Genomic DNA, 576,716 nt, shown 5'->3' with positions numbered 1-576,716 from the left:
TTGGGGCAGTGGCTCAGAGGAGGTATTAGCTTTTCCAAGGTCACTGGCCAGCAAGTCAAGACATAGCTATGACCAGGGCCCCGATTCCTCTGCTCAGTGTGGAAATGCATAATACACTGAAAACTATAAGGGATAGTTTTTAAAAGTTGAATTTAACTGTTAAGCAATAACCACAGTTTTGAAAACATTCTTGCTCATTGTAAAAAACACTGTATAAAAATCAAACAAATGCATAATGTGGAAAGTGTTAAGTTCCTAATGAAAATGATTGGAGTAGTCATAGGTCCCAGTTTGCTTGGGACAGTCTGGTTTATGTCTGCCATCCTGGTGCAATTATTACTAGTACCTCTTTCACTTACTCAAGTGAACTGATCTTACCTCTTGGGATGATTATTTACAGGGACACCCTACAGCAAAGATCATTGTTTAGTTTTGTACACACACACACACACACACACTTTTCTTTATATACTAGCAATATTTCATGTAAACAATGGGACTATCCGCGCTTGTTCTTTTATGAACAAGAAGAATAAGCAACATGCTTTTTCCCTCTGACTGGACTCAGCCACCCTGGCCATCTGGCCCTCTGGCTTTGGGGAGCCTGAGTGACTGCCCGAAGCCTGCCCCTCCTGCTGTTCCCCACTCCCTGGGGGTGGGCCAAGGAACACAGGAGCACGCACGTACCATATAGAGAGGCCGGCTGCACTGATGGATGCAGTCCGTGTAGAGCACCATAGCAGCCCGCCGGAAAATCCCCAGATCTGCTGATGACACAATTGCATGGTAAGAAAGCTTAGTCAGAGATCATACAAAATGCTCCCTAATGGCCCAAGCTTTTGGGGTCAGGATGATGTCGTCTTCACTTCATAAAAAAGGGTGCTTTGCACTTAATAGGTGTGCAATAAATGCTTGCTTTAAAAAATAGCACTGACACCACCTGTGCTTTCGTGGAGGGTGTGCCATGTCCACGGGCCATACTGCAAGAGGCACACGGGTGACCAGCAGTCACCAAGTGGGTGGCCGGCCAGCCCTCCTATGGTCTCCTTCAGCTAAGTTTCCCTTGTTTACAATTTACTCCAGTGGTGTTTCCTTTAGAGCAGAGATGTTATGGGGCCCCTCAAGCTCACCTTAAAACATCTGATCTGCTCTCTCTAGAGGAAGGGAACGCTTAGCTTGTAAAAGTCCTAATGCGTCCTTTTCTGAGTGTTTATAAGTCAGTAAGAATTAAACCAAGGGATACTGAGCGTGTTCAGAAAGCCTAAACCTGTACTGAAACAATAATCATCACTGATCCCGTTTGAAATCACAAATTTAGTTAAAACAATAATCACATTTAGTTAAAATGGGGATACATAGGAAAGATTTAAAAAAACGCAATCCTTCAAAAAGATGGTGTGAAACACAGTGAGTGTGTGTGTTATAACTGTTGTATGAAGAGTCAGAATCACAGGTGGGGCTGTTTTTCTCTGAGCCGTCCACCCTGGAGATGTCACGCGCAAGGCTGGGTAAGCACTCAGCAAGGGTGGATCCCAGCTCTGTGGGGAACGCTACCCTGGGGTCCATTTAACCAGCCTCCGCTAGACTCTGAGATACACAGGGGAGGAAGGAGGCCCGCCGCGGCCGTGCAACAGCCCAGAAGGGGTGCGCAGTGGGCAGGCGGGTCGGAGTGATCCTCGCCTCTGCGCCTCTCTTCCGCTCCCCCCCCACCCACCAAGACTGCCCGACCTGGAAGGAGGTGTTCAGGGAGCAGGCTGGCAGGACAACCAGGAGTGTCGCTTTGCTAAAACAGTCTAGAACCCTGTGAAGGGCTGCTGAACATTACCTGTGTCAGACACATCTGAATCAGTGGACAGCAGAGAAGAAATGAGAAGAAAAAGAAGAAAAAAAAAGATTTGTAAGAAGGTAGCCAAACAGGTAAACTAACGGCCATTTTATTTTTCTTTCTTAAATGGATGACTTGAATGTTATTTCCTGATTATAAAAGTAATGTTTGCTCATCATCAAGAGCAGATTTTTTTTCTGCCTGTCTCCAACATTCAGAGAAGTTTACTATCCGTCAAGGAGGGAACCAGACTTCTCTGTCCCCTTTTGTGCACTGCTTAGGTATAACCCGTCCTCTCTCCGAGCACTCCCTGCGGCCCTTGGGGGGTGGGGGGGCTCTGGCAGCACATTAGTGATCCGGGCAAGTAGTTCTACGGGTTTCTGTCCCACGTATGAAAAGCTCTGCCTCACTGCTGCTGCCTTTTCCGTGTCCATGTTTATTCTCACGTGCAGCCTGAGAGCCACAGAGAAAGGAGCATGCGATCTGAGGACGCAAGGGGATCCGTGGTGGGATTCAGCGGTTAGCACTGGCTCCGGAGGACTGATACCTAACGTTTTACTGAGTTTGGAGAACCGGTTGTTAAAATGGCATTGTAATCAGGGTGCTCTCTAAAGTGGGCGCCTGGGCAGCCGCCCAGTGTGGAAATCACAAATTTACATTCCTTACTCTTTTTTAATGTTCATCTGTGCAACCATGTATTCTAAGTGCCCATAATAATGTTCATTCCGTCCATAGGTGAAAAAAATTGCAAGTGAGGACACCAATCAAGAAGCAATATGGAAATATCTTAAATAACAGTTTTATTGTTTTTTGTCAGTATTATTTAATATATTTTTTTAATTTTAATTTTTTTTATTTTTATTCATTTTAGAGAGGAGAGGGAGAGTGAGGAGAGACAGAGAAAGAGAAGGGGGGGGAGGAGCTGGAAGCATCAACTCCCATATGTGCCTTGATCAGGCAAGCCCAGGGTTTCGAACCGGTGACCTCAGCATTTCCAGGTCGACGCTTTATCCACTGTGTCACCACAGGTCAGGCTATTTAATATTTTTTATTAATATTTTAAAACTCTTATAATCTAGTTTTGTGTACTTTTATTCTCATTTAAGTATTAAATGCATGAAATATTAAACTACCTTTCAGTATATTGTTTTTTATACTTAAAGCGGTCATTAGGGCAGAGAACCGGTTGTTAACTTATACTGCTCACAAAAATTAGGGGATATTTTATGGCTTCATATTGATTTTAAAATATCCCCTAAGTTTTGTGAGCGGTACGTTTGAATCCCACCACTGAACGGGAGCTTTTGAAATGGGCAGAGAGGTGCCTGAACCACTCTGTCCACTAACTCAACTTCCTGCTTTTGAACTAAGTCTAGATGCAATTGTTGTCACAATGAAATAGAGAGTTTTCTTTTTGACTCTGGTAAATCTATAAGTACTTGGGGAAGATTCCTGGGTAAGAAGATTGACAATACTCAGCTAAGCCAGATGCTGATTATCTTCCATCTGCCCCCCAAGAACTGTGCGCCACGAACGTCTCTCTGTCCTGCACCAGGCCTGCGAGACCGCCTGGATGGTCACTGGTGGATTCCCCACTCTCCGTGCAGTTGGACAGTGGGAAACCCCAGCAGGAGACGGGAGGGACAGAGGCAGGAGAGTGAGCTCAGAGTGTTTACCTTCCTGGGCCCTCCCGGTGTCTGTCAACCAAAGGTCCTTGCCCCTTTCAGAGAATGGCTTCCTCCCCACGATGCTCTCTTTCCACATTTCGGTAACTGCTTCCTGCCTGCCCTTTTGGGCTTATGGGTGAGAAAGCTTCTCAGCTATGAACCCAGAGTTACCATGCTATCCCTTTCATTCTTCTCTTGAGACCCTGACAGTTATATTCCATGGCCATAATACATTACGTTTCTTCTTTTTAAACAGGTAAACTAAGTCAGCATTGCAAACTGTAAGGGGTAAAGTTGGTATAAATATATAAAAATGGTCACCATTACATATACGGTCATCCTACCCTTACTCTTGGTTTTGTTTTCCACAGGTTCAGTTACCTGCGGTCAACTGGGGTCGGAAATACTAAATGAAATATTCCAGAAATGAACAGCTCATAGGTCCTAAATTGCGTGCTAGTCTGGGTAATGTGGTGAAATCTTGTGTGTCGTCACTCATCCCTTTGCCCAGCATCTCCGTGCTGTAAACCCAGCCTGCCCGTTAGTCACGTAGTAGCCGTCTTGGTTACTGGATGGACTGTCGTGGTATCTTGACGCTTGTGTTCCAGTCACCCTTACTTTCCTGAATAATGGCCGCAGAGCACAAGCATATTGGATGCTGGCAATTTGGATATGTCAAAGAGAACTCGTAAGTGCTTTCTTGAAGTGAAACGGTGAGTACAGTACAAGATATTTTGAGAGAGTGACCACATTCACAAAACTTGTACTACAGTAATTGTTTTAATTGTTCTATTTTATTATTAGTTACTGTTAATCTCTTATTGTACCTAATTTATAGATTAGACTTTATCATAAACATGTCTGTATGGGGTAAAACGTAGTGTCTGTTGGGTTTGGTACTATCCATGGTGCAGTCAGGCATCCAGGGGGGGACATGGGACATATTTCCCACAGGTGCGAGGCCAGGGGGTGGACTACGGAATCTGCATTCAATTTTACTTTTCCAACGCAGGGAGAACCCAGAGCAATAATGCTTCAACTTAATTTTCCTTTTTGAAAGTTGACTTTGTATGACTTAGTTCCCCTTTGAGTCTGGAGGATGGGAAATGCCAGGGCACCAGACTCACTGTCCTACACAGCCGGCTGATGCTCCTTGGGGGATGTGGCGAGACGCTGGCTACGCTAATGCCAGGCTAGATCTACTGACCATGCCAGCAGGGAACCGAAACTGCCAAAATAAGAACAGATTTCACTCAGTCTTCTACTCTTAAATGAGCCACTTGTGTAGGTAGATAGCATCACTCTGAGACCCGGAGAAGAGGGTCTTATATTTTAGAGGCCTTCAGTCCCCACTGAGTGAGGAGCCTGCAGCGCAAGGGGACTACTCCTCGTCCTTCTAGACCACACTCTGAATTCCTGGACCCCAGAGTTCCCTGCCCAGCTGGCCTTGAGCCTGCCCTTGGGGTCTGCATAGCCCCGTCCCTGGTCTGTCTTCCTGAGGGCAGACGGCACCATGACAGTAGGTACTTCTAGGGCCAAGGAGTGGCTATTTGGGTGTTGAACAAAGGTGTCCATATGCATACCTGTGAGGCTGCTAGGATGAGGACAGAGACAAAGGGGAGAAGAAAAAAGAGGAAAGGACTGAAGACCAACTTTCCTGTAGAGCCATGTTCTAAGAGCCTAAAATTTCTGCGTTCAAACCTGGACTGTCTGGGTCATAGCGAAGGCATATTATGTTTACCTGTCTGTTTGGTCTTCCTTCCTGTTTTTCCAAGTAGTTTTATTTTTAATCTGCTTTGTCACTTTAAAACTTTTATACCTATGATATGTGAGCTTTTATTTGAAATCTTACCTTGGGATCTGCAAATATTAGGAGTGGGCCTATGTTTATATATAATGTTTTTTCTTGACATAGAAAATATGGAATTTAAGTCTGACTTTATGGACCTTAAAATGACTGGTAAAAGTTAAATACTCCAAGATGACTGGACTGCTCCCATGTATGATGACTGACCAACAGCAGGTCAGAAGCTGCTCTTCTAATAATGTGTAATAATGTTCTAATAATAATAATAATAATGTGTAATAATGTTCACATTGTCAGAGGGAGTCCGAGGGGTGTCCTGCCTCTAAGACTGGCGAGCTGGTCTCAAAGAGTTCCAATCCCAGAATTTGAAAATAATATAGAATTCATTCTTGATAACTATTTATCACAGTTAAAGAAGTGATCCTTTTAAATGCTACAAAGTAAAACTAGGCGGAACTAGTGGTATGGTAATCATATTATTCTGCAAATGCACTTTCAAAGTTTGGTGATGGTAAGGCATTTGGGACTTGGAGCTGGAGTATGCCCCTGCTCTCAAGTATCGTGAGCTTAGTCTCTCAGGCGACCAGAACTAGTGTTAACGGTTTATTGCAATCCAATAAACGAGAGGAAGCTTTTGGAGAGAATATATACTATTAAACACAACACAGTCCAGAGCATGCATTCACAATGACAGTAACACTTCTGTTTAGGATCAGGGAAAACCAAGTGTTCTCAGTGCGGTTAGTAGAGAGTTATAGGCCACTTACCTATCTTGAAACGACCCATATAGTAGATCTGGGTGCTGAGAGCCAGCGAGGCTAGTATATGAATCAAGGTGAAGATGACCCAGAACCACACGTCATTTTTTCCAAACACCTAGGAGTAAAGATGGAAGTTACTGTCGTCTGGGGTTCTCCCCAGAGAATTTTCTACAGTCAGCTCTCATGTCTGCATAAGAAGCCAAAACCTGAGCTGTGTATGCTCTTCTGTTTCTTCTCCCTTCTCTGACCCCATAGGGTCCAACCATACCCGGGGCGGGAAAATGAATGGCCACCTGGCCAGATAAAAATAGAAAAGGGAAGAAACAGGTGAGGCAGCTGAACACCGTGGTGAAGGGTAATAGGTTTAAAGTTGGGGGCTACTGCTCTTCAGACAACTGTGGACAATTAACACTTGTCCACGCACATTTAGAAAATGGTTTCTAATCTTTTAAGTAGGTCTTTCCAATCTTATACATGTCTGTTTGATTCTCACATGAGTGAGGTCCCAGATTTATATTAAAACCCTTCAGGGGTAGTTTTACAGATACTAATTACATTATAAAAATAACTACCTAGCTCCTAGACCCTGGCTGGTTTGCTAAGTAGATAGAGTATTGGCCTGGCATGTGGAAGTCCTGGGTTTACTCCCCAGTCATGGCACACATGAGAAGCAACCATCTGCTTCTCTTTCCTCCCTCTCCCCTTTTCTCTCACAGCCAGTGGCTCTGGCCCTGGGCACTGAGGATAGCTTGGTTGATTTGAGCATCGGCCCCAGATGGGGGTTGCTGCGTGGATCCTGGTGGGGTGGATGCAGGAGTTTGTCTCATACCTGCTCCTCTCACTAAAAAATAAAAGGTCTTGGCCAATTGGCTCAGTGGATAGAGTGCTGGCCGGGTGTATGGAAGTCCCAGTTTGATTCCTGGTCAGGGCACACATGAGAAGTGTCCAGCTGCTTCTCTCTCCCTCCCTCTCCCTTTTCTCTCTCTCTTCTTTTCCTTCTTCCCCTCCCACAGCCAATGGCTCAACTGGTTTAAGTGTCAGTCTGGGGTGCTGAGGATGGCTCGCTTAGTCCAAGCACATCAGCCTCAAGTGCCAAAAGTAGCTTGGTTGATTTGAGCATTAGCCGCAGACAGGGGTTGCTGGGTGGATCCCAGTAAGGGTGCATGCAGGAGTCTGTCTCCCTCTCTCCCTTCCTCTCACTTAAAATAACAAAACAAAAACAACAACAACAACAAAAAAACTACCTAAATAACTAAATAAAATGCCACAAATGGATCAATGATGACAGTGTCATGAACCAAGGATTATGCTTAATTTAATTCTGTTCACCCGAGCTCCCCAAAACAAGCAAACAACAGGAAACCTCTCAAGAGGGTACTTTTTGGAAGGGAGGCTGCAGGCCGTGGGGAGGGACGCACCACTCCGAGGACGGTGAGTGTGATGACCAACGCGAAGGAGGCGTAGGCAGCGTAGGCGCTGGCGTTGATGTCTGGGTGGCGGGTCTGGTAGAGCTTCAGCATGCAGAGGCCGGCGATCATGTACATGAAGGAGGTGTCTGAGGGCGCAGAGGAAGAGCCAACACCATCAGGATCCAGTGGGCAACAGACAGACTTCTCCTCAGCCTGGGGAAACTCCTTCCCTCAGGCCTGGGGGTATGTGTTGCCCTCAGACTGCGTGGTGACCTCCACCATGCCTGTCTCCCAGGCATTTTCTCTAGGAAACCCCTCATACTCCACTTCTGAATCCCTCCGAAACTCGTCCTAGTTCACAAAAGAAAATGATCTGATGATATATGATACTTGGCTCTCCCAGCTTGCCAGAGTATTTGTGTTTTAAGAGCTGGTGTTCAACACCAATAATAAAAGAAGCCCTATTGGTGACAGTTAAGGCAGTGTGACAATAAAATGAGTCCTAGGTGGGTGTGGGAGGTGCTTCTCAGCATCTGGAAATATAATTACATTGATTATTGCTCCTGAGTAGTTTATAGCCTACAGATGGAAAACAGCTAGAAATTAAATGTGGCTTAGCTGCATAAGAGTTATGGAAATGCAAATTGACAGAACAATGCAGTAGTCCATGTTACTCAAAAATCTAATAAAAATTTAAATGTCTGACAATAACACATGGCCGTGGTGAAGTGGGGAGATCGGAACTCTCACCCAGCTAGCAAGAGTGGGAATGAATATTCTAGAAAGAAACCTGTACTTTCTGATAAAAGGGAAGATGCATCTTTTCCATTGCAAGTGACCTCAAAATTCTGCATCTAGGTATCCCAGAGCAGCTCTCTCACATGTACACAGCGCTGTACACAAGGATGTTCATGGCGGCACTGTCTGTAACTGCAAACTACTGGTACCATCTGAAGGTTGTTCAATAGAAGAGTTGATAAATGTGGTATATTTCTGGTACAGACTCTGAAAACATGTTGTTGAATGAAAAAGAGGGTTTCAGAACACAATGTGGTAGATTAATATCAATTTACTATAAATGTAGTAAAACTATAAAAACTAGAAGAATAAATACCACGTTAATTATAGTTGTTGTCTCTGGGGAAGGAAAGAGGGCACTATGTTTGGAAAGCAGTTCAAAAAAGGACTTCAACTTCACACAATATTTAGTAAAAAGTAGATTTAAAGCAAATATTTTATTTTATTTTTAAAATTATTATTATTATTTTTTGTATTCTTCTGAAGTGAGAAGCGGGGAGGCAAAGAGATAGACTCCTGCATGTGCCTGACTGGGATCCACCCGGCAAGCCCACCAGGGGGCGTTCCTCCATTGTAACCGGAGCCATTTTAGCACCTGAGGTGGAGGCCATGGAGCCATCCTTAGTACCCAGGCCAACTTACCTCCAATGAATGGAGCCTTGGCTGCAGGAGAGGAAGGGAGAAATAGAGAGAAAGGAGAGGGGCAATGGCGGAGAAGCAGATGAGTGCTTCTCCTGTGTGCCCTGGCTGGGAATCAAACCTGGGACATTCACATGCCGGGCCGATGCTCTACCACTGAGCCAACTGGCCAGGGCCTAAAGCAAATATTTTAAAATACTGGCATTTGTTCATTCTGAGTGGTGAATGATATTGCTCTCTCTAGTTTTTCCTATAAAAAATGTTTTCTACTTTTAAAAAATTAAGATGTTATAGACAATTTCTGTGGTGTTCTAAGTTAACAACCAGGGGCTGGAGCACAAACATGAAAATGACTGTTTTAAAATCCTTAGTCTGAGTGCAGAGAACATTGTTAATTGCCTGCTACCAGCATTAGCTCATTCCTCCTCCTTCCTGACAGCATCTCAGCGCTAACGTAAATTTCTTAGCCTCGTTTTCAATTTAGAAATGCTCACCCTTCCAGCCAATTTGCTCCAGGAAGGCTAACCTCACCCCTGGCCCCAGGGATGGGTCCAGTTGACTTAAAGGCAATCCCATCTCTTTGGCCACCATGATTGGTGTAGCAACCCAAGTCTGAGCTAACCAGCACAAAGAGAATGAGTCTGGAATGGGCTCATGAGTTCAAGCTATTGAGGTGTGAGGGGATGTTATCTGGGGGTTTTAGAAAAGACGTTTCCTTGCTCTTAGATGAAGGCTCCTGGACGCCAGATTGCTGTGTCCTCCAGACATCACGGGGTGGAGCCAGGAAGCCAGACCTGCTGTAGCTATATCTGCCACTATGAGTTCCCTGATAGCCTGAGAATAAGAGCAACATGTGAGAAGTAGAGCCTGAGCCACTGGCCCTTTCCACCTCTGGAGTTTCAGACAGTGGGCTCATAAATGTCTTTATTATTTAATTTGATTTGGATTGGCTTTTCTATTACGTTCATCCCAAAGCAATCAAACTGCAAAATTGAGCCAAGTTACACTGAAGGACCTTTCTTGACACTCGTCGGTGAATTCTATCTGACAGGCTGCCTCCTGCTTAGTCCAGGCCCACTTGCAGATCATTCAGTGTTGAGAGTTTTCTAGTCTAAAAGGTGGTTAGGGAGAAAAAATAGTACAATAGGTGGAAACCATGCCCTGTGGTGAGGTGCCCTTCGAACATTTTAGCTCGTGTAAAATGTCATTTAATTCTTGCAAGTATGACCTTGGCACTTTTCAGAGAGTCCTAGAATAAGACTCTTATAACTCAAATCTGTGTGGTTGATATAAATTCTAATTACCAAATTGGAAGTTGGAGTAATTAGGGCAGATGTGGTAACAAGCACTGAGCACTCCTTCCATCATCAATGCGATGCCCATAGCGTAGAAGAGACCGAAGTGTTTGGGAATCCCATACTCCTGAAAGAGGAGAAAGCGTGGTCAGTAGAAAGATACCGGTGAATGGCACCCACAGAATCTGGAAGATCTGAATCAATACCCTTCTTAGCTCCCACTTCCAGTTTACCCACCCTCCTCTCACCATGGCAAAGATGTCCTTGGCCTCCAGGGCTCTTCGATGGAGAACGTCCCGCCGCAAAACTATCAGCAGGAAGAGGAATCCCAGGAGCACATGCCCTAGGTTACTGAGAATGTTGTTGAAGGCACTAAAGGGATGAGAGAGAAACCGAGTCAGGCAGTCAAAGAGATTTAGAGAACGAATGCACGAATTAGCGAGGGAACTCAGCCTTGGTGTTCTTCACCGCTAACCTTTTCACAAGATTCCAGGACTGGAACGTCATCAGAGCTCATCTTTAGTCTTTCATTTTAGAATGCTTAGCCTGTAAAATGGGTGCCTTTCCTCTTGGGGTGCCCACTGTTCTCCCCTAACACCCTCCCAATCCCCTCTGGTCCCAGTGGCACTGGTGTGGAATGAATCCTGGAAAACAGATGCCCCAAAGATGGCCATTTGGCCAAGTGTTTCAGCTACACTGTGAGAGGAAGTTCTCAAAGATGGACCCATGTTATGTGTCAACACTTGGCTCTGTAGGTGTGAATTTCAGGATGAGTGTTAGCTGGTCACAATCAGTGGTTTTAATTTAGGAAACTGAGGCTAGTTCAGTTCTAAAGTAAGTAGCCAGGCTCCCAACCCCCAGGCAAATGCTGTATACACTTCTGGTGGATACAGCAGGTGTGGGTTCAAGTTCCTATCTCACTAACAGCTGAGCGATCTTCAGCAAGTCCTTACCTTTCGAAGCCTTAGTATCTCCATCCATAAAGGGGGGTGGTAATAATTACACGATTTTTCTCATGAAGTTGTTTAATGGACTGAATGCACTAGCAGCTCGTGCCCACGGAAGGGTGTCATCACAACTAGGGGCCTCACGTTTTCAAAAGCATCCCTGTCCTCACCTCAGCAGGTTATTCTTAGAGGAGTATTTTTTGAGGCCCCATGCAGGAATAAGAGAAGCACATCTGGCCTCAAGTTCTTGATTTCATTCCTCTTTATTAACAACTGGGGTAGTTTTCCACAGATTACTTTAAAGTATTTTTAAAAAACTGGCATCACAACATTACACAGAAAGGCATTTCTAAAAGCCTCACGGGCAACCAGTAGACTAGACTTACCTCAGGACACCAAGGGGGTGAGCACAGAGGAAGTTGTAGTAGCAGATGTCCTGGTTTCCAGTGACATTTAACACCTGCAAAATCAAGACCAGGATGAGGAGATGCAGTTTTCTGCATTCCCAAGCCACACCTGAAATCACAAAGGCCCTGCTCACAGTGACACACTGGCAGTGATTGACGGTGTAACCAGCACCGCTTCTCATAGGGCCGCCATTACCCGCAGCCCTTACAGCAGGGCACATTTCCTTTGAATGCCACCATCTTGCTTTCAATGGAAATGTTTTGTTTCCCCATTATATGACATCAGAGTATAGTTCAATTAAGTACGTTTCCTTTGTTCTCATGATAAAAGGAGTATCAGAGGTTGTTAAAGGAGTATGAAAGGCATGCCTATTAGAAGTGTTGTGATGTATCCTATTAGGAGTGCTGTGATACATCCTATCTGTTAAGTGAATGCTGAGAGGTTATGAAGCTGTCCCATCCTCTGTGGAAGTGATAACCATGGGGCAGGCAGACACAAGGACATGGTGTTCAGTTTTCCATACTTATCACCATTTCTATCATTAAGAACCTTCTTAGACCACAGCACATCTATGTCTTCTGACAAGGCCCCAAAGTATTCAGAGAACACATATTTAAATTATAAACTGTGGTATTCAGACCTCATAAAGTCCTTGTCCTTATAATGTAATAAGTATGAAATTGGCCAAATAGTATGGCTCTCAAACGTGACTGTACATTGGGATCACTGGAGATTAATCAATACTGATCCTAGTTCCACTCTAAGAGACACTGATCTAATCGCTGTATGATACAGCTTGGATACTGGGACTTCTAAAAGTTCCTCAGATGATTTTAATGCAAAGCACTGCATTAGAAACATCTCCAACCTCGTGCTATTTTAAATAGGCTTTCTCATGTAGAATAAATTCTAAAGAAGGTTACTTAAGTGTGAATCCTTGGGTTCTATGAAGGATTAGTAGGGATTCTCAAGGTGGTTTAATTATTATTTTTGTTTAGTTGTGTTTCTTTTTTTTTTTATTTTTTTTTATTTTTAAAAAAATTTTTTTTTTTCATTTTTCTGAAGCTGGAAACAGGGAGAGACAGTCAGACAGACTCCCGCATGCGCCCAACCGGGATCCACCCGGCACGCCCACCAGGGGGCGACGCTCTGCCCACCAGGGGGCGATGCTCTGCCCATCCTGGGCGTCGCCATATTGCGACCAGAGCCACTCTAGCGCCTGGGGCAGAGGCCACAGAGCCATCCCCAGCGCCCGGGCCATCTTTGCTCCAATGGAGCTTCGGCTGCGGGAGGGGAAGAGAGAGACAGAGAGGAAAGCGCGGCGGAGGGGTGGAGAAGCAAATGGGCGCTTCTCCTGTGTGCCCTGGCCGGGAATCGAACCCGGGTCCTCCGCACGCTAGGCCGACGCAGTTGTGTTTCTTTTTTAATTTTAGTTTTTATTTTGTTTTCTTTTAATTTAATATTTTATTAATTTTATGAAGCTGTTTTTACTTTTACAAAAAAATATTCCCCTTTCTGAGAGGGCACAGGCTAAATGAGACATCAGATTTCTTTGTTTTGGTCTGGAACTTTATTTACTCTACTCATTATCCTATGATGGCCAAAAGTTCAGAATGGTAAAAACCAGACACAATTGATAGACAACTATGATTGAATGAGTTCAAGATAATAATTTTAGCTTGGTAGACAAAATAACACAAGTGGTCCCAGGTCCCTCTGTCGTAAAACAATTGGGAATTATATTTTAAGGTAAAAAATGAAGCATTAGAGAAGTCCAATTATTGTAGAACCCAAATGGGAAATAATTTTTTTTTATAAATAAATTTTTATTAATTTTAATGGGGTGACATCAATAAATCAGGGTACATATATTCAAAGAAAACATGTCCAGGTTATCTTGTCATTCAATTATGTTGCATACCCATCACCCAAAGTCAGATTGTCCTCTGTCACCTTCTATCTAGTTTTCTTTATGCCCCTCCCCCTCCTCCCCCTCCCTCCTTCTTACCCCCTCCCACCCCCACCCCCCCACTGTAACCACCACACTCTGTCCATGTCTCTTAGTCTCGTTTTTATGTCCCACTGATGTATGGAAGGGAAATAATTTTTGGGCCAACCCCAAGTTATACCTTTCTCTGCATGTCGCAGCAAAGATCCCCCCCTGCAGTATGAAAGGTTGGATTCTGGGCCCAGGGCAGCACTTACTGTCTGGTAGGTGATGACCAGCTGAATCACGGGCAGTGCATAGAACACAGCGATAGTGATGATATTCCTGTGCAGGCAGAAAGAGCCAGACGTGGTTATTTCCAAATTAACAAGGGAATCTTTGTTCAGTTTTTTAAAAAAGAATGCTTTCAACCCCATAACTCCCTAGACCACACACAAAAGCAATTAGAAACTGATAATGTGGATCTTGTTTCTCCGGTCATTTGAAAAACATTGGAAATAATACTTGCTTCCGGTTTAACCAAATCATTGAGAACCTATCTCTTAAGGATGATGTTAGAGTAAAAGTGGTCACAACGTAAGTAATGGGAGATGGATCACACAAAGGGGTGTGGCTCTCTTAGATTCCTCTTAGTTCCAAAATGAATGTCCTACAATGAAATTCCATGTGGCCCCCACGGTCCCTTGTTTTCCTCTAATATCTGTATCCAATTAAAGAGAAAATAATTCTGGAGAGAAAAGAATGGGAAGATCTGTCACAGTGTCAGCTCGGGGTTTCTGAGGAGGGAGGGGTCCCTGTCAGGCATCTCAGCCTCACAGCCTGAAGGGAGTTCGCATCTGTGTCTGACCATTGCAGGTCCATTTATCACTAGCTGGTGGTATCGTCTCCTCCCAGGGTTGTTTCCAGCTACTCTGAGATGCTGACGGCCTCTAGTCCTGGAAATCCCTGGTTTTCCCAAGAGCAAGGCCTCCTGAGGAGAGTAGGGAATGGCCGCAGTTTAGCGTGGCTCATGCAAAGTGGTGACATTAATGTTACTATTGTTACATTAGCCTTCTGGAAGAGCATTTAATGAGCTCTCTACACATATGGGAATCTACCACCACTCTTATTTTTCCTTTGTATTTATTTAATTTAGGGCTAGTTGCCTTTTGTAGTTTATTTTTGTTTTTCCTATGGAATGTGGCATGGACCCTTGAAACACCTATATCTGTGCCTCATTTAACATTGCAACCTGTGATATAAGTGACTGTACCTTATACAAAGAAAACTTAAATTTTAATAAAGGTAACTATCACCCTCCTGGTCATCTACTCACCAAAAATAAATCTTATATTTTTTGCTGACAATTCTCCGGTCCTTTCTGGACAGATCGGACAGGTAAAGGAACATCTGGGAAGCCAAATAAGAAGAGAATGCAAAACTCTACTTGCTTTTTCTGCACAAGATATAAGAGGATAGAGAGCTTTCCAACGTTTAGATCCATCTCTTACTAGGAATTACAATAATTTAACCAGATTTTTTAAAAATGTTGCTTATCCCAGGGTACTTTAATAAACATCCTAGCATCTCTTGTAATATTAAGGACTAGCTGATGTGGGAAAACCATTGGGAGCCGAATGCTTCTTATATCTCAAGAATTGATTTCCCGATTTTTAGAGATGTCCAGAGTGTGGTCTTGAATAGTAAGACTGAAACTGGACAATTCACCTTCATATCCCTTATTGGATACGGCCCAAGACAATAACTATATACCAGAAAGAGACAGGCTTTCCTCCTGAATGATGAGATATACAAAACCAGAAAGTTTTTCCAGCTGCAACCCTCAGTGAATCTTTTCTTCCATCCGGTCGAGTCCCTTTCTCCTTTATTGTCCACAAGCTGTCACTTCAGCCCCTGAGGGTGTTTTACTGCTCTATTCTCTTTAATGCTCTCATTTTCTTCCCCCAGAAAGAAGTGCTGATTAGAGTATTGCTTTTAGTCAATAGTTATATTTCTTCTAAAAAACACCCTGGAAAATTTGACTTCTCTTGAAAGGGAAAAAAATAAAGGAAACTAAGGCTTTTGCCAAAGTTGTATTCAACTGCCAAATTTTCTGCCAGGCACAAGTACCTTGGTCCGGATAACGTTCTTATCACTCTCAATGTCTGGCATGGTGTCGAAGTCACTCTCCTCCACGGAGCTGTCCGAGTCCGACTGGCATGGCTGCCCACCATCAGAGGAGGATACCTGCCTGCCAGGGCTGGAGCTTGACTCCTCTGAAACAGAAAATGCTCAGCTGCCTTTCCCAGCCAGGAAGAACCCCGGGGGCCCATTCTTCTCTGCAAAAATCACAGTGCTGACTCATACTTGAAAATGTTACTAAAAACTCACTACCCATTAACACATGATCCTTCTCTCAATTCCTTCCCAATGCACTTTTAATTTTCCTCTTCTGTTTTTATATTGAAATGGTCTATTTCGAGGGCTGAATACATATTAAAAATAATCTAAAGACATCTGCGGTTAACTATTGAATACAAAGATAAATGCTTTATTTCATGTTTCATATTTAAAATATGAACATAAATATATAAACATACTCATGCATATAGTTATGTATAGTATCTACCACATATACATGTAAGCACACACATACCCAGCAGCTATACATGGCTTGTGGATAAAGTATGTGCACATGGCAATCCGCCACCTGCCTCATCTAGGATTACATAACGTACACAACATTCTCAGGAAGAGGAGTCCTTGTGTTCCCGTGAATGCTTCCCAGAGCAGATGGAGATTTGTGCAGCTTGATGAACACATGAGCTGAGCCTACCTTCCTTTTTATTTCTTCTGTTTATAGATGGTTAAACAAAACAAAAAATCCTTGTTCTGGCAGAGCCAGAATTAAGCTGCCTGCACTGAGCCCATGTGCTTCTCAAAGTTACAGAAAAATAGGTCGGAACACAGGCTCCCCAGCCCCTCCGCACTGACATTTTGAGGTGCGCCATTCACACACCTACAAGCGTCCTGGAAGTGCATGGAAGCATCGGACACTCCTACTCTGACAGGACCGGGCTGGGGATTCTGTCCCTCTCAGGCCACTACATGAACACTGAGGGTTGCCGTGTGAATGACTGGGTGGCAGTGAGCGGGGTCAATTATGAAGTCAGCCCAAAGGAGAGGCTGTTAGGCTTCAGCCACGTTCACCTGCAGCTCAGCCTGAGTCTTCTGCTTGCCCTTACTCCACTGAAACCTGAGAGTGAAACAACGGGTCAACTGAGGTTGGGCTCCCTGACAGCAGACTAGGACACATCTTTCAAAGCCTAAAGTCAGGCTGGGTATGAAAAAAACCCCATGGGGACTTTGGGAGTTGATGACAACCACTGTAGGAAATTCTGCCCAAGTGTGGTCAGCAGATGCAAGAAACAGAATAGTAGAACAGGAAGATGTTGGACCTGGAAGGAACCTTTCAGGTCACCAACCAATTTATCGTATAAAGACAATACAATCTTATGTGATGACTGCTTGCCCACTCTCGCGGTTATTAGTGGCTGGAGGGCCTTTGCATGCTATTCTCTGGAGAATTAGGAAACACTGCCATGAATGGACTCATAGGAAATACCTATTGCCCCATAATTGCTCCCTTCAGGGGTGCTGGCAGCAATGGGATGTGACACCACCATACTTCCAGAGCCTGTTGGAAAGCAAAGCAAAGCAGAGAGTCAAACATGTTATGTCCAGCTGCTAAAACAAAAGAACACCACATCACTTTCAGTCGTTTAAATGATCAGGGCACACCATATTATAAGTATGATATGCTTTTCACTCTAATGCAGGAGTCACCTAACTATGGCCTGTAAGCCGGATCTAGCCTGCCACCTATTTTTCTATGGCCCTTAAACTAAGAATGATTTTTAAATTATTAGAGGGAAAAATTTAAAAAATAATATTTCATGACAAGTAAAAACTCTAGGAAACCCATATTCCAGTATTCATATATAAAATTTAGTTGAAATATATTCCAGGTATTTAGGTATGTCTGTGGCTGCAATAGCAGAGTTGAGCAGCTGCGACAGAGACTACACGGCAAAGCTTAAAACAGTTACTATTTGGAGAAAAGTTACTTTTAGAGAAAAGCTGCTGGTTCTCGCCTGACAATTTTAGAATCACAAGAACAAAGGATTGTGGGTCCTGAGTCACTGTGAGGATGACCACCACTAAATAAAAATATCAGAAAGAAACGCGTGGGATTAAGGCACAGTAATTTGGAGGGTTGTTTGTTATCACAGTCAGCAGTTCCCTCACTAGAGGCAGAGAAAGCCCAGATCGGAAAGGAAACTGCTACACTCCTTGGAGCAATAAATAACGACAGCATGAGCTGAGGATGTAGATGAACATTGGTTATTTTGAGGGATATTTAGAAGGTAGAATAGGTGTATCTATTGCCAAGTGGTTGTTGTCAGTGAGAGAAAAATAGTCTTTAAAAAGATGCTCCTCAAATTTTTGCAGTGAGGTCCTCCTTGCAACAAGGAAAGTGGACTCATTCCTCTGAGGATCTGGAGGTCTTCTGGAGCCACCCCACCACAAGCATCAGAGAAAAATATCTCCTAACTTTCTCACTGGTTATTAGGCAAGACACTATCCCATTGAGTGTATCCATTTGTGAGAGTTAGGTGGAGCTGAACAGAGCAGAAACTGTACCTAAGCAGGTAGCTAGGCAGTTTCTGACTCTGACTTAGTATCACCATATTTCCAGGAGCCACGTTCATCTGTGGGGATGCATGAGAATACGTCTTCACTACCTTCTGAGCTTTGCCAAGGGGCTGGAATATTGTCCAGCTGGTGGGAGTCCCTTTCTTTCTTTTTTATTTTAAGGTGAGAGGAGGGGAGATAGTGAGGCAGACTTCTGCATGCACTCCGAATGGGATCCACCTGGCAACCCAGTCTGGGACGATGCTTGAGTACCGAGTTATTTTTAGTGCCTGAGGCCACATGCTCAGACCAACCCAGCTATCCTCAGCACCCAGGTCCATGCTCGAACTAATTGAGCCACTGGCTGTAAGGGGGTGGTGGGGGGGGGGGAAGAAGGAGAGAATAGGGGAGAGAAGCAGATGGGTACTTCTCCTGTGTGCCCTGACTGGGAATTGAACCTAAGACGTTTATATGCCTAGTCAACACTCTCTCCACTGAGCCACCAGCCAGGGCCTGGTGGCAGTTTCTTATTGAAATCTTCTTTCTGATAGATGAGATTGCTTGTGTCACAATACAGGCAAAAAAAATCTCTGAGTTAATTTGTCAGTTTCTTGTACTGTTGCAAGGAAATATATTTTCAGTGAAGACACACGATTGAGAATATTCTTTAATATCTTCACTGTAAATGTATTTTCATTTTTCATTGAAAACTTAGTTCATTAGAGCTCACATTCACACTATAGTGTGTAACATAGGTAAAAAGAACCAAAAGCCTCAAGCAATTCATCATTTGTCACGGTCAACACTCTTCATCCAGCTCTCAAACTTCATTTCTGCTGGTGGGCGGTAAAAACATTTACAATCTTTCCTGACCAGGCAGTGGCGCAGTGGATAGAGCATTGGCCTGGGATGCTGAGGCTCCAGGTTCAGAACTCCAAGGTCACTGGCTTGAGTGTGGGCTCATCAGCTTGAGTAGGGGCTCATAGGCTTGAGTGCAGGGTCACTGGCTTGAGCATGGGATCATAAATATAACCCCATGGTCGCTGGCTTGAGCCCAAAGGTCACTGGCTTGAAGCCCAAGGTCGCTGGCTTGAGCAAAGGGTCAGCTGGAGCCCCGCCCACCCCCGGTTCAAGGCACATATGAGAAAGCAATCAATGAACAACTAAGGTGCCGCAACAAAGAATTGATGCTTCTCATCTCTCTCCCTTCCTGTCTGTCTGTTCATGTCTATTCCTCCCTCCCTCTCTCTCTCTCACTAAAAAAACAAACAACAAGAAAAAATACAATTTTGCAAGTCAACTTTGCAGGCTTTACGTGTTTTTTACTTCTTGTGTGCCCATTCATTTCCTCCATGAAGAAAAAGAATTGAATTCCAAGTTCAATAAATTTAGCCAGATGATGAGAGACAAATCTGAAGGCCCTGGAGACTCAATTTCCTTCCTCACTTTGATGGCTCAGCTGGACAGCAACACCTTGGGTCTAATGCAGCATTCCTGGCAGGCAAGACAGCTCCCAGAAGCCTCAGAATGCTGATTCCCTGGCAATGTTCCGAAGCTTGGCAATCCCTTGATATATTTCTTATTACTTAAAGAAAGTAGATGTTTCTTGTTCTTTCTTGGGCTTACCCATAATAACATGGTATTAACACCACCTATGCTTTTCCGTCAAGGCATAGAAACAGGTACTTTGAGACTCTTAAGTATGACAAATTAAATCTTTTGAGCTTAATAACAGTGTTATGTGTACGATTTGACTGACTTTTTGGTCTAAGATAGATTTGGTCATAGTTACAGCATAGAGCTCTGCTACTAGTTTCTGCTGCTGGTACTACTGACTAGAACAAGTACTAATACTATTTATTACTCCCACCACTGCTACGACTATGTCTCTGTTACTATTACTACTGCTGCGGTTGCTGCTGCTGCTGCTATCACCCCTACTGGCTAATGGTTACTGAAGACTTACTGTGTGCCAGACACTTTTTTGAGTTCTTTACAAGAATTTCAATTTTTCAACAACCCTATAAGGTGGATGGCTACTATGGTTATCACTATTTTAAGGACAATAAAAGGGGGGGGGGTGCTGAGAGATCAAGTAAATGCCCTGAGTCACTCAGATATAGGATGGATACTGGCTTCTTATATTCGTCTCAGTTAAAACTGACCTTCTTAGCCCTGGCCGGATGGCTTGGTTGGTTAGTGCATTGTCCGGATATGCAGAAGTTGTGGGTTCGATGCTCCATCAGGGCATATACAGGAACAGGTCTATGCTTTGTCTCTCTTTTTCTCCCTCCCTTCCACTCTCTCTTAAGTCAATAAATAAAAATATTTTAAAATCATCTTCTTAATTAAAAACAAATACAAGGGCTTTCCTCACTGGTGGAATTCAAATAATTTAACAACCAGTTCTCTGCCCTAATGACCATTTTAAGTATAATAAAACAATATACCGAAAGGTAGTTTATTATTTCATGCATTGAATACTTAAATAAGAACAAAAGAGGTACACAAAACTAGATTATGTTTGAAGAGAGAGTTTTAAAATATTAATGAAAAAATGTTAAATAATACCTGACAAAAAACAATACAAGGCATTTTTTCTCTTTACGTTAGATGTTTGTTTACTGAAGTAACAAACACGAGGGAATTAAAGTGTAGTATTTCATCAAAGGTATAATGAGTTTTATGAAATGAATAAATAAATACTACAAGCATAGTTACGTCAAATCTTTTTCACTTATGGATGGAATGATTATTATACGGGCACTTGGAATATGCTGTTGCACAGATGAACATTAAAAAAGAGCAAGGAATATCAATTTGTGATTTCCACATTGGGCAGCAGCCCTGGCACCCACCTTAGAGAGAACCCTGATTACAGGTGCCATTTTAACCACCAGTTTGCCCAACTCAACAAAAGATTAGGTATTGGTTCTGCCGAACTGGTGCAACCGGCTGAATCCCACCACTGGCTTTCCTTCAAAATATGAATAACTGGCAGTAAGCAAGTTACTTTGATGGAGTAATCAAAAATATCTTTCAAAAGAGACAACGAGGTGAAGACTCATAAACACCTCTACTACCATAAACTCATATTTTAAAGAAGTACCTAAGCACAGTTTTTGCCCTCTGGATTGGCTGCTGTGCTTGCCCCTGATTCCCTATTGGGCCATGCTCGTGTCTTCTGTCTGTCTAGTTGTGAGAAGTCTCACAAAAATAACTGCGCTGATCTTATCCTGAGGTGCTATATATAATCTCTTCCATTTCCATATTCCTCCGTCTCTTTCACATTTTTTTTCTTTTCAAACTTATTTTTAACTATTAACATCTGTCCCTTATTTCAGGTTTAATTAAAAATATTAAATATGCAAATAGTAAGTGAAGAATGACATTATTCTAGTAAAACCCAGAATTTGGCCCTGGCTGGTTGACTCAGTGGTAGAGCGTCGGCCTGGCGTGCAGGAGTCCCGGGTTCGATTCCTGGCTAGGGCACACAGGAGAAGCGCCCATCTGCTTCTCCATTCCTCCCCCTCTCCTTCTTCTCTCTCTCTCTCTTTCTCTCCCGCAGCCAAGGCTCCATTGGAGCAAGGTTGGCCCGGGTGCTGAGGATGGCTCTATGGCCTCTGCCTCAGGCGCTAGAATGACTCTGTTTGCAACAGAGCAATGCCCCGGATGGGCAGAGCATTGCCCCCTGGTGGGCATGCCAAGTGGATCCTGGTCAGGCGCATGCGGGATTTTGTCTGACTGCCTCCCTGTTTCCAACTTCAGAAAAATACCAAAAAAACCCAAAAACAAAACCCCAGAATTTTTGGCATTTTGGTGTTTCTGGGAAGCCCTCTGAGAAGATAAGTAGAAGTATGCATAGGAAAATGCTGAGGTCAGTTTGTGGCAGGGGGTAGAAATGGTTTGTGGGAGCCAGAGGTGTTTGGGTGTTTGTAATCAAAAAGGAAAAAAAACTGCTTAAAATTAAAGCAAACAAGAAAACAAAAACAAACACTATTTTGTTAGATGACAACTTCATTAAAAAGAAAGAGCCAGGCTCTGACCGATGGCTCAGTGGACAGATCATTGGCCTGGCGTATGGACATCTTGGGTTCGATTGATTCCTGGTCAGGGCACACAGGAGAAGCAACCATCTGCTTCTGTCTCCCTTCCTTTTCTCCTTCTCTCCTTCTTCCCCTCCCATAGCCAATGGCTTGATTGGTTTAAGTGTTGCCCTGGGCACTGAGGATAGCTCCTTCAGAGTGCAACAGCCTCAGGTGCTAAAAATAGCTTGGTACTCAAGCATCAGCCCAAGATGGAGTTTCTGGGTAGATCCCGGTCAGGGTGCATGTGGGAGTCTGCCTCACTATCTTCCCTCCTCTCACCTAATAAAAATAAAAATAAAAAAAGAAAAAGCTGTGTAGGTCTGTCTAGAATTGGATGCATCACTGATTTCTGCATTCTGCTCTGGCTCATAATTGCACTTGATCTGGTTTTGATATCGTCACTAGCCCTAATTCATTCTGAGGAAACACCAGGGGTTTTGCGATGATTAAGAGCATCATCAAGATTTTCATGTGCCACAACAAGTGGCACTCTATGGACTTTACAGGGACAATTTAAATATAAGGTTCGACAACACTGGATATTTTTTCTTACGTCTAAGTCTTCTTAGAATGCAAAAACCAAAGCATTTTCTCCCAAACTTCAAGTATGATCAGAAGGCAAGCCATATTTATACTTAATTGCATGGTATTTAGAAAGCAGAATTAAATACAAGAATATTAGGTCTCCTAGGGAAGACCAAGCTGCTCTGGCTGAAAATAAGCAAACCTATAAGGTTATGAATGAGCTTATCTATCTAATTGAGGAAACTTGTTCTGGTGTGTTTTCTCTGAGCACAAACTTCTGGCCATCTGTCTACTTTACTAACACAGAATAGGATATACTTGCATGCTTGTTTTTTTATGTTAAATGCTCCGTGTGGGGGCAAAACTACATTTTATTTTGAACATATTTGGAACATTCAGGGACTTTATATTTATAACTGTCCTGCCCCCTTCTGTCCCTGAACTCAAGAGGTTGGAAGCTAAAGAGGGAGTCAGAAAAGTTGTGAATCAGCTCCCAGGAAATTCTACTTTTATTTCAATTGGCTACCTACCCCAGCTGACTTCATGTTTTGTTTTGAAGTTGAGGAGGAAATGGAGAAAAGCACTAATCTTTGCAGAAGAATATAAAACTCCTCTTGAACTCACAACTGGGTGAGAAAAGTCATGAAAATTTGGAAAAAGAATGGGAGAGAGTCAGTACTAGCATCAGAATGGGAGAGAGTCAGTACTAGCATGCGAGTCCCATTGCCCCGGGGTCTGGTGATAGCCTGTGCTCCCTGACTCCTCCAAACTCAGCACACTGCTGTCTCATTCATATTCGGACCCTGCTTTTTGCTCAGATGCTGTTTCAGAACTGGCTCTATCCAGGGAAAGACATGATTGGCCATTTGGTTCTCTCTCTCTCTCTCTCTTTTAATGTTTATTGACCATTACTATGACAGGCACAGGATTAGGTACTTTGTATGTGTGAATTATTTTTCTCCCATTGATTTGAAAGAGAGAAATGGAGAAAGAGATAGAGAAGCATCAACTCATTGTTCCACTTAGTTGTCCATTGACTACTTCTGCCCTGAATGGGGCTCAAACTGGCAATTAGGGGTTGAGCTGGTACCCTAGAGATTGAGCTGGCGACCTTGACGCTCTAAGAGTAGGTTATATCCACTACACCATTGACCAGGACAGACATTTGGTGCCTCTATCTATCTATCTATCTATCTACTTATTTATTTATATTTATTATTATTTTTTAGCAGAGTGGGGTGGGGGAGGAGAGAGATGAGAAGCATCAGCTCGTTGTTGCGGCACCTTAGTTGTTCATTGATTGCTTTCTCATATGTGCTTTGACCCGGGGGCTCCAGCCAAGCCAGTGACCCCTTGCTCAAGACAGTGACCTTGGGCTCAAGCCAGAGACAATGGGGTCACGTCTATGATCCCACACTCAAGTTGGTGAACCTGCACTCAAGCTGGCGACCTTGAGGTTTTGAACCTGGGTCCTCAGTGTCGCAGGTTGATGCTCTATCTACTGTGCCACCACCTGGTGAGGCCATTATTATACTCTCTATGCCATGTGCTAGTCTCAGATATTTCAGTTTTCCACATACTTGAAGAAAAAAGCCTGAATCTTGATTTGGAAAAGTAAACTCAGTATCAGAGTTAACACAATAAATTTTTTAATAGTGTTCACAAATCAACTTGTGGGTAAGATAGGTATAAACAATTTATATCCTAGGAAAGATTAAACTTTTAAAAAAGATGAATGGTTGACAAGTAGACTGTGGACAAATTGTAAGGGACACTTCAAGCAAAAATTTTCAGTGTGAGTTCCCTATTTCAGTAATTATCAACTTAAAAATCGGTTCTCACTGAGCTACGTTTTCTGTAGCAAGACTGCAGATTCCACTATGCTGTGGGTTAGGAATCAAGGGAGGGTTTGGCAATTACAAAAGGAAGAGGGACAAAAGAAGTACCAGATGGGGATGTTACCATATACATGACATCAATTTCATTTGAAACCAGGGATTTTTCTTACCATCATTGGAACCAAAGCTTTCATCAATGGATTTTCTCTGAAACCTGGAAAAAAAATAAAGTAAAATAAAGCATAAACACACGTTCTTAAGGCAGAGAAAATCTCAGCATTTTAGATTTGTTTTTTATTGACTTTACTAAATATTTGTTTGCTAGAATCTCTTTAAAATGGGCCTTTGGACATAGAAAAATTGGGACTCTGATACATTGCTAGTAGCTTTGTAAAATGGTCTACTACTTAGGAAAAAAGTTTGGTAGTTCCTCAAAATGTTAGACAGAGTTATCATATGATTCAGTCATTTTATTTCTAAGCATATACGTGAATACATAAATTCATTAATTTATTTTCAGATACTGCACATACTATAAAATTCATATACCCTTTAATATACACAATTTAATCAGTTTTAGTATGTTCACAAAGTAATGCAACCATCACTATTATCTAATTCAAGAACATTTTTAATATCCCCAAAAGAAACCTCAAACTTATTAACAGTCACTTTCTGTTACCTTCCTCCCAGCCCCTGGCAACCACTAAATATGTTCTGTCTCTATAAATTTGCCGATTCTGTGGCGCTCATCAACAAAACAACACAGAATAAGTGCTGGTGAGGATGTGGAGAAAAGGGAACCCTACTGCACTGCTGGTGGGAATGCAGACTGGTGCAGCCACTATGGAAAATAGTATGGAGATTCCTCACAAAATTGAAAATTGGCCTGACCTGTGGTGGCACAGTGGATAAAGCGTCAACCTGGAAATGCTGAGGTCGCCGGTTCGAAACCCTGGGCTTGCCTGGTCAAGGCACACATGGGAGTTGATGCTTCCAGCTCCTCCCCCCTTCTCTCTCTCTGTCTCTCCTCTCTCTCCCTCTCTGTCTCTCCTCTCTAAAAATGAATAAATAAAAAAAAATTGAAAATCGAAATGCCTTTTGACCCAGCTATCCCATTTTTAGGAATATACCCTAAGAATACCATAGAACTGTTCCAAAAGGAGAAATGCACCCCCATGTTTATGGCAGCATTGTTCACAATAGCGAAGATCTGGAAACAGCCCAAGTGTCCTTCAGAGGACAAGTGGATTAAAAAGTTTTGGTACATATATACTATGGAATACTACTCAGCCATAAGAAATGATGACATTGGATCATTTACAATAACATGGATGGACCTTGATAACATTATACAGAGTGAAATAAGTAAATTAGAAAAAAACTAAGAACTATATGAACCAATGCATAGATGGGACATAAAAATGAGACTCAGAGACATGGACAAGAATGTGATGGTAATGGGGGGTGGGGTGGGGGGGGGAGGGGGAGAGGAAGAAGAGAGAGGGGGTGGGGGGAGGGGAGGGGCACAAAGAAAACCAGATAGAAGGTGATGGAAGACAATTTGACTTCGGGTGAGGGGTATGCAACATAATCAAATGTCAAAATAATCTGGAGATGTTTTCTCAGAACATATGTACCCTGATTTATCAATGTCACTGCATTAAAATTAATAAAAATAAGATTAAAAAAATTTGCCTATTCTGGACATTTTGTATAACTGAAATTATATTATATGTGGTCTTTTTTTGACTGGCTTGTTTCACTTAGCATAATGTTTTCAAGGTTCATTTATATGGTATATGAACCAATACTTTAATCACTTTATGGTTAAAGAATACTCTATTGTATGGATATACCACGTTTATTTGTTTACACTTGATAGACATTTTAGTTGTTTCCACTTTTTGTCTATGTGAGTAGCACTTCTATGAACATTTGTATACAGATTTTATTGTGTGGATGTATGTATTAAATTCTCTTGGGAATATACCTACTAATAGAAGTGCTGGATATGAGGTAACTCTATGTTTGGCTATTCTTTTTTCTGAACTGTTTTCATAGCAGCTTCATAACAGAAACTATGTTACATTGTCACTAGAAATGCAGAATATTTCAATTTCTCCACAATCTTATCAATTCTTGCCACTTTTCACTACAAAAATTTTTTATCACAGGCATCCTACTGGATATGAAGTGCTATCTCATTGTAGTTTTAATTCTCATTTTGGATTAAGCAGAATTGATAATAATATTGAACATCTTTTCATATACTTATTGGCTATTAATATAAAAAACGTCTTTGGAGAAATGTCTATTCAAACCCCTTGTCCATTTTTACCTGGGGTCATTTTTCTTTTTATCATTGGGTTGTAAGAATTCTTCACATAGTGTGGATGCTAGACTCTTACCAGATATATTATTTAAAAATATTTTCTCCATTTTTAGTGTTGTATTTCACTTCCTTGATAATGTCTTCTAAAAACACAAAGTTTTAATTTGATGAAGTCAAATTTATCTATTTTTCTTTTGTTACTTGTGCTTTCTTTTTGCGTCTTAACTAAGAAACTATGCCTTAATCAAAGGTCACAAAGATTTACACCTATGTTTTTTTTTCCTAAGAGTTTTACAGATTTAGTTCTTATATTTAGATCTTTGATCTAGTCTGATTTTTTTCATATGGTGTGAGGTAGGGGTACAACTTCATTCTTTTCATGTGTATACCCAGTTATTTCAACACCATTTGTTGAAAAGAATATCCTTTCTCCATTGAATTGTCTTGGTACCTTTGTCAAAATTCAATTGAATGTAAGTGTAAGGTTTTATTTCTGAACTCTCAATCCTTTTCCATTGATTTATTTTTCTTTCCTTATGTAAGTGCCAGAGTGTTTATTACTGTAGCTTTGTAGTAAGTTTTAATATCAGGAAATTAAGACCTCCAGATTTGTCCCTTTTTTCTTTTTTTTCATGATTGTTTAATCTTTTCTGGGTCCCTTGCATATGAATTTTAGGATCAGTTTGTTAACTTTCATAAGAAAGTCAGTGGGGACTTTCATTGGGATTACACTGAATCTATAGATGAATTTGGGGAGTACCATCATGAGTTTTATTGCTGCTATAAGAAATTATCAGAACTTAGTGATTTAGACTTTAGACCACACAAATTTATTATCTCACATTTCTGGATGTCAGAATTCCATAATGAGTTTTATGTGGGTAAAATCTAGATATCAGCAGGGCTGTATATCTTCTTGTGGCTCCTTGGGAGTATCCATTTCCTTGCTTTTTCCAGCTTCTAGAAGTGACCTGCATTCCTTGACTCATGGCTCTTTCCACTATCTTCAGAGAGCATCACTCCAACCTCTGCTTCCCTCATCACATCTCCTTCTGTCTTTGACCCTCCCTTTTATAAGGATCCTGATGATTTCATTATGCCCATATGCACAATGCAGGATAATCTCTATAACTTTATTACACCTGCAAAGTCTCTTTTGTCACATGAAGTAACATTTTTAAGTTCTGGATGTAGGATATGGATATCTTTGGGGGACCATTATTCTGTCTACTACACTAACCTACCAATATCAAGTCTCACAATCCATGAACATGGGACATCTTTCCATTTATTTAGGTCCTTTTTAATTTCATTCAAGGATGTTTTGTAGTTTTCAAGGTACAAGTCATATTTAATTTGTTAAGTGTATTCTTAAGTATTTTATTATTATTATTTTTTGTATTTTTTTTTTGTATTTTTCTGAAGCTAGAAACGGGGAGAGACAGTCAGACTCCCGCATGTGCCCGACCGGGATCCACCCGGCACGCCCACCAGGGGCGACGCTCTGCCCATCAGGGGGCGATGCTCTGCCCATCCGGGGCGTCGCTCTGCCGCGACCAGAGCCACTCTAGCACCTGGGGCAGAGGTCAAGGAGCCATCCCCAGCGCCCGGGGCCATCTTTGCTCCAATGGAGCCTCGGCTGCGGGAGGGGAAGAGAGAGACAGAGAGGAAGGGGGGGGGTGGAGAAGCAAATGGGCGCTTCTCCTATGTGCCCTGGCCGGGAATCGAACCCGGGTCCCCCGCACGCCAGGTCGACGCTCTACCGCTGAGCCAGGAGTATTTTATTATTTTAATGCTATAGTAAATAAAAGTGTTTCCTTAGTTTCATATTCAAATTGTTCATTGCTAGTGCATAGACATCCATTTGATGTTTTGTATGCTGATCTTGTATCTTGCAATCTCTGTGAACTCAGGGCTTCTTTTTGGAGGTAATGAAAATTAGATAATAGTGATGGTTGTGCAAATGTGAATATAATGAAAATCTCTGAATCGTATACAGTAATACCTCAGTTCTCATTGACTTCAGTTATCGTTGATTTTGGTTTTCGCCGATGTTTTCCCATGAAAAATTTGTTTTGGTTTTCATCGGTTGCGTCAGATTTTGTCAGCATGCCCACATGACCTTGCTGTTAATTTTGTGAAAATGAAGGGTGACCCATGCATTCTCCTGCTCAGTGTGGCATTGTTTCTCATTGTGTGAGCATCACTCCATGCATCTAGGCAAGCAATTCCATTGCTTCCAGTGTTTTTGTGCTTTTTAAAAATTGATTGTGGGTGCTAATACTACAATTATATGTAAGTGATTACTGTGTATACAGTATCTGCACCTCTCTCCCCTCCTCGCTGTCTTCTGTACACCAAGAAGAGTCTTCAGAAAGGTAAATGCCATGTTAAATGTTCATTTGTTCTTTATACTAGTCTTTTATATTCACTTTATATTAATTTCTTATTGTTTTTAGTATTAAACACTACATTTATCTTCTATAAAATGTGTTTTTGGTATGTATTTTGGAGTGTCTAGAACGAATTAATTGGATTCACATTGATCCATATGGAAATAATTGCCTCAGTTTTCATCAGTTTTGGATTTCACCAATTGTTTTCGGATGGATTGTCAACGAAAACCGAGCTATCACTGTACTTTAAAAGGGTGAATTTTATGGTCTGTGAAGTATATCTCAAAAATGTTATTAAAAAAAACCCTATGTACCATTTGGGAACGTCTATCAAAAATCAAAATGGGAATTACCCTCTTCTCCCTTTTAGATGTGAGGCAGGAGTGGAGGAGGAGGATGGTTGGGGTCTGTGCTTTGGTAAATGCTCTTATTTACTTCCAGATGGGGCTCTGTTAATGGCACACCCCTAATCCTGGAATGGTTGGTGGAGGAACTTCTCTCTATACTTCTTTTGTCCCTAGACACCGCAAACAAACAAACGGCCTCAAGGCTTTTGCTCTTGTTCTCTGCCTGAGCCACTCTTTCCCCAGATCTTCACATCACTGGCTCCCTCTTGCTATTCAAGTCTTGATTCTGCAAGGCTTTCTTTTCTGAACAAATAAAATTTAAACTAGTTTCCTCAATCCAATCATTCTCTATGACACTAGACTCTTTATTCTCCTTCTGTTACTAGCTGAAATGTTCTTTATTAAGTGCTTACTTATGTATTTCCCCTCTGTACCATGTAAGCTCTGTTAGAGCAGAGCTACAGATGATCTTGTTCACCACTGTATCCTTAGCCTTTAGGACAAGCCCTGACACGAAGGAAATGATAACTAAATATTTGTTGAATGAAAAAGGCATATCACTAAGGACAGCAATTACATTGTGTTCTAGTTAGCAAATGAGGCTCTCGTGGAGTCCCCTTTTACAAACAATTTTAGTGATATTAACTGGCAAGCAATTATATGGCCTCATAAAAGATGGTGTGTTTGGATTGTCTGTTTGTATTAACAGCTTTTACCCACACTTGCCTAGGTTTTGCAGCTGATATAATTTTTCATTAGAGGAGTTCAATGATTTACAAAGCTAGAGCAAGGCAGGCAGTACCCAGTGAGCAGAGGAAAAAATAGTACATGAGAACTATGCTAGACTGATTGAAAAATGGCTACACCTCAACCATTGTATCCAGCTCCTTCAATCAAAAGTAGAGTTTATATCTGCACTTCTTAAATCTGGACTGGCCTCATGACTTGTTTTGACCAACAGAATGAGGGGGAAGTAATACCAAGACACTTCTGAACCTCCATCTCAAGGAGGCCTTGCACTCTTCTTTTCTCTTGGAGATACAATCAACCAGGGCTAGGCTGCTGGAGGATGAGAGACCAAAGGCCACTGAGGGCAGTCTAGAAGACTACATGACCTGCGGCTGGTTGCATTCTATGACCACATCCAGCTGAGATCACTGAGCCCAGTTCTGACTCATAGATTTGTGAGGGAACTTAAATATTTATTGATGTAGGCCACTGAAGTTTTTATGGTTGATTTTTATGCAGAATTATTGTGGCAGCAGATGACTAATATAAGAGTCAAGAGAAGGACAAGCAGTGAGGATCTAGCAGTTAGACTTAATGTTTGGCAGGGTGGTTGAGAGGAGCAAACAAGAGCATATCTATGCAGTAGTAATTGAACCAGGGCCTGCACACTCATTGTGGGAGCTCCATAAATACTTGTTGAATAGATTGGGTCTGGGGAATGGGAGGGGGATGGGAGGAGAGTGGTGTGTAGTCATGTATTCAAGTCAATATAGCATATAAGTGCTTTGGACTCTAAGTTCCCTGAGGGCCAGACTATGTCTCTTACCAGTGTTTTCATTCTGATCTCATAGCAGGTACTGAAAACCACACATGGATTAATAATAAGGTTCAGGGGACTCACTGAGCAAATGGATTTAGGCTCAGGACTAATTTCATTTGGTTTCTCAAGAAACTTTATTATTTTTGTTTATTTTAATGAAAGAAGAGTTGTATTAGCATTTCCCTTTGTCTATTACTCTATTTAGCATGACAAATAGTTCTTATGTCTTCAGATTTTTTATATTTTCAGTTTGTCTATATTCGGAAAGAATCTCTACTCATGCAACTGACTGTAGCAAAATAATTTGGCAGCTAGAGATTTCAACAGAGCCTTCTACCACAACTTTGAAAAACTGTGCTTGCTTCAGTAAGTTGAATAACACTATAGAGAGATTGATATCCAGTTACTAATTTAAGCTTCTCTCTGTTTGCATGTTGACTATGCCTGCTAACTAACTAAAGAAGTGATACTCTATTTCCTAAAATCTAAAACATTAGGAGACAGTCTTCCTAAGAGAAGCAGAAGAGGTGAGCTTCTTTTTTTTTTCTTTTCATTTTTCCAAAGCTGGAAATGGGAAGGCAGTCAGACAGACTCCCGCATGCGCCCGACCCGGATCCACCTGTCAAGCCCACCGGGGGTGATGCTCTGCCCCTCTGGGGCGTCACTCTGTTGCGTCCAGAGCCATTCTAGCGCCTGAGGCAGAGGCCACAGAGCCATCCCCAGCGCCCGGGCCATCCTCGCTCCAATGGAGCCTTGGCTGCGGGAGGGGAAGAGAGAGACAGAGAGGAAGGAGAGGGGGAGGGGTGGAGAAGCAAATGGGCGCCTCTCCTGTGTGCCCTGGCCAGGAATCGAACCCGGGACTCCTGCACACCAGGCTAATGCTCTATCGCTGAGCCAACCGGCCAGGGCCAAGGTGCACTTCTTTTTCCATGACACTGACCCTCACCTGAGTCAAAACTGCAAGCTTTATGAACCATTTTTCAATCGAATCCATACCGGGATGTCAGGTGTTTGGTCTGCCCTCTTTCACATGCCCTGACCACTCTAGACCCACTTTTACTGGCCTGCTTAAGAGCTAAGGCTCTACGGCCAGGCTACCTGGGTTCAAATCCCAGTTCCTTCATTTACTGGTTGTTAATTCTTAGTCAAATTTTTTTTCTCAAGCCCAAATTGATTTTATTGGACCCTTGTCATGGCCTTTCCAACAAAAGTATGCAGATACGATGGTTGACGTACATACAGGAATAATGTTTGCCTTGACAGCAAAACACACATGAGCAGCCACTACAACTAAGACATTAAATATGTGGAAATCATTTTTTAGTACTCCTAAAATCACAGATTCAGATCAAGGAACACATTTTACAGCCAGCCGAGTACAATCTTTTGCTGCTATAAATAATATAGATTGGAATTTTCATATGCCATATAACCGAACAGCATCAGGAATAATAGAGAGACATAATGGATTATTAAAAGCCAAATGTCATACATTATTAATAGATAGAAATTTTAACAATTTACAAGCACTTTTTTAAAATAATTTTTTTAATAATTTTATTTTTAATGGGGCGACATCAATAAATCAGGATACATATATTCAAAGATAACAAATTCAGGTTATCTTGTCGTTCACTTATGTTGCATACCCATCACCCAAAGTCAGATTGTCCTCTGTCACCTTCTATCTAGTTTTCTTTGTGCCCCTCCCCCTCCCCCTCTCCCTCTCACCCCTCCCCCGGTAACCACCACACTCTTATCAATGTCTCTTAGTTTCACTTTTATGTCCCACCTACGTATGGAATAATGCAGTTCCTGGTTTTTTCTGATTTACTTATTTCACTTCATATAATGTTATCAAGATCCTACCATTTTGCTATAAATGATCTGATGTCATCATTTCTTATGGCTGAGTAGTATTCCATAGTGCAGGAGTCCCCAAACTTTTTACACAGGGGGCCAGTTCACTGTCCTTCAGACCATTGGAGGGCCGGACTATAAAAAATACTATGAACAAATCCCTATGCACACTGCACATCTTATTTTAAAGTAAAAAACCAAAACGGGAACAAATACAATATTTAAAATAAAGAACAAGTAAATTTAAATCAACAAACTGACCAGTATTTCAATGGGAACTATGCTCCTCTCACTGACCACCAATGAAAGAGGTGCCCCTTCCGGAAGTGCGGCGGGGGCCGGATAAATGGCCTCAGGGGGCTGCATGCAGCCTGCAGGCCGTAGTTTGGGGACTCCTGCCATAGTGTATATGTGCCACATCTTCTTTATCCAGTCATCTATTGATGGGCTTTTTGGCTGTTTCCATGTCCTGGCCACTGTGAACAATGCTGCAATGAACATGGGGCTGCATGTGTCTTTACGTATCAATATTTCTGAGTTTTGGGGGTATATACCCAGTAGAGGGATTGCTGGGTCATAAGGTAGTTCTATTTTCAGTTTTTTGAGGAACCACCATACTTTCTTCCATAATGGTTGTACTACTTTACATTCCCACCAATAGTGTATGAGGGTTCCTTTTTCTCCACAGCCTCTCCAACATTTGCTATTACCTGTCTTGTTAATAATAGCTAATCCATTTCTTTAAAAAATGTCATTGGAATTTTTTTTTTTTTGTATTTTTCTGAAGCTGGAAACGGGGAGAGACAGTCAGTCAGTCTCCCGCATGTGCCCGACCGGGATCCACCCAGCACACCCACCAGGGGTGATGCTCTGCCCACCAGGGGGCGATGCTCTGCCCCTCCGGGGCGTTGCTCTGCCACGACCAGAGCCACTCTAGCGCCTGGGGCAGAGGCCAAGGAGCCATCCCCAGCGCCCGGGCCATCTTTGCTCCAATGGAGCCTTGGCTGCAGGAGGGGAAGAGAGAGACAGAGAGGAAGGAGGGGGGGGGTGGAGAAACAAATGGGCACTTCTATGTGCCCTGGCTGGGAATCGAACCTGGGTCCCCCGCACACCAGGCCAACACTCTACCGCTGAGCCAACTGGCTAGGGCCTGTCATTGGAATTTTGATGGGAATTGCATTAAATTTGTATATTGCTTTGGGTAATATGGCCATCTTGATTATATTTATTCTTCCTAACCAAGAACAAGGTATATTCTTCCATCTCATTATATCTTTTTCAATTTCCCTTAACAATGGTTTATAGTTTTCATTATATAAGTCCTCTACATTCTTTGTTATGTTTATTCCTAAGTCTGCATTCCCACCAGCAGTGCAGGAGGGTTCCCTTTTCTCCACAATCTCACCAGCACTTATTGTGTGTTGATTTGTTAATGAGCGCCATTCTGACGGTGCGATGTGATATCTCATGTGGTTTTAATTTGCATTTCTCTGATGATTAGTGATGGCGGGCATCTTTTCATATGTCTATTGACCATCTGTATGTCCTCTTTGAAGAAGTGTCTATTCAGTTCCTTTGCCCATTTTTTAATTGAATTGTTTACCTTCCTGGTATTGAGTTTTAGAAGTTCCTTATGAATTTTGGTTATTAATCCCTTATCAGACGTATTGGTGAATATGTTCTCCCATTGTGTGGGTTGTCTTTTTATTTTGTTAATGGTGTCTTTTGCTGTGCAAAAAATTTTTTGTTTGATATAGTCCCATTTGTTTATTTTGTCCTTTATTTCATTTGCCCTTGGAGATATAGCAGCAAAAATATTGCTACAAGAGATATTTGAGAGTCTACTGTTTATGTTTTCTTCCAAGATTTTTATGGCGACTTACTTAAGTCTTTTATCCATTTTGAGTTTATTTTTCTGAATGAAACAGAACCACCAACTTATGCCATTTTTTTGCAAGAATCTGTCCAATTTTCCCGACACCATTTATTAAAGATAAATGTCTTTAATCTATTGTATATTCTTGCCTCCTTTGTCACATATCAATTGACCATAAAGGTGTGGGCTTATTTCTGGGTTTTCTGGTCTGTTCCATTGATCTGTATGCCTGTTCTTATGCCAGTTCCAAGCTGCCTTGATTATAATGGCTTTGTAGTATAACTTGATATAAGGAAGTGTGATACCTCCCACTTTGTTCTTCATTTTCAAGATTGCTGAGGCTATTCATGTTCTTTTTCGTTAAATACTCCATTTAAGTTTTTGGAGTATTTGTTCTAGATCTAGGAAGTATGCCATTGGCATTTAAATAAGAATTGCATTGACTTTATAGGTTGCTTTGGGTAGTATAGACATTTTAATGATGTTAATTCTTTCTATCCATAAACACAGTATATGCTTCCACTTGTTTGTATCTTCTTTGATTTCTTTTTTCAATGTCCATGCTCCAAGACTCGCTCCCTTCCCTCTGTGGTACCTAGCCCAGTGGGGCCGGATATCAGGGACCTGGGCTGGCTGACTGTGAAGCTCTACCCTATCCACGGCACACAAGACATTATGCGGGTGCTGATCACAGAAAGTGGAACTCACCTCAGCTGGACCAGTTGTGTCTGATGAGCTCTCCCTTAGGACATGCCACCAGCATGGGTTGTTAGGTCCTGAACCGGTGCTCTCTGTAGCTGGCCACTGGATGTGCCAGCCCTGGGCCTCCCAGGAGGGAACCTGGTGCAGACCAGTGGGAGACACTGCCTGTGACTGGCCCTCAGCAACCTTCTTGGAGCTACAAACAATCCAGAATTTGTGGCTGCCTCTGCTGGGCCCAGGTGCTCATGGAAATACCAAGCTGCACAGCTAGGCTGGCTTTTACCCACATTGGTACTGGGGAAGGTCAACAAAAGGCCAAGGTTTCCCTGACAGGCACCTTCTGCAGCCTCTGTCTGTTGGCTGCTTGTTAGGCTTGGCCACTGAAATAAAACCTCTGGAAGAGTCTCGAGTCTGGGTCAATTCAGGGATTAGGATGTGGCTCCACCCTCGGCCCCAGGTGTCCAGCTGTCCAGACTTTTTCACAGACCTCAGTAGGGTGTGGCCCCCAGGAGTCTTGTGGGTGTGGCCTTTGAGACCCAGGGCTGTGGTCTGCCCACATGTCAGACTGTTTCTACTGAGTCTCCCGGGAGGCCGAAGCACCAGTCTTAGACTTAGGACCGTGCTAGGAAAAGCTCCAGCCTCAATGCCAGAAAACTGAGTCATGATGTCCCCCTGCTTCCTGGCTTCTCAGAACAGCCCAGTCTCCATGGAGTATGTCAGGAGAGACTCCCAAGGGCAGGACAATTGCTTTCCCCCAGGCTGGTGCTGCTCAGAGGGGACTGCACCACAAGAAAGGTGGTGACTGCAGTCTTGGAGAATGACTCAGCACCGGGGTTCTGGTGGCCATCCCTCACAGTGTCTCTCCCTGGGCCACCAACTTCATACTCTCCTCAGGTAACTCTAGTCCTCTCAGCTCTCCCTCCACTGGAGCCCTGGGTAAGTGGCTATGAACAAGATTTTCTGTGTGGGCCCTTTAAGACTGAGCTTGTATCTCTGAGGGCTCTGACTCTCACTGACAGATGCTTTTCACAGCCAAATGCTGTGTGGGCATCTCTTCTAGGCTCTGGGGCTCTAGGCTGGGGCACCAGGTCTGGGACTTAGGATCGTCCCCTCTCAGGGTGACCCTCCCTGCAGTGAGAGTCCCTCCGGACCCTCACCTGCTGCTGCTCCTGGGAGCAGGGCAGCCCTTTCCATGTTTCCACCTTTCCTACCAGTCTCTGTGTGACTTCTTCTGTGATCCAAGGTTATAGACTCCTCTTCCTTTAGTCCAAAGATGGTTTTTCAAGAGGACTGTTCTTAAGTTGTAATCCAGTTTGGTCCTGGGAGGTGGCAGTTGGAACGTTGGCTTACTCTGTCGCCATCTTGGAATCTCTGCTTTTAACTTTTTATTTGGAAATAACTTCAAATTTATAGAGACTTGTAAGAATAAGAATAGATCCCTTATACCCTTTACCTGAATTTACTTATTGTTAGCATATTACTCCATTTGCTTTATCAGTCTCTGTCTCTTCTCTATGTATGTATGTGTGTGTGTGTGTATATATGTATATATAAATATATAAAGTTTTTGAAGCATTTTAAAGTAAATTACCTGTCATGAACTTTTATGCCTAAATATTTCCAAAGAATAAAGATATTCTCTTACATAACCGCAGTATAGTTGTAAAATTCAGCAAATTTAAAATTAATATATATAATATTCTTATCTAATCTACTCTTTGTATTACAGTTTTGTCAGTCGAGCCAATAATGCCATTTATAGCATATTTTTCTTCTAGTAAGAGGTCCAATCTGAGATCAAGTATTGTCTTTTATTGTCATATCTCTTTAGTTTCCTTCAATCTGGAACATTTCCATGGCCTTTCTTTGTTTTTTGACACATTTTAATAGAATGATTATTATTTTCCTTATGATTATATTCAAAATATGGATTTCTACTGTATATGTGATGTTGTGTCCTTCTAAGAGTGTCATAATGCTCATCTTTTCCTTCGTCATATTAATTTTTTTGTGTGTGTGTGACAGAAACAGAGAGAGACAGAGAGAGGGACAGATAGGGACAGATAGACAGGAAGAGAGAGAGATGAGAAGCATCAATTTTTTGTTGTGGCACCTTAGCTGTTCATTGATTGCTTTCTCATATGTGCCTTGACTGGGGGGGAGGGCTACAGCAGACCGAGTGACCTGACCCCTTGCTCAAGCCAGTGACCTTGGGCTCAAGCTGGTGAACCTTGCTCAAACCAGATAAGCCCGCGCTCAAGCTGTTGACCTCAGGGTTTCTAACCTGGGTCCTCCCCATGCCAGTCTGATGCTCTATCCACTGCACCACTGCCTGGTCAGGCCCTCATATTAATTTTGATAGTCATATTAATCAGTCAATTGTTGTCTGATTCCTTCACTGTATGGTTACTAAGCAACTTGTGGGCATATTCTTTAAGGTCATGAAAATACCTTGATCCTTATCAGATTTTATTCCTAGTTTTAGTATCCATTAATGATTCTTAACTCGATCTATGCAAAACTATGATTTTTCAATTCCAACACCCTCCATATTGGTGTCAGCCTTTGGCATTGTGCTGTAGACAAAAGCCCTCTTTTTCACTGTCAGTCTTTGTTAACGACTCCTTTCCCTAATGTGTACCTATTTTAGTAAGTTTGTTGAATTCATTGGATGTCTATCTGCAGGTTTTATTTTATTTATTTATTTATTTTGCATTGTTCTGAAGTGAGAATGGGGGTCGGGGAGGCAGACAGACAGAATCCTGCACGCGCCCTACCAGGATTCACCAGATGGCGATGCTCGGCCCCTCTGGGGCATTGCTCCGCTGCTATTGGAAACATTCTAGCACCTGAGGCAGAGATCATGAAGCCATCCTCAGTGCCAGGGCCAACTTGACCAACTTTGCTCCAGTGGAGCCTTGGCTGTGCAGGAGGGGAAGAGAGATAGAGAGAAAGGAGAGGGGAAAGGGTGGAGAAGCAGGTGCGCGCTTCTCCTGTGTGCCCTGGCTGGGAATCGAACCTGGGACATCCACATGTTGGGCCGAAGCTCTACCGCTGAGCCAACCAGCCAGGGCCTTTTATCTGCAAGTTTTAGATTGTTCCTCCCTCCTTCCCTTCCTTCATTGATATGGATTCATGAATTTCTGTTTCTCTTAATGATTTAAAATTCATTATTCTCCTTAATGGTTTTGGTGTTCAGATTGGCCGAGATGTGACCAGTGATAATCCCAGGGTTTCTGAAGTCCGTTTATTAACTGAAAAGCTTCATAAAAGTCACAAAAGGTAGTTATTCTTGAGTCAGAGAGAGGTCTGTATCACTGAGATAGTTACAACACTGTAGTAGCCATGAGGTTTTTCCACAGATGGGAATTTACCCAATAATCTGAAAACTCCATGCTGGATTTATTTTCTTTACATGTTCAAGAGGAGAAAGAACTTTTGTTTATTGTAAACCTGCTGCCCTTCTTTTGTGGTATCTATGAAACCACACGGAATGCTCAAGGTTCAGGCCTGCTGAGGGAGGCGAGGAAGACCGCAACTCCTTTTATTAGAGGCTCCGAACTTTTGGAAAGGGAGTTTTCTTGGTCAAATTGTAGCATGATTATCTTGTTTTTTTTTCTCTTTTATGGGACATTTTACTGGAAAACTGATGCTACCACAGTAAAAAAGCACCTGGCAACATAGTATCAAAGCATATTACTCCTGCTATTAATAACTAACTCCTGGGAAAAAAACTAACACTTTACCAGCACTTACTTTGTTCAGTTTTACAGATGAGAAAACTGAAACACAGAGAAGTAAGCAACTTGTCCAAAGTCACACAGTGGCTGAGGTAGATTTAAATTCAGGCAAAATGGTTCTAAAGCCTGCTGTTTTTAATTACTAAGCATAGACAAGTAATGGGGTTAACATTTCTTTTCTTTTTTTTTTTTGTATTTTTCTGAAGCTGGAAACGGGGAGGGAGTCAGACAGACTCCCGCATGCACCCAACTGGGATCCACCTGGCACGCCCACCAGGGGGTGATGCTCTGCCCCTCCGGGGCGTCGCTCTGTCGTAACCAGAGCCACTCTAGCGCCTGGGGCAGAGGCCAAGGAGCCATCCCCAGCGCCCGGGCCATCTTTTGCTCCAATGGAGCCTCAGCTGCGGGAGGGGAAGAGAGACAGAGAGGAAGGAGAGGGGGAGGGGTGGAGAAGCAGATGGGCGCTTCTCCTATGTGCCCTGGCCGGAAATCGAACCCGGGACTCCTGCACGCCAGGCCAACGCTCTACCACTGAGCCAACCGGCCAGGGCCGGGTTAACATTTCTTGACACTCTCAACCTACCTGATATAATGAACAAATGCAATCAGCAGACATCCCAAATAGAACGAGAAGAAGATGAGGAAGCTGAGAAGAACTGATTTCACAAAAACGGATTCTGCGGGAAGAGAAACAACTTTAGTGAAAATGTCCTCAGGAGAAGAGGACCATGTCTGGGACAAAGTAGCTTCAAAGGCCTATCTCGTCATATTCATTAGGTCCTGAGATATCTCCATTTAAAGCAACAAAGCTAACAGAGGTCACCCAGACATTATCCACAAGTGGCTGCCTTTCCACAAGTGGAAGCTGGGAAAGAAGTTCCTCTGTATAATTTCATAATTGAGTTGTCATTCTTTCTTAAAGAGATTTAACCAAATGTTTCGATTCACTCTTCTATCTCTATGGCAAACATTAGTGTTCTTACATTGTTTCTCTGGAAGGATGATGCTAGTACTGAATTACAAGATCAACTGCCTGCCATAGGAATCTGTCCACTAAATTCTAGAGCCAATTCTGACCTTTAATTGAAGGAACAATGGTCACTTTAAGGTTCTTTGTTCGTTGTAGATTCCAGGTTTGGTTTTCCTTTTCTGGTAAAAAAGAACAAGGCAAAATGGATTAGATATCAGGTTCTTGGCTCTCATCTGAACAGTTGTTCAAAAAACGGTTCAAAATGAATTCCGGTTGCTGAATTTCCTTTTAGCAAAACTAGAAGAAAACTTAATCCTCAAACTTTCAAACCTAAAGTTTAACCCCCCCTTTTTTTTTGTATTTTTCTGAAGCTGGAAACAGGGAGAGAAAGTCAGACTCCCGCATGCGCCCGACCGGGATCCACCCAGCACGCCCACCAGGGGGTGACGCTCTGCCCACCAGGGGGCGATGCTCTGCCCCTCCGGGGCGTCGCTCTGTCGCGACCAGAGCCACTCTAGCGCCTGGGGCAGAGGCCAAGGAGCCATCCCCAGCGCCCGGGCCATCCTCGCTCCAATGGAGCCTTGGCTGCGGGAGGGGAAGAGAGAGACAGAGAGGAAGGAGAGGGGGAGGGGTGGAGAAGCAAATGGGCGCTTCTCCTGTGTGCCCTGGCCGGGAATCGAATCCGGGACTTCTGCATGCCAGGCCGACGCTCTACCACTGAGCCAACCGGCCAGGGCTAAGTTTAACCCTTTTGGTTAAACTTTCAATCTGGCCTTTGCTTGGGTGCATATTAGTAGCACTAACTGACACAAATGAGACTTCAGCGCCCCTGCTTAAATCAAGGCTTGACCACATGGTTCCACATGCCACAGACACATGAAGAAATCAGCTACAAAAGGAGGAAGCTGCTTCATCTTTTGGTTTGCATTTAGCCAGTGAGAACTTGCTTTTTTATATAGTCACCAAAGAGCTTGCAGTTTAACAAAGAACGTTAGACATTAGCAAATCTCTATAGAGCTATGTAATTAAGAGATTAAAGAATACAGGAACAGAAATTTTACCTACACAACAAGGGAACCATGTTACATTCAACAGTAAACATCCTCTCTGTTGATCACACATCACATCAGCTGCTGGGGACATGTGTTTTCAATCAACATTTCCATTCTCAAGGTAGTTACTGGGTAAGATACAAATGACCATTTGTACTTTACTTCAGAGCTCACTCAACTCATCATTGGGGCAAGTTCTCCCACTTTGCTCTCTTGGCAAGGTACAATTTTGGTAACTGAGGTTGAGAATTTTTTTTTTCTTAAGTGAGAAGCAGGGAGGCAGAGTGACAGATTCCTGGATGTGCCCCAACCAGGATCCACGAGGCAAGCTCCCTACTGGGTGATGCTCTGCCCATCTGGGGCTGTTGCTCTGTTGCTCAGCAACTGAGCTATTTTAGCACCTGAGGTGAGGCCATGGAGCCATACTCAGTGCTTGGGGCCAACTTGCTCCAACCAAGCCATGGCTGTGGGAGAGGAAGAGAGAGGTAGAAATAGAGAGAAGGGTGAGGGTGAGGGGTGGAGAAGCAGATGGTTGCTTCTCCTGTGTGCCCTGACCAGGAATCAAATATCCATATGCTGGGTCGACATTCTACCACTGAGCCAACTGGCCAGGTCCAAAGTTAAGAATTCAATTTTCCTTGCAAATCCTTGTGGAAATGATGACTACTGAGAAATACAAGTAGCTCCATAACTGCTAGCTACCAAACTGATCTTAGAAAATGGACCTTGGTCTACCGTATACAAATCATAACTTCCTAGTAGCAAATATTTGCTGAGTAAAGAGCCAACCTCACGTGGTCTGAGGGAGCAAAAGATTCTGAAATGATGGAATGCACTACGGGACATTTTGCAGTATCCCTCACTAATACCTTTCGACCTATCATTTTTTTCACTTTATTTTTTTCTCGAGTATCTCTCAGACTGCCTTATCAAGTCACTGCTGATGACCCTCAGTGAGTGGGAACTAGAAATGGTTTGTAAAAGGCCAAAGTCAGATTCTGACTTCCCTTTCCCTTGGTCAGGTTTATCTAGCCAAGTACTCCTCACTGTCTCTTACCCTGGATGAAGAATGATCCTCCACAGGCATAATCTTCAGGCTTTATCACAAACACCACGAAAAACTGCTCGCCGGGAAAATCCTTCTTCTGCATAAGACATAACAATCTTATAATACGTTCTTATGATAAGAAAGATGGAAGAAGGGGGCGAATCCTGGCAGTGGGATAGTGGGATGGGGACAGAAAGAAAGAGGAAAAAGAAGAAAAACAAAGTTCCCCCTTGCCTCCTAACTTCTTCAAAAGACGTTCACATAGCCGTGATCTACTCTGCTTTATCCACAGTTAAATAATTGCTACATCCAAGAAATTAAGGTAAATAGATGCACTACTCTAATTTCAGTCTGTCTGGTGCCCACTTGAGTGCTTAGAACTGTAACAGGCACCACATCAATAATATGCCAATGGCCTACGTTTAATAATTAGTACTCATATATTGTTTTTAAAATTAATAAACTTTATTTTTAGAGCCGTTTTAAATTCACTATATTGTTTTTATTATTTTAAAATCTAATGATGAGTGACTTTCCTAAAAGTCATGCTGTCAGCAGTGAAATACTAGGTGAGTACGGGGGGAAAGACAAGTCAGGAGACTCGAGCTAGCTCTGGCTTTGACCTTCTCTAAGTGTGATTCTTTGTGTCCCCGTTTCCTTATGCATTCATGAATGAACCATGGTTGGCAAACTAATATATAAGCTCTATTTTAATTCTACAACTCTGTTTTATTTTTTAATTTTTTTTTGTATTTTTCTGAAGCTGGAAACGGGGAGAGACAGTCAGACAGACTCCCGCATGCGCCCGACTGGGATCCACCCGGCACGCCCACCAGGGTCGATGCTCTGCCCACCAGGGGGCAATGCTCTGCCCCTCCAGGGCGTCGCTCTGTTGCGACCAGAGCCACTCTAGTGCCTGGGGCAGAGGCCAAGGAGCCATCCCCAGCGCCCGGACCATCTTTGCTCCAATGGAGCCTCGCTGAGGGAGGGGAAGAGAGAGAGAGAGAGGAAGGAGAGGGGGAGGGGTGGAGAAGCAGATGAGCGCTTCTCCTGTGTGCCCTGGCCGGGAATCGAACCCGGGACTTCTGCACGCCAGGCCGACGCTCTACCACTGAGCCAACCGGCCAGGGCAACTCTGTTTTATTTTAACATCCCGAAATTTTTGGTATCGTGTTTTCTGATATCACTGAGAAAATGGCCCAAGATTGAATCATGGGCCCAAAAGAGAAGTGACAATTCATTGCCAAAAATATTCAAAGTAAAGGCGTACTGATATGCTTTGTACATCATTAATTTAGTGTCCTGGCTGATGTAAAATATGAGTTCCTGTCTATGGTTACTTTTCTGTAACCATATTTGGGATCATATAATCCTGGGATGCTAAGGAAGAAATAAATATTAAAAACAAGAGCAGATACCTGGAGTATCAAATCCGAGGTTCTAGAAAATTAAAGCTGGACTAATAGAAGTTTTTAGGTATGATACTTAAAATGAGAATTAACCTCTCTTCATTCTTTGCTGTTATTTAACAAACAGTATCACCTTACCATGGAAAACAGATTAAGTCACAGATCCCTCAAGTATTACCACCCGAAAGTCAGGAACAGAATATCTTAGAAAAAAATGTTGTATATTTTTGTTATACAATCAACATTGAAATAGTTTAATTACAAATACCGAAAGGGCAAACTGCTGCTTTGGTCATATTCCATTGAAATTGTCCATTCTGTCCAGAGTGGAAGTCTTCTTTTGTTTACCATTATTGGTACAAATCATTATTTGACTATGTTTAATTGCTTTAAATGGATAAGATAAACTTTACCCTAAATCGGCATCCCCCACTGAGTAAACTGAAATATTCTGCCTTTACCTCTCTAAGCAATCTGTCAGATACATGTTCCACTGCATCATGTGTTCCCAAGATTTCTCATGGAGAATGGGGCACCTGGCAGAGTAGACTGTCCACCATTGCCCAAGCTGCTTTTTTTTTCTTTTTTTTTTTGAGAGAGAGAAAGAGAGAGGAAGAGAGAGAAAGAGAAAGAGAGAGGCAGAAAGGGACAGATAGGAAGGGAGAGAGATGAGAAGCCATCAACTCATAGTTGCGTCACTTTAGTTGTTCATTGATTGCTTCTCATATGTGCCTTGACTGGGTGGCTCTAGCCACACCAGTGACCCTTGCTCAAGCCAGTGACCTTGGGCTCAAGTTAGTGTCTTTGGGTTTCAAGACAGTGACCTTTGGGCTCAAGCCAATGACCATGAGATCATATAGATGATCCCAACCTTAAGCTGGCAACCCTGCGCTGTAGCTGGCAAGTCTGTGTTCAAGCAGGATGAGTCCATGTTCAAGTTAGCAACCTTGGAGTTTTGAACGTGGGACCTCTGCATCCCAGGCCGATGTTCTGTCCACTGCACTACTAACTGTCAGGTGAAGATTTTACTTTTGTTGATTTTTTTTTTTTAAATTGAGGAGATAGAGAGAAAGAGAGGAGGAGCAGAAAGCATCAACTCTTAGTAGTTGTTTCTTATATGTGCCTTGACCTGGCAAGCCCATGGTTTTGAACCGGCAACCTCAGCATTCCAGGTCAATGCTTTATCCACTGCGCCACCACAGGTCAGGCTCACCATTGCCCAAGCTTGATTTCAGGCACAGCAATCTTTTTTTTAAAACCAATCATAAAAGGAAGAGATGCAGGACACACCATGAATGGCAATCCCTTTTTGATGCTCTTTCATTTTTTTTTTTTTTTTTAGATTTTATTTATTTGTTTTAGAGAGGAGAGAGAGAGAAAGAAGGGGGGAGGAGCAGGAAGCATTAACTTCCATATGTGCCTTGACCAGGCAAGCCCAGGGTTTCGAACCGGTGACCTCAGCATTCCAGGCCAACGCTTTATCCACTGCACCACCACAGGTCAGGCTTGATGCTATTTCAGTCGGTAAACTGACACACTGTCATTAGCAATAGTGACCATAGAAATGATATCTCACCTGTAGTGTGATGGCAGCTTTCTTAGTCATGGACTGATAGACACCATTAAATTCCACATTGTGGTCAAGATCATACACTGGGCACTGTAGTGCACACGAGGGACAGAAAGGAAAGCATCAGTTTTGTCATATCATGTCATGCTGCACATACCACACATACGGAGCAAGGCATTCCTTACTCAGCCATTACCCCCCAGAACAGTCATTAGTCTCCAAAAAGTTGGTGACTTGTCTTCTAAAGTCAAGATAATTTTATATCAAAGAGAACTGAAAAGTTGTCTTAAAATTTATAATGCATTTCCCTTTCTGTTAAAACCCTAAGAGACAGAAAGTGCCTAATGATACAATAAAATTTTTTAAATTAAATTTATTGAGGTAACATTGGTTAATAACACTGTATAAATTTCAGGTGTACAGCATTGTAATTCAGTATCTGTATACGCTATTGCATGCTCACCACCAAGAGTCTAGCTATTTTTGTTAGCCTATATTTTACCCCCTTTACCCAATTCACCCTCCCCCCACTCCCTTTCCATTCTGTTGTCTCTATCTATGCATTTGTTTTTGTTTTGTTTGTTTGTTACTTTTTTGTTTTCTATTCCACCTATAACTGAAATCATACAGTTTTGTCATTTTAAAAACTTAGAACAAGCCCTGGCCGGTTGGCTCAGTGGTAGAGCGTCGGCCTAGCGTGCGGAGGACCCGGGTTCAATTCCCGGCCAGGGCACACTGGAGAAGCGCCCATTTGCTTCTCCACCCCTCCGCCGCGCTTTCCTCTCTGTCTCTCTCTTCCCCTCCCGCAGCCAAGGCTCCATTGGAGCAAAGATGGCCCGGGCGCTGGGGATGGCTCCTTGGCCTCTGCCTCAGGCGCTAGAGTGGCTCTGGTCGCAATATGGCGACGCCCAGGATGGGCAGAGCGTCGCCCCCTGGTGGGCAGAGCGTCGCCCCCTGGTGGGCGTGCCGGGTGGATCCCGGTCGGGCGCATGCGGGAGTCTGTCTGACTGTCTCTCCCCGTTTCCAGCTTCAGAAAAATGAAAAAAAACAAGAAAAAAAAAAAAAAAAAAAAAAAAAAACTTAGAACAAGTGGTAGGTTTCTATTTTGCTCTGTAGTCTAAAACTTTATCTTCCTTGTACTTTGTCATGATCATCCCTCCCTCCCTGCCTCCTTCCCTCCCTTTGTTTATTTTGGTGAGGAATTAACTATTCTCTATGGCCCCAAACTAATGTCTTCAAACATTGACTGCCTAAGATACTGTTCTTATTATTTAGCAGTTTTGCAGGAGATACATAGACATGTCCTCCACCCTTCTCTTTTATTGCTCCTGAGACATTATGATACTCCACACACTGTAAGGTTGACAAGTAATTGAGACTCACCATTGTATTCTGGACTGAGACAACAGAACATGGATAAGCCATTTTAGACACAACTTTAATGATAACTGAGTCCACATCTTCAGGAAATTTGTATAGAAAATACTGAGAAGAAGAAAAAAAGAGATGATTTGTTCATGTTAAGAAATGTTTACAATCACAAACTCAAACTATGTTCACTTGAGTAGGATTGTTTTCTCTAATATTAGGCACAAAGTTAAGGTAGAAATCTCAGTAAATCTCCATTAATCCAGTCAACCATTCATCTCATAGGTATTGAGCAACTCTTCTCCTCTGGGCTCTGTGTCAGACATTAGGAATATACCAGTGAGTACAACAAAGTAGCCATTTCATACAGTATTGTCATTTAATTTTTTAGAGGTTTTTCTCTCCCAGCTATACTTTGCTACACTTCATTTCAGTTTCTACTTAAGAAGATTCCTTCAACCTTTCAATTACAGATATGTGGGATGTAATATGAGACAAGATTTACTTCTGTGTGGTGATTTTGAAATATGAAGCTCCACCTTGACAAGCAGGTGAGCCTGTTCTTCAAGAATCTTAACCACCTTTCTACAAGAAAGAATTAGCATTAGACCCACCCTTCCCTGAGACATTTTGCTAAAGAATTTATTTCTTGGCTGAAATACAATGAGAAGACATTTAGATTCAAAGACCAAACTTTACATCCAGCCCCCTGAAATATTTATATATGTTCAAAATTTTGATCAGGCTGAGATATCTCTAAAAGTATTTCTCAAATATCAGAATCAAGAAACATAATAGAAAGAGGTTATACTATTTGCCCACTTAGACTATAAATCCCCTGAAAACAAAATTCTTAACTCTAACTTTTAAAGGTGTTGCTAATAATGAAGAAAGGGGACTTCTGTTCAATAGTTATAAATATGGCAACTTATTGAGAAATGGCATAAAATACATGATTAAAATTTTAAGGGAACCAATCAAAACAAGCCCCATATTTTAGGACTCTAATAAATCCCTCACTTTAAAGGAGAGGCAAAACATGTCAAAACTTAATTTTGCATTTCAGCACCCTCCTTACTAACCTTTTTTTTGAGAACCAGAGCAATAAAAACAGAACGTTTTTTAATAATCCAAAGGCTTCTGATGGGGGAAAAATATCTCAAGATTAAGGAGTGTCACCAATGCTGCTATTGGGAAGTCTGTTCATACCTTATAACAGATGGCAACACTCTCAAGAACCCACTTGATTTTGTGCTTTCATTTTGGAACTTGATTCAAATTCATAACATGCAGGGCTCTTCTAAAGGTGAATCGTATAGTGTTACCAAGAGGTGCTCTTGGTTCTTAGGGAAACCAACCTTTGTACCTCAGAAGCATTACTATGATTACTGTTAGCAATAATGAGCAACATATATACCTTTATATTATAGGAGTTGGTTTTGTGCAAGCAGTAGGCATCTACTGGAGCCTTATGTGTATGTCAAAATATTATCAATCTTCTTTATCTCTAAATCACCATAAATCCCATATAAATGTTTTTGACCCTTGCCTTGATCATCTATTTTTTTTTTATCAGAATTAAGCAAATAACAAGTACCCAAAACAATGGCTGGAATTTAGGCCAAAAATTATCATCTTGGGTTCTGATTAACTGCCCAGTTTCTATAACCTGCTTCTATTTACAAGAATAGAGGCAGATAGTGATGATGAATGTTGTCTGAGAATGTGCAATAGTTTGGGTAAGTTTATAGGAATGGAAAATATTTTCTACATTTGAAGAGGCTATAAAATTCAGGTCAAAATGGGAACACTTAATAATAAAATAAAATTTTCATAGATATCAAAGAGTTTCTATTTTGTTTTGTCAATTTGTTCTAAGCATATTTTATTCTAGTCTGGGGTTTACATACAAACTACACAGGCTTTAATATTTACCCACCTTTTTAAAAGAAAAGAAAGCCATGATATATAATCATCACTGATTTTCAATCTACAAACTGAAATTGCACTACAGCATTCAGTATATCACAGGTACAATAACTCTGTACAGGACTATTAGACTACGCTTATTCTGTAGTTGGGCTGCCAGTTTTTCTCCCCTCCCTAGATGTATCCCATAGCATCTAGTAATCTGTGCTTTGTATTTTTTTTTTTTCTGAAGCTGGAAACGGGGAGAGACAGTCAGACAGACTCCCGCATGCGCCCGACCGGGATCCATCCAGCACGCCCACCAGGGGCGACGCTCTGCCCACCAGGGGGCGACGCTCTGCCGTGACCAGAGCCACTCTAGCGCCTGGGGCAGAGGCCAAGGAGCCATCCCCAGCGCCCGGGCCATCTTTGCTCCAATGGAGCTTTGGCTGCGGGAGGGGAAGAGAGAGACAGAGAAGAAGGAGAGGGGGGTGGAGAAGCAAATGGGCGCTTCTCCTATGTGCCCTGGCCGGGAATCGAACCCGGGTCCCCCGCAAGCCAGGCCTACGCTCTACCGCTGAGCCAACCGGCCAGGGCCGCAATCTGTGCTTTAAAATATTTTATGAGTTAACTAGCCTATAAATGTTGAGGGCAATAGTTTGCTAGCCTGTCGTCCTCTTCTGTCACTGGGTGGCAGTATATAGGCACTGTTGGAGGTTTTCACTGCCCAGAAATTTAACTCAAAAAATGTGTGGGCATCAGCTAATACAGATTTGGGGAGCTGATCGTACATTTCTCCCAAACTTTGTGTTCAACAACATCACATCAGCAGCCTGAAATTGATCATGGTGAAGTTATTTATGTCAAAGAAATGGGCAAATGTTAAATTAGGTGTTTCCTCGAAAACTGGATGCTAAATATTTATCATCACACAGTGGTTGTAATAGATTTCCAATAGTGTCCATATAATACGTTAATCCCAGTTTTAATATATCTAAAGCAAAAATTAACTAGCCATTTATGACTAAAAGTGTATTACAGCCTGCAGAAGATTTACAATAAATATCAAGACATTAAATAAATCTGTTTTAAACTATTGCATAAACTTTATTCTTTCAGAAGTCATGAGAGGAAAAAAAGAAGGCAGCTAGAAATGTCACCAGAAGAGCAGCCTGAATAATCAAGGTTTTCATGTATTTATTCTGTGTATTATTATGATTCAATGGACACAAATATTTAATTCTTATTATAATTTTTTTCATTGAGCCTGTTCTCTTTTTATACAAGAGAAACTAATTTATTCCATTCACAACACTGTAAAAATTAAAATCTGTTTTATTTTATTGTATCTCCAGGTCAATTAATTATTTGTGTATCTGTTTAGTGTTGACCTTCCATTTCCTGTTTCCCCACCCCTATCTCAATTACAAAAGGTCCATGAGGACAGAAGTTGAATCTTTATCTTCTTCATCCTGCTATTCCCAACTCCTAGTACAGTTCAACACTGCTTGGTACATAGTAGGCACATAATCTGCTGAATGAAAGTTGAGCCAAGAAATATCTACAAAGAAATATGCCTGCCATTCCACATCAATTATTCACTTGATAAGATTAAATCTTGTGTCTAAAATCCTAGTAACATCAATAACATTCCCAAAATACAAATACATCTTAAGTTGTGAAATATGAAGGGTAATAGCACATGCAGACTCTACCTGTTACCATAGTTTCTTTGAGTAACACTAATAGTAGAATTATAACCTTGACAACCTTCACTTACCTGAGGTTGAGAGGGGCTGGCAGTGAAGTGAATGGCAACATTTGTCCTGAGAACAGTAAGTGGAAGAGGGGAAAGTGAGGGAAAAACAATAAGTTAGCAAGTAAAAATTATTTCTTTAAAAGAAAACCATCTTAAACTACATGCAAGGAAAGTCTGTTTTTGTGTGTATGACAGAGACAGAGAGAGAGACAGAGAGACAGACAGATAGGAACAGACGGACAGGAAGGGAGAAGAATGAGAAGCATCAATTCTTTGTTGTGGCTCCTTAGTCTCCTTAGTACTGTAGTCCATTGATTTCTTTCTCATATGTGCCTTGACTGGGGGAAGGGGGGAATAGCTATAGCAGAGTGAGTGACCCCTTGCTCAAGCCAGTGACCTTGGGCTCAAGCCAGCGACCATGGAGTCATGTCTATAATCCCACACTCAAGCCAGCGGCCTTGCGCTCAAGCTGGTGAGTGTGCTCAAGCCTATGACCTCAGGACTTCGAACCTGGGTTTTCCACGTCCCAGTCTGATGCTCTATCCATTGTGCCACTGCCTGGTCAGGCTCAAAGAAAGTCTTATTCTTTGTGAAGGGAGGTCTGTTCTCATCAAACTTACAAAGTAAACTGCATGGAAATTTGGTGGTTTCAACTCTCAAGAATGACCAAATTAGGGAGGGAGTCAATTTTATGTCTTTAAATGCCCATGAAGTCATACCTATACAACTAACTACTTAGTTTACTTTTGTAGACACTTGGGTCTTTGAATTATCTTAAAATTTTATAGTCAATCACAGGGGTTTAGTTGTCAGAAGTGGACTGGGAGAGGAAAAGAAGATTTGACGTCCTTTTGGACAAAGAAGATAACACTTCAAAATAATATTGAGGTATCCATGGCCAAAGATCATTTAAAAAAATGTGGTGACCATGGGAGGGTCCCTAGGGATAGGAATGTGCTCTTCCTGTCCTCAAGCATTTCTCCAATTGTCTGCCACACCTGCTGAAATTTACCTCCAAGATTTTGTCCTCTTTGGTTTAGGCATTGCCTTCAGGATCTCTTTTCCTATTTATTATAAAATCTTTTTTTTTGGGGGGGGTTGTATTTTTCTGAAGCTAGAAACCGGGAGAGACAGTCAGACAGACTCCCGCATGCGCCCGACCGGGATCCACCTGGCACGCCCACCAGGGGGCGACGCTCTGCCCACCAGGGGGCAATGCTCTGCCCCTGGGGGGGGGGTCGCTCTGCCGCGACCAGAGCCACTCTAGCGCCTGGGGCAGAGGCCAAGGAGCCATCCCCAGCGCCCGGGCCATCTTTGCTCCAATGGAGCCTTGGCTGCGGGAGGGGAAGAGAGAGACAGAGAAGAAGGAGAGGGGGAGGGGTGGAGAAGCAAATGGGTGCTTCTTCTGTGTGCCCTGGCTGGGAATCGAACCCAGGACCCCTGCACGCCAGGCCGACGCTCTACCACTGAGCCAACCGGCCAGGGCTGATTATAAAATCTTAAGAGAATCCAAAGGCAAAAGTGCCTTCAAAAGTCAATAGCAAACAACACCAAATGAATATTATGGAGTTATTTTCTCTCCAGTTAGTAATTCACTGTGAATGGTTTTATTAGTTACTTTCCTTCTTCTGTGAAAGATGGCAATGAGCCAGCACTGAGGAAAGGGAGAGGCTGAGGAGCAGGCGGGAACATACATTTGTCGCATACAGTGCTGTCTGGAATGAACGTATGTGAAAAGTCCAAGAGGCTGGAAAACACAAAGACAAGTCTGGTTCTCACAGTTTTGTAAGGGATTCTTTGGCCTTTTATTCTTTCTGGAGCCATGGTGATCACTCACACAAACCTACCGCACACTCTCAATGTTCAAACCTGGGAATAGCATGCCCCCACCCTTCCAATGTGGCCTGTACGTCTGGGAATCTGAACCTGAACTCCTTGGAATTTTAACTTGAACTTACTTCTGGGGCATAACTTTATTTATAGCCTGGTGCTCTCTAAAGAGTCTTTCTCTCTACTTCTAATTTTCCTTTTATAAAAATGAAATACTTTTAAACAATTTTATTAAAGATCCCTTTGGAGGCCCTGGCAGGTTGGCACAGTGGTAGAGCATCGGCCTGGCGTGCAGGAGTCCCGGGTTTGATTCCTGGCCAGGGCACACAAGAGAAGCGCCCATCTGTTTCTCCATCCCTCTCCCTCTCCTTCCTCTCTGTCTCTCTCTTCCCCTCCTGCAGCCGAGGCTCCATTGGAGCAAGGTTGGCCTGGGTGCTGAGGATGGCTCCATGGCCTCTGCCTCAGGCGCTAGAGTGGCTCTGGTCGCAGCAGAGCGGCGCCCCAGATGGGCAGAGCATTGCTCCCTGGTGGGCATGTCGATTGGATCCCGGTCGGGCGCAAGTGGGAGTCTGTCTGACTGCCTCCCCGTTTCCAACTTCAGAAAAATACAAAAAAATAAAAATAAAAATAAAGATCCCTTTAGAAAAGGCACATCAAAGCCTTTAAGTAAGAAGTTTATAATTGGAAGTGTTGTTTAAAGTCATAAAATATAAGCACTATTTCTAAAGTTAAAGACCAATAATTTAGGCTGCTGGCAGACTGGGCTTAGAATTTAGCAATGGATGCAATTTCTTTTTCTTCTTTTCCAAATGAGAGGAGGGGAGATAGACAGACTCCCACACGTGCAGGGATCCACCTGGCAACCTGTCTGGGGCTGATGCTCTGCCCATCTGGGGCCATGCTCAAAACAAGCTAATTTTAGCTCCTTAAGGGGGGGGGCCCAACGGAGCTATTCTCAGTGCCTCAGGGCAATGCGCTGGAACCAATTGAGCCAGGGCTGCGGGCGAAGAGAGATAGAGATAGAGACAGAGGCAGAGAGAGAAGGGGCAGGGGGAGGGGTGAAGAAGCAGATGTTTGCTCTTCTTATGTGCCCTGGCTAGAACTGAACCCGGGACATGCACATGCTGGGCTGACACTCTACCACTGAGCCAACCACCCAGGGCTGGATGCAATTATTACATATTCCCTCTCAACAGAAATCATCGTCAGTGCTGACGATGCCGAAGCACAGTTGAAAACTTGTGATCTGAGGGCACTCCAAGAACCAAAGTCAGTGTCAAATCCAATTGGGTGTGTGCTCCCGAGATGCCACGGCCAGAGAACCCAGTGTTGGGTGTGGCTAGGTAGCGTCCTCTTAGAGTGGGGAGTGTTACCTGCTGTTACCAGGGCAACAATTCTGTTCATTGCTAGGTCAGGGGAACAAAAAGGACGCTGATTTTTCTGGCTATCAACAGATAGCATGAAATTTCCAGAAGCGACCAGTTTTCTTTGGCTGAGAATTTGTTTTTTATTCTCCCCTATCACTTGAATTTCAGTTGTAATGGGATGTGTGGACCTCAGGATGAATTTTCTGAGTTTTTTTTTCCCCCCGTTATTTATTTTTTCTTTACTAGTAAGACACATCCAAACATTTAAGACCTACTGTTTTCTTTAAGACTGTCACATTTAAGTCCTCTTTTTCTCATGGAGTCACAAGTGTGTGCCAAATAAACACCATGTCTATTACACACGAAAAGTTCTGCTTCCTTCCCATCAGCTCTGACAGAGGTACGGAAGGTTTATTTTACCAATGATCATTAACAGAACAAAGACAATTAAGACGTATGTGCGCCTTTAATTTTATAGAAAGAAGTATAAGAACTTCATGCTATTTGTTTTAAACACAGGAAACAAACGTTTAATTCAATAAATATAAGAAAACTGAAAACTGGCTTAGTTTCCTTGTTTTGGCTAGTTTGAAGAAGAGGGGAAGAGAGAAGGAACAAAGGGAGCCAGGAGAGATGGGTGTGCAGACCAGACTGAGGAAGGAGAGAGGCTCCTGGGGAAGACAGAGAGGAGTGGTATGAACGGGACAGTAATAAAGCAGAAGGAAAGGAAAGAGGGGTGGGACAAAAGGGTAAATCCAAGAGAGGCAAGGACAAAAGCTAAGTGGTTTTGGAGGTAAGTACCAGAGAGGACGGTGAATTCACAGCATATAATCTACTTGATGATGACAAACCCTTATCACAGATCAGAGAAGGCATTCTATATCCCCACTATGTTGTTGAAGGAACTTACACCCTATGGTTCACTTGGACTACGAATTTCAGAATATCATTTCCTGTTATCTACTTCCTGCCATCTGTCATGAACCCCCTTCGCTTTACCCGCCCCTTCCGCCAATGCTGGGGTCCTTTGTGAGCCTCCACTCTACTGCTTTAGTCCAAGTATGGATTGGATATCCTACCTTTTCTTCCTCTCTCTGGGGCTTTGCTTCTACAAAATCCAACTCTCCTATAAATTTTATCTGCCTTTCTACTCCTGGGCTTATAAATATACTCTAGTCTCAACCATTTTAAAAATAAATAACAAAAACACCCAGAAAAAATGTCCCCCCTTTTCCTTGTATTTCCCTCCTTTGATGTCCTTCTTCTATACCTTCCCTCTCCTTTACAAACCAGCTTCTTCTAAGAGTGTACTGCTCTCACCTATTATTCATTCTTCCCTCTTCCCTCTGCTATTGGGGTCCTTTTCTGTCTTAAAACATATTAGGATCCTTTTCTCACCATTCCCCTAAATTTGCCTTTAACAGTCACCTCTCTAACTGCTAAGTCCAGTGACTTTACCTGTGACACCTGACACTGTCTTGAAACTCTTTCCTGCCGTGGGCTGTGACACCTGCTGTCCTGGGTTTTCTGGCACCTCTCTGGCTATGCCTACTCAGCTTTCTATAGTTCCTGTTTCTCAGAATGACAGTGTTATCCACAGTCCTGTTTTTGATCTCCTTATTTTCCTTAGCCATATATATTTTCATATATATATTCAACAACATAAAAAAATCATATATATATATTCAGTTGCCACATAAACCACAAAAATGCTAGTAAGTCTCAAGTCTTGATGTCCAACCATGTCCAGGGTTATCTCCTGAGCTCCAGGCTAAGACTAATTGCCTGCTGGGCTCTTGCCCTTGACTGTCTCTCAGCACCTCAAACTCCATATGATCAAAATACAAGGTTCTATTATTTCTCTGATCCTGACCCACTATGTCTCTTTGTCAGTAAATCTCACCAGACTTTAGACATCATTGTTATAGTCATCTTTGATTCCTCCATTTTGGTTACTTCCCATTTGATTGATCACCAAGTCTTATTGATTCTAGTGGTATGAAAGTAACCTGGATGTACCTGCTCCCACCTGAAGCATTGTCTTTGCCTAACATAGCATTTAACAAGAAAAAAATTTAAAAAGTAATGTAAAGCATTACATAGTCTACCCCAAAATACCAAAGAGTGTTTATATGACAGAACAAAATGGTTTAAAAACTTCTTCACTCATCCACTTACTCAAAAAACAAAAACAAATAAAACTATTTCTCACAGCATGGTAAGCTATCTTCCTCAGAATTCTCTCTCAAAAGAGACTCAAGATCCCTATGTAGACTCTTTTTGTGTGTGACAGAGAAAGAGAGAGGGACAGGAAGGGAGAGAGATGAGAAGTATCAATTTTTTATTGTGGCTCCTTAGTTATTCATTAATTGCTTTGACTGAGCGGCTACAGCAGAGCAAGTAACCCTTTGCTCAAGACAGCGACCTTGGGCTCAAGCCAGTGACCTTGGGCTTCAAGTCAGCGACCTTTGGGCTCACGCCAGTGACCATGCAATCATGTCTATGATCCTATACTCAAGCCAGCGACCATGCGCTCAAGCTGGTGAGCCGTACTCAAACCAAATGAGCCCATGCTCAAGCTGGTGACCTCAGGGTATCGAACCTGGGTCAGCTGCATCCCAGTTCAATGCTCTATTCACTGCCTCCGCCTGGTCAGACCCTATGTAGATCTTCAGGGTTGAAGGTTGCAAGTACTCAGGTAGGATTATATTTTTTTATTCTGCCATATATATTTGTTAAATTTGTAAATTATTCTCATATATATTACTTGACTCTTTTTTCCCCTTTAAAACTTTGTTACTGCCATAATCTGTTAAGGCTCTAATAATTTTTATTCTCCTCTATTCAAATAACTTTTGATTGTCCTATCCTCTCCTCTCTCCAGTTCATCTTCCACATTGACACAAAGTCATTTTTAAAATCATATCTGTTCATGTTACTCTATTGCTCAAACTCTTTTAGTGGCTTCCATAATTTAAAAGGTAAAGTATAAACTTCCTAGTGATTCATACAAGATCTCAAACAGCAAGGAGTGGGTTCTGCTTACTGTCCCATCCTATGTCCTAAAACTCTGCCTCAGCCATTATGTGGATGAGCCTTCCTGAAGCACTTCTACTCAGACTGCTCTCTGTAACTCAGACCTTTCTCTTGAGCATCATGGCGGTGTCTATCAATACCCTGCTGGATATCTGTACTTCAAGTTTCACATGTACCACAGTGAACTCACCATGTCTTCCTTCCCTCCTCAGAATCCTCATTTTCCCTTAGTGGTGCCACCGTCTACAAATTAGAAGGTCGTCTTCGGCTCTCTCATTCCACTTACTCTTCACATCCAATCAAGTTTTGTCTATTTGACTTCCAAATTCTTCAGTTCATCTTTCCAGAGCTTATTTATCTTGAACATCAGTGTTCTAGTTTTTCTGCATCCAGTCTTGTACTCTTTAAATCCATTCTCTATACAACCATCACAATTTAGACAACTGCCTAAATTTGTTAACACCCCTTCTAAACTCCTCCCATCACCTGGTCAGGTGCTGCCTGCTTCTCCAGCCTCCATCTGCAACTTCACACTCAGCAACACACCAGCACCCTGGAGTTTGGGGAAACGGGTGGTGGCTAAGTTGTGAGTATGTGTGTGGAGGTGGGTAGGGGATAGATCGATGTCAGGGAGTAATGCTATAAGGCAGAATTTTATTCTTAAAGCTGGATTTAAATAAAATGTTTTGCACATTGGAGCAAAGTTGGCCTGGGCGCTGAGGATGGCTCCATGGCCTCTGCCTCAGGTGCTAGAATGGCTCTGGTTGCAACAGAGCAACGTCCCAGATGGGCAGAGCATCGCCCCCTGGTGGGCGTGCCGGGTGGATCCGGTCGGGCGCATGCGGGAGTCTGTCTGACTGCCTCCCCGTTTCCAACTTCAGAAAAATACAAAAAAAATGTTTTATGGACTTCAAAAACATACTTAGGGCAACATAAAAATTGTGAGGACAGTTTTAAACAGCAAGTAGGAACAGAATGTTACAGCAGGAAGAGCTCAGAACTGGGAGTCAGAATTAGAAACTAGTGTTGATTGTGCCTTTTCTAGCTGTGTGAGTTTGGACAAGTACAATACTTAACTTCTTTGGACATCAGTTTGCTCAGCTGTAAAAATGGGGTGAGTAGATTAGATTCCCCAAAGTTCTTACATTTTAAAAACTTGTGTGTCTAAAAAAAAAAAAGTCCTAGAATGTGTTTCATATACCTTCTAGTCTTCCACTCAAAACACACAATAGAAACTGCAATGTTAGAAAGTTTGAGTTAATTCTTCAGCATTTCTCTCAATACCTAGAATCCAGATCTCACTAAAATCCTCAGCTCTTTCCTTTTTACCATCATCCTCTGGATTTCTGGGTCACCAGCAAGGCTTGTATAGGACAATCCAGTGCCAGGGAGGTGGAGATACTTATCTCAGTTACCATCTCTTCTTAGGCTTCTTATTCCCTTAAAGCCCCAGTTAATGGTGCGTTTTGAAATAGTCTGATGAAAGTCTGATTCCTGAGGTCAAGTCACATTGCAAGAGGTGGAAGCAGAAAACAATGTGAGGGAATAGATTTGCAGTTACACCTGCATGCATATCATTCATTAACACTTTCACAGAGTTGTGACCTTATGACTTTAGTTTCACAGAATTCACTTCTCCAAAGAGTCTAATAACTGCAAAGAAAACTGACCCTAGAATTTAAGTACCCTGCCATCAGATGATAGTGACAGGTCAAAGTCACAGAAACTAATTAGTAAAGGCAAGGCGGAAAGTTGGAACAGATCAAGTAATATGCTGTTACCTCTTCCAAATGTATAACCATGAATTCTCATATTGTTTAATAGCATAAATAGATTTAATTATTAAAACAATTCAGTGTAAGCACAATATTTAGAAACTGCTTAAAGGTAGTAGTGCTCACTTACAGCTGCACAGCAGAATCACCTAGGAGACTTTAAGAAAAAATATATTAATGTTCAAGCCTTTTGCCTAGATACTCTGATTTAATTGAGCTGGGTAGATCTTATCCACCAGAAAAATCTTTTCCTGCCTTTTTTTAGGGGTAGGAGGTGGTTCTTTGCTCTTGAATTACCATGTCATTTTTTTCTATGCCAAAATTAAGGGAGGACTTGAAAAAAATGCTATGACTAATTCTCTATCCTTCTGGCTATTCATTCATCCATCTGCCCATCTGTCTCTTTGGGTATATACTGTCAGGGGGTGTAGAGAAGACCAAGATAAACATTTGATTCCTATTAGCACCTCTGTTGGCTACAGACTTCTTTCTAAATTGCCTTCAAACACTTTATAATAGAACAGAATATTCTGATCAGAAAATAAGCTGAAAAAAAGTAGTATATACTATGTTTAAATATTCTGATTTTTAATAAAAAATTATTGAAGTATAACACAAATAGAAAAATGCATAAGTCATAAGCACATATCTGAATGAATTCTCACTAGGCAAACATAACCATGTACTTCCTTTTTCCTTCCTAAAGATACCACTCTCCTGACTTCTAAATTACAGAATTGCTTTGCCTGTTTTTACACTTCACATAAAAGAAATCAACCAGGCCCTGGCCAGTGGTTCAGTGGATAGAGCATCAGCCAGGTGTATGAATGTCCTGGGTTCGATTCTTGGTCACAGCACACAGAAGCGACCATTGGCTTCTCTCTCCTTTCTTTTCCTCTCCCCTTCCTGCAGCCAGTGGCCAATTGGTTTGAGTGATTGGTTCAAGTGTGGCCCCAGGTGCTGAGGATGGCTTGGTTGGTTGAAATGCATCAGCCTTAGGTGCTAAAAATAGCTTGGTATTCCAGCATTGGCCTGGAGGGGGGTGCTGAGTGGATCCTGGTAGGGGTGCATGTGGAAGTCTGCCTCACTGTCACCTCTCCTCTCATCTAAAAAAAAATGTTAGAAAAAGGAAAAGAAAGAAAGAAATCAAACAGTATGGATTCCTTTTGTCTGGCTTCTTTACCTCAACATCATGTTTGTGAAATTTTTTCATGTTTCCAGGTATAACAATTGTTTTTTCATTTTTATTGTTGTGTAGTATTCTGTTAAATAAATATCACAGTCACATACCTAGGAGTTGGGTATATTACTAGGAGTGGTTGAACTGCATTGTCTGTTTTCTCAAATTATAGCAATTTGGTAGTTGAAGTGAAATCTCATATTGTTTTAATTTGTATTGCTGATATCTAGTAACATTGTTTTTGGATCATTTAGATAGCTTCTTTGATAAAGTATCTGTTTAAGTGTTATGCCTAATTTTAATTTTTTTAAAAAAGAGGTGTAAGCTAAAGACAATATGAACAAAATAAAAAGACAAACCACACAATGGGAGAACATTTTTGACAATACGTCTGATAAGGGCTTAATAACCAAAATTTATAAAGAACTTGTAAAACTCAACACCAGGAAGATAAACAATCCAATCAAAAATGGGCAAAAGAAATGAATAGACAGTTCTCCAAAGAGGACATACAGATGGCCAATAGGCAGGTGAAAAAATGTTCAACATCCCTAATCATTAGAGAAATGCAAATTAAAACCACAATGAGATATCACCTCACACCAGTCAAAACAATACACAATAAGTGCTGGCAAGGATGTGGAGAAAAGGGAACCCTCTTGCACTGCTGATGGGAATGCAGACTGGTGCAGCCACTGTGGAAAACAGTATGGAGATTCCTCAAAAAATTAAAAATCGAACTACCATTTGACCCAGCTGTCCCACTATTAGGAATATATCCTAAGAATACCAAATCACTGATTCAAAAGAAGAAATGCACCCCCATGTTTATGGCAGCATTGTTTACAATAGCCAAGATCTGGAAACAGCCCAAGTGTCTGTCAGTGAACGAGTGGATTAAAAAGCAGTAGGTACATACTCACAATGGAATACTATGTGGCTGTAAAAAAGGAAATCTTACCTTTTGCGACAACATGGATGGAACTGGAAACTATTATGCTAAGTGAAATAAGCCAGGCATAGAGCGTCGGCCTAGCGTGCGGAGGACCTGGGTTCGATTCCCAGCCAGGGCACACAGGAGAAGCGCCCATTTGCTTCTCCACCCCTCTGCCGCGCCTTCCTCTCTGTCTCTCTCTTCCCCTCCCACAGCCGAGGCTCCATTGGAGCAAAAATGGCCCGGGCGCTGGGGATGGCTCTGTGGCCTCTGCCTCAGGCGCTAGAGTGGCTCTGGTCGCAACATGGCGACGCCCAGGATGGGCAGAGCGTCGCCCCTGGTGGGCGTGCCGGGTGGATCCCCGTCGGGCGCATGCGGGAGTCTGTCTGACTGTCTCTCCCTGTTTACAGCTTCAGAAAAATGAAAAAAAAAAAAAAAAAAGCCAGGCAGAGAAAGAAAAATATCATATGACCTCACTCATTTGAGGAATCTAATGAACAATGTGAACTGAGGAACGGAATTGAGACAGAGGAGGGATCAAAGGGACCAGAGGGAAAGTGGACAGAGGGAAAGGGGATGAGAGGATGCGATCAGAGAAGGGAAAGAGATTAGTGAAATTATATATAAATAACACAGTGTTATAGAGAGCAGAAAAGCAAATCCTGGGGAGAAGGAGGGAGGGCGTTGGGGGGAAGGAGGAAGGGGGATGTTGAGGGGAACATGGGGGTGGGGGATGTATACGGTGCGACACTTGAATCTATGTAAACATAATAAATTAAAATCAATAATAATATAAAAGGTGTAAAAATACTACTTATTTCAAATAATTAACTTGTGGTTTGGTTCATTTTGTCCAGTGGGGATTTGTTTTCTATTTCATTTTTGTGCTCTTGTTTTATTACTTCCTTTTATTTTCTTTGAGTTTTAGTTTTAATTCTTTTTCCAACTTCACGAAATGGATACTTGACACACTGATTTTCAGCCATTCTTTTTTTCTGACTTATGCATTTAAAACTATATATTTTCTTCAAGAAGTGCTTTAGATTCTATCCTGGAAATTTAAATATGTCATATTTTCATTATCATTTGTTCAAAATATCTTCTAATTTTCATTGAGATTTTTTCTTTGACTCATAAGTTATTTAGAAGTAATTAATTGATTTTTATATGTCATTTTGTGGTTGGTTTCTATCTCAATTTCATATAAAGGATTTCAGTCCTTAGAAATTTATCAATATATGCATTAGAAGTTGGCAATTTTGGAAAATGTTGCACGTGCACATGAAAAGGTTAAGCATGCTATCATTTTGGGATGCAGTTCTCTAAACACATTAATTCATTTTAATTTGTTAATCATGTTTTCTCTTTTATATCAGAAGTTGGCAAACCTTTTCTTAAAGGGCAAGAGAGTAATTATTTTACTCTGTTCCAACTATTCAGCTTTGTCATTATAGTATGAAAGCAGTCATAGAAAATTTGTAAATAAAGGAGTAGGGATGTATCCTAATAAAACTTTATTTACAAAAACTTGTGGCCAGCCTGTGAACTATAGCTTGCCAATGCTTGTTCTAGCTAGTTACTGTATATATATATACAGATTTAAAACTTTTGGTTTGGTCTGACCAGGTGGTGGTGCAGTGGATAGAGTGTTGGACTGGGATGCTGAGGACTCAGGTTCGAAACCCCGAGGTTGATGGCTTGAGTACAGGCTTGGCTTGAGTACAGGCTTATTGGGCTTGAGCATAGGTTCCCCAGCTTAAGCATGGGATCATACACATGACCCCATGGTTGCTGGCTTAAGCCCAAGGTTGCTGGCTTGAGCAAGGGGTCACTGGCTCAATTGAAGCCTCCCCTCATCAAGGCACATATGAGAAAGCAATCAATGAATAACTAAGGTGCTACAACTATGAGTCGATGCTTCTCATCTCTCTCCCTTCCTGTCTGTTTGAACCTGTCTGTCTGTCTGCCTCTTTTTCTCACTAAAAACAAACAAAAACCAAAAACCAAAAAACCTTTTGGTCTGCTTATATTATCAGCTGTAGAAAAGTCTCCCACAGAGAATGTGGATTTATCCAGTTCTTTTCATTCTGTAATTTTTTTTTTTATTGAACTGATGTTACTGGATGCATACAAATTTAGAGTTTAAATTTGTTTTCTTAGTGAATGATTCTTTTAGAAATATAAAATGTTCTTCTATTGCTAATAATGCATCTTGCATTAAGGAATATCTTGTATAATATTGGTATATTACACCAACTTTCTTTTAGTTAGTGTCAGTATCTTTTACTATCTTTTTATTTACAATATTTAAAAAAGTGTTTATAATATTGATTTTAGGGAGAGAGGAAGGAAGAGAGGGAAAGAGAGAGACAGGAACATCCACCTGCTCTTGCATGTGCCCTGACTGGGGATCGAACTGGCAACCTCTGCACTTCAGGATAATGCTCAAACCAGCTGAGCTATCTGGCCAGGGCCATTTACAACATTTATAGGTTCTTTTATTTAAGGTTGCGCTCTTGTAAGCAACATATACTTAGTTGTCTTTTTTTTAAATCCCACTTTACATTCCATGTCTTTACTTGGCATATTTGAGTGCATTTATATTATGCGTATATATCTCTGCCCCACCCACTGGGTAAATATGAACATTGACTACCCTTTTGAGACTCTTCCTTCTCTGCCCCAAAGTTCTAGTGAGAGGTCCAGGTCTCAACTGTTTTCTCAAGTATAGTTTCTGCTCCTAAGAGTGCCTCATTTTTGTCTAAGAAAACCTATTTGTTCCCATGAAGCTGACTCTGGACCTGTGTCTGGACAGACAGACTTGCACACCTCAGAGTGCCAACCACCCCAGAGCAGTGCCCAGACTCCAAGGCTACAAGGTTCTTGCCCACTAGAAGCCAGAGCCACAGAAAGGTAGGTGGTAAATGGGTGCAGCAACCAGGAGTTTGCCTATTTTTTTCTTGTTGATTTGTAGAAATTCTTTATAGATTTTGCAGATGAGCTTTTTGTCATTATGTATGTTGGAAATATATTCTCCTAGTTTATTGCTCAGCTTTTCATTCTCCTAATGATGCTTTTGATGAGTACAAATTCTAATTTGAATATAACCAATTTAACATTACACGGTGGGGCAAAAGTAGGTTTACAGTTGTTCATAGGAAAATACAATAATTAATAAATAACACAAGAATAAACTGTGTTTCATGTACTCACAAATGTAAGCTTACTTTTGCCCCACCCTGTATTTTCATTTAAACTTTATTCAAAACATCGAGGGGTCAATAAATAGTTTGAATCCTTAAACAGCCTTGAGCTTAGGGTTGGATAATGCAGAAAGGTCCCTGGAGTTTCTGGCCTTATTAGGAATAGCTAGCCTTTCTGTTTAAATTTTCCAACAGATTTACACAATGTTTTACAGAGTAAATTTAGGACTAGAACAAACCCCTTGGGGACAATGCCACCAAACTAAATTTGTTGTACTCTAGTTCTAATAAAAACAATTTGAGATGGTGTATCCCAGCTGATTTTGTCACAAAGAATGGTAGTGCTAGGAGAAGGAGAAACCAGTCATTAGTTTTTGCACAAAGAATAAAACCACATAACGTATTATTTTCTATCTACATTCTTAACCTGGAAGGAGAAAACTGGAATAGCAATAAGAATAGAAAAAAATAATTTAAGGTCTTCCTTAAAACAAAACCAAAGCTTCCTTCAGGAGAGTGATGTTGGGGAGCAATACAAAGTCCGCAGTCCCCAGTGACTCCCGCTTGGACTGCAGACAGGACAGGGCCCGCCCCCAGACCCCTGAGAACAGACACACCTCTGAGGCCAACCGCCCTTCCTCTCTGCCCGTGTCCCCTACTGCCTCCCTAGTGCACAGAACTGAGCTCCCAGCTGTGAGCAGGGGAGCTCAGAAGGTGCTAAGACAATATGCCAAGTAGATAATTTCCTTCTAGAGTGTTGCTCTTTAAGGCAGGAAGCTGGATTGAGCACGCGCAAGCACAGGAGGACCAGATGCATGAACGGAGAAAGGCCCAGGGAGTCCTGCTTACTGTAGCTGGAAGTGCTTGATCTTGGTAACCCGCAGTTTGTACTGGGCACCCAGGGGTGCCATGGATGCTATATCTACAAATATCAGTTGCTCCAGTGGTCCTGTTTCATTGGTCGCTTCTGAGGGACATAAGGTACGGCTCACTTCCTGGTAGTTGTAGGTCCTCTGGTGTCTGTAGCAGCCAATGGAGGGAAAAGCCATCCAGAATGAGAGAGAGAGAGAGAGAGAGGCTCAGTGAACAGGTAGGGGAAGAAGCTCATTGCATCTCACTTCCCCCCAACTTTGTTTTCAAGGCCTTATATTTCACATTCCACACTGGTCCTACTGATAGTGATTTTAGAGGCAGTGTTTTTGGCATAGAGCTCTATGACATAATACCAGGGATGTGAGGTCTTTTAGTGCTGACCAGTTCACTTAGGAGGTGACTGTGTTACACTAAACCATCTTCCTAATCTAGTGAGCAAAATGTCAATTTATAAAAGGGAACCTGTCCTGATAAAACAACCAAGTGATTCTATTTTTCCATTCTTCAAGCTTTTGCTAAATGGAATATAAAGAAAGCCCAAAGTCCAAGCCAGCATTTTAACTCTCAAATACCTCAACCTTTAAAAACAGTTAACATATACCATACATCCATGTCTGAATGCCCTCTGCTTCTTTTGTTTTTGTTTTGTTTTTATATAGTCCTATAGTGCCCTGTATAGTTTCCACTATGAAAAAAATATATAAATTCGACAAGGGTGGGGCTTTTTCCTCCCACTGTTGTATCTCCAGCACCTATGACCTAGTAGTGCTCAATAAATGTTATAGAGTGAAGAATGCATACTTGCTGAGCATTTTGGAGAACGGTGGACGTGTTACTTACATAAGTTGACTGCTGGGCCTGGCCTGGACCTCAGTGGATGACCCACTAACCAATCAAGAGCTATAGAACATTTATTTAGTTCTGAATAGAATTAAAATGATAAAAGTTCTTCCAGGTGCTACAAATCTAGGCAGAGTTGTTCAAAGGGGATGGAAATTGAACAGAGCTGAACACGTCAGGGTATGTACCACAACCAGTGTTTGCACTGAGTATGCATAACATGTCCACATTCCAAATGTCAGATTTCTCATTTCACTACGGAAGAAACCCACTTGGCCATTGAAAGAAACCAATATGGTGAAGTTGTCTAGGAAAAGACCCACTTACAGTCCTTGGAAGAGCAGAGGAACCTGCCAGGACAGCACCTCTTTCTGTTGGCGAACCACAACCAGGACGGGGTAGTCCAGGTTCTCCGAAGAGCTGTTCACATACACCCGCACGGCGGTTACCTGTTGGCCAGCGCAGAGAGGTCATGCACATCACACGCGCACGTACGCGCACACGCACACACGCACATATCATCGCTGCCACCTGAAGCTCTGAAAAACTTTAATTTCTCATATTTACTTCTGACCAGAGAAAGTCTGAATGCCTCAGCTGTGTTTTCCTTGTTGATATTTTAAGCACAGTGGCTCTCAACCTTGATTACACATTCAAATCACCAGGGAAAATTTTTTAAAAAAACGGATGCCTAGGTCCAACCCGTCAAAATCTGATTTAAGTGGTTTGGGTGAGGCCAAATTACAAAGGCTTCAAATGGCAAGCTGAAGAGTTTGAAGTGGGCAGTCAGCTCAAGATTTTGAGAATAAGCCCAAGACAGAAAAGGAAATTTATTAATGTCCTTCTTATTTGAATATAAATGCTACAGATACAAATATCTTAAAAAAATAAATAAAGACCTACAAGAGCCTCAATTGCTGACAAACTTTATTTTCACTTTGGAAAATCATTCTTTGCTTTAAACCAAAACGTTATTGTCATGTTTTCTTAGAGCCCAGCAGATGGCTTGATGCTTCCCCAGCAACAAATACCAGAGGAACCGAGCCTTCTTCTCTCTGCCCTGTTCCACGCCATAAATCAACCCCTGACGCGATGCGTTTCTGTATCTGCAGCTCCATGGCTCCTTCAGAATTCACAAGTCAGCCCAAGGATTTAACATTGTTATGGCCTTTTAAAGACAAGACATTGAACTGTGACCCTTGCTCTAGATCAGGGGTCCCCAAACTACGGCCCGCAGGCCACATGCAGCCCCCTGAGGCCATTTATCCGGCCCCCACCGCACTTCCGGAAGGGGCACCTTTCATTGGTGGTCAGTGAGAGGAGCATAGTTCCCATTGAAATACTGGTCATTTTGTTGATTTAAATTTACTTGTTCTTTATTTTAAATGTTATATTTGTTCCCGTTTTATTTTTTTACTTTAAAATAAGATATGTGCAGTGTGCATAGGGATTTGTTCATAGTTTTTTTATAGTCCGGCCCTCCAATGGTCTGAGGGACAGTGAACTGGCCCCCTGTGTAAAAAGTTTGGGGACCCCTGCTCTAGATGGTTTGGGTGTTTTCCTTCAGTTTTTACAATACCACAGACAACATGGGAAGAGCAAAATAGAAGGCAAGGTAAAAAAGAAAAAGTAAAATCTGATCTCTCATGTAAGACCCCCCTCCAATGTATTAAAGCCTTAGTGTTCTTGTGAAAACTCCATTAGAAAATGAAGAAAATCTTGAAGTTAAACCTTGAATATCTATCAAGGTTTCAAATGGAGATTGAGTGGAAACAGAATAGCATGGATATTATACACTCTTTGGTCCACTGATATTATTCTCCTTCATTAAGCTAACTTGATTTTTAAATGTTAAAACAGGCCAGGAGTAATTTATTAATCTGAGAAAAAGTGCTTGCTTATGAAGGGAACACTTCCTGTGCCTCCGCTCTATGTGTTTCCATGGAAATTATGCTGCAGCTGGTAGCTGCCAAAACCCCATCACTAGGGCAAAACCTCATCACTAGGGCAGGCCTCTTTCCTAGGCTCTGGATGCTCCACAGGCACTTTAAATGCAACCTGTCAGAAATGGAATCTCTTTACCCCTGCCTTTAATCTCTTCTGAAGTCCTTTCTTTGGTGAATAGCCCCACTACACAGGCATCTAAGCCTGAAACCAAACAATGATCCTTGATTCTGTCTCTTTAGCTTCCTCAACCAAGAGGTCATCAAGTTCTACTGTTCTGTCTTCTTCATACTGTCCAAATCCAGGTCCTCCCCTCCACTGCCAGTGACAATCTCAGTGTTCTGTTCTTTGTTGCTGTGAACCTTCTTGACGGCACCCTATCTAGTCTTCTTATTCCCATCGCTATACTTCCTCAGAGACCAATTTTATCTTGGCATTCTCCTGTCAAGAAACCTCTGATTTATAGCTGCTTGGTCAGAAGCATCAGTGACAACCTGAACTTGCAACTGGCATTCTGAAAATTGGAGATGGGCACTCGTGTGGGACTGAACCCTTAACCTATGGGCTATGGTGTCAGGTAGGCAGTGTCAGAGCTGAATTGAATGGTAAGACATGCAGCTAGTGCCAAAGAATTGCTTGATATGTGGAAAACCCACATCTGGTGTCAGATGTGTTGTGAGTGTGAGTAGAAGGCAATACAAGTGAGCTTGTCCTAGAAGCAGTCCCAAGCCATTTTCCCCCTGTAGTCAAAGTTACTACATTTTTCTTGGACATTCCTTCTATCCCTTTTAAAAACTGAGATATAATTCACATACTACACAACTTAGTGTATTCAAGAGCTGTGTAATTGTCACCACTAATTCTAGAATATTTTCATCATCCCAAAAGGAGGCCCTTTACCTATTGGCTGTTACTCCTCATCTCCTTCCCTCAATCCCTGGTAACCACTAATCCAGTTTCTGTCTTGCCTAATTCTGGACATTTCATATAAGTGGAATAATATATATGTCCTTTGGTTATCTGATTTATTTCACTTAGCATAATGTTTCCAGGGTTCTTCCATATTACAGCATGTATTGATACTTTATTTATTTTTATTGTTAAATAATATTCCATTATACAAATACACCACATGTATTTATATATTCTTTGGTTCATGGACATTTTGGTTGTTTCATTTTTTTGGCTATTACAAACAATATTGCTAAGAACAGTTGTATTCAAGTTTTGTGTGAACATATGTTTTCAATTCTTTTGAGTATATACCTAGGAGTAGAATTCCTGGATGACATAGTAACTATGTTTAACTTTTTGAGGAACTGCCAAAATGTTTTCCAAAGACGTGTATCATTCACATTTACATTACCAGCAATGTATAGAGTTCCAAGTTCTCCACATCCTTGCCAACACTTCTTATTGCCTTTTTTATTATAACCGTCCTAGTGTGTCTGTGTGTGTGGGTGTGGGGGGAGGTTCAAGTGGTATCTCACTGTGGACCATCAGTTTTTATCTGTTAGTTTCCATGCCTGGCTCTTCTAGGAAGCTGCAGACTTCATCTTTGACATCTCTAGTGCTGACAGAATGAATTAGTTTAGAAGCAGTTCCACTTTTGAGGTTTGTAACACAGTCAGCAGTATTATACAATACATGTTTGTAGAGCACAGTTTAGTCTGGCTTAAATCTACAGTAGTCAGAACTGTGATAAACCTAAGGAAAGCTGTGAACCAGGCAAGCTTCATCCTTGGCTTGTTTGCTTCCTCTTTCTTGACTTAGAATTCAGCCTCCATCTTCCTTCTTCGATCCATAGTGCAAGAAGGGATTTCCCTCCATTCTTCCCCCCCACAATTTATTCTAAGGCAGTGCTTCTCAAACTTTAGTGTGCTTTTTAGTACTCAGGTCCCTCAAGTCCACCCCCAGCATTTCTTTTTTAGCAGATCACAAACAGAACTTTAAAATATGCACTCTGTGTGTGTGTGTGTGTGTGTGGGTGTAAGAGACAGAGAGAGGGACAGATAGGGACAGACAGGAAGGGAGAGAGATGAGAAGCATCAATTCTTCGTTGCGGCACCTTAGTTGTCTAATGATTGCTTTCTCATATGTGTCTTGACCGGAGAGCTACAGCAGAGTGAGTGACCCCTTGCTCAAGCCAGTGACCTTGGGCTTAAGCAAGCGACCTTGGGCTTCATGCCAGTGACCTTTGGGCTCAAGCCAGTGACTGTGGAGTCATATCTATGATCCCATGCTCAAGCCAGCGACTCCGTGCTCAAGCTGGTGAGCCTGCGCTCAAGCCAGATGAGCCTGTGCTCAAGGCGGAGACCTTGGGGTTTCAAACCTGGGTCCTCTGCATCCCAGTCCAATGCTTTATCCACTGCACCACCGCCTGGTCAGAAAAAATATGCATTCTTAATAAGCATGTAGGGGGAGTCTGATGCATGTGTATTGGAGCCTACACTTTGGGAAGTACGGTTTCAAAGAAGCCATGTAGTGTTTGTGCCCCATTTGTCAGCAATACATCAACGTCTGGACGCTGGTGTCTGGCGGTACTGAGTCTGGGCTGTCGGGAAGGAGGTCTGCTGGGGGAGGAGCAGAACAGACGCATCACTGCCCTGCTGTCCCCAATCCACTGCTCATCTCCACACCCTAATTTCATTCCTGGTCTGGATCATGTAACCCGCTTACTTTTTTATTATTTAGTAATGATCTTACTAATTATAATAAAAACAAACTCAGAGATACTATTATAATAAATTGCAAAAAAAATATTAAAGTTGGAGATAGAAAACATTGGGCTGTTTTTCAAGATGAACAGATAATGCATTACCCCAGGAAAGGATAAAAGAGCCCTATTCAAAATGTGCTTTGCCTTTCCAGAAGCTAATGTGCGACTGAGAAAATTGGATTACGCTGGTACAATGAAGCGAGCCGTGTAAAGACAAAACTAAATGAAGAGCAGGGCACTGACCATGCATAATGGCCCGACACCTTGCAGTACACCATTCTTAAGAGCCATGACTTTCCCTCCTGTTGCTTCTCCCTACTATGACAACGGACCAGTTTTTATTTCATAGATCTTGTTTTCTTCTTATGTTTATTACAGAATTGTATTACAGCTAAGGGAGAAGAATTATTTAAGTACTCCCATCTCTGATATTATATAAATCATGAATATGAGAGGTCTTAAAGCTTAGAGACTCCCTTTTTAATCTTTGAAAACATGTCAATAGGGAGAAGATCAGAATTATAAGTAATATAGTTTTATTGCATAAGGAGAATTATAATAAGTTTAATTCAAAATCTAGTTTGGTTTTGTTAACATAATGAGGTTGTTGGCTCTGTTAGTCAGAACATCTGATTAAGAATCAGAGATTATTGGTTTCCATTATTAAGCACACCACTGTTTTCCTGTGATCTTGAAAAAGTGACTCTACTTATAAAACAGCTATTGCAGTATTTGCAAATGGTCCCTTTTCCTAATGTGTGATTGTTTTTGTAACTCTGTCATGTTCACTGGGTGTATATCTTGGGGTGGTGTTTAGATTCTCTGTTCTTTCCTTCCTTCACTTCTTCCCTCCTTCCCTCCCTCTCTCCTTCCTTATTTTCTCCCTCTTTCCATACCTTCTTCCTATCCTGCCTTGCTCCCTCTGTCACTCACCAAACATTTCACTGAGTCAGGAGCTATGGGAGGTGCTGGGGATGTACTAAGGGCAACCTTGTTCTTGAGGAGCTCACTGACTTAGAGAGACAAATGGTTTTGTCACCAACAGTATAATGTGATGACAGTACAGCAGCAGTGTGAGAAAGCACTGTGAGCACATGAAGGACAAAGTGGCTATCCATGTGAGGGAGTCAGGGAGAACAACAGAGAAGCTGGTCAGTCACTTCCCAAGTTATAGTGAAGTTGGGCTCATCCACATAGGTCTACCATTTCCTGCCTGTTGCATGTGACTTTGACACAGTGTCAGAGAACCTTAAATCTGGGAAAGTGTTCAGGGAGATCATCTAGTCGAAAGGTTCCATTTACAGAATAAGTGATATGATTTCCCCAAAGATACTCAACTATGGGAGAATCATGACTGCAACCCAAGCTGCTTGTGTCATCGACTGCACATAATGCTTGATCAGATAATACTCTCATCACTATTTTGAATTCCTGGCTCCACTGAACATCCCTATAAATATAGGCTTCTCCTACCATTCCACTGTGAAATCTTTAAATTTCTCATACTATCCTGCTGGGAAGCTGTATGTAGAAACTCCATACACGAAGGGAAGAGACAAGACCATGAGATGTTATTTCTACATAAATAAAAAACAAAATATAAGTATTTTGAATATGTAAAGAAACTTTTATTCTCAAAAGAAAAACAAACAACCAACTTAAAAATATGTAAAAGATATAAATAGCAACTGAAGAGGAGAAAAACGACCAAAGAACATGTGAAAAGATGTCCAAAACTTTACACTCATTAGAAATGTAAAGCCTCAAACTATGACAATGACCACATTTGCTTGCAAGAATGTAGAGAAACAGAAACACTTGAATATTGTTTATGAAAATGTTATTTGGTACAACCACCTCAGAGAGCAGGTTATCAATATCCCTTAAAGCTGAAGGTGAGTTCACTTTACAATCCAGCATTTCTACTCCTAAATTTATGCACAAGAACTACTCTCTTACATATGCACAAGGAATCACAAACTAGAATGTTCACTGCAAGCACTGGTTGCAATAACAAAATTTGGAAACAATCTAAATAGCAACAAAAGTAAGCTAAAAAACAGGTCTATGAATAAATAATCTTTATTCATACAATAAAATGCTATTTGGTTGTTAAAAATGAATGAGCTAAAAATGGATCAGTACAGATGACTTTCTCTCATTTACAATCCAGCATTTCTGATGATTGAGAGAAATTGAGAGAAAGAGCAGTTGCTGATGGATACATACTGCATGACTCTATTTATGTAAACTTTGTAAGCCAGCAAAACAATACTATATTTTTAAATATACATCTTCGGTAAAATTTACAACACGGAAATGATAAACACCAAATTTAAGATAACGGTTTTGAAAGATTTGAAGGATCTTAGAATTTACCCCACTTGCCACAGTTTCATCAACACTGATAGAAGAAACAAATTCCCGCGTTGGAAACAGAAGACTTTAGTACCCTAGTCACAGTAAGCACCATGAGCATCTTCATATTAGCATCAGTTCCTCTTGCCCCCAACTACCCTGAAGATGATGTGGACAGGACGGGATGGATGGCTACATGCATACTGGTGAGTTGTGCTACAGGAGAGGAACCATGATCTTAGGGGACTAAAGTATCTTTTATAATGGGCAGTATGCCTGCCTGACCTTTGCTCCAGAGAGGGACACTCTCTCTATCTTTTAAGGCTGTTTGCTATACTAATATCCTTGAAATGATAGTACAGAAAAGAATTCAGTCGGCGCCTTCCTGTCAGATGTGCTGAAATCAAGAGACCTATACAGACTCATAGCTCCCAAATGGTTACTTTTGGGGATGAAGGAAAAGGAAGGGTGGGGGTAAATAAGGAACTCGAATTGTCTTTTCGTTTCTTAAACTGAGTTGTGGGTACATAGATGTTTGTTGCATTATTTTCTGTATTTGTTTATATGTCTACCATATTTCATAATAATAACAATAAAAAGAAGCCATAATATGGCCTTTGTGTTTGCTCAGTTTTGAGCGACAACCCTCGTTTTATACCGGCTCTTTGTTTTTTTGGGATGTAACAAACCTTCAGTCTCCAGACACAGTTTTATTGTTCTCCTGGCTCATTTTGTTGTAGTCTGTTGTTATTCTAGTGCTTGCTCTGCTTATGACAACTTCCTTGATTACAGTGTGTTAAAAGATGTATTTGTTTTCTAGGGCTGCCATTACAAAGTCTCACAAACATGGTGGCTTAAACAATGGAAATTTATTGTCTCACAGTTCTGGAGGCTAGAAGTCTGAAACCAGGCTGTCAACAGGGCCATGCTCTCTCTGAGGCTCTGGGGAGAATCCTCCCTTGTTTCTTCCTAGCTTCTGGTCATGACTGTCAATCCTTGGTGCTCCTTGGCTTGTAGTTACAGCCCTCCCACCTTGCCTCTACCATCACATGGTGTTCTCTCTGTTCATCTCTGTCTTCACATGCTGTTTTCCTCTCTCAGCATGTCTGTGTTCAAATTTCCCACTTATAAGGATTTCAGTCACATTGGATTACGACCCACCTTAATGACCTCATTTTAACTTGACTGGATCTACAAAGACCCTATGTTCACAAAAGGTCACAGTCACAGATCCCTGGGTTTAGAATTTCAACATATGCTTTAGGGGGACACGAATCAACCCATAACATTAGATTTGTAAGATTTTTAAGCAATAAAGACTCGTTGCCTTTCCCTGATGATTTGCTTATCACCAACCTGTACACATATGCCAAGCAAGACCTTTCATTCTGAGGGAAGGCAGGCCTCCTGGGAGAATCCTTTATGTGACTGTTGTATGAAAAATAGCTGCCCTTGAGCAAAGCAGCCTTGCTGTTCTGAATCCCTTTCTTATTAGATGGTAAAAAGTCCTATTAATGAAGCATTCGATCCCAAGCTTTTCCTAATTACTGTAGGGAACTGAGCTGCTACAGGAATAAGTTATACATTTTTTTAAACATATAAGCCTTAAAATAATTATTGTAATTATTGATGTGACTGTTTAAAATTCATTCCACTTGATTCAGTCTTTGAAAATCATCTTTGTAAACTTATGCTGTAACGAAGAAAGATATGTAGACCTGGATTTCATTTCTGGCGTTCACATCTACTATCTGGGTGACCTTGGAAAAATCATTTAAACACTTTGGGCCTTAGTTTACTCAACTGTAGAATGGGAACAGTCACACCCACACTATCCACCTCCCTAGTCTGTGGGTGACAGTGTTTTGTGACCTGCAGAGTACCAGGCAGAGCAGAAGGCAGAGCTATCCCACCCAGCCCTTGGAGCTGTCCACCCCCAGACATTCACAAGTCAATCAGTTATTGGCTGTCTGTTTTCCATGTTGGAGACACACTTCTAAGCCCAATCACTCCTGCCAAAGAAAAGGTTATGCTGTCCATCTCATTTAGGATATTAATTTCCTTTCACAACTTGGCTTCCAGCTTTCCTGGAACAGCTCATCCATCTCATTGAAAAGAGCAATTTACCCTTTTAGAGCCATTTATTTCACTATATTATTTTTATATATTATATTTATGTTATATTTATATTATATTATAATATATTTCATATAATATTTATATATAATATTTATAATAATAATATTATAAATTTTATTAATATTTATTTATTATCACTAAACTTTTAGATTCTCAGCATTTTGTATTTAGAGCCCTTTTCTAAGAAGCATACTTCGCAGACCTCATCTTACCAATTTGATTATGTCAACAATAACTGAGACACAAATAGATGCATGTAAGTTTTCCTCTTTTGGTTTATGATCTAAATTTTCTATTGAAAATTTCAATTCCAATAAAAACATGGGAAATATTGAAGGAAGGTATAATAATCGGCAGGCCAGGAATATGTAATGATATCCAGTCTAGATCCCAATAACTTTTCGGTGAACTTTGTTCATTCAATCAATATTTGACTGCCCCTCCTGTGCCAGGCCTTGCCTGGGCACAGGAGATATGTCACTAAGGATTAGTCACTGCCCTCACTGAGACCACAGGTCTGCATGTGGAATGCCAAGTAAACAAGCTGCTGCATCAACAATCAAGTTCCTGTGGAGGTGCAGGGTATAGCCTTTCAGGAGAAATATTTTCCTAAAGGATAAAGTAGGAGTTAACCACAAAAAATGTAGGACAGAGCAAGAGAAATGTCCAAACAAAGGAACAGTGTGGCAACATAAGGAAGGAGGGAGGGGGGAGAAGAGAGAGAAGAAGGGAGAAGGGAAGAGAGAGATGGTTAGAAGAGTATTTGAAGGATTAAGAGAAAAATGAGTCTTTCTGGAGCACGAGGTGTGTGAAGAGCCATTATAGTCTTGAAGAGTTTTATGTCACACTACAAAGGCTGGGGTTTACTTCAAGGGCAATAGAAAGCCTCTGGAAGGTTTTAAGAGACACCACCCCATTGCCATGACCATCCCTGGGAACCCAGTGTTGCCTCTGTTGCTGCTGAACAGCTGCTCTCCTGCATCAGTGGGTCCCAAGTCAATGTCTGGGGAAAGCCGATGTAATTGGCAGCGCTGAGAGCATCCACCCATGCCTGGGTTTGGGGTTGGGGAAAGGATGAGAAAACAGGTGCCACTTCCTTTCATAGTGGGAGGCACTCTACCTCTACTGGAGACTCATGAAATGGAGAATTCCTCAAACGTAGAAGAATGGGGTTCAGATGTTGGGCAGTCAAAACATGGTCAAGTTCCACTACTTGTGAAACCTTTTACACGCAACACCAAGACTGTCCTATAGAGCAGTGGTCCTCAACCCCCGGGCCGTGGACCAGTGCTGGTCCGCAGAGAAAGAATAAATAATGTACATTATTTCTGTTTTATTTATATTTAAGTCTGAATGATGTTTTATTTTTTAAAAATGACCAGATTCCCTCTGTTATATCCATCTAAGACTCACTCTTGACGCTTGTCTCGGTCACATGATACATTTATCCGTCCTACCCTAAAGGTCGGTCTGTGAAAATATTTTCTGATGTTAAACCGGTCCGTGGCCCCCAAAAGGTTGGGGACCACTGCTATGGAGCATGTTCTACACACCTTGGGAAATGCTGTCTTAGTTTTCACAAGAAGTGATGTCAAGTCAGGTATGTCCTGAAGACACTGAAGTCACCCTCAACTTACCACTTTATACTCATAAAACTTAGGAACCGTTCTATCCAATTTAGTACTTGATGACAACATATTTTTATGATTTGTAATATTTGCTAATTGTTCCATGGGTTTGTTTTGTCTCTCACTGAAGCTTTTATCTGTGGCTTATTTGGAATCAAGCATGTATTTAACACTTAACTACATTCACAACAAATACTTACTGTTTCTATATGAGTGGAGGGAGTGCAGCCACTTAAAGTTTGTAGCTTTTATTTATTTATTTATTTATTATTATTATTATTTTTTTTTCCTCATTTTTCTGAAGCTGGAAACAGGGAGAGACAGTCAGACAGACTCCCGCATGCGCCCGACCGGGATCCACCCGGCACGCCCACCAGGGGCGAGGCTCTGCCCACAAGGGGGCGATGCTCTGCCCATCCTGGGCGTCGCCATGTTGCGACCAGAGCCACTCTAGCGCCTGGGGCAGAGGCCACAGAGCCATCCCCAGCGCCCGGGCCATCATTGCTCCAATGGAGCCTTGGCTGCGGGAGGGGAAGAGAGAGACAGAGAGGGAAAGCGCGGCGGAGGGGTGGAGAAGCAAATGGGCGCTTCTCCTGTGTGCCCTGGCCGGGAATCGAACCCCGGTCCTCCGCACGCTAGGCTGACACTCTACCGCTGAGCCAACCAGCCAGGGCTTATTTTTTTTTTTTTTTTTCATTTTTCTGAAGCTGGAAACAGGGAGAGACAGTCAGACAGACTCCCCCATGCGCCCGACCGGGATCCACCCGGCACGCCCACCATGGGGCGATGCTCTGCCCACCAGGGGGCGATGCTCTGCCCATCCTGGGCGTCGCCATGTTGCGACCAGAGCCACTCTAGCGCCTGGGGCAGAGGCCAAGGAGCCATCCCCAGCGCCCGGGCCATCTTTGCTCCAATGGAGCCTTGGCTGCAGGAGGGGAAGAGAGAGACAGAGAGGAAAGCGTGGCGGAGGGGTGGAGAAGCAAATGGGCGTTTCTCCTGTGTGCCCTGGCCGGGAATCGAACCCGGGTCCTCCGCACGCTAGTGTAGCTTTTAAGAAGCCCTAAAAATCACCCCAGAATATCAGGGAAGTGGCTGTTCCGAATTCTTCAGCATTATTTCTACAAACAATTTTTCTATTTGTTTTCTTCTAGTGGGACCCCTGTTATGTAGATATCAACACTTCTCCTTCAGCCCTCTCAATTTCTTACTATTACGTTTCTGTTCTACATCTTTTCAGGTAAATCCTCAACCTGATCCTCCAGTTCTCTCAACCATTGTTCATGCTAATGTCCAACCCTCTGTTCAGGTCTTTTTGTAAACAGTATTATTTTTTAAATCTAGAATTTCCCTTAGTTCATCTTTATAACTGTAACCTGCTTCACTTTAACAATATCCTTCTATTCATCTCTCTTTGAGGATGCCCACTTTGTTAATTTTAAAGTCTTATTCTTTCTGATTATTAATTCTGCTATATCTGGTAAAGGTCATTCAGTTTGATGTCTCTCACTACAAACTGCTTCTGCAGATCTGTTGTTATTTTCTCCTGTGAGCTCCCTGGGGCATCACCGATCTAGGGAAGTATTGAGAAGCGCCAATGGGAGGGGCTCAATATGAGGAGACTTCAAGGTAGAAGGGATATTAGAACCGAAACCCCCTTAGGGTAGAGGGCCTGAGTTGATCAAGCCCTTTTCTCTGCCCTCAGCAGTCCAGTCTGCCTCCTCCCATCTAATTTTACCCGTATATCCTACCCCTTCCTGCTTCCACTGTAATCTCCTGGCCCCACTTTGTGAAGGGGATGGGAGGAAGAAGAGAATGCTCAGAGTCAGCAAGTCAGCCCACACAGCAGTCATCCTTCTGCGCCCAGCCAGCCTCCACGGGCATTATCCCACGGAGCTCAGCCAGCCCTCACAATGGTGACAAGGCAGGGCAGGTGGCATCCACCTAGGCCAAACTGAGGGAGGCAAAAAATAAAAAGAAGCACAATGAGAAAGCTCTCTCTCAACCTACTTCCTACCCATGCCCTCTTCAATTGTGGGCTCCCATTTGCGTCGCACTCCAAGACCTAACCTTCCCAGAGCTTCTCAGGTTTTGACTTGGTCCCTCTGTCCCACTGACCTCCCTCAGTCTTTTGGCCTCTCTGGGCTTGGTTCCTGGGAGAGAGCCCAGGGCGGTGCTAAGTGCTCATCTCCTGTGTGCGATTCCTTTTCTCCTTTTTATCTTTCCTGTCTTTTTCTATCTCCCATTTATACTGTTTCTCCCATAAAGTGGTTGAACAAGGAAAAATAATTCTTTTACAGTTTTAGGCAATCAAGAGCCACTCCCTGGATTTTATTTACATGCTGAATGATTGCACTGCGGGAAAGTCTTTTTTACAGCTATTCAGAGGCCTTCTTAATTAATGCTCTGAAGACAGAAAAGCACTAGATAATTATTGTTATGATTGTTAGAGTTATGATCTGATGCTTATCAGGTATTTATTTCTGGAGTGGTATTTATTGCCAGACTGTTGCCATTTATAATTTAAAGTATTTGTTGGCCCTGGCCAGTGATTCAGTAGATAGAGTGTGGCCTGGAGTATGGATGTTCCAGGTTCGATTCCTGGTCAGGACACACAAAAGAAGCAACCATCTGTTTCTATCCCCTCCTTCTCCCCCTTTTCTCCCTCTTCCCCTCCTACAACCAGTGGCTCAATTGGTTCGAGCGTGGCCCTGAGCACTGAAGACGATTCAGTTGGTCTGTGTCAACCTTAGGCACTAAAAATAGCTCAGTGTGCCAGCATCAGCCCAAGATGGGGTTGCCTGGTGGATCCTGGTCAAGGCACATGCGGGAATCTGCTTCTCTATCTCCCCTCCTCTCACCTTAAAAAAATTTTTGTCAGAATATATATATTACTTTAAAGAAAACTGCTTTCTAAATGTGCCAAAACCAATTATCTGTAAACGTCTTCCCTTTTAAAATATTCAGGAAAAAATCTTGACACAGCAGAAGAGACCTCAGGAAAGGTCATGTTTACAAGACAAAACTATTTCTAATTATAGAGTGTACACTATGGCAGAGATGATAATATATTACTTGAATTCTTCTCTGACACTCTGAATATAGTCCAATATTATTTTGTATTGGTTTCAGGTGTACAGCATAAGGGTTAGACAACCATATTCCTTACAAAGTGTCCCCCTGATATTTCCAGTACCCTCCTAGCACCATACATAGTTATTACAATATTATTCACTATATTTCCTATGTTGTAACTTTACATTCCTGTGACTATTCTGTAACTACCAATTTGTACTTTTTATTTTATAAAGAAAACATACAAATGGCCAACAGACATATGAAAAGATGCTCATCTTCACTAGCTATTTGAGAAATGCATATTAAAACTACAATAAAATATCTGTTCACACCTGTTAGACTGGCTGTTATCAACAAGACAGATAATAAGTGTTGGAGAGGCTGTGAAGTGTTGTAGGCTGCAAGTGGCAAAAATACCTTTGTAAATTTGAGGTTTAGCAAAAGGCTAAGTTCTCCCCCCACCACCTCCATATTGGCTATGATGCTGAGTATTTGCACCCACTTCACTTGCTTGCTTAAGTTGCTGGAAGCAATTTACATGCCCTTGCTCTCACTCTTTGTTCAGATGTTGGTTGATTTCGCTTATGCATGGTGGGGGGATTCCTGTTTATGCCTTGGGAGAGTTCCTGGTTTTGCCTCAGACGTGTAACTTTGTATCAAGGACTTCCTTGATTTGCATATGGCTATATAATAAAGCAAACTGGGGCTATGGGCGCTCAGATATTGCCATCAGCATTGAAGAGGCCTCCCGATCCCATCCTTTTTTCTTAATAAGTCTGTTTTCTTAATTCCACACCATTCTCCCTCAAGACCCAGAATTATGAGCTGCACTGGTCCGCGGCAGTGGAGAAAAAGGAACCCTCATCACTGCTGATAGGAATGTAAACTGGTACAGCCATTATGGAAGACAGCATGGTGGTTCCTCAAAAAATTAAGACTAGAACAACAATATGACCCAGGAATCCTTTTACTGAGTATCTACCCAAAAAACTCAAAAACACTGGCATACAAAGACACATGTCATTTTATTTCTTATAATTATGTTCCTCTTTTTTTCTTTCTTCCTTTTGTTTAAAAATTTTATTATTTTATAGAGAGAAGGGAGAGAGAGAGAGAAAAACATTGATTTGTTGTCCCACTTATTTATGCATTTATTAGTTGATTCTTGTATGTGCCCTGACTGGGGATAAAACCAGCAGCTGTGGTATATTAAAATAATGACACAACCAACTGAGCTACCCAGCTAGGGCTCTTTTTTTTTCCTAAAGAAGACCCTTTAGCATTTCTTATAATACTGGTTTAGTGGTAATAAACTCCTTTAGCTTTTTCTTGTGTGGGAAGCTCTTTATTTCACATTCAATTTTAAATGATAGCCTTGCTAGGTTGTCTTAATTGTAGGTCCTTGCTTTTCACAATTTTGAATATTTCACGCCCATCCCTTCTCTTCTAGAAAGTTTCTGTTGAGAAATCAGCTGATAGTCTTATGGGAACTCCCTAGTAAGTAACTAATTGTCTTTCTCTTGATGCTTTAACCTTTACCATTTAATTATGATGTGTCTTGATATGGGCCTCTTTAGGTTCATCATGTTTGGGATTCTGTGCTTCCTGGACATGTGTGTCTATTTCTTTCACCAGGTTAAGGAAGTTTTCTGTCATTATTTATTCAAATAGGTTCTCACTTCCTTGCTCTCTCTATTCCCCTCTGGTCCCCTATGATGGGGATGTTGCTATGCTTCATTTTCTCCCAGAGGTCCTTCAGAAGATCCTCATGTTTTAGAATTCTTTTTTCTTTTTGCTTCTCTGATCGTGTGCTTTCTGCTACCTTGTCTTCCAAATTGCTGATTTGATCCTCTGGTCCACCTAGCCTGCTGCTGATTCCTCATTTCAGATATTGGAGCCTTCATTTCTGACTGGTTCTTTTTTTTATGGTTTCTGTGTCCTTTTTTATGTTTGCTATCTCTTTGTCAAAGTTCTCCATAAGCACCCTTGAACATCCTTATAACCATTGTTTTGAAACCTGTATCTGTTAGCTTGCTTGCCTCCATTTTATTTAGTTCTTTTTCTGGGTAATTTTCCTGTTCTTTCATTGGGGCATGTTTCTTTGTCTCCTCGTTTTGCCTGTATTTGTTTCTATGAATGAGATGAATCTTCTGTATCTCCCAGTCTTGGTAGGGTGGCTTTATGTAGCAGGTGTCTAGTGGAGCTCAGTATCTTGGATGTTCCTAATTAAATGAGCATAAGTAGAAGGCTGCACCACCCCTGTTTTCCTCCCTGCCACATCTTGGTCTTTGATTACCTATGTCTGAGTCAGTGTGGCTGTTTTCTAACAAGTGCCTTAGCAACCCAACCTGTGAGAACTTATTTTTGTGAGGGTTGATTTGGGGGACTACCCAGCATCCAAATCCCTGGCATGTGTTAAGAGAAACTTCCTCCATGTCACCTTCCAGAGAGAGTTTTGTGAAAGGCAAGGCTGCCTATAGATGTCAGAGGGGCTAGATACATGACCCATGCTCAGATGGTTAAATGCTCCCACATGGTACTTTTTTTTTTTTGTATTTTTCTGAAACTGGAAACGGGGAGAGACAGACAGACTCCCGCATGCGCCCGACCGGGATCCACCTGGCACGCCCACCAGGGGCGACACTCTGCCCACCAGGGGGCGATGTTCTGCCCCTCCGGGGCGTCGCTCTGCCACAACCAGAGCCACTCTAGCGCCTGGGGCAGAGGTCAAGGAGCCATCCCCAGCGCCCGGGCCATCTTTGCTCCAATGGAGCCTTGGCTGCGGGAGGGGAAGAGAGAGAGAGGAAGGAGGGAGGGTGGAGAAGCAGATGGGCGCTTCTCCTGTGTGCCCTGGCCGGGAATCGAACCCGGGTCCCCTGCACGCCAGGCCGACGCTCTACCGCTGAGCCAACCGGCCAGGGCCCCACATGGTACTTTTAATGGTGATTATGTAAATAGATACAAAGATGAGGGGAGAGTTTGGAATTCATTGGCAATGGTGGCACCACTGGAGTCCATGGAAGCAGTGTCCAGGAGTGAACATATTTAATGGCAGTGGAGACAGTGGTGCCTGGGGAAATATCCTAACCAAACCATTCCTGTGGCATGGAATTGCTATACTTTTTTCCTTTATTTTAATCCCCAAAGGTAGTTTTTTGTCTTCATTTTCTTTTTTAATTTTCTCCCATCTATGCATTGTCCTCCCTTTTGGCAAGCATAAGCTTTTTCTCAGTACATATGGGTTTGTTTCTGTTCAGTTTTGTTTATTCACTTTTCTTTAGATTCCACATATAAGTAAAATTATAATGGTATTTGTCTTTCTCTGTCTGACTAATTTCACTTAGCATGTCCATCCATGTTGTTTCAAATGGCAAGATTTCATTCTTTTTTATCGTTGAGTAATATTCCATTGTATATCCATATACCACATTTTTATCCAGTCATCTTTTGATGGACACATGGGTTGCTTCCATATCATGGTTATTGCATAATGCTGCAATGAACATAGGGTTGTATTTATCATTTTAAATTGGAGGTTTTGTTTTCTTTGTATAAATGCCCAGAAGTGGTATTGCTGGGCATTATAACAACTGATTTTAGTTTTTCAAGGAATTTCCATGCTGCTTTTCAGCTGTTGTTATATAATTCCCTGAAGTTTAGTTTCCCTTGGTTCCCAATCCTAGTCTGAGCCTGGTAACTCAGATTTGTGAGATATTTAAATCCTACTAATACATTCTTTTCTGCTTATATTAGCCAGTTGATTTCTGTTGCTTATAGCTAAAAATCTGCAGACCCCACGTTCTCTTTCCTTCTCTGTCTAGTTCACTTTTCCCACAGCTATCTTGGAGCCTCACTGTCCACAAACCTCCTAAACAACCACTGAACACTCGACTTCACCCTGCTGCCTCTCTCCTTATACCCCATTTTTAAAATCTTTATTACCTAGGTAAACATTGTCTTTCTCTTAGAAAGTTATAAATCCTCCAGTCTGGTGAAAATGGCATATATACAGAGAGGGGGACAAATATAGGATTCCTTTTAGCAAATATTGGAGAGGCTAAAATAGAACTGTGAACATTTACATGTTAATTTGGGGGGGGCATAACACATGCATCCAGTTAGGTTGGTTAAAAGAGTGTGGGTCACTTTGTCCACAAAGGGAAGTTAAATCTAGAGGGACAGAAATGGTTACTTATTCTTATTTGCGATGGCTTATCTTCATGGCTGTTTAGTGGAGATCCAGAAATACCAGTTCTCAGGATTAATACTATTCTGGTGTAACATATAGGTTGGCTGCTTGGGTCTCCAAGCTGCCTTGTGTCTGGCACAAAGAAGAAACCCAGTATTGCTGAAAATAAAACACAAAAGAGATAAAGATTGACCCTTTTGGTCCACAGGGAGTCAGAATAAGATCATCGTTGGTGGTGGCTAGGGCTCCGTGTAACACTGAAGAAAATCTGCCAACTTCTCAGTTTTACTTAGTGTCAGCCTTGCTTACCTGACTTACATACACAAATGGACTCCTGGACAATTCACGAGGGAAAACAAAAATGAAAGACCTCTTGCTTCAATTTCAGTAATTGTCAAGGAGTCATACATGAAGCTCTTAAATTGCATGGTCAAACAACCTGACTGTGGAAGTACGGTTATGATATTTTAAAATTATTTTTATTGTTGTTGATTAAAAGAGGTGCTCTTGTGGGAAGGAGAGTGGTTTAGTAGAAATATCCTGGGGAAATAAACTCAGGAACCTCAGTTATGTTCCTGGCTTTACTGCAAATAATTACATGATTTTGGACAAGTAATTTATTTCACTGGCTTTCAGTTTTCCTTCCTGTTAAGTGAGAAGAGATTGTGTGATTTAAAAAATCTTGCTAGCTCTTAAGTTTAAATGCAGTTCCCTTTCTTATAGTTTAAATGTTTCATTTAGTGATGGAAAAAAGAACAGAAACAGTCTCAAAGGCAGGCCCAATTACGCTTCTGTAGCTAAGTAGACTTGCTTGACAAACAAAAGCCTTCATCCTCCAGCACTAATATTATTAAAATTCTATAGCAAAATCTTGAAAGTAAGGAAACCAGATCTCTAGTAAGTGAGATTACGCATCATGGCTCAGAGTTAGGAAGTAAAAAACAAAACTTATTTCTGAGATAAAGAAGAAGGGATGTTGGCCAACAGCAAAGCCTCAACCAACCAAGATCAACTAGAGAAGAGGAAGAACTTTGATGGGCTGACAGTATTCATAAAAGATTTGAAAGACAAACAAGATGTGTGAAAAGCAGAGATATAAGATTCACAGAAAAAAGGACCAACAAGAGCATGGTAGAAATTAGAGGTAGTGGCTGCAGAAGGGAAGGCAGAGAACAACCATAAGAATAATGAGCTCCAGGTAAGAAGCTGCTGTACACTCTGGTTCAAGTCAGGCTATAAACAAATGCACAAATCCAAATAAATGAATGCACACATACACACCGCTATAGTACTAAAAATATAGGGTGTTCTTTCAATAAATGGTGCTGGCACATTTGCAAAAACAAAAAATATCTAGACAGAGACATTTCACCAATATTAACCCCAAATGGATTATAAATATAAAATTCAAATTTATAAAACTTCCAGAAGATAACATAGAAGAGAGGAAAGACAGGAAGGGAGAGAGATAAGAAGCATCAACTCATAGCTGCAGCACTTTATTCACTGATTGCTTCTCATACATGCCTTGACCAGGGGATCCACCAAGCCAGTGACCCTCTGTTCAAGCTAGCGACCTTGGGCTCAAGCCATTGACCACAGGATCATGTCAATGATCCCATGCTCAAGCCCACAACTCCACATCAAGCTGGTGATCCTGCTCATCCTCAGGGTTTTGAACCTGGGATCTCAATGTCCCAGGTCAACTCTCTATCCAATGTGCCACCACTGGTCAGGCTGGTGAGAACTATTTAGATACAATACCAGAGAGATGATCCATGAAAAAAACCTTAAGTGGAACTTCATTAAATTTTAAACTGTCTCATCCGTGGAGGAAAAAACAAACAAACAAAAAACCAAAACAAAACACAATTGAGAGAATAAAAAGACAAGCCATGGACAAGGAGAAAATATTTGCAAAACTTGTATCTGATGAAGGACTGATATCCAAAATTTATAAAGAACTGTTAAAACTCAACAATAAGAAAACAAATATTGCAACTTAAAAATGGACAAAAAATCTGAACACCTCACCAAAGAAGATGTATAAATGGCAAATAAGCACATGAAAAGATGCTTAACAGCAAATGTCATCAGGAAATTGCAAACTAAAACAATGAGATATTACTCTACCTATCAGAATGGCTAAAATCTAAAGCACTGGCAATACCAGATGCAGAAGAGGATGTGGAGCAACAGGGACTCTCATTCACTGTTGGTGGGAACACAAAACGGAAGAGTCACTTTGGAAGACAAGTTTGACAGTTCCTTACAAAACTAAACATACTCTTACTGTATGACCCAGGAATTAAGCTCCTTGGTATTTACCCAAATGAGTTGAAAAAAATCCACACAAACATCGGCAAACAAATGTTTACAGCAGCTTTATTCCCCCTTCTTTTTGCCTATCCAAGTTCTGCTTCTCTCTTACTACCTTTTCAACCTCATTTCCTGCAACAAAGCTAGTGGTGGGATGAATGACTTATATAAAGTACTGCAGTACTTGGAGAGATGCTAGTAAAAATATGAGTCAAATATATGTTGTTAAGTTTTCTAGTAGCTACAATAAAACATTACAAAAGTAAAGGAAACAGCTGAAGTGGATTTTATTAATACATCTCCTTAACCTAACATATCCAGTATATAATACATAATCAATAAAAATATTTATGATATATTTGTATGTTATTTTTTTTCATACTGTCTTCAAAATCTGGTGTGTATTCTACACTTACAGTACATTTTGTTTTGTGACTAGTCACATTTCAAGTGTTCCATAGTTACATGAGGGTAGTGGCTACCATATTGGACAGCATATGCCTACAAAATCCATTATACAATTTAGAACAAGATTATCAGGTCTAGGCAGACAGAATATGGGTTCTCCATAAAATCAACCCCATTACTGAAGTATGGTCAGCCGTAACACCCTGATGATATATTGATTCTTCATTTTCAGAGACACAGAGAAAAATGTGGGAGTTGACTGCTGTGGACTGAATGTTTGTATCCTCCCTCCTATTTCATTTGTAAATTGAAGTCTAAGCCCCAATATCTTTGGAAGGTAATTAGATCACAAGGTTGGAGCACTCATGCTGATATTAGAAGACTCAGGACAGAGCTTGTTTCTCTCTATGCTTGGTGGGCCATTTGTGAACACAGAGAGAAGGCACTGTCTATGGTATAAGCCAAGAAGCAGATGCCAAATCTGATGACACTTTGATCTTGGATTTTCCAGCCTCTAGAACTGTAATAAATACTTTTTAAGGCACCCAAACTATGATATTCTGTTATAACAGCCTGAACTGACTGAGACAGGAACCAGACACTCAGATAATGTGCTAATGAGATGATTCTCTCCTCAACAAGCAACAGTCCAGTCCAATAAGAGGACATCAGAGGAGGTGTTTCAGCCTTAGTACATATAGAACACAGGGAAAGTACATATAAGACCAGGAGAACTGAGGCTATCACATCAAAATTTTAAATTCTACATAACTAGTAATGTATACAGCTAGAAGTTACCATTGTTCATAAGAACTGGATAGGCTTTTTCAATCTGGATCCAAGAGGCTGGTAAAACTGGTTCTAGATACATGACTGCTGGTTGATATTAATAAAGCCAAGGATTGATCTTTGGGATAGAAAAATATATGTCATTAAAAGATAAATGCTGGGGATCCCGAGAGAAATGGTGCCATAGGAGTGCTCCCGATACCCCTCCCCAAATTTCAACAAGGTCTACAACCAGAGACAGAAAAATCTATCCCTTAGAGCATCTGGAAATCCCACACACTGAACGAGAAGGTCTGATTGGGCGAAAGGTTGACTAAGAGAGTGGACCCCAATATTTAAAGTTCTGAAAGAGATGAACTTCCAGCCAAGAATACTATACCCATCAAAGCTATCCTTCAAATATGAAGGAGAAATAAAAACATTCATAGATACAGAAAAGATGAAGGAATTTATCATCAGAAAATCCCCACTTCAGGAAACACTAAAAGGGGTTTTCCAACCAGATATAAAGAACAAAACAAAACAAAACCACAAGTAAAAGCTCCACCAAGAACACAAGAAAACCAAATTTAAACTGTGACAACAAAAACAAAAAAGGGGAGAGGACAAAGATTAACAGTAGTAAATGACAATGGAGTGCAGAAGCACTCATAAGATAGTGTACTACAATGAACATGGTAGGTACCCTTTTCATTAATTAATGGTAACCACCCTTGAAAAAACCACCACAGAAGCACATGACTTAGAAAAGGTAGTAACAGAGGAAAGAAGTAAGGATTAAAACCAAACAAATACAAATGATAGAAAAACAAAAGAGAAGAATCAAACAAGATACAAAACTAACAGAAAGCAATATATAAAATGGCAATAGGGAACCCTCAAGTTTCAATAATTACACTAAATGTAAATGGATTAAACTTACCAATAAAAAGACACAGAGTAGCAGAATGGATTAAAAAAGAAAATCCAACTGTATGCTGCCTACAAGAAACACATCTAAGCAACAAGGATAAAAACAAATTCAAAGTGAAAGGCTGGAAAACAATACTCCAAGCAAATAACATCCAAAAAAAAGCAGGTGTAGCAATACTCATATCTAACAATGCTGACTTACAAGACAGCAAAAGTACTTAGAGACAAAAATGGTCATTTCATAGTGAATAAGGGGACACTGAATCAAGAAGACATAACACTTCTTAATATATATGCACCAAACCAAGGAGCACTAAAATATATAAGACAGCTACTGACTGACCTAAAAACAAAAACTGACAAAAATACAATCATACTTGGAGAACTCAATACGCTGCTGATGGCTCTAGATCGTTCATCAAAACAGAAAATCAATAAAGAAATATTGGTCTTAAACTAAACACTAGAGCAATTGGATATGATAGACATCTATAGGACATTTCATCCCAAAGTGACAGAGTACACATTTTTCTCTAGTATACATGGAACATTCTCAAAATTGATCATATGTTGGGCCACAAAAATAACATCAGCAAATTCAGAAAAATTGAAATTGTACCAAGCATATTTTCTGATCATAAAGCCTTGAAACTAGAATTCAACTGCAAAAAAGAGGTAAAAAAAACCCCACAAAAATGTGGAAACTAAATAATATACTTTAAAAAAATGAGTGGGTCAAAGAAGAAATAAGCACAGAGATCAAAAGATATATACAGACAAATGAAAATGACAATACAACATAGCAGAATCTCTGGGATGCAGCAAAAGCAGTAATAAGAGGGAAGTTCATATCACTTCAGGCCTATATGAACAAACAAGAAAGAGCCCAAGTAAACCACTTAACTTCACACCTTAAGGAACTGGAAAAAGAAGAACAAAGACAACCCAAAACCAGCCGAAGAAAGGAGATAATAAAAATCAGAGCAGAAATAAATGAAATAGAGAACAGAAAAATTATAGAAACAATTAATAAAACAAGGAGCTGGTTCTTTGAAAAGATCAACAAAATTGACAAACCCTTGGCAAAACTCATCAAGGAAAAAAGAGAAAGGACTCATATAAACAAAATCCAAAATGAAAGAGGAGAAATCACCACAGATATCAAAGATATACATAGAATTATTGTAGAATAGTATGAAATACTATATGCCACCAAATTCAACAATCTAGAAGAAATGGATAAATTCCTAGAACAAGACAACCTTCCTAGACTGAGTCATGAAGAAGCAGAAAGCCTAAACAGACCAATAAGCAGGGAGGAAATAGAAAAAGCTATTAAAAACCTCCCCCAAAATAAAAGTCCAGGCCCAGAGGCTATACTAGTGAATTCTATCAAACATTCAAAGAAGACTTGGTTCCTATTCTACTCAAAGTCTTCCAAAAAATTAAAGAAGCAATACTTCCAAACACATTTTTTGACGCCAACATAACCCTGATACTGAAACCTGGCAAGGACGTCACAAAAAGAAAACTACAGACCAATATCTCTAATGAATACAGATGCTAAAATACTAAACAAAATACTAGCAAATCGAATACAACAACATATTAAAAAAATAATAGATCATGATCAAGTGAGATTCATCCCAGAATCTCAAGGGTGGTTCAAGATACATAAAATGGTTAACGTAATACACCATATCAACAAAACGAAGAACAAAAACCACATTATCCTACCAATAGATGCAGAAAAGGCATTCTATAGTATATAACACATTTTATGTTTAAAATACTCAACAAAATGGGTATAGAAGGAAAATATCTCAACATGATAAAGGCCATTTATGACAAACCATCAGCTAACATCATATTAAATGGCATAGGCCCTGGCCGGTTGGCTCAGCGGTAGAGCATCGGCCTGGCGTGCAGGAGTCCCGGGTTCGATTCCTGGCCAGGGCACACAGGAGAGGCGCCCATTTGCTTCTCCACCTCTCCTCCTCTCCTTCCTCCCTGTCTCTCTCTTCCCCTCCTGCAGCGAGGCTCCATTGGAGCAAAGATGGCCCGGGCGCTGGGGATAGTTCTGTGGCCTCTGCCTCAGGCGCTAGAATGGCTCTGGACGCAACAGAGCGACGCCCCAGAGGGGCAAAGCATCGCCCCTTGGTGGGCATGCCGGGTGGATCCCGGTCGGGCGCATGTGGAAGTCTATCTGACTGCCTCCCCATTTCCAGCTTCGGAAAAATGAAAAAAAAAAATGGCATAAAACTGAGGACTTTCTCCCTTAAATATGGAACAAGGCAGGGTTGTCCACTCTCTCCACTCTTATTTAACGTGGTGCTAGAAGTTCTAGCCCAAGCAATCAGACAAGATAAAGAAATAAAAGGCATCCATATTGGGCCCTGGCTTGTTGGCTCAGTGGTAGAGTGTCAGCCTGGTGTGCAGAAGTCCTGGGTTCGATTCCCGGCCAGGGCCCATCTGCTTCTCCACCCCTCCCCCTCTCCTTCCTCTCTGTCTCTCTCTTCCCCTCCCACAGCAAGGCTCCATTGGAGCAAAGATGGCCCAGGCGCTGGGGATGGCTCCTTGGCCTCTGCCCCAGGTGCTAGAGTGGCTCTGGTCGCAACAGAGCGATGCCCCGGAGGGGCAGAGCATTGCCCCCTGGTGGGCAGAGCATCGCCCCTTGGTGGGCGTGCTGGGTGGATCCCGGTTGGGTGCATGTGGGAGTCTGTCTGACTGTCTCTTCCTGTTTCCAGCTTCAGAAGAGTACAAAAATAAAAAAAGGCAACCATATTGAAAAAGAAGAAATAAAGCTTTCACTTTTTGCAGATGATATGATCCTATACATCGAAAACCCCAAAGACTCCACAAAAAGATTACTAGAAACAATAAACCAATACAGTAAGGTTGCAGGATACAAAATCAATATACAAAAGTCCATAGCCTTTCTATATGCCAACAACATTAGAAAACGAACTCAAAAAAATAATCCCCTTCACGGTTGCAACAAAAAAAATACAATACCTAGGAATAAACATAACAAAGAATGTAAAGGACCTATATAACAAAAATTACAAAGCATTGTAAAGGGAATTGAAAAAGATACAATGAAATGGAAAAATATTCCCTGTTCTTGGATAGGAAGAATAAATATAATTAAAATGACCATATTACCCAAATCAATATACAAATTTAATGCAATTCCCATCAAAATTCCAATGACATTTTTTAAAGAAATGGAACAAAAAGTCATCAGATTTATATGGAACTATAAAAAACTCCAAATAGCCAAAGCAATCCTAAGGAAAAAGAATGAAGCTAGGGGCATTACAATACCCGACTTCAAATTATATTATAGAGCCACGAGAATGAAAACAGCATGGTATTGGCAGAAAAATAGATACTTAGACCAATGGAACAGAATAGAAAGTCCAGAAATAAAACCACATATATATGGTCAAATAATTTTTGATAAATTTTATGGGGCCAACAACACACGATGGAGAAAAGAAAGCCTCTTCAATAAATGGTGCTGGGAAAACTGGAAAGCCACATGCAAAAGAATGAAACTCGACTACAGCTTGTCCCCTTGTACTAAAATTAATTCAAAATGGATCAAAGACCTAAATATAAGATCTGAAACAATAAAGTACATACAAGAAGACATAGGTACTAAACTCATGGACCTTAGTTTTAAAGAGCATTTTATGAATTTGTCTCCAAAGGCAAGAGAAGTGAAGACAAAGATAAAGGAATCAGACCACATCAGACTAAGAAGTTTTTGCACAGCAAGAGAAACTGACAAAAAAATAAACAGACAGTCAACTAAATGGGAGATGATATTTTCAAACAACAGTTCAGATAAGGGCCTAATATCCAAAATATACAAAGAACTCATAAAACTCCACAACAAACAAACAATCCAATAAAAAAAATGGGAAGAAGACATGAACAGATACTTCTCCCAGGAAGAAATATAAATGGCCAACAGATATATGAAAAGATGCTCATCTTCTTTAGTTATTAGAGAAATGCAAATCAAAACTACAATGTGATACCACCGCACACCTGTTAGATTAGCTATTATCAACAAGACAGGTAATAGCAAGTGTTGGAGAGGCTGTGGAGAAAAAAGAACCCTCATACACTGTTGGTGGGAATGTAAAGTAATACAACCATTATGGAAGAAAGTATGGTGGTTCCTCAAAAAACTAAAAATAGAACTACCTTATGAACCAGCAATCCCTCTACTGGGTATATACCCCCAAAACTCAGACACTGATACGTAAAGACACATGCAGCCCCATGTGCATTGCAGCATTGTTCACAGTGGCCAAGACATGGAAACAACCAAAAAGCCCTTCAATAGAAGACTGGATAAAGAAGATGTGGCACATATACACTATGGAATACTACTCAGCCATAAGAAATGATGACATCGGATCATTTACAACAACATGGTGGGATCTTGATAACATTATACGGAGTGAAATAAGTAAAACAGAAAAAACTAAGAACTGCATTATTCCATACATAGGTGGGACATAAAAATGAGACTAAGAGACATGGACAAGAGTGTGTTGGTTACGGGGGTGGAGGGTGGAAGGAGGAGAGGGAGGGAGAGAGGGAAGGGATGGGGCACAAAGAAAACCAGATAGAAGGTGACAGAGGAAAATTTGACTTTGCGTGACGGGTATGCAACATAATTGAATGAAAAGATAACCTGGAGATGTTTTCTTTGGACATATGTACCCTGATTTATTAATGTCACCGCATTAAAATGAATAAACATTTATAAATATATATATATATATATATATATATATATATATATATATATATATATATATATATATATATATATATATATATATATATATATATATACATAACACATAGATACAGCTAACAGGGTAGCAAGTTCCAAAGGGAATGGGGGGAGGGAGGGAGGGGGAGGGGGACAAAGAGAGTGACATGAGAATGGAAAAAAAAAAAGATAAATGCCTCAGTTTTTGTTTTCTTTTGTTTCTTTTTAATTAAGTGAGAGCAGGGGAGGCAGAGAGATAGACTCCCGCATCTTCCCCCACCGGGATCCACCAGGCAAGGCTCCTATGTGGGGATGCTCTGCCCATCTGGGGCGTTGCTCCTTTGCTTGGCAACCAAAGTATTTTTAGCACCTAAAGCGGAGGACTCAGAGCCATGGGGGGGGGCAACTTGCTTGAATTAATCCAGCCATGGCTGTGGGAGGGAGGGAGGGAGGGAGAGAGAGAGAGGGGGGAGGGGAAAGGGACATGGGGAGGGGTGGAGAAGCAGATGGTTGCCTCTCCTGTGTGCCCTGACCAGGAATCGAACCTGGGACATCCATAGCGGGGGATACTCTACCACTGAGCCAACTGGCCAGGGCCAATGCTTCACTTTAAAAAACAAAATGACGTGATTACTTCCAAGGAAGCATTTTAAATAAAAAAAAATGTATGGCAAACAATGAATTCTGTTTCTGCAAGTCTCAGAGAAGATGTCTTGTGGCAGGGTGGGCAGACTTTTATTTAAAGGCTCCTTATCACCATCTAGCTCAAATACAAACATCTGATTATTGCCACCACCTGTCTGTACAGGAGTAATCTCATTTCCAATGAACCTGCTTTGGCCCTCTGTCCTAGTCAAACAGATCCCTGTGACTTTTTCAACAGGTCATTTCCTTCTAGTTTTGCTCCCACCCCGTGGTTTTAGAACACTCGTGTGCCACAGGGAAACCATACTCCTCCGAAAAGGAGTCTCCAGACACCTCCCCTCCAAGAAACTGAAATGAACCATGATCTTGCCTAACCTGCATCTTCGATCGTTATTTCCATTTATTCTTCTTTAAACCAATCACTCCCTTCTTTCAGTGATATATATATTTTTTTTTTTTGCTTTTTTTTTTTTTTTTTTTTTTTTCATTTTTCTGAAGCTGGAAACACGGAGAGACAGTCAGACAGACTCCCGCATGCGCCCGACCGGGATCCACCCGGCACGCCCACCAGGGGCGGTGCTCTGCCCCCCGGGGGCCGATGCTCTGCCCATCCTGGGCGTCGCCATATTGCAACCAGAGCCACTCTAGCGCCTGAGGCAGAGGCCACAGAGCCATCCCCAGCGCCCGGGCCATCTTTGCTCCAATGGAGCCTTGGCTGCGGGAGGGGAAGAGAGAGACAGAGAGGAAAGCGCGGCGGAGGGGTGGAGAAGCAAATGGGCGCTTCTCCTATGTGCCCTGGCCGGGAATCGAACCCGGGTCCTCCGCACGCTAGGCCGACCCTCTACCACTGAGCCAACCGGCCAGGGCCTCAGTGATATATTTTTAATGGCAACTTCATATTTACATTACTGCTTGGAAAGCACGTGAGACTTTTCCTGGTGCTGAGCTCAACAAATTAACACGACACACGCTTGGCTAAACAGTTCCCCAGGACAGCCGTGTGGTATGGGAGATGCAGCGACTGACAGGAAAGATTAGGGAGGAAGGCTCCCATTGTAGCTTCCTTTCTTTACCAAAGCCTAAATTTAGAATAGCCTTTCTCCTCCAGGCTGAAGGAAAATAATGTAGGCAATATAACAATGTTTGGAGAGAAAAGGAAAACATGATTAAAACTAAAATTAGAATTCTTTGTAGCACTGAAGAGGGGTAGGTGGGAAATGATCCCCTGCAGGGGAGAGAGCCTTGACCAGGACTTGCTCAGGTTAAAGGAAACTGGTCATGGCCACAGTTCTACCGTTGGGTTCATAGACCTTTATTTAGCAGAGCTCTTTAATGAGTTTGGGTTTGACAATGTAGGCAAAACTGCTTGAAATGAGAGAGTAACAAAAATTTAGAGAGCGGAAAGCTAGCCTTTGGGGTGGGAGATAGCCAAGAAATGGTGATAAGCCGGGGCTCAAAAAATACTGCCACCATCTTGAAATTTCCCCTGATGGGGAATAGCTGGTATATGGCTATGACATTGCCTAGATTTCTGATTTAATTTATCACCTGTTCTGTGGTGTTCTGCAATTTCCTTATGTTTTTCTAAAACTTCAGTATAATTCTGCTACATCCAATAGCATCATATTTGTGGTATTAGAAAGAGGGGCTTCTGCTACTGAACATGGGCTAAAGGATCAAGAAGAGAGGAGGCTAGCAATAGAAACTGAGGAATGGTTTGGACAGATAGATCGGAAAAGTGCCACCTCTGCAGAAATCAACAGAAAAAAACTGGAGGGAGAGGAGGGCAGTTCTCAAAGTAAATGGGTAGAGAGCTTCACTGTTTTATTTGGATATTAAAGAGAAGTCTCAGAAAGCTGTAAGATTTGAGAGCATCTAGTTCATATTACTGCTTACTGGCATTAAAATAATTGAGTTATCTGTCAGTCTCATGGTCCCTAGCTGTATTTCTCAGACTAGTAAAATGTTAGGAACTGCTGAGGTAACTAACTTTTTATTATATTATGCAAATATATTTTAAAAAGTAATTAAAAGTAATTATGATCATTTTATGAAATAAAAGTCATTTTAATGCACATATAGGCAAGACAGGAAGGACAAAATCTCAGAAAAATTAAAGATATGTTTTTCATAAAAAATTTTTTCATGGAAAAGTTTGGTTTATATCTGAAATGACCTCACACTTTCAACCTATTTGCAGTTTATTTACTTAGCTCCAGCTTATAGATTCCGCAAATCTTTCTGCATTTATTTATTCATTTATTTACTTCAAAAACATTTGTAAACTTCCTCAGTATCTCATGGTTTTCTAGCAAAGTCAAGCAGGTGACCCCGATCGCAAACAGTATCACCCTATGCTGGATTGTGGCAGAGGAACTTGCAGAAAACTAAGGGCAAAAAGGCCAACTGACAGTTAAAAAGCAATCAATCTATCTCTAAGCAGAAGTGCAAGAAATGCCAAAGCCTGATGTTAGGACTTACTTTGCACGGATTATTTGACTTCTTTTTATTTATTTATTTATTTTAAGACATTATTTATTCATTTTAGAGAGGAGAGAAGGAGGAGAGAGAGAGAGAGAGAGAAGAGGGGAGGAGCAGGAAGCATCAACTCCCATATGTGCCTGGACCAGGTAATCCCAGGGTTTTGAACCAGCGACCTCAGCATTCCAGGTCGACGCTTTATCCACTGCGCCACCACAGGTCAGGCTCTTTTTATTTTTTTACCAGTGATTTAGGGGGGAATAACAGTACACCCCAGAGATCCTGGAGCTTTTCAGCCTTGTATTTGTTTTGAGCCAATCAGAGGGCTAGGAACACACCTCATATATGACATGTCAGCTGGTCCATACCACCCACAGGACAGAAAGAAGTCACTTACATGGGGACTGGAGGATAAAAACTATCCTGTCCTACTTGTTTATAATGGAATGGCTTTGCACATAGTCACTTTGCTAACATCAGGACACACCACGTGAAGGTCATAGGAGGACAGGACAGGGTGACGGCTGTGCTGCCATGGTGACAGCACCATTGGATGAGTGCCACAATGGAGATGGAGCACTTCCTCAATACATAGAGTTGGGAGCTGTCTGGGAGGGTGACAAGCACAATGGTCCCTTCAGCACAATACTACCTGTTGGGAAAACAGCTGTGTTAGGCTTGCTCACTTGCTTGTACTTTGCCCGATTAGTGCATGAAGACAAGGCAGCACCATGTAAGTATAGTCTATGTAAGGCTATGGATGCTTGCGCTCAGGGCAGCGGTGGTGGATGGCCTGTGCACTACTGTGAGGGGCCATTTTTGCCGTTTGCCTGAGAAGCAGTTTTCCCTTGCCTGTTTGCTCGTCTGACGATGCTAGACTCTATTCAATGGGAATGGCCCAATGCTTTCTGGCTCCACAGTTTCTCCACAGGAGTCCAATGTGGACCTGCCTGGCCTCTGCCACTGGCATTACACCACCTAAAATTAGAGGTCTCTAAATTCTGATCCCAAGTGAGAATTAGAGAGGGAAGCAGACTATGGTATCCTAACAATCTGTTCCTGAATTTCCCTTGGAGTAGGGAATGCTGGCATAGTAAGAGATGCATATACACACATTTATATAGGAAGAAGATCCAGAGACAGGTACAATGGGAAGTTTCCTTTTTTCTCTATGCCCATAGTAAGGGGGAAAATCTAATTATGCTTTTCTTACATTATATAATAAGAGTTTATATGTCAAAGGGGTAGTTCCTGTTAGTCATTTCTCCCCCTGTCTCACCTCAATTCTGGTCAGAAATATGACTAGAATTTTCACACGATTATCCATCCTTACCTAAAATCAAAGACCCAACAGATCTGGGGTATGGCTGCAGTTCCAATGTCTTTGGCCAGGTGTTCTGGCTTCTTTGAAGCACGGACGTGTGACAATGGTACAAAAACACAGGAAGTGACTAAGAATAAACAGAGGTTCTGCAGCTTGCGTCCATTCTCACACGTTCCCTGTTTAGATTCCGAGCAGCTCCCCCTTCCCAAAGCGCTATGACATAAAGGATCTGGTTGAATCACCTGAGTGAAATGAGTTTCCTTTTCTGCAGGTGATTGGGAACAGAGTTTCAGTCTTTTCCCTCCGTGACCCTAGAAATCGTGCCTTTCCTAGAGAAAGGCCCAGTAGGTGGCCAAGACCCGCAGACCGCGCGGGCAACAGCGCCTGGGAAAGCCCAGAAATGCCAGCGACTAGGCCAGGGGAGGCGCGAAGTGAAGAGTTGTTCCCAAGGCCGGCGGCTCCGGCTGGGCAGTGATTGCTTTGAAGGAGGAAGGGAACTAAATAGTCCCGGCTCCGTGGGGACTCCCGAGGTCGAGTCCCCAAGGACCCAAAGCCGCGGCGGGGCTCTGAGGTCTGGGAAGTTCCTGGGAGCAGAGCGGAGGAAGCGGCCGCCTTACCTGGCCAGGCTGGCTGGTGTAGTTGAAGGAGTAGATGTTCTCGGTGCTGAGGTTCACCACGCCGCTGTAGACGCGATCGAAATCCGCGCCTCGGGCAGGGTCGCGGGGGTCGCGGCGCCGCGCGAGCGCTTGGGCGGGGTCCCCGGGAGCCGCAGCGCGCAGCAGCCAGGGCAGCGAGCAGAGCAGCGCGAGCCGCGGGCAGCCGCGCATGGTGGGCGCCGCGCCCCGCCGCTGAGCGGAGCGGTCCCGGGGAGGGGTCGAGCGCAGAGCCGGTCCTGCCAAAGTCTCCCGCGGGCCCGGGCGCCGGCCGCAGCCGAGCGCGGGCGATGCCTGGCAAGCCCCGCGGACGAGCGCCGGCCACGCACCGGCGAAGGGCCGATCACAAATTGATGCCGCCGCGGGGGGTCTCCGCGGGAAGTCACGGGCGGGGGGGTACCGCGGCCGGGCGCTGCAGCTGTGCTCTCGGGCTTCTAAGTCTGTTTCCTTCCCCCTTTCTCATTTCTGAGAATCTCCCACTTACCTCACCGTAATTTCAACAGATCGTTTCGCCCCCAACCTTAAAAAAAAGGGGTGGGGGCACTGGAGACATTAAAAAGAAATATCTACTCGTCTTGAAGAGTTAACCTGACCAGCCAGTGAGCAGGAAATTGAATCCGTTTCAAATAAATGTGCACCCTGGCTGCAAGCGAAGAAATAGAAAGCAACAGAGCCTGTCCGCAGCGTGTGCAGGTGCTCGCTTTTCCAGTAGGCTACCTGCAGAGAACTCCTGCCTTTCTGAATAATGGGTAGTATTAACTCTCAATTCGCCCTTCTCTAATAGAACCCCCTTCCAGACACCTGTTTTATTTCCTATCACCTCCTATTCTGCAACGAGAGCCTCACGCCATCTCTTTCTTTCTCTCTCTCTCTCTCTCTGTCTCACTATATGTGCTTGCAAATATGTACAGTCATAAAAAAAATAAACAGACAATTTTGAACACCGCCTCAAGTCTGGTCCCGGAAGTTGTCAAAGGCGACTTAGAGTAACTGGATTTATGCATATGGCATTTCTTTCCACCCAATCTCTTGCCTACTTTACACTCTGCAATGAATTCTCGGATTCTGAAACATTCCCCATGGTTCTGTATTGTTTTTCAAAAGATAGAGACACAACCCACCATTAAATGGAAATTTTCTGGCAAAATTTAGGGGATTCGATTTAAAGAGTTAAAGAGCCAGCTAAAGGGGGATGTGAAAAGAATTTCCCTTGGAAGTCCTTGGAGAAGAACATCCATCACAATTCAGGTGTAGAAGAGGACTCATTATTTTATTTCAGCTTTAAGTTATTTATAAACCAGAAAAGCATATAATGGCTTTCTATATAAAGGGACATTAAAAAAGAAGCCACAAAGAAGAAACAAATCTTGTTCAAAGAGTTAATATTATAGATTAAAATTCTAGCACTTAGCATTCAAAAGGAGATTTTTTTTTTACCTCATTGATTTCTTACAATTTATTAAAACTTCAAAAACAAGTGCAATATACATCTGGTATAAAGTTTTATAACTGCACAATCAGAAAACAACCCTGATGGAAGATTGAGTTAGATGACTTCTTATTAGACCAATTTTTACTTTTAAAAAATGTCCTTGAAAATGTGTGGCATAAGGACAAAAATGATAATTCAATAAAGAGTTCAATGGTAAAGTTTAAAATAGAGTTCACTGTTTTGTTTTTTAAGATTTTTTATTTATTGATTTTAGAGAGAGTAGAAGGGGTGAGGGAGAGAGAGAGATCAATTTGTTGTTCCCCTCATTTAGGCATTCATTGGTTGATGCTTGTATGTGCCTTGACCTGGGTATCAAACATGCAACCTTGGCCTATCCAGATGTGCTCTAACCAACTGAGCTACCCGGCAAGGCTAAAATAGAGCTCACTTTTTTTTTAAAAAAAACTTAACATCAGAAACTTTATCTAGAATTTAAATGACTTCAAACTGATTTATTTAAAATGTCTATGTCTCTTTTAAAAATTTGACAAAATTTCGACCCTGGCCGGTTGGCTCAGCGGTAGAGCATCGGCCTAGCGTGCAGGAGTCCTCGGTTCGATTCCCAGCCAGGGCACACAGGAGAAGCGCCCATCTGCTTCTCCACCCCTCCCCCTCTCCTTCCTCTCTGTCTCTTCCCCTCCCGCAGCCGAGGCTCCATTAGAGCAAAGATGGCCCGGGCGCTGGGGATGGCTCTGTGGCCTCTGCCTCAGGCGCTAGAATGGCTCTGGATGCAACAGAGCAACGCCCCAGAGGGGCAGAACATCGCCCCCTGGTGGGCATGCCGGGTGGATCCCGGTTGGGTGCATGCGGGAGTCTGTCTGACTGCCTCCCGGTTTCCAGCTTCGGAAAAATGAAAAAAAAAAAAGGAATTTGACAAAATTTCATAAACTCAAAGTTTATGACGCCCACTTGAGGTCAGCTGGCCTGGCCAGTTCAAGCACTCGGTAGAGCTGCAGCACCGTGGAGTCTTAACACTAGGAGAGATGAAGAACGGGCGTTTTCATAGAGCATCCCCTTCTTTTAGGGGCAAGTGTCTTGTTAGAAAGGTATTTTCACATTCTAATTGAAATTTCCACTCATTTGCATGAGTTCTGTCCTTCTGTCCTCTGGGCCATAGGAATAAACCTAATCCTTCTTCCCCATGATAGGTATTTGGAGAGAGCCGTGACCCTCAAGGTTTTATCCTACCTTTAAGCAATGAAATTAGAAACAATTGGACTAGATTATCATATCACAAAACATGTATTTTAAAGCCATTATAGATGATATACACACTAGAAAATTTGAGTGATATATTACCAATCACTCTATACTAGAATATAATCCTAATTATAGCCAAAATCCATGAATAACTTTAGTAATTTACCTCCTGGGATTACATGATTACTGTAAGGATAAAAGAGGGGAAGAATGTACTTGAAAGTGTATTAGACAGTTGAAAATGTTACACAACTAAATGTTATTATTGTAGGACTCCTAGTTCAAAAGCTAAAGAGTGGAATATGATCAATCAGCCAGGTTTAAAAAACACCTACAGCCCTGGCCGGTTGGCTCAGTGGTAGAGCGTCGCCTGGCATGCAGGAGTCCTGGGTTTGAGTCCCGGCCAGGGCACACAGGAGAAGCGCCCATCTGCTTTTCCACCCCTCCCTCTCTCCTTCCTCTCTGTCTCTCTCTTCCCCTTCCGCAGCCGAGGCTCCATTGGAGCAAGTTGGCCCGGGTGCTGAGGATGGCTCTATGGCCTCTGCCTCAGGTGCTAGAATGGCTCTGGTTGCAACAGAGCAACGCCCCAGATGGGCAGAGCAATCGCCCCCTAATGGGCATGCCGGGTGGATCCTGGTCAGGCGCATGCGGGAGTCTGACTGCCTCCCCGTTTCCAATTTCAGAAAAATACAAAAAAAAAATAAAAACAAATAAACAAACAAACAAACAAAACACCTACAATGCAAAGCTTCTACTATGAAAGACTGAATATACAGACAGTGGCCAGATCATATATGACATTGGACTTCTGACTCACAACCTCTTCAGGAAATGCCCCAGAATGGTTAGAACTTGGTCAGTGACTGCCAACTTCCCCAATTTTTGCCCATACTTCCAACTCAAGATCAGTAAGAGAAAGCCAAGTGTGATTCTCAGACCATAAAATACCCTGCTTCTGGCTAGCAGACCTGCTTCCCATGTCACAAAATCTACTAAGAGCGTTTCTGAAACCTTCCCCCTTTCTCCTCACTACTTCGCAAATGGAACCGTAACAGTAAATGCACACAAGAGGGACTGTTTCTCGAGGTTTCAGAGGACTCATCTACAGTATTTGTAATCAAGTTGTGTCTGTTCTGTATAAGCTTTTCCTTCTCCACTATACTTGATGTATACTCCAGATGCACATCTTAACAGTGTACCTGGCTCTCTATAGCTTAAAATTCCCCTTGACACAGGAAAAATAATTGGAGTGGAACCTCTTAATGTTCATATAGATTCTACCAAACTGTTAGCCAAACTTCTCCAAAGCTAGAAGCCAGAGCAAAGAAAAGCCTCAAATCTATAGTTGAGGGTGTTATATCCCAAGGCCTTTCCATAATCTGCACTAACCCTTGTAACATTCCTGTCAAGCCAGTAAAGAAGCCAATGGACAAAAATATCAATTTGTTCAAGATTTTAGGGACATCAATACAATTGTTATTCCCCCCTCCCATTAGTATCTAATACTAAGTACCACCCTGTCATTAGTTCTTCCCCGAACCACCTGCTTCACTGTTGTGGATTATTGCTCTGCATTTCTCCATGTGTCCCTACACCAGAACAGTCAACATCTTTTGCGTCATTGGAGAGGACAATACTCTACATGGACAGATAGACCCAAAGGGTTCACTGAAGCCCCTCCTGTTTTCCTAAGTCCTAACTCAAGAAAGACCCTGGTTCTAGCCAGTTTGCAAAGTGGATAGAGTGCCAGCCTGGCATGCGAAAATCCTGGGTTTGATCCCCGGTCAGGGCACACATGAGAAGTGACCATCTGCTTCTCTTCCCCTACCTCCCCCCTTCTTTCTCTCCCGCTCACAGCTAGTGGCTCAGCTGGTTCAAGCGTTGACCCCAGGCACTGAGGATAGCTGGGTTGCCCCAGAAAGGGGTTGCCAGGTGGATCCCAGTTGGGGCACCTGGGGGAATCTCTCTATCTCCCCTCCTCTCATGTAAAAAAAAGAAAAAGAAATAAAGATCCAAATTTCCCTTGTCATTTAGTTTTGATATAAGATATAAATGATTTATTTTGTTAAGAGAAGCCGGTAAAAAGAATTTTATTTACTTGTTCCCAGCCTTAGCTGGAAAGAGAAATACAATTTCCCAAAACTGCAATTCTGTCAAAATATAGTCTATAATTTAAGGTATCACCTATTTAAGGAGGGGGAAAACGTTCTCTCATGGACAGGCTAGAGGCTATTCAAACTTAGCCTAGGTTCCTTGCAAAACTACAATTGAGACGATGTCTAGGTTTAACTGGATAGTTTAGACAGTAGATTCTAATTTTTCTGAGATTTTGACACCTTTTTATGAAATGGCTAAGTCTTTGATAAGAACCACTCTCTTTTGGGAGCTCAAATATTAAACAATTCTTCTATAATCCAAAGATGGCTCTTCATCAGTCTGCTTCCCTAGACATCCTTAACAACCAAAAAATCTTTTTGTCTATTTATGCATGAATGTTCTGGGAAAATCATGGGTTTTTTAATTAATTAATTTATTTATTTTTATTAAGGGGCTGGGCAAACCATAGGGTTTTAACTCAACTTTGTAGGAACCATCAAAAACCCATCACTACTGTAGCCTTACCCTCAATCCAGTTGCAAAGGCTGAAACCCTTTGTCTTCGGTCAATAATGCCACTGCAAAACATGTCAATGCTTCTGCTGAATTTATTCTTGGCTCCCTGCTTGGCCTTATGGTTCTCCATGTAGTACAGACTTGCCTACTGACTGAGAACACACAGCACTTGAGTCAGTCGGTTAACCTCTTACGAATTAATTTCTGTTGCACTCTTCCTCTCACATTACTATCAATTGTTCAAATCCCTGAACCCTGCTACTCTACAGTGCTTGCTGTAAGAAGGGGAACCTCACTATTGTCTTTCTTCAGTTAGGGAACTTTCTGGACCTGCTCAGGTTTATTAGAACTTTCATTGAGAATCCTGACCTAATGCTTGTTGACGGATCACACTTCAACATGGAAACTGGAGATTATCAAGCTACCATCAACACTATCATAAATCTAAACTGTCTTTTAAACTCTTAATAGAGCTTGTCAACTAGCCAAAGACCAGAGAGTAAACAGGCAGGTAAGCTGTAAAGTAGTACATAACGCTTTGGAAACAAAATGGTTTTCTCACCTCCGCTGGAACCCTCATCAGAAGCGGGGAACCAGTTCAGGAGTTTTGGATGCACTTCTACTTCCCAGTGAGAGGGCGATTATAAAGATGGAGGTGCACGCTAACAGAGGTAATATGAATGTTAAAGGAAACGCCGTAGCAGATCATTTTGCCAAGCAAGCAGCTCTCACAGAGGTTATGATACTAACTCCCAAAGGACAAATCTCTGGGCCGAGTGAAGGGATCTATTATTAAACATCCATATGTAGCCATTCTGCTGGAAAAGAAAGAATCGAAAAAATGTGGGTATCCTTCACTCAGGTAATCCCGAGTGGCACTCTCAAGATGGCCATTGGGTGGCACCAGATGATTTCAAGAGGATATTAGCTGAATTTCTCCATGAAAGTTCTTGTCAAGGCACAGACAATTTTTATTGAATTTATTGGAGCGAAAGTGGTTAAAAATGGTTAATAAAATTATGTAGGTTTCAAGCATACAATTCTATAATACATCTTCTGTATATTGCATTGTGTGTTCATCATCCAAGGTCAAGTCTCCTTCAAATTTTCTACATAATCATGTCATCTGCATTTTTAAATTGAATTTATTGGAGTGACATTGGTTAATAAAATTACGTAGGTGTGCAATTCCATTACATCAACTGCATATTGTATTGTGTGTTAACCACCTCAAGCCAACTCCCCTTCCGTCACCATTTATCCCCCATACACTCTTCTACCACCCCTACTTCCGTTGCCCTCCAGTAATCACCATGCTATTGTCTGTATCTGTGAGGTTTTTTTTTTCTTTTCTTAATCCCTACTTTTTCACCCAGCCCCACAAGCCCCCTTCCCTGGAGCAGCTGTCAGTCTGTTCTCTTTCTATGGGTCTGTTTCTATTCAGTTTGTTAATTTATTTTGTTCATTAAATTCCACATAAAAGTGAAGTCATATGGTACTTGAAAGACAAATTGCTTACTACCTTAAAATCAACATTGTGGGGAAACTTTAAAAAGACAGCTGAGCTTATTTTGGGGTCATGTGTTACTTGTGAACAACATAATCCTGGAAGAACTGTAATGACGAGGCATGACCAGGAACCAAAGCCCCGGTGATCCTTTGGACACCTTCAGGTGGATTTTATACAGTTTCCACTCTCCATAGGATATGATTATTTTTAGGAAAGGTTAAAGCATTTCCTTGCTGAAAGTCTGCTTTGCTGAAAACTCCTTTCCATCTCTAAAAAACTGATTTTGTCTTTCCAACCTGGGCTATACTTTGATAGCAAATGATTAAGGTACACAATTGATAGGAACCACCCAAAAGAACTTTGTTAAACATTACCACTTCTCAAAAACTATAGTTCCTTTATCATCCACAAACTTCAGGAAAGATCAAAGTCACCAATGGCTTCCTTAAACCAGAATTATCAAAACTTTCAGAAATCCTTGCACTTCAAGTGGCTAAAGGTACTCACACTAATCTGCATGTCAGTTTGATCCAATCCCTCATAAACACATCAGCTATATTCTTATGAACTGTTAACAGGAAGATTCATACATTTAAAATGTTTACCCCAATGTTAGGCTCTTCTTTGCTGCATGCAGATGTGGGAAACTGTTGCAAGGGAGTCATGTACTATACCCAGTTTTTTCATGAATAAGTTAAGGCCAGCTTCCCCAAAACACTCCTTACATAGGCTTTTCAGAATCATCAACCAGGAAATTTCATGTATTGGAAGAGACATTGTATAAAAAATGCTCTTGAGGCTCACTGGAAGGGACCTTATCAGGTACAATGAACAAGAAATACATTAGTGGAACTTAGGCAAGTCAATCTTTGATTTCACAACTGAGGAAACAACTCAGAATTCTGTACAGAACTGGAAGGCTCCTCCAATATGACACTTCAAGCTGAGGATTCTCAGAGATCTTAGGGGTCGGGAACCTATGGCTCACGAGCCAGATGTGGCTCTTTTGATGGTTGCATCAGGCTTGCTGACAAATCTTTAAAAAAAAAAAAGTTAAAAATATAAAACATTCTCATGTATTACAATCCATTCATTTCCTACTGCTCATGTTCATGGTTGCGGGTGGCTGGAGCCAATCACAGCTGTCCTCTGGGACCACACCAAATTTTTATTGGATAATGTGTAATGTACACGGGTCGTTGTATGGCTCTCATGGAATTACATTTTAAAATATGTGGCGCCCTGGCCGGTTGGCTCAGCGGTAGAGCGTCGGCCTAGCGTGCGGAGGACCCGGGTTCGATACCGGCCAGGGCACACAGGAGAAGCGCCCATTCGCTTCTCCACCCCTCCGCCGCGCTTTCCTCTCTGTCTCTCTCTTCCCCTCCCGCAGCCAAGGCTCCATTGGAGCAAAGATGGCCCGGGCGCTGGGGATGGCTCTGTGGCCTCTGCCTCAGGCGCTAGAGTGGCTCTGGTCGCAACATGGCGACGCCCAGGATGGGCAGAGCATCGCCCCCTGGTGGGCAGAGCATCGCCCCATGGTGGGCGTGCCGGGTGGATCCCGGTTGGGCGCATGCGGGAGTCTGTCTGACTGTCTCTCCCCGTTTCCAGCTTCAGAAAAATGGAAAGAAAAAAAAAATATGGCGTTCATGGCTCTCTTGGCCAAAAAGTTTCCTGACCCCTGTTCTAGAAGCAGCCTATTTTGGAAATAGCCAGGAGACCCAAGACCTTTGTATTGTAATAAGCAAATGACCTCAGATGATAGTTCTCACATAAGACACTGGACCAAGACCCCTGTCAAATTCCTGTTTGTTTTTTTTTTTTTTTTACCTGCTTATTGATTTTCATTATCCTCTCATTTACTATAGACCACTAGTGTTTTCTACCCAAAATGGCCTCATTTCTCTTCCGCTACCTTATTACAATATATATAATCGTTTGATGCTCATTTTATCACCATTTATAGGTTATCCCAAATAGTTGCCTCTGCCTTCATTCTTACTGTCGGATATGCCACCCATCATTTTACCTCACTATAAAAACCTCTAGACCAGTGTTTCCCAACCTTTTTTGTGCCATGCCCCACCTTAACCTTTCTAAAATTTTTATGTCCCCCCCTATGTAACATACATAATTTTTAACATTAAAAAATTGATTTGTTCACTTAATAAACATAAATGATAGGTTCTAGGAAGAAATCACTATGAAATTGTTAACAAAACACAGTAAATAAAATTTCAAAACATATAATGAAAAACAGAAATTTAAATTCCAAATAATTTTAATACAGATTTTTCTATATTAATTTATTATTTTAATTTAGTGTGATCCTTGCGCTTGATGCTTGCTGCACAGAGATTTTATATTAGGTTCCAATTTGGTTAGCTTTAGTCTCAAGTCTCCACGTTGTGTTATATCCAGCCGATTTCTTTTTTTTACCAGTAAATCATTTACAGCACTAAATCCACATTCAGCTAAAAATGAAGATGGAAACGGTAGCAATAGTTTTCTTGCACATTTGGTTGAATTTGGGTATTTGATTTCTGTTTCCTCACAAAGCCATGCCTTCGCTCCTTTGATATTAAATAAAGCTTTAACTGACTCATCATTTTGAAATTCTGCGAGTTCTTCTTGATACTGCATATTTGATATATCAGACAAATCCACTAACATTGGCTGCATCATCCATGTTGGGAAATCAATTTGTTTTAAATCAGAAAATCTTTCTTTTAAATCAGCTGATAGAATATTCAAATGATTGACAATAACAAGTAAAGCGGTATCAGTTACTTCATAATTTTGGAGCCAATGAAACTGTTTAAAGTTTTTGTTGTTAATATGTTTCTGACATAACTCAATATTGGTAATGAAACCAAATATCTTTGCTTTTGCATCGACAAGAGTTTTATTTGTTCCTTGAAGTTGCTTATTTAATATATTTAGTTTTTCAAAGATATGGGCTAAATAACTCACAAATGCTTTACCATCTATTGTTAACAGATACTTCATTTCAGGTTTGTCACTTAAAAAATCACTAAGAGTATCAAACAGTTCCATAAATCTTTTCAAACAGTTTCCTTTAGATAGCCATCTTACTTCAGTATGAAGTAAAAGTCTCACATGGTCTTCATTTTGTTCTTCACAAAATAGCTTGAAAAGATGCTCACATTTGGCACTAGCTTTAATAGCATTAACACACTTTATTACTGTATGTAATACTTCATTCAGAACAGGCAAGATATTTTTAGCTACCAAGTTTTCCCTATGAATAACACAATGCACAAGAATCATTTCTGGATTCGCATCTTTCATCAATTTTAAGCAGCCATTTTTCTTGCCCATCATATTGGGACCACCATCTGCAGCACAAGATGTTATATTTTTCATTGGTATATCATTGACATCTAAGTAGTTTTTTAGCTTATTATATATATCTTTGGAGGTAGTGGTGCTTTCTAATCTTTTACAGAACAACATTTCTTCAGCAAAATGTCCTTTATCAATATATCTTATGTAAGTTATCAATACTGCCTCACTGCCTCTCAAAGTTGATTCATCCATTTGCAAAGAGAATTTTCTTGTTTTCAGCTTTTCAATAAGTTGTTTTTCAATATCCTCACTCATTTCGTCTATTCTTCTGCTAACAGTATTGTCACTGAGTGGCATAGCTTTTACATCTTTGTCATCTTTTTCAAGAACCGTTTTAAGAAATGGTGATATTGACGGTTTTATTAAATTCTCTCCTATAGTATGATTTTCTCCAGTTTTAGCGATGAATAAAGAAATTTGATAACTAGCCTCAAGAACACGATTATTAATTGAAGTATGAGCAGTAAATAGAGACTTTAATGTTCTTTTTTCAAAATTTTTCTTTAAAGTTTTTTTTTTTTTTTTGTATTTTTCCGAAGCTGGAAATGGGGAGAGACAGTCAGACAGACTCCCGCATGCGCCCGACCGGGATCCATCCGGCACGCTCACCAGGGGCAATGCTCTGCCCACCAGGGGGTGATGCTCTGCCCCTCCAGGGCATTGCTCTGCCGCGACCAGAGCCACTCTAGCGCCTGGGGCAGAGGCCAAGGAGCCATCCCCAGCGCCTGGGCCATCCTTGCTCCAATGGAGCCTTGGCTGTGGGAGGGGAAGAGAGAGACAGAGAGGAAGGAGGGGGGGTGGAGAAGCAAATGGGCGCTTCTCCTATGTGCCCTGGCCGGGAATCGAACCCGGGACTTCTGCACGCCAGGCCGACGCTCTACTGCTGAGCCAACCAGCCAGGGCCTCTTTAAAGTTTTAAAGTAACTCAAATCTGAATTAATATGAGCACTATGTTTCACCTTCAAATGCGCCTCAAGATGACCTCGTTTCATTGATTCGTTGGTCAAGCATTGCTGGCGTAAAAGACAAAAAGGAATCCGCTCATCATGAACAGCGGGTATGAACCCAAATTTTAAATATTCCTCCGAATATTGACGAGTTTTTTTCTTGCTTGCACTACTCATTTTACTATGGGCTATAAGAAATAAAAATAAGATCAATTAAAAACTAATATTAAAATATGTGTTAAAATATATTCAATGTGATATAGAGTAAACGTATACTAAAAATTCATATTTATTTAAATGTATATAACACATTTACTACAGTACCACCGCAAATCAAAAGGTATCTATATTTTTTCCACTTGACAAAATTTTCTGGAAAGTTATGCTTCTAAAATTAAAATTGTCGTGCATGCACTATTATAGCTCCAATAATATTTATAAAATATTAGTGCTTTCTAGCCCCAATGCAAGAAGTACTTAATAAAGAGTTTAATATTGATAAAAATAAAATCAAATACTTACCAATTATATCTATACAATATATATATGTATATTTATTAAATCAACGAGCTTTTACAACATAATTGACTGACACTTATTTCAAATTAACACCAACTGAATGATGTGAAACACTACAGAAGTTGTGATGGGCCAATTAGGTGAGAATAACTGCGTTGTTTAGCGAGTTTTTAAAACGTCCGGGGTTCCCCGCGACAGACGGCATGCTCCGAGGTGAATGCAGGACGAAGTTTACTTGACAACGCCAATCACCCAGTTGATATTTTGGTCTCGTCAAACGAAATTATACTTAATAATTATTTACCACAATTAGTTAAGAATGGCATTTTTTGTTAAATTTGGCACCGATATCTAGCATTGCATTTAAATGGCCCGGGGCAAAAGAGTTAAAGTCGTGTTGAGTCCATTTTCAAATTGCCCCCCTTAACTATCGAATTGCCCCCCTGTGGGGCGTGGGCCCCACGTTGGGAAACACTGCTCTAGACTATTCTAGTCTCACCAAATTAAATAAGAGGTAATTATAGCCAATGGTGTTTCCACATGAACCTACATGGATAAATAATCTTAAATATATTAACCTGTGATTTTGCTAATTTTTCTTTTACCAGAAAAAGAACCAATTATCACAATCTATTTATCAGACCCCAGGTAATTCTAAATTTGAATTTAACAAACTTTACAGGTTGATGGGCCAAATACTTGCCACCTGAAAGAGACTAATAGAGATCTCGGTATGTAAGTCTTGGTTTCTGGCTTCATTCTGTGATCATTTGTTTCATGTGTCTCCATGTTACTATTTCCTTTGCACCCAGGACACATGGTCTTGTTTGCCTCAGACTAACACTTCATGCACTTCAGTGACAATATTCCAAGACTTGTTCATATGTAGGGACTCTAATTCTATATACTAACAAGGAGGGAAATTCTGACTCAGTTACAAGCTTCAAAAGGAGGCCACCCTTGATTACTCAGGTACTTTACCTGAAGGAATTACTCACTCTTTGTTTATTCTAACAATCAGTGAAGTCTTCCCAGTGGTGAAAAATATATAAATAAAAAGGCTTTAAGAAACTTATCATTAACTTTGTCAGGAGTTATTAATGATACCACCTCAGCTCTAGATGGAATACAGGTGGGTCTTAACTCACTGCCCTGAGCTGTGGTAGACAATTGCAATGTTCTTTATTTCTTGTTTGCTTGTCATGGTGGTGCCTGTGCCACTGCCAATACTTCTGGGATTAATGAAACAGGAATAATAGAATAAGCCAGGCATTGTTTCAAGGATAAAACTACTTGACTCTAAAGTTGATCTTCATGACCTACAGGATTTATTTCCTTGGGTTGGCTTGGGCAATTGGGGTTCCTGATTCTGAAGCATCATATAGAGGCTATTAGTTGTTATTGTTTTTGTTATAATGGCCATGATGTTGGTCCATTGCATTATATCTAGAGCCTTAAATGCTTCTGTGGACATTCTCTCTTGTCAGATGATTGTCATGACAATGCAACAATAAAAAGGTCAAGATCTCACAATACAGTTGACTATGGAGACAACTGGTTATTTCCAAATGGTGAAGATGTGGATCTCTAGCCTTCCTTAAATTGAGCAAATTCTTGCAAGTGAGAGAATAACCAAAAGGAGGGACTGAAAGCCTGAATATTCAAATAGACAATGGCCAAACCATATATAAGAATAGCACAACCCACAATTTCTGCAGCAATCAGTCTAGGAAGTCAAACCATAACCTCAGCAACAATCAGCCAAGAATGACCATGAATTGGTCACAGCTGGCAGCTTCCTATTTTTTTGTTTCTCACAACTAACCAGAAGTCCATATGCTTTATTTCCAAGGTTAGGTATTTTTACATTAAAAATCAGAAAATACAAAAAGAATAATTTGTCTCATAATGGTACTCAAGAAGAATCTTCCCAATATTAAAAGAAATCAGTGTCATAGAAAGTATAAGTAGTTGTGGAAACAAAACTACTAACATAAGAAAAAACAGAGACTATTTATTCAAATATAAGAAGGATTTCAGCCACCATCACTACGGTTTTCATTTGGCAGAGACTTAAGACAGGAAGGATGTGGAAAAGGTATTTATTTTTAAAAAGGGAAGACATCAGAAATACTCTGGTTAGAAGTTGGAATGGGAAAGATGGAGGTGGGCTAAGTAGAAGCAGAAAATCTTATGGTTTGGAGAGCATCACTGGCTCATATTTGGACCACTCAGAGAAAGTGAAATAAAAAGCTTTCTTAAGGTATAATTGACACAATACAAACCCCATATATTTAAAACACATCATGAAACCATTATCTATGTATCCATCACCCTTTAAAGTTTCCTTCCCTTTAATCTCTCTCTTACTTCTTCCCTACTTCTTTTCCATTTCCAAGCAACCACTGGTCTGTTTTCTGTCATTATATCAGTTTTTATTTTCTGGAGTCTCATATAAATGAACTCACACAATCTCTCTCTCTCTCTCTGACTTTTTTTTTTTTTTTTTTTTTGCATTTTTCTGAAGCTGGAAACAGGGAGAGACAGTCAGACAGACTCCCGCATGCGCCCGACCGGGATCTACCCGGCACGCCCACCATGGGGCGACGCTCTGCCCACCAGGGGGCGATGCTCTGCCCATCCTGCGCGTCGTCATGTTGCGACCAGAGCCACTCTAGCGCCTGGGGCAGAGGCCACAGAGCCATCCCCAGCGCCCAGGCCATCTTTGCTCCAATGGAGCCTTGGCTGCGGGAGGGGAAGAGAGAGACAGAGAGGAAGGCGCGGCAGAGGGGTGGAGAAGCGAATGGGCGCTTCTCCTGTGTGCCCTGGCCGGGAATCGAACCCGGGTCCTCCGCACGCTAGGCCGACTCTCTCTGACTTCTTTCACTCAACATAATTGGTTATTTTAGATGAATTTTGAGTTTTGTAAAGAATTTGTGTTCATGTGGGATATTAGTCTGTACTTTTCTTTTTTTATAATGCCTCTCTCTGGTTTAGCTATAAGGGTAATTTTGTCCCAATAGAGTAAGTTGAGAAGTATTCCGTCTTCACTTTTTAAGTGGTTGTATAGAATAGGTGATATTTCTTGCCTGAATGTTTGGTAGAATTCACCAATGAAGCCATCTGGATCTCTTGTGTTTGTTTTTTTTTAATTGAAAATTTTTTTATTATTATTAATTATAATGGGGTGACATTGATAAATCAAGGTACATATGTTCAGAGAAAATATCTCCAGGTTATTTTGACATTTGATTATGTTGCATACCCATCACCCAAAGTCAAATTGTCTTCTGTCACCTTCTATCTGGTTTTCTTTGTGCCCCCCCCAACCACCACCCACTTGTCCATGTCTCTGAGTCTCATTTTTATGTCCTACCTATGTATGGAATCATATAGTTCTTAGTTTTTTCTGATTTACTTATTTTGCTCAGTATAATGTTATCAAGGTCCATCCATGTTGTTGTAAATGAGCCGATGTCATCATTTCTTATGGCTGAGTAGTATTTCATAGTATATATGTACCAAAGCTTTTTAATCCACTCATCCGCTGATGGACACTTGGGCTGTTTCCAGATCTTCGCTATTGTGAACAATGCTGCCATAAACATGGGGGTGCATTTCTCCTTTTGAAACAAGGTGGTGTTATTAGGGTATATTCCTAAAAGTGGGATGGCTGGGTCAAAAGGCAGTTCCATTTTTAATTTTTTGAGGAATCTCCATACTGTTTTCCACAGTGGCTGCACCAGTCTGCATTCCCACCAGTGCAGAAGGGTTCCCTTTTCTCCACATCCTTGCCAGCACTTATTCTGTGTTTTAACTGAAATTTTAATTTTTTTATTAGATGTAGGGCTATCCACATTTTTTCTTTTTTTTCTTGGGAAAGCTTGGTAATTTATGCCTTTCAAAGAATTTGTCCATTTTATCTATGTTGTCAAATTTATTGACATAAAGTTGTTCAAAATATTATATTACTTTTTAGTACGTGTAGAATCTGTCACCTCTTATTTCTGGTATTAGTAATTTATATGCAATTTTCCTTAATCAATTTGCTTAGAGGATTATGAATTTAATCTCAAAATTCAACTATTAGTTTCATTGTTTTTTTCTATTACTTTTTGTTTTTTTAATTTATTGGTTCAGCTTTAATCTTCATTATTTATTTTTTTGTCCTTACTTTGAATGTAACTTGCTCTTCTTTATCTAATTTCTCAAAGTAGAAGCTCAGATCATTGATTTAAGACCTTTCCTGATATAGATGTTCAGTGCTATAAGTTTTTCTTGATGTACTACTCTCAGTTACATTACACAAATTTTGATATGCTGTATTTTCATTTTCATTCACTTCAAAATATATTCTACTTTTCATTTTTATTTCTTATTTGATCAATGACTTATTTACAAGGGTATAATTTTCCCCCAATTTTGAGGTGTTTGCCAAGAATCATTATGCTATTGGTTTCTAATTTAATTTCATTGTGGTCAGAGAATATACCTACTATTCACTGAATCTTTTTGAATTTACTGAAACTTTTTCATGGTCTATTTCTTTTCTCTGGCCTTTATGCTATTCTTGTCATGTACTTTATTTTTACATATACGCCTCACAGTACATTTTTATTATATTTGAGGAGTGAACATCTTTTAAAGAGATTTGAATAGTAAGAAGAATGATCTTATATCCATATATTTACCCCTGTAGCTATTTCCAGTGCCCTTCATTGTACAGATCCAGGTTCCTGTATGATATCATTTTCCTTCTGCTTGAAGTCCCTACTTTAACATTTCTTATAGTGAGGGTCTGCTGATGATAAATTCTATCAGTTATATGTGGAAACATCTTTATTTTATCCTTATTTAAAAATATTTTAACAGATATAGAATTCTAAGTTGACAGGTATTTTTTTCTTTCACTACATTTACTATGTTCTGTTGTCTCCTTGCTTGTAATGTTTTTAATGAGAAATATGATAGTATTCCTAGTTTTGTTCCTCTGTAATGTCTTTCCTCTCTGGCCACTTTTGAGACTTTTTTTCTTTATCATTGGTTCTAAGCAATTGATTATTATGTGTGTATGTTATGTGCTGTTGAGTTGGCTTCAACCCTTGGTGACCATATAAATGACTGATGTTCACAATATCCTATCTTCAACTCAGTTCCTGTAGACAAATGCCTATGGCTTCTTTTATAGAGTCAATCCATATCAGATTTTGTCTTCCTCTTTTCCTGTTCTTCTACATTAGTATATACCTTGATATAATGTACTTTATGATTCTTGTGTTTTGGTATTGTTGATCTTCTAGAAGGCAGGTTTGTGGGTAAATATGCTGTTAGAAGGACTGAATTAGTGATGGGAGCTTATGGAAAATTGTTTCAGTGTTGTCAGTGAAGTAAGAAGCAAGGTCACTGGCTGAGACTGAATACAGAGGAAGAGATTTGGGGCATGAGGGAAGGTATAAAGCTGTCATTTAGGAGAGTCAATGGAGCAAGGAACTGTAATATAGTCTTCAGGAGTCTGTAAGGGTCTACCTAAAATTAGTGATCGTGAATATAAAGTCTGCTCGATCGCTTGTTTTTCTCCTTCCAGTTTCACCTGCAAGGGTGCAGACCCTTAGTAAGTACAGTGTTGGGAGGGCCAAGATTGTGGCTTGCCAACTCTTACAAGTAATTCAGAATCGGACAGGGAGTTGAGGATGCATGCAAGGAATGTTAATATTGATTAATCATTGGATATATCTACATCAAAATTCCTTAATCAGAGTGGAAGTAATTAGAAGGCAGTTTTTTGTCTTTGTTTTCCTATCTAGGTTTTGAATATGTATTTGCTGATCTATGTATGGGTATGTTTTAACAGTAGAAAACCAGGGATTAAAGGAAGTTGTCTTATTGGAGCAAATGAACTGTTTTTGATGACTGCTTTGTAAAGTCCTTCACATGGCCCATCCAGTTCTTCCTGTCCTGGTTCCAGCCTGTTAGGGCAGCCTCCCTCACACTAAGCTCCCGCTGTTCTCTGAACTTCAAATGTACTAGACTTTTCCTCATCCTTTGCATTTAGTACACGCGTTTTAATATATGGCTTCCTCTGCTTTTTGCTTTTCTGAGTAATTCAAATACTCCTATAAGCTTAGTATCTATTTAGTATGCCTACTTCTTAGCACTTGTTATAATTCTAATTTTACATTTGTGTCATTGAGAGTTGTTTGTTATTATGCTGTAAGCTTCCTGTGGACAGGGCGCTTGTATGTTTTTAGGCCCTGTTAAACCTAGCATAGTCTCTGGCAAATTGGTAATCAACACATAAATAAACACGGGTGAGAACAAATAAGTGATATGTAAATCTTTGTGAGGAGAGCAACATTTTTCTTTTAGAGAATTCACAAGAAACTGGCTAATGCTACATGCCAGCTTCCAAAGATTTGCCTGGACCCCTGAGGAGGGAACAGATAACCAAGACATGACACTGGAGAACCTTTTATTCCCACAGTTCTTGGCAGATTGTGGGAGGCGCCTGCGTACTGGCCTCACCGGACGTACGCAAGGGAGTCGGGCGGGGCTCCGTAACCTAGGCGACATCCCGGAAGCGGCGAGAGGTGTTTATCTTTGGCGGTCCCGGCTGTTCTGGTTCCTGAAGTTTTTGGTGGTGGAAAGCAGCAGTCAGGAAACTGCAAGGCAGGTTGTGATGACGGGGCAGAGTCCTGCAGCCTTCGGCCCCACCGAGCCTTAGGGACCCGGCTACAGTGCCGCGGTGGTGGCATCTTTCTGTTCCCTGGGGATGTAGGCGCCTGGGTAGAAGATCTTGACTACAGAAGGCACACGTGTGACTGTGTTTTGAGAGCGTATGTGCGTTTCAGGGCCGTGTCTGGTGTGTTGGTGTCTAGCGCGCGCCCTGTAGGAGCATCGTGACTGGGCGCGTGCGCACCGCTTTTGGCGTCTTCTGCAAAGAGCTAGAAATTGGGGGAGATGCTGTTGTAGGTTTCAAGGCGTTCACAGTCTAGCAGGGGAAACCCTACCCGGCGAACTCCGGGACCGGGAGGGTTAAATCGATCGGATGGTCAGGATAGGGTTCGTCGGGAGAGGCCGCATGAATGAGTTTTGATTAATGAGCGGAAGTTGACCCAGTGGAGAAGGGAAATGAAAGTCTGAAGGATATTCCAAACAGAGCGTAAAGAATGGTTAGAAGTTTATTTAAAAGCGAGAACTTTGTTTTAGGATGTGTGGGAGATTTGAGAGGAGAAAAGACTGGAAAGAAGGGTCAGCCTGGCCACACGGGGAAGAAGACGAGGGTGGGAGGATATCTGAGCGCCGACCTGAGTTGGATTCCTCTGCAGGGGAGCAGCCATTGAAATCTTTTGAGCTGTACTCTCGTCGTTTATGTGGGTAGAATCGATTGAAGGGACAGTGTTTAGAAAGAGGTCTTGTTTCCCTTTGATTAGTTGTCCACCAGCCAGAGTGGATTTGCTAAATTCCATCATAACTCTTGCTTAAAATCCTGAATCAGCTTCCTCCATGTAGGTCTTTTAGATAGAGTTCAGGTTGCTGTGGCTCACAAGTCTGTGATCTGGTCTTTGCCCTTCTCTTTCTAGCCTCTCATCATTGCAAAATTTTGTTAGTCAAACTGAACGTCTCACACCCCTTGTAAATGCCTCCCTAGACCTAACATTCTTTTCCCTTTTTCTAACCTTTATTCACACTTTAGCTCTCAGCTTAAACATTTTGGAGGTAATTCAAGGGGAGAGGCAGGATTTTCATCCTGTGTAGAATGAGGTATTTCTCTTTAATTACAGTTACTCTTTTAATTGTGGTCTGGTAGACTCTTAAGCTGTGTGAGGGTGCTAACTACTCTGTTTTCTTGCTGTATCTGATGCCTGGCTCCTGGCATGTGCTTTCAAAGTAAATGTTGAAATAATATGTGGATGAAGTGAGTGAGCGAGTAAGAGAAAGGAAGATAGGCCCGCGTCGGCCTGGTGTGCGGGGGGACCCGGGTTCGATTCCCGGCCAGGGCACATAGGAGAAGCGCCCATTTGCTTCTCCACCCCCCCCCCCCCCCTCCTTCCTCTCTGTCTCTCTCTTCCCCTCCCGCAGCCAAGGCTCCATTGGAGCAAAGATGGCCCGGGCGCTGATAATCCTGTATGTACTTTAGAAAGAGGTCTTGTTGGCCTCCTTGGCCTCTGTCCCAGGCGCTAGAGTGGCTCTGGTCGCAGCAGAGCACCCCCCCCCCCCCCCGAGGGGCAGAGCATCGCCCCCTGGTGGGCGTGCCGGTGGATCCCGGTCAGGCGCATGCGGGAGTCTGTCTGACTGTCTCTCCCCGTTTCCAGCTTCAGAAAAATACAAAAAAAAAAAAAAAAGTAAAAAAAAAAAAAAAAAAAAAAAAGAGAAAGGAAGATAATTAGGAGAAACAATGAGAGCTTGGACAAAATCATTTGTAGTAGAGATGAAAGGAGGGGACAGATAATGGAGGCATTTCAGGGGAAGAATAGATTCTGGTATCTGATTGGCTATGAGAAAGAAGGAAGAGAAGGTAATGCTAAGGTTTTAAATTGGAACAACTAGAAAGATGATAATTCTGTAGGTTGAGCTGAATTCAGCAGTCATATACCAAGCAAACCAATCAAATATCAAGAACTAGAGGTTGGCAGTAAGGGATGGTGGTGTGGAGAATAAGGTGTATTTTGACTCTACTGTATTTGAGATATTTGGGAGCTGTACAGAAGGCAGTGGAAATGAACATTTGATGATTCAAGGAAAGGTGTGAATTCTTGATTTGTGACTCCTTTAATTTCACAGGTGTGTTTGTGTGCCCAATGCAGTCATGCCTTTGCTGAAGGGAGTGGGTGAGATCAGTGAGGGAAGATGTGAACTCCTTCTTGGTAATCTAGAAACTGTGAGAACTGGCACCATATCAGACTTGTTTAATACTGTATCTCAAGTGTCCAACCAGAGCCTGGCATGTGGTAGACTCTCAAAAGCAATTACAGGCTGAAGAGAGATAGTCTCCAGTGGAAGGCAAGAGGACTGGGACAGAACTGGGTGAAGAAAAAAAAGAGAAGTAGGTGGAGCTCTTGATTATGTGGTGTGTGGGAAAGGGCTAATAGAGCCTGCAAAGAAATGGAGAAAAGGAGAGAAACCAGGAGAAAGAATATTGTAGAAGCCAAGGAAGGGGAGACTTCAGGAGTGAGAGTCTGTGGGGCTGGAAAGGTCTGAGAAATAAGAAGAGGCCAGTATGTTTAGTAATTAGGAAGCTGTTAGTATTTTAGATTTTCGAGGCTGTGCTAGTTATTTGACTCCTTAGCACTGTAAAAAACCATGAGAACTATCTCCACAGTCTCACATGTCAGCATGTAGACGATAGCTCTTTTATGATACCTGGCTTCTGTAAGTGACACAGCATTCCTTTGTTAGAAGACCACAGCGTCTGATCCTTGGTTAGAAAAAATGTGGTCACCATTATTGGTGATGTTCAAGAGGACACTTATTAGTGCAAAAGCGGTCCCCATGTTGCAAAAGTTTGAAGTGTAACTGGGGCTTAGTAAATGGGAGTGCTGAAATATGCCTCTCCTTCTTGAAGGTTGGTAAAAGGAAGTCCAGAGAGGGGATAGCAGCTTGGTTACACCTTGGTGATTTTACCATACACTGGCTGGAATGTAGAGTTAGCCAGTAGGTTAGTTTCCTATGCTGTATACAAATGACCACAAACTTCATGGCTTGAAACAGTGTTCATTTATTGCCTCACAACTTCTGTGGGTCAGAAGTTTGGAAATGATTTAACTGTGGACTGTGTGTAGGGTCTCATAAAGTTGTGATTAAGGTGTCAGTGGTCTGTATTTGCCTCTGGAGGTTCAATTTGGGGAAAAATCTGTTGCCAGGTTCACCTCACTCAGGTTTGTTGGCAGAAGTCATTTGCCTGCGGCTGTATGAGGCTGTATGACGCAGGAGTCTCAGCTGCTTACTGACTTATTGGGGCTGCCCACAGTCTTTGAGTTTCCTACCACATGGCCCTTTCTGTAGGCAGTGACAACATGGCACTTTGCCTTTTCAAGGCCAGTAGGAGGAAATCCTTTCCTTTCTCTCTCTCTCTCTCTTTTTTTTTTTCTTTTTCTTTTTCTGAAGCTGGAAACGGGGAGAGACAGTCAGACAGACTCCCGCATGCACCCGACCGGGATCCACCCGGCACGCCCACCAGGGGCGACGCTCTGCCCACCAGGGGGCGATGCTCTGCCCCTGGTGAGGGGGCGTTGCTCTGCCGCGACCAGAGCCACTCTAGCGCCTGGGGCAGAGGCCAAGGAGCCATCCCCAGCGCCAGGGCCATCTTTGCTCCAATGGAGCCTTGGCTGCGGGAGGGGAAGAGAGAGACAGAGAGGAAGGAGAGGGGGAGGGGTGGAGAAGCAGATGGGCGCTTCTCCTGTGTGCTCTGGCCGGGAATCGAACCTGGGACTTCAGCACGCCAGGCCGACGCTCTACCGCTGAGCCAACCAGCCAGGGCTTTTGCTCTTTCTCTTAAGGCAGAGTGGAATACCGTTATTAACATCATTGAGAATATACTCTACATACAGTTCTGTATTCAACTTTTTATTCATAATTTTTATGTATTTTCCTATGTCCTTAATATTCTTTTAATATAATTTAGTGGATGCATAATTCATCAGATAGCTATACTGACATTTCATGATTCTCCTTTGTTCAGAGTAAATGAAGATCTAAGTGATTAAAGAGTATAATGCATTTGGAAACCTGGTTTGAACAGCTGTTATATTTTTCCATACATTTTTTTTTTTGATTGAAAAATTTTTTTTTTTTTATAATAATTTTATTTTTTTAATGGGGTGACATCAATAAATCAGGATACATATATTCAAAGATAACAAGTTCAGGTTATCTTGTCGTTCAATTATGTTGCATACCCACCACCCAAAGTCAGATTGTCCTCTGTCACCTTCTATCTTGTTTTCTTTGTGCCCCTCCCCACCCCCTTTCCCTCTCCCATTCCCCCCTCCCCCCCGTAACCACCACACTCTTATCAATGTCTCTTAGTTTCACTATTATGTCCCACCTACGTATGGAATAATACAGTTCCTGGTTTTTTCTGATTTACTTATTTCGCTTCGTATCATGTTATCAAGATCCCACCATTTTGCTGTAAATGTTCCAATGTCATCATTTCTTATGGCTGAGTAGTATTCCATAGTGTCCATACATTTTTTTATAGCAGCTTTATTGGGATATAACTCACATACCCGAAAACTTACCCCTTTAAAGTGTACAATTCAGAGGTTTTTAGCATCCATCTTATCCATGGTTTCACTTTCTGGGTTTCAGTTACACATGGTCAGCCACAGTCTGAAACTATTAAATGGAAAATTCCAGATATTTTGAGAGACAGGGAGAGATACACACACTCACAGAGCATATTTATATAATTTTTATTATAGTATATTATAATTATTTTGTTATTAGTTATTGTTAATCTCTTACTGTGCCTAATTTATAAATTAAATTTTATCCTAGGTGTGTATCTGTATGTATAGGAAAAAAGAGTATATAGAGCAAGGTTCTCAAACTCAACTCAGCATGTGGGCCGCAGAGCAAGATCACAGCCGTTCGGCGGGCCGCACTAGGTCTACAAAAGGCAACTGTTACGCAACACTTTTCAGTGTCACAAAACGACCAGAAACTGTAGTTCGCATCACAACTGCTGTTAACTAAGCTAATATCTAGCTAGGATGCTAGAGAAATGAAAAATACAAGTAGGCCCCTAGGCTTACTTAATTTTATCCAAAATATTTTGAACTTCGTGGATTAGTCTGTGGGCCGCACAAAATTGTTCGGCGGGCTGCATGCGGCCTGTGGGCCGCGAGTTTGAGACCCCTGATATAGAGGGTTTGGTATCATCTGTGGTTTTAGTCATCCACTGGGATCTTGGAATGTACCCTCCTCAGATAAAGGGGGACTACTGTGTTTGTACAGTTGTGCCACCTTCACCACTACCTAATTCCAGAACATTTTCATCACCCTAAAAAGAAGCCCTGTGTCCATTATCAGTCACTTGCCATTCCCTCCTCCCTCCAGACACTGCCAACTACGAATCTACTTGATGTTTCTATGGATTTGTCTATCCCGGATATTTCATATAAATGGAATCAATATATGGAAACAATATATGGCCTTTGGCGTCTGGCTTCTTTCTTTTAGCGTAATATTCTCAAAGTTCATCTTTGTCATAGGATGTATCAGTAGCTCTTTCATTATATTGTCAAGTAATAACCCATTATGAACGTACTGTATTTTATTTACCCATTCATCATTTGGTGGATATTTTGATGTTTCCATTATTTGTCTATAAAGAATAATGCTGCCTGACCTGTGGTGGCGCAGTGGATAAAGCATCGACCTGGAAATGCTGAGGTCGCCGGTTCAAAACCCTGGGCTTGCCTGGTCAAGGCACATATGGTAGTTGATGCTTCCAGCTCCTCCCCACCTTCTCTCTGTGTCTCTCTCTCCTCTCTCTCTCTCCCCCTCTCTCTCTCTCTCCCTTTCTCTCTCCTCTCTAAAATTAATAAATAAAATTAAAAACAAACAAAAACTTAAAAAAAAAAAAAAAAAAAAAAGAATAATGCTGATATAAATATTTATGTACAAGTTTTTGGTGGACATATGCTTTCAATTCTAGAACTAGAGGTTCTGGGTCATGTGATAACTCTGTGTTTAACTTTTTCAGGAAATGCCAAACTATTTTTCAAAGTGGCTATGCCATTTTACATTTCCACCAGCAAAATATAAGGATTTCTCCACATTCATGCCAATGCTTGCTATTTCTTCCATCTTTAGGAAACCATTTTATCACCATTCGCTTGGGTGTAAGAGCTAGGGATGGTTTTGATTTTCATATTCCTAATGACTAACTAGGTTGGACATCTTTTTACATGCATATTGACCATTATAATATCTTCTTTGGAGACATGTTTATTCAAATCCCTTAACCATTTAAAAATGGATTGTTTGTGTTTTTCTTGTTGAGTTTATATATATATTCTGGATACACATTCCTTATGAGATACATGATTTGCAGATAATTTCTCCCATTCTTTTGGTTGTCTTTTCACATTCTTGATGATGTCATTGAAGCACAAAATATTTTAATTTTGATATAGTTCAATTTATATTTTCTTGGTTGCTTGTGCTTTTAGTGCCCAATCTAAGAAACCATTCTTTAACCCAAGGTTTGTGAAGATTTATGCTTATGTTTTCTTCTAGGTGTTTTGTACTTTTAGCTTTTACATTTAAATTAGTGGTCCAGTTTAAGTAATTTTTATATATGTTGTGAGATAGGGTCCTACTTCACTTTTTTTTTTTTTCATAAAGATACCTAGTTATTCTAGCACTGTTTATTGAAAAGACTGTTCTTTCCCCATTGAATTGTTTCTTGGTACCCTTGTGGAATATAAAGTGACCATAAATGTAAGGGTTTGTTTGGACTTCTATTTCATTCTGTGTCTTTTTAAATGGTATTTATGGCTCTGGCACTTACTGTGTCACCTTCACAGTTGGTTAACTCTTTGTCCTTTAGTTTTCTCATCTTTAAAGTGAATAATAGTAAATACTTCATGGGATTACTGTGAGGGTTAAAGGAGATACATGGGAACAGCTTAGAACGGTACCTGGTTTACAGAAAGTACTCAGTATGTGTTAGCTATTGCCATCGTTACCACCACTACTGTCATCCTGATCACTGTCATCACCATTATCACTAGCATCTTCATAAAACTTAAATGTTATTTTTAGAGGTCTGTGTGATTTATCTTCTTTGCTAGATTGTAACCCCTGAAATTAGATACCATGTTCAAAGAGTGAATGTGATTGATAAGACAGGACAGAGAGCAACGAGAACTGATGGCAAACTCTTGAGAAACACTTGCATTTAGGCACCTTTATTACTGAATGATTTTTTAAAAAATGTACTTGAGGAAAATACTAGAGGTTTTGTTTTAGAATAATTTTGGAGTAAGGGGGTCCGTGAAAAGTTCCATAATTATTGAAGTGTATAAAGAAGTTCTAGAATAAGAGTTGTGCTGCTTTTTAAAAGCTATATATATGTGTATTGTAAAATCCTAGTGTTCAGGGACTATGAGTATTTTAAAAACATTTGAATAATGTTCAGTGTCCTTAGCATTGCTATTTTAAGAGTGGTGAGCAAGTGTGGGCCATTTCTAAATTTTAGTTTAGTATCCGTAGTCACCCCCATTTAGTATTATGTAAAAAATATACTAGAGGCCCTGGCTGGTTGGTTCAGCGGTAGAGCATCGGCCTGGCGTGCGGGTGACCCGGGTTCGATTCCCGGCCAGGGCACATAGGAGAAGCGCCCATTTGCTTCTCCACCCCCCCCTTCCTCTCTGTCTCTCTCTTCCCCTCCCGCAGCCAAGGCTCCATTGGAGCAAAGATGGCCCCGGGCGCTGGGGATGGCTTCTTGGCCTCTGCCCCAGGCGCTAGAGTGGCTCTGGTCGTGGCACAGCGATGCCCCAGAGGGGCAGAGCATCGCCCCCTGGTGGGCAGAGTGTCGCCCCTGGTGGGCGTGCCAGGTGGATCCTGGTCGGGCGCATGCGGGAGTCTGTCTGTCTCTCCCCTTTTCCAGCTTCAGAAAAAAAAAAAAATAATAACAATATACTAGAAATGGTATAACTCATTTGTTCTTTAAAATTTAGCCATGTTTACTTATGGTAAGCACATATGTATCTAATAGTGATTTGAGTTTTAGGGTGCTGAGAAAGAACTCCCTCTCTCTTCTGCCTTCCGCCTCTTGCATTCATACTGTTAGCATGCGACTGACATTTATGTATTAATTGTGAATTTATATAACTGACACTAAGCCTTATGACTGCTGTCCAAGTGCTCTGCTTTAGATCATAATATCTGCATTCCTAGAGTTTTTTTTACTAAGCAAATATATATAAGTTATTGCTTTGAAACCACTTTTATCATAGTTTTCAGTTAACAATTACAATTTTCTATTAATTATGAAGTGAAAGAACTATTTTGGTAGTCTGTTCCTTTCATTGTGCTTAAACTTTTCTTCTGATGTTTTAGAATTTCTTGTCTTAGATCCTTTTTCCCCCCCTCTGGTGATGCTTAATTACTAGTTGTTGTTTTTATTTAATATATATATATTTTAAAAATGTGATGTGATTATTACTCCTAGATGTCACTTGTCAGAGTGAACCGGTACAGTCCCCGGGGAGGAGGAAGGAAAGCACTGAAAGTAAAGAAGAAGAAAACGGCGGGGAAGCAGGAATGGGATGTAAGTCTAGGTGGGGCAGGAAGCAAGGTCCCCTTACCCTGGAACAGGTGTGCTCACACGGCCCTAGTCACTTGGAATGGGATGTAAGTCCAGGTGGGGCAGGAAGCAAGGTCCCGTTACCCTGGGGGAACAGGTGTGCTCACACGGCCCTAGTCACTCGGGATGGGATGTAAGTCTAGGTGGGGCAGGAAGCACGGTCCCCTTACCCTGGAGGGACAGGTGTGCTCACACGGCCCTAGTCACTCAGAACAGCGCTCTGAATGGCGTGCTGCATGTGGGTGGATGGGTTTGCAGGCATGTTAAAAAGAATCCTCTGGGGAGTTTTCTTAGAATACAGGAGTCTGTACCCTCTATTTCTTTAGAAGAACTGGAATCTTAAGGGGCTGGGGAGTGTGTTTTTAAAAAGCATCCCACCTCCACTTTGAGAACTCACTGCTTTAAGGCTACTTCAGCTAACCTGTGTCACTGATGTCTGAAGTTTTGGGGTAGTTTTTTAGATTTTCGTGTAGCAACCAGTGATAATCACACGAGTAGCATTTTTGGCTGTAGAGTAGGTGATCCGTGCTCTCCTGCCCCTCAGATTGTTTGTTGCTCACCTCCAGGGGCTGGTCACCTGCAGTACAGATGTTCTCTTAACATAGAAGACAAGTCTCAAGTACTTGGGACCTGATCCACGGCTCCTACACAGAATACTGCTTGGTATTACCAAGGGGATTTTTACCTTTTGTGGCCTGGTATGCGGGTTTGGACCATGAGACTTTAGGTGCCTTTGCTTTCTGTTTTGGAGAGTAACTAGTCAGGGACTAGTTTGGAGCTCAGGGATTCTTTTAGATTTGGAATGTTCTGGGTTGTGACCAACCGTCTTAGCCAGTTATTCTAGGCAAACTGGTGGCCTTTGAAAGTGGGACAGAGGGATTTCTATATTTACATTGCTTTGTTGCCATTAACCATAAAATATTTTATAAGCGTGTGATTCTAAGTAACGAAACTGATGAAAAGGAAAAGAATGCACACAATAGCATAAGTATTGTCCCCTTTAGATTGGTTACTTTGGGAAGTTCAATTTTTATTCTAATATGCTGCTATTGCTGAAAATATAATTGAAATCTATAATTTGAAATTGCATCAGAACCATCTCATTTACTTTTTATTATCTCCAGGGATGGAAAAATATTTTTTTTGAGGGTAGACTGAACTTGAAAGTAGTTGTAAGACATTTGAAGTGAATGTTAAACGAAGGAAGAGGGATAAACTGAATTAACTCTCTTGATAAAAAGCAATGAGATGTTGTTTGAAATGGCTTGTAAATTAGATTTTATTAAAGGCAATTCGAAAAGAAAATTGTTTTAAGTGGCTGTAGTACTAATGAAATGATATTTTCTCCCATGAGTACTAATTCCAAGCATATCACTTATATGAGTGAATTCTGTTATGATTATTAAAAATAATTATCATGATCTTATAGTTGTATCTTGTACTTTTCTAAATCAGTATGAAAGGAATAATAATTTTAGCAAAGAAAAGACTTGAGCTAAATATAAACTATGGCTGAAAAGTTAAGTCTTCAACAGCTATTTCACTAACCTCAGTTCTCCGTGTTTCTCTTAGGAGTAAAAGTCTTAACTTGTTTTATTTCCTGACTTAGCAATCTGTATAACAATATGGCTGAAGTCATTTTGGAAAGGGCCAAATTGCAGGACTGCTTGTTATAGCCGTGTAGGCTGTGCACTGCACAATTAATTCCAGGGGGTACTAGTTACACACATTAGGATACTAATGGTACTTCCTACCTTCCCGAGTTGTGCAGTGTGGTAGGCCTGCCATGATGGTTTTGTGCCTTTTTACTTAAGTGACTATTTTCACATTTTATGAAATTATACAAACTTCATCTCATATTATGATAGGTTTCGTGCTTAACGTGTTTGCAAGGTTACAAATTGAACCTCTCTACAGTGTTCACAGTTGATCATCTAGGAATTGTTAGAAGTATTTCATTACATGGAATACAACCACAACTTTAGCTTATACTTATTTGAATTATATAAAACCCTTTTATATTCATTGTTTTAATACGATGTATACCTGCTTGGGGAATTTAGTCCTTATTTTCAGTAAGACACTTAATAGTCTGTTATTTTCTACAAGATACCTAAAAGCAATTCATATTAATATTTAAATTGAGAATACTAGTTCCTGGAAAGAAAGACTTTTTAGGTCCAGCTATTTGAATTTGTTTTCAGCCATTAAAATTCAGTATGTGCTCACACCTAAAGACACACAGACAGTATGTGTCAGTAGGTTCGATATAACTTTCTGAAGAATGCAAAAAAAAAAAATATGGTAGGAAGTTTGAATAACAAAACTAGCATTTTATTTAAATTAAAATAAATACATTTATTTTATATATTATGTAGAAATATACAAAAATTTTACGTAAATTTTAGAATAGAATATTTCTCTTGCTAAAATGTGATGATCAAATCCCTTAACTCGCCAAAGAGAGGTCTCTTGGACAGTAGCATGTTTAATTAAATATAATCTTTTAACTGAGATCCATCTTGCACATAAAAGATAAAAAAAGGAAAATCGGTGTCATAAAAAATAAGCTAAGCCCTGGTTGGTTAGCTCAGTTGATTAAAAGCATTGTCTGAGAACAACAAGGTTGCAGGTTTGATCTCCAGTCAGAGCACACAAGGGAAGCAACCAAAGAGTACGTGACTAAGTGGAACAACCAATGAGTTCTCCCCTTCATCCTCCCCTCTCTCTCTTCCTCTCTCTGTCTTTCTAAAAATAAATAAAGATTAAGCCCTGGCTGGATAGCTCGGTAGCTTGTCGTCTTGGAGCACGGAGGCTGCCTGTTTGATTCTCTGGTCAGGGCACATGCAGGAGCAGCAAATGTTCCTACCTCTCTCCCTGCCTCTTTCAAAAACAAACAAATACTAATATTTTGTATGAAAACTTTTTTTTTCTTTAAAGAAAGTTCATCTTTTTTTTTTTTTCAGAATACTGTTAATGATCTAACAGTTCATCAGGCAACTCCTGAAGATCTGGTAAGTTTAATATCAAAAGTTATTTTTGTTTAGTGTTTTATTTGATATTTGGTTTTCGACCGTCAGAATAGAATCTGGAGACACTTCCTGGAACTTGTTATATTTCATGTTGCTTATGTTTATATAAAATCAAAAGCATATCTTCTGGACTTCCTGATTTTACTTACGAATATCAATTCTCCTGTATTATAATTTCACTAGATAGGTTGGTTTACAGTTCAAATCTCAAGTCCAGTATTGCCCTGTATACATCTACTGTCTTTTCCTAGCTGTGGGTATCATCAGTATTTACTATTACTTCCCTTTACGGACATACTGGTCTAGTCAATGTGGTCATCTATTACTTGAACAGGCCATATATATTTCCATATTTGAGCCCCCGTTCATGCTATTTTCCTTACTTGGAATGGTTTCCTTACTTTCTTCTCTACCTGTCCAAATTTGCTTTTTTTTTTTTTTTTTAATGAGAGAGAGAGAGACAGACAGGAAGGGAGAGTAATTTTGGCATTTTAGTTGTTTATTGATTGCTTCTCTATGTGCCTTGACCAGGGGGCTCCAGCTGAGCCAGTGACCCCTTGCTCAAGCCAGCGACCTTGTGCTTCAAACCAGCGCCTATAGGGTCATGCCTATAATCCCATACTCAAGCTGGCGATCCTGTGTTTAAGCTGGTGACCTTGGGGTTTTGAACCTAGGTCCTCAGTGTTTCTGATTGACACTCTATCCACTGTGCCACCACCTGATCAGGCTCTTTTAGTCATTTTAAAATCAAGTTATTTGTGTTTTTATTGTGGAGTTATAATAAGAGTATTAAAATATATTTTGGATACAAATTCCTTATGAAATAAATTATTTCAAATATTTTTTATCATTCTTTTGGTTGTCTTTTCACTTTCTTGATAATGTCCTTTTCCCTGGCTGGTTTGCTCAGTGGTAGAGTGTCTGCCTGGCATATGGACAGCCCAGATTCAATTCCTGGTCAGGGCACACAAGAGAAGTGACCATCTGCTTTCCTCCCTCTTCCCCTCCTGCAGCCGGTGGTTTGGTCTGAGTGTGTCAGCCTCAGGTGCTAAGAATAGTTCGATTGATTCAAGCATCCACCCCAGAAGGGGTTGCTGGGTGGATCCTGGTCGGGGTGCATATGGGAGTCTGTCTCACTGTCTTCCCTCCTCTCACTTAAAAAAAAATAAATAAAAATAAAAAGATAATGTCCTTTGAAGCACAGAAGTTTTATATTTTGATCGAGTGCAATTTATCTAACTTTTCTTTTGTCACTTGTGCTTTTAGTATTATATCAAAGACACCATTAACTAACTCAAAGTTCACAAAGATTTTCTTCTATGTTTTATCTTTTTAATTGTTTTAAAAGTTGTTATTGAATTTATTGGGATGAAAGTGGTTAAAAATTGTATAGGTCTCAGGTGTATAATTCTATAATACATCGTCTGTATATTGTATTGTGTGTTCACCACTCAAAGTTAAGTCTCACATCACCATTTATCCCTCCTTTACCCTCTGCTCCCTGCGCACCCCTCTGGTAATCACCACTATGTTTTCTCTAAGAGTTTTAGTGCTTGTGTTTGATCCATTTGGAGTTAAATTTTGTATATAGCATGACCTAGCAGGGGTCCCCAAACTTTTTACACAGGGGACCAGTTCACTGTCCCTCAGACCATTGGAGGGCCGCCACATACAGTGCTCCTCTCACTGACCACCAATGAAAGAGGTGCCCCTTCTGGAAGTGTGGTGGGGGGCCGGATAAATGGCCTCAGGGGGCCGCATGTGGCCCGCGGGCCGTAGTTTGGGGACGCCTGATAGAGGATCAACTTCATTCTTTTGAAAACGGATATCCAGTTTTCCAAGCACCATTTGTTAAAAAGACTGTTTTCTCCTCATTGACTTTTCCTGGTACCCTTGTTGGAAATCAGTTGTCCATAATAGAAAAACTAACATTCCTAGTTTTATAAACCTCTCATGAAAAATATGTACAATCACCACAGATAAAGTCACTGAAAAATCTTTACCTCTGTTGTCCAATCTGCAGCTCACTTCTTGCCTGTGCCACCATTGACCTTTCCATTCTGTTTTTGCATTCCTTTTTCTTTTCCTGAGGTCTTCTCATTTAGGCCTTATTTTGCAAGTCGATATTTGTGTTCAGTTTTCTTTGCATAATTCAAGGAATGATAGATGTTTATCCTTATGCCAGTCCCACACACTATTGATTATTTATTATAGCTTTACAGTAAGTTTGAAGTCTTACTTTTTGAAGCTGCCCAACATTTGATATCTCTTCTGAACTGTTGTACTTAGTTCGTGCATAAAGCATTGACTATATGCCACTTAATGCATATTGTTGATCTTTATATATGCCCATTGTCCCTGGGCAGATCATTAGTGCTTTTCAGGGGTAGGAACTAGATCTTCTGCATCTTTCTGGACCTAGGAATCGTAATCCTGGTAGCTCATTGAAAGTTCATTGGGGGTAATAACGATGCTCAACTGACTAAATTTTTTTTTTATTATGAAAAATTTCAAACTCATGTGAAAATGCAGACAGAATTATAAAGAGCTCCCATATACTGTTTACCCAGATATAATGTTATTAAAATGTGACATAATGGCTTCATTTGTCATATAATTTCCTGACTTTGCTGAAACATTTTAAAGCAAGACCCAGAGAACATGGCATATTGTGCCTACATATTTAGATTGTACTTTACAAAAATATACACATTTGCTTACATAACCTCAGCGCCATTTCACACCTAACAAAAGTAATAAAAATTTTTTGGCATTACCTAATTCCCAGTCCACATTCATATTTCCTTGGTTGTCTTTAAAATGTCATCTTCATTTGGTTTTTGAGAATTAGAATTCTAATATAGCATTTGGTTGTTGGTCTCTTAACACACTGGTTTCTTATTTACACAGTAAAAGCTAAGCAGTACATTTCATTAGATGCCATACTATTTTGTTCATATTTATAGCTCTGAATACTAGAGTGCTTGTCAAGCCAATATCCGTTATTTCTTAGCCCCCTCAGTGAACTCCTCCCCTCTAACTCATAAGCCGTGGCTCAGTACCTCTGCTTCTGCTGCAGAATTGCACTTCCTTGGAGTTCCGCATCTGTAGTGACCCACTCCACGTGCAGCCCTTGCAGGGCTATAAACGCTGCATTCTTGGTTCTTGGTAGTGATGTGTGAGTATCATGAAATGAGTGTGTCTTTGCCAGATGACTCAGTGGGTTGTAAGCCTTTTATGTTGTGCTCAGAGAATGTGTGTAATTATATATGAACACACATATGTAACTGAAAAGTTGAATAAAACAATTTTTTATTATGTGTGATGTGTTTCAATATTTTCTATTCTGTATTCTATTTTATTTAAAGTATGTTGGTCTTGACCCACCAATTGATTTTTACCACCCATAAAGTGAGTCCTAGTATGCAGTTTGAAAAACACTAGTAGTACAAAGGAAATAGAAATGAATATACTTTTTGTTTAGTCTTTTAGTGAGGTCTAGTAGTTCTAGATACAGAAGACTGAAAATTTTGGCTGTGGATACATATAAATATATACATGTTGAATCAGAAAAAATGTAAAAAGATGAAGTATATTAGGTGGTCCTACTATCTGAATAGGTAACTTCTTTGTCTCTGCAACATTCTTTTATATTATTTTTTTCTACATAGGTACGTCGTCATGAAATACACAAATCGAAGAATAGAGCTTTAGCACACTGGGAACTCCAAGAAAAAGCTTTGAAGAGAAAATGGAAGAAGCAGAAACCGGAAAGTTTTGATCTTGAGAAAAGGAGATTGTCTATCATGAAGGAGGTAATACTACACTATAATATCTTAGAGAAGAAAGAGATAAATAGGTTTCTCTATTTTCTCCCAAGTTTGATTCATATTGGAAGAGACTCTAGTAATTATTGTTTATCATACAATAATCTACACGTGGACTTTGAGAAAAGCAGCAGTGACAATTCTGGGTGTACAGCTTAGACTCCAGTCTGAATCACAGCTAGCAATATTAACTTCTCAGCCTAAATTTTTCTATCTTTAAAATGGGAATAACACTACTTGCCTGATTATATTTGTAAGGTATTTTTTCCCCACCGAGAAGGAAGGAAGGAAGGGGCCGGAGCCACGAAGTGTGGAATAGCAAAGGCTTTATTTATTACAGCGCATCCAGCCCAACGAGGTCCTCTGGTCCCACGGGACAGAGGCCAGAGGAGTCGCACGGATTAAACCGCGGGAGGGATATTTAAAGGGGTCCTCTAGGGTGGGTGAGCTAATATGACGTGGTGAAATCTCACTGGCTGACAGACGGTTGCTCTTTTCCCAAGGACCTCTGGGAAGTTTCTTTTGGTGTGCTTGGTGGTGGGCGGCCCTAGCCAAAGTTCCCGGGTCTGAGTTCCTCACGTGGCCTTCCCCCATTATCCACCGATCTTACAGTATTATAAGATTTCTATAGTGATCAGCACAGTCCTTGGCAAATAATTAGTGCTTTGTAGAATATATGAGCTGCTGTTAGAGTACTTTGCAAAAATTTTGTGTGCTTGTCTAACAAGTTAGTTAGTAAGCCACTTGTCTTTGGCTTAATTTTTTACTAGATGTAGTGTGTTTGGATAAGTAATCAGATGGGTCAGAATAAATAGTATGGGAAATACAAGGGAACTGTAGCAAAAAGTCCTTTTACTTGGGCTGAAATCATTGTAAAAGAAATGTGTTTTGTCTGTAGTGTTGCGTCTTTGTTCGGTGTTGAATCTTACGGCACTTGGCTGTCTGGGTGACCTTTTACTGCAACTTTAAATCACACTCTGTCTTTTGAGGAATTCATTAGGCTTAGCAAAATATGAACATTTTCATCTTAAAAATCATCAGGAAGAACTACCTCCCAAATAAATGTTTATATGAGTTTATAAAAAGAAAGGTAGATTAAGACAGTCTGGTTCCTTACAGGGAAGTATCTTTTGGTGATCTCGGACAGTCACATACATTTTAATGTCATGTGCTCATACTTAGGGAGAACCAAAGAACACACATCTGGCCAGGAAGAAAGGCAGCCCCTTTTAGGTGGCTCTGGGCTTTTGTTTCTCCTCCCTTGTTGCTCCTGCTCATGCCCTGAATTTCTTTTCTTTTGTAATAGATGTGATAGAAATAGGGGTTGAAAGAAGAATAGTGAGAGAGGATGAATGAAGTTTCTCTGCCTTCTTTCTGTAATGCTGTGTCCTCAGACTCAAATGTTTCTCAGCCCTGGCTCACATTAGAAAGTCAGGGTTAGCCCTGGCCGGTTGGCTCAGTGGTAGAGCATAAGCCTGGTGTGTGGATGTCCTGGGTTCAACTTCTGGTCAGGGCACACAGGAGAAGTGCCCATCTGCTCTTCATCCCTCTCACTCTCACTTCTGTTTCTCTCCATTCTCTCTTTCTCTCCCCTCCTGCAGCCATGGCTCACTTGGAGCAGTTGGCCCAAGCTGCTGAGGATGGCCCCATGGCCTCTGCCTCAGGTGCTAAGAAGAGCTCAGTTGCTGAGCAACAGAGCAACACCCCAGATGGGCAGAGCATCTCCACCTAGTGGGCTTGCTGGGTGAATCCTGGTTGGGGCACGTGAAGAGTCAGTCTCTCTGCCTCCACTCCTCTCACTGAATTAAAAAAAACCCATCAGGATTGAGAACTTCCATTTAAAAAATAACTATATCTGGACCCAGATATATCTATAGTCAGATATTCTGATTTAGTGTATCTGGGATATGGCCTCTTTAGGTATTATTTAGACAGTTTCTGTGTAATTTTAGTAAAAAGCGAAAGATTTATGCGGTCTGAATAGAAACCAGAGTATGTGTGTAATTTTAATATGTTGCCGGGTTGAGAACCTCTGCTGTTAGTGGGATTTAGGTATTATATCTTGGAGTTTATTCCATGTCAGTGCTGAGAAAACCTTTTCATTTTCATGGTCAGCTAATATATAGATGTACCACAATTTATTTATCCAGTGCTTTATTGGTGGACATTTAGGGTTGTGTATTAGAAATTGCTTATTTAAAGTTTCTGAAAAAAAAAACAAAAAACCAAAACACCCCAAAATAGAGTAGTTTAAACAAAATAGAGATCTCTTTCTCTCATTAAACTGTTGAGTAGTAGCCTGACCAGGCAGTGGTGCAGTGGATAGAGCGTCGGACTGGGACGTGGAAGATGCAGGTTTGAAATCCCAAGGTCGTCAGCCTGAGCGCTGGCTCATCTGGTTTGAGCAAGGGGTCACTCGCTGTGCTGTAGCCTCCCAGTCAAGGCACATATGAGAAAGTAATCAATGAATTATTAAGATGCCTAAACGAAGAATTGATGCTTCTCATCTCTCTCCCTGTCTGTCTGTCTGTCCTTATCTGTCGCTTTCTCTCTTTGTCATAAAAAAACAAACCAAAAACAAACAAACAAAAAACTGTAGAGTAGTAAATGGTAGTTTAGTAGGGGCTTTGCCTGAACTTATGTGATTTCCAGCTCAGCACAGAATGGCTGTTTCAGTTTCCTTCAGCTGTACCCCAGCGAGCAGGAGGCAGGAAAGAGAGTGCCTGCTACTCCTTGTCCATACCATCCAGAAGTTCTGGCTTATGTCCCATTGTTCAGAAACTCATCACGTGGCCATTCCCACCTGCAAGAATGGTTGGGAAATCTAGCTGTGTACTTGGATAAAACTGGCGAGTTCTGCTGTTAAAGGAAAAATTGAAAAGAAAGGATATTAATAGATAAGTAGCAGATTGTTTTCAGCCTGCTGGTATAAATAATGTAGTGAATATCCTTGAATATGCTTTTGGGTACATGTATATTTGTAGAATAAATTCTTTTTTTTTTAAAGCAATTTATTTATTTATTTTTTTATATTATTATTTTTTACAGAGACAGAGAGAGAGTCAGAGAGAGGGATAGATAGGGACAGACAGACAGGAATGGAGAGAGATGAGAAGCATCAATCATCAGTTTTTCGTTGCGACACCTTAGTTGTTCATTGATTGCTTTCTCATATATGCCTTGACTGTGGGCCTTCAGCCAACTGAGTAACCCCTTGCTTGAGCCAGCGACCTTGGGTCCAAGCTGGTGAGCTTTGCTCAAACCAGATGAGCCCACGCTCAAGCTGGCGACCTCGGGATCTTGAACCTGGGTCTTCTGCATCCCAGTCCGACGCTCTATCCACTGCGCCACTGCCCGGTCAGGCTGTAGAATAAATTCTTAAAAGTGGTATTTCTGAGTCAAAAGTTATGCTCAATCGCCCCCTGGGGGGCAGAGCACCGCCCCTGGTGGGCGTGCCGGGTGGATCCCGGTCGGGCGCATGCGGGAGTCTGTCTGACTGTCTATCCCCGTTTCCAGCTTCAGAAAAATGAAAAAAAAAAAAAAAAAAAAAAAAAAAAAAAAAAAAGTTATGCTCATCGATTATTTCAGTGTTGTTAAGTTTGTAATATTTCTGCTGAGGGATGTGATGGGACAAAGGAGGAAGCCTCCTTGGGCATGTCCACCTGGACTTAACCGTTATGTATTCAAGCTACTGCAACCCATCCACAGAAGCTGGGTTCCTAGAGTAATTTGAATTAAGAGAAAAGCTCTTTGATCAACATAATCTTAGATTCATTCTCTGTGTGGTATATCATGGGAATCAAGATGTTTCAAATCCAAATCAGAGATAGGGATACTTTGATAGAGATTTAATAAATTCCAAAGGTATAACTTCCCAAGTCTCTTTGTAATTTCCAAATTCCATCTGGTTTTTATTACCAGAAAACAAAAGTCTGAGGATGAGAAGTTTCTGATGTTTTTGAAGGGATCTTGACCGATCCTTTGAAAATATAAGATGTATACCAGTACTCATGAGTTTGACTTTGTGATCTGCAAACTCAGCTGGGGAAGTAACATACAGTGGTTGACAGAGTAGGTTTACAGTTGTTTACATGGAAATAACTAATAAATAATAATACTAGAATAAACTTTGTTTCATGTGCTTACAACTGTAAACCTACTTTTGCCCACCCCTGTATATACAGATAGGCTCTCAGAGATTGACTTACCTATCCAGAGGATGGGTTTTATCAGAGAGGAGTGATAAATCTAGAAAGAGCAAAGGAAGGCCAGCCCTGACCGCTCAAACCATCTGCCCCATGGACCCTCGGCAGAGGCCAGCAGAGGGCAGCAGGGCAGTGGCTCTACTGGAGACCTCATTACAATTGATGTCGCTCTTGATAGGATAAAATTATTCTTTCACAATATGCTTCTGTCAATTATATCTCTTTATTTTGATAAGAGGTCAAAAATTTTTAAATAGTAAAATTTTAGAACTACCATTATGAAATACTGTTTGTGTAATTTTTTTTAGTATAAATGATACATTATAATGATCCATTTACTCCCTTTCCTAAGCTTTAAATGCAAGATGGCGAATTAGGGATAGAAATTTAGTGCATGGGATAATATAATTTAAGTTGTAACAAAATTCTCAAATATTTCTAGAGTGGTATACAGGATTTCAATGTGTCCACACCCTTGTAACAGCCCTGTGGGGTTGGGGAGGTGGTCATATCATTGTTGACCTTTAGTATCATAGAAGAAAGTGAGGCTAAGGAGGTCAGATTTTGCTTAGCATCTTTTGGCTGGCCCTGGGGTCCCAGTCTTCTGGCTCCAAATGTGCTCTTTGTTTATACTACTCCAAAGCTTATTTTTGTGGAAAGAACAAATTCAGGACTTTATTTTTACCAACTGAGCCAACCAAGCTGCTGGCCATAACGGGAAAATGAGGGAAAAATCAGAATGTGACATGCTATTTTTTTCTGTTTCTTAAAATGGTAACTGAGGTCATATTATATACTTCTGTACATGGTCTAGAGAAATTCTGGTAGGAGCATTTGTTACTAGATGTCCTATTGATTTGAGCCCCTGTTGGAAACTGGACAGTTTCTAGTTTTGAGTCTCTTTTCAACTTAAGAATGCCCTCTAGTGGTGATGGGTAGAGTTGACTTGCTTTTACTCTAGCGGCCTGTGTCCTTGCTTGCTTGTAATTATGTTGAAAATGCATAATCAAAGGCACTACTATAATGGTATTTTTAAAGTTCTCATTCCTCCAGGACGAAAACCCAAATTGTTTATAAATACAAGAAGAAATACCACATGTTTGTTTAATGCCCTCAAAGTCAGATTTTACATCACGTTTTTTTAAGATACAGGTTATAAAATCACTGTAGTGATTGGAACCTCAGAGTTTATGGCCCAGAGACTTATACCTTAAAGTTTATGGCTCAAAGATTCATATCTTTAATCGGTGTCTTTTAAACTGTGCATCACAACTTGTTAAAGGATTATGGAATCAAATTAGCAGATTACAACCCTCATTTAAAAAAGTAGAACAGAAACTAAAAAGGAAAATATAAAATTGGTTTCCAAAGACTAAGGTTATATCAAACTTTTATTTTGTTATCTATTTACATTTACGGATGTGTATCGAGTCACAATTTAATAGTGTATTTCTCAGAATTGTAGCCAAGCACATGAAATCTAATTAATAGCCCCATCTACTGGTACTTAAGAATATTGTCACTGAAGGATTTTAGTAATGTAGTGACCTATGGTTAGTTTTATGCTTCATGCCGTTATATGGACTTTTACCATGTGATTTGATAAATATATGTATTTTTTTCTGAATAATATTTATCATTAACACATGTCTAGATTCTTTCTGATCAATACCGGCTACAGGATGTATTGGAAAATTCTGATCATTTGATGGCTGCAACCAAAGATCTGTTTGCTAATTTTCCTCGTAGGCGCACAGGTAATGTATTCAGTTCAAATAAAACTTATTTTTCTTATTAACCATAGCCACCAATGGCTATTTGGAAGAATTTAAAAGATCTTTTTAGGCATTAATATTATTTATATTTCGAGTATCCTAGAGTAGATAGCATACAAGGGTTGCTGGGCATACAGTCATTATAATTTGTTTGCTTTTCACTAAGAATATTAACTATTAGAAATTACTCAGCTAAGGAAAAGTAAATTATTATTTACCAAAATATTTTATGGTACAATGTACAAGCTTTTATAATTTAAAATATGATTTGATGTTTAGTTTATTAATATTAGATTACTGTATAATTGGAGTGTCTGTGTTTATATGTAATTTGAGTAAAGTTTAATTTGAAATCTAATGCAACTTGTCTCTCTTTGAAATGAACTTCCCTCCTTCTCAGATGCACAGTATTGTTCATAATGTGTATATAACCCATAGTATACGTTAATCCCTAAGAGGAGATCCTTAGTTTGTAGTTTAAGGTTTGAATCCTGGCTCAGCCACTTACTGTTGTGACTCTGGGCCAGTTGCTTCAGGTCCCTAAGTTTCAGTTTACTGATCTCTGTAATAGTAACAACCTCACAGGATTTTGTGAGGATAAAATGACTTAATATATATAAAAGCATTTACAGCTCTGCCTGGCATATAATAAGTACTGGATAAGTGTGAGGTCTGCTATTATCTTTAAAGATTTTCATATAATGACACAAACCCACAGCAGTGCCTAGTGCTTGTGAAATCACTTTAATGAAATAAAATCATCATGACATTTTTCTTCTGCAGGGTTTCCGAATGTAACAGTGGCCCCTGATTCCTCTCAGGGTCCCCTCATGGTCAATGAAGACCCTGTCACACAGGCCATCCTTGGTGAATCCGTCATGGAGCCTCAGGTAATATGTTCTGCTTACAGCCAAAATTGTTCATGCCAAAATTAAGTTTAAGTTGATGTTGGCATTGTGGTAAATAAACATTTTTAATGCTTAAATATCAACAAACACCAAGCTGTGGTTGTTAGAATTGTTCTTAATCATAATGTATTTTCTTTGAGCTGTGTTTGTACTGAACATGATAGGCATGGATAGCTAACACGTATTGAGTATTTATGTAAAAGGTAGGCACTATTATCCTCATTGAGCAGATTAAAAAAAGTGAGGCTCAGAAAATTGCAGTGAATTGTCCAAGGTCAAATAGCTGGTTAGCATCAGAGATGACATTCTAAGTCTAGGCTGCCTGGCTCCGTGACTGTTGCCACCATCTGCTTCTCTGGAAACAGCAAGGAATCTTTCCACTTCCACTTTGGAGTCAGGTGGATCTGTGTTCATGTTCTGCTACTGACTAGGTGCTTGATCTCGAGTTGATTTCTTAAGTTGGCTTATTGTTTTTGTTAAATGGCAATAGAATATACCTGCTATGGTTGTTACGATGATCAGCTGAGATGTGTTATGTAAAGCGCCTAGTATAACACCAGATAGTAGTTCTTCAGTAAATGTATGTATGAGAATGTTTAAAAAGTAGCTACCCAGGAAACTTTGGTATTTATTGGCTAGTTAAATGGGAAAGTTATATTATAGCAATAGAACATTAGCTATGTATGTCCTAACCTAATTAGAATTCTTAAGCAACATGTTTAGATTTTTGAGATAGTAAACATTTTTTAAGGCCCATGGAGAACTTAATACTAAAATAAAACTTATTAGGAGTGGTTAGAACTCAGTACCTGTTTAATGCAATGTCCTAGTTATTTATATTTTCTATGAAAAAAAGAGAACAATTAGAGGGATGATCTTATGGAATTACAAGATCCAGAAAAATTAAAGATGTGATAAGTATAACTTTTCTTATAAAGGCAATTAAATAGAACGTTATATATTTTATTTTTAAAGTATTTTTTGTATTTCTCTGAAGTGAGAAGCAGGGAGGCAGACAGACAGACAGACTCCCGCATGCGCCTGACCGAGATCCACCCGAGATCCACTAGTGGGCGATGCTCTGCCCATCTGGGGCATTGCTCCATCTCAACCAGAGCCATTCTAGCGCCTGAAGTGGAGGCCAGGGAGCCATCCTTAGCGGCTGGGCCAACTTTGCTCCAGTGGAGCCCTGGCTGCAGGAGGGAAAGAGAGAGAGATAAAGAGAAAGGAGAGGGGAAAGGGTGGAGAAGCAGATGAGCGCCTCTCCTATGTGCCCTGGCCAGGAATTGAATCTGGGACTTCCACACACTGGGCTGATGCTCTGTCACTGAGCCAACCGGCCAGAGCTGGAATGTTATATATTTTAAATAGCCAAAGTTCATTAGTTATATCCCTAGCTAAAACCTATTTTGTTTTGGCACTTATTAAAATGTTAGCTTTCAGATAATTGTGGTCTCTATTATGGGGGTGGGGAAGTGGCAAGAGCTGAGCTTAGAGAGACAGGGAGGAGCTAGGTTATGAAAGGTTAAGGAACCAGAGAGTAAGAGTAGAGCTACTAAAGGATTCTGTGAATGGAGGCATGATGAAATTAATGGTAGCATGGATGATGGATTGGGGAGACAAGACTGGTGAGAAGATCTGGTTAGAAGACTGAGGTTGGGATCTTAATGAGAAGTGATGAAGACCTGACCCAAAGCAATGGCAGTAGGGAAGAAGATAGAAGGGAAGAGGGACAGATTGAGGTTAAAAGGGGGTAGAGGCCCTGGCTGGTTGGCTCAGCGGTAGAGCGTCGGCCTGGCGTGCGGGGGACCCAGGTTCGATTCCCGGCCAGGGCACATAGGAGAAGCGCCCATTTGCTTCTCCACCCCCACCCCTTTCTCTCTGTCTCTCTCTTCCCCTCCTGCAGCCAAGGCTCCATTGGAGCAAAGATGGCCCGGGCGCTGGGGATGGCTCCTTGGCCTCTGCCCCAGGCGCTAGAGTGGCTCTGGTCGCGGCAGAGCGACGCCCCGGAGGGGCAGAGCATCGCCCCCTGGTGGGCAGAGCATCGCCCCTGGTGGGCGTGCCGGGTGAATCCCGGTCGGGCGCATGCGGGAGTCTGTCTGTCTCTCCCTGTTTCCAGCTTCAGAAAAATACAAAAAAAAAAAAAAAAGAAAAAAAAAAAGGGGGGGGATAGAATTGACAGGATTGGGTGGCTGACTGGATGTGACAGATGAGAAAGAAAAATAATCCCCAGTTGCTGGCTTGTGCATCTGAGTAGATGCTGATGCTGCTTATGTTCTTAGGTGATATGGTAGGAATGATAGGAGAGGGTTAAGAAGAGAATCAGTGTTAGATATGCTGAGTGTATGTGCGTAGGATGTTTTACCTTTTAGGCATTTAGACAGTTGGATATAAATGTCTAGGGCTCAAGAAAGATATGGGTGAAGATAGAGATTTGGAAATTAATAGCATTTAACTTGTAATTGCAGTTTTGAAATTAAATACAATCATTGAGAAAGTGAGTCAGATGGGAGGAGTAAGGAGGTCCAAAGGAAGGACCTTGAGTCCTATCAGATATAAAGGGGGGGGGGGGATAGAAGAAGAACCAATAAAGGAGATTGGGAAGGAACAGCCAGAAGAATAGAAGAAAAACCAAGGAAATATGGTGTAGTGGAAGTTAATAGGAAGACTGAATCAAGATTTTGAAGGAAAGAAATGAGTGGTCATAATATGTGACGAGTCAGGGAAATAAGGGAAGGCAAAGACTGAAGAATACCCGTCCGACTTAGGAACAAGTGTGTTGATGTTGACCTTGTAGAGAGCAGTTTGAGTGGCGTGATGGAGCAGAAGCAAAGTGACAGGGCATAGATGGTGAATGAGGAGTGGGGGCAACTCTTTCTGAAAGTTTGGTAGTGAAAGATAAAAGATAGTAGCCTGAACGAGTATAGGATCAGGATAAGATGGGAGAAAGTTGCTCACATTTAAATGTGGATGAGCTGAAGCCTCGAGAGAGAGAGTTGAAGATTCAGGAGGCAGAAGGAACGGAGGAGGTAAGAGGGTTTGAGTTACAAAACATGTGGACGGACCTTTGAAGGAGGGACTTCTGTTCTGTTATGACAAAAGGAAAGAAATGATGAATGTATATATAACCAACTGTGTTATTATTTTTGTGTTGAGAAAGGCTCTTAATGAAGTAGATAATGATGAAGAAGAAACTGTTAACAGCCAGTCAGAAGAAAGTGAGAATGAATTGGATAAGTCTCTGAACTCACAGTCTAACATGAATGCTGAGAGGTATGTATATATGCATAAATATCTACAATACTTTTCCTTTTTGCAGGGCCATTTTTTCCAGCTTTATTGAGATATCATTGACATGTAATATTGTATAAGTTTAAGGTGCACAAATTATTGATTTGATACATTTATGTATTCAAAATAATCACGATAGCATTATCTAATGCCTTTATCACATCATATGATTACCATTACTTTTTCATGGTGAGAACATTTAAGGTCTATTCACTCAGCCACTTTCAAGTGTATAATACAATATTATTAGCTATAATCACCACACTGTATATTAGATTTCTAGAAGCTATTCATCTTACTTGTTTTAGAAGTCTTTAACCTTTTATCACTCACCATTTCCTATCCTGACTCCCCCCGCCCCAGTCCCTGTGATTAACCATTCTACTTTGTTTCTGTGAGTTTGGCTTTTTTAGATTCCACATATGAATGATACAGTATTTGTCTTTCTTTGTCTCACTTACTCACTTAGCATAATGCCCTCAAGTTTCATCCACATTGTCACAAATGGTAGGATTTCCTTTTTTCTCATGGCTGAATAATATTTATTGTGTATGTGTGTGTGTGTGTCTCTTTATCTGTCAAAGGACAAGGGAAGTAGCTCACTTTTGAGATATCTACCTCACCTATTGATTAATCATAATTGTTGATTCTATCCCTATTGTGCTGTGGTCAACACAGTACTGCGTTCAGTACTTCCCATCAGTTATGCCACTGTGGCTTTTGCCTCAGGGCACTGCACTGTGTCCCTGTTCTATGTTTCTATTCAGGGCCTCTACACCATCCCCCTTTAATTCTTTCAGTTCATGGATCTTTCAGGTGCGCCTGCGAGCCTAGCTGGTGTTCCTTCACTGTGTTATATTTGTTCAATTTATTGAAATTTCAAGGAGAGAGATCAGAAATATCTCTCATGCGCCATTACTCTGATACCCTCCGATTTATATTTTCATCAACAGTTCACAAAGGTTGCCTTTTCTTCACATCCTCACCAATACTTGTTATCTTTTGACTTTTTGATGATAGCTACTCTAACGGGTGTGTAGTGATCTCTCTTGTGGTTTTGATTTACTTTTCCCTGATGTTTAGTGATGTTGAGTACCTTTTTATGTACCTGTTGGCTAATTGTATATCTTTGGTAAAATGTTTGTTCAGATCCTCAGCCGTTGTTTTTTTGCAAAAAGGTGAATAAAGTTTCATTTATTCTAGAGCAAAGTCAGATGGGTTTTTTGTTGTTGTTGTTTTAGTAAATCCTAGCCACATTATTAACAACAACAAAAATCCCTGTACATCTTCCATGATGCATTTGAAAGTGAAACAAATAAGATATAACTACAGATGTGGATGGAATATGAAAAAAAAAAAAAAAAAAAAAAGAATAAGAACAACCCAACCGGGGATATAGGGACCATGCTTGTGTACACAGTGCCAATAGCACTATTTTGGTGGCTGATATTTTTCAGAGCATTTTCTTTTTAATTTTCAAAGGTCAGTGTTAGCAAAGTCCTGTGGGATTTTACAAAGTTCTTATTTGCTGTTCTTTATTATGTAATATTATGCTTGGTAAGTGAAGGGTTCCCCTGCTCATTTTTTAAATCAGATTTTTTTGCTATTATATGATTTCTTTATATATTTTGGTTATTGACCCCTTATCAAATACATAATTTTCAATTGTTTTCTTCTGTATAAGTTGCCTTTTTCTTTTTTTTTTCTAAATTAAAATTTTTTTTTTAATTTATTCATTTTAGAGAGGAGAGGGAGAGACAGAGAGAGAGAGAGAGAGAGAGAGGAGAGACAAAGAGAGAGAAGGGGGGAGGAGCTGGAAACATCAACTCCCATATGTGCCTTGACCAGGCAAGCCCAGGGTTTCGAACCGGCGACCTCAGCATTTCCAGGTCGACGCTTTATCCACTGCGCCACCACAGGTCAGGCAAGCCTTTTTATTTTCTTGATTTTTTTTTTTGTTCAGAGCTTTTTGCTTTGATGTACTCCCACATTCATTTTTGCTTTTGTTGCTAATGCTTTTGGTGTCATATACAAAAAATTATTGCCAGACTAATGGCAAGGAGCTTTTTTCTGTTTCCTTCTTGGAATTTTACCATTTCAGCTCTTATGTTTAAGTCTTTAATCCATTTTGAGTTCATTTTTGTGAGTGGTATAAGATAGGGGTCCAATTTCATTCTTTTGTACTTGTTTATCCAATTTTCCAAATACTATTTATTGAAGACCCAATACTGTTTACTGAAGAAACTATTCTTCTCTCCTGTGAAAAATTAGTTGACCGCTTATGTGAGGGTTTTTTCCTAGTTCTTGATTCTGTTTTCTTTGTATCTATTTTTATTACAGTTTATTTTCTGTTGATGACAATTTAACTTTGATTGTATGCACTTTATCCTTTAATTCACCCCTTTTGTTCTTTTGGGTTTTTTTTTGTGTGTATTTTTCTTAAGTGAGAAGCAGGGAGGCAGACAGGCAGACTCCTGCATGCGCCTGACCAGGATCCACCTGGCACACCCACCAGGGGGTGATGCTCTACCCATCTGGACCATTGCTCCGTTGCAACCAGAGCCATTCTAGCACCTTAGGTGGAGGCCACGGAGCCATCCTCAGCACCCGGGTCAACTTTGCTCCAATGGAGCCTTGGCTGTGGGAGGGGAAGAGAGAGATAGAGAGAAAGGAGAGGAGGGGAAAGGTGGAGAAGCATATGGGCGCCTCTCCTATATGCCGTGGCCAGGAATCGACCCTTGGACTTCCACACGCTGGGCTGACGCTCTACCGCTGAGCCAATCGGCCAGGATCCCTTTTGTTTTTGATGTCACCATTTACATCTTTTTATATTGTGTATCATTTAGCAATGTGGTGTTAGCTATACCTATTTTAATACCTTTATTCTTTAACCTTTATCCTAGAGTTAAATAGTTAACATTTCACTCTATTACAGTATTAGGGTAATACTGACTATATTATTCTATTTACTAGTGTGTTTTCATGTTGCTCATTGGTGTCCTTTCATTTAAGTTCGAAGAACTCCTCTATCAGTATATTTTGTCAGGCAGGCTTAGTGGCGATGAATTCCCTCAGCTTTTGTTTATCTTATCTTGCCTTCATTTCTGAAGGACAACTTTGCTGGGTAAAGTATTCCTGGTTGGCAGTTTCTTTCTTTTAGCACTTTGAATATATCATTCCATTTTCTTCTGGCCTTCCAGGCTTCTGTTGAGAAATTAAAGACCATTTACTATATTTTATGTCATCTTTTTTATTAATTGAAAGTGTATTCTTACTTTAAGAAGGTTTTTATTTTGATATAATTTGAAAAAAGGTTGTAAGAATAATATAAAAAATTCTGTATTCTGTACTCCTAGATTCACTAATTATTAACATTGTCTGTATTTGCTATATCATTTTTCTCTCTGTATTTACAAACACAAAGCATATACACATATTTGGGAGTAAGCCACATAATTCATGTTCTTTTATCCCCTAGTATGTGAGTGATATTTCCTAAGAACAAGATCATTCCACTACACAATCACAGTGCAATGATTACAATGAATAAATTACATTGATTTAAGAATTTTGTCTAATCTGTAGATCTTACTCAGATTTCTTTAATTGTCCTATTAGTATTATTTATGTTCACTTTTTTTAGTGTTTGAAAAACCAATCATGATCACTTACTACAGTACATTTCGTTTTCATGACCCTTTCATCTTCTTTAATCTGGAAACTTCTTTAATTTAATTTTAATGTTTCCTTGTCTTTTATAACATTTACAGTTTTGAAGAGCAAAGGCCAATTGTTTTATAGATTTGTCCTTGTCTGATACTTCTTTGTGATTGGACTCAGGTTATACATTTTGGACAGAAATACCTCTGAAGTGATATCAAGTCCTCAGTGCATTACATCAGGAGGCAGTGATATCATTGGCCCCATTATTGGTGCTGTTAACTTTGATTTCCATTGGATTATAATTTATTCTTCTATTATTTTGATATTCATTTGTCACAGATTTGACCAATGGGAACTTCATGAAGTTACTCCTGTATCCTTTTTACATCCCCATATTTTTTTTTTTTTTTTTTTTTTTTTTTTACAGGGACAGAGAGAGAGTCAGAGAGAGGGATAGATAGGGACAGACAGACAGGAATGGAGAGAGATGAGAAGCATCAATCATCAGTTTTTCGTTGCCGTTGTGACACCTTAGTTGTTCATTGATTGCTTTCTCATATGTGCCTTGACCGCGGGCCTTCAGCAGACCAAGGAACCCCTTGCTTGAGCCAGCAACCTTGGGTCCAAGCTGGAGAGCTTTTTGCTCAAACCAGATGAGCCTGCGCTCAAGCTGGTGACCTCGGGGTCTCGAACCTGAGTCCTTCCGCATCCCAGTCCGACGCTCTATCCACTGTGCTACCACCTGGTCAGGCCCCATAATTTTTTTTAAGCACTTAATTTCTGGCACAACATAATGTTTCAGACTAATATTCTTTTTCAACCCTTAGCCTGGAATCAGCCATTTATTTAAGAAGCCCTTGCTTATTTTATGGAAGAAGGGCATTTAGAAACTAAGATCTAGTTAATAGTATGCTCAGTTCTCCTGATATGTTATTGCTTTAGACTCTTTTGGCATACACACACACACACACACACATATATACACACACACACACTTATGTACATAACCATATTAATATCTATTTGTCTATTTATTAATCATGATATAACTGATATCTGTAAGTTCAACTTAACATTATTGGGTTTTCCTTTGCCCATATCATATTTTTAGCTTTCTTCTTTACTACTGAAAAATATGTCTCGAAACATTACAGAATATATTTGATCATACACAATCCTGCAATACTTAAAAGTAGTTTTGGAACTGCTGCTTCCATACCACCACAGAAATAAACCTACTAGGTAGAGTTCAGGGTTATTTGCAGATGTTTTAAAGGTTATTCTATTCATTTGGAATAAATTAGGTTTATTTGCTTTTATTTGTATTCAATTTTCATTTTCTCCCTCCATCCTTTTGAAAAAACTACACAAAAAGCTATTTTTGGGTTAGTGGTTACCCATTCTCTATCCCTTTTAATCAGTTTTTATTTACCTTTACCTTTTGGTTAACCCTTTTTATTAGTTTATTCTTCTTTTTCTTTTTGGAAATGTAAGCTGATACATGCATATTATTTTCTATTATTTTCTTACAAAAGAGATAGTGTATCATATTTACTTTTATAACTTAAAAATATATTCTGGAAATCACTTCTAAGCAGTTTATGAGTTCAAAGAGTTTATGAGTTCAAAGACTTCTTTTCCTCTTCTTTCCCTCCCCTTTCTTCCTTCCTTCTTTTCTCCTCCCTTTCTTCCTTCTTCCTCCTCCTTGATTTTACAGCTGCATATTACTAAATTTGTGAATGTACCATGGTTTATTTGATCACTCTCATATATACATATGAGCATTTAGGTTGTTTCCAGTTCTTTTCAATTATAAAAACGCCATAGGGTAATAACTTGTGAACATGCATTTTTGTATTATTTAGAGTAAATTGCTAGAGGTGGGATTTTGGGGTTAAAATAAATGCTGTGTAGCCCTGACCAGGTAGCTCAGTTGGTTAGAGCATCGTCCCAACACACAAAGGTTGTGGGCTCGATTCCTGGTCAGGGCACATACAGGAACAAATTGATGTTTCTGTTTCTCTCTTCCTCTCTCTCTAAAATCAGTACATTTTTTTAAAAAAAGTAAATGCTATGTAATTTGGCTTAAAAATTGCTGAATTCAGCTTTATGAGTATTGTAGAATTTTGTATTTCCTCTGGCAATATATATGAGTGCCTGCACCAGGGTGTGTTATCAGATTGTTATTTTCTGATTTTGTAGGTGAGAAATAGTATTGTAGTATAGTGTGACTCTCTCCTCTGAGTAAAATAGGAAAACTTTTCATATATATATTTAAGAAACATTACAGTGAATTGTCAATGTCTTTTGCCTATTTTTATTTTAGAATATTGATTCTTTTTTTCTTAATGTTTAAGTACTTTTTACATATTGAGAATATTAGTATTTTACCAATATAATATGATATATTTTCTTTCAGTTTGTTATTTGTCTTTTTTGTTTGCTATGGCATTTTTTTTTATTAAGCAAAAGACTGAAAAAAAATACACAGTTTGATTTCCTCCTCCTCCTCTTCTTCTTTCTGTATGTGAATCTTGAATCATACTCTGAAGTTCTTTCTTAAAACCAGTTTTAGAGGTAGTTACTCATATTTTCTTCTAATTCTTGTGTGGTTTTACTTTTTACATTTAGTTCTCTGATCCATTTAGAGTTTATGTTGCTTTATGTTATGAGGTACGGATCCAACTTCTATCTTCTTCTGAATGGGTATTCAGTTGTCCCAACATTATTTATTAAAAAGCCTGTCTTTGCCCTAATGATTTGAGATGCTACCCATATACATAAGTTGCCGTATATACTTTGATCTGTTTCTGGACTTTTTATTCTAGTCCACTGGTCTTGTTTCTCTAGTCATGCTTCAACACCATGCTGTTTTAAGTGTATAGAATTGATAGTGTTTTAATAGACTTTTCTCATAGCCTTATTCAGGATTTTTCTAATTCTAACATTTATTTTATTCATATGAAGTTTTTTTTCTTTTTGTGAAAGGAGGAAAGATAGTGAGGCATACTCCTGCATGTGCCCTGACCCGGATCCACCTGGCCACCTCATCTGGGGCCGATGCTCGAGTACTGAGCTATTTTTAGCACCTGAGTCTGATGAAACCAAGCTATCCTTAGTGCTCGGGGCCACACTCAAACCAATTGAGCCACTGGCTGTGGGAGAGGAAGAGGGAAAGAAGAAGGAGAGAGAGAGGGAAAGAAGCAAATGGTCACTTCTCCTGTATGTCCTCACTGGGAATCAAACCAGGACATCTATATGCTGGGCTGACATTCTTTTCACTGAGCCACTGGCCAGGGCCTGTTCATATGGACTTTAGTATCAACTTATGTAGCTTCATAATAAAAGGTTACTGGTATTTTTGTTATATTAATAAATTAACCAGAGAGAGCAGACATTTAATATGTTGTTTTATTATTCAAGAACAAAGAATGTTTTTCAATTTGTTAGTCTATTTTTTTGGTTTTTGAAGAGTATTTTAATGAAGCTTTTTTTTTATATAGGTTGTGCTCATTTTCTGTTAAGTTTATTCCTAAGTACTGTATCTTATGTTTTTTATTAATCTTAAATGGGATTTTCTCTTCCATTACACCTTCCAACTAGTTATTGTTTATGTTTATGAAGGCTCTTGATTTCAATGTATTATCTTGATATCCTGCTTCCTTATTGACTCTTGGTTAAGTTAGTTTAGCAGTAATTTTCTATGTTTCTTTTTTTTAGGTATTGTATCATGCTGCAGTTGTCATGGTTTTATTTTTTTTCCTAAGCCTTATGCCTCCAGAAGACTTTCTTTTGTATATTACAGTAGGTATAGGGCAATGTTAAATAATAGTAGATACAGTGGGCATTTTTATGTTGTTCCTGATCTGTGAAAATGACTCTATTATTTCCTCTTAAGGAAGATGCTGGCTTGAATACCAAGGGTTTTTTGTTTTTAAACAATGCTAAGGAAATATCTATCAATTCCTTTTTTGTTGAATTTTTTATTTAATCAGGATTGAGTACTGAATTTTTTCAAAGACTTTTTAAAAACATTTATAGAGATAATCATATGGTTTTTCTGCTTAGTTCTATTAGTATGATAAATTAGAAATTTCCTAATGTTGAACTATCCTTGCATTCCTGAAATAAATTACACTTGGCCATGATGTATTATTTTTATTATTGTGGTGTTAGTTAATATTTTATTTAGTATTTTTGCATTAATATTCATAAATGATATTGTTCATAATATTTAAAATATAGAATATCAGATTGAAGTAGCAGTGTTATACTTGATTTCGTAAGAAGCATCTAGAAGTATCTAATTATTAAGTACTGGAATAGTTTGTGTTGCATTGGGACTATCTGTTCTTTAAAGATTTGGTAGGATTCCCTTGTGAAACTATTTGAGCCTGGTGGTGCTCTTTCTTTCTTTTTTTTTTTTTTGGTGGGGAAATGCCATAACTTTATTTCTTCTATAGAAGATGAGATTATTTAAACTTTGTATTTCTACTCAAGTCTGTTTTGGTAAGTTACATTTTTTTAGGAAGTTATCCATTTCATTTAGGTTTATCAAAATATTGCCATAGAGGTGTACAAGTAATCTCTATACTGCTAAAAAATGTTTTCTATTTTAGTGCTTATGTTTCCCTCATCATTTCTTCTGTTTCTCTCTCCCCACCTTTTAAAATTAGTTAATGGTGGCCCTGGCTGGTTGACTCAATGGTAGAGTGTTGGCCTGGCGTGTGGATGTCCCTGGTTCAATTCCTGGTCAGGGCACACAGGAGAAGTGACCTTCTGATTCTCCACCTCCACCCCTTCCTTCTCTCTCTCTCTCTCTCTTTCTCTCTCTCTCTCTCTTTCTCTCTCTCTCTCTCTCTCTCTCACTTCCCGTCTCACAGCCATGGCTCGGCTTGAGCAAGGTGGCCCCAGGTGCTGAGGATGGCTCCATGGCCTCGCGTCAGGCACTAAAATAGGTTAGTTGCTAATCAGTGGAGCAATGGCTCCAGATGGGCAGAGCATTGTCCGGTATGGGGCTTGCCGGGTGGATCCTGGTCAGGACGCATGCAGGAGTCTGTCACTCTACATTCTGCTTTTCACTTAAGAAAAAAAAAAATTAGAGGTTTGTCCATTTTGTTAAACTTTTAAAGAATCAGGATTTTGACTTATTAATTAGAACTACTATTTTTCTGATTTCTTTCTTATCAATTTTTTCCATTGTCTTTATTTTCTTGTCTTTTTTTGTTTGTTTGTTTACTTTTTTTTTCCTAGCATTTTGAGTTGGGAATTATTTTCATTATTCTATTCTTTAAAATTAAAAAAATAGTTTGTTGATTTTAGAGAGGGGAAGAAGGGAGAGAGAGAAACGGAAGCATTGATCTGTTTTTGTATGTGCCCTGACCAGGGATGGAACTGGCAACCTTTGTGTATTAGGATGACGGTCTAATCAAGTGAACTATAATGTATCTCTGGCTAGGGCTCATTCTTTTATTCTTAATTGACAAACATGTTTAAGGTTCTGAATTTTTCTCTGATCACTGCTTTAAATGTGTATTGTATATTCTAATATACAGGGTGGGGCAAAAGTAGGCTTACATTTGTGAATATGTGAAACAGTTTATTCTTGTATTATTATTAATTAATTATTGTATTATTTCCCATACAAACAACTGTAAACCTACTTTTGCCATATCTTGTATAGTGTTTTAGAATTTAGATAATTTTATTTTATATTTTTCCCTTTACCTGAGAGTTATTTAATAGTTTTTTTTAATTGCCATATAGAGAAGCCTGTTTTTTTTATTTCTAGTTTTATTACATTACATGCAGAGTGTGATTTGTAATAATTGTAGAACTTAATGATGTTTTCTTTGTGACTTAATATATGATTAGATTTTTATGAATGGTTCCATTTGTGTGCTTGAGGAGAAGGTGTATTCTTTATTAACAAGGTATAAAGTTCTAAATATGTATCCACAAGATCTACCTCATTGATTATGCTGTTAAATTCTTCTGCACCCCTGTTTATTTTTGCCATATCTTATATTGAGAGTAATGTATTAAAATCTCTTGCTGTTAATGTGTTTCTATTTTTCTTTGCATTTGATGTATTTAATTTTTTTTTTATTCAAATGCCTCCATCCTAATAAAGATGATTGTTTTTTGGTACACGAGTATCCATAAATATCTTCATTGTGAATTATGGCATTTTGAATTATAAAGTGTCCTTTGTCACACTGAATGCTTTTTGGCTTCTATTCTACTTGGTTTGATATCAGAAATGAACCCTCTGCCCCCTTCTTATTTCTAAATTGCCTGGTTGATTTTTGCTCATCCTCCTCTTTTTAGCCTTTCTGAATTGTTGTGTACTAGGTGTGTTTTTGTATTAAACATACAATTGGGCCTTGTCTTGTTAGCTAATATGAAAATCTTGTTTTTTTTTAAATTGGTGAAGTGAACTGTAGCAGATTGATACAATTATTTCTTATGTCAACTTTGTCATATTATCTTATAGTTTATATGTGTAGTATACAAAATCACTGTACTAGAACAAAATTACAGTTTTCCTTCTCTGTGTTATCTATTTATGATATTTATTTTGTATTTTTCTGTAGAAGTGGGGAGGCAGGCAGACAGACTCCCGCATGCGCCCGACCAGGATCCACCTAGCATGCCCACCAGGGGGTGATGCTCTGCCCATCTGGGGCATTGTTCCGCTGCAGCCGGAGCCATTCTAGCACCTGAGGCAGAGGCCATTGGAGTCCTCAGTGCCCGGGCCAACTTTGCTCCAGTGGAGCCTTGGTTGCGGGAGCTAAAGAGAGAAACAGAGAGAAAGGCGAGGGGGAAGTGTGGAGAAGCAGATAGGCACTTGTCCTGTGTACCATGGCTGGGAATCAAACCCGGGACTTCCACATGCCAGGTAGACGCTCTACCACTGAGCCAACTGGCTAGGGCCTCTCTATGTTCTTTTTAAAAATTTTTTTGGAATTTAGGAAGTTTGTAATTTTGTTCTAGTTGGTTGCCTTTTTGTATTCTGTATAATTCTATATATTTGATATAACCTTTAGTCCCCTATTTTCTTTTCTTTTTTTTTTTTTTTAATATTTTTCTGAAGTTGGAAACGGGGAGGCAGTCAGACAGACTCCTGCATGCGCCCAACTGGGATCTACCTGGCATGCCCACCAGGGGGCGATGCTCTGCCCATCTGGGGCGTTGCTCTGTTGCAACCAGAGCCATTCTAGCACCTGAGGCAGTGGCCATGGAGCCATCCTCAGCGCCCGGGCCAGCTTTGCTCCAATGGAGCCTTGGCTGAGGGAGGGGAAGAGAGAAACAGAGAGGAAGGAGGGGGGAGGGGTGAAGAAGCAGATGGGCGCCTCTCCTGTGTGCCCTTGCTGGGAATTGAACACAGGACTTCTGCATGCCAGGCCGACGCTCTACCACTGAGCCAACCGGCCAGGGCTAGTCCCCTATTTTCTTATTTAACTTTTCACTGTCAGGTATGCTGGTTTTAAATTAAGTGGTGGTTTTGGCTTCTGTTCATTGCCTGTGCAACAAATGAGTTGTCCTACATTCCCATTATTCCCCTTCTTTTCTATTCATCCTTCTCTGTATTGTTTAGCTGCATTGTTTTTTTCTTTCACAGAACCTAAAACATTTATATATTATTCTTTCTTGTGTATTCTCATTTATGTTTTAATCTTAGAATTACAATTAAATATAGTAAATGCTCATCTCCATTCTTTTATGATATTTCCCTAGTTAACTTTTGGTTGGACTCCTTAGATAAAGTTCATTATAGGGCTTTTGAGTATAGTATTCACTGAATTCTTGACAGCTTGAAAGTTTTTCTGTAGTTTTGGTATTTGATGGGCAACTTAGCCGAGTATAAAATTTTTGGTTCATGGGTCTTTTCTTCATGGGGTTTTTTGCCCCTTAACTCTCTTAAAAATACTGTTCCACTCTTGGTTTACTTTGAATGTTGCCTTTGAGATGCTAGAATAATTATCTTACCCTATTAAAAAATTTAGGCATTGGCTGGTTCACTCAGCGGTAGAGCATTAGCTCAACTTGTGGAAGTCCCAGGTTTGATTCCCGGTCAGGGCACACAAGAGAGCTCTCTCCCTTTTTCTCTCTCCCTCCTGCAGCCGTGGCTCAGATGGAGCAGATTGGCTTCAGGCTCTAAGGATGGCTCTGTGGCCTCACCTCAGGCACTAAAATAGCTCGGTTGCTGAGCCACAGAGTAGTGGCTCTAGATGGGCAGAGCATCACCCTGTAGGGGGCTTGCCAGGTGGATCCAGGTCAGGGCGCATGAAGGAGTCTGCCTCCCTGCCTCTCACTTAAATAAAAAATTTGATATTTTTGCCTAGTGACTTGATATTTAAGTTTATATTTTAATCTTATAGCATTTATATTTTATTTTCTTTAAATTTAAATTTAATTTCCTTTATATTTAAAATTTAAATATTGCTAAGTTATGTCTTGACGTTTACCTTTCAGTTCAGTTTTTCCTTTCTCAAGTCTGTTGCTCTTTCATATATGGATTCAGTGTGGGGTTGTTGTTTTTTTTTTTTGATAGTTTTGGTTTATACTTTTAAATTAATTCTATATCACTAGTTTTTCTTTTTCAGAGACTTCATTTATATATATATATATATATATAACAGATCTTTTCTATCTCTATTTCGAGTACTTTCTAACCATTTTTATTCTTCCCACACTTATTTTTAATTTTTTTGTCTTCCTGTAATTCTTCGGTATTCCTTATTAAGTGTTTAAGTCCTCCACTGAACACTTTATAATTTAATCTTTATTTCTGAGGTAGTTCTTTTTCCTTGGATTTATTTCCTGAGTTAAATCAATTTTTTAGTTCTTCCTTGTTTTTCTCTATTTTTGGTCTTAATTTTAGATATTCTGATTCAAGATTTATATGTATATAGTTTGAAATACTTGTTTAAATATATTTCATTTCATTTAAAGTGTTGTGTTATAGTTTTCTTCTGTTTTTTTTTATTATTATTATTGTTTTAGTGGGGATGAATTTTTACTAGCTGAAAATTTTCAGTTAAAAATTTTAATTTCTACTCAAATCAATTTTGGTAAATTATATTAGGAGCCTATCCATTTTATTTAGATATAGCAATATATTGCCATTGTTTTGTTATACTCTAAACTCTTCTTAGTCAGATAGGGCAACACAGGTTCCAGGGATTAGGTTGTGGGTAACTTCGGGGGATTATTCTTAAACCTACTGTAGATATTATTTTTCTTGTTATTATTTCACATAACCTGACTCTTAACAGTATAAACATTAGACACGGAAATGTGAGTTCATACTGGTTTGCATTTTCCCAGTGTGTGCAAAAATCTCATTCTAACACTTTTCTTAGGATTTCTCTTGAAGACGAGGCGTAGAGCTAACACTACCTTACAGTGGAGACTTTCTGATGTTTTCACAACTAGCCCCTGTGAATAGACAACATTGTGGACCTTTTGCTTCATGCATATTATAGTAGCGAATGTGCAGTATGCTCCATTAGGTTGGGGTTGTGGAGTCACTAACGAAGATTTCACTTTTCCTGGTCTGTTTGTTTGTCTTTCGATAATGTCTTTACTGTTTTATACTGTAGTTTGCATACCATACAGTCCATCCATTTAAAGTGTAATGTTTGATGATTTGTAGATTATGCACAACTTTGTGCAATCTACAATCACTTTCAAACATTTGCATTACTCCTTGAAAGAAACTCCATACGCTTTAGCAGTCAAACCCCATTTCCTGCCAAACCCTTGAGCCCTGCGTAATCTATTTGTTTAGTCTATTTTTTATCTCAGCAGATTTGCCTGTTCTGGACATTTTATATCAATAGAGTCATGCAATAGTGGTCTTTGTGTCTGATATTTAGTCTGTTTTCAGGATTCCTCCTGTTGCAGATATATCAGTGCTTTGTTCATTTTTATGGCTCCATAATATTCCATTGTATAGATATATCGCACTCATTAGCTGGTACATGTTTAGATGGTTTCTGCTCTTTGACCCCTTAGCTCTTTTAAGAAGAAAATGGAGAAATAGACAACTGGATGAAAACATCAGCTTTATCAGTGATGAAGATGATTACAGCAAAAAGCTTAGCTCTCTAATTTCCTACAGCTCTGCCTTCCCCTCCCTCTCTTTGCTCCTCAATACACAGGGGCGGAGTCTGCTCTAGTCACTTTTCTTCAGTGATGAGCAGAGACGTGCTCTGAGGACAGGATTCTTAGGAGAGAGAAACCAAAAGGGACCAGGCCATGTGCTTTCTCTAGAGAAAGAGAGAGCAGGAGGGGGCCCATAAAACTTCCAGAAGAACAAAACGGCCCCGCTGTAGGAGCCCACATATTCTGGAAAATGGGAGGGAGATGGAATGATTTCTTCTAACACTAAGGAAATTGGCATTTTGGCTTTATGTCTTATAAGTTAAAGCAAAGTATGGTTTTTTCTTGGATTATGAATTATGAAAAGTTCCTTCATATCAAACATGTAAACAGTTGAACAGTCTAAATGATAGCACTTACTAATTGTAATATAACTTGTCCTGTAATTTATAGGTTTCTTCAGCAACTAAAGGAAGATAATTCTGAGTTAATTAATAAACTGTGGACTGATAGTCAGCAGAAAATTGCAACACAATCTCAAATAACAAGTCCTCCAGGAACTCCATCATCTACCTCTCCTTCAGAGAATAAAAATGGTTGGTTTTCCCATTCTGTTATATCTCACAGAGTAATAACTTGCTTTTTTACATTCTTTCTTGAACACAGTAATTTTTAAAGGAATGCTACTGGAGTTTTTGACCATCTTTTTTTTAAAATTTATTTTTTATTAAGTGAGAGGCGGGGAGGTAGAGACAGACTTCCACATGTGCCCTGACTGGGATTCACCCAGCAAGCCCACTAGGGGGCGATGCTCTGCCCATCTGGGTGTTGCTCTGTTGCTCAGCAACTGAGATATTTTAGCGTCTGAGGAGAGGCCATGGAGCCATCCTCAATGCTCGGGGCCAACTTGCTCCAACTGAGCCATGGCTGTGGGAGGGGAAGTGAGAGAGAAAGATAGAGAGAAAGGAGAGGGGGAAGGGTGGAGAAGCAGATGGTTGTTTCTCCTGTGTGCCCTGACCGGGAATCGCACCTAGGACTTCCACAAGCCAGGCTGACACTCTACCGCTGAGCCAACTGGCCAGGGCAGGTTAAGACTATCTTAAGCTGTTGAGTAAAATGTTGATTGCACTGTCAATTGAAATGCTTTAAACACTCGTTTCACCTGAGATTCTTCTGAAAATATTGTTTTAGCTTCTCTGAATGCTACCAATGCTGTCAAGAGAATCCGCACCAGGCTTCAGCCTGAAGAATCTATGGCGTCTTTAGACTCGAACTGTGTTGTGGGGCAAGTGCTGAACATAAGGAAGCAAAAACAGCTGTTAAATAAAGGTTCAGTCCCTTAATTTACATTTGAATTATTGAACATGAACTGTATACAGTTATCTTAATGTCTTAGTAAGTGTTTTTCCGTTAAACTCATCCAGGTGGATCTAGCTAAGTAAGAATTTGTTGAGTGATACCTAAGAAATGCCTCCTGTTGTCCCATGTAACTCTGTAGAAAGATGGTTCTAGATTTTTGTGAGAAAATGGTTATAACTTTTATAAAAACCTTTTATAAATTGTGAACAACAGCCAGAGGCTTTTCTCTTAGTTTTCTAAGTGTAATTTTCCTGATCCTAAAGTAGAACGATTTCTGTCATTATCAGTGAAAAAAACCCAGGATTTGCGTGCTCCTTCCAAGCAGAAGAAAAACATGTTCTCAGCTAGCACAGCCTCCACAGACCTATCACATAGCACTAATTCCAGCCTGGATGTCCTCAAACACATGATACATGAAGTGGAACATGAAATGGAAGAGTATGAACGGTCAACAGGACGCGAGGTCAAGGAACCGCAGAACAGTCAGGGTCTGGCAGGCTTCACGCTGTCCCTGGTGAGCTCTCTCTGCCGCCTGGTGCGGTACCTTAAAGAGGTAAGAGCATGATGTCATGAGGGTCTTCTTTTCAGAGTGCTGGCAGGAGTGTGTCTTTTTTCTTTACACTTGATTAGTTCCAACTAGCTTTGTGTAAAATACCTCAGTTTTAGATTATCTGCAGTAAAGGTTTACACTCCTAACTTCTCTCTGTAAGCTAATTCTAGCATGTTGGTACACGCTCAGGTAAGTGTTGTTGATTTTAACATGAGCTTAAGTAAAATATGGTTAGGAAAGGAAATCTGCTGTAAATAAGATATCATGCTAATATTGATGATTACTACTAACTGTGTCCTCATTCTGCTGCTTTCTTTGCTTCCTCCTCCTGCTTTCTTTCAGTTAGGAGAGCGCTGCACCTGTTATCTGTGGTATTTGTATGACTCTCATCCTAGTGGGAGATATGTTATTGCTGTGAAATAATTTATAAGACAAACAAGAATTGTTTCTTTAATTCATTTGTGAATAATAGTCCTCAGAATGCTGTGGAATTAGGGTTAGCTATGTAGCTCATCTTTTAAAAAGATCTACTTAAGTTAGTTTTGTGTATTTAAATTTGCTAAACACAAAATATGATAAAAATATTTGAGGGAGTATTAAAAAAGTTGATTCACCTCTCTAATTCAGATGTTTCAGTTTCTTTGTGCTGTCTTTGTAAAATGGCTTTTTAGTGGAAAGTTTATTATGGTGTCAGACTTATGAAAGTCTCATTCTTCTAACGCAGGAATGTACTTTTAGCTCTTTGAAGGTATTATAGGCTTTGCAGAAGCGTGTACTTTTTAGCTAATCACTTGCTTTATAAAGCTCAACTTTTTAAACACGTCATTTATTTTAACGGACTTAAGTTTCAAACTGGTGATATATTCACATGCTATGAAGTTCAAAGATACAGAGGGTGTATGATGAAAATGGAATACTCACCTTATCTAACTAATTCTAACTTCCATTTAACCTGTTTTCTCCCTTGTAGCCAACTATCATTACCAGACACTAGTGTATCCTTCTAGAGATGGTCTATGTATATTTAAGCAATATGTATATGTATGGTACTTCCCTCCATTTTCTTCTATAAAAATTGTAGTTATTTAATTCATATATTATTCTGATTACTGTGGAAAAGTTCAAGGAATATAAATTTAAAGAATGGAAGGGGATGAAGAGCTCATTTTAATGAAATACAAACCTTTTTTAAATTTTTTTTTTTTTGTACTTTTCTGAAGCTGGAAACGGGGAGAGACAGTCAGACTCCCGCATGTGCCCGACCGGGATCCACCCGGCACGCCCACCAAGGGGCGACGCTCTGCCCCTCCGGGGCGTTGCTCTGTTGCGACCAGAGCCACTCTAGCGCCTGGGGCAGAGGCCAAGGAGCCATCCCCAGCGCCCGGGCCATCCCTGCTCCCATGGAGCCTCGGCTGCGGGAGGGGAAGAGAGAGACAGAGAGGAAGGAGAGGGGGAGGGGTGGAGAAGCAAATGGGCACCTCTCCTGTGTGCCCTGGCCGGGAATGGAACCCAGGACTTCTGCACGCCAGGCCGACGCTCTACCACTGAGCCAACCGGCCAGGGCCTTAAATTTATTTTTTTAAGTGAGAGGAGGGGAGATAGACTCCTGCATATACCCTGACTGGGATCCACAGGGCAGCCCTCATCTAGGGCTGATGTTCAAATCAATTGAGCTATCCTCAGTGCCCAGGGCCAACGCTTGGACCAACCGAGCAATTCTCAGTGCCTGGGGCCAACATTGGAACCGGTTGAACCACTGACTGTGAGAGGGAAGAGAGGGAGAAGGAGGAGAGAGAGGGAAAGAGAAGCAGATGATTGCTTTTTATGTGTGCCTTGACCAGGATTGAACCCAGGATGTTCCCATGCTGGGCCAATGCTCTGTCCACTGAGCAAAACTGGCCAGGGCCAAAATGTAAACCTTTTAATAAAAATATTTAACTTACCTGACCAGGTGGTAGCCCAGTTGGCCCTGGATGCTGAGTACCCAGGTTTGAAATCTGAGGTCAGGCCCTGGCTGGTTGGCTCAGTGGTAGAGCGTCGGCCTGGCGTGCGGAAGTCCCGGGTTCGATTCCTGGCCAGGGCACATAGGAGAAGCGCCCATCTGCTTCTCCACCCCTCCCCCTCTCCTTCCTCTCTGTCTCTCTCTTCCCCTCCCGCGCCGAGGCTCCATTGGAGCAAAGATGGCCCGGGCACTGGGGATGGCTCTGTGGCCTCTGCCTCAGGTGCTACAGTGGCTCTGGTCGCAACAGAGCGACGCCCCGGATGGGCAGAGCATTGCCCCCTGGTGGGCATGCCGGGTGGATCCCGGTCGGGCACATGCGGGAGTCTGTCTGACTGCCTCCCCGTTTCCAGCTTCAGAAAAATACAAAAAAAGAAAAGAAGAAATCTGAGGTCACTGGCTTGAGCATGGGCTTACTAGGTTGAATGCAGGGTTGTTGGCTTGAGCGTGGGATCATAGACATGACCCCGTGGTCGCTGGCTTGAGCCCAAAGGTCACTGGCTTGAAGCCCAAGGTTGCTAACTTGAGCTCAAGGTCACTGGCTTGGCTGGAGCTGCCCCCCATCAAGGTACATATGAGGAAGCAAGCAATGAACAACTAAGGTGCCACAACTATGAGTTGATGCTGCTCATCTCTCTTCCTTCCTCTCTGTCCCTGTTTTTCTCTTTCTCTCTCTCACTTAAAAAAAAATTAATTCTCATCCTGGCTGGATAGCTCAGTTGGTTAGAGCATAGTTCTGAAGCACAGAGGTTGCCAGTTTGATCACCAGTCAGGGCACACACAGGAACAGATCAATGTCTCTCTCTCTCTCTCTCTCTCTTTTTCTGTCTTGATAAAATAAATAAATAAATATAAAAAATAAAATATAAAATAAAATTAATAAAATGCCCTGGATGCCAACCGATGACCTCCCAGGGCAAAATAGAAAAATAATTTTTAACTCTCATTACTGTCACAATATATACTTTGTAAGTATTCTCTCCTTTAAAAACTTTGAGTAGAAACTTTCAGTTTTCAACATGTGATGCTATTGATGGGAGTTTGATTATTTTGTAGAGTGAGCTCCAGCTGCATAAAGAAGTAGAGACGAGGCAGAAACTGGAACAAGTGCTAGGTGATCATCGGGAGCTCATTGATGCTCTGACCGCTGAAATTCTGCTCCTTAGAGAAGAAAATGCTGCTACCCAGGTACTCAGATGAATCCCCAGACGTTTTGTTTAGCAGTGTAAAACAACTTTAAAGATGTGTGACAGTCCTTCTAGTTGCCTTTGGATCAGCTGTGCTGGTGTGATTATTTTTACTTTATCATCATCAGTGGTAGTTTTTATTGAACATCTGTTACATTGGTGATACTGTTGTAGAAACGTGGACTGTAAGTACATATAGATTAAGTCTATTGTCTTTAAGAAACTTACTAAATAGTGGGAAAGACAGAATCTACATTTAAATGATAAATACCAATAGTATAGTAGTTTATTCAAAAGGTTTAATGAGTGTTATGATAGCTAATTTTAATATCAGAACAGTAGAGGGGACCATTTGTGGAGCCCTCCTGCATACGTATGTCATTGAAAGTTGTTTACAGTAACTTCATATTTACCTGATGAGTCCTCTGCCACTTGTCAGGCTAATTACTCTTTTTAAAAAAAGACTTATACAGTATTTCTTACAGAAAATCTTGCCTCTCTGCTGCATTAAATATTCTTCCTTTGTGTACTTTTGATACTCTCATTGTGTGTACCAGTGTGTTACACATACATGTGCACCTGTCCTCAGAACTGAGCTAGTGAGGACAGAGACATTTATGTTCATATTTTTCTTCTCAGATGGTGATTGTTACAACTTTATTAGCCAAAAGAGACTAGAAAAGCAATACTTTTCTAGTGTAACTGGACTGTGGATATAAATCATGTAATTTTTTTATTGATGTTTAGTTTACACACCATTTAGTTCACCATTTTTAAGTGTACAATTTCAGTGGGTTTTAGTATATTCACAGAGTTGTGCACTAACACTATTATCTAATTCCAGAACATTTTTATCACCCCAAAGAGAAACCCCTCAATCTACTACTCAGTGTTTCTATAGATATACCTAATTGGGATATTTTATATAAATAGGATCATGGAATATGTGAACTTTTGTGTCTGACTTCTTTCACTTAGCATTATGTTTTCAAGGTTCATTTATGTTTTAGATGTATCAGCATTTCATTTCTTTTTAAAACCCAGTATCATTTTGTTATATGGTGATACTGTGTTTTGCTTACCCATCCTTCAGTGAATGGACATTTGAATTGTTTCCACTTTTGTGTATTATGAATGCATGATACTGCTATGAACATTCATGTACAAGTATTTCAGTAGACATATTTTCAGTTCTCCTGGGAAGCTTTTTAAATGTACCAATTTGCTCAACAAACTTTTGTTGAGCACCTACCTTGGGCCTGGCACTGTTCTAGGTACAGGAGATACAAAAAAAAGAAATCTTTGCCCTCATGGAGCTTATGTTTTAAGTAAATCTTAAAAAAGAAGAAAAAGTAAAGTGTATTGTAAGTGAAATGGTGATGGTGATAGGTACTCTAAGGAAAAATAAAGCAGGTAAGAGGCACAGGAAGTACCTCCTATGGGAAGTTTACACAGGCTGAGCCACGCCTACAGAGGAGGTGACATTTGAGCAAAGGCCTGAAGGAGGTGAGGGAGCCAGCATGCAGATAGCTGCGAGAGGAGCAGCTGAGCAGAGGAACAGCGCCTGCAGAAGTCCTGAGGTGCGAGCGTGGCTGCTGAGCTCAGAAACGTTAAGGAGACCAGTGTGGTAGGAGCAGGGCGTGGGAAAGAGAGGACTAGGAGATAAGAGCAGATAAGCCTGATCATATGGGGCTTTTTTTTTTTTTTTTTTTTTTGTATTTTTCTGAAGTTGGAAACGGGAAGGCAGTCAGACAGACTCCTGCATGCGCCCGACCGGGATCCACCCAGCATGCCCACCAGGGGGCGATGCTCTGCCCATCCAGGGCGTTGCTGTGGTACAACCAGAGCCATTCTAGCGCCTGAGACAGAGGCCATGGAGCCATCCTCAGCGCCCAGGCCAACTTTGCTACAATGGAGCCTTGGCTGCGGGAGGGGAAGAGAGAGACAGAGAGGAAGGAGGGGGAGGGGTGGAGAAGCAGATGGGCGCCTCTCCTGTGTGCCCTTGCTGGGAATCGAACCTGGGACTCCGCACGCCAGGCCGACTGTCTACCACTGAGCCAACCGGCCAGGGCCACATGGGGCTTTTTAGGTGGGGTGAGGACTTGGACTGTTAGGCTGAATGAAATAAGAGACCACTGAACGGTTTTGGGTAGAGAAGAGACATGATCTTATGTAGGTTTTATTTAAGAGGATCAATTTGGGTTGGTATGTTAACACCAGACCAGAGATCAGCACCTGATTTCTTTCTCAGTTTATGGTGCCCTTAATGTCTCAAGACACCCCTAGGCCAAAAGAAATACCCAACAGGTCCACTCATTAAATAGTTCATTTCAAGCAACTTAATAAGCATTTCTGTTTTAACAATTTAGATGCTGTTTGAAAAAAGATACATGTAAATTGATAGAAAAAGTCCCATTTTTATCCCTAAGTAACCACAGTTATTAACTAATGAAATATGTGTACCCGTTGAGCACCACACAGCTTCCGAAAGCTTGGAATCAGATTGAACACCAGCACTCTGATTTCCTGTTCCACACCGATTTTTATGCAGTATTGCTTTTTAGCATAGCAACTACTAAAACCCAGGTTTGTTAAGATGTGACATCATCAAAAGGAATGTATCTCGATCTGAAGGGGAATCTGTAAGTTGCCTCAAGCTAGTAGTTCACTAGTACCCGACAGATGTTGAACATCTATGTTTCTCCTGAAAATTTAAAATGTCTAGAGGTGCCTCTGTGAGTTTACTCTGTTGCCCCAAAGTGCCTCAGCCTAGTTTGGCATCAGTATAACACTGGACTCTAGGTGGTTAAACACAGAAGCAGTGTTTACAGACAGGAGTTACTGGAGAAATTCAGGTGAAACATGGCAGCATAGTCTAGGTTGGAAGTGGAAGAGATTGTGAAAAGTGATTGAATTCTGAATCTATTTTGAAGGCAACCAGTAGGATTTGCTGATGACTTGGATATGGAGTAGAGGAGATGTAAGAGAAGTACGGAGGCGATTCCAAAGTTTGGGACTGGGCAGTCAGAGGGTGGAGTTGTTACTGATGAGGTGGGGATGTTCAGGAGGAGTCTGGTTTTGTATGTTTAAGTTTGAGGAGCCTCTGTCAGTTCAGGATGGAGATGTTGAGTAGGCCATTGGATGTATAAGTGTGGAATGTGGGGAAAATTTAAACTGATATAAAAATGTTGGGTATATTTCATTCAGTAGCTCTATTGATAATATTTCTGATTTCTGATCACATTTGATTTTTATCAAATGTCTGTATGTCTTGGAGATATATATATATTTTTTTCTAAGATTATTTTATATACATGATCATAAATGTTTATAGTGCTTGTGTTTATTACTCTAAATGTCTGTGTAGTATTCTATTTATTTTCCCTTATGTGATATAACTGTCTCTTGGGGTAACTTGACGGTCAGTCAATATTATCAATATAAAAAGTTTTGTAAGTCAAAAGCCCTATAAAAAGGTGAACTCTTATTGTTGTAGTAGGGTATTAATTAATAATATTCCATGCTTTATTTATCAATTCCTCTATCATGGGACTTTAAAAATATTTATAATTATGTATTCTTATGAATATGTTATTTTAGTATTTGAATGAAAGTCAGGAATTCCTAGAGTATTTAAAATAATGATATACAAATCTAGGTGATGATTTGATGTCTGATATGCCAATGATGTATTTTATTCTTTTTTCTTGAGGCGAGACTTCAGCAGTATATGGTCACAACTGATGAGCAAGTCATATCACTCACCCATGCCATTAAGAGCTGTCCTGTGATAAATAACAGCAAAGAAGGTCTGGCAACCGAGAGGGGAACCACGGGTAGAATTATGGACAGTTCGGGTACGTGGGTCTTATTATCCTAGAATGGCATTAGAATACTTATAGGATAATCAAACACAACTGTTCACTTATATGGGGGCTGTTTATGCATGTACAATATTGTCACTGCTACAATCGCTGCTAATATTTTTTGGATACTTGTTCTATGCCAGATACTTTTAAAGTGTTTTATGGCCCTGGCCGGTTGGCTCAGTGGTAGAGCGTCGGCCTGGCGTGCAGAAGTCCTGGGTTCAATTCCCGGCCAGGGCACACAGGAGAGGCGCCCATCTGCTTCTCCATTCCTCCCCCTCTCCTTCCTCTCTGTCTCTCTCTTCCCCTCCCGCAGCCGAGGCTCCATTGGAGCAAAAGATGGCCCGGGCACTGGGGATGGCTCCTTGGCCTCTGCCCCAGGCGCTAGAGTGGCTCTGGTCGCGACAGAGTGACGCCCCGGATGGGCAGAGCATCGCCCCCTGGTGGGCGTGCCGGGTGGATCCCGGTTGGGCGCATGCGGGAGTCTGTCTGACTGCCTCCCCGTTTCCAGCTTCAGAAAAAAAAAAAAAGTGTTTTACACATATTAGCTCATTAAATCCTCATACTAGTCTTATGAGGTATATGTTATTGTTTCCCCCGTTTTTTAGATGAGAAAATTTAAGACTTAGTGAGTGTTGGTAAAGCAAAGTCACACAAATAGAAAGTAGCAGAACTAGCTTCCTAGACCAGTGGGAAGTACTTAGTGCCTGTACATTTAATCACAGTTCTCAGGGTCAGGCGGGGAAGAAATGGTCTTGGAGAGAAAATAAACACTGAGCTTTGGCAATTCATTACTTTTTAAAATTTTGGGTAATTATTTCACCTCAAATGCCGTCATATGTTGTAGGTTCAATAGGACCTTAAGGCTTTTTCACGATTTTTACTTGTAAGTAATATTAATACTTAGCTGAGTGTCTGTGTGGAAAGTATTTTATGCATTTAGGAGTATTTTCTAAGGAGGGATTCTAAGAAGTGGCTGACTAATGACTAATTCATTTAACCTGCATGAGATAAACACCATGGCTAGGGCAGGTCTTTAAGGGCTAGAGGCCCTTAGCGCTTTTATCAAAAACATCCACTTCCCTCAAGCACGGGGAACCTTGCTTGTGAGTGACTGCTGAAGGACTATGTGGCCTAAACAGTTAAGGTTCCAGAGGCCTCCTCCCGTGCCCTCTACAGAAACGCACTGAAGTCTGTATATACCTGAGATGTGCACATAGTCCCTTTTAGTACTAACAGCCTCTCATTTTCTTCAGAGCGTTCAGTTGGAGATGCTAAGGTCTCCGTGCCATTGACGTTCAGAGGGGAAGAAGTGCTTGAGTTCCCCCAGGAAGACTTGCCTGTTAAACTCTCACAGGTGCCAAACCCCCCAGATAGTGTGAATCTGGCCAGCAGTCTTCCAGCACATATATTTGAGCCGGCCGTGTTGTTAACACCACCCAGGCAGAAGAGCAACTCAGAATTCTCTCCTCTCCAGGATGGTAAGCAGGCTTCTTCTGAAGTGATATGGTAGTTGTGTTTTATGCTTCATGTATATAATCTGTTGTGTTCATTATTACCTGATAATCAGAATTTAACACGATCTTGATTACCAACATAATCTTTAAGCTGAAGGAGGCTTGGATGGTTTCAGTGGTTTTCAACCTTTTTACACTTGGCGACCAGTGAAAATAGAAGGATTATTTTGGGGACTGCTAAGGCGGAAATCACTCTGAGCTTAAGTGTATTTGACTAAGATCAATGGGTCTATAATTTTTATACAACATCAGGGTGATTAACTCATTCGTGGATCGGCGCGAAAGTTTTGGTGGACGGGTCTGCCGACTGATGGTTGAAAACTACTAGTTTGCATTATATATGTTATAGCTATGGTGAAATATGGCATTGAATTTCATTATATATCTGTTTCATTAGAAATTATAAATATTAAGCTCAAATCAAGGGATCAAAGTTCACAGCATTAAAACATGGATTAAGGGGAATCCCATTTGTACCTATGGTCCGGGAGCATAGGATGGGAAGGGATAAGAAACAAGATGACATTATTCTCTAAAGAGTGATGGAAGTTTAACCAAGGAAAGGTGAGAACTGTGACCTTAAGGATTTTGTAAGTCATATCTGATTAGTAACCTTTTTCTCATTAAAACTTTTTAGTCAGTTTGTGGAAATTTATAATGAAAATCTATAGACAATTACAAATTGCTTTATAGTCACTTTTTCAACACTTAACATGGAGTTTTAAATAAAAATTTAAAAAATTATTGTGAATATTTAGCTTATAGATTTTTTAAAATCACAAGTAGGATTTTGTTGTTTGTCACCTTTAAAAGTCTGAATTTTAAACAGGTTCTTGGGTTGGGGGTTCATATTCATTAGCTCATTTGACTTTAGCACCTGTCTCATCCCCAGATTTTTCAGAACTGCTTCCTTCACTGTGAAGCTTTGTGAGTTTTTCCAATAAACTTGGGTTTCTTCAGCATTTTGACTTTTCTAACAGTGACGTTATGAAGCAGTTAAATCAGTTGGCAAGCTTTTTCTATGTTTTTTCCAATACCACCTGGAGTCATTTTTATTGACCACTTCTTTCAAATCATTTTCCTGCACCTCGTGGGTCATGATTTCCATCATCATCTTTTGGATTTGGCAGACCTATTGATACTGGGCAAAAGAGGTCTTCTGAATCTGATTCTTGAGTTTTTTTAGTAAAACTAACACCGAATAGATGAAGCAAATAAACATCTGTAGTCTTGACATCAACACGAACTGCAGTTTTTTGACCTTGGAACACAGTTTGTCATGGGTGAGATACATGCCATGGAAATTAGCCAGACAGTTTTTGCCCTAAACATGCTCAATAATTAGTTTAGATTTCCTAAATGCAACCTCATCATTCTGCAGATCAGCTAGGCTCACTTCAAAAACATGACGCCGAAGACCATCAGATGTGATTTTGGTTCCTGGATCTCGTGATGAGTGGTTTTCATCCACTCATATATTTTTTTCAAAATATATATATATATATATATATTTTTTTTTTTTTACAGAGACAGAGAGAGAGTCAGAGAGAGGGATAGAGAGGGACAGACAGACAGGAAAGGAGAGAGATGAGAAGCATCAATCATCAGTTTTTCATTGCGCATTGCGACACCTTAGTTGTTCATTGATTGCTCTCTCATATGTGCCTTGACCGTGGGCCTTCAGGAGAGCGAGTAACCCTTTGCTGGAGCCAGTGACCTTGGGTCCAAGCTGGTGAGCTTTTGCTCAAGCTGGTAACCTCGGGGTCTTGAACCTGGGTCCTTCCGCATCCCAGTCCGACGCTCTATCTACTGCGCCACCGCCTGGTCAGGCTTTCCAATATTTTTTATATTGAACATTGCTGGTGCTTTCGCATCACACCAGTCTTTTAGGATCAGCCACGTTCTTCTTGGCTACCTTTTTTGCCACCTTTTTTAAGGTGCTTGTTCTTACTGTTTGCCATGGTGCTGCTCAGAGAGCCAAAAGGACCCTCAGCTTACAGATTCTTAACTTGCAGTACCTGGATGGTCTTCAGAAATTTCATGGACTGTTTCTTTGTTTGGAAAATTATATTTATTTGTCCACATGTGCATTTTCTTGAGTACAGCTTTCATTTCATTTTCAAAAGAGTTCTTCAATCAAAAAACTACTTTATACTCTCATTCAAAGATTTTAGAAAAATGTTAGTTAGCTCTGCCCTGGCCAGGTGGCTCATTGGATAGAGTGTCAGCCCTGTGTGCAGATGTCCTGGGTTCAATCCCTGGTCAGGGCACACATGAGAAGTGACCATCTGCTTCTCTTCCCCTCCTCTCCCCCTTCTCTCTCTCTTCCCCTCTTGCAGCCAGTTGCTTGATTGGTTTGAGCGTCAGCCCCAGCACTGAGGACAGCCCAGTGAATTCAAGCATCAACCCCAGATGGGGGTTGCCAGGTGGGTCCCGGTCAGGGCACATACGAGAGTCTGTGTCTCTATCTCCCCTCCTCTCACTTAAAAAAAGATTAGCCCTGATTTATCTAATTTTTTTATTTCTTTAATATCAATGTTTATCTTATTATATAGGAGTACAGAAGAATAACATTTATTGTCATTGAGACATAAGTTTTGTCAGATTTTCTGTGCTTTTTTTTTTTGTTTGTTTTTTTTTTTCATTTTTCTGAAGCTGGAAACAGGGAGAGACAGTCAGACAGACTCCCGCATGCGCCCGACTAGGATCCACCCGGCACGCCCACCAGGGGCGATGCTCTGCCCCCCAGGGGGCGATGCTCTGCCCATCCTGGGCGTCGCCATATTGCGACCAGAGCCACTCTAGCGCCTGAGGCAGAGGCCACAGAGCCATCCCCAGCGCCCGGGCCATCTTTGCTCCAATGGAGCCTCGGCTGCGGGAGGGGAAGAGAGAGACAGAGAGGAAAGCGTGGCGGAGGGGTGGAGAAGCAAATGGGTGCCTCTCCTGTGTGCCCTGGCCGGGAATCGAACCCGGGTCCTCTGCACGCTAGGCCGACGCTCTACCGCTGAGCCAACCGGCCAGGGCCATCTGTGCTTTGATATATGTTTCTAGTAGAGGATCTGAAGAGGCCATAAGGAGTGAAAGAAAATGACAAATCCTTGCTATTATAACATTTGTTTTAGCATGACAGGCATTTGTAGGCCTGTCAGATCTGTGTATGTAGGGAGTAGGGCTAGGATGTGTGACAGTGCTGGAGTCGTGGTCTGCCCACCCACTGACTAGCTGCGAGGCAGGGGCTGCTACTTCCTGTTCCTTTTCTGGACTTCAGTCTTCCTATCTCTAAAATGATAGTTTTCCTTGATCTTTTTAATGTCCCTCTAGCTCTATAATCCTTTGATTTGATATTTCCTCTTTAGAGGGCTAGACAGTATTATTCACTCTGGTTAGATTTCGGATATATGATATCAAATCTGATTTCTGTTCAGGTTAGACGTTCATTTCTTAAAGTATTTTTCAAATTTTGCATGGTATTAAAAGGCTTGCCTAATGATCTCTTTGGAGATATTGCAAATGGTTTTTCATTGGTGATACTAAAATAGCTTAACATTTTTAAAAGAAGCAATTACTATAAATATCTTTACTCTGATTGAAAATATACTAAATGCTCATTAAAACAAATTATGTTGCTGAAGACACCCTTTTGTTAGCATTTTTAGAGGGTTTTGCATGGGAAATAATGTGGCACATTTCTGAGTGAGCAGATAGAACTCTCCTTGAATATGTATTCTGAAATGATGAGGTTTTTTTTTTTTTTTTTTTTTTCATTTTTCTGAAGCTGGAAACGGGGAGAGACAGTCAGACAGACTCCCGCATGCGCCCGACTGGGATCCACCCGGCACGCCCACCATGGGGCAATGCTCTGCCCACCAGGGGGCGATGCTCTGCCCATCCTGGGCGTCGCCATATTGCGACCAGAGCCACTCTAGCGCCTGAGGCAGAGGCCACAGAGCCATCCCCAGCGCCCGGGCCATCTTTGCTCCAATGGAGCCTTGGCTGCGGGAGGGGAAGAGAGAGACAGAGAGGAAAGCGCGGTGGAGGGGTGGAGAAGCAAATGGGTGCTTCTCCTGTGTGCCCTGGCCGGGAATCGAACCCGGGTCCTCCGCATGCTAGGCCGACGCTCTACCGCTGAGCCAACCGGCCAGGGCCTGATGAGGTTTTGTTATCATATTTTTCAGCATGTCTTTTGGAATGCACATATGTAAAGAATTGTTTAGTTAAATTGTACATGTGGATGAAGATAGGAGATACACAGGGCTCTTCATCAGAGTTCGTTACGCCCTAGACAGCGCTGGCCAGAGGGACTTTCTGTGACGGTGAAAGTGTTCTGTGTCTGCTCTGTTAAGTAGAGAAGCTACTAGCCTCCTAAGGCTGCTGAGCACCTGAAATGAGGAACTGAATTTTAAATTTTATTTAATTTTAATTAATTTAAATTTGAATATGAATAGCCACATGTGGCCAGAAGCTACAATATTGGAGAGTGACCCTCTAGAATTTCTCATCATATCTATTTCCTTTAGCTACTAATCTATTTTTACTTTCCTTTAATGCCATACTTTATTTTTAAGTGTTAATTCTAATTCCTGTTGGTATGTGGTTAGAAAAAGAAGCACATACAAGGCTCTCTTCCTCTCCCACCACTAGGCCTACTGCAAGGGGCAATCACTTTTATCCCAATTTGATTTCTGTTTATCTGGAGGTGGGACCCAGATATATAGTGTAATTAATATAAGATATTTTTACATCTCTGGCTGTTTCATTTCTATCTGCTTTTCTCGCTTTCTCCCATTAACTGACTAAATGTTAAGTTCTTCATGTCTTGGTGCTGTTTTTTTTTTCTTACTCTATTCTTTCTCTAGGTAATCTCACTCATGCTCATGGCTTCCAATACTTTCTATACACCAGAGACTTCCAGTTTTGGATCTGAGTCCAGATACCTCTCGAGTTTCCTTCTGCTTAGATAAATATATGGATGACTCATAGGGACCTTAAACTTAGCCTACGGGATTCTGGATAATCGGCCCTCCCCCGGATCTGCTCTTATCTTCTCCTTCTCAGTGCATGACTTCACTGTCCCTTCAGTTGTGCCTGCCATCTTGATCCGTTTCTCTTCCCCACTTCCGGCTCATCATTTCAGTTCTGCTGCCAACTATTTCTCAAATGTATCTACTTCTCTCCATTTTTGTAGCAACACGCTTTAGTCAAAACTGCTATCATCTTTCATCTAGTTTACCACACTTGCTTACTGGTCTCTTCCATTTGGGGACTTCCCAATTATCCACAGCATTTAGGAAATGTCAACTGAGTGATTGTTAAACCTTAATCAGGTCTTACTGCTCTGGGATTGAATTAGAGAATTCCAAACATGGCTGGAAAAGCCCTGTGAGAATGGTCCCTGCTCACCTCTGTGATCTCAGATCTGTCCAGTTTCCCTCGTTGCTGTGCCGCAGCCAAGGCTGACTGGCCTCCTTTCTCTGCTCTTCCCTCATTTTGAAGCATTCACATTTGTTGTTCTCTGCCTGGAATGTTCTTGGCTCTACTTTCTGCCACCTATGTCATTACTTAAAAAAAATTTTACTTCATCAGAGATGCCTTTCCTGGCTATCCTCATTTTACATTATTATCTCTACTGTTCCCACACCAAGATTCCCAGGGATCAGTTAATATATGTGTTCAACTGTGAACTTGTCAGATGGTTTAAGGAATAAAGCTTTATATGAAGTCTCTGTACTTGACTGTTACAGGTGGTATTTCAGGTCTGTTCCCTGCTAAAATGATTTAGACCTTCAGAAGCCAAACCCTTCTGAAACTGCCACGATGGGCAAACGAGATGATTATAGCCAGTATATGGTTCAATAATACATGTTTACATTTTTCAATGTTATCTACAGTATTGAGGAGGACTGTTCAAACTCGTCCCGCTCCACGAACTCCAACCGTGGAAATAACTGAGAAGGAACAAAATTGGGAAAAGAAGACCTTACCGACTTGCACAGATATTCAGAATTCAAGTGAAGAGAGTCATCTCTTCACTCAGAGGTGGAGGGCGTCTCACATGGGAGAAGATTTGGAGAACAAAACACAGGCTCCTTTTGTGAACCTCTCACAGTCTCTGTGCAATCCTCTCTCCAACGCTCAGCAACCGAGATACCCCGCGTTCTCAGAAGAGCCCCCGGTATTGGGGGATGGGCAACAGCTTAGAACAAATGAAGCATTAATACAAAGAAAGGACATCATGGCACGAATTGCTGAGTTGACACTGCAGAATTCAGGGGGAGAGCAAGGGGATGGACTTCGGGAGTTAAACAAACCGAAGACAAGTCATACCAGCTGCATGACCACTGTGAGTACCAGTCAAGGACTGACCATGGTCATGGAAGAATTTAGGTGCATTGTTGGGGCCTCTTTAGGGACTTCTTGCCAGAAGTGATCTTGTATGTCTTTGAGGTTGCTACCAGATGGCTTACATTGTGTGATGTCCTCATCACAAAATAAGTAGAAGTTATTTGTCAGTTTATAGTTCACACACAACAAAAGAGGAAGCATAAAACATAAAAAAGAGGAATGAGTGAGGAAATTAGGATAAAGGTAAAATGTGTAACAGCTAAAATTGAGCAAGGAATGAAGTTTTAATTAGAATATGTAGAATTAATGTGACTTAAAAATTTGCCACCCAACTACATTTTAACTGAAAACGTTTTTACTCTGAAAGAGGTTCATAGAAAAGCATTATGTGTTGTTGGCCCTCAGCTTGTGTGTAGTTAAGTTTTTAGGACACAATGCATTTTCCTATAGAAATGATTTTAAAGGATTTTTAAAGTCAGATTTTAATGTACATATTTATCCAGGGATCTTGCTAAAATGCCTTTTCTGATTGAGTACGTCAGAGGTAAACCCTGTGCATTTCTAGTCAGTTCCCACATGAAGCCCGTATAAGGATTCTACCTTGAGTAGCATAAATGTTCATGTTATAGTACAGGGATTTTGTAAGTTAAACTGCAGAGTGACCTGGTAATCTCAACCTTCATTTCCTTATTTGTGGGAGAAAAAGAATCCTAAGTTCCAACTGGGAGGAATTTATTTTATTTTATTATTTTATTTTATTTTTTTAGTCAACAAGAGAGAGAAACAGACAGGAAGGGAGAGAGATGAGAAGCATCAACTCATAGTATGGCACCTTAGTTGCTCATTGATTGCTTTCTCATATGTGCCTCGACTGGGAGTGTGGGCGGACAGCAGCCAAGCCAGTGACCCCTTGCTCAAGCTGGTGACCTGGGGCTTCAAGCCAGCGACCATGGGGTCATGTGTGTGATCGGATGCTCAGGCCGGGGACTTCGGAGTTTTGAACCTGGGTCCACTGCACTACCGCCTGGTCAGGCATCTGGGGAGAATTTATAACCGACATCCTCATGCTGGTCCCAGGCTTCCTTTTACTTCTTTACGAGCCAGAGTGGCTCCCGTCAGGCTTCTGATAGGGTCAGGAGAGTGTTTGAGCTGTTGGAAGGAGCTGGCAAACATCATGTGTTAGGAGTTCGGAGGGTGATTGCTTCCATAAGGACCTTACCGTTGTTGGATTGAGCGCTTCCTTGAGGAAGATTAGGGGATGGGGGATAGTAAGGTTAGGAGTAAGGGCCACATCTATCAGCATTGACTCATGGGCAGTAAGCATAAGATGGAGATTAAGTCACAGAAATAGTAGTCAGAAGGGACTGGCAGAAGAGGAGCTAGGAAGGAGTATTAGGAGTGGGCAGTAGCCATCAGTACAGATGTGTATAAGTATGAACTGTCTCAATTTTGAGTCAATGGAGACGGTGTTTGCAGAGTTTTGAAGATTATTAGATAGAAACAGGCAACTTTTTAGTTTAAAAAAGGAGGCAGAGTTAAAAATGGAGTTTGCCTCCTTTTCTAATTAGCATATATAGATCAGGCTAGAGAGGACAAACTATTACTGTTCTTTTTGTTATCAGAATTACAAAATACTCTTTAATTCATATGTTTTGCTTTTCTATTTTTAAACTAATGGACATAGGTACAAATTACTGATTTCTATTAGGGATTGTTTATTCCCAAAGAGACATATTTAGCTAAATTAAATAATTAAGAAGGACATATATTTCAGGAATTTTTTTTCTTTCATTTTTAAATTTTATTTAGAAAATTAACTTTAACAGGGTGATGTTGGTCAATAAGAGTACATAGGTTTCAGGTAAACATTTCTATAGCATTTTCAAATTTAACTTATTTTATATTCCTTGGGTGGCTTTTTTTTGTTTGTTTTAACCTCTTGTATTCCTTTTCAGTCACCAACTGTCTTAGATCAGTTATCTTAGGACAAAAGTGTCCCAGGGAGGGTGGCCCAGGGAGGGTGACACATGGTCAGGAGTGATAGGGTCCTAGAAATATTTGCCAGCTACTTCATGGTGGTTATAATTATAGGATCATCTGTTTCAGCTATAGCAGATCCTCTTTCGTAGATTGTGGTTCAGACCCCAGAACTGGTATTAATATGTATGTTACTCAGAACCGAGGTCTCTAGAAATAATCTTTGCTCCTGTGATCTTTTGTGCAGTTCACCAAACACTAAGAGATGCGGGAAAACTCTGTCCCACAGACACTCTCCTTGTCCAGAGGGACTGGAGGGCTTACGTGGCACCAACATTAGAAGGATTAGTATCCCTTTGGTTTAGCCCTAACTTTTCAGTTAAGCTACCTGTAAATTCTATTCTGCCCCCATTCAAGCTTGCATTGAGCAAGGGCTATGAATATTAATGTGTTGGATGTTAGTGGAAGAATTTATTTTTATAAGAAGTCAGACTTATTCAGATTGTTCTTAATATGGAATTTATGCCTTTCTCTTTTCTTTTTAAAGTCTTCTCCAGCAGCACAACCTCTCACACCAAGTAGCATGGAGGAGCGGATTGCAGAATTGAACCGGCAGAGTATGGAGGCTCGCGGAAAACTCTTGCAGTTAATAGAGCAGCAGAAACTTGCTGGTTTGAATCCCCCCTCTCCACCAGTGTCACCTGTTCAGTCACCTCTGAGAGCTTGGACTGGTTGGTCCCAAATGAATGACTTAAAAGGTAGACAATTTAAAACCTAAAAAATTTTCACTTTCTTCATTTTGCAAGTATTTATTGAGCTGAAAGAAATCTCAGAAAGCATATATTGTAGTGCTTTCAATTTTCTGTAGAAACAGACTAAGTCACAGAAGAAGTGACAGAGATAGAGCTGGAAGGCCAGCCTCCTGTTAGAGAACTATCCCTTTGGTGTCTGGGTTCCTAGGTTGCTCTGTAGGGAAATGGGACTTATGACAGTATATGATCTGCTTAGGACATATGTTGCATAAAACATAAGCATCAAAATTATAATTTAGAATTTGATCAGCAACAAATTACAAGTAACTGTTGAAATCATTAAGTATTTTATTTATAAATTATTACATTTAGGAATGTGAAAAGCTAGAGGGGATTCTAAATAATAGAGCAGTATCTGAAAAATTAGTTGTCATCATTTACATTCAAATAGGTACTGGTGAAACAAAGTTGATCTCAAGTTGCTCTTTAGCGAAAAATTGAATTATTAAGATCCTCCAGGGGTAGAGCTACATGAAGGCTATAAAGAGACTGAGTTTGGCTCCGTATAAGAGAGAGTTCCAATTGTCAGGACTAGAAAAAGCTCTGTATCAGTAGGTGGTGTATTCTCACAGGTGTTTGGGCATTTGGGTTTTAGAAAGATTCCTATGTCTCTGGCTGGTCGAAGCAGGTGTTCTTTAAGGTAGATGCCAGTAAGACTTTTTCTCTTAGTTAGAAGTCATTTCCTTTTTGAAAGCATAGACCCAGACTCTTGAAAATTACTGTAAAATGAGGGAGAATGCATTTCCCAGCGCCCTTCCTCTTTTAGACTTCTTCAGATGACAACTTTGCCTACTGTTCTTCATAGTCACAAAGTCTAGATGCAACTTCTAATTAAAATGAATAAATTAAATCACTCAATATATATATGAACACCTACTACATGCCCGCCATGTTCTGGGCACTGGGGATACTGTATCGAACAAGACCAATCCCTGACCCTGGCTGGTTGGCTCAGCGGTAGAGCGTCGGCCTGGCGTGCAGGGGACCTGGGTTCGATTCCCGGCCAGGGCACACAGGAGAAGCGCCCATCTGCTTCTCCACCCCCACCCCCTCCTTCCTCTCTGTCTCTCTCTTCCCCTCCCGCAGCCAAGGCTCCATTGGAGCAAAGATGGCCCGGGCGCTGGGGATGGCTCCTTGACCTCTGCCCCAGGCGCTAGAGTGGCTCTGGTCGTGGCAGAGTGACCCCCCGGAGGGGCAGAGCATCGCCCCCTGGTGGGCAGAGCGTTGCCCCTGGTGGGCGTGCCTGGTGGATCCCGGTCGGGCACATGCGGGAGTCTGTCTGACTGTCTCTCCCCATTTCCAGCTTCAGAAAAATACAAAAAAAAAAAAAAAAAAAAAAGACCAATCCCTGCCCAACTTGACCACTTGACTTTAGTAGTCAAGTTGGGGAGCAGGCCATAAACACATAAGCAAGTAAATATATTAGATAATATCAGTGCTAGGTACAATGAAGAAAAATAAAGCAAATTACTTTTTTTCTTTAAGTGAGAGGAAGGGAGACAGAGACAGACTCCCACATGTTCCCCGACTGGGATCCACCCGGTGACCTCCATCTGGGGCAGATGCTCTGCCCATCTGGGGCCCTTGCTCACAACCAAGCTATTTTTTTTTTTTTTTTTTGTATTTTTCTGAAGCTGGAAACGGGGAGAGACAGTCAGACAGACTCCCGCATGCACCCGACCGGGATCCACCCAGCTCGCCCACCAGAGGGCGACGCTCTGCTCCTTCGGGGCGTCGCTCTGTTGCGACCAGAGCCACTATAGCGCCTGGGGCAGAGGCCAAGGAGCCATCCCCAGCGCCCGGGCCATCTTTGCTCCAATGAAGCCTCGCTGCGGGAGGGGAAGAGAGAGACAGAGAGGAAGGAGAGGGGGAGGGGTGGAGAAGCAGATGGGTGCTTCTCCTGTGTGCCCTGGCCGGGAATCGAACCCGGGACTTCTGCACGCCAGGCCGACGCTCTACCACTGAGCCAACCGGCCAGGGCCAACCAAGCTATTTTTAGTGCCTGAGGTGGAGGCTCCATGGAGCTATTTCTAGCGCCTGGGGCCGAGTGGCTTGAAACAATCAAGCCACGGCTGCGGGAGGGGAAGAGAGAAAAAAGGAGGGGAGGGGTGGAAAAGCAGATGGTCACCTCTTCCTGTATGCCCTGACTGGGAATTTGACCCAGGACATCCACATGCAGAGATTTTAAAAAAAATGTTTATTGAATTTATTGGGGTAACTTTGGTTAGTAAATTTATACAGGTTTCAGATGTACAGTTCTATACCACATCATTTGTATATTGCACTGTGTGCTCACCACCCCAAGTTTCCCTTCATCATTATCTGTCCCCCTCTACCCTTCTCTGCCTCCCTCACCCCTTTTCCCTCCCATAATCTCTGCACCATTGTTTGTGTCTATAAGTTTTTTTTCTTTTCATAATCCCTTCCTCTTTTTCACCCAGCCCTTCAACCCCCCATCCCCTCTTACAGCTGTCAGCCTGTTGTCTGTATTTATGAATCTGTTTCTGTTTTGTTAGTTTATATTGTTCATTAGATCCCACACATAAGTGAAATCAAGTGGCGCTTGATTACTCTTAAGAATAATTTTGTGATTAAATAAGATATCTTCTGTTTCAGTAGCTCTTTAAGGTAAAAATATTTTTATTTATGTTATCTCATTTGGTCCGCAACATACCCTGAGAGTAGACAGAGCTGATATTATGCCTGTTCGATAAATAAATACACTGAGGTGTAAATAAGTTAATGTGATTTGTCTGAAGTTCTAAAACAGAACTTGTATTCTTGCCATTCTGGTGGTTATATCCCTTCAATAGTCTTTACTTACATAAAATTCTTGGTTTCACAGGAACCACTGTGGGCTGTAATGATAAAATAAAAATAGATCATATGTCATAAAACTTCTTGTTTTCTAGGGTAACCGAGACATATAGAAATAGGGTTTCATCACCCAAACCACTGGTTTAAGCGGTGATTAATGGGAGCCTCTGTACACTGGCTGGAATGGACATGAAGTCTTTCATTAGCAGATACTTAGTAAATATTTGTTGATTGATAACCTGCTTCTGAAATACTGAAAATGTACATAATTATTGTCCCAGGCCACGTTAGCTTTTTAGCCAACTTTCCTCTCCTATTTAAAGTCTTCAGTAACAATAATAATGTAATCAATGTAGAAGATTTAAAGGTTTACTGAATGATTTCAGAATTTTTTTGTCTCTTTTTGGAAAACTTTAGATAAGCTACTTTTAACAAAAATCTCAAGTTCTCCAGGGCTAGCTCTCAATTTGTTTTTCACTTCCAGACCGAACATGATAGCACTTGTCTGACTGAACATTCTGGCGCTCGATGAACTGGCATGCTACCGAATTGATACTAGTAACTACAGTTTATTGTCTCACAGCTCATTAAAAAAAAAATCTTTCAAGTGTACCTGTGGGCTATAATGATAAAAATAGCTCTCAAATTTTTAATATGAACTTGGCAGTGACAGAAATCAAGTTAAATTTTTAAATTTTTATTCCAATAAAAGGTAATGGACTTAATATTTATTTTTATATTTTAGAAGGAGGAAAGAGGACAATTGAGGTATCCATTCCAGGAACAGAAGCCCTAGAAAGCTCCAAATGCAGTACTGTCTCTCCTACTAGTGGAGTAAATACAAGAAGGTAGGTTACAATGTGAATAATTACTTCAAAAAAATCAAGAATGTAGTATGTGTTTTTTTTTCTCTTTGTGAAAATATCTGACTTAGGTTCAGACAGACTCACTGATGTAAAGAAACTAAAGTTGTCAAAGAGGAGAATTTTGGGGGCAAAAAGAGAGACGTGAGGAACAAGCCTCCATTAAGTAGAAAGCCTGGGTTGGCTACTGAAAACAAAAATGGGATAACAGCACATGTGCAGAATGCTTTTTGGGTTCCTAAATTAGGAGATAATACATGACAGGGTGGATAAATTGGCCACTCATGTTTTCCTCCTTTATAATAATGAAACTGAAGCTCATAGAGCTAAGTGTGCCTGTGTGGGTCACATGTTGGTAAATGGTGACATTAGGGGTTTTTTTCTGTCTCCACTGTGCGCCTACTGTTGCACTGTGCTGCTCCAGGTCTTGTTACTCTTACACCACCTGGGCCTTCTGATTCACTCCTGCATGCCTCTTTTTCCCCCTTTAATATTAAAGGCAGGGGTCCCCAAACTACGGCCCGTGGGCCGCATGTGGCCCCCTGAGGCCATTTATCCGGCCCCCGCCGCACTTCTGGAAGAAGCACCTCTTTCATTGGTGGTCAGTGAGAGGAGCACATTGACCATCTCATTAGCCAAAAGCAAACCCATAGTTCCCATTGAAATACTGGTCAGTTTGTTGATTTAAATTTACTTGTTCTTTATTTTAAATATTGTATTTGTTCCCGTTTTGTTTTTTTACTTTAAAATAAGATATGTGCAGTGTGCATAGGGATTTGTTCATAGTTTTTTTTATAGTCTGGTCCTCCAGTGGTCTGAGAGACAGTGAACTGACCCCCTGTGTAAAAAGTTTGGGGACCCCTGATTAAAGGCTTATTAGTGTAATACCGTAGTGGTGGGTACATGTCATTATACATTTGTCAAAACCCATCGAATGTGTGACACAATGCATGAACTCTGATGTAAACAATAGATTTAGTTAATAATAATAATGTATCAATATTATCTCTTAAGTTGTAACAAAGTACCACACAAGTTGTTAATAATAGGGGAAACTGGGGGGAAGGTGTTGAGGAGTATTTTGGAACTCTTGGTCCTTTACACTCAATTTACCTGTAAATCCACAATTACTCCCCCAAAAAAAGAAAGTCTACTAATAAAAAGAAAGACTTAGGTTGGTGAAAATGTGTTACAAATAATTTACCGCATTTGGACCTAAGTCAGCCATAACTTTTCAAGCTTTTGCCAGTATTGAGAATTGTCAGTCTTACATAATTTTTGAAGGTTAATAATGATAGATGACTCTCTCTCTCTTTTATTTCTCACAAATAGGTCTTCAGGAGCCACTAGTAATTCTTGTTCTCCATTAAATGCCACCTCAGGAAGTGGACGATTCACACCTGTTAATTCAAGAGCAAAGGTAAGTGATAAAATGTAATTGTGAAATGAGTATAAGGGCAGGAGGGTGAGGGTGGAAGGGGCTGTTGTAGTGATTTCTATTCTTAATTATTATTTTTGATATTCTAAAGATGATATAAAATTTTCAGAAGAAGTTAATTTAACTTCAGTAGAAAAACAAATAAGCTATATACTTCTTTCATTTTTCTAGGGTAACTAAGGAATAAGATAACATTCAATAGGATTATAACTATTCTCAGAGACCGGAAATGACTGGTTTCAGGCAGAGCTTTCCAAATAGTGTGGCAGGACATGAAGGTGTGCTGGAAATGTGCTGTAGGTGTGCTGAGATACTGTTTCCCTCAGTCCTTGCTGTAAATGTGCTGTAGGTGTGCTGAGATACTGTTTCCCTCAGTCCTTGCTGTAAATGTGCTGTAGTTGTACTGAGACAGTTTCCCTCAGTCCTTGCTGTAAATGTGCTGTAGTTGTACTGAGACAGTTTCCCTCAGTCCTTGCTGTGAATGTGCTGTAGGTGTGCTGAGATACTGTTTCCCTCAGTCCTTGCTGTAAATGTGCTGTAGTTGTACTGAGACAGTTTCCCTCAGTCCTTGCTGTAAATGTGCTGTAGTTGTACTGAGACAGTTTCCCTCAGTCCTTGCTGTGAATGTGCTGTAGTAGTGCTGAGATACTGTTTCCCTCAGTCCTTGCTGTAAATGTACTGTAGGTGTGCTGAGACAGTTTCCCTCAGTCCTTGCTGTAAATGTGCTGTAGGTGTGCTGAGATACTGTTTCCCTCAGTCCTTGCTGTAAATGTGCTGTAGTTGTACTGGGATAGTTTCCCTCAGTCCTTGCTGTAAATGTGCTGTAGGTGTACTGAGATAGTTTCCCTCAGTCCTTGCTGTAAATGTGCTGTAGGTATGCTGAGATAGTTTCCCTCAGTCCTTGCTGTAAATGTGCTGTAGATGTACTGAGATACTGTTTCCCTCAGTCCTTGCTGTAAATGTGCTGTAGTTGTACTGAGATACTGTTTCCCTCAGTCCTTGCTGTAAATGTGCTGTAGTTGTACTGAGATACTATTTCCCTCAGTCCTTGCTGTAAATGTGCTGTAGTTGTACTGAGACAGTTTCCCTCAGTCCTTGTTATAAATGTGCTGTAGTTGTACTGAGACAATTTCCCTCAGTCCTTGCTGTAAATGTGCTGTAGTTGTACTGAGATACTGTTTCCCTCAGTCCTTGTGGTAAATGTGCTGTAGTTGTACTGAGACAGTTTCCCTCAGTCCTTGCTGTAAATGTGCTGTAGTTGTATGTACTGAGACAGTTTCCCTCAGTCCTTGCTGTAAATGTGTTGTAGGTGTACTGAGATACTGTTTCCCTCAGTCCTTGCTGTAAATGTGCTGTAGTTGTACTGAGACAGTTTCCCTCAGTCCTTGCTGTGACTGGGTGGGCTTGATAGTCAGCCCTGGAGCCAGTCACATTTTGTGTTATTTTACCCCAGTGTGCCATATTTTACCCCGAGGTGCCACTGGTTACAGAGTTATGGCACAAAGGGTAAATACATGTATCATATACTACAAAGTTTCCATTTGTTCTGATTTACTAGAGGATTGTACAGAAACTAAGCATCTTACAGTGAACACACAAAGCAATGTACAGGCGATATGTTGCAGACTTGTGTACTTGAAACCTGTATAATTTTATTAACCAGTGTTACTCCAATAAATTCAAATAAACAAGCTAACAAACAAAAAAAAACCCAAACTTTTTGCAAAAGACATTTTTCTGTATTGGTAATACAACAAAATATAGTTTGAGTGTTTGGTCATAGTGAATGGTGAGGATATTTTTTAAATCGTAAACATTACATTTGCAAACTTGAGCCAACAACTATCAGATATGGAGGAAATTTTTGCTGTTATCACTAACTTTACTAGTTATGTTCCCGGTAAAACAATGAGACCTCCATTCTTGTCTTCTTGGAGGACAGATTTCAGTCAAGAGTCAATGTGCAGTGAAGAGTAAAAGAAGAAAGAAAGAAAAAAAAAAGAGTCAATGTGCAGCAAGTAAAGCAAGAATTTATTGGCTGTGTGGGAGCACACTCAGAGGGACTGAAAGAATGAGTGTCTCAATTAGTTACGGCACTTGGGACAGTGAAACAAGGAAGGGCCTGGGATAAAAAGAAGCAACAGGAAATATTGTTGGCTTTGGCTCTCTAGAAATATTATAGGAAAGAAATGAGCCTCGGGGGGGCCGCTTTGGCTCACTGGAAGGTCTGAGGAAATGGGGCCTCGGAGACAGGTTTAGGGGCTAGCACAGGATGAGCTGCCACTGCCCATTGCTTCTCTGGTTGCAAGTCTCGCGGGGTCCCTTGAGATATGGAGAGCAAGAGGAGCGAGGAAGATGTGCCTAGGGAAACAAGAAGGGGAGGAGGAGAAAGAAAAGGAGGGAAATGGTGGAGGAGAAAGGCATGGTTGTGCTTCTGGATCGTAAGGACTTTTAAAGGTGGGACTTCTAGGAGAGGTCCCCAGGGGAGGATCTGAATAGAATATACATCAGCTCTTGAAGTGTGTCCTTTTTGGATTGTGGTCTCCACTGATTGGCTGGTGCCAGGGCAGGGGGTCAGTAGTCAGTGCTGCTGGTCCTGAGGTCAGCCATGGCATCCTTTGTCTGGTTTTGCTGCTTTTGTGGGACTGGAGCTGAAACACAGCTGAGGCCTAGATGTTATCCCTAGGGGTTAATGCTTAAAGGCAGTTCTCCAGCCCTTGTTCATTCCCCCCAAGGAGGTCTAACTCACATGACTAGCAATGTGCCAGGAGAGGAAAGATCAGGAGAGGGTCCAAACCACTTGGCCAACAGTATGTAAGGCCAGGGCGTCCAAACTGCAAGAGCAGTGAGTGATATGCTAGTGGAGGCAAAGTTACCCTGGGCAAGGTTCTTGTTTCTTCAGTTTTGCCCATTGGTAGGCACCTGGGGATTGTTGCCCTGCTGACCGTGTGTGCCTGGCCCATTGTCCTTGCTCTGCTCATGTTTGTCTTAACTGCTTACTACAATTAGAGCAAATAGTATTTCAGTGAACATTGAGTTTGTACAGCCCAAATTAATTGATAGGCTCAGATATTCTAATTGTCCAACACTAGAAAATTTGTCCTTTGCTGCTTACTATACTCTTAAAAAAGCTTTAAGCTATTTTATATAATTTGTTCTTAGTTTCTGGATTTTAGTAACAAATTTAATTTACAAGATGACTTATTTTTAAAGGTTATACCAGTGATTTGCATAAAATACTGGACTTTTTATTTTTTTAATTGGGTTTCCTAAATCAACAAAGATACCTGTTGACCAGGGGGCCAGTTATTGGGGAGTGTCTGTTAGAGAATACAAATTGCTAGTAGTCATTGAATTTTCAGTCCCATTCGGTGGCATAGGGACAGCCTTGATTCTATGTGCTTGAATGGTCTTGTGTTTCTGATCACTTTCTAAATCCTTTTTTCATCTTTGTTCAACAGACCGAGAGACAAAATGAGGAAGGCTGGTTTGCTCTTTCTACCCACGTGTCGTAGTGGAGCCGAGCCTGCTGTTTGCGCGCAGTGGTGTGTTCCTGAGCCGCTGTTTGTGCTCAGCGGTGTGCTCCTGAGCTGCCATCCTCTCTCCCTGCCCCTGCTTCCAGGTTTTTATGTCCTTTCAGATGAAACCTGCAAAGATCTTGTGACTTAGTACTAATAGAACAAGGAAATAAAGCAATTATTTTATTTTTTGACTTTATCAAATAGATTTCCAACAACAAACCAATCTGTAACCTCCTGTAAATAAAATTTTGACTATAGGGAAATAAAAGTTTTATATTCTAATAATTTCATATGTATTTTCAGGGTTTTTTTCTGAGTAATATATTGTTACCTTCAGCATCTTTATTTGTTTGGGGTTTTTTTGTGTGTGTTTAGTATATCTTAAATGTTGATCTATTTTTATTTTCTGAAGAACTAAGTTGTTTCTCATATAACTTAAAATAAAATATCTTTGTGTGATTAAAATCTGGCTTTCAGAAAAATTTCACACCACCTTTGTGTTTTTATTTTGAGGGAAGTCACTGTAGTTTGTTACTTTTTCTATCCAGTGGGATGTACAGCTTTAAACAGTAGGCATGGGAGGATATGTTTATATTTGCTTCAGCAGGTTAAGAGTGGTTGTATATCCTGTGAAATTCTTACATAGTCCTTAAATGTAAAAGTGTCATCAATAATGGTAATGTCCATAAAATAATTGCCATAGAGCTAAAATGTCTAAATGCAGTAACATTGATTGATTTGCATATTTAGTGTTTGAAACAAACTTGAATACAAAAGGTTGCTATTAATTTTCCCAGCCCTGAATCTTCTAAGTGTTCAGGGTAGGTCTTATTTCAAGGTACTTGTTTGGCTTTTAAACATTGATTTTTTTTTATTTTATTTTTTTATTAAATGAGAGGCAGAGAGGCAAAGGGATGAACTCCCACATGCACCCTGACTAGAAGCCCCCTACAGGGGTGTACACTGCCCACCTGGGGCTGCTGTTCTGTTGCTCAGCAACCGAGCTATTTCAGTGCCTGATCCAAGGCCATGGAGCCATCCTCAGTGCCTGGCCCAACTTGCTTGAACCATATTAGCCGTGGTTGTGGGAGGGGGGCTCTAAGAGATAGAGAGAGAAGGGGGAAGGGGAGGGGTGGAGAAGCAGAGGGTCGCTTCTCCTGTGTGCCCGGACGGGAATTGAACCTGGGAATTCCACATGCTGGGCTGACGCTCTATCACTGAGCCAACTGGCCAGGGCCTGTTGGTTTCTATATTAAAGTTGGTTTTTGAATTATTTCTGCCCCTTGGCTGTATAATAGTAATTCTCGGCCTAAGTGAGGTGGGTATGGGGTAGGCGAAGCACAGTAAAACTACTTAGGGGGCTTTTTCAGCTAACACCTTCCCTTCTCCTGCAATTGTAAGTCACTGTTCTAGGAAGTGTCCTATGCTTTCATTTGGGCCTCTTCATTGTTGTGGTAGCAAAAATGATATTATTTTCTTCTGGTATCACTGATTTTATTTATGTAAAGTCACCTGTATTCATTTGCATTATTGTAGATTCTCCCATCTATATTGCACTTTTATAACTTGGTATTTAATAGTATTTACTAAATACTATTATTAACAATATTTATAAATACTATTACTAAATAATATTTATTGATACTATTTATATATTGATAGCCTGGTATATGAACCATTTTAGTGTTATTCCTTATATTACTGAAATGTCAAATTATCTGCTAGGTTTGAGAATGCCTTCTTCTGTCATGCATTTTCCTTATTGTTCTCCAGCTACTTGGCTCTTTATTTTTTCCCCCTTATATTCCTGTAAACCTGGAAAGCCATTATTCTCAACTCTGCGAGAACTTAAACATGCTGATCTGATTACCTGAGGGGCTTGTTGAGGCCTTGGCAGGCGATTTTCAAAAGCTCTAAGTGATTTCATGTGAAGCCAGATTTGAGAACTGTTGCAAAATGCTTTTATCACTAGCTCACTAGCAACCTGTGGGACTGACATTTAAGCATCCGGCTTGTTAATGCTTGTTTTTGCTACAAAAGTAGATTGGAAGAACCCAAGAATATACCAGATGTAGAGAAAAGAGCCTTTCTTTCTTAGGCCTTCTAAAACAGGGCTTCAAAACTTCAGAGTCATCTGGAAACCTTCTAAAATTCCTAACGCTCAAGTCTTGATGCATAGCAAGTAAATTAGAATCTTTGGGGGCAGGACAAAAACATCAGTATTTTTTAACACCTCCTAAGATGATTTCAGTGTGCAGCCAAGTTTGGGAAACATCATTACAAAGATACTTATTGTCTTCTAATCCTGACTTGGTGCATGCTTGATTATTATTAACAGTTAAATTACTTTAAAGCCTTCTATACCTTCAGAACCAACTCATCAAGGGATCTCAGAATTTGAACCCCATCAGTAGCAGCAGCATCACCTGGGGAAATGGAAACTCTTGGGCCCTACTCTGATCTACTGATCAAACACTCTGCAGTCTGTTCTTATAAGCTCCTTCTGTGATCCTGTTGCATGCTCAAGTTTGGGAACCATTGCAGTGGAGTGAACTTGGCTATGTTTGACTTGATATCCTGCACCTGTATTTACTTCTAAGATTCCAGACTCAGATTACTTATGCTTCTTGTGTTTAGATTCAAAGTTTTGGATAGCATGTGACTTCTCCAGTATGCGATAGGAAGCTGCTAATTATTTGCCGAACTTTAATAAAATTTATAGGTCACCAAATTGTACCTTGGGAGAAAAATTAGATTGGTAATGAAATCCACAGTTGTGATGTAATCCTACACTGTATAGTTTAAATTCTTACACTGTATAGTAAAATAATTTGGGTTAGCAGAATTTAATACTTTAGTAAGTGCCAGTCACTGTTTTAGTCATTTTATGTGACTTCATGGGACCTTTATGAGAATAGGTACTATCATCCTTATTTTTCAGATGAGGAGGTAAGTGTCTCAAGGTCACACAACTAGGGAGTGGTGGCACTAGAGTGGGAACATACACAGTATTTCCCCAAAGCCGATGCTATGCTGCCATCTACAGTGTGTGTGGCATGGCAGCACCGTAATAATAATAATGGGTACCCTTTATTGAGCCATTACTGTGGCAGGCACTGCGCTAAGCTGCAGTATCCCTATTTCTTTCTTTCTTTCTTTCTTTCTTTCTTTCTTTCTTTCTTTCTTTCTTTTCTTTCTTTCTTTCTTTCTTTCCTTTCTTTCTTTTCTAGTGACAGGAGGGGAGATAGACTCTCGCATGCACCCTGATTGGGATCCACCCAGCAACCCCTGTCTGGGGGTCAATGCTCAAATCAACTGAGCTATTCTCAGAGCCTGGGGCTGATGCTGGAACCAATTGAGCCACTGGGTGCGAGAAGGGAAGAAAAGAGACAGGGAGGCGGAAGGGAAGAGAAGCAGATGGTCACTTCTCATGTGTATACTGACTGGGGATCCAACCGGGACATCTGGATGCAGGCTTGAGCGTGGGGTTGCCAGCGTGAGCATGGGATCATAGACACGACCCATTGTCACTGGCTTGAAGCCCAAGGTCGCTGGCTTGAGCAAGAGATCACTGGCTCAGCTGGAGCCCCCTGGTCAAGGCACATATGAGAAAGCAGTCAATAAACAACTGAAGTGCCATGACTATGAGTTGATGCTTCTCATCTCTCTAACTTCCTGAAAACAACAACAACAAACCTGCTATAAAAACAGGTTCATCTTATGTTTCCTTATTTTTCTGACACCCTGGGTATACCATTTAATAATAGTAAGGATAAGTTCATTTTGTTGTTGTTTTTTAATCCTGGAGACTACTTTCTAAAGAGAATATTTGAATATTACCAACAATTGCATGGTACAAAGTTTTTGGAAAGTTATTATGTAACAAAACAATATCATCTCCAAAAGATTTTTCCTGTCTCCTTCCAGTGTATCCCTCCCTTTGCTCCTGTCCTCATAGATTTGTTTGCATTTTATATAAATGGAATCATATACTATATACTATTTTGTGTCTGACTTCTTTCACCGTAATTGAGATTCACCTAAGTTGGGTGTATCAGTTTCAGCCTTTTTACTTCTGAGTAGCATTCCATTGTATTTATCCATTCACCTGTCAATGGCCATTTCCAGTTTTTGATAAATATAGCTGCTATTCAGGTACAGGCATAATTTTTTGTTTCTCTTGGGTAAACACCTTGGATATGACATGGCTAATATAGGTTTAACTTTTAAAGAAACTGCCAAGGCCCTGGTCAGTTGGCTCAGTGGTAGAGTGTTGACCAGGAGTGTGGAAGTCCTGGGTTCGGTTCCTGGCCAGGGCACACAGGAGAGGCAGCCATCTGCTTCTCCGCCCCTCCCCCTCTCCTGTCTCTCTATTTCTCTCTTCTCCTCCCGCAGCCAAGGCTCCAGTGGAGCAATGTGCCCCGGGTGCTAAGGATGGCTCTTTGGACTCACCTCAAGCGCTAGAATGGCTCTGGCTGCAACGGAGCAATGCCCGAGATGGGCATAACATCACCCCCTGGTGGGCATGCTGGGTGGATCCCAGTGGGGCGCATGCAGGTCTGACTGCCTCCTTGCTTCTAACTTTGGAAAAATACAAACAAAGAAAAAGAAAGAAAGAAACTGCCAAACGGTTTTCCAAAGGGTGTCATTTTACATTCCCAACCTCAGTGTATGAGTGACAGTTGCTCCATATCCTTCCTTGCTGCAGTTTAAGAAATTTTTACGCATTCTAGTGAGTGTGAAGTGGGGCATTGTGGTGTGCATCCTGCTGAGGACTACTGTTAGACATCTTTCCATGTGTTTATTGACCATTCATGTTCCTGATGTGAATGAAGTATTCAAAGACCTTTGTCCATTTAAAACATTAGGTGGTTAGTTTATTCTTCTTGACTTATGAACTTTTTATATTTTTCTGGATACAAAGTTCTTTTGTCACATGTTATTGCAATGTTGTAGCCATTTTAAAACAATGTTTTGTAATCAATAACATTAGGTATTTAAAAGTCAGTTCCCGCTGGCTGTACCACAGAGCCCTTGAAGAGCAAATGGCTAAACCCAAGATCTGTTCAGCTCGGCCTCTGCTCTGCCGCCAGCGTCTTGTGCACCAAGGAGCCCACAACATAAAATCTTATTTACTCTAAAAGGCCAACAGAAGAGATAACATAGCATAAAATAAATAGCTAAATAAATGAGACAAACAAAAAGCCTCTCGAGGTATCATTGATGATGATAGTGCACGATCAGGGATCTTCTGGACCATTTTGAATTATTAGGCAGGTATAAAAGTACTCAAAAGTCACTTAGCTTAACAATATAATATCCTTAAGATAATTATGATTATATAAACTGGATTAAAAATTAAACTAGGATAATAAACTGGTAGAATGCTAGGCTTTTCTGTTTGTCTTTGAACCTGAGTCAGAACCCACAAAACAGGACCAGCGGGGAGTGAAGCCCGGAGTCCCAGACACACTGTGGGTGGAGCCCTCTGGACGCACATGCGCTTCACAGCCCGCCCGTCTCCCCCAGCAGTAACTGCGTCGCCACGGTAACAGCAGTAAACGGAAACCTTGGGTAGATGCTGTGACTAAGAACGAAGCGGCAGCGGTGCCTTGGGTAAGTTTGCCCCTCTTGGCCCCCCCACACCTGGGAAGTCTCCCCAGCCTCCCCCTCAAATCTGTTACCGAGTCAGGGAGCAGTGAACCCGCTTGGACTTCGCGTCGCCTGAATCAGTACCGTCTAGTCACATTCCCTCGCCCTTCCTACGATCAGTTCAACAAACATTTGAAATGACTAGTAATCGCAGGCACGGAGCTACACGCTGAGGATCCAAGTGGACGCAGTGCCTGCCTATAAGGAACTCATAATCTGGCCGGGACAGGCGGCAGATACGGGCTAAGAGGAGGTGGAAAAGTGCCTGGGTTCCTAGGTGAGGCAAGCCGCCCTGCCCCGCACTTAGTTGTGTGACAGCTGGCAGGTGGAGCCCTCTGCACTTAAGTTTCCTCATCTCTTAAAGGACGATGGTAATGCTAACCTCATTGGGCTCTTGTTACAATTAACTAGGATAATGCAGGTAGTGTGTAGTACATGAGTGATACCTAGTAGGTGCCCAATAAATACTTGTTGAATACAAGTAGATATAGTAGCATACAAGTAGTCAGTGTGTCCAGTCAATTGTGAGTCGATACAGATGGCTCCAGAATAAAACGTTTGAGAAGGAGAAGAGGTGGAGGAGAAACGAGGGAGGGGGAACGTGACAAGAGATGAGCTACAGACACTAAGATGTGCCATGCCAAGGAATCTCAGTTCTTATTCTATGGCAGTGAGGAGCCATTAAAGGCTTTATACAAGAAGAGTGGCACATTAAAAGCTGTGTTTTAGAAATACAGGGGGCAGGGTAAAGAATGGACTGGCTTGGGAGAGACAGTGAGAATAGAGGAGAGGCGGATGCATTCAAAAGGCTTAATAACTGCACACTTGGCAACAGGACTTGCAAATCAATTGCATGTACTGGGAGAGGGGGAAGCATTCAAAGAGTAAATGCTTTGTTATTTCATCTTAAAATGCATCTGACTCCAGAGTCATTTTGGGAAAAATATGAAACAGTGTGTGTAGAATCCTTAGAACTTATGCTTGACACATGGAAAACATTAAAGAAATACAAGCTATTATTGTCTCCACAGTTGTATTTCCCATTGTAAAGTGAACACCAGTTTTATACAACAGTCTCATAAGTCCTAATGTGACCAGTTGTGGCACATTGCTGAAGTGGAGTGCTTGAGCTTTTGAGTGTGCAGACTGAGCCTGAACTCTAGTGAATGAATACGAGTAATGTCACCTTGGAAGCCTTTTCTCTGGCTTCCTGATAACCTAGCAGCGTACCACACTGCATCACTGTGTATGACTTTCTTTTCTCTTTATACTTCTTTAAGGTTGACTCAAAACTTGACAGTCTACCTAAATGAGTTGGTTAACAGAATTCGACAAAGGCTGAGCCCGAATCTAATGAAAGTAGATTTAAGATAGTTTTGCAAATAGACTCCAAAACCTGGCAAGTTCAGTTGTATAAGACAGGACATGGCTAAGAACACAGACAGGGTTTAATCATTCTAGTTGGTTACAAACCGATTATGTTGAGTCAGTATATGAAGAGCCTGCCCTCCGTCACCCTGAAGATAATGTAATATTAGGCTGCCTTAAAGGACATTGTTGGTACAGGTAAAGTGAGAATTGGTCTCTTTTGGAAAGTGTACAAAATCCTTCAAAGAAAATATAAAATTGGAAGCGATAGATGATTCACCGGGAATTTCTTTAGTTATCCAGATACTGAAAAGAGTTGAAACCACATTAGTGAGGAATAATTTAAAGAATTGGGATACTTTAGTTGGGAAAAGAGAGGATCTGAGGAGAAAAGTGAACTAGTTTCAACTATTTGAATGACTATCATACACAGAAAAACTTATTCTACGTCTCCTCAGAAGAATAAGGACCAAATGGATCCAAGTTACAGCAAGGAAGATTTCAGCTTGATATAAAATGAACTTACTAAGGACTGGAGCCGAGCATTAATAGAATATGCTCATTCTCTCACCTGAAATGTTGAGGTCGAAGCTGATTGCCCTTCTGTTTATGTGTTTATTTACTCAGAAATTAATACATTCTACATACCGAGTGCCCATGTGCCAGGCACTGTTCTTAAAACTTTCCTCTGTTAACTCATTGACATCTCAGAGCAACCTTATGAAGTAGATACTGCACTTTACAGATGAGAATACTAAGAGGCAGAGAGGTTAAATACTCACTACCTCACAACTGTTAGGAGGAGAGCCAGGCTTGAACCCAGTCAGTGTGACTCTAGCCGGTCCTCTCAGCCTGACCAACATACTGGACTTCATGTTGTAGACGTTTGACTTATATCAGGTGGGAGGCTGGACTAGATGAGATCTCTTTCAACTCTGGAGATTCCATGATCATATTTGTTGAGCCCTAGCTGTACTAAAGAGAATATGAAGTAATTACAGTAAAACCAACTACCAGTTTTGAGTATCTGAGTAGGTACTTTGTATAAACTCATGGCCCTTAACCCTGGTGTTTATTCCTGGCTGCACACAAGCATTACATAGGGAATAAGTCCCTGAGAATGGTATGTTGTAAATAGTTTTCCAAGTGATTCTAAAGTGCAGCCAGAATTGACAACTATAGGTATAAAAAATATTATTTAATACAACAACTGCCAGACAACCTTATCATCCCAATCTTACATATAACATACCTCTCTCTGCTCTAAAGCCTGCTCGGTTTGCAATGCAATTTCCCAATCCATTCATTCTAAAAACAAACAAACTAACTAACTAAACAAAACCAAAGAAAAATCACTTCATTCCACCTCACCATTACACTGGCGATCTCCAGGAGACCAGAAGCCCCTGCAGCCCGACCTGCTCCGCTGCTCTTGACAAACTCTCCAGACAAGCTTCATGAAAGCTGAGAAAGGGCGTCAGTATTTTGAACTAGTTCAGAACTCTGGGCGAATTCCCTGGGTTCCCGTGTCGTCTTTCACACTCTACCCCCCTGACATTAACTGGGTGTGTAATATTAAAGTGTTTTGCACAGCAGTATTAGCCACTTGAGGACTGTATTGTTTATGATAGCACAGAATAAAGTGTGGTACTTTCGACATTAATTTACCTTCAGTTGTGGTTCAAATCCTGTATTCACAGAGTGCTTCAGTTGCCATAATTGTTTCTTGCCTACATTAACTTGTAAGTAAATGTATTAGGTCTTACATGCCCTGCATTAGCGTACGGATTCAGTTAACATTTAGTTATGGTATGTTAAAAGTAAATATTTAGAAAAGAGAAGACTAAAGGGTAGAACATGGTCTCATGAAGTGTGTTTTGGTGCAAAGCAGGAAAGAAAAGATTCAAATCATTGAGAGGTGCTTGACCTATCACTGCTGGTTTTGAGGGCGATGAGCCAGGGGATGCAGGCAGCCTGTGGAAGCTTTGACCAGCTCCTGGACTGCAGCCAGAAATCAACAGGAACTTCAGCCCTACAACCCCTTGGACCTGAATTCTGACAACCACCTAAATAAGCCTGGAGATAGATTCTTCCCAGAACCTTCAGAAATGAAGGTAGCTCTGCCAACACTTCGATTTTGACCTTGTGAGACTCTAAGCAGAGAACCAACTGAATTAAAACTGGGCCCATAGTTCTGACTTACAAAACCATGAGAAAATAAAGGGGCGTTATCTTAAGCTGCTAAATTTGTACAACAGCATAGGAAATTAAATATGTTTATAAGCTACATTGTTATGGAAACTTACAGACAAACAATTTTCATTTAGTTCTTCACAATAAATTATTAGTTCAGTTTGGTTGGCTAACCCAGTAACTATCTTGCCTCCACGTATTTGGGTCCGGCATCATGGCAACTTCAAGAGTAGTTTCGTTTCCTGCCAGTATCATAATGTTAATTTTTATCAAGGAAATCTTTGTCTACAGTCACCACTTGAATGATGACTATCAGTCTGTCCTACTGCTGGCCAACCTCAGATGGTTCTGAATCAGTGATTTAGAAGAGAAGGTTATTCTGAGGCCATTTAAAGAGAATTGTCAGCCCTGGCGGGTCAGCTCAGTCAGAGTGCCATCCGGAAATGACAAGGCTGCGGGTTCGATCCCCAGTCAGGGCACACACGGGAAGCAACCAATGAGTGCACAACTGAGTGGAACAAACAACAAATGAGTTCTTTCCTTCCCCCTCCACTCTCTCTAGTCCTTCCTCTTTCTTTCTCTCTAGAAAATAATCAATCAATCAATAAAAAATTAACCCCTGGCTGGATGGCTCAGCTGGTTGTAGCATTGTCCTGGAGTGTGGAGGTTGCCAGTTCGATCCTTGGTCAGGGCACACGCAGGACCGGCTCGATGTTCTTATCTCTCTTGTCTCTTTCTCCCTGCCTCTCTCTAATTTAAAGAGAGAGAGAGAGAGAGAGAGAGAGAGAGAGAGAGAGAGAGAGAATTGTTGTTTTCTTCTTAGGTCATAAACTATTTAAGGTCAAGGGCTCTGTATTGCTAATCTTCATATATTCTCCATGCCTACCATTTATATATAAGTATGCTCAATAGTTTTGGGTATTAAACTGATTAAAATTATGAAGAACCTTGAAAGCAAGGAAGAAAATGGCATTTTGGTATGTTTGTAGCTATCTGAACAAGTGTATCCACTAAGCTGCAATAACTGGCATCGCCTCGCAATGTTCATTATTTTTTAAATTACTTGTTATCATTAATTGTTTTTAAATCAGTGACTTGTATACACACAGAAAACAAGCCTGTGTGTCCAAACTTGAAGAAGTAGGAAAAGTATTGGAGATAGAATTTAGATTTTAAAAGATCTTTTCTTTCTTTCTTTTTTTTTTAATAATTTTATTTTTTTAATGGGGTGACATCAATAAATCAGGATACATATATTCAAAGATAACATGTCCAGGTTATCTTGTCATTCAATTATGTTGCATACCCATCACCCAAAGTCAGATTGTCCTCTGTCACCTTCTATCTAGTTTTCTTTGTGCCCCTCCCCCTCCCCCTTTCCCTCTCCCTTTCTCCCCTTCCCACGTAACCACCACACTCTTATCAATGTCTTAAAAGATCTTTTCACTTGAAATTTTTGTCATTTGATTCTAAAAAAGCCCCCAACCCCAGTGGGCATATATTCTACAATCTGGTGAGAGAAAGTAATAAAGGAAAGAAGGAAGGAAGGAAGGAAGGAGAAAGCAACAACTGAAAAGAGAAAAGAAAAAACACTAGACTCTCTCTCTATTTAAGAGGAAAAACATCATCTTGGTAACCCAGAAAAATAACCCCAAGGTATTATACACAAATTTAATAAAATGAGTATCATCTTGGACATACCTTTTTTTGGATAATAGTTTATAGTAAAAATATTTGAGCAAGTTCCAAATCAAGAGATGGCATCATTATGATGTCATTGCAAGAAAACAGATGAAATGAACCCTAATGTCCATATGAAGGGAGCAGTCATACTGCACATTCCATTGATCATGTAGAATATATTTAGCATACCTGCTTTTGGAATACTGGTCTTTCTTTAGTGACCAGGAATGTATAATAATGCACTAGTTCAATTAATTCTCATAGCAGTTTTATAAAGAATCTTTTCTTCATTCCCATTCTACAGTTGAAGAATTGATGTAAAGTTTAATTAGCTAGTTATGCGACAAAACTGGGAGTCACACCTGAATCTAACAACAAATATGATCCAAATAGAGCTACAGTTTTATTCTTGCCAGCAATACCATAGAAGAATGTTCAGGAATCATGGGATGGTTAGTGTGGAAAAGTGAAGGACTTAGAAGGAAGACATAGTACCGTATTTCCTTATGTATAAGACACATTTTAATTTGGGGGCCTAAAATTTGAAAAAAGGAATGTATTACATAAAGTTATTGAAGACTCAAGTTTTATTCATCATAAAATTCATACAACTTCTCATCACTGTCAAAACTCCCATGCAGCCTGACCTGTGGTGGCGCAGTGGATAAAGCCTTGACCTGGAATGCTGAGGTCACCGGTTTGAAACCCTGGGCTTTCCTGGTCAAGGCACATATGGGAGTTGATGCTTCCTGTTCCTCCCCACCTCTCTCTCTCTCTCTCTCTTCTCTGAAATAAATAAATAAAATAAAAATAATTAAAAAAAAACAACTCCCATGCATTGGCTTGTCCTCATCTGTGTGATGATGAATCACTGTCTTCATATATTGCCTCATCCTCAATTCCATCTGTGGCATTTGAAATGCCACAACCACTGTATAAAATGCACCCAGTTTTTAAACCTTAAATTTTTTGAAAAATGGTGTGTCTTATACATGAGGAAATACGGTAGGCGTTCACAGGAAGAGCTGCAACAGAGAGAAAAGACAGAGACAACCTATTGTGTTTCCCACCTCCTTACAACCCTATAATGGCTTTCAATTAACATAGAAATAAGTTCTCAATTCCTTGGCAAAACTTAGAGACAATTTTATGGTCTGCTACCTTCCTTCTCTTTAGTGACCCTTTCACTCTTCTACTATAGCCGATAAACTACTTTCTGCCCTTCACAGACACAGCCCTCTTTCTGAAGTTCCCTCTGCCTAATATACTCCTTTTTATTCTATGCCTGGCCAACTACTCATCACCTGTGTCTCAAACACCCCTTCCTTAATCTCTAGGCACTAAAGAAAGATGACAGAGGGTTCATTTTAGTGGTGGAACTTTTTGGAAAAAGATGGACTTGGTGTTTCACTGCAGACTTCTGGAAAACCAGAGGGCACCACAGGGATGAGTTTGCTTGGAGAAAGGGAGCGTCTGACTATATTGCGTGTTCTGCAGCGGTCTCTGATGGTGGCTCTACCCTCCTGCTGGTGATGTCACCTCAGGTACTCTGCAAACATATGGCTGTTACCTCAGGTACTATACAAACATGTTATCATCAATAGACCTGGTGCTTGCAGAATCTGTTAGGAAAAACAATCTGTTAATGATTTCTATTATACTGCTTTATTACTTTCTCTGGCTCAATTTGCACTTACAGAGGAAATGAAGGAGCCAGATGATCAGGATACTGATGGGGAGAAATCAGACAGATCAAAGAGCAGTGGAAGACAGGCCCGGCAGTCCTCACGTGTGTCAAAATGTAAGTGAAGGTTATAATTTACACTTGGTTTTTGACTATTAAACTTAGCTAAAATAATTTTTAAAGAGTACAAAAGAAATGGTTTATTTGTTTAACTCCCTTACTTAACTTTAATTTTTTTGAAGAACAGGGTCTGTGTTTTAATCATTTTATATCCAATTCCTGGCACATAGACAACTCTGTGTTGATAATGACCTATTTGCACAGAGGGTCTTGTTCTCTGCTGTGAGATCTACAAAGTCTTGTGTGGACTTTTCTAATACAGCAGGACGAGAGCTGGACTCTGGTTTTGAGTCCTGGGTCTACCACTTAGAGTTAGTTCCTTGATTTTGGGTAAATTTAAGAACCTCAGTTTTCTCACCCATTAGAATGAATGAAGTATCTGGGCCTATAATTTTCTTAGTGGGAATATATTAAACTATGAATTCACTTTCTTGAATATTCCTTTAGTAAGTTATGTAACTTTTTATCTTTTACAAAATGTATACATTTCTTCTAAATTGTAAAGTTTGTTGGCATAACTTTGTAGGATTTATTTTTATTCCTGATATTAGAGATTTGTATTGTCTCTCTTTTATTTCTTAATTGGTCTAGTTAATAGTTTATTTATTTTGTTGATTGTCGGGAGCCGATCAACGACTGCTGGCTGACAAGGTCACAGCAGAAGAAGATCAAAAACTGCTGATTGACAAAGTCACAGCAGAGAAGACCAATGGCTGCGGGGTGACAAAGTCACCGCAAAGGAAAGGCACAACGATACTTCCCCCTTTGACCTTTTTGAATTAATCTGGCCTTATATCCCCCCTTTTCTGGGTGTGTGCTATTATTTATGGGACAGGGATAATAGTACCGTGCTTTCCCTGTAGATTTGTAGTAATTTCTTTGGAAATGAGACAGGAGGTGTAAGTTCCACAGAAAAGCCTGTAAGCCCCTTGAACTGGGCTCATAAACATAAAAGGCTGGCCATGATATCCCTCATAAAGGGTTAAGTTTGTAGGAGAATTTCTTCTTATTAATCATGTTAGAAAGAATAAAGTTAGAACTTAACTAGTGTATGAATATAGTAAATGAATAAAGTTTAACTAGACATTAGAATCTTAGGTAAAGTGTAGTGGAGTGGCTTGTTGCGTGGCCTTGGATGGGAGCGCAGCTGGCAAGAAAAGAATGTTTTGTTAAAAGACTTGTTTTGTCACTGAAGGCAGTTGCTGGGCTTTTCTCAGTAAAACATTCTCATGAGATTTTTGTATTTTCCAAGAATAAGGAGAGGAATGTGGTGGGATTCATAGCAGCAGTAGCAACTAATGCCTTCTGATATTATGTTGCTACTAGCTATCTTGCAAATGCACTCTATGTATCTTTAAGTAAAAGTTACTCTTAATACTATGTCAGTTTCTTAAATAGCAAGCCTTTTGTAGTCTCGTGGGAGAAGAATTAGGACACTGCATGAACTCAAGGCCATTTGCCTGAGCAAGCAGTGGTCCTTTTGCTAGTCCTTGATGATTTCGTCTGCTATCTCTTTCTGCGCCCTTGACTCACAACAACAGTAAAATAGAGTTATTAATTAATACTAATCTTTTAGAAGTTTGTACCAATATTGTTATTACTATTCAAGTTATTGTATAACTATACTTTGAATAACTTACCACCTGATTTGTAGTTTATAGATATGAATTAACTGTTATCTGGAAATATGTAACCACAGTGAAACTAAAACAAAGATGTATTCAAAATACCATGTGATTGTAACTTAGTGTGTGTGCATAAAAAGAAAGCTAGACCAGCATTTAGCAGAGATGCCTGGCAGTAAATGCTAACCAGAGAATAAAGAGAAAGAAAAGAATTCGGCTCTCTCACTCGATTTTCGCCGACGCCGTCTCTTCCTGTGGGACCCCTGGATTCCCCCCCGGGGCTGGACCCCGGCAGTTGATCTTTTCAAAGAATAAGATCCTGGCTTTGCTAATTTTTTGTATTGTTGGTTTTTATTTTATTTTACTAATTCTTGCTTTTATTTTTATTATTTCTATTATTTCCTTCATTCTCCTGTTTTAAAAAATTTCTTTGTTTCTAGTTTCTTAGAGTAGAACTTTAGGTCATTAATTCTTTTATTTATTTATTTATTTTTTTTTAAATAAATTTTTATTAATGGTAATGGGATGACATTAATAAATCAGGGTACATATATTCAAAGAAAACATGTCTAGGTTATTTTGTCATTAAATTATGTTGCATACCCCTCGCCCAAAGTCAGATTGTCCTTCGCCACCCTCTATCTAGTTCTCTGTGCCCCTCCCCCTCCCCCTAACTCTCCCCCTGTCTCCCTCCCCCCACCCCTGGTAACCACCACACTCTTGTCCATGTCTCTTAGTCTCATTTTTATGTTCCACCAATGTATGGAATCATGTAGTTCTTGTTTTTTTCTGATTTACTTATTTCACTCCTTATAATGTTATCAAGATCCCACCATTTTGCTGTAAATGATCTGATGTCATCGTTTCTTATGGCTGAGTAGTATTCCATAGTGTATATGTGCCACATCTTCTTTATCCAGTCTTCTATTGAAGGGCTTTTTGGTTGTTTCCATGTCTTGGCCACTGTGAACAGTGCTGCAATGAACATGGGGCTACATGTGTCTTCACGTATCAATGTTTCTGAGTTTTGGGGGTATATACCCAGTAGAGGGATTGCTGGGTCATAAGGTAGTTCTATTTGCAGTTTTTTGAGGAACCACCATACTTTCCTCCATAATGGTTGTACTACCTTACAGTCCCACCAACAGTGAATGAGGGTTCCTTTTTCTCCACAGCCTCTCCAACATTTGCTATTACCCGTCTTGTTGATCATAGCTAATCTAACAGGTGTGAGGTGGTATCTCATTGTAGTTTTGATTTGCATTTCCCTAATAACTAATGAAGCTGAGCATTTTTTCATATATCTGTTGGCCATTTGTATCTCTTCCTGGGAGAAGTGTCTATTCATGTCTTCTTCCCATTTTTTTATTGGATTGTTTGTTTGTTTGTTGTTGAGTTTTATGAGTTCTTTGTAAATTTTGGAAATTAGGCCCTTATCGGAGCTGTTGTTTGAAAATATCATTTCCCATTTAGTTGGCTGTCTGTTTATTTTTATATCAGTTTCTCTTGCTGAGCAAAAACTTTTTATTCTGATGTAGTCCCATTCATTTATCTTTGCCTTCACTTCTCTTGCCATTGGAGTCAAGTTCATAAAATGTTCTTTAAAACCTAGGTCCATGAGTTTAGTACCTATGTCTTCTTCTATGTACTTTATTGTTTCAGGTCTTATATTTAGGTCTTTGATCCATTTTGAATTAATTTTAGTACACGGGGACAGGCTGTAGTCGAGTTTCATTCTTTTGCATGTGGCTTTCCAGTTTTCCCAACACCATTTGTTGAAGAGGCTTTCTTTTCTCCATTGTGTGTTGTTGGCCCCTTTATCAAAGATTATTTGACCATATATATGTGGTTTTATTTCTGGGCTTTCTATTCTGTTCCATTGGTCTGAGTGTCTATTTTTCTGCCAATACCATGCTGTTTTGATTATTGTGGCCCTATAATATAGTTTAAAGTCAGGTATTGTAATGCCCCCAGCTTCATTCTTTTTCCTTAGGATTGTTTTGGCTATTCGGGGTTTTTTATAGTTCCATATAAATCTGATGATTTTTTGTTCCATTTCTTTAAAAAATCTCATAGGAATTTTGATGGGAATTGCATTAAATTTGTATATTGCTTTGGGTAATATGGCCATTTTGATTATATTTATTCTTCCTATCCAAGAGCAAGGAATATTTTTCCATCTCATTGTATCTTTTTCGATTTCCCTTAACAATGCTTTGTAATTTTCATTATATAGGTCCTTTACATTCTTTGTTATGTTTATTCCTAGGTATTTTATTTTTTTTGTTGCAATCGTGAAGGGGATTATTTTTTTGAGTTCGTTTTCTAATATTTCATTGTTGGCATAGAGAAAGGCTATGGACTTCTGTATGTTAATTTTGTATCCTGCGACCTTACTGTATTGGTTTATTGTTTCTAATAATCTTTTTGTGGAGTCCTTCGGGTTTTCGATGTATAGGATCATATCATCAGCAAAAAGTGATACCTTTACTTCTTCTTTTCCAATATGGATGCCTTTTATTTCTTTGTCTTGTCTGATTGCTCTGGCCAGAACTTCTAGCACCACGTTAAATAAGAGTGGAGAGAGTGGACAACCCTGTCTTGTTCCTGATTTAAGGGGGAAAGCCTTCAGTTTAGTGCAATTTAATATGATGTTAGCTGATGGTTTATCATATATGGCCTTTATCATGTTGAGATATTTTCCTTCTATACCCATTTTGTTGAGAGTCTTAAACATAAAATTGTGTTGTATTTTATCAAAAGCCTTTTCTGCATCTATTGATAAGATCATGTGGTTTTTGTTCTTTGTTTTGTTGATATGGTGTATTACGTTAACCGTTTTGCGTATGTTGAACCATCCTTGAGATTCTGGGATGAATCCCACTTGATCATGATGTATTATTTTTTTAATATGTTGTTGTATTCGGTTTGCCAGTATTTTGTTTAGAATTTTAGCATCTGTATTCATTAGAGATATTGGTCTGTAGTTTTCTTTCTTTGTGCCATCCTTGCCAGGTTTTGGTATGAGGGTTATGTTGGCTTCATAAAATGTGTTCGGAAGTATTGCTTCTTCTTCAATTTTTTGGAAGACTTTGAGTAGAATAGGAACCAAGTCTTCTTTGAATGTTTGATAGAATTCACTAGTATAACCGTCTGGGCCTGGACTTTTATTTTTGGGGAGGTTTTTAATAGTTTTTTCTATTTCCTCCCTGCTGATTGGTCTGTTTAGGCTTTCTGCTTCTTCATGACTCAGTCTAGGAAGGTTGTATTGTTCTAGGAATTTATCCATTTCTTCTAGATTGTTGTATTTGGTGGCATATAATTTTTCATAGTATTCTACAATAATTCTTTGTATATCTATGATGTCTGTGGTGATCTCTCCTCTTTCATTTTGGATTTTATTTATTTGAGTCCTGTGCCTTTTTTCCTTGGTGAGTCTTGCCAAGGGTTTGTCAATTTTGTTGACCTTTTCAAAGAACCAGCTCCTTGTTTTATTGATTTTTTCTATAGTTTTTCTGTTCTCTATTTCATTTATTTCTGCTCTGATTTTTATTATCTCCTTTCTTCTGCTGGTTTTGGGTTGTCTTTGTTCTTCTTTTTCTAGTTCCTTAAGGTGTGAAGTTAAGTGGTTTACTTCGGCTCTCTCTTGTTTGTTCATATAGGCCTGAAGTGATATGAACTTTCCTCTTATTACTGCTTTTGCTGCATCCCAGAGATTCTGATATGTCGTATTTTCATTTTCATTTGTCTGTATGTATCTTTTGATCTCTGCGCTTATTTCTTCTTTGACCCATTCATTTTTTAGAAGTATGTTGTTTAGTTTCCACATTTTTGTGGGTTTTTCCCCCTCTTTTTTGCCGTTGAATTCTAGTTTCAAGGCTTTATGATCAGAAAATATGCTTGGTACAATTTCAATTTTTCTAAATTTGCTGATATTGTCTTTGTGGCCCAACATATGGTCAATTCTTGAGAATGTTCCATGTACACTAGAGAAAAATGTATACTCTGTCGCTTTGGGATGAAGTGTCCTGTAGATGTCTATCATATCCAGGTGTTCTAGTATTTCGTTTAAGGCCACTATATCTTTATTGATTCTCTGTTTGGATGACCGATCTAGAGCCGTCAGCGGAGTATTGAGGTCTCCAAGTATGATTGTATTTTTGTTAGTTTTTGTTTTAAGGTCAATAAGTAGCTGTCTTATATATTTTGGTGCTCCTTGGTTTGGTGCATATATATTAAGGATTGTTATGTCTTCTTGATTCAGTGTCCCCTTAATCATTATGAAGTGACCATTTTTGTCTCTGAGTACTTTTTCTGTCTTGTAGTCAGCATTATCAGATATGAGTATTGCTACACCTGCTTTTTTTTGGGTGCTGTTTGCTTGGAGTATTGTTTTCCAGCCTTTCACTTTGAATTTGTTTTTATCCTTGTTGCTTAGATGTGTTTCTTGTAGGCAGCATATAGTTGGATTTTCTTTTTTAATCCATTCTGCTACTCTGTGTCTTTTTATTGGTAAGTTTAATCCATTTACATTTAGTGTAATTATTGACACTTGTGGGTTCCCTACTACCATTTTATAAATTGCTTTCTGTTAGTTTTGTATCTAGTTTGATTCTTCTCTTTTGTTTTTCTATCATTTGTTTCTGTTTGTTTGTGTTCCATACTTCTTTCCTCTGTTGCTACCTTTTTTAAGTCATGTGTTTTTGTGGTGGTTTTTTCAAGGGTGGTTACCATTAAGTAATGAAAAGGGTACCTACCATATTCATTGTAGTACCCTATCTTATAAGTATTTCTGCACTTCATCGTCCTTTGCTACTGTTTATCTCCATTCTCTCCCCCCCTTTTTTTTTCCTTTGTTGTCACAGTTTAAGTTTGGTTTTATTGTGTTCTTGGTGGAGCTGTTACTTGTGGTGTTGTTTTCTTTTGTTCTTTGAATCTGGTTGGAAAACCCCCTTTAGTATTTCCTGGAGTGGGGGCTTTCTCGTGATAAATTCTCTCATCTTTTCTGTATTTGTGAATGTTTTTATATCTCCTTCATATTTGAAGGATAGCTTTGATGGGTATAGTATTCTTGGCTGAAAGTTCCTCTCTTTCAGGGCCTTAAATATTGGGGTCCACTCTCTTCTAGCTTGTAGAGTTTCTGCTGAGAAATCTGATGATAATCTAATAGGCCTTCCTTTATATGTTGTACTCTTCTTTTCCCTGGCTGCCTTGAGAATTTTTTCTTTGTCATTGGTTTGTGTCATCTTTATTATGATGTGCCTTGGAGTGGGTTTGTTGGGGTTAAGAAAACTCGGTGTTCTGTTTGCTTCTTGAACTTGAGGCTTTAGTTCTTTCCACAGGCTTGGGAAGTTCTCGTCTATTATTTGTTTGAGTATATTCTCCATTCCATTTTCTTTCTCTTCTCCCTCTGATATACCTATTATTCTTATGTTATTCTTTCTGATGGAGTCAGATAATTCCTGTAGGGCTTTCTCGTTTTTTATTATTTTTGAGTCTCTTTCTTCTTCTCTCTGTTGTGCCTCAAGTTGTTTGTCTTCTATTTCACTAATCCTATCTTCAATCTGGGTTGTTCTGCTAGCTAAGCTTGTTACCTCGTTTTTCAGCTCGTGAATTGAGTTTTTCATTTCTGTTTGATTTGTTTTTATAGTTTCAATTTCCTTGGTAATATATTCTTTGTGTTCATTGAGTTGTTTTCTGATCTCCCTATATTGCCTTTCTGTGTTTTCTTGTATATCTCTGAGTATTTTTAAGATTTCTATTTTAAATTCTCTGTCATTTAGCTCCAAGGCTTCCAATATGTTAAGTCTTTTCTCCATAGATTTTTCCACATCTATTTGTGTTACCTCTCTTTCTTTTGTATCCATAATATTCGATTTCCTCTTTCTTATTGGCATCTGCGGGTGGTCTTGTTGATAGCACTAATTAGAATTAATAAAGAGTAAAAAGTAAAAAACAAAAACAAAAACAAAAACAAAAACAAAAAAAAAATAAAAGAATAAAACAAAGGGTAAAACACCCCACAAAAAAAAAAAAAAAAAAGCAGTAATAATTTATTATTTCCCCCTTTTTTTTTTCTTTGTTCTCCTTCCCTCCTCTCCCCTCCTCAGGGAAATATCGTGCCTATAATGGAGGGCCTGGTTTGCGGTGAAGAGTTCAAGGGGGCAAAAAAAAAAAAAAAAAATAAATAAAATAAAAAAATAAAAAATAAAATAAAAAAAAAAAAAAAAGGGAAGAAAATCTTAGACAAGTATAAGTTGATCTGCCTGCGGGTGACGGTCAACCAAGAGATATAATGAGAGGGACAAGAGGGAACCAGAAAAAAGGACAAAAAAAAAAGGAATAATCAAGAAGAAAAAAAATAAAAATAATAAGTAAAAATACGTTGTATTAAGTTGAGCAAAGACCAAATACAATGGAGACCTTGGGTTGGGAGGACCCAAAATGCCACTAAAAGAAACCAACCAGAAAAAAACAAAAACAAAACCGAAAAAGAAAAACAAAGCCAAAAAAAAAACCTTGAGTCCCAAATTAACTAATTTGTTCGTGATTGAGGATTAAATGGGAGGAAAGTAAAACGAGAAAAGAAAAAACGAATAGAAAGGAAAAAATAAGAAAAAGTGAAAAACGAAGGAAGAAATATAAAAGGAAGAGAAAAAAACAAAATAAGGCAAAAAAAACAAAAGAGGAGAGAGTGAGAATTAAGTGTCCTGGAGTATAACCCCAAAGGAGGGTGAGGATGAAGGAGAGAAATAAAATGTAACACTTATGGGTAGTGTAGTTCAAGAAAAGGGAAGCATAAGATGGGCAGAGAATAGAAGGGCTGAGGTGGAGGAAATAAAGGCAATAAGATAGAAGGAACAAACAACAACAACTACAAAAAAAAAACAACCAACAAACAGTGGAACAAGCTGCAAAGTCTGTGGATTTTTCCTGATTTTGAGATGTCAACCTCTTCCTCCTTCTCCTCTCTCCCTCTTCCCGGTCGGCGACTCTGCACCCCAGGCCCTGCCCCTGCGCCACACCCAGGCAGGGACTTGCAGTTGATGGGGTTCTATGGCAATGTCACACAATTGGCTTTATTCTTGTTGGTAGTCAAGGCCTGCCGGCGTCTGCAGGGTCTAACGATGAGAGAGTTCGCCTTCATGGATTCTCTCTCCCAGTCCCCCCCTCCTGAACCAGCAGCCTGGCGTTCCAGCCCCAAGGCTGCCACTGCTTCTGCCTGGGGAGTAAGCGGCTCAAAGAGCTGGGAAATCCCCACTCTATCCCCACTCAGTGCAAGGCTCTGGGAAGGGCTCTGACAGTCAGGGCCTCCAGTGTAATCAGGCGGGGGTGGGAGTCAATTGTTGTCAAGGTGATTGTTCAACGCCTAGCATTCCGTTGGACCTCTCAACCCAGGCTTTCCACACTTTGTAGCCTGTTTTGGCCGGTAAAAAGAGGCACTAGTCTCTGCTTGCGACTAGTGTGGTATAGATCTTATTATCTGCCAAGTCCTTCTTGTTAGCGTTTATCCCTAAATATGGAGGCTCTATCAATCAGAAGTTGCCCCCGCCCCTTTAGTGAGAGGCACCAAAAAATATCACGCCTCTTGTCTTGGGTCGGTGAACTGAGAGAGATCTTATCAATTAGAACCGAGGGTGCGCAGATTTCACGGGTTAAGTTAATTTTAGTAATTGGGTCGCAGCTGTGCTCCCGAAGGTATTTCAGGCTGCCTGCGTGCGCCCCTCCCCCAACGCTTGATTGTTAGCTTGAATGGCTGGGTGAGGTGCCCCGCCTGCGGAGAGAATCTCCCAAGTAGGGAATACCGCCCTGGGGCCTCTCCCGCTCCCCGTGCGCGGGCCGCTGGGAACGTTAGCGGTGCTCGGTCTGCAATGCTCGGTCTGCAATCAGACCGGGAGCGCGCCAGCGGCTGTTTGCCGCTGGCTCTGCAACCGACCCACCGCTCGCGGCGGCGGCGGCAGTGGCGGTGGCTGCGGCGGCGCGGCGGCGGTTTCCGAGTGCGGGATGACTTACCACCGGCGCACTTTCTCGCGGCTTGAATGAACGTCCCTGCGGTAGCTTCCTCCACACCCTCGTCTCTCAGATTCGAGTGATAACAGTCCTTTTGCTTTCAGTTTGCTCCGAAGATAAATTTTCCTGTTTCTAGTTGATAAATTTGTTGTGATTTTGGGGAGATCTGTCGGACGCGCTGCTCACGGCGCCATTTGGGTTCATTAATTCTTAATTTTATTCTTTTCTTGTATGTCCTGAAAGCTATAAATTTCCCTCTTAGCATGGCCTTAGCTGCATCCAATTGTATAACAAATTTTGATATATTTGAATAATTATTTAGTTTGAAGTATTTAAAAAATTGTTTTTGATATTGACCCACAGATTATTTTTTAAGATATTTTTAAATTGATTTTAGAGAGAGGAGAGAGAGAGAGAGAGAGAAAGAAGGTGGGTAAGGAGCAGGAAGCATCAGCTTGTAGTAGTTGCTTCTTATATGTGCCTTAATTGGGCAAATCCAGGGTTTTGAACTGGCAACCTTAGCTTTTCAGGTTGACCCTTTATCTACTATGTCACCGCAGATCAGCCCAAAAGACTATCTTTAAGTATGCTACTTAACTTCTAAATATTTGTAGGTTTTCCTTTTCGATCTTCTAAAACTCATGTCCTAGTAAGGGATCTATTTTGGTGAATGGCCCATGTACATTTGAATGTGTACCTTATATTGATAGGTGTAGTGTAAAGTTAGCATGTTTCATAGTGTTGTTATCACTATGTCTTTATTGAGTTATTGACTAGTTCCATCAATTTATAAAAGACATGTACAGGGGTGAACAAAAGTAGGTTTACAGTTGTTAGTATGTGAAACATGTTTATTCTTGTATTATTATTAGTTATTATAATATTTTCCATACAAATTGTGAATCAATTTTTGCCCACCCCATACTATAATGTTAATTAAATAAACTGTGAAAAGTTGGGGATATATAATAACCCCTAAAACAACTATATATTAATAAAAGTTGGTAAAACTGAATTGAATTGATAGCACACTTGCCAATCTTTTGTTTGTTTTTAGTCTTTTACTTTCTTATAAGTATGCTGTGATAGGAAATAGACTAGAAATGAGGTGAATATAGAAATGAGCTCATAGAAAAGTCTTTTTTTGGGTAATGTTATAAGAATAACCAAATAAAATGATATTTTTTAGGAAGTTTTGAGTATTAAAATTCATTCATTTTAGAGCACAAACCAATTGGAAGTAGTAGCCACTTTGGAAATAAGAACATGTTTAATTCAAGATTCAGAAATTATTAAAACAAAGTACTTTTAATAGCCACTGTGAAAGAGGATGACAAAGTCTTAGAAGATGCCACAGATGAAACATTTACTGAACGGGAAGAATCATATGTAGATGATGATGACTTATATGAGGAAGACTTGGAAGAAAGTTCCAGTTCAATTGAAGATGATTACACGGAAAGTATTGGAGGTAAGTATTATTAGTTTTCTATCAGTAATTGTCACTGTTTTAAAGTTAAATTGCCGAAATCGAACAGTCATAAATCCATAGGAAGGAAAATCTGCAGGATGTATGAGGGTGGTGAAAGGAAAAACATGGAACATGTACTGTGTGGTAGCTCAGGGGTCGAATTCTCCATTTTAGAGGCTCACATAGAGAGCTCTCATATTCTGTCTTTTGGAGAGTGGGATGGTCTGATCAGTGCTCTACCCTAGATTTGTGAGAAGAACTTTCCTTTGGAACTGACTGGAAGTTGCTCTTTGAAACCTTGACCTAAGCTCAGCGTTCACCCCAGTGCACACAGGCATGTCGGTTCTTCTCCCCATGCTCACCGATAGGTGGCAGTCTATGTCTGGCCGGGAGTGGGACTTACTGCTAGAGTATTATGGGCTAGGTACATTCCTCCTGACTTTGCGAAATATAATTCTAGGACTCACCAGACACTCTTCTTAGTTAAAATATTTTAATTTTACAGAATCTCGGTCTATGGAAACCCCTGGCCCACCTGAAGAAGAGGCTGAGGAGGAAGTTACGAAGAAAATATCAGAGAGCTTCTTTTACGATGATATGGAGCTGGTTTCCATGCCTTTTGTGACTCCGGATTCAGACATACCACTGGATCTTCTCACACTTGTGTATCCACTCTAGTTACATGTGTATAATTTTGGCATTTCAGCTTCTTAGGCCAGGGGTTGGCAAACTCCAGCTCATGGACCAAATCCGGCCTGCTTCCCTAAATGTAGTTTCATTGGAACACAGCACACTCATTTATCTACGTTCTGTCTATGGCTGCCATCGCACTGTAAGAGCAACATTACATAGCTACAGCCGAGCCCATCTGGTCCACAAAGCCTAAAGTATTTACAACCTGGCCCTTTACCTGGACCTTAAAGAAGTTAAGGTAGAAATGCATGATATTAATTTTTTTTTTTTTCTGTATTTTTCTGAAGCTGGAAACGGGGAGAGACAATCAGACAGACTCCTGCATGCGCCCGACCAGGATCCACCCGGCACGCCCACCAGGGGGAGAGCTCTTCCCACCAGGGGGCGATGCTCTGCCCCTCTGGGGCGTCGCTCTGCCGTGACCAGAGCCACTCTAGCGCCTGGGGCAGAGGCCAAGGAGCCATCCCCAGCGCCCAGGCCATCTTTGCTCCAATGGAGCCTTGGCTGCGGGAGGGGAAGAGAGAGACAGAGAGGAAGGAGAGGGGGAGAAGGATGGAGAAGCAAATGGGCGCTTCTCCTATGTGCCCTGGCCGGGAATCGAACCCGGGTCGACCGCACGCCAGGCCGACGCTCTACCGCTGAGCCAACTGGCCAGGGCCGCATGATATTAATTTAAACTAAGCTTTTGTTGGATGCCAAGTAACCTTAAAGAAAAATACTGCTTTTCTGGCTGTTCTCTTGAGAGACATGATGTGAAGGAGCGCAGAAGGCCTCTTATCCCTTCTTCCCTCCTCTGCAGCGTGGCAAGGTAAAATCATGGACTTCCCTTCTTGAAACACTGCTATGGCGTTGTCAGGCATTAGTACTTTCACATTATTTTCTAAAAAAAGATTTTATTTATTTTAGAGTGAGGAGAGAGAGAAAGAGGAGGAGTGGGAAGCACCAACTCATAGCGGTTGCTTCTCGTATGCGTCTTGACCAGGCAAGCCTGGGGTTTTAAACTAGTGACTTCAGCATTTCAGGTCGATGCTTTACCCACTGCGCCACCACAGATCAGGTGACTTTCACATTATTTAGAAGATGAGTTTTCCAGGAAGACAACCCTGAAAACGTTTTAATTGGTCTGGAGGATAAGAGTCTGAAGAAATGTAAAGGTGGGGATGACTGACAAGGAGGTTTAGTATTTGCCATCAATTTGTGGTATTAGGTTGGTAAGGTGGATAGTTAGGAGACAATTTTCATTAAGGTCCTTGGATAGCAATTTAGTATGCCTACCTTCAGGTGGACAGTGGTTATGACCACATGACCTAGACCACTGACTGATCTCATAAAGTGTGTGCTTTATAGAGGTCAAGTGGTGTAGTTTTTGACTCAATTTTTCTTTTTACTTAGAAATAGAGCATGTTATTATAGTTCCTAACACTGTTTCAACCCCAGGTTAACTAAAACTAATTCACCTTGAATCTTGTTACCTGAAATTTTCTCTCTTGAGTGTTTTATTTTTTTTGTCTTTGGACAAGTTACCGACTATGCTCTTAGCTTTCTTCCGACCTGTTTTTTCAGATGGGGTGGTGGGTGAGAGTCACGGGAAACTTTCCCTGTAATACACGTGTTCTGATAACTTCCTGGACCTGTTTCCTGTGCAGAGGGGCTTGCGCTTACGTACTTTGCCCAAATTTCCCATGAGGTTTTCCCTAAGACATTTAAAATATTATCTAAGTCGAAGTGTGAGGATTTTTTTCACCTAATTTAAGAAAAAATTGCATTACTAATATATAAAATAAGTTCTGAGTTTCAGTGTAAAATTCAACTAATTCAACTCCAAATCTTTACCCAAGAGTATGGATTTAAAAAAATCTGTTTATTTCATGTTACCTTTCCTGTCTCTCGGATGGTTGCGTTGTTAAACTTCTTTTCCTTAGCCATCTCTCGTCAGACATTCCTTTGGTTATGACTGCAAAAAGCGGGCCAACCTACAGCTTCTGGACAGCAACACCCTGCTCTACGTAGCTGGGAACCAGCTGGTCTTTCTGAATTTGAAAACCAAGGAGCAGACCTACATGAGAAGTAGCAGTGGCGGAGGAATTGGGGCCATTGGGGTATGCCTTTAGTAGCTTAGAGAAACTCTTTCTTGGTTGTTCTGTGGACCTGCCAGGTAAGGGCCAACACGGTGTGCAGCATTGCAGGATCACATGCAATGCCCAGCAGTCTTTGTTCGAAGGTGTTCTCTGTTCAGTGATTACAACCACAACAGTCACTGACATGATCTCAGTGCAATATTGCAATATTATATTAATAATACTACCACCCCATTTTTCAGATAAAAGAATCTGAGGCTTATGGAAATTAAGTGACTTCCCCTGATCATACAGGTTTTTTCACATGGAATGTTCTGTTGCTATTTTTTTTTCCAAAAACAGTGGAATGAATAACACAAACTATAAGTCAAATAATAAAGATAAGTGCCAGAATGCCAGATAAGCTATATGTATGTATATAATAAAATATTGGAGAGGAAATGTAGATGTATATTCAGTAGTTTGAAGCTGATGACAAAAGGATTTGTGTGTGATTTGGAGCCTGTCTCTTTGTTCTGCTCAGCTGTCTGTTCCCATAAGCCTTCTTTTTCCTTGTTTCATTAGCTTCTGCTTCCCTAGGCTTTTCATCCTTAGCATAAAAGTATTCTAAATCAGGCCCTGGCCGGTTGGCTCAGCAGTAGAACATTGGCCCAGCGTGTGGAAGTCCCAGGTTCAATTTCCGGTCAGGGCACACAAGAGAAGCATGCATCTGTTTCTCCACCCTTCCCCCTCTCCTTCCTTCCTCTCTCTCTCTCTCTTCCTTTCCTACAGCCAAGGCTCCATTGGAGCAAAGTTGGGCCAGGTGCTGAGGATGGCTCCATGGCCTCCACCTCGGGCGCTAGAATGGCTCCCACTGCAGTGGAGCAACGCCCCAGAGGGGCAGAGCATCACCCCCTGGTGGGCATGCCGGGTGGATCCTGGTTGGGTGCATGAGGGAGTCTGTCTGACTGCCTCCCTGCTTCTAACTTCAGGGGAAAAAAAGTATTCTAAATCAACTTGTTCTCATTTTAAAAGGTCCTTCTCTTACCATGCATTCTCTTTACCCACTGAAAGTATAGAAACCAGACTTCTGCAATTTCCTTTGCCATCACCTGCCTTTGCTGAAGTGACCAATGGCCTTCTGGTGGACAAATCTATGCTTACCTGACCTCTTCATAGCAGCTGGCCCCATGATTAAACTATCCCGTTGACTGCTATTCTGCTCTGTGCTACTTAGATATAGGGGTCCCTAGATCTACTCTCATTGGGAACAGCCCGAGGGACACTTCTTGGTGTCTTTGGCCTCTTGAGAGGGGCGTCTGTTCAGATTATGCTGTGTGAGACAGTGAGGTAAGGGAGGAGACACATGCAGGGTTTGGGGCTCAGACGGCAATAGTTCTATATGAGACACTTTCAACACGATCTTTCTAGAAAGATCGTGATGAAAAGACAAGACTTCCCTGCCCTTGTCCTGCCTGCCAGGGTGAGTGTGCAGATGGAACTGTACGGGGCAGGGCTCACTTCACAGCGTCTGCTGAAGCAGAGGCCTCCCAGCAGATGAGACCCAATAGGACATTGACATTACAAGTAGAGGTGAGTGTGAAGATTTAGAAGATTCTTTTTTTTTTTAATGTATCTTTTTATTTTTAAATCATTGTAGATGTGCAATATTATATTAGTTTCAGGTGCCAAATCCTGTGATTAGACATTTATATAACTTACGAAGTGGTCACCATGATCAATCTCACACCCATCTGACACCATGTGTAGTTATTACAATATTATTGACTATATTACAGTATTATTACATCCCATGACTATTTTGTAACTACCAATTTGTACGTTTAAATCCCTTCAGCTTTCACCTAGCCCCAACGCCCCTCCCACTGTTGATCTGAGGAGTAAAACAGGGACGTGGCAAGTGGGAATCGGGACGGTGAGGCAAACCCCGGCCCACAGAGAGGGCTTCGGTTGCCCGTGGAAACGGGAAGTAGTGAGATGGAAGAGCGGGAGACAACCTCGTGTCTGCTTCTCACTTGATCGTCTATCTGTACACAGCACGTGTACGAGATAAAGCCCCTGTCCTTGGGGAATTTGTTGTAAGACTAATTAACGAATTCAGCAAAAATTCATCATATACCATCCAGTGTCCAGTGCTCCCCAGGACATGCAGGGATCTGAGTGAAGATGGGTTCATGACCTCTATGCATTCAAAGAATTTAAAGTTGACCTAAAGAAACAAAAAACTTATTAAAAAGCAAAACCCCCCAAAACTGGATGTATGCAAGTATGTGATCCTGTGGCACCAGCTGTGTGCAGATACCATGGGCCTGGGCGTGAGGGGCTTGGGCTGTGTGGAAGGAGTCAGTCAGAGGCCGTCCTGAGAGATCAAGAACCCCGAAGTCTGCACCACCCACAGAGCACTGAGCAACATCTAACGATCGCTTACTTTTCTATCACTTGATGGCCAACGATTGTTCTGAAATTTCTGTTTTTCTGTTTTGATATACAATAACATGGTGTGAGGTCAGCAGTCAGAGGTGTAGTGTGGTCAAGAATGCTAATCGCAATCCTCACCCACCTGGACTGAGCAGTTGCTTTTCCCCGGGGGTGTTTCTCCGTGTGAGCCGGAGCCTCTGGTGCCTAGATCATGACAGGGGCCATTGCCCAGGTCAATTGCATTTTTAAATTCTTTGGCAAAGTTATGAAACCTGTAAGAAATAATATTTTGGGGCAAATAAGCTATCTTCCAGAAAAGATTGGGTGAATCTACTAGTTCCGGGTCTGCACTAAAAATGAAGCAAAACACCAAAACTCAATCCCACAGCAGCTTCCTATCTGAAAGGGCAGAAACTTTTTCACTTACTACAGATAAGACCTAGAAGGCTAAGATTTGCCTGAATCCCCATTCTGATTTCTGAGACCACATATCCTATGTAATACTTATTTGTAAATGGGGATTGAGAAAGATATACTCTCAACCTGTATCCTCCTTAAGTCCTTGGAACCTACTAATTTTTAGTTTCTTTCTTCATTTTAATCAAGTGAGAGGCAGGGAGGCAGACAGACAGACTCCCACATGTACCCTAACTGGGATCCACCCAGCAACCCCTATCTGGGGCTGATGTTCAGCCCATTTGGTACTGTGGCTCCATTGCTCGGCAACTGAGCTATTTTAGTGCTTGAGGTGAGGCCATGGAGTCATCCTCACCCCCCACCCCCCAAGCCAGGTTGCTCATTTGAGCCAAGGCTGTGGGAGTGGAAGAGGGGAAGAAGGGTGGAGAAGCAGAGAAGCAGATGGTCACTTCTCCTGTGTGCCCTGACTGGGAATTGAACCCAGGACTTCCACATGCTGGGCTGGCGTTCTACTGCTGACTTAGCTGGCCAGGGCCTATTTTTTTTAGTTTCATTTGCTTCTTGGCTCCAACATCTGTCCTGAATCCTGTCTCTCATATTTACCAGCTGTCTAACTTCAAGCAAGTTACTTAACCTCTCTGTGCCTCAGTTTCTTCATGAATGAGTTGAATCCAAGCTCACAAGTTTGCTGTGAAATTTAAGGGAGTTGATGCAGTATGAAACTTAGACCAGTGTCTGGCACATAGTAAGCACTCAGTAAATGTTAGCTGTTTTCAGTGTTATAATTATTTTACTGCTTGTCCATCATATAAACTGAAGCCTTGTTTCAAGGTGAAGTGCTAGGTATTTACTTGAATGGAAGAATAAGAGGCAACTTGCCAATAGGAAGACAGCCTGTCAGAGGTCTTATTGCCCCATGTGTGGAGGGAAGAAAAAGAGCTTCGGTACCAGAACTTCCAGTACAATCTATATCAGAAGCAAGCTTCTTATCCTTAGGTATACAACCAGGAGCTGCAAAAGAGTAACTAAAAGTAGAAATTTAGAAGTACAATATGTGTTTTAAATAGCTTACTCTTATAACAACCTATTTTTTATTTTTTGGCTACTCATTTACTTTCTGCATGTTGGCTTACCAATGAACAAAAATAACAGAAATGAACATCTCATTCTATCTAATTTATACAGTACAAATGATTTTTCCAGGGCATGTTTACTATATTTTCCTCTGTGTCTGGCTCAGAAATATTGTGATTTTATCACTTCTAATAAGTTTACATTCTCTTATGATAAGTTTGTCCAAGACATAATTTTAAAAATTAGAAAGTAACCTATTCTGGAAACATGCATTTTTCTATACTAAAATAGGATTTATATGAAGGGTAAACAACTCATCTGTAAGTGGTTTTCAAAGCACAGCATCACATCACCCGGGAACGTGCTGGAAGTGTAAATGCGAATTCTTGGGTCCTAGCTCTGACTTACTGAATCAGGCACTCTGGTGGTGGGCTGGCAGTCAGTGCTTTCATAAGATTTTCCTGTGATTCTGGTTGTGAATCACTGTTCTAGCTCTTCTGAAAGCAGTTTAGAAATTTTTACAGTTAGATATAACTCTATTAATAAAATTAAAACTTAAATGAGTATTTTTGTTTTCAGTTAAATCATATACATTATCAAGTATTTATCAGCTGCCCATTTTTTAGTTTTCTATTGGAGTGGCTCCTAATAAATAAATTGTAAACCAATAATTGCTAAATACTGCATTGATAGGACTATTTATGTGAAAATCTTTGTTGTATTATTTTAGTAAGATTTTATTTTTTGTAGGTTCACCCTGATAAAACTTACTTTACAGTAGCGGAAAAAGGGGTTCCCCCCAAGATTATTATCTATGAATATCCTTCTCTGAGGCCCTACAGAATCCTTCGAGGTAAGTTTGGTAGAATATTTCAAGTACAGATGTTCAAGGTTAACATTCTGAGAAACAACATTATTATATCAATCAGAATAATCCTCTAGACAATTAGAACTAGTAGAAGACTGAAGAGAGATATAGTCTCAACCCATTTCCCTCTAACTCCTTGGAATGTACTATTTTTTCCCTTTATTTGAAGGAATTGGCTTATGCATTTGTGGGGACTGCCAACTATGAAGTTTGTAGGACATGATTGTTAGATCTGTCCAGTCACCTTGTTAGATCGGTGTTGAAACCTCCAAATATAACAGTAGATTCATCTAGTTCTAGAAGTTTTTGTCTGTTCTTGCCTCATGCAGTTTGATGCTCTGTTGTTAGGGGCATACATGTTAAGAATTATAATGTCTTCTTGGAGAATGAAACCCTTTATCATCATGTAATGCCTTCTTTATCCCTGATAATTTTCCTTACTTTGAAGTCTCCTCTGCCTGAAATTCATATAGCTATTCCTGCTTTTTTTATTACTGTTAGTAAGGTATATTTTCTCTATTCATTTACTTTTAATCTACTTTAAAAAAATAATATATAGTTGGGTCATGTTTTTTATTCACTGTGACAATCTCTGTCTTTTATTTTTATTAAATATTTTTTTCATAAGTGAGAAGTGTGGAGGCAGAGAGAAAGACTTTCACATGTGCCCTGACCAGGATCCACCTGGAAAGCCCCTACTGGGTGATGCTCTGCCCATCTGGGGCCATTGTTCTGTTGCTCGGCAACTGAGCTATTTTTAGTGCCTGAGTGAGGCCATTGAGCCATCCTCAGTGCCCAGGGCCAACTTGCTCTAACTGTGCCATGGTTGTGGGAGGAGAAAAGAAAGGTGGAGGGAGAAGGGAGAGGGAGAGTGTTGGAGAAGCAGATGGTTGTTTCTCCAGTGTGCCCTCACCAGGAATCAAACCCCAAACATCCACACGTGGGGGTGATGCTCTACTGCTGAGCCAACTAGCCAGGGATAATCTGTCTTTTAATTAGTACATTTAGGCCAATAACATTCAAAATGATTATTTATATAGTTGGATTAATATCTACATTTGGTAGTTTCCTATTTATTGTTCTTGTTCTTGTTCTTTGTTTCTATTTTTTCTCCCACCTTTTTTTCTACCCTTTGTGGTTTTAATTGAGCATTTTATTTAAAAAAATTTTTTTTATTTATTCATTTTAGAGAGGAAGGGGGAGAGAGAGAGGGAGAGAGAAGGGGGAGGAGCAGGAAGCATCAACTCCCATATGTGCCTTGACCAGGCAAGCCAGGGTTTTGAACTGGCAACCTCAGTGTTTCCAGGTTGATGCTTTATCCACTGCGCCACCACAGGTCAGGCCAGGCATTTTATTTGATTCTATTTTTCTCTTTTACTAACAGTATATTTTACTGGTTGCTCTAGAATTTTCAGTATGCATTTACAACTAATTCAGGTTCACTTTCAAATAACATTATACTACTATTTTATTATAATAACAAAATAATAATAATTCCTCCCTTTAGTCCCTTATATCATTCCCATTATTTATTTCACTCATATATAATCTTACATACATTTCACTTCTAGATAAGCATACATAATCAAAAATATTGTTGCTGTTATTATTTTGAACAAACATTTATCTGTTACAACAATTAAGAAAAATAACCCTGTCTCGGTAGCACAGTTGGTTACAGCACTCTCCTGATATGCCAAGGCTGTGGTTTCTGTCCCCAGTCAGGGCACATACAAGAATCAACCAGTGAATGTATAAATAAGTGGAATAACAAATTGATGTTTCTCTCTCTCTTTCTCCTTTCCTCTCTCTCTGAAATCAATCAATCAATTAAAAAGAAGAAGTTTTAGTTTTACCTCCTGTAATGCTGGTGGCTGAGGCTAGCCAGGTTCACACTGGATTTGGGCAGACCACAGAACTGCAGAGCCAAAAGGTGTTGGGGCCTTCCCATTTATTAGATTCTCACAACAGTGGTTGAGCAAACGGGCAGGAAAAATTGCTTTTCCCAGCAGCAGGCAAGCAAACAGGAAAACCACCCCTCACAGTGGTGGGCTTGTGAGCTGCCCCAAGGGAAAGTACCCATAGCCTCATATAGGCCATACACACATGTGGCTTTCCGTGACATGCTCATGCATTAATAATGCAAAGTGCTTGTAGCCAGAAAACAAGTGAGCAAGGCTAACCACAGCTGTTTTCCCTACACCTTCACTTAATCCTTCTTTGAGGTTCTTCCTTTCCCTGTGTTTATCTGAATTTCTGACCTATATTATTTTCCTCTCTCTAAAGAACTTAACATTTCTTGCAAGGTAGGTCTACTGGAAATGAATTCCCTGTGTTTGTCCAGTTAAGAAAGTTTTGTCACTTTTGAAAGATAATTTCACTGGGTACAGAATTCTGAGTCGCTGTTTGTCTTCTCTCAACACTTTAAATATTTCACTTCACTCTCTCCTTGCTTGCCTGTTTTCTGAGTAGAAATTGGATTAATGCTTGTCTTTGTTGTTCTGTAGGTAAGATGTTTTTTTCCCCTCTAGCTTCTTTCAAGGTTTTTTTCTTTATCTTTCATTTTCTGTAGTTTTGGAGCCATTTATTCTGGTTGGTGTTCTCTGAGCTTCCTGGATCCATGGTTTGGTGACTGACATTAATATTGGGGAAATTCTCAGTCGTTATTGTTTTAAATATTTCTTCAGTTCCATTCATTCTTCTCCTTCTGGTATCCCCGTTACACATATATTACACATTTTGTAGCTGTCCCACGGTCCTCATATATTCTGTTCTGTTTTTATCAGTCTTTGCCCTCCTTGCTTTCAGTTTTGGAAGTTTCTATTGACATAGCCTCTATCTCAGAGAGTCTTTCCTCAGCTGTATCCAGTCTACTAATAGGCTCATCAACGGCAGTCTTCATTTCTGTCACAGTGTTTTGATCTCTAGCATTTCTCTTTTCTTGGTTCTGTCTTAGGATTTCCACCTCTCTGCTTATATTGCTGTAATGCTGGTAGTCGAGACTAGGCAGGTTCACATCGAATTTGAGCAGACAGTAGAGGGACTGCAGAGCCAGAAAGCATTGGGCCATTCCTGTTTATTGGAGTCTTGCAGAGATAGGCGAGCAAATTAGCAAGGGAAAACCACTTTTTGCAGTGGAGAGAGCAAGGGATCAGGAAAACTGCCCCTCATGGTGGTGGCTGAGGATATCAGGGAACCACACCTTGGGGGGTGGGAGCTTGAGCTGGGAAAATCGCCCCTAAGAGAAAGCACCCATAGCTTTTTATAGAGACACACACGTGGCTTTCTGCCCCATGCTCATGTGCTAATTGTGCAAAGTGCTTGCAGCCAGGAAACCAGCTAGGAAGACTAACCACAGCTGTTTTCCCCACAATTGCATTTTTTGTGTGTGTGTGTGACAGAGGCAGAGTCAAAGAGAGAGACAGAGAGGGACAGACAGACAGCAAGGGAGAGAGATGAGAAGTGTCAATTCTTCGTTGTGGCTCCTTAGTTTCTCATTGATTGCTTTCTCATATATGCCTTGACTGGGGGGGGCTACAAGCAGACTGAGTGACCCCTTGCTTGAGTCAGGGACCTTGGGCTCAAGCTGGTGAGCCTTGCTCAAACCAGATGAGCCCGCGCTCAAGCTGGCGACCTCGGGGTCTAGAACCTGGGTTCTCTGCGTCCCCTTCCGACGCTCTGTCCACTGTGCCACCACCTGGTCAGGTGCCTATCTGTTCTTACATGGTGTCTGTGTTATCCATTAGAGCTCTCAGCATTTTTTTTTGGTATTTTTTTAAATTTATTTTTCTGAAGTTGGGGAGGCAGTCAGACAGACTCCCGCATGCGCCCAACCGGGATTCACCTGGCACACCCACCAGGGGGCAATGCTCTGCCCATCTGGGGCATTGCTCTGCTGCATCCAGAGCCATTCTAGCGCCTGAGGCAGAGGCCACAGAGCCATCCTCAGTGCCCGGGCCAACTCTGCTCCAATAAAGCCTCGGCTTCGGGAGGGGAAGAGAGAGACAGAGAGGAAGGAGAGGGGGAGGGGCGGAGAAGCAGATGGGCGCTTCTCCTGTGTGCCCTGGCCGTGAATCGAACCTGGGACTCTTGCACACCAGGCTGACGCTCTACCACTGAGCCAACCGGCAGGGCCAGGAGCTCTCAGCATATTAATCATAGTTCTTTTAAATTCCTGATATGATAGTCCCAAAATCGTGCTACGTGTGGTTCTGATGCTTGCTCTGTCACTTCAAATTGTGCTTTATGACTTTGGTAAGCTGTGTAATTTTTTCTTAAGAGCCAGAGGTGATATACTGGGCAAAAAAGGATGCCTTTAAATAGGCCTTTAGACATGGTGGCAAGGTGTGGGAGGAGAGAAAGTATTCCATAGTCCTATAATTAGGTCTTAATTTTTAGTGAGCCTATTCTTCTGGACTGAGAACTCTACGAATGTTTCTCAGTAGTTTTCTACTCCCTAGGGTAGGACAGGATGGCTAGAGTGAGCTAGAGTGGACAAGCATACCTTGGAGATATTGCAGGTGTGGTCCCGTACCACTGCAATCAAGCAAATATCATAATAACTTGAATTGTAATCTTTTTGTTGGTAGAAGGCTTGTCTTCAGTTTGTAAAAAGTGCAGCATCTGTGAAGCGTGTTAATAGCAAAGCGCAGTAAATGGATACGCCTGTGTTTCATTACATTCTCACAATGGCCCAGCATTTTAGGTGCTGGTTAATTAGTTTCTTCTGGGGGCAGACCTTCTTAAGAACAGAATGCTCTGGGGCATCCACAGATGGCTTCTTTCCTTCTCCCTCTGATGGAAACTGGAAGATAGTTACTGTGGGAACCTGGTCAAGCTCTTGGAGGTAAATCTCACAATGCTGTTGGGGCCACCTTATGACGGGGTCCCAGTTTTAAACTCTGACTTGACCGCACTGAGTGTCGGCAATTTGTCAGGAACGGTTCAGGTTGTACTATCCTGACACTGGTTCCCTCGATGCTTTGGCTGTTTTTATTCCTAAATCTCTGCTCTGGTAAGTTGCAAATCCCTGTATTCACATGTCTGTCTCTCCAGTCTCGGAGACCCTATGACCTTCCCTCTCTTGTGCACCCAAGAAGGGTTGTTGATATTTCAGTCTTTAGTTTTTTACTTATTAGGATGGAGTTGTGACTTCCTAGATCCTTACATGGAAACCTGAAGTCATCAATTTTTATTTCATGATTTTTTTTTCCAGTGGCAAATTTTAAATGCTAGATTTGAGTTCTTTTTGCTAACGTGCTTTTTGCCCCCCTCCCCACTACATAAAATATAATATGTTCTCAAAATGTTATTCTCATGCCCAGTGTGATTATGATTTATTTGCCCTCCCATCTCATATGATGTGATTCTTTCTAAAACTAGGGGTGACTAATGATTTTAGAATTATTCACTTAGGGGACCCTTGGCACTCTTCCATCAATACACATCACCAAGGGGGCACGTTCTTCCCCCACCCCATCCTCATCTCGATCTCTCCTTCGTGCACTCATTCCGTCTCTATCTCTCTTGTGTGTGTGTTTTTAAATAATAAACTTTTGAAAATAAAATAAATGTTGTGCATGTTCATTATTGACATTCATCATTTCAGATGGGGCTGACCTGGCCTATGCTTCTGTGGACTTTAGCAACAACGGTACAACACTGGCCTCTGTTGGTGGCAACCCTGATCACACCTTGACCATCTGGAATTGGAAAGAGGAACAGCCCATACTGAGGACAAAAGCTTTTACCCACGAAGTTTTTAAGGTTACTTTCAATCCTGAAGATGATGGGCAGCTCACTACATCGGGATCTGGCCACATCAAGTATGTTGTGTGACTGGCACAGGTGCTAGCAGATTATAGTAAGGGTATTTTCTAGGAGGGTCAACCAGCTAGAGACATTTTTGTTGATGTTAGCATTAGGATACTTTTTAAATATGTTATTTTGAAAGCTCACTAGCCCTGGCCGGTTGGCTCAGCAGTAGAGCGTCGGCCTAGCGTGCGGAGGACCCGGGTTCGATTCCCGGCCAGGGCACACAGGAGAAGCGCCCATTTGCTTCTCCACCCCTTCACCGCGCTTTCCTCTCTGTCTCTCTCTTCCCCTCCCGCAGCCAAGGCTCCATTGGAGCAAAGATGATGGCCCGGGCGCTGGGGATGGCTCTGTGGCCTCTGCCTCAGGCGCTAGAGTGGCTCTGGTCTCAACATGGCGACGCCCAGGATGGGCAGAGCATCGCCCCCTGGTGGGCAGAGCGTCGCCCCTAGTGGGCGTGCCGGGTGGATCCCGGTCGGGCGCATGCGGGAGTCTGTCTGTCTCTCCCCGTTTCCAGCTTCAGAAAAATGAAAGCTCACTAGTAGCATAGCTTTTCTGATTTGATAGGGGGATTTATGACTGCAGATAGCACAGATATAAGAAGGGCTTTTAAACTTAGCCTGCTGCTTTCTTGGAGGCTTTACCTCCTAAAACAGTTTGTGTATTGTCTTCCTAACACTGGTGTGGTATATCCAAATTTATATTGAACTTTCAGATTTACTATGAAATTTGTTGTTTGTAGCAATATTGTGAGATGGGTAAATCATTTTGACATCTTTGAACACAGTCTTCATCTCCCATAAATATATAGAATTACAACAGAATCATTCCTGACACAGGCCCCTTAAGGTTAAAGTGTAGCAGAACCTAGTGTTGATCTCAGGTCTTAGGCTCTAAATCCATTTTCTGTTTCACTATTATCAAACCCTGCTGTTTCGAGAGTGGAATGAGTTTGTCTTCCCTTTTAGTTCAACCCTGTCTTATGCATTTCTTTAACAACCTTCTACCACCACCCTCAAACTGCCCATAACATGATTCCAGTGTCTCCTTTTGAAAGATGTTTTTATCTGTCCTAAATTCTCATTCCAATGAAACTTGGTCTTCTTATTCATTCATTAGAAATATAAAATAACTAAACAGATTTAAAAATATTTTAAAATTTAATATTTTATTTCTTTACTTTTTTTCATCCAAACTTAAAGTTTCTTTTTTAAGTAATTTTAATTTATTGTGTTAACATGGATTTAAGTGTCCCACTCAATATAACACCCTCACCCACCCACCCATGTGTCTCCAATTACTTCCTTCACCTCCTTTTCCCTAACTCCCTTCCCCAATTCCCTCTGGGATTTGCTGTCCTGTTATCTGTAACTATGTGTTATGTATATGTAATTTCACTAATCCCTTCACCTTCTCTGATCCCATCCCCTCACCCCCCTTTCCTCTGATGACTGTCCTTCTTCTTGCTGACACCCTGCCTGTCTCCATTCCATTCGTCAGTTCACTTTGTTCATTAGATTCCACATATGAGTGAGATCGTATATTTGTCTTTCTCTGCCTGACTTATTTTACTTAGCATAATAATCTCCAAGTCCATCCATGCCATTGCAAAAGGTAATCTTTCCTTCTTTTTTATGGCTGTGTAGTATTCCATTGTGTATATGTACCAAGCTTTTTTATCCACTTATCCACTAATGGACACTTGGGCTGATTCCAGATCTTGGCTATTGTAAACAGTTATGCAATAAACATGGGGGTGCACATCTTCTTTTGAGTAACTGTTTTGGGATTCTTAGGATATATTCCTAAAAGTGGGATAGCTGGGTCCAAAAGCTATTATTTTTAATTTTTTTGAGGAAACATCATACTGTTTTCCATAGTGGCTGCACCAGTCTGTATTCCCACCAGCAGTGCAGGAGGGTTCCCTTTTCTCCACACCCTCGCCAGCACTTATTGTGTGTTGTTTTGTTGATGAGTGCCATTCTGACAGGTGTGAGGTGGTATCTCATTGTGGTTTCAATTTGCTTTTCTCTGATGATTAGTGATGTTGAGCATTTTTTCATATGCTTATTGACCATTTGTGTGTCCTCTTTGGAGAAGTGTCTATTCAGTTCTTTTGTCCATTTTTAAGTTTTATTGTTTACCTTCCTGGTATTGAGTTTTAGAAGTTCTTACAAATTTTGGTTATTAACCCCTTATCAGTTCTATCGGTGAATATGTTCTCCCATTGTGTGGGTTGTCTTTTTTGTTGTTGTTACTGGTGTCTTTTGCTGTACAAAAGCTTTTTTAGTTTGATATAGTCCTGTTTATTTATTTTGTCCTTTATTTCATTTGCCTGTGGAAATATATCAGCAAAAATATTGCTATGAGAGATATCTGGGAGTCTACTGCCTATGTTTTCTTCCAAGATGTTTATGGTTTTGCAACTTACATTTAAGTCTTTTATCCATTTTGAGTTTCTTTTTGTGAGTGGTGTAAGTTGGTGGTCTACTTTCACTTTTTTGCAGGTTGCTGTCCAATTTTCTCAAAACCATTTATTAAAGAGGCTGTCTTGACTCCATTGTATATACTCTTGCCTCCTTTGTCAAATACCAATTGACCATAAAAAAAATGGGTTTATTTCTGGTTCTCTGTTCTGTTCCATTGTTCTGTATGCCCGTTCTTATGTCAGTACGAAGCTGTTTTGATCACTGTGGCCTTGTAGTATACTGTATGTCCCCTTGTATAAAACGCATCATGTTTTGAAAAACTTGGGGTCTAAAAACTGGGTACATCTTATACAGTGGTTATTGATATTTACTTGCATTGCCTGCTTTTTTGCCCTTGTTTTTGTGCTCATTGTTATAGTTTTTTTACTTGCATTTTCCGCTTTTTTGAGCTTGTTGTCTTTTTCAAATTTCAGGCTCCAAAATTAAGGTGCGTCTTATACATGGGAGCACCTTATACATGGGGAAATACTGTAACTTGATATCAGGAAATGTGATACCTCCCACTGAGTCTTCATTTTCAAGATTGCTGAGGCTATTCAGGTTCTTTTTTGGTTCCATACAAATTTTTGTAATATTTTTTCTAAATCTTTGAAGTATGCCATTGGTATTTTTCTATTTTTTTTTTTTTTTCATTTTTCTGAAGCTGGAAACAGGGAGAGACAGTCAGACAGACTCCCGCATGCGCCCGACCGGGATCCACCCGGCACGCCCACCATGGGGCGACGCTCTGCCCACCAGGGGGCGATGCTCTGCCCATCCTGGGCATCGCCATGTTGTGACCAGAGCCACTCTAGCGCCTGGGGCAGAGGCCACAGAGCCATCCCCAGCGCCCGGGCCATCTTTGCTCCAATGGAGCCTTGGCTGCGGGAGGGGAAGAGAGAGACAGAGAGGAAAGCGCGGCGGAGGGGTGGAGAAGCAAATGGGCACTTCTCCTGTGTGCCCTGGCCGGGAATCGAACCCGGGTCCTCCGCACGCTAGGCCGACGCTCTACCGCTGAGCCAACCGGCCAGGGCCCGCCATTGGTATTTTAATAGGAATTGCATTCAATTTATAGATTGCTTTGGGTAATATAAACATTTTAATGATGTTTATTCTTCCTATCCATGAACACAGTATATGCTTCTACTTATTTGTATTCTCCTTGATTTCTTTTATCAATGTCTTATAATTTTTGAGTACAAGTCTTTTACCTCCTTGGTTAAATTTGTTCCTAGGTACTTTATTTTTGTTGTTGTTGTTGTTGCAGTGAAGGGGATTTTCTGTGCTGGTCCTTACAGACAGAGCCTGCATCTCTGAGAGGTCTTTCTCGCAGACAGAAATCTTGGCTCTTTTCAGTGTCACATGTTGAGTGGGCGCCTCTTCTATGCTCTGGGGCTCTAGGCTTGGGTGCTGGGCCAGGGGCTGAGGATCCTCCCATCTCAGGGGGAGCCAACCTGCAGTAAGAGTCTCTCCAGACCCTCAGCCACCACTTGCTCCTGGGAGCAAGGCAGCCCTTCTGTGACTCTACCCTTCTTACCAGTCCTGGTGTGACTCCTTCTGTGATCCTTGGTTATAGAGTCCTCTTCGTTTAGTCTAAAGTTGGTTTTTCACGATGATTCTTCTTAAATTAAGTTGTATTTCAATTTGGTCCTGGGAGGTGGCAGTCAGAACGTCCACCTACTCCATTGCCATTTTGGAATCTTGAACAGATTTTTAAATGCAGTCTTGGTGAATTTCCCAATAACCCTCTGTTGTCTGTGGCTAAAAGTTTCTATTTCCTCGCATCCCCCCCATCATTTAATGAAATAAAATGCATATTTCCTGTGCACTGTATCTTTGGGGAAAGATGGACATCAAATAGTATCATGTGTGAAGTACTGTAAAAGAAACAGAGAAGGATGTTGGTCACTTAGGCTTTGGCTCATATTATTAGGTTTTTGATACCTCCTGTTATCTGTTTTATATCCAGTTGGTAGGCCAGATTCATTTTCTACATGATTTTTATCATTCAGACTATACATCTGTTTATACTATTAATAAGATATTATTAGTAATAACTAACATTTATTGATTGCTTTTATGTGCTAGGCTCTGTTCTAAGACTTTTTCAGCACTTTTATGAAGTAGGTGGTACTAATATTCCCATTTTATACATGAGAAAATAAAAACACATTGTGGCCAAGAAAGTCACTTAAAGTTACAAAGCAAGTAAACTGAAGTTTTTAGGAAAACTTTTACCTCCTTTCAAACATTGTTATCCAATAGAACTTTCTGTCAGGGAGGACATGTTATATGCCATTCCAATCCAGTAGACATTAGCCACATGGAACTATTGAGCTGGCTGGTCTGACTGAAACACTGATTTTTACATTTTATTTAATACTTTAAATCTAAATTAGTTCAACTTGGTTAAAGGCTATGGCATGGGACAGCGCAGCTCCAAAATTTACAAAGCAAGGAATTTTGTTGTTTGTTTGTTTTGCTCAATGCTGAATTCATATGCCCAGAATTTTGCTTGATCGGTAGTAAATACTTAGTACATATTAATCAGATAAATGAATAATTGTGACTATGTGACATGTGACTATGTGATATATAAAGACTTTGTTTATATTAAAATGAAAAGAAAATCTCTTTGAGGTAGGTACATCCAGTCTCTTTCTTGTCTGCAGATTCTGGCAAGTGGCTGTAACATTCACTGGGCTCAAGCTTCAGGGTTCACTAGGTCTATTTGGTAAAACACCCACAACTGATATAGAAGGTTACGTGGAGCTCCCGGATGGGAAGGTGAGTATAGCCTCTATTCTACAATAATAAAATCATGTTTTGAAGTTACAAACACATTTGAAGGCACATTATATATACATTTTAAGAACACTGCCAGTATAAGCAATAACAGATACTATAATTGTGGCTATAATAAACATTTAATTTTGTTTTTCAGATTATCAATTTTAATTAATGTGTTTCCATGAACTTGTAATACACATGTACATATTATTTGCTGTTTTGTTTTTACTAAATATTATACACACATATAAAGTATGCAAACTTTTCCTATATTAATATAGTGACATACTAGTCACTTTTAATTATATCATGGAGTTGCAATGTTTATAGCATTTATCTGTCCCCTCTTTTCCTTTTTTATTTTTATTTTTTTAAGTGAGAGAAAGGGAGATAGACAGACTCCCACATGCGCCCTGACTGGGATCCACATGGCAATTCCCTGTCTGGGCTAAAGCTCAAATCAACTGAGCTACCCTCAGTGCCTGGGGCAGATGCTCAAACCAATAGAGCCACCGCTGCGAAAGGGGAAGAGAGAGAGAAAGGGGAGAAGGAGGGGAAGAAAAGAAGATGGTTGCTTCTTATATGTGCCCTGACAGGGATTGAACCCAAGATGTCCACATGCTGGGCTGACACTCTATCCACTGAGCCGACCGGCCAGGGCCTCCCCTCTTTTCTTTGCCATCATGCTTCAAAAGGATTTATTGGGTCAAAGATTATATACTGTCTTGTGGCTTTTGTTTTTATTTTCAGATTATTATAATTGAGCAACTTGATAGTAACATCTGTAACACTACAACTTTAATATGTTAGTTTATTTTTTAATATTGTTAGGTTTCTTCCACTCTTTCTCTTAACAAGATTTATAGGCATATAGCCTATAGAATTAATTCTCAATTAATATTGTATTTGGTTTTCTCTAAGGATTATTTGTGATCATCTGAATTCTAAGTAAATCCCAGTGTACAACTATTACTCTAAGAATCAAAATGGTCCAGTCCTCTACCTAAGGGGATAGTCTCAATTTGAAATTATGGTATGTAGGAAGAAATAAAACGTATTGGATGTTGGCTAAATTATAGTATATCCAAACCTATAAGAGGTTTATAAATTATTCCATCTTCAAATTCTGAGTATTGTAAGAATTAGGGTACAGGAAGATCAATAAAATCCTTGTTAAAACATGATATGAGTTATATCTTAGAAAGGTTCAGTAGGGTTTGTGTAGATATAGGGGAGAGAAGAAGTCTTTTTAAATAAGAAGGCCACAAAAGGAAATGTTTAGCATTCAGGATAAAAATCAGATATTTAAATATAAAATAAAATCAGATATTTAGATCTATCAGACAATAAGACTAAAGTATTCATATCGGGCAAGAGTAGAAAATTAGATTGAGAAGTATGGTTAAATCCTAGTGTACAAGGGGTTCAACAGCTAGGAAGAGCTTTTATAAATTGGAAGAGTAGAGTTATAAATGAAAGAAGTTACAGATAAATTTGGCCACAAAATGCCGGGTGAATTAGAGGGAGGGATATCTGGAGTCAAGGAGATGAGCCAGAAAAGAAGATGTAGCTTTTCTCTAAGAAGAGGTGGTGAAGGCCTAGACATTTTCAAGACAAATGGAAAAGGAAAGCTAGACATGAATGACATTTCAGGAAGGAATATATTATATTTTAGGTTTTGGTGACTTGGTGGTTTTAGTCAATGGACAGAAGAAACTGAGACTCAAGCACAAGTGGGCTGAAGCTTAAAAGGTAAAATAAATAAGAATAGGTAGACAAAGAGGTAGAAAAGGCTGAATGAGGCCATAAGTTATTCTAGGTGGGAGGGAAGTAGGGATGTAGAATCATAGAGCAGACAGATAGGAATTAGAGTTTCCCAAAGGGCATTTCATGGAACATTAGTCGGCACAGAAATTCTGTGAAAATAAGATTTAATGGTCAAATTCCTTCATATCAAAAGGTTCCTCTTGGTGATTCAGTGAATACTTCTGTGTTAAGGAGTCCAAGGAATCCTAGAGGAAAAAAAAATTTGTTTGACTTTGTTTATCCCAGCATCTGTCTTCTGAGGCAGTGGTAGTTAGAACAGGAGCTTTTGAGCTGCAGTTCATGGTTTAGAATCCTGACTCCTCTGAGTAATTTTGGGCAAGATGCTTAACCGTTCTCTGCTTCAACTTTTTTCTTTTGTGAAATGGGGATAATAATAGTCAGGGTTTCCCCTGGCCCATATTGTTTCGAGCGAACAGAAAAAGTGTCTAGAATCTAATCTATTAAGTACTTTAAACATGTCTCTAACCTTTGATCCAGTAATTATTCCACTCCTGAATTATGTCCTTAAGAGATATACCAAGAAATATATAACAAATATATTTGAAAAATCAATGAGCAGCATACAGCCTATTTACAATAATGAAAATTATGTGTAACTCTCAGAGGAAATACATCAAAATGTGATTGATTAGTGGTTCTTTCCAGGGCAGTGAGTTTTTATTTATTTATTTAAAAAAAATTTTTTTTTGTACTTTTCTGATGCTGGAAACGGGGAGACAGTCAGACAGACACCCGCACACGCCCAACCGGGATCCACCCAGAACGCCCACCAGGGGGCGATGCTCTGCCCATCCGGGGTGTCACTCTGTCACGACCAGAGCCATTCTAGCGCCTGAGGCAGAGGCCACGGAGCCATCTCCAGTGCCTGGGCCATCTTTGCTCCAATGGAGCTTTGGCTGTGGGAGGGGAAGAGAGAGACAGAGAGGAAGGAGAGGGGGAGGGGTGGAGAAGCAAATGGGCGCTTCTCCTGTGTGCCCTGGCTAGGAATCGAACCCGGGACTTCTGCACGCCAGGCCGACACTCTACCACTGAGCCAACCGGCCAGGGCCAGTTTTTATTTTTATATTTTCTTATTTTCCATATTTAAAATTTCTACTTTCATAATAAACAAAAATTTAATCTTAATTATTTTGTCCTACAATTTGAGGCATAAATATACGCATTTGCCTGTCTTAATGTACATTACTTCTTTTCTACACACCTGCCAGGTGCTCTCAGGGTCAGAATGGGGCAATATGCTGGTTTGGGAAGCTGGCCTCATCAAAGTTGAGCTTTGTCGATCTGGAACCAAGTCTTGTCACCAGGGTCCCATCAACCAGATGGTGCTGGATGAGGGTGAAGTCATCACAATTGGTTCAGATGGTTACGTTAGGGTAAGTTTTCTTGATGTTTGGACAATAGCAACCACATCTAAGCCTTGTAGAACCCAATTGGTTCTATTAGTTTATTTCTCACAAAGGTCACTTTATTAAGATCAGTGGTTATTTACTCCCAGGGCCAACTCACTTTAAATAATGCTACTCTGGTAGTAAATATTTGAATTCTAGTCAAAATTAATTTATAGCATCTTAGCACTGAAATTTTCTGAGGGGATCTTTTGTTATTTTGATTCTGTTGCTGAAATAGTAGCTTCAGAAAATGAAAGCCCATGTTAACACAATATAAACAATGGACACAGATATTCTTCCAAAGTGCCTGGTGTAATGGGTCATTTTCTAGGGACAAAAGTGACAAACATTTGTTGATTATATTTTACTGAGGTTACCAATCAGGAATATACTCAAAGGTGAGATGAGAGGGTTTGGCTATGAATGCTATCCCTTCCTTACAACTGATACTAGTGAACCCACTTGTCCTCACTAGCAGACACTCTCCTGCCCATTGTGTGGGTTAAGCTGGAATGCTGTCTTTCTGTTGTGTTCACACCTGTGTATGTGTACCCAGCTGTTGCTGACATACCTAGAACCTCCTGATTTGTCTTGTGGTCCCCGTGGTATAGGTTCCTTCTGGGGCCTTTCATAAAAATTGGTACTATTCTCTGGATATTCTTTAGGATGTGCTATTATCAAAGCAAGACTATCTTTTTAACAGTCTGATCACTGTAGACACCTCTTGAACTTACTGTGTCTAATATATTATTTATGCCATATTTTCTACAGTCTTCCCTCTTAGGATTGACTTTTTGAACCCAACTATAATTTTTTTACATTTATCATATTAAATTTAATCTTGTAAGATTTACACATTACTCCGAGAATATTTTAAATCCTTTAGTATGTCATACAATATAATCATGTCTTTCAAGATATGTCACCTCTCCAAAAAATGACTGGGTCAAAGAAGAAATAAAAGCAGACATAAAACTATATATATATATATATATATGTGCCCTGGCCTTTTGGCTTAGCAGTAAAACATTGGCCTGATGTGTGGAAGTCCTGGGTTCAATTTCCAACCAGGGCACACAGAAGAAGCACCCATGTGCTTCTCCACCCCTCCCCCTCTCCTTTGTTTCTCTCTTCCCCTCCCGCAGCCAAAGCTCCATTGGAGAAAAGTTGGCCTGGGTGCTGAAGATGGCTCCATGGCCTCCACCTCAGGCACTAGAATGGCTCCAATTGCAGTGGAGCAATGCCACAGAGGGGCTGAGCATAGCCCCCTGGTGGACATGCAGGGTGGATCCTGGTCAGGTGAATGTGGAAGTCTATTTGTCTGCCTTCCCCTGCCTTCTCACTCTGGGGAAAAAAAATGTCGTGTTGTTATTTTCATTTGTCTGTATATATCAAAATTTCTAGGATGCAGCAAAAGCAGTAATTAGAGGAAAGTTTATATCATTATAGGTTTATATCAAGAAATAAGAGAGATCCCAAATAAACAACCTAACATCACATCTTAAGGAACTAGAAAAAAATACAAAGGCAACCCAAAGTCATCAAAAGAAAGGACGTCAGAGAAATGGTGCCGTGAGGAGCGCTACTGATAAATCTCCCCAAAATTTCAACAAGTTCTTCAACCAGAAACAGAAAAATCTATCGTTGGAGTGCCTGGAAGTCCCCTACACTGAAAACAAAAACAAAACAGGTTACAAAGTGCAAAAATCCTGGGGAGATTGGTCCCACAGAGTGCTGAGGATTACTGGACACTCCTGGAGGCTCACAGAAAGGCACTTTGAGAGCAATTGGCTCCCAGCCCTGCCTGATTACGCTGGCGGCTCTGACTGAGAGAGCCTTATCCAGAGCCCTGCTCAGAGTGGGGATAGAGTGGGGATTTACCAGCTCTTTGAGCCTCTTACTCTCCAGGCAGAGGCAGCAGCAACCTCATAGCTGGATCATCAGGCTGCTAATTCAGGAAGGAGAGACTAGGAGAGAGGATCCAGGAAAACAGACTCTCATTGTCGAAGCCTGCAAATGCTAACAAGCCTCAACCACCAACGAGACTGAAGCCTAATATATGACATCGCCATAGAGACTTATCAACTGAAAATCTCTACCTAAGTGTGCCACAGGGGCAGAGCCTGGGGTACAGTCACTGACCAGGAAGAGAGAGAGGAAAGAAAAAGCAAGATAACCTCTCAAAATCAAGAAAAATCCACAGACTTCATAACTTTTTTCATTTTTTTTTTTGTTTCTTTCATCATCTTGTCTTTATTATTTTTTTCTCTTCCACCTTGGTCCATTTATTCTCTGCCCATCTTATTCTTTCCCCCTCTTGAACTACACTACCCATAAGTGTTACATCTCCCATTTTCTTTCTTTTCTTTTCTTCCTTTCTCTGTATGAGGGTTACACTCCAAAACCCTTAACTCTTTCTCTCTCTCTTTCAGTTTTTTCTTTTTTCTTCTTTTCCTTTTTCCCTTTTTTTTCTCTCCCTCTCTATTAGTTTCTTCTTTTCTCCTTTACTTTCTCTCTCATTCAATCCTCAACCACGAACAAATTATTTTATTTGGGACTCAAATATTTTTTCTTTGTTGCATTTTGGGTGCTTTTAACTTCTGTTTTTAACTCATTAGCATTCCCCCCAATCCTGGCTCTCCATTCTACCTAGTTTTTGCTCCATTTAATACAATAGTAATTTTCTTTCCTTTTACCTGTTGCCCTCTTATGCCTCTCATTATATTTCTTAGTCGACCATCACTTACAAGCAAATCATTTTATTCTTGACCCAAATTTTCTCCTTTTTTTGCATTTTGTGGATCCCTACCTCCTTTTTTGCCCCTTTATCACTTCTCCCCAATTCAAGCCCTCAGTTATAGGTAGTTTTTGTTTCATTTAGCACAATATAATTCATAGTTTATTAAAATATTTTCTCAAGTAGGAGGGGAGAGGAGAAGAAAAAAAGAGGGAAATAATGTTTTTTTCCTATCCATTTTTTCCCTTTTTTTAAAAACTTTTTATTCTTTTTTTTTTTTTCTGAAGCTGGAAATGGGGAGAGACAGTCAGACAGACTCCCGCATGTGCCCGACCGGGATCCACCCGGCATGCCCACCAGGGGTGATGCTCTGCCCCTCTGGGGCGTCGCTCTGCCATGACCAGAGCCACTGTAGCACCTGGGGCAGAGGCCAAGGAGCCATCCCCAGCACCTGGGCCATCTTTGCTCCAATGGAGCCTTGGCTGCAGGAGGGGAAGAGAGAGACAGAGAGGAAGGAGGGGGGGTGGAGAAGCAAATAGGCGCTTCTCCTATGTGTCCTGGCCGGGAATCGAACCCGGGTCCCCCGCACGCCAGGCCGACGCTCTACCACTGAGCCAACTGGCCAGGGCTAAAACTTTTTATTCTTTATTAATTCTCATTAGTGCTATTAACAAAACCACCCTCAGATGCCATTATTGAAAAGGAAATCGAATATCATGGATACAAAAGACAGAGATGTAGCACAGATAAATGAGAAAAAATCTATGGAGAAAAAAATTAATATATTGAAAACTTTGGAGCTAAATGACAGAGAATTTAAAATAGAAATCCTAAAAATACTCAGAGATATACAAGGAAACACAGAAAGGCAATTTAGGGAGCTCAGAAAACAACTCAATGAACACAAAGAATATTTTACCAAGAAAATTGAAACTATAAAAACAAATCAAACAGAGATGAAAAACTCAATTCATGAACTAAAAAATGAGGTAACAAGCTTAGCTAATAGAACAGGCCAGATAGAAGGTAGGATTAGTGACATAGAAGACAAGCAACTTGAGGGACAACAGAGAGAAAAAGAGACTCAAAAATTAAAAAAAGCCCTGGCCGGTTGGCTCAGCGGTAGAGCATCGGCCTGGCATGCGGGGGACCCGGGTTCGATTCCCGGCCAGGGCACATAGGAGAAGCTCCCATTTGCTTCTCCACCCCCCCCCCGCCCTCCTTCCTCTCTGTCTCTCTCTTCCCCTCCCGCAGCCAAGGCTCCATTGGAGCAAAGATGGCCCGGGCGCTGGGGATGGCTCCTTGGCCTCTGCCCCAGGCGCTAGAGTGGCTCTGGTCGCGGCAGAGCGACGCCCCGGAGGGGCAGAGCATCGCCCCCTGGTGGGCAGAGCGTCGCCCCTGGTGGGCGTGCCGGGTGGATCCCGGTCGGGCGCATGCGGGAGTCTGTCTGACTGTCTCTCCCCGTTTCCAGCTTCAGAAAAAAAAAAAAGAAAAAAAAATTAAAAAAAAAAAAAAATTAAAAAAAATGAGAAAGCCCTACAGCAGGGGTCTCAAACTCCACGTGGATTAGTCTGCGGGCCGCACAAAATTGTTCGGCGGGCCGCGAGTTTGAGACCCCTGCCCTACAGGAACTGTCTGACTCCATCAAAAAGACTAACATAAGAATAATAGGTATATCAGAGGGAGAAGAGAGAAGATGGAATGGAGAACAAATTCAAAAAAATAATAGACGAGAACTTCCCAAGCCTGTGGAAAGAACTAAAGCCTCAAATTCAAGAAGCGAACAGAATACCGAGTTTTCTTAACCCCAACAAACCTACTCCAAGGCACATCATAATGAAATTGGCACAAACCAACGACAAAGAAAAAATTCTCAAGGCAGCCAGAGAAAAGAAGAATACAACATATAAAGGAAGGCCTATTAGATTATCATCGGAATTCTCAGCAGAAACTCTACAAACTAGAAGAGTGTGGACCCCAATATTTAAAGTCTTGAAAGAGAGGAACTTTCAGCCAAGAATACTATACCCATCAAAGTTTTCCTTCAAATACGAAGGAGAAATAAAAACATTCACAGATACAAAAAAGATGAGGGAATTTATCATCAGAAAAACCCCCATTCCAGGAAATACCAAAGGAGGTCTTCCAACCAGATTCAAAGAACAAAACAAAACAAAACCACAAGTAAAAGCTCCACCGAGAACACAATAAAACCAAATTTAAACTGTGACAACAACAAAAAAAAAATAGGGGAGATGACGGAGATTAATAGTAGCAAAGGACCATGGAGTGCAGAAGCACTCATAAGATAGTGTACTACAATGAACATGGTAGGTACCCTTTTCATTACTCAATGGTAACCACCCTTGAAAAAAACCACTGCTTTCATGCCCTAACATGTGGTCTATCCTAGAGAATGTACCATGAGCACTTGAAAGGAATGTATATTCTGCTACTTTAGGGTGAAATGTTCTGAAGATATCTATTAAATCCAGTTGATCTATTATGTCCTTTAAATCTGCTGTTTCTTTGTTAATTTTCTATCTTGAGGATCTATCTAGTGATATTAATGGGGTATTGAAATCCCCTACTATTATAGTATTGCTGTTGATCTCACTCTTTATATCCATTAAAGTCTGCTTTATATTGATATATTTAGGTGCTCCTATATTAGGTGTGTAGATATTTATAATGGTTATATCTTCCTATTGGATTGCTCCCTTTATCATTATGTAGTGACCTTCTTTATCTCTTACTATAGGTTTTGTTTTAAAGCCCATTTTGTCTGATATAAGTATTGCTACCCCAGCCTGACCAGACAGTGGCGCAGTAGATAGAGCATTGGACTAGGATGCGGAAGGACCCAGGTTTGAGACCCTGAAGTCACCAGCTTGAGTGCAGGCTCATCTGGTTTGAGCAAAGCTCACCAGCTTGGACCCAAGGTTGCTGGCTGAAGCAAGGGGTTACTCGGTCTGTTGAAGGCCCATAGTCAAGGCACATATGAGAAAGCAATCAATGAACAACTAAAGTGTTGAAATGAAAAACTGATGATTGATGCTTCTCATTTCTCTTTGTTCCTGTCTGTCTGGCCCTGTCTGTCCCTCTCTCTGATTCTCTCTCTGTCTCTGAAAAAAAAAGTATTGCTACCGCAGCTTTTTTTCATTTCCATTTGCATGAAATATTTTTTTCCATACTTTTACCTTCAGTCTATGTGCATCTTTTGTTTTGCTGTTTGTCTCTTGTAGACAGCATATGTATGGGTTCTGTTTTCTTATCCACACAGATCCCCTATGTCTTTTGATTGGATCTTTTAATCCACTTACATTTAATGTTATTATTGATAAGTAGTTGTTTATTGACATTTTATTCTTTAAAGCTGTATTTCTCTTTTGCTATATTCTTTTCTCCCTTATATCTGTTTACAACAGGCTATTTTTCAGGAGGTTTTTGATAGTTGTTTTTTGTTTCTTCCCTGCTTATGGGTCTGTTTAGGCTATCTACTTCTTCATAACTCAGTCTAGGAAGATGTATTGTTCTAGGAATTTTTCTATTCTAGATTGTTAAATTTGGTGGCATATAGTTTTTCATAGTATTCTACCATAATTCTTTGTATATCTATGATATCTGTGGTAATTTCTCCTTTTTCATTTTGGATTTTGTTTATATGAGTTCTTTCTCTTTTTTCCTTAGTGAGTCTTGCCAAGGGTTTGTCAATTTTGTTGATTTTTTCAAAAAAACCCAGCTCCTTGTTTTATTGCTTTTTTTCTATAGTTTTTCCGTACTTGATTTCATTTATTTCTGCTCTGATTTTTATTATTTCCTTTCTTCTGCTGATTTTGGATTGCCTTTGTTTTTCTTTTTCTAGTGCCTTAAGATGTGATGTTAAGTTGTTTACTTGGGCTTTCTCTTGTTTGTTCATATTAGCCTATAGTGGTATGAACTTCCCTTTTATTACTGCTTTTGCTGCATCCCAGAGATTCTGCTATATTGGGTTGTCATATTTTGTTTTTCTGTATATATCTTTTGATCTCTGCTTTTATTTCTTCTTTGACTCACTCATTTTTTAGAAGTATTTTGTTTAATTTCCACATTTATATGGGTTTGTTTACTTCTTTTTTGCTGTTAAATTCTAGTTTCAAAGCTTTATGGTCAGAGAATATGCTTAGTATAATTTCAATCTTCCTGAATTTGTTTATGTTAGTTTTGTTGCTCAACATATGGTCAATTCTTGAGAATGTTCCATGTGCTCTGGAGAAAAATGTATACTCTGACATTTTGGGATCAAATGTCCTGTAGATGTCTATCATTTTCAATTGTTCTAGTGTTTTGTTTAAGATCAATATTTCTTTATTAATTTTCTGTATGGGTAAATGATCTAGAGCTGTCAGCAGTGTATTGAGGTCTCCAAGTATGATTGTATTTTTGTCAGTTTTTGTTTTTAGATCAGTTAGTAGATGTTGTATATACTTTGGTGCTCCTTGGTTTGGTGCATATATATTAAGAAGTGTTATGTCTTCTTGATTCAATGTCCCCTTTATCATTATAAAATGACCATCTTTGTCTCTGATTACCTTTGCTGTCTTGTAGTCAGCATTTTTAAATATGAGTGTAGCCACACCTACTTTTCTTTGGATATTATTTGCTTGGAGAATCATTTTCCAACCTTTCACTTTGAATTTGGTTTTATCCTTGTAGCTTAGATGTGTTTCTTGAAAGCAGTAGACAGTTGGATTTTATTTTTTGATCATTTCTGCTACTCTGTGTCTTTTTATTGGTGAGTTCTATCCATTTACATTTAATGTAATTATTGACACTTGAGGGTTTCCTCTTGCCATTTTATATATTACTTTCTGATAGCTCTGTTTCTTGTTTGGTTCTTCTCTTTTGGTTTCCTATTGCCATTTTATATATTGCTTTCTGATAGCTCTGTTTCTTGTTTGATTCTTCTCTTTTGTTCTTCTGTCATTTGTTTTTGTTTGGTTGTATTCTATACTTCTTTCCTCTGTTTCTTCTTTTTTTAAGCCATGTGTTTCTGCAGTGGTTTCTTCAGGGGTGATTACCATTAGGTAATAAAAAGGATATATATCATATTCATTGTAGTACATTATCTCATGAGTGCTTCTGCACTCCATCCCCCTTTGCTACTGCTAATCTTTGTCCTCTCCCCTTTTTTGTTTTTGTTGTCACAGATTATTCTTGTTTTTATTGTGATCTTTTTGGGAGCTTTTACTTGTGATTTTGTTTTTCTTTTCTTTGTATCTGGTTGGATAAACCCCTTTAGTATTTTCTGAAGTGGAAGTTTTCTGGTGATAAATTCCCTCAGCTTCTCTATATCTGTGAATATTTTTATTTCCCCTTTGTATTTGAAGGATAGCTTTGATGGATATAGTATTCTTGGCTGGAAGTTCCTCTCTTTCAGTACTTTAAATATTGTGGTTCATTCTCTTCTGGCTTGTAGAGTTTCTGCTGAGAAATCTGATGATAGCCTAATAGGCCTTCCTTTATATGTTGTATTCTTTTCCCTGGCTGCCTTGAGGATTTTTTCTTTGTCATTGGTTTGTGATAATTTCACTATGATGTGCCTTGGAGTAGGTCTGTTTGGGTTAAGGTAACTCGGTGTTCTGTTTGCTTCTTGAATTTGAGGCTTTAATTACACAGGCTTGGGAAGTTCTCATTAATATTTGTTTAAATATATTCTTCAGTCCTTTTTCTCTCTTTTCCTTTTGATATATCCATTATTCTTATGTTGTTGTTTTTTGATGGAGTCAGACAATTCCTAAAGACTTTCTAATTTTTTTAAATTTATGAGTCTTTTTCCTCATCTCTCTGTATTATCTCTAGTTGCCTGTCTTCTATACCACTAATTTTCTCCTCTATCTGGCCTGTTCTATTAGCTAAGCTTGTTACCTCATTTTTCAGTTCATGTATTGAGTTTTTCATCTCTTTTTGGTTTCTTTTTATAGTTTTAATTTGCTTGGTGAAGTATTCTTTTTGTTCATTAAACTGTTTTTTGAGCTGTCTAAATTGCCTTTCCAAGCTTTCTTGTATTTCCCTGAGTATTTTTAGGACTTCAATTTTTAATTCTCTGTAATTTAACTCCAAGGTTTCCAAGTAATTGAAATTTTTTTCTAGAGATTTTTCATCATCTGAGCTGCATTTCTGTCTTTCATATTCATGATATTTGATTTCATTTTCCTTAATGGCATTTGAGAGTGGTATCATTAATAACACTAATAAGAGAAAATTTAAAAAATAAAATAAAAATTGAAAAGATACAGTGAAAAAAATGAAAATTCTATAATGATAAGTGGAACAAAAACTACAGAGAACAAGGAGCAGGAACTGAGGAAAAATGACAAATTTAAAAAATGAAGTAAAAAACATGCAAAATGCCAGAAAGAAAAAGATGAATCTGAAATATAATAATTTGCTGATAAATGATGATCAAATGAGAGAAAGAGAAAAAGAAAAAGAAAAAAGAGTAAAGTTTTCTGAAATAAAGCCTTCATAAAAAACAAGGATGAAAAATATAACAACTATGGATAATGAAGTTCAAAAGGAAAAGGAAAGAAATAAAATGACCAAAATGACAAAAAATTTATAAAAATATAATGTAATTTTTTCCTGGTTTTGAGAGATAGCTTCTTCCTTTTTTTCAGCAGGTGGCACTGTACTACAGGTTTTACCCCTGTGGGGCTATTGGGCAGAGGTCTGCTGGTGTGTTGCTGTGGCAATGATGTCCCATTGGTAGGCGGGGCTTGTTGGGCTTGGAGGCTCTGACAATGGGAGTTTCAGTTTTCCAGATTTTCAGTTTTTCAGTTTCAGTTTTTCAGCCTCTCCCCTCTCTCTCCCACCTGAGCTAACAGCCTGGAAACTTAGCTTTGAGGTTTGCCCCCGCCACTGTTTGCAGAGCAAGAGGCTCTAAGAGCAGCCAGGTCCTTCTCCAGTACTGTTGAAAGCACAGTTCTGCATAAGGCTGTGCCAATCAGAACCACCAGTGAGAACAGGTAGGTCTCGGAGCTGATTGCAGATCAAGCACCTTTCTAAGGGCTCATGGGCATGTGTAGCGCGCCACAGGCTTCTTTCTCATGCACTGTTTGGTAGCCCTCAGTAAGCTACATGTGCACCCAGCCCACATGACTCCAGCAGTGCACAGAGAGGCCTGCACTGGCCCACTCAGGTGCGCAGCACCTGTGATCTCAGTCAGAGCTGGGAATGCATTTAGAAGACTGTATTGGCCCATGGAGGTGCCCGCCCAGGCAATCCTAGGCCCAAGGATCCCAGCCTATATGTGTGCCCTGCGCTGATTATGAGCCAGGAATGCACAAAGATCCTGGCAATAGCCCACGCAGGTGCCTATTGCTGATAATCTTAGGCTAAGCCCCTCCAGCCCACATGCGCTTACACCAGCGTTGCCAGATGGAGCCACTCACACACGGCCGGTGATCATGGAGCCGGGAATGCACAAAGTTACCAGTGCTGGCTCATGCAGGCACCCTGCACAAGTAACCTTTCAGGGGTCGTCAATCTTTTTATAAAAGCCGCCCACTTTTGCAGTGCTGGTCAACCTGGTCCCTACTGCTCACTAGTGGGCGGTCCAGCTTTCATGGTGGGCCAATCATGGTGCCGTTTGGTTGCTCTGCTACCACCCACCATGAAAGCTGAAATGCCCACTAGTGGGCGGTAGGTACTAGGTTGACCAGCTCTGCAAAAGTGGGCATTTTTTTAAAAAATTTATTCATTTTAGAGGAGACAGAGAGACAAGGAGGGAGGAGCAGGAAGCATCAACTCCCACATGTGCCTTGACCAGGCAGGCCCAGGGTTTTGAGCCGAGGACCTCAGCGTTCCAGGTGGATGCTTGATCCACTGTGCCACCACAGGTCAGGCAGTGGGCAGTTTTTATAAAAAGTTTGATGACCCCTGCCGGCTAGAGCCCGCAGCCCATGCATGCCTCCCATCCGGGATCTCAGGCAGAGCTGGTATATTCTCTTTTCTGCTTGAGCATCCACCCTAACTCAGCTCCTTCCCCTCTGCTTCACTTGGCTCCAGAGGAAAGCACCCCTTCCTCAGATTAGTGAGGAAAGCAAAATACCCCATTCTTCATCTTATTTTCTTCAAAGTGGATTATATATTCAGCCACCTTTTCGACCAGTCATACCTTTGTCTGGTGTGTGTATATTTCAGGTGTTCTTGAAATTTTTTTCTCTGTGTTTAGTTGTTGAATTTGTTGGAATTTCAAAGGGAGAGATCGGGAGCACTCCTCACCATGCCATTTCTCTGATGTCACTAGAGAAAAATATTTTCTAATAAACCCATCATCTACATTCATTTTCTCTGCTTATAATAAGCTTGGTGTTTGAATTATTAAGCAAGAAGGTCTGTTTTGCCTTTCCATGGACCTACTGGTGTATATAAAACAGGGCTTATTGTGATGTTTTGCTTAACAAGCAACCCATTTATACCGTATGGCCGCTGTATGTGCAGAAAGACCTGTCAAACATTGAAATACAGATACTTTAGGCAAGTTAAAATTCTTATTCAGAGCTGTATTTTCTCACAAATCTTTAAAAATACAAAAGAATTTCTTTGTATTTCTTTTCTGGCTTAGAAACAAGAGAATCAGAAACTGCAGTCTGACTAATGTATTTTCTTATTAATTTTATAAGATATGGAATTTTGAGGCCATAGACACTGCTGATGTTATAGATGAGACTGGATTGCTAGAGATTGAGCCCATTAATGAACTTCAAGTAGGCAAAAATGTTAAACTCTTCTCTATGATAAAAATGAATGACACAGGAAATAACTTTTGGTTGGCTCAGGTAAGTTGCATTTTTCTCTCTTGGCTCTTTTAAAGTTACCTGGATATAAAATTAAAATAATATTATGATTTATTGTCACTGTAAGTCCATTTTACTATTAAGGCTACTGTTGATACTGAATGAAGAATTCTTGAATTTTGACATTTATTGACATATTTTATACACAGAAAACCTATTAGGAGAATTTTTATTATGTTAAACTAACTATAATGAGGTTGCTTTGTTTATTGTGTGGTTGTGTTCTAAGATATATAGAAGTTGATTTAGTTAAATTTCAGTCACACTTTAAAGTATCTGTAAGATTTAGTATTATTGTTTGTCTTTAAATTATAGGAAGACAATTATTTTAATTTAATAAAAGTGCAAAATGATAAGACAAATTGTTATTAGGTATTTACTAATTTTTTAGGATTCCAATGGAGCCATATGGAAGCTTGACCTTAGTTTTTCAAATATCGTAAGTTGTGTATTTTCTTATTTTCCCCTTAATTTTCATAATAATAAATATTATTCTTTGTTAAAAAATACTTTATCTTTCTCCACATTTGATCTTTGTTCCCATCAAAAACCTGGTCAAGATATCTGATTTCTGAGAATTCATATTTTCTCTCTCTCTCTTCGTTATTATTGTACATTTTAAAGGTTGTCTCATAACTAACCAGAAAAGTGGCAATGATAATGACTAACATATAGTGCTTTACTGTTTTCATAAAGAGAAGTTATTTGCATTTATATTATCTCATGTAATCCTCAACACTCTCCTATTTAGTGGGCAGGCAGTTGCCATCATGTTATTTTACTGATGAAGACATGGAAACTAGTATTCAAAGAGGCTGTGCAAAAATCCCACAGCCATCAGCTGCACAGCCAGTACTCTGTTTCTCCTAATTACAAAGTCCTGTGTTTTTTCTAACCTATTATGCATTTGCTTATTTCTATTCAAAAAAAATCACACATGTAGTTACAGGCTGCTGTTTGCATTTCTTTAACTTGACCTTAATACTATGTTAAGCTATCTTTGAGATCTAATAGAATTTCTGTCGTTTTATGATCAGACACAAGATCCAGAATGCCTCTTCTCCTTCCATTCTGAAGCCATTGAAGCTTTGGCCATCTCTCCTCTCACTTATCTTATGGCCACTACTGCCTTGGACTGTAAGTAGGAACTTAATGAAAGTATAGCTAGTCTTTTTGTTTTTTTTCTCAATACAATTTTTGTATGTGTTTGATTAAAAGCATTTGAGAATTTTTCCAAAAGGGAAGTCTCGTAATTGAAGTGAGGTGAGTTTTTGTGGAGGGAAGAGGGCACAAAATGCAGCAGACATACTTATTGTGAGATTACAATAAGCACACAATCAGTTAATCACTCATGAAAATGCTATTCATTTTGGTCTTATCTACATTTGTGCTGTTTTTTTTTCTTTTCATCTCCATTTTCTTCTTGACTTATAGAGAGACTCTATGTGGACTGTGCAAGGTGAAATTGATCCACCTGTCCACCATCAGTTGTCTTTTTTTTTTTTACTTTAAGTACTTATTTTTCAATTACAGTTGACATACAATATTATTTTAGTTTCAGGTGTTCAACCCAGTGATTAGATGTTATATAACTTACTCAGTGATTCCCCTTAATAAACTTAGTAGCCGTCTGACACCATACATAGTTATTAGAATATTATTGACTTCATTTCCTATGCTGTACTTTACATCCCCATGACTTCTCAATCCCTTCAGTTGTTCACCCAACCCCCCAACTCCCCTTCATCTGGCAACCATCAAAATGTTCTTTGTATATGAGTCTCTCTTCTGCTTGTTTGTTTATTTTGTTTTATATATTTCACTTATAAGTGGTATCACAGGGCATTTGTTTTTCTCTGTCTGATTTATTTCACTCAGCAAAATAGTTTCTAGGTCCATCTTGTTTTTGAAGATGGCAAGATTTAAATTTTTTTTATAGCTGAGTTATATTTTGTTGTATATATGCACTACTTCTTTATCCATTCATCTATCGATAGATGCTTAGGTTGTTTCCATATCCTGGCTATCGTAAAAAATACTGCAATGAACATATGGATGTACAGTATATGCCTTTCCAATTTAGTGTTTTGGGTTTCTTCATATAAATATCAAGAAGTGGAATTGTTCAGACCTTCTTTATGTCATTTTATGTAGCCTTTGTTTTAAAGTCTATTTTGTCTGGTATAACCTTCTACTCCAGCTTTTTTTCATTCTCTACTCCCATTTTCATGGAATATCTTTTTCCATCCCTTTACTTTGAGTCTGTATGTGTCTTTCCATTTGAAGTGAGACTCTTGTGAACAGTGTATTTAAGGGTCTTGTTTTGTTATCCATTCAGCCTCCGTATGTCTTTTGATTGAAGTTAATTCATTTGCCTTTAAAATAGTTGTTGATAGATATGCATTTATTGCCATTTTATTATTCATATTTTTAATTTTTTTTCTTCTTCATAAAGAAGAAAGACCTTTGAACATTTCTTGCAAAACTGGTTTGGTAGTGTTGAACTCCGTTAGCTTTTTCTTGTTTGGGGAGCTCTTCGTATATCCTTTGATTCTAAATGATAGCTTTGCTGGGTAGCATAATCTAAAAATGGTAGGTTCAATTCTTGCTTGTCATCACTCTGAATACTTTGTGCCAGTCCCCTCAGGCCTGGAAAGTTTCTGTTGGGGAATCAGCTGACAGTCTTATGAGAGTTCCCTTGTAGGTAACTAACTGCTTTTCTTTTGTTGCTTCTTAAGATTCTCTCTTTATCTTTAATCTTTGGCATTTTAATTATGATGTGTCTTGGTGTGGGCCTTTTTGGGTTTATATTATTTGGGTGTCTCTGCACTTCTTGGACTTGTATGTTGGCTTCCTTCACTAGGTTGGGGGAGTTTTCCATAATTATTTTTTTATATAGGTTTTCAATTTTTTGTTGTCTATATACCTTTTGGCAACCCATGAATGTGGATGTTGATATGCTTGGAGTTGTCCCGGACACTCCTTATACTATTCTCACTTTTTCTGGATTCTTTTGTTTTATTTTGTTTTGCTGCTCTGATTGGCTATTTTCTTCCAAATCACTGATTTAATTCTCTGCTTCATCTACTCCTTTCTTTATTTATTCTCTGCAATGTATTCTTCATTTCTGACTGGTTTTTAATGATTTTTATATCCATATTTTAATGCTTTCTCTTTGTTAAAGTTCTTGGTAAGTTCATCTACTCTTCCTATAAATTCACTGGTTATAACCAGTGTTTTGAACTCTGTGTATAGTCAATTGCTTGCCTCCATTTTTGCTTAGCTCTTTTTTGTTTTTGGAATTTTGTTTTGTTCTTTCATTTGAGATGTTTCTTTTTCTCTTTTTGGCTGCCTCCCTGTGTTTGTTTCACTCTATTAGGTAGAGCTGCTATGTCTGCTGGGCTTGGTAGAATGGCCTTATACAGTAGGTATCCTGCAGGGTCCAGTGGCACAGCCTCTACAATCACCCAAGCTGGACATTCTAGGTGTGCCCCATGTGGGCTTTGTATACCTCCTATTGTATGTGAGCCTTGATTGCTGTTGGCATCTCAGTGGCAGGGATTTACCCCCAGGTTGATTGGCTGTGAGGACCAGCTATGACCACTGTGAAAAATCAACTATGCAGGGGCCAACTCCACAGAATAGGACTTACTTCAGCAGGGTTATGGTGCCTGCTGAGTTTGTTCGTTGAATATGTTTTTGTGGAGGGGGTTGAGTGGTGCTTTAGTTGAATTGAAGCTTCCACCAAGTGTGCTAGCTCTGGAGCCTTTTGGGAGGTGCAGGCCAAGGTCACCCACCACCTATGCCCTGCCCAGGGCCACTTGGCATGACCTACACAGCAAGTTGCAGGTGGCTGCTACTTGGGCTGCGCTTGGAGGTGCCCAGGGGAGGCCAAGCTGCAAACCAATGCCACCAGATGCTAGTGCTGGGCCTGAAGCCACTTAGTGAGAGGTATACAGCAAGGACAAGGTCAAATGTTGCTTGTTTGAGAGATTCTAGGTAAGTCCAAATCATAAGCCAACACAGGCTGAGTGGAAAAGCCACTGTAAACAGCTTGGGTTGGGTCTGCAAATTGAGTGGGTGGGGTCTCTGGAATAGTGGCAAGCTGATAGAGACTCAGGTATGGAGCTCACTCCTGCCTCTGTGGGAGTATGGCTCAGAAAAGAAATAACAGCCTCTGCCAGCACTTCTGTTTGGGAGAAAGGTGCCCCTCCAGCTTCTCATCTTGTTGCCAGACAACTCAATTCCTCTCTGTATGTTGTTGGTGCTCCAGCGCTGGAGCTCACAGCAAGTGAGTCTGAGTAAGACTGTGTGAGGACCCTTTAAGAGAAATGCCTGGGACTCCAGGAGCTCTAAGTCTCTCTCAGCCACAATCTGAGCTGGTTTTTACAGTCAGAAGTTATGGAGACTTTTCTTTCTGGCACTAGAACCCTGGGCTCTGGGGCATGGTATGGAGCTGGGCCCCCTTGTATCCTTAGTGGGTCCTCTGCAGCTAAGATATCCCTCCCGATTTTAATCCACCACATGTGGACCAGCCTTTCCTGAGTCTCTGCCCCTTTTAGAAGTTTTGTTGTGGCTTCTTCTTTATATCCTTAGTTGTAGGACTTTTGTTCAGCTAGATTTCAGGCAGTTATGAATGATGGTTGTTCTGTGGGTTAGTTGTAATTCTGATGTGGTTGTGGGAGGATTCCAGCTCTGTATTTACCTACATTGCCATTTTAACTGGAACAACTAGTTGTCTTCTTTATTATTCATGTTTGTAAATTACCTAACCAAGTATACACATAGAAGTTTTTGACTAATGAAAGGATATTGGCTTACCAGTTGACTTATTTATTAAATTTCTTGTTACAATGCTCAACATGTAAAGTGAGCCAAGGTTATTTAAAAAAGAATATGTATACATTTTTTTTTTAAACTGTCTTTCTATAGGTTTTGTTCGAATCTATGATTTTGCCAGCAAAATTCCTTTGGTTCATATGAAATTCAAACAAGGAGGCACAGCCCTTGCTTGGGTACCCCAACTGGTAAGTTTATTATAATGAACTTCTACCAGATTCTTTTAATAAATATGGTATATCAGTGCTATTTCTTGGAAATACAGATATTTTCTGACTTGAGATTTCAGAGAAGAATAAAAATTTTGTTTATTTACTGAGAACATGATAGAAATCATGATGTCGCTATTGATGATTTTGGTCCTATTTTAATGAATATCTATTTTTATGTCACCTGTAGATTAGTAGTAGTTCTGTTACAATGTAATTACCCAATAGATCTTTTTGTGTATCTCCTCTATCTGCCTGGCTCTCATTTCATTCTGTTTGTATTTCCAGCATGCTTTCTAGGTACTGGGCCTTGCTCTGGATTCTGGAACTAAAACAATGAACAACGACAGAAATGCTTGCCCTTGTTGCACCTTACATTCTAGTGAGAGACAGGAGGCAGAGACAGGCAATAAACAAATAAGTAAAATATGTGACAGTTTGATAATGATAACAGCTATGGAAAAAAATTAGAGACAGGAGTTCTTCTAGACCCCTGGTCAGCAAACTATGGCTCGCAAGCCACATGCGGCTCTTTGGCCCCTTAAGTGTGGCTCTCCCAAAAAATACCACGTGCGGGCGCTACCTCAGTAAGGAATATACATACCTGTATAGTTTAAGTTTAAAAATTTGGCTTTCAAAAGAAATTTCAATTGTTATACTGTTGATATTTGGCTCTGTTGACTAATGAGTTTGCCTACCACTGTTCTAGACTATCTATTGCTGTATTACAGACTACCACAAAATGTAGTGGTGTAAGGCAGCATTCATTTTATTTTGTTCACATACTTTGTAGATTGGGAATTCAGACAGGTGACAGGAGGGATGGGTTACCTCTGCTTCATGGCGTCTGGGACCTCAGCTGGGAAAATTGGAATGGTTGGGTACTGGAATCATCTAAGGCTTCTGTATTACAAGTCTGGCACCTGAAGTGAAGGCTGGACTAAGCTGGGATGTCAGTGGAGTGCTTACATAATAGCCCCTGTGGCTTGGGCTTCATCAAAGCATGGTTGCCTCAGAGCAGTCACATACTTCTTACATAGCAGCTCAGGGCTCCAAGATGTAGTGTCCCAACAAACAAGGCAGAAGCTGCTGGCCTTCCCAGCCTCAGAAGTCACATAATGTTACTTTCACCATACTACATTGGGTGAGGCAGTCAGAAGCTCCCCCCAAATTCAAGGGGGGGGGGAGGGACCTAAACCCATCTCTCAATGGAGTCAAAGGCTTTGCAGCCATGTTTTAAAAATGTCACGGGCATATTTGGGGAATGTTTTATCTTTACTATTTTGGGTTGAAATAAAAAAGGAAATATTTCAGGCTCAAAGTAGATGCAGAGATGTCTGGAATGGAGGGAAATTCATGTTGGGATCAAGACTGGGAAGAAAATTTAGGCCTGGGAATAAAGGCAGAACAATAATTAGGCTAGAACAGGGGTCAGGAACCTATGGCTTACACGCCAGATGTGGCTCTTTTGATGGCTGCATCTGGCTCTCAGACAAATTTTTTTTTTTTTTGGTATTTTTCTTAAGTTGGAAACGGGGAGGCAGTCAGACAGACTCCTGCATGCACCTGACTGGGATCCAACTGGCATGCCCACCAAGGGGTGATGCTCTGCCCATCTGGGTCATTGCTCTGCCGCAATCAGAGCCATTCTAGCGCCTGAGGCAGAGGCCACAGAGCTATCCTCAGCGCCCGAGCAAACTTTGCTGCAATGGAGCCTTGGCTGCAGGAGGGGAAGAGAGAGATAGAGAGGAAGGAGAGGGGGAGGGGTGAAGAAGCAGATGGGTGCTTCTCCTGTGTGCCCTGGCCGGTAATCGAACCCGGGACTCCCACACGCCAGGCCGATGCTCTACCACTGAGCCAACTGGCCAGGGCCTCGCAGACAAATCTTTAGTAAAAAAATAATAACGTTAAAAATATAAAACATTATCATGTATTACAATCCATTCATTTCCTACTGCTCATGTTCATGTTTGCGGGTGGCTGGAGCCAATCACAGCTGTCCTCCGGGACAACACCAAATTTTTATTGGATAATGCATAACATACACAGGTCGTTGTATAGCTCTCATGGAATTACATTTTAAAATATGTGGCGTTCATGGCTCTCTCAGCCAAAAAGATTTGTGACCCCTGGGCTAGAACAAGTTGAAACCACAAAGCATTGAATTACCAACCCTGGCTCACTCTTTATCCTGATCTGTGTACACTCTTACTGAAGTCTTAAAATAACACCCAAATAATTGAACCATATATTCAGATGGTTGTGTGATGTCCATAGGATCCTTCCTGTTTTAGCCTTACATTCTAGTAATGATTATATGGATATTATAGGAGAATCGAAATGCCCCTTCTCCATCATTCTCAAGAACTCCACTCAGGTCAAGCCTCATCTCTTCTGCATTATGCTTTGTGACCCCACCTACAAATAGAGCTAAGTGTTCCTCCCTCTGTTCCTTGTTGTTTGTTTGTTGAGGATTGTGTATATACTTCTCTTACAGCACTTACCACAGCATACTAAGATGATTTGCTTTATTGTCTGTCCTTCCACAAGACTTCATTCCTCCATGTGACAACCATACCTATGCTGTACCTCCAGTGCCTCTACAGTTACTGATACATTTAGACACTTGTTCATTCAACAATCATTTACTAACATTCAACTGGAGTTGAGTGCAGTACAGTTTTCTTATTCTCAAAACTCTCATAATTGTCTGGCCTCAGGGAAGATCACTCTGTTTTAAAGAAAACCAGGACTATCGCCCCTCTCCTGAATGCATTTTATTGAAGACAACATTCAGCACATTAAGTTAATGTTTTTAGCACATTCAGACATTGCTAGACTTGTATCTCCAGCCCTGACTTTTCCTCTAAGTGGCAGACTGTATGTCATCTCTACTTTGAGATCTCTAGGGGGCCTCAAACTCAACATGGCCAAGACTCAGTGTGTATCTTAGTGTCCATGACACCTCCCTCTGCCTCACTTTCCATATCCAGTCATTACCAATAGAGCCATTCTTACTAAAATATGTCTACATCCCTCATCTCGGCTACAACACCTCAGACCAAGTGACCATGATCATTCTCCTATAGTACAGCAGCCATCTCTTCAAAAGACTCCCCAAAGGTCTCCTTGCATCCTCTCAGGCCATCTCAGGTCTACTTTCTACACAACATCAAGGGTGGCTTTTCTGAAATAGCAAATTTGATCATTTTACTACCCACTCCCAGCCCCCAACCAACTACAAACCTTTTGATGACTTCTTGGGATGAAGGCTATGTCTAGTGTGACAGGAAAGCACTTGTGACCTGGTGCCTGCTCAGCTCCCTCCCAGCCTCTTGTGGAGGCTCTGCTCCCTCGCTCAGTCTGCTCGAGTCAAATTATAACTCTTTCCTCAATTACTTTCTTTACTGCCTTGTGAGCTTTGCATACATTATATCCTCCCCCAGAGTGGTTCTCCCACCTTGCTGTTCGTTATTTCCCGAGCCTTTTTCTGATCTCGGCTCCACCATCTCTTCCTTAAGGAAGTCCTCAGACTAGGACAGCTTTCATTTTTATATATTCTGAAAGAATATGTTTCTTTCCCTTAGCACTTTTTTCAGTTCTTAGTTCCTCCTCATTAGTGTGATTAATGTCTGTCTTCCCCACTAGACCATAAATTCTGTGAAACCAGGACTGAGACTGTTTCTTCTGCTCCCTCTTGAGTTGCTGGTGATAGGTACCAGACGTGTGGTAAACAGACACTCCACCAACATTTGCTCATCAAGTGTTTGAAATGCCATCGTTTATCTGTCTCATAATCAGCAGTGACAGGATCTGTCCTAGAACAGATGGAGGTGACCAGAAAGTGGTATAAGAACTGAACAAAGAAGTATCTGTTATGTAGTACACCTTTCCTAATCCACTAATTTCAGGTAGTTTGTGTTTAATTTTTGTCCAAGGTATGCCACTCTGGAGGACAGATTATTGTGGGATTTGAAGATGGGGTTGTTCGAATTCTTGAACTTCATGATCCAAAAGGGCTCACCATTTACGCAGGACGGAAGAAGTTTTTGGATGCAGATCTTCATCTGAAACATGTTTTCAAACCCCATACTGCTCATGTCACTGCTTTAGCTTTTGAACGTGATGGAGAAATTCTAGCCACAGGGGTGAGTAGCAGATTATTTTGTTTCCTATTGAACTTTCATGGTTAACCTTGTCTTATTAGTCTTCCTACTTAATGATGCCTTATTTGCTAATACTCATTTCTGAGAACATATCCATATTTTGCTTTCTTTTTATTCATATCTTTTTAAATATGGCCTGTGCATGACATTTTGAAATATTCTTACAAATTAGAATTCTAATGCTTAAGTTAATAGAAAATTTCAGCTGGGAATCATCAAGATGTTTGATGTGTAATCAAGTTAATAGAAAATTTCAGCTGGGAATCATCAAGATGTTTGATGTGTAAGCAATATTTTATAGCATTGTGGAAAGAACTGCCATAAATGAAGAGAATGACTATGAATATTCTTTGTGCATTAATAGGAGGGCATTGGCATTGTAGAATTTTTTTCTGAATTAATCTTATGTACAGGTATGGTGATTGTTTTTACAGAACCACATAGTTTGTCAAGTGTTTTCATGGGGAAAATGAAGTAAATATTTGAAATAAGAATTTTCCCAGAATAATCTGGGACATGTGATCATTGCAGGTATAAGTGTACATGTAGGTATAAGTGTAGAGTGGGTATGCCATGGCTATTAAATGCTTCTTTCTACTCTATGGAATGGATTTTATAATATATGTTTGGCTAATATTTCTCATTTTCTTAGAGTAAAGATAAAACTGTGTTCTTCTTTGAAGTGGAAGAGAATTATAAACCAATTGGTTATATTAATACTCCTGGACCTGTTTGCCAGTTAATGTGGTCTACAAACTCTCATGTAAGTAATTATTATTTATCTCTATGCATACATTTTAATTACTACATAATAAAATGATCTAATGGAGAATAGCAGGTGCAACTGTTAGCCCTGCTCCTGGGTCCTGCATTGAGTTACCAAGATGCTGTGCAACTTGCCTATTAGTATGTCCGTGGAATGTCATACTCTGCTCACTACTGCCCCTCTGTTCTATCTTTTAATTAGTTGCCCGCAGTCCCCTCAGAAAACACTGGGTTATATCAGGCTTTGCTTCAACAATGGTGCCGTTAGCCAGATATGTAATACCATACATATGTCAGTCCTTCTGACATTCACAAGTTCTGTTCTAAGGTCTGAGTGTACCTGTATCATCTTTTATCTCTTTACCTCTCTTCTGCCTCCATTCTACCTCCATTTTCTCTTCTAATCTTCCATTGCCTCTTTCCCAACAACAACTAGAGATTTAGTATTGATTACTATTCTTGTTCAATGCCTATAATTTCCCTAAGTTTGAGCATAGGGTAATTCAATCATCAGAATAGCGATTGAATATCTAAACCAGGTACTGTGCTAGATTCCAGGATAATAGTACTACTGGTGAACTGCATAGAAGTGAGGTCAGGATTATTGGGGTCACATCTATAATCTGTTTTAAGATCTTCTAAAGAAAAAGACTATAAAATATATTAGTATCTAGAAAATATCTTTTAAAATTAACAGTGCTTATTGTTTTTAAAAACTTTTTTATTTTTAATTACAGTTGACATACAATATTATATTAGTTTTAGGTGTACAAAACAGTGATTGGATATTTATATAACTCACAAACTGATCACCCCAGTAAATCTAGTACCCATCTGACATCATACATAGTTATTACAGTATTATTGACCCTATTTCTTATGCTGTACTTTACATCCCCATGACTATTCTGTAACTACCAATTTGTACTTCTTAATCCCTTCACCTTTTTTACCTATCTCCTAACCCTCCCCTTCTGGGAACCCTCAAAATGTTCTTTTTATCTATGAGTCTGCTGCTGATCTGCTCGTTTATTTTGTTTTGTTAAACTCCACATATAAGTGAAATTATATGGCATTTGTCTTTCTCTGTCTGACTTATTTTACTCAGCACAGTACCCTCTACATTCACCATGTTGTTGCAGATGGCAAGATTTCATTCCTTTTTATGACTGAGTCACATTTTATTGTATATATGCAGTACTTCTTTATCTATTCATCTACTGATGAACACTTAGGTTGCTTCCATATCTTGGTTATTGTAAATATGCAATGAATATATGGATGCATATGTTTTTTCTTTTCTTATTTTTTAAGCTTTTTTTATTTAATTTTTTTTTTTTTGTTACAGAGAGACAGAGAGAGAGTCAGAGAGAGGGATAGACAGGGACAGACAGACAGGAACGGAGAGAGATGAGAAGCATCAATCATCAGTTTTTTGTTGAGACACCTTAGTTGTTCATTATTTGCTTTCTCATATGTGCCTTGACCACGGGCCTTCAGCAGACCGAGTAACCCCTTGCTCGAGCCAGCGACTTTGGATCCAAGCTGGTGAGCTTTGCTCAAACCAGATTCTCCCGCGCTCAAGCTGGCGACCTCGGAGTCTCGAACCTGGGTCTTTTGCATCTCAGTTGGATGCTCTATCCACTGTGCCACCGCCTGGTCAGGCTTATTTAATTTTTTTATTTAGACAATTAAATTTAACAGGGTGATATTGGTCAATCAGAGTACCTAGATTTAGAGAAAACATCTCCACATCCTTTGGATAGTCAGTTATGTTGTATACCCATCACCCAAAGTCAAATCATCCTCTGTCACCTTATATTTTGTTTCTCTTTAAGCCCTTCCCCCTCCCTCTCCACCTTTCCCTTCCCCCTGGTAACCACTGCAGCCCTGTCTATGTCCATGAGTCTCAATTTTGTGTCCCACCTATGTATGGAATCATACAATTCTTAGTTTTTTCTGATTTACTTATTTCACTCGGTATAATGTTATCAAGGTCCATTCATGTTGTCGATACTATGTCATCATTTCCTATGGCTGAGTAGTATTCCATTGTATATATGTACCACATCTTCTTTATCCAGTCCTCTATTGAAGGGCATTTTGGCTGTTTCCATGTCTTGGCCACTGTGAACAATGTTGCGATAAACATGGAGGTGCATGTGTCTTTACGTACCCATGTTTTCAAGTTTTGTGAGTATATACCCAGTAGAGGGATTGCTGGGTCATGTGGTAGTTCTATTCTTAATATTTTGAGGAACCACCATACTTTCTTTCATAATGGTTGCATTAATTTACATTCCCACCAACTATGAATGAAGGTTCCCTTTTCTCCACAGCCTCTCCAGCACTTGTTATTACCTGTCTTGTTGATAATAGCTAATGTAACAGGTGTGAGGTGGTATCTCATTGTTTTCATTTGCATTTCTCAAATACTTAGTGATGATGAGCATTTTTTCATATATCTATTGGCCATTTGTATTTCTTTTTGTGAGAAGTGTCTGTTCATGTCCTCTTTTCATTTTTTTACTTGATTGTTTGTTGCTGAGTTTTGTGAGTTCTTTATATATTTTGGATATTAGTCCCTTATCTGAGCTGTTTGAAAATATCATCTCCCATTTAGTTGGTTGCCTATTTGTTTTGTTGACAGTTTGGGTTTCTTCAGATAAATACCCAAACATGGAATTGCTGGGTCCTTCTTTGTCTCTTACTATAGCCTTTGTTTTAAAGTTCATTTTGTGTAGTGGAAGTATTGCTATTCTAACATTTTATTTTGTTTCCATTTTCATGAAATACCTTTTTCTATCCCTTTACTTTCTGTCTCTGTGTGTCTTCTGCTTTGAAGTCAGTCTCTTGTGAACAGTGTATGTGTCTTATTTTATTATCCATTCAGCCACTGTATATCTTTTGATTGGAGCACTTAATCAATTTGCATTTAAAGTAACTGATAGATATTCATTTTTCATTTTGTTATTTATATTTTTAATCACTGAGCTCAGCTGCAGCTCATACTGCCTACTCCTGCAGGAATGCCCACAGAATCTCTTGCTTCTCCTGGCTGAAAGAGTGCCCATGCACAACTTAATTCCTTCCCCCTCTGGGCTGAGACCTGCTGTAGGGCTGCATCTGTGACACCTTTGAGCTCTCTTCCTTCTCACCTCCCCGGTTTGCTCCTGCTTGCCTTCCTTCAGATGTTTCTGTCTGCAGATCTTTCAGATGTGTTTGTATTTTGAGCAGGGAATCCTTTGTTGAGTTATAGCTGTTCAAATTGTTGAAATTTCAAGAGAAGAGACCAAGGGGATCTCTCAGGCTCCATGACATTCATGATTAACGCTTCTGTGCTTTCTTTTTGACGCTTATTTTCTTTATTTTTCTTGCCTTATTTGTCTTCATCTGAACTGATTTTTTAATTCTACTTTTACTTCTACTAATTGGAGATTACACATCTGTTTCTATTCTTTCAATGGTTCCTTGACATTTTACATATATCCTTAACTCATGAAAATTTAATGTTAATTCTTTACCCTTTTACCAGACAATGCAGTTAACATAGGACCTTCCCTCTACCTTTCTTCTAGAACGATATTCCATCGTTGTGTATTTCAAAAATAACACTATCGCATAATGTTAAAAAATATAAATATTTTACCTGACCACGTGGTGGCACAGTGGATAGAACATCGGACTGAGACGTGGAGGACTCAGGTTCAAAACCCTGAGGTTGCTGGCTTGAGCGTGGGGTTGCTGGCTTGAGCGTGGGCTCACCAGCTTAAGTGCGGGTTGTAGGTTTGAGTGTGGAATCATAGACATGACCCCATGGTCGCTGGCTTGAGCCCAAAGGTCACTGGCTTGAAGGCCAAGGTTGCTGGCTTGAGCAAGGGGTCACTCACTCTGCTGTAGCCCCCAGGTCAAGGCACATACGGGAAAGCAGTCCATGAGCAACAAAGAATTGATGCTTCTCATCTCTCTCTATTCCTGCCTGTCTGTCCCTATATTTCCCTCTCTCTGTCACCAAAAAAATTAAATAAATATTTTAAAATTTCACAGGATATATTCAATTTAAGTTCACTAAGAGCCTGACCAGGTGGTGGCGCAGTGGATAGAGTGTTGGACTGGGATGCGGAAGACCCAGGTTCGAGACCCTGAGGTTTTCAGCTTCAGCGTGGGCTCATCTGGTTTGAGCAAAAATTCACCAGCTTGGACCCAAGGTCCTTGGCTCAAGCAAGGGGTTGCTCGGTCTGCTAAAGGCCCATGGTCAAGGCACATATGAGAAAGCAATCAATGAACAACTAAGGTGTCGCAATGCGCAATGAAAAACTAATGATTGATGCTTCTCATCTCTCCGTTCCTGTCTGTCTGTCCCTGTCTATCCCTCACTCTGACTCTCTCTCTGTCTCTGTAAAAAAAAAAAAAAAAGTTTACTAAGAATTTCCATATATTGACCACTTTCTTTACTCTTTATTCCTTATTGCATCTAGGAATATTTACTTCTGTATAAAATACATTCTCCAAAACTTTTTTACTGCAGGTCTGCTTTTGGTAAGCTCTTTCAATTTTTATTTTGGTCTTTCATTATTGATGGTTTTTTGTTTTTGTTTTTTCCTTACTGGCATAGAATTCTAGGTAGCAGTAATTTTTTCTTTCAGCTCATTTAAAATGTCATTCTGGTGCCTTCTAACTTTCATAGCTTCTATTACCTGTTGGTGTTATTATTCCTTTGAGGTTAGTTTGCTTTATTTATTTGTTTTGGCTGTATTTAGAATTTTTTCTTTTCTTTTTTTGTGTTCTTTAATTTTATTCTAATGTATGTAGGTGCTTGAATTCATTGTTTTGTTACTCATATCAATTTTGGAAAAATTTAGCCACTTTGTCTTGAAATGTTCCATTTTTGCCCCACCCTCTCTCTCAGACCCTAATCAGATAGGTGTTATGATCTTTCAATCTTATTCTCTAAACTTCTTACCCTATCTTCTGTATTTTCTAGCTTAAAAAAATCTCTCTCTATTATACAGATTTTTAAGAATCTATTTTCTACTAATTATCTCTCCAATTATCTGATATTAAAGCCACCCGTTTTGAGCTTAATTTCAACTTTTTTATTCTTTGCAGTTTTATTTGGTTCTTTTAATTAGTCTTAGATGTTATTCTTCTTTGTTTTCTATAGATATTTTAAGTTTTTCTTTAATCATAGTAAACATAATTGTTTGTGGTGTCGTGTTTGATAATTTTAATTTCTGAAGTCTTTATGGATTTTTTTTTCTGTATTATCCTTGTTTTGTTGACTCTCACTCTTGGTGTCTTGTTTCTCCATATGTCTGGTTACCTTATTGTCGTAGATGTGGTGGACTGTATCTTCACTGACTCAATATATGACTACCCAGCCCTGGCCAGATAGCTTGGTGGGTTAGAGCATCGCTCTGAAGCATAGAGGTTGCAAGTTTGATCCCCAGTCAGGGCACACACAGAAGCAGATCTATGTTTCTGTCCTGTCTCTCTCTCCCTACCTCTCTCTCTAAAATCAATAAAAAAAAATAATAAATGACTACCCTTTTACTCTCTTGAAAAAGAATTATATTCTAAAGCCACAGAAGATCAAGGAGTCGTTCCCACATCTGAAGATTTGTCAGGTGATGGCAGTTTGTGGAATGCTGCTACCCTTTGCACTGCTTCTCTTCCCCTCATCCGGGCTCAGACTCAATGTGCGCTGGCCACCCAGGCCTGACTGCTGGCTCTGCTTCTCTGATTTGTCCCATGGGGATTGCACCCTGGCCCTTCACTGCTATTACGTCTGCTGGGACTGCAACGGGGGATGCCAGATTGCATCTGTGGCTCCTGTCCCTGTCCTTAACCACGACCCCCACCTCTGCTGTTTGCTCCATGGTCCCACCTTTAGGTGATGTAATGCAGGGATCCCTCAGGCATGTTTGTGTGTTGGGCAAGGGATTCCTTTGTTGTATTATAGCTGTCCAACTAGCTTCACAGGGAGAGATCTGGGTTCCTCACCAATTGCCAAGCTACTGACAACACCCTGTAGTATTCATTTGTGACAAAATTTATATGTTACTTTTATGACTGGAAACTCATTAAGATATAAACACTGCTCCTTTGATCTAATTCAGCTGTATCATTTTCTCTTTCTTTATAATTCTGTTGTCCTCTGATCACCTGGTAAAACTTGCTCCTTTATTAAAATCTTAAGAATATAGTTCACTTTCTCTTCAAGTACAAAAAATTATTTTGAATGATATTAATACCATGTGTATAACTGATTGAACAGTGTCAGCCTCTAAGTTTCTTGACCGCCTCATTTTCCATAACAGTTTTAGTTCATTCACACACTTTCATAGCCACTTACTGGGCACTGTTACCACGAGTTCATTAGTTTTCTAGGGCTTTCATAACAAAATACCACAGTCTGGGTGCTTAGACAACACAAATTTATTTTCTCACTGTTCTTTATGCAAGGTCAAGGGCTGATAGGTTTACTTTTTTCTGAAGCTTCTTGCCTTGTCTTGTAGATGACCCCTTCTCACTATGTCCTCACATGGTCATTTCTTTCTGTCCTAATTTCCTCTTCTTATAAGGATACCAGTCATTTTGGATTAGAGACCACCCTAATGGCATTATTTTAACATTATTACTTGCTTAAAGTCCCTATCTTTAGATATAGTCACATTCTTAGAGCGAAGGGTTAGACTTCTATGTATAAATTTTGTGGGGTGACACAATTCAGGCCACAACTTGTAAGAACTCAACCATAAATGTTGAATATTTAAATATCTCACATTCTGACCTCAATCTCTCTCCCTTTCAGCCTGTTCAGTTGGCTGCTCCTGTTTTACTTATTCTCTGTGTCACAGGAACCTCTTGTTTATTCACCATTTGCTTTCTCTCACCCATTAGTCCATTCTTCTCTTAACTTTTGTCCATGTCCAACTCAAATTTCATGATTATTTATTTTTCCCCTTCTTTTTCAAAGTGAGAGGAGGGAAGATAGAGAGACAGATTCCCGCATGTGCCCCAACAGAGATCTATCTACTTGGCAGCCCCTGTCTGGGGCTGATATTATACTCATCTTGGGCCATGCTTGCAACTGAGCTATTTTTAGTGCCTGAGGTGGAGGCTCCATGGAGCCATTCTCAGCACCCAGGGCTGATGCACTCGAACCAATCAAACTATGGCTGCGGGAGAGGGAGAGAGAGAGAAGCTGGAGGCGTAGGAGTGGAGAAGCAGATGGTTGTTTCTCCTGTATGCCCTGATTGGCAATGGAACCCTGAGACATCCACATGCCAGCGCAATTATTCATTTCAACATGGATAAATAACATTCTTCCAAAGCCTTGATCTTCCTGTCCCTCTTTCTTTTCTTCATACCTACATTGCAAAAATTTATCCCCTGAATGCACCCAACTGATTTAGATTTACCTGCAGAGATCAGCCAATGACATCTGGGAAGATGCATCAGGGACAAGTAGGTCCTAATGAATCTAGTGATTCAAATGGCCTTAAAACAGTCCAGGGGATAGTTTAGAAATCCTATAACTGCTCCTATCACCTTCATCTCTCACCCACAATGACCATTTTAAAACTTTTCCTGTTCTCAAAACATCAAGCCTCCAACTATCACTCTCATGCTCAGCATCCTTATTTCAGAGTAAAACTAGGAGCCCTCGGATAGGACCTCCTTCACTGTCATACTACCAGTATAAAATCTACTACCTCTGCATCCACCTGCTCCTCTTCCCTTTCTTTTCTTTTACCATAGACACACTGTCTTTCTTCCTACTTGAGGCCACTTCTGCCTGCTGACCTTTAGATTCTAATCTCTTCACCCCCCTTTTTTTTCCCCAAAATTTCACACTATTTTTTTCGTTTGTTTTCTATCATACAAATTTAACCTCACCTGTTTATTGGATCATTTCCAGCAGTATTTAAATATGTTCAAGTCTCTCCTACTTAGAAACAAATTCCTTGACATCATGTTCTCCTCTAACTACAGCTTCATCTTTCTTCTCCTACATTTTTTTTTTTCAAGAGGATTGGTTATTTCCATAAACTCTATTTCCTTATATCTTACTGTCTCCTTGACACTCCCTTACCAGTTTCAGGTCTCATGAGTCCACCAAATCATCTCTTCTAAAGACACTAATGATAAGCCCTTAACATGTTTACTTCTTATCTTTTTGACCTCGTAGCCTCATTAGATCCTATTGACCCTTATTTTCTCTTTGAAATACCATATCCATTTGACTTTGTGACATTTTTCTCTCATGGTTCTCTCTCTTGAATCTTGTAATTATTCCTTCTCAGTCCTTGTCACCCAGCCACTAAGTGTTTCCTTAAGGCTCTATCCCAGCCTCTCCTCTCACTCTGTTCTCTTGACATAGGTGATGCCATCCAAGCCCACAAGTTCCTTGTAAGCCCAGTGGGTTTCACAATATTTGCATAGCTTATTTCCTTTACATAAGATATTCTCTCCACCCTTCCCTTGTTGTCTAATTATCTTCTACTCATCCTTCACCTGAAGCATAGGTACCACCTCCTCAGGAAGCTTTGTACAACCTTACACTTGTGGCACCTCTGCCACACTGTTGCAGTTATCATTTACATTGATTTGTGTGATTTGTTAAATGACGGGCTCTCCCATTGAAGGTAAGCTCTATAGTGGCAGAAACTATACCATTTTTTCTTTATATACTTTTACGCCTTGCACTTTACAAAATGCTGAGTACTTGATAGTCATGTAAGAAATAACTATAGAACAAAATAGCTAAATAAGTAAACATTTTGAATAAATTATCTAGGAAATATCAAGATAAGGTCCTGCTATATAAGGTTAATTAAATACATGATTTTGGAGCTCAAGAGACTGGTCAGGGCTAGAGAGAATAATTTGGAATTTAATTGCATGTCAGTGGTTATGAAACCTTGAGTTGGCTAAAAGATTTTCCAGAAAATGTTTATGAAGAGGAAAAAGGACAAAAACCTTGGAAACATTTACATTTAATGAACTCAGAATGAGGGAGACTGATCCATCAAAGGAAGCTGAGAGTGTATATGCCATCCACACACAGCAGATTCTCCCTAATTTTAATATTGTGCCCGTTAGGCTAGCATATTTACAATCACATTTTTGGCTCCGAAAATATGTATGGCATCTATAAGGGAAACAAATCTAAATCTGATTTTAACACTTAACTTATTAATGAATAATAATATAATAATTGGTATCAATAATTATATATAGTGATTAATAACTGCAGTGAGGAATTAAGTATGCTTCAAAAATGGTTAGTATACATAGCAGTTATATTTTCTCAGGTTTGTAATCCTTTTGAATTGTGCCTCTAAAAATTTGTCTAAATGTAAATGATGTGTTTGTTGAATCTTTTTTAGCCTAAAAGTACTTTACTGATTTTCTGTGAGAATGGCTATGTCCTTGAAGCTCCACTCCCAACTATAAAGGAGGAGGTACAGGATCAAGATGCAGTGTCCTATGAAATCAAAGACATGTGCATAAAATGTTTCCATTTCTCCAGTGTCAAATCTAAGATACTGGTATGAGATATCCTTGATGCTTTATCTTTTAATATTTTCTGCTTTCTTAGGATATAAAATATCCTATGTTAAGTGCTGGGATAATACAAAGAAAAATAAGACACAGACCCTGTATTGGAAAACAGTAGTAAATAGATATTAAAATCACAATGTAAAGAAAAGAACTTTAGGAGCATGCAGAGAAAAGAATATATAATTCTGTTGGAAGGATGAGAGGAAGTCAAAGATAAATATATGGAGGTGACATGCAGAATGAAAAGAATTTTGAAAGGATAAAGATGAGGAGGAAGGCAGTAAAAGCTGGGAGACCGTCCCACGGCAAGGCAGACTTGTATTTGGAGTTTTGGGGAAATAAAGAATGGACTGGTGAAACAGCATGCAGTTTGTGGTGGGATGTGGTAAGAGTCTGTGTCCAACACATGGGACTTCTTTAATACTAGCCAAAATGTGTCAGTTCTTTCAATTTATTTCTTAGACCATTGGGATCAATTGTGAGTTTTTGAGGAGGGGACTGATGCGATGAGATCATATAAATTAGGAAGATAATTCCGAGAGATAAACAGAATAAAAAAGCAAAAGATTAGAGGTAGGAATGCCAGTGTTAGTGGCCTTTTGCAATAGCCAGTTGACATGCTGAGGGCCTAGATCAGTGGTCCCCAACCTTTTTTGGGCCACGGACCGGTTTAATGTCAGAAAATATTTCACGGATCGGCCTTTAGGGTGGGATGGATAAATGCACAAAATAAAATTATGCGACCAGCGTAAAACTGTGCTATTTTAAAATATAATTGTCGGACTTACGAGACAAGCGTCAAGAGTGAGTCTTAGACGGATGTAACAGAGGGAATCTGGTCATTAAAAAAAAATAAAACATTGTTCAGACTTAAATATAAATAAAACAGAAATAATGTAAGTTATTTATTCTTTCTCTGCGGACCGGTACCAAATGGCCCATGGACCAGTACCAGTCTGTGGCCTGGGGGTTGGGGACCAGTGGCCTAGATCACAGTTTTACTAAAAATATAAACAATTTCCCTCATACTATTTCAATCTACTTAATTCATGGGCTGACAGGGATAGACTCTGAAAGAAACTGTATTTAGCTTCTTTTTAATTTTTTCCTCTTTTTTTTTTTTCAAGTGAGAGGAGGAGAGATAGAGACAGACCCCTGCATGTGCTCCAACTAGGATCCATCGGGCAGTCCCCATCTGGGGCTAATGTTCTGCCCACCTAGGGCTATGCTTACAACCAAGCTATTTTTAGTACCTGAGGTAGAGGCTCCACAGAGCCATCCTCAGCAACTGGAATGGTGCACTCAAACCAATCCAGTTCATGGCTGTCGGAGGGGAAAAGGGAGAGGGAGAGAAAAGAGAGAGAGAGAGAGAGAGAGAGAGAGAGAGAGAGAGAGAGAAGGGAGGGGGAGGGGTGGAGAAGCAGACGCTTGCTTTTCCTTTGTGCCCTGACTTGGAATCGTACCTGGGACATCCACATGCTGGGCTGATGCTCTACCACTGAGTCACTTGGGCAGGGCTGTATTTAGCTTATTGGGGGGGGGGGGAACAATGAAATAATTTCTGTAAAAACCAGGCTCAATGGAGATAACAGAGAAATAAAGTTACTCCAAAGATTTGAAAAATTTAATAGTAAAAATATATCCCCACATTGACCATAATTTTTAAATGACATTACTTGTTACTTTAGAGCTCTGAGTCTTTCTAGGACCCTACTTTCCTCTACTTTCTTTGTCATCCCCAATAGTGTAAGTGAATGGAGAAATTACATCTGTGTTCACATCTACTTACTGTCTCTTTTCCAAAAGAGATTTATAGAAATTGAAAAGAGAAAGAAAGAAAAGGAGTTGAAGGAGAAGCAAAAGGAAGAAAGGAGAAAGCAGCTAGCAGCAGAGATGGGAGATGAAGAAAAGGAATTCCAGAAGGAAGAGGAGGAGGAAGAGGAGGAGGAAGAAGAGGAGGAGGAGCCATTACCTGAAATCTTTATTCCATCAACTCCCTGTCACATTCTCTGTGGATTTTACTCTGTGCCAGGGAAGTTCTGGGTTTCTTTGGTGAGTAATAATGTAAGAAATGGTTTCTGTGTCATCCCTAATTCAGTATATTTGATAGTCGTTATTTTCCAAAACAGTTTTACTTTCTCCCTCTTATGGTAAGACTTCATTTATTAACTATTATACTATTAGTGAGTTTGAAGAATGAATGTGAGTTAGTTATTTTTATATCATCCTAATATATGTGTTATATGTCTACTTGTTATATCTGTTTTCATCTATGACAATCATTCATGTTCCGGGAGGTCAAAGGGGAGATGAATTGAAGGTAAAAGGACAGAGGGCTAAGGGGTTTTCCAGCTGAGTCTGTTGTTTTTAAATTTTGAAAGTCTACTGCTCACAAAAATTAGGGGATATTTTATAGCTTTATATTCATTTTGAAATACAGTCGTCCCTCGCCATATCGCTGTTCTCTTTTCATGGTCTCACTGTATTGTGGATTTTGAAATTGTATATATCTAATTTTGTATCATGGATTTTTCACTATATCACAAGATTTTGTGGTATATAGGTATTTTTGTATATTTATTTTAATTATTTTTGCTGTAAACAAGTGTGGGAAAGATTAATAATAGTGTGGGAAAGATTTATAAGAGTGTGGGGAGGGTTTATAAAGCCTTAAAATATATAAATAATAAAATAAATATAAGGTTGCTACTTCGTGGATTTTTGCTTATGGCGGGGGGTTCTGGGACCTACTCCATGCGATAGATGAGGGACCACTGTATCCTCTAATTTTTGTGAGCAGTAGGATTAGCATTTTGAAAATAATGGCAGTGCTATCCAGTAGACTTGTGCTTACATTTTGTTATCTACAACTCTGCTGTGTGAACATTTGGAAGTCTGGGAAAATGACTATTTTAGGGATAGGCACATTTCCAACCTGAACAAAATTGGAGCTTGGCTAATAAAGAAGAATAGAAAAATGGATATTGGCGAGACAAGTACCAGGAACTGTCATAATGATGTGACAATTACATCCTCTTATATATTCTTGTTTTTCTAAAACATTTTTATTGATCTATTGCAGAGCAGGGTTTCTTTCCTTATACATTTGTCATGAATTTCAATTCTATCCATCAAAAAGTAATAATAGACATAAAAGTATATGTGAAGGATTATCACTAAATCATAACTGGCCCAGATCTCTGGCAAGATAAGTGCTATCGCTATAAGGAGGATGATACTTAACCTCTCTGTGCTTCAACTTTTTCTAGCAATATATCATGGGCAGCAGCTTCTAAGGGGGCAAGCGGCAAGATGAATAGAAAGTAGTGATGGAGGCACCTTAGAACCTCACTTTTTAGTGCCTTTGCCCTTTGTTTGTCTTCTCTGTTTTATGCAACAGTTATTGATGGCTATTTTTGTGTGAGGTTCAAGGGTTAAAGGGATAAATTAGACACGGTTTCTATCCTCAGGCAGTTTCCTCATAATCATGTGGGAGAGAGGCATGGAAACTGTAATGTAATGTAATAGAGTTCAAGTGTTCTTGAAACATACATGAAAAAATTATACTTTAACAAGCACATTTAGTGCTTACTCTTAGGGTAGCCAGATAAATATAACATGGGACATACTTATACTGAAAACAAATTTGTTATTTATATGAAATTTAAAGTTAACTGGGCAGCCTGCATTTAAAATTTTCCCGTTTTATTAAAGTATAATTGACATACAGCGCTGTATAAGTTTAAGGTGTACAGCATAATGATTTGATTTACATATATGGTGAAATGATTACCACAATAAATTAACATCCATCCTGTATTTTTATTTGCTAAATATGGAAACTTATCCTGTACAGACACCATGCTAAGTGATCTCACCAACCACCCTATGAAGTAATTGCTCTTTTTGCATTTATACACAAGAAAAAAACCAAAGCATACAGAGACTAGGTGAATTATTCAAGGTCACATATGACACTTGGAACCAGGATCTGGACTTAGGCAGTCTGGGTCAAGAGTCCATGCTCTTAACCATTAAACTATATCTGCATATAAGGTTAAGTTATAGTTGACAGAAGCACTGACACTGATTCCACTTGATCCATCTGTGCCTACAGGTAAGCAGATGCTGTGGAAAACCAGTCTTATTTCAAAGGCATGCCCACAGTTCTCAGATAAGTACTCACACTGCTGTCCAGTCCTACTGTCCAGCCATGTTCACCTTCCCACTTTCCAAATTACTGTTTTAATTCCATCCTCTCCCCTCAAACATTTTGCACCTTCTCTCTCTTTCCATAGATAACCTCATCTTACATTTCACTAAGAAAATAAAAGCAATCAAATGGAATTTTCTTATCTTCTTTCAATCAGATCTAATGCTCTACAAGGATCCATACAAGTTTTATTTATTGGCTTTGCTTATTGTTACAAATCTTGTGTGGTCCTCTGCCATTTGCCAGGGACATTTCCAGATGGCCTCTTGATCCCAACCCCTCTATTTTTCAAAGATTTTTCTCTTGAAAAACCTACCTGAAGTATCATCAACTTCTGTTTACTCAATTCTTATCAACACATAAACATGCTCTAGTATTTATCTTAAAATTTTTTCCTTAACTTCTCTTTCTTCCCTTCCATGCTGCTTTATAGGAAAATGTCTTGAAATGGTTGTAATTGTTGGCTTTATTTATTCACTTATTTGCGTTTCAACTCATTCTAGTTGAGTTTCTATCTCCACCACTTCAGAGATTTTCATACTGCCAAGCTCAGTGGTCATTTCTCCGTTTCACCTTTCAGAAGCATTTGACAGAGCTGATGATCTCCATCCTTTATTTTTTAATATTTATTTTTCAGTTAGAGTTGTACAATATTATAGGAGTTTCAGGTGCACAACCCAGTGGTATTAGACTTCTATAACGAATTGATAACCATGTTAAATCTAGTACCCACCTGGCACAATACATAGTTATTACAGTATTATTGACTACATTCCCTGTACTGTATTTTATATCCCTGTGACTGTTTTTTGACTACCAGTTTGTACTTCTGAATCCCTTCACCTTTTCATCCATTGCCTTCAACACCCCTTCCACCTGGCAACTGTCAAAATGTTCTCTGTATCTATGAGTCTCTTTCTGGTCTATTTGGGGTTTTTTTTAGATTCCACTTTTAAGTGAGATCATATAGCATTTGTCTTTCTCTGTCTGACATATTTCACCCAGCACCATACCCTCTAGATTCATCCATGTTATTACAGATGGCAAGATTTCAATCTTTTCTTTTTTATGGCTGAGTCATATTTCATTATATATATGCATGACTTCTTTATCCATTTATCTATATTTTAAATTTTTATTTGGAAAATTAAATTTAATGGGGTGGCATTGATCAATAGGAGTACATAGGTTTCATGTAAACATTTCCATAGCATTTGAACTGTTGATTATGTTGTGTACCCATCACCCAGAGTCAAATTATTTTCCATCACCTTATACTTGTCTCTCTTTACTCCCTTCCCATCCCCTTTCCCACGACCCTCTCCCCAAAGTAACCACTTCAATTTTATCTGTATTCATGAGTCTCAGTTTTATACCTCACCTATCTGTGAAATCATACAGTTCTCAGCTTTTTCTGATTTACTTATTTCACCCAATATAATGTTCTCAAGCTCCTTCCATGTTGTCATAAATGGCAATATGTCATCATTTCTTATGGCTGAGTAGTATTCCATAGTATATATGTACCACATCTTCTTTATCCAATCCTCTATTGAAGGACACTTCGGTTGTTTCCATGTCTTGGCCACTGTGAGTAATGCAGCAGTAGACATGGGGGCGCATGTGTCTTCATGTACTAATGTTTTCGAGTTTTGAGATAGATACCCAGTAGGTATCTGGGTCATAAGATAGTTCTATTCTTAATTTTTTGAGGAACCATTGTATTTTCTTCCATAATAGTTGTATTAGTTTACATTCCCACCAGCAGTGAATGAGGGTTCCTTTTTCTAGACAGCCTGTCCAACACTTGTGATTACCTGTCTTGTTGTTAATAGGCAATCGAACAGGTGTGAGATGATATCTAATTATAGTTTTGATTTGCATTTCTCTAAAGCTAGTGGAAATGAGCATCTTTCATATATCTGTTGGCCATTTGTATTGCTTCCTGGGAGAAGTGTCTGTTTAGGTCCTCTCCCCCTTTTTAAATTAGGTTGGTTGGTTGTTGCTGAGCTTTGTTAGTTCTGTATATATTTAGGATATTAACCCCTTACTCTATTGGTTTATTGTTTCTAATAGATTTTTGTTAGCAGTTTTGGGGTTTTTTATATTCAGGATTATGTCATCTGCAAAAAGTGATACCTTTATTACTTCTTTCCCTATATGGTTGCTTTTTATTTCTTTCTCTTGCTGGATTGCTCTGGCTAAAACTTACAGAACTATGTTGAATAAGAGTGGAGAAAGTAGGCAGCCTTCTCTTGTTCCTGAGTTTTGAGCAAACACCTTCATTTTTTTCACCATTGAGTATGATATTGGCTGATTTGTCATATATGGCCTTTACTACTTTTAGGTACATTCCTTCTAAACCCATTTTATTTATTTATTTATTTATTTATTTATTTATTTATTTATTTATTTATAGTGAGAGAAAGAATGAGACAGAGACAGAGAGAGAGAGAGAGAGAGCAGAGAGAGGGACAGACAGACCAGAAGGGAGAGAGATGAGAAACATCAACTGATAGTTGCAGCACCTCAGTTGTTCAAAGATTACTTTCTCATATATGCTTTGAGCAGGGTTACTCTAGCCAAGGCAGTGAATCTTTGCTCAAGCCAGCAACTTGGGCTCAAGCCATTGACCTTGGACTTCAAGCCAGTTATTTTTGGGCTCAAACCAGTGACCATGGGGTCATGTCTGTGATCCCATGCTGAAGCTGGTAACCCTGTCTCAAGCTGGTGAGTTCATGCTCAAGCCGATAACCTCAGGATTTTGAACCTGGGTCCTTTGCATCCAGGCTGATACTTTATCCACTGCACCACTGCTTGGTCAGGCATACCTATTTTATTGAGTTTTTTTGCATAAAGGGATGTTCTATCTTATCAAATGCCTTTTCTGCATCTATTGATAGGATCATATGATTTTTTTCTTTGTTTTGTTTATGTGGTGTATTACATTGATTGATTTACATATGTTGAACCATCCTTCTGTGCTCTATGAATGAATCCCACTTGATTGTGATGTATAATTTTTTAATGTGTTGTTGTATTTGATTTACTAGTATTTCATTTAAAATTTTTGAATCTGTATTCATTAGAGATATTGGTTTGTGCATTTCTTTTTTTGTGTGTATGTTGTCCTTGCCAGGTTTTGTTATCAGGGTTATGCTGGCCACATAAAATATGTTAGGGAGTGTTCCTTCTTCTATTACTCTTTGGAAGACTTTGAGAAAGATAGGTACCAAATCTTCTTTGAATGTTTGATAGAATTCACTAGTTTAGCCATCTGGTCCTGGACTTTTATTTTGGGGGGAGATTTTTAATAGTTCTTTCTATTTCCTCCCTGCTTATGGGTCTCTAGGTTTTCCACTTCTTCATGAATCAGTCTACTAGAAGGACTGTATAGTTCTAGGAATTTATACATTTCCTCTAGGTTGTTATATTTGGTGGCATATAATCTTTCATAGTGTTCTATTATGATCCTTTGTATATCTATGATGTCTAGTAATTTCTCCTCTTTCATTCAGATTTTGTTATATTAGTCATTTCTCTTTTTTTCTTAGTGAACCCAGCCAGCGGATTGTCAATATTATTGATCTTTTTAAACAGTGGTCCCCAACATTTTTTGGGCCACGGACCGGTTTAATGTCAGAAAATATTTTCATGGACCAGCCTTTAGGGTGGGACGGATAAATGCACAAAATAAAATTATGCGACCGGCGTAAAAACTGTGGTATTTTAAAATATAATTGTTGAACTTACAAGACAAGCATCAAGAGTGAGTCTTAGACGATGTAACAGAGGGAATCTGGTCATTTTTAAAAAATAAAACATTGTTCAGACTTAAATATAAATAAAACGGAAATAATGTAAGTTATTTATTCTTTCTCTGCGGACCAGTACCAAATAGCCCACGGACCAGTATTGGTCTGCAGCCCGGGGGGGTGGGGACCACTGTTTTTAAAGAACCAGCTTTTGAGCTGCAAAGTATAGAATTGTGACAACAATTCCAGTGCCATGCGGACTTTTCCTGGATGTTGACTTTTCCTGAACTCCTGCTCCTTGTGACAGCTCCTAACAGACTGAACTGGGGTTGGGTTGCATTTTTCAGGGATTTGGCATGGTGTTGGGCCAACTTGGACTTGGTGAACATGTTAAGGACACTACTCTTTTACGGATTCTTGCTGTATTGACCAAGAGTTTGCTTAAAGGCTTTAATCACTGTAAAAAAAAATAGAAGACGAGATAAAGAAGATGTGGCACGTATACACCATGGTATACTATTCAGCCATAAGAATGATGACATTGGATCACTTACAACAAAATGGTGGGATCTTGATAACATTATACGAAGTGAAATAAGTAAATCAGAAAAAAACAAGAATTGCAGGATTCCATACATTGATGGGACATAAAAACGAGACTAAGAGACATGGACAAGAGTGTGGTGGTCACGGGAGGCGGGGGGAGGGAAGGAGGGAGAGGGGGAGGGGGAGGGCGAGGGGTACAAAGAAAACTAGATAGAAGGTGACGGAGGACAATCTCTCTTTGGGTGATGGGTATGCAACAGAATTGAAGACAAGATAACCTGGACATGTTTTCTTTGAATATATGTATCCTGATTTATTGATGTCACCCCATTAAAATAAAAATTTATTTATATATAAAAAAGAACCACCTTTTAGTTGTATTAATTTATTCTATCGTTTTTTTGTTCTCTATCCTTTAGTTCTACTCTAATTTTTACTGTTTCCTTTCTTGTGAATTTGGATTGCCTTTGTTCTTCTTTTTCTAGTTCCCTAAAATATGATGTTAGGTTATTTTCTTGAGATCTCTCTTGTTTCTTGATATAAATAAGCCTGTAATGATAGAAACTTTCCTCTTATTGTTTTCACTGCATCCCAGAAATGTTGATATGTCATGTTGTAATTTTCATTTGTATATCTTTTTTGATCTCTGCCTTTATTTCTCCTTTGACCAGTCATTTTTTAGATCTATATTATTTAATTTTTATATTTTTGTGGGTTTCTTTACCCTCTTTTTGCTCTTGAATTCTAATGTAAAGTCTTATGGTCAGGAAATATGCTTGGTACCATTTCAATCTTCCTGAATTTGTTGATGTTAGTTTTGTGGCCCAACATATGGTCTATGCTTTAGAATGTTCCATGTACATGGAGAATAATGTATAATCTGATGTTCTGGGATGAAATGTCCTGTAAATGTCTATTATGTCCATTTGATCTAGTGTGTCATTTATGGCCAATATTTCTGTAATAATTTTCTGTTTGAATGATCTATCTGAAGCCATCAATGGTGTGTTGAGATTTCCAAGTCTGATTGTGTTTTTGTTTGTTTCTATTTTTAGATCAGTTAGTAGATATCTTAAATATTTTGGTGCTCCTTGGTTCAGTGCATATAAATTAGGAAGTGTTATGTCTTCTTGATACAATGTCCCCTTTATCATTATGGAATATCCATCTTTGTCTCTTGTTACTTTTGTTGTCTTGAAGTCAGCATATTCAGATATGAGTACGGCTGCACCAGCTTTTCTTTGGATATTATCTGCTTGAAGAATTCTTTTCCAACCTTTCACTTTGAGTCGCCTTTTGTCCTTCAGGTTAGATGTGTCTCTTGAAGGCAGCATACAGTTGGGCTTTTGTTTTTGTTTTCTTTGCTACTCTGTGCTTCTATATTGGTGAGTTCAGTCCATTACATTTAGTATAATTATTGACACTTGAGGATTTTCTATAGCTATTTTATGTTCTGTTTTCTGGTAGCTCTGTGTCTCATTTGGTTCTTCTTTTTTGTGTTTCTGTCAGTTGTTTTTGTTTGGTGGTATTCCATACTTCCTTCCCTGTTTTTTCTTTTTTTATGCATGTGTTTTAGTAGTTGTTTTTCCATGGGTCATTACCATTAGGTTATTAAGAGAAAAATTTTCATTTGTACAAGAGTCTATTGTCATATGAGTGCTTGTGCACTCCATCCTTCTTTGCTATTGCAAATCTTTATTCTCTCCCCTTTTATGTTATTGTTGTCACAGATTATCCTTATTTTTATTGTAACCTTATTGGAACTTTTACTTGTAGTTTTGATTTGTTTTGATATCTGTAGGTGGTCAAATAACCCCCTTAAGTATTTCTTGCTGTGGGGATTTTCTGGTGGTAAATTCCCTCACATTTTGTATGTTTGCAAAATATTTTATTTCTTCTTAATATTTGAAGGATACTTTTGATGGATATAGTATTCTTGGCTGGAAATTCCTCTCTTTCAGTACTTTGAATATTTGGGTCCTCTCTCTTCTGGCTTGTACAATTTCTGCTAAGAAGCCTGATGATATTTTAATGTGCCTTCCTTTATATGTTATGCTCTATTTCCCCCTAGCTGCCTTGAGGATTCTTTATTTGTCATTGATTTTTGACAATTTTATTATGATGCGCTTTGGAGAAGGTCTGTTTATGTTGAGGTAACTCAGCATTCTGTTTGGTTCTTGAATTTGAGGCTCTAACTCTTTCCATAGGCTTGGGAAATTCTCATTAATTAGTTGTTTGAATAGCTTCTCCTTTCCTTTTTCCCTCTCTTCTTCTGATATACCCATTATTCTGTGTGTGTGTGTGTGTGTGTGAGAGAGAGAGAGAGAGAGAGAGAGAGAGAGAGAGAGGAAGGGAGACAGAAAAGACTTCTGCATGCACCCCAACTGAGATCCACCTGGCAAGCCCACTAGTGGTTGATGCTCTGCCCATCTGGGGCCCTAGCTCCATTGCAATGAGAGCCATTTTTTAGCATTTTAGGCAGAGGTCATGGAGCCATCTTCAACTCCTGGGCCCAACTTGCTCCAATTGAGCCATGGCTGCAGGAGGGGGAGGAGAAGAGAGATAGAGAAAGAGAGAGAGAGAAAAAAAGAGAAATGAGGGAGAGAGGTATAGAAAAGCAGCTGGGCGCTTCTCCTGTGTGCCCTGGCCAGGAATCAAACCCAGAACATCCATATGCCAGGCTGACACTCTACCACTGAGCAAACTGGTCAGGGTCTGCTTGTCTTCTGATTGGAACATTTAATCCATTTTTTATTTAAAGTAATTGTTGACAGCTTCTATTTATTGCTATTTTATTCATATTTTTGTTTTTTTAAAATTCTTTTTAAAGAAGACCCTGTAATATTTCATGCGATACTGGTTTGGTGGTGATGAACTCCTTTAGCTTTCTCTATTCTGTCCTTTGCTTCTAGATGATAGCTTTGTGGATAGAGTAAAATCAGTGTAAGTTCTTGCTTTTCATCATTTTAAATATTTTGTACCAATCTGTTATGGCCTGCAAAATTTTTGTTGAGGAATCATCTGACAGTCTTATGGAAGCTCTTTTGTAAGTAGTAACTAACTGCTTATCTCTTGCTGCTTTTCAGATTCTCTTCTTGTCTTTAACCTTTGACATTTTAATTATGATGTGTCTTTGTGTGGGCCTCTTTGGGTTCATCTTGTTTTGGACTCTGTTCTTCTTGGACTTGTATATCTGTTTCCTTCACAAGTTAGAGAAGTTTTCTATCATTTTTTTCAAATTTTTTGTTTTTCCTTTTGACACCCCCATGATGAGAATGTTGGTATGCTTGAAGTTGTCTCAGAGGCTTCTTAAACTCTCCTCATGTTTTTGTTTTGCTTTTTTGGATTTTTTATGGGGGGGGAGGGATTATTTTCTGTTTCCTTATCTTCCAAATTGCTGATTAGATCCTCTGCTTCATCTACTCTACTGTAAATTCCCTTTGATGTATTCTTCATTTAAGTTACTGTATTTTTCACTGATTCTTTTTTATATTTTCTACCTCCATTTTTTTACATTTCCTGTCTCTGTTGAAGTTCTAAGTTCATCTATACTTCTCTTAAGTTTGTTGAACATCTTTTTCTTGTTAATTTTAATTTTTATTAATTTTAATTTATTGTCTTAACATAGATTCAAGTGTTCCATTCAATATAACACCCTCAACCCCTACCCCCATGTCCTCCATTATACCCTCTCTGTCCCCCTCCTCCTAACTCCCTCTCCCCTTCCCTCTTGGATTTGCTGTCCTGTTATCTGTATCTATGTGTTATGTATACATAATCTCATTAATCCCTTCACCTTCTCTAATCCTGTCCCCTCATCCCCCTTCCCTCTGACAGCTGTCCCTCTGCTCCCTGTGACCCCATCTCTGCCTCTATTCCATTCCTCAGTTCCCTTTGTTTATTAGATTCCACATATAAGTGAGATTGTATGATTTTTTTCTTTCTCTGCCTGGCTTATTTCACTTAGCATAATAATCTCCAGGTCCATCATGCCATTGCAAAAGGTAAAATTTTCTTCTTTTTCACGGATGTGTAGAATTCCATTGTGTATGTGTACTGCACCTTTTTAATCCACTCATCTGAACATCCTTATAACCAGTGTTTTGAAGTCTGCATGTGTTAGATTGCTTGTCTTCATTTTATTTAGTTCTTTTTCTGGTGTTTTGTTCTCTTTTTTCATTTGGAACATGCTTATTTGTGTCCTTATTATGGCTGCGTCCCTGCATTTGTTTCTATGTATTTTATATAAGTGGAGCTGCTACACCTCTCAGTCTTGGTAGAGTGGTCTTATGTAGTAAGTGTCCTATGGGGCCCAGTAGTACTACTTTTCTGGTCAACCTGAGCTGGACACATTAGGTATGCTCCCCATGTGATCTACGTGCCAAAGTTTCTATTGTAGTTGAGCCTTAATTGCTATTGGCACATCAATGGGAAGGATTTACTCCCTCCTTTTGAAAATATTTTCCTGGCTTCAAAGATACTACATTCTACTGGCCACTTTTTTTTCCAACATCATCTACTGGCTTCTCACTTGCTGAACTAGGTTTTAAATTTGAGGTACACAGGGATATGGTCTTGGGCCACTTATTTCTTGCTAGGTGACTTCATTTAGACCACTGGCTTTAAGTATCAATTATATGCCAATGATCTCAAGTTTTGTCTCTATTCTTGGCCTCTTTCTCATATTCAGACTTATACATCTATCCAACTTGACATCTCTCCTTGTCACCTCAATATTGACATATTTAAAATATAATTTTAAACATTTGCCTCGTGCAAATCTGCTCCATCTTCATCTCCATAAATGAGACAAGCATCCATTCAGTTACTAAAACAAAACCAGAGATTTTTTCTTTGCCTTTGATACCCTTATACTCAAAGAATGTCTTTCATAAACAGCATATAGTTAGGCTTCTATTTTTTCAATCCTGTAGGTTGATCTTTGTCTTTACTTTAGTATAGAGTACCATGTCCAATTATATTTAGTGTAATTTCTAATATATTTTAGATTAAATCCACCATCTTACTAATTCTATTGATCACACCAATTTCCTTTTTCACCTTCTATTGGGTGATTAAGGTATTTTCCCCCATTTTTTCTCTTCAACGAGGTTATTAGTTATCTATTTTTGTGCTATTCTTTTAGGGGTGATCCTAAAGATCATAATATGCATCCTTAATGTAATTTGATATAATTTTTTTTTACTAGTTTCCAAGAAAAAAGATCTTAGAGCACTTAATTTCACATATCTTCCTCCATTGTTGTGTATTTTATTGTATATGTAATTGTGTCACCAAAAGGTATTTTACTGTTGTTTTATATCCTTGGTATCATTTTTGTTTATTCTTTCTTTTTGTTGTTAGTTCTTTTCTATATTTTTGTATTTGCAACTTGTGTCTTAAAAATAGCCTTTGGTATTTTCTTTAGTGTAGGGTGTGCTGGTGACAAATTCTCTGAGATTTATCATGACCTATAAAATTCTGTTATTAAATATTGCTTATTTAGGCCTGACTGGTGGTGGTGCAGTGGATAGATCATCGACCTGGGATGCTGAGGACCCAGGTTAAAAAACCCAAGGTCTCTGACTAGAGTGCAGGCTCATCAGCTTGAGCATGAGATCATGTCTATGATCTTATGGTCACTGTCTTGGGCCCAAAGGTTCCTGGCTGGAAGCCCAAGGTTGCTGTCTTGAGCCCAAGGTCACTGGCTTGAGCAAGGGATTTCCTGGCTTCGCTGGAGCCCCACACTCAAGGCACGTATGAGAAGCAATCAATGAACAACTAAAGAGATGCAACTATGAGTTGATGCTTCTCATCTTTTGCCCTTTCTCTCTCTCTCTCTCTCTCATCGGTCTCTTTCTCGCTAAAATAAATACTACTTATTCAAGATAATTCTTGAAATAAAATAAAATTTATTAGGTAGTTAGAAATGAGAACTCTCTTCTATTGACTTTTAAGTGGAAACAAATCATTGTAAGGTGTTTTATTATTACAATTGTATAGTTGCATATAAATGGACAATGGAGCTTCTTTATAAAACCTATATAAAATAATAGAAATTATATAAAGTCGATGTTTTAAGACATCTGTTTTATGTTTCAAAAATTTAAAATAATCAAAATAGTCTCATGTGGTCTTATGTGTCTTATATTCAAATACCGCCTTTTATGTTATTTATCCCCTTTCCAGGGAGGCTATGATTCTGGTTTTCTATATCACTGTGAGTTTCCCCCATATGACAAAAACAGTGATATAACAAAAAATAAAGACGAACCTTTTGATTTCCGTTTTCTTGAGGATACAGAAAATAATCCTATCCAAGCCATCACTTTCAGGTAAACAGAATTTAAGAAAGCTTTAAAAACGTATAACCCATTGGTGTCTATTTTGTCCATTATGATAAATCCAGTTTTTAAAGATCTGTCCAAAAAGGGTACTCAAACAATGTTAAGTAAATCAAAGGATTAAATAGAATCAAAGCTAATCCTGAAAAACTGTATTTCAATCCCCTCTATTAAATATTCTGTCTGTCAAAATTCTGTTTATCACACAGTTGAATTGTATGGATTTACACTTTGTTATTTAAGAGGATGTTACTGCATGGTCACATAATGTAGTTCAGGGTTATGATTCTGGAGAAATCACAAATTGAATTATTACTCCTTTAATAATTATGAATTAAGCATATATACCAGTCATTCTTTTGGAGATCAAATATAATTGCTTCAACTTTCAAATTGGCTTTTTCTCCCCCTCTACACTTTTGTATTAGTTTGCTGTAGCTTTTATGGTTTGTTAGGATTTCAATGTGTGAATTCTGAGGGGAATGTAACTTAGTCCATAACACCTTTGTTACTAAATATTTAGTCACTTGTCAACTAATTTAAAGTTAAACATTTTCAGTTTAATATGAAGAACAATTCACTTTCTTTTTTGTTTTATAGTTTTGAACAAGATATAATGTTTTGTGGACTGCAAGATGGAGCAATTCGAATCTATATCCTAGATCCGAATGACTCTTCATTGACCAGTTTGGAAAACTACTGGCACTTGAACATGCATGACAATGATTACGGATGTGTTAAAAGCATTTCTATTAGCTATGATGACCGTTTTTTGGTGACTGTTGGAGCAGATAGTAATATCTTTGTTTTCACCATTTTTTCTGTATTTGAGCTAAAGAAAGGCATCAAAGCCATAGTGCCACCTCCCAGGGTATGTAACTAACAACAACAGAAAAAAACACCACCCTTCATTTTAAAATAGTAATGCTAAAATTGTTCATATTTTTTAAAAATTGAAAACTGCTTAAACACATTTATCATATAGACTTATTTTTCTACCAGTATTTTAATCTCAACTTTCTGATGCCTGTTTTTAAATACCTTATATTAAAGGAGTTAAATTTCCCTTATTACTAAAGGTAATAAAAAAATAAAAATAAAAAGACTGAAATTTTCTGTTTCAATCACTTAAAGTTTGTTTTCAAAATGTATATTTTTAGGTATCTATTTTGCTTTTTATTTATTCATTCACTCATCAAAGAGGCATATATGACATGAACACCATAATTTGTGCCTTTGAAAGGGTTGGTAAAATATTATTATCTGTAGTATTAGAACTTGACAATATGGATCATGATTGAAGATTCAGTAAAATTATTCTAAGGCAGAATACATTTTTGGCTTTGTAATAAAGATTGCGGATTCAGGTCTCCAAATTATATTCTTTTGTCCTGTCACACAGCTTGGATTTTCTATTATCAAAGTGTTTCCTTGAGATAAAATTATAAATCACTGTTGAAATTGCTCCTGAGGAACGAAAAAATTAGAAAGACCATAGTTAAAATTCCTCTGAACATTGGCTTCCCACTTAACACATAGCCAACTTTAAAAGAACATAGGGAGCCTAGCGTGCGGAGGACCCGGGTTCGATTCCCGGCCAGGGCACACAGGAGAAGCGCCCATTTGCTTCTCCACCCCTCTGCCGTGCCTTCCTCTCTGTCTCTCTCTTCCCCTCCCGCAGCCGAGGCTCCATTGGAGCAAAGATGGCCCGGGCGCTGGGGATGGCTCTGTGGCCTCTGCCCCAGGCGCTAGAGTGGCTCTGGTCGCAACATGGCGACACCCAGGATGGGCAGAGCATCGCCCCCTGGTGGGTAGAGCGTCGCCCCATGGTGGGCGTGCCAGGTGGATCCCGGTCGGGCGCATGCGGGAGTCTGTCTGTCTCTCCCTGTTTCCAGCTTCAGAAAAATGCAAAAAAAAAAAAAAAAAAAAAAAAAAAAAAAAAAGAACATAGGGAAGTTTTAAGCAGGTAAACTTTCATTCTATTAATTACAGCGAAATTTAGAGAATGGACTGTTGTTAAAGTGTCAGCTCAGGAAGCGGAATTACAGAATGGAAAGTGTATGGAGAAAAAGAAAATCTTTATCATTCTACCTAATGCCAACTCTCTCTATAAAAACCCATATTGGATAGAAAAAAATACATTCTGCAGTCATATTTTATTTATGACTGTAATCAATACTTCTTAAATCACTAAAGCAGATTCTGCTTTTAAGGAGACAAAATCAGAAAAAATTGAATAAGCAAAACATAACTAAGCTCTGCACAGGTCTGAGGTTCTTATCTTCCTGTACTTTATAATCAGCAAGCCCTTAAAAGTAAAGATGCCTGAGCCCTACCCAAGAGCAGTTAAATCAGAATCTCCGAAGATGAGGCCCTGGTCTCTATACTTCATCCCTCTCCCAGCCACTGTGATTTTAATCTGCAACAAGGATTGAGAACAATTGCCGTACATTTTGGCACTGTTGGAGCACTTTTGTTTAAACTGTAAACAGCTGGTGTCAGGAGATCCTGAAAATCACAGCAATTTGGAGAACTAAGGGGCTTAGCCTGGGCAATAAAAGAATGAAAAATAAAATTCATTCAAGGTATGTCCTAAGTGATTAACAGTAACTACAATGTATTAGTAATTACTGTCCCTCACATTGGTCATAATTTATCATTTCACTTTTATTAAAGTCATAAACCTGTCTTACATAAAAATATGCAGACTTGCATTTCATATGTATAAAGACTAGTACTGTAATAAAATAACTTGATTTAAAGAGAGTCTTTGGGTCTTTACAATGTATGACAGCAAAACAGAGACATATCTGTTATAAAAGAGAATAAAAAGAATAAATAAGTTCAATTTAACTTAAGAACTGATTAGCCAGCAAACTAAGACTCTATTTAGTGCACCAGGTTATAATTCCTCCTCTTTAAAGCCTAAGACATTTTACAGCACAGCACCTGAAAAAACAAGGTACTTCTGAGTAATTTACTTTATAGTATCCCTAATTTAAACTGATTTTCTATCTAAAGAGAGATCCATATTTCTGATTTCATATATTATTCTGTACATTTCCAATGTATGTCTTTTTTTAAGGTCAAGTGAAATGCTTCCTAAAAATTAAAAAAAAATATATAAATGTACATATATATTTTAAAATCTTCCTAGGAGTTTTGGAGAATCCTGAGGAAGTTTTGGAGAATTATGTATGAAAAGGGATATGCTAAAATAAATACAGCATTTTAAAATAAAAGAAAAATTTTGTGTGTATTCTTTGTTAATAACATGAAAATTAATAATTCACATTTTGAAGAAGAACTATGGTGGTATTAACATTTTGCATATATATGATTAAGTTTCAAGACTTTAAGCAAAAATAAATACCTCTTTAAATTAAGCAGAAATAAATAAGTTTAGTCAACTACAGTTTATTTGTTATCCCTAGTTTATTTTATTTTATTTTTTTTTCATTTTTCTGAAGCTGGAAACAGGGAGAGACAGTCAGACAGACTCCCGCATGCGCCCGACCGGGATCCACCCGGCACGCCCACCAGGGGCGACGCTCTGCCCACCAGGGGGCGATGCTCTGCCCATCCTGGGCGTCGCCATGTTGCGACCAGAGCCACTCTAGCGCCTGGGGCAGAGGCCACAGAGCCATCCCCAGCGCCCGGGCCATCTCTGCTCCAATGGAGCCTCCGCTGCGGGAGGGGAAGAGAGAGACAGAGAGGGAAAGCGCGGCGGAGGGGTGGAGAAGCAAATGGGCGCTTCTCCTGTGTGCCCTGGCCGGGAATCGAACCCGGGTCCTCCGCACGCTAGGCCGACGCTCTACCGCTGAGACAACCGGCCAGGGCTCCCTAGTTTATTTTTTATGAAAATACTTTTCAGGCCTACATTTGTTAGAAATTAGCAGGGGGAAAAAAACCCCAGTTTAATTACAATTAGATATTAAAGAAAATATGCAATTTAAAAGGGATGACGTTTTATTTCTCTTTCTACAGTTAGGAATTGAAACAGAGCCAATTCCAGAAGATATTCAAGATCCCAAAGCCTACAGGTATGGTAATTTTTGATAAATACCTATTAGACCTGAGCTTTTGCAAAACAAACCAACATTTTATAGAAGTTGGCTAAGATAAATAAATTTCCAGATATTTTAATACTAATTTTCTCTTTGCTCTTTCTGTATCCTAATGTGTTATCTGTTTTTAGTTGTTTAACTAATTTTTAAATTTTATTTATAAAATTAAACTTAACAGGGTGACATTAATCAATAAGAGTACTAGGTTTAAATAAATGTTTCTATAACATTTGAACTGTTGATTATGTTGTGTACCCATCACCCAAAGTCAAATCATTTTCTGTCACTGTATACTTGTCCCTCTTTACTCCCTTCCCCTCATTACCTCCTCCACATCCCCTTCCCCCTGGTAACCACTTCATTTTATCTATGTCCACAAGTCTCAGTTTTATATCTCACCTATGTGTGAAATCATACAGTGCTTAGCTTTTTCTGACTTACTTATTTCACTCAATATAATGTTCTCAAAGTCCACCCATGTTGTTATAAATGGCACTCTGACACAATTTCTATGGTTGATTAGTATTCCATTGTATATATGTCCCACATCTTCATCCAATTCTCTATTGAAGGACACTTTGTTTCCATGTCTTGACCACTGAGAATAATGCTATGATGAAATGGGGGTGCATGTGTCTTCACATACCAATGTTTTTAAGTTTTGGGGGTAGATACCCAGGAGAGGGATTGCTGGGTCATATGGTAGTTCCACTCTTAACTTTTTGAAGAACCACCATTCTTACTTTCATAATGGTTGTACTAATTTGCATTCCCACCAGCCATGAATGAAGGCTCCTTTTTCTCTACAGCCTTCCAACACTTGTTATAACTTGTCTTGTTGATAATAGCCAGTCTAACAGGTATGAGGTGTTATCTCATTGTAATTTTGATTTGCATTTCTTGAAAAGCTACTGAAGATGAGCATCATTTCAAATATCTCTTGGCCATTTGTATGCCTTCTGGAAAAAGTTCAGATCCTCGCCCCATTTTTTAATTGGCTTGTTGGCTTGTTTGTTGCTGAGCTTTGTGAGTTCTTTATATATCTTGGATATTAACCCCTAATTGGAGACGTTGTTTGCAAATGTCATCTCCCATTTAATTGGCTGCCTATTTGTTTTGTTGTCAGTTTCTTTTGCTGTGCAGAGCTTTTTAGTTTGATAGAGTCCCATTCATTAATTGTTGCCTTTACATCCCTTGCCTTTGGGGTCTAATTTATAAATTGTTCCCTATGGCCAAGATCCATAAGTTTAGTACCTATCTTTTCTTCTATGTAATTATTTTTTCACATCATATATTTAGGTCTTTGATTCATTTTGAATTAATTTTTGTGCAGGGGAACAAACAGTAGTCAAGTTTCATTCTTTTGCATGTGGCTTTCCAATTTTCCCAGCACCATTTATTGAAGAGGCTTTCTTTTTTCTCCATTGTGTTTTTGGCTCCTTTGTCAAAGATGATTTGTGTGTGTGTGTGTATGTGAATACATAATATGGTTTTATTTCTGAGCTCTCAATGCTGTTCCATTGGTCAGATGTCTGTTTCTCTGCCAATACCATGCTGTTTCGATTTTCGTGGCTCTGTGGTATAATTAGAAGTCAGGTAGTGTGACACCTTCAGCTTCATTCTTTTTCCACAGAATTGCTTTGGCTGTTCAGGATTTTTCATGGTCCCATACAACCTGGTGAATTTTTGTTCTACTTCATGTAAGAATGACTTTGGAATTCAGATAGAGATTGCATTAAATTTGTATATTGCTTTGGGTAATATGGCCATTTTAACTATGTTGATTCTTCCAATCCACGAACATGGATTATTTTTTTCATTTCATTGTGTGTTTTTATCAATTACTTTCAATATTGCTTTCTAGTTTTCAGTATATAGATCCTTTACATCCTTTGTTAAGTTTATTCCTAGGTACTTTATTTTCTTATTGCAATTGTAAAAGGAATTGGTTCTTTGAGTTCATTTTCTAAAGTTTCATCATTGGCATATAGGAAAGTAATAGACTTTTGTATAATGATTTTGTATCCTGCAACTTTACTGTATTGGTTTATTGTTTCAAATAGTGTTTTGGTGGAGTCCTTGGGGTTTTCAATATACAGGACCATGTTACTGCAAAAAGTGATATCTTTATTTCTTTCCTGATATGGATGCCTTTTATTTCTTTCTCTTGTCTGATTACTCTGGCTAAATCTTCCAGAACTATGTTGAATAAGAATGGAGCCCTGCCTTCTTCCTGATTTCAGAGGAAAAGCCTTCATTTTTTCACAATTTAGTATGATGTTTTTTCATCAGCCAATATCATTATGTTATTGATATTAATATTGTTATTATGTTGAGGTACTTTGCTTCTATATCCATTTTATTGAGTGTTTTAAACATAAAGCTATCTTATTAAATGCCTCTTCTGCATCTATTGATAGGATTTTATGATTTTTGTTCGTTTTGTTGATGTGGTGTATTATGTTGATTGGTTTCTGTATGTTGAACCATCCTTGTGCTTCTGGAATAAATCCCACTTAATCGTGATGTATTATTTTTTTAATGCATTGTTTTATTTGATTTGCTAGTATTTTGTTTAGAATTTTTGCATCAGTATTCTTTAGAGATATTGGTCTGTAGTTTTCTGTATTTGTGTTGTTCTTGCCAGGTTTTGGTATTAGGGTTATGTTGGCCTCATATAATGTGTTAGTGAGTATTGCTGCTTCTACTTTTTGGAAGACTTTGAAAAGGAGATGTAGCAAATCTTTGAATGTCTGGTAAATTTTAGGCCATCTAATACTAAACTTTTATTTTGGGGGAGGTTTTAATAGTTGTTTCTATACCTTCCCTGCTTATGGGTTTTTTAGGTTTTCTACTTCTTCATGAATCAGTCTTGGAAGATTGGATAGTTCTAAGAATTTACCTATTTTCTCTAGGTTATGTTTGGTGGCATATAACCTTTCATAGTATACTACTATAATCCTATGTATATCTATGATATCTGTGTTAATTTTCCTCTTTCAACTCAGAATTTGTTTATATGAGTCCTTTCTCTTTTTTCTTTAGAGAATCTAGCCAGGGGTTTGTCAATTTTATTGATCTTTTCAAAAAAACAGCTATCTGTTTTATTAATTGTTTCTGTAGTTATTTTATTCTCTATTTCCTTTAGTTCTGCTCTAATTTTTACTATTTCTTTTCTTCTGCTGACTTTGGATTGTCTTTGTTCTTCTTTTTCTAGTTTCTTTCTTTTTTTTTTTTTTTTTTTTTTTTTTTGCATTTTTCTGAAGCTGGAAACAGGGAGAGACAGTCAGACAGACTCCCGCATGCGCCCGACCAGGATCCACCCAGCACGCCCACCATGGGGCGACGCTCTGCCCACCAGGGGGCGATGCTCTGCCCATCCTGGGCGTCGCCATGTTGCGACCAGAGCCACTCTAGCACCTGGGGCAGAGGCCAAGGAGCCATCCCCAGCGCCCGGGCCATCTTTGCTCCAATGGAACCTTGGCTGCAGGAGGGGAAGAGAGAGACAGAGAGGAAGGCGCGGCGGAGGGGTGGAGAAGCAAATGGGCGCTTCTCCTGTGTGCCCTGGCCGGGAATTGAACCCGGGTCCTCCGCACGCTAGGCCGATTTTTCTAGTTTCTTAAGACATGTTGTTAGGTTGTTTATTTGGGATCTCTCTTGTTTCTTGATATAAACCTGTAATGATATAAAATTTTTCTCTTATTACTACTTTTGCTGCATCCCAGAAATGTCATTTTTCTGTACATACCTTTTGATCTCTGCTTTTATTTCTCCTTGACCCAGTCATTTTTTAGAAGTATGTTGTTTAATTTCTACATTTTTTGTGTTTCTTTACTTTTATGCAGTTGAATTCCTGAATTTGTTGATGGTAGTTTTGTGGCCCTACATTGGTTTATCCTTTAAAATGTCCCATGAACACTGGAGAAGAATGTGTAATGTGTTGTTTTGGAATGAGAAATGTCCTGTAAATGTCTATTAGGTCCATTTGGTCTTGTGTGTCACTTAATCCTGATATTTCTTTATTGATTTTCTGTTTGGATGATCTATCTAAAGCCATCAGAGGTGTGTTGAGATCTCCAACTATGATTGTTTTTGTTTGCTTCTATTTTTAGATCTGTTAGTAGATATCTTAAATATTTTGGTGCATCCTGGTTCACTGCATAGGTATTGTCAGATATGAGTATGACTGCACTTGTTTTTCCTTGGAGATTATTTACTTGGAGAATTGTTTTCCAACCTTTTACTTTGTGTCACCTTTAGTCTGTGAAGCTTTCATATACCCCTTTTTTCTTTTTTTTCTTTTCTTTATTGATTTTAATTTATTGTGTTTACATAGAATGTAGTGTCACCCTGAATGCATCTCCCCTTCCTTGTATTCTCCTCAACATCCCCCTTACCCCTCTCCCTAAAGGGCCCTCCCCCCTTCCCTTTGGGATTATCCTATCCTATCATCCCCTTTCCCTCTGTCCTCTTTTCCTCTGGTCCCTTTGATCCGTCCTCTGTCTCAATTCTGTTCCGAAGTTCACATTGTTCATTGGATTCTTCAAATAAGTGAGGTCATATGATATTTTTCTTTCTCTGCCTGGCTTATTCACTTAACATAATAGTTTCCAGGTCCATCCAAGTTGTCGCAAAAGGTAAGATTTCCTTCTTTTACATGGCCCCATAGTATTCCATTGTATATATGTACCATAGCTTTTTAATCCACTCATCTACCGACGAACACTTGGGCTGTTTCCAATTTTGTTTATTGTGAACAATGCTGCCATAAACATGGGGGTGGATTTCTTCTTTTGAATCAGTGATATGGTGTTATTGGGATATATTCCTAAAAGTGGGATAACTGTGTGAAAAGGCAGTTCCATTTTAATTTTTTGAGAAATCTCCATACTGTTTTCCACAGTGGCTATACCAGTTTCTGCATTCCCACCAGCAGTGCAGGAGGGTTCCCCTTTCTCCACATCCTCGCCAGCAGTTATTATGTATTGTTTTGTTAATGAGCGCCAATCTGACTGGTGTGAGGTGGTATCTCATTGTGGTTTTAATTTGTATTTCTCTAATGATTAGTGATGTTGAACATTTTTCATCTGTCTATTGACCATCTGTATGTCCTCTTTGGAGAAGTGTCTATTTATTTCTTTTGCTCATTTTTTTTTTTGTATTTTTCTGAAGCTGGAAATGGGGAGAGACAGTCAGACAGACTCCCACATGCGCCCGACCGGGATCCACCTGGCACACCCACCAGGGGGCAATGCTCTGCCCACCAGGAGGCGATGCTCTGCCCCTCCCGGGCATCACTCTGCTGCGACCAGAGCCACTCTAGCACCTGGGGCCGAGGCCAAGGAGCCATCCCCAGCGCCTGGGCCATCTTTGCTCCAATGGAGCTTCGGCTGTGGGAGGGGAAGAGAGAGACAGAGAGAAAGGAGAGGGGGAGGGGTGGAGAAGCAGATGGGCGCTTCTCCTGTGTGCCCTGGCCGGGAATCAAACTTGGGACCTCTGCACGCCAGGCCGACGCTCTACCACCGAGCCAACCAGCCAGGGCCTTGCTCATTTTTTAATTGGATTGTTTATCTTCCTGATGTTGAGTTTTACAAGTTCTTTATAAATTTTGGTTATTAACCCCTTATCAGATGTATTGTTGAATATGTTCTCCCATTGTGTGGGTTGTCTTTTTATTCTGTTCATATTATCTTTAGTTGTGCAAAAGCTTTTTAGTTTGATATAGTTCCACTTGTTTATCCTGTCTTTTATTTCACTTGCCCGTGGAGATAAATCAGCAAATATCATATATATTGCTGTGAGAGATGTCGGAGAGCTTACTGCCTACTTTTTCTTAAAGATGCTTATGGTTTCATGACTTACATTTAAGTCTTTTATCCATTTTGAGTTTATTTTTGAGAATGGTGTAAGTTGGTGGTCTAGTTTCATATTTTGCATGTAGCTGTTCAATTTTTTCAACATCATTTGTTAAAGAGGCTGTCTTTACTCCATTGTATGCTCTTACCTCTTTTGTCAAATATCAATTGTCCATACAGGTGTGGGTTTACTTCTGGGTTCTCTGTTCTGTTCCGTTGATCTATGTGCCTGTTCTTATGCTAGTACCAAGCTGTTTTGAGTACAATGGCCTTGTAGTATAACTTGATATCAGGAAGTGTGATACCACCCACTTTATTCTTCTTTTTCAAGATTGCTGAGGCTATTCGTGTTCCTTTGTGGTTCCATATAAATTTTTAGAATATGTGTTCTATATCTTTGAAGTATGTCATTGGTATTTTGACTGGTATTGCATTGAATTTATAAATTGCTTTGGGTAATATAGACATTTTAATGTTTATCAATGAACACGGTATATGCTTCCACTTGTTTGTATCTTCCTTGATTTCTTTTATCAATGTTTTATAATTTTCCAAGTACAAGTCTTTAAACTCCTTGGTTAAATTTACTCCCAAGTACTTTATATTTTTTTGTTGCAATAATGAAGGAGATTGTTTTTTAAAATTTCTCTTTCTGGCCTGACCAGGCAGTGGCGCAGTGGATAGAGCATTGGACTGGGATGCAGAGGACCCAGGTTCAAGACCCCGAGGTCGTCAGCTTGAGCGCGGGATCATCTGGTTTGAGCAAAAAGCTCACCAGTTTGGACCCAAGGTCGCTGGCTCGAGCAAGGGGTTACTTGGTCTGCTGTAGCCCCATGGTCAAGGCACATATGATGAGAAAGCAATCAATTAACAACTAAAGTGCCACAATGAAAAACTGATGATTGATGCTTCTCATCTCTCTCCATTCCTGTCTGTCTGTCCCTATCTATCCCTCTCTCTGACTCTCTCTCTGTCTCTGTAAAAAAATAAAATTAAATTAAAAATTTTTTTTTTCTCTGACAGTTCATTGTTGGTGTATAAAAATGTTTCTGACTTCTGAGTATTAATTTTATACCCTGCCACTTTGCTGAATTCATTTATCAGGTCCAGTAGTTTTTCACTGAGACTTTAGGGTTTTCTATATACAGTATCATATCATCTGCAAATAATGATAGTTTTACTTCTTTTCCAATTTGAATGCCTTTTATTTCTTCTTCTTCTCTGAATGCTGTGGCTAGGACTTCCAGAACTGTGTTGACTAGAGTGGTAAAAGCGGGCACCCCTGCCTTGTTCCTGATCTTAAGGGGATTGCTTTTAATGTTTGCCCATTGAGTATGATGTTGGCTGTGGGTTTGTCATAGATGGTCTGTATCATGTTGAGGTATATTCCCTGTATTCCCACTTTGCTGAGAATTTTGATCATAAATGGGTGCTAGATTTTATCAAATGCTTTTTCTGCATCTATTGATATTATCATGTGGCTTTTCTCCCTCCTTTTGTTTATGTGATGAATCACATTGACTGATTTGCAAATATTTTACCAGCCTTGCCTCCCAAGAATAAATCCCACTTGATCATGGTGTATGATTTTTTTTCATGTATTGCAGGATCTGGCTTGCTAATATTTTGTTGAGGATTTTAGCATCTAAATTTATCAGGGATATTGGCTTATAATTTTTTTCTTTGTGTTGTCTTTGCCTGGTTTTGGAATCAGAATTATGCTCGCCTCATAAAAGGAGTTTGGAAATCTTTCCTCCTCTTGAATTTTTGGAAATACCTGGAGAAGGATAGGAGTTCTTTCTTCTTTGAATTTTTGGTAGAAATCACCAGTGAAGCCATCTGGCCCAGGGCTTTGGTATGTTGGGAGGTTTTTGATAACTGTTTTGATTTCATTTGTTGTAATCAGTCTGTTTAGGTTTTCTGATTTTTCCAGATTAATATTTAAAGATTATATGTTTCAAGGAATTTTTCCATTTTACCTAGATTGTCTAGTTTTTTGGCATACAGTTCTTCGTAGTATTTTCTTATAATCCTTTGTATTTCTGTTGTGTTAGTTGTTATTTCTCCACTCTCATTTCTAATTTTATTTATTTGAATTCTCTCTCTTTTTTTCTTGGTGAGTCTGGTTAAAGGTTCATCGATCTTCTTTACCTTTTCAAAGAACCAGCTCTAGGTTTCACTTATCCTCTGTATTGTTTTTTTAGCCTCTATGTTATTTATTTTTGCTCTGATCTTTATTATTTCCTTCCTTCTACTTCCTCTGAGATTTACTTGCTGTTCTTTTTCTAGTTCTTTTAGATGCAGGGTCAAGTTGTTTATTGGAGCTTTTTCTAGCTTCTTAAGGTATTCCTATAATGCTATGAATTTTCCTCTAAGTCTAGGGTTGGTATGGTCTGACTCCATTTTTCAGTTGTGTTATTTCTAGGTCTTCTTGGGTTGACATCACTGTTGTTTGTAATCTGCTGTGGGCTACTTATCTGCTATCACTGTTCTTTTTTTTATCACTGTTCTTTTTGCTGTTTGTGTCAGCGTTTTCTATGTCTTAGTGGGGTCAAGTGTGAGGAGCTTTTCCTTAAGCTTCCACTCTAACAAGGGTTGTTAGGTCCTGAATGGGTGCTTTTTGTATCTGGCCACTGAATGTGCCTGCCCTGATCCTTCCTGTCTGGGGCCTGGTGCAGATCAGTGGGGGTCTCTGCCTATGACTGGATCTTATCAACCTTTTTGGAGCTACAGGCAATCCAGATCTTGTGGCTGCCTCTGCTGGGCCAGGAGCCATTGTAAATATCAGCTGCACTCCAAGTTTTGCTTTTATGTACTCTTGGCCTGGGGGAAGTTCCTTTCAAAATTCAAGTTTCCCTGAGATCTGCTTTCTGTTGCCTCTTATTGTTGGCTACTTGTTGGGCTCAGTACTATAATTCAGTGATTAGGTATGGTATTGGATGTGGCCTGCTCTGTAGCTCAGGTATCCTTCTATCCAGACTTTTTATATATTTATTTATTTATTTTTCCCAGTACTCAATAGGGTGTAGTCACAGGGGTCCAGTGGGTGTGGCCCCCGTGCTCCCGTTATGTGGTTTGTCCACCGGACTGTTGCTGCTGTTGCTGCCTGGGGCGTTTGGGCTCAGGTGTTGCCGGTGCCAGCCTGCCTCCGTGGCTGCTGCAGCCTCTGCTGGCCCTCGTGGGCTTGCGCACACCGAAGCACACCCATTTGGACCGCTTCTGCCGCTGCCTCAGCCTCTGCTGCCACTGAGGGCTGGTCTGTGCCACAGGCAAGTTTGCTTATGGGCTTGGGCCTCTGCAGCATCCTCCCCAGCTTCTGCTCCTGCAGGTGGGCCTGTGCACAGAGTTCAGACCGTTTCCGGGGCTGTCTTGGCCTCCACTGCTGCCAAGGGCTGGTCTGCGTAGCCAGGGGGTTTGCGCGTCAGCTCAGACTTCCTAAGCAGCTGCTGTGGCTCCAACCTTTGCGGGGGTAACCCACACACACCCGCTCAGACCACGCCCGAGGTCGCCTAGCTTCTGCTGCCACTTGGGTGCGCCCACACCATCAGCAGGTTTTCACACTGGCCCAGACCTGTGCAGCTGCCGCTGCGACTTCTGCCCTCACTGGCTGCCTCGCGCACGCCAGCGTGGACTCCCTCCGATGTTGCTCTGGCCTCTGCCCCCACCAAGGGCGGGCCCATGCCGCATGCAGGACTGTGTTTGAGCCCAGACCTCTGCAGGCCAGCCCGCGCGCTGGCTTGGACCGCCCTGGCCTCTGCAGCCATGTCCTGGCTTTTGCAGCTGTGACCTGCCATCTCCAGTCCACCCGCCCCCAGCAAGCACTCAGCAGCAGTCCCTATTTGTGCCCCTAACAGCTGCCTGCCTCTAAGCACCTCTTTGTTTTAACTGGGGCAGGTGAGCCTGTGGTGGATGGGGTAATTTTTTCCCTTTGCTGGTGATGCTGTTCCCAGGAAAAATGTGCACCTTAGATTTGAGGAGTGACTCAGCCCAGTGGTTAAGGTGTCCATCCCTCAAAGTATATCCTTCTGTGCCTCTGAGACCATTCTCTCCCCTTACAACTCCAGTCCTCCCAATGGTCCCGGCTCACGAAGCTCCAGGAAAGTGGCTGTGAGCAAGGTTCTCCATGCAGTCCCTTTAATACGAAGCCTGGGTCCGAGAGTTCTGCCTCCTCTCAAACAGTATGTAGGCTCTTTTCTCAGCCAAATATATATAGTTCATAATCCCCTTCCAGGCTCCAGGGCTCTAGACTGGGATTTTGGTTTTGAGGCTGAGAACCCACATCTCGCTGGGCAGCCCTCCCTATTGCAAGAGTCCCTCCCGGCCACTTGCTCCTGGGAGTGGGGCAGCCCTTTCCGTGTCTTTGCCTTTCCTACCAGTCTTAGTGTGGGTTCTTTGGTGGTCCTTGGCTGTAGAATCCTCTTAGTTTAGTCCAAAGTTGGTCTTTCATGATGAGTGTTCTCAGAATTAAGTTTTAATCCACCTTGGTTCAGGGAAGTGAGAGTTGGAGTGTCTGCCTACTCTGTGGCCATCTTGTCTCTCCTCTCATGTATCTCTTGAAGGCAGCATACAATTGGGCTTTGATTTTTCACCCAATCTGCTACTCTGAGCCTCTTTATTGGTGAGTTCAGTCCATTTACATTTAGGGTAATTATTGACACTTGAGGATTTTCTATAGCTATTTTATGTTTTGTTTTCTGGTAGCTCTGTGTCTCATTTGGTTCTTCTCTTTTGTGTTTCTTTCAGTTGTTTTTGTTTGATGATATTCTGGACTTCTTTCTTTTTTTCTTCTTTTTAAGCTGTGTTTTTCAGTAGTGGCTTTTTTATAGGTGAATGCCATTAGGTTATTAAAAGAAAAATTATATGTACAAGAGTCCTTTGTCTCCCAAGTACTTCTGCACTCTATTCTCCTTTTCTACTGTAGATCTTTATCCTCTCCCCTTTTATGTTATTGTTGTCAGAGATTATCCTTATTTTTACTGTGTACTGTTAGTGCTTGACTTACAACCATGATTGGTTCTGGCAGACTGGTCATAACACGATTTGGTCGTAAGTTGAGTAGGCTATATGTACAGTACTGTGAAATGATGTTATAAAAATATTTAAGTCATATTTTATCATACATTTCTTTCATTACTGTTATATATCATAATTTTCTTTGTTCATTTTATGCCATTTGTATCATCTCTACACCATTTTGTTTCTTATTTTTATATCCATCAGGTTTAAGTAAAACACTGCATTACCAGTACAACTGGTTTAATATTTGCAAAACATACAAAATTACAAAATAGAGGTGCATACAAAAATATAAAATACAGGTGTAAAAAATACCATAGGAAACATTTTCCCAATTGCAAAACATATCAAATATATAAACATTTACAAAACATTTTGTTGGCCGCTGGTGCTTGACTGCAGATCATTGATGTCGTCATCTGAGGCAGCAGTTGGGGTTACCGGAGTTGGTTTTTTCATAAACATGGTGATCTTTTTCTGAATTGTATGTTTCTTTTTTTCTTCATAAATTTCATGATATGGATGAAACACATCATGCGCCATCAGTTCAATCCTTGCAAATTGTTCTATGTTTGGGTCCATTGCTTCAAAATGTATAAGAAGTTTATTCAGTAAAGATAAACCTTCTGAAAATCCCTTAGTGGTTAACTTTCTTTTTGGCTTCTCCTCTTCTTTCTCTGCTGGCATTCGTTTCCAAAATAATCCAGTTTCATCAACATTGAAAATCTGTTCTGCTAGATATCCCTCATCTGTAATTGATTCATCCAGACTATCAACAAATTTATATGCTCCTTCCTTATCCGCACTCCCTGCTTCTCCAGTCACTCGAACACTATGCATCTGGAATCTTTTCTTGAATCTCTGGAACCAGCCAGTGCTTGCTACAAATTTTTGACTGTAATCTTCTCCAGCACGCTCCTTCAGAGTCTAAAATAGACTTCTCGCCTTCATCTGCACAGTAAAAAGTCTTAATGGTGTCCGTTTTTGAATTTGATCTTCCATCCAAATATATAGTAATTTCTCCATTTCGTGGATGAGCCTGCTTCGTTGCTTTGTTATAACTATTGATCGCATGGGTGCAGAACCTTTCACAGCTTCACGAATTCTTTCTTTATCTTTCAAAATTGTTGACACAGTCGAGTGTGATAACTTCGTATCACATGCGATCACATTCACTTTCTTTCCTCCTTCGTACTGCTTAATTACCTTCATTTTTGGGTTGAGATTGATGGCCTTTCTTTCCTTCTTGGCAGGCTGAGGCATAGACAAAGACAATTTCCTCTTGGTGGACATCTTGGGAGGGCTATGATGAAAAATATCAAGACATAAAGCACAAATTGCTGTACTGAGTCTGGGATAACAGTTGAAATGGTGCACGTGGGGATCCTAGTGCTGCCAGAAGCTGGTCCGCACTGTCGTATGCCCAGCTGGGCAACACTTGCACTGCCAGACACAGAGCAATTGTGGTTAGAGATTGTGGTTGTAAAGTCGAATGGTTGTAAGTTGCATAGGTCGTAAGTCGATCAATACCTGTACTTGTTTAGCTTTTACTTGTGGTTTTGTATTGTTTTGTTCTTTGTGTCTGGTCAAATAACCTCCTTGAATGTTTCTTTTTGTGGTGGTTTTCATGTGGTAAATTCCCTCAGCTTCTGTATGTTTGCAAAGGTTTTTGTTTTCCTTTGTAGATATTTTAGGATAACTTTGATGGATATAGTATTATTTGCTGGCAATTCCTGTCTTTCAGTACTTGAATTGTTTGGGTCCTCTCTCTTCTGGCTTATAGAGTTTCTGCTGAGAAGTCTGATGATAGCTTAATAGGCTTTCCTTTTTATGTTATGTTCTTTTTTTCCCTAGTTGTTTTGACAATTCTTTCTTTGTCATTGATTTTTGACAGTTTTATTATGATGTACCTTGGAGTAGGACTGTTTGTGTTGAGGTAACTTAGCATTTTGTTTGGTTCTTGGATTTGAGGCTCTAACTCTTTCCATACTTGGAAAATTCTCATCAATTATTTGTTTGGTAAGCTCTCCATTCCCTTCTTCCTCTCTTTTTTTTTTCTGAAATACCCATTATTTTTATATTAATCTTTCTGATGAAGTCAGACAGTTCTTATAAAGCTCTCTCATTTTTAAAAAAATTTTTATTCTTCTCTTCTATCTGTAGAATCTTTAGTTGCCTGTCTTCAATGTCAGTGATTCTTTCCTCTATCTGCCTTGTTCTATTAGCTAAGTTTACTAACTCAGTTTTCAATACATGTATTGAGTTTTTCATCTCTGTTTTTAAAGTTTCAGTCTTCTTGGTGAGCTTATTAAGTTGTATATTAGTGTTTTCTCACATCTCATTGAGTATTTTCAGAACATCAGTTTTGAATTCTCTATCACTTAACTCCAAGGTTTCCATGTGTTGAGATGTTTTTCTGGAGATTTTTTATTTTCTTTCTGAACTTTGTCTCTGTGCTGTGTAGCCATGGTATTTGATTTCTTCTTTCTTGATGACATTTGAAAGTGGCTTTATTAAGAACTCTAAAAAAAAAGAACTAGAGGAAAAGAAAAATTAAAAATATAATAAAAATATAATAATTTAAAAATTAATGACAAGTAAAAAAACCCACAGAAAACAAGGTCAAAAACCAAAAAAATAAAAACAAAGCACCCACAAAAAATAAGAATAAAAAATATAAAAATTAAAATGAAATTCAGAAGAGAGAAAAGAATAATAAGAAAAAAGGATAAAAGGAAAAAAATGAAAAAAGGGAAATATAAATTTTGGTTTTGAGAGGTTACTGTTTTCTTCCAGTAGGTGTTGCTCTATTATAAGTTTTAGCTCTGTGAAATTCCTGGGCTGACTGCCACTGAGGTGTTGCTATTGCAATGATGTAGGTGGGGCTGCAGTTGCCTTGGTGGGTTGGGTGTGTAGTGAAGTCTTTATAGCTTCAGCTTTCCAGCTCTACCAGTGGCAATCTCAAACCACCAAGCACTCCTCCCGTCTCAATAGACAAGGGGTCCAGACATGGAACACTCTGTTCTTCAGAGTCTTGAGAGTGGCACTAGAGAGCTAGCTGTGGGGTTTGTGTCTGCCACTGTTCATATGCACGAGGTAAAGAAGGTAGGGTTTGGGAGACTGGGGAGCTGCACTTTAGTTTTCTGTCTCTGCTGAGTGCAGGCTATAGGCAGACAGTGGGAACACTAGCCATGACCCTGTACTCAGCTGTCACTTTGGCTCAGTAGCTCTCGTTCTACTCCACTATTTCACTGTTCTTCCTAGCAGATAGAGAGCCAGTCAGTCACTTCAGGTTTCCCTCTCCATACCCAGTGGTGGGATTCAAATAAATTAACAACCAGTTCTCTGCTCTAATGACCATTTTAAGTATAAAAAATGATATACCAAAAGGTAGTTTATTATTTCATGTATTTAGTACTTAAATAAGAACAACAAAAGGGGTACACAAAACTAGATTATGTTATGAGTTTTAAAATATTAATGAAAAAATATTAAATAATACCTGACAAAAAGCAATAAAACTTTTATTTAAGATATTTCCATATCACTTCTTGATTAACGGTCCTCACTTGCAATTTTTTTCACCTATAAATGGAATGAACATTATTACAGGTGCTTAGAATATGCTGTTGCACAGATGAGCATTCAAAAAGAGTAAGGAGTGTAAATTTGTGATTTTCACATTGGATGGTTGCCCAGGCACCCACCTTAGAGAGAACCCTGATTACAAATGCCATTTTAACAACTGGTTTACCAAACTCAACAAAAAATTACGTACTGGTTCTGCTGAACTGGTGCGAACCAGCTGAATCCCACCACTCTCTGTACCCTTCAGACAAAACACAGATGTCCTGAGCTTCCCTCCTCCCTGTAGTCTAGCAGAAAAAAAACAAAACAAGAAAAACCCCAGTCACTCTGGGTTTGTCTCCTCTTTGGAGCTAACCAGGGCGATGACATTTTATATTCCTCCCCCCTTTTCAACCCATCCCACTTTTAGTCCATTTGGTGCACAGATCTTTCAGCTGAAGTTCTTTTGCTGGGTTATAGTTGTTCAATTTGTTGAAATTTCAAGGGGAGAGATCAGGAGTATCTCTCACACTGCCATTACTCTGATGTCATCTCTTTAACTAATGTGTTATCTTTTAAATTTTCTGTTTTCAGTATAGAGAATGCCAGAAGAAAAAGAGAACATGACAAGTTAATGAAAGAAGTGGAGAAAATAAAGGCTGGGAAAAGAGAACAACTCAGAGCTTTGAGGAATCAATTTCAGAATCTACTAGAAATAAACGAAGAGTTACCAGAGCATATGAAGTTTAAACGAACAGTAAGTCAAAAATAAGTTTGATTATAATTTTAACATATCCTGCTTCTGATTTGAGATTAGAACTATTTGGCCATAAGTAGATTACTTAAAATCATATTTAAAGTTTCCCATTCTCTGGCCAGTCAATATGTTGACAGCAACTAAACTACTGTAGATCTTGTCACACCACTTAGTTTGGGTGCAGAAAAACCTCTTAATATAAAGTTTGCTTCTGGATTTAGCTACCTTACCTTTTTTGGTAACAAGATAAGACATAAATATAGATATTAATCAGCTTATCAACTCTTAACATAAGTAGTCAAGATATCTAACTACTGACTAGGTACATATATACATACTTTGATTCTTGGTGGTACCATTTTTATAACTTATCAGATCTTTTGAAAAGATAATACTTGCTTAATCAAGTATTATAATATTAAAAACTTTTTGAAAGGTCACTTAGTATATTTGTAGTTATGGGGGTGACACTTGTTTAAGTTAATTTTGTATTTTTTCTTTTGTGACTTATTGCTAAGCCCCATCTACTTGCTAGTGGTTTTATTTTTTTTTAATTTTGTACTTTTTTTCTAAGTGGAAGTACTGTCAAGAGCCTAATAAAATAAAAACCTAGAAATTATTATTCAGACTGTATCCATGGCTTACCTAGTTCTTTAATTCTAGAGGCATTTAGCCAATTTCACATAAAAAATGCTTTGGTGAACTCATAATGCTTAACTTATACTGGTTAAAAGATGTTTATGTTCTTTTGCTAACAAAAAGGTAGACTCCTGCAGATATGGGTAACATAATTCAAAATAAAGAATAACTGAGGCAAGTTCTATGGCTAAGTACTTCACACATATCATTACTTAAAACACAAGCACTTCTGGAAAGAATACTTACTACTTTCAATTTAGTGTGAATGAATGTCCTGAAATTTTTACAGGACTGAAGGTAAGAAACATGAGTCCTCTTAAGTATCTTAATTTGGGAAAATAGCATCTTTGGTAAAGAGCATTCAACCAGAACTTGGTGATGTTAAGGAAATGCCAAAGACTTCGCTATCTTTCCTGGATAGGGTCACATAGGAGGGGATGTTCAGCGAATGATCAACTACCCTGAACTTCTACCCTTTGTTACATACCAGCAGTTGCTTTGGGGTGAAGGTAATATATTTCTTAAAACTTTGTGAAGGAAGTATTTTTTTTAACTTTGTACACTCTTTAAATATTCTGTATGAATTCATTATTTTTATTGTGAGGAAAACCATTTAGTATGTAATTTCATTCTATTCTAATTATTTCTGAGAACTTTTCACCTTTTTTGTGGAAGATCAAAAGTACAGTATGTTATTTCTAGAATGGAGAGAGTTTATGATATGTAGGAGAGAATAATAATGCTGCATGAAATTAAGGACAAAACTTAAAAATCTATATGTATGAAATAAGATAAAGTACATAGATAGAAGTACCCACTTTGATGTGTTCATCTTATCTATAGGATTTTGATATAGACTCCAAAATTCGTGCTGAGATTGATAGAAAAACAGCTTATAAAATTCAAAAAGTGGAAAAGGAATTGGCTTGGGAAAAAGAGAAATATCACCTTGGCCTAAAGAAGCTACAGAATAGGTAGGATCCATATTTTTTGGCACTTAAGATGTTTGAAAACATATATTTGAATAAAATTGTTTATAGTGGCTTAATCAAAGTGGTCAGATAAGAGGATTCCTGAAATATGCACTAACTCTTGAAGTCTGAAAGAATCTTCTTGTCATTCCTATTGATACCTTTGTGAACTTTTTGATCATTCCTTCCTAATTTAAATCTGAGAAATTTGTTTAACAATTACCATATATTTTGCTCCATAAGACACACCTGACCATAAGACGCACCTAGGGTATTCAGGAGGGAAATAAGGAAAAAAATATTCTGAACCAAATGGTGTGTTAAAATATTTAATAAAAGACACCACAATAATATTTCAACAATGTAAACTCAACAGTAGTATTAACCATTAGCACTGTTATTAACAAATGAGAAAAGACTTTAATGTTCAAATACTCTTCTAGTTGTCCGGGAACCTGCAGCAGCTAAAAAAAGCGAACATTCACTCCATAATACGCACGAGTATTTTCCCCTCCACTTTTTTTGGGGAAAAGTAAGTCTTAATTGGAGCAAAAAATACGGTAGATTTGTCACAACCAAATTATATAATACATACTTATTTTCTGTTTTTGACAAATTATTTTTTATCTAATTGATCCAACATAAAATATTAAAAAACAATAAAATAGAACCAAAGAATTTATAACGCAAGACAACTTTCTGTCCAATCCCTCACATGTACCAATTTGACTTCTTGGGAAAAATTACTATTCTTTGCCTTTCTGAGATATAATTTCCATACAGTAAAATGATTAAATCTTAATTGAACAGCTTGATAAATTTTTACAGATGTATAACACGTATATCTGATACCCAGATTAAGAACATATACAGCACTCCAGAAATTTCCTTCATAATCCCTCCCAGGAGAAATTTACTCTCCAAAATGAATGCTTGTCATGCCAGATTAATTTTGTCTGAAATGTATATAAATGAAATGTTGCAGTATGAACTCTTTGGTATTTGGCTTCTTTACTTGGAATCATGCCTCGAGTTATCCATGTTGTTGCAGGTAGCAGTAGCTCATTTTTTTTTCATTATTTTGTAATATTCTTTTAAATGCTTATACTACAATTTATTTATTTAACTGTTTATAAATAGTTGTTTTTTTTCTATTTCTTGACTACTATGTAGCAATAACATATGAACATTCTTATGCATGTTTTTTTGGTGAAAATAAGCACTTATTTCTGTTTCCTTTATAATCATAAGTGATATGCCTGTTTAACTTCATTAGATACTGCCAAACAGTTTTCCAAAATGCTTCAACCAATTTACATATTGATCATCTATGTATGAGGATTCGTATTGATCCCCATTGAATTCATTTTCCAGGGCTTCCATAACAAAGTACCACAGATGGGTTAGCTTAAAATAACAGACATTTACTGTCTGATAATTCTAGAGGCTGGAAGTCCAAAATCAAAGTGTTGGCTGAACTGTTCTTTCTGAAAGCTGGGAGGGAGAATCTGCTCCGTGCCCATCTCTGAACTTCTGCTGGTTTGCCAGCAGTCTGTGCTGTAGATGCATCAGTTCATGCCATCTCCCTCCACACAGTGTACTCTCTGTGTCTCTTCGTATAATCTTCCCTCTGTGCATGTCTACTTTTCCTCTTTTATAAAGAGACCAGTCATGTTAGAACCACTCTAATTATCTCATTTCAAGTTGAATATCTCTGTCAAGACCCTGTTTCCAGATAAAGTCATATTCTGAGGTTAGTACTTAAACATCTTTTGCAAAGACATAATTCAACCCATAACACTCATGCTTTTCAGTTTTTGATATTTTGATATTTCCCTGATGAGTTATGATTTTCAGTCCCTTTTCCTGCACTTATTGGTTATTTGCATTGCATCTTTTGTTACATGCTTGTTCAAGTCTTTTATTCATTCTATAAATTGGGTTGTAGGAGTTATTTATATATTCTTTTTTTTTTGTATTTTTCTGAAGCTGGAAACGGGGAGAGACAGTCAGACAGACTCCCACATGTGGCCGACCGAGATCCACCCGGCATGCCCACCAGGGGCGACGCTCTGCCCACCAGGGGGCGATGCTCTGCCCCTCCAGGGCGTCGCTCTGCCGCAACCAGAGCCACTCTAGCGCCTGGGGCAGAGGCCAAGGAGCCATCCCCAGCGCCCGGGCCATCTTTGCTCCAATGGAGCCTTGGCTGCAGGAGGGGAAGAGAGAGACAGAGAGGAAGGAGGAGGGGGTGGAGAAGTAAATGGGCGCTTCTCCTATGTGCCCTGGCCGGGAATCGAACCCGGGTCCCCCTCATGCCAGGCCGACGCTCTACCGCTGAGCTAACCGGCCAGGGCCTTATATATTCTTTATATGAGTTTTTGTCATGTATATGACATGGATATGTGATACATGTGTACATAAGACACATGCATGTGTGTATGCATGTAAAATATCTTGCTCTAGTCTGGCTTGTCTTATCATTCTCATTATGGAGTCTCTTTGAACAGAAATGTTTAATTTGAAAAATTTCAATTCATTAAGTTTTTCCAATTTATTAATATTTTTACTAATCTTATAGTTAGTTCTTTTATGTTGTAGTTAGTAATCTTTGTCTATTCCCAATTCATCAAATAATTTTCCTCTGTGTTCTTCTAGAAGCTTTATTGTTTTGCCATTATCTGTCTTGAATAGATAATGCACGGTAAAAGGTAGATAACGTCATAAGTTCATAACTATGGAGGTCATAGTGAGTAGTCATGCACCAGGCATTTAATTCTTTAGTAAAAGTCTTATTATTGCCTTAAGCAAGCCCTATCCTTGTTTCTTTTCATCTGGCTTTATATGCCTTTGATAACCCCCACTTTCAGACCCCTCCTTCTAAAATGTGACCACACTCAAAACAGCACATAATCTTAACTGTTTTGTAATCTGATCCCTGCTTCCCTCTCTCTCACCTTTATGTAATTTTTCTTTCATATCAAATGCAGAAAAGAAACTGCAAACTGTTATTGTCCAAAGCATTTATTTCGATTGGTTGAGATCTTGCTTCCAGGCATATCCTCTATTTGGCTCCAGTAAATTTTTGTAAAAATTAAAAAAAAAGAGAGAGAGAGATCAAATGTCATTTGTTTCTATATGGATATCTAATTGAACTAGTATCATTTGCTGAAAAAACAATTTTTTCCTCGCTAGAATGTAGTGATGCTACAGTTAACTGTATGCATATAGGTCTGTCTGTTCCTGATCTCTTCATTCTATTCCAATAGCCTATCTATCTTGGTGCTAGTATCACATTGTCTTAATTTATTCTTGACCTCTGATATTGTAAATCCCCTGGTTTTGTTCTTCATCTTCAATATTGCTTAGGTCCTTTGCTTAGGATCAACTCGTCAATTTTCACAAAAATGCATGCTAATATTTTTTATTGGAATTACATTGAATCTGTAGATCAACTTAGACATAACATACATTTAAACAATATTGCGTTTTCAATCCACAAACATGGTCTATCATTTAAAAAAATTTATTTAGAAAATTAATTTTAAAGGGTGACATTGATCAATAAGAGTACACAGGTTCAGTTAAACATTTCTACAGTTAAACATTTGAATTGCTGATTATGTTGTATAGCCATCACCCAAAGTCAAATAATTTTTCCATTACCATATATTTTCTGCTCTTTACTCCCTTCCCTCCACCCTCCTCCTGCACATCTTCCTCCTCCTGGTAACCAATGTAACAGAATCAAGAGCCCAGAAGTAAAACCACACACATATATATGGACAAATCATTTTAAATAAAGAAGCCAAAACACACAATGGAGAAAAGAAAGCCTTTTCAATAAATGGTGCTGGGAAAACTGGAAAGCAACATGCAAAAGAATGAAGATTGACTATGTCCCCTTGCACAAAAATGAATTCAAAATGAATCAAAGACCTAAATGTAAGATCTAAAATAATAATTACATAGAAGAAAACATAGGTACTGAACTCATGAACCTTGGCCATAAAGAACAGTTTATGAATTTGACCCCAAAGGCAAGGGAAGTAAAGAAAAAATTAAATGAATGGGACTATATCAAACTAAGAAGTTTCTGCACAGCAAAAGAAACTGACAACCAAACAAATAGGCAGTCAAGTAAATAGGAGATGATATTTGCAAACAATAGCTCCAATAAGGGGTTAATATCCAAAATATATAAAAAGCTCACAAAGCTCAGCAACAAACAAGCAAACAACCCAATTAAAAAAATGTAGAGAGGCGGTCCTGGCCAGTGGCTCAGTGGTAGAACGTTAGCCTGGCATGTGGACATCCTGGGTTTGATTCCTGGTCAGGGCACAAAGGAGAAGTGACCATCTGCTTCTCCACCTATCCCCCCTCCCCTCTCTCTCTCTCTCTCTCTTCTCCTGCAGCCATGGCTTGGTTGGAACAAGTTGGCCCCCGGCACTGAGGATAGCTCTGTGGCCCCCATCTAAGACACTAAAAAAATGACTCCATTGCTGAGCAACAGAGAAACAGCCCCAGATGGGCAGATCAGCACCCCATAGGGGACTTGCCCAGTGGATCCCGGTAGTGGCACATCCCTGTCTCTCTGCCTCCCTGCTTCTCACTTAAGAAAAAAATGTTTTAAAAAAATGCAGAGAGGACCTGAACAAACAATTCTTTGAAGAAGACATACAAATGGCCAACATAAAACGATGCTTGTCCTCACTAGCTGTTAGAGAAATGTCAATCTAAACTACAATGAGCTACCACCTCACACCTGTTAGACTGGCTGTTATCAACAAGACAGATAATAACAAGCGTTAGAGAGGCTGTGGAGAAAAAGGAACCCTCATCCACTGTTGGTGGGAATGTAAAGTGGTACAACCATTATGGAAGAAAGTATGATGGTTCCTCAAAAAATTAAGAACAGAACTACAATATGACCCAGCAATCCCTCTACAGGGTATCTGCCTCCCAAATTAAAAAACATTGGTATGTAACAACACATGCATCCCATGTTTATTGCAGCTTTATTCACAGTGGCCAAGACATGGAAACAACCAAAGTATCCTTCGATAGAAGATTCAATAAAAAAGATGTGGTACATACAGTGTGTCCGTAAAGTCATGGTGCACTTTTAACTGGTCACAGGAAAGCAACAAAAGACGATAGAAATGTGAAATCTGCACCAAATACAAGGAAAACTCTCCCAGTTTCATACCTATTCAGTGCAGTTTAATGTGGGCTCACGCACAGATTTTTTAAGGCTCCTTAGGTAGCTATCCCGTATAGCCTCTACAGACTCGTCACTGACTGATGGCCTACCAGAACGGGGTTTCTCCACCAAACTGCCGGTTTCCTTCAACTGCTTATCCCACCGAGTAATGTTATTCCTATGTGGTGGCACTTCATTATAAACGTGCTGATATTCACGTTGCACTTTGGTCATGTATTCGAATTTAGCGAGCCACAGAACACACTGAACTTTCCTCTGTACCGTCCACATCTCGACTGGCATGGCCGTGGGCTGCTCCCCTGTATACACGGTGTTACGTCATCATCTGTGCATGCACACAAGCTGCCACATCATCCTACAGAAACTGGGAGGGTTTTCCTTTTATTTGGTGCAGATTTCACATTTCTATCGTCTTTTGTTGCTTTCCTGTGACCGGTCAAAAGTGCACCATGACTTTATGGACACACTGTATATACTATAGAATACTACTCAGCCACAAGAAATTATGACATATTGCCATTTACAACATTACATATCTTGAAGAGAATCTACTTTTAATATTTCTTCTAGTGGTGGCAACCATACATCTAAGTGACATATTTATATGACTTTATTACTAATCATTATTTATTGACTCCCTAGTATGATAGGTGAGGATTTTATGCACCTTAATGTACTCATGCTTTTTTCCACCTTCTTGCACATATAAAATATATTATAATAGCCACTTAAATTTCTTCTCTGCTAGTTATATCATCTGTGCCACATCTGGGTCTGCTTCTATTAATTAATATTTTTCTCTTTATTTTGGGTCATATTTGCCTGCCTAAAATTTTTTGATTGGATGCCAGACATTCTGAATTTTACATGGTGGCTGCTGGATGTTTTAAATATACTTTTGCATATTTTTTATCTTTGTCCTGGAATTTAGTTAAATTAGTTGAAAACAATTTGATTTTTTTTGAGGCTTACTTTTAATATTTGTTAGATGGGATCAGACAGCTTTCAGTCTAGAGCTGATTTTCCCCCACTACTAAGATAAAATTTTCTGAGTACTCTACTCTTTGTCCCATGTATCATAAGGTTTGTGAAAATACGAGCTATTCCAACCTGAGTGGGTGTCTAGGAACTATTCTGCCTGCTCTGTTCTGGTGTTTCTTTCCCCAACTTCAGGTAGATTCCTCACCTGTTATGTGCTGATCAGCACTCCCCTGAAGGCTGGAAGGGCCCTCGCAGATGTCCAGTGCTCTCCCTCTGTGCCGCATTTCCTCTCTGGTGCTCTACTCTGTGAACAATGGCACTTTTTTTTTTTTTTTGTATTTTTCTGAAGTTGGAAATGGGGAGGCAGTCAGACAGACTCCCGCATGCGCCCGACCGGGATCCACCCGGCACGCCCACCAGGGGGCGATGCTCTGCCCATCTGGGGCACTGCCCTGTTGCAACCAGAGTCATTCTAGCATCTGAAGCAGAGGCCATGGAGCCATCCTCAGCGCCCGGGCCAACTTTGCTCCAATGGAGCCTTGGCTGCAGGAGGTGGAGAGAGAGACAGAGAGGAAGGAGGGGGGGGTGGAGAAGCAGATGGGCGCTTCTCCTGTGTGCCCTGGCCGGGAATCAAACCTGGGACTTCTGCATGTCAGGCCAACGCTCTACCACTGAGCCAACCAGCCAGGGCCACGATGGCACTTCTTACCTGGCATTGAATCCCTGAATATTTGAATTCTTGGATAAAACTTGAATTATTTACATCCCTAGGTTATAGCTAGATTGTTACCCATTGAGAGATGAAATTAAGAAGTTTCTATCAGGATAAACCCCCAACATAGTATCCTATGTTTGGCTTTAATATTTATATCTGTAAATATATTTATATGGCAAGTTTGAATCTTAATTCACAAAACGAGGAAAAAAAGCAATATTGCTCGTCTTTATTTTATTGAAATGAACTTAAATTTGACTCTGGGCTTCTACTTCACCAGGTAGACAAGAAAGTCACTTTGAGTACCACTGAGGCTCGCTGCCCCAGCCTGCCTGATTTGTTCAATTCTCTGATCTGTGGTTTCTGTGTTCTGCTGGAACAGGTAGTCATTGCTGAGGTTCCCAGGATGTAACACACTTGCAGCCATTATCCTTCAGGCCTCGTGTCTCCCCAGATGCTGTCAGAAGCAGGGAACAAGTGCCTGCAGCTCAAGGGCCCAGTTTCCCTTTCATCCTCCTCATCAGTTGGAACCTCTTTCTCAGCACTCTCCTTGTTTCCTTAACTCCCTGCTTTCCCACCCTGGTTCAGGCCCCTGACCCTCCGTAGTTTAATGTCTTCAGTAAACACCTGGAAGAAAATAAGTACTTAGCTATCTGATTAGAATAGGGATAGAATAAAGTTTTACTACTGAGTAACCCTGGGTACTACCACTGTTTTCATCTTCACCAATCTAATAGGCCAAATATAATAACTCTTTTTTTTTTTTTCTGTATTTTTCTGAAGCTGGAAACGGGGAGAGACAGTCAGACAGACTCCCGCATGCGCCCGACTGGGATCCACCCGGAACGCCCACCATGGGCGACGCTTTGCCCACCAGGGGGTGATGCTCTGCCCCTCCGGGGCGTCGCTCTGCCGCGACCAGAGCCACTCTAGTGCCTGGGGCAGAGGCCAAGGAGCCATCCCCAGCGCCTGGGCCATCTTTGCTCCAATGGAGCCTTGGCTGCGGGAGGGGAAGAGAGAGACAGAGAGGAAGGAGGGGGGGGGTGGAGAAGCAAATGGGCGCTTCTCCTATGTGCCCTGGCTGGGAATCGAACCCGGGTCCCCCGCACGCCAGGCCGACGCTCTACCGCTGAGCCAACCGGCCAGGGCAAAATATAATAACTCTTGGTTGAATAATTTACATTCTTTTGATTAGTGGTAAGGTCAACCATTTCTTTTCACATCTATAATTCATTTATCTTTATTCATAGAAATCCCTGTTTAGATTCATTGTTCATTTTTCTTGAAGTTCTGTTTATTTTTCCCCTTATTCTTAGTTATAGTCTCTATTTCTATAACTATTAGCTTTTTATTATACATAATATAAATACTTTCTCTTATTCTGCCATTTGCCTTAAAGTTTATTTGTATTTTTCTAACAGTGTAGAAGTTTTAAATTTTTTATGTTTGTATTTTTCTGAAGTGAGAAGCAGGGAGGCAGTCAGACAGACTCCCGCATGCACTGGACTGGGATCCACCTAGCAAGCCTGCCAAGGGGCAATGCTCGGCCCATTTGGGGTGTTGCTCTGTTGCAACCAGAGCTGTTCTAGCACCTGAGGTAGAGGCCATGGAGCCATCCTCAGTGGTTGGGCCAACTTTGCTCCAATGGAGCCTTGGCTGCAGGAGGGGAAGAGAGAGACAGAGAGAAAGGAAGGGTGGAAAAGCAGATGGGTACTTCTCTTGTGTGCCCTGGCCAGGAATTGAACCCTGGACTTCCACATGCTGGGCCAATGCTCTACCACTGAGTCAACCGGCCAGGGCCAGAAGTTTTAAATTTGATGTGATCAAAACTATCCATAGTTTCCTACATGGTTTCTGGGTCTCATGAAAAGACTAACATTTTTTTCTAATATTTTAATTTTTTAATTTATTGGGTTGGCATGGTTTGCCACAACATATAGGTTTCAAGTGTACAACTCAATATAACAACATCTACACACCCCAGTATGCTTTCTTCCTCTACCACAAGCAAAGTCTCTTTCTGCCTACATCCAATGTTGGGATTCTGCCAGTTCACACCAGTTCAGCAGAACCAATGCCTAATTTTTTGTTGAGTTCAGTGAACCGGTTGTTAAAATGGCACTTGTAATTAGGATTCTCTCTAAGGTGGGCACCTGGACAGCCACCCAATGTGGAAATCACAAATTTACATTCCTTACTCTGTGTATGTGTGTGTGTGTGTGTGTGTGTGTGTGTAAGAGACAGAGAGAGGGAGAAATAGGGACAGACAGACAGGAAGGGAGAGATGAAAGCATCAATTCTCCATTGCGTCTCCTTAGTTGTTCATCGATTGCTTTCTCATATGTGCCTTGACTGGGGGGAGGGGCCACCGCAGACCAAATAACCCCTTGCTCAAGCCAGCAATCTTGGGCTCAAGCCAGTGATCATGGGGCCATGTCTATGATCCCACGCTCAAACCAGCGACCCCACACTCAAGCTGGTGAGCCTGCATTCAAGCTGATGACCTCGGGGTTTCGAATATGGGTCCTCTGCATCCCAGTTCAATGATCTATTCATGGCGTCACTGCCTTGTCAAGCTCCTTACTCTTTTTTTTAACATTTATCTGTGCAACAGCATATTCTAAGTGCCCAGAGGAATATTCATTTTATCCATAGGTGAAAAAAATTGCAAGTGAGGATGCCAATCAAGAAGCAATAAGGAAATATCTTAAATAACAGTTTTAATGTTTTTTTTCAGGTATTATTTAATATTTTAATTAATATTTTAAAACTCATAATATAATCTAGTTTTTTGTACTTCTTTTATTGTTCTTATTTAAATATTAAATGCATGAAATAATAAACTATGTTTTGGTATGTCTTTTTTTTATATATACTTAAAATGATCATTAAGGCAGAGAACCAGTTGTTAAATTATTTGAATCCCACCACTGGAACTACCATGTGACCCAGCAATCCCTCTATGCAGTATCTACTCCCCAAAAGATCAGAAACATTCGTTCATAAAGCCACCCCCATGTTTATTGCAGCATTGTTCACAGTGGCCAAGACATGGAAGCAACCAAAGTGTCCTTTGATAGAGGCTTTGATAGCGGATTGGATCAAGAAGATGTAGTACATATATACAATGGAATACTACTCAGCCATAAGAAATGATGACATATTGCTATTTACAACAACATGGAACATTATATTGAGTGAAATAAGCAAATCAGAAAAAGCTATTAACTGTATGATTTCACACATAGGTGGGATATAAAACTGAGACTCATGGGATAAAAGTGCAGTGGTTACCAGGGGGAGGGGGATATAGGGGAGGAGAATGTGAGGGAGGGGTGGGTTACAAGGGGAGTAAAGAGGGACAAGTATGTGGTGACAAAGAGTGATATGACTTTGGGTCAAATGCTATAGAGATGTTTACCTGAAACCTATGTACTCTTATTGATCCATGTCACTATGTTAAATTTAATTTTCTAAATAAAAAAAGTTTTTTGGATCCAGTGTGATATAATGATTTTATTTATAGGCATAGTATATTGTAGTCTTACTTAATAATCATGTAGAATGATTAAAATGGTATAAATGATTAAAATGGTGACTATTGCAGACAATTGTTTTCTTTTTTCAGGTTTCGTGATCCTCTGGATGGTGATACTATTGTGGTTCATGCCATAAGAAGTGATCACAAGATATCCTCCTACAGGCTTGTGAAGTCCTCTAAGTACTCCAAATCCAAAAAGGCTAGTTATTCAGAAAGAAGACCAAGCAAATGGGAGAGGTTTGAAAAAGAAGGAACTGGAAGAAAGGATAGCCAGAAGGATATAGGTAACATAAATGATAAGAAGGCTGTTAAATTCTCATCTATTAAGTTTTCAAAACTGAACTGTATTTTTGTGGGCAGAACATTAGAATGCTTTTTTTTTTTTTTTTTTAACTTGAGCTCAATCTCTTGTCTCCTTTCTTATGTTCCTTTGGAATAAATAATCAAAGGAACTTCATGTGGCTGAAAATGAGTAGCCAAGTTCCTCCAGAAAACATTCCACACCAACTTTCCTGTTTGATACAGGCTGCTAACAAAAACCCACCCTGGTCATGTGACAGGGGATATGAATATCTGATGCTGCTTTTTGTTTTGTTTTGTTTTTTTGTTTCACTTCCCATATTCATTAGATGCTAGTTTCTAGGCATTGTTTCTTCCCAGATTCCTGTACTCCACCCCAGAGTGTGGGGCTAGAACACAAGATTTCAAGCTATTTTCCCAGAGCATGTGCTTTAAACAGAACAATGAGCTGAGAATACAGATGTGAAAATAGTACCTCTAATTTCTGCAACCTGCCTCTTGTAAACTGCCCACAGGGTGACTGCAGATGACTAGAAGAAAGACAAGCATTCAGGGAATGGCTTGGAGAATCCACTCAAGAACAAGTGAGGGGCTCTGTAGCCTGGCCAGGTCTGGGCTAGTGCCTGTGATACAGTACTGACATTAAAGCTAGTTTATCCTCTTGATTGAGAAACCTTAACAGCTCTTTGCTGTCTCTCTAGGATAAATTCTGAAAGCATTATCCTATCAATAGTATTTTCTTCCCCAGTATATCCTTATTCTGTTGGCTATTAATGGTGCATTCTTGTACTGTTCAACTTGTAATTTTAGCCTGTTGTCCTGCTTGGTACTTCCTAGTTATCCCTGATGCTTCTCTATCCAGGCTCCTACTAAAGCAACCAATTCACTTTTCTCTCTGAATTCTACTAGTTCATGAGGATCTAGATTGAAACACACTTTTTAAATATATATATATATATATATATAAAGCCTTTGCATGATCACCCAGGCCACATTAAACTCTTCTTTTCCTGTATTATCCTATATTTGAAATATGACATGGTTGAGTTGTAACTATCTGACCATCTCATTAACTTGTTTCATGATCTCAGTCTAAAATATATCTCTTTGTAGCTCAAACATGATTTGAATAAGTCCCCCAGTAGATACTTTATTGAGAAAGCCAATAACATTTTCCCCCCCGAAAAAGCAAGTTTTGTTGATATTATCTCCAGAAACCCAAAAGACCTGTACCCACTTTCAGTCACCCCCTATCCCTTCAGGGTCTCACATTGCACCACTTGGGGAAGGTACATAAATTACTTTTAGTTTTCTAAAGCCCTAGACTTTCCACTCCCTGGATAGCCATAAAATTCAGTAGCAATGCTGTTTTCTTGCTGCTGTTGTTTTCAGCAATCCCTGCTACATCTACTTAGCAACATGGGTAAAGGAGTGCAAGGGAATCAGTTAGATGAGTAAGAAAAAAAAATACATAGAAAAACAGGAACATGCTCAGCGGTAGAGCGTCGGCCTGGCGTGCGGGGGACCCGGGTTCAATTCCCGGCCAGGGCACATAGGAGAAGCGCCCATCTGCTTCTCCACCCCCCCCTCCTTCCTCTCTGTCTCTCTCTTCCCCTCCCACAGCCAAGGCTCCATTGGAGCAAAGATGGCCCGGGCGCTGGGGATGGCTCCTTGGCCTCTGCCCCAGGCGCTAGAGTGGCTCTGGTTGCGGCAGAGCGACGCCCCAGAGGGGCAGAGCATCACCTCCTGGTGGGCAGAGCCTCGCCCCTGGTGGGCGTGCCAGGTGGATCCCGGTCGGGCGCATGCGGGAGTCTGTCTGTCTCTCCCCGTTTCCAGCCTCAGAAAAAAGAAAAAAAAAAAAGAAAAAAAGAAAAACAGGAACATGGCCTATCACAGGGCCCTCTGTCTAGCCTCAGTATCTTGATCCTTCATTGATTGAATTTGTCTTTATGCTGAATCACACTTTTCTGAATCACATCTGAAATTCCCATAGCCCCAGAAACATTCCTGGTACACAAAGGCTTAAAATGATCATTCAGATATATTTTGCCACCCCTATACATCTTTACTGTTTTTTCCCCATCTAGTTCAGGGAGCAATTTCTGGAACAGTAGTAGGATATGTGATAGGAATGTCAAACTCAATGTCAAACTTATATTTGAGGAGATGTATACCATAGATGTACCAACATTTCCCACACCACCTGGCCCCTTCCTTTTTGGGCTGCAATGGGAACCAGTCATTGTCTGCGTTCTTTGTTCTAATTTTTTCCCACATACCAGATAAGAGAGTGATGTTCCTCCTTGAATCACTGTGCCCACCACTCATGATCTCAAGTCTGGTGTTAATTTTCAGCGCTAGCATCTCAGACACAACATGCCAAGCGGCCTTGTCCGAAATTATAGATTTGATTGTATGTTTCTGGTCAGTTTTTCATTGGCCACAAAGTACTGCAGTTGGTATATGTCACCTCCAATTATACATCTTAAATAGGATTCACTTGCCTTCCCTTTCCCTACTATTCTATCACAAATACTCTTTTTTAGCTTCCCAGTATATGGCAGTGGTCCATTATTGTTTATTGTTTATCTCTCTGTCATATATAACATAATATAATAAATATAATATATAATATAATATAATATATATATAATCTTGCTAACTTTTCAATAAGGTCCTTAAAAGCTAATATTGTAACTTAGATTTCATTATTTCATATTCTAAAATATTTGTTATGAGGTTGAATTCATGGTAGTTGCTTAATAAATAATGTGATTTTCAGATTCATTGTATTTTCTGGATTTAAAAAATGTAATAGGTTGAAAACAATATTTGAGAATTTCATTTTGATGTTTCAAAAAGATTGAAAAAAATGTTGACTCTTTGTACAGGTGCAAGTATTAATGAACCAGAAGAATCAATTATTGAAAAAGGGAAGCGATTTCGGCCTAAAACCCTGAGTCAAATTATGGTGCGCAGTCAAATTGAGAAAACTAAGAAACTTAAGTTAAAAGCTGAAAGGGCCCAGATGAAGATTCAGCAGCGAAAAAAAGAATGGGAGGAACTGTAAGTTTTTATGTAAACTCTTTTTTTTTTTTGCATTTTTCTGAAGCTGGAAACAGGGAGAGACAGTCAGACAGACTCCCGCATGCGCCCGATCGGGATCCACCCGGCACGCCCACCATGGGGCAACGCTCTGCCCACCAGGGGGCGATGCTCTGCCCATCCTGGGCATCGCCATGTTGCGACCAGAGCCACTCTAGCGCCTGGGGCAGAGGCCAAGGAGCCATCCCAGTGCTCGGGCCATCTTTGCTCCAATGGAGCCTCGGCTGCGGGAGGGGAAGAGAGAGACAGAGAGGAAGGTGCGGCAGAGGGGTGGAGAAGCAAATGGGCACTGGCCAGGAATCGAACCCGGGTCCTTCGCACGCTAGGCCGACGCTCTACCGCTGAGCCAACCGGCCAGGGCTGTAAACTCTTTTATTTTAATATGAATCTCTCAAAATATCTTAATGTCAATAAACAAATGTTTTATTTAAATAAAAAAGTGAAATAAACAGAAACAAATAGAGATATTAAAGATGGGTCAGCTGGATGTTTTAGGCTGGTGATACCTTGGTGGAACTTCCATGATCCTAAGCCTTTCAGGTCCAAGAATGTCATTTTATTAATATACTCAGAGTGATTTTTAAGAATTAAGAAATTCTTTTCATCCCAACATCAAGAAGATGTTCTCCTGATGTACTTCTAACATCTTACAGTTTTGGTCTTCACCTGGTCTAACTGTTTGAAATTAAGTTTTTAGATAATTTAGTGAGATACTGTTGTTTAACAAGCATATCTTCTATTTGTTAATTAACCACCTATATATCTTTGGTGAAATGTCTCTTCATGTCTTTTGCCCATATTCAAATAAGATTGTTAGCTATTTAAATGTTGAGTTTTGAGAGTTTTTAGAAATATATTTTGATGGTGTCAGAGTAATGACAGTGTGAGATATACCTCTGATCTCTCCCCTTAAAATTTCAACAAATTGAACAGCTATCGCGCAGCAAAGCAACCCCAATTGGGTTTGCAGGCTTGCCTGAAAGATCCCCACACTGAATGCACTAAAGTTGAGAAGCATTCAGAAGAGGGCTGGGAGATAAGATGCACTTGAAGTCAGTTTTTGTCTGCTGGGGCTCTGGAGAAGAGGGAAGCCGGGAGTAACTGCTTTTTTGTTTGTTTGTTTGTTTGTTTGTTTTCTGCTGGGGCCATGAAGAGGAAGGAAGCTCAGGCTGTCTGGATTTTGTCTTCTGGGTCTCAGGAGAGGGAAGCCTGCAGTGACTGTATCTCCTTCTGTGGGGAGGAGAGGTGACTGAGATTGAGAGGTAGAGGGAGAGATACTAAACCAATGCAGAAGCAAAAGGAGGGGTCACAACCAGTGTTCCCACAGACTACTCACAACCCACACTTGGCACAGAGACAAAGAAAATCAAACTGTGCCTTGCAGCCTCCCACATCCTGCCTCTCTCACCATGTGGGTACAGAGTGTCAGAGACAGACTCCCACAGGTAATTCTTCAGAGCCACAATCTCCCCAAAAGAATGAAGGTGCTCTGCGTCTGGTCCCCTGGTCTGTTAAGATGTGGAGAGGAGTGCCTGGAGGCTTAAGATCACCATTGCTAAAGCTGTAAAGCCCAAGCTGTAAAGCCCTCAACACATCCCACCTACCAACATGACTGTGGCCCTGCCTACATCTCAGTGGAGGTCAGCCCAGGAATTTCACAGAGCTAAAACTTATAATACAGTGGCACCTACTGAACGAAAACAGAACAACCTCTCAAAGCTGAAGTATTATTTTTCTTTTCCCCCTCTTTTTTTTCTTTTGAATTTAATTTTATTTCACTTTTAGATTTTTTATTCTTATTTGTTGTGGATGTTTTGTTTTTATTTTTTTGGTTTTGTTCTCTGCTTTTTTTTCATTATTTGTTATTTAAAAATTTTTTATACTTTTTATTGTATCCTTCACTTTCACTTTTTATATTTTTAGTTATTTTATGTTAGAGTTCTTAACAATACCACTCTCAAATGCCATCAAAGAAGAAGAAATCAAATACCTTGGCTACATAAGAAAGAAACATAGTTCAGAAAGAAACGATAAAATCCACAGAAAGCAAGCTCAGTCACATGGAAACCTTGGATTTAAATGATAGAAAATTTAAAATTGAAGTTCTGAAAATACTCAATGAGATGCAAGAAAATACTGATAGGCAATTTAATGAGCTCAAAAACCAAATTAAAGAACAAAATAAGTACTTCGCCAAGGAGATTGAAACTTTAAAAACAGAGATGAATTAATAACAATACATGAATTAAAAATTGAGAAAGCAATTCAGTTAATAGAACAGGCCAGAGAGAGAAAAGAATCACTGACATTGAAGCCCACCCACTAGAGATGCTACAGAGAGAAGAGAGAGACTCACGAATTTAAAAAAACGATAAGCTCTATAAGAATTGTCTGATTCCATCAGAAAGAGCAATATAAAAATAAAGGGGCCCTGGCCATTCTTTTATTCTTTTTTTTTACTTAAAAATTACATGTAAAGGTATGACATTGATCAATAAGAGTACATAGGTTTCACATAAACATTTCTATAGCATTAGAACTGTTGATTATGTTGTGTACCCAACACCCAAAGTTGAATTATTTTCCATCACCATATATTTGTCCCTCTTTACTCCCTTCCCCCAACCTCTTCCCATCATCCCCTCCCCCTGGTAACCACTTCATTTTTATCTATGTCCACATTTATATCCCACCTATGTGTGGAATCATATGGTTCTTAGCTTTTTCTGATTTATTTATTTCACTGAGTATAATGTTCCCAAGGTCCATCCATGTTCTCATAAATGGCAATATAGCATCATTTCTTATGGTTGAGTAGCATTCTATTGTATAGATGTACCACATTTTCTTTATCTAATCCTCTATTGAGAAACACTTTGACCCTTTCCATGCCTTGGTCACTGGGAATAATGCTGTAATGGATATGGGGCTGTATGTGTCTTTATGTACCAAAGTTTTTGAGTTTTGGGGGTAGATACCCAGTAGAGGAACTCCTGGGTCATATGGTAGCTCTATTCTTAATTTTTTGAGAAACCACCATGCTTTTTTCCAGAATGACTGTAACAGTTGACATTCCCACCAGCAATGAATGAGGATATTTTTTTCTCCAGTCTCTCCAACACTTGTTATTACCTGTCTTGTTGTTAATAACAAATCTAACAGGTGTGAGGTTGTATCTCATTGTAGTGTTGATTTGCATTTCTCTAATAGCTAGTGAAGATGAGCACTTTTTCATATATCTGTTGGGCATTTGTATGCCCTCTCGAGAGAAGTGTCTGTTCAGGTCCTCTCCCCATTTTTTAATTGGATTGGTTGCTTATTTGTTACTGAGCTTTGTGAGTTCTTTATATATTTTGGATATTCATCCCTTATCAGGGCGGTTGTTTGAAAATGTCATCTCCCTTTTGGTTCATTGCCTTTCTTTTTTGTTGTTGGTTTCTTTTGTTGTGTGGAAGCTTTTTAGTTTGACATAGTCCCATTCATTGCTGCCGTCATTTCCCTTTCCTTTGGGATCAAATTCCTGAATTGTTGTCTATGGTCAAGGTCCATGAGCTTACTATGTTTAGTTCTTCTATATAATTTATTGTTTCAGATCTTATATTTAGGTCTTTGATCCATTTTGAATTAATTTTTGTTAAGGGGGACAAACTGTAGTCAAATATTCTTTTGCATGTGTCTTTCTAATTTCCCCAGCACTATTTATTGAAGAGGCTTTTTTTTTTAAATCTCAATTGTGTGTTTCTGGCTCTTTTGTCGAAGATGTTTTGTCCATATATATGTGGTTTTATTTCTGGGTTCTCAGTTCTGTTTCATTGATCTGTATGTGTGTTTCTCTGCCAGTATCAGGTTGTTTTGATTATTGTGGCTCTCTAGTATAATTTGAAGTCAGATGGTATGATACCTCCAGCTTTATTCTTTTTCCTCAGGATTGCTTTGGCTATTAACATTTTTTTATGGTTCCATACAAACCTGGTGATTTTTTTTCTACTTAGTATAAGAATTACATTGGAATTTTGATGAAGATTGCATTAAATTTGTATATTGCTTTGGGTAATATGGCCATTTTAATTACTCTATTTCCCCATGTATAAGATGCACCCATGTATAAGATGCACCTTAATTTTGGGGCCAGAAATTAAAAAAAATGTATTACATAAAGTTATTGAACTCAAGTTTTATTTATCATAAAATTTATAGAATTCCTCATCACTCTCAAAACTCCCGCCCATTAGCTTGCCCTCATCTGTGTCTGATGGTGAATCACTGTCTTCATATATTGCCTCGTCCTTAGTTCCATCCATGGCATTTGAAATGCCACAACCACTGTATAAGATGCACCCAGCTTTTAGACCTCAAATGTTTCAAAAAAGTGTGCGTCTTATACATGGAGAAATATGGCATGTTGATTCTTCCAATCCATGAGCATGGAATATTTTTCCCTTTCATTTTGTCTTTTTCAATTTCTTTCAATAATGTTTTGTAATTTTCAGTATATAGGTCCTTTACATTCTTTAAGGTTATTCCTAGGTATTTTTTGTTGTTGCAATTGTAAAAGAAATTTTTTGTTGTTAATTTTTCAATGTGTCACCGTTGGCATATAGGAAAGCAGTGAACTTTTTTTTTGTGACAGAGACAGATAAAGACAGAGAGGGACAGATATGGACAGACAGACAGGAAGGGAGAGAGATGAGAAGCATCAGTTCTTTGTTGAGGCACTTTATTTGTTCATTGATTGCTTTCTCATACGTGCTTTGACCAGAGGGCTACAGTGGACCGACTGACTCCTTGCTCAAGCCAGCGGCCTTGGGCTCAAGCTGGTTAGCCTAGCTCAAACTATATGAGCCTGCACTTAAACTGGCCACCTCAGGGCCTTGAACCTGGGTCCTCTGCATACCAGTCTTACACTCTAACCACTGCACCACCACCTGGTCAGGCAAAGCAGTGGACTTTTGTGTTGATTTTGTATATTGCAACTTTACTGTATTGGTTTATTGCTTCTAATAGTTTTTTGGTGGAGTCTTTTGGGTTTTCTACATACAGGATCATGTCATTTGCAAAAAGTGATACCTTTACTTCTTCTTTCTCAATATGGATGCCTTTTATTTCTTTCTCTTGCTTGATAGCTTTGGCTAAAACTTCCACAACTATATTGAGTGGAGAGTAGGCAGCCTTGTCTTGTTCCTGATTTTACAGGAAAAACCTTCATTTTTTTCACCATTTAGTATAATATTAGCTAGTGGTTTGTCATATATGGCTTTTATTATATTGAGTTCCTTTCCTTCTATTCTGATTTTATTGAGTGTTTTAAACCAGTGGTCCCCAATCCCGGGGCTGTGGACTGGTACTGGTCTGCAGAGAAAGAATAAATAACTTACATTATTTCCATTTTATTTATTTTTAAGTCTGAATGATGTTTTATTTTTAAAAAATGACCAGATTCCCTCTGTTACATTAATCTAAGACTCACTCTTTTTTTTTTTTTTTTTCTGAAGCTGGAAACAGGGAGAGACAGTCAGACAGACTCCCGCATGCGCCCGACCGGGATCCACCCGGCACGCCCACCATGGGGCAACGCTCTGCCCACCAGGGGGCGATGCTCTGCCCATCCTGGGCGTCGCCATGTTGCGACCAGAGCCACTCTAGCGCCTGGGGCAGAGGCCACAGAGCCATCCCCAGTGCCCGGGCCATCTTTGCTCCAATGGAGCCTTGGCTGCGGGAGGGGAAGAGAGAGACAGAGAGGAAAGCGCGGCGGAGGGGTGGAGAAGCAAATGGGCGCTTCTCCTGTGTGCCCTGGCCGGGAATCGAACCCGGGTCCTCCGCACGCTAGGCCGACGCTCTACCGCTGAGCCAACCGGCCAGGGCCTTAAGACTCACTCTTGATGCTTGTCTTGGTCATATGATACATTTATCCGTCCCACCCTAAAGGCTGGTCCGTGAAAATATTTTCTGACATTAAACTGGTCCGTGGCCCAAAAGAGGTTGGGGACCACTGTTTTAAACATAAAGTGATGTTGTATCTTATCAAATGCCTTTTCTGCATCTATTGATAGAATCTCATAATTTTTGTTGTTTGTTTTATTGATGTGGTGAACCATCCTTGTGCTCCTGGAATAAATCCCACGTGATTATGATTTATTAATTTTTTAATGTGTTGCTGTATTCAATTTCCTAGTATTTTGTTTAGGATTTTTTGCATCTGTATTCATTAGCAATATTGGTTTGTAATTTTTTTTTTTTGTACTGTACTTTCCAGGTTTTGATATGAGGGTTATGCTGGCTTCATAAAATGTGGCTAGTGTTTATTGCTTCTTGTATTTTTTGGAAGACTTTGAGAAGGATAGGAACCAAATATTCTATGAATGTTTGGTAGAATTCACTAGTGTGACCATCTGGTCCTGGACTTTTATTTTGGGGGAAGGTTTTGATAGTTGTTTCTACTTCCTCCCTGCTTATGGGTCTATTTAGGTTTTCCACTTCTTCATGACTCACTCTAGGAAGATTGTATAGTTCTAGGAATTTATCCATTTCTTCTAGGTTGTTATTGATATATTCGGTGGCATATAATCTTTCACAGTATTCTACTCTGATCCTTTGTATATCTATGCTAATTTCTCCTCTATCATTTTGGATTTTGTTTATTGAGCCTTTCTCTTTTTTTCTTAGTGAGTGTAGCCAGGGGTTTGTCGATTTTATTTATCTTTTCAAAGAAACAGCTCTCTGTTATATCAGTTTTCTCTATAGTTATTTTGTTCTCTATTTCTTTTAGTTCTGCTCTAATTATTACTATTTTCTTTCTTCTGCTGACTTTGGGTTGCCTTTTTTTTTTTTCTCTTCCTTGTTCCTTAAGATGTGATGTTAGGTTGTTTACTTGAGATCTCTCTTATTTCTTGATATAAGCCTGTATGATATAAACTTTCCTCTTATCATTGCTTTTGCTACATCCCAGGAATTTTGATTTATTGTGTTGTCATTTTCATTTGTCAGCCTATATCTTTTGATCTCTGTTTTATTTCTTCCTTGACCAATTCATTTTTTAGAAGTATATTGTTTAATTTCCACATTTTTGTGTGTTTCTTTACTTTTTTTTTTTTTTTTTTGCAGTTGAATTCTAGTTTCAAAGCCTTATGGTCAGAAAATATGCTTGGTATAATTTCAGTTTTCCTGAATTTGTTGAGCTTAGTATTGTTACCCAACATGTGGTCTATTCTTGAGAATGTTCCATGTATGCTGGAGAAAATGTATAATCTGAAGTTTGGTCCCTGCTGGATCCCTCCTTTAGGTGTGCCATTTGTGCGGCTAGTGGAGTCTAGTGTTGATGTGGTCTGCAAACCACTACTGGTTGTGTTGGTTCTGGGTCTTCTTGGGAAAAGTTTGGGTACCAGTTGATATCAGACATTGATTGTAACCTGCCATGGGCTACATGTCTGGAGCTACTACTGTGTTCACTGTTTGTGTCTGCATTTTCTGTGCCTGAGTGTGTATGGGAGGGGCCAACCTGTGTATAAGGATTGACTTCCTCCTGCTTAGAGATGACAGCAGCTCTGTAAAAGGGCCCAAGTTTCTTAAGATTTGTCCCCCCCCCTTTCAGCTGTTCCATCTCTGCTTGCAGCTGCTTGGTCTTCCCACAGAGTCTTCTGTAGAAAGACCGTAGAGTGGGCTCAGACTGGTCTCACCCCAACCAACCTTTACAAAGATTGCAATCTTGGTGGGTTAGGGCAGTGGTCGGCAAACTCATTAGTCAACAGAGCCAAATATCAACAGTACAATAATTGAAATTTCTTTTGAGGGCCAAATATTTTAAACTTAAACTATATAGGTAGGTACATTGTTATTAACTTAATTAGGGTTCTCCTAAGCTGGCCTTTGCTAAAAACATCGCATGCTATTAGGTCGCATGTGGCTCGCGAGCCGCAGTTTGCTGACCACTGGGTTAAGGCAACTGAGGTCAGGAGGACAACATTAGTGGGATCCCCTACTTAGGGGCCTGTTGGTCAGGAGCTCAGTATGGGGAAAGTGGCCCCTACTCCAGAGCTTAATTTCTCAGCCACTGTCAGATACTCCAACTCCATTTCTTCCCAGGGAGGTGAGCAGCAGCTTCAGGTTGGGTGGGGCTGATAGTTCGCTCTGCAGAACTTCTTTGAGCTAAGGAATCCCTGGTCTAAGGATAGAAGATTGAGAGAGTCTTCCACTGGGACTGATTGTGACTTTCCCCCAGGTGGTGGCTAAGCCCCTCAGCCAGTCCCAACAATAGGCTCCAAGGAACTCATACTTTGAATGTCTGAGCCTGAAACCTCTTGCCCTTCCCCCTGTAAATCTGAGCCCAGTGGGGCAGAGTATTCAGGACTTGGGCTGGCTGACTATGAGGCTCTACCTTGTCCAATGCCCACAAGCTGCTGGGAATGTACTGACCACAGAAAGTGTAATTTGCCTCAGCTGGGTTTGGTGCCTGACAGGCTCTCCCTTAGGATATGCTGCTAGTAATGCTAGTTGGGTCCTGCTCTGATGTTGTTTGTAGCTGGCCACTAGATGCATTGTTTCTGGGCCTCTTAGGTGGGAACCTGGTGCAGACCATTGTAAGACACTGCCCCTGGCTGGCCCTCCAAAACCTTTTTGGAACTATAAGTGATCCAGAATTTTTGGCTGCCTCTGCTGGGCTTAGGTGCACATAGAAGGACCAAACTGCACACCTAGGCTGGCTTTTACCAGCACTGAGCCTGGGCCAGTCAGCAAACAACCCAAGGTTCCTCCTGCTGCCACTGTCTGCTGGTGCTTGTTAGGCTAGTCCCCCCCCCCCCCCATAAAACCTCTGATAGAGTAGAGAGGGTAGGACTACTCAGGCATCAGGAAAGATGGTGGGTGTTGTTCCCACCCCAGGGCCCCAAGTGTTGGTCTATTCTGAAAATTTTCACAGACCTCAGCAGCATATGGCCACCAGGAGTCTGGTGGGTGTGGCCTCTGAAACCCAGAGATTTGGTCTGCCAACAGTCCAGACAGTTTTTATTGGATGTCCCATGAGTCACAAGCACCAGTTATATTCTTAGGAAAGTAGGGGGCAAAGCTCTAGCCTCAAAGCCAGACAACTGAGTCACTATCACCCCCTTGAGTCTTTTCAGCCACCTGCTTTCTGACCAAGGCTACTTCTCACAGGACCCAATGTCCATAGAGTGTGGCAGAGAGATTCCTGAGGGTCAGGTAGTTGCTTTCCCCCAGGCTGATGCTGCAGGAGAGGATTGCTGCACTGTAGAAAGATGGTGTCTGCAGTATTGGAGAATGATTCAGCATTGGAATTCCAGTGGCTGTCCTCCCCCCACCCCCCCGTGTTTCTCCCAAGGGCTGCCAATTTCATACTCTCCTCATGTGACTCTAGTCCTATTAGCCTATTCTCTGCTGGATCCCAGGGTAAGTGACTCTGAATGATATTTTCTGCATTGGCCCTTTATGAGGGTGCCTGCACCTCTGAGAACTCCATCTCTTTCTCGCAGGCAAAAACCTTGCCTCTTTTCACTGCCAAGAACTATGTGAGCACTTTTTCTATGCTCTGGTGCACTAGGCTGGGGCACCCAGCCTGGAGCTTAGGACCCACACCATCCTGGGCTAACCTCCCTGGCAGCAGCGACCCGCAGCCACTGCTAGCTCCTGGTAGTAGGGGCAGCCCTTTTTTGCATCTCCATTCTTCCTACCAGCCTCAATATGGCTTCTTCTGTGAATCTTTGGTTATAGACTCCTCTTCATTTAGTTTTGAGTTGGTTTTTCAGGATGATTGTTCTTTATTTTTTTCTTTTTAGAGAGATAGAGAGAGGGATGGGAAAGGAGAGAGATGAGAAACATCAATTTTTAGTTGTGTAACTTCAGTTGTTCATTGGTTGCTTCTCATACATGCCTTGACCGGGCTCAAGCCAAGCCAGTAACCCCTTGATCAAGCCAGTGACCATAGGATAATGCCTGTGATCCCACACTCAGGTCAGCAACTCCACACTCAAGCTGGTGAGCCCATGCTCAAGCTGATGATTTCAGGGTTTTGAACCTGGATTCTCAGCCTCCCAGGTTGATGCTCTGTCCACTGCACCACCACCAGATCAGGCAGGATGATTGTTCTTAAATTTAGTTATAACTCCAGTTTGGTTCTGGAAGGAGGTGAGTGGAACATTTATTTGCCTACTATGTTGCCATCTTGAATTCTATTTTCTGAACTTGTTTTTTCTTAATATTCACATGTAAGTGTGATTGTATGTATTTTCTTTTTCTGTCTGACTTACTTCATTTAACATAATGTGCTCAAGGTCCACCCATGTCATTGCAAATGGCAAGATTACATTTTTTAATGCTGAATAATATTCCATTATGTGTGTGTGTATGTATGTATTCCATTTATATACAGTAATACCTTCGTTTTTGTTGACTTCAGTTACCATCAGTTTCGGTTTTCATCAATTTTTCTGCGAAATATTTATCTGTTTTCGTCAGTTGTCTTGGATTTTGGGATTTCGTTGGCGTGCCCATGAGACCTCGCTGCTAATTTTGCGGGGAAAAAAAGGGTAACCCATGCATTCTCTTGCTCAGTGTGGGATTATTTCTTGTGTGAGCATCACCCCGTGCGTCTAGCCAAACAATTCCATTGCTTTTCAGTGTTTCTGTGCTTTTTTTTTTTATTGATTGAGAATGCTAATACTACAATTACATGTAAGTGATTACTGTGTATACAGTATCTGCACCTCTCTCCCCTCCTCGCTGTCTTCCATACACCAAGAAGAGTCTTCAGAAAGGTAAATGTCATGTTAAATGTTCATTTATTCTTTATATTAGTCTTTTATATTCATTTTATATTAATTTTCTATTGTTTTTAGTATTAAACACTATGTTTATTCTCTACAAAATGTGTTTTGGGTATGTATTTTGGAGTGTCTAGAACGAAATTGAATTTACATTGATTCATATGGAAATAATTGCTTTTGTTTCTGTTGGTTTTGGATTTCGTCAATTGTTTTCAGATGGAGTATTGACGACAACCAAGGTGTCACTGTATATGCACTATATATTTTGTATATCTACATTATATGTATTCCATATATATATGTGTGTGTGTATAATTACATATACATACATACTACATATTTTTTATCCATTCATACATTGGAGGACACAAGGTGCTTCCATATCTTGGCTATTATAAATAATGCTGCAGTGGACACATGGATGCATGCATTTTCTTGAATTGATATTTTCACTTATTTTGAATAAATATCCAGTAGTGGATGGCTGGATCGTATGTTAATTCTCTTTTTAATTTTTTAGGAGCCTTCATACTGTTTTACATAGTAGCTACACCAACTTACTTCTATCAATGGTACACAAGCGTTCCCTTTTTTCTGTATCCTTGCCAGAATTTATCTCTTGTCTTTTTGAGAATAGCCATTTAACAAATGTGAGGTGATAATCTCATTATGGTTTTAGTTTGCATTTTTTTGATGATTAGTGATGTTGACTTCCTTTTCATGTGCCTGCTAGCCATCTATATGTCTTCTTTGAGGAAAAAAAAAGCCTATTAAGGCCCTCTGTCCATATTTTAATCAGTTTTTTTTTGCTATTGTGTTATATATAAGTTTTAAAAGTATATTTTGGATATTAACACTTTATCAGATATATAATTTCCAAATATTTTCTCCCATTGTGTACATTGCCTTTTTTTTTCTTGCCTAACTGCTCAGTCAAGGACTTCCACTACTATGTTGAATAGAAGTCATGAAAGTATGCATTTTTTTCTTGTTCCTAATCTTAGAGGAATGCTGCCTATCATTCAATATCTGAACATAATCGTTTTGTATATTTTTGTTCAGTTTTCTAGTTATTTATACCATGAGAATAATTTTGAGCCTTCTTTCTCTAACATGGCCAGAACAGAATCATATGTTTGTGCTTGCTTTCTCTTTCTCTCCCACCCTCCCTCCTTCTCCCTCCTTCACTCCTTCTCCCTGCCTTGTTCCCTCTCTGGCCTCTCTCCCTCTCCTTTTCTTTCTTTTAAGAATATTAATTCTTCCTTTTAGCATTGTCATATACAAATGAAGTATTGTCAATGCTATGCATTGTCTCTCCTATTTTATATGTTTGTTTTCCTAAAGAATTTGCAAGATATGTACATGTTCATGTTGACTGATGGGCTTCACTTTAAAGAATTATATAAGTGGGTTAGGGTCCCCCAATGAAGGTTCCTACAGTGGGGTGCCAGCCCATAACCAGGATGCCTTTAGTACTTCCCAAACACATAGTTCAGTTTCTATAATGATAGTTATGTAGAGATTAATTCTTCAGTTTCAGTCTAGTTGGAAATGTTGCTTTGTATGTATGGAGATGGGAAAGTTGGGAGGGTTTAACTGGTTCAAGCATCCCTGTTCAATCCTTAAATTTATTTTGCCAAATATATGATATAATGTCTAGCATTCCACTCTGTGCTCAATACTTGCCCCTTATATGTTTACAGCCTCCTAGGAACTCTACCAAAAAGACCATATTCATCTTGTTTTAGCCTTCTGTGGGGAATATTCTGGGCCACAGTTTTCTCTGATCTGCTTTATCCATTAATATACTATAATTTCATCTTCTGTCTTCTAGAAATACATCACTATTACTGTTGGCTCATGGATAGCTATCTCATTCTCCGCCTTTCTAATCATTTGTTCCCTTTACTATCTCACAGTATCATTTCTCTGGAATTTGGAGAGAGAGGAAGGCATATATATATGTATTTATATATATATGTATGTATATATGCTATAGTTTTGAATTAGATCCCTCTTTGAAAAATGTTATGATAAATTTTGTGACAATCACTTATACTATTAAAATTTTTAATTAACTTTTTAATGAATAAAATACCTTAACCCATATCTAAGCCTTAATTTCTATTGAGGAAATAAATAACAATGTTGATGTAAATTGCTTAGAAATGAATCAAAGCCAAGGAATGATTCAGATTATATAAGTGCCATTCCATTTGGTGGATGAACGGATCTATCTATTTATCTATCTATCTATCTATCTATCTATCTATCTTTATTATTTTGCTTGGGATGCTTTAACTTTAAATCTATCTATCTATCTATCTATCTATCTATCTATCTATCTTTATTATTTTGCTTGGGATGCTTTAACTTTAAAATCATTTTTAAAGTTATCTTTAAAAAATGATTGAACTCTACAGATACAACATTACAGATTAAGAATTATACTCTTGCTTTATTATTGAATTTGATTATATACCTATAGTAAAGTAGACAAATTAGAGTTTATTGTTATATTTATGGCTGAATTATCTATTTTCCTCATAGGTACAAAAGTAAACCGGCTGATAACTATGAAGATCCCAAAGATATTCAAGCCATCAAAGAGGCTCAGATGTATATGGGAGACTTCAATCTAAAGACAGCCCCAGACTATAAGATACCGGAGCACATGAGAATAAATGCTGCCAAGAAAGAAGAGGAACTGGGACAGCTAGACTCTATGGTACTAAACTACGTTTTATTTGACAGAGAAGAAATACCTGGGTTTTTAATTGAATTCTGCTAAACCCACCCATTTCACTATCAGGTCCATGCCAATATATAGCCATAGAAATTTAGAACTGGAAAAGACCTCCATGTTTATAGAGGCCTCAGTTTCCTCATTTGTAGGAAAGGGGCATTATTTTAGGTAATCATGGAAAATATTGTTGGGAGCTTTTTAAAATGTTTTTATTCTTATTTAACCTTCTCACTAGTAGTTGGTCTATTCAAATTTTTTATTTCTTCATGGTTCACACTTGGAAGATTGTATGTGTCTAGGAATCTATCCATTTCTTTTAGGTTGTCTAATTTGTTGGTGTGTAATTGTTAATAGTTGTCTAGTGTTAATAGCATTTCTGTGGTATCCGTTGTAACTTATGTTTTATTTTCTATTTTTTTCTTGGTGAGTCTAACTAAAGTTTTGTCAATTTTGTTTATCTTTTCAAAGATCCAACTTTTAGTTTCATTAGTATTTTCTATTTCTTTCTATTTTATTTAATTCTACTCTGATTTTTGTGAATGTCCCTTTTAGAACTGTTTTTTATGCATCCCATACATTTTAAAATGCTGTATTTCCATTTTTAGTTGTACTTTTTGAATTCCCCATTGATTTCTTCATTGAGCTATTGGTTATTGAATAGCATATTGCCTAATCGCCACATATTTATGATTTCCCCTGTTTTCTTATTACAATTGATTTCTAGTTTTATGTGGTTAGAAAAGATGCTTGATGAGATTTGAGTATTCTTAAATTATGGAGACTTATTTTGTGGTCTAATATGTGATGTAACCTGTAGAATGTTATATGTGCACTTGAAAAGAATGTGTATTTTACTGCATTTGAATGGAATATTTTGTATATATTATTAAGTGCACCTGGTCTAATGTGTTGTTTAAAACCGATGTTTCTGTATTGATTTTCTGTTTGAATAATCCATTGATGGAAATGGGGTATTAAAATTTCCTACTATTATTGTATGCTGCCAGTTTCTCCTTTTAGGTTTGTTAATAGTTGCTTTTTGTATTTTGGTGCTTCTACATTAGGTACATAAGTTTTACAAATGTTATATTCTCTTGTTGGCTTGACTCCTTTTATCATTATGTAATGCCCTACTTGTCTTTTATTACAGTCTTTGTTTCAAAGTCTGTTTTGTCTGAGATAAGTATAGCTACACTGGCTTTCTTTTCAATTATATTTGTATGGTATATCTTTTGCCATCCCTTCACTTTCAATCTTTGTGAGTTCTTAGATCTGACGTGAGTCTCTTGTAGGAAGTGTGTAGATGAGTCTTGTTTTATTTTTGTGTTTTTTATCTATTCAGCCACTCTGTGTCTTTTTGATTGGACTTATTTACATTTAAAGTAATTATTGATATGTGTGTCCTCATGACCATTTTCTGATTTCTGTAGTTCTTCTCTATTATTCTCTTCTTCTCATCCCTTGTGGTTTGATGACTTTCTTTAGTGTTATGTTTAGATTTCATTCTCATTATCTTTTGTATATCTTCTATAGGTTCTGGCTTTGTGGTTACTCTGAGGTTGACATATAACTTAAGTTGATACCAGCTTAAGTTTGAATGCATTCTAAAAATTCTACATTTTTACCTCTCGCCCTACATTTCATCTTTTGTTGTCATGTTTTACATCTTTTTATTTTTGTGTGTCCTTATTTTACTACTTTTTTATAGTTTGTTTTACCATTTTTTTGCCTTTTAATCTTTAAACTAGCTTTATAAGTGGTTAATCCACTACCTATTTTTGACTCTTTCATTGAGATTTTTACTTTCATTTTTTAATTACTGGATAGTGCCTTTCTTTTCAGCTTAAAGAAGTCTCTAATATTTTTGACAAAACCATTTTAATGAGGATGAATTTGTTTAATTTTGCTTGTCTGGGAAACTGTTTATCTTTCCCTTAATTATGAATGGTAGTCTTGCTGGGTAGAGTATTAGTTGGAAGTGTTTTCTTTTAGTATTTTGAATATATCATGCTTTCCCATCTGCAAAATTTCTCCTAAAAAATCATCTGATAGTCTTATGGGGATTCCCTTGTACACAACAAGTTGTTTTTTCCTTTAAAAATTTCTTTCTTTATTTTAATTATAGTGTATGTTGGTATGAATCTCTTTGGGTTTGTCTTTTTTATTTTTATTTTTTTTTTAGTGAAAGGAGGAAAAATTGAGAGACAGACTCCCACATTCACCCTGACCAGGATCTACCTGGCAGCCCCCATTTGGGGCCAGTGCTCAAAGCAATGGAGCCACTGGCTGCAAGAGGGGAAGAAAGAAAGAAGGGGAAGAGAAGCAGATGGTCGTTTCTCATGTGTGTCTGATCAGGGATCAAATCTGGCATGTCCACACACTGAGCTGATTCTCTATCCATTGAGAAGACTGGCCAGGGCCTGAGTTCATCTTTTTTTGAACTCCCTGTATTTCCTGGACCTGAATGTCTGCTTCCCTCCTCAAGTTGGGGAAGTTTTAGCCATTATTTCTTCAAATAAGTTGTCTGCCCCATTCTCTCTCTGTCTTCTCTTGTCTCACTTAATGTTGTCTCATAGGTCCCTTAAGCTATTTCCCTTTTTAAAATTCCTTTTTCCCCCTGCTCTATTTGAGTGAGGCTTACTTCCTTGTCTTCCAGGTCAATGTTTTGCTTTTCTACTTCACTTAGACTATTATTGAATTCCTTTGGTGTATTTTCCATTTAAGTTACTGTATTCTTCAATTCTGTGACTTCTGTTTGGTATTTTATTAAACTTTTTTATTGCTTTGTTGAAGTTTTCACTTCATTCATTCATTTTTATTAGCTAACCTTAAAGTTTCTACTGGAACTTTCTCTAGGATGAAGGTGCTGGCAGGTACCATTTATGCACTCTTAGTCTACCTGGCTAGCTAGCACTGGTGCTGGCAGGTGCCATTTTTGTGCTTCTTCTACCTTCTAGCACCTATAGGCCTGTTCCACCCCCACTGGCCTTCAGATCAGGCTATTTGAAGGTATCCCCTTGGTGACAGTTGCACAAATCAGGGCTCCAGATGAATGTGCAGGCTCCTTTCTGGGAGGGACCAGTGAGCTGTAGTGAGGCTAAGGGAGAGCATAAAGATAGTGTCCCCCAGCCTATGTTCCCTGGAAAGTCCTTTGTAACCTTTCAATGTGTTGTAATAGAAAGCTAACCCTTTAGGCCATTGGTTCCCAAAGTGTGTTCCAGGGTGCACTGGTGTACCCTAGAAGATTTCCAGGTGTGCCCTATGGTATTCCAGAGAAATATGTTCCTGTTGGGGACCAAAAAACCAACAGGGTTTTTGGAGTTTAGATTTTTGGGGGACAGAGGTGTGGGGAATTGGCTGAAAGCTGACAGTCTGTCCAACCCCCCACCTCACTTGCCTGATTAGGTTGCAAAAGGCTTTTAAGTTGTAGTGCTGAATTGTTTACACTACCCCCCATGTTCCCTGGAAAGACTAGAGGCAAGTTTCTTCTATCCTTTGGTGTAAAGTTAAGATGATATGTATGGTGGGGATTTTTTGCACTCAACACAATTAAGAGTAAAAAGAGAGGAATTCTTTAATGTATTGATGAGGAAATGAGAGCTTTCCATTCAAATATATGCCCAAACATTGAAGAAATTGCTAGGACACATCAGGCTCATGTTTCTCATAAATACAAGAATGAAAAAACTTAACACATTTGTGCTGGGACCTGCCAAATTTACTAAATCTTACTAAGAATGTATCTATATATATAAAAAGATAACTTTTTTGTCAACTTTTTTATCTTTTAGCCCCTTTTTTATGAATTCTAAAACACATAACAAAAAATGTAACATAAAAATGTTTTTTAATGTCAAAATAAATTTCATTTGTCATATTTATTTCATTTAATTACCATAAAAGCATGCTTGGACTTTATATATTTTGCTTTAATATTTGACTTAATTATTATAACGTATTTCTCAGAAATTTGTATATAGTGTGCTTACAATTATTTGTAGGGTTTTAAATGCACCTCAACTTCAAAAAGTTTGAGAATCACTGCCTTAGGCTGATGATATTCCAGGACAAGTAAATGGACCTTTTTCATATGAAGACTGGGGAGGTATTTGAGTCAGCTATCTGTGCCAAACCCTGGGTGGGGGTAGCTTGCCAGGAACTGTCTCTCTGATTGCTTCAGTCCTGTGGGGCCTAACAATACAGTCCCTCATGGTCACAATAGCCAGGTGCTCAAGGGATATCCTCTCTGTGGACTGCATGCACCTGCTGATCTCAGTGGGGCTGCAGGAGGGTGTGTGAGTGGGTGAGCCTGCTGGTTACAGCAGACTGTGGAAGGATGGGGTGGTGGTGGCGAGGAAGCCTGCTGGTTTCAGTCAGGCTGCATGCTGCAGCAAGTGCATGGAGGTGGGACAAGCTGGTAGGTGCTAGAAGGTGAAGGGAGCACAAAAATGCTTCATCCCTAGAGAAAATCCCAGTAGGCACTCTAAGATTAATTAATGAATCTCCTTTACATATGGTCTAGGCAGTTTTTAAACTACTACTTTTGTTCTGGGTTCACATGAGTAAGATCACAAGTGAGCCCTTTAAGAGATGACTTTCCTTTATCCACAGAATTTTGGGTCTCCTGGCCATAAACCCCATTATTTTTAACTGAGAGATAGAGAGAAAGTGAAGAAGGAAAAGAGATGAGAAGCATCAACTCATAGTTGCCGCACCTTAGTTGTTCATTAATTGCTTCTCATACATGCCTTGACGGGGGACTTCAGCCAAGCCAGTGACCCCTTGCATAAGCCAGAAACCTGGAGCTCAGGGAAGCAACTTTTGGCTCAAGCCAGCAACCTTTTCGCTCAAGCCAGCGACCATGGGGTCATGTCAATGATCCCACACTCAAGCCAGTAACCTGGTGGTTTCAAATCTGGGACCTCAGTGTCCCAGGTCAAGTCTCTATTCACTGTGCCACCTCTGGTCAGACAAATCCCATTTATTTTTAAAGCCAGATTTTAGGAGGGTGCCTAATGTGGAGTATGAATTCCTCACTCCTCAGAGAGATGCTTCAAGTTTGTGAGATCTCTTCCTATTGTGGGTAATTATGCAGGGTGGTTTTGGCAAGACCATATTTCTGCTTCTTCTGCCCATATTGATGTGGCCATTTTATCCTTTGTTGTGGAGAAGCTAGCTGTTCAACTAGATTTAAGGTCTTTTTTTCAGAGGGAATTGATCCATACATCGTTATAGATTTGGTATGTCTGCGGGAAGAGGTGAGTTCAGGATCTTCCTATGCTGCCATTTTGAACCACCCCCCTTGAATATTTTATTAGTACTAGTGACCATTTGGGTTGCTTTTCTAGCTTCTCGTCGAAGGTCCTTTTTGTTCCATCTTTCATGTTACATTCATCATCATAAAAAAATGTTCTTTTACCACAATTTGTCAGTCATCCAAACTGAAATTTCATAATCTAACTAGAGATGATAGACAGGTGTGATGTTTAAACTGAACTGCATTTCACTAAAATCCACTTTATTAAAATGGCAGCATAAAAAGCATAAAACAATGTAGAGCACACTATTCTATAAGTCAGAAGATTGGAGTTATGTACCCAGTTCTAACACTTAATAGCTATGTGAACTTTGTTAGTCACGAAAATCTCCCAAGCCTCAGTTACATTGTTTATAAAAAAGGTATTAATCCAATTAACAACAATAAGATATATCTAGTATACTTCATAGGGTTAATTTAATGGTCAAAGTCAATAAATGGTCATTCTTGTCATGGTTAAATTAAAAATGATTGGAAACTATCAAAGATTTTGGAAATATTTACAGTATAGTATATATCCCTTCTTACCATGGCCAGTGTTTAGATATGTGCATATTTGGAAAAGAAAGGGTTGATGGGTAGAGAGGGCTCCTCTAAGTGGTAGCTTTTCAGCCACTAGACTGGTTTGGGTTTCTTTTAAGCTCAATTCTCAGTCCTGTAGGTGCTTCAGAAGTGGTGCCCCACTGATCCAAATGCTGAATTTTAAGTTTAAGCCTTAATGCATTAAAGCATTGTTCTTGAGAGTATAAAACATTACCTATATTTTATTACAGAAGTAGTAAATATACAGATTTAAGTTATGTAAGACTGCTTGGAAAAGTGCCTTTTATTTCTTTTTAATCTGTGTATTTATGCAGAGTAACTTAATAGACTTTGGACCATCTAGTTGCCAAACTACATACAGGAACAGGGTTGCCTGGGCCTGTAGGCTCTGGTAAGGACATTTAGGAAACAGACAAGAGAGAGAGCTGGTAACAAGGGGGACATGGACCTGTATGGCACCTGTGGATGGAGGCAGGGGGCACAGCTTGGCTTAGATTAAATAGAGAAGGAAATAAGGAAGAGTCCTAGAACCTCTTGATGTAATATGATACTGAAATTCTGGATCATTACCTTGCCTGCACATGGAGTAACAGTAATATGTGCAAAAACAAAAACAAAAACAAAAAACCCAGAGTGCAAATAGGCTAAATTATAATTTGGTCCTAAATTATAATAAGGCAATCCTAAGTGAGTGTAAGCCAATGGTATTTGAGTTTCTGTCAGAAAAGGAGAGTTATTTCTGTGTACCTGACCAAAGAATGACCTTCCCCTCCCTGAGACTGGCCAACTACAAGCCATCAAGAAGGGACTACCATTGAGTGGTGGGAGGGAAGGTCAGGGGAACTCAGCCCTGTGAGCCAGCTGAGGGATACCACAGGTCATATCCAGACTTCCTTCCCTCTTTGGAGATGCTAAATGGGAAAAATCCTAAAAACTAGAGAAAAGAATAATTTAGTAGTGAACAAGACTGATCAGATAAATTTTGACCTTGAATTTTTGTAAGGCATAACAAAAGTCAAAGGACAAAAGCAAATCATATTTGAAACTGTCCTTTGTGAGTGGGCTGCCATTTTTCTTTCTGTTCTTTTTATCAGACCTATGCAAAGAAAAAGCACATGAACAAGTCCATCCTCTCTCTTCGAGACCTTAAAGTGGCTGTCATTGAGGAAATACAGTGCCTGGTACAAGAGCTGAAGAACATTCAGTCAACTCTTCACATTTCCAAGCACATCCCCATTCCGCAAATCCCTCAGATACACCCAGAAGAAGTTCCTGAAAAGAGATTTCACTATGATGAAGAAACTCTCCTAGCTTTTAAGCAACAGCAGATGAAAAATGAGGATGGAAAGACCCCTCAAGTGGAACAGGAAGGGTCCACTGGCTCAAGTGGACGATTCCTTAGACTCACTTCTGTAAAGGATGGGGATTTGACTACACGAGATTCATTGTCTAGATCATCAAAGGCATCGTCGGTCACTCTAGATATTCCAAAGTTAATGGAATTTGCAAAAGCAGATCCAATTGATGTAGAGCTAGAGATTATGAAGAGAAAAGAGATTAAAAATCTGTATATGCAACAGTATTTGACCAACAGGGTAAGTAAGGGGTGAGACTATGACTATTTAAAGCTGAAAGAGAGTGAGGCAGAGAAGTAGATCTAGATTCTTATTTATGGCCCTGGCTGGTTTGCTCAGTGGTAGAGCATCAGCCCAGTGAGTGGATGTCCTGGTTTCGATTCCTGGCTAGGGCACACAAGAGAGGCACCCATCTACTTCTCCACCCCTCCCCCTCTCACTTCTCTCTCTCTTCTCCTCCTTCAGCCATGGCTTCATTGGAGCAAGTTAACCCTGGGCACTGGGATGGCTCCATGGCCTCTACCTCAGGTGCCAAGAAGAGTTCAGTTGCTGAGCAAAGGAGCAACACCCCAGATGGGCAGAGCATCACCCTCTAGGGGGTGGGCTTGCTGGGTGGATCCCTGTCAGGGCACATGTAGGAGTCTGTCTCTGCCTCTCTTCCTCTCACTGAATAATAAATATAATAAAAGTAGATTCTTATTTATTTAAAATTTTTCTACATTAACCTTCCCCAAACCGTGACCAGCCCACAACTCACTAATGGCATGGTTTCCTCCTCATCCCTGGTTTTCTGAAAATCATTGTGCTCTGCCCAGAACTTTGGAGCTTTTAGGGGAAAATCCATGTTATTTGGCATCTAACTGAAGCCATGGTGAAAGGGAAGTGATGGAGCAATTTCACATGATGGATGGAACATAACGAAAACCCTCCAGGGACAATGGACCACCCTCTGCTGTTTATACTCTCCTCTTTCTCTAATGTGTGATTTGTTCTAATAGTGGGAGTGTTCATGGTGATGAATGGCTTCAAAATTGTTCTGGAGCTGAAATGCCAACTATTTTTATTTTAGGAAAATTAGAACCAGACTGGGACCAGTTGTGCAGGACATACTCTGAGTATGGAAGGAAAAGAACCCTTCCTGGATAGATAGCTCCCTGCTACCAGCCATATACTGTCCTTTTCCTCATCGTGTCTTCTCCAGCTAGGCACTCCCTATAGCCTTCCAATCTTATTCTCTACCCATTATCGCTACTTCACTTGACTGAGAATCCTCACTTTTCCTGCTTCTTCCCACTCCCTTCCCTAATTCTGAATTTCATATCTGTGCTTTTTCCTTTGCTATTTCTTTCTACATGTGGTGACTTCCTTCCAAAGTCAGCCTAGTTCCAAACACTTTCCAGATCTTCTTTCTACATTGCACACTCTCTTTTTAAAAATTACAATTGCACCTAGAATCAGCACATCATGTTTTGTACTATTTTCTTGCCTTTTTTTTTTGTTAGTTTTGTCTTGAAAATTAGGTTATAAAGTTCTTGAGGGGTGATACATAAACTTTATCTGATTTCCCTGCAGTGTCCAGGACTATGCCAGACATATAGTAGATATTCAGTAAAAAGTTTTAATTTAATTAAGTAATATTCTTTATTAATTAAAAATATTTATTGGACATTCTGTGAGCAGGGACAGTGCTATCTAGGTAGTAGCAATGCAATGGTACTCAAGTTAGACACATTCTCTCTCATAAAGCTTATAGGCTGTCAAATGTAAGAGATAGAACAAGTGAGACCTTTACAAACTTGGACCCCAGTTTTAGAATGCTGTTGTACTTAAAAAAATATAGTCCTGTCTCCAAAGAAAGTTTGAAATAATTCAAATTTGTTGAACAAACTTTTTTGGGGAGCCCACTTAGTCTGTAGCCCTACATAAAGTTTAATTTTCATATTTTCCTTGTTTTTTGTATGTTTGTTTATATTTAGCCTACCTGAAGTTCTCCAGCCGTTTTATTGCCCCAAACCCACAGAGCTCTTTGCCCCCCTACTCATCATAAGCATTTGACAGCTTGGGCTCCTCGTCATGTACAGCCTAATGAAAGACATGGAATGGTTTGTCTTCTTGCTGTTGCACTAGTTTCCTCAAGAGGATCAGCTCTTGGGGCACTGGTTGATCTCTTCATCTCCTTTGGGATGGGGTGGGGAGAAGCTGTGCTAAAATCAGAGCAAAACCAAGTGTTAGGTACGTGGGTTCTTATTCCCCAGCCTTGTGACAAATTAGCTTTGATCTCAGGAAAATCAGCTTTAGCCTCAGTTTCTTCATTTCTAAAATAAGATGATTGAATAGGTTTCTTGTGGGTTTCTTGTGATTATATTTATCTATTTAAAAATATTTACTGTTCTGCAAGTTTGAAAATTTTCACAATAAGGAGTTGAGGGAGGCCCTGGCTGGTTGGCTCAGCAGTAGAGCGTCGGCCTGGTGTGTGGAAGTCCTGGGTTTGATTCCCGGCCAGGGCACACAGGAGAAACGCCCATCTGCTTCTCCCCCCTTCCTCCCCCCTTTAACTCTATCTCTCTCTTCCTCTCCTGCAGCCAAGGCTCCATTGGAGCAAAGATGGGCCAGGCGCTGAGGATGGCTTCATGGCCTTCACCTCAGGTGCTAAAATGGCTCCCATTGCAGCAGAGCAATGCCCAGAGGGGCTGAGCATTGCCCCTGGTGGGCATGCCAGGTGGATCCTGGCCAAGCACATGCAGGGGCCTGGCTGTCTGCCCCCTACCTTCAGAAAAATAGAAAAAAAAAGAAGTTGAAAGAAATCTTTATTTAGTATTGACTGTATGAAAGGCCATGTAGAAATAATGTGAGGATTTATCCATGGAGGTAGATATAAACACTTCCCACAAAGAGCTCATAGTCTCTGACATATACCATTCAGTACAACAAGAGGGGCATTCTTGATTGATGACTTTTTCAATGGTAGAGAAATAGTTGGAAGAACGATAGTTACAGAATTTCTACTACTAAATAAAATTAATTTATGTAAATTTAAGACCATTGATGAATGATTTATATGACTAGACACAATCACAAAAATCTATATAATTCTCATTAAATATTAAGGGCATAATGAGAATTTTTTTTACCCAAACAGATTAGTATTATTAAATAGTTTTAAAATATGTTTATTTGTTCTAACATATCCTCAAATCTTTTTCCACCTCAGATCAAAGAACTGATTGTCACTTTTGATGCAGAATTCCATCTCCTGAGACATCAGAAACTGAAACTAGATACTCAGATGAAATTATCCGACCTACACCATGTCACATTATTTCAAGAACTGCTTCTCCTCAAGAATTTTGAAAAACAGGAGAACATACTTCAAGAGCGTGTTAACTCATTAGACAAAGAGGAACAGGATATGCAAGTATGAGTGGGCAGGAGAATGCTAGCTGGCTGTGCCCTCAGTTAGAGACGAATTTGATTCTTCTTTTCTTCTTCTCAACTTAATCTCCCCTCTTTTCTAGTCCTCATCTCTTTCTTGTCTTCTCTTTCTTCTTTTCCCTGTTATTCCGGCTTGCTCTCTGTTTTTGGAATCCTTGGTCAGAGAGAAGTGAGTCAGATTTTTTTTAGTGAATTTGATCTGATATAAGGTAGAACAAAATTTTCAAAAGTGAGCTTAGTTTATCTATGGATTTCAAAAGTTTTTGTTTTTGTTGTTACTACCTACCATGTGAAGTTGAGTTTTGATTGCATGCTAACCTTATGAATGTAACTGAAAAAGAAGTTGGTGAGTATCTTAAATATGATAGCTAGTTTTAGAGTACTGTATAATTAAATATTAAAGGAAATTATTTATTTATATATATTAAATTTAAAGAGGCAAATTATACCATCTCTCTTTGTCTTACAGAAAGAAAGATTCTATTAGACAGATATTACATACTGAATAGAGACATCAGGTTTTAGATATTTCAGCTTCACTAAGATATAACGTGTACTTTTCTTAGTTGTTATATGGCAGCGGTTATACAATACATTTTTAAATATGTATTTTCCGATGGCTTTAGGTGACCCCTGTGTTTTGGTCGTTCGACCGCCGGGGTCACGACTCACAGGTTGAGAACCGCTGTTATATTGGGTGGACAAAAGTAGGTTTACAGTTGTAATACAAATAAATAATACAATAATTGATAAATAATACAAGAATAGCTCTGTTTTGCATACTCACAATGGTAAACCTACTTTTGCCCACTCCTGTATATAGCTATGAAAAAAATTTTGTTTTTGAGACCACACCTGCAAATATATTTGTTGACATCCACACTATCAATAAAAATTTTGATTTATTTAATTTAGATTTTTGAAGATCCCAAACATTAAAAAACTGATCTTTAATTACAACTGTACCTTTTTAAAAAAGAATTACAAATTTTAATCTTATAAATAAATGGATGTCTCTGAAAAATTAGAAATGTAAACTTCTACTAAGAAGCTTTAAAATGGGTGTACACTGTACCTTACATTGTGATGCACATTGTTCTCTGAACCTGATTTATCAGAAATGTTTTCATTTGTTCTTGTTCTTTCTCATTTAGTGGAGAATAAATGAAATTCTTAAGGATATGGAAGAGAAAAAGAATGAAATCACCAGGCTCCAGGACCAAGAAAAGGCTGTCTATGCTGGTTTCCAAACAGCCCTTGGAGAAAATAATAAATTTGCCGGCTTCCTCATGAAGGTCCTAAAGAAGAAGATAAAGCGGATAAAGAAAAAGGAGGTTGAAAATGATGCCGGTTTGTATTTTTTTTCCTTATATATGATAATGCTTTCTTTCATTAGCATGAAATGGATAAATTGTCTATATTGTTCACCACAACATAGACAATGTAGAGGCATGAAATTTAAAGAGGAGAGGATATGAAGAATCACTTTTCTTCGCTGCCACATCAGACAATGTTTTAGATGTACAATCAGCTTGAAAATATATAAAAGATGTGCCATGCAAATATGAATCAAATCAAAGCAGGGGTAGCTAAGTAATAGCAGATAAAGTAGATTTCAGAGCAAAGAAAATTACTGGAGACAGAAGAAACTTTTATAATGATGGAAGTGTCAATCTCCCAAGAAGACATAGCAATTATAAGTATATATGCATAAAACAACAGAGATACAAAATATGTGAAGCAAAAACTGATAGAAATGAAAGGTAAAACAGACAAATTCATGATTATATTTAAAGACTTCAACCCCCCTCTTTAACATTTAAAAGAAAAACTATACCAAAAATCAATAAGAATAAAGAAGACCTAAATAGCACCATCAACCAAAAGGATTTAATTGACAGTAATATAGCACTTCACCCCAAAGAGCAGAATATACACACTTTGCAAGTGGCCACAGAACATATACCAACATAAACAAATTAGACTATGAACAAATCTCAACAACTAAAAGAATTAAAATCATATAAAATGTGTTCTCTGACCACAGAGAAATCAAACTAGGAATCAGTAACAAAGATAACAGAAACATTTCAAAACACTCAGTTCTAAACAACACTCTTCTATATAATCCACAGAATCCAGAGATATCTCAGTATGAATTTTAAAACTACGTTGGCTGCCTTGACTGGATAGCTTGGTTGACTAGATCAGTGGTAGTCAACCTGGTCCCTACCGCACACTAGTGGGTGTTTCAGCTTTCATGTTGGGCGGTAGTGGAGCAACCAAAGTATAAATAAAAAGATAGATTTAACTATCTTTTTAGTAAGTTGTTTTATAAAGATTTATTCTGCCAAGCTTAGTGAAAATCCGACATAAAGTACTTGGTAAGTAATTATTATTATATGCTTTAACTTGCTGTAATTCTGTTTTATAAATTTTATAATGAAAAGTTACTTCCCTACTTTACAAATCACCATTACTGTGGAACAGGTGGGTGGTTAGAAAGTTTTACTACTAACAGAGATACAAAAGTGGGCGGTAGGTATAAGAAGGTTGACTACCCCTGAACTAGATCATCGTCTGGAAGTGCAGAGGTTGCTAGGTCGATCCGCAGTCAGGGCACATACAGGAACAGATTGATGTTTCTCTCTCTCTAAAATCAACCAATAAAAAAATAAAAAATAGAAAAAAACTACATTGACCTAAATGAAAATAAAAATGTAATTTATTTAAAATCTTTGGAATACAGCTAAAGTAATTTTGAGAGAGAAATTTATAACACTAAATTAGAAAAGAGGACAAGTCTCAATCCACTCAATCCAATAATTTAAGCTCTTCCCTCAAAACAGAAGTGCAAAATAAACCCAAAGTAAGTGAGCAGAAGGAAAGTAACAGTAAAGATAAGAGCAGAAATTCATAAAACTGAAAGCAGAAAACCAATAGAGAAAGTCACTTATATGAAGAGCTGGTTTGTTTTCAAGAAAATCAACTGATTGACAAACTTCTAGCAAGAGTAAAAAAAAAAAAAAAAAAAGAATTAGGAAGAGGACATAACAGGTACCAAGATCAAGAATTTAAGAGGTGATATCAATACAGACCCACACTGCAGATATTAAAAGATTACTCGGAAATAAAATTACCATATACACAAAAATTTGGCAACTTGGATGAAATAGGCCAATTACACAAAAATACTACCAGGACTTATCTAATATGAAGTAGATAATTTGATAACTACAGGTATTAAGAACATTGACTTTGTAATGTTAAAAATCCCTTGAAGAAACCTACTGGTATAAATAGTTTTACTGGAGAACTCCTCCAGTAACGCTTAAAGAATTATCACTATTTTACACAATATCATCCAGAAAATCAAAGAGGAGAGAACACTTCCTAATTCACATTCTGAGGCTGGTAGTATCCTGATACTAAAACCTGGAAGTTTTTATATTATGTTACAAGACTCTAGATCATTACAATCTTCTGTTTTTCTTGACTTTCTCTAATACTGCTCTGCCAGAGAAAGGGGTAGATGCCTGCTACTTCTGCCAGGTGGGGACATGCAGCCTTCACTGTCACCCAGGGGAGGAGGATCTCCTTGTTACTGCTGGGTGCAGATGGGAGTTCCAGCCCCCCTTTGTAATCTTGACTGTCGAAATGTTGGGGATTGCCTTGGCACCTCTGGGCAATAGTGAAAGTCCTGATTCTCCATCAGGATTCTTCTGATATACCCTCTGTGGGGAGTTCGAAGGGAACCTTGTTACTGCCAGGTGAGAAGGGAAGTCCAGGCTACCCATAGAATATCTACCAACAACTTAATGGAGGAAAAGGAGGCCGATTATGAGCTAGCAGGAATAAAAACCCCTCCTCCCTACTTGGCCGCCTTCTGACACCATCCTTGTGGGAATGTTGGTGTGCCTCATTACAGCTTTGCAAGGGTGGATGTCCAGGTTCCGCACTTGGCTCTTGTTGATGTGGGTGGGAGTGGGACTACAGGTTATTTTCTGTGGTTTTAGGGTATTGTCTAAAAGTCTTGCTAGCTGCCTCCTGCCTGGTGATTTGGCCAAAAAAACCAGGTTCTTGTTGGGTCTTTCTGTGTCTGAACTGGTTGAGGTTTCTAAGTCACCAACTTATTCGTCTCCAAATCTGAGATATGAGGCAAAAAGAAGACCCAGACTGCTCATCACAGTGTTGTTTCTCGGCTTCTGCGGTGCACAGTGGTTCTGCCTTCTTTCCGCTTTTCAGAGTCTTATGTTTGTTCTACTTGTAATGTCCAGAGCTTAGCTGTATTTAGCGGGAGAAATAGGAAAGAGTAGACCTACTTCACTGCCCTTGATGCAGGAGTCTATGTAAGAATTCTAAGGTCTAATTTTAAACTTTGGTCTTTTATTTCAAAAGTTGGTAAAGATCACTTAATATTAAGAGAGAGCTTATATTTAAGAAATCTTCTAGCCCTGGCCGGTTGGCTCAGCGGTAGAGCGTCGGCCTAGCGTGCGGAGGACCCGGGTTTGATTCCCGGCCAGGGCACACAGGAGAAGCGCCCATTTGCTTCTCCACCCCTCCGCCGCGCTTTCCCTCTCTGTCTCTCTCTTCCCCTCCCGCAGCCAAGGCTCCATTGGAGCAAAGATGGCCCGGGCACTGGGGATGGCTCTGTGGCCTCTGCCCCAGGCGCTAGAGTGGCTCTGGTCGCAACATGGCGACGCCCAGGATGGGCAGAGCATCGCCCCCTGGAAGGCAGAGCGTCGCCCCTGGTGGGCGTGCTGGGTGGGTCCCGGTCGGGCACATGCGGGAGTCTGTCTGACTGTCTCTCCCTGTTTCCAGCTTAAGAAAAAAAAAAAAAAAAAGAAATCTTCTAGAGAGTATGAGGTCCATCTCTTATCTTTAATTTGATGTTTGGTAAAATAGAAATTTCCAGTTGGCGATCTGTCATTCACAGAGGTCCTCAAGATGTTTTAGAAGACAATAGGGCAGCCTGGGTATCTCAGTTGGTTAGAGCATTGTCCTGAAGCCCAGAGCTTGCTGGTGTGACCACCCGTCAGGGCACAAGCAGGAACAGATCAAAGTTCTTCTCTCTCTCCCCTCACTCTCTCCCTTCCTCTCTTTCTCAAATTAATAAATAAAAAATTAAAAGAAAAAGAAAATGGGGCAGAGTTGGGTAGGGGAGGCCTACAATTCATTCTTCAAAACTCTTGGGGGCAGATGTGTTTTAGAATTCAAAATTTTTTGCCTGACCAGACGGTGGCGCAGTGGATAGAGCGTCAGACTGGGATGTAGAAGACCCAGGTTTGAGACCCCGAGGTCGCCAGTTTGAGCACAGTTTTACCTGGTTTGAGCAAGGCTCACCAGCTTGAGCCCAAGGTCGCTGGCTCGAGCAAGGGGTCACTCGGTCTGCTGTAGCCCCCTGGTCAAGGCACATATGAGAAATCAATCAATGAACAACTGAGGTGCCACAACGAAGGATTGATGTTTCTCATCTCTCTCCCTTTCTGTCTGTCTGTCCCTATCTGTCTGTCCCTCTCTCTGACTCTCTCTGTCTCTGCCACAAAAATAATATATTTTATGAAAGGTATTGGATATGACATTATTAAAGAAATCATTCATAGCGCTTGTTAAATTATTCATAAGACTTGTTAAAGAACAATGAGGCAGACTTTATTTAGGGGGGAAATGCAATGGGATTGTGTAGAAAGGAAGAAAAATCAGCTCCACTCTGTTTACACCAAGGACAAGTGGAGATTTAGCCAAGGAGCAGGGTGGGAGTCAGCAGATAAAAAATTACTAAGAGGTAAGTCCTTGCTAAACCGACCTAACAGGACTTTGGCTGAAGGCACAGGTCAAAAGGATAAGATATTGTGGCCGGGAAGAAGAAAGTTGGGGTGGAGAACTTTTACTAAACTGACGTAGTGGATTCTTCCTTAAACTGGACTAAGTGGGCCAAGGACAGAGCCAAAAGAACAAGGACTTGTCAGAAAGAGGACTCAGAGAGAGCGGACTCAAATTTAGTCAAAGGAGAGAGTCTCCGTCAACCAACTCCCAGCAGGGTTTTCTGCAGGATCTCTAAATCAAACATCTCATTACTTCTGCAGCCAACACATGAATATTCACACTGAGTAGGTTAAATAAAGACTAAAAGTAGCATTCAGGTAAGTTGTGAAAATCTCTGCTTTCAGGCATACTGATTTAGGACTTACGGACCTATGTAATCAAATATGTATTAGGTGGGTCATGGCATAAACAGTGTGCATCTTGGTCTCAATCCCCTCTGACTCGATGGATTGAAATGAATTGCACAACCTTCTGCAGGCGTTTGAGTTTGTGGCCTCTATATCTTTAACCATTTTAAACTCTTCTAAAAATATTCAGTAATTTCTTGCTTTTTGTTATTTTCCTAGTAGTTAATTGATTGAAAATATCTTATTTTAAAAATCTGAGATTTAGCTTAACACAGGAACTTCCATGTGTTAACAGTGTTTTACTCCCTTTTTAGATGAAGATGAGGAGAGTGAGGATGAATCTAGCCTGGAGAGTGAAGAAGACGAGTCCGAATCTGAAGATGAGGTCTTTGATTATTCTATCTGCCCAACAAGTGAGTTGTGAAGAGTGACCATGGATTGACTCTACCAAGAAGGTTTTCGTTGGGGTTTTTGTCTTCTCAATTGCTGCATAATAACATCTCAGGAAAGGGTGGCTTTTAGATAGTCACAGTTTCCACTGCTGAAACCAGTCTGAAACATCCAGACCAATACTCATAGTTTCAGTAGATAAATGTTTCAGTAGAAAAAATATTTCTTTTTCGTCTAAAATTTCTTCTAGTAATTTCATATAAATGATAAAACTTTGTCAAACTTTTAAGTTTAATTCCAAATAAATTTTAAATAATTTTGATTTTGAAAGTTAGAGTCTTCATAAAATCATCTTTATGAATGAAAGAGCTAAAAAGCCTTGTAGTGCAACTCTTTGTTTTATATACTGCTCATGAACATTAGGGCATATTTCAAAATGAATATGAAGTGATAAAAAAAAGAAGCATTTGATTTTTTTTTATTAAATAAGAACATCAGAAAAGCAAATGACAAGTCAAAGAAAGTTGTTTGATTATGCAACTGAGATGCAAAAACCAACTGTTATTTCATTGGTGAAAATGCACTGTACAAAAGGCTGAAAGTACTGGGGTATCTGTATGTCCCCTGATCCCCTAATTTTTGTGAGCAGTGTATTAGGACTCAGTGCCTTTGGCAGTCTCATAGCTAGTTTTAGTGGTAAAACTAGGCCAGAGTAAAGGTTCCTGAATTTCATTATAGTACTCTGTTATATTTTTCACATTCTTTATTACTTGGTGGGTAAATGTGGCTGTTAGTGTGATAGAGTGGAAATTAATATAAGACACAGCATTTAAGTCCCATTCTGTCACGTTATCAGCTACATGGCCTCTCTGAGACTTAGGGTCTCCCCCTGTGAAATGAAAACAATAGTCACTACCTTGCATGGCCCGTGAGCCTTGAATGAGATCATGAACACGGGGGGCCTACCACAAAACCTGGCTCAGAGTGCTGCTCAGAACATCCATACTAGTATTCTAATTACTGTCACAACTATTAATCATTTATTTCTACCTGGAATAATGGAGCCCTAAGTAAAATGAAAACTTGCTAGAGTAGATTCACCAGTGGACATTAATAATTCTGAAGCTCTACACTCCCCACTTGCAGTATTACTACATTCTGTTATAAATGGGGTTTCTTTTTCAATTTGAATGTCTTTTCAGATTGTGATGCGGGTCTCTTTGAACTGGCGCTTCAACTTCGAGAGAAAAGGCTGGACATTGAGGAGGCCTTAGTAGAAGAAAAGAAAATTATTGATAACTTCAAAAAGGAGTATGATACATTGTCCAAAAAAGTATGGTGCTTTGCCTTTCCAGATCTATTTATCTTCTTCCCATATGCTGCATGTCCTCCCTGCTGTGATACTGCCATTTCCTAGCAATGACAGTTTAGGACTTCCCCAAAGAGAAGAAGTATTTCAAATGTTAAGTCCAGTTTTCTTTTTCTTCAAGCACAGTCATGGTGGGGGCCATTGGACTTTCTTTACTTAATCATTGGTTCCCAAACTTTTTTGATTACATACTTCTGTATGTAAAAAAAAAAAAAAAATTCATGGAGTGTGTACCTATACCATAAATGTATATTTATTTATAAGTTGTATTTATGAACTATTGTACTAATATACAGTTGACTCTTAACCCAGATTTGAACTGTGCAGGTTCACTTATAGTGCAGATTTTTTTTTTCAGTAAATTCCATATCTTCAGGTTTTGCATCTGTAGATTCAACCAGCTGCTGATTGAAAACAGTAGTTTTGACCTGTGGTTGGGACTCCGTGGATGTGGAGGGCTGACAAGTTATATGTAGATTTTCAACTGTGCAGGGGTCGCACTCCTAACCCCCTGCTTGTTCAAGGGTCAACTCTATTTTGTATATTATGAAACATTCACAAAAACAGAAATCATGAAGAATAATATAAAAGTAACTAGAAATAGAAACTCAGATATTTTCTCCCTTCACTGTCTGGGGAATGTGCTTCCTATGTTGGAGAACAGTAAGCTAAACTTTTGGCATAATTATTGATATATTGATTAATATTTCTGCCTTACCTGCTCAGTTTCCTTCTTAAGTATCTTTTCTACAGCAAAATCATTTAACTTGATTCATATTTAGAAATATTTTTGACAGAATGCTTCTCCTCTTTCAAATCGGACATAATTTGGAAAACTTCGAAGTTTTTTAGGCAATGAAGAATGTGCATCAGAAATACTTTAGTTAGTAGTTTTATCACTTTAAAGATTGCCCCTCATTTGTTGAGTCCATTATGACCAAACAAGATTCAAACCATTCTGACAAAGAGATTACATACTGAGTGCAGTTTTTCCATGCAGAAAGTAGAAGGATGAAGAGGACATGCCTTCTGAGCTCACAGTCACCAAACCTGGACAATAGGAGTGATTGAAAAAGTGGTGGTGATCATCACTTAGCAGGGTGACCATATGTACATTTCTGGGCTGCAAACTGGGTTCATCCATTTAATCATAGCCCAGAAAATCAGACCCTCGTGCTTTTACTGCCTTCCAAGATGCCCTCTTTTACCACCCTGGCTCTGTGTTGGCTGAACCTTGTCAACATCTCACTCATGGGGCTTCCTACAGGTCAAAACTGTGGTGACGAATCTGAATGCTGCAGAGGAGGCCCTGGAGGCATATCAACGAGAGAAGCAGCAGCGGCTGAATGAACTGCTGGTTGTAATTCCGCTCAAGCTGCACCAGGTGATGGGTCCAGTGGGCCGGCTCCCCTGCCCCCACCATGCCCTGTATGAGCAGAATGACCACACCCAGACCTTTCCAAAGGATGATTCATGGCTCACTTGTGGGGAGAACAGCAGTCCTCTGCAGACAATTGTCCCTGTAGAATGACAGGGACATTTTCTTCTCCATTCTCAGATTGTTATAAAACTGTAACATCAAAACTTGTGTATTTCCCTGTGGCCTGCTATTCAACTTTGGCAGTTGAGTCATTTCAGGTCTGGAGGGTGAGGGGTCTATGACTTAGGAATGGAATAGCTTGCCAGTTGAAATCTTGGAACTTGCACATATATCGCTTTTCTCGCCATCTTTATTTTACTTTTTAAAGATTTTATTTATTGATTTTATAGAGAAGGGGGGGTAGAGTGCGAAGCATCAACTCATAGTTGCTTCACTTTAATTGTTCATTGATTGCTTGCTGTATGTGCCTTGACCAGGCAAGCCCAGGGTTTTGAACCAGCGACCTCAGCATTCCAGGTCGATGCTTTATCCCACTGTGCCACCACAGGCCAGGCCTCTCACCATCTTTAAATAGATGTGAACTAATGATGCAAGAATTATCTTCACTTAACTTCTACTCATTAATTAGAAAAGTCAAAACAAAAGAAAAATATTCTTTTTTCTCCTTTTTTTCCACACTCCACCTGAATTATGACATATTCAAATAGAGAGACATGTATCCATGAGAGAAGAGGTCCATCATAATGGGTTTTCTCAGGTAAAGAGAGAACGCTGTATTTTAGGAAAAAACAAAACAAACCCCAAGATCAGTTTTACATATGTTATGTGTCTGTGTTACGTGCTGTTGAGTTGGCTCTGACTCTGGGCGACCCTAAGAATGAGTGATGTCCTCGGTGTCCTATGCTGTCCTCAAAGCCTGGCTCAGCTCCCGCAGACTCAGGCCTATGGTTCCTTTTATGGAGTCAGTCATTCGTAGGGGTCTTCCTCTCTTCCTGCTGCCTTCTATTTTTCCCAGCATTAATGTTTTGCTCCCCACCCCACCCCACCCCACCAAGAACCCTGCCCTCCTAGGATGTGCCCTAAGTAGGACAGTTTCAATTTTGTCATTTTTTTTTTTTTTGTATTTTTCTGAAGCCGGAAACGGGGAGAGACAGTCAGACAGACTCCCGCATGCGCCCGACCGGGATCCACCTGGCACGCCCACCAGGGGCGACGCTCTGCCCCTCTGGGGCGTTGCTCTGCCGTGACCAGAGCCACTCTAGCGCCTGGGGCAGAGGCCAAGGAGCCATCCCCAGTGCCCGGGCCATCTTTGCTCCAATGGAGCCTTGGCTGCGGGAGAGGAAGAGAGAGACAGAGAGGAAGGAGGGGGGGTGGAGAAGCAAATGGGCGCTTCTCCTGTGTGCCCTGGCAGGGAATCGAACCCGGGTCCCCCGCACTCCAGGCCGACGCTCTACCGCTGAGCCAACCGGCCAGGGGCAGTTTTGTCATTTTTGCCTTCAGTGATGTTTCAGGTTTAATTTGCTCTGTAGAACCTGACCCAAACAGTGTTAGCTGTATGTAGCAATTTGCCTACTGGGCCAACCTGGAAATGTTGGTTCCATCATTATACAGTAGATATTACCCGTGCTCTGTATGCGAAGATTGACTGTCCCCAGAGGGATATAACGTGGCTTACTACCTGAAGGCAGCCTCCTGCTTCACCTTACTTAGTGGTGAGAACAAGTCCCCAAGACAGTGACCTACACAAGGAACAGAAGGAAGTGCTTCTCTTGTGCTTTCCATGACTTTACATTTAGTTGATTTTTTGTTTTGTTTTTGTTAGATAGAGCATGTGATATCTGGAGAAATACCCAGTGATCTTTCTGGAACTTTGGTCTTTTCTAACCACTCCTTGGGACAGCTGCAGGAACGAATCGTACAACTCCAGGAGGAGAATTCCAAGCAGCAAAAACTTAACATAGAATTCCGGCAGAGACGTAAACAGCTTTTTCGAGAAAAGAGAGAGATGGTAAAAACTATACAGAGTGAGTAACTTAGCCTGTCGATTACCTACTAATATTTATTAATATTTACTAATAAGTAATATTTACTGATAAAAAGGAACTCTCATGTGACTGTCTCCAGCTTCGAAAATAGGAAGTAATCAGAGAATCAAGCGGAAACAAGAACACCTTCTCATTTTCCTACTTAATATCTCTCCTGATACGATTAAATGATCACTATCATATTTAAAAGAGATAAGTATTATTATATAAATTATTTTCCTGATTTATAAAAGGTTTTATATATATGAAATATAGACTAATAGAGTAATAACCCATGTACCACTGCCAAGCTTAAGAAATAAAACAAGAACACCTTCTCATTTTCCTACTTAATATCTCTCCTGATATGATTAAATGATCACTATCATATTTAAAAGAGATAAGTATTATTATATGAATTATTTTCAGTACAGTAAAAGTCCCTTTTCTTTCTGATGCTATTCTGCTGTCTCCTTCGCCAGGATCAAGTACCAGGTGAGTACACATATATTTGTACATGTCCACACACAGTATGTGAAACTGCTTTGTGTGCTTTTAACTGTAATACTATATATATTCATGTAATTTTATAGTTCACTTTATTAAACAAATTTTTTAGAGTTATCCATATGCTACAATAATTAATATTAACTATATTACAGTGATTTTCAGTGAGTGTACCATGGCACATTGGTGTGCTGCAAGAATTTTAAAACATGCAATACCTGACAATTTAGTCAGGGATACTGACCTCTTTTCCCTTAGATTGTCAAATAATAAAATTACAACAGCTAACACAATGGCTGTCTAGTGTGAATGAATCAAGATTATGCCTTTTTTTTTTATCATATTGGCAAAAAATATAAAATTTTTTGGTGTGCCACAGAGTTTTAGTGATTAGTTTATGTGTACCATGAGATGAAAAGGGTTGAAAATCACTGTGCTATTACAATACTCCATTGTAGCACTGTAAAGGGACTTTCTTCTTCATTGTCCTATTGATAGAGTATTTCTAAATGATGATGATTACAGATAGTGTGACAGTAAACCTTCCTGTATACATCTCCCTGTGTGCGTGTGTGAGAAGGGGAACCCCAGGATGGGGTCTCTGGGTCGTAGGGGGGTGGGTACATCTGCAGCTCTCCGGAGTGGTGCCACGTTGCCCTCTAAAGAAGTAGCTTCCCCCTACCGCACTCTCATCCCCACCCCAGTGAGTGAGAGAGAATTGCTTAGGCTTCATCTTCTTATCAACACTGATACTATCAGACTTGAATATATTTGCCAACCTGGTGGATGTTAAATTGTATTTCATTATGGTTTTTATTCATGTTTTCTTGATTCTGGTGAGGCTGACATACGTCTATTTGTGTTTCCATTTCTGTAACTTGCCTGTCAGATCCTTTACCCATTTTTTATTTTTATTTTTTTATATTAATTGTAGGGAGTTCTTTCTATATTCTTTCTTTGTTCATTAAACACTTTAAATCTCTAGTAGTTTGTGGTTTGCCTTTTGCTTTGTTTAGTGTATCTTTTAAATCTTAATATAGTTTCATTTAATCAATCTGTTTATGGTTTGTACATTGTGTGTGTTAAATCTTTTTCTATTTTGTGGTCATAAAGGTATTTTTCTATAGTGCCCTCTTTTACTAGTGTTCTTCACAGTTGCATTTTTTATCCATCTGGAATTGTGGTAGATGGTATAAGATACAGTGTAAGATTATTTTATTTCAAAATACTTTCTATAATATTTGATATATGGAATATATGTATAAGTGATGAAGTATTCCAGCTTTAATAAGAATAATACTACCAATACCATAGCATCTACGTTAATACCACAGAACTGTACACTTAAAAATGTATCATTTTTTGCTATGGGTATTTTGCCACAATTAAATAATTTTTTAAAAGAAAATTTGTAAAAGGAAAAATATGGGAAGAATATGCTGGTCAACCAATCCAAGTTGCATGGGTTTGTAGAGGCCGATTTCCAGTGAGTGCTGATGGTCTGCCTTTGTGGGTGGTTGGGTTATAAATAAAGAAAACACATGTCGGTGCTCCATGTTTGCAGAGCACTTATTTGAGACAGTTTTCTCAGGTGTCAATCCTGAGGTTCTAATGTTTCTTATGTAGTTCACATTCCTTTGGCTTCTGGAGCCTGTGAATGTTGTTTGTATATGGAGGTGCTATTCATCCAACCAAGGAATAAACTAGAATAAAAATGAGGAGGCTTGTTTCTATTTGGGTAAACTCAGTTTGGAAATGTGTGAAGAAGATGAAATGACGTATCACACTTTTGGAGTGTGAATTTTTTTTTTTAAAGTTTTATGTTGTAAGAGTTTTATTCAGTGACTTTCAGGTCTTCTCTCATCTCCAGACTATTTTCTGAAAGCAAATTGTGAATCCGGTTAAAGACTCATTTCCTAACTCTGAGTGTGAAACTAGGAGTGGGTTCTTTTCCTGTAACCCAGAGAAAAATAGGTTTAACAGTGATGAAATCTACCAGTTTTCTTGTAGTTGCCTTCCTCCATCCCTAGACCCAAAGGAGAAAAAGAGGAGAGTCTAGAACAGGGGATCAGAAGGGTGAGTTCACTCCAATCCAGGGAGAGCACAGCTCACAGCCTTGGGCAAGGTGGGTGGTGAGTGTGCCAGAAGCCTTGAGTCTCCAGTGAAAACCCGCCGGTCTCACGGAGTCAGGAGAAGGGCAGGAGGCTAGCTCCCCATGGGGAACAGCAAGGGACAGAGTCCATGCCCTGGTGCATCGCCATGGGAGAGGCTGCCCCCTTGTGTGGGGTAGCTGGACAGGAGTCCAGATTCTTACTAAGAGGGGCAAAGGGGCCGGCATAGGCTAGCCACACATATGAGCAAATAATTTAACCATTTCCTTTGCATCTCGGATTGTCATGGCCACTGCATTATATAAGTTGATGGTGTCACTACTCACACAGAATAGAAATAAATAGCCCCTCCCTTGTTTGTGCAAAATGGCAGACTAGCCACTTATACTATAACAATTCAACCATAACAATGATACGTGCATACAATTTCCACACTGTAACAGAATTTTGTCATGTTATACCGGTAGGGCCTTCAGTTTGTGACTGAGAAAGTCTTGTTACAAGATTACATTTTCGTGAGGTGCTCCGACCCCACTAATGGAATTTTGCCCAGGTGTTCCAGCATTCTTACATTGGGGAAAGACAGTAAATAAAAATAAAATACACTGCATGTTAGTTGGAGATGAACTGTTAAACAGAAACATTTCAAAAGGACTGGGAAGGTCAAATGCTGAGATCCACAGGAGGATGGGAAGCGCTCTCTGGAAAGGTGACCTACCTGCTAAGATGCGGCGGCTCTGTAAGATGGACCTGCTGTTAGTTACACTTTCAGTATTGAATGTATTAGAAATGAGTCTTTCACAGGTCTCATGGGCACGTGGACTGGGCACGTGGTTGTTTGGGAAACAGCATTCCAGAGGGTGGGAACTGAGACGGAGTGAGCCTGGAATAGTCTAGATGCAAAAAGAAGTCCAGCATGTATGGTGTAAATAGAGAGATGTGAGAAAGGAGGGAGGAGAGGTGACATGGGCAGGGCAGGAAGACCATGTAGGACCTTGTGAAACACCACAAGGACTTAAATTTTTACTTGAAGTAAGATGGAAACTTTTGTTAAATGCCTACACTAATGCTATAGAGATCAATAATAAATGAATTTAGCCTGACTAGGAGGTAGTGCAATGGATAGAACATCGGACTGGGACATGGAGAACCCAGGTTCCAAACCCCAGGCTCATCTGGCTTGAGCACGGGCTCGCTGGCTTGAGCTTGGGATCATAGACACGACCCCATGGTCACTGGCTTGAGCCCGGGGTTACTGGCTCAGGTGGAGCCCCACCTCCACCCCCCACCCCAGGTCAAGGCACATATGAGAAAGCAATCAATGAACAACTAAGGAGACTAAGGAGCCGCAATGAAGAATTCATGCTTCTCATCTCCCTTCCTGTCTGTCCCTTTCTATCCCTCTCTCTGTCTCTCCATCACAAAATAATAATAATAGTAATAATAATAATAATAATAATAATAATATGAATTTAAACTGTAAGAATTTATAGTCTAGTTGCAGTCCATTCACAGTATGAATGGATTGTGTAAGCCAGTTGGCAAAGATGAGTGTGAAGTAGATAATACCGGAATGGGCATTTTAAGTGAAGAAAGTAGTAGCTGAAAAGTTAGAGGAAAAATCAGCTGATAATATAAAACCTTTTTCCATCTTTTTACAAAAGCCTTTCCTTAGAATGTTCTTGTTATTGGTTATTGTTTATTTAATAACAATGGGAGCCATTGAACAACCTGATAGTAACTGTCTTTTTTTTTAGAAATGGAAGAAACAGTCCGTCAACTAATGATCAGCAAATTTGGTCGTGTGATAGACCTAGCAGCTCTTCAGACACTTTCTGTGAATACAACACTTGAAGAACTCAAGATCAAAAAACTTCGAAAGGAGCTATTCAATGCAAAGGAAATGAAGAAGTGGGAGGTGAGGATGAGGAGGGAGATGACCTACTTTGGTTCAGTCTAGGTGGAGGCAAGAAATCCTGGTGAGCTGTATGTGGTTCCTGTGAAGCATCTGTGTCTCCGGAGATGGGTCTGTGAGCCCCGCTCCCCTGCCCTACCCCTCCACTGTGATCTTCTCATCTTAAGTCTATCTTGACTTCCTTAGTTTTCTATCAGTTGGAGGGACTAGTCTATCTTGGGTTGAAACCACCAGCACCGGGGGTTGGGGTCCAGAGTACATGTAAGCATGATGGCAAAATGGCACGAAAGGTTAGAGAGGTTTTATTTTGAGGTCTACATTAATGGATAAATGCTTTAACAGTGTTAGAAATGGAACTGCTATACTCTGAGAATTCTAACTGTATTATTCTATATAGCTTTTATGTGCTGTTACAATCTGGAGCTTAGAAAACATCTGAGTGATAAGTTTTATAAGGTGTGGACTATGTGGCTGGTAGGGTCTTAGATGTTAATGTCTCCATTGTTCCTGGAGCCAGGAGATGAGGCAGTGCCACAGGTACAGCCTGATTCAAAGACTGGAGCTTCTATAAAGACTTTATAAGCCAACAAGTCATATGACTTCTCCAATTTACTGCCTTATTTCATTAGTAGATAGGGAAGTTAGAGAGGTTCCTAGTGTTATCTTGTCTGATCTTTTTTTTTTTTTTTTTTTTTTAATCCAAGAATGCCACTCTACTGTGAATAAGTAAATTACTTAAGTGTTCGTGTCAATGGGACTGGTCAGGGGAATGCTGGATGTGGAATCTAAAATAATTTGTTGGGGCAATAAGAGAACAAAGGAAAGCCAGTAGCAGATGCATTGCCATTCAGGGAATCGGAGGACCCTGGGCCAAGACTAGGAAAGAGCAGTATATGAAAGGTTCCCTCTTAAATGATCATTCTTTTTAATTAATGAATACCAACACTCGGTATGCATACTAATTTCATTCCTCAACAAGAGAATGATATCGATGTCTATCTTGTTTTACCTACTTTTATACATGATCATACTTAAATAATTCTTTTCTCCAGTCAAACCAGACCCAATGCAGTCGCTTCAGATTGCATTTTCATACCCTTTTCTGATGATATTTGTCTGTGTGCATATCACTCCATTTGCCTGACAGTTTTGATCTACTTTGGCCATTCATTTTTCTCTATTTCCTCTCATCCACTTAATCCATTTTGAATCTTCCTGCCCCGGTAGGAAAAGATTGCTCAAGCGCGATGGGAACTGATGATGAAGACAAAAGAACACACCGAAAAGCTTCACCTGATGAATGGTCTATGTATTGAAAAGAAGAAACTTGATTCTCGGTTGAATACACTACAGAACCAACAGGTAGGCTTCTTTTCTTCAGACCCTTTGTTAAACTGGGGAAGTTCTGTGAAGGTAGCGATTCACAGGAATATCAGGTGTTGGCATTAAACAAACCTTGATCTTAGACCACTTCTCATCGCCCCTGGGTCCCTGAGAACACTGAGTTGATACTGGCCCTGTTGCAGTCAGCCTGAGGGGCTAGTTTCATTGCATTCCTCTTGGGTGCCATGAACTTACATAAGTGCTCATCTACAGGGTTTGCCTTGGCCCCAGAGAGGTAGGGTTATTTAGGTATAAATAATACTAGTATACTTACTACCTAAATTTGGTGTCAAGCATCCATTTCCATTATCTTATTTCATTTGACCTAAAATGGGCATCTTCACTTGTGGGATCTCACATGTTTACCTTACTAAAACACTTGTAACTTACTAGGGCCTTCAGCTTGTTCTTATTTAATATTTAATTGAGCCTAACATAGTGCTACTTAATATGTGGTGGAGACTACTTATTAATAACGACTCACCCTATTCAAGCCTTGCCCTCCAGATACCTAACACATACTCTAAACCAGGGGTAGTGAACCTTTTTATATCTACCGCCCACTTTTGTATCTCTGTTAGTAGTAAAATTTTCTAACCGCCCACTGGTTCCACAGTAATGGTGATTTATAAAGTAGGGAAGTAACTTTACTTTATAAAATTTATAAAGCAGAGTTACAGCAAGTTAAAGCATATAATAATAATTACTTACCAAGTACTTTATGTCAGATTTTTGCTAAGTTTGGCAGAAGAAATCTTTATAAAACAACTTACTATAGTTAGATCTATCTTTTCACTTATACTTTGGTTGCTCCACTACCGCCCACCATGAAAGCTGGAACGCCCCCTAGTGGGCGGTAGGGACCAGGTTGACTACCACTGCTCTAAACCATATCTCATATTCTTATAATAGATTCTGCAAAACTGCCATCTGCTTCTCATGATTCTCTTCATGTTTATTTAAGCACCCTGGATATGGTCTATGTTAGGAGTTCCTGTAGTGTGGTTCCTGATGAACAGTATCAGCATCATCTGGGGAAAGGGTTAGACATACAAATTCTTGAGACCCAGCCCAGATCTACTGCATCAGAAGCCGGAAGGGGGCTGGGGAGAGGCACAGCATCAAAGCACATTCACAGGCTTTCCAGGATTCTGATGCATGCTTGAGTTTAAAAATCTCTGGTCCAAGCAAAAGTCCAAAAGAAGGAAAGAATATGATTTATCCCATGGAGAGTGAATAAGAGGATTTGGGAAGCTTTGAACTGGCCCTGAGCTATGAGAGGAAGCTTAGAATCAGAAAGTTGAGGGACCTTTATCTACTAAAGAATTTTTGAGTGGAAAATCAAGGCAGTACTGGAGAAAGTTGATACATAAATAAAAACTTCACAGAGGAAGCAGTCAGTAAGCTTTTGTTGACTTAATATGCTTTGATAAGTCCAGATAGATTGGAAAGAGTTTGGAGGTAGAAGATCAGCTGAATGGGGAAATAGTGTATGTCTCTTTACATAGGCTTTCTCATTTAATCTTCAAAAGACTATTCCCAAAGCTCAGAGTAGTTAAGTAGCTTGATCAAACTTTCTGAACTAATGCACAGGTCGTAAGTTTTTAAAATGAGGTCCACCTCCAAAGCTGACTTCATTGCTGCTATTCTTACAATCATCTTGGCATGAATTGGGAGGCAGACGGCAAGAAGCTTGTGTCAAAAATTTTCACAGTAAGAATAGGCAAAATTTGTCTGGATATGGTGAGGAGAATGAAGGAAGATTAAGGTGACTTTAAAATGACTGGGCAGCTACATGTATTTAGCTGCAAGTAACCAAAAGTCCAATTGAAAGTAGCTTAAATAGGGATCATTTTTCTTAAGAAGTCTAGAGTGGACAGCTTGAGGGGGTTTGACTTAGTGGGTCTAGGACAGGGGTCCCCAAACTACGGCCTGCGGGCCACATACAGCCCTCTGAGGTCATTTATCCGGCCCCCGCCACACTTCTGGAAGGGGCACCTCTTTCATTGGTGGTCAGTGAGAGGAGCACATTAACCATCTCATTAGTCAAAAGCAGGCCCATAGTTCCCATTGAAATATTGGTCAGTTTGTTGATTTAAATTTACTTGTTCTTTATTTTAAATATTGTATTTGTTCCTGTTTTGTTTTTTTACTTTAAAATAAGATATGTGCAGTGTGCATAGGGATTTGCACATAGTTTTTTTTTATAGTCCGGCCCTCCAACGGTCTGAGGGACAGTGAACTGGCCCCGTGTAAAAAATTTGGGGACCCCTGGTCTAGGATGTCAGCAGTTCTGTGATTCCGATTCTTTGAAGTTCTCTTCAGTCACAAGATGGCTGCCTCCGCTGTTTCACATGCATATGCCAGCCTCTTATGTGGTTTTCATTAAGAAAGCATAAGTTTGCTTATATTCATTTAGCTAACCTTAGCTGGAATGGAAATGGGGTAATGTTAGGGCTTAGCTTTCACAGCCTCTAAAGTAAAGGCAGACAAGAGAGAAGCTGTTGGGTAACAGTAACCCCCACTTACACGAAGGTCTGCCATAGGAGAGGGCAGTGGACAGATCAGAGATTTTTGGCTTTAGGTAGGCTGGTGTAACCCTGCTTCCAGTCCTTAATAATATAGTCACTTGGGCCAGTTCACGAATCTCTCAGTCTCATTCCCTGTATCTGTAAAACTGGAAAAACACCCTCTAGTTCACAGAGTTGTTGTGAGGATTAAATGAGACAGTGTATGAGAAGTACCTGGCAGAGTGGACACTGGCTAAGCGGTAGGTCCCTTCCTTTAGCATGCATTCAAATTTTATTGAGCATCTACTTACATTCCCAGCTCAGGTGAGTGCTGGGCAGAGTGGTGAGAGCCAGGCACACTAGGCCCCACCTCTAAGAGGCACAGGATCTTGCAAGAAAGATATCAAACATTTAGGTTGAAGCATAACAAACTGCCACTTTGTTTAGGTTAGAAAGTGATCAAATGTCAAATGGTTCAATCTGATGATTGCAGTAGCTGATGATGGCTATTTTGATAGAGGAACACAGACCAGGAAATCTTAGCCTACTCCCTGGGGCAAAGGAGGCCTTCCTAAAAGTGAGGTCTGAAGCACAGACAATTGTCTGGACTGGATGCAATCAGATAAGGAAATAAAGATGCTTTCAGTTTGGGAAAGAAAACATGACCGCCCCTGGCCAGTTGGCTCAGTGGTAGAGCATCGGCCTGGCATGCAGGAGTCCCGGGTTCGATTCCTGGCCAGGGCACACAGGAGAAGCGCCCATCTGCTTCTCCACCCCTCCCCCTCTCCTTCCTCTCTGTCTCTCTCTTCCCCTCCCGCAGCCGAGGTTCCATTGGAGCACAGTTGGCCCGGGTGCTGGGGATGGCTCCTTGGCCTCTGCCCCAGGTGCTAGAATGGCTCCGGTTGTGGCAGAGTGACGCCCCAGATGGGCAGAGTGACACCCCAGATGGGCAGAGCATCGCCCCCTGGTGGGCGTGCCGGGTGGATCCCGGTCGGGCGCATGTGGGAGTCTGTCTGACTGCCTACCCGTTTCCAACTTCAGAAAAATACAAAAGAAAGAAAGAAAGAAAATATGACCATGGCTCTGTCCAGAAAAAGGAAAAGCGCCTTGTCTCTTCTGATGCCAGTCATGAGCCCTCTAAGGTATGAGTGGCAGGTAGCTTAATGAATTACCCATCAAGATATTTGCATTTTGAAAGTTGTTAGCCCAAAGGGACACATTTCTAAATAGTGGGATTTCAGTGAAAGAACGAAGGCCCTTGAAATAGGAGCAGTGGCTGTTTAAAGTGACTGTAAAGCAGCACTCCTAACAGACATATAAGGACAGAAATGTTCACACCCCAAATGATGCTTAAAGTAGGAGGTGTCTTTCTTTCAACAGGGCAACGCCTTTCAGAGCTCTCGGAAAGCCGATATTGTGGCAAGAGAGAAGGTCACTGAGTTGGTCCGACTCCAGGCAGCAAGGATTTTGGCCTTAAAGGAAGAGATTGCTGTTTTGCGTAAGAAAGGGGGCCTTACCCTCCCTTCCATTCGGTCTCCACAAGAGAACAGATGAAGACCCTGGCTCTTTTATGTTGGCTTCTTTTCTCAAATCCATCCAATATTTTGGACAGAAAATTCACCAGAAATTGTTTGTCTCCTTCAACAATCCTGTTGTTTTTAAGTAAACTAATCTAAAAGTCTAAAAGGAGATCCAGTCATGTAGCACCCAACATCTATTATTGAACTGATCCATTACTAACTAGATTGAATATGAAGTCTCAGAAGGCTATATCGCAAACTGCAAGAAAGCATTCTAAAGGTTTTAGGAATTTTTTTTCCTTTTGGTTACCCGAATTTTTAGGCATTGGCAGGAAAAACGATCACTGAGAACATGAGTCCGGCCCCATGTAAAAGTCAGCGGGCTAGACGGTGAGTTCCAGGCCAGATCTGAGGGCCCCTGAATTAATCAGCTAACTGAAGATTGAGAGCAATAGCGCTATCTCTCCTGGAGGCGATTGTGTCTGAAGTCACATCTTATTTGTTACCTGCTCTACTTCTCCTTTCCTATAATTTCCATGTTACTTCAATTCCTTTTCTTTTTTATTCTTAAAATATTTTTCTGAAAATCCTGTTGCATCTCAATGAGTTTTCCCAATTTAGTTTTGGATGGATAAAGGATGCAAACCGTCTACCAGCGGGCACCCCATTTCTTCTGGCCAGCAGAGGGCGCGCTTGCCCTAGATTGCCAGATCCTGGGGCTCTCCTATGAAATTCGTGACAAAGTTAGAAGCCAGTCTGACAGCACACCTCTTCATAAGATGATCTCAAGTGGCATTTCATCTGTAACCCAACTCTACTGAAATGAACAGGATACACTGCAAGCTTCGGCCTCTATTTAGTTCCAGGTATAAAGGAGGATCCTGTGGTTGGACAGCAAGAAGTAAGTAAATGTTTAAAATATCAACCAGGGAGTCAACTCCTCTGGCAATATTGGTATATCTTTGGGAAGAAGGGAAGTGAATTTCATCAGGTACCACGTGTTCATGTGTAGCAGAACACAACTAAATGGAGAAAATACTTGGTCTTCAACACACACACATACACCTATATCGAAATATATGCCTTTGATGAGACCAAGTTGTACCTTAAGTCCTGTCAATAAAAGAGCTGTGAATCCACTTCCTTTGCACTCTCATCCTCTTGGACTATCGAGCTACTACTGCATTTCACGTTAAACGCACAGCTGACATTCAGTATTTACAAAGACAAATACTGGAAACATCTACCTTTTCCAGGTCCCCTCTCTCGACCTGAAAACACGACAAGCGGTATTTTCTTCAGCTACTCGAAGACTGATTCCTAACGTCTAAGGAGAAAGCTGACTCATACGTGACTAAGCTGAAGGTTACAGGGAAGACTAAACATTTATTTAGAAGTTACAGTGTTTGTTTTTACAGAGATATGTTGCCACAGATTATTGATTCTGGAAGGTTTGTTAATGCTTATAGTTCTGTACACATCTGAGTCCATTCTCACGGGCATCTTCTGGAAACGTTTCCTGTGGCACCAGTTTTGGCCATTTTCACAAGTGTCCCCAGCCTGTGATCCCATGGCCTTTGCTTTGTCCTCGTGGTCATCTCACACAGCGGGCCTGGGAGCCTTCCCTTCAGCCGCTGCTCTGTGGGCCCCTTGCAGCCTCCAAGCCGCCTCCACAGTCTGGGGGCTGGCCGGTCTGTGTTCTTCCTTCCTGGTTCACTCCTGTTACGTTGCGGCTTGTTTTTACTTCTCAAAGCTCCATGGGTAAGGTTCCCTATGTCTTTCCAGAATTATAAAGACACATATACATTTATTTACAAGAGCATAAATATATAAATATGGCTATTATAGAAAAATAAATACCAATTTTCTCTGTCTTTTTTTTAAAATGACAATATATAGTCTTTCTGGAATACTGGCTTCTGCCTAAATTGTGGGGGGTGGTGTTTCAAAAGATACATGTACTGGTGGGCTAGGGGAGAACTGTCTCCCAAGCTCCTGTCCCACATAGGTCCCTGTGGGGTGCTGGGGACACCACTCTGCTCCACTCATTTGGCAAGAGTCAGGACTGTCCACTTCTTCAACCGGTACAAGGCCCAAGCAGCACGGCGGCCCTGAAGGGAGAGAAAAGTGGGCAACATTAGAACCCAGATGCCAGGAATCAACGCTCAGAGGTCTTAGGGGCATCTCTATCTGTGATGGGAGCTGGTTACACTGACCCTAAAGGAGGGACAACCCTACAGCCATGACAAGGTCATTTTTGCTTCCTCTAAGGCAGGGGTCCCCAAACTACGGCCCGGGGGCCGCATGCGGCCCCCTGAGGCCCTTTATCCGGCCTCCGCCGCACTTCCGGAAGGGGCACCTCTTTCATTAGTGGTCAGTGAGAGGAGCATAGTTCCCATTGAAATATTGGTCAGTTTGTTGATTTAAATTTACTTGTTCTTTATTTTAAATATTTTATTTGTTCCCGTTTTGTTTTTTTATTTTAAAATAAGATATGTGCAGTGTGCATAGGGATTTGTTCATAGTTTTTTTTATAGTCCGGCCCTCCAACGGTCTGAGGGACAGTGAACTGGCCCCCTGTGTAAAAAGTTTGGGGACCCCTGCTCTAAGGTCTCTCACAGCCGTGGGGTAGGCCACCTACATGCTCAGTGGTAGGACCATGAAGACTCTCCAGCACTTGGCCTGTACCCTGGGGCAGATGAGGTCAGCTTAACCCATAAATGTGGAAGAAAGCCCTGCTCCTTCCAGAGTTGGGCTGCTGGTTCCCCTTCTGGTCACCCCCTTCGAGTTCCTCCCCCGGGTGAGGTAGATGCTGGGTCTGGCGGCACTAGGGGGTGAATTTCACCTCCCAGAGACAGGGCTGAGGATCTCCATGTGGACCCACATCCACACCAGGGAGGCTGGGAAACGTTATCCAAGCCTCTGCACCGATCCAAGTGTCCACGGATTTCTAAGAAGCTGCGCAGGGAAGACGGTGAGGTGGGGCCGGCGTGCACCGAGCCCCGTGGAGAAAACAGTTCCAAGGAAGCACGGGGAGTTAGGGGTGATGTTTGCCAGAACTTGGCTCCTTCAGGATTGTTGTAACCTTAGTCCTTAATTAAGAGACAAGACTCAACAAAGCAAGGTATTCAGGAGTGATTAGAGAACACTTCTTCTGATGAGAGGCAGAGGAATCTGTGAATGGCCTTGAAAGGCAGAGACCAAAGCACTTCCTGCTCTGAGATGAGAAAGTGTCCTTTCCCTCAGCCCTTGAGGACACAGCTGGCCATGGTGGAGGACCCAGCCGGGATGCCCCCCAGAGCGACAAGGCCTTCAGGCAGGCAGAGGGCGGCGAGTCGCTGGGGGACGCTCCTTCCCAAGCACCACCTCCAGGGACTTCTTGCCCCTCCTCAAGTCTCCCGGGCTGTGGACGCCTGCCCTCGTCCTCTCTCCCGGGCTGTGGACGCCTGCCCTCGTCTATATCCCGGGCTGTGGACGCCTGCCCTCGTCCTCTCTCCCGGGCTGTGGACGCCTGCCCTCGTCTATCTCCCGGGCTGTGGACACCTGCCCTCGTCCTCTGTCCCGGGCTGTGGACGCCTGCCCTCGTCCTCTGTCCCAGGCTGTGGACACCTGCCCTCGTCTATCTCCCGGGCTGTGGACGCCTGCCCTCGTCCTCTGTCCCGGGCTGTGGACGCCTGCCCTCGTCTATATCCCGGGCTGTGGACGCCTGCCCTCGTCCTCTGTCCCGGACTGTGGACGCCTGCCCTCGTCCTCTCTCCCGGGCTGTGGACGCCTGCCCTCGTCTATCTCCCGGGCTGTGGACGCCTGCCCTCGCCCTCTGTCCCGGGCTGTGGACGCCTGCCCTCGTCTATATCCCAGGCTGTGGATGCCTGCCCTCGTCCTCTGTCCCGGGCTGTGGACGCCTGCCCTCGTCCTCTGTCCCGGGCTGTGGACGCCTGCCCTCGTCTATCTCCCGGGCTGTGGACGCCTGCCCTCGTCCTCTGTCCCGGGCTGTGGACGCCTGCCCTCGTCCTCTGTCCCGGGCTGTGGACGCCTGCCCTCGTCTATATCCCGGGCTGTGGACGCCTGCCCTCGTCCTCTGTCCCGGGCTGTGGACGCCTGCCCTCGTCCTCTGTCCCGGGCTGTGGACGCCTGCCCTCGTCCTCTCTCCCGGGCTGTGGACGCCTGCCCTCGTCCTCTGTCCCGGGCTGTGGACGCCTGCCCTCGTCTATATCCCGGGCTGTGGACGCCTGCCCTCGTCCTCTGTCCCGGGCTGTGGACGCCTGCCCTCGTCTATCTCCCGGGCTGTGGACGCCTGCCCTCGTCTATCTCCCGGGCTGTGGACGCCTGCCCTTGTCTATCTCCCGGGCTGTGGACGCCTGCCCTCGCCCTCTGTCCCGGGCTGTGGACGCCTGCCCTCGTCTATTTCCCGGGCTGTGGACGCCTGCCCTCGTCCTCTGTCCCGGGCTGTGGACGCCTGCCCTCGTCTATATCCCGGGCTGTGGACGCCTGCCCTCGTCTATATCCCGGGCTGTGGACGCCTGCCCTCATCTATCTCCACCCTCTTTCACTCCCTGCCCTGCTCTTGGCACAGACCTCGATGAAAAAGGTGGTCCCACGTCACTTCCAGCCCAGGGTTCTGGGGTCCACTCCTCAGTCCTGACTGGCAGGATGTAGCAGGCTGCTCCTGGGGGTGGTGGCAGTCCTGGTGGGCCTGGAGCAGCTGGTGGCTCGAGTCATCAGGCAGCGTGTATAAGAAAGAGCCCTCGTCGGGGTCAGCCTTGGTGCCCCTGCATGCGCGAGACCACATGGGGAGGTGAGGTATGGGCCCAGCGGGCCCGGGTCCCCTCTGCCCACTGCTTCCCTGGGAGCACTGTGGGGGGGAGCTCCCTTGAGCACGGACTGCTCCCCTTTGAACATCAAGAGGGGCCACACCATTTCCATGGGTAATTCTAGTCTATCTCCACTGTATTCCATGCAAGTCCTGAGTACATTAGAGAAGGTGGAGTCAGGGGTCCAGGATCCCCTGGGCTGGGCACAGCCGGCAATATGTGGCTACTCCGGCCTGCTCAGTGCGGGGAGGGTTCTGAGAGGCCAGCCCACGCTCTGGAGCAGAAAGGGTGTCCTAGCTGCACACACGGCCACCACTCATCGGGAAGAGCCCAGCGAGAGGCTGTGGCGTGGGGACCCCTGCACACTCGCCTGGCAGTGACTCACGTTGGCCTGGAGGGCCTAAAGAGAAAGGGAGCTCTGGGACCGAGTGGAGGGTGGGGCGGGGGGCTTACCTGGGAATCTGGTGACTGCGGCTGTCACAGCCATCGCCGAGGACGGTCGGCCTCAGGAGGCTGCTGGAGTCATCCTGCTGCTCAGACGGGAGAGGAATGACAGGGTCATGTCAGAAAGCCCAGGACCTTCGCTGTTCCTGACTAAAAGCCTGGCTAGTGGCCCAGCACTAGAGGCTGGAAGGGGGGGAGCCTCAGGAGGCCACCCGGCTGCTCCCCCCGGGGGCTCCCTCCTGCTGGCCCACGTGCCCAGGACCGCGTTACCCGCGGGGGCTCCCCTGCTGGCCCGCGTGCCCAGGACCGCGTTACCCGCGGGGGCTCCCCTGCTGGCCCGCGTGCCCAGGACCGCGTTACCCGCGGGGGCTCCCCTGCTGGCCCATGTGCCCAGGACCGGGTTACCCCCGGGGGCTCCCCTGCTGGCCCGCGTGCCCAGGACCGCGTTACCTCCGGGGGCTCCCCTGCTGGCCCGCGTGCCCAGGACCGCGATACCTCCGGGGGCTCCCCTGCTGGCCCGCGTGCCCAGGACCGCGTTACCTCCGGGGGCTCCCCTGCTGGCCCATGTGCCCAGGACCGCGTTACCTCCGGGGGCTCCCCTGCTGGCCCGCGTGCCCGGGACCGGGTTACCTGCGGGGGGTTACCCGCGGGGGCTCCCTCCTGCTGGCCCACGTGCCCAGGACCGGGTTACCTGCGGGGGGTTACCCGCGGGGGCTCCCCTGCTGGCCCGCGTGCCCAGGACCGCGTTACCCGCGGGGGCTCCCCTGCTGGCCCATGTGCCCAGGACCGGGTTACCCCCGGGGGCTCCCCTGCTGGCCCGCGTGCCCAGGACCGCGTTACCTCCGGGGGCTCCCCTGCTGGCCCGCGTGCCCAGGACCGCGATACCTCCGGGGGCTCCCCTGCTGGCCCGCGTGCCCAGGACCGCGTTACCTCCGGGGGCTCCCCTGCTGGCCCGCGTGCCCGGGACCGGGTTACCTGCGGGGGGTTACCCGCGGGGGCTCCCTCCTGCTGGCCCACGTGCCCAGGACCGGGTTACCTGCGGGGGGTTACCCGCGGGGGCTCCCCTGCTGGCCCGCGTGCCCAGGACCGCGTTACCTCCGGGGGCTCCCCTGCTGACCCGCGTGCCCGGGACCGCGTTACCCGCGGGGGCTCCCCCCTGCTGACCCGCGTGCCCAGGACCGCGTTACCTCCAGGGGCTCCCCTGCTGACCCGCGTGCCCGGGACCGCGTTACCCGCGGGGGCTCCCCCCTGCTGACCCGCGTGCCCAGGACCGCGTTACCTCCGGGGGCTCCCCTGCTGACCCGCGTGCCCGGGACCGCGTTACCCGCGGGGGCTCCCCCCTGCTGACCCGCGTGCCCAGGACCGCGTTACCTCCGGGGGCTCCCCTGCTGACCCGCGTGCCCAGGACCGCGTTACCCGCGGGGGCTCCCCCCTGCTGACCCGCGTGCCCAGGACCGCGTTACCTCCGGGGGCTCCCCTGCTGGCCCATGTGCCCAGGACCGGGTTACCCCCGGGGGCTCCCCTGCTGGCCCACGTGCCCAGGACCGGGGTACCCCCGGGGGCTCCCCTGCTGGCCCACGTGCCCAGGACCGCGTTACCTGCGTGGGCTCCCCTGGGCGGGACTGCGGAGACTTCATGCCTGCGTAGCCGACGGCAGCTGTGGGGCAGCCCCTGTTCACGTGAACCCCACTGACACAGGCCCGTCCACTGCTGCCACTGAGGTGGGGCTGCCCGCTGGCTCGGTGGCCCGGACGTCCTCCCAGCGGCACCATCGTGTACTGGCAGGAGGAGGACAGAAGGGCACTGCGAGGAAAACCCAGGTCTGTTGTATGTTCTGGAAGGACAGAAGGATAAAGATCCGTTAGGCCAAGGAGGCCCGGGCCGCTCGTAGAAGTCCCACATGAATCTCAGAAAACTCCGGACCACAGGGTCAGACGAGGCAGGCACGGAACTGGCCCTGCCCCGGAGAGTACGGCCCTCAGAACAGTCTGCCCATCACCCGTTTCTTCCTAACACCCAGACACTTTCTGCAGTGGGGACGGGCGAGGAGATACGGGGCCAGGGTTGAGGAGAAGGAGGTGGTGAGCAATAGGAGCAGAGTCTGGGCGAGGCAACTTGGCCCGGGGCGGCCACTGAAGCAGAATTGGTGGCTAACAGATGATCTCAGGATGGGGGAGCTCCAGGCCGCCCGGGACCCAGAGGAGGGGCAGGAAGTGTCTGGAGGGAAGAGGCAGGTACGCACAAACGTGTGGTCAGAGCGGCAGCTTCAGACGTTAAAAGGAGTTGGAGCCAGATAAGTACTGAGCTCCCAAGACCCAGAGACCAACTCCTACTTCTTCATACTGTCCTCCACCGGCCAAGGTCCGCGCACTGGGAGGGCAGGGCCCCCGCGGGACCCAGGGGCGTGAGCTCCAGTCAATGGGAAGGAAGCAGGGCACCTCTGCTCCTGCCCTGGGGAGAGGCCACCTTGGACGGCCGCCCCCTCCCCCTTCCCCCACCCCGGCCCCTTCCCCCGGGTGCGGAGGGGGGTCACTCACTCACTTTGCTTAGTCCAGGCCCTCCACAAGCAGAACGGGATGAAGGCGACGATGATAAGGACGACAGAGCCCAGGACGACCCCGACAATCAGGTAGGGCAGGTCGCTGGAGCGCGCCACCATGGCCCCCGTGCCCGCGGGCCGCTCCATGGTTTCAGGGGCTGGTGGCTGAGGTGGAGCCGGAGTTGGCGGTGGGAGCCCACCAGGCAGGCCGGACTTCCGAGCTGTAATGACGAACAAAGCTCACATCAGCATCTCTTGCTTTCACAACAAAGAGAAAACATCTCCATTCCGTGGGTGTGGAAAATGAGGTCAAAGTCACAATACAGGGACTGAAAACCCTTTATTAGATGCGTGTGGTGTCCCAGCTCTGCAGGAAATGGGCATCTAGTATGAACTCTGGAATTACTGGAAAGAACTGACCCTCACATTTCAAAATACAATCTGAGCTAATCTGTGAGCCACGCACCAGAGTCCGACGGGGTCTTCCGGGCACAAGTGCTGTGGGGATGATGTGAAAGAAGAGCTGGTCAACTTTGGGGAGAAAATATTTTTTAAATGTATGAAACCAGCAGGAGAAACGGGAAAGGAAGAATCTACCCATGAACCTGCTCTTCCCGGCAGGTCACGGGATGTGGGATGTGAAGTACTAGTGTGACCTGAGTCACACAGCAGGGACACGGCTGTGTCCGGCTGCACTCCCTGGGACAGACAGTAACTGTGAAAAGCTGATTCAAAGGTGACAAGACGGTAAACTCATCTGGGCTTTGCTGTTATCAAGGTGTATCTGACACTGTTAATCCTCTTCACAGCTGTCCTCTCTTCTCTTCTCTTTCTTTCTTTTATTTTATTTTATTGAGAGATGGGGAAGCATAGAGACAGACTCCCAGCTTCTCTCAGGGGATACTAGCACTCCAATGTCTCAGAAGGCCCAGACTCAGGCTCCAAGGGGTTTCACCGTGCTTCATTCCCATAGGACCTGTTTCTCTTCCAGCCTTGCCCGTTACAGTAAGTGACCACATCCCCCGTGTGGTACAGCCAGCTGGAAGCCTCCAGGCCGACGCTGAGCACCGTTTTCTCTGCCAGCCCCCCACGCTGGCAGTCTGTCCCTACACACGCTTCCTCAGAAAGGACGCCCGAACCTGGCCCTTCTCTCCCCCTTTACTTCACGCCCCTGCTCTCTTCCCTGCGCAGTCACCAGGAACCCTTCTCAACGAACAAATCCAACGGGGACCCTCCTCCGCCTCACAGCCCGCAGGGTGCTCGGGGACCCAACACCCACCAACAGCACTGGCCTCTCCCCGGAGCCACAGACTGGCCTTCCCGGAGCCAGAGTCCCGAACCACCTGGAGTCACATGGAGGTCTGTCCAGCCCCCCAGGCCACACCCTCAGTCCTCCAGGAAGAAGCAATCCTTCCAGAGGCCAGTGTGAAACCTCCGTTTCTGTTCTTTGCCCAGGGCGCTCTGTGTGCCACTCATACAGGAGTTTTGGCTGTGGCTGCATCTGCCTCCTCACTACCCTGTAGATGATGGGAGAGGCAGGAAGTGCACAGAGCAGGCACCCGGTATTGTTGAATAAGTGATGAACAGCAGTTCAAAGCTGGAGAGAGAATGTTGCCAACGATAGGCAAATGGGTTGTTTTCTCGTCTCTCTTCCTGTTCCTTGGGTGATTTCCTGATTTTGTTCTTTGCAATATACCTGCTTTATACACTTGCAGTATTTGCAAAATGGAGATGATATCTATCCACTTGACCAAAGTGCAAACATTAACAAGTTATTATGTGAGTATGTTTACCATGTTTTAATGCAAAGAAAGAGTCTGGGCTTGTAATTAGATGAACTTGGTTCGAAGTATGCGCTACTGCTACCTGGCTGCATGATCTTGGTCAAGATATATCATTTCCTATCCTGTCTCACGGGGTTGTAGTTAATTAAATAAACCAACGAATGTAAGCATCAAATGTTATAAGAATTAAGGGTTTATAGAAAGTTTCCAACCTAAAAATGGGTTCCATTCCATAAGTTTATGTACAAGTCAGTTTCCAAGTTCCCTGCAGCCTTCATAGTATAGCAGGCCATTCATACTTAGTACGAGGCACAGGCAAGTGAAGGGTTACAAACGACAGAGTGTAGGGGAACTTGGACAATAAGGAGGCTTCCTGGGCAGGAGACAGCACCAAGGCGCACGGAACAGTGACTGCGCTGGTGTGCTGAGAGGAGCAAGGGGAAGCAGAGAACCAGAGACTCACCTTTGGTTTCACAGATCATCACGTTGCTGAACTCACTCTCCCCCCCCTCGTTGAAGCACTGCATCTTAATGTCGTAGGAGGTCTCTGGCTGCAGGTGGCTTATCGAGTGCCAATATTTATCCCCTGGGAAGGGGAAGAAGAGAGTCACACATGGAGATGTGTATCTGGTTTGCCTCGCCGCCAGTGGTGCTCAGACCCAGACAGGGCTGTGTGCTGGTGCCACCGAGTGGCGTGTGCGGTCACACGGTGGAGGAACCCCGAAAGAAGTGTTCTGGGTTCCCTCCCAAGTTTCTGTTGTCCCATCACCATAGGAAGGAAGCATGTGGGTTTTAGAACTCAGTGACCCCGAGTGTGTCATGAAGGAGTCAACAACATGGGGCCCAGACGCTCTGGGTCACACCAGCCCAGATTTCATACTCGCACTAACGCCGAGACCACCTTGCCGACAGAGGAACCGAAATCGTTTCTCACCTTCCACCATATCCTTCTTGTAGTCGCTGTCATTGTCACTGTCTGTGGGTCGGTAATAGATATAAAAGCCGTGGATCGGCGTGTTGTTGTTACTTGCTGGAATATACTACAGGGAATGGAGAAGAGACACACTGACAGTGGAACACAGACGTCACCAGGGGAGCACAACCACAGGGCGGTGGAATTTCATCCCAGCCTAGAGTACGAAATTCACTGGGGGGCCCCGGGCAGACGTTTCTGACGACATCCCCAACACTCTCTGGAGAATACTGTGGAGACCAACTCCCTTTATTGGCCTAGGGGTCCCCCAGCCTTTGGAGACAGGAAAGTGCCATTTCCCCAAAGAGCTGGGTCCCCTCTGCACCTGCCTGGGTGGGGAGGAGGGGTGATGCCAGACAGACAGACACACTTAAGGGAGGCATTTCAGAAGCAAGGCTGAGGAAGAAAGGTGGCTCCTGCCCAGCACGAGGTCGCCCATCCTCCCGCCGCCGTCTGGGCAAGGCCGCCTACCATCCACTTGAGCATGATGGTGGTCTCATTGACGGCGTCGGTGAAGGTGATGTACGGGCCCGCCACGGGCCGCTCGTACACGCGGCCGCTGTAGCCGGACACCACGTAGGGCTGGGAGGGGGCGCTGGGCTCGCTCTCTCCCAGCATGTTCAGAGCCCGGACTCGGAACTTGTAGGAGGTGCCTGGTGAGAGAGACGCCCACTGAACCCAGGAGCTGCGAACACCTCCAACTTTCTCACGGCTTGTTCAGGCCCCGGACCTGGAGGGAACTTCTAGGAAGCCCTTCCCCAAAAGCAAGCCCCAAGGGCCTCAGGAGAATTCCCACCCTCATCAGAAAGGAGCCACATAGGAGATGGCTCTGGACCCCGGAGGGAGGGAGGGAGAGAGGGAAAGAGGGAGGGAGGGAGGGAGGGAGGGAGGGAGAGAGGGAAGGAGGGAGAGAGGGAGAGAGGGAGGGAAGGAGGGAGAGAGGGAGAGAGGGAGGGAGAGAGGGAAAGAGGGAAGGAGGGAGAGAGGGAAAGAGGGTGGGAGGGAGAGAGGGAAAGAGGGTGGGAGGGAGAGAGGGAAAGAGGGAGGGAAAGAGGGAGGGAGGGAGGGAGGGGGGAGAGAGGGAGGGAGGGAGGGAAGGAGGGAGAGAGGGAAGGAGGGAGAGAGGGAGAGAGGGAGGGAAGGAGGGAGAGAGGGAGGGAGAGAGGGAAAGAGGGAAGGAGGGAGAGAGGGAAAGAGGGTGGGAGGGAGAGAGGGAAAGAGGGAGGGAAAGAGGGAGGGAAAGAGGGAGGGAGGGAGGGAGGGGGGAGAGAGGGAGGGAGGGAGGGAAGGAGGGAGAGAGGGAGGGAGGGAGGGAAGGAGGGAGAGAGGGAGGGAGGGAAGGAGGGAGGGAGGGAGGGAGGGAAGGAGGGAGAGAGGGAGAAGGGCTTGTGGAGCTGAGGTACCACCACCAAGTGCATCCAAAGAAGCCAGAGGCGGGTGGAGGATGAGCACTGAGACCCTCTGAAGCCCACGTTCTCCTCTAGGTGGCTGGGGGGCAGCGTGGGGTGGTGGTGGGGATGGGGATACGGACAGCAGGTACCGGCCAGGCCCCTACCTTTCTCTAGGCCCGTGATCTCCACAGAGAGCCGGGAGGGAGGGATAGCGCTGGTGGCCAGAACCCAGTCCCCCACTTTCTTTAGCTTCTTGTACTCCACACGGAAGGCCTGGATGGGGAAGCCACCGTTCCCACGGGGAATCCAGGTCACATACACTGATGTCTCGGAGGCCATGGAGATCGTGGGCCTGTCTGGAGCTTCTGGAGCTGGAGGACACCATACACAGGGAGGAAGGAGGTGGGAGGAAGACACGATGAGAAGATGGTTGTACTGCAGCTGGGCTTGGCCTCTTCCTGATAGAGGCCTGTTCCTCTGCACAGCCTCCATCCCCTGGTGGCTGCACTGGGTCTCCCTAGAGCCACCTGAACAGCCCTCTCCTGGGAGGAGTCCTTGAGCTAAGCTGCTGGAAGCCACCCTCCTGCAGGGTCCGAGGATCGGGGAGTCAGGGGCACCTGCTTTGCTCTCCACTGTCTCTGGGCCCTCACGGTCAGCAACCCCAGCCGTGGACTCCAGTGTTTAATTTGAAAAGTTCCAATCTCTATGTCCTCGTTGTGGTTAATGGGGGAGACACCAGGAAGATGTAGGGACTCCCGGACCCACAGAACCCAGGACCCATCCGGCCTTCAGCAATGAGCGCTGAGGCAGGGAGCTGGCTCTAGTTACGACTGCTCCTCGGTCCTAGCACTGGGGGTGGCCGGGGGCTTACGGGAGAGGCGGCCGTGGTCTGGCTGGCTGCTGCTCTGGGGGCTGGCTCCGGGGTCATCTCTCTGGATCTGCTGCTCCTTGCTGGCCATGATTTCAGGTTTGGACCGCCGTCCTGGGTAGAAATGGGTTGAGATCAGCAAGGGAGGGGTGTGCACTAGTTTCCCTTTCTGCTGGAGGCTCTGCCCGGGGTCTGCCAAGGAGACGCAAGCAACGCAGGGCGTCGGAAGGTCCCATTCTCAGCTCTGCCTGTGACATGGTGTCGCACCTGACCAGAGAGGCCAGCTGGTGGCTCTCCTGCTGAGAGGTGTGACCTCAGCCTGGGCGCACGGACCACAGGGAGGCAGGATGGAGGGAAGGTGAACAGCTGGGACAAGGTGAGCAAGGCTTCCCACCAGGGCCTGGGAGGGTTCCCTCAGGCCTATGGAAACCCCGAGCTTGGGGCAACGATTGACGCTGACCAGTTCGGAAGGTGACCATGGCTGTCTGGCCTTCTCCCGCACAGTTGTAAGCTGCCATCTCCACTTCATACAAGCTCCCGGGGTCAAGTTTGGTGAGGGTCAGGCGGTGCTGGTTGGCTGGAATGCCAGAGATGGTCCAGTCATCCGAGGAGTTTGTGACCTGCTGGAGAAGGTGGCTGGTGTAAGGACCGGCATGTGGGCCTGGAGCTAGAGGTGGGCTGTAGTTTGCAAGGGAAGCAGACCTGAGCCCGAGAGGGTGGGGCTGGGGATGGAGGCAGGAGGAGAATGGTGGGGGTGCTGCAGGGTACAGACTGGTCCAGCTGGCTCTGGGACAGTGAGGCCAGGCCCCCTGGTGGCTCATCTAATAACCCCATCGAAGGAAACCCAGTGGAGAGGGTCCAAAGGCCTGACTAGATTACCGAGAACTTTTCCAAAGCCCTCTCTCTCAGAACCTCCATATTTAATTTTTCTCCTCCTTGCTCTATTTAAAGCTCAGTTCCTTCCATTTGTATTGTAATAAGATGATGATGAGAATGACGATGAAAGTAGCTATACCAGTGGAGATGGCCACATTTGCCAAGTGTTGATTGACTACGTGCGAGGCATGAACCCACGCACTTTCTATGCGCTATAAAGTGCTTTCGGGACAACAGCATGAGAGAGACAGGAAACCTGCCAAAGGCCACCTTGCTGGTCAGTGCAGAAACCATGAGCATGTGCTCGCAATCATAACCTGTTTAGAAAGAAAAACTAGCTGGGAGTCGGAAAACCTTCAGTTCAATCCCGGTTGTGTTTCTTACTAGTTGTGTAACATAAGCAAGTTCCCTAACCTCTCTCAGCCCTAAGCAGTTATTTTTTAAGAGAGGAGTGGAGACAGACAGACTCCTGCAGGTGCCCCCAACAGGATCCACCCAGCAACCCGCACGGGTATCTTCAGCACCTGGGGCCAACCCTGGGAGCAAGGGAGCCATCCTCAGTGCCCGGGACAATACTCGAACCAATCCAGCCACTGGCTGCTGGAGGTAAAGAGAGAGAGGGAGAGGGACAGAAGCAGATGGCTGCTGCTTGCTTCTCTTGTGTGTCTTTTTTTTTTTTTTTTAAATATTTTTATTTTATTTATTCATTTTTAGAGAGGAGAGAGAGAGAGAGACAGAGAGAGAGATGAGAGAGAGACACAGAGAGAGAGAAGGGGGGAGGAGCTGGAAGCATCAACTCCCATATGTGCCTTGACCAGGCAAGCCCAGGGTTTCGAACCAGAGACCTCAGCATTTCCAGGTCGATGCTTTATCCACTGCGCCACCACAGGTCAGGCTCTTGTGTGTCTTGACCAGGGATTGAACCCAGGATGTCAGCATGCCGGGCCGTCGGACTATCTACTGAGCCAACTGGCCAGGGCCCCTAAGCTTTTCATTTGTAAAGCGAGGCAAATAAAACCTCTCAGGTGATTCTGAAGATTAAATCTGGTGATTTAGTCCAGTGTTGAGCTTGGACCTGGGCATACAGTAGGTTCCCAACAACTGCCTGGACCCCTCCTGACTGTCCCACCCGCTCCGTTCAGTGACGGCTCTGCCACTTTCTCCTTCTCCTGCCCTCAGTCCTTGCTTAGAACTTAAAAACTGTGAATGAACTGTAACAATTATGACTAATATTAATGGCTTCAAATTCCTAGCTCTTTAAAGAAAAAAAAAATCACAATAAAGGAGCTGCAGGTCCCCCCACAGGCAGTGTGAGAGGCTGCCCCCCCCCTCGCAGCCCCCCTCTCAGGACAAAAGACGTAACTGCTGACAGTATCGGTCAGAGAGAGCCCGCTGGGGCCCGAGGCTGCGCTGTGCCCAAGGAATCAAACAGCTGGTAGGACGGCTCCTGGTCCCAACCAGAATACTCCTTAGGAGAACAAAACCTGCTATTCAAGGGACAGGGCTGGCCTGGGCTCATTAATGTCAGGCTTCCAGGATTTGTTCCAAGGGGAGAGATTTTACAAACTGAGAATCCCCAGTGGTGCTGGAAGCCCAAACAGTAGCCCAGGGGCTGCAGATGCACCAGGAAGTGAAGCTTGCTTCACCGCATGAGAAAGTGAGAACCAGCAAAATGATTCCCAGACTCCAGCAAGAGAAGGGGGCTGTGAAAACACAACCCAAACGCTTTTGTTACTTTCAAATTCTTTCTGATGTGATGATCATGAAGCCACGTTAGTCCCTGAAGAAAGAACTGCTTTCAAGGCATCATTTCTGCCTTGGCAAACCCCACCCAACAGCTCCAAGCGTGCCCCCGGTGGGGCCTGGCAGGAGCCAGACCCAGCGGGAGCCCAGTCCTCTCCCCTCCCCTGTGCCCCTTCTCCTCGGCACTCGCAGCTCTGGCCTCAAACTTCCACTGGGATCAGAAATGAAAATAAGAAATGGGACGGTAATTAGTTACCATCACACAACGGAGAGGGAGAATGAGGCCTCAGCCTGGCGTTTCCAGATTGCCACGCGCGGCTTTCGCTAGCCTGCCTCGTGGAGAGGCAGTTTCGTGGCCTCTTCTTGGCCTGAAAAGTATGATCCCTGCTCTCATGCTGCTCTTCTCTCCCAGGGAACATGAGCATCTGCCCTGATCTCTGTCTACAGCTCGGAGGTGGAGGTGTCCGGTTACACGGGGAAATAAGGGTTAGGACCAGCCCCGCCCCATAACCTAGGCTGAACAATGTTGCTTTTTTTGTGTGAAAAACGTTTTCACCCCCTTTACCTGCTGGCAATAAAGGGGCCAGCAGGCCAGGTGTTGATAAGAAACTGCCCTGCCTTGGCCCCATGCAGGGGGCAGCTTTGCCCTAGGTGTCTTTCTGACAACCTCAGCGTCTCTGTGGACAAGTCCTGACCCCGGCTCTCCCAGCAGAGCACGTGAAGGGAGAGAACAGAGTGTGAGCGCCGCTGGGGTCCAGAGCAGGGGAAACGGCTTCAGCCGGCACTTAACACCACGCAGGGCCGGTGTGTGGTTTTTGTTTGTTTGTTTTTGGAGGTGGAAACATGAATTGATAAATACTTTTAGTTGCACATTCACATAGTTTCAAAATTTCTTCTAGCATTTTTATAAGCAAAAATAATAGAATGCAACATAAAATCAGGCATAGCAATATATATATTACTACTTATCAAATAAGATTTTTAAAAATCCATTTGAGAACACAATTGTCTCCTGTCTAATGAGTGACCTTAAGAAAGAAAACAGTATGAGCCTGGGCTGAGCAGAAACGCTTCTCAGAGGCGTTTTCCTACAAGGAATTTCAGGGTGACAGTGAGGGAGAACGCAGCCTTGAACGAGGATAACAGCCTGGGGTCCGTTCCTGCTTCCGAGGACAGAGTGCCCCAGAGGACGGCTGGCTTGGCCCTGTCCTGTGCCTGTCAGTGCTAGTCCCCCCCTGACAGCGCCCCAAGCATCCGCCGAGACAGACTCCCTTCTGTCAAGGTCTGAACACGCCATGTGCTTGCAGCTCAAATGCCTGCTTGTCAACCTGAGCCATGATGACTCCTGAGAACTGAGGGGGTATTTTACAGTCCTTAGAGAAAATTCTTGCTCACAAATATTTGTTTTCCTGGCTCTCCAGCTAGCTGGCCATGCCAGGGTTCCTGTAAGGTATGTACCCAGCAGAGCTTAGTTTAGTTAAAAAAAACAAAACATTAACAACAAATGACAGAAGGAAGAAGGGAGGATGGGCGATGGTGACAGGGAGACATTACGTCCCCTCTGGGAGCAGAGGCCGGTGGTGGCAGCTTCTGGGAAAGCCGTGCATGGAGCTCAGACCTGAGGACAAGCTCACAGCTTTGCCCTGGGCCTCTCAGGGTCCCAAAGGCCCCACACAACCATCTTCCTAGGAGGCGGTGGGAAAGGACACTGGAGGGGACGGAAGGAAGGCTGTGAGCAACAGAGGGGCTTGGGGTCCAGGCACCGGGAGCTCAAGGGGGGACAGCTCACAGACAGAGACCTCCGCCCAGCCTGAGAGGAGGCGGGCGCCACGCCAGGCGTACCTTGCGGTGCTTCACCACATAGTAGAGGATCGGTGCCCGGCTGCCCCCGTCGTGCCGCGGCCGCCACACGAGCTCGTAAGAGTCCGTCTTGGAGGTGCGGGGTGAGCTGAGGATGACGGGGGCCTCGGCAGGAGCCGCCGGCCCCCTCTCTCCGGGGCACTGTGGGGAGGCCGGCTGCAGCGACGTGGGCGGCTGCTGGAGCCCCGGGTGCCCCCTCAGCAGCTGGTCGGGGCTCCTGGGTCTGGAGGGCGGCACGGGCGAGGTGGCAGTGTGCAGCCTGGCACCCTGCCCCGGCCTCAGGGTTGTGCCTGGAGGACCAAGCAGGAAAGAGGAGAGAGGGAAGAGGGTGTCAGTCCCCCTGATCACCTGCTGAGCTGCCCTCACCCCCCCACGGAGAAAAAGGTCACAGAGGAGACCTACTGGAGCAGGGAGAGCCCTCAGCTCAGGACCTGACATGACCATCCACCGGCCCTGGGAGAAGACAGCGGGGCGTGCCCCCGTCCTGCACCAGGGAAGGGCAGCCTCGTGGCCGCGCCCAGGCTTCGTGCCAGGGCCCAGGTGCGGGTAGGTCAGCATTTCTGCAACCTGCTTGTTTTCCGGAGCCCACACACCAGCCTGGTCTGCAGCGACCTAACTCGATTTGCTGTCGAGGTGCAGGAGCCCTGTGCCCCCCTTCCTCACGTCGAATACTGGGGGAGGGGGCACGCCCCTTTGCCGTGGGATCTCAATGCCCTGGCACAACGCGGGCCTCCTCCTACGCCCCTGCAGAGACTGGGAAATGTGAGACGTGACGCCAGCTGGAAATGCTGCCGAGGAGCCAGGAGGGGCCACACTTCCCTCAGGAGGTGTCCACAGACGCCACCATCGTCAGCTTCTCCTCTCCCTGACCTCCTGCACCACGGGAGGCTGGCAGCTGGTAATGTTGACTCAGCAGTTCACGCTCTGTCACTGTATTTTCCTCCTATTATCTCCTTGGTAAATTTTATCTCCTCCATGAAAAACTTCTTGAGCCTGACTTCTTCTGTGATGTCCCTCTGCATTCCCCAGGTGACCCAACCCGCTGCTGCACAGGCCGTGACTGCCCGTCGCTACAGGCACGGGCGGAGGTAAAGCGAGCTGGAGACACGCTTGCCTCCCTGTGCTCTAGAGCAGTGCTTGTCAGATGGGGTTTGATGGAGCCCTATGAACCCACAGGCTCCAAAAAGTAATTAAAAGCTGTTTTTAAATTATAAATACAAGTTAAATAGGTCAGTTTCACTAGCGAGAAATCTGCACTTCTGACTTACTACTAAGTAAATATAAATTTGAACTTATAGCTAGAAGCCACTTTTATTTGTTTTCGGTGTTGGGGCTCTATGTTGCATTTCACCTGAGAGAAGGGTTCTGTGAACACTCAGAGCAGCTCTCGGCCTGTGTTGCACTCACCTGGCCGGGCGGTCCTCAGCTGGACCACAGCGTGGGCACTCCCAACTTCGTTCTCGGCCATGCACTGGTAGACACCTTCGTCCTCAGGCCCCACGCTGACCACCCGCAGGGCCCTACGGGACAGTCGGAGGCGCTGGCTGGAGGTGAGGGGCACGGCATTCCTCAACCACAGCACTGAGGGCGGGGGGTTCCCGCGCACCTCACAGGTGAGCTTGGCACTCTGGCCCCACGGGATGACCAGCTGGGACAGCTCCACAGTGACCTCGGGGGGTTCTGCCGGGAAACCAGAGCAGGGGTGAGAGAGGCCGAGTCTCTCCATCCATGGCCAGACAGGCCGGGGAGGGGACCGTGGTCAGGAGAGGCTCCCTCCTTCCCTGTAGCTGTTGACGGGGGAAAGGAATGGTCCCCCATCTCCTCCATCAGAGCCACAACAGGAAAGGGTAGACAGAGGGCTGCCAGCACCTATCCCCTCATCCCTGGGATCCAAGGATATCCACCCGTCTCAGTACTCCTCTGTCACTCGCCGGGCATGTGACCCTGAACCTGGGGTTATGAGCGTCTAGAAAGGCCTGCGGACTGAAAGGTTAAGGAGAAAAGTTCCGCAGGAGACACTCACCAAACACCTGGACGCTGTAGCGGATGACTGCGGCCCCGGGCGCCCCAACCCCGTTGTCAGCCATGCAGCGGTAGGTCCCGGAGTCCTTCTCACTGGTGGTGTCGATGAGCAGGTTGCTCAGCAGGAAACGCGTCTTGTTATAGCCCGTGACACTGGACCCATCCTTGGCCCAGGTGACCCGTGGGGGTGGGATCCCACTGGCCACACACTCCAGGATGAGACTCTGGCCTTTGGTGACGATGATGGTCTGGGCCTCTGGGGGGTAGATGATGCGGGCGGCTTCGGCAGTGGAGCCTGGAGGGCGAGGAGGGGAAGAGCAGTGTGTGGGACCAGGACTTGGTGTAGGGAATCCCTTTCGTGCTACTCTGGGTGACCCTGACCCGGACCCAGACCCAGACCCAGGAGACAGTCCCAGAGATCACGGATTTGGAATCCATGATCATGATCATTTGGATCCATGAGATCATGGATCAAGGGCTTATGGCCTATGTAAAGTGGAACAAGTTACTTAATTCCCTTGGGCCTTGGTGTTTTTTTTTGTTTGTTTGTTTTGTTTTTAATTAAGTGAAAGCAGGGGAGGCAAAAAGACAGACTCGCACATGCACCCTGACCAGGATCTACTGGGCAAGCCCCCTATGGACAATATTCTGCTCCATTGCTGCACAACTGAACTATTTTTAGTGCCTGAGGTTGAGGACTTGGAGCCATCCTCAGCATGGGAGGGGGGACTCGCTCAAAAGAGAGAGAGAGAGAGAGAGAGAGAGAGAGAGAGAGAGAGAGGTGAGAAGCAGATAGCTGCCTCTCCTGTGTGCCCTGACCAAGAATCAAACCCGGGACATCCATACGCTGGGGCAATGCTCTACCACTGAGCAAACTGGCCAGGGCCAGGCCTTGTTTTACTTATGAGAAACAAGGACTTCCTGCAGGAGCTGTTACAATAAGAAATGGATCACAGTGGAGTAGCATCGTGGACAAAGCATATGCATGGGTAACTATGTGTGTTGGCAGAGAGAGATGAGGGGGTGCACAGAGGAACAACTTAAATGGCGCAGGTGATTTTTCTTGCAGTTAGTCAGTGAACTCTTAGACAGGATGAGATGGGATACAAGGACCCATGATGTACCTCAAATCCCACTCATGAGTCTCAGTACCCAAGTGTTTCCCACAGCATAAGCTCTCACAGTGAGCATCTTGCTGAGCTGAGCAGGATCTGTGATTTAAAGATGTGCATTTCTCATATTGCGAGGTCCCCAAAGCTAATCAACTACTTCATTAGGTTCTCAGCTGAGGAAGCAGTGATGTTTTTTTCAACGCTGGGGTAGAGACCAGGTAGAATTTATTGAGAGAAGCATATTGCTTTCCAATGTGTCACCTTCCACAGGGATCTTCAAGTAGCAAGTTGACTATGTGTGATTTTGCTTTATGTGCCAACCAAGAACAGATAAGGTTTTATAAGACCTAAAACTCATATGGCATGGGAGGCCCTCTTTAGAAAAAAGAATACAAAATTACAGATACAAAATTAGGCAAGTGAGGAACCACTGAAATTTTGCTTCATTAACTTCACAGTAAATTGGTCTTTGGTGCTGACTCTAAAACCTAATTTCACATTCAGATGTCACTTAACAGTCTAGAAAAGTCTAGAAAAGAGCCTGGTGCATAGAATGTACTCAGCAAAGGCAGCTGTTTTCATATAAATAGGAGCGTGTATGGGCCTCGATGGATTTTCACCAGAGGGAGGTGTTGGGCAAACTTCTGCAGTGTGGACTGTGGCCTCAACACGGGCACAAAGGTGCCATCCTCTTCCCTCTGCATCCTCTGTCCGCTGCTGAGTGCCAGACCGCCCTGCTCCAGCCGGCACAGCCCACCGATCCTGGCCTTTGCAAGTTAACCAGCGAAGGAAAGCTCTCCAGCAGGCAGGAGTCAGGCGGTGACCCCACAGAGCTCTGATGTGAGTGACCAGAAACACAGCTCCTGCCTGTCGGGGAGAGTCCCCCATTCCGGCTGAGCCCTGCATGTCCCACTAGCCGGAGGCCCACAACCCTCACTGCCACCAGGGGAACACAAAGCCGGAGCCCGGGCTGCAGCACCCCGGCTCCCCCCGAGCTCCGCCAGCGAGACCCTCCCTTACGGCGCACGCGCAGCCTGTCGCTGGAGCCCGAGGTCTTCACTTCCTGCGTCACTGGGTTGTAGGCGGCGCACTTGTACGTGCCCTCGTCCTCCCGGCTGGCGTTCACTATCTGGAGGTTCCCCGACGGCATGATCAGGTAGTTGTCTGAGGAAGAACCGGGGAAGGGGGCCTGGGATCAGTCTGTGCCTAAAATACCGCACCCAACAGGGGAGGAGCCAGGACCTGTGCACCTGCACCCCAAGACCTGGACACCTGCACCCCAAGGAGCCCACACAGAAAAGGCTCTTCTCCCCAGAGATCCTTGCCCCCGGTGGGACAGAGGACCGGGCAGTGAAAACCACCAAAGAACCAGCTAACTGCTTGGCTGAGTTAGTAGAGAACATAGCTTGGCGGGAGAGCATTTTATACTTTCAAGGGAGCTGGGGTAGGCTGAAGGGCAGCAGGATGTGGGGTCGGCCAGACCTGGCCTCAAACGGTGGCCCTGCCTGGACTAATCTTGGGCAAGGTCATTTACCTCACAGGTTCTGTTCCCCTTGTTTCTAAAACGGTGTAAGGTATACTGCCTCGGCCACTGTAAGGATTAGGGGGCCCTGCAGCATACATGGGAGACAAGATGATCATTCCCGCGAGCCAGCAGGATGGGGGGAATCTGACTGTAGAATTTCCCCGCATTCTGTCACAGTCAGAACTCTGAGGCACCTCTTGAGTTTCTGCAACCAGGAAGTCTAGCCCCCAACCACCACCCTGCCCACGAATGCCACGGGAGCCCTTTTCTCTGCACTGCGGGCGTGCTAGGCTGTGTCTGCGTCTGCACCAGGGCAGCCAGGGGGCGGGCCCCCAGGGCTGCGTCCAGCTTCTCTCTCCCGGAGATTCACACTGCAGGACACACCAGTGACTTCCTGCCAGGCAATCACTGGCCCTCCGCTCTGAGCTTTCTGGTGGCCTGCCCTGGAAATCCCGGTGTCCCTGTGCTCTGAGCTCACCAGCCTGGTCCTGCCTGTCCCCGGGTGTGAGCTACTCAGGCAAATGCCAGACAGAATGGGAAAAGCCCTTGACCCTTGTGGGCTGGGCAGGCCTCGGGGATGGTAGATATCAGTGCTCTTTTCTGTCTCTAGATATTCCTAAGAGGCAGGTTTAGGGGTTTTACCCTTTCCTAAATTAGTTTTTGTATTTTCTATAATGAACATATAGAAAAACCAGACTTTTTCATAACCAGAAAAAGTTAGTAAGTATACTTTAAAGCTTATAGGGTAGTTTAAAAGGTATACATTTTGAGCCAGTAGGGTCTCCTTGGCCATGAGAGCAGGGTCAGTTGTGGACAAAACATCCTGCCTCCCTGCTGGTACTCTGTGGACCGCAGCTTGGCCTCCCCCGAGACAGGCATTACCAGGAACACGCAGAGGGGGAAACAAGTTCCACTGAAACACTGCTCTGCTGCAGGAGGGTGAGCAGCTCCCCCCACTCTGCAGCTGCCCACTGAAACACTGCTCTGCTGCAGGAGGGTGAGCTCCAGCTGCCCCCACTCTGCAGCTGCCCACTGAAACACTGCTCTGCTGCAGGAGGGTGAGCTCCAGCTCCCCCCACTCTGCAGCTGCCCACTGAAACACTGCTCTGCTGCAGGAGGATGAGCAGCTCCCCCCACTCTGCAGCTGCCCACTGAAACACTGCTCTGCTGCAGGAGGATGAGCTCCAGCTCCCCTCACTGTGCAGCTGCCCACTGAAACACTGCTCTGCTGCAGGAGGGTGAGCTCCAGCTCCCCCCACTCTGCAGCTGCCCACTGAAACACTGCTCTGCTGCAGGAGGATGAGCTCCAGCTCCCCCCACTCTGCAGCTGCCCACTGAAACACTGCTCTGCTGCAGGAGGATGAGCTCCAGCTGCCCCCACTCAGCAGCTGCCCACTGAAACACTGCTCTGCTGCAGGAGGGTGAGCAGCTCCCCCCACTCTGCAGCTGCCCACTGAAACACTGCTCTGCTGCAGGAGGATGAGCTCCAGCTGCCCCCACTCAGCAGCTGCCCACTGAAACACTGCTCTGCTGCAGGAGGGTGAGCAGCTCCCCCCACTCTGCAGCTGCCCACTGAAACACTGCTCTGCTGCAGGGGATGAGCTCCAGCTCCCCCCACCCTGCAGCTGCCCACTGAAACACTGCTCTGCTGCAGGAGGATGAGCAGCTCCCCCCACTCTGCAGCTGCCCACTGAAACACTGCTCTGCTGCAGGAGGATGAGCTCCAGCTCCCCTCACTGTGCAGCTGCCCACTGAAACACTGCTCTGCTGCAGGAGGGTGAGCAGCTCCCCCCACTCTGCAGCTGCCCACTGAAACACTGCTCTGCTGCAGGAGGATGAGCTCCAGCTCCCCTCACTGTGCAGCTGCCCACTGAAACACTGCTCTGCTGCAGGAGGGTGAGCAGCTCCCCCCACTCTGCAGCTGCCCACTGAAACACTGCTCTGCTGTGGGAGGGTGAGCTCCAGCTCCCACCACTCTGCAGCTGCCCAGTGAAACACTGCTCTGCTGCGGGAGGGTGAGCTCCAGCTGCCCCCACTCTGCAGCTGCCCACTGAAACACTGCTCTGCTGCAGGGGATGAGCTCCAGCTCCCACCACTCTGCAGCTGCCCACTGAAACACTGCTCTGCTGCAGGGGATGAGCTCCAGCTGCCCCCACTCTGCAGCTGCCCACTGAAACACTGCTCTGCTGCAGGGGATGAGCTCCAGCTCCCACCACTCTGCAGCTGCCCACTGAAACACTGCTCTGCTGCAGGAGGGTGAGCTCCAGCTCCCACCACTCTGCAGCTGCCCACTGAAACACTGCTCTGCTGCAGGAGGGTGAGCTCCAGCTCCCACCACTCTGCAGCTGCAGGAGTGGCTGAGTTGGTCAGGCAGCCTGTGTGTCTGGTGGCTGGGCTCACAAGGGGAGGACATCTGGAACCCTGTGCTGACGACCCTGATCAGATGGTGGCAGCTCAGCAACATCTTGCAGGGCCTCAAAGGACAAAGAAGTTCCTCGTGACAGGGTAGAAGACCTCCATAATAGAAGCCAGTGCCTGTGGGATCCTTCAGGGCTACATATCAAGGTCGACGATAGCTGACCAGCATGAGAGGGGACTGCCATGTGTCGACGGGGGTTTGGGAGGCAGTGATCATGGGCAGCGGACTCTTCTCCTGGCCTTGGCCTCTGGCTCCTGCTTGCTCACCTCTGGATGCCTCCAGCCACTCTTGTTTGACGCTGTATCGGACCTGGGCTTTTGGGTGGCTCTCAGGAAGGTGGCAGGCGATGACCGCCGTGTTGCCCTCATCTACTTCTATCACGTGCTGCACATCTAACTTGAAGTCCTGGAGATCTGTGGAGAGAAGGGAAGGGGTGGCTGGGCCTCAATGGAGAAAACACGCAATGTCTCAGGGTCCCTTGTCTCTTGGTGCCTTTAGTCACAATAGACACCTGTGGAACCTCACACACTGAGGGCTTTCTGAGGGTTCTCCGAGGCCTTCCTCTAGCCTTTTGTTGTCTGTGAGAGTTTAAAGAATGGAATGTGTGGCATGGAAGTCCAGCGTGGTGTATATAAGCTGCAGAGTTTCACCAGGAGGTGCCTGTGGTGCAGAGCAGCCTCTTTTGTTACACTGAGATGGGGGCAAGTCCACCAGGCCCATTGGACCTACTAAACCTGGTCAGGGTCAAGGCAGAAATGTTCTGGCACAGCTCAGCTAATGGAGACCGAAGGAACCATAAAAGAGAATGCCAACATCTTCTCCAGTTCAACCTGGTTTTCTCAGACACCCACAGTGAAAAGGGACAGGCCCAAGATTTTGCACAGTTATCAACCATGGTTATAACCAAAGGCAATTCCTGCTACCCGGGAGCTCATACCTGCATCACGGCTAATACGTTCTCAGGGCTGGGGTGGGGATCCGTGGATACCCTAAAGGTTTTCTAAGGCAAAGACGGACCTCCCTGGCGTGGTTTAATGGCAGGGGAATAGGGGGAGCCGAGGTTCCTGACACCGGGCTGCAGTCCCTGGCAGCACAGGCGCTGCCTCTCCTGGGTTGGCACAGTGGCGAGAAGACTGCGATCTAACCCGAGAGAGGATGGAGCTCCATCTGGAACAGAAGCAGGGTGCTTCCCCATCAACCCAACAGTCCAGATTACAAAGCTCTCTGTGTCGGAGCCCAGTCACTGATGTTGTTGGACAGAATGGGCCCTCTGTGCAACAAAACCACATTTCAAATCTGGTTTTCAGAACAGCAGCTGAATTTAACTTAAGAGAGAAAAATAAAACTAATGGAGAGTAAGATAAGACAGATGAAAATATTTACCCAGACACTCTCTTCCTAATGGTACTTAGAAAATACCCCAGAGGTACTCTCACTAAATGCTGACCACACCAAATTCTGCTCACTCCCCCAAGCACTGAGCCCATCGGAGCTTGACTGCTATTCCACTGCAAGACTTCACCTGCCTGTGTTGTGGTTCCCACCAAACACCCAGAGACGGTGACAGGAGGGGGGAGGGAGGATCGGGTTTCTTACAGAAGAGATAATTACTGAAAACAAACTACTGTCACCAAAGGAGAGGCTGGTGATTGAGGCACTCAGTGAGGTCAGGAGGTTCCCGCTTAATGGAACTTTCCAGAACCTCTCAGTCAAGCCAGAGCAAGAGAGCCCTTTTGCTGAAAGGATCATTGTCCCTTTGATTACTATGTCAGATTGTGAACTGTTGAGGGGCAGCGGCCAAGTCTTCCTCATCTGCATGTTTTCTGAATCTAAGCCAGGCCTGGCCCAAGGAGACGCCCAGTGAAAGTGAAATGACTGAGTAAGTGACTGTGTTGGACCTGGCCTCTCACTCAGGTAGAAGATGCCCATCTACGCTGCCTGGGAACTCAAGTTTCCTACTTGAGTAGGTCTACATTGTGAACCTAAGGACAAAGGCCTAGCGCAACCAATTTCCTGTGAACCTTTTTCCAAGTGTAGCCAACCTTTTATTTAAAGTTTGGCTATTTTGAAAATAGAATGGTTCTTGAGAGGTTACTTTTGGGGTCACAGGAAAGAGGTAAAATAGGTCCAATACACATGGAGCAAGAAATGCATGCTGTTCACGGAGTGGTGTGGCACAAACAGTGCCAGCTGCCCAGTTCACTCCCATGACTCCATCCCACCCTCCAAGCCGGCCAACCGATGCCGCGGATCAAGGTGACACTCACGGGTCCTTCCTCTGGCTGGGTGACTTACCTTCCTTGCCACAGAACTTTGCGCTTTCTAAGAAAGAACATTTTAATTTAGGGCATTCTGGGCTTTTAAATAATTATCTTATCATTATTTAATATTATGTGATATCTGACCCCAACCAAATTGTAAATTCCTAGTGGTCAGTCTGTCTTGTACTCCCACAGGTGCAACCCCAAGTCCCACTGCACAGTACTCAGGATAGAGCAAACGCTCTCTCAATCCCTGGTGAAGGCTTTGGAGGGCTGAGCCCACGGCTAGCTTCGTGGGCAGGCAAACTGCCCAGCTGCACAGGGCCCTGTGCTCGGGAGGGGTTAGTGCTTGGTTTAATGCTGTGCTGTCACCATCTTGAAATTCTTAATAATGCTGAACAAGGGACCTCCATTTTCATTTTGCACTGGGCCCCACAAATGACAGCAAGACACTGGGTGCGTTTTCTCTCAGAGAGGAAGACGACCTCGACTACGGGACAGGGTGGACTGCCTGTGCTGAATGTGTTGCAGCTAAATATTGCTAACTCCTTTCAGAAGCAGTGCACCGAGACAATGCAAAGGCCTCAGTACAGTGCATGTGGACCTGCGAAGCCAGGAGGCGCCCACAGAGCAAGCTGGGAGCCCTGCGAGCTCAGGGGCACCTGGAACACTCCTCCACCACTGCGAAGCACTCCCTTCAATGGTCTAATAAATCGAAAAATACTCACTAAGAATCTTTGAGTTTTTCTACCCTGTCTCTTATCTTTATCTCATTCCAAAGAAATTGGCCTCAAGCAAGAATATACTTAAACCTAACAGATCACTTTGCAAGAGAGACAGGAGCTTGGCACCAGAACGCCATCTCTATCTTAATGGCCCTGGGCTACTGCCCCAGTGTAATTGAGGGCTTATGCAGGCAGGGAACATGCAATCCTCTGTGTACCCAACTCACCCCCCCCCCCCCAAGTCCTGAAACCCTCTGCCCCCTTTAAGCCCCTCTTGGCTCCTGCTGTTCCGACAATTGCTGGGCTGGAGACAGAAGGCTGTGCAGGGGGGGAGGCACAAGCTGGCCACTGATCAGCCATGTGGCCAGGCCGTCCCTCTGTTCTGATGCCAACATGTGCACTACAGCCCGTGCAGGCAGGCCCAAGAACACCCCAGCTGGGCACCCAGCTCCCCACAGGGGCCGACTGGCAAGCTGGCCTTCCTGGCTTCGAAACAAATAAGCAGCAGCTTAGTCCTTGGCCCCGCCCTCCCCTTGTGCCTCCTGAACTTAAGCCTTAGCTGTCGCTTCACTAGACAAACTTCCAAACTTGGCTGCTGGAGCAAAAGTTGAGTTTCACTAAGGGATCAAAGGCAGAGTAATGAAGTGGTGGACACTTTGAAAACCAGAGCACCCCTCTTTCTAGTGTTTTCGGGCAGGAAGGAGGCCAAGGATGATGGAAGCTGCATGAGCAGCAAGAGGCTCGCAGGCCACTAGGCAGGCGGACGCAGAGGCCCAGCTGGCTGCATGCGAAGGGAAGCAGCCTGTTCCCAGGCCCCTTTGTCTCCACAAAGCTGGTTTCCCGGCCAGTCTGTGGGCTGGTCCAGGAGCCGTGCTGGGAGTCAGGGCCAGGCCCTTCAGCTACAAATGGGGTTAGCAGGCCTTGGGTCAGAGGATGGATCAAGTTTCAGGGGAAACAGTTTGACAGGACACCTGTCCTTGCCTGTTGGCTGCTGTGTCTGGGAAATCCATTAGCAGAATGTTTTTGCAGCTTTAATCCTCTCACCTTCCCTCAGACCCCTCTTTTGCATCCTCTCTCTTCTTCCACCTATTCTATTACCTTGTCTGTACTCATCAAATGGCAGGAGGCCCACTCTTATTTCTGAGCTCTCAACAGGACAGAGCCCTGGTCCCTGGGACCATCTCGGAGTTTACTGACCTTGCTTCCTTACAGCAGGACTTGGTGCTTTCTGAAAAAGCCCATATTAATTTAGGTTCCTTGCCTTCTAAGTGCTCAGTTTCTTAAGGGAATGTGTATCTTCTGATCTGTCGCTTCCACAGGACCTTGGATACAGAGATTACAGGGATTTGTTCGACACAAATCACACCTATGCTGTGTTTCCTCTTCGCATTTACAGGGTATGTCAGACATCTGGCCTGGGTGGGGGGCTGGGAAGGCAAATAAGAGACACTTAGAGGCACGTGGGTGTGGCTGCCATCACCAGGATCACAGGAGAAACCACAACTGACAAGTTTTATCTTGAGTCCCTTCGGAATTTCTTTCTCAACCACCTTCTAGACTCAATCCTTCCTTTAGTTAATAAAAGGCTCAGGACTGCTATGAATTAAATTAAAAGTATTTGGTGTACATGCATTCTCATAACGCAGAATTGTCAAATCTTAATTGTAGGCTCACCTCCCCGATTTTCACAGACTTTCCACGTCTAGTTACACTGTTACAGGGTGCACTGCGCCCCAGCAGGATGCCCCCAGTGTAATCCTTAAACTTAACAATGGCTTTCAAGGAGTTTCCCCATTCCATCCTCTTCTCTCTGAGCCCTCACTGAGGCTGCAAATCCAAGTTCAGTTCTGCTTAAGAAGTCAGGTAAAATGCTGCTTTCAGCTGGAGGCTGCCTGGAGTTACCAACAGCCCCGTCTCCACGAGCTCACTTAAAAACATTGGCTCTCCAACCCAGGCAGTTCTCACACCCAGTCGGCCCTGTGCTCCCCTCCTGCCTGTTCTCAGGAATCACGAGACAAGCCTGCACTCATCTGCTGAGGTTTGGATGGGACCCACAGGACTGTGAGGATCTACCTCAGTGGTCTCCCCTGGCAATGCTGCCAGAGCGGGCTCGGCAGCCTCGCGGCCATCGGCAAGTTTCTGGGCTGACTGATCTTTCTACTCCCTACCTCTCATGGCCTCCAGGCCTCAACTTGCCCCTGTGGTGGCTTGTTGCCACGATGGCTAATGTTACAAAGCACGGGAGGGTCTGGCTCCAACAGAACACTTCTCAGTGGCACGCTGACCCACAGCCCTTTCCTGTGCCACAGTTCTTTCTTGAAAGGGAGGAAAGTGCATGGGAAGCAATGTTCCTAAGAGCTTCTCTGAGAGAGCCTGTGGCTCGCTGCTCCACAGACGGACAGAAAGGTGGAGTTGGAAAAGGTGTAGGGTCCTTGGCACTGCCTCCCTGTGTGGCATCTGACGACACGGACACTCTCTAGTGCCTGGGACTGCTTCAACTATGGGCAGGGTCAGCACACTGCTCTCCACCTCCAAGTCACCTGGGGAACAATGGTTGGCATGACCCCAAGATTAGTCCTTAGAAATAAAGTGCTTTGTGAGTGAATCTATTACAGAAGCAGAGACTGGAGTCCAACAGGACTTGTTCATTAGGTCAGAAAGCGGATGGGGTTTCCTGTGGGATAGGCAGGCATCTCAGAAACCACGCATTCTGGGTAGTGACTAAGCCTTCTGCCAGTCTGTCATCCTGGCACACAGACCACTGAAACCAAACCCAAGATACCCCACAAGGCTGCGCAAAATCAGGATAGCCTACAGTCAGCATTCGGCACATACCATCCCTCTGGGCATCACTGAACCATCCATTCAGCCAGCCAGCGCTGGAAATGATCTATCATGCCAGGCACTGCAGAAGACACCAAGACAGACAGCTCCTCATCAGGAAGAGCTTTAGTCTAATAGACAAGACATAACATCAGCACACGAGGCAGGCGACCAGCGTCCGCCCGAGTGCTGTCCTCAGCACAGTCCCACCTCCCAGCACTGCGGCCCCGGTCAGGTCCCTCGGACCTCCCGAGACAACTCAGAACGGAGGCTGGCGGGTGGGCACTGCTTCTCCTTCTGCACAGTCCCCCCCACCAGCACTGCGGCCCCGGTCAGGTCCCCCGGTCAGGTCCCTCGGACCTCCTGAGACAACTCAGAGAGGAGGCTGGCGGGTGGGCACTGCTCCTCCCTCTGCACAGTCCCCCCCACCAGCACTGCGGCCCCGGTCAGGTCCCTCGGACCTCCCGAGACAACTCAGAGAGGAGGCTGGCGGGTGGGCACTGCTTCTCCTTCTGCACAGTCCCACCTCCCAGCACTGCAGCCCCGGTCAGGCCCCTCGGTCAGGTCCCTCGGACCTCCTGAGACAACTCAGAACGGAGGCTGGCGGGGTGGGCACTGCTCCGCCCTCTGCAGGCAGGGTGAGTGGATAAATATGTGTGCGCTCTTTGGGATTTTTTTTCTTCTTCTGTCTGTTCAGTTGCACACATAATTTTAGCTCCAAAGTGCTCTCCTGACAGCCCTGGAAACATGACATAAAATTTCTCAAACACACTTTCTGATGAAAACAAGACATGTTCTCTTTTAAATAAAAAACAGTTTCCATGGGGGAGGGGGTTTTGCAGATGCCAAACACATTAGTTGTTAAACCTTGTGTTTCTTTCTTTTCCTTTGAGTTGAGGGGGGGAGAGGGGTGTGCACCCAGGTTTGAGCACTGAGAGAAAGCTGAGGATAGAGAGGAGATTAAAGAGCCAGGGATATGAGGGCAGAAGATGAAAGCCATTACAGGTGGCAGGCAGGAGAGGGGAGGGCTCCAAGGGCGGAGTAGGAGAGGAAGAAGGGGAAAAAAGAAAAAGAATCTAGTTTGCAATGTCATTAAATGATTTGCAGTGAACTGGCCTAATGTTTCAGGAATTTCTTGGCTTGAACCAATTTAAAATATTAAAAAAAAAAAAAAGGACATAAGAAGAGAATGAAAAATGTGATTAATCCTTGAAGACAAGTCAAGGATGAGAACCATGTCTCCACTGAGTCTGGCCGCCAGATGAACGGGGAAGCTGTCTGTAGACCACCTCCTTTATCTGACTTCAGTGCTGCTATGAGGTAGGGCTGCTTAGCAGAGCTGGGGAGTTGCTTTTGGACCAGATGAAGGACTGAAATCATTTGAAAAAATACACTGAAGAAAGAAGAAGGAAAAAGAGATTTACTTGCCAGCAGCCCACATCACACATATTTCTCTGATCAACTCAATATAAACTATAAACTTTAGCAATGGGAAAATTAATGTGAATCCTGGTGGTCTGGACTCATCAGAGCCAGAGCGGGATCCTGGCACAGCCTTTGGCAGGCGGAGAGGCTGAACAGGAAGAGGGAGAGGAGAGGGAAGGGAGGCCAGGGTGCTCAGAGGAAGAGCAAAGATGAGCACATCAGTATGTCCTTACAGACAGAATTCTAGGTGGCAGAGGCAGGGACACTGTCCAAAAGCCAGTGAAGCCCACGTGATTCCCATTTCTGCCCATGCACCTGGGAACTAACTACATTGTCCTAAAGCAGTGGTGGCCTCCGATGCCACCCAGCCACCACCTCTGACAGTGTCCCCTGGGGTGTCTGACAGGACACGGAGCCACACTCACTCCCATCTGCCTGTACAGGTTCCAAAGTTTTGTCCAAACATCTCAACTTACTGGAAACAATCTTTTATGTTTCTCATATCCATCAGTTTTTCTAAACCCTTCCCAAATTTCTTTGTATCTTCAATCTGTTTATGTGCTGAGTTCTTGCTTCATCCTTTCTTATTTACTTCATTAACACTTTCAAGATATCAGGATTTGGTGAAGAAGCTTTGCTCACTTTCTGTCTGCCCTTTTGGATCTTCCAGACTTCAAACACACTTTCTCTAGAGCAGGCATCCCCAAACTACGGCCCGCGGGCCACATGCGGCCCCCTGAGGCCATTTATCCAGCCCCCGCCTTACTTCCAAAAGGGGCACCTCTTTCACTGGTGGTCAGTGAGAGGAGCACTATATGTGGCGGCCCTCCAACGGTCTGAGGGACAGTGAACTGGCCCCCTGTGTAAAAAGTTTGGGGACCCCTGCTCTAGAGTCTTCCTCTTTCTAGACACTCACTGAAGGCCCACTGAGGGCCCGGCGCTGTGCAGGACGGTGTGAGCAGAGGTCGACGGCAGCACTCCTGCCCTGCCGGCAATGAGACCCACGCAGGAGAGGACGATCGAAACAAACCCAGGATGGTGCAGGAGCTGGGCAGGAGAGGCCCCACTCCAGACACCGGGGAAGCTCACGGACTCAAGAAAAGATTCCTAGAGAAGGTACCCAAGTCTTGAAAAATGAGAAGAAATCCCTTAAACCAAGGGAGGTAGGAACTTTCTGGGAAGGGAACGGAAGGGAAGTTGCTGTAGGCAGATGGAGCGCCGTTCCCGTAACAAGGGGAAAGTGACAGGTGAGGTGAGACCACGCCGAGTTCGCTGGGTCTAGAGTGGAAGGTAGGGCTCAGAGACAGGCTGTGGCCGGAGTCTTAGTCTGTGAGTCCCCAAATCTGCACATATTTTACAGGAGAAAAGCAGTCACTCAAAATTAAGCACAATTTTCCCAGCCAAAAAAAAAAAAAAAGTTTTTTCTTCAGCATTTTTTTTTTCATTTTGCTTACATTTTCCCCCTCACTATTGAGAAATAGTCCCTTGTCTTAAATGTGAACATATGTTTCACTTGCAGGACAGACTCACTGTGTCTTAGTTCTCAGAAAAGGAAGAGCTGAGGGACTCACATATCCTCTTGACTTTGATGGTAAAGAACTGTCTTACGTCGTGTTTCCTAACGGATCCCAATGATTTCAAGCAAGCTAATTACAGTGGTCCTCCCCTTAATCCGTAGGGGATACTTTCCCAGACCCGGGAGGCCAGTGGGCGCCTGAGACTGCAGATAGCAGCAAACCCTGTACGTGTTATGTTTTCCCTGTACAGTCACGAGCTGTGTGATGATGGTTTAGTCAACAGTGCACTGCATACAGGACAGTGGTCCCGGAAGATTATAAAGCAGCTTAATAATTCCTATTGCCTAGTAGTTATTAGAATGTCATAGCATGCCCTGGCTGGATAACTTGGTTGGTTAGAACATCGTCCCGAAGCACAGAGGTTGCTGGTTCGATCCCCAGTCAGGGATTACACAAAAACAGATTGATGTTCCCGTCTCTCTCTCCCTTCCTCTTTCTAAAATCAGTGAAATAAATCATAAAAAAAAAGAATGCCACAGCGCAACGCATTACTCATGTGTTTGTGGTGATGCTGGTGTCAACAAGCCTACTGTGTTGCCAGTTGTATAAAAATACAGCACATACAAGTACATGATACGTGCTAATGATAATAAATGACTGTTACTGCTGGATGTATTTACTATAGTTCTTATTTTATTTGAGTGTATTCTGTCTACTTATAAAAAAGTTTGCTGTAAACAGTACGCAGCGTTATGCCAGCAACAGCCCCAGACATCTCGTGTTTACCACAACTTCTGATGGCATCATTTTCTCTTGCGCTTGATTTAATCTTGTGTTGTTTTGTATGGTAACATGCTGTACTGGCTTGTAGCCTAGGGGCAGCAGGCTATACCATTTACACGGGTGTAAGTCCAGTTTACGGTGCTCGCATGTATACAATGACATCAGCGAACAACACGTTTTTCAGAATGTATCCTTGTCGTGAAGTGGCATGTGACTATAGGTACATATTTATGAAAGCTGAACTTATAAATCAGGTACATTGAGAGATTAATAACAACCAACAATAAAACAGGACAATTATAACAATATGCTGTAATGAAAGTTAGGTAAATGTGGCACTATTAAATAAATTAAGGGTTATATGAACACAAGCACTGCAATCCTGCCACAGTCAGCCTGATACCTGAGAGGGGTCTTAAGTGACTAACAGCATGGGTGCGCCGTGCACGGGGATGATTCATGACGCAGGCCGGACAGCTTGAGATTTTATCACGCTACTGAGAACCGTGCAACTTAAAACTTACGAACTGTTTATTTCTGAAATTCTTCCATTTAATATTTTCAGACTGCAGCTGCATAAGGTAACTAAAACCAGGGAAAGTGAAATCACTGCCACGGGGGTACTGCTGTAATCCTTCCTTCACCTTCTTGTGCCAAGGCCTCTGAGAGTGTTCTCGGCTCACTCCATCTCTAATTCTGCTCAACACACTAGGTGGTCCTCTCCTTAGCTTAGAAAATGGACCTAGGGTTTTATTTAAGCATGTAGCTTGTGTGCAAAGAATAGATTGGACAGAAGAGTAGGGTACAAGTTCTAAGTGTGTCCCTGGTAGAAGATGTGCTATGGTCTTGAGAACTTCCTTTGGTAAATACTGACCAGTACTCAATAGAGAATCGGAACCCTGGCTGTTTAGGGCAGACAGGTGCTGCGCAGACGCCCTGAGCCGAGCTGTATGCTACCCATGTGCCTGGACACTCACGCCAGGCCTGATGGTATTACTATTGCCAATGCCGTCTGAACATCAGGGACATTTTTGTGAATTTCTGCTTGCATCAGTAGAAAACAGAAAAGCTCAACATGACTTTGGCCTAAAGCTCTAAAGTATTCCTTGATCATTTTCTCTTTAGGTTTCAAGTTGCTTAGCACCTTTTGGGACTAAAAGGTCTCTCAATAATTTCCTTGTCCAACCGGCAAAGTACAAAGTAGCTAAATTTTAAACTCAAGCTGGTTCTCCTTTTCCAACAATGTATCCCCGCCTGGAGTTGTTTGCCTTTTCCGGCAAAGTAGACGGGACCAGCCTGGCAGGCAGCTTCAGCCCCTGCTTTTGGCAGCAGACCCCTCCCCTTCCGGGGCAGTTCAGGAAGCCACCTGGGTTATTCTTCGTCCCCCCACACTTCTTCACACCAGTGCCAGCCCTTCATCCCGGAGCAAAGGGCTTCTGTGGGATTCTCCGAGACGTCCAAGCTAACAAATGTTTTTCCAGTTTGCAATGACGGGTTCCTTCTTGTTTTGTCAAAGAATCACTGGCTGGCTGAACCAGACTGGGGAAGAGGGCTGGTGTTGGGAAAAACACTCTCAAGTTTTTCTTCCTTAGTTACAAAATGTATATTCCCAAAGGGAAAAGAGATGAGAAGCAAAGGGGGGTTGGGGTGGAGTGGGGAATAGGATGGAGCAGCAAGAAAGATGGATCAGATTCCAGATCGGATCGAACTCACCACGGAAGGAGCGAAGCACTGGAAATTCAACTCACTGTGTAAGTGTCTGCCCTGTGCTGGAAACTGCACTGGACTTAAGTCTAAGTACACAATGCTGATGGCTGAATTTAGTGGTTGAAGGTCGGAGGAAGGTATGTGCGGACTCAAAAAATTTGAGATGAAGGTCATCTCCTACACATTCTTCCGGCTCAATTCCAAGTCTTCCTCAGTCCCCCAGATAGAACCACTGTTTTCCTGAACTCACTGTTAGCTTGTGCTCCCACCAAAATCTGTTCACATCTTTGTGAGGCAACTCATGGGTCTGGCTTGCTTTATGGCTAACATGTTACTGCATTCATCATCTCCATTGGACTAAGGAATCCTCAATCGTATGGACTAGGTCTCATTGTGCTGTTGGTAATTCTAAACAGTCCCCAATTCTCAGGACACCAATCTCTAAAACATCCAAATATTGAACCCAGCGTTGGAGAATTTATGGTTTGCTGTTTCCCAAGTGGGACTCATGAATCCCTATGGATTTTGGACTTACCTGCCATCACAATCACAGGAACCAACTGTTTAAAATAAACCTTTCTCTCTCCCTGTGTCTTTCCCCTTTCTCCTTCTCTATTTCTCTCTCTCCCTCCCAATCTCTCTCTCCGTACATTTGTAAAATTGGTTCCAGTTCTCTGTAGAACCCTGACTAAAACAGGGTTAAAGGAAGCTAGAAATACTTTAAGAAAGAAATGTCTACAGTGGTCCTCAATGGCCTGTTCTAGTTCAGGCTCAGAGCCCAGAGGACCTTAAGGAAGTGTCTGATGGGAGTCAGAGTTGGGGGGAGCTGAGAACAAGGAGACATGATTCTGTTTGTGGAATTCTTCACTCTGAGGGCCAAGGTCAGCCCGGCCTGCCGGTGTGAACCAACAGCTGTCTGGCTGGGAGAACAGCGTCAGTGTACCAACAGAGTGTAAGCGGGCGGCGCTGTGGGCTGCAGAGACGGCAGGGCTCGGAGGCAGCTGGGAGTGGGGCTCTGGAGGAAGGTCCATAGAGGGAGCAAAGAAATCACAGGCAGTGGGTTAGTCCTCTCTTCCCAACAAGCCAGTCCTCTCTCTTGGTTCTCGCTATGATTGGAAGCTCTGCCACCCCCTGAATTCTAGCCTCCAAATGGCTGTTCCCAGAATATGCAGTTGGGCAGCTCAGGGCTGGGCACAGGCTTAGAGACTCCAAACAAGAAAACACTACACAAATGTTTGTTGACCAAACTAGTGAATGAATAAAGCCTGGGATTTATAAAATGTTTCAAATTATTACTATCACATACTCTCTCATTTGGTCTTCAAAAAAAGAAAAACAAAACAAAACATGAGTGATGTAATTATTATTGTGCTAATTTCACAGTTGTGACATCTGAGAGATTCAGATGGCTTCCTTAAAGTCACATTAACTCAAAATGTCAGAGTTAAAACTTAAACCCAGTATATACATTATTTAGTTTCTTTTTTTTTTTTTTTTTTTTTTTGCATTATACCAGTTTGGTTCTTCATTGTATTCATGAGTTAAATTATGGTAACAAAGGCCCTGTCATCTTCTGACCCTTCCTCAGAGTCACAGAGTCATGGAGACAGCGGCCTGGGGACAACGCCTTCCCTGCCTGTCAGCTGCCTCGTCCTCTGACCCCAGGTGCCAGAGAGGGCAACTTCAGGACTGTGTGCCTGGTCTAAATGCTCAGAGGACTCACAGAGGCCTTACACAGCCGCTCTCAATTAAACCAGCATCAGTTTAGGGTGGCGTTTTAGCTTGAGGACTGCAAGTCCCGGGTACAGAACTTCTACCCAGTTACCACCTATTGTATTTCCAACCTCAACTGGAACCTAGGGATGACAGGATAATTGGGAGGACTAAAGAATAAAAAACTAGAAAAAAGTTAAAAATGAAGAATTCTGTAGGAGTAATGATTTGAATGGTCTAGAGTAGTGGTCCCCAACCTTTTCTGGGCCACGGACCGGTTTAATGTCAGAAAATATTTTCACGGACCGGACTTTAGGGTGGGACGGATAAATGTATCATGTGACCGAGACAAGCGTCAAGAGTGAGTCTTAGACGGATGTAACAGAGGGACTCTGGTCATTTTTTAAAAATAAAAACATCGTTCAGACTTAAATATAAATAAAACAGAAATAATGTAAGTTATTTATTCTTTCTCTGTGGACCGGTACCAAATGGCTCACGGACCGGTACCGGTCCGTGGCCTGGAGGTTGGGGACCACTGGTCTAGAGGTAAGGGACAGAAAAGAGCTTTCACAGTGAACACCAGCTCTGGTGAGCTGGTTGTGAGCACTTGCTATGTTGTGTGAGAACAATTTGAAGGCTGAACCGGGGCCCAGGAAGAAGGAACACAGGGTCTGTTGGCGATGTCTGCTGTTGGTTTAGGTGCACAGAGTGGGAACATTTGAGCCACGTCAAATGTTTGGCCTCCTGGTAGAAAGCTGGTGAAAATGAAGGTAAAAGGAGGAAAGGAGATCAAAGTCGAAAGCATTTCAAAAAGCAATAATTAAACAAGGAGGTCTGAAGTGAGGCATTAGCAGCAAGAGAGATTTACCACAAATAAAGTATAGGCTCAACAGGAAAAATAATTTTTCCACAGAGGAGATTGGGATAGGCACCTCCACGGAGAGTGAAAAACAGCCATTACCCATCTGGCCAGGACAACATGGAGCAGAGGTAGGTGTGCACAGGTGAGCCGCTTCAGGTGGTTCAGTTTTATCTGAAGACTGGAAACTGATGTCACCGGGTAGGGATGAGATCCAAGCGCAACCCCCATCCCCCAACATCAGAGTGATAGCGATCTGGACCAGGAAAGTTCTGCTAGAGGCCTCCTCCATATCCTAAATCCTCAAGCCAGGTCCTAGCCCCCATCATATAAAGCTGTCAGGGATCTCTGGAAGTTCACTAAAATGCAGGAGGTAGAGCCTCGCCAGGCAGGCCACACAGCCACTGCTCTGTCTCAGGATGAACATCTGAACACACGCAGAAGAGGCCCGAGGAGAAGGCAGTCTCCAGCGCCGAGAGGCCAGCACGCCGCTGCCCAGCCTTGCCTCGAGACGCAGACTATGCCTCCGCTAATCCCTTCTACTGCTCAGCCTCCCTCGTATATGAGCCAACCAGCAAAACACTGAGCCTATTCTGCTTAGGAATGTGCTTTCGGAAACTTAATCTAACTGCTGAGTCCGGGCCAAATGCCCCATGGCAGTCACCCAAAGACAGCACCTCTCTTTCCTGCCTCTCCCGCCTTCCCGCCACCTCCTCCGAGTTTGGGAGGCTGCAGTCCCACTCCAATCCCCTGTGCTCCATGACACCGCCTCCTCCACACATGTTCTCCCAATTTCCAGAACCTCTCCGTCCCTCTAGTCAGGCCCAAACATTTCACTTCTGATTCATGTCTAAATGACAAGCCAATAGTTCTTGGCTTTCAAACCAGACTCCATTGGCTCCTGCACAAGCCCCCTCTTCTCTTGCTGCGCCTTTCTGGGCTGCAACCAAAACCTTCCCTTTGTCCTCACTGCCAACCGCAGATCCTTTCAAGCGTTAGAGAAAGAAGTGGCCAGGAATTTTTTTTTTTTTTAAATAAAGCTATAAATTGTCTCCTCTCACACAGATACACCTTGACCTAAAAGGAGAGCTCCAAAAGAAATCTTCCACTCTCCAACTCTCCCTTCCTCCAAACAATAAGAGGTGCAGCCTGGCTTCTAATTAGGCCAAAGGAATGGCTATGGAGTTTCTGAGCCTTCGGAGACATGTGCTGACCACTCGTAGATGAACTCTCCCTCCTAGATGAGCCTTAGCCTTCGAAGGCACAAATGATGCTAACAAGCACATCTTATTTGTAATAATGAACAACCGGGAGCGGCTTCATTGGCTGGCACTAGGAAAAGCGTCCAGGACGTTATGGTGGAGATACCAGGGACGTTCTAGGCCAGGAGCTAACGAGGACCCTGCTCTGGTGGGGGATGCAGGCAGACGGACCAGGAAGGGGCATGGCGGCTCCTGCTGAAGTGAAGGTTACATGGTGTATACAGGTGAAAAAAGCATCAGGTTGTTCTCTTACTATTGGCGTGTTTTGTGTGCCTTACTGGATGCATCTTCCACTCAGTGGAAGAGTAAGAATGATCATGTGGCCAATGAAAACCAGCTAAGAGAATAGGCTACAAGCTGTAAATCCAGCAGCATCATTCCAACAGTGTGAGGATGTGGGTATGGATCAACGCCGGAAGCACGTGCTCCAAAGTGATAACGGCGGCTGTGTGACAATGGTGGGCTCTGGGGGAGCGTTGTTTTTCATGCGTTCTAGACTTTTTATAATGTAATTTTAATTATAATTTAAAAATACAAAAGAAGAGTATGAGGGCAGGCAGTGTAGCTCTGACCTCTACCTTCCTTTTGTTGAAGAGATGACCCCTCTACCTCTTCCCCATCCTTACCATCCGGTCGCCCCACATCGCCCTGCATCCTCGTCACCCCACAAGCACAGGTGGAGGGGACGGCTCCGCTGGGGGCCCAGGGCCTGCCCCCTCCCCACATCCGGTCGCCCCACATCGCCCTGCATCCTCGTCACCCCACATCGCCCTGCATCCTCCGTCAGCCCACAAGCACAGGTGGAGGGGACGGCTCCGCTGGGGGCCCAGGGCCTGCCCCCTCCCCACATCCAGTCACCCCACATCGCCCTGCACCCTCCAGTCACCCCACAAGCACAGGTGGAGGGGACAGCTCCGCTGGGGGCCCAGGGCCTGCCCGCCTCCCCACATCCGGTCACCCCACATCGCCCTGTATCCCCCAGTCACCCCACAAGCACAGGTGGAGGGGACGGCTCCGCTGGGGGCCCAGGGCCTGCCCCCTCCCCACATCCGGTCGCCCCACATCGCCCTGCATCCTCCGTCAGCCCACAAGCACAGGTGGAGGGGACGGCTCCGCTGGGGGCCCAGGGCCTGCCCGCCTCCCCGTGTTCACAGCCTGCTCCCCAGAGGGCCGGCACGAAGATTCAGCGCGTGCTCCTTCTGCCACAAAAGGAAGTGGCTCTCGTGGAGGTGTGGGTTGGGGCTCCAAGATGCAGCCCCAGCTCGAGCTGGCCCCCAAGGAAAACGGGGACCCAGCCTGCCCTTTTCCCTTCTCTGAGAACAGGGCAGCGCTGTGTCACTGCTTCCCTCCAGGGATCTGGGAACCAGAGGGCAGAGACGGGTCTTTTCTCCTGCGCTTTCCCACGTCTCTCGTCACTCCCTGGGACTCCCGCCTCACACCGCCTCGGGACCCCACAGAGGAACATATTAGAAGTTTAGTGCCTCAGGCATGACCCACAGCCTAGAGTAGCATGAAGTCTTCTCCTGGCAGCCTCCTTGGACCAAAGTGTCACCTAATCTCTGACTCTTTTCTCTTTAGCCCTTTGTCTCATCGCTTCCTTTTCACTGTGTTGTACCGTTTACACTCCAGGCATCTGGAAGATGCTGGCCTCTCCCAGGGAGGCAGGAGGCCCAGGGTGGGGGTGCAGGCTCTGTTAGGACCACACATAGCCCTGTAAATGCTCTGAGTGCACCGCTGAGGATTGAGGGGACAATGAGCAGGTGGCACAACCAAGCAGAGTGACCAAGTAGACAGGCGTGGCATGGCCCAGCTCGGGGCTCACAGAAACAGTTCAGCTGTGTCAAGTTCTCGCCTTCTAGACACTTACCCAGACACTCCTTGTCCCCTACTCAGAAAGTGGCTTCGTGAGGGCACATGGCTGCCCACCGCTGCAATGGCTGGGCAGCTGCCACACTCCAATTTAAAATTTCAATGATCAAGACCCCTTTTATGGTAAGATGATGGGGGTATGAACAGTGTGGGAGAGAGAGAGAACAGGAGAGAAGGAGAGAGACTGCATCGTGACACGGGAGCAAAGCAACAGCACTCACTGGCTAGTGTCACCGTGGCTGGCACGCTGGCCACGGCTCCTGCAGGCATCCGGGCCACACACTGGTACCGTCCCACCGTGCGGCTGTTGAGGGCGGTGACGACGAGGGTCCCGCGGGTGATGAGGACACCCAGAGCGCCGTCCGAACCGTTCAGTTCCTTCCCGTTCAGGCGCCAGGTGGTGTTCACCCACGGAGGCTCCACCACACAGCCCAGGATCACAGTCCCTCCGAGCTTCTGGACGGTGGACGGAGGCTGGACCGTGACCTGAGGGACCTCACCTGGAAGAGGAGGAGGGAGGCAGCGATGAAGTGACTTGAGACTCCAACAACGTGACCTCTTTAGAAGCACAGCACCCAGGCAGCACCTCAGCTGAAACAACCCAGAGGAGCTGATGTTTCTCCGAAGAACTCGACTGTCCTTCGGTCCCCTCCCCAGCCCAGCCCTGTTTCTGGAAAGAAGAATGGAGTGGCAGTGTGGTATCAAGGCAGGTGCCTCGGCTTTGGCGTGGACAGACCTGAGTCTGCATCCCAGTCTCCCGGCTTCGGAGCCATGTGACTTGAGCCTTTTTGGGTCCCCATTTCTCATCTGTAAAATGGGGCCAATAATACCTGTCTCACAGGGTCTAAACAATGTCAACTGCCTGCTATGATCTCATATAAGTGCTCAGTAAAAGGCACCTATTATCACTGACTCTCCTCCTCTGGTATGTATTGAAAATGATTAAAATACCCAAATGTAACCCATATGATGTTGTTGAGATCATTTCTCATCTTGTGTGATTGAGCACGTCCCCGAAGGCTGGGGGAATGAAGTGTCCTTTGAAATCCTGAAAGAGGAAGGGATTTGGAGAGGGTTCTGGTAGAATGTACAATGCCTCCCTGTGAAGTGAGGGGCAGTTTCCTTCCCAGCGGGCAGGCTGGGGCAGGACAGACAGCACTCACCTAGGTCAGCGAAGCAGCCCACTGCGGCCAGGAGGAGGCAGGCGAGCGCGGCCTCGGGCCTCTGTCCTTCCCGGGTCGTCATCATCCCACGCAGCGAGGTGTGACACAAGGGTCTGAAGCCAGAGTCCCATAAGCCAGCAGAGTCACTCAAAGAGATTCCGCGATCTCCCGCAACACTGTTGTGAGAGAGAGAAATGGCTGTGGTGGGAAGGTCTGGGATGCCCGGAGGGCGGCCACGGAGCCCGGCTCTGTCCCCTCACTTCCACTTCCGTTAGACACGCGGGCACACTCGCAGGGCTGGCCTGGCCGTGCTGCTGGGGAACGAAAGAACACTCTCACGCCATTTCTCATCTAGAAGAAAGTTCTAGGTTACTCCCCACCTTGAGCCAGAAGGTGGTTTTATGATGGTAACAATGCGAGAGCCTTGCCCAGTGCACTGACAGCCAGAGGCGGATTAAGGTTGGTTGAGGCCCCGAGTGCAGAAGAGAATATATTGGGCCCCTTAAAAAAAAGAGAGACGGGGAAAATAAAAATACATGTTAGCCATACTTTTAAATAAGTAAAAAATATTATGTACTATTAACGTTAAAATTGCACATACGAAACCAAACTTGGTGTCATTAGAAAAAAGTATAAAGTTGGGGTTTTGCAGGGCCCTTCAGAAGTCAGGGCCCAGGGCAGTGTGCCCACCGTTAAATCCGCCTCTGCTGACAGCAGCAAGGACGGGAGCCCAGGACGCAGGGGGCAGTGAGTACCTAGCACAGATGCTGGGAAGGATGAAGGTATCATCACTGTTTGTTTGCAGGAGGCCAAATGTCCACGGCCACGTGCCACCAGTACAGACCAGCACTGCCGTCCTCATAGTCACGCCGAATCCCTCGTTTAGGGGATGTTTACTAATTAATGAGTCCTAAAGTCTCAGAGACTCATCAAGGATCTCAGGTTTCAATTCTCCCCAGCCCTGTACCTCTACCTCTGTGAACTTTTTCATTCTTGGAATCAACCTACCCTCCTCAGCGTGTCTGTAACACCTAGTCCCACAGACACAGACAAAAGGTCACACATGAGCCCAGACCCCCACCTTCTTTCTGTCTCCTGATGCTGGAATTCTGATGTTTTTTATTTCTATGAAATCTGCACTCTTGACCACTGCCTGACTGACCAGTCAGCTGTTGCCTCTCCATCCACAGCAACGTTGCTGCACCTCCAGCACCAACAACTGCACGTCCAGCCGCCTGTGGCCTATCTCGGCTGTCGGCCACGCTCCTACTGCCTGCTTAGAACTGGGACCACTCCCTTTCCACAGCGTTATTTCTTTAAGCCTCCCTTAAGCTATAGTCCTTAAAAGATTCATCAGGGCCCTGGCCAGTTGGCTCAGTGGTAGAGCGTCAGACTGGCGTGCGGAAGTCCCGGGTTCGATTCCCGGCCAGGGCACACAGGAGAGGTGCCCATCTGCTTCTCCACCCCTCCCCCTCTCCTTCCTCTCTGTCTCTCTCTTCCCCTCCTGCAAGGCTCCATTGGAGCAAAAGATGGCCCGGACGCTGGGGATGGCTCCATGGCCTCTGCCCCAGGCGCTAGAATGGCTCTGGTCGCAACAGAGCGATGCCCTGGATGGGCAGAGCATCGCCCCCTGGTGGGCGTGCCGGGTGGATCCTGGTCAGGCATATGCAGGAGTCTGTCTGACTGCCTCCCCGTTTCCAGCTTCAGAAAAATACAAAAAAAAAAAAAAAAAAGATTCATCAGACTCACAGAGAGAGGCAAGTGTATATATACTCTAACACACACAGGGTCACAGCCTAAACCAAGATTTTCCTTCCATACCTTTTACTGCTATAATTCTAGAAGATCAGGCCAATAAGCAGGGTTGTCAACATCCTTATTAAGCAGGGAGGCATTACTAATGAGCTTCAGATAACAGCAAAGGCAACCTGCTGATGATCTAGACCAGGGGTCCCCAAACTTTTTACACAGGGGGCCAGTTCACTGTCCCTCAGACCGTTGGAGGGCCGGGACTATAAAAAAAACTATGAACAAATCCTTATGCACACTGCACATATCTTATTTTAAAGTAAAAAACCAAAACGGGAACAAATACAATATTTAAAATAAAGAACAAGTAAATTTAAATCAACAAACTGACCAGTATTTCAATGGGAACTATGGGCCTGCTTTTGGCTAATGAGATGGTCTGGTCAATGTCCGGTTCCATATTTGTCACTGCTAGCCATAACAAGTGATATGACACACTTCTGGAGCCATGACGTGTGCCTCCGGCATTACCGGAAATAGTACTGTATGTGAGCAACGCTGTGCTTTGCGGCCCCGCCACATACAGTACTTCAGGAGCACAGGATGCGGATGCATCCTGAGCTCCTCTCACTGACCACCAATGAAAGAGGTGCCCCTTTCGGAAGTGCGGCAGGCCGGATAAATGGCCTCAGGGGGCCGCATGTGGCCCACTGGCCGTAGTTTGGGGACCCCTGATCTAGACATTGGATGCGTGTTATTGAATCATGCCCAGGTGGAAATGTTAATAGTAATTCCCAAGAAGGGGACAGATATTAAAGCATTAACTCTTCTGGACCAGTTTATCTAACCAATGGCTCTTCCAAACACTTAGTCACCATTAACAAATCAGGGGAAGTCGTTAAGCTATCCAACTGCGCGATGCATCCTGCTTACCAGTCTCTGGAGTTCTGGCTACCTGCAAGTCGGATAGAAGAACTGTCCTCAGCTCTGCAGTTGCCACTGCTCCTAACAGAGGGATGACGGCTGGGCTTTGGGCTGCTTGCCCTGTGCCTGAGGTTTGCCTAAACTTTCCCCTCTCCAACCTCCTTTGGCCTTTCGGCTTTTCACCTGGCTGCTGAGACACAAGGGGGCCACATTCCCTCTGCCCAGGAAGCACCCCTCCTCACTAGATCCACGATGTTAAAATGTTTCCCAAGAAAGAGTTCTTTCCCTTTGATTTTTAATCCCTCCCTTTACCTTGTGTCTTCCAGGCAGATACAGCGATAGGGTCAGAGACTCCTCCCATCGCGCTGGGAAGGACGAGGGGACATTTTCTTTTTTCTTTTTCTTTTTTTTTTAAAGTTTTTTTTAAAGTTTTTTTTTTTAAGATTCTTATTTATTTATTTATTCATTAAGAGAGAGAGAGAGAGAGAGAGAGAGAAGGGGGGAGCAGGAAGCATCAACTCCCCATATGTGCCTTGACCAGGCAAGCCCAGGGTTTTGAACCGGCAACCTCAGCGTTTCCAGGTTGACACTTTATCCACTGCGCCACCACAGGTCAGGCTTGAGGGGACATTTTCTATAAAAGTTTTGAAAGAAAAAAATCTAACGAAGCTTTTCAAAAGTTCTTTCTTGACAAGTTAAAGTATTTTTATCTTGGAGTAAGGCGAGCTTTTGCTCTTTTTCAGACTATCCAGTAAATCAAGGAGTCCTGTTATTCACAAAGCAAAATTAAGGAAATCTGCAAAGGATGTGAGGGTGGCTGGGAAGGGCTGGGGGCGGGGCTGGAGGGGCAGGCACAGGGCAGGCCCACTAGCACCACTGTTCCATCCCTGCTAAACTCTTATTCCAGAGGTATACTTGGACTCTTCATAAAAACTCTATTAGGTGGCAGCTAATATTCCCATCTTACAGATGAGAACACTGAGTTCCGGGAGTTAAGTCACTTGCTGTAGGTCACATAACTGCAGGCCAGGATTGAAACCCAGGTTGGGCTCATTCCAAAGCTCTGTGCCACAGTAGCCTTTTCACACATTCTCAATTCAGTGCTCTGTGCCCAGTGGGTGCTTAGGAGTTGGAAGACGGGTGATGTGGAACCGTGAGGAATTTTAACAGTGATTTCTAGAGAAAAAGTTCATTAATATGTTTATACACCGATACTGAAAAGCAAGCGTTTGGTATCCTCTTGGTTTTCCAGATACTTGTTTTGTCTACTTTCCTCCAAATGAGGTAACATTTCTCTAGAATAAATTGGTAACTGCATGAATTTACCCATTTTAGTAATTTAGAGAACTTGACAGCCTCCTTTCCCCAACTCCTTACAGAGTTTGTGGATATCTGTTCCTTCCCAGCCCCAAGAAAGGAAAGAAAGAAGGAAGGGAGGGAGGAGGCAGAGAGGGAGGGAAGGAGGGAGGAAGGGAGGCAGAAGATGAATATAAAGTAATAAAGGGCAAAAAAGACCAGTAGACAGAGGGACAGGAGGGCTGTTTCTTATCTGAGCACAGGGTGGCTGCAGAGGTGTTTGGGTTGTAAAGTCCACAAAGGTTTTACTGAGGAAATTCAGCTTCGACCTCCTCCTGCTTAACGAGGATCAGCCAAACAATTCCTGTTACTTCTGCACCCTCAGTAATTTATAAGGTTCAAAATGGAAACAGACCCCACTGTGGCTGCCTGCCCCCATCCTGCTTTTAAAAGCAACAAGGAGAAAAGAATGTATCTGGTGAGGGAGAGAGTGAGAGGAAGCAGGTACACAGGAGGAGAAAGGAATTAACTCTTTAATCCCCACAACAAACTCAGAAGCGGGTACCATTTTTAATGGCTCCAAAGTGTGATGCTGTGAGGTCTCCTTCCTGCACAAGCAGAAGTGTGATAAGAATAGGACGTCAGGCAGGGGCATCGCTGGAAGTATGATGCATCTTATTATTTTTTTTATTTTTATTTTTTTTAGCAAGGTGGGGAGGAGAAGCATCATCAATTGCTTCTCTCACATGTGCTTTGACTGGGGGGCTCTAGCAGAGCCAGTGACTTTGTGCTCAAGCCAGTGGCTTTGGGCTTCAAGCCAGCGACCATGGGATCATGTCAGTGATCCTGTGCTTACGCCAATGACTGTGGGTTTCGAACCTGGGACCTCAGCATCCCAGGTTGACTCTATCCACTGCACCACCACCCATCAGGCAACATGCTGCATGTTATTTCACAGCTGGGAAACTATCGATAGATTACTTCCTGGACCAAGTTACCTAGTGAGATTGATCAAGAAAGATAACTCCAAAGACAAAAGATTTCTGAGCACTTTGCTTTAATGATTTTTTTTTTTTAAAGGCAAGTAAGGTTTAATTGGAATACCATTTGCAGTGTAACTTTGCTCCACTGTGACATGAACAAGATACAATTTCAAAGTTAGGTGGAGGCAACAGTAGGCCTATTATTTTCCTCAACAATGCAAAGTTTGTCTGGATCCTTATTTTCTATGCATTTTCTCAGAGAAAGAGGGGAAATCAGGAACAAAAGCAGAAAGCAGAAGGGAAAATGATTTCTTGACATGAATTTCTCATTGAGGCCTAGGTAGTTGCTTTTTAAAGGGTTGTTTGGACATAAAACATAAAATAATGTCTGAGAAGTTTAACTGCTGACATACATGTTCCCACTGAAATAATCTCCTCCAAGCAGACGCTTCTGAAACTTTCCAAAAACAACAGCAGCAGAATACACTTCTGAGGCTGAGAACAAGCATGAGAAATTATAGCCTCAGTATTTATTTTGCAAGAAAATTACAAACAACTGAGAGTTGATCATCGGCAGGAGGTGGCCAGCTCCAACTTCCCCCAAAAGGGTGGCTGACTGCTGGAGCAAGAATGAGACAGCGGCACAGGGGACACGTGTCACCCAGGATCAGCGGGCCACTCCACTCTTACTCAGGAGGCCTCTGCTGCGTAAAGCACAAAGCGTGCCCTTGGGCTGGGCAGCCTGCAGCAATAACCAGGAGGAGCCGAGCAGGAGAGCGCGTGATCTAGCAGACAGTACAGACAGGCTTTTAAAAATATATTCAGAGGCAAGAAACAGATCTGACAAAACTTTTTGTTCCCTTGGTTGGGAAGAGCTGACTACATAAGAAATGTTTCTAACACCAAATTACTTTTCCTTTTTTTTTTTTTTTTTGCATGTTCCCAATTCTGTCGAGTGAAATTCACCTTTCCCAACTATCTCTGAAAGCAGAGAGAAGTCTTCCTCCGAGAAGGTGATGCCTAGGGGTGAAGTGAGTGCTGGTGGCCCCTGGCCCCAAGGAAGAGGGTGGTACTGCTGCACAGAGGAAACATGGGGAAACAAGTGCATTTAATTTGCAGAGGGTTGAATATGTGAGTTTAGATAGACTGAAAAGCAGCATTTAAAAAGGTCATTTTTACTTAAAAACTTGTACCCACAGACCTAATTAAAGGGAAACATTTTAAATTAGGAGGCACCCTAGAGAAAATAATGTAATAGCTTAGAATAATGTCTGACGGGTATTGAGTGGAGTAAGTGAGGAAGGAGAGTGAGCTGCAGAAGCTCCCCCAGCTAACCAAGAAGGGAGACTTCAGGGCGCAGGTCTGTCTGCCTCTGAGCCCCGTGCCCTTCCCGCCATCTTGGCACTGCCTCCCTGGGGTCGGATTGACCAGCGACTAGAGCTGCAATGAGAACTATATTCCCAGTGTTTTCGAAGTTCCTTTCTTCTGTATAAAAATACCATTACCTGGTTCATCAGTTACAGCAGCTTTCTGTTTGGCCGTTTTCATTCTTCTACCGTTTATATCCTAATCTAGAACAATCTCCTGCTGTTCTTCCCACAAACTCCTTCAGTAGAATTTCCTGAGGTAAGGGAGATATTCTATATTTGTGCTCTCCAAAACACCAGGTAGCTACCAGTCACTTGTGGCTATGAAATCTTTAAAACTACTTAAGGTGACAGAGGAATTACCTTTTTAATTTTAATTTAAGTGGCCCCAGAGGGCTAGTGGGCACAACTAGGTCTAGCTCTTAACCGCCTTGACCCGGAAGTGATACAGGACAAGTTTGCTTACATTGGACAGCATAGTTCTAGACTAATCTCTGGAGCATCTATCTACCCAGACCACTCCAATATCAAATAAGGGAGAATAACATTGCTTTCATGTTCTTACGGATGAGCCAGCCTTTAAATGTACATCTAGCTTATTCCTTATCCAAATTTTATGTATGAGTCTTCTATTTAAAAACTGTATTTTGCTTTTATTACTGGGAAGAAAAAGATGGTGCTGCAATCTACTACCTATAAGACAAGTACACAAGGCACTGTAACAGACAATAGATTCAGTCCTAAAAAGCTTAACCCTTTCAATAGTACAAACGTTCATGTACGTCCTCTTGCCTCCTGACCATCCAGAGTACGATCGTACAAAAATTTTTATTTTAAAAATGTGTAAGGCAACATTAAAAAAAATGTATGTTCTTCTTGTTTCCATAAATTGGTTATCAAACAAATATGATTTTAAGTTAATAAAACTAGAACTGGAACTAATTTCATTTTTTGGAAAAAACAAACAAAATAACTCACTCCCAGGGGTCAGTGAGCAGGAAAAAACACTCACTACTCAAAGGGTTACAGCAAAACCTGGGACATCAGTCAGCTAGTGCGCAGCAGTTGGGGCTAGCTCATTTCCCAGCCTCCTCTGCCGGCAGCCTAGGGCCGTGTGACTAGTGCTGGCCAATTGGGTATAAGTGAACCGGACACGTGTTGCCTCTAGACCAAGGCGGTTAAGAGCTAGAGAACTGGAGAACCAGAGAGCTGCTTCCATTTCTCCCTTCTCCAGTCCCGGCAACCACACAGCCCAGGTTTCCAGGTTTCGGGAGGCATGGCCACAAGACGGGAGGAGGGAGCACAAGCTATGGCAGAAGAGAGAAATCTCTGCTGCGCAGAACCACAGGAGTTTTAGGAGTACTCTCACGTAACATCTTTAATCCCTTCGCTGATCACTGGGTCAGTCACCGACGGGCAGTGGCGGAGGAGAGCAGAGGGAAAGGGGCATTTCCAATTCCGAGTCTCTGGGAAAGGCTTTCTGGAGACGGGGTCTGAAACTGGGCCTTCTGGAATGCGCACCAGTTAGGAGTCGACGGGCACTACAGGACGGTGGCGCCCACCTGGCAGGACGCAGGTGTTTGGAGGGGGTGCACCGAGCAGTTTGGCTGCATCTCTTGAACAGAAGTCTCTAAATGTCTTGCTCCCATGAGTAAAATATGGTCAGAGATCCCTTATGCATGCCTATCTGTTTATATATTAAATGCACGCACTGCTGAAATAAAGTGTAAAGAAGAAGGTAAAAGTGAACCCCTATATTAATGATTTGTTCATCCTGGTCGTTTTATAACATTAGTAAGCTAACACTTGTACTGCCTGCCTATTTAGGGTTAGGCTCATCACTAACAATACGGATATAATCTCTTTCAAATAGTCTGCGTGAATGTTCATTATGTTGGTGACCTCTCACCAGACGTGACTCCATCCATTCTTGTTTTTACGTTTTTACTTCCTAATGTGGCTTGAAAAGGGTCAACTCTGCCATTTTCTGTTTGCATGTGTGCTTGGATTATCAGTATACTCTACAACCCAGTTTCTTTGCAGCCATCTCTCTAAGCCACTTGTCCTTTTGTGAGAGTTAATTTAGTTAAAACTAAATAATATAATCTGTAAATCCACTTAACAGAGAACAGGAAGACCGAGGAGTGAACGAGCGGGCAGGGGGGCCCCGCGCCATGCCCTCCAGGCGGGGATCTCTTGGTGCCCTTGTGAGGCGCCGCGGACCGACGCAAGGTACCACTGTCAATCCCGATTACTAAATGTTAGGAAAACTTAACGTCTCTCCTGTTCCTTCTTTAGAGACATACACATTAAGAGGCTCTAGTATTTTCTTCCAGAGACGAATGGAATCTCTTGTATTAGGACCTTGCACCCCACTCTGGCAACTACTCTGGAAAAATGAAGAGAGGGAAGGTAGGAATATAACTTGGGCCACGGTGTGGAAGAAGAGGAAAAAGGCCTTGAAATTACTACCATAGGCAGATGGGAGCTACTGACGGTTTTTGAGAAGGAAATATCTGATCAAAGTGACATTTGGGGGAGATTAGCAAAACCTGGGCTTCTCATTCCCACTGAACCTAGTGTTGATAAACAAGCTTCTAACAAACAGGGATTCAGGTAAGTGGGGCCCCCGTGCCGTGGAGGCAAGGGGAGAGGAGGAGCCTGGATACAGCGTCTTGGCGCCAGGAACGACTCCCCCGCACGACCCTGCACGGAGGGAAGTCGCCTTAGCCTCCGAGTCAGGGGAAGGTCTGATCTCTTGATTTGCCCACTGGACAGATCTGATCTTCCCCCAGCTCCCCACTCGGGGAAAACGTTACTCGGGAGCCTCACTTCTTTGTCACACATGCCTCTTCCTGAAAACAGCCTCGTTTCTTTAAAGAGATTTTTAAAAAAAATCTCCTGGGTGGGGAAGGGAGAGACACAAACCTTTATTGCTAAACTGGAAAAGAAGAAAAGGAAAACGGCTTTCTTTCTTCTCTACCCCCTTCTCAATCCCCCCACCCCTATTCCATATAAATTCAATTTGACAACCCTGCTAATTGGATAAACGTAGCTCCTACTCTCCTCGAAAGCCATTCCCTTTTTTTTTTCTGTTTTGTTTTTGTTTTTGGAGGGCTCCAAACGGGGTGACTGTGCTGTTCTTTAACACGAATTCCATCTGCTTTATTTCTCTCTCCATTCACCGCTCCTCTTGAATATTTATGAAGACTTCCCTCCTGCCTATTCCCTTTCCACCCCACCTCCACAGCCTTCCCCCGGAGCCTCCCTCTCCCCACCCTGCCTCCAGCCTCCTCTCCCCTTCTCTCAGAGCTGGACAAAAACCTTCCAAATGGCCCCCCCTCCTTGCTTTAGATAAACACAGGCAGTGTCAAGTGTGAGGAGTAGGGGGAGGTGGGAAGGGGGTTCAACTGCCAGTCAAGCCCCCGGCCTTCAATGAGGCCCAGGGGCCTACCCTAATCTGCTGCATGCTTGCCATATGGGGGCTGTGTTGCCCCTGGAAACACTAACAGGCAGAACGGAGCTTAATAGAGTCCACATTCATTGTAATGCAGTGAGATAGCTCAAGGCACCACTGCCCCTTCGTAGGTCTTATTCTTGTTTCCCTCTTTCTTTCTGTTTTTCCTCCCTTTTTCTTCCTTCCTTACAAAAGGAGCAGGCCCACAGACAGCAGTAATCTGGAGAGGCCTGGGCTGGCAGAAAAGCTGACTGTGGGGGTTATGAGTAAGGAAGGTGAGGGTGGCGGTGGGTGGGGAGAGGTGAGAGGTGGGAGCTCCCAGGACACAGAGTGAGTAAGGTCCGTCAGGGCCCTGGGGCACGGACACCTGCCTACTTATTCAGCCACCTAGGCCGAAGTATCCCAACACCACCCCATCTCCAATCCCAGTAAATGGGAGGTCACAAAAGCCAGTGACACACCTGCAGGCCAGCAGCCAATTCCCAGCTCTCCACAGTGGCCCAGAAAAGTCACAGGTGTTGCAGTGGGATGAGACCACTTTAGAAATAAATCCCTAGAGGGGCAGAAGACCCACTAGCTGGCCAGGTTGGGGCCCTTTACCTCGTCTGGTCTATCTAGAACTGAGGAGGGGGTGACAGCAGTGGCCTGTCACAGCCAAACGTAGGCCTATGGAGCCTCAGCATTGAGTGCGGGCTGCCTTGCAGGTGAAGCCTCATCATGAGTATATTTGCCAGAAGTGAGACTGGGGCCTCCTTGAGCCCAGAGGTGACCTCTCCCCAGGTTCGAAAGGGAATATAGGAAGCACATTTCTCCCAACCTCTCAGAAAAAGTAAAATTGGTAATCGAGATCCTAGAGAATTCCTCAGAGAACGAAGAATCACCTCCCTTAGTTTTGAAGCAAAGCTAATTTGTTCTGTGACTAAAAATCACAAATTTAAAGTCAAGATAGAAAAAGAGAAACTCTCATATACTCTACCGCAGTTGAAATTTTCATCCCACGGTATCTAGTACATAGGAGTAGCTCAGTGAATGGTTTTTGAATGAACAAATCATATTGGTGCTCTTATAGTTTTACGAATGCTGACCAAGAGCTTAAAACTCTACCCAACCGACTACCATCGGGGTCAAAGAGGTGGCAGAGCTTTAGCAGAAGGGCGAGGCCTCGCCTCGGCGATGCCGGTTTCCACTCCACAGGCCTGTTGTTATTTGCCCTGTCCTCTGCCAGAGCCAGGCAGGCTAAGGCAGACAGAGCTGCTCGAACCGAGGCGGGTAAGATGTTTGTTGTGGTTTGTGTTTTTGCCTCCCAAACTTGATATACCCTCCACGCCCTTGCGTTTTACCTCACCGGGATGCAGAATAAATCAGTGCTTTCCTGAGCTCAGCTCAGAGGGAACCGACTGCAGGAGAGCATATGAGAGTTCCTATAATTTTTCTTTTAAGGCCTATATCCAAAAAATTCTGCAGAAGATGGTACAGTAGGTTTTCAAGAGTCAGGTACAGTTTCAATTCCTGGCTCTGAAACTGACCCAGTATTTGGTTATCTGAACCACCTCCTAGAAACCTGCCTCTTCCCTGAGAACTCCAAAGCAGAGGAGATGAGGTCATACAACTGAGCAGGGCCTTACAGGACTGAGAATCCTTTCCCTACCTGAAGAATCAGCCTTCCCCTCTAACTTCTTGTTTTCTGTGGAGTGCGACCCCCAGTTGTCGTGATCCCAGCACACTGCATCTGTTACCGAGGAGCAAGCGAGGATGCTGGGAGCTCCACTGCGAGCCAGCCCGGCAGCAAAGCAGACAAGCTCTTCCCAGCCTGCTCTGCAGCGAGCACCCTGGTCAGTAACCCAGTAATCTTACCACCACTATGCATGACGTGGTGAAGCCAGAGTGGCCCACTCTTAAAGAAAGCAAGGCAGGTGTCTCTGGTCTGGTCTGGACCCAATGGTTGCCTTTGATTTCACTGCTCAGAGGATACTCACTAGTGACCTGCTTATAAAAACAATACTTGAACTCATCTTCTTTTTTGTTTTACTTAAAACCATGTTGATATTTCCCTCCTCCTGAGCTGCCCAAACTTGGACTCCACCTTGTCTCCTGGCTCTCACTGATCCCCAGCCCAGGATTGGGCCCATCGTATGGATACCGACTCTTGGCATCAGCAGCCAGAGAAACACAATGCAGTAGAAACATAATGCAAGCTACACACTGCATTAAAAATATTCTAGTGGCCACATTTAAAACACAAGTGAAAATCATTTTAATCTTTTAACACAATACATCTAAAATATTTCAACACATAATCAATACAAAAATTATTAACGATGTCTTCTATTTTGTTTTATACTAAGTCTTCTAAATGTAGTGTTTATGTACTATACATCCCAATTCAAACTAGCCACACTTCAGGTGTTCGTGGCTACTGTTCTGGACAGCATAAGTCTAGTGCCCTCAAACTGGCTCCCTGACTCTTTCCTCTCCCCATTTAGTCAGCCTCCACATAGCCACCTACCTTTGTTCTAGAATAGCAAGCTCAGCCAAACAGTAAAGATCATAAATGGGCAGCTACCATTCCCTGAGCCAGCACCTTCCACAGGGCATGATCCACCATTCAACTCATTTGATGGAATTCTCACAATGGCCCTGTAAGGTAGGTGCACGGTCAACCCACTTTATAAGTGAGGAAATTCAAGCTCATAGTGACTAGACATTTTGTCCAAGGTCACACAGTTGGTTAATCAGAATCAGGATTTGAGCCAGGTCCAGCTGACTTGAAACCTCCTGTCTTTGCACTCTACCATGCTTCTTTTAGTCAATTATGGCATAATAATTGCACCAGTAAGCAGTCATTAAAAATGATAATTAGCTGACCAAGTAGCAACATGAAAAGTGTTTAAAAGATGTTAAGGAAAAAAAACAGATCTCATTTGGTAAAAATCAGGTAAGCATTGAGTGAGACCCGGCAAGGAATACAAAACAAATAAAAGCCACTGATTTGAAAATGTGAAAGAATTATGAATGATTTTGTTCCCCCTTTTCAGGTCAGTTAAGAACAAACAAGCAAATAAGCTCACAGATCCACCTCTGATTACTCCCCAGCAGGGTGGGATGAAATAAAGTTCAAACTCCTTCATACAACCTTCTGGGTTCTTTGCAACTGGGCTGCAGTCCACCTTCCCCATGTCTTCCTCCCAACAAGCCCTCACACCTGGGCTGGCGGCATCTTCACACCCTCTCCTCCTTCTACCAGACTCATCTTCTCCCCTCCCTTCATTCCCTCAGGAGCTCGAGTGACTGTTCCTCATCTCCGCTTGCACAGCATGCCGCGTACCTATTACATGTCCACAGTGGTTTATGGATTTGGTCGTGTATCTGCCTATACTGTGCCTCTTCCCTCTTCCCCCAGACTATAAACTTCCTGAAGGCAAGGAGGTGTCCACCCAAGCCTAGGCACATCGTGGGGGCTCAGTCAACAGCTGCTGAACTGAAGGGTTTGTTCACATTAGAAATTTAGGATTGAGAAGGAATGTTGGTCTGATGCGTGAACGCAGAGGAGAGACACGCTGTTAGCAGTGGTGGAACCAGGGGGCTGTTTCTAGAAGGATGTGACTGTAACTGTGGCCTTTATTTTTCAAAACCAAATGGCCCCTAGATCGGTACAGACCAGTGGGTTTTAACCGCTGGTCCACGGACTAGTGCCGGTCGCTGAAAGGGTTCACTTCACCACCCTGATGTTGTATGAAGCTTATAGAGTCTATAATCATTGGGTCTATGATCTTCATACAACATCAGGGTGCTTAACTGTTTCCGGGACCAGCAGAAACTTTCTGGTGCAGGCAGCCCTGGAGGGAAGGGCCGAGCTGCCTGACAAAAGTCAGCGTCCCTGAATGTGCTCCTGTGATTTGAGGTTTTATTCAAGGACCTTCTTTGCTTTCCTTCTTACATTTTCTCCCAAAACAGACACCCACAAAGCTTGTGAGTTCAGCCTTCCTGAAGCCAATCTAACCTAGGACTATAACATGATTAGGTGGCAGCTAGCCTGCACGGACCTAAGGTTGAGACCAGGGTGAAAGGAGGAGAAATATAAAGAGCTGTTGAGTCTGACCAGGTGGTGGCGCAGTGGACAGAGTATCAGCCTGGGACGCAGAGGACCCAGGTTTGAAACCCCGAGGCTGCCGGCTTGAGCGCGGGCTCATCAGCTGGAGCACAGGGTCATAGACTTGACACCATGGTCACTGGCTTGAGCCCAAAGGTCACTGACTTGAAGCCCAAGGTCGCTGGCTTGAGCAAAGAGTCGCTGGCTCAGCTGGAGGCCCTAGTCAAGGCTCTTTTGAGACAGCAATCAATGAACAACTAAGGTGCTGCAACAAAGAACTGATACCTCTCATCTTTCTACCATCCTGTCTGTCTGTTCTTATCTGCCCCTCTCTCAGTCTCTCACACACAAAAAAAGCTGCTGAGTGAAAGAGGAGGACGGGTTCAGGCCTGAGGAGAGAGCAGGGGAAAAGGGGTGAGGAGGAAGGAGAGCAAAGCTGTTGAAAAGACAGCTAAACAGCTAAATAGGCACAGCACCACCCATGTGCCAAGCCCAGGGCCGGGGCCCTTCATATACACTGTCACAACCCAAGGAGTGTCACTGTCCCCACTTCACAGATGGGGAGAGAGTTTATCACAATCCTCTTGATGCTTCATCACGTCAGGGTTTAGGACACACTTCCAGTCATTGTCAGAGACACTTCTTACTGAGTGACCGTATTGGAGCGCAGCGGGATCGGGCACTGGAAAACCACGGAGCTCGGGTTTGGGCAGGAGCTCTGCCGGCTTTGGGTAAGTTACCGAATCTCTGAGCCTCAGTTTGTGCTCTGTACAGCGAGAATAACACCTGTTTTGCAGAGCTGCTTCAAAGTTAGTAAGATTACTTGTGACAGCAGCCTGGCACAGAGCAATCATGCCTTTACCTGGGGAAACCGGTGTCGTGGACCCAGAGCCGGGTTTAACGGCAGGCACGCCGGGCACGCACCCTGGGCCCCGACTCCTGAGGGGCCCTGCAAACCCCAACTTTACACTTCTTTCTAATGTAAGGGGCCCAATATTCTTTTCTGTGCCTGGGCCTTCAACCGACCTTAATCCGCCTCTGCATGGAACTTCACTAAGAGCTGTTTACCTGAGGTCTAATTTCCACCAGGGCCTTGCTACCTGGTGGGCTTTTAGATTAATGTCCCTGTAGACTCAAAGACGTGTTGTTTTTTTAACAACTCCAGATAATATACTATCTCATCTCCCTGCTCGTTGTTCCTTATAAACTGTACAAAATTAAGCAATGGCCTGGTTTTGTTGCCCTACACACATGCATCAGAAGTTCAAAGAATATTCTTTGTTAAAAATAAAGGCAGTAACACCTACACTGTCCTCGACAGTGTTTTACAGAACGTCACGGTGGCCCTATGGGACAGGAGATCTATGGGGTGCACCGCAGCGTCCCCAAGTTTGTGGCAAGACTCGGTTTCTAGCCTCAACTCCCACCCCACACTAGTCCACATTTCTATCACTTAATAACCTCTCTCCGCCACCCACCCCCACCCCTCTCTACACAGTCTCGATGATAATAATAAATTTCTCCATAGTCTTCCTACTTGTTCGGAGAAAAAGGGGAAAGATCCCCAACAACAATAGGTCATTTGGGACCAGACGTTATGGAGAAGTATTTCTAGAAAGAAAAGCATGCCCCCAATCCCTCTCTGATCCCCACAGCCAGCTCCAGAAAGGAGCTCCCCTCTGACTTCATCAGAGAGGGCACAAAGATGCAACACATCCACCTGCTCCTTCTCACCCCCCTCTTCCTAATTACAGCCCGGGCCAGGGCTACATCCACCCAAGGAGAGGCTGAAGTACAATGGCAACACGGTGGCTGCAGAGGAAACAGGAGCATCCACTTCCAAGCATTCGGATGCTCACACTTAACAGAAGATCCGACGTAAAAGGAATGAGTTAGAGCCCGGGTAGACAACACAAACAGGTGTGGAAACCCTCCTGACCCAGGACCTGCCCGAACGGCGCCTGTGGCAGATCCCAGCAGCTTCAGGTCCCATCTCTTAGGACAAAGGAACACCGATTCCACTTGACAAGGGGTTTATGTGGGAACACAGACCTATCCGAAGCAGGCTCGGGGGAAGAAGGCCGCACACTGCCCACCTGACAGTGCCCACTGAGAGCACTGAGAATCAGACGTTATTATCCCCCAAGTAGTAAGTAAGGATCTCAGCGAGTACCATGCACACAGCCAAAGGAAGGCATTTCCCCGGATCACCCAGGAAGATGGCAGGTGCCACGCACTGTGCAGAGCGTGGAAGGGACACGGAGAAGAAGGAGGCTGTTTCCGTCCTTGAACTCAGAACCTAGTCAACGTTTAGCTTGGACGGCATCTTCTTATTACACCAAAATTGAAGTGCAGCATAGTCTCAAGCCAAGAGCAGAGTCAAAGATAAGCTGTAGTTGTTCACCAAGTACAGGCAAGGGAACCAGAGGAATGACAAACGTGTCACACACTTGATCGCACTCACATGTGCACACTCAGGCCCTGCTCAGCACGGCTCAGTCCTCCAACACAGCCCCTTTCGTAAGTTCTAAAAGAATTTCGTTTTTGATCACTGTGATGCTGGTGGCCCAGGCTCGGCAGGTTTGCATTAAATTCGGGCAGACGGTAGAGGAACTGTGGAGACAGAAAGCACCAGGCCATCCCCGTTTACTGGAGGCTCGCAGAGACGGGAGAGCGAATAGGCAAAGGAAAATCGCTTTGCTTCTCTCAGTGGAGGGCAGGGGATCAGGAAAACCGCCCCTCAGGGTGGTGGCTGAGGGGCTCAGGGAACTCACCTCGCGGTGGCGGCAGGACAGTGCTAGCATTTCAGAGACACACACAGGTGGCTTTCTGCCGTGTGCTCACGCAGGAATCACACAAGGTGCTTGCAGCTCGGAAACCAGCCAGCAAGCCTAACGCAGCTGCTGTCCTCACACTCACCCACGTTCACTCCTAGCCAAGTCCTGGGAGATTCATCAGCGCATCAGTTAAGACAGGAAGAAGGCCTGGAGCTAACAGGAGCCTGTGAAGACCTCACGCCTCAGCTTTGTCACTGGCACTTCTCTCTACATTCAGTAGTAATTTGTTTTCCATCTTTCTTCTGGACACACAGTAGATAACTCAATGAACGTCTGCTAAGCTGTGGAGACCTACCTCCAAAATCGTTTCCAAGCCTAACTCGATCTGGTCCTTGAGGGTTGGAGCTCTTGAGCCCAGAGGTGCTCCACTGCGAAGCAGAACTGGAGCAGAAGGCGCGGCGCCTGCTGTCTTCCTCCCTCCCTCCCTCGGGGGTTGGCCTGGGTTCTTATTCAGGGGACCAGGCAGGCAGGACACAGGTCTTCCCTGCCTTAGCATCCAAGCATGAGGCGGGTGGGGAAGGAGAATGGGAAGAGAAGCAGGCACTGCAAATACTTGCTTCTGCTCAGCCGGCGAGTGCCAGCACCTGCTCCCTGTGAGGCGGTGGTTAGGGCCCGGCTCTTGTCCCACTAGAGGCCTGAACTTCCCCCACGGAAGCTCCGTCACACGAATTATTTACAGTTGGCCCAACTGCTAGGCCAAAGCCTTCTGGGATCAGGGATGGCATTCTTATTCACAGGGATATTGTCAGCTTTAACACAGTTCTGGTAATTCAGTAAATACCTGTTGAGTGAGTGAATAATAACCTGAAACACAAAGGTGAAAGGTCATGGCACAGAAGAGAGAGAACTGTAGTCACACGGTCACAAAGGGAGCGTTACCTTAGTACCCTCTGTGCATTTAGGATGCTTTGGGGCTTAACCAACTTTCTTTGATGTACTTACTGTTAGGTAACACAATGGCCACCAATTCCAATGAAGCTGACCCCGCAGGCACTTTCTATGGCCCTTCCTCATGATGATTAAGTTGCCAATAGCAGCAGGCCCACATCCATACCCTGCACATGACTCAAAACACAGTCTGAGGCTCTGCTGACTCGGAATGAGTGGAGCTAAGGCGGCCGCTTCTTGGCCTGTCTGGTTCTGGGGCTAATTCAAGCATATGTTGGGGAAAACTGCCTCCAACCCCCTCAACACACTCTAACAGGCTCATGCTTTGGGGTAAAATGACTGCATTGCTAGATAGCAATCAGAAGCAAACACTCTTTAGCTGGTGTCTGTCTGCTCTGTGACAGGGACAATGTTTCTCCTGGATTTCTCTGCAAGCAAGAAACCCTCACCCTGAACTTTAGGAGGAACCACTTTGATGTTGGGCAACAAAATCTGTCTCACACAGGGATGCTGAAGGAAAAACATTACATCAGTAAATCATCTAAAGTAATGACGGTACAAAGTAGCTATTCAATAAGTGACAGCAACTCATCAAATCTGAATAACTTCCTTTAGGGTTACTTTAAGGAGTACACTGTATTCTCATTAGTGCGATATTGTTGCAGATTTATCTTTTGCATTTCAACAAAAGAGGTTAGAGAATAGGTAATACCTCAGGGGCCAGACACCCCCACTTGGGCTTTCCAGGCTTCCTGCTCACTACCTCTGAGACACAGGCGCACATGTGTGCACACAACACACACACACACGTGCATGCGTACGTGTGCTCACTGCAATCAACCCCAGCGCCAGCTGGGAAGTGTGCTGTAGAATCCTGACAGTTTACTTTCCTTCCCATCTGACCTTATACAAACACATTTTCTTCACTACATCCCTGACCCCTAAATATACACACTCCATCCCCCACCCACCCCCAATCTTTCTCAATTACAAAGCTCTTTTAAACCAACTAAAACTTAAAATAAATACCAATTTTGAAACCTGAAGCATGCTCCAGTCCGCTGTCAGGCACTGACTTCTGCGGGAAGCCCCCAACTCCCGTTCGCGTCCGCAGCGTGCGAAGCGCGGGGGCCTCCTGCGAGGCTGGCACTGGCAGGAAAAACAAACACGTGGCCCCTTGCCAGCTGGGTCAGGCACCGCTATTTATAGCAGGAGCAAAGTGTGGGGAACCGGGAAGGCCTGAGGAGGAAGGGGCAGGAGCAGAGGGGCGGGATAATTCTAGCCCGCTGCTCTCAGGCTCCACCAGCTGCGGAGGGTCCCCTGCTGAGGCTCCACCCCTCCCAGGTGCAGTCCATCCTGGGCCTGACCAACACCAGCACAGGGCTGGAGGGAGGCAAGTCTCTGAGGCAGAGAGCCTGCTAGCTTGCTCATTACTGCAGCCCGGCGTCTGTCAATCACAGTGCTCGGCACATAGTAGGCATGCAATAAGCATTTGTTGATGAAAGGAATAGATGAGCCTGACCAGGTGATGGCACAGAGGCTAGAGCATAGAGCATCAACCTGGGACGCTGAGGACCCAGGTTCAAAGCCTAGGGGTCGCCAGGTTGAGCATGGCATCAGATATGAACCCATGGTTGCTGGCTTGAAGCCCAAGGTCGCAAGCTTGAGCCCAAGGTCACTGACTTAACTGGAGCCCCCTAGCCAAGGCACATATGAGAAGCAACCAATGAACAACTAAGATTGCCACCGCTATGAGATGAGGCTTCTCATTTCTCTCTCTCTCTCTCTCTCTCTCGCTTTAAAAAAAGAAAAAAAAGGAATAGACGAGCTTTTCTTTTCTGCCTACCCCACCAGGTGACAGATGGAGGAGGGTGAGCAGGTGTAAGGGAGGTGAGTGAGGAATGCCTAAAACAGTGCTTCTCAAAACCTACGGGATGTTAAAGTGTGCTAGCAAAAATAATATAAGGAAATGCCATGTTAAGAAAAGCTAACTAGGTTTCTTTTTCTGCAGGCCTTTTCAGAGCCTTTAATATGCTCTTATACATCGTGAATCACCGAGAGGAGGACAGAGTAGGCACTGAAGCCGAACTCACTTAACCACAGGCCTAGACTTACTTGACCACAGGCCTGGACTTATTTGACCACACTCCTCTTTTTTTTCAGAGTACCATTACTGAGGGGAATTTTGTCAAATACACTTTGGGAAATGTTGGCTTAAGAGGTTCCTGGAGAATATCCCAAAAGCAATTTGTAAAACAGCATGATCCCATTTTTGTAAATAAAAAAATTACATATAAATATGTGGTATATAGTTATTTGGATTGTCATAGGAAAACTATCAAGAGGCACAAATGTTCATGTTAGCTATTTCTGATTATTAGGGGATTTTCACTTTTTTACATTAAACACTGCAGAAATATTCAAAGTGGGTAGGTTATCACTTTTATAATTAAGAAGGCAAGTTTGGAGGGGCGGGAGCTATCCTCAAATATTATGACGTCATCACACAGTAGTTTAACTTCCCATAGGCACGGAGGCCTTATTTCCCCTGCACCAAAAAAATGTCACTCTTTGCCCATTATCCTATCTAAACACTTTCCTGTCCCTATCTCCAATATTCAACTCTTTTGGCTAGTAAAGAACACCTCCCTCAATTCCAGAATTCTGTTGCTTACACATAATATGGACAAGGGTTTTGGAAAAAAATGAAAACACATTTAATAACCATTACAAATCAAATTGCTTTGGTTATTAGTAAATCCATCAAGTACTTAGTTTGCTGAAATTATCATGTTGGGCATATTAACATTTAAAGACTGCTAAAGTACTAATTTGTTCATTCAACTGATTTGTAAATATAATTAAGAGTCATTGAGATTTAGTGAATGTTACACACCAGGTTTTGTCACAACATGAGACTAAGGCCAATACTGAGAACTGGAAGAAATAACCAATTATAGTATAAAACAAAGAAAAGTATTTGCCCATCTGTTGAGTTACTATATGTGAAACCATGTATGTGTCCTGTCTTGTCTAACCTATACAAAATTCTCTGAAGTAAGTAGTGCTGTATTGTCATCCCCGTTTTACAGATGCAGAAATTCAGGCTTAGAGAGATTAAGTATCTTGCTCAAGTGAAGGATTCAAAACTAGGGCTACCTACTTCCCCCGACTGCTGATTTTGGTGATCTTGGTAGATTCAGGCAGAGACACGATAAACTTTTCTAACAAAGGAACTAAGAAAGGCTGTCAGTCTGAGCTGGAGTCACACACACACGCACCAGGTTTCAGGAGGGATTGGGCTGGCAAGTCCCATGATGTACTCTGCGTCCAACACATCCTGAAGATGCGTACTGTCCCCCACGCCACCCACAGTCAGTCCTGAGGTCTGACACCCCAAAGCTGGCAGCAGCACTTGAGTCTGGTTCCACGTTATATGCAACAGCATGTTTGCCAGACAGTGAAATTCTTCCATTTCTTAGTCTGGCTTCTCTCATCTTCCTTCTGTTTATCCACAAGCATTAGAATGTAGGTTCCTAACCGTGGCTGCATAGCAGAACCTTCTGGGGACACTGAAACACACCAGTGCCTGGGCAGCCCCTCAGACAAATGAAGTTAGAACTTCTGGAGGTGGAGCACAGGCAACAATCAGTACTTTTAAAACTGTCTCCTGGAAACTGTCGTGCGTGGCCACGGTGGGGAAGCACTGGGGGCCTCTGCCCTGGAGCTGGAGGTCGTTTTGATTCCAAATGTCTCCAGAAATGCCCTGATTGCCCTGGACATGACTAGAACTGAGAGTTCTGCATCAAAAGGCTCCTGGCTACCCTGTTTTAAAGAAATGCTTGAAAGCTGAGGGGTTTTTCTTTGTTTTGTTTTGTTTTCCATTTCACACATTTATTTTAAGGAATAAAACATTTTCTCAAAGCCTTTCTCAGATTTCCCCAGACGTTTTCTGGACGTTTAGATTCCTAGTTTTCTCCTTTTCACATAAAAGTGAACACCCGGGAGGCCACCACTGCAAGCAGCACCTCGCTGAGCGGTCAAGCAGGCTCCAGGGGAGCAAGGGAAACACTCCGAAAGGTCCCTGGACCAGGTGCTCCTGCTGACTGGGGCCACCGGCTGTGAGGTTAGCGGGAGACCAGAAGTCTTCTAAGCATATGCACATTTTAAGGTTTGCACATGAAAGCCTGAAATGCCATTAGTGATTTTCTTAACAAAGCCAGAGCGGTCCCAGGGACTCACAGACCACCAGGAAGTGAAACAGGTGCTGGCTACCCAGGGGTCCCAATCCACTGAACACCAGCGGATCCTAGTGCTTTGCCATCGCTGGAAGCGGCTTTTTGACATCCCAAAGGATTAACAGCTCAGCCTCTAGCTTCTGGCCTTCACTGCGGAGTCCATTCTTAGTTGGGTCCCTACTGGGGAGGAGCCCCCCCCTTAGAGACTTGGGCCCCCCCAGCCCCACCCTCCGCCCCCCCTCTCTGCAGCCCTCCCACTCCAGGAATGAAGCTGCTGCTGCCCAACATATACCCAGACTGGTTTCATCTCCTTCCAAATCCATGTTGTGTCTTAACTCCTGCCAAGAATAAAAATTAAAACACTCACACACATCATGCATGTATGGGAGCAGAGGGCAGGGCTGGAAGTTTAAGCTGAAAAAGACTAGGCAGAAAGTGGGAGGGGCAGGGTCCTGATGAAAGTCAGGGTCTGGGGACCTCCCCGGGGGTCTGTCATGTCCTGCCTGAGGCCCCTGCTGGCCGCACACAGGGTCAGATCTCAGGGGCAGTGTTGGCAGCACCTCCCCTCCTGTTCCTCCGACACCCCATTGTGCACCCTGAACCCCCACCTCTGCCCGGAGGGGCACAGAGCAGCCAGATCGCCAGCACTCGAAAGGCCGGAAGCAGACTCCGTTCCCCACACTGGGAGGAGCCTGTTCCTTGCCAACTCCAAAATGAAGAAAACAGTACTTGGAATGACACGTGGGCCCTGGCGATGGAGGTGGCTTCCAGGCTGCTGTGGCCACCCAGAAAAACGGGTCTGGAGCGGGAGCCTCTGTTCTTGGGACCCTGTCCCCACCACACCCAGGGCAGGCAGATGCCTGAATCTGGGGGCCAGACGGCCAGCAGCTCCAGTCAGCCCCCTCCTGTTCTCTCTCACTGCTGACAGCTTCCTTCTCGGCAAGACCAGGAGCCGCTGCCCCGCAGAATACCACACCTGACACCTCACTCACTCAGGATGCTGCAGAGTTCATACAGTGGCCCTTGACTCAACTCCGAATCCCACCTTCGGCCCCCTTTTACTCCCCCAAATGGGGAACTAAGTACTCACATTGCTTAAACCTGTCCAGATGGAACCACCCTGACTCATGGAATCACTTGCCTTACAAGTCCGTAAACTCCGAACACCCATTCAGTACAAGGCTCTGGGAATCCAAAAATAAAGTTCAAGCTTTCTCTAAGAGCTCAACCGCTGGCAGGGTGTAACACAGACACATCTCAGCGCCTGTGGAACAACTGGGAATCCAACCTGAGTGCCCTGGGCTGGCGCTCCCCCCTGTCCACGCCACCGTTAGGAGGGTAGGAAGAGGATGACACACTTCTTTTGAAAAGAGTAACGTGGCATGAATCCTTGTTCCATCTGGCACACAGAAGAGTAATGAAAACAAAGCAGGATTTTTAAAACCCTTTTGTCTTGATAACTGTTGAATCTGGGTGAATCTTTTGTGTGTTTGATTTTTAAATAAGCAAATAATACATTCCCCCCCAACAGCATAAGTAGAACAAGACCCCCCCCAAACCTTCCTAACCCCGCACCAACCTCCAGGAACCACCCCCACTACTTTTATCACCCACCTCCCCAACGTCTTCTTACTGAAGCCAAACAGCGCTGTCAGACACGTTTCAGTGGGTACCCAGCTTCTGGTGGGGGTGGGTGGTGTACCCCCTCTTTACCTTCAAATGCTCCCCAGTGTCGGGCAAAAGAGGCCACCCCACCCCTGAAAGGAGACTGCCGGTCACAGCCAGACAGCCTCCCTGGCCCTGGCTCAGGGGTGTGGAGCCAGCGGGCTGCCCTCCACGCCCTCTGCGTCCTTTCCTGGGCTTCCCTGCCCAGGATGGGCCCTCCCCAGATCCTGAGCACAGCTCACCAACAGCATGTCCCCAAGTCGGGCTCTTCCCTGACTGCAGAACCAACCACGTGCAGGGGCCTTGAGGTCCAAGTGAAAGACCATTCCTTTGCCCTGGGCCTCCATGTCCTCACCTGTGAAATTCCCAAACGTGCCACAACTGACACAAATCTTCCAAGAATATAGGCTTTTGGGAAAGAATTATAAATCAATAGCTTATCCAAGCCAAAATAATAATAATCACGATGCTGACAATGGTGACCATCGAGCACTGACTCTGAGCCAAGCACTCTTCTCATGAGAAGGTAGGTAATGCAATTCAGCGTGGAATGGCTCTCTTGCTTGGATTTGGGAAATACTCAGAATCTAGGTTCTTGAAAGGCACTCTTCCATGGTAACGAACACGCCTTCAGCCCCGTGTGGAAGATGCCCGAAGAGGCGTTCACAGGATGCTCTTAGCAAGCCCTACTGCTGGGGATGTGCATAACCAGAAACAGGTCGGTATGAAAGCTCTGTGACTGAAGAGAGACAGGGTGCGGGGATTCGTGTTTCAGCGGTGGCCTCCTTCCCACAAGGGAGAACTCCCCAGCCCAGGGAAGGGTAACACACCTCCTCTTAGCTGAGATGAGAAGAAACAAGGGATGAGAAGAAACAAGGGCTTATTGCGTTTCCCCTCCATCCAGGCGACAGACATCCAGGCATTTGGTTCATTTCCTTTTGTGAGGAAGACTATTTCTGCCTAAGAGTCCGTCTCAGCTGGGCTCACTGTTCCTCTTGACGCCCTGAGCTGGGCTCGCTGTTTCCTCTTGACGCCCTGAGCTGGGCTCGCTGTTCCTCTTGACGCCCTGACTTTGAGAACACACAGAACTTTGTCATTAAGGAGCCTCCCTGCTCCACCGCCTTGGAGGCCTGTTTTTTCTAGAGAGCGGAGGAGGGTGGTGGTGGTGAAAACTGGAACCCAACCCAGCTTTCCACAGACTGTTCTGGAGAGAAGGTACTAGAGGAGACCTAGCAAGCACCAGAGTTCCTTCCTCCTGACTCTCGCTGCCACTCCCAAAATGAGTGAGGCCCGCGCTGTGACTCCAGGTGCATGCGCGTTCACAGGCGGCCACGCCCTCGCGGTACGGAATGCCATCCCTTTATGGGACAGGCAATTTTTTAAAAGCATCACATTTATAAATTTGTATTTTTCTAAATACTATAATGCCTATTTGTGAAAGCCTTTTAAAGACTCCCCACCACCACCATAAATCAGGAGAAAAAGAAATGATTTGTCCAATCATGTATTTATCTTTTGGCTCAGAAAATATGGCTCCTACCCCTAAGACACACGCCACCTGGCAGGTACCTACAGAAGCCACTGGGATTCTTTTCCAGGACTCTCACTGTAGGAAAATGGCCGGAGATTAGACTGCTGCCCTGAAACAAGTTTTTGGTGTGAACTTTGGAACGCCAAGTCCTGTGGGGGCAGAATACTGCCCCTGTAAGCGCAGCTAAGATTGTCAGGAAGAAACTGAACCCTATAGCCATTTCCTGCATACTTGAAAGCATGAAATGTTAATCATCCTTTTCCGCACCTGAACCCATGTGCTGCAAATTTAACCCAGGCTCTGCTAATCTGCTTGATGATTACAGAAACCGAATAAATATGATGAGGCTGCAGAGATCTGGGAGCCCCCGGTAACCAGAGGCCGATTTAACCGCAGGTGCAGTGGGCATGTGCCCTGGGCCCTGACTTCTGAAGGACCCTGCAAAACCCCAGCTTTGCACTTTTTTCTAATGACACCAATTTGGTTTCATACATACAATTTTAACATTAATAGGTACATAATATTTTTTATTTATTTAAAAATATGGCTAACATGTATTTTTTATTTTCCCTGTCTTTCTCTTTTTTTTTAAGGGGCCCAATATTTTCTTCTGTGCCCGGGGCCTCACTTGACCTTAATCCGCCTCTGCCTGTACCCATCTTTCTCTATGTTGTGTCTTGTGTGTTTTTTCTTAAGTTCTCAGCGCCTTCCTTTCGTGCACACCCACTGCCGACCTGGTCTCGGCAGTACCTCCTGTGGACAGAATGGAAGGAGGTGGTTTAGGGCAGTGGTCCCCAACCCCCAGGCCGCAGACCGGTACTGGTCCGCAGAGAAAGAATAAATAACTTACATTATTTCCGTTTTATTTATATTTAAGTCTGAATGATGTTTTATTTTTAAAAAATGACCAGATTCCCTGTTACATCCGTCTAAGACTGACTCTTGACGCTTGTCTTGGTCACGTGATACATTTATCCGTCCCACCCTAAAGGCTGGTCCGTGAAAATATTTTCTGACATTAAACCGGTCCATGGTCCAAAAAAGGTTGGGGACCACTGGTTTAGGGGAAAAGGCTGGATTTGGTAAGGAATACGGGCTCACACTCACACAGTTCAGCTGTTCTCTTCCTCTGCCTCCCCAAATTGAGGCAAGGGCCAAGGCTGCTGGAAGCATCGCTGTAATCACTGTTATAGACTCCCCGACTCTGGACTTAGACCCAGGAAGCCAAGGAGCCAGGAGGCTCTACCCTGACAACAAAAGGAAGGATTGCTGGCCTGGAGGGAGTGTCATCCCCCAAGACTTTAAAGAGCTTTGAACTCTCCACTGCATTAGTGCTCAGTATTTGTGGCAAACCTGGCACAGGTGTTATCAGTCTCCTAACAATGGGACAGCGTGGCAGAGCCACTGCGTGGCAGACCAGAGCGCTCCCTGAGTCAGGTCAGCTGCAGATGGGAGAGCAGGCGGAGGGAAGAAAGAGAAGCAGAGGAGGAGGGGGAGTGTGGATTTGGGTCACCAGCATGGAATGTCCACTTCCAGAGGGGCCAATGACTGTGCTTCTCCCTCGTGCTGAACTCTGACACACCTGGCTGGTGTCCTTCAGTGTGAGAAGGTACCAGCTGGCCTCGGCTCGGTGTTTATTCCAAACAGGAAGCAATGGGAGCAGGGTCTAAGCTTCAGTCCCCAGGGTTGGAACTCTCTGCCGAGTACACCCCTTTCCTCAGCCCCTGGACATGTCCAGCCTGGTTCAGCCCCCATTCCTATGCAGTGCCCGTTCTCCTCACTGGGGTCCAGAGATGCAGTGGGGTTGGCTGAACTCCTTCTTCTGCTTCGGTTATAAAATCCACCATCATCATCACCTATGCCCCCAAACAGCCTCCCTGTTGAGAATGACTGCTGAGTGCACTGAATACTGAGGTTTCTGCCACCAAGCTCCCAAGGAATCCTAGTTTGTGAGGCTGACGAGAAAGAAGCAAGTCCCGGCAGGGAAAACATTCTCAATCTCTCAGCACCTGATGGGTCCTCCTCCTGAAGGACCATAGAGCCGGCCCCAGGGCTCAGCACAGACACTGCTGGGACCTGGGCCAGGCTGAGGGCTGGGGGACCGTGCACAGGATGTGGCCCGGAGGAGGGCTGCTGCCTGGGGAAGCTCACTTCCCAACTGCGCGCCCACAGCTCCTAAGCAAGTAAAACAAACTACCGAGGAGGAAGGCAAACAGCTCGTGCGCTCCTCCTGTCTGTTCAGGAATGGGGTGGGAAGGTCTGCACAGCTGACACTTCCAGATGTGGAACCAAAACACAGGCAGCTCCTGATAGTTTACCAGCCTGAGCTAAACTCCAGTAGCACCAGCGCCAGGCCTGTTCAGTGGACAAAGAAAAAGAAATGGCATTGCAGACACTGCTCAAGGTAGGTGTCAGCACGGGGCGCTGGGCTCCTCCTTTGCCAACCCCTTGCTCCCCAACTGGATGGAAGAGGGGTGTGTGTGTGTGTGTGTGTGTGTGTGTGTGTGTGTGTACATACACACACGTACATGTATACAAGGGTTCAAAGGATTGGGGAGAGAAGGCCAGGCTTAAAACTGGAGGAGACAGCTAGTGACAGACAACCTGGGAAGACAATATAGTATGTGGTTCAAACTATGTATATGACATTCTGGAAAAGACAGAACTGTGAAGATATTCACTGAAAACAGCAGTGGTGGCCAGGGACCGGGAGCAGGAAGGAAGGAGGGCAGAAGAGGGGAACGGGGATTTTAGGCGGTGGAACTATTACTCTGTTTGATGCTGTAATGGTGCATATGTGTCATGCATTTGTCAAAACCCATAGAATGTGTAATGCACAAAGTGAGTTTTAATGTAAACTATGAGCTTTAGTTAATAACAAAGTGTCAACACTGGCTCATCAGTTGTAACGAATTTACTACACCAACATATGGAAAACTGGTAGGGGGTGAGGAGTGTGTGGCAACTCACTGTAACTTCCACTTAGTTTTTCCTGTAAATCTCAAATTGCTTTTTAAAAATAGGCCATTACTTTTTTTAAGTAAAAAAAATGGAGGAGGCAGCTTGTGCCCGTGCCCAGCTCCCTGAAGTGCTGGAGACATTGGATCTGAGGATCTTGTGTTGGATTTCTCCAACACGTTTGTTGTCAGCACAGACCTCTTGGGATCTTTTACTCCTATTTTTATTCTGCCTCAGCTTCTAAATCTAAAACCAAGTTAAGCCTGACCTGTGGTGGTGCAGTGGATAAAGCGTTGACCTGGAAATGCTGAGGTCGCCGGTTCAAAACCCTGGGCTTGCCTGGTCAAGGCACATATGGGAGTTGATGCTTCCAGCTCCTCCCCCCTTCTCTCACTCCTCTCTCTCCCTCTCTGTCTCTCTCTCTCCCTCTCTCTGTCCTCTCTAAAAATGAATAAGAAAAAATAAAATAAAATAAAACCAAGTTAATATGACTGAGATGCCATTTGAAGTCAGATCTACCCCCTGGGGGCCGACACCCACTCGTGCTGTCCCTTGTACTCCCATGCCTGTCAGCTCTCCAAATGCAGGGGCCATCTGTGTGACCTGCGTGCCTGGCATCGGGCCTGGCCCCACCAGGGCCGCCTCAGTGTGAGGACTGAACTATTCTTCAATCAATCCCACATTCCTCATGTCCCTGGCTCATGGTTCCAAACCAGACTCAACAGAGCTCCAGTTCAACCCAGGATCTGTGCGAACAGGATGGGATGGTCCAGGCACACTTAGTAAACCCCAGATGAACAACTAGACTCCACGCTCTCGCTGGAGTGAGAGCTGGGCTTCTCTGCATTTCCTAGACAGGCCCAGCACAGTGTGTAGCCATTCAATAAATTCTTAAGTGAGTTACATGAAGGGCCAGAGAGGCATCCATTCTCATATCCCACTTCCGGGTGGACCTGGCAGAGCCATGGAGGTTCCTGAAGTCAGTGGCCTTGAGGAAGGGAAGACCTGGGCTGTGTCTGCCGCAGCCTCGCACGCTGCTTCCTGGCTTTTCTAAAATAGACACTCTAATATTACTAGAATTCTCTTTGCCACATACTCCCCATATACTCATATCAGAATGCATTTTCCTCACATAATTCTGTAAGTAATTATTTCATTTTGTTTGAAACTCATTACTCCCCTTTTGAGATTCAGGAGAGCAGTGCAGACAGGTTAAAAAAAAAAAAAAGATCACCAATTACACATGAGATTCTATTCTAGGCTCTGGGAAGAGAGTGAGGGACAAAACCAAGTCCCTGATCTCGGCGGGTCTTTCATTCTAATCTAAAGGATAAGTATGCAATAAGCAAGTAAGCCAATAGATTTCTGTTGGGAGGATAACATAATTTATGTTGAGGGAAATATGTTAGGCTGGAGGGAGAGGGAATAATGGTGAGAGTGAGAGTTAATAAAGGCTGGTCAGGGTTCAGGGGGCCATGAGGCAGGGACCTAAACCAAGGGAGGGAGGGACTGTGCAGATATTGGGGACAGAGCCTTCCAGGCAGAGGGCAAGGCAAGTGTGACGCTGCCGCGGCTGAGAGGGGAGGTTGCTCAGCTGGCTGGAGGAGCAGCCAGGAGCGGGGGAGAGGAGGTGGGGCAGAGGGAAGAGAGGACAGACCGGCAAGGGGTTCAAGGGGTGCCACTGAGAGCACTGAAGGTGTTTGGAGTTTTCTCTGAACGAAACAGGGTGCCGTGGAGAGGTCTGCTTCTCTTCTGGAAGCTGACTCTGACTTCTCTATCAAGAGACCATCAGGCACTGAGGTCCGGATCCGGAAGCACGAGAACACTTAGGAAGCTCCTGCAGTAGTCCAGGTGGGAGATGTCAATGGAAGAGGGGGGGTGGTGAGAAGTGCAGGATTCTGGATGTATCTTAAAGGTAAAGCCAATATCATTTGCCCATTTAAAGTGGAATGTGAGGGAAAGAACAGTCAGACGACTTGCAGATTTGTGGCCTACACAGAATGAAAGATGCTGAATTGGGGCAGAAGCAGAGGAAAAGGCCGAATGGAAAGTCTTTTCCAGTGACCGGGTGTGAGAGCGGCCACCTGAGGGTGCATGCACCCAGGGCCGGGCCTTGCCCCCCGGTGGGCCCATCTCTCTCCCCACTGTCTCGTCCCGTGATCTCTGTAGACCTTGAGCCAGCAGGGGTTCCATCAGCACAGTGTTCCATATACTCATCCCTCTACTTGCCCAATCGATCAACAACCCCCCTTTCATTGTCCCTCTTCCCTTTTCTTTCCTTCACTAATGACACCACCTTCCCCTGAATGCTCACAATGCATTTCATATACTTTTCATGCAGTACCTTGCTTTCTCTTTGCTACAACTTTAAGAAATTGGGGTCTCAGCTTCGTTTAGGTAACTAGCCCAGGGGCATGCACCTAGTAACTGGCAAGGTCAGGGTTCAAACCCATGCCTGTTTGGTTCTGAAGTGCCCCCTGAACCAGGATGCCACACAATCTCCAACCTGGGAGTGGCCCCAGAAATACTGCTCTCTCCTGGAACAACTATCTTTCTCCAGCACTTCACCCTCTTTCTAATAAGACTCACTTGGACTTCAGTCCTCCCACATGGGGTTCCCCAGATTGTCCTCAGACTCCACTGGTCCTTCTTCTCTCAGGAGGAATGTTAACTAGGATCCTTCTGCCACGAGATCTTTCCCTCTCCCAACTCTTACAGGACCCTGGGGCCCTTCCCTGCCTCCTCCCACCAGAAAGGGAATGATAAGTTAACTGGAGTGACCTGGAAGGGTCTCCAGCAATAGGACCAACTGTGTGTGTGTGTGTGTGTGTGTGTGTGTGTGTGTGTGTGTGTGTGACAGAGACAGAGAGGAAGGGAGAGAGATGAGAAGCACCAAGCCTTCATTGAGACACCTTAGTTGTTCATTGATTGCTTTATCATATGTGCCCTGACCAGGGGGCTACAGCAGACCAAGTGACCCCTTGCTCAAGCCAGCAACCAGGGGCTCAAGTTAGTGACCCTGTGCTCAAGCCAACGACCCAACTGCTTCTTAACAGTGCTCCGAGGAGGCAGCTTGTGGACAGAGGAATAAAGCACAGAATTCCCATGATTTCCTCTGAGCTACCCAACTGGTTGCTCAGATAATTATCTCTTAAATCCTGGTGTCTTGTGTACCCCCCCCCTTAACCCAGAATGTCCTAGCTCCAGGCTTTCCACGTTTGTTAAAGAAAAATAAGGAACTGAGGGGTAACTACATGTCTTCCACAGCCAAACCTCTCCTCCTCTCCTCCTCTCCTCAGCCAGGAGGGAGAAGTCTGGTTCGCTGTTCTGCAGGTAACTGCCTGTAGAATTCTTTCTGCTGGCTGCCCGGTGAGTATTTGCCTGGAAGGTACCACTCCTGTCAGTTACCTGTCTGTCAAAGCTGCTACTTCCTTCCTCAGGGTGTTTTCCTGTGCAAGCTACCACTTCTCCTGACCAGTAAAAGGCTCTGCTCAGCCAAACGCCTTCTCCCCTTCACCCCACCCAGGGCCCAGAGGACCTGCTTGATCAGACTTGCAGACACCCGAGGAGCAACTGGATTCAGCTGGCATCTATGGTGAAGCAGAGATGCAGACAGCCAACTCCGATGATGTCCCGGGGTGGGGGTGGGGTGGGGTGGGGGGAGTCGGGAGACATGTTCTGAGAGGAGACCCAAGATGGAGGCGGCGTTCAGCACTGCCCTCAAAGTCTGACTGACACTGGCTGGGCCACAAAGCCCAGCTTCCTCTCACTGCTGCCCCTGAGTCGGTCAAAACCTTCAAGCTGTGGTCCCAGGTTTTAGTCTGGGTCTCTTTCAGCAAGTCTCATGAAGGGCCCTACCTACCCCTTAGATTTTGTTGCAAAAGAAATAGTTTTCCCCAACCTCAGGGAGCTCTACTTTGGAGGAAGAGATTGTCTGGGCATTTATTTTTCCTTCAAAGCCTGAGTTTTGGAGTCAGCAGCCCTGCAATGAAACCTTGGCTCTGCCCCTTACCAGCTGTGTGACCAGAACAAGTCACTGCAATTATGTAAGCTTCAGCTCCCCTCTCTACAGAATAGGATCATAATGCCCACCTTCGTGGGACTGCGGGGGGCCCACAGAGGGAAGGCCTGCAGTACTGAGCACAGGGTGGACTCCCTGCACAGCAGCGACCCCTCTCCTCCTCACCACCAGGACAACAGAGGCAGGCAGTGCTGCCCCTTCGGCGCGAGAGTCCCGAGCTCAGCTCACCCTCCAGGCCCACGGAGGACTCCCGGAGGGACAGGGTGAGCGTTCCTCCCTCCCACGTGGAAGGGTACCTGCTGCCCCTGGAGGCTCCCCTCTTGGGAGAGAGGTTTGCCACATACACACAAGGCTTCGTTTGCAAAGTCAGAGGAACAAAAACGAACTCTGTCACAATGCCGCCTTCAGCAACCTGTTCCATTCTTTTCACCCAAATTCAAGACCTTTGTGGTGTTTCAGTGACAGGGGATTGGTTGCTAACCTTGTTGTTCCTCTTTGGGTAGGAGAGCTGAGCTCCCCCACCCCTCTCTCTCCCATTGTCAAAGACCACCCAGTGAAACTTGCTGGCAAGCTGCCACAGTCCGGACAGGCATAAGCCAGGCCTAACCACCCAGCCGCCAGCCCCGGAACAGAAGGTTACAGAACCGAAAGCACCTGACTGTGGGCTTTCACCTGGCACTGACGCAGCCTTCACGATGGCGGACCACCAACGCTGTCAGGGGAGGGCTGCAGGTGACTGCTTCGGAGTCCTGCACGTGGGGAGAATCATTAGAATCTAACACGTGGCTGTAGCATGGCAGATTTTTATATAACTTGTTCACTACAAAACGTCCATTCATAATGACAGAGGTAAACAGCTGTGACTTTCCATCATTTTATGTGGGCTCACTTGCAAAAGGGGGAATCGCGCTGGCTGGCTGCACGAGGAACCCCCTCCCCCTCACGTGGGCACAAGGACCCAAAAAGGAACGGCTGCAGCCACACCCCTGGGGAGGATCGTCGTTAGAATGCAGACAGTCAAGTGGGGGAGGCGATTTGTGAAATAATCGGGAACAGCCTCTGCTTTCACAGAAAAGTAATAAAGCCAGAACCCCCCCCCCCCATTTTCCTCTGCAATTAACTGTGTCCTATACCTAATAAACCTGCTGGGTTGTAATGTTAGGTAAATCCAGACTAGTAAAGGCACTCAGCTGAGATTAATCTGGAAAAATATTGGCAGAGCCCGCAGAGCCAGGGAAAGTGGGGGCGGACTCCCCTCAAGCATCCAACTCCAGCCGGCCCAGCCTGCCCCCGCCCCTCCCCGCGAGGCCGGCCGGTGCCACACGCCCTCCTCCTCCGACCCGGAACTCCCCTCCTGCGTGACAGTTACCTCTCAGCAGCCAAGGCGGTTCCTGCGCAACGGCAGGGCCCAGCACCTTTTATTTGTCCCTAAAATAAATGTGCCCTCACTTGCTACTCTGGGCATGATTTCAGAGCCAAGCACACTGACCCCGGACAGGTGAGCAGAGGGCAGATGGAACTGAAAGGTAAAAAGCTGAAGTTAGGCATGTGTTTCTAGGATTTGCAGCTGAAATCTGACATGGACAGGGGGGGAAAAAAATGACACGTTTCTCCTTCTGCCCTGAAAGCTATTCAGGAACTGGTGTGCTCACATTTCGGAGATTCTATATTCAATGCAGAGATTCTCATTTTTAACTTGCCTAAAATTCAAAACTTAAAATCTGTCTCAAGACAGATATTTTTTTTCAGCCTCCCATCTGCTGAGGAAAGGTAAGTTTTCAGGGGAAAAAAACCACAAATGGTTGTTTGGGCCGAGGTAAAAGAACGTTTCCGGACTGCCAGGCCCATCTCTGCCTGAGAGGGAGACGCTCCTCCACCAGGAAGCCTTTGCTGATTGAGCCCATCCAGGCACCTGAACACCGGAGTCTGTGTGCACTGCTCCGCACGTCCCTCAGGCCTGGGATTCCGAGTGCCACAGGCCCGGGTACACAGCAGGTACTCAATAAGAGCTGGGCCCGGGTACACAGCAGGTACTCAATAAGAGCTGGGCCTGGGTACACAGCAGGTACTCAATAAGAGCTGGGCCCGGGTACACAGCAGGTACTCAATAAGAGCTGGGCCCGGGCACACAGCAGGTACTCAATAAGAGCTGGGCCCGGGTACACAGCAGGTACTCAATAAGAGCTGGGCCCGGGTACACAGCAGGTACTCAATAAGAGCTATGGGAAGGATGAGGCTCCAGTCTACACACACGTCAGCCTCGTGGCGTGCGATGCCATCCAAACTCCTTTCAGAGGAGAATAAACACTCCTTTATCACACTTTCTGCCGCCCAGCTCTATCTGCGTTATTTCTTACTCAACCCTACTGACCCTGACCGTATTACATATTCTCCTGCTACTAACAGGAGAACTAGCTGAGACTTTCCTTAACATTTTCTCTGGCAACCAAGTTAAGTTGATTGTGTGCTATTGGCTCTGATCTTTCTCCCATGATTTCCTCTTACTGCCCAATAATCCTGTCCCAAACATCAAAGGCCTTCTTTGAAGATAAGGCCAAATTAACCATTAGGAAAATAGAAACCATTTCCTAACTGTATTTCAGAAGATAGAACGACACAGGATCCCTCCGGGTTTTGTGAGGTAAACACTGCCCGGAACATCGGATCACAAGGCATTCACTGTAATACCATTGATAGAGACATAAACACAGTGCTTTCCTCACCCAGACCTAAGCAGGACTTCTCCACTGCGGCCTTATACTCCAAACCCCATAGTAAATGGTTTGTATCCAATATATCCAACAGTTTGCCTCAGGGAAAGGGGGTGCACATGCCCCCCCCCAGGGGAAAGAGGCGACCACAGGCTCTGACTAAAAGAGCATCTGAGCCAAATTAGAATGAATGTTAGTCCAGATTCCATTCAAGCTGGAACTTCCAATACAAAATGATGAACATTCTATCTTCAAGGGGCAACACAACACATAAAACATGACTGACCCACTAGGCCAGAGAGACTAGATGGTGGGCAGAAAACCTCACCTGCTTCTTCTACTTCATTGCTGCTGCCTTTAGACGGTGTGAGTGTTGACTTCATGGGTCATGGGATCCAGGAAACTTGTGCTGGGACTGAGGAGAAAGAGAAGAGTCTCATCTTTTGAATAACCAAATAAACAAACACTTCTGAACTATTTGCTTTTTATAAGGTGCACTGCTACAAACCACAGTAGTTCCTTATTAACCCATTTTATAAATAAGAAAACAAAGAAGATGCAGTTTTTCTAAGATCAGAGGCTTCCTTATATCTCTAGTTCTCTGGCTCCTTGCTAGAAATGAAGTGAAAAACAGGGGAAGGACAATGATGACATTGAAAACAGTCTGCTGATCTTACAAAAGCATTACCTGTGCACCCAGCAGCCCATCTTCATCAATATTCACCGAGTATCTCAAGAACACATTATCAGCTGGCTTCATACAGAGTGAGGTGGGCCTATCGGGATGGGGTTTTGGGGGGGGTAAGGCAGCAAGCAAGAAATGAACCAGCAAAAGTCAAGGGTCAGCTCCTAGATGGATCAGGCTGGAGCAGAAGGCTCCCTAGGGAAGTAACGTTATCACGAAGTAGGACTGAGCCACACGGGAGAGGTCTCAGATGTTTGGATTGTAAACTTAGACTGTTTTAAGCTGGGTGGCAACTAGTTTGTGGTACTGATGGAGGACTGGTGGGGTGTGACAGTAGGCAGCACGGAGTCCAGCCATGTGTCAACAACAATTGTCAAGGGCACAGACAAGCGTGGTGGTAGCAGGGTAGGAGGGGCGGTGGTGACAGTGGAATAATAAAAGGGCAGGAAAGACTGGACAGACTTGGGAGGGAGTCTAACTCAAAGCAGTGAGGATGTAGGGATTCCTTAGCTCAGTGGTGTGAACCAGTGTGAGTGGAGCCCACAGGCACAGCCAGGGCCCCGACCCAAGCTTCCTAATCCTCAGGGCAGTGCCACTTGAGATGGTCCTTCAAGGCTGACTTCCTGCATCTCTGTTCCCTTTCTCTACCCATTACCAACTCTGAGGGCTCCACAGAGGCAAAAGGCCTATTTAGGAAAGCTTTTTATAAACACGGATTTCTAGATTAAAAACAAACAGCCTCTTCATCCCACCCTCCCAGCCCCAAATGATTCAGTCTCATAAGTGAGGAAAATATTACATGTAAAGGCTTCATGTGGAGGCACCCTTAGGATTCAGGTTGTTCCCACCAGAGCAAAGAGGTTGCACATATCTGTTTCCTGTGATTCTTTGGTCAAAAACATAAAGATGCCTCAGGGCTGTCTGACTACAATAGAGTCCATACTTTAATCACAACTATGCGAAAAGTATCCATGCACAGGGATAAAGAAAAACAAGTTGTGTTACAGTATGGGATTGTGGATAATTTTTTTTTTCCTGTATTTTTCTGAAGCCCGACACGGGGAGAGACAGTCAGACAGACTCCTGCATGTACCCGACCGGGATCCACCCGGCACGCCCACCAGGGGGCCATGCTCTGCCCCTCCAGGGCGTCGCTCTGTTGCAACCGGAGCCACTCTAGCGCCTGGGGCAGAGGCGGAGGAGCCATCCCCAGCGCCTGCGCCATCTTTGCTCCAGTGGAGCCTCGGCTGCAGGAGGGGAAGAGACAGACAGAGAGGAAGGAGAGGGGGAAGAGTGGAGAAGCAGATGGGCGCTTCTCCTGTGTGCCCTGGCTGGGAATCGAACCCGGGACTTCTGCACACCAGGCCGACGCTCTACCACTGAGCCAACCGGCCAGGGCATGGATAATTTTCAAAAACAATTTTCTTTATTATTAGATGCTTGTGCAATAAATAAAAATTGGGAAGGGGAGGTGGGATGGAGAACCACCCTTGGACTAAGAAATCTTATTCCCCTGGGGCAAGACGCTCTCCCAGTTTGATGTACTATAAATGTTTGCTGTATTGAAGCATAGAGATGACAAGAATTTCCATAGATTAAACAGATTTTTTAAACTCTAACAAATCACTTTCTTTCTTTCCCCTCTCCAATTTCCATTTTCTTCCCCTCTCTCTTATTTCCCCAGACAGCAAGGAAGTTTGAAGTTTGAAGGATGCATAATATCTTCTGGTGCCAGGTTAATTCTTATTTAGAGGCCAGAAAGTCCTAATAGTAATTATCTGTTGCAATTGGATCTTCTTTGGTTTCTTCCCACTTGTTTGAGAGACACACAGAGAAAAGTCCTATTCGTTTATCATATCAGTGTCTTTGCTGAAATCCGAACCCGGACTCCCTAGAGGCCTGTGAGATACAGTACTGTGACCACCAGGTTCATTTTTCACCCTCCTTGCTTAAACCCTGGGATTCCCTGGGTAAGTCAACTGAATGATTTCATGAGTAAAATCTCCTACTCCTTCTTAGGGCATGGAACCACAGGGAAGTTGCTAAAGAGAACTGGGAGCCCAAACACTTGAAAGAGCACTTTAAAGTAGGGAAAATCTCTAGACCCATTTGTAGGATGGAGAGGAACATAAATCACCCTCTTATCACAAGTTGGTCAACCAATCAACAGCTAAGCAGGGTCCTCTCTGTCCCTACCCCCACCTCCCCTTCCCAGATGTGGTCAAGGAACCAATCATCCTGGCCTCAATCAATCTCTTCTCCCAAGTTAAGCCAACTCCAGTGGTTTGGGTTTTCTTCTGAAAACTGGCTCTTACTCTCCTGAGATCTCTTGAAAGAAGATAAAAGGGACAGTGTCTGCCATTTCAATCCTCAGATTTTGTAGGTACAGATGGCTTCTAGACACCTGAAGGGCCAAATTCTAATAAGTGTACGTGGGCAGGGTGGGCAAAGTGGCCCAGCGAGGCAATGCTTACTTCCTTTATTTTTACCTCTTTCCATAAACTCACTCCAAAAACTCATCTGGCAGGAAAATCATAACTCTACCGCCATTCCCATCCTGCCTCTGTCCCACTGACCCCAAAGTGCTTCAAGATTACCATGGGAACTTTCTGGGTTTCAATTATGAGGCCATTAAAAAGTGCCAATTATAAGACCTCAGAAATGTTCCTGGGTAACCTGTTACACACCTCAAAATGGCCAAGCTCTTGCCTCAGAGTCACTTTAAGTAAAGTTCAGAAAACAGGTCACCCAGATGTATCAATATAAAGCTCCCCAACCCCCACTTCAGTCCAACAAGATGGTGTTTGAATATTGTCCATGCTGCCCTTGAGAAAATGGGGATTGATTTATCAGCTGCAGCCAGAGGAACAACAACAAAAAAAAACCCACAAAAACAAAACAACAACAAAATCACAGAGCTGGGCTGCCTGTTTAGGACCCAGTCATGGAATGAATCAGAAATGTGTGCACATTCAAGAATTTTGAAAATGACATTTGTTCAAATGGCCAATGTTTGCCAAGTTCTGGGTAAGAAAGAATTAGGTGACAAATGTCATACAGGGCACTTGGAGGTAGCAGCACATGGGCCAGGCACCAAAATATACTTTTCACTCAGTCCACTCAAAGAGGTAACTCTGGGTCAAAAACGTAGGTGAACCCATTTGAACTAACTGAGAAGGGATGGGGGAGGGGCAGAACACCCCACCACACCCAGAAAGTGCCTGTTTAGGACTGCTGGTGTGCGGTTTGGGTATTCTTAGCTCTACTGCCACATCTCTGGAGGGACACAACAACCATCCAAGTAACCCTGCCACTGCCACCCCCACCCCCAAAACAAAGCTAAATGAAACAAGTCCCCGGGACTCCTTCAGTTCCTCCAGGTCTGCTCGCCCACCACCCTCAATATTCTCCCGTCACCTGGAAGAGCAAACTAATTCTGGGCACCCTGAAAGTTTAATGGGCCTTTAAAAACCCAGCTGACAATTCTTCCTGGGCTCCTTGCCCCTCCCCACAGCTCCTCCCCACTTGTTCAGAGGTTCACTGGTCCACCTTCTCACAGTTACACAAACAGAAAACTCCCAGCACAACCCCGGGGCCACGCTGCGCGCGCGAATACAAGAATACACACACACACACACACACACACACACACACACACACACACACACACACACACTCACTCCATTTGACTGCTGCCCCAACCTCACAGACACCTCCGGTCGCCCCACTTTAGCCTTGTCCTTTCCACCCCTCCCCCTAGGGATGCTCTTTTGGGGGCTGTTTCGCTCCCGGTTCGTTTGTTCCCTCTCGTAGTGTTTTCCGTTTTAAACGCCAATACAGTAAACCCTCACCCTGACGAAAGAGACCAAACGGGTGTGGGGTGGTTCCGTAGATTTGCCGATCCCGATGTGGGCTTCTCCCCCGTGGCCTGGCGCACGGAGCCGGAGGGGTGGTGTCAACCTTCAGGGGGAAGTTTGGAAGGCTGTCCCGGCGCTTCTTCCACCATAGGAGCTTCCGGGAGCTACCGGCCAGACCGCACCCGCAGGGACCGAGACGGGCGCCCCAGGGATCCCGTGCCAGCCTCGCCCCAATTTCTCGGTCCCCGCGCCGGCGCGCCCCGCCTCGGCCACAGCCCCGCCAGACCCGCAGGCCGAGCGCTCGGACTAGCTGCTGCCGCCCGTGCGTCCCCGTCAGCCACCCGCTGGCGCTTCCTCGGCATCGCCGGCCTGCGGTTGCCTCCTGCCCCCTCCCCTTCCCAAACCAACAAATAAACACAACTTTTTATGAAAAGAAAACAAACTTCTGCGACGTGACTCACCTCTGGTGCAGCCGGCCCCAGGGAAGGGAGAGCCGGGGGCCCGGGGGCCAGCGTGGTGGGCGCGGAGGGAGAGCCACACAACACCGCGCCTCTCCGACGCACAACCCGCACAGTGACACCCAGGAACACACAGCCGCAGCGGGAGCAACAAAGGAGCCCCAGACCAAGAAGTTGCCGGCTGGGGAGGGAGGGCGCGTGCGGGCGCGTGCGGCTGCGGCCGGCGTGAGTGTGTGAGTGTGTGCGTTTGCGTGTGCGCGCGCGGCGGCTGACACCCGCGGGCCGGGCTCAGGATCCCCGCGGCAGGAAGCGGGGGCCGTTGCGGCGGCGCCAGCAGGAGGACAAGGCAGGGGACGCCGCGCCCAGCGCACCGGGTCCCTCCATATGGAAGAAGCTTTTTTGGATGACTGAACTCGCAAACAATTCCTTCTTTTGCTTCTCCTGCCTAGGAACCTCCCATTACCGCGCGAGGAGGAGGAGGAGGAGGAGGGGGCAGAGGAGACCGGGTGGGCGGGGAGGGAGGTGGAGCAAAATGGAGCAGCAAAGAAAAAGTCTTGGAAAGGAAACTGGAAAAAAAGTCTCCCAAACTTAGTTTTTCTCCTAACACCCATTTTCCTTCGGTTGTGCCTTAGTCTCGCGCTCTTTCCCAACTTCTCTCTTTCCCATACAAACGGGATGTCCTCTGCCTTTCTCCTAGACCCACTCCCAGGCTCCCCTGAACCCCCGTTTTCTCTTGAGCTTCACCTCGGACCCTTGCTCTCATAGGCGTTCCTCTCGCCCAGTCTCTTCTAGCCTTCTTCTGACACCCTCCTCTCAATAGTCCCCTTTATTCTACAAACTATTGAATAAATAATTAGAAGCAAACTTTCTCATTAAATTCACACCTTCCACAAAGAAAAAGAAAAGTGGGGTAGCGGCTGTGGAGAAAATGATAAGAAATCAGTCTTGGGTAAGCCTAAGGCCACTTCCCCCGACCCACCGGGTGGGTTGAGGAGGGAGGGTTTGCCGCGTCCTCGTTGACAGCGCTGTGCCCTGACCTCCATTCATCATCCCAGGATGGAGGAACTAGGAAAAGGACGAGGGGGGAGGGCGAGGGAGGAATAGTGGCCCCAGAGAAATGTTAGTCACCTCCGTGTGCATATGTATGTGTGTTAAACCTTCTCTTTCGTTTGGGCAGGAAACATTCACAATAGCGGTTCTCAAACTTGAGCTGCATCAGAACTCCTTGGAGGTTTATTAACTTGCAGATTGCTGGGTCCCAACTCCAGAGTTTCTGATTCAGTAGGGTCCAGGATGGCCCCCCGGGAATTTTCACTTCTAGTAACTTCCCAGGTACTGCGGCTGCTGCTGCTGGTGGTCCAGGGCCACATTTTAAAAATCACTTTTCCAGGGTATTGGAAGTCAAATATATGCTGAATAGTTGGCATGTTGGCTGCCATTCTTTTTCTTTAGGGATGAAATATAGATTGTGAAGTCCATACCCTTAAATGGCCACTGAGGAAACCAAGATCCAGAAGGATTAAGGGTTAAAGTGAACCAGCGACTCTGGAGTTTGTGCCCAAGTGGGAAGGAAGGTGACCTGGGAGTTGGTCAGGCATGCCAAGAGTGGGGTGAAGGCCTGTACTGCCACCCCTCTGTGCCAGGTGGTTGCATTGAGAGTCAGAAAGCCACTGTGTGACTTTGAGAAAGTCACTTAACCTTTCTGGGCCTCAATTTTGCTTTAAAAATACGTACTTTATGCTGAATATATGATTTTAATGAAATCTGAGTTAAAAGATGTTTAAAAGGCAACATAAATGTATTTTGTTCAATATGTCATACCATTTTCCCTCTTTATGTATTTGGTAACTCAAACAGGAGCCAGTTTCTTTACTGATTTACTTTCAGCTCAGGTACTGGATCCTTCTAGCAGTCCCTGTAGCAAATGGATAAAGGGGATGAACTCTCTCTCTTTGAACTGTACACTTGTCTTCTTTTCTCTCCTTTCTTTTCCAATTCATTCCCCCCCCCCCAACTTTCCTTCTCTTTTATTCTCCAACATTTTCCCCACAACATTCTCCAAGACCTACTTTTCTCTCCATTCAGTTACCATGTTAGCTTCTACCTTCCTATTGTCCTCCTTCTGAGGCATGATTCAGGACTAGGAGGCCTGGGGTCCACCCCGGGTACAGGACTCTTCATTCCCCAAGGGTACGGGTGAGCCAGTCTCTCACTACACTGAAAACACCCCCTTTCCCCAGATCCCCATGCAGGTTATACAACTGTCTGGTTTTCAAAGAAGACTCCAAGTACTCTCCCCACTGGCAAGGTGGGATTCCAATGAGAACAGGGTTCATAAAGTTCTTACATTGATTCTTCAGTATTCCTGTATATACTAACTCATTGCTCACGTTGTCTTCTTTCTAGGACCATCTCCTGGGACTCTCCATTCCCTCCACTTTGGTTTTGGTTCTGACCCTGGGCCCTGGGTAAAGGAGTCAAGAGTTCAACAGAAAACAAAGACTATTGCAGTCCTTACAACACTATTTGGCCCAGAGAAAGACCCCCGGCCTTGAACTTCCCTCCATGCCAGGCTGTTCACAGGGCTGCTCATCTTTCCCTTACAGTCTAGGCAGACTGCAGATCACAGCTTAATTGAGAGAGCTTAATTCTGCTACAGCATCAAGCCCGCTGTTGGCACCTCAGATAACACACCTTATTGTTTTTATGGCTCTTTGTATTAACATAATTGTGTTGATTATTATTATTCCTGTTAAGAACATTGTCTCCCTTCACTCTCCCCCTTTGCCTGGAGAGAGTTCTTTGCTTAATTCTCCCCTCCTCTCTCTATTAGTTTCCCTCTCCTAACCTTCCCCACCCCAGTCTAGCCACCAGCCATCTCGAACAGCTATACAGAGTCTGGGCTAATGGAAAGATGCTTTCTGCTATTCTCCGCTCTGTTGTTCATGGTCATTTCCCTCTAATATCTTACTTGTTGAGGGGCTTTCTGAGCCTCCATCAAGAAGGAAGCATTTAGTACGGAAGCAATCATCATATTTATCATGTTTGGTGGGCAAGCAGGGACTGTAGATCCAGTTAAGTCACTACATCACTAAGGCTGTGCTGAGTGAACTAGAGGGAATCCCAGTGACTGACATGAAGAGAGTGTTCCCTCCTTAGTATGCTGCAGACACTCTACCGATATCAGATGAAAAGGGAACCAGGTTGTGAAGCATATCTGGAGAGGATTATGCTGAGAAAATTACCAAGATGTAGACAACGAGAATAATTTCCCCTTTGTTTTAATATAAATCTGTTCTACCCAGAGGGGTGGGGATTGGGAGACTAGGTGAATAGGTGAAAGGATTAAGTATAAATTGGTAGTTACAAAATAGTTATGGTGATGTCAAAGTACAGCATAGGAAATATAGTCAATAATATTGTAATAACTATGTTTGGTGTCAGGTGAGTATATTGGGGGACCACTGTGTAAGTATATGATTGTCTAGTCACTATGCTATACACCTGAAACAAATACAAAATAATATTGAATATAAACTGTAATGGAAAAATAAAATTTTAAAAAATTACATATATGTCTGTCCTGGTATACACACACACACACACACACACACACACACACACACACACACACACACATCTGTTCTCTTGATTATAAATATGTTAATTGAAAAAAATTTAGAATATACAGAAAAGCACAAAGAAGTGGATAATCACCTTAACCTCACCACCCAAGGTTGATACTATTCTCAGATTTAGGTGATTTTTCTAGTCACTTTTCTCTCATTTTTGTTTCTCATTAATACAAATACATACTTCATCTACACTGGATATATGAGTTTAATTGATCAGAATTGGAAGATGTTTTAAAGGGCAACATAAACGGATAACTTTATTCAATAGCTTGTACTATATTTTTCTTGTGCATTTGGTAATTTAGGCAGGAACCAGTTTTTTCATTGATTTATTTGCTATTTTCATATTTTGCAAAATCACGTCCATTGTATAGTATATACAAGTTGTTATCCTACTTTTTAAATTTAGTATTGTAATGTGAGTATTTTCCCCATGTCATTAAATCTTCTCCAAAGTTCAACTTTAACATCTGTGTACTATTCCCTCAAAGAGAGAGATCGATATTTATTTAACCATCCTCCTATTGTCATATATTTAGAGTGTTTCTATTTTTGTTACAATCATACATCACAGTTGACTAAATATCTTGTCATAAGTCTTTATTTAAAATTCTGATTATTTCCTAAGAGTAGGAGTTTGGGATCAATGAATTTAACATTTTAAAGGCTTTTGGTTGGTATCACAAAATTGTCCTCTAGTGACCCCGACGTATATTTTCATCTCTTGGATCTCAACAACAATGAGATCATCACACACAAGGCCCCAAGTGGAGACTTGATTGAGTTAACCAGTTTGGATGACTGCACTGAACAGATAAAGAAAATGACTGTCAGATGTTCACTACAGTGCAGACAATATGCAAGCATGAAGAATAATGTGATCTCTATTATATTTGTGATCTTATTTAATCTCTCCAACAACCTTCTGAGAAATAAGCTAACATTTATGGAGCACCCATCTCTCACAGCCTTTGTGCCAGATTCTGTGTGGACATTCAGTCTTGAATCCCTACAATGACACTTTGCTGTAGGTTTGATTATCTCCGTTTTACAGATGGGGAAAATTAAATAGCTTGCCTAAGATCCCCAATGACTAAATGGTTGTGCTAATTTCAAAACTCAAGGTTCTTCCAGTTCAACACACTGTTTCCCTGCAACCGTTTCATGCGTTACAGGCTACTTGGTAGAGTAATAAAGGCATATTTAGAAGATGCTTGAATTTTGTCAGGCCATTAGGAGGTTTTAATGGGCCTCTAGATGACTGTTGTTTTATAGCATATCCAAGTGCATTCAAAAACATTAGTAATTTACTAATTGTAATTAATAGAAGAGTCCAAAGATTGTATACCTTAAGAGAAGGCAGTGATAGTATATGAGTTAAGATTAAAGTCTAGATACTAAAATTCACAATACTAACGGTAATCAATAAATTGACTTTGGTATATATTCCTAGTCTCAAAACTTATGTTTGGATAGAGACTTTCTCTTCTGATAAGAGGTGCTAGAAATAAAGTATTTGTGAATCCAACTTGAGTCTCAAGTTCTAGCTGTTGAAGGTATGAAGTTTATGTTCATTGAGGCAGTATCTCAAAACATCTTAAAAATAAATGCAAAAATTAATTTATTTGAAAACGTAGCCTTCCTTTTTTCTTTAGTGGGCCATTACCTGGCTGTCTGTATTGGCCAACCTCTCTGTGCTAGGCAGCACAGGGGCTGCTGGAGAAGGAATGTGCATAGTTGTTCCAAAATATTTGCTGACTGAGTGAAGAATGATAAATGAAAGTATAAGATTGACCTCTGCAACAATTAGTAAACAATGCAAGACAGCATGTAATTAAACCCTAAATTGCATGGTTCAGGCAGAATTACAGAGGAGCCTGGTACAATGCCATCTACTCCCCATACAAGTTAAGCTGGCTGGGACTGACTTTACTAGCCCGGAGCTGCCAACTCAGGCATTCCTGCTGGCCATGTGTTCCGTTGACTTTAAGAGACCAGTCTCTAGATTCCTTCCAGGCTGCCTACAGAGAAGGGTACCCTAGGGGAAGATGACATAAAAAAAGCAAGATTGTGGAATCAAGTCAAATTTGGGTTTGGATCCAGTCTTGTCCAAGCTGAATGAACTCGGACATGCTAAATATATTTCTTCATCTGTGAAAATTAGAAATAATATATATGAAATCTCTCATATATGACTGTTACTCATTTATTCATCTGGTACAAACCTATTACAGCTGTTTATGGCTAGCTCTTATTCTGATTGGTCAGTTCCTATGCTATTCCCATTGTGTGTGTGTGTGTGTGTGTGTGTGTGTGTGTATACACACGTACATACATTATACACACACACAAACACATACATGCATTATATATATTATAACCCTTGGTGGGCACTCCATGGTAGTTATTTAGTAAAAATTTGAGTCAAAGGTGAAGCTAGGACAGAGAAATGGAACATAGGGTATGTAATACAAGACCATTTTTGTAACCCATGCTACATGCTGGATATTTGCACACTCCTTAAGTCCCGGACAAGTAGAATCTGTCTGTTGACAGTAAGTTTTAAGAGACGCCATTATCCCTGGATATCACATTCTCTGAAGCGAGCACAGGCCCCGTTTAGTCCCACATGAAACCCCTACCTTTCTCGACAACCTCCATCTGTTTTCCCCTCGCCCCCCTCACGTGTTAGGCTGAGAAGCTTGGATTCTGGAGCTGCCCAGACTCCAGCTGTTTGATATTGTGCGGCTGACGACAGCAGAGGGCAAGGGGCGAGAGACTCCAGATGAAAGCAAAAACTCAAAGGAACTGGACCTCAGAGCTTTGATACCAAACTCAGTGGGTAACAGCCTCTGTTAAATTTGTTCAGTCAGCCATTTAAGAGGGAAGGAGTTTCTCACACACCCTGTAAGGGTTTTAGCGATGGGATGCTTCCACGGAGTGGGATCAATGTTCCGGGGACTGAGCAAGGCAGAATCAATGCCCCAGCTACCCTTGCAAGCTTAGAGACAGCTAGTGTGCTGGGTGGTTTGCTCCCAATATATACTATTTTCTGTCTCTTTAATGAGGTACTGGGGATTTCCTGGGAGTTTCGGTCATAGCAACAGAAAATGACTGTGCCCCACCCTAACCCTACTCCACCCCACTTCTCCGGGTTCTTCCCCCAGGGAGAAGGCCAGGAAGAAGGGAGGGGAGTTGAGAGAAAGACAGAGATGCTGGGGCTGGAGGTGTCATGGAGACTCCCCACTGCCTCTTCCACTCATTCAGAACCCAGTTCCACCTTGTGTGCTTCCGCCGGTTGGAAACATCAGCTAGGAAATGGGTTCTCTTGAGACTCCATGGTGGGCCCCGTTGGCGAAGCATCTTACCTATGAACCTCTGCCTGGAATAAGGAGGGACTAGGAAAATGAATGACCTGGCCCACTGACTTCCTCATTCCTAAAAACAAAAACAAAAATCCAATCCAATCCATAAACCTTGTCTTTTTTATCCAGGAAAGATAAAGATGGGATCAGTCATGTCACTACCTTCCCTAAAGTTCTTTAGTGGCTCCCAGTATCTTTGATTGAGGGGACAAGTATCCCTGCTTTGGTCCACGGCCCCCACCTACCTGTATCTTTTGCACCAGCACCTCCTTGACCCTCCTCCGAGGACCCTGCTCCCTCATGCTTCTTGCCTGGCCCAGTTGCTGTCCCTCTGCAGGTATTTCCTTCTCTTTTGCACCTACCTATCTCCTGCTTACTTTTGAAGACTTTCCTCCGACAACTTCTCTAGGACCACTTGTCTAAACCTCCCCTCCCTGACTCCAGCTGTCCTACCATGGAACCCTCCTCGTACCTTTACTGTAGCATCTATCATGAGCACTGTAATTATAATTGTGGGTCCGTCAGACTTCCTCTTGACTGGAAAATCCTCAAGCACCAGGGCGCCTGTTTCATCTTTGTAGCCCCAGTGCTTAGCAGGATACCTGACACACTGTGGGTGCCCAAGATGTAAATTTATCAAACGGATGAATGAATGAAGAATTAACAAAATCAGGCCCTGGCCGGTTGGCTCAGTGGATAGAGTGTTGGCCTGGAGTGCAGATGCCCCAGGTTCAATCCCTGGTCAGGACACACATGAGAAGTGACTCTCTGCTTCTCTTTCCCTCCCTCTCCACCTTCTCTCTCTCTTCCCCTCTCGCAGCCAGTTTAAAAAATTACAAATGAAAAAACTCATTTTAAAAAATTTAACAAAATCAAGTATTTCTGTCACAGCAGTGGAAGCCTAATGGACACATGTAGTCTGGAATGTTGAAAGAGTCGCGGTAACTGATCCGGTGCCTGGCTGGAATCATAGTTTTGAAATAAAAAACCAGGTCCCTGGCTAAAGCAAGAAAGACTGATTTATTTTAGATGCAAAATTGGATAGACATTATATAATATTATGCATGTAGATGTTAATGATATTTTGAAGTGATAGCATATCACTGATTTTAGCTTGATTTTCCCTACTTTTATTTTGAGATAACTATAGATTCCCATGAACTTTATGAAAGATTAGATCCTGTATTTCCTTCATTTAGTTTTCCCCTAACTATTGCACAATATACAGCCTAACTAGAGTACAATATCTTAATCACAGATATCTTAACAATAACTTGATTGACTGGCTTTGACACCATCATCAACCTTATTCAGATTTTGCTAGTTTTACTGGCACACTCATTGGGAAGTAGTTGTACGTCTTAAAAATGATTCGTACGTTATTGAGTCTGTGCAGCCCAGCCTCTGATTGACCACAATTAGTCAAGACCAGGCCCAGCTGGTCCCATAAAGAACGGGCTGAGTTCCTCCCAAAAAGCTTATGGCAACAGGATTCACCGCTGCCCAGGCGTCTGCTTTGCGCCTTCTAAGACTACACTGTAGACTGTCTTGCTCCTCCTCTGGCAGGAAAAGATAGACCCAGTTTCCTGGAGGACACACGACAAGTTGAAACAATTCTACCCACCCCTTTCTGCCATCAGCCAACACACCCAGGACATACTACAAAAGTTTTAGAGTCTAGCGAAAAATAAAAATGCAGTCCCCAGGTAGGAGGGGGAAGTCAATCTCCCTTTCTCATACCCACCTCCGAGAGGTGATTTCCCAGGAGTTCTTACCTCCGCACCGAGACACACTAGGGAATGAGCTAGAGGCCCCAGCCTAGATGTCCACTGAAAGCACTGGCAGCCTACGGACAGCTTACAGATAGCCTACGGTGGGGACAGCCACTGGCTTGCCTTTTCCTGAGGTGCAGTGGGCACGTGCCTAACCTGACGCCCCACCCCCCTGCCCCGCATACTTACTCCCAGGCTCCCGTCAGGGGCAGAGGTCAACTGAGGCCATGGAAGAAGGGTGGGGATGGGAAGGCTGGGGGAAGCCAGGGCACAGCTGCCCTACCCCAGGGACGTGGTGGAAAGCAAAGCCGCATGTGAGCTGAGACTCCAAGCCTCCTGTGCATGCCTCATCATCCAGTTAAACTTCACTTAAAAAAACCAGAAATTGAAAGATAAAATTTCAAAATGGTGGCCACAGAGATTAAAACCAAGCAACGGGCCCTTGCGAGTGCAAGGCTCTATGTAGCTGCGCTGGCTGCACCGGAAGCTCCCGGAATACATCAAACTCAAAACAGCCAGAAATGGAAAAGTTCTGCCCTCCCTGGGACTGGGATCCTAACCTTTCTTCCCCAGTGGGGACTAGGAATAATGACACAGAGCAGTGACACTCTGATATTTGACCCCTCCTCAGTAGATAAGAGCAATATTAGCAAAGCCCCACTTATTGAGAAGAAAAATAATCCACTTCTTTCTGTCTGTCTGATGTTAAAAAAAAATTCAAATCAAAGTACCTTGGTGAACAACACCATGGCCCACCTAGCTATCTGAGAAAGAAACTTGGGGTCCATCTTTGGAGACTTCTTTTTCCTTACTCCTTCTCATTCAACCGTCACTGTAGTGCCACATCCACGGTCTCCCCAGAATTCATTACCTGCCCTCAGTCCCCTCTGCAATGCCCTCGTCCAGACCTCCGCTTCTTTCTTATGTGGAATATTGCAAAAGCCTCTCAATGAATCTCCCTACCTTCCACCTGACTCCATCACAGGTCCATTTTCCACATTCTTGATGGTGACAGCTTTAGAAACGGGCAAATTTAATCATGTCTTATCCCTCTCTGCTCCTGAAATTGTTTAGTGACCTCATTACTTTTAGTATGAAATTAAACTTCTTTTGTGCTTTACATAAAATCTTTCAAAACTATCTCCTCAGTGTGATCTCATACCATTCCTCACCTCAGACCCTTTTACCTCCCTCACCATACAGAATTCTTCAGAATGTTCCAGACTCATTCATATCTAGAGGTCTTTGTATATGTGGTGCCCTTGCTTGGAGGACATTTACTGCCTTCTGCACAAAATTTCAACTTGTCCTGCAACACAGCTCAATCGTTGCTCCCTCGGGCCCTCCTTGCCCACCTCACCTTCCCAGCATGGGATAGGTGCCTGTTATCCTTATCATAGGACTTAGTGCACTGTTTTATAATTAACTATTCAGGCTGTCATATTTCTCAACTGCAGGGCACGCCATTCACATTGTGGGTCTTTTCAATTTTTCCCACCTGATGTGACACCCTTGAAACCAGGCCCTGGGTCGTAACCACCATTGTAGTCTCAAGGCCTTGCACAACTTATGGAATAAGGTAGGCTGCGGGTAGCTGTCTGCTGAACAGAAAGAAAGAAAAGAAAGAAAGAAAGAAAGAAAGAAAGAAAGAAAGAAAGAAAGAAAGAAAGAAAGAGAGAGAAAGAAAGAGAGAAAGAAAGAAAGAAAGGGAGAGAGAGAGAGAAAGAAGGGAGGGAGGAAGGGAGAAGGGAGGGAGGGAGGGAGGGAGGAAGGAAGGAAGGAAGGAAGGAAAAAAGGAAGGAAGGGAAGGAAGGAGGGAGGGAGGGAGGAAGGAAGGAAGGAAGGAAGAAAGGAAGGAAGGAAGGAAGGAAGGAAGGAAAGGAGGGAGGGAGAGAGGGAGGGAGAGAGGGAGGGAGGGAGGGAGGGAGAGAAAGAAAGAGAGAAAGAAAGAAAGAAAGAAAGAAAGAAAGAAAGAAAGAAAGAGAAAGAAAGAAAGAAAGAAAGAAAAGAAAAAAAGAAAGAAAGAAAGAAAGAAAGAAAGAAAGAAAGAAAGAAAGAAAGAAAGAAAGAAAGAAAGAAAGAAAGAAAGGAAGAAAGGAAGAAAGAAAGAAAGGAAGGAAGGAAGGAAGGAAGGAAGGAGGGAGGGAGAGAGGGAAGGAAGGAAGAGGAAAAGAAGAGAAGAGAAAAGAAAAGAAAAAGAGAGAAAGAGAAGGAAAGGAGAAAGGAAGAATTGCAGCTGCCAGCCAGAAAATTTCTCTTTTTCCCAGCCTGGGCCTCACACATCCTGTTTCCATCAGCTGTTTCATGTCTTAAGAGCCAATATAGATTGATAGATTGACAGCACAGCCAGTCTGACTGCAGGCATGGGTTGCTTAGGTGATGGAAAGTAATGACTTGACCAAGTTTGAAGCAGTGGCTGCGTATAGATACAATTTGGCTCCTCAGCTTGTGGCCTTTTGATGTGAAACACAGAGATGCTGATATTTTTCTCCCTCAGGAATGACCAATTCATAAAGTTATCATAAAGCATTTTAAAAAAATGGAAATGCTAAATATATACAGCAAGAAAAAAATCATTTTTAGAGACATAGAAAAGCAACTTAAAAATGCATAACATGCACTTGTCAAACCTCACAGAACTATATAGCCCACAAAGAGAATTTTACTGCTTATAAATTTTTTTAAAAATCAACCAGAGTGAGGGGGAACCAAAAATGGAATACAAACTGTAACATTTGAACCTAACTATATTACAAATGAATAACATAACCATAATGAGGTGGTGGGGGGAAAAAGAACAAACTCAAGTTACTGTGGAAATCAGTATTTTGACTGGATACTCTAAGGCTTATGGCAAAAAGAACTGTATACAAACACTGTATTCTAGTTAGTAAATTTATTTCTCACAAGGATATGGATTAACAAGTCTGAAACTACTTTGTATACATACTGGGGTTGAACAAATAATGAAGTACATTGTAGATAATGAAAGCCAGGTTTCTCACTGTCAGAGAAAGAAATGACAAATAATTTGTAACATCTAAAGGAAGGCTAAAATGTACTCTATGGTGCTGCATTGGAGCCTAAGGTATCAGTATGAATATACATGTGTACATGTGGAGAGAGAGAGAGGCAGAAATAAATATAGATGTGTGTTTTTACCTAGTATGGTCCTAGTAATCCATCTATAGATTTTCTAGCTCTGTCTGCTGAGAGAGGCCAGAAACTACGGCACACCAATAGCAGGGAGCACACCCAGCACTCAAGTCTTGGTTTCTACATCCCACTCTCCAATGTAAAGAATTAGGGATTCTTAGAAAAGTGTTTGATTCCAGGGCTGGGGTGGGAAGAAAAAAATCCAAGATGAGCCAGCAGCATCTCATACTACTGGAAAAACAAGAACATGCTCAAAAAAGATGAGGATGTGTTGAAAGAACAAAGTAGCCAACCTGAAGTCAAAAGTGAAATGATTTCAGAAACAAAACCACCCAGCAATTGTATTAGATTATAACCCATAGAACAAATTAAATATCCATGAATGCATACTGATGTAATAAAGAACTGAATGAGTGAATGGGGTCGAAGGGGCAGCTCTTCCTTAGAGAAGAATTCCAAATAATAAATGTAGAAGCAGTTAGGGAAATAGAAAATCTTTATTAGAACACCACAGCAATAATTTTTCAGGCCAAGATCCACTAATGGATGCTAAAATTAGTGGGTAAAAGTTTCAGGAACAACAAGATATTTGCATAGTCTCAAAATATCACCTCTGAGAGATTTATTAATTATGTGGTATATATTTTGAAAACTACCTTTACTGTGAAGAATGCCAGTAGGTGCCACCTTAACCAAGTATTAATGTTAACATCACTAGTAATAAGATATATTGATGTTATGTAGCTCTAGTATGTTACACAGAGAAGGACATATCACTTCTTCGGTTATTGCCTCAAAATGGGAAACCTCAGCCATATCAAAATTGAGGCACATTCTACAGAATAACTAACCAATACTCTCCCAGAGTGTTCAAGTCAAGAAGGGACTAAGAAACTGAAACAGATTGAGAAAAATAAGAAGATATGACAATTTGGGAGCAATGTAGGATCCTGGAGTGGGTCCTAGAACAGTAGTGGAAATACAGTGACAGTCTCGACATGTGATGTCTGAAGTTTATGACACTCACTCCCATCAAAAGTTTAAAAATTGAGAGGTAAGTGTTTCGGCTTAGGCCGTGAGCATCGTACTTACGGACTACATGGGCAAACTAGTTTGGTCGTGCGTGGGGGAAGAATACGCAGTGATGCATACAGTATATTTATGTCCTTTTCCTTTTTCTGTGGCTTAGCTGTGTTTTATGTTCTAGATCAGTGATTTTCAACCCTTTTTTTTTTCATGGCACAAACACACACTAATTACTAAGGTCAGTGTCCCTGACTAAATACAATACAACCATTTTCATCTCATGGCACAAATAAATTAGTTACTAAGGAAGAAGAGGTCAGGGCCCTTTTTCTTTAGTAATTAGTTTATGAGTGCGTGAGAAACAAAGGTTGAAAATCACTGTTCTAGATTATGATTTTACAACTGTGTTAGGAGAGGTAAGTGACTTAGGCTAAGCTGTGTTTCGACTTACACCAAAATTTGAGTTACGTCACTGTTGTAGGACCGGAACTGTGTCGTAATCCAAGGACCCCCTCTACTGATAATATCTAGATAAAGTCTATATTTTAGTTAATAGTATTATAACAATGTCAGTTTTTTAGTTTTGATTATCAAGGTTGTTAAAGATGATAACAATAGAGGAAGTTGGGTGAAGGGTGTATGGAAACTTGTATTATCTATGCAATTTTTCTGTAAAGTTACTTAAAATACAAAGTTGCAAAAATGAGTAGTGACCCTGCAAGTAAAGGGGTAATGAGGGACAAGAGAGAAAATGGAGAAAGGCGTATTTGGAGTCCCCTGAGAGAGAACAAAATATACTGTGGGAATGGAACAGAGTTAGAATGTTTCAATAGAGCAGGGAGGTACAAAATGGGTTTTTGTTTGTTTGTTTTTAATGTATAGTGGAAAACTCACCATTTCTCATGTTAAGTCACTCATTTACAAACCAGATGTTCATTCAAGCAGCCATGGGCTAGTGTGGCTACTCCTCCACAAATGCTAAGGCCTATTCTAGAGCTATGAACATCACATCACCTCCAGGATTTGCTCTGGATGGTTTAAAAGAGTAAATGAGTGCTTAGCCAGGGGCCGGAGTAAGGAGAGCTCTGGAGAACCGGGGGCCTATATCTCAGAGAGCTTACAGATGTCCTGAATAGGATAAATAGGAAGTCAAATCCTAGAGTTGCCTTAGAGAGTATAGAAATAACACAAGGGGGTTAGATTTTCTGGTCCAACTACTGAATTGCATCTGTTATCATAGTGAAACCATCCGTTCTACTACATCTGCATGGGCCAAGTTGTTGGGCCATGTCCTCCCCTACACAGAACTCAAGTGTGTCTTGCTACATATGTCTCTGGAATGATGACCAACTCCTCTTTCTGCTTGCTGGATAATTTCTTAGATGCATTAAGATACCTTAGAGAATATCTTAATGCATTAAGGGTCGGGAATCTTTTTGGCTGAGAGAGCCATGAACGCCACATATTTTAAAATGTAATTCCATGAGAGCCATACAACGATCCGTGTATATTATGCATTATCCAATAAAAATTTGGTGTTGTCCCAGAGGACAGCTGTGATTGGCTCTAGCCACCCGCAACCATGAACATGAGCGGTAGGAAATGAATGGATTGTAATACATGAGAATGTTTTATATTTTTAACGTTATTATTTTTTTTTATTAAAGATTTGTCTGCAAGCCAGATGCAGCCATCAAAAGAGCCACATCTGGCTCGCAAGCCATAGGTTCCTGACCCCTGCCTTAGAGGTTTGGCAGCCATTCTACCTCTAAAGTGGCTCGGGATATCTCTTGTTGTCTATGACAGTTAACTTTATAGTTTAATTCTCATAGGTGATGGTTCTTGTTTCCAATTTAGTCAACCATCAACTTAGATATGGTGTCTGTGACCTCAACCACCTCTCTCTCAGCCAAAGCTGTTTTAAATAAACAAAAGGTTGAGGCCATGAGCTGTAAAGCTGAGCTCTAGTGCGGTACTGAGGTGTGACGGTGATAACTGACATGTTTGCATTCCTGTCGAGAGCCAGACTCCCTTCAGCTACACAGCATCATGGATCCACTGATCAGAAGACCCGTGATTGGCTCCTGGTGCCGTGATTTCCAGCTGTGTCGCTTTAAATAAATCACAAAACCTTACAGATTGTTTTTTCATCTGTAAAATGGGACAATGATAATACCTGTCTCACCAGATTATTTTGAGGATCAATGGAGATAGTAATGTGAAAGTGTTTTTCAAGGGGTAAAACACTTTACAAATATTAAATTTAATTTTGCTGTCCCAATACAATGACATGTGGTAATTTTTAAAAGAAAAAATAATATTTTTAAATGTAAAAAAAAAAAAAGGCACACATTTTTAGATACAAATAATTTCAGTAAAACAATAATTTCTTCAAACCTAAAACCTATCTTTCAGCACGTAGTGATGTAGTCAGATGTTAGATGCAGTGGATTCTTCTCTATAGTGTCCTTAGCAGTGGGAGCGCAGTCTGGTTGCCAGGCCCATGAAAACAGAGGGCTGTTGATGATTAGACTATGTAAAGCACAGCGCTTGGGCATCTCACTTGGAACTTGCTTTTTAACTTGTTTCAAGAGGCGGCACTTAGAAATAAAAAGAGTATTGTATGCCTGAATGAGCGCACCAAAACACCAGGGCCGACTGGGGTGTGGGCACCCCAGTCTGTGTGCAACTGCCTTTTTACCTAATTAATCCTCTCCTTGCAAGCCTGAACGCGGCCTCTGAACTTCACATTCCACTGGTAACTGGAACTCTGGGTCCTGCAAAACCTGGAGGCTTTAATGGAATGTTATTTGTTCAAGGCCCTTGAAGCAACGATATCTAATGGAGCAGAAGCAAAGAGAAAATGCCCCGAGCTTTGGTGAGAACAGTTGATTTCCATCACAGCCCCGGTGCTGTCACTCCCCTGCTTAGAAAGCCTAGAGGGCTCCCCTTCTGGACAGAGTCCAAACTCTTCCCAGCCAGCCCTGGTCTCATCTTTCCACACACTCAGGCCTATCCACCTCCTCCTCCGCCCTACCCCCACCCCCTCCAAACCTCTGGGCCTGTGCTTCTCCAAGTGTGGTTTGTAGACTGACAACCTGTAAGAAAATAAACTGGCAGTGTTTGTTTAAAATGCAGATAGCCTTGCTGGACCTCAGAGCTACTGAATCAGAATTTCTGGGTGTAGAGATGTCAGAAATCTGCATGTCAAAACTAGTTCCATCAGCAATTCCTATAAACACAAAAGTTTGGGATATACTAGTCTAGCCACACTCAGCAAACTCTCTGATCCTTGAACTCAGCATGCATTTTATTTCTCAGTCCCCTCTGCCTTACTTTTCTTTTCCTCTCCACAGACTTCTAAGCGTCCTTTATTGAGTATCTTCTGTATGACAAACGCAGCCCGGACACTAAAGACCCAGCTCAGATTTTTGGATTCTCTGATACCTTTCCTGATCCTTCTCAAACAGTCAACAAAATTAGCTGTGTATCTACTACATAGCAGGTTCAGCATGCGGAGCGGAAATGGAAAACGAACTAGATTCAGTCTGTCCTCGAGATGCTCGCTCAGAGTGACAGATCTCCTGTGTCTGTGCCTCTGGTCGCTCGCAGTGGAGACCGGACTCTCAAGAGAGAGCCGCCGTGCTGGGAGAGAAGGAAGCGTCTGCCAGCCTAGACGGGGAAGCTCTCTGCGGCATTAACATGCACAGCGCCTCCATAACTGGCACTCGTTGTGTGCCAAGCCGGCAGTCCTTTTCTTCCAAAATCATCTATCACGGAGGAAATGCCAAAGCGCTTTTTTAAAATAGGTTTGCTTTGGGTACAAGTTTTATGGAAAGTAAAACTCAGGCTCTAATATATTGCACGTCCTTCTCTAGGTCAAGTCGGTTTATGGCAGAACTGAGTGCCTGAAAACTTCTTCGGGCGTGGGGCTAGCATGGAGTGCACACATAGGCCTTCACTAAGCATGTGCCAAGTGAAAGAATGTACCAGTGAATGATGGCTCTGCTTTGCAATCTAAAAATAGAAACCACCTCTGATAGCACTAGCCTAGAGCTGGAGTCCCCTGATTGTCCCTTGCATTCTCCGACTTAGGGTTTACCCATTTTTTAGTCCTTTGTTCACCTTTCAGATTTTTAAAAGCTTTGATTTGTCCAAATTGTATCCCTCCCCGCTAAATTTTAAAAATTAGTTTTTTCCCTATGTCTGTCACTTAGTATTTTCAGAGATTCTTTTTCTCCTTTCATCTTATTTCCTTCCTCTCCTCCCATCCCCCCCCACACACACCTCCCACTGTCCCCTCCCTCCCTGTGTCCCACATCCTGAGTATGAATGCAGGAAGGATTAATCCAGCAGGGAACACGATGTCTTTGAGCCATGACAGATGCACTAAAGCGTGCAGCAGTGATAAAAGGCAGCTCTGATGGGCTCTGTCAGGAATCCCTCAGAAACACTGAGGGGAAACATTTGCTAACCCCTCTCCTGGCTTCAGGCCCCCGGGGCCCCACAACAGGAACATACCTAGGAAAGCCAAGGGAGAAAAGTGATGAAACTAGAAAATCTCCTTCTCCTCCTGGAGCCCCACTGAAGAAACTTTCCCCTAGAGCCCAAATTCCCTGGCTCTTTCTGAAAGGCCCTGGCTTAAAACAGTAAATGGTCACAAAACTGGATTTAAGTCCTGGGATGTTGAAGGAATATTGTAAGGCATCTTGGGAGAGAAGATTGTATAATCCACTTCTGGCTTGCTAAGAGAAAGATGAGCAATAGGAAAAAAGATCACTTGAGTGCTGTTTCCAATCCAACACCCAGCATGCGCACATATGCAAAAATGAACATGCATAAATACATAAACATGTGCATTTAGCTTTTATTTCCCCTCCAGGTACATCCAACTGAAAAGCATTTGCCTAATGCAGAGAGTGTGGCTATATAAGACAAGGATGGCACTTGGTTTATTACCTAGTGGATTTAGTCTACTAAACACCACAAACATTTACACAGATTAACCTAATGAACCAAATAAATAGTGATTGATACACACTTTGTCAAGGAGATATAATGATCTGGATAATCCCCAATATTTATTCATGTTTAGTTTTTGTTTAGTCCCCCTGGACTTACTCTGTTTCTATCCTGAATGTCTTCATGTTAGCTAGGCTGTTTGGATAGTGATCTTCCTTGTTTCATAGGATGCAGCCTACTTATTTAAACATTGCCCCACCGATGCTGACTGTGTCTGGCTCCCCTTCTTTCTCCTCGAGTTTTGGTGTCTCTAACACCATCATCCAGGTAGGCAGGGGCCCCATCAGGCTAATAGCTGACTCTTGGGGCCTTCTGAGGTTATAAAGGCTGGGTTCTAAACCGCCTCAGATCAAATGCTCACCACCTCTTGGGAACTTAAATCTCAGCCCTTTTCCACTAGCACTTTAGCATAAATTAGTTTATTAGGTTTATCTGGCTGCTATTAAGGTAATAGGTTGCAGGGCTTTAAAGTTTTCCCTAGGGAAAATCAAAGTGATAATAACATCCAATCATTTACCAAATAATGTTCAACTGGTATCATGTGCCAAGAGCTAAATGCAGTGGGCAGAGGTCTGTCTGCACTGCAACCTTAGGGAAAGGCTTAAAAAAAGAGAAAAGCAAATTCAGTAATTTTGCTTGAACAAATAATTCCTGAATTCTAATTATGTGCCAGCCATTCTGCTTGGTTGTAAAGACATGCGGTGAACAGGACAGGTCACTGTTCTCAGAAAGCTCACACAGGCCCTCAGGAATGTGCTCTGAGAGAGGCCCAGCCAGCCTTCTAGAAGAGTCCAGACTTAGGGGGTTCAGGGAGAGGTATGGTGGGGGAGTGAAAAAAATCAATAAAGTCTTCCGGAGGGAGGCAGTACTTTAGGTAGGTAACCTAAAGAGGTTAGCTGTGGTGCAAATAAAGCTGAAAATAAAAAGATAAGACTTTTTGCTGCAAAATAAGAGGGGGAAAAAGCAATCTGATCAATGACAGAATTGCTCATAGGAAATATTACTGAGAACGTTTAGTGCTAGGCAAATGTAGGGAAAACAGCTATGTTAGGCTTGCTCATTTGTCTTCTAGCTGCAAGAACTTTGCATGATTAGTGCGCGAGCATAGGGCAGAAAACCGTGTGTGTGTGTGTGTGTGTGTGTGTGTGTGTGTGTGTGTGTGTGTGTGTGCTTGCACGCAGCCTGTGTGAGGCTATAGGTACTTTCCCTCAGGGGCAGTGTTCCTGATCACTCGCCTGCTGCGAGGGGCAATTTTCCCATTTGTTTGCCCACTACTGTGAGAAGTGCTTTTCCCCTGCCTGTTTGCTCTCCCGCCTCTGTGAGAATTCAATAAACAGTAATGCCCCAATGCCTTTCAGCTCTGTGGTTCTTTTATGGCAGGGGTCCCCAAACTTTTTACACAGGGGGCCAGTTCACTGTCACTCAGACCATTGGAGGGCCGGACTATAAAAAAAACTATGAACAAATCCCTATACACACTGCACATATCTTATTTTAAAGTAAAAAAACAAAACGGGAACAAATACAATATTTAAAATAAAGAACAAGTAAATTTAAATCAACAAACTGACCAGTATTTCAATGGGGACTATGTTCCTCTCACTGACCACCAATATAAGAGGTGCCCCTTCTGGAAGTGCGGTGGGGGCCGGATAAATGGCCTCAGGGGGCCGCATGCGGCCCGCGGGCCGTAGTTTGGGGACCCCTGTTATGGTCTGCCTGAATCCATTGTGAACCTGCCTGGCCCCCGCCACCAACATTGCACCTGGCATAGTAGCAGAATTTGATTCAGACCAGTATGGAGCCACCAGCACCCGTGAAGAGTGGGATAGAGGAGTGACCATTCTTGAGCATGTGGCTCCCTGTGGCTACCCTGTTGGGGGCCATGGGATGGGTGTTTTTCATAGCCCTGCGAGCAGAAACTGAAAGCTCTCTGAGAGGGGCTGCCAAAGTTCGAGAGCTCCAGTGCAAGCTGGAGGCTGAGCGCTGGCAGTGGCAGGAACTGGAATGGTTGCTGGAGAAGGAGCTGCAAGTCTGAGAGCTCCAGTATGAGCTAGAGGCCGAGTGCCAATAGTGACTGGCATTGGAACAGTTGCTGGAGGAGGAACTGGAGAAGGAGCTGCATGTGTGCCAGCAGAGTGGCTTGAGTCAGTGGGAGTAGGTATGTCTGACTCCTCAGAGGAGCGGGAAGAGGAGGTTTAGGCTGAAACTGCCATCCTGCCATCGGCAGACTCAGAGCCTGGCTGGTGGTCACCCAGAAGGTGAAAACCCAGCAGCATTAAGTGCCTCAGGGGCAGACACAGTCCCCTCTACAAGTAGTTGAGCATTCTGTGGTCAAGCCCTACACCCAGACAGAGTTGATGCAGTTAGGGGCAAAATTCAGGCAGAAACCCACCGAGTCTCTGGAGCTTGGTTGTTGAGGTTGTGGGATGTAGGAGTGGATGGTATCATGCTCTCCAGAGCAGGGATAGAGAAATTATTTCTCATCACCATGGTATCATGCTCTCCAGAGCAGGGATAGAGAACTTACTTTCCATCACCACACGGTACTTCTTGAGGCAGCATCTTCAGAACTGCTATGACAACCCAGGAGACCATACCCCATTAGAATGGGTGATGGCTGCCATTTGTATGGTCTGAAAGAATGCTGGAGACTCTGTCAGGGGCAGTGAGTCAGTGGCAGTCGCATACTGAGTTGCAGCAGATCCTCTGAGAACTAGATATGAAATATTACTTTCAACCTGCAGTCCTGGGGGCCAGATGAGACAGTATTTATGGCAGGGATGAAGGACCTTATTTTCCAGAGCAACCTGTCTGCCCTTTTTGAGTCACTGGGCCCCTATGTGGTATAGCCCATCAAAGCTATTACATGGATGATGGCAGATTTGGGAGAGGTAGAAGCAGTGTGGCACTATAAGGTGTGTGGGCTACTGCCTATGCTGCCCCCACAACTAACAAGAGAAATGGGCCTGTAAAGGTTACCTGAACACAGAACTGGGTGGATTTGATTATGGCTGGGGCAGATAAAGAGAAATTATATGGCAAATCTAATAAACTCCTGTTACAGCTTTGGCAGCAGCTTAAGTTGGAACAGAAGTTCCAGCCGCTGAAAAAGCAGGACAAAAAATGGCCTTGGCAGCTGTCAAGATAGTGGCTGGTGTTCATGCCACATGGTGACAAGATTACACATTGGAGCCCTTTGCCAAGAAAGTGGTTGGGGCTCGTGTCACACAGCTGCAAGATTACATGTTGGAGGCAGCTGAGGGAGAGGAGAATCCCCAGTACCTGCTGGTCCAGGTTGAATAGGAAGTAGGCCAAGGGACCCACCTACTAGGGATGAGCAGGGATCAGAGGTCCCATATGGAATTGGCAGTTCCCTGGTCCCCTTCTAACGTGCAGCGGCTATTGGCCTTAGTAGATAACAGGTGCTTTTGCAGCAGCTAAGAGAATTGTCAAGACTTCACAGGCCTTGAATGTGTTTGATCCTGCCAGGCCCTGTGAACTTGATAGCCATGTGACCTCTGATGGGTTTGGATGGGGCTTATGGCAAAAGACAGAGCACTTATGGCAACCTACTGGGTTTTGGTCCCAACTGTGGAAAGGTGCTGAGGGCCATTAGTCATTAGTGGAGAAACGGTTGGCAGCTGTATATGCCACCCTCCTAGCCACTGAGAGAGAGTATCAAAAACTAGGAATCTTGGGTCCTATCAACAATGTAATCCTAGAGTCAGGCGTGGCTGGGACTGAAGAGGCAGGATCTGAAGTCAGTCCCTACCAGCAGCGTCAAATGTCCATTCCTGAGGATGCTTGGTATACTGATGGCTCTAGCAGGGGCCAGCCTGCCAGGGAGGTAGCTATACTCTTCCATTCAGCCACTGAGATTATTTGGATGGACACAGGTATGCGCCAAAGCTGCCAATGGGCAAAATTAAGAACTGTATGGCTAGTTGCCTGTGATGAACCTTCACCTTTGGTAATTTTCACAGGCATCTAGGCTGTCTATCATGGACAGAACATTGAGGTATAATGGATTTTTGAAGCAGGGACTTCAACAAGAGAGGGGCATCAGCTTCCTTATTCGACGAACATGCTGTTTGTGAACAGTACTCTGACTTTTGAATGAGAGACTTCGACAGTGGGCCCAGCACCTTTGGAGACCCTCCTACACTGGAAAGTTGCTCCCATCCAGTTGCTGATACACACCAAGGACACTTTACTCAAGCTAGGCTTTGGGTAGCAAGGCAACATGATCCTGTCTGCTCCAACAGCCCTCCCTAAAGGCCAATGGCTTCAATGGACATGGCCCTGAACTGTACAAGCCCAGCCACTTATGATGGGTGGTCTTATTGGCACCATGGGGTAGAGGGCTAGAGGTGGATCCAGTTACCTCCCTGGGCAACTGGCACCTAGCTGCCTAAGGTAGATCCCTTGAGTGCTCAGGGAGACATCATTGTGAAGGCACCTTTGTAATTACTGTCATTTTTGGCATAGCTTGGGCTTCATAGTCTGCTGTAGTCTCTACTATTTGTGTGAAATATGAATGTAATGAACCTCACTCCTTGCACAGAGACCATCACAGAAGATACCTGTTGTATAGATTGTGAAGTGAGCAACCCGGAAGGGGTGAAGTGTAGGGAAAACAGCTGTCGTTAGGCTTGCTCGCTTGTTTTCCAGCTGCAAGCACTTTGCATGATTAGTGCATGAACATGTGGCAGAAAGCCATGTGTGTGTAGCCTGTATAAGGCTATGGGTACTTTCCCTCAGGGCGATTTTTCTGCTTGCTCGTTCACCACTGGGAGAAGCAGTTTTCCTGATTTCTCACTTGACACTCTAAGGGGCAATTTTCCCATTCGTTCTCCCAGTGCCAGGAGAAGAGGTTTTCCCCTGTCTGTTCACTTGCCCACCTCTGTGATAATCCAAAAACCAAATGACTCAACACCTTTTAGCTCCACGGTTCTTCTGTGGGCTGCCCAAATCCAATGTGAACCTGCCTGACCTCCACTACCGGCATAACAGCAAATTTTAGTTTAGTTAATTTAGTTTTTAATAGTCATTTAGGGAGCTTTAAAATTTTTGAACAGGAAATACATGATTTATGTTTTATGGAAGATGGTAGAGATATCAAGCTAGAGTGACTAGTTAGGTAGTTATGTTGTGAATCAGAACTAAAGAGTGGAAATGGGAATAAAAGAATAGGTGAATATGAAATATATTAATTTATAATTAATGTGTATTATAGATAGCAGTAAAAACATAATTGAGTCAGGCTTTAGAGAGTGATGATATTAAGATAGGTACATATATACAATGGAATACTATGGGGCCATGAAAAAGAAGGAAATATTACCTTTTGCAGCAACATGGGTGGACCTGGAAACTATTATGTTAAGTGAAATAAGCCAGGCAGCGAAAGAAAAATATCATATGATCTTACTCATTTGAGGAGTCCAAGGAACAATGTGAACTGAGGAGTGGAATTAAAACTGAAGGGAAAGGCCTGGCCTGTGGTGGCGCAGTGGATAAAGCATCAGCCTGGATCAGTGAGGTTGCCGGTTCAAAACCCTGCACTTGTCTGGTCAAGGCACATATGGGAGTTGATACTTCCTGCTCCTCCCCCTTTCTCTCTCTCTCTCTCTCTCTCCCCCCTCTCTAAAATGAATAAATAAAAAATTTTTTTAAACTGAAGGGAAGGGGGGAGGGAGCTGTTGGGAGGGGGGCAAAGGGAGATGTTGAGGGGAATACGGGGGAGGGGGGATGCATTTGGAGAGACACTAGAATCTATGTAAACACAATAAATTAAATAATAAAAAAAAGATAGGAAGCTTTGTCTCAAGATGGTTAGTTGAGCATGCACATTTATATCTTCCCTCCCAAAAATACATTATATGATGCTAAAGAAATAATTAAAAAGTTATCAATTCTCTTTGACAAAGATAGAAAGAGGGAGGCATCAGAACCCAGGAGATTTCCACATATTGGTGGAAGACTAAAAGTAGATGAACAACTCATCGCTGGTGAAGCAATATGGAGGAGACAGAACTAAGAATATGCACCCAGAGATGGTTGTAGCCGTGGAGGAAGTTGGTCTGTCCTGCAGAGCCCTGGAGAAGCTTGAGACCTCAGGAAAGAGGCCAGGACCTAAACACAGGGAGAAAAAGCAAGTCTATAGGTATAACAGTCAACTTTCAACACATTCTCACCAACTGTGCAAAAACGTGAGGCAGTCAGCTATCTACCTACAAATAAAAGAAAGGAGGGGGTCTACCCTAAAGAAATAGAGTAGACTATTTTGGGAAAGCTGTAGTAGAGCGTCAGCCTGACAAGTGGATGTCCTGGGTTCAATTCCCAGTCAGAGCACACAGGAGAAGTGCCCATCTGCTTCTCCACCCCTCTCCCTCTTGCTTCTTTCTCTTTCTCTTCTCCTCCCCTCTTTCAGCCAGGGCTCAATGAAAGCAAGTTGGCCCTGGGTACTGAGGACTATACTGGCACTACAGTGGAAGTTGGCCCCTCTGGCATTTAGGGATCTCAAAGCATAATTACTGTCCCCTTGCCATTTTGATCTGCTACATCTGTGTCCACAGAGCTCACAGTATGTCCACCTTTTGCTTTATACAGTACTTAAATATGAACGAGAACCAAAGATTGCCTCTCAGCTTTTTGGTTAAGATAAAGTGAATGAGAACCAAAGATCTTAAAATATGAAGGTGAAACATGAAGATAAATTAATATGAAAAGACTGGAGTAGGAGAAAATTTGGAGAATTAAAATAGAACTGTCAAAAAAACCCCTCAAGGTTTATTTTATGAATGCCATGATTTCTCAAATCTCTCTGAGAATACAATAATTTTTCAACAGATTAAATAAAACAAGAACAGGATGCTATTTAAAAAACACTTAAAACTATGACTGCCTGAAAAATAAAATAATAGTAAACTCTTTTGAGTTGGAAAGTAAAATAGAGAGAAAATCTCCCAGAAAGTAGAATTTAAAAGACAAAAATATATAAAAATGAGAGAAAAGATAAGAGTAAAAAAAATTACCTCAAATGTTCTTATATATCATTTATAGAAATATCAAGGTTTATAGAACTATCAAGATAAGAAAAGAAAGGGAGGAAAAATTATAAAAGAAATAACAAAAAGAGAACTTCAGAGAACCAGAAGATACGGGTCCTTCTATGTAAAGTCGGTGTACCAAGCACAGGGAGTGTGAAAAGGTCCTCAGCCAGACACCTGTTTGTGAAATTTTAGAACACCAAAGTGAAATAGAAGATCCAAAACCTTCCAAGAAACAAACCAAAAAAGCAGTTACAACAATTGAGAATTAAACTAGAATTAGCATCAATCCCTGGCAAGCCCACTAAGGGGTGATGCTCTCTGGTCATCTGGGGCCCGTGCTTTATTGTAACCAGAGCTATTTTTTAGTACCTGAAGCAAAGACCATGGAGCCATCCTCAGCACCCAGGGCCAACTCGCTCTAATTGAGCCCTGGCTGAAAGAGGGGAGGAGAAGAGAACGAAAAAGAAGCAAGAGGGGGAGAGGTGGAGAAGCAGATGGGCACTTCTCCTGTGTGCCCTGACTGGGAATTGAACCCGGGACATCCACACATCAGGCTGACGCTCTACTACTGGGCCAATCGTCCAGGGCCCTTCCTGTATACTTTTTTATAAGGTGTTATTTGAGGAGAGAGAGAAAGAAGTATATATGGTATCTAGAAAACGATGCATCCAAACCGGAAGAACAGTGAAGTCATAGGATAATAGCTGCGCAGTGCAGATCAATACAGCAGCCAGCCTCAATTAGAACAGAAAGGCAGGTTTATAAAAAATATCTTACAGATGTCATCATTTCTTATGGCTGAGTAGTATTCCATACTATATATGTACCAAAGCTTTTTTTTTTTTTTTTTTTTTTTTTTTTTTTTAAAATAAATTTTTATTAATGGTAATGGGATGACATTAATAAATCAGGGTACATATATTCAAAGAAAACATGTCTAGGTTATTTTGTCATTAAATATGTTGCATACCCCTCGCCCAAAGTCAGATTGTCCTTCGCCACCCTCTGTCTAGTTCTCTGTGCCCCTCCCCCTCCCCCTAACTCTCCCCCTGCCCTCCCTCCCCCCACCCCTGGTAACCACCACACTCTTGTCCATGTCTCTTAGTCTCATTTTTATGTTCCACCAATGTATGGAATCATGTAGTTCTTGTTTTTTTCTGATTTACTTATTTCACTCCTTATAATGTTATCAAGATCCCACCATTTTGCTGTAAATGATCTGATGTCATCGTTTCTTCTGGCTGAGTAGTATTCCATAGTGTATATGTGCCACATCTTCTTTATCCAGTCTTCTATTGAAGGGCTTTTTGGTTGTTTCCATGTCTTGGCCACTGTGAACAGTGCTGCAATGAACATGGGGCTACATGTGTCTTCACGTATCAATGTTTCTGAGTTTTGGGGGTATATACCCAGTAGAGGGATTGCTGGGTCATAAAGTAGTTCTATTTGCAGTTTTTTGAGGAACCACCATACTTTCCTCCATAATGGTTGTACTACCTTACAGTCCCACCAACAGTGAATGAGGGTTCCTTTTTCTCCACAGCCTCTCCAACATTTGCTATTACCCGTCTTGTTGATCATAGCTAATCTAACAGGTGTGAGGTGGTATCTCATTGTAGTTTTGATTTGCATTTCCCTAATAACTAATGAAGCTGAGCATTTTTTCATATATCTGTTGGCCATTTGTATCTCTTCCTGGGAGAAGTGTCTATTCATGTCTTCTTCCCATTTTTTTATTGGATTGTTTGTTTGTTTGTTGTTGAGTTTTATGAGTTCTTTGTAAATTTTGGAAATTAGGCCCTTATCGGAGCTGTTGTTTGAAAATATCATTTCCCATTTAGTTGGCTGTCTGTTTATTTTTATATCAGTTTCTCTTGCTGAGCAAAAACTTTTTATTCTGATGTAGTCCCATTCATTTATCTTTGCCTTCACTTCTCTTGCCATTGGAGTCAAGTTCATAAAATGTTCTTTAAAACCTAGGTCCATGAGTTTAGTACCTATGTCTTCTTCTATGTACTTTATTGTTTCAGGTCTTATATTTAGGTCTTTGATCCATTTTGAATTAATTTTAGTACACGGGGACAGGCTGTAGTCGAGTTTCATTCTTTTGCATGTGGCTTTCCAGTTTTCCCAACACCATTTGTTGAAGAGGCTTTCTTTTCTCCATTGTGTGTTGTTGGCCCCTTTATCAAAGATTATTTGACCATATATATGTGGTTTTATTTCTGGGCTTTCTATTCTGTTCCATTGGTCTGAGTGTCTATTTTTCTGCCAATACCATGCTGTTTTGATTATTGTGGCCCTATAATATAGTTTAAAGTCAGGTATTGTAATGCCCCCAGCTTCATTCTTTTTCCTTAGGATTGTTTTGGCTATTCGGGGTTTTTTATAGTTCCATATAAATCTGATGATTTTTTGTTCCATTTCTTTAAAAAATCTCATAGGAATTTTGATGGGAATTGCATTAAATTTGTATATTGCTTTGGGTAATATGGCCATTTTGATTATATTTATTCTTCCTATCCAAGAGCAAGGAATATTTTTCCATCTCATTGTATCTTTTTCGATTTCCCTTAACAATGCTTTGTAATTTTCATTATATAGGTCCTTTACATTCTTTGTTATGTTTATTCCTAGGTATTTTATTTTTTTTGTTGCAATCGTGAAGGGGATTATTTTTTTGAGTTCGTTTTCTAATATTTCATTGTTGGCATAGAGAAAGGCTATGGACTTCTGTATGTTAATTTTGTATCCTGCGACCTTACTGTATTGGTTTATTGTTTCTAATAATCTTTTTGTGGAGTCCTTCGGGTTTTCGATGTATAGGATCATATCATCAGCAAAAAGTGATACCTTTACTTCTTCTTTTCCAATATGGATGCCTTTTATTTCTTTGTCTTGTCTGATTGCTCTGGCCAGAACTTCTAGCACCACGTTAAATAAGAGTGGAGAGAGTGGACAACCCTGTCTTGTTCCTGATTTAAGGGGGAAAGCCTTCAGTTTAGTGCCATTTAATATGATGTTAGCTGATGGTTTATCATATATGGCCTTTATCATGTTGAGATATTTTCCTTCTATACCCATTTTGTTGAGAGTCTTAAACATAAAATTGTGTTGTATTTTATCAAAAGCCTTTTCTGCATCTATTGATAAGATCATGTGGTTTTTGTTCTTTGTTTTGTTGATATGGTGTATTACGTTAACCGTTTTGCGTATGTTGAACCATCCTTGAGATTCTGGGATGAATCCCACTTGATCATGATGTATTATTTTTTTAATATGTTGTTGTATTCGGTTTGCCAGTATTTTGTTTAGAATTTTAGCATCTGTATTCATTAGAGATATTGGTCTGTAGTTTTCTTTCTTTGTGCCATCCTTGCCAGGTTTTGGTATGAGGGTTATGTTGGCCTCATAAAATGTGTTCGGAAGTATTGCTTCTTCTTCAATTTTTTGGAAGACTTTGAGTAGAATAGGAACCAAGTCTTCTTTGAATGTTTGATAGAATTCACTAGTATAACCGTCTGGGCCTGGACTTTTATTTTTGGGGAGGTTTTTAATAGTTTTTTCTATTTCCTCCCTGCTGATTGGTCTGTTTAGGCTTTCTGCTTCTTCATGACTCAGTCTAGGAAGGTTGTATTGTTCTAGGAATTTATCCATTTCTTCTAGATTGTTGTATTTGGTGGCATATAATTTTTCATAGTATTCTACAATAATTCTTTGTATATCTATGATGTCTGTGGTGATCTCTCCTCTTTCATTTTGGATTTTATTTATTTGAGTCCTGTGCCTTTTTTCCTTGGTGAGTCTTGCCAAGGGTTTGTCAATTTTGTTGACCTTTTCAAAGAACCAGCTCCTTGTTTTATTGATTTTTTCTATAGTTTTTCTGTTCTCTATTTCATTTATTTCTGCTCTGATTTTTATTATCTCCTTTCTTCGGCTGGTTTTGGGTTGTCTTTGTTCTTCTTTTTCTAGTTCCTTAAGGTGTGAAGTTAAGTGGTTTACTTCGGCTCTCTCTTGTTTGTTCATATAGGCCTGAAGTGATATGAACTTTCCTCTTATTACTGCTTTTGCCGCATCCCAGAGATTCTGATATGTCGTATTTTCATTTTCATTTGTCTGTATGTATCTTTTGATCTCTGCGCTTATTTCTTCTTTGACCCATTCATTTTTTAGAAGTATGTTGTTTAGTTTCCACATTTTTGTGGGTTTTTCCCCCTCTTTTTTGCCGTTGAATTCTAGTTTCAAGGCTTTATGATCAGAAAATATGCTTGGTACAATTTCAATTTTTCTAAATTTGCTGATATTGTCTTTGTGGCCCAACATATGGTCAATTCTTGAGAATGTTCCATGTACACTAGAGAAAAATGTATACTCTGTCGCTTTGGGATGAAGTGTCCTGTAGATGTCTATCATATCCAGGTGTTCTAGTATTTCGTTCAAGGCCACTATATCTTTATTGATTCTCTGTTTGGATGACCGATCTAGAGCCGTCAGCGGAGTATTGAGGTCTCCAAGTATGATTGTATTTTTGTTAGTTTTTGTTTTAAGGTCAATAAGTAGCTGTCTTATATATTTTGGTGCTCCTTGGTTTGGTGCATATATATTAAGGATTGTTATGTCTTCTTGATTCAGTGTCCCCTTAATCATTATGAAGTGACCATTTTTGTCTCTGAGTACTTTTTCTGTCTTGTAGTCAGCATTATCAGATATGAGTATTGCTACACCTGCTTTTTTTTGGGTGTTGTTTGCTTGGAGTATTGTTTTCCAGCCTTTCACTTTGAATTTGTTTTTATCCTTGTTGCTTAGATGTGTTTCTTGTAGGCAGCATATAGTTGGATTTTGTTTTTTAATCCATTCTGCTACTCTGTGTCTTTTTATTGGTAAGTTTAATCCATTTACATTTAGTGTAATTATTGACACTTGTGGGTTCCCTACTACCATTTTATAAATTGCTTTCTGTTAGTTTTGTATCTAGTTTGATTCTTCTCTTTTGTTTTTCTATCATTTGTTTCTGTTTGTTTGTGTTCCATACTTCTTTCCTCTGTTGCTACCTTTTTTAAGTCATGTGTTTTTGTGGTGGTTTTTTCAAGGGTGGTTACCATTAAGTAATGTAAAGGGTACCTACCATATTCATTGTAGTACCCTATCTTATAAGTATTTCTGCACTTCATCGTCCTTTGCTACTGTTAATCTCCATTCTCTCCCCCCCCCTTTTTTTTTTCCTTTGTTGTCACAGTTTAAGTTTGGTTTTATTGTGTTCTTGGTGGAGCTGTTACTTGTGGTGTTGTTTTCTTTTGTTCTTTGAATCTGGTTGGAAAACCCCCTTTAGTATTTCCTGGAGTGGGGGCTTTCTCGTGATAAATTCTCTCATCTTTTCTGTATTTGTGAATGTTTTTATATCTCCTTCATACTTGAAGGATAGCTTTGATGGGTATAGTATTCTTGGCTGAAAGTTCCTCTCTTTCAGGGCCTTAAATATTGGGGTCCACTCTCTTCTAGCTTGTAGAGTTTCTGCTGAGAAATCTGATGATAATCTAATAGGCCTTCCTTTATATGTTGTACTCTTCTTTTCCCTGGCTGCCTTGAGAATTTTTTCTTTGTCACTGGTTTGTGTCATCTTTATTATGATGTGCCTTGGAGTGGGTTTGTTGGGGTTAAGAAAACTCGGTGTTCTGTTTGCTTCTTGAACTTGAGGCTTTAGTTCTTTCCACAGGCTTGGGAAGTTCTCGTCTATTATTTGTTTGAGTATATTCTCCATTCCATTTTCTTTCTCTTCTCCCTCTGATATACCTATTATTCTTATGTTATTCTTTCTGATGGAGTCAGATAATTCCTGTAGGGCTTTCTCATTTTTTATTATTTTTGAGTCTCTTTCTTCTTCTCTCTGTTGTGCCTCAAGTTGTTTGTCTTCTATTTCACTAATCCTATCTTCAATCTGGGTTGTTCTGCTAGCTAAGCTTGTTACCTCGTTTTTCAGCTCGTGAATTGAGTTTTTCATTTCTGTTTGATTTGTTTTTATAGTTTCAATTTCCTTGGTAATATATTCTTTGTGTTCATTGAGTTGTTTTCTGATCTCCCTATATTGCCTTTCCGTGTTTTCTTGTATATCTCTGAGTATTTTTAAGATTTCTATTTTAAATTCTCTGTCATTTAGCTCCAAGGCTTCCAATATGTTAAGTCTTTTCTCCATAGATTTTTCCACATCTATTTGTGTTACCTCTCTTTCTTTTGTATCCATAATATTCGATTTCCTCTTTCTTATTGGCATCTGCGGGTGGTCTTGTTGATAGCACTAATTAGAATTAATAAAGAGTAAAAAGTAAAAAACAAAAACAAAAACAAAAAACAAAAACAAAAAAAAAACAAAAAAAAACAAAAAAAAAACAAACAAAAAAAAAAAACAAAGGGTAAAACACCCCACAAAAAAAAAAAAAAAAAAAAAAAAAAAAGCAGTAATAATTTATTATTTCCCCCCTTTTTTTTTTTTTTTCTTTGTTCTCCTTCCCTCCTCTCCCCTCCTCAGGGAAATATCGTGCCTATAATGGAGGGCCTGGTTTGCGGTGAAGAGTTCAAGGGGGCAAAAAATAAATAAATAAATTAATTAAAAAAAAAAAAAAAAGGGAAGAAAATCTTAGACAAGCATAAATTGATCTGCCTGCGGGTGACGGTCAACCAAGAGATATAATGAGAGGGACAAGAGGGAACCAGAAAAAAGGACAAAAAAAAGGAATAATCAAGAAGAAAAAATAAAAATAATAAGTAAAAATACGTTGTATTAAGTGGAGCAAAGACCAAATACAATGGAGACCTTGGGTTGGGAGGACCCAAAATGCCACAAAAACAAACCAACCAGAAAAAAACAAAAACAAAACCGAAAAAGAAAAACAAAGCCAAAAAAAAACCTTGAGTCCCAAATTAACTAATTTGTTCGTGATTGAGGATTAAATGGGAGGAAAGTAAAACGAGAAAAGAAAAAACGAATAGAAAGGAAAAAATAAGAAAAAGTGAAAAACGAAGGAAGAAATAAAAAAGGAAGAGAAAAAAACAAAATAAGGCAAAAAAAACAAAAGAGGAGAGAGTGAGAATTAAGTGTCCTGGAGTATAACCCCAAAGGAGGGTGAGGATGAAGGAGAGAAATAAAATGTAACACTTATGGGTAGTGTAGTTCAAGAAAAGGGAAGCATAAGATGGGCAGAGAATAGAAGGGCTGAGGTGGAGGAAATAAAGGCAATAAGATAGAAGGAACAAACAACAACTACAAATAAAAAAAAACCCAACAAACAGTGGAACAAGCTGCAAAGTCTGTGGATTTTTCCTGATTTTGAGATGTCAACCTCTTCCTCCTTCTCCTCTCTCCCTCTTCCCGGTCGGCGACTCTGCACCCCAGGCCCTGCCCCTGCGCCACACCCAGGCAGGGACTTGCAGTTGATGGGGTTCTATGGCAATGTCACACAATTGGCTTTAGTCTTGTTGGTAGTCAAGGCCTGCCGGCGTCTGCAGGGTCTAACGACGAGAGAGTTCGCCTTCGTGGATTCTCTCTCCCAGTCCCCCCCTCCCGAACCAGCAGCCTGGCGATCCAGCCCCAAGGCTGCCACTGCTTCTGCCTGGGGAGTAAGAGGCTCAAAAAGCTGGGAAATCCCCACTCTATCCCCACTCAGTGCAAGGCTCTGGGAAGGGCTCTGACAGTCAGGGCCTCCAGTGTAATCAGGCGGGGGTGGGAGTCAATTGTTGTCAAGGTGATTGTTCAGCGCCTAGCATTCCGTTGGACCTCTCAACCCAGGCTTTCCACACTTTGTAGCCTGTTTTGGCCGGTAAAAAGAGACACTAGTCTCTGCTTGCGACTAGTGTGGTATAGATCTTATTATCTGCCAAGTCCTTCTTGTTAGCGTTTATCCCTGAATATGGAGGCTCTATCAATCAGAAGTTGCCTCCGCCCCTTTAGCGAGAGGCACCAAAAAATATCACGCCTCTTGTCTTGGGTCGGTGAACTGAGAGAGATCTTATCAATTAGAACCGAGGGTGCGCAGATTTCACGGGTTAAGTTAATTTTAGTAATTGGGTCGCAGCTGTGCTCCCGAAGGTATTTCAGGCTGCCTGCGCGCGCCCCTCCCCCAACGCTTGATTGTTAGCTTGAATGGCTGGGTGAGGTGCCCCGCCCGCGGAGAGAATCTCCCAAGTAGGGAATACCGCCCTGGGGCCTCTCCCGCTCCCCGTGCGCGGGCCGCTGGGAACGTTAGCGGTGCTCGGTCTGCAATGCTCCGTCTGCAATCAGACCGGGAGCGCGCCAGCGGCTGTTTGCCGCTGGCTCTGCAACCGACCCACTGCTCGCGGCGGCGGCGGCGGCGGCGGCGGCGGCGGTGGCGGCGGCGGCGGCGGCGGTTTCCGAGTGCGGGAATGACTTACCACCGGCGCACTTTCTCGCAGCTTGAATGAATGTCCCTGCGTTTGCTTCCTCCACACCCTCGTCTCTCAGATTCGAGTGATAACAGTCCTTTTGCTTTCAGTTTGCTCCGAAGATAAATTTTCCTGTTTCTAGTTGATAAATTTGTTGTGATTTTGGGGAGATCTGTCGGACGCGCTGCTCACGGCGCCATTTCCGTGACGTCACCTCCGTACCAAAGCTTTTTAATCCACTCGTCCACTGACGGACATTTGGGCTGTTTCTAGATCTTCGCTATTGTGAACAATGCTGCCATAAACATGGCGGTGCATTTCTTCTTTTCAAACAGTGCTATGGTGTTCTTGGGTCATCGGATCATTTACAACAACATAGATGGCCCTTGATAATATTATACTGAGCGAAATAAGTAAATCAGAAAAAACTAAGAACTATATGATTCCATACATAGGTGGGACATAAAAATAAGACTCAGAGACATGGACAAGAGTGTAGGGGTTATGGGGTGGGGGGGAGAGGGAGGGGAGGAGAGGGGAGGGGCACAAAGAAAACCAGATAGAAGGTGATGGAAGACAATTTGACTTTGGGTGATGGGAATGCAGCATAATCAAATGTCAAAATAACCTAGAGATGTTTTCTCTGAACATATGTACCCTGATTTATCAATGTCACTCCATTAAAATTAATTTTAAAAAATCTTCCAGAAAAATAATGGGTGGTATCAAAAGAGTTAACGCTAGGCTCTGGCTGGATAGCTCAATTGGTTAGAGCATCATTCCAAAGCACAGTGGTTGCTGGTTCGATTCTTGGTCAGGGCACATACAGGAACAGCTTGATGTGTCTGTCTTTCTCTCTCTCTCTCTCTTTACCTCCCTCTCTCACTGAAATTAATAAATAAAATATTTTTTAAAAAGTTAATGCTATAAAAAGGAGGTCTTATTACACGCAGCTCTAACAAGGCAAATAAAAAAGAGGGGAACCCCTGCCCCCACAAAGGCAGTTAGATAAGCCAAGAAAAGTCAAACAACTAAAAAAGTAATGAATGGTAATAATCGTGAGGCATTTGGTACTGTAGTGAATAGTAATGTTAAGATATTTTATTGATTTTAAACTTTTAAGGTCAGTCTATAGATAAATGACGGAAGGCAATTTCAGTTGAAGAACAGAATATATGTGTTTCCAACCTCGACAACGTAAAAGTAAAAGTACAGAGGACAGAAGTTGGGAGATAGAAAAATGGAAAAAGGTAAGGGTGCTAATACCTTATTTTCAAAGTGGGAGTCAAGTGAGTAGTCTGCAGATGAAAGGACTATACATCAAGTTATCATTTACATTTATAATAGAAATAAACAGGAACTAAAGACAAGGGGAGACGTAGTGATCCAATCTCTCATCTACTACAGCAGGAAGTTTTCCCACCACCATAGTCTTCTGGATCATGTGGCATGAGAAGCAGGGCTGCTTGCACTGTCGCCAGACTTGCTGCAGAGCCCTTTTATGCAGCCTTCTGTGTCCCTTCACTGAGACAGTGGATGTGTTGCTTCAAGAACCTAGAGAGGCCACCTGACCAGGTGATGGAGTGGTGGATAGAGCACTGACTTGGGATGCTGAGAACCCAGGTTTGAAACCCAGAGGTTGCTGGCTTAAGCACAGGCTCATTCAGCTTGAGTGATGGCTCCAGCTTGATCACTAGGTTGCTGACTTGAGCGTGGAATCATAGATATGACCCCGTGGTTACTGGCTTGAGCCTAAACGTCACTGGCTTGAGCAAGGGGCCACTGGCTCAGCTGGAGCACCCAGGGTAAGTAAGGCACATATGACAGGTAATCAATGAACAACTAAAAATGCTGTAAATAGGCCCTGGCCGGTTGGCTCAGTGGTAGAGCGTCGGCCTGACTTGCAGGAGTCCCGGGTTCGATTCCCGGTCAGGGCAAACAGGAGAAGCACCCATCTGCTTCTCCACCCCTCCCCCTCTCCTTCCTCTCTGTCTCTCTCTTCCCCTCCCGCAGCCAAGGCTCCATTGGAGCAAAGTTGGCCCAGGTGATGAGGATGGCTCTATAGCCTCTGCCTCGGGCACTAGAATGGCTCTGGTTGCAACAGAGCGACGCCCCAGATGGGCGGAGCATTGCCCCCTGATGGGCATGCCGGGTGGATCCCGGTTGGGCGCGTGTGGGAGTCTGTCTGACTGCCTCCCCGTTTCCAACTTCAGAAAAATACAAAAAGAAAAAAAAGAGGGGGGGGGAAATGCTGTAAATACAAGTTGATGCTTCTCATCTTTCTCTCTTCCTCTCTCTCTCTCTCTAAAAATAAATAAATAAATAAATAAAATAAAAAGGAAGAGGAAAAAGAAACTAGAAAGGCCTGTTAGCCAGTTGGCCTCCATGTTTGTGCCAGGAAATGCTAGGTACAGCAATTTGGCTTTTACTTTGGAAGGATTTTCCCAGTATGTCCTTGACCACTGGATCCCTAAAAACTTCCAAGAAGTGGTAGACCCCTGAATCCTCATAGGGTTTATCTTCCATCTCCGGGAGCACATGAGTAACAAGACCTTCAGTGAACTAGCCACTGTTGTTCTTGCCTCATCAGCACGGTCAACCATGGAAGGTGTGATAATTTGGGGGATGGTCAGGTAGTCTAGATCTCTTTGGGCTATATTATGACAAGAGGCAAGAGAAATACTCAGGTAAACTGCAAGTGAATATTGCTCTTCCTTTCACATGAATGCAAACTGTTTCTGATTCTCTTTTCTCATTGGGATTGAAAATAATAAATTCACCTGATCAGTGGCCACATACCCTGTGCTTGTGGCCATGTTAATCTGTTCTGGAAAAGATTCTGGTCTGTCACAGTAGTGGCAGTCAGGGCTACGACTTGGTTGTCCTTGCAGTAGTCTACAGTGAGTGATTCTTTAGGACTTAAGCCGTTTCTGCAGGAGTCAGAGTGGTGAGTTAAATGGAGATATGCTGGGGACTACCGTTGCTGTGTCCTTATGCCTTTAAAATGGTTACACTCTTTCCTTGCAATAGGATACTGGTTTTGATTTATTATCTTGGCCTGGCATTAGAGGTGTTTGGGGAAGTTTCCATTTTGCTTTCTCCACTATAATAGCTCTACTCAGCAGGATAAGGGACCTCAGGAGGAGTTTACTCCAGTTCCAAGCAGATCATTCCCCATTACACACTGAACACTGGAGAAATAATCACTTGGTGTACCCACAGACTCAGCAGGCCCACTGTGTGCCAGACTTCGGCCAGGACTTCATTATTACTTGGTTTCCATAGTCCCCTATTCTAATGAGGGTAGGGGATCCATTGTGATGCTTTGGGTCTCCAGGTAACAGCATCTACTCAGATCCTGCATCTAGTCCTCAAAATATCTGGCTATCTGCCTGACTCGTGGTGGTGCAGTAGATAAAGTATTGACCTGGAGCACTGAGGTCGCCAGTTCAAAACCCCACTTCTCTCCCCCTCCCCCTTCAAAAATAAACTTAAAAAAAAAAGGTCTGGCTGTCTCCCTTTCTGCAGCGTACAGTCACTGGAGCAGGTGGCCATAGATTCCTTTGGGGAAGAGTGAGGGGACACAGTGTGTAATTGCTATACTGTCATACTTCCTGACTCAGTGGGTTCCAGATCTAAAAATAGGCTCCAGTCTTGAAACTGAACAAGAGATCATGACTTCATTTTATTTTTTATTTATTGATTGATTTTAGAGAGAGAGAAAGGGAGAAAGAGAGAAAGGAACATTGATCTGTTCCTGTATGTGACCTGGCTGGGATGGAACTGGCAACCTCTGTACTCAGGGTGACACTCTAACCAACTGAGATATCTGGCCAGGGCAAAAGATCACGACTTTTTATTAGGGTGCCTACCCTCACTTTCCTGCTCTTTTATTCTTGGCTAATTATTATTATTATTTATTGTTATAGGCATTAAGTAGTATCGTCGTTGGCTGCCCATCTACCTTGTCTTGCTCATCCTCCATGAAGTCCAACACCTGCCTAGCCCACTTATCCTGGGGTTTAACTCTAGTTATTAGTCAGTCATCCAGAAAAAGAGTTGGGGAGCAGCTCTTGGGAGGGTGTGTTCTCTGGAGAAGGGATCTGCAGCATCTTCCAGCACAGGGGAAATGCTACCTCTAAGTAGTGAGCCACCTGTGCCAACTCTGAAGATCTAAGGAAGCAAGGTCTAAGCAAGTGGCAGGTGTAGAATCCAAATCTTCAGGGACATCTATTCTGTTGATCCCATGCTATATGCTTTAGGGTCCTAGTATTTTCCAGGGAGTATTTTAGCATAGAATACCTGCTTTGGCTGAGCATGCAATTATCTCTGGAGCTCTGTAACTTTAACTATGAGTTTCTTTTGTTTTGAGATTTGTTTTTTGTTTTTTTTTGTTTGTTTGTTTTTGTTTTTGCTCATTCTACTCTTAGCTACACCTAAGCTACCAAAGAGTGCTTCTGGCTCTCACATTTAGTCCTTAACTGCTTCCTAATGGCCCTCTTTCACATTAGCACTCTGTAGGGAGTCAATTCATCTTAGCAGTAATGAGACACCACTGTCTCTGCAGACAGTTTCCCCGGTGGTTTTCCAAATACCTGACTCATCACTCTTGTCATGGCATCTTCTGCCCTGGAGATGTTTTCACCCCCTATACAATCTTCAGTAATTGGACCACCACCCAGTGACCACCTCTGCCACATATATCACTTAGGATGGAGTCCTCTTGCCTAATGGTCACTAAGGAGGCCGCCTCAGGACTTTTTTATTTACTGCCCCTATTCTTGGACCACTTGCTGGCCTCAGTATGTTAGCTAGGTCCTCTGAGAGGCAGATGCTGAGACAGAATTAGATGTGTCAGAGATTTATTGGGGACATCTGTGATAGAGAAAGAGGAGGGAGACAGACGGGGCTGGGTCTCCTCTGTAATGTGAAGGTCTGTGAAGGAAGGAAGGTTCAGCAGAAAACATCTTAGATGAAGCATATATAAGGAGCTTCGGCAAAGCTGATGAGCAGTTTGTGAGCGAAAGTTGTCCTTTGAAGAGTCTCACTCCTCCCAGTGATGGGCCTATTGTAGTGTCCCTGCTGTTGTCAAACTGTGGGCCTCTGCATCGGGATGGATTTCAGAGCATGGAACCTGGGGCCTTTGGCCAATGTCTCAGACACGTTTTTATGGCAGTCACAGATGGTTGTTCCTACTCTTTTGGATTTTATTGTTTACTATGTGCATATTTTATTGAAAAAAGAAAAAAAAAGATGATGTAAGCATATTATTAGAGATATAGGAATACCTACGAGAGAAAATGTTCAATAGTTACATCTGTAGAGCAAGGCTAGGTGTGGGAAGGATGGAAGAAGGGACTTGTTTTTTAGATCATCTCTTTAGTACTATTTATTTTCAATCATGTGCATTTACTGTTTTGATGATTCTCTTTATTATTAAGAAACAGAGAGGGGAAGAAAGGGAAGTCAGGACAAATAGCAGGAGTGGGAAGATAAGTTTAATTCTGAAAATAAGTTAATAACATTTTTTGAACACCGTATATCACTAATTCTTGAAACATTTCCAAGAGGTAGGAAATATTATCCCCATTTTGCAGATCACAACACTGAAATTCAGGATTAAATCTTAGGTTAAGGATTTTGCTAAAGACCACACAGCTAATAAGGGGGATCAGGATTTGAACACAGGTCTGGGTCTGTGCTCTTCCCACAGGTAAATGGGGAAGAGGCAGCTGATGGATGAAGGCCACGTGGGGTGAGCCATCTTCTGGTCCTTGACCAGCCTACACAATGCCCTGGCCTGACGGAGTTCACAGGAGCCCAAGGGGCCAGTGTTAGTCATTGTTTAACTATATCGTACATATTTAGGTTTTAAAATCTTTTTTGAGAAATTATTTCTGTCTAGTCCCTTATTCATCCTTGAATAACTTCTTATAATAAAAACACAGAAGGGAAGATGCCTGTGGCTGAGAGACGGGGCCTGTCTGGGCCGGCATTGGAAGCTGAATGAAGTCAGCAGCGTGTTTGCTCCAGGGCTGGACAGAGCACGTCCTACCAGCCCAGAGGGCAGCCAGCAGCTCCCTTTGTTTATCCTACAGCCTGAAAAAAGACTCTTTGGTGACAAGTATAATCTTTCTTGATAAACATACTAGTTTTATGTCTCTGTTCAGTGGAGATGATCTCCCGGATCTGTGATACAATCTCTAATAATATTTTCTTTCTCTATGGTGACTTCTCCTGGATACACTTAGAGAGTAGATGAGAAAATCAGAGGGGACCAGTGTCCACAAAACAGCAGTCACTGGCCTCAGCACTAGTGAAGTTACAGCATGTTACTCTGTTGCCATAGATGTGCAGGTGACTGCCAAGCCGTCCAAGCTTATGCCCAAAGAAGCCGTTTAAACAGAGAGGAGCAAAGTCTTGGGACCAGTAAGTGCTAGATATGTTGACAGGTGCTTAGCTGAGACCATCCCTGTTCAGCTCAGCTTGCAATTCATTGCTGGTGACCCTGGCGCCTCCAAGCCATGGGCTGACAGTAAGAGTATCCATCTGGCAGGAGTAAATAATAAGCAAATTAAGGACTTAGCAGAGAGCTTGACGAATGGTCAATACGGGTTAGCTATTACTACTAAGAAATCTGCTGCAAGAGATTAGATCTTATGAGATTTTGTCACAAGAGAAAAAAAGGAACTCTGTATGGTGATGAATGCTAACTAGACTTATTGTGGAGAATCTTTCACATTATATGTATATAAAAATATCTAATAGTTACCTCGCACACCTGATACTGATATGGTGTTACATGTCAGTCATATCTAAATAAAAGGAGTAAACCAAAGTAAAAAAGAAACCTCCAATTGTACTTATTTTATTCTCAGAGAATTAGCTTATGTTGATAGGACTTTTGAAATAAAGACTTTTGAATCTGTATGCAGTTAGGTCTGTCAGCCTTTTACTTTTTGTTTTCTTTCTTGGCTTTTTTTGCTTCTGTCTGTAAGGATAAATATACAGTTTTCTTAGAGTTTTCTTTTCCCTTTCCTCCCTTCCTCCCTTTTTTCCTTCCTTCCTTCCTTCCTTCCTTCCTTCCTTCCTTCCTTCCTTCCTTCCTTCCTTCCTTCCTTCCTTCCTTCCCTCCTTCCTGTTTCTTTTCTGTTTTTTATATTTACCTCTCTAATCCACCTGGAATGCATTTTGGTATATGGTATAAGGTAAGGAGACCATTCCCCCCCCCCCCACCAAATAATCAGTTTTTTCCCAAACCCATGTATTGATTTGACATAACATTTTTATGTTATACTGATTCTTATATATAGTTTACATATTTTGAAGTTGCTTCTAGCCTAACATTTCTTATTAATTTAAAGTTAATTGTTTCCCACATCGAAAATTTATTTTTAATAGCTAACATTTAAAAATCCTGCTCAAATTATTACTGCCTCTAGAACGGACTCCATAGACTGCTGGTGCAAGAGTGGTATGGGCCAGCTTTCTAGAGAGCAATATGGTTTGAAAGTGTTCATCCACCAAATACTTGTTCTATTCTTGGGAGTTTCTCCTGAAGAAAATAAGAAATTCTGACAAATATTTATGTATATATGTATATTTATCTATAAAGCTACCTATGCTGCCATTGTTTTTAGAATAGCTGGTGACCCTGGCAAAAAGTTGAAAGCTTTTTTGAAAGGTATAGTTTTAAAAATTATATTACATTTCTAGAATGGAATGTCATTAAAACCATATTTTTGAAAGAAAATAACATAGAAAATGCATTTTATATTAAGTAAAAATGCAGTATATAAAATTTTTATGTAATATTATTTCATTCTTTTAAAAATAAGCTTTAGTCATAGTGGTTTTTTAATGCCTTGAACAAACTCTTTCCAGACTTTGCACACTCTGCTTCCTCTCTGTGGAAAGAATTTTCATGTATTCTTTCCAAGGCTGGCTCTTCTTCATTCTTCAGGTCTCTGCCTAAATGTAGCATTTAGGAGATACTTTCCCTAACTACCTTATTAAAAGAAGATCCAGGTCCTCTCCTCAGCTAGTCTGCATGTTTAAGCATCTGATTATCCTCTCCACATGGGTAAATTCTGCCTCTCCATTTGAAAGGTCCATTTCTAGAAAATCTGAGACCACATTTTTTCTATTTTCTCTCCAAAGCACCCATTCCTGTGATTGAAATGCAGTGAATATGTACTGAATATTACCTGATCCACTTTCCCATTTATTAAAGATTTTAAATCATCTTTATGTCCTTAAAATAATTCACATACAAAAGAATAAAATTGGCCCTTAATTTACACCACTCAAAAATTAAAGACAAATGGAAAATATTAAACCATAAAACCCCTAGAACATAGAAAAAAAAAAAAGAGCTCCTTGGCATTGGTCTTGGTAATATTTTTATTAATATGACAGCAAAGCAAAAGCAAAAATAAACCGATGGGGCAATGTCAAACTAAAATGCTGCTGCACAGGAAAGAAAACCACCAACAGAATGAGAGGCCACCTACTGAATGGGAGAAAATAATTGCAAGTCATATATCTGGAAAGGGGTTAACATGCCTGACCTGTGGTGGTGCAGTGGATAAAGCGTCGACCTGGAAATGCTGAGGTCGCCGGTTCAAAACCCTGGGCTTGCCTGGTCAAGGCACATATGGGAGTTGATGCTTCCAGCTCCTCCCCCCTTCTCCTTCTCTGTCTCTCCTCTGTCTCTCCCTCTCCTCTCTAAAATGAATAAACATGCAAAATGTATAAGAAATGCATACAACTCAATAGCTTAAAGAATAAATTCAGGAAGAGGCAATGTGTGAAGATGGACAAAGGGTACAAACTTCCAGTTATAAGATGAATGAGTTCTGGGGATCGAATGTACAGCATAGTGACCATAGTCATCAATACTGTACTGTATACTTGACAGTTGCTAAGAGAGTAAATCTTAAAAGTTCTCACCACACACACAACAATGTAACTACATGAGGTGAGTTAACTGACTTTATTGTGGTCATTTTGCAATATGCACCTAAATCAAACTATTGCATTGTACACCTTAAATTTATACAATGTTATATGGCAATTATACCTCGATAAAATGGGGAGGGGCGTCTCAGTGTGCAGCATCGTTACCACTATGAATTGTGCAGAGGAACAAGTAAGTTGCTGCTGATAAAACTTAAAGCAGATATAAAATATAAAACAGTGAACCAATCTCCAGAGGGTATATGTCAACAGCCAGGGCCCCCTCTACTACCTGTATTCCTTTAAATTCATGTCAAAAAAAGGGATGAGTGTTAGAGAAAGGAAGTCAGGCTAGGAATCAGAGCCAGACACAGTTTCCCTTCTAGGTAGATGGGGCCCTAGGTAATTGGACCCACTTGCCTGGGAGAGCTTTCAAGGTCTAATGAAGCCTATTTAACTTACATTATAAACAGCATGTATTCTTTACTTGTCAGAGTCTGGAACTCAGATTTGACAAAAATATCCAGTCTTTTTCTTCCAATCAAATTCCTCACATCCCCTACTCTTTCCCACAACCCAGTTCCCATGGCTTTTGTTCTTTCTGCCACTAATGTGTAATGCCGGTGGCCAAGGCCAGGCAGGTTCACATTGGATTTGGGCAGACAGTAGAGGAACTGCAGAGCCGGAAAGCATTGGGCCATTTCCATTTATTAGCATCTCACAACAGCAGGCAAGCAAACAGGCAGGGAGAGAGCTATCCTTCCAGCGGAAGTCAAGTGATCCACCAAAACTGCCTCAAGGGAAAGTACCCATAGCCTTATATAGACTACACACACACACACACACACACACACACACACACACACACACACGTGGCTCTGCCACGTGCTCAAGCACTTAGCACGCAAAGTACAGGTGAGCAAGCCTAACACAGATGATTTCCCTCAACTCCACCCCTTTAAGGTCGCTTGCCTCATAATCTATGTCACAGGTGTTTTCCTCAATAGTTCCTGTGCGAGGAGTGAGGTACATCACATAAACAGAGACTATAGCAACAGCATACCATAAGCTATACCAAAAATGACAATAGTTATAAAGATGCCCTTTGAAATGTCTCCCTACACACTTTGCCCAAGGAGTTAACTGGAAGACCACCTCTAGCCTCCTCCCCCATGGTGCCAATGAGGCCACCCATTGCAGGAGGAGGGGCTGTATAGTCCAAGGCCTTGTCCATTGAAGAAAGTGTCTTTGGTGCATCTCTGTAATGGTGCGGGAGGGCCTCCACAGGTGCTGTCCCCTACCCCCGGTCAGGGTCTCTCATACCGTCCACATGCAGCATGTCCATCCAGCGAGAGAGCCAATGCCCTCCTCTTGTCGCAGTCCCTGCTTCAAGAGTCCATTACACCACTCCATGATCAGTCCACAAGAGACAGTCCAGCTGTCTGCGAATTACCCAAGGTGAAAATCCATTGTGGGCAACTAGCCAGACAGCTCTTTGATAATGAACCTCAGTGCCTTTCCATGAGTGCTCTGTTCATTGCCACAAGCCCCTTTCAAGCCCCTCAGCAAGCTCACAGTGCCTGGTGGGGTTACACACATTCAAGGCCTGTGCCACCTTGAGAGTTCTCTTCGCTGCTGCAAAATCACCTCATGCCTGCTAAGGCCAACACCTGTTGCACGTTAGAAGGAGACCGGTGGATTTTTAATTCCACATGGGGCCTCCAGCCCCTGCTTGTCCCCGTTAGACAGGCCCCTCGGCCTTCCCCCTATTTCAACTGGGACAGTGGGTCTTGGGGATCCTCCTCTCCCTCAGCTGTCTCCATCATGAAACCTTGCAACTATGCTGTATGAATGTTAGCCATTTTCTTGGCAGCTCCTGGGGCCGCCCACTTCCCTTGATTTTTCAGTAGCTGGAAGCTCTGTTCCGGTTTAAGCTATCACCAAAGCTCTAACAGGACTCTATTAGACCTGCAATCTAATATCTCTTTATCTGCCCTGGCTGCAATCAAATCAACCCCCATCTGTGTTCAGGTAACCTTTACAGGCCCGTTTCTCTTATTAGTTGGGGGAAAGGGCAACATGGACAGCAGCCCACACAGCCTTCGGTTTCCATCCTGCCTTCACCTCCCCCAAAGCTGCCACTATCTGTGTAACAGTGTTGATGGGCTGCTCCACACCATATAGGGGCTCAAGATAACCACTCGTGGCCCAAAAAGGGCTGATGGGGCACTACAGAGAATAAGGTCCTTCACCCCTGCCATAAATACTTCCTCTTCTGGCCCATGGAACCTCAGGTTGAAAGCAGCATTCTGCATACCTAGTTCCTGGAGGACTTGCTGCAACTCTATCTGACTGCCATGGACTCACTGTCCCCAGCAAGTCTCAGCATTCTGCTAGACTATACGAATGGCAGCCATCACCCATTCTAATAGGGTATGGTTTCCTGGATTGTCAAGGCAGTTCTTAAGACACTGCCTCAAGGTGGAGTACATGGCAATATTGGCTAATTTTTCCATCTCTGTTCCAGAGAGAATGGTGCCATCCACTCCTGTGTCCTACAACTGCAGGAACCAAGCTGCCAGAGACTCTGGAGGTTTTGCCCGAATTCCACCCCCAACTCCATTGTCTCCGTCTGTGTGTAGGGCTGGACCACAGAGTGCTCCACTACTTGCAGAGGTTGTGTCTGCCCCTGAGGCGCTGTTGGCGGCTGGTTTTTTACCTTCTGGGTGACAACCAGCCAGGCTCTGAGTCTGTTGATGGAAGTTTCAGCCTGAGCCTCCTCTTCCTCAGAGGATGAAGAGTTGGAGATGCCTGCTACTGCTGACTCAGAGCCACTCCACCAGCACAAATGCAGCTCCTTCTTCAGCGACTGCTTCAGCTCTTGTGACTGCTGACTTTCGTCCTGAAGCTGAAACTCGAGCTCTTGAACCAGCAGCTGTTTCTCGAACAACTGCCGCTGCCAGCATTGGGCTTCTAGTGCAAACTGGATCACTTGAACCTGAAATTCCTTCTCAAGTGACCATTTAAATTCCAGGCACCATTGATGTTCAGCCCGCATTTCAAACTGAAGCTTTCGAAAGTGGTCATCCTCTTTCTCCAGTCATCATTCCAGTTCAAGCCATTATTGTTTCTCAGCCGGTAGGCTGGACTGGAGTTCTCAAACTCGGGAAGCATTTTGCAGAAAGCTTTCCGTTTCTGCTTACAGGGCTGTTATAAAACACCGAGCCCACTGCCCCCAACAGGCTAGCCACAGGGAACCACATGCTCGAGAATGGACACCCTTCTCTCCACCCTTCAAGGGTGTTGGCAGCTCCATACTCATCTGATTGAATTGTGCCACCTACACTAGATATAATGCCAGTGGCCAAGGCCAGGCAGGTTCACACTGGATTTGGGCTGATGGTAGAGTAGTTACAGAACTGGAAAGCATTGGGCCACTCCTGTTTAATAGATTCTTACTACAGTGGTTGAGCAAACAGGCAGGAGAAACCAACTTCTCATAGCAGCAGGTGAATGCATAGCAAAATGGCCTCTCCCGGTGTTGGGCAAGTGATCCATGCTGAGGGAAAGCACCCATTGCCTTAAGTAGGCTACACACATGTGGCTCTGCTATGTGCTCATGCACTAATCATACAAAGTACAAGCAAGCAAGCCAAACACAGCTGTTTTTCCTACACAAAGGGAGACTGTTTCACTTCTTTTTTATGACTCCAGAATTAATCAGGTGACTCTCCAACCTGTGAGATCCAGCATCAAGAATTCCTGAAGTGGAGCTCAAAATAGGCAAAGAGATGGAGTCTGAGCCATCTGCACAGATTTCCCTATAGGAGTCCCTATGCGATACAAATTAATGGAGTACACACACCTATCAAACTTGCAGTGATTGCCAAGGTCCTAGAGTAATGTCTGGCCTATTGAAATCACACCACAGACTTATCACAGACAATGCTTGATATTCAGAATTAAGCACTTGCAATTTTGACAGTTTTGACCAACACTTAGGACCAATTGAAATTCCAGTCTTTTATTCTCCTGAGGTCCAAATTTGAATTTTCTGTGTATGGGGCTACCCCACAGGGACGAATGATTGAGCTGAGAGTCAACTGCTCAGTATCTAGACTTCAAAGAAACTTTGTGTATTTTATTATATCATGTGGGCAGTTATATAAACTGTCCTTTGGGGGCAGAAGAGACTCTCACATTTTCACTTACACCCTGCTATAATTTGTGTGTGGGGGAATTATATGCTATAGAAGTTTGTACAAAAGTAAAGGTTCATGAGGAGATCCTTTTGATTTCCATGTGTCTCTTACTCCTTGTGTTTTAACTCATCCCCTAGAAGAGTTAAAAGCTAGAGCAAGATACATTCCATGTCCTCACACAGACAAGGTTAATTTAATATCTTCAGGCTGTCAGAGAGGGTCAGTAGAGTAGCTGAGAAAAGTATCTGTTTCACCGACCTTAGCTATAGAGATAGGCAAACCTTTCATGTGTCCTCAGACTGTGTCTGCGGGTTCATCTCCCCTACTCTTAATGAAGGAAGCTTCTACTGTAGCCTGCTCAGAGGTCAGCTGAAGGCAGTCCAAGGCAGACCTCCGAGAACCCTGCCTCCCACCCCACATGGGAGTGGTTAATGCAGGGCCTCCTCCCCAGTGGAGAGCTAATTGGAAATGTTACACTTCAAGAGAAAAAAAAACAACAAGAGTAATGGAAACGGCATTTGAGTGTGACCAAAGCCTTAACTGAAAACAGGCATTCTCTTCTCCCAGTCTGGGAAACCAGGGAGAGAGAAGCAGCCAGGGAGAGAGCAAATGTGGATGCTCATCTGGGGATGGAATGCCATGGTGTGTGTGTGTGTGTGTGTGTGTGTGTGTGTGTGTGTGTGTGTGTGTGTGTAGAGGGAGGCATGCAAATGCAAGCAGTATGAGAGATTTGGGGAGAGAGGAAAGATTGGTGTGTAGAACCCAGAATGAAGCAAGGCTATGGTGGTTAGGTAGAGGAAGGGGTTTTCAGACTCATTCCTTTTCTACTTTCTTTTGGGGCTGGGCTAAGGAAGAGAGGGATTGACAGGGGTAAAACTAGGGTTTTTATCTAGTGGCCTCTCATTGGGGCTTTTGATTAATGACTTAAATAATTCCAGAAATACATACTCAGTTCTGAGTTGTATCTCCTACTCTCTTCTGAACTCATCCTATCCAGACAAACTCGTCTCTTCCCATGATGCTGCTCTTGGCTGCCCTCCTGGGAGCCTCTGCCACATAGTCATGCTCATCTTATCTTTATAGAGAGCCATTTTTTTTTCTCAAACCAAACTTATGGAGACTGTAAGTTCAAATATTGGAAATGGGGACTCCTGGCATGGTATTAATCTTATCTGTGTGAGGACATGAAATTTACCTTGCTTTAGAACTAATCTATTGTTTTCAAACACAGTAATTCTATAAACTTTTGTGAGCCCATTTTGAGCCAGAAATGGTACCAGACAATGAAAATAAATAAAGACATCGTCATTTTCCTCAATTCCCCAAATGAGCAATTGGGATACAACATGATAGAAAGAATCATGAAAGCCCAGAAAACGAGCACCTGACTCAGTTTTAAGAGAGGTGAAAACTTCTCGGAGATGACATTTGAACTGATTTTTGAATGGTAAATGGCAGTTGCAGGCACAGAAGAGGAAGAAGAGAACTTGGAGACAAAAGACTCAAGTCACCCCCTAGCACTGCTTCTTTCAACTAAGTTTGGTTATCTATGTATTGGCTCTAGTAACACCTACCCCATTGAGTAGTTATGAAGATTATAAATAACTACAAGGTACTATGCGTATAGTTCAGCCTTCTGATGTCTCAGTCCCAGTGGCCTTCATCTACTGCCTCTTCTCTGTAGACACCGAGTTGAGTGACCACCTTGCAAACTTCTCAGTGCTCAAGCTCCAAGACCTCAAATCATGGAAGTACCTGTGTCTTTCACTCTCACTTTCTCACCTCTCTCCCACTCATACAAATGCCAACCTGGTCCTATACCTGTTTTGTGAACTTTAGTCCCTTGATCTTTCCCTACTCAGTTCATTTGTTCCTATGACTTTGTTTGCCTTCCTTCCCATGAGAGACCCCATGGTCAGCCAATAAGTAATTCTCTCTGGTCTTGTCCACCCCCTTGCCTCTTGGCTTCCGCTGTGTGTATCCCCAACCCAAGCTTAACTACACTGTCTTCTCTAGATTCCTGCTATTTGAAAACACTAGAGAAGGCCCAGGCTGCATAGTTCCATTATACCTGCATAGTTCCAGTCATCTGTGGGCTCTTGCTACTTCTTAGTCATCTTTCATTTATTTCTTTTGAGATAACTCAGTGTATGTAACAGGCCTAGCACTTAGCCTGAACTCAGTAGGAGTCCCATATGTTCACTTCCCTTTCTTTTTTTCTGATTCCTTATCGCATTACTAAGGGTTCCTACTCCAAACCTTTTCCATTATTCTCATATCTCTGATTTCCTTCAGCCCTATGCTTTCTCTGTCTTGCGCAAGCCCATTCCACTTCCTAATTCTCAGCTTACAAGTAATGATTCAGAGCACACAGCCTCAATCAACCAGCCTGGTCTAGTCATGTCTCTAAGTCTCAGTTTCCTCTTCTGTAAAATTTAAGTTATAATAGAGGTTATAAAAAGCACCAATGCCATTGGGCTGTTCAGAAAATTAAATGAAATAATGTGTGGAGCACCTAGGATAGGATCTTTTACATGGCACACTCAATAAATGATAGTTGTTATGATGATGATACTTTTTGAAGCATTTAAAGCATTTTTATCTTATCTCTCTCAGAGAAATAGAGTTGCCAAGAACAAACTTGTATTTCAGAGTCTATCCTCTCCTGATCTTTACAGACTTTCTTCTACAGCAAACCTCTCTTATTTTTTTCTTTGCCACTGGCTTCCACTTCTGAATCTATAAACATGTCAAGTCTTCCATATCTTAAAAAAATAACAAATTAAATGCCATGTCTCAGTTCTGCTATCTCCTCTAACTTTCAATATCTATCCCTCAACTCATTGTCAAACTTACCCAGTTGGAATTGGTAATAGCAGTATTTCTCTTTACCACTCCTACCCCATGCTTACCCATAAATCCCTCGACATCTGGCTTCCCTCCTCATAGTCAAGGAAGCCACAAACAGCTTTCTTTTTTTTTTTAATGTTATGAAGGTTTTTTTTTAAATTATTCATTTTCGAGAGGAGAGGGAGAGACAGAGAGAGAGAGGGGAGAGACAGAGAGAGAGAGGGGAGAGACAGAGAGAGAGAAGGGGGGAGGAGCTGGAAGCATCAACTCCCATATGTGCCTTGACCAGGCAAGCCCAGGGTTTCGAACTGGCGACCTCAGCATTTCCAGGTCGACGCTTTATCCACTGCGCCACCACAGGTCAGGCTGAACAGCTTTCTTAAATGTCATCGACCTTTTCCCAAACTGAATCCTTCTCAAATCAGTTCTGCAGCATCTTTTGATGCTGGTCTCCCCTATCTTTAAGAAACTCTCCTCCTTTGCCCTGTTCAACTCTCTTCTCTCCTGGTTGTTCCTTCTCTCCTCTGACCATTCACTTCTGTTTTTCTGGCTCCTCTGCCTCCTGTTCATAATTGAGCATAGCTGTTTCTAAGACTCAGACTTCAGTATTTTTTTTTTCTTGCTTTCCATGGTCTCCCTGGATTAACTCATCTGCTTCCATGACTTTAACAGTTACCTCCTTGGTAATACCTGTCTCATTGGCACAGGTACTTGGAAAAATACTTTGGTATTATCTTGAACAGTTGAAATTTGTATGCTTTATGATCCAGCAATTCTACTCCTCATGATAGGCCTAGGAGTAACTCTTATACATACGCACCTGGAAACATGTTAAAAATGCTTATAGTTTACTGTTCAGAACAGCAAAAAAAGAGAAAGAAACTGGAAACAATTCAGATGGCCAATGATAATAGATAAATGGTGTATTTTCAAACAATGGAATGTTATACAGTAGTAATGATATTCAGCAACATATCATGTAGGAATCTTACTGACATAATGTTGAGTGATAAAAGCAAGTTTCAACAGTCATTATAGCATAGCCTCCTTATAAAGATAAAAAAACAAGTGAAATTAACCAGTTTACTTTTTAGATAAGAATATATATGTAATAAAACAGAAAACAAACTAAAGAAATTATAGACATGGAAATCAGGATCAGGTTTTCCTCTGAGGTGGAAGGATGGGGTATGGATGAGCACCTAGCTAGGTGCAGGTTATTGGAAATGGTTAGTTCTTGTGCTGGGCTAGAGGTCTATAGTGTTCATAGTGATTGAAGGCAAAGTAAATAAGCTAGGGTCATGCAGAGATCAATGATGAAAAAAATCTTGTCCAACCTCTCTCCTAAACTCCATTCCTCGTTCCTGTTTTTCTAACTCCTTACTGGCATCTTCATTTGATTACTTTATCAGCTTTTAAAACTCAAAATGTAAAAAATTGACTTTATATTCCTCTTTAAATTTGCATAGTCTCCTTAACCCCAAATTTTTATAAATGACCTTACCTCCTCCAAGACAGTCTGCCCTATACCTAGACATTAAAAAAAAATCTTTCTTTTTCCTTAAATCAGCTACTTGTCAAGTGTTACTTTAATCCCCAATAAGATCCACCTAGGAAGTGGCAGAGCCAGAATTCTCACCCATATTGCTTGTGGCCACAGCATACACTTTTAATCACTTCTGTACAGGTGATAGTGGAGCAGAGTGACCCCTGAGCAATGACTTCTGGCATTGAGGTCGGAAGGGTTCGTCTGCCCTTCCCTGCAAGGTAGCTGAAGCACCAATCTATTCTTCCTGTAGCCCCCACCTTTTTTTTTGAGTTTTGCCTCTCCAAATGCAGGCTGCTGAGCACCCAGATCAAGCCCCTGAAGTCCTGCCCAGTGTTCTGGCTTGGACAAACTTTGCCAGGCCTGCTGGACAGCTCTCAAGGCCACCCTGTAGGGAGGAGGGCTACACTAGGCTCAGTGTTGATGGGAATAAACAGCTCTTGTGAGCAGCTGGGCCAGATGGAATTGCTGAGTTTTTTCTTTTCTTGAGCCCTGCTGAGCAGCAGCAATCTCCAAGAGCAACCATAGCTACAGCCTCAGTAGAATCTTAAAGGAGCAGTGTGGAAGATAGGATGGGTCAGGAGGGAGGAAGGAGGTCTCAAGCACAGCCTCAACAGTCTCTTCTAGGCAGAGAAGTGATTATTCCTAATAAGGACACAGCAGTTCCTGTTTAGAGTTGTTCTAAACATCCCTCACACCACAACCCATTGCAAAATACGTGCCAAGGACCAGCAACCTTTTCTGTTTAAAGACCCTTCTGACTTTACAGCTGGTCTGCAACCCTGCTGCATTCTGGCCTCTGTCTCCTCATAGGGTAGGCACATTAACCGTGCCTCTTACTGCAACTTCTCTGCCCTCGCCTTCCTTCCTTCCTTCCTTCCTTCCTTCCTTCCTTCCTTCCTTCCTTCCTTCCTTCCTTCCTTCCTTCCTTCCTTCCTACCTTCCTTCCTTCCTTCCTTCCTTCCTCCCTTTCCCCGCCCCCCTCTCTTTCTTTCTTTTGTGTGTGTGTGTGTCTACCATATGGCTCCCATTGAGGGCATAAGTATGTGAGCAGTGAACATCTACAGACCCTCTGGTGAGATCATTAACGTTTCTTCAGATGTCCAGTGACCAAACACAGGAATTCTTCAAAATGTAAAGTAGACAATTCCTGAGAGATTGCCTATAAAGGGAAAATATGTAATTCAAACCACACAGCTTTGTGTTCTGTGAGAATAAAAGTGTCCTGGCTGGCTCTGCCATCCATGCATTATGAGGTGGAGTCAGCATAGGAGATGAGGAGTCTCAGGATATGGAAGTATGGTGGGCAGTCAGACAGGCACGAGCAGAGCAGGACAATAGGCCAAATACAGAATGTCACCAGGGCAGAAAGCCCCAGGTGCCTAGCAACGGGCAAAACTGAGAAAGCAAGGACCTTGCTCCCAGGATGACCTATCTTCCTTTGGCATATTGCTGGTCCTGCAGTTTAGACCCCCAAAGCTTTCATATTGCTGGTCATGTGGTTCAGACGCTCCCCCGCCCCCAACCTTTCTTACCTTGGTACGTTGTTAGTCACGTGGGCTAGGCCTTCCTAGAGGGGGAATAACGAAGTGGGGCTAAGAACAGCCCGTAAGCATTAAGCCCTCAAGACAATGAGGCTCTGACCCATATCAAATACATTCAGGCCTCAGTTGTGTTCCTGCTCCAGGTCCAGAAAACAGCCACACCATACAGGCAACTCCATGGCTGACCTCACGACCAGCTTCACTGACTAATGACCCCTGCCCTGGCACCAACCAATCAGTGTAGACCATGACCCTGAAAGGACACACCTGGAAAACTGGTGACTATTCTATTGGGATCCTCCCCTGAGACCTCCAGGTAAATATCAGGTGGGGGCCCAAGTGCAGCTCTCTCTCTGGAGCGGAGCAGAGCCTCCCCCTCTCTGCCAGGCACATTTTCCTCGCCTCTCTCTTTCTCCTAAGCCCCAAGGGCCCTTCTTTTGCTTCTGTAACTTGCTTCCTGAGCCCGTTTCTTTTTCAGCTCACTTCTTATAGCTCTGTGATCTTCTAAAGAAATTTTCTTATACAGTTTGAGGCCTGGCTCTGCATTCTTTCCCAGCCAGAACTCAAGAACTGAGCTTGCCGAACCGAGCTCTGGTCTGACTCCACTGGTCTGACACCTGCCGTTTCACCACCAACAAAAGGAAGAAACCTCTTATAAATTTTCTTTCTTTAGGCAGTTTGGGGAAATCCTGTTGTGTTTTGTTTGTTTTTGCTGAAACAGTCAACATTTATTCAGGATCTACAGTATAAAATATTGCTGTTTCCAGAACTGTGTCTTCTTGAAGTTTTTATTTTTATTTTTTTATTTTTCTGAAGCTGGAAACGGGGCGAGACAGTCAGATAGACTCCCACATGCGCCCGACCGGGATCCACCCTGCACGCCCACCAGGGGCGACGCTCTGCCCACCAGGGGGCGATGCTCTGCCCCTCCGGGGCGTCGCTCTGCCGAGACCAAAGCCACTCTAGCGTCTGGTGCAGAGGCCAAGGAGCCATCCCCAGCGCCCGGGCCATCTTTGCTCCAATGGAGCCTTGGCTGCGGGAGGGGAAGAGAGAGGCAGAGAGGAAGGAGGGGGGGGGGTGGAGAAGCAAATGGGCGCTTCTCCTATGTGCCCTGGCCGGGAATCGAACCCGGGTCCCCCGCACGCCAGGCCGACGCTCCACCGCTGAGCCAACCGGCCAGGGCCTTCTTGAAGTTTTTAAAGAACTAGTTTCTTTTCCTTCCTTCCCATGTAGTATTTTATATCTCTAAAGGTCTCGAGTCCATCCTCCCTTCCTCTGTCTCTCCCTTTCTTCTTTCCTTCCTTTCTTTCCTATTCTATTCCTCTACTTGATAAATGAAACAAAGTCCCTATCTCATGGTACTTTTAAAGAAAACCTTTTTATTTTGAATGATTTTAGATTCATAACAAACTGCAAAAATAGTTCCCGAGTACCCTTCTCCCAGCTTCCCCCAATGACATCAACCTGCATAAGCACACTCCATTATCAAAGAAAGGAAAGTGACATTGCTACAATGCCATTAATAGGTGACAGACCTTATTTGGATTTTACTAGTTTCTACATGCACTCATTTCTGAAGGTGCTTGTAGTCTAGTATTTCTCTTATTATATCATAATTTGTAACTGGCCTTTCTAAAGCTAAATTAAGGTCACATTTAAAAAGTTAAGAGGCCTGACCTGTGGTGGCATAGTGGGTAAAGTGTCGACCTGGAATGCTGAGGTCGCCGGTTTGAAACCCCGGGCTTGCCTGGTCAAGGCACATATGGGAGTTGATGCTTCCTGCTCCTCCCTATGTCTCTCTCTCTTTCTGTCCCATCTCTCTAAAAATGAATAAATAAAATCTAAAAAAAAAATTTTAAAGTTAAGTCAAGGTACATGCCTTTGGGGAAAATATCATTTGAAATCACAGAAATAAAGTTTGGGCACTAAAAGGGGTGAACCCTTTGCTCTCTGGAACATTTACTCTGTAAAACAATGAATTTTCCAAAGCATTCTAGATAGCCAGAGGTGGGAGTCCATGATTTCTCTTCAAAATATGATAGAATTAGCCAAAATCCTTTATGATACGGAAGGAAATCTTGCAAAAACTGAGTCCATGTTTAACTGGGCAGAGGTTTTGCCCACCCGGTGCTCTTCAGTTTCCAAAATGCATCAGGATGCCATATTCCACAGTGTGGGTAGAATATTTGTAAATTTGGCTATCTCCTCAATTCCTTCCATGTGTGCCATGGAATTTAAATGCTGGAGTCAGGCATTTCTGAATAAAATTTTCCATATGTAGATTCAGCACTCCCCGCTGAAGCACACACGTCTGACCCAGGTTATTGGAGTATGAGACTGAGGCAGAAGAGTAAGGAGCCAGGAAAACTCCTTGGCAAGTGGAACGGAGAAACTGAGACAGATGGTTAAGTGGCCAACAACTTACAGCCGGGTAATAAATCATAAGGGCTTCTCTTCCCTAACCAAGGACACTTAGGAGCACATGGTTTGCACATTCCAGGCTGTGCTGAGAGTAGATACTCCTTGGTCCTGGTCCCTCTTCGCTGACATTCTTTGAAGGTGAAACATACCAGAGAATAACCCTGACCCCGCTATCTGCTCATTTTGATGAATCAGCATATTAAAGGACACGCTTGGACAGCTGATGAATATTCTATTGAGATCCTCCCTTGAGACCTCCCCTAAAATTCCCACCTTTAGCAAACAGATAAAAACCCTTAAGAGAAAGAACACACCTGTGCCTCCCCTTCTTCTCTCAGGCATGTATCTTTGCTTTCTCCCAAGCTCTAAAAGTTCCCAGGAGACTTGCAACCAGGGTAGCATTGGGCAACAGCAGCCTGTCCCAGGCTGACCCCCTGTATCTGTTTCCAAGGGCTCTACTTTTGCCTCTGTAACTTGTTTCCTGAGCCCACTCAGCCCAATTGGCTCACTTTTCCTGCCTCTGTGACTTTTTCCTAAAGGGCCAAGGCAGCCACACCTAAGCATGATTCTTCCTCCCATTTTCAAAGGGCCCAGACATCTCTGCCGAGGCTCACTCCTGGTGCTCTGATCCTGCCTCTTCTCTCTTAAGCCCATTCTTTGTTTCACTGCCCACCCTTTGTTTCACTGCCCACCCTTTGTTTCACTGCTCCCAGCTTTAACAAACGCAATCTCAACATCACCTGGACTAGTATCACGAAATCTTTCCTGCACAAAGTCAAGAACCCACACATTCCAGACCATGCCAGGGCAGACCCGCCTTGGTCCCAGTCCCTTTCCCACGACAAGATTACTGTTTTCTTTCACTATGAAAACACTTCAGATGATCAGAAGTGAGAGAGATAGAGTGGCATGGGATCGTTCTGCTCTGGGCACGCTCAGGGCAAGAGAGCCAGCGGTTTCTGCGTGTCTCCGACCGGCACGGCACTCAAGCATGGAGCCCCTTCAACAACTGCTCTCATGCTCTCTCACCTCATTCTCTCCTCCTTTTTGATGCTGGTGGATGACCTTTCTAGGCAGCCATTTATTTTTCTCCCCAAATGAACAAAGCTTTCTTTGTCTCCTCCCAAGTGACATTTTACAAGGACGTGCCACCACAGAGCAGGTAGGTTCCAAACTGGTCCTGGCATCCTCACTCTCAGATGCTTTTCTCCTCTGTAATCCCCACTTCTGCTGGTATCATGAAACTTCAACGGCCTCTTTAATGCTGCCTTTTCCTTTGCCCCTCACCTATGCTAAGGGCTTTCTGCTAAGGGCTTTCTGCTGTCAGTTCCACCTCTTACTCATCTCTCCTTCTGTCCTGTCATTTCTATTTGCACTCCTTTGAATCTTGAGCAGGCAAGAAGGAAGATGGCTACAAAGGTGTTCCTTTGCCAAAATGTGAACACCCTGGGGGTGAGGTCTGCATCTCAGCCGTCACTGTGGCTCTGAGACAAGTGTGCTGTGCTTGACAGATGGCAGGCCTCCAGTGATATATGAGTGGTTAACTCAGATGCAGAGTATCATTCCTGGGGGACTAATTCTCCAGGCAGGGCTCTGCTCATTTTAGGCTGGGCTCCAAAGTTTCAGAAAAGAGCAAACAATAGGGAAGCTGGCCAAGTGGCCTGGGGGCCGTGGGCTTCCCTGCGTCCCTGCATTGCCATCTTCCCAGCAGCCACCTTCTGTTCTCCTATTACCCCAAGCTTCTACGTCCTCATATTGGAACAGGTGAGCCTATGACCTGAGAGTGACAGTCATGGATCCAGATTTCCTGTTATCTATTCTCAGCAAAATGCAGTCACTCCTCATTCAACAACTATTCATTAAGTTTTTTTCTTTGTATTAGGTGCCCTGTACCTTTCTTTCATCAGAATCTTATATTCTCTATTGCTCACTTACTCATCATGTTTGTACAGGCCATTTATGCATGTGTGGGTATGTGTGTATCAGCACTGCTTTGAGATTCACCCACTCATTCATTTTCTCATTTCACCTGTAAGCGAATCAGAACTGAAGAGACCTAAGTGGTGGCTCTCAGTTTTCAGGGCCCAGTTTAGACAGGGCCTTAAAAAGCAGTATGGGGCATCCCCTGCCTCTTGCCCCACTCTCAGTGCAATCAGATCATTGAAAATCCATCACATAGAACTACAGCTTCGAGCTGCATTCTGGTGGATTGTCTTTGCCAGGTACTTTCAAACTTCAAAAGTTGTCTCTAACACCCTGGGATTTATGTTTTATCTGCTTAAGAAGATAATCAGGCCACAGCCAGGCATTTTGCAAGAATACACATTGAACAAGCATCTGGGGTATTTGTTGTAAAATATGCTTGGGAGTCTTCAGACAGATTAAGCTTTGTCAATGTTGGGTATTGAAGTGTCACAGATTCCGATCAAGTGTGGTAGCTCAAGTCTGCCAAGCCTGGGACTTCTAGCTATGCTTTTATTCACCAAAAAGACAAGAATGTAAACTTGGGCGGTGCTGGCTCTGAACGCCTTGATATTAGGATTCTAGAAAGGCCCTCTTGAGTTAAAGGCAATGTGTTTTTGGAAAAACACAACTTTCTGTTTTTATCCTAAAAGCAAAGTTTTTAAATCTCCAAATAATGCTCATAAAGTTTCTCAGATATCAAACAGATCTTGCATAACAATATTTTGAAGATTTAAGGGTAAGTAAATTAAAAGCATGTGCGTTAAATGTCCTTTAAAATACACACGTGTTTTAAGATTATGTGGGGAAAGTGCTTGACAAAAGACACATTGGTTTTCATGAAGCCTTGAATGTTTGAAAATAGTTAGGACATTTGATTGAATTCCAAACAAAACCAGGTTCTCCTATCTATGGCGTAATGCTATAAGCCAGTTTTCTGTACTTCCAAGATAAATGGTTTGCCTAATTCTGGAAGAGAACAACAGCCCTCACGCCTACAAGTAAAGCCTTGCAATGTGAACCATCAGTTTCAGTGGAGAAAATGGGAGTGAGGTAATGGCCACAGACGTGCAGCTAACCCTCCGGAGTTGCCTGATTTATAACTGCTTTGGGAGCCTCACAATATTATATCACTTGATTTCATATACACATAATGTCTCAGCCTTCCCACTCCACAAATGTGTTAGGTCTTTTCCATGGGGACATGTAAAATCTTGGCTTTGGTCCAAGCCAAAACTCAACTACCCCTTGGGCATTATAATTGAGGTCCAAATAGAACTTGGCATCCTTCTTGAGTCTCTCAATTAATCAACTAACATTAAAAGCCTCCTAGAGCGAGGCGGTCCTAAGTTTGGGGTTGGGAGGGAGGTGGAGGAAGAAAGGTATATAAAAACGTTCAGAAACTCAGAAGACCAAGTCCCAGTTTCAAGTAGCTAATGATCCAGCTGAGGGGCTAAAACACATGGGAAACTATCAAACGCCACCTGGCAGGGACAGATAAGGAATGCAGGACTAGGAGGACACTCTGAAAGAGGAGAGAATTTTGATGGGCCTTGTGCATTGAGCTGGTTCATTCACTTACGAACATTCACTCTTATGAAATGTTCATGGAATACTTACTACATTACAGAGCGCTGTGCTAGTCGTGGGGATGCAGAGGTGAACCCGATAGGTCTGGTCCTTGCCCCGGAGTTGGAAGGATAAGCATCAAACAGCTAATTACATCTTTTATCTTAAATGTAATTGTGAGTGCTGAAAAGGTGGAGAGCAGAGTACCTGGAGAAGCATCCAGAAGGGGGTTTTCACCAAAATTACATGAGTTAAATTGTCCTAGATTCTTAGTTAAAGTTTAGTCTACCTGCCAGCTCGTTATAAATTCAGAATCTCAGGCTCCTCCCTAGTCTTAGTGAATCAAAATCTGCATTTTTAACTCAGTGCCAGGAGATTCTTAAGCCACATTAGATTGTTAGAAGCCAGTACCAAGATAATAACACAGTATGCAACAAGGGAGCAAAGACTCCTAATCACACACGTGTTTGAACATCTGGACTGAATGGAAGAGACACCCCTTCTCCTTCATGATAGTGATGCACCTGAATCGAGTATGGAGGAGTATCCATCTCTCACTTAGATACCGGAAGCTAGTTAACTGCCCGCTCATCTTCGCATCTCAAGGAGGCCTCTTTGTCTATCTGTATCTTATTTTTAGTTATGCCTCTACTGGATCAGGATCCTTTAATGTTCCAGAAGAGGAGATCTATTCTGTTTGGCATCAATATTTCCCTCCACTCTCAGTGCTGGCTAATGCTTTCCAGATGAGGTGTGAGCAGCTGTTAATTGTACCCGGATCAGTCTTGATTTGTGTTTCAGTCAGCAAGGCACCTCACTAATGGGTCTGAAACTTGGCAGCGGGCCTGGGACCAGTGTCAAAGGAAACAGATCCAAAAGACACACCAAGAAAGGCAAAGAGACAGGGAGCGGATAAAAAAAGGTTTGGAGGATGAAAGGACGGGGAGGGAATCAGCGGGACAGGACAGAACTGGAGAGAGCCCATTGGGGAAAATCAGCAGATAAACAGATCTAGGAAAGCAGGGAAGGTGGAGGAGGGGGAAGAGAGGCAAACCCAGGAAAAATGTGGGGAGGCGAAGGGAAAAGGAGCAACGGCATCGGTATCTGAGAGGAGACGAGATCATCAAACTGTTTTGTGATGTGATTCTGAACTCCGATGACGCCTGTGGTCGCTCACGGTGACATTGCACATGGGGAGTGTCAGCTGGGGCAGCGCCCTCCTTTCTGCAGGCAGTAATTTGACGCCTCTTTCTTCTCTCTGGCCCCCTGCTTTCCCAGGACTTGGCAGGGAGCACTGAACTCTGACAGTGGCCGGTGAGTGAAGGCTCAAGTTCCAAGCCTGACAGAGCAGAGGGGCCCAGACACACCTTGGCTTTATGAGCTGAGGCCCGAGGAAGGGCCGCTCCTGGCCTGAGCTCCTGGAGCCAGCTTTCCTGGAATTGAGTTGGAAAGGGGCCTTGTTAGGGGAAGTTGAGAACTAAGGCCTAAGGCCTTTCTGAATTGGACACATTCATTGTATTTCTTTTTAAAAATATCACCTCTAAAGAGAGAGGAAATCCACTTACCAATATGAATTCCAAATTGTCTGAGTGGGGGAGAATGCACATATACATGCACATTTGTGCAGGGAAGAGAGAGTATAGAAAACAGGGAAACAGACCATCAGGAGGCACAGGAACGGGGAAGGGAACGAGATTGCCAGGGGACAGGCTGAGCTTTGCTCAGGCATTGGTAAAGCAGGGGCATGCCACCCACCCACAAATAAACAAGCCCGTGTTTTAGAGAGAAAAAAAATTCATACTTCAATAACAGCATTCATGTTCAAACAAAAATTTATACACAAATGTTCATAGCAGTACTGTTCAGGATTGCTAAAAAATGGAGACAACCCAACACACGTCAACTGAGGACTGGAGAAACAAAAGTTGGTATATTCACTAGTGAATATTATCCAGTCATTAAAAAAACGAAGTATTATTGCACGCCCCCCCAAGTGATGATTATGTAAAGTTAAAGAAGCCAGACGCCTAAGGCCATATACTGGATGATTTCATTTACATAAAATATCCAGAAATGGCCAATCCATAGTGACAGAATATAGTTTAGTTATTGCTGGAGGCTGGGGGTGTGTGGGGGAAGGACAGAATAGAGAGTGACTGCTTAATGGGCATGAAGTTTCATTTGGGGTGATTGATGCAAAGGTCTGAAAGTAGACAGTGGTGATGATTGCGCAATACTGTGAATGGACTTAAGGTCACTGAGCTGCACATTTTAAATTGGTAAGTTTTATGTTGTATGTATTTTACAATTAAAAATGCCAAAATAGTGCTGAAATACTATCATTGTGAAAATCTGAAGAAAACTTTTCAATTTGTTCTGTCATAAACTTGTTTTGTAGTTAGGTATTGCTTTTCTTTTTGACTCACGTTTAGAGTGGCAATTTCACATATGACCCTAAAAAAGAAAGAGACAATAAGAAGTGCAGATGAAGAAAGGAAGACAGTGATGAAGATAGGAGGGTAAAAGACGAAGAAAACTTGTGATCTGTAGGGTAGGGAATCAAAGGAAGGGATGGTTGCCTAGGAAAGGTGGCTGGGATGAAGTGGGGAGAAGTCAGTTTATCATGCCTCACCTGGGAGAGAAAGAAATCTCGGAAGTAAAAAGAGAGAAACAGAGAACAAGAAACATTTTTGAGTGGTGCCAACAGCACAGAAAAGAAACTAAGATGAACTATAAAAGAATCTTAAATCAAAACAAAACAACGCGGAAACAAACAATGTGAACTTCAATTCTTCATCTCATGCTCCCATTTATTTCTCATGAGATGAGATCTTAAAACAGTGATATGCCATATATCTGGGGGTGTAGGACCTGAAGGTGATAGTGACATGGGGACAGATCCTTCCTCTCTATAAGGTGAACCATCTAAACTAAGGCCATTATCCACCAATGGCTGGTCTCAAAGCCCTGTGGTCCTTATGATGAACTAAGCAAAGGGTAGGGGAGCTGCAGCCAGAGATGCAGCAAGGAGAGCCGTACATTGAGTAGGCAATCAGGGAAGAACGTTTTTAAAATCCCCTGCAATTCTGTGACCTTGGTGTGAATGATTCTAAGTCACATGTAGGTGCCTAAGAAAAGGTCTATCGGTGGGTCAGTGAATAGATCTATGAATGTTACTACACACACATACTCTATTTAAAAGTTGATTTGCTGGAGAGACTTAAAAGAGTTGTTAGATGGGAGGACTAAGGTTGAGACTGTAACTTTCTGGCATTATAGCCAGGTAGTTGGGATGTAAAAGTTTTCCAAAATTTTTTTTTAATTTGAAAATATACATTAAAAAGATAAAAATAAAAATTACCCACAATGCTACCACTTTGGTGGATATATCTATTCATATTTACCTATTCTTACAACTAACACACACACACACACACACAAGATTATAACAAACATTATTTCATGTGACTATCTTTCTAAATCAATGATTTTCAACCTTTTTCATCTCATGAAACACATAATTACTAAACTTCTGCAGCATACCAAAAATGTATATATTTTTTACTGATATGACAAAAAATAGGCATAATTTTGATTGACTTATGAAATAGAAATTACCAACTCTTTTTGCTCTAAAGTGAATTTTTAAAAAGTCAGGTATCTATAAATATATATATATAAATATATATATTTGTATATAAGGATTTCTGCAGTGGTGGCATTCAAATAATTTAACTGGTTCTCTGCCCCTAATGGCCATTTTAAGTATAAAAAACAATATACCAAAAGGTAGTTTATTATTTCATACATTTAATACTTAAATAAGAACAATAAAAGAGGTACACAAAACTAGATTATAAGAAAAGGTTTTACAATGTTAATAAGAAATATTAAGTAATAGCTGACAAAAAACAATAAAACTGTTATTTAAGGTATTTCCATATTGCTTCTTGATTCACATCCTCACTTGCAATTTTTTTCACTTATGGACAAAATGAATATTACTATGGGTGCTTAGAATATGCTATTGTGCAGATGAACATTAAAAAATAGTAAGGAATTTAAATTGGTGATTTCCATATTGGGCAGCTACTCAGGCGCCCACCTTAGATAGAACCCTGATTACAAGTGCCATTTTAATAACTGATTTCTTTGAACTCAACAAAAAGTTAGGTATCAGTTGTGCTGAACTGATGTGAACCAGCTGAATTCCAACACTGGATTTCTTGTGCCACAAATTAACCAATCAGATGCAATCTTCTGTGACATGACCAGTAAGATGCAACTCTATTATGTGACCTATATATCATATTTATGGCTTAACACAGGGCATTCATACCAATGGCTATTGTTGTGTTGGCTGTTGTCATTTTTTTTTTTTTAGTTGACAATCTAAAGGAAAAGAGGTCAGTGAGGTATTGTGTGTTTTAAAAAATTCTTGCAGCATACTGGATAAAAATTGCTGTTCTAGTTCATTAAATAGTCCACAACATGACTTGGATGTGTGTGTATTTAAGAGCTTTGTGATAAAAACAAAACAGGGAGATGGGAGAAAGATGGTAATTCTGGGCAGGCAGTATGGACTTATTGTGCCAAAGAAAGCAGAGAAGTATCACCCTGTTTTGCAAAATTATCAATGTTTGGGAATGATTCTGATGATGATGATGATGAGCATGTTGCAAATAAAGACTAGCCTTCAGCCTCAGTCTTGGAATGAAGACAATATGAACCTACAGCCATCTACAATGGACATGTAGCATGGGCAAAAACCAACCAACCAAACAAAAACATGCGTGCACACACACACACACACACACACACACACACACACAGACACACACACACCAAAACAAAACAAAACAAAATGTTCACATAACAATAAGGCGACCTACATTTTCTGAGGCTTCAAGTAAGGGCGCCTGTGAAAGAGATCAGCGTCTGGAATCTGTGTTCCTTCATCGTGCATATCTGCTAATGCATTTTAATCCTATGAGAACGAAGGTTTTTCTAGACTGAGCCTATAAACACTTTCATTCTTTAACTGTATGGGGAATCAGGGGGATGTCTCACTTCCTATGTAAGGAAGAAGCTTATGAAGGCCTACCAGTACTTTGTCCCAGGTGGAAGAAGATGGACATAGCAGGTGTCTTCCTAGGCTCTGTCAAGCAGAGGCCTAGTCTATGAAGAGATTAGGAGGGAAAATTGAGGGACTGGGATTCAGAAACTCTTTTTTAAATTTTTCCTACACATCGGACCAGCAGCCTCTTACTTGTGCAAGATGCCCGTCAAGTAGTAGGCCAAGGCGACCACTACCTACAGGCCTGCGCTTCTAGCTACCACCGTCCGGAGGAGGAGGGCTTTGCTCAGGTGGCCTGAGGTTTGCAGCCTTTATGTCTTTCTCCCCTCTGCAGCCCAGAACGACACAATTAATGGTTGAAAGACACCACTGTTTCTCTGACATTGGGGCTTGGGAGAACAATCTTTCTCGGGCTAGGAGGTAAACATAGCACTGGACAATCACACTTACATGGTGACACAATGTCTTCCAGGCCTTTCAGTAAACTGATGAGTATATGATCCTCCAGTGGCCTCTCACTGCATTCAGAATAAATTCCTAAATTTACCGTGGTCTTTAAGGCCCTACGTGACCTGCACCGTGACACCCCTTCCAACCTCTGTGACCTTATTCCCTATGATGCCACCCTTACTCACTTGTTTCTAGTCATAGGAGCCTCTTTGTGGCACCCAACACACTCCTGCCTGCCTCAGGGCTTACTGACCCTATGCCTCGGGGAACTCTCCCCCTGTGCCTGCATGGCTCCCTCCCTTGCTTCCTTCTGGCTCAGCTCAAGTGTCATATCACTACTACGAAAGCATTCTATGACTCCTCTATCTAAGACAGCATTCTCCCTCCATCACTTATCTATCTGTTAACTGTAAGAGTAAATGCAAGTAGAGCTGTAAAAGGGAACAGATAAATAAATGATGGAAGAAGAATACATATAAATGCATAATTTTATAAACATATTTAAATACATATTTATATATCTTATTCATCATCTGTCATCCCCACTAGAATATAGGTACCACAAGAACGGGGCTTTGTTTGGTTCACTGCTATATTCCTGGTATCCTAAACAGTCTCTGGAACACAAGGTTCAGTAAGCAGTGGTTGAATAAATAAATAGCCACTCTTTCCTGCTGGCTTATTACCTTTACCTTTCAGTTCATGACATAGAGCCATTTTTCTAATGGCTCTTGATCTCTTCTTTTTATACTTAAGCCTCAAGTCACTGCCATAGTTTCAGATAGAATATGTCCTTAAACCACCTGAATCCCAACTCAGGGGATAGCAGATGGAATTACCTATAGAAATCTCTTGGATATAGCTGCTTTTTCATTGGACACAGCCTTCTACGCATCAATCCCAAGTCTTGTGACTCAAATAAATCCCCTCTTTTTTCTACCCAAATCACAAATAGGTAGGCTCTTATAAAGCTAATGAGGCTAGCCATGTCTCACCTATGTTGTGATGCCCCAAATGTTAACCTTATTACGTACATCCAGCTGGCGACTATGCAGGGCAGCAGAAGAGCATGTCCAGGCCTCTACCATAGTGGCTTTCAAACAGAGCTGTTACCATATGTATAACAAACCTCCTCTATCCATCAGCCCCCACTTCTCATTCTATCTTCAAGATTCTATATCGATTATAGAGTCCATGATACTGACTTGAGATGATCTGGCCTCCTGGCACCAGATCTCCTAATTTTTATCTCTGTGACTGCCCATCACTGTTCTGCTGGACCTCAAGCAGCTCCACCATTTATTTTCCTATAGCTCAAGCCCTGGAAGCACCTGATTATTGAGGCTAATTTATATCCTTTGAGTGGTCCATCATGTACGACCCCATGGCAGCACAGCTTCTGACCACACCTCTCAATTTAAAACCTTGTGGGAGCACAGCATTATCTCAAATGCCTTAAAAAGTGAGAAAACCAAAGAACAAATCCTTAAAACCTGAGTGTTCCATGGAAGTAAGTCAAGATGTCTGGAGTAAAGTTTGGGTTAATTAGGGGCCAACGTGCCTGCTCTTCTGATGCCGAAAGAACACTAGGAGAGGGGCTGTTGCTTTGAAAGCTCAGATGCAGCTCAGATAGTAGGAACTGCCCTTCCTGACTGATGGAGTCTTTCCAATCCAGTAGGAGGGTAGCTTTGCCTGTTTAGGTGCCTGTCTGGGATTTTGGCCTCATCTAAGAGGATAGCCAGGAACCATGAGGCTGGGAGGCTGGGACTGGGAAAGGAAGGACAGAGAGACAGGCTGGCTGTAACTTGTTATACATACCTCATTACACATATGTCTAAGCTTGGTCCCCTCTCAAGCTCTGCTCAGGAGTGTGCATGTTAACTGACTGACTCTCCTTCCCCATCCCCTGCAATGCACTGGAGGATTTCTTTTTTAAGCTACAATGAGTTTCGCTCTCTATCCCATGCTAGAATTATTATCTTTGAGGAAAAACACGAACAACGACATTATGAAGATAGGCATCATCTATACAGATGTTCACTGGAAAATGTGACATTGTGATAGGCAGAGTTTAAGAAATTCAAATGTTTAGTTACACATCATCAAAGCATTTTAGAATCCTTCCACACACACCTGGCCTATGGAGCCTTGGACACATTCATTTACCTACGGCAGACAAATAGATGGAGCGCATGCCAGAATAAGTCCAAGCCCTCTTTCTTACCAACAGAATCAGGAGTGGAGAGGCTCGGAGCCAGATTCCCACTATTCACAAGCCCCTCTTCCCGAATTCACTATGGTTCCTGATCATTCTGTAACTTGCACCAGTCCTATAAGAAACTACGTACTGATTGTCAATATAATGTATGATTAAAGAACATAAAAAAAACCCTCCTATTCCCTCAGAAGGCCTTTCTAAGCATAAAACAAAACAAAATTAGAAGTAAAAAGATGAATAAATCTGACTACATATAAACTAAACATCTTGGTAAGGTAATAATCCTTGGTAAGCAGAATCAAAAGACACATAACATACAAGGAAAACATATGCATCTTATATCACGGACAAATGGTTACCTTCCCTAATAAATAAAGAACTTAGAAAATATTGACAAAAAAGATGAACAATGTCATTCATAATATGAGAAACGAAAACATTGAGAGACCGTTTTTCACCTATTAACTTGACAAAGGCCAAACATTTTTGATCAGCCAAGTGGGTGAGGGTTTTAGGGAAATAAGCACCCCATAACCTTCACAAACTTTAAGTATAAGCATAAAAAATATATTTAATGTTCTCATTTGTGTGTGTGTGTGTGTGTTTCTGAAGCTGGAAACGGGGAGGCAGTCAGACAGACTCCCGCATGCACCGGACCAGGATCCGCCTGACCGGGATCCACCTGGCATGCCCACCAGGGGGCGATGCTCTGCCCCTCCAGGGCGTCGCTCTGTCGTGACGAGAGACACTCTAGCGCCTGGGGCAGAGGCCAAGGAGCCATCCCCAGGGCCCGGGCCATCTTTTGCTCCAATGGAGCCTCGGCTGCGGGAGGGGAAGAGAGAGACAGAGAGGAAGGAGAGGGGGAGGGGTGGAGAAGCAGATGGGCGCTTCTCCTATGTGCTCTGGCCGGGAATCAAACCCGGGATTCCCGCACACCAGGCTGACGCTCTACCACTGAGCCAACCGGCCAGGGCCTAATGTTCTCATTTGGCAATATTTACCATAATCATTGTGCTTACACCACTTGACTCCCTTCTAGGAATTTATCCTAAAATATAATATACTATTATCTGTAAAATAATATATATACAAAGTTATTCATTGTATCATTATTTATTTGAATAATAAAAGGTTGGAAACAACTTAAATGTCCATGAATAGGGAGCTAGTTAATTAATGATAAAGTTTTTTAAATATGCTGTCATGAAAAGAAACTCAAGATATATTAAGTAGAAAAAAGAGAAGTACAAAAGAAATAGGCAGTATGAGCCACCTTTTTGTGAAACACAGTGAGGAAATAGCTGCATGTATTTACTTATATATTTATATAAAATTGAGCTGCAAGTATACACAAAATACTGGTAATGATGGTTGCCCTGGAAAAGGGAACTAGGTAGGGGATGTGAGAGAAATATTTTACTTAGATCCTTTCAAATTTCCTAAGTTTTGAACCTGGTGCATATATTATCTCTTCAAAAAAAATTTTAGGACAACTTATTATATTATTATTATTATTCCCCCCCCCCCCCCAAGTTAGAAGCGGGGAAGCAGTCAGACAGACTCCTCCTGCATGCACCCGACTGGGATCCACCTGCCCAGGATCCACCCGGCATGCCCACCAGGGGGCGGTGCTCTGCCCAGCTGGGGCATTGCTCCATTGCAGCAGAAGCCATTTTAGCGCCTGAGGTGGAGCACATGGAGCCATTCTCAATGCCTGGGCCAACTTTTGCTACAATGGAGCCTTGGCTGCAGGAGGGAAAGAGAGAGATAGAGAGGAAGGAGAGGGGGAGGGGTGGAGAAACAGATGGGCACTTCTCCCATGTGCCCTGACCAGGAATCAAACCCGGGACTTCCACATGCTGGAGCCAACACTCTACCGCGGAGCCTACTGGCCAGGGCCAGGACAACTTATTTTTGTTTTAGCGAAATACGAATTAACTCAACCGTTAGCTTCAAAAATGAAAATCTTGGCTAAAAATTTCAATACGTCCAGCAAACTAAGAGAAACTAAGTAAAAATAACCTTTTAAAAACTCATTGGATAAAATGGAAAGAGTGAGAAAGTGGGAGGAACAGATGCCATCCAGGAAACTAGAGAGGGTGCTGGGGGATGAGGCAGACGTCGAGGGGTGGGAGTGGGGGTGTCACAATCAGGGAGGCAGAGGCAGCACTTGCTGAAATGGGTGCTGCAGGGGAAAAAAACGCTGCCCCTGCACTCAGGCGTTCGCCTCAGGGTTTGCTTCAGACCAGGTTGTCCGTCGTTACCACTGCTCTGGGAGACTGAGTTTATTTTTCCACGGGCTTCTTGGGGTTTCTCCTGTGTATAAGGAATTGACAAAGGTTTGAGAAATTTACTTAGGAAACATGGAGGTCCTCTGACCCCACCAGAGAAAATAAACAAGTGCAAAGTAGTACTAACAGGAGGATAAAATAACTGTGACTTCATGATTTGGTAGATTAAGTCAATAATATGAATTGTGGATATTCAGTGGGTTTATCGGATTCACTTATATATGTACAAGTGTAACAAGGTATGAAGTAATTTATAATCCCACACAGTTTAGCCCAGTATATTTTGCTCCTTTGCAATATTAAAGATTGGTGATGAGTGCTTCTGTAGTATTTTAAACAAATATATCCTCTATACTGTAATGGTTTGCTTATGTACCTTCTCTCATGTACTAGTTTGTGAAGGTTTTGAGGGTAGTGGGTTTTACTTGTCTCGTCTCTGTATTCCCAAATCTAGCACATCATAGTTGATCACTGCTAAATTTAACTGAATTCAAACTGCTATCACTTAGGGGTTATGTTTGCACGCAAGGAAGACCTAACAAGCAGAGGCTTACACGAGCTAGGACTGACATACTAAAAAGTACAGAGGAGGCAGGCCCGCCTTTGTATGGTGTTTGCTGAGGATCATCAAGGGCCTGGGATGACCAGGCATTTCCTCTTGCCAACCCAGCGTTCTGTGCGCAGCCCTTTTCTGAATAAAAAATAGAGGCGAAGCGTCCTCAGTCCCAACTGGAAGGATAGTGAGGACAAAGTCCAAGACGCCAAACCAGGATGGCTTCCTAAATCCCTGTCCAGCGAGCTCTATTTAACGTCTCACTGGACAGAAGTGGATCACGTGCCTCCCCCAGCAGCAGGAGAGTCTGGGAAGCTACGTGGTTTGAGAGCACTGCTGTAGCTCAAAATGAAATTCAAGCTCGCTTAGTAAGAAGGGGATGATGAATAGGCCTGTTGGTCACAAGTGTGTAAAAGCAAAACACAAATCCATGTCCATCTCTGAAACTGTTCTCTTTCGTGTACTGTCTCTTCCTGTGTGTAGATTCGAGGTGGCGACGTTCCATTCTCTTGCAAACATGTGCAGGTTCAGCCTAAAGATCTGAATCAGGCTGTGCATTACCTTCATCTACTCCCACGGTTATGTGTCTGACATAGTCTAAGACTCTAAAACAAGTTAAGTACTGGATTGTGAACTCTCTAGACTCAATAGGCTGTCTTCAAAGTTGAGGATTTCACGTATATTCCTGAGGGACAGAACTGGGCGCAAACTCCTTCTCTCTGTTGCTTGTTTGCAGTTCTAGCCCTCTCCCCCAACACAGAAGTCCTCTGTGGATTGTGTCATGGGATTGTCTCCATCAGTGGATTTTTTTTCAAACATCTGGCAGCAGAGCTTTGCCTGTTCCAATCCTCTGAGTCCCCCTAGACCACAGGCGTTCTCCTGGATGGTCAAGTGATCTTTCCCCAGAGTCTGAGGAGGAAATTTATGCTGGTCTGTGCTTCACTCCAAGTGGGGGAAGGCTGTTTATTCCAGATAACTAATGAACAGAGAAACTGAGCCTAATTTATTTTACTCATAGAAATGAAAGAGTGTTCTTTCAAGAGAAAAAATGTGTGTCTTTGCCTCACCCCAACAGACCAACAATTTCCCATAAGTGGTAGATACACGTGGGACAAAGGTGAAGGGAAGGACCAATTCTGCAAAAATCTAAAAGAGAAATTAAGCACAGTTAAAAATATATAATGTTTCTGTTTTGACCATATCATCTTAAATGTTATGTGTGATAACCTAAATTATTATTGAAAGGCATTTAATGAAGATTTTTGGATGAGGGTGACGTGTTACAGACTGGATTTCTGTAGTCTTTCAGAATTTTCTAGCTGTTTTGGAAGCCAGTGGCCTTTAACTTATTTTAAATCAAGATCATTGGATTTCACTCGCACGTCGAAATAAAGAATGACACATCTCAAATGCCTGCCTGCTGTATACAGAGCAATGTGCTAGTGGAAGTGATAAATTACAAAGGCCGTGGCTCTGAGACCCTGTCACACTGCATTTGCAAAACTCTTTGCAGATGAGTTTTATAAACCCTTTAAAACAGGTCAACAAAACCTATATTCTTCTCAGCGAGGCCATTGATTTCACACTGCTAATTTTCCTGTGTCTGTGTATTTTTATTTTATTTTTTTATTTTTTTTTTGTATCTGTGTATTTTTAAACAGAGGTAATGGATATAGTCAATAATATTGTAATAACTATGTATGGGGCCAGGTGGACACTTGGCATATCAGTGAGACTATGTTGTAAAGCAGGCATCCCCAAACTACGGCCCGTGGGCCGCATGCGGCCCCCTGAGGCCATTTATCTGCCCCTCCCCGCCCCGCACTTCCCGAAGGGGCACCTCTTTCATTGGTGGTCAGTGAGAGGAGCACTGTATGTGGCGGCCCTCCAATGGTCTGAGGGACAGTGAACTGGCCCCCTGTGTAAAAAGTTTGGGGACCCCTGTAAAGTATATGGTTGCCTAATCATTATGCTGTACACCTGAAACTAATACAGAATGTGAACTGTAACTGGGGGTGGAGGGGAACGAGAGAAAGGAGAGAGTGAAATTGGACAAGCATAGATTTTCAGCTTCAGGACTATGTGTGGATTCCAGCTTTGCTGTTCATATTAGGAAAGTTACCTCTAGCAAGCAACAGCTATCTTCGCCTCAGCCTTTTCATCTGTAATTGCCTTGCAGGGTTGTTGTTACTGAATGTAAAGTTCTTGACTCCTGGAAAGGTACTTGATAGATAATGGTTGTAATTAATACACAAAGCTTTTTCCAGTGTTGAACGTCCTCTGAGACCTGCTGAACAAAACAAGGTGGGCACTGGCCTCAGCACTACCTCCCATGACAGGAATACGCTTATAACTGACTAGCGTCTGCCTGTCTTACTCTTCTACCTCCCATCTATGCTGCCTGCACCAATTTCTGCCAGACACCTCCTCTGGGAAGCTTCCCTGGGGCCAGGCCTGGGCTAGGTGCCTGAGTGCTCCCAGAGCCCCCTGGCCTCACCTCCATAGCATCCCTTCATTGACAGTGCTTAGCTTTGTTTTGACAGTGAACAGGTTATGGTAGTTGTGCTTTTTTTTTTTCAAAGCTTTATTGAGGTATAATTTATTTTATTTTATTTATTTTTATTTTTTTACTGATTTTTTAGAGGAGAGGAGAGAGAGAGAGAGGAAAGGGAGGAACAGGAAGCATCAACTCAGTAGTAGTTGCTTCCCATATGTGCCTTGACCAGGCAAGCCCAGGGTTTCAAACTGGCGACCTCAGCGCTCTAGGTCGATCCTTTTATCCACTGCGCCACCGCAGGTCAGGCGAGGTATAATTTAAACACCGTAAAATCCAGTCATTTTCAGTGAACAATTCAGTGGTTTTCCAGTAACTTTATGGAATCATATCATCATCAGCACAATCTAGTATTAGAACAATTCCACCTCCCCCCCAAGAGATCCCTTACGCCCGTTTGTAGTCACCGCACCTCCCAGCCCCAGGCAGCCACTGATCTACTTTCTATCCGATAGATTTGTCTGTTTTGGACATTTCATATAAATGGAAACATACAATATGTATTCTTTTACATCTCACTTCTTCCACTTAGCATGAAGAACTTCTTGAGGTTTATATACATAATGGTTTATATCAGTAATTCATTTCTTTCTCTTCCAATGCATGGTTTTCAGGAACCAGGTACTGTGCACTATTGTGTACCCTGTGGCTTTTTCAGTGCCTGCATGTTACAGCTAAGAAAACGTTAGTTGTTTCAATTCAATTGACATTATGATAAAATTGAAGTTGGTTTGACATAGCAATGCACACAGTAATGAGGGAGGTAGACAAAGTGCTTAGTTAAAATATCTGTGCCATGTTTCAACAATGTCAAGTAATTGACACGTCATGAAATTTCAACTCATTACCTGGAGGGACTCCTCGGTAGCTTCTTACCTTACCACTTTTCCTTGTGTAGATTATTAAAATTCTGAAGTGAGAAACCCCCCTCACCTCAGCTGTTTGACTTGACTTTTTCTCATTTTCCTTGTCAAAACTGAATGCTCATAGTTGTTCCAACATAGTGGGCATCTCACAAATATTAAGTGACAATTTATTCACTTATTTGATAAGTATGTATTGAATGTCTACTATGTGCTGGCATTTTTAAAAAATGCTTGGAATAGTTCTATGAACAAAACAGATAAAAATCTCCACCTTCTTGATAATGACTGTATTCACATTTGTAGCCACAACATAATAGTGCTTAAGAATTTTGCCCGCAAAAATCCTTAACATGATTTTCAAACATCATTAGACATGAGGTCAAAGGACATGAATAAACTATTCACATAGTTCAACATACTTATAGAACACGAATCAGTCTTAATAATAATGAAAATATACACAACTTTATAGAAGTTAGTCGAAACAGTATACAATTTTAAGGTCATTAAAAAAACAAAATTATATATTTATATGATGCAAACGGGTAACAGAAATCACAAATTGCTGATAGCATAATAAATTGATTGTGTCTTTTGGAAAATGATTACATCACTCTAATGCCAGTAACCACAGCCACCATCACAGCCACCTGGCCAAGTCAGGTTCGCATTTGATTCAGATGGATGGTAAAGAAGCAACAGAGCAGAAAACTGGTGGTCCATTTTCCTTTATTCTAGCTCGCACCTGGCGAGTGAGTAAAAACACACACTGGGCTCCAAAACCTACTCATTCAGTGCTCACAAAGCTACTGACTCATCTGAGTTTTCCTAGAATCAAAGGCTTCTACCTCACCAGTCTTATTCACCTCTGTTCCCCATCTCCTTCTCCTCCACGAACTGGCTTCTCCTTCCCCATTTTGCCATTTTGGCTGCCTCCTCCAAGGGACTTCTCTGCCCTGCTCCAGCCTGGGCTCCTCCTCCCTACAAGAACATAATCACTCTCCCCCCAAAATGGCCTCCTCGCTCCACCTTTTAAAACCTTTTGGTGTGAAAGCCCACCCCCAACACACATTAGCATAACCACGCCCCTTCCCAAGCAAGAAGGGCATTAATATTATTGCCTGGGCGATGGGCAGTGCCATCTTTAATAATAAGAGTGAGAAAAAATAATTTATCTGCCCAACAATCACTGACCTAGAAATTTCTTTTTTTTTAAAAATGAATGTCTAAAGGAAATAATTTAGAAAAAATATTATACCAGAGCTATTAATAAAAAGGAAAAGACTGAACATACTTCAAATGTCCTACTACTTGTGAGTAGATAAGAAACATATAGTATGAAAGGGTGGACTACTCTTATCCACTAAAATAATTAGAAGATTATATACTTTGTGATATACATAATATATATACAAAATAATATTAGTTAAACAAAGAATGAAAAATGTTATATATATAAACTGACTATAGATATGAAAAATATGTACCAGAAAAGAGCAGTAAGTGATACATTTATTTATATTTGAGAATTTTTTTTGGTGACACATAATGGATTTTTGAAATTCAATAGTTGCTTTACCCCCATACCACACAGTATGATTTCCTTGCAAAATAGAGTTTCCATTGTATCCCCTTTTCCAATTCCTTGCTTCTGTGAATTAAAAAAAAAAACCGCTATTCTTCTCATGTAGGTACTGTACCAGGCCTATTCCATCAGTACAGATCCCCAGGAGTTAGTGGAATAGCAAGAGTAGGAAGAACATAGAGGCCAACGACTCCCCTCTTTCACTTCACAGAGGCAGGCACTGATGTCCTTAAAGGGGAGGGTCTTATCCAAGGTTGCCCAGCAAGCTAGCGGGAAGAATAATAAGAAACATAAGTCTTCATCTTCTTCACCACCTAGTACAGTCTGGTACATAGAAAGAATTAAAGAATATTTGTTGAATAAATGACTGACTTTTATAAGAGAAAACTGATAGGCCAGAATTCACTGAAAGCCCGAATCCTGGCAGTTTTGCCTCTGGGTACCCAGCTGAGGATCAACAAACAAATAGGAAATATCTGAACTCATAGAGCAAAGTACAAACCAAAGTAAAATAAAATAAAACAAAACCAAAAATAGCAAGCAATCTGCCTTGGTAAAAGGAGGCTGTTTGACTTAAAAGTCTTGGAACAGTCTTGATTTTCATGGGGAGGCCTGCTGTCCTGCAGATCTAGGTTCTGCACCAATGAAAAGCGATGAGTTTATTTTGGTTTATTTTAGGCAGCCAGCTGTGGCATCTTTCTGTTGTGGTTGACGGCATTTGTGTGGTTGGACTCCTATTTTGAGTAGAGCATAATGATCATTATTTTATTTCAAAAAGAAGCAGAACTAGTAGAGGAAGTCTATGGAGAACCCTTGGGGGAGAAGGGGACATCACAGATTGTATAACTGGGCAATACAAAAAAAAAACAACCCCAAAAACTAAGATGGAAAATCCATGTGGCAACTTGTTTGTTTTGGGCAGTCCAGGAGGGGGGAAAGATCTTCATTCTAATGTGTGGAGCAACCCTGGGCAGGTCACTCTGATATCAGTTTCTTCCAGGGTTAATGACAACTCTGATTAAGAGATTCAGAAGAGGTAACATATGAAAGAATTTTTAGCTTAACTAGGCGATGGTGCAGTGGATCGAGTGTTGGCCTGGGATGCTGAGGAGCCAGGTTTGAAACCCCAAGGTTGCCAGCTTGAGCACGGGCTTATCCTACTTGAGCACTGGGTCACCAGCTTGAGCACAGAGTCACCACCTTGAGCGTGGGATCATAAACATGACCTCATGGTTGCTGGCTTCAGTCCAAGGTTGCTGGCTTGAGCAAGGGGTCACTGGTGGCCTTGAGCCCCCCAAGTCAGGGCACATATGAGAAAGCAATCAATAAACAACTAAGGTGCCACAACTATAAGTTAATGCTTCTCATCTCTCTCCCTTTCTGTCTGTGTATCCCTGTCTGTCTCTCTCTCTCTAAAAAAAAAAAAAAAAGAATTTTAAAAACTATAAAGTACTATATAAACTTGTAGTGGTGATGATGGTGGTTGAAACTGAGTTAAGTATGGGCAATAATTTTTTAAAAAGCAGTTGGTGTGATGTCATTTCTTTGGCAATGATGGTGAGCAGGAGGGAGTGATCAGAGGGGGCCATGCTTATAAGGAGGGAAGGAAATGACTGAATGGCTTTCATATGGCAGGGAGAAAGGAGAAAAGCTTTTGGCCACAGTTTCCTCTCGTGCACTCGTCTGCTTTTAGCTACCACTGAACACTGAACAGTTAGGGACCTTGAGACTAGAGGCCCTTGGTTCTTCCCCACTTGGCCCAAGTTTATTCTCCCTTTTCAGCATGCTTTTCCTACCAGCACAGAACTCATCCTGGGACCCTGGGAAACAGCTGTGATTGAAAAGAAAGGATGACAGATTCCAGAACTTGAGTGTAGACCCGAGTTCCTCCACGAGTTAGAAGTTTTTTCATTATCTCTCACCCCGGTGTCTTCATCTGTAGCAAAAGAAGAACGGCCCGTTTAACCTACCGCATAGGGTGTGTCCAAGTGACGTAACATTTTCCCAAGGTCTTTACAAACTGCAAAGTGCATTACAAATGCCTTTTGTTGTTGTTACTCCTTAGACTCTTTTTGTCTTTCTTTCTGCATTCGTAAAATACGGATAAAGCTATCTATCTCACAAGGCTATGTGGCTCTATGTGAAAACCCTCTGCATATAAGTGGGGCTCATATTACAGCTCACCCGAAATCTAGAAGCTATTTCTCTACCACATACTGGAACATTTATTTCCAAACTGATGTTCTATCTATTCTGTTGCTAAATTTCACCCTCAGAGAGTTTGCAGTTTACCTGGTGAACTAAGACCTGTCTGTGATTTACCTGACCAGTCTCACCTTTTAACAGGTGAGCCCACAGCTGTAGGAAGCTGAGCCCCACATTTGAGACCAGAGGCCATTGGTTCTTTCCACCAAGGGGACTCAAGCATTTTTTCTACCCCAGACACTCCCGCCATGCTGGTTAAAGGGAGACGCTAGGTGAGATGAAATGCCAAGAGGACTGTGACAGCCAGAACGCTGAGAAAGAGCTTGCAGCCAGTGCCCAGGACAGCGAGGGAGAGGAGGGGCTGCCTCCCCTGCGCTGGCCGGCTCCTGTCTTCCCTCACAAACAGATAGCCCCTTCCATTCACATCCACATGCGGCTATTCTCTGCCTCTTGAGTGGGTCTGAAACTGGAAAACATCTGCACTGGTTTCATCGGGTGTGATTTATAAGGACTCCCTGCGGTCTCCTCTCTCCCTCTCCTCCTCTTCACCTCTGGGGCTTTGGGGTTTCATGTTTTTTGTTTTTAAACAGGCTTGTGTTTCTTGAGACTGGGTCACCTTGATTTATTATGCCCTGGACTCATTAACAAAAGGCTCTGGGACAGGTCATTTATTTTCTGAGTGGTGATTTCCTGTCCTACCCCAGCCCTGCTCAGCAGGGGCCGAGTGGAGCAGACGCATTAGCCGCACTGTCACCATGGGAGAACGGACTTGAGCAAGGGAGGTTCAGAGGGCAGAAAACGTCTCTTTTCTTAAGAGCTTTTCTCCCCAATTTAATGATTTCCTTCAGAGTCCCTTTCTGTAGTTCTTTTTCTCTTTCCTCAACAAATGGGACACAGTTTAACAAATAACTTATGAGGCTGCCTTCTTAAAGGAACAAATACTGACCTTTCTTTTCTTTTTCATATTTGAATAGTTTAACATTTACATACAAAATGTGTGTGTGTGTGTGTGTGTGTGTGTGTGTGTGTAAGATGCTTGTGGACCCTCAAGCTGAGCATGAATTAGATGATTAAAACTTTATGCTCACTATGGTCAACATTTTTGTCAGGCCCTCATTAAAATAATAGTCATGTTTAGCCACTGAAACCTAAGATATTAATAATTTAGAGACTATAAGATGATATAAAATTATTTGATTTTCAAATAAGACCTTGAGAGGAAGATGAAAGAAATCAGCATTGTTTAGCCTGAAGTTCAGCGACTGAAGAATGGTTTATTAACCATTTTCAGGTCTCTGGATAGTAGTTATATATATAGAAGTGATGGCGACCAGCTGTTTTTTGACTGCACTAAAGATAGAATAAGAGAAAGTGAAATTAAATTGTATCAAAATGACAGAATAAATGGTCATGAAGGTAATTAGCTATGGCTAAGGTCTATGATGAGAAATATGATATATCTATAAGATTGTAAGGTTGTTAGCCCCATTTTATAGATTAATGAATGGTGGCTCAGAGAGGTTAAGCAGTTTGCCAAAGGTCACACAGTGAGGAAGTGACAGCACCAGATCTAGCTGACTCCAGAGTGCATGATTAGGCTGACTTATAGGACAAAGAAATTAGCAAAAATAAAAATAAATCATCTTACCAAGTTCCCATTAGTCTTACAGTGGTTTATGTTCAGAGGACAAGGGATTGGATTCTGTGGGTTTAAGGACATGGGATTCTGTGCTGTGCCTGCGTCTGAGCTGGGAAGGCAGTATTCTCCATTCATCTGCATCCAAACAGTCAGGCGGAGTGGTCAGATCCAGCCTCACCATCTCCCTGAAGCCCTGTGAAGACTGTGAGCTGGGTCTGAGTTGGTCGTCTCTGTTCCTTGTCACTCCTAGACAAACGTTCTGGTCTGAGGAAGGCTACAGACAGTGTGCTGGCTGTGGGTGGTCGAGGCTCAGGAAGGGCATGTGCTCTGCCCATGATGCATGTCCTCCCAAAGTTCATTCTCCCCATGGGGATGCCAGTTCAGGGGGTTTCAGAGTTTGCTCCACTGTAAGAACTGGGATTTATCCGGAGCCACCAAAGTGGTTGGACTCCATCTGGGGAGCATGCAGAGGTGGGAGGGACAAATCCCTGCTGGATTATGGCCCCGCACATGGGTCAGTTTGGGAATAGCCACCGTAATGATGAAACAAAGGTATAAAAAAACCAGGACTGATTTATTGGATGGAAAGGATGGCTAACATTTACTGCGCTTACTCTGCCAGGCTCTGGTCGAAGGGCAGTGAACTATCTTAGCTCATTCAATATTTGCCATAACCCCAAGAAGTCAGTACTGCTATTTTCTTCATTTACAGAAGAGAAAATGCAGTACAGAGAGGGCAATAATTATTGAAGTTCAGTGGCGAGGAGAGGTTGGACCTGGGATCCAGACCCAGAGATAATCTGACCCTGGAGACCACATTCTTACCTGCACGGCTTTGGATGAGGAGCCTGGGATACCCCTCATCCTCCCACTCACCCTGGAGGAACTTTTGTTTTGGGATCGCTGACTCAACAAGCCATACCTTCTTGATGCCTGGTTTATAAGAAGTCCTAAGAATTGTAAACATTATTCTAATTTAGGGATTTTACATTCTTTCTCTGCTGTCATTATCTTAGAGAGCAAACATTTTTATCAAGACCAAATATTTTATATTCCCCAACTCAGACGTTGGGCATTTCTGGGTTAATTCTTCTCTGATAACCCTTTTAGCCACTTCGAAGGTGTAGGAGACAATACTAGAGGAGGCCATGTTCTCTTCACAGTAAATCCTAGTAGAGAGGGAGAACCCTGTACCTTCTACGTGCAGATGGAGGCTGCAAGTTTTCCCGTTAGTTTAGTTTATGCATTTTCATCCTCCCAGCAGCCTTTTGTGCCGGGTCTTATCAGCACAATTTTACAAATGAGGAAGGTTATGTAATTTGCCAGAGGTCTCATTACCTGGATACAAAAAGACTGGGATCTGAGCCTCCAGACCTGTGCCCAAGACACCATATACCAGGGGTCTCAAACTCAACTCAGCATGTGGGCCGCAGAGCAAGATCACAGCCGTTGGGCAGGCCGCACTAGGTCTACAAAAGGCAACTATTACACAACACTTTTCTCACTGCAGTTGAAAACAAAAAAAAAATCAGTACAACAAGCACAATCGTACATGCAGTTTACTCAGTGTCACAAAACGACCAGAAACTGTAGTTCGCATCACAACTGCTGTTATCTAAGCTAATATCTAGCTAGGATGCTAGAGAAATGAAAAATACAAGTAGGCCCCTAGGCTTACTTAATTTTATCCAAAATATTTTGAACTTCGCGGATTAGTCTGCGGGCCGCACAAAATTGTTCGGCGGGCCGCGAGTTTGAGACCCCTGCCATATACCATCCAGTGCTAAGCATGAGACAACCCGGACAGAGGACTCGGAAGCTCAGCCAGGAGCACTGTTGAGAGCACACAGAAAGGGTGAGCCTGGCAGCGCCCTCCTGCGCAGGCTGAGCTCAGCCCTCCTGCTCGCCTGGGAGGATTTTAAACTCTGGTGGAGCAGCAAACTGGACAAACAAGAAGCCATCATTTCTGGGTTCTGCTCCGCCAGAGGCCTGGGGCATGACAAGATGGCTAATGCAAAGCTTGGCAAGCCTTCCCTTCTTAATTTAGGTCTCTTCCCAGGAGGGAATCCAGAGGCGGGGAACATGAGAAAGGGAAAGGAAAAATAATAAGAGATAAGTAAGAAAGGAGAATATTGATAGGGCTTGGAACATCTAATGAAAACCAGCTGCCTGACTGGGGGTGGGAGGTCTCTGGGTTTGCCTTCAAGGGTTTATTGAATCTTCTCTTGTACATACCTGTGTGTGGAGGCAGACTGGGGAAGAAGAGATGGGGGGGCGGTGTGAAGTCGGGAGGGAAAGAATGGGAGAAAGAGAGAGAGAGAATGAGATGGAGAAAGATACTGAGAGAGAAGCTGGGAGGCTTGGGGGAGGGCTGTGCTCTCAGTAGGTTGGACAGGAGAGAGTTGATATCCCCTCCTGGCTTTGCTCCACCCCCACCCCCTGCTTTCATTTTAAACTGGAGCTGATTCAAACCTGCTGCTCTTGGAAAGAGGCCATTAGTACAGGCTCCAACAGAAAGACGATACGCGAGGGGATATGAGTGTGAAAGTGGGGCAATCAGAAAGAATGAGAAAATGAGACAAGGGAATGGAAAAGGTGAATAAACAGGGAATGATGAAGGAGGGAGAGAGATCGAAAGATTAAAATGTTGGCCCGAAGTAGGAGCTTAGAGAAAAGGGAGTGAGTTGGAACAGATTCAGAGCTAATCCTCTGGGCCCTGTTCTCTCTCCCACAGATCCACAGGGTTGCAATAAAGATGTGTCTGTTTGAGATTTTCCAGGTTCCTTTCCATAAATCCGTGTCTCCCTCTTTTTTTTTCTCTCCCAATTTTTTCTTTTCCAAGTAAGAGGAAGGGAAATAGACAGACAGACTCTCGCATACACCTGGACCAGGATCCACCTGGCAAACCCTGTCTGGGGCTGATGCTTTGCCCATTTGGGACCATGCTCACAACGGAGCTACTTTTAGCACATGAGGCAAAGACTCCACCAGAGCCATCCTCAGTGCTTGGGCCAATGTGCTCGAACTAATTGAGCCATGGCTGCAAAAGAGGAAGAGACAGAAATAAAAAGAGAGAGAGAGAGAGAGAGAGAGAGAAAGAAGAGGGGTGGAGAAGCAGATGGTCACTTCTCCTTTGTGCCCTGACCAGGAATCGAACCAGGACATCCACATGCCAGACTAACGCTCTACCACTGAGTCAACTGGCCAGGGCCTGTGTCTTCTTAATCAAAGTCTTCAGGACCAAAAGGGTCATCCAAGAATTGTATTAAAGACAGGAGGAGGTTTTGTAAATGGGAAAAGTGATGATGTAGGGCCAGAATCCAGGGCACACATTTAGAAATACAGCAGTCAACAAGAGGGCACTTTCCAGGGGCCAATTTCTCCTGAAATTAAAGCGTCGCATGTAGGACCCTACCTTTTACTGCTAGCTGTCATTTAGGTTCCTGGGTGAGAATAGGTCCATGAACCATTGAGTTGAACACCATGTATATTTAATTGACATGAATCCAATGATATGTGTTAGAAAAAGAAAAGAAGACAAAGAGCCATTTAAATAGTGAAACAGTTTGGTCCATCTTTCTGCTCAGCTAGTAGTGTTGGATGCGCTGAGATGACAGATGTGAATCTACCTGTCCCTTGTTCCCTTTTGGTCGTGGTTTATGGGTGTATCTCATAATATGAGCTGATTTGTGTTTATAGAAACAGTAATTTATTTTATAAAACATAATCTTTTAAACAAAAGTCCACTACTTTATCTCCTACCCAACTGAAGGGAAACACCCACCAGACTAGAGATGGTGTATCAGGAAAGATGGCATGAAGATAGCATAACAGCTTGTTGAAAATTGTATAACATGTAATTTAATGGAATTTTTAAAAAGTCATTTTTTTAATTAGGCTTTTTTTTTTTCCTACTGTCAAGTGCTGCTTTTAGATTTCTTTATCCATTAGGGTTGGTGAGTATGTAAAAATGTTGCATATTTGGACTTATGGTTGGTTATGGATTGCTTTCTCCTGATTATCTAGCAAGTCTACAGGTATATAATACATTGAGAAAAGTTTATAGACCCCTTAAACTCAGGCAGACCCACAAGAAGGGACCAGTATGACAAATGTGATGAAAGCTCTCTCTTTTCAACTTTGTGGCCTTTCCTCTTATTTTTTTGTGTACTGTCACTACTATTTCTCAGTTTGAAACAAGTGGCTGTCTTGCTATCCTAGGGCACCACCCTGTAAATCACAGTGGGTCCTGTGTACCATCAGCACCTGACTAACAAAGACAAGCCTCTAATTTCTATCCCGAGGAGATCTTCTCTTGTGCTCTTCTATTTCATTCAACACGTTGACCCTCTTTGTTAACTCAAAACAAGTTTTCTGTGAAAAAAAATTAGAGAGAAAGTTTAAAGTCCATGTTAATAAAAATGGCAATTCTCCTTTAGGAAAGAATTATTACTTCTATTTTAAGAATTTAAAAATCCAGCTTCCAAAAAGGACAAAGATGTTATTACCTTTGGGAAGAAATTCTTGATCTAATTATCACATCGGTTCTGTCACAGACAACCTCCTCTCAGACTAGCAGGTTACAGATCTATGGCTGACTCATCTTGCCCATAGAGGTATCTGTCTTTTAGCAACGAAGGGTCTCCTTGATCATCCACAGTTCATATACTCCTTTGATTTGTGAAAACTTCTATCTCATGAACTCAAGCAGAAATCCTGAGGTTCTGGGCAGAGAAGGGATTTCCAGAGTGCTTAAGTCTCCCTACTTAGACCTCCAGGTCTGACCGTTGTTAGGTTCCTATTCTTCAAGACTCACCAGGAAAGCAATTTTCTATCTTTAAAAATAATGCTAGAGAAAAGGTGCTTTGGAACTTCATAATTTTTTGTGTTGGACTTGGCTAATTTGGTACTTTTTGATCATAATATGCTACATTTCCAGGTGGTTCTTTAGCTTATATATTCCTATTTTATTTTTACTTATTTCTCAGTAGATCCACTCCCTTTTTAAAAACAATAATAAAACATTAAATTATGTCTATTTGAGTCCTGATGAATTATAAAAGACATCTCCCACTGTTCTTCCATCCAATGACCGGTCCTTTATTCTCTATCTTTCTACTGTTGTTTTCTCATTTGCATGAATTTTACACAGAATGCTAGATTTAGGTCAATCACTGTGATTGTACCTGTCAGTATTAGTAGGAAAATATAACATAATTCATATTTTTTTAATGGCAAAGACATCATATGGGAATTTGGCATTTGAACTTATTCTCATTGCATGAGTTGGTCTAAATGGAAACATTAATTTATTTGTGTGGTATAACATACCCAAATGCCAATTTGAATAAAAGGTCTCGCTACTCTAGGACTGAAAAATATAAGAGTCCTGTGTACTCTGAGACACATTCTAGACCATGGATTTTCCTGCTTATATTTAGGTCATAGAGAAAGTTATCACCTTTAAAGACTACAGTACTTCTATTTCTTGTTAGAGCTCATACCATGGGAAAGCCGAGGAAATACTATGATCTAGGCATGAGCTGACATATTTTTAAGACTCCCTTCCCACTTGTACTGGTGAATGGTCAGTGGCAGAGATGGGAATAACACGAGCAGTAGCAGATTCAGGGGCAAGAAATGAGTATAATTTTGGTCCAGTGATTGAACCAACTATAAGTTTACTTAACCATACTTTTATCCAGTCATTTTTCTATTTCTGAAAATTTCACGCACGTTTTGCCGATTCTTTGCAGATAAAACTTACCAGCCTCAACCGTGGAATGCTCACTCCTGTCTGGAGACTCCCAGACAATCACAAATAGAGCTGGAATGGTGGCTGGAAGCCAAGACTTGTCGGAAGTGTTGTACCAAGCATTCAGCTCCCTAAGTAGCTCCATCCAATCTGATCTCCCACATATCAACCTCTTACATATTCTTTTCCATTCTCTTCTCTCTGCACAGTTTCTCCAACCTGGAATTTCCTTACCTTTCCTTCACATAATTGATTTGTGCTCAATAGTCAAGATTCAAGTTCATTTCCTCTTTCTCTATCAAGGCTTCCTTCATTATTTCCCCTCCAACAGCTTCAGTGCTTATCTTTTACTCCTCCTTTGGTTTATGCAATATTCCATGCTCTTTGCTAGGTGTCTGACTATTCAGTCCTCTTTGTTAAGTTTCTGGGTGTTGAGGAGCTAGTCTCAAGGAGTTTTTGCAGATAGGTTCCAGAACTTCCCTGACAGAGAAATTGTGGAGTCATCATATTGGACATGGAAGGGATAAATTGTGGAATGGGGGACCCCCATGAGAATGGACAGCTGATACACTTTTCTTTAGGGGGAGGTATTTAGCGCAGGTAGCACCCTTGTTTTCTGTCTTCCTTCTTCATCCCTGAGAGAAGGGTGAGGAGGCCCAAGATTGAACCCACGGAGACCAGACTGGCTTAGATGGGAAATACTAAGTTGAGCTGCAGTAAACTGTTTGCAGCTTACAAACAAGCCCTGACATCCCAACTTGGGAGTTGGCAAACAATATCATCAGCCTAGATAAAGTTCTCAGAGATACACGAAAGCCCCAGGCTAAACTGCAAATCAGGCAAAACTCTTTCCCACCTCTCTCCTCCTACTCGGGCAGGTCCCCAACCAACACTATGGCTACCCCCAGCCCTCAGACTGCCCTCTTTGAGCCTCCCATCTCTGGTCTCTAAATGGGCCAGATTTTTATAGGGAACACACATAGTAAAATTAGCCTTTTTCTTTCTCACCGAATACAGATCTCTTAAAACCTGTAAGATGCGTGTTATCAGCTGGTTTTATCTTTTCAATAGGTTACACTACAGTGGTGTAATTTTGTAAGGGAGATATTGAGGGGCTATGGACTATGTGTATCTCTACAGCTGCCCTTCCCTTCCTCCAAACTAGATATACCTAGACTATCAATGCTGTGACTTAACATGTGACTTCCTTTCTCCTAGACCAGCAGTTCTCAACCTGTGGGTCGCGACCCCGGCGGGGGTCGAACGACCAAAACACAGGGGTCGCCTAAAGCCATCGGAAATACATATTTTATTTAAAAATGTATTGTACAATAAATATGTATTTTCTGATGGCTTTAGGAAACTCCTGTGTTTTGGTCATTCGACCCCACCGGGGTCGCGACCCACAGGTTGAGAACCACTGTCCTAGACCTTCTTTGCCCCTTCCTCTTGCAACCAACTAAAGAGTCATCTTCATGGGAAAGGCTGAGAGTGGGCAAAGAGGCTATTGAACAGGTGATCCCAGAAAAGAGAATCTCTTGAATGTCTTTTTCATGGAAGCTTCTTCTCCTTCTCCTTTTCCTTTTCCTTTTCCTTTTCCTTTTCCTTTTCCTTTTCCTTTTCCTTTTCCTTTTCCTTCTCCTTCTCCTCCTTCTCCTTCTCCTTCTCTTTCTCCTTCTCCTTCTCCTTCTCCTTCTCCTTCTCCTTCTCCTTCTCCTTCTACTTCTCCTTCTTCCTCTTCCTCTTCCTCTTCTTCTTCTACTTTTCAGGAGAGGGTAGAGAGAGAGAAAGAGAGAGAGAGAGGGAGACAGAGGGAAATACAAGAAGGGAGAGAGATAAGAAGCATTAACTCATAGTTGAATCACTTCAGTTGTTCATTGATTGCTTCTGATAAATGCCTTGATTAGGGGGCTCAAGATGAGCTAGTGACCTTTTGCTCAATCTAGTGAATTTGGGCTCAAGCTAATGATCTTGGGCTTTAAGCTAGTGACTTTTGGGCTCAAGCCAGTGACCATGAGATTATGCTGATGATCCCACACTTAAGCCAGTGACTCTGAGCTCAAGCCAGCAACCTTGGGGTTTTGAACTTGGGACGTCAGTGTCCCAGGTTGATGCTCTATTCACTGCACCACCACTGGTCAGGCTTTAATGCACTCTTCTTGAGGACTGTCTTTCAGAAGGTCCTGGAACAGTTGAAAAGAACCTGTACTGCCTAATTTTACACCTAGTTCAGGAAAACCTTCTATTATAGCTTCAATTGGCAGCAGCCAGCTTTGGATGAAGTGCTTCTTCTGAGAGAAGTCTAGTTTTTTCTGAGGCAGCCTGTTCTATTGTCCATCAGCTATACTTGTTGGAAGGATATATACAAAGCAGAAGTAGTTCCAATTTTACCTTTTAAGGAATGTGAATACAGTTCCTCTTCTCCATGACAACTCTTTTGTGTGTGTGTGACAGAGACAGAGTCAGAGAGAGGGATAGATAGGGACAGACAGACAGGAAGGGAGAGAGACGAGAAGCATCAATTCTTCATTGCAGCACTTTAGTTGTTCATTGATTGCTCTCTCATATGTGCCTTGACCGAGGGGCTACAGCAAACTGAGTGACCCCTTGCTCGAGCCAGCAATCTTGGGCTCAAGCTGGTGAGCCTTGCTCAAACCATGTGAGCCCATGCTCAAGCTGGCAACCTCGGGGTCTCGAACCTGTGTCCTCTGCGTTCCCGTCCGATGCTCTATCCACTGCGCCACCACCTGGCAGGCCCCCATGACAACTTTTCAAATTATTGCAAGGCACTGTGGTTCTACCTCTCTGACACACACACACACACACACACTCTAGTTAGACATTTATATTCCCTTAAGGATCCTCATCTGATATGGTTTCAAGACCTTACTACCCTTGATTCTTTTCCCTTCTTTGGACATTTGATTTTTTTTGATATCTCTTTTAAAGTCTGGATCTGCATTGGCTATGTTTCATTTCTAGAAATGGGCTACAGTCCAGACTCTTATCTCCCTTGATATAATTGGAATTAACATGTATCTACGGAGCAGGCAGGAGGCTCATATATTAACAAGAAACTTGTCCTCATTGGTTTCTTTTGCATCCCCTGGGCAATGGTAGTTCACAATGCAATTGTTAGCAGTTACAAACCCAGGTCTTTTCTGTGAGAACCTTCATCACACAAATTTTTCCCATCTTATTTTATACAAATATAATTCACATTCACTGATGGCTTTTTTCTCCTTTGTTATTCAGTATTTTTCCCTTTCAATTATATGTCTTCCTAAAGTTGGATAGGATCTAAGTGATGTTTTCATTCAGTTTAAGGATGTAACAGTTAGAGTAGGCTGAACTGCTATCACAAATATACCTCAAATCTATAATAGCTCAAGCACAATACAAGTTTAGTTTTTCATATAACTATTCAAGGCAGGTGCTCCTAACTGGAGCACAGCTCTCTCTTCCCCATGGTGGTTAAAGGATTCAGGGTTCTTAGACCATGTGGCTCTGCCAACATTTAGGGCCACATCATTCAGCCCACAAACAGTGTGAAAGAATACAGAAGAATATTTATGGGCCAGGCCTATAAAGTGTACTTCTACTTCTACTCACATTATTGGAAAGAATGTAGTTACATGGCTCCACTTAGCCACAGGGAAGACTGGGAAATGTAGTCTAGCAACATGTCCAGGAAGAAAAGACGGAAAGATTTTAGTACCCAACCCACAGATGACCACAATAACATAATTCTGTTTGTAGTTTTTACCACTATTGTTCATAGCCCTAGTTTAACTCAATTCTTGGCAATGTTGTTGGATGATCACTGTAGTCAAAGATAGTGGGGAGTGTGGTTCAAACTCAGGGCAAGGACTTAGGGTTTAGTGAGCAGGGACACCCAAGAGGCAGCTTATGGTAACTGATGAATCTAGGCGACTGGAGGAGAACGAGAGTGCAGGATGCCAGAGGTGACCAGGAGGGCAAGGCTAGAGGTCCTGTGTGGAGGTTAATGTGAACAGTGTAAGGGAGTAGAAGACTAACCCAGGAAGAGACAGGAGGAGGGTTCATTTGAGTTTGGGAAAGACTTTTTTAACACCCTGGTAATGGCCAAGCATATTATATTCTTAATTCTACATGTCTTTCAAAAAGTTTCCAAATAGTGAAATAATAGGTAGCTTCTCCAGCCATGTGTTTAAAGCAATCAATACATTAGAAGCTAATGTTTGAACTCCCATTATGTTCCTGGAATCCATGGTAGACAATGAATACAGGCTCTAAGTTCCTCAAAGAACTTATAATATAATTAATCAAACATGACATGTACATGAAATAACTCAATAACACAGGAGAAAAATGAGTGCAAAATACATGATGTCAACTTTTTAAATTAGAGATTCAAAATAGAAGTTCACTGAGGGCCAAAGTAATTAAAGAAGACTCCATAGAGAAGGTAGGACTTGATCTGGACTATAAAAACATGAAAGGATTTTTAGAAAGGGGGCAAAGAAGAGGCCAGAATGAACAGTAAGAGCCACAATACACATGGAAAATAAATAGAAGTGAAAGATGATAAGGTAGGTACAATCGGGCAGAGGTATTTAGACTTTCAGGAAAATAAATAAAAGTGAAAGATGATAAGGTAGGTACAATCGGGTAGAGGCATTTAGACTAGAGGCATTTAGGTTTGGTAAAGAACAAAGGAAACAAACAAAAAAATCTTTACAGTGATGCTTTGCAAATTAAATAGCCTACTTGAAAACATCTACTAATCCTTAGCTGGATGAGTGCTTACTAACCATTTATTCCGTCAAAAGGAGGAATAGTAAAATGATAGCGGTGTGCAGAAAATACTTCATTTTTAAGCGTTTACTGGGTGTCTTCTACATGCCACATCCTGTGCTAGACACAGAGAAGATACAGAAATCATAAAGTCGTGGTATTTACCTAGGCTTAGATTCTCAAACACAGGACCTTTCCATCTACTGGTAAACAAGAGGTGCACGGTTCCCTCACCTATGCTGTGTCTCCACCTTGCCTGCCGTCAGGGTGATGCTATCTGTCCTACATAGATCTGACCTTGGGGATTACCTTCAGGTCATCTAAAGACCAGGCCCTCTGCCTATTTTCTCATATTCATTAGGGTAGATTTATCCTCACTGTTGGGTTACTGACCTCCTTAGCTCATCAATTTTAAAGAAAAACAAAATGAAAAATGTATTTCACAGTATCCTAGTATGGTTGGGAGGAACTTCTGAACTAAGTCATATAAATTTATTTTCAAAACTGAGGAGGATTATACAAATGCAAGGGATAGCCATTATGATGGCCACCAAAGATGGTCTGTCCCCTAGTCCATGGAGCACAGCCCATGAAAGCTAGGTTCTCATGATGAAGTTTGTGCAAAAGACCCTGATTGTTGGATCCTGTCCTACATAGAAGGACAGTAGTTTGTTTCCTACTGACTATTATAAGAAGCCAAGTTTGGCAGCTACAAGTGGCTCAATCCTAGCAATTTCACTAGGTTTAGCTGTTAGCTAGTTTCTTTACAGGTGGTATGATCTGCATATAGGCCTAAGAGTCAGGCTTTCTAGATTTCTAATGCCTGCTCAGCTTCTAGCCTGCTGTGTGGCCTTGGGTAACGTTCTTAACCTCCCTGTGTTAGCTGGGTTTTAACCATTACCTCAGAATCATGCTGATTTATCTAAGAGGTATTCTGTGAGTAAAAACTGATTACTACTTCTAAACAGGCTTTAAAATACTGACATAAGGACTTCTAGTTTCCTGTCCAGCATGTCAGGAGCTTAGAAGTTGTCACTGTGTCCTAACAAGAAGTAGAAAGCTGAACGAACTAGAAAATCAACAACTCTTCTTAGATTGTTCAGAGAAGTGAGATCATAGGGTAAACTGCTGTGAGGCAGAAAGACATACAGAAAACCTCACATTTCCAGATGGAAGCCCAGGAGGAGAAACCTCCCAGGGGAGCAGGACCAGAGAAAATAACACTTGAACTGTCGCTGACAGATTGCTGAAGGCTCAGGATAAAGAAACCTGAGAGATAAAACTCCAGGGAGATCCCAGATATGGTTTGGGGGTGGGGGTGGCTTAGCCCTCACCTTTTGTCTTTCGTGAATTTTAACTCCTGAAGTTCCACCTGATGTCTGTTCACAGTGAGGACCAGAGAAGAGTCGCCTCATGCTTCAGGCAGGGGAAAAGTAACCATTCTGAAATATGCCCAGAGCATCTGTCCTTGTCTTCAGGAGACGGATTTGGGCCACAGCCTCATCTGCTGGGGTATTATCAGACACTAACCCACATGGGAAAGGAAATGCCCAACTCCAGGCCCCTTTAAACTTCCACGTGGAAGAATGAAAATCCATGAACCTTACTCCCTCTAACCACCCTGTACCACCAAAGGGAGGGGAAGCTGAGAAGCTCTGGTGAGGTGGCCTTGGGTAACAGACCCAATGATAGGGCTATAGAATGTTCCCCTTCCCTTCACATCTTACTGCTACATTACCAAAGGACCAACTGCCACTGTTCCTTTTACCCAGTTCATCACATCTACCTTTCAACAAAATACTGCAAGACAAAGTAAAAGGCAAAAAACCCCCACAGTTTGAAGAAACAGAGCAGACATCAGACTCAGACTCAGATATTGGCAGGATGTTGGAATTATCAAGCCATGAATTTAGAACATCTTTGTTTAATATGCTAAGGACTCAAATAAAAAAAAGTAGACAACATGTGAGAACAGATGGGTAATGTAGGAAAAGATATGAAAATTCTAAGAATCAAAAAGAAATGTTGGAAAAAAAAAAGAAAAAAAAAGAAATGTTGGAGATCGAAAACATGGTAACAGAAATAAAGACTGCTTTTGATGAGTTTGTTAGTAGACCGGACACCTCTAAGAATAGAACCTCTGGGCTTTAGGATATATCAATAGAAACTTCTAATATTGAAAAGCAAAGAAAAAAATGGCTGGGGAAAAAAATCAGAACAGAAAATCCAAGAACAATGAGACAACTTAAAAGGTATAACATATACTAAATGGAAATACCAGAAGGAGAAGAGAGAGAGAAAGGAATAGAAAAAATATTTGAAGTAACTATAACTGAGAAGTTCCCCAAATTAATATCAGACATGGAACCACATATCTAGGAAGCTCAGGATATATCAAGCAGAATAAATACCCCAAACACCATACCTAGGCATATCATATTCAAACTGCAAAGAAACAAAGTTTTTTTTTTAATCTTGAAAGAAGCTAGAGGAAATTGATTTTTTTTACCTTACCTCTAGATGAGCAAATATAAGAATTTTATCTGCTTTCTCAGAAATCATGCAAGCTAGAAGAGAATGGAGTGAAATAGTTAAATGGTTGAGAGAACTACCTCTACTAAATGAGAATACTGTACTCTGTGAAATTATCCTTCAAAAGTGAAAAAGAGATAAAGACTTTCTGGGACAAACAGAAGTTGAGAAAATTTGTTATCAGTAGACCAGCCTTGCAAGAAATAAGAAAAATGTGAAAATAAAAATTTAAATTTCTATCTTAGGAAACTGGAAAGGAAGAGCAAATTAAATCAAAATAAAAACAAAAAAGGAAATAATTAAATGAGGACAGAAATCTATGAAGCTGAAAACAGGAAATCAATAGAGAAACTCAATAAAACCAAAAGCTAGTTCTTTGAAAATATCAGTAAAATCAGTAAGCTTCTATACAGATAAACTGAGAAAAATAAGAAAATAAATAAATCACTAATATCAGAAATCAAAGAAGGTACATCACCAGAGATCCTGTGGACACTGGAAGAATAATAAAGGAATACTGTGAACAACTCAATGCCCACAAATTTGACAACCTAAGAGAAATAGAAATGAACCAATTTTTTGAAAGATAAAATCTTCCAAAATTCTCACACAGAAGAAAACAGTCTGAACACACACACACACACACACACACACAAAGATTAAATCAATAATTAATAACTTTCTAAAAAAGAAAGTACCAGGTCCAGATGGGTTCATTGGTGAATTCTATCAAACATTTAAGGAAGAAAGTATACCAATTCTTTACAAATCTCTTTCAGAAGATAGAGCAGAGGAAAAGTTCTTAACTCATCTTGTAAAGCCAGGATGACTTTAATACTGCTAAGTGAAAGAAACAAATTTGAAAAGACTGTGTACTGTATGATTTAAACTACATGACATTGTGGGAAAAACAAAATTATAGAGATAGTAAAAGGTCAGTGGTTGCCAGGGGTTCGAGGGGAAGAGAGAAGCATAGACAGAACACAGCAAAAGAGGGCTATGCGTAGACCAGTAATGAGAGTACTATGAATCAAGAATGGTGGTCAATTCTGTGTCAAAAACAAATTTAGAACTACATAACAAAACTTACGCAGTGCAATTAGAACAGTACTTAGGAAAAAAAAAATCATAGCTTTATGTATTTAGAGTAATAAAGAAAAAGTTTAAAAATGCAAAAGTAACATATTGCATAAGGAGTTAATTAAAAATAAATGATAATAGGGGTAATTATGAAACTAAACAGTAGAACACAGAAGTAAATAAAAATAAAAGCAGCAATTATTTAACTAAAAATTAAAAATGAGTAGAGTACATTAAATCTGAGAACTAGTTCCTTGAAGGAAAAAATAATATACTTAATCTAGGAAAAAAATCACAAATAAATAAAGTAAAAATTATAAAGGGAGATTATAACTTCAAGTACAAGGGAAATTAAGAGAAACAGATATTTTTCAATATTTATAAATAAATTTGAAATCTTTGGAAATACATAATTTTCTAAAAATAGAAGTTACTTAAAATATCTCTAGAAAACAACTGAATATCTTACACAAATTACCATTTAACAAATAATAATGGTATTCAAAAGTAGTACCAAGAATTCACAGGAAATTCTACTACATTAGTAAAGAACAGATTATTCCAACACTCTTAAATTTTTTTCCAGAAAATAGAAAAAGAAGAAAACCTGAGATAACATTGATATCCAAATCCCTCAAATATAGTGTGTATCAATCTTATTCATTAATGTAAATAAAGGAATCCTAAAGAAAACCTTATCAACATAATGCAACATCAAAGTAAAAGAATAATGTACTAGCCTGACCAGGTGGTGGCGCAGTGAATAGAGCATTGGACTGGGATGCAGAGGACCCAGGTTCAAAACCCCAAGGTTGCCAGCTTGAGCGCGGGTTCATCTGGTTTGAGCAAGGCTCACCAGTTGGAGCTCAAGGTCACTGTCTTGAGTAAGGGGTCACTCAATCTGCTGTAGTTCCTGGTCAAGGCACATATGAGAAAGTAATCAATGAACAACTAAGGTGCTGCAATGAAGAATTGATGCTTCTCATCTCTCTCCCTTCCTGTCTGTCTGTTCCTGTTATGAATATTGCAAAACTGCTCTTCTTAGACATCATATCCACAGGGGATTGAGAGTACCTGTCTATTTGCATCCTCACCACCAAGCTCTCCTTGGGGCTTTCTTTTCATAATTTTTCTGAATATTCTTACTTGTTTTCTTTTCTATATGAACTTTATAACCAATCTTTGCCCAAAAATATGTAGGAATTTTTATTGAAATTGCATTCAATATATAAGTTAACTTAGAAAGAATAGATATCTTTTCTTCTCTGTCTCTCTCTGTCTCTGTCACAAAAAAAGAATAATATACTATAACCAAGTACCCTTAGAAATTCCTAGCCATTAGGAATACATACATGATTTAAGAATAGAAACGTGTTAATATAATTCACTATCAATAAACATGAGAAAAAACTTGACTACCACCATAAATGCTAAAATGGCATTTGTTAATCTTCAACAGATACCACACACACAATAAAAGAATAAAAATGGAAGTATCTTTTCTTTCTTAATATAATTATATATTTACCAACCTGAAACCAGCAGTATAGGAAACACTAGAAGCATTCCCTTTCAATGTTAAAGTAAGAAAGATGTCCACAATTATCACTATTATTTAGCATTCTTCTGGTTCTGGCTTGCCAATACATTTAACAAAATAAAGAAAATAGAGATTGTATTAGTTTGCTAGGGCTCTCACAATTACATGCTGTAGACTGGGTGGTTTAAACAACAAATTTTTTTTGTCACAGTACTGGAGGTTGGAAGTCCAAGATAAGGTTCAGTAGGGTCAGTTTCTGGTTAGGACTCTCTTCCTTGCAGATCACTGCCTTTTCTCTGGGCCCTCATGTGGTGAAGTGAAAAAGAGAGAAAAAGCTCGCTGGTGTCTCTTCTTTTAAGGACACTAATCCTATAAAATCAGGGCTCACTCACCCTTAGTACTTCATTTAACCTGAATTACTTCCTTAGAGACCTCATGTCTAACTAAATACAGTCACATTGTAGGTTAGGACTTCAACATATGATTTGAGAAGGCCATAAACATTGAGTCCACAATAGGCATACAAAATGAAAAGGAGATAAAATTATCATTAATGAGTCATGATATGATTGTACAGCCTAACAACCTAAGAGACTATTACAAACAATATAAGAATTCAGTAAAGAGGTGAGTTACAAACTGAGTACAGAAATAAAAACTTTTGCAACTACTTAAGAAAAGATAGAAGGAAAGATTCCATTTGCAAATAAGAACACCTAGGAGTAAACATAAGAAAATGTGTGAGCCCTATGTGAAGAAAATATTGAATTGTTACTGAGGAAGAAAATGAACCTTTTACTGAATGAAAGGCATCCATAAAGAGATTCAACGTCATAAAGATATCTATTCTTTCTAAGTTAACCTATATATTGAATGCAATTTCAATAAAAATTCCTACATATTTTTGGGCAAAAAGTTGGTTATAAAGTTCATATAGAAAAGAAAACAAGTAAGAATATTCAGAAAAATTATGAAAAGAGGAGCCCCAAGGAGAGCTTGGTGGTGAGGATGCAAATAGACAGGTACTCTCAATCCCCTGTGGATATGATGTCTAAGAAGAGCAGTTTTGCAATATTCATTAAACTTACAATGCATAGATCTTTTTTTCTTTTTACAAGGACAGAGCGAGAGCCAGAGAGAGGGATAGACAGGAACAGAGAGAGATGAGAAGCATCAATCATCAGTTTTTCGTTGCCATTGCAACACCTTAGTTGTTCATTGATTGCTTTCTCATATGTGCCTTGACCGCGGGCCTTCAGCAGACCGAGTAACCCCTTGCTCGAGCCAGCGACTTTGGGTCCAAGCTGGTGAGCTTCTTGCTCAAGCCAGATGAGCCCATGCTCAAGCTGGCAACCTTGGGATCTCGAACTTGGGTCCTTGGCATCCCAGTCCGACGCTCTAGCCACTGCGCCACTGCCTGGTCAGGCTGCACAGATATTTTTATTTTATTTTATTTATTTATTTATTTGTATTTTTCTGAAGTTGGAAACAAGAAGGCAGTCAGATAGACTCCCGCATGCGCCCGACCGGGATCCACCAGGGGGCGATGCTCTGCCCATCTGGGGAGTTGTTCTGTTGCAACCAGAGCCATCCTAGCGCCTGAGGCAGAGGCCATGGAGCCATCGTCAGCGCCCGGGCCAACTCCACTCCAATGGAGCCCTGGCTGTGGGAGGGGAAGAGAGAGACAGAGAGGAAGGAGAGGGGGAGGGTGGAGAAGCAGAGGGGCACTTCTCCTGTGTGCCCTGGCTGGGAATCGAACCCAAAACTCCTGCACACCAGGCTGACACTCTACCACTGAGCCAATAGGCCAGGGTCTTGCACAGATCTTTTAATCTAGCTATTCTACTTCTAGTACTTTATCCTTCAGACATATGCTTACATATGCAAAATGACATTATTCGTGGCAGAATTATATGGAATAGCAAACATCCTGACTGCCTATCTGTCGCAGTCTGGTTAAACTAATTACGAACTGTCCCTACAATGTAATACTCTGAGGCTGTAAAAAAGAAAATTATTTCTGGATTGATATACAATGATTGCCACACTATGTAGCGATGAAAACAAAGACAAACCAAGCTGGTTTTATGAAAAGTATGCTATAATTTGTGTATCAACAGGGAAGGTAAAGAACACACACCTATACACATTTAACTGCTTAAATAGGCATGTAATTTCTCCACTTCCAAGCACAACTACATCTCTGGAAGAAAGACGAAGAGAGAATATTTTCACCCTTCTGTAGTATTGAAATTTTGAGTCACATAAATTTATCTGTTTAAAATATTAAATAATTGAAAAAGTAATTCATTTCTGAGTTTTAGAAATATGAAAATAGATGAGTTTTAATTTAAGACCATGAACTCCAGCAACATAATTTTTAATTTTTCTAAATCATGCATTCCAAATTCTCTTTCATTTATGAGAGATTGTAAGAAAATTGAAGAGTGATGAGCCACAGGAGAATAGGAAGAGCATGAGGAATGACAGTAGGAGGTGGACAGGAGTCTAGGAACCTATCCAGACAGAGAGGGAACCAGAGAATCAGGGAAAGCCAGCTAAACAGAAGGAAGTGTGACACTCAGGAAGTATTATATGTGTTATTAACTGCTTTTAGAGAGATAAAGAGAAGAGTAGGGAGGAGAGAGAGAAAGAGAAGCATCCATTTGCTGTTCCACTTAGTTGTGCATTCATTGTTTGCTCCCCATACATGCTCTGACTGGGGATTGAACCCACGACTATTGGTCCTGGGATGACACTACAACTGACTGAGATAATCAGCCAGGACTAGACACTCTATAAGTTTTATGATGAGAACAGTCAGGGGAAAGTTCTTGTAACACTTTGCTATCCATTGGGAACATAAGCTTCAGAGCAAATTATCCTGTTTCACTGCCTTTAAAATTATGTTGTTTAAATAAAAAGTTAATTTTTCCATCAAAATATAAGGGGTTCCTCCAGTATAGAAGAAATTGACAAAGGTCTGAGAAATTCACTTAGAACCTCATGCCCCTTGGTCATTAAAAAGCTGTTCTTTGAGAGTTTGGATTGCACTCATTTGATAATGTCAGGAGATTATATTGAAAGCATCATTTTATTTAACATTTCCAAGACTCCCTTAACCACAAATAAATCTTATTTACAGAACTATAGATAATTTTGCCATTATCTCCAGTTTTTCAACTAAAAACATCAAACCCTTAGAGGAGATACCCTTAGAAATCAGAGCACAAGTCATCAGTGCGAAGAAGGTTTTGTATAGCTACAGTATCTTGGCTTGAGCAATTGCATCTGATGGGGTGCTTAAGTAGGCAGAGGGAAGGAAAGCTGCGCCCAATCAAGTTCTGAAGGTTTCTATCTCTAGCTTACAAAATAATAAAAGTTTAGTCTTTCTACAGACACAATTACCTCTATTGCCACCTGCTGGTAAACTTATGTCTCATTTAACTGGTAGTGGCTCCCCCAACCCTGATTACTAAACACACTTCGGAATATGGAGATAGATTTGCAGCAAAAGAACTTTTACTGCTTCCAAAGTGGGAAGGATGGATCACACTAAGGCATGACCCTCTGTAGGCAGGACAGCAAATCACAAAGACTGCACTGATGTGAGATGTTTTCCTTTGGCAGGATGAGAAGCATTGCTTCTCTTTCTCTCTCTCTCTCTCTCTTCTCTCTCTCTCTCCTCACCACTCTTCTCTCTTTCTCTCTAAAAGCAATTAATAAAATGTATAAAACTTACTGAGTGTCCACACTTCTTTCTGTTTAGCTGGATTTCCCTGATTCTCTGGTTCTCTCTCTGTCTGGATAGGTTCCTAGACTCCTGTCCACCATCTACTGTCATTCCCCATGCCCTTCCTAGTCTCCTGTGGCTCGTCACTTTTTAGTTTTCTTACAATCTCTCTCCGGTAGCAGAAAGAGAATTTGGATTACATAATTTAGTGTCTTCCATCCTGCCAGTTATTTGTTTGTCTATTCTTTTGAGTTTACATAAATACAGGGGATTCCTCCCTCTCCCTTTCCCCAAAGAGACCAGTATTTTAAAACACTCAATTATTTTAAGAATTATTTTTTAAAATTTCACACACACACACAAACACACGTGCACTTCCCTCACTTTGGTCCTGTAGTTGAAGCTGACATTGACAAACAGAGACTCCTTTATTATTCTACATGCAGACTTTCTCTTGCTCCTCCCACTCACGTACTTCCCCTTCTGTTCCTTTAAAAGCTATACTTTGTACACAATACATAGGCATAACACATACATACACAGTATGGCTACTCAAAGCATCACTAAACAACTTGTACATTTTCTTATGATGGTAGTAGCATAAAAATTTCATTTTATCTGGAATCTTAATAAATACCTGACAAATATGACTATTTCTCTTCTATAGTACTACCTCTAACATTAACTGATCATAATATTTCCACTCCCCAAAATATGGTAAGATTCTGAAGTAGCTTTTGCTTACCCATTTGCCTAGTGAAGATCATTTTGGTTGTTTTAAGTTTTTGGTAACTATGACTACAGTGGCTATAAATATGCATGTACACTTTCAGTGTAAAAATAAAATTTTATTTCTCTAAGGTAAATATCAAGGAGTCAAATTGCTAGGTCATGTGATTTGTGCATATTTTTAACAAAGCTTTTAAAGAAACTGAGAAACCATTTTCCATAGTGACTTATTGTTTTGCATTCTCATCTGCAATGCATGAGAATTCCAGTTGCTCTGTGTCCTTGTCAACACTTAGTATTGTCAGTGCTTTTTCTTTTAGCTATTATAATAAGAGGTAACCTATAAGGTTTTTTAAAGTTATTATTAATTTTAATTTATTGGGTTAACATGGATTCAAGTGTCCCACTCAATATAATACGATCACTCCCCAACCATAGGGTTTTCATTGGTATTTCCCTAATGATTAATGTTGTTGAACAATGTTTTATGTGCCCACTTATCCAGATATCTTCTTTGGTAAAATGTCTGTTTAATTATTATATTCATTTTCCCTCATTGCGTTGTTTATTTTCTCTGGTGCTTTCACAGTTTGAATATATTTTGGATGCGGCTTTTGGTAAAGTAGTTCTTGAGTCACCCAAAAGGAGTGTAAACATTTAGGGTCTTTTAGTATAAGGCCCTAAATGTTTGCACAGTTCTTGGTGGACATATATGCAATACATAGTTAAGTCAATAAACTAAACATTTCAAATAACCAGAACTGTGGGTATTTTGAACAATGAGGTGCTCTCTAAGAAGGACCAGAGAGAAAACTGGTGATCTCCCCAAATGGGACTCTTTAAAAAGGGCTATTTACCTTGGTGAGTTCACCAAAGTCCAGGGTTTAGTCATAGGCTTTAAAGGTTCAGGAACATGATTTGGCCAGTGTCCCCAGAGCAGATCCCACGTGAGGGCACTTATTTATGCTAGTAAAGCTCTAAAGAGCCACAGTGGCAGCTAATGCACTGAAATGGCCTTTGGTGCCTTCTTCTCCTATAGACTGATGATAGCTGAAAGCTTCCTTGCTGACCTTAAAGTTGGAATAAGGGGGACTTAGCCATATCAGTCGCTGCAATGACCTTTCTACTGGACCTTGGTGAAAAATAAGCAATATTTTTAATTGATTGAATTTAAAATACTATCTTTTATTCTGGGGTTATGTCTTTTCTAGAACTTTGACTAATTCTTTATGAATTTATTTCGGCTTACTGGCCTAGCAGACATTCAGAAAATGAAAAGCTCTTCTCTGCTCTAATGTTACCCTCATCACCTAAATATCTGAGACCTCGGTAGGTACTTCCTGGAACCCCTTCCCCTCATCCCCCTCTATGATCTATATATATGTAGTTAAGCTGAACTTGGCATTCAAGGCTCTATACCATCTGACACCTAGCTTTCAATTTTATTTCAATATAGCTTTCCAGGTAAATTGGTCTGCCTGCAATGTCATGAGTGCCATGCCTTTTTTTTTTTTTTTTTGTCTCTGGATATTTTCTGTGCGATTCCTAGTCCATCTCTTCCTCTTCTATCTGTCTTTCTCAATGTCTTCTGAGCCAGAGGTGAACATTTCTCTGGATTCCTACAGCATCTAACTTCAGTACATCCCTTACAATATCTTTCACTGTGGGTGACTTGTATATGCTTTCATGAATGATAAGACAGTACCCCCATCAGAAGGTTACCTTATGAAGGGAGAGGAGTAAAAGCCCATCTTTTAGAAATACTAGTATGTCTCATAGCAAATAGCACAGTACATCTCACAGCAGGTGCTCAATAGAGTTTTGTCAAAGGAATGAAGAAAGAAATGAATATATGAGACATGGTATAGTTAAATTCTTGCAACAGATTTCCTCTTTTTATTCATGGTTACCTATGTATTTTGATATTTGAAAGCCCTCTTATACAAACCTCCTATATAAATATACAGACCAAGGGCTCCCTTGGGCTATGTCCTCACATGTGTGAGTTTGTGAGTGTGGCCTGCACATCAGCATACTGAAGCAGAAGGAAAAACAAGCAGGCACTCCCAACCGGGGAAGTCATTTGCAGCTCCTCCCATTATTACTGGCTGAATCTTTTTATTTAAAACAAACAGAGAGCTGGAAGCAGCATTTCAAGTGGCTTCCCATTAGCAAGCTCAGTTGTCAAAACACAGACCTAGTCTTTAAAAACATAAAATAGCAAACCCCATAAGTCCACTCCTGACCTTTAGCATCCGTGCTGCCGGAGCCTTCCCTAGCATCTCCCTTTAAGACTCTTAGAGGTCCTGTGTTCTTATCACGTGGAGGTTATTTTTAGATTTTACTTGGCTGAGAGCACTTTAGTTCATCTCCGAGAGACTTTCCTTTCATTTTCTTCCTGTTGCACAGAGCAAAGACTCCCCCCAAAGGCAATCCAGCTACCATCTCCCACTTAGTCCATGGCTAGTAAAGAAAGTTTCTGAGGGCTCCAAAGAATGTAAGTCCTGAAGTCAAGATCCCAGGGATGAGCGGACTACTGTAGTGTCCGCACAAATGACTGAAGGAAGAAATCAGAACATGATCCAGGTCACCTTGGGGAGATGTGGTTTATTTCCTATTTCTGATGTCCACTGAGTGGCCCGGTAATCTGAGCTGCTCAAGTGTTGGTCTATCCAAGCACAAACCAAGGGAGGGAAGTGTAGTTAAACCTCCTCTAATCTGTGATGCTTCTGAATCATCACTGTGGTCACCGTCATGGACTCCAGTCCTCATTGTGCTACATGGGGAAACGGGGTGGAAAACAGATGGAAATTTACGGCAACCACAAGCCACAGCTTGGCAAAGTTTTGTTCAGGTTTTGAAAATAAATTAAGTCTATCAGATTATTTGTTGTTCTTTTACCTTTTTCTCTTGAAAAAAATGAAGTCTATTAAAATACTAGCTGTGTAAAAATTCTGACTATTTGATTATATAATATGCATTTTATAGGTTTAGATTAAAAGAGATACTTTAATTAAAACCATTTGGCAGAGTGTTAGGCATATAGAAATAGACCATAAATGGCAGCTATTATTATTAGTTCTTGAATTCTTATAACCAAAGATTTTGTTATATCAAGTAGCAATGCTTACTGGATTCATTCTTGGTCTCCTGAAAAACAGCATCACATACTGTTGTAATATAATCTTAACTAACTAATGAATAAAAAAGAAAAAAGACTTGAAGGAACTAACTATATCAAAGTTAACAGTGGTTAACTCTGAGTGGTAGAGTCCTAGATAATATTTTCCCCCTTCTTTGCACTTTAGATCGCTTTCCATACTTTTTTAATGAGCATTTATTACTATGTTGACTTGGAAAAATGTTGACTAAAAAAAGTCTCTTTAATGAGATTACTGTACATTGTTTAGTACATAAAGGTTGTTTTCAACCTAATTTATCTTTCAAAGGCTTTTCGACATGCGTGACCTTGGTTAAGTTACTTAACCCCTTGAGTCTTAGTCTCCTCCTCAGTAAAATGGGGAAGGAAGTACTTCCTTCAAAGATCTTTGTGAAGATGAAATGAGAAAACACAGGGACTCACCTAGTACAGAGCCTGATGGACCACAAGCACTCACAGTAGGTAAATAATACTCTGAAGTCACATTTCCCCTTCCGACAGGATAAGCATCTTTTTTTTTTTTTAAATTTTTATTTTATTTATTCATTTTAGAGAGGAGAGAGACAGAGAGAGAGAGAGAGAGAGGAGAGAGAGACAGGGGGGAGGAGCTGGAAGCATCAACTCCCATATGTGCCTTGACCAGGCAAACCCAGGGTTTTGAACCGGCGACCTCAGCATTTCCAGGTCGACGCTTTATCCACTGCGCCACCACAGGTCAGGCAGGATAAGCATCTTAAGGACCCTGTTTGGACCAGCACTGAAAATGGAGTGACCTCGTTACTTATCAACACTGTTGCACCATGCTTACCGCATGGTTTTCTGCTTCTCTTCAACTGGGCCTGAGGACTGCTGACCCAAATTTCAGAAGATTAATGTAGACCTAAGGGCAATTACAGAAGTGTAAATCAGTGGTAGTCAGCCTGGCCCCTACCGCCCACTAGTGGGCATTCCAGCTTTCATGGTGAGTCGTAGCGGAGCAACCAAAGTATAAATAAAAAGATAGATTTAACTATGGTAAGTTGTTTTATAAAGAGTTATTCTGCCAAACTTAGCGAAAATCTGACATAAAGTACTTGGTAAGTAATTAGTATTATATGCTTTAACTTGCTGTAACTCTGCTTTATAAATTTTATAAAGTATAGTTACTTCCCCACTTTATAAATCACCATTACTGTGGAGCCAGTGGGCAGTTAGAAAATTTTACTACTAACAGAGATACAAAATTGGGCGGTAGGTATAAAAAGGTTGACTACCCCTGGTGTAAATAGTGGAATAATGTGGTAAAATGCAGGTTCCTGTACTTTGGATTTGGAAAGACCAGAGTTTAAACTTTACTGATCACTAACTGTGTGATCTCAGGCAAGTGACTTAAATTTTTGGATTGTTAATTTTCTCATATTTGGTAATTCTAGCTAATATCCATCACACCCTTGTTACTTGTCTAGCATGGGCTAAGCATTTTACTTCCATCTAATTAATACAGCCACCCCAAGACGTGCAATTATTATTCCTGTTTTACAGATGAGCAAGTGGTAAAGTAAGTTGCCGAGGTCACTCAGCTGGTTATTGGTAGAGTCTGGATTTCAGTCTGACACCAGATACTATGCTCTTACCCACTCTGATGTAAAAGCTCCCATTCATCACATTCACCAGATGGGCATGCAAATATGAGTTGGTGGGCGTATTGTGATACATAAGTAAATAGAATAATATATGTGAAGTATGCATAGTAGGCACTTAGTAAATGTCTAAAATTAGAGTAGGCTCTCTACTTTTAGAAAGTATTTTGGGGTCCATATAGAGGAATTTCATATGTAGTATCCCCAAAGATCGTATGTTGGGAAATGTGTACCAGCTGTACCATACCATTGACTTCTCTTGTGTCCATTGTTGTTTTTTGTGCATATCTCTCCCACACTCCTTTTCTTGATGCTTAGTAAGGTATCTTAAAGAAAAGGCAACGATTTCAAAATATCCTTCAGATTTGCTACATGATTTCTTTCAAACACTGTATTGATATTCGCTTATTATTCTGGTTCTAACACTAACAGTACTTGTCAGTTAGCAGGTACTGGGCTAAGGGATTTAGATGATTTATCTCAGTGATAAACTTGTGAGTTAAGCTTTACTAGTCCCATTTTGCCGACAGGGAAACTGAGATACGGAAAAGTTAAGAAATTCTCCCAAATACACACAGGTGAAACCAGGTGTATATGCAACTTTGTCTGATTTTGAAACCTCTGTGTTTAATCATCTCAGCAGTCTATCCCCCAAACTCCCTTATTTTATTGTGTGTGGGCATTTGTCCATATGTCTGGAGAATGGCATAAAGGGTTACATTAGGATCAGACCATCTAGAGACTTAGTGGTAATTGTGCTTTTTCTGCTTTTCTTTGAGGCTGGGAAGACTAAATTCACTAGAGTGAGGCTGAACTTGACTATTGACCCGGCATCTTAAAATGTGGATTAGCTTTGTCAAAGCTACTACCCACCATTGTGGTGGTCACTAGTGCTATTTGCCAAATATTTCATTTTCCTCAATTCTGAGCACAAGTTAAGATTGAATTTCCTGGCTTCTTTATGGCGGAATGGGGCTCTGTCAGTAGTTATAGCCTTTGAATTTTGTGTGGAAGTGATATGTGACACTTCCAGGCTGGAGTCTAGAGCCTGTTTTTGAGAATTTCCAGAGTTTATTTTTTTTTATCTCTATACAATCACCAGAAACATTCAAGATAGTAACTCCTTTTTAAGCTGGATCTTTAAGTGACTAAAATATGCAAAGGTCCTTGTTGTGATGAGTATGTGACTTGAGTGAAAAACAAACCTTTTTTGTTTTAAACTACTAAGATTTGGGGGTTATTTGTTACTACAGCATAACCTAGTCTATCCTGAGTGATACAACCCATACAACAAATTGTGGATTATACAAAGCAGTGCCTGGATGTCAGTGTGCTAGTTGCCTGCCTACTCTGTCCATATCTGTCATGGGCAGAGAAAAAGAGACTTTTGTTCTAGCAGAACCTTTAGGAAACTCTGCCTTTTAGTTTGAAGAAACGTCCTCAGGGAACCATGAAGGCTGAGACCGTGTCTTGCTCAGTATTTCCAGTGCTCACTAGAGTGACTGACACTAAGCATTTGTCAAATTTATAATATGTTGAACCATCATTTTATGAACAATAGAATCTGTTCTTTGGAACATTTCACTTGGTTTTGGAATTTACTTTAACCAAAATTAATATAACTCTCCTAGTTAGCTTTTCAGAGCAAGTTAATTCACTTCCTTGCTTTTTCTCTCTCACTCGCCCAAGGTTTATAGCTTCAGGATCTCAAGAATTCAGGATATATGCATTTCTTTTAATTAACAAAATCCTTGTGCTTTAAAAAGGAGTGTGGAAACCCATTCATATTCAAGTAAGAGTTTTCATTCTTTAACCTCTTAAAAAAATGAATAAACCAGCCCAAACTTGAGCTTAATCTGAAGATCTGTGTTCCTTTCATGGAAGGGTTTGCTCAGCGGGTGGAGGTGACTCCTCCTGTAACAGCACCCACAGCTCTCAGATGGGTAGACCAGCCGGAGTCCACAGTCCAGGAAGAAGGAGTGGGGAGGCAAGGAGAAGGAGGGAAAAAGGGATCAGGGCTCCCAGTGCAAAAAACAGCCTTGTGCTTGCAGGAAAGACTGCAAGATTGAATGCCTCCCCAGGTAATTCCAAGTGTTCTTTCTTCTTCTTGCCAATCATTTCCCTATAACTTATTCCAGGAACCACTTGCCAATAAGCTAGTGTTCCCATTTTCACTAGACTGTGAGTTCCTGGAGTGCATCTCTCATGTTTTATTAATCTTTTATTTATCTTACGCCCACACTCCATGCCTGGCACATTGAAGGTTACTAGGAGATGTTTGCTGAGCAAGTGACACTTGAGGCCCTGGGATCATCATGAAAGCTACAACTAGTAAACAGGCCTCAAACGAGGAGAATTCAACTTCTGCTTCATGATCTGCGGGAGGACATGCCTTGCTAACTTTTCAGTTCACAAATCTCTTATTTGATTCTTCTGCTTTTCAAAAAGTTGTTGTTTGGGGATTCAGCCAATTATTACACAGTTCTTATATGCAGTGTGAACAGCATGTCTAGAGCTGGTTTCACTGAAGGAGTAAAGTCTATTGTCTAATTCAGAAGAGGAACAATAATATCGATGAAATGCATCAGTTCACAGTCTACCTCTGCCATTCAGGAAATATAATTTTGAGAGAGTTAACACCTATCAAGAGATCACAAGATTAGAAAACACTGTAGGGCCTAAAGGCCACAGAAAGATGGGTTCTAGGACTGTGGAAATACAGTTCATTTTAAGAGTTAAACTACCTAAATCCATACATAATGGATGTGATTAGCCATCTGTGTAAGTAAACCAGGAAATAATTCTTAAATATGTGATCAAGGACTTGGGAAGACCTAAGATACCAATGAAGATGAACTAGAAGAAATCTTAGAGAAGTAGGCAGGATGATACTCAAAACCCAACCAACTGAATGAGCACTGTTTAAAGATACCTCTGAACAGAACGTGTCTGCCTGGGGAGTGGAGTGGATAAGGAAAAACGCTCCACTGTGAGAGTAAATAAAGAGGGGATCTGTGAAAGCAGACACTGGTAAGCCCACCCAGGCGCTATCCTGGACAGACGTTTTCCTGGCCTCTGACTTGGTGAGAGAACCTGATGCTTCTTCATGGAGATACTTCTGAAGCTCGACTAACAGCCTTCATTTTGAGGGAATGTGCTGATTAGGCCAAAGTGAATGGTGAGTACTTCTACCAATTATATTTCTCAGGGTTAATTAACAAATTGACATTGAGTGTGTGTGTGTGTGTGTGTGTGTGTGTGTGTGTAAGAGAGAGAGAGAGAAAGAGAGAGAGAGAGAGAGAGAGAGAGAGAGAGAGAGAGATCTAAATGTACACAGGCTTAGAATTTCTGTGTAGGCACCTGGAGGATGGGGAACGCTATCCTAATGATGTCAAGAGAGTCAGGAACCAAAGTGATGGTGGTGAGTCCCTGAGGTCAAAGCCATTAGTAGACTTTCTCTGCATCCTTTTGCATCATAGTCTGAGCTGCTCATTTTCAGGTACAACAGAACTCTTCAAAGACAATGACCATCCCTTTGCTTTCTGCCAAAACTATACTTTTATCCAAAGCTCTCAATTCTTTTTGATAATGGCAACCTCATGATTAACTTACTGCATCCCCTACTATATGATGAATTCCCCCTTTCATACCTCCTCATAACCTTCTGTGAATGGAGGCCACTCTTTGAAGATCACTGTCCCAGCTGCAGGCCAGTTTTTGTTAGAATTTTACAGCAAAATAGTTTTTATCTTGCTAATCTGTCCAACTCTGCCAACATATATACTATGCCCACTGTGGGCCAGTTGCACAAAACACCTCCAATTTCTCCCGATTAAAGAAGATGTAGTGTGTGTGTGTGTGTGTGTGTGTGTATGTGTGTGTGTATGATGGAATACTACTCAGTCATAAGAAATGACAACATAGCATCATTTACGACAGCATGGATGGACCTTGAGAACATTATACTAAGTGAAATAAGTAAATTAGAAAAATCTAAGAACTGTATGATTTCACACATGGGTGGGATATAAAACTGAGACTCATGGATTTAGATAAAAGTGAAGTGGTTACCAGGGGAAGGGAGATGTAGGGAAGGGGGATGAGGGGATAGGAAGAGGAGTGTAAATAGGACAAATATGATGGAAAATTATTTGACTTTGGGTGATGAATATACATACAACACAATCAACTATTTAAATGATGTAGTTATATTTACCTGAAATCTATGTATACTTGTTGATCAATGTCACCCTGTTGAATTTAATTTTCAAAATAATTTTTTAAAAAAGAAAGAAAACACCAAAGCAGAAAATAGTTTTGGAGATAATGGGGTAAAGTCCAAAGGACTGACAGGTCTGCAGAGGCTACGTTTTGTGTCTGGAAAGAGAGTTGAGTGGGAGATGATGAAAGAGTCAGGTTTCTGAATAATTTACACTGGGAGAACTATTGGAAAGCAACAGAGTCATCAGAGATCTTTCTCTGCAAAAGGATTCCCAATAGTTGTACAAATGCAATAGCTCTCTTGGCTTTGCTTATAAGCCTGGCCAAGAGCTTGGGCTCCCTCTCTGATGGTACAGAAGAGAGGTCTGGAGGAGCCAGATTCAACACACCAACAGACCGTCCTTGAAGAGTTTCAATTTCTCTGTTCTGGGATGTTGCCTGAAATGATGCAGGAAGTCACACTTGGGCTAGAAAATCAGGTCCATGGACTGCGAAGTATTGATGAAGGGAGAGGAAGTAGGTTTGGTCCCAAGTCAGGGGTGCTGCTCAGGGAAACATCAGGAATAGGGCTAAGATCAAAAGCATCTTGGTGGAATGACAAAGGCTACCTGATTCACAGGTAAACAAATCATAAGTAGGGAGAGAAGCACAGCAAAGGAATTAGCTGAGCCCGTGAGGAAGAAACATCTTCTCCATGGGTTTTTTTTTTTTTTTTACAGTTAGTTGTGGCTACAGGTCTCATGTATTAAAACAAAAAACCCATGTCACTAATCTAGTAGTCATGACAACTCAACAATTTTTAATCTCTTACCCATGCTTTGTAAAGAAATAACTAGAACATAATAAGCTGTATTCTTCACTTGTACGATTCTTATTTTCATTTTTATCCTATACTTTTTAGCCAAAAATATTTACCTTAATGCTATATAGTAAACATCTTAGTTGAAGACCACATAAAAGACTACTGACAGCTCCAACTCCTTTTTTAAGACACCAGCCATTAGCTGAAATGCAAATACTTACTCATGTATGCAAATTTAGTCAGCCTTGTCTTCAGAAAAATGCAATTTATGATAGTACAGGGCAGCAGAAGGTCATATGAAGAAAAACGTATGAATACAAAACAAAACAAAAACCAGTAATAATTTAATTTTGTGAGTCATTCTAATAATACTTTTCAGCATCTGACGAAGACACAGTGTGGTATTTAAGTTCGCATTGAGAGGGGTAGCATCGTACCTGTTTCCTAAAAAGTTATTAGTTGTGTGGCATCCTAACTGCTCCTCCTCCTTCTGACACTTTCTATGGAAGGCTAACAACAACCTGCTTTCTCACCACCAGAAGTTCAGGGACGATGACCCGTTGAGGTTGGCCCCAGTGATTATAGCAGCATACTGTAGACATGATAAGCATCCATAAAAAACACAACCTCAGCTTTCCCACTTATCAAATGGGATGTGCATAATATCAACATACTTTACTAGGAGGAGACTGGAATATTTTTTTTTTTAAAAAAGCCTAGCTAGATGTTCCACAGACACAGAAACACATGGTACACAGTATTGCAGCTGCTGTAATATACTTAGAAACTAAAAAAACTTCCAGGACCCTAAAAGATTTTTATGTGGAAATGCATGCAGAAATTTTATGTTGAGCCCTGCCAAAGTGCTCTTTGGTTATTAAGTATAAAATAATCTTAATTAAAAAGAAATTAAACTATACGCATTCCTATACTATGGCCTAGAACAGGGGTCCCCAAACTTTTTACACAGGGGGCCAGTTCACTGTCCCTCAGACCGTTGGAGGGCCAGACTATAAAAAAAAAACTATGAACAAATCCCTATGCACACTGTACATATTTTAAAGTAAAAAAACAAAATGAGAAAAAATACAATATTTAAAATAAAGAACAAGTAAATTTAAATCAACAAACTGACCAGTATTTCAATGGGAACTATGCTCCTCTTACCGACCACCAATGAAAGAGGTGCCCCTTCCGGAAGTGCGGTGGAGGCCGGATAAATGGCCTCAGGGGGCCGCATGCGGCCCGCGGGCCCGTAGTTTGGGGACCCCTGGCCTAGAATGTAGTGTTAAAATGAAGCTCTTGTTCAATCATATCAGCTCTCACCTAATTCTTCAGGTGCTTAGTCACTGCTTATTTGTCTTCCCCTTCTTTCTGGAAACCTGTAATCCTCTCTCTCTCTCTCTATCTCCCTGTGTGTGTGCGTGCTGTGTGTGCATGCTGTGTGCGTGTGTGCTGTGAGTGCATGCTGTGTGTGCATGCTGTGTGCGCGCGTGCGCGAGTGCACTCAGGTCTCAGGGAGAATGCAGAAGCTGTGCCTGGATTGCCAACTCTGGCTGGGGTTTCCTTTGTTCTCATTGCTGGAACCTCCTCCGCTGATTAAGTCCTAGGCTTCTTCCAGGTTTTGTTGGCCCATGAATGGAGCCTCTTCAATGCTCACTGGAGTGCAATACCATTGATACTTCCTCCTCCGCCTGCCTCCATTCCTCTCCCAGTGCAGCTGAACTGATGGATTAATCCTGCTCTGTACTCTGGAAACCTCACAGGCAAAATGCAAACTGGGGGTAGACAAAAAGGGGCTAAGGTTGGAAGAGACCACGGAGACCTTCCTTTGGGACTCTAAACTCCCCATTCTGCTTGGATTGGGGCTGAGTCCTGGGATGGAGTAGTCAGGAGCTGGGCCCCAGTCTTGCAGCCTAGAATGAGGGTGAACCTTGACCTGTAGACCTTTCTGCTCTTCCCATCACAGGCATGCTCAGAGGAAAGCCAGCAGAGCTCTGAGGATCTTACTATATAGAACAATACACTGTCTCCAAAAACAAAACAATAACAACCACAAACAATAACAATGTATTTAGACACATCTTTCACATTTTTACAGCAAAGTGAAGGATTGGTAATCAAAATCAAAGATCTTTGGTCATATGATCAAGTTATACATCTGAAATTTGTATAATGTTATTAACTACTGTTACCCTAATACATTTAATTTAAAAATTAAGTCATAGATCTTTGTTGGGAGAAACCAAGGGGTCCAGCCTCCTTCCTAAGAGTCACAAAGCCACATTGTTTGCTCTCTAGCACTTAAAATGCTAAATGCTAATTCACTGTGTGTGTGTGTGTGTGTGTAATGAATGAATGTATGAATGAAAACTACTTCCCTCCGCACTGGCACTGGAAAGGGAAAACAGAGTGTACCCTTGGCTAGAGGGGAGGGAACAGACGTGCACCTTCCTTCTTCTTAGCTCTCAGTCCCGCCCCAACCCCACCTTCACCAGAATTCCAATCCCTGTCTCTTGGCTTCACTTCCTTCTCCTCAAAGAAATCCAGTTCCTCACCTTCACAACAGAATATAACTGACTGATAGCCATTTAAAAGCAACACCTTCCAGGGAACATTTTTGAAAAACTCCAATCTTAAACCAAAAGAATGAGTCCCAAATGGTAATATTTCAGATACTGGCCAAAAGAGGGGAGAGCGGGTAAGAGGTAGTGGATCTGCATGGAGTGTGTTATATTCCAGCCTGTTCGCGGCTTTCAAAGGCTTCTGGCCGCTGAATTTCTGAGAAACCTCACCATTGACCACGCGATCATGGCCAGAGAGTTGCCAGATCTCGTTAGCAATTAGACAGTGTTGGAAAAGATTTGAGAAAAATAGGTTTTTCACACAGAGAAGTTCTCAGTGTTATTAGCAAAATATTTTAACATGCATTTTGGCAATACGTAGTGAGACCCAAAAAATTTTAAACCATTCGATGCAAGTATTTTATCTTACTTACAAATTTATTCTAAGAAAATAATCAGAGAAAAACTTTATGTTCAAAAAATACATTATTGCCTGACTTGTAGTAGTCTAGTGGATAGAGCACCGACCTGGAGTGCTGAGGTTGCCAGTTCAAAACCCCGGGCTTGCCTGGTCAAGGCACATATGAGAAGCAATCAGTGAACAACTAAAGCAAAACAAATACAAGTTGATGCTACTTGCTCTGCCCCACCTCTAAAATCAATCAATAAAACAATTTTTAAAAACACATTGTCATATTATTTCTAGTAGTTAAAATGGGGAGGGGGGTTAAATGACAAATATCAATGAGAAAAGATGCAATGTAAATTGTATAACAATGACAGATTGGAGTTACAGTGCCTCTGATCTATTCACTGGCTGTGATAACTTGAGTACACTAACGTCTCTAAGGCTTCCTTTCCTTGTCTGTAAAATCCCTTCTCTGTAATAACAGTGCCTAATTCATGAAGCCGCAGGGATTAAACGAGATCGCTGCAGGTAAAGTGCCCAGTACAATGCCACAGTGACCTCCCCTTCCTCCTTCCTTACGCAAGCCTCTGCCTCCTCCTCCTGTTATTGTTATTATTATCATTATTACTTCAATATGAGGCATTATACCTTTGTGCAATAAATGATCATATCAAACACTTAGTCTCCCAACAGTCTAGTTAAAGGAATATTACCGGAACCATATTGAAGCGCAAGGCCCCATTACAAGTATACATTTTATCAGTATAGGCTTGGGATTTGATTCTAATTAGGCAGGGCTAGAAGCAGTGGTGAGATTCAGCCAGTTCACACCAGTTCGGCAGAACCAATACCTACTGTAATGTTTTGTTGTGTTTGGTGGACCGATTGTTAAAATAGCACTTGTAATCTGAGTTCTCTCTAAGGTGAGCGCCTGGGCAGCAGCGCCCAATGTAGAAATCACAAATTTACATTCCTTACTCTTTTCTTTTTCTAAAGTGAGAAGCAGGGAGGCAGAGAGACAGATTCCTGCATGCACCCGACCAGGATCGATCCAGCATGCCCACAAGGGGGCAATGCTCTGCCCATCTGTGCTGTTACTCTGTTGCAACCGGAGCCACTATAGCCTGAGGTGGAGGCCATGGAGCCATCCTTAGCGCCCGGGTCAACTTTGCTCCAGTGGAGCCTTGGCTGCAGTGGGGAAGAGAGAGACAGAGAGAAAGGAGAGAGGGAAGGGTGGAGAAGCAGATGGGCACTTCTCTTGTGTGCCCTGGCCGGGAATCAAACCCGAAACTTCCACACGCCAGGCTGACACTCTACCACCGAGCTAGCCGACCAGGGCCGGCAGAGAACTGGTTGTTAAATTATTTGAATCCCACCACTGGCTAGAATGTATCAGTCCAGAGGTTGCCTTACATACTCAACCTTAATTAATCAAAAAATAACTCAGCTTCGAAAAACAGAGCATATATTTTCCCCACACCCTCCTTTATTACAGCTATTTTGTTGGATACATTTTGTGGAGAGAGAAGTATGGGTGGAATGGGAAAGAAGAGGTGAAGAGGATCAACTTAATGAGATAGCTCCTTCTGTGGCTTTTCAGCTCTTTATGAACTTATTCTGAATCATGCAGCCCCTGAAAAAGCTTTTACTTGCTCCCTTTGTCTCCCCCTCCCAACCCCCAACACAGTTCTCCAATTTGATATTTTTGCCAGGTTGTACAGATCTGGAACCTCTCAAAGAGCATAGATGCCAACTGGGGGAACTCTGAGAGCCATCATTAATAAGCATTCTAGTCTTGGACCTCATAAAGCAATAATACTGCACACACTGGCTCCATTTACACAGCTTCGTCCTTTCTCCCACTCCCACTTCCCAATCAACTTACCTACCGCAGATTGGGCTCTAAATCTGAGATTTTGCTCCTTGTAACTGTTCATGGGATGGTAATTTGGTCTCCTTGGCTCCTTGTCTATTTGTTTTATTGTTGGAAAAGTATCAATATATATATATGTGTGTTGGTGAATATGCTTACAGTGGGGCACCTAGGGCTGCCCCCTGGTGCTTGTGAGCACATGGCCCATGGATAAGTCGGGGTATGCAATTCTTGGATATAGCTTGTGTATCTTGAGCTTTAAGTATCTGTTCACATTTGTATATCTGAGTATTTGGACATATTTGTATCAACTTTTATGTTAGCCAAAAAGAACACTCTGCCAAGAGAAGCAAATATTTCTAGAATTTCCACAATGATATAACTCCCCAAATGAATGAAAGAGGAGGCAATGAGGATTACAATTACCCATCATGCACTTCCCAGATTATTTTTAGAAAACAGGCAGGGCCCCACTGTGATTGTCATGGGTCCTAACTACTTTTGACTTTGTGTACCCCTTCCTTAATATAAAAATATTAAAAATCATCCTTTTATAAGTCTATTGATATATAGTGTATTAATTTTTTTCTTCTGATTTTAGGATACATTAAAACATTTTTGTGAGTCCTTAAAAGGATGGTGGGTTCCTGGCCCTGTGCCTGATGTGCCCAGTGGTGTCCACGTGGGGTTGGGACATGGCCAAGGGGAGTGACTAAAGGGAGGGGTACAGGGGTTAAAGGGCTTAAGAATTTCTCTATAAAATCCATGGCTGACATTTCTTAATTACCAGCAGGAATAAGATATTGTAGTGGTTACAAGTGTGGCTTTTGTAGTCCATCAAATTCAGAAGTGAATTCTAACTCTGCCACCCCCGACAGGCAGGTCCTGACACCACGTCAGCTAGGTGCTGCACATGGGCTGTCTCATTTCATCTTCCCAGTAACACAGCAAGGTAGTTGCAATAACCTTCATTTTTACAGAGGAAGAAACTGAACCTCAGAACAGTTAGGAAACTTCCTTCAAATCTACCTGATGGGATTTGAATCTATATCTTTCTGGTGCCAAAGGCTTAATGTGCTTTTTTTTCACTAATTAGGTCCACAATCCCATATCTATCATTCCACATCCAAAAAAAGAGCTCTGAAAAATCGCAAAATGTTTTCTTTTATTCCCTTAAAACTCTTTTGGTAAACCACTTGGTGTAAACCAATGAGGCTAGTTATAGTGTTCATTTATCTCAGTTAGTATAATCAATGAAATTAGGACTTCCCTGTGCAGTGGTTTTTCCTTATATAACAGGACTTAAAGTTAAACTTAAAGTTTAAAAAGGAAGCAATAAGCCCAGAGTCGAGTACTCTCCTACTCATACTAGCAGCTCAGGGCCTCGTGTGTCCTTGAGATGACCCTGCAGAGTAAGGGAAGGCAAGCATGTTGGAACTCTGATCCATAATCCCACGGCTAAGCCAAAGCAATATTCCATGTGGGCTGATACTGAGTTTCCCATCCAGGTCCCAGCAGAGCTGATGAGAACTGGCTCAACAGCTTTTCCTAATCAGCAAACTTGGGCCACAGTGGAGTAAAATAAATCTCCCAACTTGGCTATCGAGGGGAGAAGATTGAATCCTGCTGCTGATGAAAGAGCCCACTGGGACAGCTCATGCAAAAGGCAAGCGCAAAAGAGCCAGCCAAGTGTTGATGCTTGGGATAAAACGTTTGAGTTACATGGGACAGCGTGTAGAAGTGTCTAGTGAGTGCCCCTCAGTACCAAGTCCTATCCTGCCCTTTACAGTGCTGCAGTAGACATTAGGTTTTGGATATTCATGTTGGAACTAGATGGGTGCAGGAGAGAGAGAAGAGATACTAGTTCTAAGGAACTGAAACATCTCCTCCTGGAATTTCTTTCCATAGTGAGTGATGTGCTTTTTCTCTTTCTTCCTGGTAACAGGGAGTTGAAACAGCCAAAAATATAGACGCTCCAGGTCTAAGATTAGAAATCCTGACCAGAATGTGACACGGAAAGGGGCTGATAGGTTTGACTCTCAAGATTGCTGGTGGAAACCAACTGGCAAACTGTCAGCTGTGAGGCCCAGGAGGGCTGGTCTTCCTGAGGGAGTGTTAGAAGTGAAACGCGTGGTGCTGGCGAACACGGACATGCAGTAACAGTCCTCGAAGGCCAGGAGAGTCTGAGACCTCAGCCAGTGGGAAGAAAAACAAGTGGGGAGTGAGCATTTAGCCATAAATATAGTACTCTCAGATCAATCCCGAATTTATATCTCAGTTTCCTACGCTTATTCAAGAAATGACCAAGGATAGACCTGTTTGGGTAGCGTCATTTCCGTGTTTGGACTTTGGATAGGGAAAGCAATGCTTTTGAGACAAGAACAAAGCCTCATCTAGCACACTCTTGGGCTTTCAAAGGTACACTGTGTACCTCACCTTTTATTTCCAGCATTATCTCAATTGAATATGGGGAGAGATTGGGAAAGAAGGTGCATATAAAAGGGGGTAGCATCAAGTATGGGTGCTTGATTATTCATTATGTTCTCTTGTCACTTAGATGAAAACGTTTAAAGAATAGCTCGTCATTGCCAACATTTTCCGCATCCCAGTCCAATGCTCTACCAGGCATCCCCAAACTACGGCCCGCAGGCCGCATGTAGCCGCCTGAGGCCATTTATCTGGCCCCCTGCAGCACTTCCGGAAGGAGCACCTCTTTCATTGGTGGTCAGTGAGAGGAGCACTGTATGTGGCGGCCCTCCAACGGTCTGAGGGACAGTGAACTGGACCCCTGTGTAAAAAGTTTGGGGATCCACTGCGCCACTGCCTGTCCTCATTGCCAACAATTTGAAGCCCACAGAGACACTTGAATGCTATCAGAGGCAATTGCTAGTGATAGACCAAAGAATATTTACATTTGGGAAAATATAGGTTTGAAACAGGGACATATAGATTTGAAACAAAAATATATATTTGAAACAGGCCCTGGACATCATCAAATATTGCTCCTTTAATTAAGGGATGACACCTCTGCTGCCCAGAAAGGCTAAGGGACATTCTTGTATTTTTTTTTTTTTTTTGTATTTTTCTGAAGCTGGAAACAGGGAGAGACAGACAGACTCCCGCATGCCCCCGACCGGGATCCACCCAGCACGCCCACCAGGGGGCGATGCTCTGCCCCTCCGGGGTGTCGCTCTGTTGCGACCAGAGCCACTCTAGCGCCTGGGGCAGAGGCCAAGGAGCCATCCCCAGCGCCCGGGCCATCCTTGCTCCAATGGAGCCTCGGCTGTGGGAGGGGAAGAGAGAGACAGAGAGGAAGGAGAGGGGGAGGGGTGGAGAAGCAGATGGGTGCTTCTCCTGTGTGCACTGGCCGGGAATCGAACCCGGGACTTCTGCACACCAGGCCGATGCTCTACCACTGAGCCAACCGGCCAGGGCCCTAAGGGACATTCTTAAATGACTGAAGCAATGAAAATTAAGAAACCACATAGTTCATCTAAATGGCCATAGAGGCATCTTGGCGTAGTACAGATTCCAGTACCATTAGTTACATCTACTTCTAGATAGAAAGGAAGAGATTTCATTCATCAAACTTTTCTTTTCTCACATGTAAAATGAGAAAGCTGGATAATGACCAATGTTGGCAGAGATCTGGGCACAGAGGACCCTCATACTCTGCTGTTGGAAAACAGAGTAGCCATTCTAAAGAGCGATTTTACTCCCACATATATTATCCCAGTGAAATGCTTACAATATTCTGTAGAGCAGCGGTTCTCAACCTGTGGGTCCCAACCCCGGCGGGGGTCGAACGACCAAAACACAGGGGTCGCCTAAAGCCATCGGAATATTGCTGGCTTGAGTAAGGGGTGACCATGGGGCTCTGCTGTAGCCCCATGGTCAAGGCACATATGAGAAAGAATATATTCAGATACACATTGAACATATTGCCTACAAGGTGTAGTGGTGAAATGGGAGTGGCTATGAAGACAGAAGGAATAAACAAATGAATGTAGGAGCTTTGCGCAAACCAAAGATGGTAAAGTGGTTCGCCCTGAGCAATGGTGGATAAAAAAGTGAAAAGGTGTGGAATAAGACCAGTTTCATGGGTTTATAGCGACAATTACTGAATTGACACAGGCACGGTCCACAGCATGGAATAAAGTTCATGAGTTGTTTCTACTCTCTTCGTCTTTGTATTTGAAGATGCTGCCCAAGATAAGAATTGAAGGGAAAAGGCCCATGTCCTAAGTGTTGTTTATTCCTTAAATACCAGTAAACTTGACTTTGCTTCATATTCAGGCTCCAGCACACGTCAATAAGTGTAGCAAACAACAAACAACCTTTTGCTTTTCTGATACCAGAATGTAGAGGTCCTGAGTAGGAACATAGAACAGGGCGCAGTTCAGTCCCCTGAGGCAAAGTCACAGTGGTGTCACTGATGGAAAGTACTGAACACAGCACAACAGGCATAGAATTAGCAATTCTTGCCTGACCTGTGGTGGCGCAGTGGATAAAGCGTCGACCTGGAAATGCTGAGGTCGCCGGTTCGAAACCCTGGACTTGCCTGCTCAAGGCACATATGGGAGTTGATGCTTCCAGCTCCTATCCCCTTCTCTCTCTCTGTCTCTCCCTCTCCTCTCTAAAAAGAATTAGCAATTCTGATTAATCAATAGGCAGGGTAGAGATCTCAAAAGTAAGCTACTTCCCTTGACCTTTGTCTGCTCTGAAGAAGTTTCCTTCTTGATTTCCTCATTCTTGTCCCTGCTTCTGTTTGTGTGTATCAATAAATCCCGTAGGGACTAGGGGTCCGGGCGTTCTTACGAAATCTGTGTAGAGGGTTGTGAGGCGGTCTTCCCGAGGTCCCTCGGAGCACTCCACCTGGTCTCTGAGTAGTCATTGTCTCTGCAACACCAGAAGTCTCTTCTATTATTTGTTTAATAGAAAGGGCTAAAGCACAGTGATAGAGATAGCAACAGCAATGATAACCATGATGAATAGAAGGCAGACTGAGGGTGGCCAGAGGGGCGGAGATTTGGGGGGCTGGGCGAAAGGAGGAGGGATTGTGAAGTGCAGAGTGGTAGTTACAGGGTTGTAAAGTCAGCGTAGGGAACATATTTAATATTATTGTAATAACTATGTGTGGTGCCAGGTGGGCACTGGAAATATTGGGAGAACACTTTGTAAAGTATACGATTGTTGAGCCACTATGCTGTACACCTGAAACTAATACAAAATCATATTGATTGGAAAGAAAGAAATACATGTTAGATTAAATGAAAAAATAATAATAAAACCAAAAAATAAAGTGCAACATCTTTAAAAAAAATTAAAAAGTAGTGTTTCAAAAATGCTTAATTTTCAGAAGTTCTTTGTATGATTTTTCCAGTTTCTCCAGAGAAGCCATACAAAATCAACCTGCTAATCAAATAATAAACAGATTCTGCTGGGAGCCACTAGGAAGTGCATTAACTTCCTGGGAAGAGGCCCATATATCCCCGCGTTAGTTACTAACATGGCCAACCTGAAAACATGGACGATTTTCCTGAAGGAAAGTTAAGGAAGGCAAACCACCACAGTGCTTAAAGTTGCTCTGGGCAGGAAGAGCCAGGACTAGTGAGGTGCTAGAAAGTATGCAAATAGTGGTTATTGACCTGTTTTCCTTGAGACTCCGAAGGGCTGTAGCATACTCTCAGGGAGCCAATTAGGTCACTACTAAATACCTTGAACTGTCTCCCTCTGCAAATGAGTAAAAGCTCCTAGTCTTAAGAAGAAAAATAAATGATCTTGGTCTCTAAAATTAGGCAATGGCAAAGTAACCATTTTAATAAAAACGGATAAGGTGAGCCACACTACCAGCTTGCTGACACTGGAGACTGTACCTGTGACCGTGCTGGCCACTGTGAGGAGGGCGACCGAAATCAGTATCCCTTTTTTTATGGCAAAGAATACTACTCTGCGTTTTCTGCACCACCAGAAGCATAAAAATAAAAAACTGCCACTCACAGTGTCTGGCAGCCCAAAGTTGCTATTCGAAGGCAGAAGACCCAGGGGTTGCATATGGGATCTGGGCCTCCGCTCCCTTACAAGTGGACAGGGCCAGGGGAAGAAGCTGTAGCACCTCTGAGCTTCTGGATGTCTTTTTTTCCCCTTTGTCTCTCTCTTGAATTTCAGCTCAATGTCTCTTTCCCTCTGCATAAGGATTTTCTAGAGTCTTTCTGAGGTCAGGAGTTCTTTTATTGACTATCTGAAGCACAGCAGATAGGAATCTCTCTATCTCACATTTGCAAAATCCTGTTGGAAAAGACAAAGGAAAAGCAGTTCCCCTTAAATTTCCAGACCAAGGACATTTGGAGGAAATTAGAAACTAGTATTGAAATCCAAAAAAATTACATAGTTTTGGCTTTGCATTGTGTTTTTCAGTGAAGACAGTAATAGCTGTGTCTGAGTGGGCAGTCCAAGTAGTGGGCATCTCTGCTTTGCAGGTCACACCTTCCGGGTGGGCAGAAAGGCAGGCCAAAGCCAGGTCACTCATGACTTATTCACTCACTCTTAGTTCTCCAAACTTGGAGAATCTTGAAACTAGGAAAGGCCTCACAGATAATCTGGTCCGCTGTTTCCAACCTAGGTCCTTGAACAGGTTGGGGATCCTCAAAAAGAAAAAAAAAAAGTGTTTGAAAGCTTTTCTTCAATAACTTTAAAAGTCTACAAGGAATCATACATTTAACTTTCAACCAACTTCCCAACTGATAATGATGCCAAGAAATTCAGTTGTGAGTATTGAGAGCTCATGAGGATTTGAGGCTCTGGTTGGCTGATGATGACATCATTGCAAAAATATAGAAATGGAACATTAAACTGAAAACCCAAGATGTAGATGAAATCTCACCTTGTAGGCTTGGTAACTGGGATTCTCAGTGAGTTATGAAACATTATATTGAATGATTGGGTGGGCTTTTCACAAGCTCCCAGGGCAATAAACAAACTCCCCACCCTTCAGTTCAAGTACAGTCTCTGAATAAATGAAGATTGTAATGTTTCTGTGTCTGGTTCAAGGTTAGGTTTGAGTAAGCAGCATTTTACCTCTTCACATTTTTATTCTGCTCAGAATAGGATACTGAAGAAGAAACTTGAACTAAAGAATAGCCTGCTTTTTCCAATTTTTCTTGGAGACCCAGTATTTGGCCCAAACCTTAGTGTGGGATGCAGACATGTATGGACTCATTCCCTTTTTATTCTATAGAAATAGAGCACACACGGGGGTGAGATTCAAATAATTTAACAACTGGTTCTCTGCCCAATAACCATTTTAAGTATAAAAAAAAGATATACTGAAAGGTAGTTTATTGTTTTATGCATTTAATACTTAAATAAAAACAATAAAAGAGGTACACAAAACTAGATTATGTTATAAGAAAGAGTTTTAAAATATTAATGAAAAAAATATTAAATAATACCTGACAAAAAACTAAATTGTTACTTAAGATATTTCATGTTGCTTCTTGATTGGCGTCTTTACTTACAGCATGAACATTACTATGGGCACTTATAATACGCTGTTGCACAGATGAACATTAAAAAAGAATAAGGAATGTAAATTTGTGATTTCCACATTGGGCGGCTGCCCAGGCGCCCACCTTAGAGACAACCTTGATTACAAGTGCCATTTTAACAACCGTTCACCAAACTCAACAAAAAATTAGGTATTGGTTCTGCTGGCTGAATCCCACCACTGGGCATATATCAGCCCCCAAACCTGAAATCCTGTTTGTCTAAGCAGTCTATTACTGATGCATTCAATGGTGCTTAAAATTTAGACGTTTTCGGCCTGACCTGTGGTGGTGCAGTGGATAAAGAGTCGACCTGGAAATGCTGAGGTTGCCGGTTCGAAACCCTGGGTTTGCCTGGTCAAGGCACATATGGGAGTTGATGCTTCCTGCTCCTCCCCCCGTCTCTCTCTCTCTCTCTCTCCCCCTCTCTCTCCTCTCTAAAATGAATAAATAAATAAAAAATTAAAAAAAAAAAGAAAAAAAAGATGAGCATCTTTAAAAAAAAATTTAGAAGTTTTCTTTGCCAGTACTAAACAAGCAACTGAAAGAAGCTCCACACGAAATACTGAGAGTGGTGCTGTGCGTAAGTTAACGACACAATCTCATAAAACTGAACTGTCCATAGAAAACAATAGTTTCCAACACTAAGAAGATGTCTATGTGTGTGGAGGTGCGTGTGCAGAAACGTTCTGAGAGGAAAGGAAGCTTGAAAGGGCAGGTGAATCTACTGCTAGGTTTCGTTCTCCTTCATACTATCTGGAAAATCATTTCTGTTCATCTGAATGTCTTTGACTGTCGGGGAAGATAAGGTGTTTCATAAAGGCACTTGAAGGCCAACATGCATTAAGATTAGGAAACACCGCCATTGATTACCTAGCATTTCTCTGCTGAATCTCAGGAGCTGGGACCATGTGAAGAGGTTTGCTTCAGGACTGTTGGAGCATGAACAGTTTCCCCGGCTCAAGAGAAAACTGAGCCCCTCTTATTTAGCCCATTCATTTCTATGAGATCTAACCATCCTTGGTCTCACTTAGATGTCAAGAGAACTTAAAAATCTAAGAAAACCTTGAAAAAGACTTTTTAAGGTCATTATTTTGTCCTTATGTTCTGGGACCCACTGTTGAGAGTAAGTTGGAAGAGAAATACATGTCATAGCTGTTTGCTTCTCCAAGGCTTTTATTCTATTTATTTTATTGAGCTATAATTCACATACTATAAAACTCACTATGTTGACGTGTACAATACAGTGGGTTTTAGTACATTGACAGGGTTATGCAACCATCAGCACTATTTAATTCTAGAGCATTCACGCCCCCTGCCCTGTCCCTGTCCCCCCAAAAGAAAACCTATAGCTGTTAGCAGTCTTGGTTTGCTTCAGTGTAGACTTGCCTCAGGGTTACAACATTATTAATTCACTTGTTCATTCATTCAACAAATACTTAGTAAGCACTTACCAAGCTCCAGGCATGGGATAATTCGGCCCTACCTTTTGCAGCAAAGGTATGTACCCAGTCACAAATATCAAAATACTTTAGGGAGCAAAGCGTCATTTAGAGTTACGGTAAAGCCCGCAGGTGTGAGACTGTGGGATACTTATCGATGGCTGGTGAGGGTTGTGAGGGAGAAGTTTTGATTGATAGCAAGTCTACAGAGGGGTTATATGTTCTGTAGGAGGGTTTGCTCTGTTGCTTAGGTTCCTTTGAAATGCTCACAGGCTCATGGCTGTTAGAAGTCATTGCCTCCCCAAAGGAGCCGTTGGCCAGCAAACCAGACCCTTCCCATTTCCAGACACCCAGCCTCTCACCTCTCATCCCCATTTCCTGCCCAGTCTCTGCCCAGCTGCAAAACTTTTTTCCATCTTTGACAATTTCCATTTTCTCTCCCTTACTGTTCTTTGGCCAGTAATCCCCCTTTAAATTTCCTTTACTTTTATCACTTCTCTTTCCTTTCGCTTTTCTTTCTTTTTACAAGTCTTCCGCCTCGCACCCACAGTGCCCAGCAGGCTTGAGGGACAGAGCTGCATAGTCTTTTCCCTGCACACCCACGTGCAGAGACAGCGTGAACTTGGTGGTCTCTCCTTTCCTGCAATGCCGTGATTTATAATGATATCAATATAAAATAATATTTATTAAGCTCTTATTGTGAACCAGACACTGTACTGAACTCTTTACAGACTTTATCTGATTTGTTCCCCGTAAGCATTCAATAAGGTAGGTGCTGTTAAGCTCTCTAGTTTGTAGATTGGAACCCCAGCCTTGAAGTGGTTACTTGTTTAACACCATAAGCTAGGAAAAACGTAGAGAGTCGCCCAAAGCCAGTCCTGTTTGAGGAGCTGACTTTATAATGCCTTACTTTCTGGGTTTCCATCTTTCCTCCGAACCACCTCCCGCCTCAGCCAGCTCCCTGGCTCTCCGGAAGTGAATTTGCACTTCAAGAGTTGAGTTGGCCTCTTTCCAGCCTCTTTCCAGGGTTAGTGAGCTGGAGGATCCTTGGCAGGGGCTCAGCCCCAAGCTCCATGGAGCATTGTAACTGCTGGTACTGGGGCAATAAAACCTTAACGGTCTCCAGAAAAGACGGCTGTAAATTCTTCTGAGTCCCACTTTGGGTGTAAAGGTTCACGCCTCTCCCCCACCCTCCTCCTTTTTCTCCACCCCCACCCCCCGGGAACTCCCCCGGGTTTCATGAAAGGGGCCATGCATGAAAACAAGGCACAGAAACCCCAGGAGCCACCAGCTGCAGCCAGGGTTGTGTTTTGTATAAGAAATGTCCTTTTTAGGAAAAAAAACCCCAAAAAACAAAAAACAAACCCAAAACCTTGGAATCAACTTTGTTCAGGATCATAGACACACAGCTTATGCTTTGGGAAGCAATACAGAGAAAAGAAGAAGAGACAGAGGAAACTGGCCAAGGAGGGCAAGGGAAGGCAAAGAATTTCCCTGAACATGTGAGGATGGTCAGAGGAAACTTCGGGAAAACGATACCCAAGGGGTTCTGGGATTTTTTTCCTCTCTCAATTATTTTAATATTTTTTACCTGGACCCTGACACACCAGCTGTGGTCGTCCTGAAAAATTCATTTGCCTCTTTGGAACTGAGCTAGGAAATACCTATCAGCAGAGGCCTGAGGGGAAATGAAAGCTCATTTCTTCCTTCAAGAAGCCAGAGAGCAGATGATCGCTGGGCAGCTGGGCGCTGGGCATGAAGTGCAACACAGGGGCCCCTTTTCGGGGCTCTTTGCTGCTGCCGCCTAATGAATGACTGGCTGGCTCACACCTAGATCAAGTGTGAAAGCGGGACAGTGACCTAGGAAGGTGACCACGAGGGCAGATACCTTGGAGTGACCTAATCCGCAGCCCTCTTACCAGCGAAGCAGCTTTGACTCTTCTCCCCCAAAGAGAGGCAGTCCACAAGGTGGAGGCAGGGCTCTGACAGGCTGAGCTCACACCCAGAATTCACAATGTGCACAATGTCGAGAATGGGGGAAAGCCGGGGCCTGGGGCTGGATAAACACAACAAAAGAGCTTTATATGTCTTGTGTGATAAAACCCAAAATGTGTTTGTCTAAATCCTGCTTCTCTCTTAGTCTCTAAACCCCTGTGCATTTCACAGGAAATTAAATCTGTGTTTGTCAGATTCCTTTACCCTTACTTCACTGAAGGGAGGTTCGGTTGGAGTTGGCTTATGTATCAGAAACTGCTAGGATTTGTTTCTGTAATAAACTTCTAAAGCTTTTCTGACCAAGACTGACATACAGTAGCAGGGCCAGCAGCAGCTAGGCCTCCCCTTCCCTGGCCAGCTGGGCACAGACATGACTGCTGCTGCAGTGTGTGCGTGTGCACATGTGTACGCACGCATGCACACTGGGATGCATGTGTGATTAAAGGAGAGGTATTGGGAGTGGATAATTTGCATTAGACTGTGTCCTGAACCTCCAATCTCAAACTTAAGCCAAATGTTTAAAGATATTTGAGGAGTTGACTTGTTCTTTTTTCAGATGTCATTTTGAGAGGAATGTGCAAGAATTTTCTATTTTCTTGTCTTTCTTCAAAGGCTCCTTAAGGGGAGGAATAGCATCTTCTGCATCCCTCTCAGAGTCTAGCGGAGTGCCTGGCAGCTAGCAGGTGCTCAGTGACGTTAGTGGAAGGGAAGTGGGATTCTTTATGAGCACTGTGGCCACGCCCATGGGCTCCTCCTCGTGCCTCCTCTTTCTCCTTTAGCCTCTTGTAGATCTGAATACGTTCTCTCCAGAAGCCCTCAGACTTCTCTCTTCTCCCCTCCTTTTCTGATACCTTTTTATAGGCGACTTCCAAATTCTTCTGTCCTCATGCTTCCAGACTGTCTTCCTTCATCTCCACCTTCTGGCTCTTTGGGAACATTTTCATGGAAGAATGAAAGTGGCAGGGAAAAGGTATCTTATTGGTATTTCAGAGCAACATGGCAGAGACCACTCTTCCGGGACCCTTTCCTGGGCGGAGCCTCCTCTTCGCACAAGTCTAGAGCAGGGCTCTCAGCTGGTGGCAGATTGGGGCAGTGTTATCTGCTAAGTCCAGGGTAAAATGGGGTTGGAGGCACCCCTGGGCATTGGGATCTGGGGAGGGGCAAGGGCTTGGACGAGAGGAGAAACTTGAGGTTGTAAGGTCTGAGATTGTCTGGGGCAGGGCTCTGCAAACAACACTGCTGTAAGGTGTTACGGTTGCTGGTGAGAGTCCCACCATTCAGTTGGATGCACCAGGCTATGGTCCCTCCAAAGTGACTTTTCATCCAATCCCAAACTCAGAACAGTTTGAGACTAATTTGCCTCGATTTCCTGTATAGAGAGCTGAGTTCAGCCTTTTTCTTTACCACCTATTTATTGCGCGACCCTAAGAAACTTCCTCTTGCTCGCCATGCCCCCAGTCTCCAGCCCTTACTCCCCCCACACACCACCCCCATGGCTCTCTAACTTGAGTACTTCAGCATGGTTCAGAATCACATGGCACACTTGTTAAAACATAGCGTACTGGGTCCCACCTTCAGAATTTCTGTTCAGTAGTTCTGAGGTGAGACCTGACATTTTGCATTTCTAACAAGTTCTCAGATGATGCTGATGTTGGGAAAGTGGGGTGGGGGTGGGGGACAAATAAGACCAACAAACCCACTGGCCTGCTGTTTAGAAACCACTCATCCCGTTTTTCTCAAAGCAAGTTCTGTCATTGATTGAACTTGATTTCTGCTTAGCTTTTGAGATGCTTTATCTTATTTCATTCACACAACAACCCTATGATGTAGCTCCTGTTAAGATTCCCATTTTAAAGAGGAAGAAACTGAGGCACAGGGAGGTTATATACCTCACCCAGTGGGAGTGGTGGAGCTGCTTCCGAGCTGGGCGTGCTGACTCTGAGCGTGTGTATTAACCACCCTGCCCCACCGCCCTAATGAGCTAAGAATCCTTCCCTAGGTGGACGTCTTCTACCCCAGAAACACGGGGGTTTGCAAACAAGGTGCCCTTTCATTAGGAAACCCCCGCCTCAACTTCTCGGTGCTGCCGGCTAAGTACAGCAGGAGAAAACACACATTTAATCTTCATTAAAGCCTTCAGACTTTTTGGAGAGGAAGTCTAGTCTGACTTGGAAAAGAAGCCTGAAGTACTGAAATTTTTAAAGAAAGGCAGTTTTATTGCCCCCTATAACATATGGTAATACAAATGCATGACTAACAGAGTATTTCCAAGAATTCCTCTTAGTCTTTTAAAATAAATAAATATGCCTCATTTGCATACAGACAACTGTATTAAAGAGCAGGGGATGAATACTTGAGCTCTGGTTAAAAAATACATTAGAATGTTATGTTGCAGCTGATTTTTTCTAGAGGTTCAGTGTGGATTAGTAACGCATGTTTTGAAACATGCAGCCTATAAGATCATCCTATCAAAAGGATAGCTTTCCATTTGCTTCTAGATTTGGGTTTTGGTGTCTCAGGACAGCTCTCTGGCAAAACCCACAAACAGGGAGCTGTTATGTGAAGGCAAAAATGTGATGTGTACTGGGCAGGACGAGGATTTAATGTTAAATAAAAATAGCTCAAACATCTTGGTGCTTTGCTTCAGCAGGGGTTTCCACACTTACTGGATGTTTGTGGAAGTTACAGATTTTCCAGGGAGTCTACTATATGGTGTGTCAGGCGAGTCATGGGAATCTGCAACAGGAATAATCTCAAATTCTGTTTGGTTCATTTTTATTTTCCTGCCTGTGCAATTCAAATGCACCACACTTTGAGAGACACTGCCAGGTTGTGGGGAGGAAATGGGGACCCGGGAGGTTCTCAGACACTCCTGTGGCTCCAATCCTACCTGCTCATTAGACTCACTTACAGCTCTATTAAAAATACACCAACTCCCCACGCTCGATGCAAGACCAGCTCAGGCAGAAATTTTAGGAGCGGACATTGACATTAACAAACAAACAACAGAAAATTCTCCCTGGGTGATTCTAGCGTGGGGGTGGGGGGCGGTGTTAAACAGCTTTAAGACAGTCTGGTTTGGAGCGGCTCTATTAAGGGTGTATTTGGCAGAGGGTGAAATGGAAACATTGAGGACGGGGTATGATGCATGGGCAGATGGGTGTGCATCTTTTCCAGATCAGAATAAATTCCTGTAAGAAAAGACCCTAATTTAAGAAACAGGTGCTGCCCAGGTAGTAAGCCTCGTCTGGTCCTTCTTGAGCCACAGTTCATTTTATCTCCATCCTGTGGTGCAGGGCCGCTGCCTAGGGCCATCTTCAGCGGGGCCTGCTTCCGAGGCCCCGTCAGAGCCCGGTGCTCCCTTCCCCCAGGCCCTGGCTGCACTCGGCCCTCAGCCCCGGGAGCTCTCGCCGCTCCAGTCCGGCAGCCACACAAACCCCTGCAGCCCCGTGGTTTCTGAAGGTATCCTTTCAGCTTCAGTCCAAGGGCTTCTGGCTTTTCTGTTTGTTTTTTATTCTCTTTCTTAGTTAAGAAGCTCAAGAGAACTTAAAAGCAGACCCTTGAAAGCTAAGCATTTCTAATCACATAAAGGTGTCTCTGCAGGGTCCGGGCTGGAGAGGGTTTGCTTGGGGCTTTCATCTGTCTGTCCATCCCCTTCCTTCTTCAAACAGTCTTTCTGGGCTCTTATCCACCCAGCGTCTTCGCTGGATGCCCACCCCCACATCTTCAAGTTTGGGGCCCAGGGGGAAAGCGGGTGGAGGGGGTGGGTCGAGTGCCTGAGGGGGAAGGGAGGAAGCCGTCGGACCCCATGCTGGGCCGGAGGAGACTTTGTGAGAAAGTCCCGCGCAGTCTGTAGCCCAGCCCGGTGGGAGTCAATTAATTCTGAATAACCTAAACCGACAGAGGTATTTGCATTCACAACCTGACTGATGACCGTATAAAATTGATTTATGAATTAAAGTGCTTCCCTTCCCTTTATCCCGATTCAGGCTGTAATTGATTATACGTGCTGCAATGATATCAAATAAAAGAAAATTAGAAAGAAAACAAAAAAGAAAGTGAAAAAAAAAAAAAAGAGAGAAGTCCTTGCTTGGCGGTCCGACATTCTCAGGGCTCCCCAGGATTAGCCGTTCTATTCATCAGTTATCATTTTTTATTTAAAAAGTTACTTCCCTTTTGTCTTCGCCCGCCTCTGTCACACACACACACACACACACACACACACACACACACACACACACCCCGCCCCGTGCCCATCTCTGCTATTGCGTTTTCTCCTCTTGGGCCTTCTCCCACTTGCTGATCCTTTGAGATGTAAGGAGCCAGTTACACTCACGTTCCCTGGACAGAGTGGGAGAGGAGGAAAGAGGGGATTCTTCCCCGTAGCACAGTGCCCACAGCAATTTGAGGAGTAAGCATAGGTCTCTTCAGTCTCTGCCTCCCTTTTCTGTGATTCCCATTTTCTCTCTTTTTCTCACTGCATTCCCATTCCACATGCACACAATACAATTTCTCATAAATACGTTCTCAGTGAGGAAAACACTACTGATAATCTTTTTAATGGCTCATTGCTCTCAGCAGAAATTTGCCAGAGAATAAAGTCTTTAGCAAAAGAGATCAATCTCTGATTGTGACATTTCAAGCTCTGATGTAGGGGACAGCTGTTTTCCTAGTTCTTCCTAGGAAAGAAGGTCTGAAACAGGGGTGTGGGGAGCTGAATTCAAACCATCTACAAAGCATGAGCACAGGCTTTGGAAATGGGCCAAGACCCTGACGATTATTAGTTATGTGTCCTTGTGCAAGTTAATGTCAACGTAAGAAATTTTCAAACCTGTAAGAATTATTTATGCATTTATTTGATCCAAACTGTCAAGAACTGCTGAGAAGCAAAGCCTCCACGGATTGAGAAAGTGCTCTGGGACATGGTTCCACCACTTACTTTACACATCAGAATCAAAGGGGAAGATGTAAGGGGGTTACATGAAATTGATTGGTGATAGAATAGGGAGGCGGGAAAAAGCAAAACAGGGAAGTCTCTGGGATTGGATAAAAAAGTAAAAATGTGTATACGGAAACTTCTTTTATATAGGCAGACATAAGATAGTTAACGGTTAGCAATTCTCATGGTAAGAGTAACAATGAGGGGGTTTGTGGGTTCTGCTCTGGTGGGGCCCCTGCCCTGAGAGGGGCAGGGAATGAAGTTAACCTGCATGCCGTCAGGTCCTTTACCTGGCAGAGGCAGAAGATAGCAGATGGGCTAGAATGAAGGGAAACTTTGATCTTTGTTAGAGAGTAATACCTCCCTACCACATGACTACCCACCATGCGCTGCTTTTAGCTAGGAAGTTTTCATTTCAGACCATCCTATATGGTTACGTTAGGTCTCTGAGTCTGCAAGGCCACCGTGCGGGCGTCCTCGGAGCTTGTCCGGTTCAGTTCGTGGCGTCTTTTATTTTTTTCATTTACGTCACTTAACCTTTCTAGTTTTCGTTGATTCCTATTTTAGAGAAAACTGCCTGAACTGAGAGATGTATGTAAATCTCCTCCTCGAAGTGTGGCTCAGCAAACATGGCAGATACGGTGCAGAGATTAGAGCCTAATTCGTTGCTTATTTATGCTACTATGAAACAAGGAAGCGCTGACTCAAGAGTTTTCTGATAATAAGATAATCAATGGCTTTCTCCCAACTCAAGCCCTGTGTTCCTGAGTGACAGAGAGCTGCTTTACATTGCCAAACCAGATTTTGAGAGCAGACTACCTTCTTTACTTCTGTATCCTTGGAGATCCTGGCTCATAAAAGATATTGTAATTAAGCCATTGCACTCAATTCAGCCTCATGGCTTCTTTACCTTCCTCCCACTGCGGGATTGCCAAGATTTCATCTCCAGTTCTTGCTACTTCTTTTCCTGCCTCAGTGGCTGTCTCAAAAAGCCCACTTCCTACTGCCCTGCTTTTGCTGTTTTTGACGGGTACAGTAGTGACTCTTCTCTAAAGTGTTGATGTGCAATTTTAGGGGTAATCTCATATTAGGTGCTGTTGGCTACGTTTTGCAGACAGTTAAACAAAGTAGGGAGAGGTTACTTGGGCCTCACTGGAAGAAGCTACTCTGTTGAAACCCAGAATGATGCTAGCATTTCCCAATGGAGGAGCTCTTCCGGGTGTGGAGTTTGAACTCCCAAAGAATCACTACAAAATAAACAGTCAATCAAAATAACGAACACCCTGGAAAATTAGGCCCTCTTCCGGGAATATTCAAGATAAGTTATGAGATAAAAAAAAAAGTCTAATATACACTCAGGTGGCTCTAAGTGGAGCTAACCTGGAAAGGAAGCTTTTAAGGAGTTTGGAACCTTCCTTCTCACCAAAAGTGCCGCCATGTTGAGATGGGAGCATCATGAGTGTACTGATCCCACCAATCCCTTTGTGAAATGCAGGAAGGAAGGGAAAGTGCTTGAACTGTTTTTAGCCCTTTACTGCTTGGGGGAGGGATGGGATGACTAGAGAGCCAGAGAGTGGGAGCAGGCTGTGAGAGGGCTCTGGCTGGGGAAGCACCAAGCACCCCAAGTTGGTAAGGAGGAAGGGGGTGAGGAGAGCCTGCAGTGACAGCCATCTCTGCAACTGAGCTAGCGGAAGCCCCCTCACATTCATAGGAAAAAAACCCCAAATACATTTAAGTGTATATAGACGTCAAGATAATGATAGCCAATTAACATAGAGTATGAACTACAGTTAATGGAAGAAATCTAAAGTAGATAGTACTAATTCATAAGAACCTCTCTTTCTCTTTTTTTTTTTCAATGAAACAAAGAACTTGTTTTTTCCTTGAGGCTGAAGCAGGGTTTAAAAACACAGGTGGAAAGGTGGAGAGAGAGGTGTTAAAAATAGTATCTAGCTAGCTGGGGACTGACTTTGGAAGATGAAAGTGGTCTGTTTGTGGCACGTGGCTAGAAATGGCATCATTTCCAAATGACTTCTAGAAGAACCATCCAAGTTCAATAGGCCAGAGGACAGAGGCCCTGGCTGAGACGGCCTCTCTTTCACAACAGAGATACCTTAGAGCTCATCTGGCCCTGGTCTAGGATCAGCCATCAAGCAATTTGGAGATAACCTCTGCCATGTTAAGCTTGAAGGAAAACCAAAAACAGTTGTGAGGAATCAGTTACAGGGCCTTGGAGCCAGCTAGTCAACAAGCCAGGTGGGAAAGTGTGAGGACAGAAATTTCTAAGAGGCTTGCTTCTGCTGCTCAACTTCAAAATGAGAAAAGCCTGCACATGAATGTTTACAGCGACTTTATTCATACCTGCTAAAACCTGGAAGCAACCAAGATGTCCTTTAGTAAGTAAATGAATAAACTGTGGTATATCCAGCCAAGAGAATATTATTCAGTAGTAAAAAGAAATGAGCTATCAAGCCATAAAAAGACCTAAAGGAACTGTAAATGAATATTATCAAGTGAGAGAAGCTAATGTGAAGATGCTACATTCTGCACAATTCCAACTAGATGGCATTTAGGAAGAGGCAGAACTATGGAGACAGTAAAAATAACAGTGATCGTCAGGGGTTAAAGGTGAGGGAGGGATGGAAGAAGGGATGAATAGTAGAGCACAGGGATTTTTTTAGAAGAGTGAGACTGTTCTGTTTGATACTTTCATTGTGGATGACTTTCCTTATTTGTTTGTCAAAATCCATAGGATGTATAACATAAAGAGTGGACCCTAATATGCATTATGAACTTTAGTTATTAAATATATATAAATATGGGTCAATTGGTTGTAAGAAATCCATCGCACTAATGCAAAATGTTAATGAGTGGAAAAATGGATGAAGGAAGAGAAGGAATGGGGAGAGAGAGGGAGAATATGGGAACTCTCTGTGTTTTCCATCCAATGTTTTGTCATTATTGACTTTCAGCCATATGTTAAAAAGATCTTATATAAATGCCAATTTATTTTACTAATTCTAATGGAGGCAGAAATGAGTTTTGGAGACATAAACAACTTGCTCATATATAGAAAAAGATATTGCCTGAAATAGTAACCCTGTTGGGCCTGAGTGGTTGTCACTGCAAAGGGGCCTGGCAAGCTCAGGGCAGTCCACTTGGTGTGACTTTTGTTTTCACTAGCAGAATTGGATCCTCTTTAAACAGCGACTTCCTGTTCTCAAAGACAAAGAGAATGAAAGGTTGAAACTTGTAGTTATGGTAATAAGAACAATCTTCAGAGAATGGGTGAAGAGTTGTTGAAAACCCAGAAATGAGGTCCTAGAATTGGTGTTGTCATAGAAGCTCAGTCCAACATTTCTGGCAAGTCACTCAGGCCCATTAATGCTTTTCTTTGAACATCTTCGCCTCTGGGGTTGCATGGTGTGCTTTCAGTTCTCAGAGCAGATGTTTCTCCTGGCCTCTTATCTATGAACATTACAGAGGATGCCTCTCCTTTTGTTTAGAGCAGACCCAATCTTACTTCTGGTCTGTAAATTCAGCATCTTCCAAAATTCTAGACAGTCCTCCACATATAGTCCCATTACCACAGAGGGAAACAAGCTAGACTCCGGCTCATATCTTTGCTGCCATCTGGGGTCCTATCCTCACCTAAAATTGTCTTTCTACAGGCCAGAATCTGGTCTAATCCAGACTAACTTTTCTCCTATTCTTGCTGTCACACTTTGTCTACCTGGCCCTGTTTTCTAAACAGTTTAGGGCTCTTGTACTCGACAATCATAATTCAGGGGAATATGTCATTTATATATAGCACTCTCCCTAATTCAGCGCCACAGATGTGCCTGATCTACAAAATAAGACTAAAATCTGCAAAGAAAAAGAAGAGTGCTTTTCTGTGGAACCTGATTCTGAAGCTAAGATGTGTGTCGATTAAATGAAGAGAGAACCATTCCAAGACAAGATAATAAACAAGGGCTTGGTGGTGAGGTACCGACTAGATTTGTAAATACCAAGAGAACTGAAGGAAGGTAACAGGTATCTGTGGGAAAAGTTTGTCAGAGAAAGCTTTGGGGAAAAACTAATGTGTAAGATCTAAGTGAAAGATTGTTTGGTCTAATGTATGCACTTTCCTTGATTCAGCAAAGTGATGAAAAACAATCATGGTTTATATCTTCAGGAAAAGAGATGATAAACTAGAAAAACCAACCCAGAAAAAAGAAACACAAGAAAAGAGCAAAGAAGAAATAGTAGAAAATTTTATCAACCATATATTTTTTAACTGAGTTATTCAGTATACTTTCCCACTTTATCTCATCATGAAGTTGAAACCAGGTGATTTCAGAACACTTCTTATATTACCCTTTCCTTCTCCTCTTATCTCATCTTAACTTCTGGGGCTGTCGGAGTAGGAAATTAATAGGACAAAATATAAAAACAGGAGGATTCAAAGGAAAGTTGCCAAACAAATACAAGAGTCTCAAATGAGCAGTTGTACTAGTGTCGAGCTCAGGGCAGACTCAGAGAAGTTAGGGGGAGGAAAAGGAAGAAGAAGGCCCATATTGACTGTGCTTAAAAGATAAGTCCCTTTCAATTCTGCAAATGAACAAACCATCACAGAACCTGATGCTTGGCCAATAATCTCTGAGAAACCACCATGTACTCAGAACACTGTTTAGGTCATTACCAGTCTCTATTTGGAAGGGAGTAGAATACTTTATAAAGTACTGTGATGATTGGATAATTGATGCATATAAAAAGCATTTATTTTTTTTATTTTTTTTTTAATTTTTATTTTATTTATTCATTTTAGAGAGGAGAGAGAGAGGGAGGGAGAGAGAGAGAGAGAGAGAGAGAGAGAGAGAGAGAGAGAGAGAAGAGAGAGACAGGGGGGAGGAGCTGGAAGCATCAACTCCCATATGTGCCTTGACCAGGCAAGCCCAGGGTTTCGAACCGGCAACCTCAGCATTTCCAGGTCGACGCTTTATCCACTGCGCCACCACAGGTCAGGCCTATAAAAAGCATTTAGTATCCTGCCTGGCATACGGTAAGTACTATGGTATTCACTTTAAATATTCATATGTAACAAATACACATAAATTATTTTTTAAAAAGCAAACAAAAACCCAGTCATTCTTAACGGTTGGTATATTATTTTTAAGTAATCACATATTCTTTCTTTCTGAAATAAACGCTATCTAGGATGGAAATGAGACAGGTTAAATGAATGTTAGTCTGGGTTTGATAACAAAGCCATGTTTTTGTCCATATGAGGAAACAAACTTTAATAATTATAGTACATTAAAATGAACCTTGATTGCTTGATACTAAGACTTCCCAGAACAGGCAAATGTTCAGCCTATTTAAAAACAGTATATATTGTATTTTTTTCTGATTAAAGAATGGGTTAAGGAGATAAACCAACGTCATTAAAAAGAGGGGCTTGTCCCATTAAAGGGACCGTCTTCCAACTTTGGAGCCAATGTTCCAAACCTTGTGGAAGAGTGAGTTGACCAGTTCTTTGAATTTCCCTGGGGGCCCCCATTAGAGACTCTGAGCCACACTAAGGCTCTCTGCTTGGTTAGGATGGGTGTCCTCACCATGTCAAGGCCCCTGCTGGTCTAGTACATGCTGGTAGCTCCAGGGAGAAAGAGCATCCCTGATGTGCTTCTCCACAGCTGTGCATTTATTGGAGGCCGCTGGAGAACTCCATCATCTGACCATTTGGAGAGGAATGTGCCGCAACTGCTTCTTCAATGACTTTATTCAGCTCCATGAAACAGAAAAGTAGGGACACATCTCCTAGCTGCAGGAATGACGTCTCTTCCTATTCCCTCCAGCTCTCAATATCTGTCACTAATAGATTGTGTTGCTAAGGACAGCCCTCTGGTCCTCAGTTCCCCATGGTCATCTTAGAGAGGGAGACCCTTGGCATCATATTTCAACCCCTAATCCTCTTTTAAAAAGACACATTTCACTTCTCCAATATGACTTTGTCTCAAAATACAGAAACTTTGTTTATCTGATGTCCGGAGCTCGAAGGCACCTCTTCCATAAAGTGGTGCTGCACAGTGGAGCAGCAAACCAGAGCGTCCAGGCAGCTCTGCGCTCGGAGAAAACGCATCTCTGCAGACGGTCAGGGAAGGTTTGAGGCGACATGCAATTTTAGGGAAGAGTAGTCTGCTGAGAAAAATGTGATAAAAATATATCCCTAATATCAAAAAGCCAAAATTAATTTTGAAAGCATTTGTGTGTGTGTGTTTATGCAAATATATATATATATATATATATATATATATATATATATATATATATATATATATATATATATCAATATTATATTTGAAATGAAAAACAGACTTAGAAAAGTAAGGCCGGCCCTGGCCAGTTGGCTCAGCGGTGGAGCGTCGGCCTGGCGTGAGGAGGACCCGGGTTCGATTCCCAGCCAGGGCACACGGGAGGGGCGCCCATTTGCTTCTCCACCCCTCCGCCGCGCCTTCCTCTCAGTCTCTCTCTTCCCCTCCCGCAGCCGGGGCTCCATTGGAGCAGGGATGGCCCGGGCGCTGGGGATGGCTCTGTGGCCTCTGCCTCAGGCACTAGAGTGGCTCTGGTCACGACATGGCGATGCCCAGGATGGGCAGAGCATCGCCCCCTGGTGGGCAGAGCATCGCCCCATGGTGGGCTTGCCGGGTGGATCCCGGTAGGGCGCATGCGGGAGTCTGTCTGGCTGTCTCTTCCTGTTTCCAGCTTCAGAAAAATGCAAAAAAAGAAAAAAAAAAAGAAAGGTAAGGCCAATAATACAAGACAAGAAAAATAAAAGTCAAAGTCCTAAGTTTGTAGGTAACTGTAAAAACAATTCTGGCTTTAAAAAACAACTTGGAATTAAAAAAAAATGATCTCAATGTTTACAACTTCATGTGCTATTCATAGCAGAGGTAACTGCTTTATTTTTATTTTTAACATCTTTACTATTAAAGACTACATTCTAGAAGGGTAGAGACTTTTAAAATATAAAGATTCTTGGAAGATAATTTACTGTGGGTCTGTGGTGAATCATTCTTTGAGGTGTGATTAGGATGTATTTGTTCCAAATTTCTATTTGGGCTAAACAGTTTTAGCACATAAATGACACCATTGGTGGGAGGAAAAATAAGTGGCCCTTATTAGAAAACAAACAAACGTGAATAGGCTCAAAAAGTAAGATTTGTTGTAAAATTTAAAATTTGATTTCAACTCTGGGAATGAAGTTGTTAAAAGGTTGGTCCCTTTGGATTCTGAAGTGGGTCTTTGTAGCTGTTTTCTGAACCCCTGGAAGAAAGAGGGTTGATTTGCGATGGAATCCCTGGAGCCTGCGGTCATATATTACAATATGTTGTAAATCCTGAGGGTACAATATAGATTTCACAGGGGGCCCTGGGCTTCATTGAAATTCCATCTGTTTCTTCTCTGTAGTAAACTTAGTATTCTGGGATATTAGCTCATGATAAGATATGAGATTTACTTTTTTTTAATTTTTAGGATAAAGTAGAAGTTTGCCTAAATCTGATCCTCCCTACTTTCTACTTCCTACCTTATAATTAAAAAAAAAAAAAAGTTCACAAGGCGGCCTTTATTTTCCCCACAGCTGCCCGGAGGCAGCCCCCTCTTCTCTCCAGGGCATGCCGGGCAATGCCATGTATTCTTAGGCTCCCAATGGCCCCCATTACTGTCAATTAGTTACGGAATGCTACAGGGATTCATGCCTGACAGCTCGGTAAAGGCAGGAGAAATGGGCTCAGTAAGGAGTGAGGGGCCTGATTCTTCTCTGTGCACAAGAAATACCTTTCTCAGCAAGGCTTTTTAATGGGCTTCCCCTCTTTCTTTCCCTCTGCCCAAGCGCTATGCCCCCCATGATCCCAGTACACGTCATATACACATATGCTGCTACATTCACACACCCAGGTGTTTGTGTGAATAGGCATAGGACTGTGAGAACTCACAGAGCGGGGGGCTCTGAAACGTCCTCTGAACCTCTGAAAAACTACAGAGCTTTAAAATTGTATTTTCTATCTTTGCTGTAATCTGATTCCTACCTTCCTCTCTTCAGAAGGTGCCTTATTCCTAAATGCCTCTTTTGCTTCAGGTTTTATTCATGTATTTTCCTCCTGCAGCTCTCCCTCCAAAGGAGACATGCACCCTCTTTGGTCACACCTGCCTAGGTCATTCCACTTCTCTGCAGACTTGAGGCCGGGGATTTTATTTTACTTGTTACCTACCCTAAATATTTCCCATAACAGGACAAAGAGACTTTGTTTTATCCACTAACATGTCTGCGCTCCATAGAACAACATCTGGCACAAGTAGGAGCTCAGTAACATTTGCTTAAAACAAATGCATGAGTAAAGGCACACTTAAGGCCATTGGTAGGTTTTAGGGTTAAGGAGAACCTAGCTTCACACCAGAATGGTTTGCCTGCTCCTCGTCTGCTGTCTTTGCTCTTTTACATGAGTACCCATCTTTTTTTTTTTTTTTACCATTCAGATGAAGATATATTTAGGGAAAACTTAATAGGAAAATAACAAAAATAACAGATCCCTGTAGCAAATAACAAATACAATGCTTAAAGCGATACCATTTATCGATATTTAGTTCAAGAAAGGCGACACAGTAAAGACACTGGAAGATGGTATACTAGAGGGAAACACTCTCTGGGTTAACCCATGCCTAGGTTACACATACCATATCCCCCATGTATAAGACACACAGTTTTTCGAAAAATTTGGAGTCTAAAGACTAGATGCATCTTATATAGTGGTTGTAGATTTTTTTACTTGCATTTACCAAATTTTTGCACGGATGAGAAATTGTATGAATTTTATGATGAATAAAACTTGAGTTATATAACTTTATGTAATACAATTTTTTTTCAATTTTCAGGCCCCAAAATTAAAGTCCATCTTATACATGGGAGAGTCTTATACATGGAGAAATACAGTAGTTCCAGTCCCTTCCTTCCCTGTCTGGGGCTGATGCTTTGTTCATCTAAGGCTGCTGCTCCGTTGCTCAGCAAGCGAGCTATTTTAGCATCAGAGGTGAGGCCATGGAGCCATCTTCAGTGCCCAGGGTCAAGTTGCTAGAAACATTCAAGTAATGGCTGTGAGAGGGTGTGAGAGAGGAAGAGAGAGAGAGAGAGGAGGGGAAGGGTGGAGAAGCAAATGGGTGCTTTTCCTGTGTGCCCTGACTAGGAATCGAACCTGGGACTTCCACATACTGGGCCAGCACTCTACTGCTGAACCAACCAGCGAGGACCTCATATTTTCATTTTGGGTAAATGAATGTAGGAGGTGCTTTGATATAGTAAATTAACCCATGATTGAGATACAAAGCTTTCTGTCAGTGTAAACATTAACTTTTTGTAGCACTTGAATCAGATTTATTTTTTTTCTTTAAACAATGGAGTTACTTTATCATGAAAAAAGAAATTAGGCATTGTATGAAAAATGAGGTTACTTGGAGTACAGCTGACTCTACCTTGCTTTTTTCCTGCCTGTTAAAGAAAAGGGAAAATAAGAGAGGAGGTAGGTACACATGATTCCATTGTAACCAATAAACAAGATTTTGTTTGGGAAGAGGTACAACGGACTCTCCATACCTGCACATACATAGGTAATCCTACCTAAGGTGTCTGTTCTCATAAACTACAGGTTTGGGACTCAATTTCAAGTAATATTTACAAATGCATGGAAATTCTGAAGAGAACAGTTAGCACTGACTAAATCCAGTTGAGAGTCAAGATCTAAAAGAAACAGTCAATCTAATTAAAATGATACCATAATAAAAATCAATAATTTAAAACATAAACTTAAATTTTACATATAACTTCATAATTTGTTTGGAGTTTATGGGAGTTAAAGAGAGTTTATGGAAAAAAGAGATTAATTTTGATTGAGGTGGTCAAGGAGGGTTTTCTGAAAGGTAGGACTTGCACTGGAATTTGAAGGAAGTTTAGGCCAGGAGAGGTGGGACTAAGAGGGATGAGGGCATCAGGAAGGACAAAACAATTGTGCCGATCCAAGAGAACAAAGCATTTGGGAGGTTATGAGCAGAACAGTTTGCTCGAGTGACTTATTTAAGGAAAATGTGGTAGAGGG

General features: G+C 42.2%; 4 protein-coding genes and 1 pseudogene across 12 annotated transcripts in view; 2 read left to right on the top strand and 3 right to left on the bottom strand.

The window, feature by feature from the left end:
• SIDT1 (SID1 transmembrane family member 1) overlaps positions 1-98,431 on the bottom strand; it is a 106,280-nt gene extending 7,849 nt beyond the window's left edge. Inside the window, exons 1-21 of one of the 4 annotated variants that reach the window (XM_066347292.1) lie at positions 98,422-98,431; positions 65,884-66,005; positions 64,693-64,863; positions 50,540-50,585; positions 46,867-46,968; positions 45,490-45,573; positions 42,514-42,601; positions 40,512-40,583; positions 40,018-40,111; positions 24,800-24,843; positions 17,109-17,180; positions 15,614-15,759; positions 14,820-14,893; positions 13,762-13,828; positions 11,535-11,608; positions 10,450-10,573; positions 10,211-10,328; positions 7,479-7,615; positions 6,067-6,175; positions 1,826-1,840; positions 688-764 (exon numbers count right to left, since the gene is read on the bottom strand). In XM_066347292.1, the coding sequence (XP_066203389.1) occupies positions 688-764; positions 1,826-1,840; positions 6,067-6,175; positions 7,479-7,615; positions 10,211-10,328; positions 10,450-10,573; positions 11,535-11,608; positions 13,762-13,828; positions 14,820-14,893; positions 15,614-15,759; positions 17,109-17,180; positions 24,800-24,843; positions 40,018-40,111; positions 40,512-40,583; positions 42,514-42,601; positions 45,490-45,573; positions 46,867-46,968; positions 50,540-50,585; positions 64,693-64,754 (1,605 nt within the window). In that variant the 5' untranslated portion in view covers positions 64,755-64,863; positions 65,884-66,005; positions 98,422-98,431. Of the gene's footprint in view, positions 1-687; positions 768-1,825; positions 1,841-6,066; positions 6,176-7,478; positions 7,616-10,210; positions 10,329-10,449; positions 10,574-11,534; positions 11,609-13,761; positions 13,829-14,819; positions 14,894-15,613; positions 15,760-17,108; positions 17,181-24,799; positions 24,844-40,017; positions 40,112-40,511; positions 40,584-42,513; positions 42,602-45,489; positions 45,574-46,866; positions 46,969-50,539; positions 50,586-64,692; positions 64,864-65,883; positions 66,006-97,901; positions 98,375-98,421 lie in introns of those variants that run through there. The other 3 variants (XM_066347291.1, XM_066347289.1, XM_066347290.1) reach the window with 3 other exon arrangements.
• A 17,720-nt stretch (positions 98,432-116,151) lies between these two features.
• Positions 116,152-184,426, top strand: SPICE1 (spindle and centriole associated protein 1). Of its 5 annotated transcripts, none has more exons than XM_066347524.1 (19): positions 116,152-116,253; positions 124,768-124,866; positions 127,869-127,916; positions 131,606-131,749; positions 137,621-137,723; positions 138,525-138,631; positions 141,810-141,922; positions 156,167-156,309; positions 156,905-157,042; positions 157,360-157,625; positions 160,678-160,809; positions 164,521-164,665; positions 165,931-166,155; positions 172,080-172,531; positions 175,058-175,268; positions 178,885-178,987; positions 180,335-180,422; positions 183,902-183,976; positions 184,009-184,426. In XM_066347524.1, exons 2-18 carry the CDS (start codon positions 124,768-124,770, stop codon positions 183,953-183,955), a joined length of 2,571 nt encoding a protein of 856 aa, XP_066203621.1. In that variant the 5' UTR covers positions 116,152-116,253; the 3' UTR covers positions 183,956-183,976; positions 184,009-184,426. The 5 variants fall into 5 exon arrangements, with proteins under 5 accessions (XP_066203621.1, XP_066203620.1, XP_066203622.1 ...); XM_066347523.1 differs by lacking the exon at positions 116,152-116,253 and adding an exon at positions 116,737-116,752; XM_066347521.1 differs by lacking the exon at positions 116,152-116,253 and adding an exon at positions 118,445-118,461.
• LOC136380076 (small ribosomal subunit protein eS1-like) lies at positions 167,013-168,152 on the bottom strand (annotated as a pseudogene).
• A 5,046-nt stretch (positions 184,427-189,472) lies between the features above and the next one.
• Positions 189,473-357,472, top strand: CFAP44 (cilia and flagella associated protein 44). 2 transcript variants are annotated; one of them, XM_066346883.1, is made up of 35 exons: positions 189,473-189,577; positions 196,557-196,658; positions 207,612-207,767; positions 208,273-208,432; positions 210,397-210,559; positions 215,198-215,300; positions 220,924-221,140; positions 226,267-226,381; positions 229,420-229,584; positions 241,003-241,158; positions 241,568-241,615; positions 242,214-242,313; positions 246,109-246,203; positions 250,163-250,372; positions 251,043-251,153; positions 260,551-260,712; positions 262,532-262,777; positions 275,429-275,574; positions 276,184-276,454; positions 279,571-279,626; positions 294,683-294,845; positions 296,328-296,458; positions 307,001-307,197; positions 310,105-310,279; positions 323,641-323,818; positions 330,791-331,291; positions 334,263-334,466; positions 335,638-335,833; positions 340,971-341,069; positions 342,249-342,379; positions 343,683-343,799; positions 345,619-345,820; positions 350,196-350,356; positions 351,581-351,715; positions 355,627-357,472. In XM_066346883.1, the coding sequence occupies exons 2-35, from the start codon at positions 196,562-196,564 to the stop codon at positions 355,798-355,800; spliced, it is 5,541 nt and encodes a 1,846-aa protein (XP_066202980.1). In that variant the 5' UTR covers positions 189,473-189,577; positions 196,557-196,561; the 3' UTR covers positions 355,801-357,472. The 2 variants fall into 2 exon arrangements, with proteins under 2 accessions (XP_066202980.1, XP_066202981.1); XM_066346884.1 differs by lacking the exon at positions 260,551-260,712.
• BOC (BOC cell adhesion associated, oncogene regulated) lies at positions 355,755-437,764 on the bottom strand. Its single transcript, XM_066346885.1, is given in 21 exon segments — positions 355,755-357,877; positions 360,342-360,535; positions 361,031-361,107; positions 362,620-362,855; positions 363,563-363,781; positions 365,808-365,930; positions 366,279-366,384; positions 366,789-366,970; positions 367,873-368,079; positions 368,580-368,690; positions 369,037-369,196; positions 373,038-373,345; positions 374,463-374,735; positions 375,079-375,372; positions 377,210-377,353; positions 380,400-380,546; positions 397,302-397,580; positions 398,244-398,328; positions 398,330-398,419; positions 433,287-433,373; positions 437,495-437,764. Coding segments are annotated over 19 exon segments (3,378 nt in total). The 5' UTR covers positions 398,375-398,419; positions 433,287-433,373; positions 437,495-437,764; the 3' UTR covers positions 355,755-357,689.
• Positions 437,765-576,716: the final 138,952 nt, after the last annotated feature.

The sequence above is a fragment of the Saccopteryx leptura genome, chromosome 8 (genome assembly GCF_036850995.1).
Source record: "Saccopteryx leptura isolate mSacLep1 chromosome 8, mSacLep1_pri_phased_curated, whole genome shotgun sequence".
Classification (NCBI taxonomy): domain Eukaryota; kingdom Metazoa; phylum Chordata; class Mammalia; order Chiroptera; family Emballonuridae; genus Saccopteryx; species Saccopteryx leptura.
The sequence above is the reverse complement of the archived record's forward strand: the minus strand, read 5'-3'. Positions and strand labels throughout refer to the sequence as shown.

Excerpts from the sequence above, each read along its gene's own strand:
- SPICE1 (XM_066347522.1), top strand. Across the intron at positions 166,156-172,079 it reads ATTCTCTCCTCTCCAGGATG|TATTGAGGAGGACTGTTCAA; the intron begins GTAAGCAGGCTT and ends TGTTATCTACAG. Across the intron at positions 180,423-183,901 it reads CTGTTAATTCAAGAGCAAAG|ACCGAGAGACAAAATGAGGA; the intron begins GTAAGTGATAAA and ends TTTGTTCAACAG.
- CFAP44 (XM_066346883.1), top strand. The coding sequence starts at position 196,562 with ATGAAGGAGCCAGATGATCAGGATACTGATGGGGAGAAATCAGACAGA. Across the intron at positions 260,713-262,531 it reads GTGTCAAATCTAAGATACTG|AGATTTATAGAAATTGAAAA; the intron begins GTATGAGATATC and ends CTTTTCCAAAAG. Across the intron at positions 345,821-350,195 it reads GATGGTAAAAACTATACAGA|AAATGGAAGAAACAGTCCGT; the intron begins GTGAGTAACTTA and ends CTTTTTTTTTAG.